This window comes from Meles meles, chromosome 4 (genome assembly GCF_922984935.1).
Source record: "Meles meles chromosome 4, mMelMel3.1 paternal haplotype, whole genome shotgun sequence".
In the NCBI taxonomy this organism is placed as follows: Eukaryota; Metazoa; Chordata; class Mammalia; order Carnivora; family Mustelidae; genus Meles; species Meles meles.
In genome coordinates, this window is record NC_060069.1 from 19,130,173 (window position 1) to 19,706,888 (window position 576,716).

A 576,716-nucleotide genomic window follows, 5' to 3' on the forward strand; every position below is an offset into this window, starting at 1 on the left:
TTTCTATTTGTAGAGTTGCAGCTGTTCTTTTCTTTGATCTCTGGTTGTGTTCACAGGTGTTCAGAATGATTTGATAGCTCTCTAGCTGAGTTCCTGGGACCAGATGAAACAGAGGTCTCCTACTCCTCCACCATCTTGGACTCTTCAACCACTAATTATTGTTTTAAACAGTTAATATTTGCTTAGATTTCCTCATATATTTACTAATATCTTTGACTACTACCTTTCTTGAATCTAGATCTTTTATCCCGGTTATTTTCCTTTATTTCTGAAGTCCATCCTTTAGAATTTACTTTATCAGAGGTTTATTGGTGGCAAATTCATTCCATTTTTTTACTTTAATTTTTTCAAGAATTTGACTTTAATTATTTGTTGTTCTTGAAAGAAGTTTTTTTGGATATACACATCTAAGATGACAGTTATTTTCTTTATGAACATTATAGATATTGCCTCACTGTCTTTTGACTCTCGTTTTTGCTTCTTTGATTTCAGCTGTAATTGTCATTTCTATGCAGATGATCTTGTTTCTCCCTTTTCATGATTTTCTCTTTTCCTTTTGTGTTCTGAAGGTTTTCTGATTGGCCTTAGGGAGAATTTCTTAAGGAAATTGTCTTGATATGAAGATTGCTATCTTTCACCAATTGTGGAAAATTCTCAGCCATGGTTTTCTTGAAGAGTGCCTCTTTCTCCTTCCTTTATTGTTTCCTCCTAAATTCCATTTGGACACAACTTAGACTCTCTTACATTATTCTCTATGCTTTCAAACTTCTATTTTATATTTCTGTTTCTTTGTTTCTCTGGGATACATTCTGGGTCATATTTTCAAAGTTGTCTTTTCCCTTAAACACATAGAATATGGCTATTTTTCACTTTGTATTGTACAGTTCCAGTATCTGAAGTCTTTGTGGGATTGAATATATAGTCTATTGTTTTCCTGGCTCTCACTCAGCATACATTGTTTCTCTGTGTTTTTTACTTTTATACTGTGAACAGTTTGTTGCCCTTGGAACTTTATCTATGAAAATTTTCTGAGGCCTCGGATGATGATATTACTCCAATGAGGATTTTTGTTTGCTTCTGCCATTTACCTTGGCATATTTCTAACCCAGGCCTAGCTTTAAATTAAATTCTATACTTGAGAGGGTGTGTGTGTATGTATGTGTGTGTATTTATCATGTAGTTGTCATGAATTTGGACCACAAACCTATGTGAGAGCTGTTTTGTGGTAGTGAATTTAAAAAATTAAAACAAAACAAAACAAACACCTTTCCCTTTTGGGCAGTGCTAAGGATGGAAGAGGCAAGTTTACTTTCTTCTTTTTGTTTATGTTTCATTTACTCTTCCTCTGAAGTGCATAGTTAGACTCTTCAGCTTGGGTGGCCCTAGAATTTTCCTCTCTTGTCTACTTCCCTATAGCCCTGACTACCAAAACTTCCTTTCCACTTAGGCCATTGCTTCAATTCAAATATTTATTACCTTTTTCTGGCACTACTATAATAGCGACTTTGTTTCTTGGTCTCCAAGACTTTCCCCCATTTTTATTTTTATCCTACCATCAGAGTGAACTTTCAAAAAAATAAAATGGAGAAAATGATTTTTATACAGACAGAGTAGGAACATTTGGCCTTCATGGAACTTCTAAATTGTTTGTAGATAACAGGTGGGAAGTCTCACCTCATCCACAGCAAAATCTCCAGCCATTCTCCCTGCCTGTGTATTCTGTACTTAAGCTACACTAGATTATTCATCATTTTCTGAATAATCTTTGGCATTTTCTTGTCTTTACACATACACTGAACCCATCTAGAATACCTCCAAACCTCATGATAGGGGCTAGAGTGAGGCAAATGAAGTATCTGGGGTGCAGAATGTAAGAAGATTCTCGGGTTTGATAAGTGTTGTACTGCTGCTGCCTAGTGAACTGCCTGATGCAATTGTCAGAGCCAAATACACATGTTACCTGCTTACCTTCCTAAAAAAGTAATGTAATGTTCAATACCATATCCATGAAGACAGGAACTATGTCTGTTTGGCACTGTATCACCAGTGTTTGGAATATTACCTACCACATGGCCGGTGCTCAATAAATATTTGTTGAATAAATGAATGAAAGAATGAATAGTTCTGAGTTTCTTGATGGTAGAGAATAAGTGATATTCTTCAGTTTCCTTCCATCTCATCATTTATTCATACTAGATCCTTAAAAGATGTTTGCTTGTTAATTGAGTAACTGGAAGGGAGTTCTCTTAGTCCTCTCCTGGCCTGGGAAGTTTCTGGATAAAGCTTCCTCCTATTGCTCACGTGTTACCTGCTTGCTTATAGTTCTTTTCTCTTGATGCTTTATAGTGGGATGTGGATGCAGTTGGACTGAGACTATCAAAGCTGGCAGCCCATCAAATCACCAGAAAGATTATTATATACACATGAATTCTTGAGTCTCTTTTTACAGAGACTCTGACTCCAATTTTTTTCTGAGGCAAAATCCAGGAATGTGCATTTTTACAAAATCCCTTGGTGGTTTTGATGATCAGTCAAGTTTGGGGGAACAAGACACACTGGCACCAACAATATAATTGAAATTTTCTAGATATTTACATGAATTTTAGAAGAATAATGTTTGCCATAATGATTCCAGAATCCTGAATGTTTTAAAAATAGTTGCACATTTGCAGTTGTTTCTAAAACATGCCACAGGACATCCTGAAAGTATGGAGTAGGGGGAGAACATGAATGTAGTATCTATACAGTTCAAATCCAATCTTCACTTATTTTCCATCTTCAGGAAGATTCTAATGCTATCCCAGATGATACCATCCTAAATGGATGGACTGGAGAGTGTTGACCAGTGAAGAAAGCCGAAAGGAGGAAAACATTCACTTAAAATAATTCCAGTCTCTACACAAAATCACTTCCTCACCAGAGAATGAATTCCATAAATAATTGAGATAACCAATGGAACATTTTAAATAGCTGAAGGAAAAACATACACATTAAGCATAAACCTCAAGCTGTTTCTCAATCCTTTGGTGATGTTTAGATCTGAGAAGTACATTGCAGTCATTTGGAAATAATGGATGTCATGGAGGCGTGATGTTCAAAGACATTAAAAATAATCTACTCCCTTAGAAATAAACACCTAACCTAAGCCATTAGGAATTCTCAGTGAGAGACAGAAATAGCTTCTGTAGTCCCCACTGCTCTCTAATTTCTATTTCTACCATTTCATTATTCATCATTTCTGTGCAGTTCACTTTGTCTATTTATTTAAAATGTGATTCCAGACGACAGGCAACAGTCCCAGTGTTCTCTGTCTTGCACAGCCCTTTCCGCCCTGAGAAACAGAAATTATATAACTTGTTTTCAGTTGTGCAGACTGGGGAGGATTCACATGTTCAGTTTGGTGAGTTTCCAGGAAATAATTTTAAAGTGTTTATCCGAAGTTTATCCAGACTTTCTTGATCTAGAAGTTAGACAGAAACCTAGCAGAAAATGGAAAGAAACCAAGCTCTGAAGAGAGGGAACTCTAAGTGTAGGCAGAAGGAGCCTGAGCTGTGAAACCCCTTGGTATTCACACTTTGGAAACAAGAGGCCCTGTTCTAGGGCTTATATACTGAGAAGCAGCATTAATATTAATATCTGCTACCATTTTCTATTTTTCATTGTTCTGGTTATTATTGTTGTATAAAAACAACCCAAATATGTCATCGTATAAACTTTTATTTTGCTCTTGGTTTTGTGGGTCAAGAATCTGGAAAGGGCTCAGCTGGTGGCTCTTGTGTAGGTTAAAGTCACATGTTCTTTATCTGGAGGTTTTACTGGGCTAGATGTCCTAGCTGGCTCGCTCATGTGGTTAGTAGTTTGTTAGCTGTCCAGGGGGAGCTTAGCTGACGCTGTTACCTGGAGCTCCAGGTAACAGCATCAGCATGTGCCTCTCCATCATGGTGAACTTAGGCTAGTCAGACTTCTTACATGGCAGCTAAACTTTCCCAGAGCAAGCACCCCAAGAGAACCAGGCAGCACATATATGGCTTTTCCTGACTTAGCCATGGAGATCTTGTCCACTGAACTCTATTGATCAAAGCAGTCACAAGTCCACCCAAACTCAGTGGGAGAGGACACATATTTCAATTCTCGGTAGGAGTAGTTGGAAGGAATTTGTGGCCATTAACAAACAAACAACCCATCACACTTACAAAATATGAGGTATTAAATATATATTGTAATCCTTACAAAACCCCTATGAAGTAGGTACTATTATTATTCATGTTTTACAGGTATGGAAATCTAGGTTCAGGGAGGTAAGTCATTTGCCCTAGATCACACAGCTAGTAAGTGTATGAGGTGGGATGTGAACCTAAACTGTCTGTCTGTCTCCAAGTGTCTCCTGTCTCTGGTAAGTTGCACAGTGTTTTAAAGTCAAACTTTACTTCAAATCTCAACCATTGCAGATGTTTTAGGCAACTGGATAATTCTACCCATTCTGGAATGTTAGCACATGAAGTGCCGATTTAGGTATATGGTCAAACTCTTTAAAACAAGGAGCATTCATTTGAGGATATGATCCTTTGCCCTTAGGCAGGGCAGTGTTCTTTGGTGAGGGTTCAGCCCCTTATCTGGAGATGGGAATCTGAACTTTATTACTCAGATATCCCAAGACAAAATTAGAATCCTGTATGGTATGGGGGGGAGGGTGGGAGTTATTGTGACTCCTCTGAGTCTGTGTGAGTAAATGTGATACGGATGTGATCATTTTAGGAGGAGGACCCTATAGCAAAGGTGTAGACTGGTCGTTGGCCTGTTTAGTTTGAGCTATGCCAAGTACCCATGTGGACAGATGAACAGATATGCCAAGTGGAGAGATGGAACCACAGAAGATATTTCTGGGGGCTACATGGCTGAGAGCAGATGCTGTTCTGCAGGACACAGAGATACATAGGCCCAGGCAGAGAAGAAAGGAGAGCAGAGCCAGATCCTCAGAGGAGGAGAGTCAGTGGACACGAGTGAGGAGGGCCCCACAGAGCATTTGGTTAGGGGAAGAAGCATGGAGGCTGGAGGGCAGAGACCTTGAGGGAGTAACTCTCCATTCTTCTTCAGTCTCTTCTTTTCACAAGTATTTATGGAATACTTGAGATAGTGTCCTAGACTCCAGAGATAAGAGTGATGAACTAGCTGGACATCTTTGCCCTCATGAAGCTTACAGACTAGATGGGTGAGGCAGAGCCATTAAATTAATAATTAGACAAATAATTACCTAATTACCATAGAATAAGTTTTGGCAGAGATTCCTTTTTTTTTTTTTTTTAAGATTTTATTTATTTGACAGACAGAGATCACAATTAGGCAGAGAGGCAGGCAGAGAGAGAGGAAGGGAAGCAGGCTCCCTGATAAGCAGATAGCCCAACGCAGGGCTTGATCCCAGGGTCCTGGGATCTGAGCAGAAGGCAGAGGCTTTAACCCACTGAGCCACCCAGGCACCCCTTGGCAGAGATTTCTAATTGCCCTCTCCCCATCTATTCTCTTCTTTTTAGTAATGGAGTCTCCTGGAGTGGAAGCACACATGGTGCTTTAAACTACATTTCCCAGCCTCCCTTGCAGTTAGGAGTGGCAAAGCAAGAACTGGATGTCAGTTCATGTTAATAAAAATGATGGGTGTCACTTCCATGTCTCATCCTTGAAATGAAATTTAGTTACCCTATACCTTTCTTCTCCTCCTTCTGTTGGCCCACTGTCAGTTGAGTGGTAACAATCTGAGTAGTACCTTGGACTTAGAAATGGAAGTTATCCATAAAGGATAACCTTGCCAGTTTTCCCCCCTCTATTGTTATTATGACAGATAAACTTTTACCCTAAGCTAATACAGCAGTACTCATATGACAAAGTATAGTGTGAAACAACAGTGAGATACCACTACATATCTATTAGAATGGCCAAAACACAGAACACTGACAACACCAAATGCTGGTGAGAATTTAGTGCAATAGGAATTCCTATTCATTGCTGGTGGGAATGAAAAATGGTACAACCTCTTTGGAAGATAGTTTGGTGGTTTCTTATAAAACTAATATACTTTTTACCATATGATCCAGCAATCATGTGTTGGTATTTATGCAAAGGAGCTGAAAACTTATGTCCTCACACAAACCTGCTTACAGATGTTTATAGCAGCTTTACTCATATTTGCCAAAACTTGGAAGCAAACAAGATGTCCTTTAGTAGGTAAATAGATAAATCATGGCATATTCAGACAATGGAATAGTCTTCAGTGCTAAAAAGAAATGCATTATCAAGCCATGAAAAGATATGAGGGAAACTTAAATGCATATTACTATGTGAAAGAAGCCAATCTGAAAAGCCTATGATTGAATCATACCAATAGGTATCATTCCACCTATAAGACATTCTGGAAAAGGCAAAACTGTGGCGACAGCAAAAAGATCAGTGGAGGAATAAATAGATGGTGGATTTTAAGGGCAGTGAAACTATTTTGTAAGATACTGTAATGATAGATACATATCATTAGACATTTGTCCAAATCAAGAGTAGTTATAACACCAAGAATGAACCATAATGTATACTATAGACTCTGGGTGATAATGATAATGTCAATATAGGTTCATCAGTTATAACAAAGGTACAACTTTGGTGGAGAATGTTGATAGTAAAAGAGATAATATATGTGGGGGCAGAAGATAGATGGGAAATCCTCCTAACTTCTGTTCCATTTTGGTGTGAACCTAAAACTGCTCTAAAAAATAAAATTAATTAAAAAAATGTATAATGTACTATATAAGCATAAAACAAGGAAGGCTACTTGATTAAGGGTTAGTTAGGATGAGCAGGTTCTGTTCTCTAATGGAAACAAATAAAAAGAGTCAGCCGAATAAGCAGAACATAGTTTGTAATTATTTCTTTTCCTGTTTGCTTTAAAGATGTCCTCTTGCTAAAGCCCTTTTCTTACAGACAAAAAAAAAAAAAAAAAAGAAGAAGAAAGAAAGAAAAACAAAATGAAAAACTGGAATTAGGGTTGCCAGATAAAATACAGGATGACCACTTAAATTTAAATTTCAGACAAAACAATGAATACTTTTTTAGTATAAATGTTCCATGCAATATTTGGGACATATGTATACTAAAAATTTTTTCCTTTGTTTATGAGTTCAAATTTAACTGGGCATCCTGTGTTTTTATTTGCTAACCCTGGCAACTTCAGCCTAGACTTAAATCCCTGTGGGACCTGAGTAGCTAAACTCTTCTTAAGATTTACTCTTGTTTATATCCACAATTCCTGGCACATAGTAAGAGCTCAATAAACAATGTTAGCCTCTGGGATGAACAATTACAGATCACTAAAGATCGTCTGAAATGTGAAGCCAATATAGGATCAGGTTGTGCTTTCAGTGGTTTGAATTTGCCATGACCGGAGGTGCTTAGAGTTTTGATTTGTCCATATTTTATCTGAGATTATCTGTAAATTCAGATGATTTTAAAAAATGGGTTAAATTTCCAATAATATCATCATGCTTATATCATCCAATATTATCCAGGGAATGGAGGAAACATTAGTTTCACAGATGATGGAAGCTTAATCCTTTTAATGCCTCTAATTGAAATGTATACACTTTAAAGAAATAAAAATCTTAAAAAAAAATGCCTTCTTAAGCAGAATGAATGAAGCATCAGGCAAATTGGTTGACTTTAGATCAAAGTTCATGCTTGTTTGGGGAGGTCACCAAGAGGATGTGACCATTTGTGAGCTGGATCTAGACTATGAGAGGTTCCTTGTCCCCCGCCCTGTCCTTGGAATGTACATTCTGTCCACCATTTCCACAGTGGGAGCTGTTTCAAGGATGCAGTCTTGAGAAAGTAAGGTGTTATTGAGACCATCTGAATGGTATACATGACCAAATCCAGTTACTGCCTCAGTATAAACTTTTAAGATTCTAGCAAGTAGGTGTGGTGATCTACTTGTCTTGCAGCTGCCCAAGACAAGTATTGTATGTAACTTTCCTTGCTTATTAAATCTTCCACCTACCAATGTGAATTGGCTTGCCTCTTTGTTCTGTCTCTCCTTGCTTTCCAAATACAGGCGTCAGTTTATGAACGAAAAATAATCTTTCTCCTTGCCCAACTTCCTGACGTAAACTTTGGTGATTTGAGTATTCTTTTTGGTGACCATTTTTACCGTGAAGCCTCAAATCTATCACCTCTATCTGAAGGCCAATCTCATCATCACTTGAAATGGATTCACTCCTAGGATCTAAAACTTGACTTTTTTTTTCTTAGCCATGGCTTACTTTTCACTTCCTTCACTTCTGCTGGCTTTTGTTTGCATCCTTATTGTCATTTCTTCATCTTTGGATCTTCCCTGCTTCATTAGCCCATTATCTTTCCTACCACCATACCAAGTCAGCCATTTCACTGATGACGCAGTGCCCAGTTCTGGGTCCCTCCATTGCTGACTTTGCTGGAAAAAGATATGAGACATACAGGTTGGTTGCACCATAAATGGTTACTTTTTGTGCTCAGGGGAGCTTGCTGGTCCAGCAGTCTAACATCTTCTTGATGTCATGTGGCATTATACCCAGTGGCTTTTACAAACTTTTTTCTGATTTTTCCAGTTATCATTCAAAACTTTGTCTTGACCCTTTTCAACATTCTCTCTCCAGTCCCTATGACTTTGCAGCATCAACTACTACTTCTAAGCAGATGACCCTTAAATTTGTTATTGGCCTCAGTCTTGTTTCTGAGATGCCAACTCATGTTCACCATCATTTTTCTTTTTTTGCCACCAAACCATCTACTTCCCCTTACAGTTTGTTAACTGATGTGTTTGTTAACTGATGTGTTGAATGGACAGCATTTGTAGAGTATAAACCTGAGACTTATTTTCATCACTTACAGCTCCTTTCATCTGCTTTTGAAGGGGTGGTTCATCTTCTCCAGGAGATAAGGGAAGTTGATAAGTCTTCTATGCATTCTTAGATAATAGAAAGCCCTAAGTTACAAAACACCATTTGATACAGAAATTAGTGTATCTCCTTATGGACACATCAGTTTTCACTCAAGCATTTCTTTTCCTGGGCGTAGGAAGGGGTTTTCATCACCTTCTTCTTTTTTGTTATCTTTTCCTAATCTCAGTAGCTGCTTTTCCTCAATCTACCAGAATTCAAGGAGACTGGAAAGGAGTTACTGTTGTTACTTAATAGGCACTGCCATGAGATGACCACATGCTTTCTGTGTGTGTTGGGGGGAGGCAGATGTTTAAATTTGGTTCTTTTTCTTGTGGGCATTTTTGTGAGCTCTTGCAAATCCCATTCTGAACCTTTTACCCTGTGATGTGAAATGGTGCCTCTCCATCAACTGGCAACTGCTGATCTCCTCTTGGCTTCTGCCTTAATATATATTCTCCAGCCTACTATTGTTGGGCTCCTTTGGCCTGGAAGCCATCCTCTATGTCAGGATCCCTTTTTTTTTTTAAATAAATTTAAATTTATTTAAATTTTAAAGATTTCAGAGAGAGAGGTCACAAGTAGGCAGAGAGGCAGGCAGAGAGAGAGGAGGAAGCAGGCTCCCTGCAGAGCAGAGAGCCCGATGCGGGGCTCGATCCCAGGACCCTGAGATCATGACCTGAGCCGAAGGCAGTGGCTTAATCCACTGAGCCACCCAGGCACCCCTGTCAGGATCCCTTTTATAATGACTCTAGGCTCATGTTCCTGCTGTGGTCCCCAGAATTCTTCTATTATTATTTTTTAATCTGAAGAAGTTCAGTCACTACCCAGCTACGACCAACTCTATAGCTACAGGATGGTTGAATTTTCTCAGACAGAGGCCAAACTCTGTGCCTTGTGACTTTTACCGCCAGGAACACATGTCAGACTGAGTGATGCCCTTGAAGCCCTTCTCATTGGGCTTAGGAAGAAGGGAAATACCTCCTATTCCTTCCCTTAGATATATGTTTGTTGTTACTCATAGCCGAGTTTATTCTAAGTAAATCTCCACAAGTTCTCAAATTGCCATGCTCTCGAGTCTTTTATATTCTTGATTTGAATGAGGATCCCCAAGCTTGCAACTGATTCTTAAGCACTTTCTTTGAAAATTTGTATGTTGTTAGGGGGTTAGTTGATTAAGCATCCGACTTTTGATCTCAGCTCAGGTCTTGATCTCAGGGTCATGAGTTCAAACACTGCCCCCCCCCCCAAAAAAAGAAAATTTATATGTTGTATGTGGCCAGTCTATCTCACTCATCTCCCTTTGGCATCTGATATCTCTCACAGTTCAGAGCCTTAGTCAAAACTTGTAATTTAACATCTGGTTTCACATACTTTCCCCTGCCATGCTGGTTCGAAGTCTGAGTCATCTGTGAGTCACCCTTCTTTCTTAACTCCCATATCCTACTAGTGAATATGTTCTACTGATTTACCTCTCAAACACCCTGTCCCCTTTCTCTGCCAACACTCCACCCCCAGGCTTTCACTGTTTCCTGTACTTTGCTAGTGGAGAGGGGGCAGTGTGACCTCATGGGTGTTTGTGCTCTGGACCTGTTAGTGGAATAAACCTCTGCTAAAGTTACTGAATATCTCTAAGCCTCAGTTTTCTCATCTGAAAAAGTGGGGATAATAACAACTACTTCATAGGGATATGTGAGAATTATATGTGATAAAAAATGTGGAGGGACGCCTGGATGGCTCAGTGGGTTAAGCCTCTGCCTTCGGCTCAGGTCATGATCTCAGGGTCCTGGGATCGACCCCACATGGGCTCTCTTCTCAGCAGGGAGCCTGCTTCTCTCTCTCTGCCTGCCTCTCTGCCTACTTGTGATCTCTGTCAAATAAATAAATAAAATCTTTTAAAAAATGTGGAGTTCCTTGAACATAAAAAAGGCTCAATAATTGTTAAGGAATGTAATCCTTATTATAATTGTCTTTGAGTTGTTGTCTCCATATTTAACCTTACTCCTTTAGTTCATCTCAAATAGTGCTATCTGTGGTAGAATATTTGCAAAATTACAAGCAAAATTCCCATCTCTGTCTCTAAGCTGCGAGTAGTCTCTGGGCTTGACTATGTGACTTGTTTTGGTCAATGAGACAATAGCAAATGTGCCACAAGCAGAGATTTGAAAAGTGTTTGCTTAACTTATGCTGCTGGGACCTCTTCTGCTACCATGGGAAAAAGTTTGGCTAGAATGTTGTAGATGCTAAATTCAGTGGACATGCCAGCACCAACCACCAGAGCTAGACAAAGCTAGACTAATCAGCAGATGTAGCTGTTTGCAGCTATAGGTGTAAACCTAAGTCAGAACAGCAGAAGAATTGCCCAACTGAGTGCAGCTCAAATTGCTAGCTCACTGAATTTTGAACTAATAAATTATTGCTATTTTACAGTGGGAAGCCTGCTTCTTCCTTTCCCACTCCCCCTGCTTGTGTTCCCTCTCTCGCTGTCTCTCTCTCTGTTAAATAAATAAATAAATAACATCTTTAAAAAAATTTAAAAAAATAAATTATTGCCGTTTTTAACCACTGTATTTTTGGGATGGTTTGTTACACAGCAACAGGTAATTGATAGAGTACCATGATAGAGTACTACTTCATTATTTTAAACAACAGCTCTAATTATCTTGTCTTTCTGCTTAGGTGACCTTTCTGGCTTACATGTGATTGTCTTAGTTTATATCTGTTGTCCTTGCATTAATAATACCATCTTTAACTCTCAAAATTTCTACTTTGGATAACAAACAAAATTTCTACTTTGGATAATAAACGGTCACACTACTTCTGCTCAAAATTATTCCTATTGCCTGTTGTTTTGTTTATTTTTTAAAATTTTTAAAAAGATTTTATTTATTTGTCAGAGAAAGAAAGGGTGAGCAAGAGAGAGAGAGCGCACGTGCGCGCACAAGCAAGGGGAGCAGCAGGCAGAGGGAGAAGCAGGTTCCTCGCTGAGCAAGGAGCACAATGTGGGACTAGATCCCAGAACCCTGAGATCATGACCTGAGCCAAAGGCAGACACTTAACTGACTGAGCCACCCAGGCATCCCTTGCCTGTTGTTTTATTTTTTTATTTTTTTATTTATTTTTTTATTTATTTGACAGAGAGAAATCACAACTAGGCAGAGAGGCAGGCAGAGAGAGAGGAGGAAGCAGGCTCCCCGCGGAGCAGAGAGCCCGATGTAGGGCTCGATCCCAGGACCCTGGGATCATGACCTGAGCCGAAGGCAGAGGCTTTAACCCACTGAGCCACCCAGGCGCCCCTTGCCTGTTGTTTTAAATGAACTTTTTGGATTAGTGTTCATGAACTTCCATGAGGTGGTTTCAACCTGTGTTTCAAACAAAGTCTTCATATTTCAAGCTTCAGACAAATTGGGCTACAGCTGAATCTCCAATATAACCTGTACTTTCCATTCCTACATCTAGTTGCTTTCTTATGTTGTTTCCCATATTTGCTGTTCTCTTCACCCACCTTAAAGTGCTAGTTCATCTTTGAAACTCCTTGCCAAGCACAACTTCCATGACACCATGTTCATTTCCCTCAGTGGGATGTTGGATGGCTGACCCAATCTTCATTCCTAGTTCCTTACCCCAAGCCATCTACAGTGATGGTGACAATGAACCTCATCTTATTTCTACCAAGGAGAGAATAATAGTTCTCAAAAGTGTATACATTTATTCTCTCTTTGGGTAGTTTTAATCACCTTGGGTAGCACAGTAGCAACTGTAGACATTATGTAAATTGTCAGATCCTTGAAGGCAGGGTATGTATCTTAGTCATCTTGTAATCTTTAGCAGTGCCTAGTGTAGTGCTAGGAATCTAGGTAATCAATAAATGTTTATTGATTGCAAGTTTGATTAAAGACTGAGGCCCGCATCAATTGTCATGCTTTTCTATGTAAAGTCTTAGATTCTGTGCCTTAGATTGGATGCTGAGATGAGTAGCTGCATGCACAAGATTGCTTTTGGGTGATACATCTGAAAGGAAGGGAGGAAGACAAGACTGGGCAGAGGGAGAAGCTGACCTGAACATGGTTATAGCCAGGCTTTTGTAAACCCTATGGGAGCTCTTCAGCAGGGCTGGCTTTCAGAGCTGTCTACCATTAAGGCAAGGGGACTTCTTAAGCCTACTTCTTTGATGGTTTAATTTTAGGAACTTCTTTTAGAGTTCTTTGGTCTTCTTCCTAGGTATCAGGCCAATACGGCCACTGCCCTCTGAGGTCAGCACACCCAGCTTTAGGATATCTTCTACCCACCATCTTTCTGCTTCCAGTCTACTGTGGGTTGAAAAATATTTCTCATCTCTTAGAATTTGTTCTAAATTAGGGGTTGGCAAACTTTCAATGTAAAGATCTAAGGCATTGTGGGCCATATAGTTTCTGTTGCAGCTGCTTAACTCTGTTGGTATAGTGCAACAGCAGCCATAGATAATATGTGAATAAATGAGTATAGCTGTGTTTCAATAAAACTTTACTTACCAAAGCAGGTGGCAGGCTAGATTCGTCCACAGTTTCTAGTTTGCTGACTGCTGGTCTAAATTAAGACTAAGTCAATTCCAAGTGAGAACTTAAAGAGTTTTCTCATAAATAAAGTGCAGTGGGTTTAGTACATGGAATTTGGATTAAGTTTTGGTTTCTCAAAAGAATGAGGGACTTCCTTCTGGAGTTTTGTTTAGAATAGTTATGATTACTGATTAAGTCTCTTCTCTCTAAAGAAAAAGTGTAATTCTCTGTGTTTCTTTTTTGTGCCTCTATTTGGTGATAATGTTACATAAAAAACTTTTTCTTCATTATTTTAACACTATTTTAAATCATCTAAAGAGTAGTATTAAAATGTATTCGTAACCTGAATATGAGAAAAAAATGATTGTAATAATTTGTATCCAAGGTTGGTTCTAAACTTTCCTATTTTTTATTCTTTTGTGAAGACTTAAAGTACTTTATTTGTGAAAAGCAACTTCATAGTTGGATATTTCTTTAAGGAAGGAAAGTCAGTTGTTCAGTTCAATAATTCCATATTTAAAATACAGTTACTGAAGTGGAAGTTGCATTTGCTGAAATGGGAGTGAGTGCTTATTTTTCAGTGGACTTCAGTGATGGGAATGGAAGGAGGAGCATGGAACGTATGCAAGCAAATGACTATAGATAAACAGGACCATCAAACAGAGAAGTACGTTCTTGAGTCTTTCCATTATGAGGGCAATAAAACTAGTTTAAAAAAATCAATAGGTAAAAAAATTTAAAAATTTATAGCTTATGCTATGAAGGTGGCCACCTTGAAAGGCCACATAAGCAGAACTTTGATAGCTTTAGAGTCACTTTCCAAGGTGACTCTGCATTTTTTCTTTTTTTAAGATTTTATTTATTTATTTGTCAGAGAGAGAGACATAGAGAGAAAGATCACAAGTAGGCAGAGTCAGAGGGAGAAGCAGGCTCCCTGTCGAGCAAGGAGCCCGATATGGGACTCGATCCCAGGACGCCAGGATCATGACCTGAGCCGAAGGCAGCCGCTCAACCAACTGAGCCACCCAGGCGTCCCGTGACTCTGCATTTTATGGCTTTGGAAGATTCTCATATTTCACGGCACAGTTTTGAAAAAAATTCTAGGCCTTTTTGAGTTGTGAAACTTTCATTTGATTCTACAATATCTGACCATTTGCTCTTCCTCCACTATATTTTAAGGTATACATGAATTAAAAATTTGAACTCTAGTACATCATCGGGTCAAGATTTTATGGTTCACATCTTAGTATGTGGAAGGAAGGCATTGAATGGGTTGGATTTCTCGAAAGACTACCTAGATTAGTGTTTCTTAAGCTTTGGGGTCTTAGGAAAGCTTTGTACTCTTAAAAAACATTAAGAATTTCGAAGAGTTCTTATTTATGTGGGCTGTATCTGTCAATATGTACTCCACTTGAAATTAAAGTTAAGAAAAAGTATATTTCCTTATTAATCCATTTAAAAATAACAGTAAATAAATCTACTGCATGTTAACATAGTTTTTTTTAAAGCAAAATAAATGTTTTTCTAAGTAAAGACATTTAATGATGAGAATGGCATTGTTTTACATATTTTTAGTTATCTTCAATATTTTAATGGAAGACAGCTAGATTCTCACTCATATCTGTTCCTGCATTCAGTCGGTTGTGATATCACATGTTATGTAGTCTGGAAAATTCCACTTTACATTCACGAGAGAATGAAAGTAAAAAGGCAAGTACTGCCTTAATATTATTATGAAAATAGTTGTGACCTTGAGGAACCCCCTGAAAGGGTCTTGGCTTTCCTACACTTAGCTCCCTGGCCTACACTCTGAGAACCATTGGTCTAGAAGGAAATTACTAAATCTAATGTTGCATATTCTTTATTGCAGGGATGCTTTTCAGATTCCTACTAAGAAGCCACTTAATCTTATTTTACGCACAATCTCAACATTCTTAACTATTTTGTTCCTAAGTCCCTGGCAGATTAGAGGTTAGAGGATGTGGTGTGCTCTACAATCCCAGGTCCTGACAGCAAGTAGAGGACAACAAAGACAGCAAGTAGAGGACAGCAAGGAAAGAGACAGAAATCTTCAAAAAGAGGCACAAAAATCTAAAAGACATAATATGTACTCTGTATAAGGAGAAACAATTATGTCGGTTTGGCAAGACTGTGGAAAGAGGTAAGATTTCTTCCTGAATAACTCCACAGATCCTTGGTAGATTTCCTGGCATTAAAGTTTCTGGAACTGGAGGCTCATTCTCCTCTCAGCAGATGGCACTGGATATAAACACAATTTTCTTAAGGCCTCCAGGTGCTGCACAGCTGGTTTTTCTAGGATTCCCCCCCAAGGGTGACATCCAGACTCAGGTTGTCTCCATTATAAGACTGTTCCGTAGTTCCTCTGTAAAAGGTAAAGTAGTGAAGTTCTGGAGCCCATAGCACAGTCTCAAGCTGTGTTCACTGTACTTGGCCCAGGTTGCACCATGGGCTGTTACCTGAATAGTAAATAGTGTGTTTCTTACCCTTCTGTCTGTGAATTCCATTTGACACCTAGTGATGTCACTGGTGTTTGCTAGAGCACTCTGCTCCACGGACTTTGATCTAAAATGATTAAATCTTGGGGTTTGGAGGTAACCAAAGCAGTGTTCATGGACTTTTAACTTAGGTGAAATTCTGGGGCACCTGGGTGGCTCAGTGGGTTAAGACTCTGCCTTCGGCTGAGGTCATGATCTCAGGGTCCTGGGATTGAGCCCCACATCAGGCTCTCTGCCTTAGCAGCAGGGAGCCTGCTTCCCCCTCTCTCTGCCTGCTGCTCTGTCTACTTGTGATCTCATTCTCTCTGTGTCAAATAAATAAATAAAATCTAGAAAAAAAAAAACTTAAGTGTGGGGCACCTGGGTGGCTCAGTGGGTTAAAGCCTCTGCCTTCGGCTCAGGTCATGATCCCAGGGTCCTGGGATTGAGCCCCGCATCGGGTTCTCTGCTCAGCAGGGAGCCTGCTTCCTCCTCTCTCTCTCTCTGCCTACTTGAAATCTCTGTCTGTCAAATAAATAAATAAAATCTTAAAAAAACAAAAACAAAAACAAAAAAAAAAACTTAGGTGAAATTCTTCATTTTTCAAGGACCCTGGATAAAGGAAGCATAGTAATATATTCAGTTGCTTAACTACAGTAGGAAGCCTCAAAAGCTGATTACTTGGACATTTAAAAACATTGCATATATTTGAAGAGTTCTTTTTCCAGTGCGCTCTTCCAGTCCACCACATAAATTGGTGGTTAGATAATAGGGGTAAAAAGAATAAGAGGTTCCAAAACTTATATTTAGTAGTTAAGAAAACATTTTATGCTTTTGAAGCATTTTCAAAGTAAATTTTTTTTCTCTGGCTTCTGGACAGCTTTTCTAAGTACAAAGTCCCAGCATGAAGTGAATGTGCTTAAGAATGTTGTTATGTACTTATGTAAAAGTCTACCCCAACCATATTTGCCCTTGGTCAGAACTGAGTCAAGTAGATTTCCAGCAATTCCTCACCTGTAGGCTTTCTAAAGTATACTCTGTGATTTTTGATAAATAGCTCTAATCTCAGTGCTGCACTAGCCTAAAAATAGTGTTTAATCTTAATTCAGTAGAGGAACTAATATTTCCCTTAAAAATGTCTCCTAGATTTTCTCTTAATTAAAGCCCAGAAAAATGGGAGGATTTTTGAAGGATTGGACAATATTTAACTGGGTCCTTGTGACAGAGTTTCCTCAGCTGCTGATGTATGGTGGTACTTGCCCTTGTAATATCTATTATGGAACTATAGATTGGAAGTTTACATGAAATATTTTCTTTTGCTTTTGTGTCTTTTTAAAACAATAAAACAGCACTACCAGGTACAAACTTCTAATTATAAGGTAAATATGGCTAGGGATGTAATGTACAATGAGGTGACTGTAGCTAATGCTGCTGTATGATATGTAGGAAAGTTGTTAAGAGAGTAAATCCTAGGAGTTTTCATCACAAGGAGACATTTTTTCTTTTTCTTTTTTTTTTTTTTTTAGTTCTTTCTTTTCCTTTTATTGTACCTATGTAAGATGATGGATATTAGCCAAATCTATTGTGGTAATAATTTCACAATGTATGTAAGCCAAACCATCATTTTATATGGCTTAAACTTCTATAGTGATGTGCATCAATTGTTTCTCAATAACACTGAATAATGAAACAATTTAGTAATGCCAAATTTAAAGAGAATAGATGTAGGTATTTTAGTTCTATCTTCTTTTACAAAATCACATCAAAGCAATAAGGAGAATAACTATAAACAAACTCCATTTTGCTGAAATTAGGAAAAGCAAGTTATTTTTTCTGCAGATAAGGAAAATTAAAGATGATTTCAGAAAGCCCAAAAATAGATAACAAGAATTTGATGAAAGTTTCAATAGAAAAGAATTTATCAAAGAGAAAATTTAAAATAATTTCTATGAATTTAAGAACCTGAGACTCTTCCAAAGCCAAATTTAAGAACAATCCTGAGGCATATCACTATAAAAAAATTTTTTTTTAGATTTTATTTATTTATTTGACAGAGATCACAAGTAGGCAGAGAGGCAGGCAGAGAGAGAGGAAGGGAAGCAGGCTGCCTGCCGAGCAGAGAGCCCGATGTGGGGTTCGATCCCAGGACCCTGGGATCATGACCTGAGCCGAAGGCAAAGGCTTTAACCCACTGAGCCACCCAGGTGCCCCTATCACTATAAAATTTTTAGAATATTATGAATAGAGAGAAGATCTTGGTATTATTAGAGATTAAAAAACAGGTCATATATAAAGAATTGGGAACAACATTTCAGACATTTCCTTCAACAATATGGATACTAGAAGATAGTGGAGTAATTCTGAGAGAAATAACTTTCTAGTAGAATTCTGTGCATAGCAAAACACAGTCAACTATGAGAAGGTTGATGATAAGGTCATTTTCAGACCCACAAAGTATCAAGCATTTTATTTCTAATGCAAGGTATACCAATACAAGGGAGGAAACTAAGACATGGAGTCCAGGAAATGTGGGCTTCACTATAGCAGATAAAGAAAGGAACTCCTAGTTTCACAAATGATGAGGTACCAAGATGATAGCTGTACCTTAGGCTTAGAGAGCAACCAGTACATTTTGGAGCAGGAGGATATGGAAGACTTTAGGAGGGAAGTTTTTAGAGAAAATAAAATGGAACTGATAGTTAACTATATTCATCTGACCATATGGAAAATAGTATTGAAAGGGGTTTTGTAAATTTACTTGGGAGTTTGAGGAAGAATTAATGATAGGTATGTGAAAATATAAAACGAGAAATAAGCTAGTAATCCCAAACTCTATAAGTTTTACATGAAAAGAACTGTAGTACAGTCATTGGCTAAGTAGAAATCAATGTTCATATAACCTTCAAAGTAAAGAGTGAATGTTGGTTTAACTGTATATTTATTGTTAATATATTGTATGGGAGGAAGGAAAGGAATTAGTTATGTAAGAGATTTGCAAGGCAGGAAAGTTGAAAGAGAGCTAAACATCTTATCAGTTATTATAGGAAGTCAATAGATAAGAGCTCAAATGGGTCCATTCAGTGATAGCAACACAAGCATATCATTTGTGAAAATTGAAGAAATTGCTGGAAGTGTTTAAAATATTTATTTTTATTTCTTATTTTAAAGCCAATTTCTGATAACTATGATATTTGGGTCAACTGTTGGTCTGTTTCTGTTGTCTGTTTTTTTGTTCTCTTGGGCCTGTCTCTTAGCTTACATGGAAATTTTTGATTAATTGAAAGATACTGTGTATGAAAAATTATAGCTGTTTGGGTGATATTTTCCAAAAGAAGTTTTTTTAAAGTTTCTGTCATACAGTTAAATTAGTTATACATTGTTTTAATAAGTCAGTGAGTTAATTCGAGGTTGAATTTCAGTTTTCTCAAAGCCTGGTCTATTTAAGTTCAAACTTACTCTTAGGGTATAATCCTTTAGAGGTCCAAATTAAATCTGGTGATGTTTATTCAAGCCCTTCCACCTTGATAGTTGTGAATTCCAAGTTTTGTAAGATCATTGAGATCTCATTTTCCCCACTCTCTTATAGGTTTCTCCTAGAAGAAGTTTCTTAATAAGTAACTTGCATCTGAATTTTTGGCCAAGGTTCTGCTTCTGGAAAATAAGATAGAAGTAAGACTTAGGTATAAATAAATCCATCTTTTAATTATACTCACGCCAAAACAGCCCACACATTTCTGTTTTCTACCCCGAGGACGATGAAAAACTATATTTTATTTTACTTTAATATATATTTCATAGCTTCTGGTTAAGCAGAAGTTGGGATAGAAATGAAGGAAGAAATGCAGGCTTAGATCAATGTCAGATACTTTGCTTTCCTCTGTTTGGCGTAGTCTAACTCTGTTATGAGGAAGCCACTGTTAGGGCTTTCCATCTAGGTGTTTTTCTACAGACACGGACTCTAAAACGTTTGAACTTCTCACTCATAATTTTTCAATCTGCTCTGCACATCTGGAATTTGCTTTTACATCGTGTAATTTTTTTCTTCCTCACTTGGGCCAAGTTCATCTGCTAGTGGACTTCCTGTAGGGTGTGGGACTGACTGAGCATGATCTTGGAGCAATATAGGGGATCCTGTAAATTCCAGAATATTTTTTTGTTATTATCTTTAGAGACAAAATAACTTCCATCTACTTGAATTTTTATCTCAAGAAAGGCAAAATTACTTTCCTAAAGATCCCTTATTCTATTTTCAATGAAAGAGATTTAGTATAGACTATCAATAAAAGAGATTTGAAATAAATGTTGCACAGAAAGATATAGACTAGTTTCCTGTGCAAAAATCTTAAATGTAGGTGGGCTTAGTAGAGTCAGGGCTTCATAGTTTATGGTGACCTCTCATTCATAGCCCTGAGACAAATTATTTTTGTAATCATTTTGCAGGTGAGGAAACTTGGTCCAGAGAGTTACCCAAGCACTTGCCTGTGGAAAAGCCATGCTTGGACCCCAGGGTTTACTGACATTTAAGCCAGTTCTTTTTGCTACTTCATAAGCTAAATGTGGATGTGGTATTGTAGATGTAGTGAAATCATTCTGCATAGCTTTAGATGTCATCCAAACTTCATGATAATCATGGGGTTTTGAGAAAATTTTAGTTTCCTAACTTTTAAAAAAAATTATGTTAGCCACCATACTGTACATTGTTAGTTTTTTATGTAGTGTTCCATGATTCATTGTTTGCGTATAACACCCAGTGCTCCATGCAATCTGTGTCCTCCTTAATAACCATCACTGGAGGAGATTATGCTAAGCTTCCTAACCCTTAAATTGAGATTTATATGAAATTTATTTGAAAGAGAAAATATAAATACTAGGCAACATATTTGAAGATGTTGGAAATAGGGAGGGATTTAGTTATCTAATAATAAGACTACTTACAAAAATAATAGTGTAATATTGGCCCAGAGATAGATGATGAGACTTAAAAAGCAGAATATAGAGTCTAGAAAGAGACCCACAATATGTGGTACTTGCAATAACTCAAAGGCAACATTACAAATCAGTGGGGAATACATGAAGTAGTTAGTAAAGGGGGCTCAGATAATTGCTCATATTGGATAAGATACAATTAAAATAAATACCTCACATTGAATGTAAAGGTAAATTCTAGATAAACTAAAACATGAATGTGGAAAGGAAACATTTTGAAGAAAATACAGAAAAATATTATGAGATTGGAGTAGGGAAAGATTTCTTATACAAAATGTAAAAAGGACATACACACAGAAGGGTTAATATGTCCATGTATATTTAAAAACAAAAACTTCTCCTCCATGAGTGAAGCAAAGACGAGCTCATGGCAGAAGATATTTACAGTACGTATAACCAACAGAAGAACAGAATTGGAATATATAAAGAATACAAATTAAGAAAAAGGCAAACAACTCAACAGGAAAGTAGGCAAAGATACAAACAGGCAAGTCTGAGAAATCTATATAGCCAACATGCATATGAAAAGTGTGTTGACATGGGAGACTATGGACTCTGAAAAACAACCTGAGGGTTTTGAAGGGGCGGGGGTGGGAGGTTGGGGGAACCAGGTGGTGGGTAATAGGGAAGGCACATGTTGCATGGAGCACTGGGTGTGGTGCAAAAACAATGAATATTGTTATGCTGAAAAAATAAATTAATTAATTAAAAAAATGTGTTGACACATTTGCAGTTAGATGTATGAAAAACAAAACACTATTAAAATACCATTTCATACCCATCAGATTGGCTAAAAGTTAAGACATTAGAAAATACCAAGTGGTGACAAGTATGTGGAGAAAGAGTCACTCATATGTTACTAATGGAAATATAAAGAGGTATTAATATGCAGATGATGGCCCCTAGGCCACATCTGGCCCTCTGTGTTTATATAAATACATTTTTAAATTTATTAATTAATTTTTATTGGTACATGGCTGTGCTCATTCATTTATATATTGACTATAGCTGTTTTCATTTGATAACAGTAGAACAGATGCAACAGAGACCACATGGCCTACGAAGCCTAAAATATTTACTATCTGTCCCTCCACAGAAAAACTTTTGTAATCCTTGCTCTAGACTTTAGAGAAACTTATTTGTATGTACACAGAAACACACATAAGAATATACTCAATAATTGCTTTTAATAAAAATTTGACGTATCTTTTTTTGCCAATAGAATAGATAAATAAAAATGTGTTTTCTTCATGTAATAGGATACTATGTAGTAATTAAGATGAAATAACTATATATGTATAAAATAATTAGCAAATGTATCAATGTGGATAAACCTTAACATACTGGTAAATGGAAAAAAGCAAGTTTCAAAATTTATCCATTTTTATAACCACTTACCCCACTTCAGCCCTATGAAATAATTGTTTCATGCAGTAATCATCAATGGATGGAACCATTAGGTGAGTTTGACACTATCTGAGTGTCATTGTAAATGGGATCATCAGACATTGGGTACCTCCTGATGTAATGCTTTGTAAAATACACTTCATCTGTGAAATATTCTTGACAAAAAAGGATGAAACAATCTAACCACACTTTTAGAGTTACCTTCCAATTACAGAAACTAAGGGTGATAAAGGAATGAGTTCATGACATTAGAGGGGAACAAATGAACACAATGGGGGTGTGGAGCATTTTAGAGGACTACTACAGTCACTAGAGTTTGGTTTCAGAAAATCACAGGGAAAAAAGGTGTGTGTGTGTGTGTGTGGCTCCTTTAGATGAAAAGGAACTCAAGAGACATAACAGCCAAATGCAATGTATTGACCTTGTTTGCACCCTGGTTCAAACAAAACAACTCTAAAAAGAATTTAAAAAAAAGATGTTATTTATTTGAGAGAGAGAGAGAGAGGGCATATGTGAGGGGGAGGGGCAGAAGCAGGCTCTGGAGCCCAATGTGGGGCTGTCTGAGGACCCCGGGAGCATGACCTGAGCCAAAGGCAGATGCTTTAAATGACTGAGTCACCCAGGCATCCCTATAAAAGGAATTTTTAAGACAATTAGGGAAATTGGATTATGGTCTGAGTTGATACCAAAGAGTTCTATATAATTTTTTGGTGTGATAATGTATTTATGTAAGAAATATTCATATTCTTTAAAATGTAAAATCTATTTAGTTAATATATAGTGTATTATTAGTTTCAGGAGTAGAGTTTTTTGACTCATCAGTTGCATATAACACCCAGTACTCAATATATCACATGCCCTCCTTAATGTCCATCATCCAGTTACTCCATCCCCTCACACATGTCCCCTCCAGCATCCCTTAGTTTGTTCTATATCGTTAAGAGTCTCTTATGGTTTGTCTCCCTCTTTGATTTCATCTTATTTTTCCTTCCCTGTTCATCAACATAAGAGTCTCTTATGGTTTGTCTCCCTCTTTGATTTCATCTTATTTTTCCTTCCCTGTTTAAATTCCACATATGAGTAAAGTCATATGTTACTTGTCTTTCTCTGACTGACTTACTTCACTTAGCATAATACCATCTAGTTCCGTCCACATTGCTGCAGATGGCAAGATTTCATTCTTTTTGTTGGCTGTGTAGTATTCCATTTTGTGTGTTATGTATGTGTGTATGTATGTATATATGTATATATGCATATATGTGTGTGTGTGTGTGTGACACACACACACATACACACACACACCACATCTTCTTTAACCATCTATCAGTTGATGGGAAATGTTCATTTTTTTAAAAGATTTTATTTATTTATTTGTCAGAGAGAGATCACAAGTAGGTAGAGAGGCAGGCAGAAAGAGAGGGAGAGGGAAGCAGGATCCCTGCTGAGCAGAGAGCTTGGCGCGGGACTTGATCCCAGGACCCTGAGATCATGACCTGAGCTGAAGGCAGCAGCTTAACCTATGAGCCACCCAGGCACCCGAAATGTTCATTTTTTAAAGGAATGTGAATTGCATGAAATATGTATCAGTGAAATAATAGACATATGTGATTTACTTTAAAACACTTCAGCAAAAAGAAAAAGCTGGTTAGGCAAATGTGGCAAAACCTTGATAATTACTGAATCTGGGTGATGGATTTATGGGAATTTTCTGTATTATTCTCCCTGCCTTTATAAACTTTGAAAATTTTCATAATAAAAAAGGATCTGTCCAAAATTTGGCCACTTTCTTGCTCTTTGTACTATTATCCTGGTCCAAGCCCTCCTCCTCTCTCTCTTGCAATGGTTTCCTATCATGTTTCCCTGCTTCTACTCTTACCTCCCTATATTCTCATGTTAGTATAGCAGACAGAGCCATCCTTTCAAATATAAGTCAAAACATGATATTCCCCTGTGCTAAAGCCTCCAGAGGCTCTCATCGCAGGGTAACATCCTATTGAAGTCCTACTTGTTCTTTACCCTCTGGCCACTAGTACTCTCCCTCACTACTTATCTGCTCTCACCCTGTAGTCCTCTCCAACTGACTCACTCTGCGTTAGTTTCTGGCCTCCCTGTTATTCTTGGGACACACGCAGCACCTCTCACTTCAAAGTGTTTGCCTTTCCTGTTACCTTTTGGTGGATTGCTTTTTTTCAGGATGTAGGCATGGCTTTTTTTTTTTTTTTCCACCTCCCCTGATCATTACTTAAGTTGTGTCCTTCTCAATGAGGCCAACCCAGAGTATCCTTTTTACTGTCTTCTACTCCTGGACACACCCCTTCCCTACTTTAATTTTCTTTATGGTACTCCCATCATTTGACATACTGTGTATTTTACTTATTTATTCTTTTATTGACTGTCTTTTTGTTAACTTCACCCTCAGGAATGAGAAGATTTTTGTCCATTTTGCTCTTGGCATTATCCTTGGTGCTTAGAACAGTGCCTAACACCTTTGAGGTGCTCAGTATTTTAAAAATCTTATTGATTGAATTTCATTTCACTTATTTGTTTACTTATTTATTTATTTATTTGAGAGAAAGAGCGAGAAGACAAAGAGTGTGACTGATTGGAGAGGCAGAGGGAGAGAATCTTCAATCAGACACCCTACTGAGCACAGAACCCCACATGGGGGTTGATCCCATGACCCATGATATCATGACCTGAGCCAAAATGAAGAGTTGGCCACTTACCTGACTGAGCCACCCAAGCGCCCCATTATTTTTTATCATTAATGCAAGGTAGTATTTCATAAGGCAAGAGAAGAGGTCTTTTTTGTTTTTTAAAGACTTTTTAAAAAAAGTAATCTGTACACCCAACATAGGATTTGAACTCACAACCCCCAAATCAAGAGTTGCATGTCCTACTGATTGAGCCAGCCAGATACCCCAGGAGAAGGTGTCTTGATCCAGAGTACTTGGTTTGAATTTCAGATCTGCTGTTTCCTACCTAGAAATGTGATCTTGGACAAGCCATTTATCCTTTCCGAACCTTGATTTGTTCATTTCTAAAGTAGAGAGGACACTCATTGCTTCTATTACCCATGATTATTATTAGGATTAAAATGAAAATCTTGATATTTTTAAGTATTCAAGTGTTAGGAAGTATTAAGTATTCAATTTAAGTATTCAAATGTTAGCAGTCATTACTAACAATAATATAGTGATCCTTATCATATAGTGAACATATAGTATGCTCCAGGCACTGGGCTGATAGTTTAATATGTACTGTATACATAGAAAATTTCATTTAATTATCACAATAACCATGAGCTGAGCTTTTTTGTTTTTATTTTACAGATAAATAAATAGACTCATGGAATTTAAAAATGGTTTGTTCAAGGTCACTGAGGCAGGTTAGTGTCAGATCAGATACTTTTGATAGAGTGACACTAACTTTAAATCTGTTTTATGTGATGTAGATGGGATTATTAAATCCAGGTTTTATGTCTCTGAAAGACAAGTGTTTCTCCTCTAACCAGTAATCTGCTGTTATTTAATTAATTCTACTTTTACTAAAAAACAATTCAGTGGTCTTAGCATTGAAGTGCCACAGAACCAGCTCTCAAATAAGAATATTTGAAGAAAAGAAGAGGTCAAAGGTAGAATGGCGACAAAGCTTCTTTCTGGTAATTCTTCTTAGAGTATATTTAAACATACCCTAACAGCAAGGACAGAGGGAAGTTCAAGGCCACAGCTGCTTCTCCAAAAAAAAAAAAAATGTTCTTTTCTAGAAAATGTCATGATAGTAATCGTTTTGTGAGAACCAGCATTCAGTTTTAAGTGTGTGAGTAGATTTTGAAGTTTGGAAAATAGCAATGCTGTAGTGAAGACAGTCATTTACAGAAATCTGGTTCTTACTTCACCTTAACTGTCTCTTTATCACATGGTTAAGAGTCAGGTTGTGAAAGATAATCAGATATATGAAAGATACTGCTGTACCCAAGGAGGTCTCTTGTTTTCCCTATCAAAATACTCTCTGTTGGATTACATGTGTGGTTATCTTGCTCAGATAAAGAAAGCAAATCAAAGTCATCTTTCCACCAGAACAACCTTTTGTTTCATGTCAGGCATGTAGGAAGAAAGTGGATAACAGTAAGAACCACAGATAGAAATGGCAGGAGTTTGTAGAAATTTAATTACAGGTTATTGCTGCTTAACTCAAACTATTTAGGCAAAAGGAGGAATGTATTAAAAGGTGGGTGTGCCCTGAGAAAGAGGCCTCAGGGTGAGGCCAGGGCTCAGAAACCAGAACCAGGGGCCCTAAATGCCATGGGGGCATGCATTTCTCTATCTTCCAGATTGACTTCTCTCAGACCGCTGGAGACACGGCCACTAGCCTTGGCTCACCACACCACATCTCACAGCTTCAGCTCCAGAGAGGGATACATTTCTCCCCACCACCAGGCTTTTTTGAGATATAATTGACATATAAGTTTATATAAGTTTAATGTGTACAACTTGATGATTTGGTACACATACATATTGTGGAATGATTACAACAGTAAAGTTAGTTAACACAACTGTCACCTCATATAGTTACAATTTTTTTTGTAGTGAGAACATTTCATTCTTTTAACAGCTTCCAAGTATATGATACCATACTGTTAACTATAGTCTCCATGATGTACATTAGATCCTCAGAACTTGTTCATCTTATAACTGAAAGTTTGTACCCTTTGACCACATCTCCTCATTTCTCCCTCCCCCACCTGGAAGTCACCATTTTGCTCTCTGTTTCTATGAATTTGGCTTTGTTTGTTTGTTTTTAGATTCAGTATGTAAGTGAGATCATATGGTATTTGTCTTTCTCTGACTTACTTCACTTAGCATAATGCCTTCAAAGTCCATTTGTATTGTTGCAAATGTCAGAATTTCCTTTTTTAATGACTGAATAATAATATTCCATTGTGTGTATGCACGCGTGCACATGTGCGCACGCACACACACACACACACACACACACACATCTTCTTTATTCATTTGTTGATGAACCCTTAGGTTCTATGTCTTGGCTATTATAAATAATGTTGCAGTGAACACATAGTGTACAGATACCTCTTTGAGATAGTGATTTCATTTCCTTTGTATATCTTATCTAGAAGTGGGAAAGCTGGATTATTTGGTAGTTCTATTTTTAATTTTTTCCTTCCCAAATTTTTATTTAAATTCTAGTTAGTTAACAGGTAGTGTAATATTGGTTTCAGGAGTAGAATTTAGTGATTCATCACTTACATATAACACCCATAGCAAGTGCTCATCATAACAGGTACCCTCCTTAATACCCATCACTCATTTAGCCCAACTTTTACCCACCTCCCTCCATCAACCCTCATTTTGTTCTCCATCATTAAGAGTCTCTTATGGTTTGCCTCCTACCCCTCCTCTCTCTTTTTTCTCTCCTTTCCCACAGGTTCATCTGTTTTGTTTCCTGAATTTTACATATGAGTGAAATCATATGGTATTTGTCTTTCTCTCGCTGACTTATTTCACTTAGCATTCTACTCTCTAGTTCCATCCACATTGGTGCAAAGGGCAAGATTTCATTATTTTTGATGGCTGAATAATATTCCGCTGTGTGTGTGTGTGTGTGTGTGTGTGTGTGTGTGTGTGTGTGTACACATATATATGTAAATATACCACATCTTCTTTATTCATTTGCCAGTTGATGGGCACTTGGGCTCTTTCCATAGTTTGGCTATTGTTGATAATGCTGTTATAAATATCCAGGTGCATGTACCCCTTTCTATTTTTAATTTTTTGAGGAATTTCTATACTCTTGTCTGTAATGGCTGTACCATTACATTCCCACCAATAATGTACGAGGATTCTTTTTTACATGTCCTCACTAGCATTTGTTATCTCTTGTCTAATTAAAAATAGCCACTCTAATAGGTGGGAGGTGTTATCTCATTGTGGTTTCGATTTGCATTTTTTTGATGGTTAGTGATGTTGAGTATCTTTACATGTACTTCTTGGCCATTTGTATAACTTCTTTGAAAAAATATCTATTCCAGTCTTCTTCCCATTTTTATTTTTTTATTTTTATTTTTTTTTTAAAGATTTTATTTTATTTATCTGACAGAGAGAGAGATCACAAGTAGGCAGAGAAGCAGGCAGAGAGAGAGGAGGAAGCAGGCTCCCTGCAAAGCAGAGAGCCTGACGGGGGGCTCGATCCCAGGACCCTGAGATCATGACCTGAGCCGAAGGCAGTGGCTTAATCCACTGAGCCACCCAGGCACCCCTTCTTCCCATTTTTAATTGGATTATTTGTTCTTTTGCTATTGAGTTGTATGAGTTCCTTATATATTTTGGCTATTAACTCCTTTTTAGATATATGGTTTGCTAATATTTTCTTCCATCCTATTGATTGTCTTTCCACTTGGTTGATACTGTTGATTGTTCATGCATTGTTTTCTTGATTTTGTTTAGTTTTCTATCTGTGCTCTCTTGTATTTCATTAAGTTTCTTTAAGATGACTATTTTGAATTCAACAGGCTTCCTATTACCAGACATACAGCAGGTATGGCTCCTTCCCCTGGAAGGCCTGCTGTATGGTCACTGCATGGATTCCTGGGTAGGCAGGACTACCCCTGGACAGTGGCTGAGAGGGGCTGGAACTGAACCTCAGCGTTGTTGCAGGTTCCACAGCCAAGTTTGACGTCTGCAGACCTGGCTCTGAAGGCACAGGTTTGTGTGTCTTCTGCCAGATCCCTGGGTATGCTGGACTGGTCCCTGACCATGATTGGAGGGGCTGGAGCTTAGTAGGGGGCCTATTCTGGATCTCTGTGGGTACAGGTGTGAGTGCCTCCAGCCTGACTCCTGTGCCAACAGTCTAACTAGTGGACTGTAGCTGGGATGGGTGCCTAATACAGGGCCCCTTCAGAATCTACAGTCTGACCAAGTTTGGCAGACTAACTTCTAGGGACTCCTAGACCTTGGCTAGGTCCATAGCCAGAACCAAGATCCATATGTCTGTTAATCAGTGCAATGAAGGGCAAGGGGCTCTTGGATTATGGATGAGAGGGACTGGCATCAGTTTACAGACTATATCAGTATCTACAGCCAGGATTGAGGTCTGCATGTCTACTACCCATTGCTTGGGTCAACATGACTCCTCCCTGTTCCCTTGACATATTGAACAGTGACAGACCCCAAGCCAAATGGAGATGTAGCCAAGGTCTCGGGGTACAGAGTGGTTTCTGTTTCTGAAGCTGGGACCACCATAGGCAAGTCAGCAGCCCAACTCTCCTAAGCCTTGGACTGCACAGCGTTTCACAATCTCCTACCTGAATCCCAAAGTTTCCAGGAAGGTACTTTTATCCATGGGTAGATGTCAAATTTTTGTTGTTGAGGGGGGATTACATGCAAGGGACTTCTTATTCAGCCTTCTTGCTTATGTCATTCTGAGGGATACTTTATTTTCCCCTGGCCCAGTTTGAAGACTCCCAGGGCAAAGCCCTTATTGGCCTGTGGAATTCACATGTCTACCATCAGAATAACCCTGTGTGCTCTAACTGGTGACACTGAAAATACACTGTTGGAGTTGGGAGAGGGGCAACTTCATCACAGAAAGGGGAGTTATGCCCAAACCAGAAAACGGTCCTGAGACATCAATAAGGTGTTCCTTACACAGCACATAGTGCAGCCACATGTGTGGTATATTGATGCCATAACATATATTGCTATCCTTGGGTAATCAGTTGCTGTCATTTATATAGCCATTCATGGTTTCCAGAGACCTTTTCATAACTATATCTCATTTGAACCTGTGTCATTCTATGAATTAGGTGGGGCAGCCTTGAGTCTAGAATGATTTGTCTAAGGCCATCTGTCAAGGTACTGAGTTTGGATCTTTCCTTCTACCTTTGATCTATTCACTCAGCATAAGTGAGCACCAGTCCATCAATGCCATTCTAGAAATCCATTCTGAATTAATCCATAATACAGTGTTGTTCATTATAGCAAATAATTACAATCACTTTCAGGGCTCGTTAATAGGAGAATGGCTAAGTAATATGTGCTACACTCATTTAATGAAATACCATGCATATGAACTGATATGGAAAGCTCTCCAAGATATGTTTTTAAGTGAAAAAGCAAGTTTCAGAACAATGAATAAAGCATGATCTCATTTATGTAAAAAAAGAAAAACTCTACATGTGTATAGAAATATGTTGAAAAGGGCTAGAGAAGTACACATTATACTATGACTTAGACTGGGGTGGGAAGTAAAAAGGGGAAGGAAATTTGGAAGTCTTTCATATTTTACTCTGTATAATTATGTCTTGTCTGAAGTTTTTACAAGGGTGTACTACATATGAAATAAACACAGTCAAATCCAAAGTCTCCCCAAGTAGATCCATTAAGCTGGGATGAAATTTCTCTAGGTCTCTATTTCATTTAAAACTTTGTACACTTCTTATGGGTTGGATCTAATCCCATTCAGTTTAGAACAAAAGTTCTTGAGTAGAAGATCCTTTAAAACATCCATGCCCCTATCCCTTCTAAATGTTTACTTACACACATAGCTATTTGTAGCAAATGTAGGGGGTGTCTGTTCTCAAAGCTTATACAACTGGGAAGGCAAAATATAGAACACAAAGCCAATATTAATATACTTGGAGGAGGTCTTAGCACTGACGTTCGCCTGCCTTCTTTTCCCTTGTGTAAAATGTAGAAGTTGGACTAGATGATCTCTAAGGGCGCTTAGGTCAGGTATTTTAGAAGTCTGTGATTTTGTTGTGTGCTGTTCAAGATTAGAAAAGAAAAAGTCATGAGGGACTAGGGCTGTATTAGACTCCAAACCACAGGGATCCAGGACAGAATTCAGTATTCTTTTGCGTCACTTGGAAAATACTTCTGTAAATACAGAAGGCACTTGTGTTCTCTTTGAATATAAGATTAAGTAAGGTACCCGGAAAACTGCATTTTTGTATAATCCTTAGTTTAAGAACAGGAAGTACCAATGGAGAAAGAAAAGGAACAAAAACCAATCAGCAAACTGGAAAGCTTACACATAATCAAGGCAAATGTACTCTTTGCTCACAATAGGACTCTCAATCCTTGGCCAAATAGTTAAACAAACACTTGAGAGAAACTCAGAACCAGTTGCAAGATAAATGGTAGAGAAGCCTTTTTGCCCACTTGCTTGGACTAAAAGCTTTTGGACAAATGCTCAAGGCTCAGAGATGAGAGAAAAGAAGGAAAGGGAGCTGTGTTGGGCAGTAGTTAAAAGCAGAGGCATGGAGTAAACATGTTTTCAACAAGATACTCTTTATTGTTGGAAAGCCATTCCAACCAAACTCTGCTTTTCATTTCCAAATCACTGCTGCAGGAAGCTTTACAAAATGGGCAGGAGCAGCAAACGTAAGCCCTGAACCACAGCACCCTTCACATAAGGGAATTGTTCACCTGTTTCCTTCTTGCCATGATGTTTTAAGCTGTAAGGGATATGTCAAGAAAATGAAAATAATGTGCTCCTTCCCCATTATGCAGTAGTACACACTTGGAGAAATATCTTTGGAAGAGGCACGATAGCAAAGGAGTTAAGGTCTGAAACCTGGCGGGCCCATTGTGTGCTGTTGGGTATATAAATCTCTGAGCCTCAGTTTTCTCCTCTGTAAAATGGAGATAATAATTGTAACTGGCTTGCAGAGTTGTCATGATGATTGAAAATGATTCACCTGAAGTGTTTAGTACCACAACTTTAACACTGTAAATGGAGTCAACAAGGGTGCTTGCGTGGCTCAGATGGTTGGGCGTCTGCCTTCTGTTTAGGTCATGATCTCCAGGTCTTGGGATTGAGCCCCATGTACAGCTCCCAGATCAGCAGGGAGTTTGCTTCTCCATCTCCTTCTGCCTCTCCACCTGCTTGTACTCTCTCTGTCTCTGTCTTTGTGTCTCTCCCAAATGAATAAACAATATTTTAAAAAAAATAAATGTAGTCAACAGTAGATACTATTATCATTATTATTTATCATTTTTATTTTGAAGACTGCTTTGGTGTAGAAATACAAGACAGATCTGCTTCAACAATTGTAGAGAATAATTTTTGATTACTCCTGTGACTTTGGGAATCTTTAGATGCAGTTAGAAAATCACCCTAGGAAGGACTAACTCAGCGATGGCTCTTCCCTGCATCTGCGTCTCAGGTAAGTGCAGCCAGCATCCATAAAGGCACCATTTCCTTCAGAACCCCTTGGCCAGGGTAGGCTACTCCCTTTTCTTTCATAACCCTTAGTACCATTATAATTAGGTGGTTACTGGTGTCATTCTTTGTTGAATGCATAATTTTTGAAAAGTTAAAGACAGGACTTTTGTCCAAATGTGTATTGAGTACATGTGAAAGATTTATTTAACATAGGAAACCAGCAGGATGACTGGGCTGGTTCATAGCACATTTGTCAGTGGGGAAAAGGCATGCTGAGGCAAGTCTGCTACATTACAGACAAAATAGGTTCATACCCTACAGGGCAATAAAACTATAACCTTTGGGGTTATCTTTTGTACCAGACAAGAATCATTTGCATCTCTACCAGACAAAAGTCTAGAGTCTACAAGTAACATGTAACTGCACAGAGGCTTGCCTTGTATCAATGGCAAATAATAAATTTAAAAAAGGTAAATTTTATTAGAGAATAAAATAATCCCTGGAGTAGGGGTAGAGGCTGTTGAATAAAGCTTTGATAGGATTTAAAAAGACACTCAGTCATCCATATGCCTTTTTTCCAAAATTTGGAATATTTTTCTTAACAAATGTCTATCTCCTCCTCTAAAAGAAAAAAGCAGCCCACTCGTTACTTTCAACGGAAAAACATTTCTCATTAAAACCAAGAACAAGAAAGTCCATTTACATATCTTTAGAAGTTTTGGCCAATGCAATAAGATAAAAAAAGAAAGCCTAAATCAAGCGTCTGGGTTCCGGTGAAGCCTGTCATGTCTTTGTTGTAACCTCTTATTGGCTAGACCCTCTGAAGTGTGTCTTCGCCCCCTTACTGGAACCAATTCCTGCTGCAGACTTGGTCCTCACACTCACATCTTATATCCTAGATTTTATTTTGTTTTTTTGTGTTTATGTTCAAAAGTGAAAATGAGTTATTATTTAGTTTTCTCGTGGTACCTTTCGATAGTATCACCCAAACCACGTTTACCTTAAAAAAAAAAAAAAAATTGAGGGGCGCCTGGGTGGCTCAGTGGGTTAAGCCGCTGCCTTCGGCTCAGGTCATGATCTCAGGGTCCTGGAATCGAGCCCCGCATCGGGCTCTCTGCTCAGCAGGGAGCCTGCTTCCCTCTCTCGCTCTCTGCCTGCCTCTCTGTCTACTTGTGATCTCTCTATGTCAAATAAATAAATAAATAAAAATCTTAAAAAAAAAACAAAAAAAAAAACCAAATTGAGTTACATGTTTTCTGTATTTTGGAATACTTTGGGTAACATAACGGAATAAATTGTATTTTGGAAATTTAACACACTAGTTTAAAAACTCCATTAATGCCCTTTGTTTTTGGGGGACATAATTAAAAAAATTTTTGTTCTTATTTATTTGAGAGAAAGAGTGTGAGAGAGCACAAGCGGGGGTAACAGCAGAGGGAGAGGGAGAAGCAGGCTTCCTGCTGTGCCGGGAGCCAGATGCAGGACTTGATCCGAGGACCCCAGGATCATGACTTGAGCCAAAGGCAGATGCTTAACCAACTGAGTCACTTAGGCGCCCCAGACACATACATTTTTTATAACTGTTTCTACTTCTTCTGTGACTAGACTATTAGTCTATTTATTTTCTTTATTTTGTGATTTCTCACTTTATTATTTCATACTTCAGCAATCTATAGAGTATTGATAATGATAATTATTAATATAGTTTAGAATATCATCCATACTTTAGCCATTTCTATACATGGCCAATATCTTTTTTTCTCACCCCACATTTTACCATTTTTAATACATCTTAATAAAATTTTAATAAATTCTTAATTTAATATATTAGTTTATTCTCCATTTTGGGGGGGAGAATTGGTATGATTTTATGGTTTTTTTCTTCCTCACTAATCTGGAGAAACAAGATTTTTTTTCTGAAAAAACAAGATTTTTTTCTTCCTCATTAATTTAGAAAAACAAGATTTTTCTTCTGAGCACTGCTTTGGGAGCACTCCATCTCCATCAATGTTAATTGGAATGTTAATATGGAAATATCACTTCAAAATATTCTGTTACATAGGAAATTTTTTCTTGAGGTAGGAAGTACTGAAGCACTTAACATTTTTATAGGATGTGGAACTTTAAAATTCCACATACATTTAAAAACTCTGGTTCATTGAGATACAATTTATATATAGTAAAATTTACCCCTCTAAACCATAAAATGTAACGAGTGTTGACAAATATATATAATTGTGTGACAATCACCACAATCAAGATATGAACCATTTCTGTCATTCTAAAAAGTTTCCCCTGCTCCTTTGTAGCCAATTCTATATCCTACCCCTTGTTCCTCGGAGCCACTATTTTCTGTTGCTATAGTTTTGCCTTTTATAGAATGTTCTATAAATGCAATCAAACGGTATTAGTCATTTGTCTCTGGCTTCTTTTGCTCAGAATATTTTCTTGATTCATCTCTGAGTTGTGTGTGACAATAGAATGCTCATTTCTATTGTCGAGTGGTACTTCATTATGTCATGGGTGTTCTGCAGTTTGCTAATCTGTTCACCAGTTAGGGGACATTTGAGTTGTTTTCATTTTTGGCTGTTATGAATAAAGCTGATGTGAATTTTGCTTGTACTTCTAATTTCATCTTTTTAAATATTGCAAAATATTAGACATTCTGGCTTCTTTTGGTCTTCATTTATAATATGCATTTTTATGAAATCTTTATATAAAACAATTGATTCTTTTATCTTTTGCATGTCTCCATTGTATTTTTAACTTATGTTGTTAATCAGCTTTGCAGTTTCTTATATTAATTTGTTATTTATTGATTCTTCATGTTCTGACTATTTTGTACAGAGAAGCAACATAATGGAGTAGTTGAGTATCAGCTCTGGAGCTAGAGATAGTCAAGTCTGAGCTGCAGCTTCCCTCTTAGTAAATAGCTGGATTTTCTTGGCTAAGGCGCTCTGCTTTGTTAAGTCCTACTTTCCCCATCTATAAAATACGGAGAACTAAAATAACACTTTCCTCGTGGAATTAACTCATGTGAGAATTAAGTGAGGTCATGTATGTAGAGTGCTTAGCACAGTCCTAGACACTTAGAAAAACTCAATAAATGTTAGACTTTGCTATTTTATAGTGGAAGAGTTAGCTCTCTAATTTTAACTTATTTATTTTTCTTCTTAAATTTATTTTTATTGTTATGGTCACCTGTTGTTTGAGACACATAAATCTGGTATTGTTGGATTTTTATCCTTTAGCTTATACCTTACCATTTTCATTTAATAACTAGCTCCTCACTCAGAACTTTATACTATGATTTTGGTACTAAGTGCTTTTTGTGATTATGATTATGATTTTCTTTAGGGTTACTGTTACGCTCTTAGAACTCTGCTCTGATGATGTTCTCACAGGTTAGTGTTCTCCAAATCACATGCCTACAAAGACCACACACATACAGTGTAATTGTGAGAAATAGACCAAGAGTAAAGCAATCAGTTCTCAGCTGCTTGCCCCGATTCCAAGTACATCACCTGACTTGCTGCATTGCCTTTGAAAGCAGCATACCCACAGTCCACAGACTGCATTTGTCACAACCTGCCAATCTCTGCACCTGCCTTGATCTTCCCCTAAGTTTTGTCGGCCAGTTAAAAAATTTATTTCGGTTATGTCTGTTTTATCAAGCCAGTGGTTGAATTTATTATTTCATACAGCCCACATTTTATGTGGGTGTGTGCTTGTTGGTGTTTATTTTTATTTTTTTTTTTTTTTTTAAAGATTTTATTTATTTATTTGACAGAGAGAGATCACAAGTAGATAGAGAGGCAGGCAGAGAGAGAGAGAGGGGGAAGCAGGCTCCCTGCTGAGCAGAGAGCCTGATTCGGGACTCGATCCCAGGACCCTGAGATCATGACCCGAGCCGAAGGCAGCGGCTTAACCCACTGAGCCACCCAGGCGCCCCTGCTTGTTGGTGTTTATTGTTGTAATTAAACCATTTGTAGTAAAAACAGCTGTCACTAAGTTTAACTTAACTGTTGTGTATAGTTTTGCTTATACTTTTTATGTGTTTTCTGTAAAATATTTTTAAGAAATCTACGTTTTGGGGACATTTTTAAAATGGCTCAAATAATACAAAAACGTATTATCATGGTGAAACTTTTGTACAAAAAGTTATAGGAAGCTTAGAGCATGAAACGTGTGAGAATCATCATCATATCCTTCCCTCTACCCATTCTCACTCCCTTTCTAAGAGAAAATCACTGTCATCAGTTTAGAGCATATCTCTGCTCTTCTTTTCTATGCATTTTAAAAATGTTTCTCTGAAAAAAAAAATGTTTCTCTGTATTACTATACCTACATACACAAATACTTAATACATACACTTAAAATAAATTATATATTTTATACTGTTTTATGATAGTCTTTAAAAAAATATTTAGGGGCACCTGGGTGGCTCAGTCAGTTAAGCATCTGACTCTTTGTTTCAGTCCAGGTCTTGATTTCATGGTGGTGAGATTGAGTCCCATGTTGGGCTCTACGCTCAGTGTGATGTCTGCTTAAGTTTTTCTCTCCCTCTGCCTCTCCCACCAAATGCATGCTCTCGGTCTCTAAAATAAATAAGTAAATCTTAAAAAAAATACTTAAAACTGTATCTTATGTTGGTATGCAGCTCATTATGTTTTAGAAAGTATGCAGAGTTTCATAATAGAAATGTTTCCAAATTCATTTTGCTTGGCTGGGAAATTCCCATTGTTTCAGATTTTCTGGTATTACAAATGATGATACAGTAGACAACCTTGTGCATGCTTCTTTATGCAGGAAGAGCAGGTACCTACAGGTAGAAACAATTGGTCAAGTGTTGTGAGGAATTACACACAATGATACTGCCAAATTACTCTTCAAGAAGGTGGAACCCATTGATGCAAACACCCAATATGAACATGAGAGTATGAAATTCCCACACAAAAAAATTTTTATTTTTATAATTTTTATGATTTTCCAATCTGATGGGTAAAAAGTGGTATGCTATAATTGCTTTAGTTTGTATTCCCCTAAATATTTTTTTAAAAGATTTTATTTATTTATTTGAGAGAGAGAAGCAGTGAGAGAGAGCATGAGCATGGAGAAGGTCAGAGGGAGAAGCAGACTCCCCGTGGAGCTGGGAGCCCAATGCAGGACTCGATCCCAGGACTCCGGGATCATGACCTGAGCCAAAGGCAGTCGTCCAACCAACTGAGCCACCCAGGCGTCCCTCCCCTAAATATTAGTAGATATTAGTAGACAATTAGTAGATAGACCTTTTACATGTTTACTGGCTATTTGGAGGCCTACAGTATGCATTACAATATTTTCAGGTGTAAGTTGTGATGGGAAAGGGCATAGATCATAAGTGTCCAAGTTGATAAAATTTCAACACACCCCCCAAACCATCACCCAGATTAAGAAATAAAATATTACTAGCCCAACCGCCTTGTGCACACTCCCACTCAGCCTCCCCTTCATGCATTGTTCTTTGTACTTTACATACATGACATCAAATGGTTGTGCCCCATGATGCCTGTCTTCTTTTGATCAACACTGTTTGAGGGCTTTTCACATATTATTGCGTGTAGTTGCAGATCATTCTTGTTCATTATAATCTAGTACACTGCTGTATGAATATATCACAATTTACTTACCCATGTTACTGTTGGTGGACACTTGTGTTATGTCCATATTTTGGCTATTAAGACCGTGCTGCAGTAAACATTGCCACAGGGGATTTAGGTGAACTTCTTCATTTCTTTTGGGTAACTATTAGCAGTGAGATTGCTGGATCTAATGGTAGTATATATTTAGCTTTATAAGGGACCTGCAAACTCTTCCAAAGAGGCTTTACTATTTGCATTCCCATCATCACTGTATAAACTGCATCTGCTCAGCATTTGGTATCGTATTTTTAAATTTTATCTACTCTAGTAAGTACGCTGTGAGGGCATCTGGGTGGCTCAGTCAGTTAAGTGTCCGCCATTGGCTCAGGTCATGATCCTAGAGTCCTGGGATGGAGCCCTGCATTGGGCTCCCTCAGTGCAGAGTCTGCTTCTCCCTTCCACTGCCCATGTTCTCTCTCTCTTAAAGGAATAAATAAAATCTTTAAAAAACATAATATGTATGCTGTGGTATCTTGTGATTTTAATTTTTCATTTTTCTAATGCTTAATGTCTAATTGTCTTCTGCATATCGAGCTCTTGTTGAAGTGTCTGTTAAGTGATTTGTTCATTATTTTTTTTCCACTTTTTTTTTTTTTTTAAGATTTTGTTTTTCAGTAGTCTTTACACCCAACATGGGGCTTGAACTTACAAACCCAAGATCAAGAGTCACCTACTATACTAACCGAGCCGGCCAAGGGTCCCAGTGATCTGCACATCAAAACTGGGTTGTTTGATTTCTTACAGTTGATTTCTGAAGATTTTTATATATTCTGGGTATAAATCATTTGTTGGATATATGATTTGCAAATATTTTCTCCCAGTGTGAAGCTTGTCTGTTCTTTGCTATTTTAATACTGTTCATGGTTTGTTTGCCTATAAGAGTTTTGAATTCTCATTCAGACAATTTTCAGTCTGTTTTTTTTTTTATAGCTCCTATTATTAATGTATTGCTGAAGGAGGATTATTAAAGTTACACACACTCTTCCTTTCTACTGTTGGAAAAGTAATATTAAAAATCATCAATATGCATATTAAATTCTACATTTTTCCTGCCAATTATTGTTCCTTTCCCCCCAAAACTGAAATAATTCAATATGTCTTTAATTCTTTTCCTTTTCTTCTTTCCTTACAACCTCTCACGTTCTGAGGTAACTTGACTGCTGTTATCCTGCATCATCTTTTAGGTTCATTTTTTGTTCTTGCTTTTCTTTTCCTTTAGGCACGTTGTCTAGGCATTTTTGTTTTCTCAGAGAGTTCATAGGTTACAAACCTTCTGAGTTGAATATTATGAAATATTTTCCCCCTCATTCTTAAAAGACTGTATAATAATTACAGATCTAACATAATTTCAAAATATTGTTCTATTGTTTTTCCACACCCAGGATTACAGTGATGGATACAGTGCCATCTGGTTGATATGTATTTACTTATCTATCTATCTATCTATCTATCTATTTATTTCCTTTGAAAGTTTTAGGATTTTCTTTTTATCTTTGGTTTTCTGAAAGGTCACCACAATGTACTAGGTGTTGGTCTTTAATTTTTTTTGATATCCCTTCTTGACACTTCGTGTACCCTTTCAATTTGAAAACCCACATATTCTTGGAAACTTTATTCTGTTTATTTCTTGAAGTTACTTCCCTTTCTAATTCAGTCTTTTTCTATCTACAACTTCTGTTAGATGGGTATCGATTTTTCTGTTGCTTCTGAAATCCTCAGTTGTTTAATTTTTACATATAAAAATGGAATCTAAGTCTCTTAAGTCCATAAAATCTATAGGTAAGAAGGCTATCAGGAATTAGTGTGGGTGTGCTTATAAATTTGCTGGGCTAATGGAATTAATAAAAGGAAAGTTTTGATAATTATTTCAATCACATAGACAGTGTCAAGGTAACTGTCAAATACTGGTGCTCTGACACTTGTTAATTAATGTAACTATTTAAATTATCTTCCTTAGTAAATTTAATTTTTACAAAAATTGATGCCTAAAGACACTTTTTTGGGGGATAGAGTAGAGTTGATGAGGAAATCCACTTACAGTTTTTAATTTTATGTTTTTCTTTCTTCTCTCCTCCTCTTCCCTCCCCTGCTCTCTTTCCTTCCCTTCCCTTCCTTTCCTTTCTCTCTTTCTTTTTTTTCTTGTCTCCAAATAAGGCTTTCAAAGAAATGACCTGGGGCAGGTTACTTGTACATTTTCTTCACCAATAAAATGAGGATTACTGGGTTAGTGTGAAGTTACAATTGGATAACAAGATAGAGTGTTTTTTTTTTAATTGAAGTATTTTTTTTTTTCATTTTTAATTTGGCTATTCCATTTTATGAGCAAGGAGAATTTCTCAGTCTTTTTGTGAATTTATTCTTCTCTGATACTATCATCAAATATCATTAGAATGCAGTCCTGCAGCTAAGAGAGTTAAGGAAATGATTGTGTTCAGGCATTGACTTTTGGTATAGCTTTAAGTGAATGATTTACTGTGCATTTATAGTTTTTACAGGTCTCAATGGATTGTCTTTAGTATTACCCTGATCCACATAACCCTCCTCAGTGAATATGCTGAGAACCTTAGACTCCGAGGAATGATAATAGCCAAAGCTTATTGAACATCAGCAATATCCCAGATACAGTACTATTAACTATATATGTACTGTCTTAATAATCTTCATGATAACCCCATGATGTAGATATTGATATTATACCCATTTTCAAGATGAGAGAAATAAGGACCTTGAACAAGGCTCTATGTCTATTATGTAGCAGTCAAGAAGCAAATTCAGGTAGTTTGACTGAAGTGTCCTGTACTCTTAAACATTATGCTGTACTGACAGGCATTGATTATAGAAGAAGCACTCTTTAAAATGAATATATGTCTTTGCACAAAAATGTGAATTTATATTTCCTCAGGATACTGGTGCTTGAGCCTATGTAGTATTTGAAAGCCCTTTAAAACAACAACTTTATAATTTGGCCTCCTCCCACATATTGCAGGATATTTCCACTGCTCCCCAAAATATACCCTTCCTGTATTGTTGGGAATCTTTTCTGACCTTCGAAGTATGATATGCTCTCTTGGATCCAGTACATGTGAATCATCATTGTTTAAGTGATATGACAGCCTGGGTTGCTCTTAAGCTACATGTGGCTGAATTTGAGTGGGACACTCACTTGAGGAGATTTTTCTTATAGAGTCCATTCTGGATACATGACATGCATATGTAGCCTGCAGTCCCTGAGGAATTGGTATGTGTTTCCTTTGTGAAAACATTATGATTGCTCTTTCAGCTTCTGTGATTTAGAACTGTTTTCTATACTGGTACTTCTTCCATAGGGTACCATTAAGGGACCATTAAGATACTATGTTAAGCTTAGTTAAGAGGACCTTTGGAAGAATTTTTCTTAGGCCTCTATTTTGTTTGTGTCAAGATAGGGTAGAAGCTTCTCTTGGCATATGTTCTGTGAAGCTCACTGACTGCTGGGAGCTGTGTTAAGCAAAAAGTCCACTCAGTTTCTAGGATGGAGACTGGATTAATTGCTTATCAGGAGTTCTTGAGAAAGGATGTACTATAGTTCATTTTTGTCACTGGAGAAGAAGCTTAGGAGCTGCTAACTTTGGACTGTTCTTCAGGGATACTCAGCACAAGGCTTTAATTGATACAAAACTTCTCTGTGGTTCTGCCTTTCTCTGGTTGTCAGTCTTTGGATGATGAGATTACAGCATCCCAACATTGTAAAACTAACCCAGAGTACACTCTAGAATAGGGGTAGTGAACACTATTAACCAGGAACATAATGACTACATGCAAAAAGGGTTGTTGTAAAGGTGGCAAGCACATGGCTGACAGTGATTGGTCAGAGTTCTTCTGCTGGAAAACATTCAGATTTTCTTTTCTTGTCTTTTCACTTATATAGGTTAAGTTCAGAAATGGGGGAGGGAGGCCTGGGCTGTTGTCCTGGCCTCCAGTCTATCCTGCTGACTTGTCTTCTCTGCTCTTGGGCTCTCATCGCTGTGCTCATCTTGTCTACCTGGTTTACTCCTCATTTTGCTTAAGATTTTTTCCCAACGCCTACCCCCTCCCCTTACACCCCCCCCCCACTTTCTCTCTCTCTCTCTCTCTCTCTCTCCAAAACAAAACAAAAAAACCACCTGGTAGGTTTGTGGAAACACAGATTTTTAGGCCTCACCCCCTGAATTTCTGATTCAGTAGGCCTGAGGTAGGGTCCAGGAATTAGGTTTCTGACCAGTTCTCAGGAGATGTTGATATTGATGGTTTTGCGCCCATACTGAGAACCATTGCCTAAGATTTTTTAAATAGCTATGATGAAAAGTTCTGTATTAACAGTACTCAGTGGTTAGCTGCACATAAAATCAAAATACTGATGCCTGGGTCTTACTCTCTAATCGCAACTGAAGCTCTATGAGAAGAGCAAGGGCATCTTTTGTTTGTAAAATTTCCCTAGGTGATTAAGCACAGTGAGGTTTTAGAAATCTTACTCTAGAGCTTTGCTACTCAAGAGTGTGGTCCTTGGACCAGTGGCATTGGCACTTCCCTTCACTTGGGAGTTTGTTTGGAATGCAGGATCTCAGTCCTCCCCTTGGAATGACTTAATCTGCATTTTAAAAAGAGATGTGTAGACACATTAAAGTTTGAGAAGCAGTACTCTAGAAAACTACTCTTCATCTCTAATGCTCTTAAAATAATTTGTTTCTTATCTCTGATGTTAGAGTGCAAATTCCCTAAGGATTGAGTTCTTGACTAATTCTTCCTCAATCCAGAGCACCTAGCATTTGAGTTTTTATTTTGTTTTTGTTTTTGTTTTTGTTTTTGTTTTGCATATGGAGCTGCTCAGTAAATACTTTTGAATAAACGAATTTGGATTGGAATTTAACACCCATTCTCATCTACAAAGTGGATATACACTTTCTTTCTACTACTGGCTATGCTTTTGCCCACCTCTCAGATAAGGATTCTCACACTGTCATAACACTTTAATTGCTTTCCAGTTACTTAATACTCACAGTATTAGGAAAAACCTCATGGACAGGAGTCATTTCAGACATTCCTGAAGTTCCACACAGACTCTACATATTGTGATGCATAGGTTCACTGTATGGGCCAAGACTTTGATTTCTTCTGCTCTCACATAAACTAACATTCTTCTTGAAATTCCCATCACCACAGTCATACACACTGAGTGGCTTCCTGTAAAATTTCAGGGGCACTCCTCTGATCCCTTTTTCTGATAATGTGTAGAACTTGGAACACACTTAAACATATCCCATCACTTGATGCTGTTCATTCTCCTTATCATGAGATTTCTCACATTTAGATACATTTTAACCTTTTGGGAAATGGCCACGTTGAATGACTTTAAGCATGACCAAATCTTGGGAGGTTTCTTCAAGAACAGTGTGGCAGGCAGAATAATGTCCCAACCTGAAGTCCTAATTAGTCTAGGTCCTAATCCCCACCTGTCTAATCATATGAATATGTTACTTAACATGGTAAAATGGTCTTCACAGATGTGATTAAAGACCTTAAAGTAGGGAGATAATCCTGGATTATCCCAGTGAACTGAATGTGCTCACAGGAGTCTTTAAGAGGAGAGAACCTTCTGGCTACAAGGAACCAAAGAGATGACCGTGTAAGGAGAACTTGGCCATCCACGAATGGCCATGAGCCAAGAAATGCAGGTGGTATCTAGAAGCTAGAAAAGGCAAGGAAACAGCTCCTCTCCTAGAGTCTCCAGAAAAGAATGCAGACCTATCCACACCTTGATTTTAGCCTGATGAGACCTGTATTAGTCTTTTGACCCACAGAACTGTATGGTAACAAATCTGTGTTGCTTAAGCTACCAAATTCAAGGAGATTTGTCACAGCAGAAATAGGAAACTAGTACAGAAAGCAAGATAGTTTTTGTCTCTGAGAATGTTTGGAAGTACAGACCAGGTCACAAGCATCCAATAGTCTGTTTTGTTACATTCCTCTGCATTATCTAAATCTTCCCAGTTGTCAGAGAATACCTTTATCTTTTGGCATAAACTCTGTTTCTAAAATTCCTTCCTTCCCCTCCCCTGATGTGAAGTTTAGAGGATCTGATGTTGGGGTGGAAAGATGATGAATATGGAAGTAGTATTAGGATTCGAAGAATACAGATGTGGTCCCATGTCCCCAAACATGTACTGCCACTCTAGATCTCAAAATTCCATGATGAGAGACCCTTGCTTGCATCTTCTCCAGTTTTCTCACATTTCCCCCTATTACAAGCACTTATACTTCCAGAGAGGTAAACCTTTCTGTGAGAATATGATTGCTACATGTGGGAGAGATAGAAGATAGATTATACGGGGAAAGTGAACAGGGGTAAAGAGCATCCTCACTATCAACACAATTTTGTCAAGAGCTCTTTACTTAAAATGGTTAAAGAAATTTAAATAAGATACTAAAGGGAAAATGTTTTTGTGTGTATTTATTTAGTGCCTAGTCTGTGCCATGTACTTTATTTCAGTGATCTCATTTAATCTTTCAACAACCCTGTGAAGCATCAGGGGTGGGATTTTGCGTTACCCAAATTACAAGTTAGTAAATTAATCTGTTGATTGTGAAACTGGATTTTCCAGTGAGTATTTGTCTGTTATTTATGATGCTGACAGATGAGACTCCTAGGTGACAGACAAAGAATTTTATTACTCATGTTAGTAGCAAAGAGCATGAGCACCAGCATTTTGTGCCAGATCCCTTTGTGACCCAAGGTCCAACAGGGTAAGCCAGTAGGGGCCCACATGGATACGATGCCCACAGTTGTTTTGTGCTAGAGATGGGGAATCTACCACTTTTATAGCAAGTCATGAGTAATCATGCTCTTTGTTCTGGGGGGAGACATTACCTCATCCATCAAGGCTGCCTGCTGCAATTACAACCCTGAGAAATTGCCTGGGTAAAGAACAGGTAGGGCCTTTCATATTTGGGATACCCTACATGCCAAGTGTGAGCACAAGAGTTTCATGGAGAATTGTCTCTCTCAACACAAAATGCGTATTATTATTCCCATCTCACAAACAAGAAATTTGAGGTGAAAGAAAGTTGGATAACTTGTCTAAGGATACCAGAAGTAGTGAGGACAAGATTCAAATTCATATCTATATTTAAAAGCCCATGATCTTCCCACCATATATTGCCATGCAATGGAAAGTCTACTAGAAACATAATTCATAATAATGATATTTTAAAACCTTGAATTAATAAGATAGCAAAAGCAGGAGCACCTGGGTGGCTCAGTTGGTTGAGCATCTGGCTCTTGGTTTCAGCTCAGGTCATGATCTCATGGGTTGTAGGATCAAGCCCAGTGTATGGCTCCACACTCAGTGGGGAGTCTGCTTGAAGGTTCTCTCCCACTGCCGCTCTTCTCCCTGCTCCCCCAGCTTGTGCATGCTCTCTTTCTCAAATAAATAAATCTTTAAAAAAAAAAGATAACAAAAGCAAACTTAATAATTAAAAATTTACCAGAAGATAGTGGGATTTCTGCTGGACGTGTAAATATATGTATTCATTCATTCTTTTACAAAAGCTACTAAAAGCATTTCATGTATCTTCTCTGTGGTAGGAATGGATGGAGAGCATGAAGAGAAAGCAGGAGATAAATGAGGAAAAAGGAATATTCTGGTAAGTGAAATGCCTCAGTATCACTTCACAGAACAGTGCTCTGCATTGCTGAACTCAAAACTTGAGACGGTAGAACTTTGACATCCAGAAAGGTGATTTTCCTGAACTCCTAATCACTTTAAATTGAAAGTCACTTCGGTCTTCTTCTGGTGGCCTCTCTGGATCTTTGGTTTCATTGAAGTGTAACCTGGGGAGCGTCTGTGGGAATTTATCATTGCTTTAAACAAGAAGATACATTTGATTCAGAAACAATCTTCTTTTTAAAGTCCAAATGTTAAAAGACACTTGGAATAAATTACAATGTGATGCATTGGAAGAATTCTTTCAATCTGAACTCATACTCATGCAAAAGGACAAACTCGTTAAGTTCTCAAAAGTCTCCAGGGAAAATGATGATGTTCGAGTGCTAAATTGTGATACTTCCATGTTTCTAATGAAAGGTGAGAGTATAAAAAATTTTTGATTCTTTGAATCACTTATCTAAACACATATTATCATAAACAATTATGGTTGTCGACCTTGGAGCAGAGAAATTCTCAGCTTTCAAAAAGCCTGGGGAAAATAATAAGTGTGAGCCTCTTCTACCTGCCCCATTCCTGTCTAATCCATTGATCTCATCTTACGATTTTATTATAACTCCTTTTGGGTTGACTCCTAGAGATCTTTGTTTGAAATTACGTTTACATTGAAAATAAAAAAAATATGCTTGTGTATCTAGAAGCACGTTTACCCAAATGTGAGCTCTCATCCTTGGCCTGTGGGATCACAGGCCATTCTCTGTATCCTCCCCTGATGTTGGGTTGCCTTCGTGGAGAAGGACTTTTCACTTGCCTCTGCCTTTCTACTTTGCAGTTTGCCTCACCCTGTGTTATGTTCTTTGTTCTTGCAAACAGCATGTGCATATGTCTGCCTTATTACTAATGGGGGAGTATTTGGGGGTGACAGAGGAAAGGAAAAGTGGGGATGTGAAAGTAACTGGGATGCCAGCCTGGCCAGGAGACTTCCCCTTGTGCCTCTTAGGGTGTTTATTTTTATTTTTTATTTTTTAAAAGATTTTATTTATTTATTCAGACAGAGATCACAAGTAGGCAGAGAGGCAGGTAGAGAGAGAGAGAGAGAGAGAGGAGGAAGCAGGCTCCCTGCTGAGCAGAGAGCCTGATGTAGGGCTTGATCCCAGGACCCTGGGATCATGACCTGAGTGGAAGGCTGAGGCTTTAACCCTCTGAGCCACCCAGGCGCCCCCTCTTAGGGTGTTTAAAGGAGTAGAGTTGTTCAGACCTTTCTTTCTGTTAATTCATTTGACATTTATTTACTGAGTGATCTTATGTGCCAAGCATTTCCTAGGTTCTGGGGATCTAGCACTAAACAAAGCAAATTTCCTTCTTTCATGCAATTTACATTCTATAAGGCAATTGAAAAATTTAAAAAAATGAATATGTCACATCATGAAAAATGATGGGAAGAGGGGCGCCTGGGTGGCTCAGTGGGTTAAGCCGCTGCCTTCGGCTCAGGTCATGATCTCAGGGTCCTGGGATCGAGTCCCGCATCAGGCTCTCTGCTCAGCGGGGAGCCTGCTTCCCTCTCTTTCTCTCTGCCTGCCTCTCTGTCTACTTGTGATCTCTCTCTGTCAAATAAATAAATAAAATCTTTAAAAAAAAAATGATGGGAAGAAAAATAACCTGGGATGAAGCAGATGGAGAGTGAGGGAAGATGAAGGTGAAGGAGGTATTTTCTATCAGTGAAGAGGGAAATCCTCTCCTATGAGGGGTTGAGTAGAGACCTGAAGGGAGCAAGGGAAGGAGCTGTTATTCCAGGAAGAGAGAATAGCACACAAGGTCCCAAGGTGTCTATGTCCTTCGGCTTTTCAGGAGCAGAAGATAGTTCACTGTATAGGGCAGAGCGAGCATGCTGGGGAGTGCAGAAGAAGACAGAGCGGTATCTGGGCTCCAGGATATAAAGCCTTGCCGGCCACATTGTGGTGACTTGTAAATTTTACTTGAGTGACATAGGAAGCTGCTGAGGAGTTTTCAGTGGGAAAGTGAACTGATAAGATTTATTTTAGAAGAATCATTGTTATCTTGTCAAATATAACTTCTTTGAATACAGTAGACAGTGATTCCAGCACTTAATGGTCTCTTTTTCATTAAGTGTTGAAATAAATCATTAATATGTTATTTGGCATATTTAAGAATTATATTCAGTGTTGCAATAGATTAAGAAGTGATGTTTTTCTGGAGGAGAAAATAACCAAAGAGAGATTAAGGAACCCATTTGCCCTTATCTAGCTGATGGATACCAATTTAGTTCCCATGTGCAGGTGTGTGAGAAATATAACTATTTTCCTGTAAGTATACTCCTAGTATCTTCTCTATTATGATGGGAATTTCTTCTTATATCTGTGTGTCACATAAGTTAGAGGGTTAGGAGACATCATAGCAGTGATTCTCCGAGCGTGGTCCCCAGAGCAGTGATATCATCATCACCTGAGAACGTGTTAGAAATGTAGATTCTTAGTTCCCGCCCCGGACTTGCTGAATCTGAATCTGTATGCTAGCAAGCTCTCTAAGGGAACTCTAATGCACGTTAAAATTTGAGAATAACCCCATTATGGTGTCACGTCATGGGTGGGGCTCCTGGTCTGTGTTACCATCAGTCTGTAAGGGCATCACTGAGAACTCTGACGTTCCCCTGTAAATCCATGTGGGGCCCAGGTTTGTCCCTCATTTCTGACTAAAAGATCTTTCCAGTCAAGTTCTTTCTTAGCGAATTTCTGTGCCATTCTTAGCTATGCTGCCTACAAAGGTTCTACTGCAGCTGTATCACACGGGGCCATGGGAATTTTTTTGGTGTTATTGAAACTCAGTCTACTTAGGGAGTTCTCTCAGATTCACAAAATTATCCAACCACTTCCTTGTTTACTTTGTAGTTTTGAGAACTTGTTCCCATGTGTCCATTTTTCTTAGGGGGTCCTTGTGTTTTCACAGCCTTAGCCTAAGAAAGGGAGCCCAAATTCTCTCTGTTCTCAGATTGCACCAAACTTAACTGAAATTTCTGTTCCAAAATGGGTTCCTGGATGCCAGGACAGTTTCAGGATTTCTTCTCAGAACCCACCAGTGTCTGAGCTCATTTCACTTACCATCTCTCCTCAGTAATTAAGGCAATACTTTTAGGTTCAGGCAGGAAAATTTGCCTTGCTTTAGAAATAACTTGCAGGCCATCCATCATCAAGGTAGACAAAGACACTTTGGGGAAAGATTGCAAATTGTATCTTTTCCCCACCTCACTGACAAAATCACCATACTGCTTTAAATAATTAATGGAAAAATATTAAGATTGCAGTGTATCTTCTTTTAGGAAACTTACCTAAAGAAGGGGGCTCCTGGGTGGCTCAGTTCGTTATGTGGCCAACTCTGGATTTCAGCTCATGTTGCCATCTCAGGGTGGTGAGTTCAAGCCCCACATTGGCTCTCTGCTAAACAGAGTCTGCTTAAGGATTTTCTCTCTCCCTTTCCCTCTGCCCCTTCTCCCAAAATAAATAAATAAATCTTTAAAAATAAAAAAAGAAATTTACCTATGTATATGCCAGATGCCTGTCAGGTGATTCTTAGATACCCCAAATTTGGGAAGCCTGGGACTATGTCTCTAAGATAACTTAAGTTGCCCACCACTTTTCTCTCATTGACTGCTGCCAAAGTCTTCACAGGCCCAGTGAACCATGATGCTGACCTTTTTGTTGTGACTGCACCATTTATATAGTAAGTCTGCTTTTTTTTAGTCCTCATTAGCTTACAACAATTAAAGTATGTTAGGTATTGTAAGTTATAAAGGCATTGTAAACATGAATGCAAATGAATGAAATTCTGGTTGTGAGCTGATCTGGATAATCAAAAATACCTTATGATAAGCTTAAAAATTAACTTATTAATTAAATTAAATTAAAATTAAAGTATGAAATCAAAAATTAAAAAAATAAATAAAAATTTTGTTGACTTCCAGGAGGAAATTTTAGAACCTTCAAGGGATTCTTGGGATCAAATTATGAATACTTTCTTTGAGTTTCTAGGGTCAGTAGGGTTTTTTTTTTTTAATGTGTCACAGAACCATACTTTTCAGTTCTGTCATACTTCTTTCTCCTCTTCCCATCCCACTTTTCCTGTCTGGATGAAATATATTTGTGCATTTTTTACAGGGGGGAGTACATGATTTTATTTCTGGAGGGAAAGTAGCCTATACTTGGTTGTGAAATGAAAGGGTTCCTGGGGATGATGAGGCTGATTGCAGTTGAAGTGTTTTTACGACAGGCTGGGTGTCATCAGTCCTTACAAATATGTGACTTGTAATCACTATTTTGGGGGAAAACGTTTCACCAGTTCATTTTTAGTCTTGCTGTAATCCATGGTAATTTGGAGTGGTCAGAATCTAATCATGCCCACTTTTGATAGACTTTCAAAATGAGGCATCTTCTTAACTCTCAATCCTCACAAGACGCCCACATAGAAGGAGCTCGGAGCTCATAGCACAACCTCAAAATATAAGCCTCCCTGTTCTATTATAAGGTGCTAGACTGTCCCTAGTGGTTTTTTTTTTTTTTTAATTCTCCAGATACCTTTCTACAGTGGACAATCATGGCTTTCACTAATACTAAATTTGAGTAAAAGTGTTTTGAAATGTAGGTGAGGGATTAATCCTTTGCAAAATATTTTTTAAAAATTCTGTTCTTTTCTAATCAATAAATTGTTGGAGAGGCCTCTCAGACTATCTCCTGGCTATGGTTTTTTTTTGTTTTGTTTTGTTTTTTGTTTGTTTTGTTTTTTTTTACTACATCATTACTGAAGCCAAGCTGATTAAGACTAATTTTGGTTAAAATAAATTCGTGCCTGGGCAGACAACCAATGTGCATAGTTTCAACCAGAGGCAATTAAGTGAGATTCATGTTATGATGAAGACTTAATAACAACAGCAGTATTTGACATAATTTTGATGAACCAATGGCAACATAATGTTCCCAGTGTGTCAGACTATCCTAGAATTTATTTGCTATATTTTATCTCACTTTAGAGTTACTGTTTGATTCTGACAAATCATTCTCTCTGATAATGGCTTCAGATCAGCCTGTCTGATTCATGGCAGCACAGAGAAGGTTTTCTCAAGAGCTGGTAGGATGATTTGTTGAAAAAAACATAGAGAGACAGATGGTAGACTTTATTTTACTGGCTCATCTGCTTTTGTGGAGAATGATTATACATTAAAAATAAGTGGCGCCAAAAGTCACATCTAACTGAGGTTCATCTCACATGTTTCCCTGTGGAGAACTGAAAATACAACGTGAGGGACAGCCTAAAACCTGAACAGGTATGAACAGGTATGGGGAGCCGACCCCTGAGGATACAGTCATGATGTGACATGGGCTGGTACAGATCTGAGAGGTCATTTGCTCTGACATGTCTAGTCTTCTTACTACCTTGTTGTTAGTTAAGAGTTTAGTCTTTGCGTAAACACCTTGAGTCGTAGGGAACTCTATTTCTACTTGTAGACAGTTAATTGTGCCATAATTATTCTTTCTTTTTAGCCCATACTGACTTCTGAGTACTGTTATTCACTAATCCTAGCTATTCTCTTTAGAAGCAGCACAAAACAAATTGATTTCCTGTTCTACCTGGCAAGTATCTTGGATTTGAGCTAGAATGAAATGTCTTCTACAGGCTAAATGTTCCCAATTCCTTGGATCTTTCTCTATATAAAATGGATTGTGTCCTAGCTCATCAGCCTTCTGAATTAGAGGACTTGGAAGAGATGGAAATAGTTCAGTTTAAATTAGCTTAACCTACTTACATGGCATAAACATTGAATATTCAGTACCAAGCTGATAAAAATAAGAGTCTTGTTAATTTGGTCGTAAGGATAAAGAAGGAGTAGTCACAACGAAAGCCCACCTCCCTGTTCTTGTTCCAGGCAGCACAGCCTTAGACCCAGGGCTTGTCTCTCTGCAGACACTTGTCAGATACTCAGGAGCTTTTTTGGTTCTATCCTGGACTTTTTAATAAAGTGAACCCATCCATTTATCACTCTGGACAAGGCTTATAAATGCAGGGATTTCTAGATGAGAGGTTTCCAGAACTCTGATGGAGATTTAGCCATCTGTTGAGATGAGGATTTGCCTGGGGACTTTGGGTGTGGGCATATCAATTCAACCAGAGCCTTTTGTCTCTTACTTGTTGGGGTTTCACATTTGAATCTGTTGATTAGAAACATAGTTCTGCAGCTGGCAGATCATTTATCAATCAGGATGATTTACATCTTTCTCTCTTTTCTTCCCCTCCTCATCTCTGAGCCACTTTTGATTCCATCTCCCTGGTTCTGAGGCGATAGATTGTGTGCCCACCAGAATTTTGTTACCTGAACGTAGAAGGCCCATTATCACATAGTGGGGGGACTCAGGGAAGAGATAATAAAGGGATGATTAAAGGCTGACATGATTTTATGGGGGACCTCATGTGTAGGGGCTTTAGATAATTATACTCCTCATTTCATGATGGTTAAAACCATCAGCCTGTCAGGCCTTTCTCCTGTTTTATTTCTTTTTTTTTTTCTCATTTCTTCTACAAGGGCACCCAGTCTAATGTGCTTGATATATGTCCTTGGTTATGCATGATCCCATGTAAAACATATGAGGTTTCCTTTATCTGTGTTGGTAGTTTACATACCTTGTCTGCTGTTACAGGTCTTGTTTTGTTTCTTAAGTGTTTCTGTATGCAAGTCTAGTCCAGTGTTTCTGATGCTGCAGTGATTTCCATGATATCCCACCAGTATTCTTCCCCTTCTCCTTCCTAACCTGAACTCAACTCCCTGGTACTGCAAGTCTGTGATGCTAGGATGAGGATGAGATCTGTGTGAGTTTGGGGGTGTTCCTGGGAATGGAATCCTGGTTGTGTAGAGTCATCAGCTCTAGAAAGCTGCTGGGGACCAGTTTATACTCTCAATAGCAAGAGATGAGGTCCTCCCTTGATATTTTCTGGCTGCCTAATTTTTGAGTATGAAATGGCATCAGTTTCCTATTTCTGATTACAAGTGAGGTGGGGCATCTGCCTATGCACTTGTCAGCCATTTGGACATCTCCTTCTGTGAATGTTCTATTTTTCTATTGAATTTCATGTCTTTTCCTTGTTATCTGTAAAAACCTAGCTCTATATGCCTCATACTAATCCTGCAGATGTTTCAGACATTGCAAATATTGTAAAAAATTTCTGTCTCATGTATCTGGGTTTGGTTGCTAATATTTTGTTCAAGATGTGTGTTGTCTTCCTTGAATTTCAAATGTGAGTGAAAGTTGGATAAGAGAGGGGTGCTTGGCTGGCTCAGTCAGAAGAGCATGTGAGTTAAGGTTGTGGGTTCAAGCCCCGCGCTGGTGTAGAGATTACTAAAAAACAAAACAAAACAAAACAAAAAACCTTAAAAAATTAAACAAAAAGAAAGTTGGGTAAGAAAGGCTTTTATTGCTTTACTGTGGAAAGTTCCACAAGGACCTTCAGTTTACTAATCTATCCCCATGTCTATGTGCAAATGTGTCTACCAGATGTCAGCTAGAGCCCTCTCTTCAGAGCTAGGTGAAATTGCTTTGAAAAACTCTTCTCTCAACTTTTTAGAACCAAATAAAGCAAGTTTCTCTCAATTCTGGAATAAATATACCAAGATCCCCTTTGCTTTGTGACTCTGCTGCTCATATCATCATGATATGCTGGTATCCCTTTTCATTTGTTTCCACAAGAAATCCACGTGTACTGTACATTTGCCAAATTTCAGTTAATTATCTGAAGCTGACAGAGTTATAGCATGGTGTCACATCTTGATACTTTAAGTGCTTCTATCTCCTTGGCTCCTTGTCTTCTCCCCATTCTTCCTCCCCCAACGTCCACTGCTGTAAATTCTTTTTCTTCCATTATGAGGAGCAATTTGTCTCTCCTCAAGCTTAACTACTCACACTCCAAAATGCTTAGCAAAACAAAAATGTCCTCTTGTTAGACTGACACATCAGTAAGCCAGCTAGATTATATATAGGTCTTGCAAAGAAAAATATTCTTTAATATTGCAACATGAACGAGTGGTCTTACAATAGATATGACCTAATGAGAGGTGAAATGGTAGACTTTCTTTAGGATGTACATGTTTTTTTAGGGCAAGTGAGCCTTTTTGGGAGGGGATGGTAAACTTTTCCAAGGCAGAGTTGATTTTCTACTTCTTCAGAGCTTAAAGCTTTATTAGTGCAGGTTGTAAAAAGAACATGGCTCTTGGACCTTCTGTGCTCTGACACTTGTCAACTGTTTGATGTTGGAGAAGTTGCTTATTCACACTGAGCTTCCATTCACCCATTGTGAAATGAAGACACTAAACACCTACTTACTTTACAGGTTTGTTTGAAGGATTAGAGGTAATGCAGAGGGCCTAGTATGATTCCTGGCAGAGAGTAGGTTTTCAGAACAAGGTAAGCCATTATTGTATGCTCCAGTGTGATAGTGAGGAAGTCTGGAAGACAGCCTTTGGGATGACTGCTGGGACTATTGAGGGACAAGTTACTGAGGAGTGGCACTTTTGTCAAAGTGCTGGAGAAAATGAAAGTGAATTTTATGAAACGTTGGATTTTTATCAAGAAGCTTACTCACCAATGAGTGATCCTTTGTGGTCTTGGGTTCTTTTGATATGATTTATTGTTACAGAGATTCTGTTTGGTTTTCATTATAGGGAGTGGAAAAGAAATTCTGAAAGCTCTATTCAAGGCTAAACATGCTTATAGAAAAATTCATAAAATCCTTAGAATTCAGAGAAATTTCCTATCTGCAACAATTAAGATTGCAGTATCTTTCTAAGACTCAGGATAAAAACGACAAGTGCTTTTCAAATCTCTGTATCCATTGGGATTTGTGGGCACAAGAATTTTCAAATTCTCTAACTTTAGCGTTTACTCTGTATGCATCTGCCTCCCTCATTGCAATTTGTGTTATGTGCAAGAAAGTTAAAAGAAAATAAAGGGAATATTATCAGTCTGTCTTGAAAGAAGAAAAGTATTCATTGCAACTTCACCTGATTTCATTTTTCATAGGCATTGTTTTCACAAATGTTTGTACCAGAGTGAAGTTGTATATGAAAAAAAAATTTTTAAATCCATTGGCTTCTATAAAATTTTCAGCTAGGTATTTATGTAGAAGAAAATTTTCCCTTGAAATGAGCCACCTATAAGAAAAACTGCTAAGTATAATGAAAAGAACAGTCTGTATAGTTTTTCAATTACTGCAAAAAAAAAAATATAGCCAAGTGGACAGTCAATTTACATGACCAGTTTGTATGAAATTAAAAGCCCCTAGACACACAAATTCATGATACAGTGAAAATATAGGTTTGATTTATTGGTTGAGTTTCATGATTTTCTTTGGAACTTGAAAGACTATGCTCTTTCTCCAGATAATCCAAAGAACTCATTGGCTGGAAGAACCTGTGTCAGATCATTACAGATCCTCTAAGCTCCATTTATCTGTCCGTGGCCAGGGTGAGTTCTTTCAGCCCCTTGGCCAGCTGGTCTGGTACCTGTCTAGATGGGCTCTGCTGTCAGCCCTAGTTTTGAGAATGGGAGATGAGCACCAGTAGATCAATTCTTATTTCCCCACTCTCAGATGAACTACCGTGAGATATAACTGTTCATCTGCCTTTAAAAACTAGCCTTGCATGACTGAATACTCTGGTGTGACCAGCACAGTAATGCACTCCTGTATTTACTCTCTTTCCTGCCCTGCCTCATGCTCTTTCTCCTCCACTCTTGTTTCCTGTGGGGCTACTTTCCCTAATAAAACTGTTGCACATAAGCTCTGCTTTCCGGGGAACCATGCTAACACAGCTTTCTTCTACTTTTAATATCACGTCCTAGTGATGCCATTTTACCAATATGGACTTCATTTATGATTCATCAGTGTATGATGTAAATGGATTCTGTCTTTCAAGACATAGAGCATTTTTGTGATGCCCATGGATCCTCAGAGATATACATTCAAGGGTATCCATAACACTCAGTATTTCAGTAGTTTTACTACTTTGGCTTTGGTTTGAACAAACAAATTGCATTTAGTGTGTCAGATCTTATGTACATTAACCAGTGACAATTCCACTTATTTACAAAGCTAACATGCCCTGAGTAGCTAAATATGAAGCCAGGATGATTTGTCATCTTGAGGTGGGAAAGCAAAACAACTTCGTCCCCTGTCTTTTCTTCATTCTAGATTATTGAAATTCTCCAGTTCATGACATGACACCAGCTCCATAACCCAAATCAAGCTATTAGATATCACATTAATTTTGGGTTAGCTTTGCCTGTGTAAACAGGTTAAGAACTCTTTCTCTCTGGCAAATAAATAAATAAAATCTTAAATAAAAAGGAGGGTTAAGAATTGTACCTAGATGGAATATATATGTAAAAAACCCTCTCCAAAACAAAAGGAATAAAGTAATTCCTTGAGGAAGGAAAATGTGTTTATTAGGATGAAGTTGAAAGGTATATAATGGGACACCTGGGTGGCTTAGTGGGTTAAGCATCAGGTCATGTGCCCAGGTTCCTGGGACTGAGCCCCTCATCAGGATCCCCACTAAGTAGGGAGCCTGCTTCTCTCTCTCCTTCTGCCCCTCCCCCTGCTCATGCTCTCTTTCTCAAATAAATAAATAAAATATTTTTTAACAGGAAAGTTATGTAGTGTAGAAAAGAGACAAATATAAAAGGTATATACAGTGATTTGAATAGAGAGCAAGAGGACTCAGGAAGTGGTACTCTGAACTGACCTAGCCCAGGAAAATAATAAATGCTTGCTCCATCTTACCTGGACTGGCCTCCTTTGCGAGCCAAGGTAGAATATAATTAGACACTTCCTTTGGAAATTGTTTATTTGGTTCCTATCCTGGTCAAATTGTGCTGAGTTTCCTCTGTGTTGAGGAGACTCCATTGCCTTGCTGAAAATGGATGTACTCTCAGCTTAGCTATTGGTGTGGACATTTTTGTTGCTTTTGATTGCTTGCTGTTCCTCCCCACTTTTTATAGTAGAAAGACATAGAATTTTCTTTGAGGAATCCTCCCTGACCCAACTGTTAGTCCATAGTTTAGATAGGACTGATTATCTTACCACCCCCCACCAGTTCCAGGATTTTAGAGGATTAATCTAAGTAGCATATATATCCTCCCAAGCACAGTGATTGGCTTAGGAATGGACATGTGACTGGATTTGGGCCAATGAGGACTAAGCCCAGGATTTTTACTGAAACTACTGGGGAAAAGAAACTCTTTCAGTTGACTTGGAGCTTTACGACTAATCTTGGAGGTAATGGGGGGGCCACCGTAAGTTAAAAGGCTATGTGAGCATAAAGTCTACATGAAAGATACTTCTGCAGAGGAAAATCTACACAGAGAATTGAAAAGTATCTCCTGACTAGTACTACACAGACTACTAGTACTGACTAGACTACACAGTACTACTAGTACTGACTAGACTACACTAGTACTACTAGTACTGACTAGACTACACAGAGAATTGAAAACTATCTCCTGACTAGTACTGATTTAGCAGTCAGATCCAGCTGTGCCTGAAGCCTGAGGTTTTCAGATATTACAGTAAATAAATTCCCTTTATGCATAAGCCAGTTTGATTTAGCTTTTTGTTACTCATCACAGAGTCCTAATTAACATGTGTTCAGGGTAATGGGGATAGAGATGTATATTGATAGCCGAGATGAGTATAATTCCATTAATAATATTTTGGGACGTATTGAGAGAAGGCAAATAGTCTTTGAGTTGAAAAACTTAATTCTTCCTCCCCCCAACCCAGCTCTGTGGCCCTTTCTGAAAAAGTAGTCCCTCATCAGCCTTTTACTTCTCCCCCCAACCTCTGTGCCTTCCTCCTAAGGAACTTAGTTTATTTTAGTAGATGCTTATGAAATAAATCCCCTTATATCCCTGTTTCCCTCCCTTTGGAAGCAACTGAGATGAGAAGAGCAGGCAATCCTATGCTTATTTAGAAAATAATAAGATTTAAAGAAAGAGACAGGCAAGTATGTCGGTTATAAGCTTTTTCTTTTTTTCTTTTTTAGAGTTGAAGCTTATGAGTTTATCTACGCCCACTATATTCATAATTACAATTTAATATCTGCATACAAAAGCTATGTAAAAATTCATTTTTCCCAAATATACAAATTTTCTTTTTGGATAGTTTAAAACATTTTGATCACAGATTTTAACAGAGTTTTAGGCTGAAAAAAATATTACCAACCTAGCAATATCACTTAACACTGTTTGCAAAACACATATCTTCCCGTGACTATAAATCGTTTCCTATTCTGTATTATTTTTCTGATTCTCAGGGCATGAAGACATTATGTGGGGGGGAAACATGTTTTCTCTGGGGAAAGCATAGAGAACTAACTTGGCTCTATAATCCAATGAAAAATGCCAAGTTAATTAGGAAGAACCAAAACAAAGAAGTGGTGTAATGTCAGCTCATTCATGCCCTCACATCTTTTATAGCAACAATACTTGTGTAATTAAATAAAGTGTCATCTTTTGTCTTACATTGTGCTCCATAATTTACATGAGTATTGTCTGCATCCTGAGAAGGACAGATTTATATTTGATTGTCTTGTGCATAAGGTGGGTCAGCATTAACTGTGCAACAGAAAGCCACAAACAGCGTTTTACCTGCACGATATTGCTCTTGAAGGCGGCATTAAGTAATGTGGAAACACACTAGAAATGCACACTTTTTGCATTTGCAAACATTTATACAGCACAGTAAAAATTCTGTGATAAGGCCAAACCTTTTTTCCCCCAGTCTGGTTTTTTTTTTTTGTGTCTGTTTTTAATGTATTTTTTTTTTTAAAGATTAAAGTAAAATGTTTCAATTGTAAAAAATACACACCGGGCAAATCCTTACCTGGATAATAAATATCTACATCACAGTACAATAAAATTTCTTCTCTATAAAATTTAAATATGGATTATAATCTATCACTATCAAAAGAAACACTATGCTAATATTTCCATATTATTAAAATAACAGGAAAAATTACAAGCTTATTTTAGAACCTGATGCCATAGCTGTTGGAAAGGGCAAAGAGATTCAAATGTCTGTAAGCACTCTCCTTTGGGAGAAGAACTGCGGCTTGGTTATTCACTTAAATTCAGTTTGTGAAAAAGGTTTAGCCTTACAAATGCTGGCTACATTTCAAAAACCATAAGACCGATTTCATAATTTATGACTCATGCATCAAAAGGTCAATATGACACAAATAGGTTAGAGTTCCAGAGAATAAAAATGGATCACTGACAATGACATGCTTTGAGGTTTCTCAGCAGTTCTGTGGAGGCTGAGTCTCTTGGGGCTTAGTGTTGTGGAGGTGCCAAGACTTGGGCACCTGTCCACAGAAGAGCAATGAGAATGGCGTTGCTGGAGCAGAGCCGAGCCTGGCGGTCCACCCCGATGACTGATGACCGCGCTGCAGACGGAAAAGGTGTCACTTGGGGCACAGGTGAGGGGGTATCACTGGGCTGAGGCATCAACACGGCAAGCACGTCATTGAGGACCAAGGCTCATTTGACTAGAAAAAGCTCTGAGGCAGCACGTGGTGTTTTGAGCAGAATCATAAAGAAGAAAAGATCTTATTTTTTTCACTATTTCTGGAAATACTGCACATCTAAATTGAAGAGCAAAGTACACTTGAGGATTACAAACACACGCGCGCGCGCACACATACACACACACCCCACACCACTCATCCCCCAAAGTGAAGTGATTTGTAAATAAGAATCCCAGTTGTACAGGTGTGTTCTCTTTTACTGGGATGTCTCCCCTCTGTGAGGGGTTTCAATCAGGTTCACACTTGATATGAAAGCCCAGACAATATAAGAGAAAATGTAAAAAAAAAAAAAAAAAAAAGAAAGAAAAAAAGAAATCCAGGGTAAATCCCTCCTGATTGAATTTTATGAGATGGAGTCTTGAGATGCACTAAGTACCTCAACTGGTTACAGAAGAATGAATCATTTTGACCCCAGGGTCATGATCCTTTGAGTCTTTACAGCCTTTCTTTCAAACTGAAGTACTTTAAGGAGTGTCCTGCTCAGCATAAAGTATTCGGCCTACAACAAGAGTTTTAGATCAGCAGTTTGCCTATTTAAGGCAGTCATATAGGGAACTGAGGATCAAACATAAATTTACTTGGGGCTGGCTGGATTATCGTAGATATACTGTAGCATTTGGCCAATGCCCAGTCATGGTTAATCCCCAAAGCATTCAGATTTAGCCTTAGATCAGGCTCTGTACTTATATTTGAATCTGGGTGTGTCTCATGTATTACGGAAACTCTCTAAAGCAAATTGAGGTAACTTTCCCAGGGAAGGCTTGATGCCCAAGGGGTTTGTGAACCCTCCACTACCCCTCCTGCTCGCCTTCCTCTCATTCCCTTCTGAGAGAAAACTTGCCCCACACTGCAGAGCTTTTCAGAGTTACCCTTGAGTGTAGAAGGTAATTCAGCATTATGTTTCGAAGAGTACTTCTCAAAGGAGAGTCAACAGAGAGAGATGGATTGTTGACAAAGCAAGGACTTCAGGAGACTGGCTAGAGGCTGCCTTAGAGAAAACAAAACAAAACACTGTAGATAAAGTCAAAGCAGGTAATCTGCCCATGAATTTCATGTTTATAATTTTAATCTCTTCCCTTACTTCCTTTCTTTGCTCAGCTAGTTCTGTGGCCATATTCTTGTTTCCTCTGAAGCCAGTATTATCACTTTTGTGTATGAAACATATCTTTTTCCTTCCAGATTATTCCCAGTCACACTTAAGTTTTTCAGTGCTGTTCCTCTCCTTTTTTCAATGCCATCCTGCCTTTCTCTACACAGTTGATAAATAGTATATCAATTCTTGTTTTTGACTCAACACCAAATATGCTTTCCCTAACTGTTGAGGGCCATAATTTCTGTTTAATAAAGCTAGAAATTTGAATATGAAAGAAACCATCAAAAAGGAATAGACCCCCACCCCCACCCCCCGCCCCCAAACTAGTACAATATTAAGGATGGAAAGAATTTTAAAGTTCATGACTTTCTCCCAGGTGAGAAAACCAAGACCAAAGGTCACAAATCCACCAGTTGACTGAGTACAAACTAGAACTCAGGCACCCTGACTCCGGGCAAGTTAAAAAAGTCCACTTGGTTTTCACAGTGACTTGCATTCCCTTTTTTTTTGTTTTTTGTTTTTTGTTTTTTAGTTAAATCTCACTGATATGGCTTATTTTCCCCAATATTTCCAGGATAAGGCAGTTCAAGGCAGGTAGAGGAGTAGTTCTGTCTAATATGCCAGTGAAGAACAAGATACATTCAATTGCATGGGTACATTCTTTGCCCATTTTCTTAAGTTGAAATGATCAGGGATCACCATGGGTTTTCTGGGCACAACTTACTATAGTGTTTGTCATCAGGGAGGAGGGTGAGGCAGGGAAGGTGAGTGTTCAATACATGTACAATACATGGTCTGCAGGTATCTTCTGTGAAATATATGTCAGGACAGTGCTCTAGAAGGGACAGGGAGTGTCAGTGGCCAGTCTAGTCTTTGTTCAGTGATAGTCAAGCCTGAGAGTCAGAGGGAAAAGGCGACTAGGTAACATTTATTTGTAGATCAAAGAGCTTGAGGATCTAAGACCAAAGGGAACCATCAGCACATGAAGAGACTCTCAGAACACTGCACTTCCTTCAACTCAGAATGCACCACACTTATCTCTCAGAATTCCTCTAGAACAAGACTCAAATTTCAGCTTGTTATCTCTCCTTGATTAGAAGATTTAATCCATAGGGAAATATGTTGTCAGCTCAGCAAAGATGCAGTCAGGATTAAACAACTTCAGAAGTTTGAGAGATGACAGATCAGATGTCATTGAAAAGTGACAACACTCTGTAAATTGGTTTGATTTTGGTAGAAATTTTCTCTGAGCCTAAACTGTAAAGTAGCCTTCCTACTCTGATATAACACCATGTGGATTTTTGGAAACTGTTGAGTCATTGACATTAGTGAAGCTTTCTAATTTCTTTGGGCTTGCCGAGGAAAATTGTTTCCCTTGTTGGCCTCAGTCAGTCAGATACCTGCACATCTTTGAGTCACACCCTTGTATAACTTGAATGAAATCATAGGATTATAAAAATTAGAGTGAAAGGATAGCTGATTTTTGAGGAACAAATATTTCTATACATTCCAAGTTATGCTGCCAGGAGAGAATGAAGTGCTGAAAACAGCATGCTCTTGAATAGATAAAAACCAGTTCAGACCTTTCCCTAGAAAGCTGAAAGCCACATCTAACCAGAGGTGGTTTGCACCATACTAATTTGAGCCCTGCAAAAATCAGGACCAGATCCAGATGACCATATTATCTTGGTTTTAAGGCTTCGTTAGTCTTCTGCCACACCATTTTGCTTGCTTCAGTCTCTGACCAGGGACAGATGGGAGCTGGTGATGGCTTGGTGCTGGTGAATTAATGATTGTCCCCATCCCACCTCCACAACTGTAAAATCTTCAAAGCATTCACATCAAAGGACAGGAGAACAAAATGCAATAGTTACAAGTACCCGCATTCAAGGGGCAATTTCATCCATGTCTATGCTAAGGACTACCTCCCTTTACCCCCAAACAGTCCCTCCCAACACAAAGAAACAAAGGAACAAACAAAAAAGATCTAGGCAATGGAATGAAATGACACCCAGTAGTGCTGTAGGAATTATGAGAATGAAGTCAGTCAGTCTAATCCTCGAATACTTCCAAGAACAATGGGGGAAAGAGTTCCGTGGGGCATTCCACCTTCATGTGCAGGAAGCGGCTGGCATGGCAGGCTCCAATCATCCGCAGGTCTGTCACCTTCATCAGGAGTTTTGGCCAAAAGTGTGTCACATGATGTTTTCGGTAATTGATATAGTGTTCAAAGGCCAGCAGGAAACTGTCTTGGTATTTTTCTATTCTTTCAACGCAGGCAAGCCCTGGGCGGTCTGAAGAGAAGAACAAAGATGAATGTTAATTCCAAAGTGGAAAGGAGAAAGCCCTGCTCCATCCAATTCAAGCCTTTGAGTGTGAAGTGGGCAGAACTGGGGACCTAGCAGCTCCTAGGAATGAGCATGGATGCAACACGAACTCTGGGGCCTCAGGGACCACTGTCTCAGGAAGTATCACAATGTTTGCACAAAGGGAGTCGGTACTTTGTTCAGATAATTGTGTCTAGGTTAGACAAATCACCTTGTTGGGTGGGAATGGCGTGCCTCCCTTTTAGGATACAGAAGGAGAATTCTCACCTCTAGAGTTGAAATACTGTGCATAATAAGGGGAAGATTTTGAATTTCCACTGGTTGCCTGGCAGAGAGGGGAAGACAAGCATGGACGTGCAGAGGAGGGGAGATTTGAGAAGGGACTGCAAACATTGTAGGAGGCCTGAATGCCAAAGGAGGAGTGTCAGACAATAAGAAATTCTTACAGAGACAACGAAGCTTAATATCCAATTTTAGTTTTCTGGGTTGTAATGAACTATTCCTTCTTATCCCTTATATAGGTGATAAAACTGCTACCTGTAGCAGTCTTTTATTGGTGTTGTTTTGGGGAATTAAAATGATAAGAAAAGATCTGAGCCATGCTAGTATCACCCTGTGCAGAGAAGAGAAGAATACAGTGGGAAGCTGGAGCAAGAGGAGACCATGACTGTGTAATGACCCTGAAATCTTACCAAGTCTTGGGAGGACTGCTGGCCTTCCTGATAGATGTGGGAGGGGACTTATGACAATTTCACAAAAATGATAAAGAGATGTGATGAGAAGTTTAGATGACTGGGGAACCTCCAGGCTGTAAACACTTGGGGTACAAAAATGGGTACAGAGGGAATGTACCTCAACATAGTAAAGGTATATATGACAACCCCCTAGCTAACATCATATTCAGTGGTGAAAAGCTGAGAACTTTTCCTCTAAGATTAGGAACAAGACAAGGATTCCCATTCTTAACACTTTATCCCACATGGTACTAAAGTTCTAGTTAGAGCAATTAGGCAAGAAAAAGAGATAATAGGCATCCAAATTGGAAAGGAAGGTAAAACTCACTATTTGCAGATGAGACAATATTATATATAGAAAATCAAGACTACCAAAAACCTGTTAGAATTAATAAACAAATTCAGTAGGATGCAAAATTGATATACAAAAAATCCATTTTTTTCCTATAAACTAATAATGAATTACCAGCATTAGAAATGAAGAACACAATCCCATTTACAATAGTGTCAAAAAGAATAAAATACTTAGGAATAAATTTAACCAAGGAAGTAAAAGACCTATACACTGAAAACTATAAGACATTGGTAAAAGAAATTGAAGAAGACACAAATAAATGGAAAGATATTCTGTATTCATGGATTGGAAGAATTAATATTGTTAAAATATGCATCCTACCAAAAGTGGTCTACAGATTTGATGCAATCCCTATCAGAATTTCAATGGTATATTCACAGAAATAGGACAGAGAATCCTAAAATTTGTATGGAAACACAAAAGACTCTTAATAACCAAAGCAGTTTTGAGAAAGAAAAACAAAGCTGAGGGCATCATGCTATCTTGATTTCAAACTATATTACAAGGCTATAGTAATCAAGATGGTACGGTGTTGGTATAAAAGTAGATGTAGAAGTCAATGGAACAGAATAAATAGCCCAGAAATACATTAATGTATATATGGTCAGTTAATTTATGACAAAGGAACCAAGAATAAACAATGAGGAAAGGATAGTCTCTTCAGTAAATGATGATGAGAAGACTGGACAACGTAAAAGAGTGAACCTAGACTCCTATCTTTTTTTTTTTTTTTTAAGATTTTATTTATTTATTTGACACAGAGAGATCATAAGTAGGCAGAGGGACAGGCAGAGAGAGAGGGGAAGCAGGCTCCCTGTGGAACAGAGAGCCCAATGGAGGCTCTTGATCCCAGGACCCTGAGATCATGACCTGAACTGAAGGCAGAGACCCAACCCACTGAGCCCCCCAGATGTCCCTAGACTCCTATCTTATACTATACACAAAATTAACTCAAAACAGATTTAAGACTTGAATCTAAGACCTAAAACCATAAAACTCCTGAAAGAAAACAGAGGTGGTAAGCTCCTTCACATTAGTCTTGGTGATAATTTTTGCGGATCTGGTTCCAAAAGCAAAAATAAAATGGGACTACATCAAACAAAAAAGCTTCTATACAACAAAGGAAACCATCAAAAAATGAAAATAAAACTTATGTAATGGGAGAAAATATTTGCAAATAATGGGAGAAAATATTTGCAAATAATATATCTGATAAGAGGTAAATATGAAAATATAAAAAGAACTCCTACAACTCAGTAAGAAGAAAACCCACAATTGATTAAAAACTGGGCAGAGGATCTGAAGAGACATTTTTCCGAAGAAGACATATGGATGGCTAACAGGCACATGTAAAGATGTTCAACATCACCAATCATTAGGGAAATTGATTAAAACCACCATGAAATAGAATGGCAGTTTATCAAAAAGACAAGATATAATAAATGTTGGCAAGGATGTGGAGAAAAGGGAACCCTTGTGCACTATTGCTGGGAATGCAAATTGGTACAGCCACAATGGAAAACAATATGGAGGTTCCTCAAAAAATAAAAAATAGAATTACCATATGATCCAGTGGTATTTATCCAAAGAAAACAAAAACACTAACTTGAAGAGATATATGGACCCATGTTCATTGTAGCATTATTTATAATAGCCAAGATATGGAAACAACCTAACTGTCCATCCATGGACAAATAAAGAAGATGTGGTATATACATATAATGGAATATGAGCAATAAAAAAATGAATGAAGTCTTGCCATTTACAACAATATTGATGGACCTTGAGGACATTATAAGGAAAATAAGTCAGAGAAAGACAAATACTGTATTATCTCACTTAGATGAGAAATCTAAAAACAGAGAAACAAACAAACAAAACCGGGCTCATAGAAACAGAGAACAGATTGGTGGTTGCCAGAGGCTGTAGGCTGGAGTGGGCTTAATGAAAGAAGGGGGCCTAAAGGTACAAACAAACTTCTAGTTATAAGAAAAATAAGTCTTGGAAATGCAATGTATGGTATGGTGACTATAGTTTGATACCTACTGCGTATTTGAAAAGTTGCTAAGGGAGTAGACCTCAAAAGTCTTCATCACGGGAAAAAAAATTTGTAACTATATATGGGGACAGATGTTATCTAGACTTATTGTGGTGATCATTTTGCAATATATACAAATATCATGATGTTGTACATCTGAGACTAATATGATGTTATATGTAAATTATACCTCAATAAAACCCCTCCAAAATAATAATTTATAAACCTGGCTGGATTCCTCATATAGCTCCAGGGAGCCTGACCACCCCACTGCCCAGTACACTTCCTTTTGCTCTATATGGCTTTGATCAAGTAAGTTCACACTTCAAGTGTCCAGTTATTGAAGGATCTGTGCTAGTATAAATCAAAACAGGGTTCTGCTTAATCTATAAAGAAGGCTAAGCACCGATGTCTCTCAATCCACTCTTTTGAGTTTAAACAAAATATATGGGCTTTTGGCATCCCCTATTTGGTTTGAATTGTCGTTTGTGCATTCTTATGTTTTCCTTTGTGTTTCATGATGCTGCTCTATGTCTCCTCAATCCTTCTCCCTCCCTCTCCCTTCTCTTCTTTCTTTCTTTGAGTGTGCCAGAAGAATTCTCCACAGGATCCTTTTCCTTTTGATACAAACAGAAAATCAACATAATACTGCTCTGGATATATTCCTTCAAGGGGAAAAAAAATAACCTGGGTCTTGTGGTCTCAAAATTCTGTCCTTTGATGAGAAATAAAGGTAGGGTGGTCATATAAATGACACAGAGAAAATGAAAGGACATTTTGATCATGTTCAAATGGTGCTAAGCATGTTTATGAAGAAATTTTAAAGCATTTTAAGGAAATTTTGAAGAACTTTTAAAGCATTTTAAAGAACTTTTAAAGCATTTTAAAGGTCAAAGACCGGTTTTAACTCCTTAAGAGAGAATTTCTCAAAGATACATCCTTCAGATCATTTCCATTTTAGCTCTCCGCTCATCATTGCAGGACCAAAGAACTTAGTGGTCCTGGAAGTGGCTTTGAAGAAGAGGCCTAAGATACTGTGCCACACAGAACAATGGCTTAGAGGATAACCCTGAGAAGGGCTGGAGCCGAGGAGCACCGATATGGAGCTATCATGTGCCAACATAAAGTGTCTTGTAATCTTTTTCTGGTCCTGGCAGTATTTATGAAAAATGCCTTGGTCATTAGGGTGGAGAAGACTTTTAGAAGGTTTTAGTAAGTCATGTGGCTGTGGTGGTGACCGTGTCATCAGAATCAGAGGATGGGGAAGAATCATCCAGTTCAGTGCTTGATAGAGTTTGGTATCACAACTTTGCCTTCTTAACATACTCCTTTTATTTACCTTATCGAGATTATTTGCTTAACAGTCTGTTAAAATTAACTCACTACAGAGGAAACACTGTATTATTCAGTAAATAAAAATCCATTTGTCATACATAGAAGATAACCACCAAAACAGGTGTGTGACAAAAATTTTATTAAACTTTGGCTAAAGATTCTTGGTGAAGACTGTGCCCAAGACCCACTCTGTCTGTTAAAAAGGAAGGTCATTGTGTTTAGAGAGGCGTTCAGGACAGATTGGCACCAAAATGAATCTCTCTGCTTGCCTTATTTAGGAGATATAAGCAGAAGGAAAATTCTCAGAGAAATAGCTTTCTCACTATGTGGTTCAATGTTATAAATTTGTCTTTGTAGCACCATAATTTCAGCTAAAAAATTACCTTGAATCCCCCCTCCAGGGATATAATTCCCATTTATTTAGTTCAATTTCTTTATTTTAAAAGACACTGAAACCCAGAGAAGATAAGGGGTTGACTGAAGGTCACATAGTGAACCCTTAGATAAGTTATCCATTTTTTTCTTTAAGAATAACTCTTGTGGGGCGCCTGGGTGGCTCAGTGGGTTAAAGCCTCTGCCTTCAGCTCAGGTCATGGTCTCAGGGTCCTGGGATCGAGCCCCGCGTCGGGCTCTCTGCTCGGCAGAGAGCCTGCTTCCTCTCTCTCTCTCTCTACCTGTGTCTCTGCCTACTTGTGATCTCTGTCAAATAAATAAATAAAATGTTTAAAAAAAAATTCTTGTGAAGGACTGAAGACCCCAGTTTCTCACTGTTAACTAGAGACCCCCCTCAGCTCCAAAAGGCCACATGCAGGTCCCTGCCATGTGAGTTTTCCCAAAAGGCTGCTTACTTCAGCCAGCCAGCAGGGAGAGTCTCCGGAGCAAGTCTATTAGCAAGAAGGGATCTTATATAACATAATGCAACCTCATCACATGGGGGTGACATTGAATTCATCATATTCTATTGAAGCAAGTCACAGGTTCTGCACACACTCAATGGGAAGGGATTGAGGGATTGTATAAGGGTGTAAACATCAGAAGGTGGGAAACCTGGGGGGTACCTGTCTCTTGTCTGCCACAGCATACAGCTGTCTTCCTTATGCCACTAGCGCTTACGTATGTTTGAGATTTTTCCAAATAAAAAGAATTTTTTTAAAAAAAGTCTGCCACATCCTAGAGGAGAACATAGGCAGTAACCTCTTCGATATCAGCCACTGCAACTTCTTTCAAGATAAGTCTTTAAAGGCCAAGGAAACAAAAGCGAAAATGAACTTTTGGGACTTCATCAAGATCAAAAGCTTCTGCACAGCAAAGCAAACAGTCAACAAAACAAAAAGGCAACCCACAGAATGGGAAAAGATATTTGCAAATGACAGTACAGACAAAAGGTTGATATCCAGGATCTATAAAGAACTTCTCAAACTCAACACACACAAAACAGATAATCATACCAAAAAATGGGCAGAAGATATGAACAGACACTTCTCCAACGAAGACATACAAATGGCTATCAGACACATGAAAAAATGTTCATCATCACTAGCCATCAGGGAGATTCAAATTAAAACCACATTGAGATACCACCTGACACCAGTTAGAATGGCCAAAATTAGCAAGACAGGAAACAACGTGTGTTGGAGAGGATGTGGAGAAAGGGGAACCCTCTTACACTGTTGGTGGGAATGCAAGTTAGTGCAGCCACTTTGGAGAACAGTGTGGAGATTCCTGAAGAAATTAAGAATAGAGCTTCCCTATGACCCTGCAATTGCACTGCTGGGTATTTACCCCAAAGATACAGATGTAGTGAAAAGAAGGGCCATCTGTACCCCAATGTTTATTGCAGCAATGGCTACGGTCGCCAAACTGTGGAAAGAACCAAGATGCCCTTCAACGGATGAATGGATAAGGAAGATGTGGTCCATATACACAATGGAGTATTATGCCTCCATCAGAAAGGATGAATACCCAACTTTTGTAGCAACATGGACGGGACTGGAAGAGATTATTCTGAGCGAAATAAGTCAAGCAGAGAGAGTCAAGTATCATATGGTCTCACTTATTTGTGGAGCATAACAAATAACATGGAGGACATGGGGAGATGGAGAGGAGAGGGAGTTGAGGGAAACTGGAAGGGGAGATGAACCATGAGAGACTATGGACTCTGAAAAACAACCAGAAGGTTTTGAAGGGGTGGGGGGGTGGGAGGTTGAGAAACCAGGTGGTGGGTAATAGGGAGGGCACGTACTGCATGGAGCACTGGGTGTGGTGCAAAAACAATGAACACTGTTATGCTGTAAATAAACAAAAAAAATTTAAAAAAAAATAATAGTAATAACAATTAAAAAAAAAAAAGTCTGCCACACCTAAATGCTATGTAGCAAATACACTTTAAGAAGAGCTTAAAAAAGGGGCGCCTGGGTGGCTCAGTGGATTAAGCCGCTGCCTTCGGCTCGGGTCATGATCTCGGGGTCCTGGGAGGGACCTGCTTCCTCCTCTCTCTCTGCCTGGCTCTCTGCCTACTTGTGATCTCTCTCTCTGTCAAATAAATAAATAAAATCTTAAAAAAAAAAAAGAGCTTAAAAAAAAAAAAAAGGAATTCTGAGTGAACCAGGAAGTGTGAACTTTATAAAGGATTCTCATTGTATTTGTGACTGATAATTTACCCATCTGTTTAGTGATTTAGCCAATAAACACTTTTCAGATTCTACTAAACACTGGCTTAGGCAGTAGGTGTATAATTAGACGTATTTCTGTCTCAAAAAATAAACAGTCCAGAGGGAGAGGTGGATAAGTTAAGCTGATAGCTATAGTGCAGAGTGCCAAGTGCCAAGGCACATCTAAGCTGATGGTGCTCTGAAAAGGCACAGGAGGCCTCTGAAACTACCTTCTATTTATTTTTTATTTAAAATTTATTTATTTATTTGAAAGAGAGAGAGCACAAGTTGAGGGGAGAGGAAGAGGGAGATAAGCAGTCTCTCCGCTGAGTAGGGAGCCCTATGTGGGGCTTGATCCTAGGACCCTGAGATCATGACCCAGCCAAACCCAAGAGCAGGATGCCCAACTGACTGAGCCACCCAGGCACCCCACTACCTTCTATTTAAAGACTAGCTTTCCTTAAAGAGTTTGTTGATTTTGCATTTCTTATTTATTATGACATGATCTCTGAAGAGAAAAATGTCAGCATTATTATCCACTCTTCACTGAAGGAGTCTGGAGTCCTGATAATGAGCTTGGGGTAGGTTAAAGATGGTTACAAACTCTGCCATTTTTCCCATCTAGAGGTGGGCTCTTGACTCGGGGCTGGTGCTGGGTCTTGGTTGGACCAATAGTATGTGGCAGAAGTGATGCTTTATGACTCTAACCTGAGCCTCTGCAATTTTGATTTCAGGTGCTTGGAACTCGCCTTCTTGGAATCCACCAGCCATGGAAGAGTTCAACTGGCCTGCCAGAGGAGAGGCTGTATGGAGAGACGCCTGAAGCTATGTCTGAGGTCTCAGCCCCAACCCCCGCTAAATTTAAGCCACTAAATTTGGGGATGGGGTACTATTTAGCAATAAATAGCTGAAAATTAAGTTTTAGCTAAGCCATAAAAATTTCAGCTTTCACTCATGATTTCCTTAACCAGAACTTAACATGGAGTGGTGTGGTCACTCATACCCATATCCTGCATACATAAAACCAGAAGGGGTCAGGGTTGGCCAATGACTATGAGGCAGGCTGGGTGGTGTCCATTGAAGGCAGACCATTTCATAGAGTCTTTAAAATGGCTTCTTTGGGTTCTTCCTACTACGCTGAGACTTCAGGAAGCATCAGATACCTGACACACCCTTCAGTTCCCAGTTCATTGGCAAAACCCCAATTGCTTGCTGAAAGAGAGTGAGCTATGATTCTGAAGCTAAAGGGGAGGTGGGGGACTGGGAACTCATCAAATGATTTGAATTAGCGCTAGGCACACAAAAGCTCTTGTCACCCAGTAATGAGTCTGGGAGCATTTACCTGAAGACATTAGCAGGACCGCCTGAAGGAGAGCTACTTCAGTGTCATCCAGGTTGAAAGAAGACAGTGACATGCCCAGGTCAAAGATGGCGTCCGACACCACCCCAAGACCCCCGTTCTTCAGCTGGCCCCGCGTCACTGCCATTTCCCCGTTCAAGGTTAAAGTCTCACTTTCTGGGTCATAGCGCACAGCAGCACGAAGGGACATGATCTCCATGCAGCAGCCTTTGAGGAGGATGATCTGGTCTTCACATGGCAGCTGAAAAAAACCGGCTCGCATCAGCAAGAATAAGCGCACAGATGTCAGTGAGGAATAATATGCAGTATCTTAATAGCAACAGGGACCACATCGTGTGATCAACTTGGTCTTGCACTCTTTGAGCCTATGGCTTTTCCCTTCCTACTTGGCTGCAGAATTTCAACAACCATTTTTCAGACTCCCAAGTTGATGACCCATTTTAATGTCAGTAATTTGTCTTTCTTTTATGATAGATATAGATCTCCAACTGGGATTACAGTCCTGTGTGAGATTGCGCTAATAATCCCTTACTCTGGGGTTTTGTATCATAACACCGACTGATCATTGCTGGAGAACATGGTTTATGTTAAGCTTACCTATATTTCTCATAGTTCTATCAATCAACAGCTGGCAACTCTGCTTCTCTTTGTTTTCTGAAGTAAGTTTGCTCCTTGGGTCTCTCAAAAGGCTCAGAAGGAGAAGGTCACATATAGAGGCATGTCGTCCCTGAGGCCCAGAGATGTAAAAGCTTTGGCCAAAGTCACCCAGTGAGTTAGAGGCAGAGGTGAGACTAGAATTCAGACCTCCTGACTCTTAGGGTTATGTTCTCAGTAACTGAGGCACCAGAATTACTTCATGCATTGGGTTTCTCTGCCAGACTGTAATCTCATTTTAAGCATATTTGGTTGCCTTGTTAATTAGGATTTGTGATAATGTAACACTTATAATTAACTTAAAGCAACTTTTTTAGCAAAATAACAAAAAACCAGAGTTTTACTTTCTGGGGGGAGAGAATGTTTAATTAAGAGCCATTATCAAAGTAGTTTGAAAGGCTATTAATGGATATTTTTGAAGCATTGGGCATTGTGCTAAGCTTTATAGAGGCCACCTTACTTAATCTTCATAGCAATACAGTGAACTGAATATTCTAATTCCAATTTCATTTACAGAAGTGGAAATCAAGGCACTGAGAGGTTGAGTAACATGCTAAGGGGTCACATGAGGGTTTTGTGAGTGAGGCTAGTATTTGAAGCTAGATCTTCCAGAATCCAGTGCAAAGAGAAGAGAACACATTCTTTTTAACTACTTAGGATATGACTAAGTTTCCATAAACAACAAACATATAAATTACACGTAATTGTTATCTTTTCATGAAATCAGGTACAAATTCTTTTGGGGCAGTACTCTTGGCAACGCTTGACTAGTTCAGTTTTGGTTGTTATGTAAAACTGAACGTAATATTACTGAATTACATTTAAAATGCTGGGTATTTCATATTTTTCGCTAACTCAACCTAGCCACCTTACTATTTAATTTAAAAACTTAGCTTTTTCTCCAGAATAAAATTCATTTCATATTTGGTTCTGAAATTCTCTCCTTCCACTCATTAAAGAAAAAGAATCCCTGTGATTTGCTTTTATTTAGGTTCAAATTTGTGTTCCTTGATGATATCTTTGGATTTTTGGCTCAAGATCATCGTAGGAAATAGGAAACCCTGAGCTTGGATAGATCCTCCACCAATAAGATGGAGAATGGGCCCAGGTAGATGGAGGCTGGCTTTAACCTTGTGGGGAACAGGGAAATATTTGGCCTCATCAGGGTCACGTGAGGGCTTGTTAAACACATTGCTGGTCCCACCCTCTGAATTTCTGCATTCTCCAGATTCCCAGGGGATGCTCTTGCCTTTGTTTCAGGGGCCAGGGACCCTTTTGTTCTTGAGAACCACTGACATAGAATAACAAAGAGAAATTACTGATCAGATCAAACCATTTATTATTATTTTCATTAACTTGTCACTAGGAATGCAAACTTGGGCAGGCCTTGTCTTTGTAGCTAAGTCTGAGTGTAGATGAAGTAGAGGATTTCTTTTTAAAGCTTAACTGTTGGGGCGCCTGGGTGGCTCAGTGGGTTAAAGCCTCTGCCTTCGGCTCAGGTCATGATCCCAGGGTGCTGGGATGGAGCCCTGCATTGGGATCTCTGCTCAGCAGGGAGCCTGCTTCCTCCTCTCTCTCTGCCTGCCTCCCTGCCTACTTGTGATCTCTATCTGTCAAATAAATAGATAAGATCTTTAAAAAAACAAAAACAAAAATTTAACTGTTGGTTCAGATTGAAATAAAAGCTGAGTTCGTATTTGTCAAGGATCACCAACGGTTTAAAAATTAGGCCAGATGACTTTCCCTTTTAGAAAGGTTTGTAGGATGCTGTTGAGATTTGTTTCAACATGTGGGCAAATGATCCTGGTTACCTGCCACAATATTTTCACTGTGACATCGTGGCCAGAAGGGCCTGACAGGCAGAGGTGCAGGGACACTCCCACATACTCATCCTGTCTCCTCGGGAGAACATCACTCAGATTGACTGGCAAAGATGACAGTGCCCTGCACTCCAGAAATGATTCTTAATGTGTGGTTTTTGGCAGTTCTGTCAGCAGCGATTTTAGATCTTTCAAAGCCCTGGGTGTCCACCAACCTGGCTGGGGGGTTGGCATGGATCTTAGTAGAAAATTACTGTGAGCCCAATTTGAACAGCACATGTCCCAAAATGCCTCTGGTAGGAAAGCTCTGGCTTTTGAGACCACCTGAGATCTCTAGCCCACTCCAGAGGCAGCTCAGGGGCCTACACAGTTCCTTTTCCTCTTCAGTGTTTTAATGAGAGTGAGAAAGACAAAAGGCCCTCAGGGGGTCACAAACACTGGAAACAAATGCATCTCTGCTGTAAAAGTAGCCTGCCCCCCTTTTTTTGTAATTTTGAGACTACATGAATCAGGGTTAAAAGAGACAGAATCATGATTTTGAAGCAGGATTAAACTTCTGAGGGAAATGTGAAGAGGGAAGCTGGTCAGAACCCATGCTTAAAAAGTTCCATGTTGACCCTTCAGCCTTGCCATGGCCATAAGTGCATGGTGGTTCGTTCCTGGTGGAAGTTCCTTCTTTAACTGAAATATCTCTCTGTGGTTGGTTTACATGAGCTTTACATTTTCTAAGAAACATTTTTGGTGGGTATTCAAAGGGGGAACACATGACTAACAGGCTAGCTCAAGTTGTAGGAGTGGTGTCCTCAATAGAGTTTCTCTTCAGACCCTAAGAATGGGGGACAAGAGACAGCTCAGAGAGAGTGAGGATCAAGAAAGGTCCAGTAAGACAAACTCAACCCAGTGAACAAAAAAGAAAGATGACATGGAGAGTCAGAGGAAACCAGTGCCCTTGGGACAGCTATGAGTGTGCAACCTTCTTTCTTGAAAGCAATACGGCAACACATCTCAGAAGCCATAAAAGGTGTATATACTTTGGTCCCTAAGTTCTACTTCTGTGATTTCCCCTTAAGAAATAGTATTGTGAGCAGGGCATAGGAGCCAGGATGTTCACTGGAGAATGTTTATATTAGTGAAAAATGGGAAATGGACTGAAGATCCAGTCAATGCATATAACCTCAATTATGTAGATCTATTCTTTAGAATAGTATGTTATCGCTGAAACTTACTTGTGAAAGAACATTTAATGATGTGTGCTCTACAGTTGGGGGTAAGAAGTTTTTGGTACAACAGGGTGCTGGTAATGTTTCTTTACCTCGGTGTTAATTACTTGGGTGTGTTGAGTATGTGAATATTCATTGAGCAGCATCTTTATGATATGTGCCTTTTACTCTTTAATAGAAAAGTTTAAAAATGTTTCATAAGTAGGATGTACATTATGGTATAAATTATATATGTTTCATATTTTGTATGTGGGTGTGTACATGTGTATATACATATACGTATACACACGCATAATTGAAAAAGACTAAAATAGACTCCAAAATGTCAGCAGCTTATCCTTAGGTGGTGTTACCATGAATCAATATCTTGAATATGTTATTTTTAAAAAATTTTGTTTATTTAAGAAAGAGAGACTGTAAGCAAGCATGAGCAAGGGAAGGGGCAGAGAATAGGCAGAAGCAGACTCCGCACTGAGAAGGGAGCCAGACTAGGGGCTCTGATTTTCGGACCCTGAGATCATGACCTGAGTTGAAGGCAGACCCAACAGACTGAGCCAACCTTGAATATGTGATTTTTAATAGCCTTCCAAACTTTAATAAATGATAGTTTAAAAAGATGGTCAGAGACATGGGATGCTCCACACCAAATACACATGTGAAAAAATTCCTTCTCCAGGACTCACCAGCTCTTCTGGGGGTGGGGTACGAGTCGTTCTCTCTACAGGACTGCCAGCTGGCACATCAGGTGCCCTGGCCCCCACCACAGTGAAGCGGGGGAAAAGAGCAAAGTACATACTCTCTCAGCTAGGTCTGGGGGTCAGATACCTGCATCCTGAAGCCCACTGCTCTGTCCTTCTGGGTGTGGCTTTTGGGGAGGTGCAAAACAAGCAGCACTGTCCTCATCAGTGTCTGAGGTCTCTCAGACTCCAGCTGGGGTCCCATTATTGCAAACCCAAAGACACAGATGAGCTGGAAGCCAAAGCAGGATGGAATCATTCCAGGTGAGGAGAGGGCTTCTTTCTAGGTGAGGCTAGATTGGCTTCTCACTCGGGTAGCTTACATGGCAGTACATGTATTTGATATCTTTCTGAGTTTCTTTGGAGGTGGGAAGAGCAATAGTTTGGCACCTGATGGCTTTTCAAAGGGCAAAATTCTCCACTTGATTCAAAAAAGGGAGGTTAGAGGCAGGATGGTAATGTAATAGATAAAACATAAGCCTTAACAACTGGAATTTATGGATACACTTAGGCCCCAGGCACTATCCAAGCACTTTACGTATATTATCCCATTTAAACCTTAATAGCTCTAAGCAGTAAATACTATCGTGATTCCCAATTTAAAGATGAAATAACCAAGATTTGAAGACACCAAATAAGTTATGTAAGATTCCTGCCCATCCGGCTGACTGCAGAGCCCATGCTTCCAAGCACCACATAGTAGGACTGCTAAAGTTAGAGATGAGGGATGAGGTGTCCTAAAGGGAAAGCCTATAAGCTCAAGTGGATGAGCTCTTCAGGGTGCCATGAAGATGGGGAAAGAAAGTGTGAACTTTTAAAAAAAGAGAGGAGAGGTAAGGAGTTAAGATCCTTGCTCTGTGAGGGAGATCCTTATTATTCTTGGGTGGAAACAACCACACAACCGTTTTGCTAGGATATGTAATGGAAAGCATATTGACTTAGACTCAAACCATGGCTCCATGTTTGGATAAGTTAAGTTAATCTCTTCAATCTTAGTTTTCTCCATCTATAAAATGGGCTTAATTTAAGCTATCCTGCAAATCTAAGGATTGGATTTAATGTGGGCAGAGTTGAGCATGGTAACTGGGACATCGTAGGTACCGAATGAACAGATGTTATTACTGTCAGTCATATTTTGCTATGCCTGGAGTCAGTGCATAGATAGATAGGATCTTCAGCCTCACGTGAACTAGCTAATGAGTGATGACTGAATAGAGAAGTAGGGAAATAAAAGTGAAACAGTATATGGGGCGCCTGGGTGGCTCAGTGGGTTAAGCCACTGCCTTCGGCTCAGATCATGATCTCAGGGTCCTGAGGTCGAGCCCCACATCGGGATCTCTGCTCCGCGGGGAGCCTGCTTCCCTTCCTCTCTCTCTCTGCCTGCCTCTCTGCCTACTTGTGATCTCTGTCTGTCAAATAAATAAATAAAATCTTTAAAAAAAAAGTGAAACAGTGTATTTTCATTTTGTACTGACATTGCTTTCATGTGACTAAGTCCCTACTAATTAACATTAAATTATAAATAATACTCCATATTCCTGGAAATCAATGGAACTGTAGTGAAAAATAACGCAGAAGGAAGAACAGTGTCCTCACCTCACAAAACATAGGCAACTTTTTGGCAAAATCCACCACTCTGGTAATTGCTGGTGTGATGATTTTTGTAAAATGGCTGAAGGCTTCCAAGTCAACCTTTCCACCTTCTGGGGCATTTACTATTGGTGCTTGTCCAATATCTTCTGGCTAAGGAGGAGAAACAAGAGAGATTTACATGAAGAACACGAAGGGATCTTTATCATCGTTCTCATGTGGCAGAAAAGTCTCTTCTGAATTGACATGTTATACAATTTCCAGTTTTCTCTTTGCTCATTATTAAACTACGTCTTCTTCTGTAGTTCAGTCTTCTGAGAAAAGTTACTGTCTTGGCCATTGGTTTAAGAGCCCCTGGTGATAATGATCACAGAATTGCTGCTGTAGAATTAAAGTGAGAGAAAGAGGGTGGCAGAGGGAAACAACAGGAGCTTGGGTCCTGCTTCTATCTAAATACATGAAGGATGCCCGGTGACATAGGTACTAGGGGCTCTGGGGTGGCATTTTCAGAGCCCTGCACGTTCTGGCATTTGTGGGCCATGATGGAGGACTGTGATAGGGATGCCCTGGTGATGAGGGAGCAGAAGGCAAGCTGAAGACAAAACACCAGCTGACATCCCCTAACCACCTCCACCTCCCCACTCCTGGGTGCGATATGTGTGACACTCCTCCAGAAAACTGTCTTTTCTTTTTTCTTTCCATTTCTAAAAGTCTTTATTTATTTATTTTATTATGTTCAATTAGCCAACATATAATACGTCATTTTGATGTAGTGTCTGACAGTCTTAATGTTAATGCTTTGCTAGAGGGAAAAACAACCTGAGCTTGACCATAGCAAGACATCCGGTATCCTGAGAGTCTTCGCCAATGAAAGAGTCTTCGCGTATAAAAGAGTCTTAGCATATAAAAGTCCCTTTGGACACCTCTGTTTTTCCTTATCTCTCCCAACTCCCAAGTATATAATCAGCCGTTCCTCAGGACCCCAGTGTAGTAGCTCTTTCTGCCCATGGGTCCTGTCCCTGAGCTTTAATAAAATTACCTTTTTACACCAAAGACTTCAGCTCTGGACCTCACCAACATTCCCAAACTCCATCATTGGCAGGGAGCACCCTGTGGATTCATTCTTGCTTTTGACCCAGCAGCTGGGTCTCGAAGTTCACATCTGCCCTATAGACACTAGTTGGAGGAGGTCTCGTGGGGCTGAGGGGCACCTCTAGGTCGCTTGGAGGAACTGAGCTGTGTAAACTTGGCAGGCTTTCAGGCAGACACACTAGTGTCTGTTTTTCCCACTAGTTTACACTAGTAATTACTAGTGTAACACTACTAGTAATACTAGTGTTACACTAGTAATTACCAGTGTAACTAGTAACTACTAGTGTTACACTAGTGTTACACTAGTGGTTTTATTTATTAACTAGTATTTCTACTAGTGTAACTAGTATTCAGTGTCCCCGGGGGCACTTCTCTGCCCTTGACTTGCCTGAGAACAAAAGCCATAGCCTTGCTACTCAAAGGGTGGTGTAGCAGCTTGGGTATCATCTGGGGACTTGTTGGAAAGGCAGAATCTCAGCCACCCCCTACCCCCTGTCCTAATGGTGCAAAACCAGCATTTTAGCAAGTCCCCAGGTGCTAGTACTCACTCACGTTAGCCTCCCCAGTGTACTTTGGTACTCTCCAGCTCCTTAGCTGAGGGCTCCAAGACCACCATGGTCTCTCACCATCTGCTATTGCCACCTGTGTTACCTACCAGGAACAGTTCCCTCTGTTGCCCTTTCTCGTTGTTGTCATGATTATGACCACCATTTATCTGTGGCCTGCGGGCGACATAAATGGGCACACCCCTTTGAGCAAGCGCATTATCTCAAGTGGTTCTCACACAATCCTGATTGACAGGTGAGCAAACACAGGGCCCTAGGAGGTTAAGAACAATCCCCTGAGGCTAGGACTGGATCTTGGTCACCCAGCCTCTACCCAGCAAGCTGCCAGGAACCCCACATCAACCCCCTACTTCAAGGCTTTTACAACCGATAGTTTGTTTTTGTTTTTTTTAAAGATTTATGTTTTTGAGAGAGCAAGCACTCATGTGCAGCCCCGACATGGGACTTGATCCCATGACCCTGGGATCATGACCTGAGCCAAAATCAAGAGTCAGATGTTCAACTGACTGAGCCACAAAGGTGCCCCATAACCTGTGCTCTTTTCATACCAGGGGGCAAAATTCTACTCCTACTATTTCCCTTATCATCCTCTCCTACTACCTTATTAGAGTTGTGAAGGTGATGGGAGGAGTCAGAGACTCAGGCCTGTCCCATGGCCTAGAGCCACAGTGAACAGACCAGAACCAGGCACCCAGGGTTGGGAGAGGTGGGACGGTGGGCAGAGATGGGCAGGAGGATCTGGCATTGAGAACTAGTAAGCAAAGTTGAATCCCTCACTTGCCTGCATCAGAATCACCTGATGGGTTCCCATGTCCAGAGTTTCTGATGCTGTCGGTCAGGGATAGAGCCTGAGAATCTGCATGTCTAACAACTTCCCAGGGCATGCTGATGCTGCTGGTCTGGGACTACACTTTGAGAACCACCTGGCTGGCAATAACACATCCGGCTCAGAGTAATCCAGTTACCATTTTCTTCCCACAGCTCTCCAATTATTGCTCACGTCTAATTCTTAGAACAAAGGAAAGCAAAGGATGACTCTATTACTGACGTGTTACTAGGGCACCAGGGTCAACAGGAGCAGCCCAGGCCTTCTCCAAAGACGTGGTAGGAGCTGTGGTTACAGCCTAGGGGAGGATTTAAAATACATTACGTAACAAATTGGCAGCATTGACCTTTTTTGGGTTATTCAGTAGATTCTTCTGTTTGTTTTATTTTATTTTATTTTTTATTGTTTTCTTTGCCAGTAGCAAGTGAATGGGAAAGGAGCCTAGTCTGTCATGTTATCATAGTCAGTGATGATGTTTTGGGGCAACAGTTGGTGTGGGAAGCCCATGGGAGGCGACTGCTTTGCTGGCTTTCTGGATGCAGACAGAATTGATGGAATAATCACACGTACAGCTTCCTTTTCTCTCTCTCTCTGCCTGTCTTTCTCACATAGACTGAGCGAAGGGAAAAGGCACATCAGGTCCTCCTCTGGGCACTGCTATTCCTGGCATTTGTCACCTCCTTGCTGGTCTTTATAATTCCTCCCACCCCAGAAATGAGTCTCATCTCACCTGCCTTGCTTGTTTTACAACTCTGTTATGAAGATTGACTGATAAAAGGTGGTCATACCTTAAAAAAGGGAGTTTTATATGCACATGCGCACACACACATAAGGTGAGTTTTTTTAGAAATAAAAATAAAATAATAATATTTTTATAGTTTGGCCTGGTTGAGTCTAACTGTCTTGTCATTGGACACGGATAGATCTGATCTGATTGTATTTAATGGTAATCAGTGTGCTTTGAAATGTCAGTAAGTTAATACCGATTTTAAACAATTTCCATTTAATCTCTGGGTTCATGGGGCATTTGAATCACACCTGTGATACCGCTAAACGTTTGAAAAAAGGAGGGAAGTTATATAAGGAAATATGGCAATTTTAATTAAAATGAAACTTATGAATGTAACCACCTCACAAGCTTTTCTGTTGAAAAATAAATAGCAGGGTAGGGGAAAAAATGTACTTTTAAGCCTTTGGGTATTTAATGGAAAATACAATTGCTAGAAGTAAAATCATATACAAAGTAAAAGCTTTTTTATTATATTAAGCTTTGTTCCCATAATGGATCTTGGATACCAGAAGAAAACAGAGAGATAAGTAGATAGTCTATGAATTGACCTGAGTCAACACATGAGGTATGAGAAATTAAGATTGAGCACTGTAAAGATTTTTTACATTGTTTGCTACAATATTTGGAAGATGTTAGAAATAAAGAAGAGTACAGGGGCACCTGGGTGGCTCAGTGGGTTAAAGCCTCTGCCTTCTGCTCAGGTCATGATCCCGGGGTCCTGGGATCGAGCCCCGCATCGGGCTCTCTGCTCAGCAGGGAGCCTGTTTTCTCCTCTCTCTCTCTCTGCCTGCCTCTCTGCCTACTTGTGATCTCTGTCTGTCAAATAAATAAATAAAATCTTAAAATAAAGAAGAGTACAAATAGTTGACATCAATTAACTCTATTAGACACGTTAATATGGTTAATAGGCTTGTAATCCATGACATGAGATATATTTGCTCACCCCCAACCCCCCTCCCCCCCCAAACACACACACACACGAGCATGCACTGGAATCAAGCTCAGGTACAGATAAGTCACCAGGGTAGACTGTGGGCAAAGCCTGGTTTTTGTCTCTGTGGCTCAAACTGCCTTAGCTTTCTCACTGGGGTCTTCCAGTTCTCATTCTGACTTTCCTCCTGCTTGGCTGCCATACTGGACCTCCTGAGCCAGTTCATCCTGCCCATTCATGTCTCCTGCTCAACTTGCTTTGCACTTTTGCTGCCTTTTCTCCTGACCTTTGCTTTCTCTCACGTCCCCGCTTCCATCTTGTCTTTGCCAATTCCAAATCCTATCCCACTCAAATTCTGTTTTCTCTTTGAAGTCTTCCCAGATGACCTGTGTGAAATGAGGCCTATCTCACAGGAACACAGATGGTGGGCCATGTACATCACTCATGGCACTCAGGCATTTATTACTTTCACTTTTTATTGTGTTATGGAGGTATGCAGTAGGATATAAACTTCTTGGGTGGGAGGCATAAGCTTTAAGGTTGTCTACTGTGTGGGAAACATTGAGCTAAAAGGTGGAGGACAGAATGCTTGTTGGTTGGTTGAGTGAATAAATGTATGTTTATACATGTTGAACCAATATTTATTCAGCAACTACTATGGGGCCAGGCCTGGTTCTAGATGCTGAGGTTACATCAATGAACAATGCACCCTCAAGGAACTTTCACTGTACTGAGGAAAGACAGACAATAAAAAGAATATTCTCACAGAAGGATTTCTATTTGTGATTAGACTGGAGGTGACATGATAGTATGTGGGGGTCAGAAGGGAGGTAGGCAGCCGAGGACTCTTTGAGAAGTGATGTGTAAGCTTTAACTGGAAGAATGTCAAGAAGGTAACACTCCACAGAGCCAGAGGAAGAAAATTTAAGGCAAAGGGAAAAGCCAGTGCCAAGTCCCAAGGCCAGAAAGGAAGCCCATGTAGTTGGACCCCAGAGATGGCATGAGATGAGGCAGGTGAGGGTCTCATGATGATGGCCTCTGGGGAAGGGATGGGCTTATGCAGTGTGGCTCCACCGAGGGGCTTCAAATAAGAGGGCAGAGGGTGAGAATTTGGGTTGTTATGTGGAGTAGGGATGTGGTGAGCCAGAGGAAGAAATGGCCCTGTGGCACTAGCTGTTTGGGCAGGACATAAAGTGGTCTGGACTATGGGGTGACAGTAGACATGGAGAGGAGTAGAAGAACTCAAACTTCTCTTGGGGGCTGGACATAGGGCTTTCTGACTGACGGGTTGTGGGGTGCAGGACAATAAGGGATCCAGGATGTCTCCTCGGGGCACTGGTGGGGATGGAGGGCATGAAGGGAGAGATGCAGGGGTGTGTGCAGGGGTGGGCTTCTACTAGCTTACTTGTGTCACTAGCTGCTGATACACAAAGGGAGACTAGGTGCCTTTCTGCTTTGACTGTTCATCAGTATTATTCAAGGTGAGTAACAGATGCTGCCCATTGACCTCTTTGCTGTGGCTGGCTCAGAGCTGAGGGCTGTGTGGCTTGAACTTAGAGCTCTCTAGCACAAGCAGAGTGGGATGGGGCCAGATGGGACTTGTCCCTTCCTTTGCGAGATCACAGGGTATCTTCTTGCACCTTCGCAAGGGGGTGGGCAGGAAGGCCCAGACCAATGGTGATTAAAGGTCCCTGGGCTTTGGGATATTACTACAGGCTCTCCCTTTTCCCGGGATAAGCAGGGATGGACGTGAGGTGGGAATTGTAGGGATAATGCATATAGGAACAACTTACATGGTTGTTAATGATGTGCTGGGCACTTCTACCTACAACTTTTATACCTTGTGGTGTAAAGTCACCTGAGCCTTAGAGAGGTGAAGGAATTTGCTCAAAGTCATGTAACCAAAAAGCAATATACATACATACATATATATATGTATGTGTGTGTATATATATATATGTATATAGTTCAATGCTATATATATATATATATATACATATATATGTATATAGTTCAATGTCTGTGTTGCTTTAAATAAATATATACACATGCATATATGTGTATATATATTTATTTAAATATATGTATTATGTAATAACACATATAATAATATATTATACATATAATAATGTGTATTATTATATGTATATATAAAGCAACATAGATAAGCATTGAACTCAGGCTGTCTGGTTGAATCTCCATGCACATGACTATGACCTTGCCTTCTTCTGATGCAGTTATAATAATTTTGGGAGTTAGACACCTTCCTGACTTGGTTGCTCTTGCCTTATGACCTGTCCACGCATACCACATGTGGCCAAATCACCCACCCTGGCTGGCCCTTCTGCTTTTGCCCCTTTCCTGAGGCTTTAAATCAGTCAGTAGCTCTGCTGGGGAGAAACTGGGCAGCCCAGCCCTTGTTCTGATGGTCACATTTTACACTTGGATGGAAAATCCATCCAAAGTTGTACCTTCGCATGCAAATGAAGGGAGCAGAATAATAACACCATGTCAACAGACAATATTGTTGCTGCTATGGGCTTTGCTCCAAGCTGAGTGTCTTCCCACCCCTGGGAGGTGTAGAAGTGAATTACCCATGGCAGAGACACTGCTTCCCTTGTTTGGCTCAGATGGCCCTTGGTCCCTTCTCAGTGCACTTCTCTGTTTCATCATCGCTGTCACCACACCCAACGGGTGGTTACATTGGGCACTTCTGTATCATCAGGGATTTGGGTGGGTTGGAGAAAACTAGAAAATTATGATTTAAATGCTTTTGGAAGTAGTTTTAAAGAGTGGCTTTGGAATTATGAAAATCTATATGGCTTTTTAAAAAGTTTATTTGCCAATGACTCTCATTTCTATAGACACAAATACAGATTTGAAACCCAGGTCAAACCAGTAGTCTCTATTTCTGACTTGAGTCCTGATGTTAGGGTGAAAAGTGATGAAGAATATTCTTTTGGGAAACTAAGTGATTTTCTTCTTCCAGATAAATGAATACTTGCAGTTTTTAGGACAACATATAATTTTTAGTTCCTTCTGATGTATTACTATACTATTATTAACATAATAGGTCTCTTCAAATTCTTTTCCAGAAGAAGATGGGCCATCATCACATACAAATAAATGAAATAATATGCATAGCAGTGTTATAGGTAGAATAGAGGCAGCCGCACGGGAGACACAAATCCTAATGTGTAGAAGCCTATTCAGACACGGATATCGTTTAGCAAAGCTGCCTTTGATGAAGGATTCTTAATGTCCTTGCAAGAATAATTCACTGCTCAGTGAAATTTTTATCCTGAGCATACATACTCAATCGGAGTCACTTTTCTGCAAGGGCCATGTGTAAATATGTAAACTAGGCTGAGACACAGGGCTTAGCTGTACTGTCTCTGAGGATGGGCCAGTGGAACTGTACGTTCTGTTTCACGATATCTATTGTGTTCTGTCCTGGTTATCTACGCTGTGTAACAAACTGTGGCTTAAAACAACAGATTTTTACTGTTGCGCAGAGTTAATGGGCTCAGCCGGGTGTTCTCACTTAGGGTCCCTCATACAGTTGTTCTTAAATGGAAACAGAGGCTGGTGTCATCTGAGGCTTCTTTACCCACATTTCTGGTCCCTTGTCTGGCACCAGATTCAGCCTTAAAAGCCACTCTGCTAAAATTTGTTGCTTAAAGGAATCACAAGCCCAGCCCCTGTTCAATGAGAGAGAGGAATAGACTTCACCTCTCTATGGGAGAGAATGAGCTGTATATACACGGAAGAAAGGCTGTAACGGCAGCCATCTTGGACAAGAGCTACCATAGTTCTCAACCACACGTAGGATGGACACTGCAGTGACAATACTGAATGGAACATGGCTCTTCTGTTGAGGAGATGCTGGGGTGATCCCAGTCATAGAAGGGGATAGGCTGATAGAAGTGAAGCTCATTGTAGAGACAGATGGGACCGTAGAGGTATTCAGATACCCCAGCCCCCAAGCACTCCCCTAAGAAAAAAATGGCCTGGAGAAGCAGCTTTTTGTATTTGGACCAAGAGGAGTGACAATTTCTTGAATGGATCAAAGATCTACAAAATATACACTTCACATCGACTCTGCCCTGTGCTCTGTGAATGTCTGCTTCCCAAAGAGAACTCTTGTTCCTGGATAACCTCATGACCCTGACAAAAAACTAACAGCAAATCTTCCCGCGCCATACTTTCTTTGGTTCTTTCTGTAGATGATCAGACTGATGAAAAGCAGTAAGAGCCTTTGAGCTAAAGGTGCAGACCTGCTTTTTAACCATTAGCCAATCGTGTCTTCTTTGCTAAAGAGACCACAAGTCATAAAGAGATATGACTGTATTTTACTGCATAGAGTTTGTTTCTTAGCTTTCAGACACAGCTCATGCCATCTCCTCAGAAACATCTTTCTGACCACACTGTTCAGAGAAGGAAAGTCTCTCTCTGCTTCTAATTTCCATAACTCTGCCCCATCACGATGTTTGTTTTCCTCACTGGACATACCACCACCTGTATTCATCTTGTTTGTTTAATCCTTACTGTTTTTCTCCCTCCACCAGAATAGAGCTGACTTATTCACTTCCTGACACACAGTAGTTGCTCAGTAAATGTCTTTCTTTTTTCTTTAAAATAAAAGAACAGACTTTAGAGTCTGGAAAGAAGCACCCTCGTGACCACTGAAATGAGGTTAGTTAGACTAGTATTCATTCTCTTTCAGGAGTAGAGAAAACTGAGGTGTAAAATTCCCTAGAAGTCCAGATGTGCCCCAAATCTTTCACTTTATTTGAAATTCAGCTTTGGCACTACTCTGAAATCAGGCCTGGAACTGGTTTCTACCATGTCTATTTATGGTTGATACTTTTGGGGAAAGGCTAGATTTAGGCTTTGGGTAGGCAGGACCCTATCTTGTTATGCCCCAAATATGTTGGATTAGAATTGATCTATCTATCCAGAATTCATGTTTTCTAATTCCTGGCAGATATACCAGAGTAGGCCTGAGGATTCAAGATCAAGAAACTAAAAGGCTGCCCCTCCAAACGCATGTGTCTTTCAAAGGCTCTTTGGGTTTGTGTAGGTGGCCAAGTTGTATAGTGTGGTGATCAAGTGCATGGATCCTGGAGCTGGGGTGTGTCCATCACCACTGCTCACAGCTATGGAGCTCTGCAAGCTTCCTTAACCTCTCTGCCTCAGTTCTCTGTTTGGTAAAAATGAAGATTTTTACCCACTTCTACCTACACATTTGGCATAGGTTAATATGGAAAGCACTCAGAATAGAACCTGGCACTTGATAAGAGCCATCTAAGTGTTTGCTAATGTTACTGTCCATAGATGCCATGAACAGGGTATGTTAGAACCTGCTTTGGACAGCAGTGGAAGTAACTGATAGCAGGTGGATTATGGGCCAGCTTTTTCTTTCCAAAAATTTTCTTTAAGGTTGTAGTCTTACTGTTTTCATGAAAAAATGATCTCCTTATAATGTTGATGAAAACGATATCCTTACAATGGTGAAAAAACTGTATCTTTATAAGGACAGTTATACACTATACCTTTTCATTTAGGTGGGAAGGAATGTTAATGTAACCTGGAGAGACAAACGGACCCACAGAATATCTGCTGCTGGTGCTCATAAAGATTCCACGTCATAAACAAGGGCACGGTCAGTCTTTGAGATGGTCAAACACCAGCTGGTGGTGGCAGGGTAGGGTAGTCCATCTGGTGAGGTGGGTGGACAGCCTGGACTTCTAGGCCTGGCTGCCACTTTCTAGCAGTGTGAGGCTGGGTGAACCAAATAAGGCCTTTGGTTTGGTTTGCATATCTGTGAGATGGGGATAATGATTCTAGCCTAACCAAAAGCATGGTGATGTCCAAAGGAGAAATGAATAGGAAGGACTTTCACAGTGGTTAGTTTTTATAAAAACATCAAACACTCATCTTCCAAAAACCTAGAAAGTCCTGTTTTCCCTATATACCGCTATATATCCCAGCCCCCACCCCACCCCCCAATTCCCCTTGTCTCCCTGGACTCGAGTTCCTTTATTTTAAGCTAAATATTTTGACTTCTATTGACATAAAATTACAGTTGAGATTTGGGACACTTCATTCTAGGGGTTATTTTAAAGGGGATATCTTGGTGTGAGTTTAGGGGACTAACTATATAAATGGGCATCTGGGAGAAGAAATGGGTATAAAAGAGGAAAGCTGGCAGGTAAAGAAGGTTATAATTAGTTGACTTAAGGCTGGCCTTAATAACAGCAAAAGCAAATGGACTATATGGCCTGAGAAACTGCTTTAGAATTTAGTGACTCACAAGCAACAGATGGGAGGAGGGACCTTTGTTCTCAGACAGCCCTGGATTCAAATCCTGACTCCTCAAGTCACTTGACTTCTTGTGAATACTATCAGTAAAATAGGGGCAGTCGCACCAGCCTCCCAGGGTGATGAGGACCGAGCAAGCTGAAGGAGAAAATGTGGAGCATGCAGTTGATATCTAGCTGTGCCGGGGAGCCTCACCAGGAATTTCCGTTTCTGCTTCCAGTGGCTGCCTTGGGCATTGGTGGCCACGTGGGCTTCAGTGACAGTTTTGATGAGCTCCCACTCCTCGTCTGTGGGCTCCGGCTTGTGCCCAATGGATTTCTGCAGCTCTTCCCGCCGTCTTTTCTCCCGGTTCTCCTCAATCAGCTTCCTCTTGGCCAGCCTCTTGCTGTCATCCAGTACCACTAGGAGGGGAAGAAAGATGAGACGAAATACAGGGACACGCACAGACACTTGGCAGACTGCACATGCGCCCTGGACCACCCATGCACAGATGGCTGAGCAGGTCCTGCAGGGTGGGTCACGCTGGGATATTTTCTCCCTTCGGCAGCAAACTGCCATTGACTAGCTGTGGTCCAACTTGGGACCTAATACGAACTCCCAATGCCTGGCCAGCTTTTCAAAACAAAGCTCTGGGGGAAGCTGGGCAGTGAGCATCCCACCTCCACAGAAGGTGGCCCTAAAGAAGAAGGAAGCAGAGGGAAGTAAAATCTGTCCTATCCATGGGTTCCCAGATGAGTCTGTATTCAGTCAATATGAGTCTGTAGCCAATTATCTGGATTCACTCTCAGGGTCTCTGTTCCTCTTCTCCTGCCCTCAAATGGCTTAGTAAAAAGAACTTCAGATTAAACAAAAGTTCTGGAACAGTAAACAGGAGGCTAATGATCTCTTCTCAGATGAAAAGGATCCCAACTCTTCATTAGCTCCCTCAAGAGCCCATTGGAATGAAGCTCGGCCTATTTCAGACTGCCCAGGTACTCACTTTGCTCTAGTCTCTACCCGGTCTACCCTCAACGGTGGTTAAAGAGCCCAGGCTTTGGAATCTAGAAAGAGCCGGGTTCGAATCCTGACACTACCACATTCTAGCTGTGTGACCTCTGGCAAGTTGCTTAGGCTCCTTGAGCTTTCATTTCTTCCTGTATAAAACGGGGTCAAGAATACCCACCTCACAGGGCATTCAATGTGTTAATGCACTGCAGGTGGTCAGTAAATAGAGCCATGACTTTCACCACTTACGCAAAAGGAACATAAGAAGGACAGAAAACAAGAAACCTCTACTTCTGTGGTTATTTTCCAGAACAAAACCATTTTACCAGACTCTTAGTAACTATCAATGGAATGGAAAGTCTCAGGTTATTTATGCTACAGAGTCACAGTATTTTAGAACTGGAAAGAACCTTTGGTATTATCTAGCCCAACTCCCTCCTTTCACAGAGGAGGAAGTTGATCCAGAGAGATCATGACTTGCCTAAAGTCACACAGCAAGTTCATGGCAGAGCCAAGGCAAGACCCAGGACTCCTGACTCCAGTTCTACAACATCATTGTCCTAGGGCCATTTCTTGATGAAGGTGTGACCTGGTAGGAAAAGAAAAAAAGGAAACATAGCAGGAGGAAGAGAACCAAAAGTACTCAGCTAATCCACAAACAGAATAATGAAACGCCAGGTCATCTAGGTTGGATTGCATCATCCAAATCAGGTGAACAATGGCAAATGTGGGAAATGTGAATGAGCCCTGATAGGTCACTTTGGTTCCCCCATTACAGGGGGGCAAGCAGTGGGTTCTACTCATAGCCCCATTTCCCAAGTGCTTCCTTTGTGCCTTTGTGGCTTTTGATATCATGCATTATCTAATTTAATCCTGAAAACAACTTGCAAGGTAGGCGATGATTTCACGTAAGGGAAACCAGAGATTAGGTCTGATGGTCACACAGCTAGTAAGTGACAGATATGGGACTCCAACAGTTTTTCTGATTATAAAGCCTGAGCTCTTAAAATGCCTCGTAGGTTGCATTCAAAATTAATTTCCACCTAGTTGAGATTAACACTGAGCTTTTTTAACCTTATAAACATTCCTATTTCTAACAATCAAGCCATGAAATGGAAATTCAGTAGTAACAGTCCCTTACACTGACACATCTAAATATTTGGTTCTGGTCAGTCATTTTCACATATCCTTATCAGCATATTGCTGGCAATGGCTGAAAGTCTTTAAAAGATGAAGACAACACACTCAACCAGAGGTGGGATTAACCCAGGATTTCCAGCCTAAAGCTCTCACACTACCCTCCTCCTTTTTAAAGATTCCCCATTCTGTCTTCTTTAATGGGCAAAGCAGGACATTTCACGGATTTTTTTGTTCTAGCTGAGAGAACCCTGTTTATCACATAAATGTGAGCTGTGATTATTTCCTCTTTCCTGAGGAAAATCCTCATTACATTCTTTTCTTCTTTCTTCCCTTTTTTATTTTCTTTCTTTTTCTTCTTTTTAAACTACAAGTTGGAAACTTTCATTGAGGTGCAAAACACTTATACCAACAGAAACCATTAACACTGATTTGACTGGCAAAACGGACGCCACACATTCTGAATGACACAATTCTTTTTATTAGATTAATTAAAGTGACTGGTGTAAATCCTTTGCACGGTGCGGGAAGAAGAGACTCCACTGGCTAATCTCACCACCATATGCTGTGGCACTTTGAAAACTGGGTAGGAGGACTGAGGCTTAGAATGTTTTTATGGGCTAAAAATATAACAAACAACCAACGGCGGGATGACTCATGCGATAGCACTCGACTTCACATTCTTCAAAAATGACCGAACATGATGTTTTCTGCTAGTGCCCCATCTCCAAAAATGTCCACAAAATAAATTCCTGTCTCTGCTTTTGAAAAACATTAGGACCAGTCCATGTGGCTCTCACCACACAAATGTCGTCCGTAAAACTACGCCTCATCAAGGGGGACTGACATGACCGCTCATTCGTAATCTGTTGTGAACAGAGTATTGCTAACAGTCCTGCAGATGTGATGGGGATCATTTAATCACTTCCCCTCCCGCGTGGTCTCTTTGAGAGTTGGGAGTTGATAGGGAAGGGGTAGGATGGAAACCACGCAGCAGTGCTTGCGAGTGAGGGGCCTGTGGGAGTGCGAGGTGTCTTCTCTCTGTCCACGGGTTCCTGCCTTCTTTTCCGTCTGGTTGATCTCCTTGAACTGAATCTTTCCCCCAATCAACACTTCTTGAATATGAAACAAAGGAAGAAGATTACTTACAATCTGTTGCCATGCCAACATAGATGCATTTTTTAAAGCGACATTCCTGGCACTGATTTCTGGTAACTTTGTCTATGACACATTTTCCTTCATATTTACAGGAATAGGATGGATGGAGATTTTTCTGAATGGTTCTTCTAAAGAAACCCTACATGGGAAAGAAAGACCCAAGACAACAGTTTCATATTTTCTAGAAATTAATGGCTCCAGAATTTTGTGTCCAGATAACTGTGATAGATTGTTTTGGACCTTACCTGTGTATAGGCCTGTAGTTCCTACCTATTCACATACAGGACAGTTAGCCCAAACTGAATCTAAAGAATTCTAAATCTGAGATGAAGGAAATGTCTAGGACTACAGACAGAGTCAGTATCTTTTTGGCATTTCGTAAGGAAAAGAGGTTAATGGGAAAAATCTAGTGTTCGTTTTTATCTTTTCTACACATTGAGTAATATAAATAAATTATATCATTTCATCTCATAGAGTGGCATAATTGTGTTGTTAAAGTAAGCTGTGAAGACCCTTGCTATGCTTTGTGCTGGGGAATAAAGGAGCTGGGTCCTTGTGATACTCTATTAATTAATAATTTAATTTATTAATTAAATGGATGCATTGAACAACCTTTAGAGATTTAGTTTAGTTCTTGTTTTTGACTCTTGAAAGGACCATGGCCAGCTCAGATAACCCTTGAAACAACAGTACTTGGGGAGTAGAAAATTCCAGACTCTCCACCCAGTTTTTCTCACTGCACACTACATTGGGGTTTTTCCTTTCATAGTATTCTTTCTCTCCAGTGTCGGTCGGCATACACCCTGAGGTTCAGTAGGTGTCGTCCTTTCTTAGGCATGGGAGAGGGCCACTGTAAAGGCAGCTGAGGATGCCATTTAGTCCAGATTTAAGTGACGTAAACCTTCTCAAAGGTGTGTTCTCGCAGAACCTTCCTGGACGTGGAACTCCTGTCTTGGCAACGGTGCTTCTGCATTGTAGCACTCAGGATAGCAGAGAGCATGCCCTTATTGTAAGGGGCCCATTGCAAAGTGCTGTAGACACCTTCTGTATCCTTCTGTCTCTTTTACAACCTTATAAAGTAGGTACTCGTAATATCTTCATGATAGGTATTGAAAAACTAAGCCTCTGACAGGTTAAATCACTTGCCCCAAATCGTGTGTTAAGTCAGCCTAGAGCTCAGGAGTCAGACTCCAAGTCTTATTTACCTAACTGCTTATATAATATGAACTGAATCCAATTTTACTGTATTATTTAAATGTTTTAGATGAACAGATTTTACCTTTGTTCTATCCGTTTTAGCAGATTAGCAAGGGAAAAACAAATGTTGAAGGATACTGTCTACTAAAGCTGAAAGAGACCTCTAACTTTATTACATAAGTAGGGACTGACATACCAGCAGGCCTAGATTAAGCCCAAATTTGAATGATCCTGTTTAACTTTCCTTGGCTTTGATTATGTACATATACCACTTGCATATTCACTCACACAGAAGACCTTATAATGAAAAGGTCAAACGTAAGATTTTATATTGGGCAAAGCAGGAGGAAATAGAAAAATGACAGCCATGACTGAAACTAGTGGACTTGAGTTGGGGGCATCTGTGCAAATCCCTTATCATTTCTATTCAAGTTCTAACAGGAAAACTGCCCCATTATTTTGGGGGTTTGTATCTTTAAACACTTATGTCCATTGGTTTGAATGATGTTGCTATCATGTTCTAAGACTCACTCTGTCACACATGGGCAGCTCTGTCATGCTGGCGGTCTTTCCCTGGGTATTCAAGGTGGGCACATTCTGCTGGAGCATGAATGTCAGAGCAGGCCACAGTGCTGAAAGATAAGCTGCCCCGTGAACCTTCCTTCCCTCCCTCTGCTGCCCTCCCTCCAGTCCACCCTTCCTGGGTCATCCCTGCCTGGTGAGCAAAAGCAACCTGGAGATTCCTGGTGAGAAGACATGTGTCACAGAGAGGAGAGTGGCTGGGTAGCATAGCTCCTTCTGGAGGAAGCAGAGTTTCCCTAGAGGCGGCAGCACCAAAGTCCGGGGCATCAGGGAGAATGTGTGCTACTAGGAGGATAGGAAAGTTGTTGGGGAGACCCTTCTCTCACACATACTCTGAGGCTGACTTATGTTCTAGAAGGGGTGGTGGTGGAGCATACTGATGAGTCTGACAATGTTAAGGAGAGAATGAGCTGTGGTATACCAGACAATGGGGTAACATTCATTTTCCCAAAAAGGCTACTCTGTGAACTTTTAAAAGGAATGAATGAAATGATTTATACTTTGCTTATGTTGAGAAAGGTATTGGGGTGGCAGGCTTTGCTATTCATAGTATCATCTTTTCTGTGGTTTCTCTCTGATGACTTGGGGGCTTCATGGACCAAATCCCCTTTAAGACGTTGGCTTTCCCTAAGTTATAATAAAAACATATTTGACATATGATGAGGGATCACTTCATGTGAGTCAATGTAAAGATGCTAGATCCCTTAATTTTAAAAAGTGAAGAAAATTAACTTCTGGAAGTGAATCGAATAGACAATATTTAATATAGTCTATTTACAAAATTCTTTTTAGAGGTGAGCTAACAAAAGACATGTCCTAGGGACTAAATAAGGCCATATAGTTCATTGATGATCTGTTGGTGAGGAGAGGTTTTGCTTTTATTGATCAACATCAGACATGTTTCTCTGCATTTGGAGAACTGGATCCACTTCTTAGTGGTCTGAGATGATGCTCTGATTAGTGTGATAAGGAGCTGAGCGTCAATATTTGGGCAACTGCTAAAAGCTGTGAGTTTTTCTTGCAAAAATAGTTTGTTGTGGGGAAGTATCAACATTCTTTCTATAAAAGATGCATAAAAACCGACTCATCAAGACAGACAAAACAGCTCCAAAAGATTTTTGCTGTCTTCAGGGCAAAAATGGGCAAAAAAGATTCTCCCCGTATACACTGGAGTGTGGGGTAGAATTATTTTCAGAAGGTAAGTTTGAATAAACAGTATGTGAAGCATAACCTTTTTCATCTTTGGCCACTCTTAAAAATTGTGTTTCATTTGAAAAACTCCATTGTTTTCTCCAAGATACTTTGACTTTATATTAAATGCATGATCTGCATAATTACCCTGGGAAAACTGCTTTCTGATTTATGATGGAGGCAATCCTAGAAATAGGATTCTGATATGAGATAAAGGGAAAGAGGCTGAAAAAAATCTAGCTTTTTGCTATATGATTTCTTCTTTTAGGTAAACCTCAGTTGAATCAGGCCCCAAACATCCTGTGATCTTGGAAAAAGAGGCTAGTGGATTTTTCGATCATCATGAAGATACACATGAAGCAGGGACATGGGTTAAGAGGCTTGATTGTCCCTTTGTTTAAGTCAGTCACTAATAAGAATTAAGTTCTCTGTAAAGCACATTTGGTCTTTAGAGTCACTTTGGGAGTTGAGTATAAAATGGAATTTTCATTAGGGTCTCTCTGAGAATTAAAAATTTGCCATTAGGAACTGATTTGAAAGAATCTCAATGCTGCATAGTCAGGTAGGCAAAAGTTTATGAATTGGGGCTAATGTAGAAAAAAGGCCCATTTGAATTACTGAGCTTTCAGAGTGAGAGAGTATATCGAAAGTAATGCAGTGTTATTACTTTCAAATCAAGCCAATAAAACTGCTTTTAAGAGACAGTCTGCAAGTCCCCCAATTAATAAATAGTCAGGACTTACTTTTATTTGCTTCCATTAAACTCCATAAGACATTATTTTCATGCATGTAATAGCAATCTTTGGCACAGTCATTGTTAAAAGGTCCAAATTCCAGATCAAAGGGGTCTGGATGAGTGAGAGACACTACAACAAATTACAAAAGTCTTGCAGATATAGGGCCTTGGGAACTTAGAAACGCCCTGATGTGCCCTGATTCCAATGACTCCATTGATTCCATTGCAACACTTCTAGCGGGCTTCCACTAAGCGTTTCCTAATTTCATGCACAAAAACTAGGGAATTTGCACAGAAAGTCTTCCATTAGGGAAATGGGCACCTTACCTTGAAACCAAGCTACCGTGCTGATTTTTGGGGTTTAAGGTCAAAGGGAGGAAACGGGGGTATTTGGAGGAGGGGAAGAAAGAGGAGGTGAGGTGGGTGACAGAGGAGGGAAGACTGAATCATTTTGTATAGTTTGATCCAATCTTTGCTTTAGGGTTTACATCTTAGGATCATTTGGTTTTAAATATAAAAAGTAAATAAAAAATTTCACTTGATCTTAGCCAAAAGGCCAAGAAGCGATAAAAAAGTAAATAAAACATTTAACAAGTAAACATTTAAGAAGTCTTTCCCCTGGCTTACTGTACTTCCTCATTTATAGAACATTAGCCGAACGCTGGCTCTAGCACTGAATTGAGCTTTATTTATTTTTACAGTAGACTGTATTTTCTAGGCTAGGTTGTTGGACCAAAAGATATTTGCCGGGAAACTCATCTTAATTTTGATGATGAAGAGTGTAAGTAGGCAAATTTAGGCTCACTTTCGGGAAGTGAACTGTTGATCACGGGTGTATTCTTGTCAAGTAGATGGGTGTGTAGAACATAAAATTAGCGGATGGTTGCCCAGAATTTACTTACTGGCTGAAGGCTGTGCAGAAAGCCAATTTGGATAATTTCAGAACACAATTGAATCTAAGTAACCTCAAAGATATTCTCTAATGGAACCCTTAAAAGAGAGCACATTAAAAAAATAGCAAAAATGAGCATATTTACTCAGATTAATAGCATGTGGTAGAGTACATTCTGTCTCCTCAACCACTGGAGATAAAACAGAAGTAGAAATGGTTGTTTCTTGGGATAATATATTATAAAATATCTATGCATTTTTAAATTTACAGTGAGAATATTAATTTCTTTTCATCTTATTAGTTCTCTCCGTCTTAAAAGCCAGACACTAAACTCATGCAAATTCATTTAGTTATTGTTGATTTGGGAAAAAAAAATTCCATTCTTAAACATGTCAGAAATGGAGAGGACAGCCAGACAAAGGTCCTGGATGATCCCGGGCTGTGAGTGTTGGAATCTGGTTCTAATTTGAACTTAAACTTCATGTTGCATTCTAGTGGAATCTACAGAGACACTAGAGCTGGGCTGAGCTCGGAGCTCACTGGTCCCAGGGCAATTACCTTGCAGCCTTCACACGTGATGCAGCGGTAGTGGTACCCAGTGGCTTTGTCACCACACACTACGCATAGCTCGTCCTTGTCTAAATAACTGGGGATGTACCCTGTGAAGAAGGAAAAAAGGAATGTGAGGAGAAAATATCACACTAAAGTCAAAGACACATCGTAGCTTGGAGAAGGATAAAAGGAGGACAGGACGTAAGGCACGTGAGGGAGGAGGCAGGACCAAATTGTTTTATACACTTTAATCCAATTTTTGCTTTAGGGTTTACATCTTGTGATCATTTAGTTTTAAATATAAAAGGTAAGTAAAATATTTAACAAGAAAAATTTAAAGTTTTTCCCTGACTTCTTATACTTCCTCCATATCTTATACTTATCTGCTACCTTCTGTCACACACACAGAGTTGGACAGTAGGCCCAAGATTTCAGAATGCCTTAGAAATGGGTGTGATCATTCTTGCTGTGCAGGTAGGAATATATCTGAAGGCTGCTGAAGCCAATGAGTCATGCAGAGAGGCCAAGATTTGAGACATCTGGAGTGCTTAGGTTCTGGAGAACATAATCTCTTTTGCAAGCCTTATTTCAGAACTTTTTCTTAGAAGACTGGATCCACTTTGGAATCTAGGCACCATGCAATAAAATCAGAAAACTTCACAGCTTGGAGATCCTCAAGTACTTTTGAGGTGAACAGGCTTTCAGAGGTTTGCTTGGTCTTCCTGAGGGTCACATTAGAAAGTAAAGCAGAGATCTTCTAACCAGATCTCCTAACTTCCAGTACAAGCAATGCTTGTCATTTGCTAAAAAATTAACTTTAAGTAGAATGAACAAAGCCATCTAAAAAAAATTTTTTTTTTCAAACTTGTGCTGTTATGGCACAAAACCCAAGAATTCTGGGTGATGTGAAATAATGATGGGTCTATTTATTATGAAAAAAAAAAAAAGTCCAACTATAATAACTCTCTTTGTTAGTGTACTATTGGTTTCTTAGTTTAAATTCCCTGGCCCAGGAAACTAAAGTTTAAAAACAAAACAGAAGCAGCCTACTTTCCACTGGTCTTTGCCTCTTCCCCTTTGCTTGTAGAAAATGCCCAAACACAAAACTGATTCTAAAGGGCAAATTCAGTTTCATATGCTATCAGTGGTTTACTACTGAAGCACGTGTCTTTATTCTTTTTATTTATTTATTTATTTATTTGAAGCACGTATCTTTAAACGAGTGCAGAAATCAAAACAAGGTCTGCTTTGTTGGGATGTGGAGAAGGGAAAGGCTGAGAAAACAAAATCATTCCTTTCCCTGACCATGGCTCCTTATGAAGTTCTTTGACTTGGTAAACTCTTACCGGTTTCAATACAGATTAGCCACGTTGAAATGACAGATGACTTGCTGTATGCTTTACCATGACATTTTCACAAATCTTTTATTAAACTAGGTCACAGAAGGCTTACATTTCAGGAAAAAATTCACAAAGAAAACAGAAGAAAATGAGTCCCTTTCACAATTTCTTAGAAATTACTTCGCTCAGACTTTATTTTAGAAAAATGGCCTCTCTTGGGAGATCTGATAATGTACATGATTATCTTCTTAAATATCACAACTTTTCTTAGTTTACTTTTACATCCTGCAAACCTGAGTCATCTGTTGAATTCCGTTCAAAAGTTTCCAAACTTCCGTCAAACATTTTTAAAAAGAGCATTTTGGGAGGTATCTGGACAGAAAAAAAGGGGGGACTGGAATGATTTGTGTGTTTATTCAATCATTCACCTATTCATAAATTCAGAAAATATTTATTTAGCACGTACTATGTACTTAGCACTGTGCTTGGTGCTGAGAATATAAAAACGAGGAAGGCATGGTTTCTTCCCTTGGTAAGTACACATGTAGGAAATAGAGATCTTGTATTTCCAGTCCTGGTCATTCCTCAACAAGAGAAGAAAGGGTGAAGGTGAAGTAAAGAGCATGAAAGATGCTGAACATCACCACAAGGAAATGCAAAGCCCAAATCACAATGAGACACCCCCTAACATCCTCTAAGATGGTTATAATAAAAATGGCAGACAATAATAAAAGTTGGTAAGTATATGGAGAAATCTGAACCTTTATATATTGCTGGTGGGAATGTAAAATGTGCCTTGGAAAACAGTTTGGCAGTCCCTCAAAGGTTAAACATAAAGTTACATATGACCCAGCAATTCCACTCCTAGGTGTGTTCCCAAGAGAACTGAAAATATGTGTCTACACACAGAACTGTACGTGAATGTTCAAAGCAGCATTATTTATAATATCCAAAGGATGAAAACAACCCAAATGCCCATCAAATGATAGAAAACAAAAGGCAGCACATTCATACAATGGAATATTATACAGCTCAGGTAATGACACATGCTACAACATAGATGAACCTTTAAGAAATGGAAACATTATGTTAAAAGAAAGAAGCCAGACACGAAAGGCCACATATTGTATAATTTCATCTCTATGAAATGTCTAGAATAGGCAAATTCATAGAGAAAGAAATTAGATTAGTAGATGACAAGGCTTGGAGGGAGTGGGGAATGGGGTGTAACTGCTAATGGGTACAAAGTTTCTTTTCATGGTGGTGAAAACATCTACTTAAGTTGGTTATAGTTGCTTATATGGTCATACAAGGATACCTCACCCAGATCTTCCTTTTCTCTAAAATAATCAGAACCATCTTATTTACCAAAACAGTCACCACAGGCAGTGATACATCAATTATCATGCCTAAGTCCATTATTCATCATTAAATAACATCCATCAGGGGGTAACATCCTACACATAATTAATAGGTAGGTGAAGATTCTCTTAAGATTGCTGAATCTATTTGACATTATCACATGCTAACTAGTTCTCCCAGAGAACTTAACCATTTCTTGACCTCCTAGTTTCTGTGTCCCCATCTTTTTCTTTTCTCATGGTTACAAATGAGCCGTGTGCTGGTCAAATATGCCCTGCTAAGGAAAATGCACGTATAGCGCTAGTTTTGTTACCAGGAAGGGACACTAAATGGATGTCAGTATTTGGTTCTGTCTAGAAACAAACATGAGAAACACAACTCTGGAAGCCACACTGCTCATCTGAGAATTGCACCTGCAAATTATCCCAAGTGACTGCTGGGGAGGCATGGTTAATAACACCCCAGAAAACAATTAAGTCCCCTGTCAGTATGTGATAATCCAAGGGTGATATGTTTTCGCCAGCACTTACATGCTCAGGTATCTTGTTTTTTAGACAAATAAACGATGCTGCCACTTTATCAAGCATATTATTACGCAAACAAACTCCATTTGTTTGTTCAACAAGTACTTGGAGATTTTTTTTTTTATTTGACACTTGGCAATGTCTGTTTAATTTCCAAGTATTATCCTGCACGTGAGATAAGATGACATGGTCAAATATTACTAACATTTTCCCTTCTTATTTGTTAATAGCTTCATTAAGATATAATTTATATAACATACAATTCAATAGCTTTTTCTATTCACAAAGTTGTGAAATTCTCACCACAATCAATTTTAGAACATTTTAATCATATCCCAAAGAAACCCAATGCCTTTAGTAGTCACTCCCCTTCCTCCTGGCCCTTTCACCCCCTCCACCCTAAGCAACCACTGATCTATGTTTCTACAGATTTGCCTGTTCTAGATATTTCTAGAATGAAATTATATATTTTGAGGTCTTTTGTGACTGGCTTTTAACTTAGCATCGTGTTTTCAAGGTTTATTCATGTTGTAGCTTAACATTACTTTAAAAAATTGACTCTCAGAGGGACTTGGTATGTAGAAGGGGAAAGTTGTGTATATTTACACTAGGAATCATGTAACAGGCAGTAAACTGGTTTCTTGGTTTGTATTAGATTCAAGGCTTTCCCATGTATGAATAAAATCAGAAGTCTGTCTAGTTTAATTCTCTTGAGCCAATTACATCATCATCTCAGGTCCCAGGAGAAGAAGCACTGGCACCTCTTGTCACCTTGGCAAATTCACAATGCTTAGGGAATAGAACATAAGGCAGATTGATCTTGATGGTAGATATAAAGTAGAAGGTGTTGCCTAGGAAGGTAAATCTAGCAGAAGGGAGAGGAGCTGTGTTCAGGGACCATTTCCAATCCCGCTGATCTTACCTTCAGTATAGGACACCTTGCCAAGCAAAACTATCTAAAAGGAGCATTGGTTATCACTGGTGGTCAGAAATACTTTGGGCAGTTCAGAGAGGTCCACACTGCTGATTCGTCTTGCAGAACTATCAATTTAGAGCCATCAAAGAATCCCAAGTAGTTTGGGTCAGGATATCAGATGAGACTATATATTAATACCCTTAAGGAAACTAAATAATTAGTATGTTTAGTCATTCTTTCAGTTTTGTATTGAACTTTCTCAATTCTTACGATTTAAGTTCCCCTCCCCCTCTAGCATCTTCTTCCCTTGTAGTTTCTTTATATATGTAAAAAATCCTGAATGGCTCATCTCTAAGCCTTTTCCCAACACACTAATGCTGATTTCTTTTACACTTAATTCTTAGTATTATGTACCAAGCTTTGCATAATATTAACTGTAACTCTCTGAGAAACACTATATTAACCCATCCACCCATCCAGCCAGCCATTTATTTAGCAAACATGCATGGCCCTAGTGTGTAAGACACTGGGTACAAACCTGAAACTGCATTAACTTTAAAGGTATTTTGCATTGCTCTCTGCAGATTTCCAGCAGAGCTGCCCCAGAGGCTCCCGTTTCACCAAACCTTTCCTCAGAACAGGAGCCATCTTTCCACGTTCTCTACTACCCTCATGGAATCACTGAGCATCTTTGCTTGCCACCTTGCCCCGTGGCTGGCTAGCCCTTGCTACCATGGGATGGAAGACATGGAGTCCCAAGTCTCCCAACTCTAAAACACTGGGGATGCCGGAGGACAAGAGAAGCAGAAAGAGCACTAGATCAGAGGTATTAATTCAGAAAAGGAGAGAGGACATGATGACAAGGGACTCTGGGTTTCTACCATCTGGACGTCTTAGGGCAGAAAAGGGGGGCAAAGCATGTTTCAGATTATTTTTTCAGACTCAGAAACTCTGAAACTAAGATATATGCATTTTTAGGCCTAAGTCTGGACATAATTCAGTTTCATGCACAAGGCACTAGCTAAACTTCCTTGTTTCTGTCCTTGTAGACCCAAGTTTTTAGTAGCTGACATGACCTTTCAGTCCATAATTAGAACTAAAACTCTTGAAGATGCAAATCACTAGGAAAGGGAATAGATTGGCATAATGGGTTTCAGTCAAAATTTTAATCAAAGGGGCATACACACTGGCAGTCCACAGTGTTTCGATTGCAGAGTGTTTAAAAATCTCAGCCAGCTTTTGAAACTGGGACATTTCAGGTGAAATCCAGATTTCCTGCTTCATGTGAAAAATCAGAAGATTTGGCAATAGTGAGCCCAAATTCTCACAGGGTGACAATCAACTGAACTGAGAAGGGCAGCCCATCTCCTAAGAAAGAGACATACTTTCGAATTTACTACAGTCCCTACCACTCCCTATTGTGACCCAACTCTACAGCTAATTGTCACTTGTCATTTATGTTTGTTTATGCTTGTATTATGTCTTTTTTAAGTAAAGAAGTATTTCACAGATTTTTAATTTTTGTCAAAAGTGGGAAGACAAAAGTAATTCAAGGAAAAGGAGAGAGAATAAATTTCTTTATGAAAGTTAAAAATGTTTTTTATCATATACATACAATATGTGTGCTGGTTGAAAAGTTTAAATTAAGCAGTCCTTATTAAACAACTGTGGCTCTATCTTATTCCTACCAGCTCTCTGGCACTTGTAGGCATTGGAGTTTTAGAACTCTGGTACTAATGAGGTCTTTTCCCATTTTAAAAGAAGGGAGGGGTTGGAAAGCAGGAAATTAAAGTGTATTAGAAGTGCGCGGAATGGAGGGGGACAGAAAGGGTCACCAGAAATGGGTACTAGTTGCCTCTCTTTTTGCCCCGAGAGTCAGCTTATGGCATTGAGCTTATACAGAGGTTCCCACAGTTATCTCTGATCCTGCATGTTTGAGAAAAAATGGGTGCCTTTTCTTTATCTGAAAATCCATTCAGAATGAGATTTAGGGTTATAGCTCTAAAAACATAGACTGTCAGGCCTTCTTCCCTTAATGAAGGGAATGAACATTTCCGTTTGTCATCCTGATATCATCCTGGTTTTTAAAAGGTCTGTTGGTGTGTGTGCAGATACACCCTGCTGTCCTAATAGATGTGCACTCCACAGAGTGTGCAGTGAAGGAGGTGACTGCCTTCACGGTGCTTATTATCTAGCTCGAGTTTACATAAACAAGCATATGTGAGGAAGAGAACCCAAATCCAGACTATAGGAATGATCTATAACACATATATGTAAGTAGCATGTTGCATGTATGTATGTGTTCAAGTGTACTCCATTTTGAAACAATTTGGTATATAAAAATCTAGACTTTTCAATATGAAAACTGAGGAGGGATTTTCACATTACAAAAAGATCCCCGACTTCAGATGTTCTCTTAATACTACGTTCTTTTAATGTAACGGTTCTCAACCAGGGTGATTTCACCCCAGAGGGACATTCTGGCAATATCTGGACACGCTGTTGATTATCATAACAGGATGGAGCAGTTGTGTGCTACTGAAATATAATGCATAGAAGCAAGGAATGCTGCTAAACATCCTGCAAGGCATAGATCAGCCTCCACAACAATCATCTGGCCCCAAATGTTCATAGTGCTGAGGTCAAGAAACTCTGGTTTAATACACATTATATAAAAAAATTTTAAAGGTGGTTTACAGAAATGATTCAGCACTATTATATAAAACAAAGGAAACCTGTTTTTGAAGCCAGGGCCAGTTGGGAATCGGGGTGTTGGAGAGAATGTGGTGCTGGTTAAATAGAAGAAGCTGGTGGGTTCTAAGCTGAGCAAGTGACCTGAGGTGATGCGGGCTGAAAACGGCAGGGCACATACTGGGGTTTGGCTGGCAGTAGCTGGTAGCTAGAAGAAGCGTCACTACTTCAGGGAACTATGGCAGAGGGAGGGGCACATGGAGAAATTAGCCAAGATTTCTGGAAAAGAGAGTATGGGCCTAAGTACAAAGCCAGAATCAAAATTTCCCTTTAGGGCAGGGAAGCCAGAATCTTTCCTGTGGGTAAAGAAGAGTTGGTGGTGTTAGTGTTTGATCTAACAGGGCATGGAAAAGGGTTTGGAATTTTGAAGAGGAGCCCCATGGTGGGTGCGGAGGGCAGGGAATCACAGCCACTAAGTGACTGGAAGAAGAAGGCTTTATGAAGGGGGGTGACCATGAAGAGAAGAGGACAGCACAACACAGCAGGAAGTATCTGCAGATGGGGGGTGGGGTGACCACGCAAAAGCACGTGTCTCCAGCAGATCAGGAAATTCTCTAAAGCAGCTAGTACAGTACAGAGGGAATGGAGATGAGGGTGGTACCAAGGACAGCGCACGGAAGTTCAGCCGTCATGAGGGTCTGGAAAAGGAAGAATACAGATGCTAAGTGAGCACTGGTACTTAGTATGAGTACAAGAAGATGGGGGTCATAAAAGCTAGACTAGAACAGATGGTAGAGTGGGAGGCAACGGGACCTCAGGCTCAAGGCACCTGGATCCTGAGTGCTAAGAAAAAAAAGCTTTGAGTTTGTGGGAAAATGTTTACTCATCGGGGATGCAAGGTGGCGGATATAACCCCATATGCAGGAAATAAACAGCACCAACAGTCCTTCACAAGCCTGGCAGTCATCTGACTTCAGCTTCTCATCATGCCTTGGACTCCTGCTATTAGCTTTCATCGTGAGGAATGGTAGTGGGTGCTCTAGGATGAGGTTAGTGAATCCAGTGAAATTTCTGGAGGACCTGCCTTTGACAAAGCAGTTACCTAACCCTTATCAAGGAAAGGACAGAAAAGTTAACACACGCTTTTGTCTGCACTTGGTCAAGGTTTGTAAGCTACAACTTTCCCTACTTTGCTTCCAGTTCTAGATACTGAGAGGAGGCACTTTTACTTAACCTTTTTAGCAGCAAATGCACTTTGTGTTTTAAAAAAGTGGTTCTGTTGTTTTCTGGCGTGATATTATCTCTTAATAGTACACAGGTGGCAGTGTCTAATTTGAAATCCTAACCTTAAGCCAGAATCCCTACAATTACATAAGCATTATAGAAGAATCTTCAGTTGCACGAACTTCTCAAGTATTATATTTTAAAGACATAATGTCTACAACACAGTGGATTGGGTAGACTAATCGTATGTGTTTAAATTAGACACATTCAACTAGAGGGGGAGAGAAGGGTCAGGGAGAGAGGGGCAGAAGGTGAAAGAATGAGGGGGAGAGAAATAAAGGGGAAGTGGGGGCAGGAGAGACAAAGGGGAAGAAGAGGGGCAAGAAGGGAAGGAGAGGGAAAAGTTGAGAAAAGAAATGGAAATAGTGTGCGATCATCTCATCCTTAGGTGTGTGGCTGGAAGTGATTATGCGGTTGGGAGACTCATGAATCCTACCCCCTTTTTTTGGTTTCTTTCCTGCCTGCCTCTCCAGAGACTGAGTGTGAATCTAGGGCTTAAGGGTACCTATTTCTCATAGAATATTTTTTTTTTTTTCTGAGCAGACTTTGGAACTGTCCCATGTTCGACTCTACTGTATAGCATCCGTTCTCTGACTTTGAAAGAGGTTGAGGAAATTCTAATTAGAGATTATATTTCTTTGGGGCTTTATTCTTCTTTTTCGTCCAGTCATCTTGATGTGGGTCACTTCAAACTTCGCTCACCTTACCATTTAATTTCCATTTCTAATGTTTACACGATTATTCACATACATTGGCTTCCTGTCCCCGAGACAGAGGGGCAGCGGAGACAGAGTCAGAAAGGACAGTTTGAGGTGCAGTTCCTGCTTTGGTTATTAATATTTCTCTCTGGACCATCAATAATGCAGCTTTAGAACAAGAACACGTGCTATCAAAACCCAAACTGAAGAGGACCCCATCTCCTTGATCTGGACTCAGTAAAACAAGAATTTCTTATTCTCTTGGACATGATAACCAACTCTGATGCAAACACACTACAGACTTTTTGGATGTGCAATTCCTGTAAAGATGGTACATAGAAGGTCAAGCAAAGAATCCCATGGACGGGGTCGCACAGGACAGACACTCCAGGGAACGATTCTGTTTAAACAGACCCAGAGACTGACTAGCAAAGCCACCTGCAGGGAAGCCAGACTTAAGCTGTTTGGGGACTTTGGAATGTGAGTGGAATTTTTTATGGAAACAGCTAGCAACACCCCTCCCCCCCTCCCTCCAAAGAAAAGAAATATAAGAAAAATATACTGACTTTTAACTATGTTGGAACTATGGTCACAAAGGAGAAGACCCAACACCCTGGTTGCCAATTCCCTCGGCCTCCGGCTGATTTCCAAACTCTTCCCTTCCTCCTGAGCTAGGGGCTAAGGTGAAGGTAGTGATCAGAACTGGCTGTGATAGCTGATTTTCATATAACAAATCAAGGTGAGTTTACTTGAAAGACATAAACATAAGGAGCTTGTATCTGAGTGATGCTAGGGCTCTTTTTATTTGTCTCTAACTTTTAAAAATTAAAAACGTGTTTTTCTCATCTTCTATATGAAAAAAAAAAAAGTCAGACATTGCATTCTGCATTTCAGCCTTTCCTCAAAGTGAAAATAATACTGGCTCTGCATCCCACCCTAATTCTTGAAGTTTTAGCTTAAATTCGGTTCAATGAATGGAATTCTGACTCTTCGTTCATGCCCTCCATGCTTCAGGAGCTTGCTAATGTTTCTCCCTCTTGGCTACAAACATAAAAACACACAAAAACAACACAAGCAGAACTCAAAATCATTCTAAAGTCTACTGTTAAGATAACTAGTCTTGACATTGGGCTCTGCAGTCTTCCTTTATTTCATCTATGTGTTCTTACAGTACATTTGTTTTTACAAGATTATGATCATTTTCTCTACACTAGAAAATTCCAATTAAAGGCTTAAGAATAAGCCATCCTTAAGGAAAAAAAAAATTGACAAAGTTAAGACAGCTGTGTTATTGAAAAGTTTAAAACGCTACAGTGACAGCAACAGACCCAGATGAAACAATTATGAATTTCATGAAAATAGATAAAAATCCAATTGGAATAATGAGGCCTGCCCCACTGAACACCTGTTTATAGTCTTAATTTTGCCTTAAGAAGATACTACTGATGTCCTCCAACAACAACAAAAATCAATAATGGATCAATATGGATAAACGTGTTGGGTACGACCTTTTGTCCTAAGAGACAGTTAACAGCTGGGTTTAGTTTTACTGGGATTTACTTAAAGACTTGTAACAGTAAATAATGGCGTATTTAAGAATATTTGCCTGCTTTGATTTAGTGAGTTTGGCAGGTGGCCGTGGCCTTTCAATGGCATATGGCTTTGGGAAATTACATCAATATATGCATATAATGTGTCTTAGCTTCTAGTTCAAGCGTCAAATTAATTAGCAAAGAATCTCTGGTTTAACGTTTTAGGAGCAAATATTCTCCAGCACTGCTTGAAGAAAATATCATGAAAAAACAAAAGAAAAAAAAAGTAAAAGAGCCTGAAAATTTTTGCAGGAATTTTTAAGAATAGCAGAATGCCCCAAATAGAGAGACAGGCATGAGTATTATCTTGCGATCCCATAACACTGTGAGAGGCGTGTCCAGACGTGTTTAATGAAGCAATGTTAACTTCTTCTTTTCAAAGATAATTACTTTTAAGTGTAATATTAAATAGAAATAGAAAGCACACATTCAGTCTATCTCAGATGTTCCCTTTGGGGATTTCTGTGGTGTGCCCTTTGTAATAAATGAGAGAAATTCTGATATCCTTCAAGAGGATGGGAAAAATGAAAATGCGACTAAGTACTCTGAATATGTGTTCTGCTGTAATTCCGTTCATACTTCATATTTGGAAGGTGGAGAACAGCACAGAAAATCCAAACACAGTCTACGGTAACAACTAAACTAGAGTTTCACTTTGAGGTTTTTGTGTTTTTTGTTTGTTTGTTTGTTTGTTTGTTTTATTTTGATGTCAAAACAGGCAGCTCTTAATTACAGAGTCACATTAAGAAGAGCAAATGATAATTTTTATAGGAACCGTAATCAACCAAGCCATACTCTGTTTTAAGATAATTTTACAGAGAAATTCACCTTTGAGGATCCATGGGCATCATATTTTTGCAAATTATAGAAATCTGTAAATTTGGTTTCCTATGCAATATCTTGTAGATTGTACACAGAAAAAAACAGTTTCTGGCATATTCAAGAATAGAATAGAATTTAAGCTATTTCCAAAATATCTGGCAGATGCTACTAAGTTCCCTGAATACCACCTGCTTGCTTCTCCTGTTTTATTTTTTGATATAGAAGAAATGTTCCATTGATAGAAAATTACACGGCATTGTAAAGCCACAGTGTCTGTTAAAATAAATGGATATTGCGCTTGTTTTCACTGTGGATATTTTGAATGACACTTCTTGTTTCCTAAAGAGTTCATTTGACACGATTCCAGACACGGGAAACTCTAGGGACAAAATGGCAATAGGAAGCATATTAGTTCCTTTTTGAGTTTTATATTCTTACAGCTTAATATGCTCACAAGTAGATTGTTTGCAGTTGCAAGGATCAGTAAGTATATGAAGATGAACAATTATAAAATCTGATGTATCAACATTATACTACCGTTAAAGAAATCACTAAAATATTTTATTAGTTAACTAAAATAAACTTTTAATTTGAAATATGAACAAAAACTCAAAGGAGTTTTTAATCTGAACCTGAACTGGGGAGAATTATCCCACTTCAAAAGCCACAGTGCCTATCCACTGAGGGGGAAGCCTTTTACATATTTGCTTTAGCAAAGAAACTGGCCATATTCATTTTGGGCAATACACACACACACACACACACACACACACACACTCACATGCACACAATGTAAATACACATATACACACAGCTTAAAAAATCAACTCAATCCAGCTCTTATATATGCTTGGAAAAAAAGTGCTTGGAAACGTGGTTGCTCACGGACCCCTTTCAATCACGTAGCAACCTCACTCTTTACTGCTGTTGTTAATTTCAAACAGTCAGCGTTTAAAGTCCAAGATTGGACAAAGCTGATGCAGACTGTAACTTTGAAACGCAAGGGAAACAAACACAGAAACTTTTAACAAATTCAAGTAAAATGGACCCTACCTTTTTTTTGAGAGTACGATGGTGACCGCACTTGAGAAAAAGTAGGCTTTTCTTCAGTGAAATACTCAGGTTGGCTGTATTGATTCAGGGCCATGTCCAAATCAGAGTCCTTGCTTTTCAGCATGTTTCCAGGGTAACTACAGGTATAAGGCTGATTCACTGCCCAGGCCTGTTCCATATATATGTTGTTACTGGGCACGGCCGGAGCGTTGCGGCCACTGTAACCCGCACTATCTTCAAAATACGTGTAATAATCAGTGGCCTGCATGTAGCAGTTGCTGCCGGCGGCTGGGCGCACTTCATATACTTCTTGCATACAGTAGCTCATTTTGTGACCCTGGTGCAGTTTCTACTTTACATATACACACACTCCCCGCATGCATTCACCAGCCCCATTCGCCCTGAGAGCCGGGCATATACGCAGGGAAGCGTCCATCCATACGCATGAAGCGAGAAGCAAAGATGAATAAACACCACGGGCAGTACAGCCACCCTGCCTGCTTTACTTTGGACTAGCACCTGATGGGCTAAAATCCTCTTTGGATCGAGGTGTCTTTGGAGCTCTCCTGCCATTCAAACATACTGGAAAGCAGATTTCTGACTATCAAAGGTCTTAAGCTGAGAACGCAGCTAATTCCTGGGGAAGATGGCACCCAGGTAGGGATGACCGTCACCCAGCTGGAGGAGTGACAGCAAGAAGGCTCCTGCTCCTCCGAAGCTGGGAAGATGCATTTCATACGCTGTTTTTAACCCCTTTTAACATGATTAGAAAATGATTACTCATTGTGATGTCATTTTGGTTGACAACTTAAGCATGAAACCTTGTACAGACATCTTAGAGAATAACCTTGGACACACAGAAAATCCTAAAATCAATAATCCGGTTTATTAGCATGACCCAGAGAAAATCCCAGCAATAACGAGCCCAATGACTGACTCCAAAACATTAATCTTGTCACTCGAGTGTTGGTGGTTAAGTCTGTTGAATGTTACTGATTGGCTTTTAATGGCAGGACCCTATCATCCTCCTCATGACACATAGGTTCCACAGGTTTTAGAAACGTGCCAAGGAAAGCCACTTCTGAAAATGCCTCTGGTGTCTGTGAGTGAGCTCTGTTTTCTCCCTTGGAGCAGATAATTTTCTACATCGTTGACACAAATCTACATGAGACCTAAAGCTTAAATTAGCTTTGCTCCTTCTGTTTTTATGTTTTGTTTATAAGCACAGGAGAGAGAGTATGTGCCCGTACCCTTAAATGAAGAAGCCCCTCCATTCTGGCAGGTCCCCCCTCCGTTTGTGGAAACGGCACTCTTAGAGTAGGTATGTGGGACACTGTGTACATTTCTCATTTTATTCCAATCAAATCTGCTTTTGAGATTATTTTCAAGCTTAAATGTTATTTAAGTAGTACTCACATGCTTGTGGTTTAAAGACAGTGATCTTTAAGAGGGAAAAGCATTTTCTGTAAGAATCATCGTATCTTTTAACTAAGATGCAAACAAATATCAAATTAGGCCCTAACCGCTTGCTAAGATGATTACTGAAGGTTTTTTCCTCCACTTGGATGAGCACGCATATACCCACTCTGTGCGTGTGTTCTAGATCATGGTTCAGTAAGGGCCAAGGCTGCTTTCTTTGCAGCTAGGGGTTCTTTCTATTTCTTCCAGAGACTCAGTTTGCAGGGCTGGGACTCAGGTGGTGACCTTTACATTTGGGTTCCTGCCGCTACATGAATGTACGACCTTGTTGGTATTTCCCTCCTAAGTGACTGCAGACAATGTAATATTGTAATACTCAGCAGTGAGACCTCCTCTTTGGAAATGAAACTCCACTCAACTGCAACATGGGATTCTGGGACAGGGATATATGACCAGAGAAAGGAGGATGTGAATGACAGTCATTCGACAAATACCTACAGGGTATCTGTTAAGTGCAAAGCAGGGAAGCAGTGGGAACAGAGATTGCTGTTCCACAAGTCGATCTAGCCCGGGCCATTAAGTAGCTCAGTAGCACACGTATTCAATATTCTTTTTTTTTTTTTTTAAAGATTTTATTTATTTATTTGACAGGCAGAGATCACAAGAAGGCAGAGAGGCAGGCAGAGAGAGGGGAAGCAGGCTCCCCGCTGAGCAGAGAGCTCGATGCGGGGCTCGAATCCCAGGACCCTGGGACCATGACCTGAGATGAAGGCAGAGGCTTTAATCCACGGAGCCACCCAGGCACCCTACGTGTTCAATATTCTGAGTCAGTGGGCCATTGACATGAAAGGGATTCTTTAAAGCTGATGATTTTATTTTATTTTTTTTGTTTTTAAAGATTTTGTTTATTTGAGAGAGAGAGAGAATGAGCAGGGGGAGAGGCAGAAGGAGAGAGACAAGCAGACTACCTACTGGGCTGGCAGACTTAGGGCTCAATCCCAGGACCCTGGGATTGTGACCCTGGGATCGTGACCTGAGCCAAAGGCAGACACTTAACTGACGGAGCCACCCAGGGGTTCTGAGTGCTGATGATTTTGTAAGCATAGAAATGGAGCTGCTGTTCCAAGGGAAGAGAGCAAGCAACAAATGAGACAGAAGGAGGGTAGAAGCCCAGGCCGACCGCATGGATGTTTAGTAATAAGACTCCTCGAAAAACTGCAACTGAACTGTAAGACAAGGAGAAGAATGTTCTCCAAATTGGTACATTAAATCGGGAAGAAGAACCACTACATCCCGGACAGCAGGAAAGTGACCATAAAGAGTAATGAATGTAGCTAACACTCTAATAGTGTTTTCACTCTCTGATTACTCTTAAAATGAATAAAAGATTTATCCGCAAATGCTTTTAAGAACACATACACATAACATTACAATTAACATTTTCTCCCTGCTGAAAATGTCAAAACATTTCACTGGAAGCAGTGACTATTTTCTGAAAACCCTGGGAAAAAGGATCCAGGCCTTATGTTTTTTGTCTGCTTTCATTTATTTATCTCAAATTTCCCCAAACTAATCTGAAAATTAACCTTTCAATAAAGCAGTTTTCTTTCCTGGCACACACACATGTTCCGAGGCCTCTTTTTCTCGTTCGGAGCTGCATGGCGGATCCGTCCAATGCTGCGGTTCTGCCATTGCGTATCCTGGCTCCCTTTCTATTTCATTGAAGGCACAGATCCAAGCAATTTCTTGCTTTTCACCAGTAACAATATCAACCAAAGCCAGAGTCTCAACTTTTCTGCCAAAGGAACACTTAAAAACAACTTCCAGAAATCTCCAAATGTACTTGGAAAATCAGAGCGCTATTCTGCCCCCAAACTGGATATACATACTGTAAGGAAAAGGGAAAGAACAACTCCAAAGCCCTTTTTTCCTCAATTTTTACAAAACATGTGAAGACCCCTGACAATCACAGAATTAAAACAATCCTGCATTCCCTCAGAAATCTTTGTACAGGAAAAAAGAAGTTTCAAAGCATATTTAAGAGCTCTCCCTCTCTGACTTTTATCTTTTGGAGAAAACAGCGCAAAACTTTCTGGAATGCACTCCTTCTTGTTCCAAGAATGGGGAATGTTCTTTATGTGCAGCAAGTGCACGCAACTCTCATTCCTGTGAGCTGAAAAGGGAGTCCAGCACTCACACTGAATTTGAAATATGACCCCTCACGCCCTGATCCAAGCAATCACAGTGCTGTCACTTGTGATCGATCTGGCATGCTTCTCTGTAAAGTCGATAAGGCAATTTAAACATATTATGTGTCACAAATGAGGTGAGCTTCAGTAAGATTGTTTTCTTATTTCCCTGGCTGACTACTCTAATTTAGTTACTTAAGGGGAAGCTTGGGAGTTATTTGACCCATAGTGCTTCAAACTGCCTGAAATAAACTTGGGGGGGGGGGCTTTAATAATTCTCATTAGGAGTGTTCCAATCAATAATAATTTATTATGTAAATACATCTTTGTCTTCGGCTAGAAGGAAATAACCTAAAAGGATAAGACTGATGATATTGCTTGGAAAACCTCATAGGTGAACAACAAACCCTCAAGGTCTCTGAAGGAGGAAAGCAGCTTCTTTCAGTGTCCTTTCCTCTGTTTTCAGCTGTTTCTTAAATAAGGCCGCACACTGGTATCACCTGTGCACTTTAAAAAACGTCGATGCCTATGTGTCACCCTGAGAAATTCTAATTTAACCAGGATGGTGTGAAACGTGAGCATCAAGGTTTTTTTTTTAAAGTTCCTCGGATTATTTCCACAGGCGGCCGAATTTGAGAACTGCTGTTCTACTGGGTGCCCAAGTGTGGCCCCTTTACTATGTGCTGGGGCATCCCCCGTACTTGAGTTTTTCTTCATTTGCAGTTTTGCTGTCTATTTCCCTTAGTTCTTAAAAATTTACCTTCTAAACCTCGACCTGGCTTCACCTATCCTTGAATTGTCTAGTCAAGCAGAGGGGCCAGGCCACAGAGAGAGACCAGGGAAGAATTAAATCCAAGGAAGCATGTTGACTGTGGCATGGGAATGTGGGAAGAATCTGCCTAGCAAGCTGGGTATAGCAGCATGGAAGAGGGGACCTGTGAGTTGGCTTTTGAAGAGTGAACAGGACTTCAACAGTAGAGGCCAGAGATATGAGACAGCTGAGCAGAAATGTCTTGGGGAGAGTGTTATCAACAATACTTGCAAAAAAGGCACATAAAGAAAAAGAATTAACATGAAATGTTTACATTAGCTTCTACTCTAATAGCTTTTCTTTCTTTCTGCTTTAGTTATAGAATGTCTGAATTTTAGCTGTGCAATGGCCTTTGGGAAGAAACTTTTGTTTCTCAGTCTCCCTTGCAGCTAGAGGTGTCTGTGTGAAAAAGCTCTGGCCAATGAGATGTAATGGTAAGGCAGTTTCTAGGAAAATTAAAAAACAACTGGTGCATACCATTTGCTGCTTCTTTGTTCCTTCTTTCAGCTGCTGGAATGTGGATGTGATAGCTGGAGCCCCAGCCACCATTTTGGCCTATTCGAATGACTGCTGTACTCTAGATGGTAGAAAACTGAGCTGGAAGGAACTTAGGTTGTTGAACCTAGACCTGCCACAGAACTGTCATACTAGTCTAGACTGTGAACCTCTGCACTTTTTTTTTTAAGATTATATTTATTTATTTGTGAGAGAAAGAGCACAGATGGAGGAAAGGACAGAGGAAGAGAGAGAAGCACACTCCACGCTGAGCAGGGAGCCCTATGTGCGGCTCCATCCCAGGAACCTGGGATCATGATCTGAGCTAAAGGCAGGTGCTTAACTGACTGAGCCACCCAGGTGTCCCTGCACTTCTAATTTTTTTCTCAAGAGAGAGAAAAATCAGAACTTTAGGTAACTGTTTATTCCTTTGTAAAATAGTGATAATGGTATCCACCTCATCAGTTATTGTGAAGATGAAGTGAGTCAATATAAGTAAAGCATTTAGAACAGTGACTGGCATAGTGATATAATTATGTATATATGTAATAATTATTATTATTGAAGTGCCTTAGGACCTGTCTTGGACTTTCTTTTTTGAGTCTACATTTTGACTCTAGGTTAGGAGCCAGCAAGCTTTGACTGACAGAGCAAAATGGGCCACTATCTGTTTTGTAAATAAAGTTTTATTGAAACACAGTCATGCTTATTCATTTACATATCATCTATGGCTGCTTCTATATCTACTCTATGCTACAATGGCGGAGTTGAGTAATTGTAACAGAGGCCATATGGCTTGTTGAAAATATTTAGTATGTGGCACTTTAGAGAAGTTTGCCAGCATCTGTTGTAGGTGATCTCACCCACTCTAATGGCTTTCAATAAGTAGGTAAATGACATCAAAATGTATGTCTCCATCCCAGATGTCTTCTCTAAAACCAGAACTTCTGTCCAGCTGTCAACTTGACATGTTCATTGGCACACCAACATGCATCTCCCTCTTCATTCTTTCTAAAACCTGTTCCTCCTGCAGTCTTCCCATCCAGGTACCACTATCCACCTGGGGGTTTAAGCACAAAGCCTGGGTGTCTCCTTGACTCCTTACTTGCCCTCACTATCTACCTTCAACCTAGGAGTAAGTTCGTTGGTTCTTCCTCCGAGATATATACTGCCTTAGGGAAAGGGAGGGAATTAAGGGAATTTCCCGGGGCCTGGAAGTTGACACTCCCCTTAAGAATTGATACAAGGGATACCTGGGTGGCTCGGCTGGTTGGGCCTCTGCCTTTGGCTTGGATCATAATCCCAGGGTCCTAGAATTGAGTCCCACATTGGGCTTCTCGCTCGGGAGGAAGCTTGCTTCTCCTCTGCCTGCTGCTACCCCTCCTTGTGCTCTCACTCCCTCTTTCTCTCTCACATATAAATAAAATCTTAAAAAAAAAAAAAAGAATTCATATAAAACCTTGAGTCCATGGAATCATGTACAACTCAAACCATTTTGGAACTTTTTACTTCCTCAGTCCCAGGTGCATTAATTAGCATGAGCCACTCTCCCCTTGATTATTTTGACTATGTGATCCTCATTCAGAGGATGTTTCCAGAGTGGTCCACAATACCAGTCCCAAAAGACGCTTTGAAGAAAAAGCAATAAGAATAGGGTTCTGTGGTCAAATGAGTTTGGAAAGTATGCATTGTATATCTCTCTCTTAGAGAATCACAAATGAAAACTGTCGAACTTTGTATGGCCTCACGTGACTCAGCATTTCCCAAACACATCTCATCATAGAACCCTGTGTATCTTCTAACATCGGTTACAAGTGTTCCATGAAACACACTTTCAGAAACACAGAATTCTGTTCTATGACTCTTGCTGGAGGGAAGGCCATTCATAGGGTTAGATCCCCTGGAAGAGTGGTGTTTTTCTCAGATGACACACCAGGGACAGAGAGGAGGGGCCTGGGAAGCTGCCGAGGGGCGTGTCCCGTTTTTGGTCTTTACCAAGGAGGAAAGCTACTGGTCAGAAGAGGCAGGCCAGACACAAGGTAGTGCAAATCCCAGGTGGCCACAGCACAAGACTGGGGCCTTTGCGCTCTGCGACTGCTTCTGTTTGGTAGGAATAGAAACTCAAAGCCCTCCTCTTTTCAAACAATTTGTACTCTGACTTTGTTTCTAATTTGCTTTTTTCTCCTTTAGTATTTGATAAAAGCTTTTTGATAGTGCCAGCCCGTTACAGCTCTATGAAAGGATACTGAGGGGAGGCTTTTGTTTGCAGTCGGTCACCAAACAGAATTCCTTTGTACAAAAATATGCTTGAAAAAGTGACAACATGGTTTACTGGTTTAAGGCGAATGAATGGTGCTCTGGGTGCACTGGGCAAGAAAGGGCCCTGATGGGAACACTGAAGTGGGAACAAGACACTCCTGGGGCCCAAGATGTTGGAAGCAGCCCCAGGAACTGAACTGAGAGCTGTCCGAGGAGAAGGACGTTCTCACAGCGCAGTCCTGGTGGCTTCCTCAACTTGGACACTCTTTCTAGGCCTAAGGTCTGGAGGTGGTGTTTTACTTCGTGAAGGTGGAGCGGCTGTCCTGGCACAGTCATGCACAAGAGACCACAGACCCAGTTACGGTAGCTTTCTACTAGGTGAAATATATCAACTTACAGAATGAGTGGGACAAAGAAAACAGGCCTTTGTAGTCTTCCACAAAGAGTGTGAAATAGACTCAGCAAGCCTTGGGCCGGTGGTTCTAAAAGGGTCCTGAGCCAGCAGCATTTGCATCTCCTGGAACTTCTTGTAAATGCCAGTTCTCCAGCCCTGCCCAAACCCACTGAAGCAGCCTCTCCCGGCTGAGGCCAGCAGTGGGGTCATGCCCTCCCAGGGATTCTGATGCAGAATCAGGGCTAAAGTTTGAGAACCAGGATCTAGACCAAAGAAAAATGTATGTATACAGAAGCAAATGCAGACTAACCCCCTTACAGTTGGGGTTTGAAAAAGAAGTAAGGTTTCTGAAATACATTTTAAAGATTTTTATTTATTTATTTGACAGACAGAGATCACAAGTAGGCAGAGAGGCAGGCAGAGAGAGGGGGAAGCAGGCTCCCTGCTGAGCAGAGAGCCCGATGCTGGGCTCGATCCCAGGACCCTGGGATCATGACCTGAGCCGAAGGCAAAGGCAGTAACCCACTGAGCCACCCAGGTGCCCCCTGAAATACATTTTAGACCAATGTTATCAGCATCAAATTCTTCTCTTTTCTAAACCAACATGGGAATGTTCACTCTTTTCCACGAATGAACATTTGATTCAAAAGCAAACTTTGAGTGGCTAATATACTCTAACGATGCTTGCATCATAGTCTAAAAAGCATACAATAAAGTTTCAGTTTGGTGTAACTTTAATTGGAACATTGGCTAAGTAATAATGACGAGGTCTATTGCATTTTATTGTCATAACCAAACAATACTACTGGTGGTGAAGATATTTCCATTCATTTTACAGAGTGGAAACTGCGGGGCTGGTTTTTTCACCTTACGTAACTGCCAAGGGAAGATCTTAGTATAGAGATTTTGGCTCTTGATTTGCTATTCTAGAACTTGCCTGTCCCATTTCCCCACACTGCTTTTCTCAGAGAAAATTATTAATAGGTTTTGACACAAATTCAAGATCACTATAATGATTTATCTGTTTTTCCAAAGATGAGCTTAATTTAATGCCTCTTTACATATTTATTTTGATCAATATATTTCCCTCTATCTCTAGAAAAAAACTTCTTCAATATTTTATGTTTTTATGAATATCATTTATGCTTTGCATGAATATCATATAGCCCCTCATTTTATGTACTCCTTAATTAATGAAAGCAAGTAGGTCCATTTTGACTTAGTTTAATGTGTTCAGACGATCATTTCATTGTAATTCACACTGATGGACTTGATTTGAAAAGTTGAGTGGTTGTTTGAGTGGAATGGTTTTGACATTTAACAGCTATAGTATACTTTCTTTATTCCAGAATAACATGACAGAGATTAATTTTAAAACAAATTTCCCTAATAATAGGAATAATGAATGAATGATTGAGTCATCTGCATTATACTTTGCTTTTTCACCTTTAAGAACAACTAGTGCAAAATCAAGTCTCTGCCACAATTGATGTCGTTTTCAAAAGATTTGTTCTTTGTTCATTAAAGGCTCCATTCTTACACTTATATTTAAAAATTCTATGAAGAATAATGAAAGGTAAAAAGTTCAGACAAAGTAATGTGGCATGCTACGATGTGGATGAACCTCAAAAACAACATGTCAAGAAAAGAATGCCGGTCCTGGGGCGCCTGGGTGGCTCAGTGGGTTAAAGCCTCTGCCTTCGGCTCAGGTCGTGATCTCAGGGTCCTGGAATCGAGCCCCACATTGGGCTCTCTGCTCAGCAGGGAGCCTGCTTCCTCCTCTTTTTCTGCCTGCCTCTCTGCCTCCTTGTGATCTCTGTCTGTCAAATAAATGAATAAAAACCTTAAAAAAAAGATTAAAAAAAAAAAAAAGAATGCCGGTCCTGTTGTGTGACTCCGTTTTTGTGCAGTGTAGTAAAGGCCCATCTGTGGGGACAGAGAGTAGAAGAGTGATGGCCAGGGACTGGGTACAGAAAGGGAGAGTCACGGCAAGTCAGCTGCAAGTTTCTCTGGGGTGATGGAAATGTTCTAAAATAAGATTGTGGCGATGACCGCAGAACTCTGTAAATACACTAACAATTACGGAACTGTATACCTAAAACAGAGGGATTTTATGGTATGTAAATTGTATCTTAATCAAACTTCATGAAAATAGATGTGGGCTTACAAATAGCCTGAGATAATTAAAACTGATGATCAAAATAAAAAATTTAAATGTTCACATCATTTAGAGATCAATACCACATACGGGAGGATGACAGGGACTTCCGCTGAGATTGGCAACCCAAGTAAACAGACGTATCAACAAGCAGAAGACAGGATCTGACACACCAGATACTCCACGTGTTAAGTGAAGATGAGTGAAGTGGAACTCCTGCTTCTGAAACAGCCCAAGTTAAATTCTTTATTATTCTTCTCTAAGGCAAATGTCAGTCAGTCAGCAGAATTTTCATTCTTATGTGGCCGTCAATAGAGTTGCTGCGCATTTCAAGTCTAGACCCAAAGCTCGCCCGACATGTCTGTCTGGAAACCCCATGCTGGCAGCAGTCTCATTGAACTTTCTATTCTCAACACACAATGCAGACGGGGCACACAGAATACACTTAAGAACACTTTTGGTATAAATCAAGATGATCTCAACCTCTGGTGAATTCCACAGGCGTGTTCCGAAGCTGTAGTAAGATAAGGTACGCCCGATAGGTGCTTTACTATAGTAATAATTCATGACAGCGTGAGGAAAGGAATGATTCATTCTGAGGGGGAATGGAGAAACAAGCACAAAGGAAGTGATATTTGGATGGGGCCTTCACGGAAAACGTGAATAAAAGAGGATTTGTAAATGTGTTTTCAAACACTGGATCTACTTCATGTTGGCACCCTGAGAACCACATCTAGAAATGGTGAATTGAAGCTCTTCATTTTATTTCAAATATCAAAATAATCTAGAAAGATACATAGTAGATATCAAGATTAACTGAAGGTACATTCCAATCTCAATTGTTTTGTCATTTAATAGGATTGGATTATGGAAAAGAAAAGAAGGCCCAGTTAAAGCATGGCAAGTGAATAAAGAGGCAGCATCTATATGTTATACTCAGGGGCCTTCAGATCGCAGAGAATTTGCTTTGTGTCCCTGCTACAAAGAAAGGTGTCCCCCAGGGAGGTATCATACTATTGTTCCAGCCTTAAAACTCTCCCGGGTGACAGAGAAACAAATAACTTCAACTCTTGAGACATTCATCCTTAGGCTACTGAATGGCTGCTTAATAAGTGGGCTTCTAGAAAATACACTTTCTTCCAACCCCGTGAGATAATGAACGAGCTCATCAATATAATAGAAAACTCCTCACACGAACATGTAGGCGGTTTGGAAGACTGCAAACCATTTCTGAATCACACACTTAAATTTTTATAGGAACAAAAACATCATGGGATATGACAATTTTTTTTAGCCTTTTTGCCAAAAATACATAATCTGATTCTAATCATGAGGAAACATCAGTCACACCCTAACTGAGGGAGGCTCTACACAATCACAGGCCTTCATTCTTCAACTATATCAATGTCATGAAGAGAATGGTCATGACCCTCCGTTACAGATCAAAGCAGACAAAAGAGATGCAAAAGCTGCATGGAATACATAATCCTGGCCTGGGTCCTGGACCAGAACCAGAACCTGTGGTGGTGGCCTGGAGCAGCGCTGTCAGGAGGGATAACACCCACGGAAGTCTCCAGGGACAGTCCTTTCTCTGGCCCTGGTCTCAGCCTCTACCTCTCCTCCTGGAGGGACAGGGGGTGGAGAGGGGACAGTTTGTAAAATTTCCATATAGTCTCTAGATTAGATAATAGTAGGCGTCAATGTTAAACTTCCTGATTTTGAGAACTGTACCATGGTTTTCTAAGAGAATTTCTTTGACTTTAAGGGACATTCTACAGTTTTAGAGTTCAATGAGTATGATGTCTGTGACTGACTCTTACATGATCCTAAAAAATAATCTGTACATATACAAATGCAGACATACATTCACACACACACACACACACACACACACACACACACACACACACACACACTGTGTTAAGGCAAATGTTGCAAAATGTTAATAACTGGTGAGTCTAGATGAAGGGGACGTGGGAGTTCTCTGTATTATTCCAACTTTTCGGTAAAGCGAAGAGTACTTTAAAATCACAGGTAAAATGGAATTTACAGGTTTGCCTTAGCAGATCTTCCAATAAAACATACAGCTCACTCAAAGTTGAAGACGGTTCTTTTCTACCAATTTCGTTTTTCTAGTTCAACTCTTAAAAGCGGGAACCAGCTAAAAAGGTAAGCCAATTTGCAATAAAACAACAAACAAAATCAAACCCCCCTCAATTCACCTAGGAAAAGTGTGTCAGATTGATTTAGTGCTGCAATTTTTTTTCCTTTTAGTCGTGGTCACCATGCTTATATTCTTGATATTGCAAAGCTTCTTCTTTTTCAAAAAAATCATAGTATAGACATTTGTTTCCCCTGTTTGGAAGAAATAAGACTCAAACATAGAATGATCACTTCAAAGGAAACTTAAGAATGAGCATATCATGTGTAACCAGAAAGGGATAATAAGAAAGCACTATTCCCTATGTTCAGCTATAAATATTAAATGGGATGAGCCCATTGCAGATACCTGTTTCCTTGGAAACCATTCAGTTGAAACTCCTGCAAAAATTAACATGTATTTTTTTCCCTTAAAGGGCAGGAGCTTCTTTTACTTACACATTTTTGACCTTTAGTTTTATATCTTAGGCTTATTATAAGAAGTTCTTTCCAGATCTAGGCAAACAAAGAGCAAAACAAGTATCTTTTTATTAAGCCTGAGGCTGGACTTAGGACAATATGGCCTGTATAAACTGCATGTTATGGGGTAACTATAGATGGTTGGGGTCAACTTTGCCACTCACCAAATACTGCCATCTAGACTAGTAGATCATCAACATACACACAGTATTCAAACTCAAATGCCAACTCACTTCACAGTATAGACATTCAAATTAAATTGTCATATTTGCAATACAGTTCTATGTTTTAAGAAGCAGTGAAGTTTAACAAAGTCAAGTCCCTTGTATAAGTCAATATTGGCAAATGTCATGGGGACAGAGATTTGCCAAAGATAATAATTCTGTATCAGGTCAATGCCAGGGAGGATGGCTTTGGCTCATGGAGGATTTCTGACTCTCATTTCCAAAGCTCAGTTGATTTTGGATTTCTGGTATCTTTGCAGTGTGGATAGAGAAATGGGATCATATTTATTTCAGTTCAAGTCAAGGTGGCTGAATTGGTCCAGAACCTGAAAAACTGATCTCAAAATATAGCTCATATTAGTATCAGCCACATAGCAAACTACAGAGAGAAACCATCTGTGTGTCCATACAGGTCATACATACAAGTGAAATGGCTTCCCAGTGTACTTGACTATTTTGTCTGCACTGTCACTGTGTTTTTTAAATTTTATTTATTTATTTGTCAGAGAGAGAGAGAGAGAGCACACAAACATGGGAGCGGCAGGCACCCCGCTGAGCAGGGACCTGGATGCAGTTATCGATCCCAGGACCCTAGGATCATGACCTGAGCTGAAGGCAGACGCTTAATCTGCTGAGCCACCCAGGCGCCCCTGCAATGTCGCTAGTTTGCAGGCTCCCTTGGTGTGGAGTCTCTGCATCTCCAGAAGAACTCAAACCCAGAGCCTCTGCCCCGGAGAGGGGAGGATATACTGGTCACCAGCACTGCCAGAGGAATAGGCTTATTGGGGAGCATGCATATGTTTCCAGAAGCTGACAGGGGTTCTAGAAGCCCAGACTTACTGGGGAATTGAGAATGGGCGTCTTTATAGCCTGAAATCTTCTGTTCCTGGGGGAAGCTGTACAACAAGAGAGGTTAAGACCACTGAAAGAGACGGTGAAAAGCGACTGATTGCCCAATTAATCCTGGAGCTGCTATGTTTTTCTGATAATCACAGTTTAGATTTGGGGGATTAGTACTAATTTAATCTATTTTGTCCTGCTTTTTCCCACCAAGGGAAAATACAGTTATTGCATTAGAGAGGTACTTTAAAATAGAATTGCAGATTAATGTCCTTGGGTTTTTATGGGCAATTAATCTCTGAATACATTCCTTGCTGGAGAGAATTAGTGATTTATCCAAGGTTAAATACCTGGTAAATGTCAGACCTGAGAGCCAAACCATGGTCTTCTGTTCTCAATATTCCCCATGTGCCTACCAAGTGCTGGGGAACATTCCTAGGATTTAAAGCAGAAGACCAGCTCTGTAATTTGAGGATTCTTGAAATACTTTTCTCCCCCCAGCTTTATTGAGGTAAAATTGACAAATACAATTGTAAAATATTTAAAGTGTACACTGTGGTGATTTGATGTATACATACACTGTGACAGGATTTCTCCCATCTGGGTAATTAACACACCCATCACCTTGGATATTTTATATATACAATTGTATATAAATGTATCTAATATTGTATATGCAAATATATACAGTATGTGTGTGTATATGTGTACATATACATATATGTGTGTGTATGTACACCCACACATAGATGTATCTTCAGTGAGAACATTTAAATTCTATTTTAGCAGATTTCATTCTACATTATAGTGTTACCAACCTTGGAATGTCTTGGTGGCCCTGGATCAACGTGCATTCACACATGTCCAAATCTGACCGGAACATGTGTGTTCAGTGTCTTTCTTGGCAAGGTGACATTTGTCTTTAGAGCGCCACGTCACAGACTTCACTGTGGGTAAACGCCACTCCTACTGCCCAGCACAGAGCCTGACAGCATGCACAGTGGCCAGTGGCCTGTGGCAGTCCTGACTCTTATTCTCTCTCGCTCTTTCCTTCACTCCCTGCTCTCCTCACCCCTTCCCTGCTCCTTCCATTCTCTTCCTTCCATTGGTGTTATGGACCCTGTGAAGGGAGAAAGAATCCGACCCCGTTCATCCACGCGGAGATGCTAGAGGCTTGACAAGCTATCCAGTCAGGAGGTTTGCATTTGGAAAGACCACAGAGAATTCAGGGCAACCTGTGGGAAATGTCTGGACAAGGGAAAGGCTTTGAATTCCAGTGGCCACGTATGATGTCTTCGTAAGGCTGACTCTCCCAACAGTAAATTTTCAATGCCAGCTCTTACAAGTTAACCGCCCGCCTCGTACCCTATTTTGTCTGAAAACTACCTGTTGGAAGCATCAAGGGATTTGGCTATTGTATCTGTTCCCCCTTGTGTCCGTAATATTCCCAGGTTTAGAAACTTCAGTCTGTCTGAATCTGCTTAGTGGTTACTGTCACATGGGGGGGGGGGCGGGTGGCAGGGGCGTCTATATCCCTAACACCCAATCGGCTTCTCATCTTTCCAAGCTTCAGAATTCCACAATTCTGTGAGAGAAGATTCCCATTTTATAGCTGAGGAAACTGAGGCTCCAGCAGGAGGAGAGACTTGCTCAAGGCTCAGTGGCCGGTAAGAGCAGCGCCAAAATTTGGCCTTGGACTGTACGACAAGGAGTCCACGGCTCCTCTCACGCCAGGTCTCACTGCCCCGCACCTTCTTCTGAGTGTAGACCAGTGTTTTCCCTGTGGCTTAGATTCCTTCCTTGGGGTGCCTGCAATTTCCTTGCCTTTCTGCGTCACGAGACATTAAATGATGACGAGCTCTAGTGTTAGAGCCAGACTGCCAGGATTCAAAGTCCCGTTCGGCTCCTTCATACTTTTCTGGGTTTCTTGTTTAAATTTGTCATTACTGACCGGGTTTGAAAACTCTCTTGGTTGTGGCCGTGGACTCTTCCTTCAATTGTTTATGCCTCTGCCATAGCTGCGCATGTGGTTTTTGTTTTGCTTCTCTTCGTTTATGTGTATGTGGTTGTCAGTGTGTTTGAAGGTCAGAAAGGGCGACAAACACTGGAGAAGGGGAGCCCGAGGCTAGAGGATGTTTCTATTCTAAGAACAGTTATCATGTTGTCTCTCCTAAGTGGCGGGCGCTATGCCATGAAATGTTTACACACATGATCTTTCGTCTTTACAACAAATCTGAAAGCCAGATGTTATGACCCCATTTAAAAGGAAGGGGATTGAGAGACAGAGAGGTTAAAAAAAACCTGCCCTGAGCGGGTCTATTTAAGAGCAAGAAGTCCACCTAAGTCTGTCTGACTACAAAGCATAGGAGCTTAAACTTTTAACGAAAACTGCACCTGGTACTAATATTAATGCCTTCTTATTGTACAGAAATCTTGCGCGCAGTTGTATACGGGGTTAGTATTGGCATCCTTTGTTCTCCTCGTTCCCTTTTAAGCCACCTGGCGTCACAGGTTGATGTGTATCCGGGCCTTTTTGTCTATGCACATTTGTGCATGCACAGTGACACAGATTTTTAAAACTATAAATGGGAGGGGCACATGGGTGGCTCAGTCAGGATCCCCCGCCCTTCACATGGGGCTTTTTGCTCAGCAGGGAGTCTGCTTCTCCCTCTGCCTCTGCCCCTCCCCCTGGCTTGTGATCTCGCTCGCTCTCTCAAATAAATAAATAAATAAACAGAAACATATTTATAAAAACCTGTCATTGGGATCCCACTATACTTAGTGCATGGTAGTGTCTCAATTTGGTGTTCCTAAAAGCACCTCCTTTTAAGAACCTGTTTATTCTTCCAGTGGATCCTTTAGAAATGCCATAGTATATTCGAACATTCCCCTGTGGATGGACATTTGGAGTGTTACTGATTTTTCAGTAACAAAAACAAAGGTGCAAAGAAACCAGGGGAACACGGATCTTTGTCCCCGTGAGCATTTCTGTGGAACAGAGTATTGTAAGAGGGATGGCTGGGTCAAAACCCATCTGCGTTTTATGTTGTGGTAGACACTGCCAGATTGGGACACTGGGAAGCCTGCGGTCCATCCACGGCTCATGCTGTATCTCAGTGAGAACTGACGTCGGATAAAGGAGCCTTGAATTCCTGATGTTTGCCTCCTTTGCCGTTGTCCTGTTGCCAGTTTTTCCTCCCCTCCACTCCAGCTGATTGCTTTCCTTTCTTTTCTTGCCCTCTATTTCTGTCTGTCCTGGTCTACTCACGGGTGCTCTTTCCTGCCTCTGAAGTATCAAATCACACAGCTCTCTTGCATCTACCAGAAGCTGGTGGAGAGCACTTGTTCTCCTGTGGATGGCTAAGGCTCGTAGAGTGCCCTTGAGGTATATGAATCACACGGGCGCTCTCAGCTGGGACCGCACACCCTGATGTATGGCGAGTCCGGGCAGAGTGGAGAGTGGAGATGGATGGAGCAGATGGTCATACTAGTGGAAGGGCTCAAGCTTTTTAATCCCCAACCTTCTAAAATACTCATTTACCTGAAGATGTCCTTGTATTTTACTTAAGGACAAAGATAGCGATCACCCGCTGAAAATGTGAATGTCTAGCTTGAAGGATTATAATGCATACAATGACTTGGCTTTACATCTCTCATTTTTAGAACACTTTGTTATTTTGGTAAATGAGAATTATATATCATTTAAAATTGTCATCATTGATTTGATTCATTTTTTTCCTCCTTACGAAGAGCATGAGTTAATAGTCTGCCCCTTTACTGACATAAGATACTGTTTTAAAAATTACTTTAACTTGTCTAAATCTTGGGGACTGGCTTAATAAATTACCCCATATCTATAAGCAGGGATAATTTGTAGCCAATAAAAGTCAGGATTCGGAGGGATACTTAATGACAAAGGAAAATGTTCATGATATGTCATTAATCATTAAAAACTGGTGAAAAAATGGCATGCCTCGTATGATTCCAAGTTTATAAAAAATAGATACGCACAGAAAAGAGACTGAAATATAATAAAGATTTTTAACACCTCTTGTCTTTGGAGGATGGAAATAGAAATTATTTCTAGAAATTATTTTGTTGAACATTTGATACATTTTCAATTTTGTACAGAACATGGAAGGTTTTTTTAAAATGAGAGAAAATAACTTGTTAGTAAAATTATTTTGACTTTTTTTTCCTCCTTGCCTTCCTAGGCTCTAAGACTCAATTCTCTTGGTAGTAAACACAGGACTGGCCTACAGAGGAAATTCAGTGAGGTCACTGGATTGCTGCCCACCTTTTTTCCAGTGCATTCAGGGAGGTGGGTTAATCCCTCCTGCCTTTTTTCTCCTACTGGGCTCCAGTGTATCAAAAAGTCCCTGATTGACACTGAGCACAAACATCCAAGTACAGAGGCCTGACCATCTGGGTCCAGCTACAAGGGTGCATGCATCTAACTAGGACCCATCCTTGTGGAACTGAAGAGAAGTTCTGGAAGGCATGAGAGGTCTTCATGCAGGAGCCTCGCAAGTACTTAGAGGAGGATCAGGGCCCTCGCCAAACAGGGTGGGATTCTCTGAAGGGTTCAAGTACCCGAGGGATGTGTTACCAGGCCGAGTTATTAAACAGAACATCCATTTGGCAATTAAGATAAACCGGGCCTAACCAAGCCAGATCCAGAAAGGCGACTTAGGTAGCTCTCTAGGTGCGGTCAAGGAGGGGGAAAAAAATGCACATTCCCTGAGTGACCACTAGGTGGCAGGCCCTTTCTTATACTAAGAGCTTAGGTGTCTGTTCTCAGGCATTTACTCTGATATTCAGGTTTTTAAGAATCACACAGAGGGCTGGTTAAAAAACACAGATTCTTGGGCTCCTTTCCAAAGCTTCCAATTTAGCATTCTGGGGTGCGGCCTGAGATTCTACATTTCTAACAAGCCCCCGATGCCTCTAGGGCCATGGGTGGGTGCACTTTAAGCACCACCAAATACATTGTTTCAGACTCTGGGAGAAAAGGAGGTGTGGGCAGCAGTAGGATGTGGTCCTCATGGCTGAGCAATCAGCTCGGACTGTGACAGAAACTCCAGGGGAGGTGTAGTGTGGAGATAGACGGGCGCATTGGGGTCCCTCGCTGCTGGTTGGAAATGGTCTCTGGTACTTGAGCCGATTGGAACTGTGGGTAGGTCTCCAGAGCTCTCCTTCCAGTTAAATGTGTTACCAGTTAATTTCTTTAGAGTGACTGTAGCAGGGAGAAGCCCAGCCATATGCAGATTCAAATGAAGGCGGTATTCAGACTCAAACTGAAAACCCAACATTAACTATGGACCAAATAGAAGCCAAAAGAAAAACATCAAGAATTATATAAAGCATGGATCAGTGATTTCTCAAATTATTTGAACGGAAGGACCATGTTAGAAAATATCTGGTCCATGATAGTGCGGTGCTCAGCTCTTTTGCGCAAGACTTTTACCGAGCTCTGGCCATGCATGACTCACCAGGCAAGTCTGACAGTTCTCGACTGCTCCAGACCCTGTTCAGGGAGGTGAGTCCGCCGATAATGTGTTTGAAAGTCAGCAGCAGCGCTACACGGCTGTAAAAGTTTCTAAAGCTCTATTGCATCAATAGAGAGGGCCGATAACAATTTGTAGGAGGGTACCCACTCACAAACCACATCTTGAGGTGCGCTGATCTGCACCGGCTAGATCGTGGACCTGAGAGATGGGCTTACTGTGGCACTTCGAGCAGGCAACTTATTCTTTTGGCTCTTGCACTGCAGGTCCTTAACTTTCGTATCCTTCAGGGCCATTTAGTTCTTATAAAGTCCATTTGGGGTCCTTGAAATAGGGCGATTTGGATGTACTTTTGGCCTTGATGCTATTGCTTCATGCTCAGACAACAAGGGTGATGTCCTACCCAGGGTAGGCACTTAATGAACACGATGGGATGAATGCATGGAATGGTAGGCCAGGCCTGAGATATCGAGCATGCCTGGGGGCTGGACAGAGAGAGCCAGGAAATACATGCCTGGTGTAAGTGGGGATCCAAACAGAACTGTCCTCACCGGGGTTTTATAAAGGCCTCCCTGATGCCTCACGGAATATAGATGTCCACTGTGAATGAGTAAGTTTCAATTTATAAAGTCATGGGCCATGACAGCATAGGCTTTCCCATGGCATTTTCATGCTGAACCAAGCCCTTGTCTCACGTTCATGCCAAGATGAACAGTGCTTGTTACTCTAGAAACTGCCAGAGAGTTTTCCTTAGTTGTTTTCCTTTTAATACTAGAATCTTAAGGAAGGACTTTAATGTAATAATTATATTTTCTTATTAAACAGTTCTCTGACTTTTAGCAAAGGAGAGCTGAATGAATGCAAAATGGATTAGCAACTCGAATCCACCCCGAAACATCATGCCCTAGCCTGTACTCACCTGGCCCCTTATTCTCCATTCCTTACCAAGCACACAGTGCAGCACAAGGAATTTATGTGACTTAATGATGCATAGCTAATAGTACTGATCACAGTAATAACGATAGCTGCTATTTAGAGAGCCCTTAGGAGAGGTACTATATTAAATGTGTGCTTAAATACATTATCTTATTTAATTCCATCAACAATCACAAAAGTTTGCTCAAGGACAGAGTGAAAGGGCTAGGATTCTAGCCGAAATTTGTGGTTTTAAACACTGAACTTATAGTCAGGGTCTTGGGTCCAAATAGACCCAAGGCTGTTTCTTTTTGCTTTCAAGGTGTAACAACAAAAGAAGTATACCATATTAGGAACTTTGGGGATGCAAGGCCAAGATTTCTTATAAATGGTAGAGACATAGGTGGATCCTATGAATGAATGAATGAATGAACAAATGAGTGAACATAGGCACCAGCTGTAAATGAATCAAATTTAGTTTGTGACTTTCTTAGATCATGAGGACACTATAGTTTCATGTTGGTATTTCACTAAAAACCCAGGACTGATGTGGTTTTGATGCCAGCTCATAAAATCTGAAGATACAATCTTGGTTACAAATTCTAAAACTAAGTCTCAATTATATCTCAAACAAATTTGCACACACACACACACACAGACACACACACGTCTCATATGCTCTTTAAAAAAAAAGCATTTTGTTCTTTTTCTAAATATGCTTTTCAATTTCTCAAATCTCCCAAATAACAAAGGGGACAGGTAGTTCAAACACAAATCTTCCCAAAGAGAACATGTATAGTTTTGACTGCACTCAAATCAGAGCTCATGTCACTATTTTATTATTTTTAAGCAATCCTGTTTCCAACTGAAACAGTCTACACACTCAACTTCTTGTGTCAAATGGTAGTTCCAAGGAGTTTTTGATGTGTTTTCAAAAAAGTTAAAGTGCTAGCACTTTTTTGACAGGATGCATAAATCATGGTTTATGTTCCAGTTAGAACAGTATGCAGAAGTCTCTCATGGCTCATACAGAGAAGTCTTTACAAACTTTCATTAATGTATGTTGGTGAGTAATGGCCAGATTTCCAAATACACAATTTAAAGCTTTATCACGAGTCCAAATCCTTCAAGAAAAACCAAAAGACCTTATTTTCTCTCTATGCTAAATTGAAAAAGAATGGAAAGTCACAGGAACGTAGACATTTAAAAACACAAATGAATTTACAGAGCAACATTTTGGGGAGCCCTAAGACAATAAAGCGATCAGCACAAAGACATCTGTCGGGAGAGGCAACCTGAGGTAAAGACCAGTTAAATCTAATGCAATCAGGAACTTAGGCCAGTTTAACACATTTTTTATGAGGTGACAACCTCCTAACACCATAATCTTGCCTTTCAGGAAGATGACACAGGATTGAATGAGTAAAAGAAAACAACTTAAAACCTCTCTTTTGAGCGTGAATTGTCTATTTGGGTTAAAGGTAGTCTTTGAGATCCCATTAGCTGCTGGCACAATTGGGAAAAGAAATGTGCGTGCGTGCACGCACACACACACACACACACACACATACACACACACACACACACACACACTTCAAAGCAAGTAGCTACAGAACGATAGCAATGTCTGTTTCTACTCAGATGCAAAAACAGAGTTAAAGCCAAAACTAACAACCCTTCTGCTAATTAGAGAAATAAAAATGTCTTCTCCCCAAGTGTCCAACGCAACATGCAACTGAAATTAACTGCTTTCCTTTGGGACTCATTTATTTATGTTCAAAAGAAGATTGGGGGATAAAGAAACCTTGCAAACACAACAGTTGGGGAAAACACATGGACACCATACATCGGAATAAATGGATCTGAGCACACAGCGACGATAGAAACTTTCTTTGCTTGTTGAAACACTGGATATTATGATCTAATAGAAATCAGGTTACCTTTACATTTCTTCTCTTCCGTTTGGAAGGTCTGGGCACTTGCGATGCTCTGATCGTTCACATCGTCATGGTCCAGATGGAATATCGAGCTAGTCCAAGTGGCCTGGATGAGATGTGGTGACGACTGTTCATTCTTCAATGCGCTGCGCCTCTCCGCATGGCTCTTCCTATGGAGGCAGGCTTCAGACATTCCTACTAGCTTCCAGTCGTGTTCTCGGTCTGGACAGTGCTTTGGTTTGTCCCAGGCTGGAAGGCCATTTTCTGGAGGGTTGAAAAACAGGAGATGACGAGCTGTTGGCATTGTCAAGATTTTGTTGAGTTGCCGTTTTGGAAGGCAAGTTGTTTCTCAATTCTTTGGGGCTGACAGTGTTCACATGCACCTCCACTTGACGGCAGTGATAAGATGCAGAATTTGTCAGCCTTGGGCATTTAGCCACCACAGTTGGATTGCCTGTCGGAGTAATCAACACATTCCCCCTTATTTTTAGTGCCTAGAAAGACATTAGTTCCTCCATAGAAAGGCTGTACTTTCGCCAGCCAGGCTTCCACAGCAAAATGGCCCAAGAGCAAGTTTACATCAATTTATGTGACTGCTCAGACGAGCGTTTGAGGTCTTGAGGGTCAGGGCTGGCCATGAACACTTTTTAGATCCTTAGGTCATAAAACATCCAGGATCCAGCCTTGTTTGACTTGGGCTTTATCACAGGCTGACCTGAGGGGCACCCTGTTACTTAAGTGGGACATGCTCACGTGGTTCCTCAGGGAGTGACAACTCAGTCCTCCCTACAACCTTCTACGCCTAATGGCCTGGATACAAGGAGACTGGATCTTCAGATAGAAATTTGTAAATGTTTCAATGTAGCTCCAAATTGGTAATGAGATCCAATGAAGGAGAGCAGGCAGTGCTTTAGTGGGGGGGGGGGGGGGGCGGCAAATTTTAATAGCCTTAATGATAGAATGAGAAGTCCTGAATCTCACTAGTTGAGGTATAGGGAGTGAATTATTCATGTATATTGTGGCTTTTTTTTTCTATTTAATTTATAGAGACTTGAAGATCTACCCTCTAGAAAACAAGAAGAAATGGAAGAATATAATCTAGTGCAATAGTATAATGTAAACTTTCTTACCCTGACCTTCCCTTGTGGCAAATTTTACTTCCCTGAATATCTTTACTGTACATGACTATAAGGTGGAGAGCAAAAATGAGCAGGCTAATGTATATATTTGTATATGTGTATATACATTAAAAACCATAGTCCATCTGGTCATCCATATTTCTAGAAATTCTTAGGCTACTGTCTGTCAAAATGAGAAATATAAAATATAAATAGTGTTCTCCTTTTAAAGTGATCATATACAGTGATTGAAAGACTATAATTTATGGGTGAATTTTCCTTTCTGCTGAAATCACCAAAGAAGCCAAGATATCCATATTAGAGAGATGAGTCCATCCTGATCTGCATAGTATTGGGAATTTCAAGCTGCCTTTCCAACATTTAAAATGACTTTTAAATTATTTAATGCAAGGGCTCAGAGGGCTTTAGGTTTTCGTCAGCGCCCTCTGTAAATGACTAATTGTCTTTTGTTGTTGGTTAGGATGGTTTCTCTAAAAGTGTAATCTACTCTCAGTCACTTTGGAGGCTGCACTTGCCCTGTGAGTCTTCAGGCTAGTGTGTGGAAATTCTAATACACATACACTCCCTTTCTACTCCACGAGGAGACTGTGAACAATGACTACAAAGTAATAATCAATCCATGATTTCTTTGTTGCTGTAAATGGCAATGCTGTGGCTTGAAATAACATGGCCAGGAGGCAATAAATCCATGCAAAAAAAAAAAATTCTATAATGTGACAGCTCTGGGATATAACATTTGATCTTTTCAGAGAAGAGCCCTGAATATTCACCCTATGCAAATGGCTATGCTAGGGACTGTGTGAGGTCATGAGTTCTTTCTCTTCAGAGATTATATGGCATTATTCACTGCATGGCGAATCAAAAACCCTGGACTCAGCCACAGCCAGCTACTGGTGCAATTACAGGCACCTATTCTCCCTCTCCATTAAAAGAAAACAACAGATTAAAACCCTGGGATATTGTGTTGCATTTCAAATTAAACATATCTCTGTAGAATCCATTCAACTTTATTACCCATGAGGGTGTGAGCTAAACCATGAGCCAAATATAAAGCTACTGAATGCAAGAGTTAATTCTGGGCCTGAAGGGATTCACTTTATTTCTACAGACATGCAAAGCCTTCTGACCCTGCACATTTCTATGATGTTTTCTTTATTTTCAGGGACTCTTTAAATCCTTGGTAAACCGTATCCTGTAAAGCTCCATTTTAAGTAACATTAAAGTTATCACGCTACTTTGTAAAGCCTCCAACATTTTATTTTTCTGCAGAAATTCTTAAAATTTGATATTAACTTCCCTGATGGAACAGAAATTAAGAAATATTGCCAAAGTCAGTAGTCACTGCTCCCCAGCGAAAGGAGCTCTAGTGGCCATGCTTGGGTGAGAGATGTTGGAGGGAGTCCGCCCAAGGGGACAGTCCTCCTTAAAGCACAGCCTATTGAAGCTTGCTCAGCATGTCCCCTGAGCCAGCAAGAGCATATATTTTTTTTCTAAGCAAAGGAGGTTATGCTTGGGGTGAGACAAGAGATAGGATTGCCTTCTATTTTCCTAAGAAGAGAAGTTGAGATGGTTTGGGGGAAAGGGCTTCATTCATGGGAGGCATTTAAGGCTCATAATTACTGTCTGTAATTCCATTCATGATAATGATATTTGGCTGCTTAACTGGCAGGTTTATTGGTTGGGTAGTGCTGGGAAACCAGGGGACTGAGAAGTCTTGGCTGGGTCATGGGAAAGCTCAAGAGGATTTTATTTAAGGAGGATTCTTGATTCTTATCCTTCCAAGATGAGGAAGACACATACAGTTCCTATTCCATTCCCAGGAGGGATAAGATACCCACTATACTGAGCTCCTTAAATTCTGCCTGCTGAGGATTCTCTTGTTGAGCAGAACTGTAAGTTACCTCCCCATGTGTTTACTTGGCAGGACTGGTTTTCAAGGGTATCCTTGAAATGTGTCTCTTGGTTGTCCCCAAACCTAAATGAATGAAGTGTTTCTTTGTAGAGAGATTGAAGTATTAAGATGAAGTCAGTGATTCCCAAACGTTGGTGAATGACAGTTACCTAAGGCACTACTAAAGAACACAGAAGACTAGGCCTATTGAAGTGGGATGGGCCTGGGGCATTTGTACCTTTACTAAGTTCTCCAGATGATTCTGACCCCCAAGAGAGTTTGAGATCCACAGGGTTAAGAAAATTGAAGGTAGGAAAACAAAGTACTGGCAGGTTTCAGATTAGGGCACAGTGTCCTTCTTAGGCTCTAATGTTTTACACAGCCTTGAAGTAAATTCACTTTATAATTAAACAATTCATCAAAGTTTTGGGAACAACTGTGTGAAGATTTCAAAGTCAGATATTATGAAAGGATACTCAACATCAAAATCATCAGGGAAATGCAAGTCAAACTGCAATGAGATAACCCCTCATACTTGTCAGAAAGGCTAGAATAAAAAACACAAGAAACAACAAGTGTTGGTGAGGATGTGGAGAAAAAGAACCCTCATGCATGGTTGGTAGAAATACAGACTGGTACAGTCACTGTGGAAAAGTGTATGGAGGTTCCTCAACAAACTAAAAATAGAATTGCCATATGATCCGGTAATTCCACTACTGGGTACTTACCTAAACAAAACACAAACACTTATTAGAGAAGATATAAGTACAATATATTACTTACAATAGCCAAGATATGCAAGCAGCCTAAGGGTTCATCAATAGATGAATGAATGAATGAAGAGGTGTACACACACACACACACACACACACACACACACACCTCAGGGGAATATTACACAGCCATAAAAAGGATTGAGATCTTGCCATTTGCAACAACACAGATGGACCTAGAGGATATTATGCTCAAAGAAATAAATTGGAGAGAGCAAACTGATGGTTGTCAGAGGAGAGAAGGGTGCAGGGTGGGTGAAGGAGAGTGGGAGGCTTCCAGTTATGGAATGAGCAAGCCATGAGGATAAAAGGTACAGCACAGGGAATATAGTCATTTGTGTTATAATAACATTGTGTAGTGACAGATGGGAGCTAGACTTGGGGTGAGCAGAGCAGAAAATGTAGATTTGCCAAATCACTATGTTGGACACGTGAAATTAATGTAACATTGTGTGTCAACTCTATTTCAATAAAAATGTCAGATATGAATTGGATGTTCTCTTATAGATTGGGGGTATGGATGTAAATAATGTTCACCTAAAAATTCTGTAGTCTGGGCATTACCTGGGACACAGTGTGCCTAGTAACAGAAATACATTTTTTTAAAAGGAGGAGTTTACAAATGATCATACCTTGTTATTCACATGAAGTATGAATCCTTTGCTCTTTAATGGATCCCAGCTAATACCTGGCTTTTAATGCTTCGTAATTCTAGGCATGAAGACAATTAGCCAATTTGTCAGTTATAATGTAAATTAATAACAAAATTAAAGGAAATAACTAGATAGGGACATGTGAACTGCTACTAAAATTCCTGTTTGTCAAGAGAGTTTGGAATTGAACGATTGAATTTGTCTTGTATGATTATAATTCTTTTGGCTTTGCATGACACAACCCCGATCAGAAAAGTTACTTTCCAAAAAGAAAGAAACCTAAATCTCATTAACAGAACTACATACAGCCTATTTCTGGAAATTTCATTAAATATGATAGAAAAGAAATCTGTCCATCAAAAAAGGGAGAATTATATGAAAATATTCAAGTATCTCAGGACACAAAAGCGAGCTGATACCTCAGAGACACGCTAAGGCAAAGGAAATAGGCTTATGATAAAGTGGTCAGAGAGGGTCAGCTGAGCGGGCTGGGATTTCGTAGCACTTATTATAAGAGTGTTTAATTTGCATTAAAGGCCGTTAATATGAGGCATTGAGACCCCAAACCACACTCTATATTAGGGGAATGTGTGTACAATATGCTTTGTAGAATTATCAGTGGATAGCTCAAGCTATTAGCATGATGTCTCTAATTTCCATTCTAATTTTTTACTGGGACCCATAAGTTTTAGCTTCGCCGAATTCTCAGACTGTGTACTTAGCAACTGATTTTTATTTGTGGAGTGGCATGGAAGGTGAGACTAATGCTTGGCTGAGCATTTACTAAGGGCCAAGTACTGAACTAGACAGTTTGATTCATCTTCCTGAACATCCAGGAAGTCCAGAGTGAGACCCTGCTTGATTTACAAGGATCTGAAAGTTAGAGAAAGCACTGCATCTGCTCTCTCACACCTTTTGTGCTGTGAACGGATGCATTATCGTTATTTGCCTTAGTTTGATAAGTAGCCATTAGCCTATTCATAGCTATCATTTTTATCAGTTCTTTAAAGTTCTTTATCAACTCTGTTTATTGTCCCATTCAATTTTCTCAGTTACTCATTTATATTCGCAACTGGTCTGCCTGCTTTCACTCTGAGCCATCTACAATCCATTGTTCAGAGAGCAGTCAGAGTGAGCTTTCAAAGTACATTTCAGAACATGTCTCTCTGGTGCTTACAATCGTCTGATGACTTCCCATCAATATTGGAATGAGGTCCTAAGGCCTTACTGCGGCCTGAAATGCTCCAAGGGATTTACCCCTAGTCCATCCCACTGAGCCTGTCCTGTGCCTCAGCCCCTTGTTGTCTCCCCTCTGCCCTTGTTACTCATTTCTCCCAATAATCCGGTAACTTTGCAGAGAGAAATCTATTTCCTAGGCACAGACTCGATGCCTATTTTCTTATCCAAAAGCCACTGGTGAGCTGTAAAGAGAATTCAAAACTATGAAAACCAATTCAATGTAGATTTTCTACTACCACTATTATCTTCTCAAAACTGCAGGAGAAAAATGAAAAGTTTGGCTTTTTAGAGGCAGGATAGGATAAGAATCTGGGCTCTTCTAGTCAAGGTTCAAATTCTGGCTTTGGCATTTAACAGCTGTGTGACTTTGGGCAAATCGCTCTACCTCTTTGGATCTCCCTCCAGAATATCTCTAATACTTATCTCCATCTCCTTTGTAAGGAAAGAACTCAGCACGTTTTCCTTGTATTATGTCAATGGTATCCACACTTTTCTCCCCCCTCTATTGGACTCTGATCAACTTCTCCATCTCTCAGTTCCCACAGCTTGAAGCATATAACAGGATCTGAATAAATATTACTTGGAAACAATTGAACATAATATAGACAGGTCAAAATACTCCGGAAGCTAAACAGAGCGCACATGGACTTTGAGCTACACAGGAATTTCTCTGCACCGAGCAATAATGTGCTCTACCCAAAAGCCAGTAGGCCAGAACTGGTTGGCATCACTGTTCTGCAACAAAGGGAGCTTGGTCATAACCAGGTGCTGCAGCACGGCCTGAACTGTGTTCTATGCCTAGAGAGGACAGGAAGAGCAGGTAGATGACTGTGCTCCTCCCAGTCCTCGGACAGCGTAAACCCACCATTTTTTACTGTGGCATTTTTCTCCCATGAAACCCATCTTCTAAATGACAGGTGTGGTGAGAGCTTCACACGGGACACCAGAGTATGGCTTGTGGGTGTCTCAATGCCACCATTTCAGACCCTCTGACATAGTAATATCCTCTTGTCATCTGGGACGGGTGAGCCAGTCACCAGAGGGCAGGCTGCTGACTTGCTTGCTGGTGCCCTGGGATCCTCTAGGATGGCTTTGCCTGGCCTGGAAATCTCCAAGAGTGGCCCAGGTTGCAGTGTCTCCCTTGCCAGTGGTAGTTCTGAAGGCCTTTGGGGCAGCACTTGCTTAGTGGAAGCCACGAGACTCATGAATTTGGAATATTTGGGGGAGATTTCTCCCAAATTAGAGAAAAGTCAAATTGTTGACTATTTTTAAAGGAAATTCACTATTACTACTCTCAAGGATTGTGAGGGAAGGGTTACATGACTACTGAGTCCCATGAGTAAACTAGTGTGAAAATCCCTCACAGCGTTGGTGTTAAGATTCCAAGCGCCGACATATACACAAGGACTACCACGGAGCAGAAATACCAAAAGTTCTCGAAGTGTTGCCTTACACCAAGTACTACAGAGAGCAAATCCACAATTCTCAGTGTGTGCGCAGGAACCTGGAGGATCCATCCTTATACTCCCTCCTTCTCTCAACCAACACAAACATTTGAAACCCTCTCCCTACCTCTGGCTCAGCCTGGGTTCTAGCCGCACAGCTGCCTTTACTCTAGTCAGTGGTGAGTTCTTCTTCCTTTGAAAAATATTTATTATTTGTTCCAATAATGTGTAATCATACGTTGCTTCTGAGATCTTATTGATGTATGTTGCATTCCCAATATGAAGACCCGGATGGCCCTTGACACTGACCAAAGCTACTATGTTGGTATTCTCTAAAATGTAAGCCTGCAAAGTGGAGTAGAATGTTCTGGTCATTGTGAGACACAGCGGGTGTGGATCACAGCTGGGGAGCAGCCTTCCAGGCTACTGGCTTCTACAGGAATTATGACTAAGGAGGATGAGAAGGGAAGGAAACTATGTTTATTATTAGGCACAAGGTACTTTATGTGCACAAAAATAGTAATAATAATAATGACAGCTAAACTTTCCAAGCACTTACTATGTGCCAGCCTAGTAGACAGGCACCATAAATAAAAATTACTATTAACTGAGCACCTACTATGTGCCAAGTAGCATTCTAAGTGATTTTTATACATTGTCTAACTTGCATTCCAATACCAAGAGATGGGTATCTTTCCTGTCATTTTAAGCATGGAGGGAAGTTATCGGATTCCTGTTTCTATTTAGAAGGTGTTATAGTATATGTAATTATGCATTCAACTGTTTAGATCAATGAGCTTGTTGGTAGTTGGAACCGTGGCTTGTTTGCATTGCTTGTTTGCCCTAGGGGGCGGCACGAGACTGGGCACATGACTGAACACTCATTCTCTTGCGTGGAACTGAATTAAACTCAGCCACTCTCCACTGCCCCCTCCCGCCTCTCCACAGCCTGGTGGGAAATAGGAAATGGTGAAAGAATTCTTTTCCCCTTTGTGCTTGTTCTCTCCTCTTCCTGCTCAGCTAAGTGCCATTTCTCACTATCTTCTCTTGGTCCCCAGACTGTTTCCCCAAAACTTCTCTCCTTCACGTCCTATCCTTTCCCAGAGCCACTGGTCTAAGGATATTTCAAGATCTGGACCAGAGGTCTCTAAGGAATCTAGACTCTGGGGTTTGAGAAGAAATGGTAGCCTTTTATTTGTATTTTATTTGAAAATTTAAAAAGAAATTAAGCTTTACTAGCATTGCATTTATGGGTGTGTAGAATGAATGAATGGATGGATGGAGTACTGAGAACCATGAAATGTGCTCAGATCTTCTAATCAACATGTACCCATGTGCTGCTTTACTCCTCAAAATTTATAAATGAGGATCTATTGAGGCCTGCTCAGCCTTTGGTTACATGAAATGCATCCTCAGGAATATCTTCTTGTAAGCAAAGTCTGGCAAAATTAACTTCTTTGTTCAGAGAGGCTGCCTTCCATTGCTATATGGTTTTGTCTTTCGTTTACAGAGCACCTGCCTATTGATTTTCCCTTTTGTTGAGACTGGACTTCTCTGCCCCTGTGTGCAGGTGAAGTTAAGTTTGCTATCACAGAGGGTTTCTCTTGTTTCATTGGCAAGGATTCTCAGTCCATTAAGTGAGTGAGATCTGGGAGCTGCCAAGAGAGAAGCAAATCTTTTTCTTATCTGGAGCTCCCACGTCTCCAGTTTTCCTGTATATTTCATTAGGCAATCATTATCCAAATGAAAAACAATCATCATAGCTATAGAAACCTCAAATGGTTATTCTGAAACTAGAAACTACAACGATAACCTCTTGATAAGTGAAAACCATTAAAAATTTTTTTAAAAAGTGTGTGTTTAGAACCTTTAAATGGGGTGTGCCTTAATCCATTTTAAAGCTTAGCTAAACGAAAGTTAAACACAGAACAACAAAACGTGTGTTTCAAGATCACAGTGGAGGGGCGCCTGGGTGGCTCAGTGGGTTAAAGCCGCTGCCTTCGGCTCAGATCAATGATCCCAGCCAGGGTCCGGGGATCGAGTCCCGCATAGGGCTCTCTGCTCAGCAGGGAGCCTGCTTCCACCTCTCTCTCTGCCTGCCTTTCTGCCTACTTGTGATCTCTGTCTGTCAAATTAAAAAAAAAAATCACAGTGGAATCACCACATGGAGTGGTCGTGTGTGAACACACGTCAGCGGCCAGGTTCATGAGCAACATCTTACAAAGATTTAACCGCATAGGAACAAGCGGCCTGCTGGAACACTGGCCAGAGGCCCCAGAGACCTGGAAGGTACTTTCCAGAGGACACAGTGGAATCCTCCCCTAGGAACGGTCATTTGGTTTTCCATAATTCATACTGGATTTAATCAGAAAACTCTCAGGTCGGATGACATAAACTTTGAGGTAATTACTCTAAAGGCCACAGAGATTCCATTTAGGATATTAGACAAGCTACAGCTGTAGCAAAAACATTCATATTAAAGGACCACAAATGCACATAAAAGGGAGCAGATGTTTACTGCCAGGATTAGATTTCTCCTGGACGAAAGTTCAGATTATCATGTTTATTCTTCTTGCCAGTCTGAACCCACATTTTTTAAAAAAAAGGTAGTCGGTAAGATTGTCCCCATTTTTGTTTCCAAGCTTGAAATACCCTTTCCCAGGGTAGGAAATCCATGTGAGTCTTTTCTAACTTTGCAGCCTGGTACTAGAGCACAACCTGCGGACGGAGAACAAATCGAGATTTACAGTTCCTCCAATAAAAAGATAAAATGTGCCTCTTGGGTAATCAGATCGACTTTATAGACACACTGAAAATACTTGGCAGCAAGGCACACATAGTCTTTCAGTTAATGAAACTCGGGGTTAACAAAATGGACAAAAAGAGATGCTGGTGTTAAATAAAGTAGAATAACATAGAGGGTGAGGCATGGACCCTTCTCTGGGTTTTCACAGAATCTCACTATCATTGTCCATATTTTTCTGGGAAAATAAGTAGGATCAAGATCAGTGTAGCTATTTCTTTCACTTAGGGGGAAACATTTCAATCTGGAGAAGTTTACTTTTTCCTTTTGTTAAGGAATAGCCACCCTGCCATGGTATACACACTTTCCTTATTCTTGGTTAGGACAGCAGGCAAGATTTTTTACACAGTGAGGACTGCTTGAAAGCAGGTGCTTTGGGGATGTTTTCAGGCCCTTTGAACACTATGAAATACATAAAAAATTTATTTCATTAAATAGGACCCAGTGGTACAATCCAACGCCATGCGGGGTGTGTCGTATTCCCTGGAGGGTCTGGCTGAGCACCTGTCCCTCCCAGGTCCTGTCCCAGGAGCAGAAATGAAAGGGAGAATTAAATTGTTTTCTATCTGCCTGTCTGGTGGAAGAAAACTGAGCAGCGCAGGTGGGTCAAATTGCTTGGTGCAATCTCTTCTACAGTGTTTTCACAGTGCAGGAAAATCAAGAGAAGTAGGTGGGATTTCTACTGTTATTTTAACATCTTTTCGTTTGTTTTTTTTTTTTCCTTAAACTTTTTGATTGTTTAAAATACCTCTGGCAAGGCTGGGGCTAGAGGGGGTGTGTAGGGCAATGAATTCCTGCAGGCCTGCCCTTTTCCTGCCTGTCTGTCCCCAATTGTAGCCCCCGTGGCCCCTCAGTCCTCAGATGGCTCATGAGTATCTCTAACTGTGGACCGGGGACCTGCCGTATCTGCAGCCCCTGGGAGCTCGTTAGAAGGGATGAATCAGAATCTGCATATTAATGAGATCTTCAGCTGATTCCCAAGCACAGGGATGTTTGAGACTCTCTCTTCCAGGGGCACAGTCTCCATGGAAAGTAGATAGAATTTGTTACATGTGGGGTTACTCAATTGAAACTTTGGTGCAATTTCATATTTACTATGTAGAAGTTTTACTATATAGCAATTTAATATTTACTATGTAGAAGATTTTCTATTCAGGAATCAGAGGGGAAAATAGGGTTTGATGGTTGCAGGTTAGGGAAATTAAAGGAAGTGCCTTTAATGTCTTTACTTCCTAAATGGTTAGTTGGTATATGTAGTATGCCAGATTGAAAAATCCAGACACTAAGATTCCTGGTTAGAATTTCACCTTTCTTCAGGTTTTCTTTTCTAGAGACAGCCAACAAAATAAAGTAAAAGCTAACATATACGCCAGGCACCTGTTCTGAGCATTTCACATTTAACTCTATGAGACAGAAATATTATCCTGATTTTGCAGATGAATAAACTAGGGCACAGAGAGGTTAAACAACTTGCCCAAGTCACACAGTGGTAAATAATAAAGTCAGGATCCGTACCCACAAAGGTCTACCTGACTTTGCCACATTTCTACCTGTTTATGGCAAAGTCAACACCACGTAACTTAGATGATCACTGCAGGCCAAAGAACTAAATCCTATTGGTGAAAATATGTAGTTAGAGTCTTCAAATAAAGAGCTCAAAGAGGTCACTTTCTTGCTCAAAGTCACCCAGATGGGCAAAGAGGTGGGATGGTCTTTGGATTCTTTGTCCCACAGTCTTTTAACTGAAAACATATGTTTTTAAGTATACAACAATGATTTATTGCTCAATCTCAATGCGGGTTCAAATTCTGACATTTTTACTCTATACCTCAAACATTAAGAGCGATTTTTCTAATTAAAAATTTTTTTTCCAGTAAATTTACCAAACAAGAGACAGCTGTGCATGAGTGATTCTGTCTCCCCCACCGACTGCTGCTGCTGACTCTTCAAAAGTTTGTGTTTACAGTCATATGGGCTCTGCCTCCAAGTGGCCCAAGAACTTAGAAAGAAGGCAAAAACCACCCACCCACCCACCCAACCAAACCATTGAAACGACCAAGGTAAGGAAGAATTGCTTTGCTTCCAAAGCTGCCCATCCAGAAGATTAAAAGGTCACCAAATAATTTAGAATGGACAAAAGGATCATTTCATTTTGAGTATATGATATTGAGAGCCAACCCTGAGAGAGGGTCTGCTATGTGCCAGGCAAGGTACAGGCTATGTTTCATTTATTCATTACAACGATGCAGTGAGGGAGATGCTGTTCTTAGTCCCACTTCATAGATGAGGAATCTTTGGCTGAGAGAACTAAAGAGGTTGCCCAAAGTACAGGTAGTAAGTGGGCAGTTGTTCTCATACCCTTTATGTTACATGCCACAGATGAAGCAATTGTAGGTCAGTGAGTAAAGCATTGTCCAGAGTCACAAAGCTAGCTAAAGGGCAGTGCTGTGCCTAGAATCTTCCTCAGGATGCGCCAAGTTGCCTTGATGACAAGTGGGAAATCCTATTGGAATTATTCATCTTTTAGCATGAATATTGCTTTGAGAGAGGCTCATCTATTTCCTCAGGAAACATGGCTTCAGCAAACAAAATCTCTTCTCACAAAGAATGGAGGCAAAGGCATATTGCTTTTGAAACGTAGGAAGGACATTACGTTCAAATGAACAGGCTTGTCTGATTTCAGCAATGGAACAAGAGTGTCTGAGAACACCGATGCTTGGGAACTTGAAAGTCATGATCATTGGGGAAAAAAAAAAAAAAAAGCCACAGCTTGAGATACAAACACTTGTCAGCTTTATGAAAGTCTGGCCTATGACCAAATAATAACCAAAAGAAGAAGCAATATTGTGCTGTTAGCAATTACCCTGTTGTCTGGGACATGTCGGCAGATGACAGCTTCTCGCAGAGGGAACTGTGCCCCCAGTGTGGGGGTGTCTCTGCAACCTGAACATGGCCGTTCTCTTGTGCGCGCTCATTGGTACACTCCTTTAGGACGACGTGGCACAATAGATGGAACCGTCACAAAATGATTCCAGCTTTGCTCCCTTAGGCAACATGGGCCGTTTACTTCTTGGGGCTGCCTTGTCTACCACCGCCTCCCTTTTAGAAATACGTTTGCCTGGAAGAGGAACACCGTGGGGACGAGGCAGGAACTTGCCAAAGGGAGGAAGATGCTCCGGAAGAAAAGCCCCGTGCCTTGCACATTACCTCCGTCTGAGGGTGATTAGGTGGATCGATATAGTGTCTCAGAAAGAGATACAGAGTCTGAAGTTACCACCAAGGTTTCAAGAGCTGCCCTGAGGCTGGCAGTCCTCCCCCGGGCTTTTTGCTTTCCTGGGGACAGTGGGCAAGGTCTGGAGACATTTTCGGCAGCCAAACTTAGGGGAGTGTGTGCGCACTGCCAGCATCTACTGGATATCGGCCAGGGATGTTGCTAAAATTTGTACACTCACAGGATAGCCCTCCGCCATCAGAATTCTCCCCCCTCGTGTCAGCAGTGCCCGAGGCAGAGATGCTGTCTGCCAGACTCTGGAGTGAGTGAGTTTTCTTCACAGACTCTGCCTCCAAGCGCTCCTCCTCTGACCCTGCTAGTCAGTGTCACCGACTCCAGGAGGAAAAGTCTGATTAAATCAACACACCCTGAGGTATGAACGACCGATAGGGTCAGCAGTAGCAGGAACACCTGTTGTGTTAAGTGACGCTAATTACACCTAAACTCACCTCCAATCTGTGATGTTTTAGGGAGGGTGCCATGATAACACGGACACGTATTTTTTTCCGGGATGGGGGAGATGGTGAAATTTACGAAGCATTGCTCACCTTCTAAAGTCATAAGATATATAAGCAAACCGGTGATGTGATCCCATTGGAATATAATCGTGAATACTTTTTTTATTACAAGCAATTAATTGCATTTACTATGGGTCACAGTTGCTTTCCAGCAAGGGAAGAAACACTGTCAGAAGCCTGCTGTGCCCCAAACAAACCTTCCTTTCTCTTCAGTGCTAATAGGGACCTGTGGGTTTTTATATGATTGGGCCCTTCGTTAGGTATTTGGAATGTCCCCGTCACGGTAAGTGCCAGGCTGTCTTCTCTCGGGACTGCTGTGGATCTGTATTCGGACGGCAGACTGCATAGGCTTTATTTAAAGCAAGTGAAGCAGACACAGCATGAACAAGATATTTAGCAGCAGGGAGGAGCTTCCGAGTCATTTCTTCTCATCTTAAGGCTCAGAAATGGAAGGTTTTACTCTTCTTTATGCCAGTGCATGATGGTCCCAAACCACAGGGATTCATCCTTGGCCATCTCACACTTGGGGGACTTCCTGAATCCCATTCCCTTGTCCTCCTGATGCCCAGCTACAGACGTGTATGGGAGGAACATGTATGTGGCAATATGTCGTGCCGTGTTCCAGGCAAATTAACTGGCTCGACTGCTCTTCATCCAGCAGGGCTCTGAGGAGTACCATTCAGAGAAGAGTTGGGGCTAAGAGGGGTCTTAAAGCTCACCCCAGCTCAAAAAACCTTCGACAGTGACAAAGCAAAACCAAGGCTCTCTGCTGCCCTGGGACCCCAAACACAAAGAATACCAGCAGGCCCTAGGACAGCTGAGATGGTCTGGGGTGAAAGTGGGTAAAGGCGGGTGGCCCTCATCCAGATGAAGCAACCTCCTTGTTTCCAAAACCGGCAGACCCCCTCTTCCATATCTCTAAGGCTCAGGCTGGCACGTGTGGAGATCAAAAGACCTCCTTCCACCTATTTGTGGCATCTGGAAAATTCTTGTGAAGGGCAGGGACTTGACAGGGTCATCTTGGAAACAGAGAATGTGAAGCAGATCTCTATTAAACTTGCTATGGACCGTTAGTGTGAAAGGAGAGGAAACGTACCATGGCTGCTGCTGTCCCTGACTAAAAACAGTTAAGCCCAACACAGGTCTGGTCAGTATTTCCCAAGTTCTTCCAAGAGAAGGGACTACATAAGAATCAGGCACAAGAGAATCTTCAGAAAATCTTTGTCTAGAAAGGAGGGAACAAGACTGTTGGATGTATTATGGAGGCAGGCCAGCAGCAAAATGAGTCTAGACTATTTAGTAATGGGTTTTCAGTGGTGCCTTATTCCGTAGATATCTGAAAGGGGTATTTTAAATGAGTGGGCAGTTCTCAAGGATCAGTCCTGGAAAGTGGGACGGGAGGACCCATTTCTAACTCACACCTAGGATTCTTTACTTCTCGGGCTGTGGAATGGGTTGTTCAAGAGAGCTGGGTGGCATTTCGTAATGGGATGGACCAGATCCATTCTCTAATGTGTTTGAAACAAGATAACAAGACAGCTGCATTTCCCCTGAGACTTCCTGGCACACATGGCCTGGAGATGTTAATGCAGTGGTCATGATGATGATGGTATCTGTCATTGATTACTTGAGGCTCACAACGCTCCAGTCACACTACTCACATCACATGATTTCTTTTTGACCCTTACACTAATATCAAGATTGAGTAATGATCCTCTCCTCTTCACAGGTGAAGAAACTGAGTATTAAGAAAGGGAGAGCAACTTGCCATAGATCCAGTGTCCAGCCACACTGGACCCTAGGTGACTTTGACCAAGGGCCCTGCCCTTGGCCGTCCTGTTGCATTTTAATGGGTCAGCAATACAAATGTGGTTTGGGCAAGATGGTATATACTTTCCCGGTTTACAGACATGTTGTCCTCATTATTTGCCTGCTCCCCCCATCGTATTCTGCACTTTAAAGAGAAAAGATAAAAGCAAATAAAGAGAAATAAAACAGAGCTTCATGGAAAGGATGAAGCAAGAGAGTAAAAAAAAACAAAAATTGGCAGGCTTTCAAACAAAACGAGCATAAATCTCCTCTGTCCTATTTGGAAATCATAGGAAGCAATAAACAAGAGCTGAGAGACAAGGAGTCAAGGAGGGCCAGAGGTGAGAGTTCGTCCAGGTGGGGTCTCTGGCGAGAGTCTCAGTGAGAAGAGCAAGCCCTTGGCAACGGTTCCATACAGACACTGTGATCTTCTTGTGGGGGGCCTTGCACACGCTTCCTGACCTGTCAGCCCGCAGGATGGACCCTACACCCTCACTGTCCGGTGCCCTCAGGGGACCGCCCACTTCCCAGAAGGCCCTCTTTCTTGCCCTCTTTCCTTCACAGTGTAAAGGCCACCAGCCTGGAAGAGGGCCCTGTGCTCTGATGTTTCTCTGTGTGAAGAGATGTGGGGGAATCGATCGGTGCATATCATTATTTTTTAAGCCCTCGCATATGAAACATGCTTCACAGACTTCTCTCTGTGTTCATTCACTCCAACAACAGGAACAAGGGACACATTTTCCACTTGACCTTTCCATCTCTCAGATGCATCACTGTTCATTAATGTAGTCTATCTGGAATTTCTAGGGAGACACTTGTCCTCCTAGCTCAGATGTATCAGGTCGAAAGCAAACAAACAACAATGGTAATAAATTCGCAGTGTGCCGGGGAGGTTGGTGAGGGGAAGCCGGAGCACTCCCATTTACTGAGGCTCTGCTGGTGACCATGACTGTACACATGCTCTTGATCTGGACTCTGAGCTCCCCCCCTCATCTCTGTTGTTTCCTTATGGTGTGCCCTGAGACTTGTCGCCTACGGGGTTTCAATAGCTGTTCACTGACTGTTAGCCACAACTCCAAGGATGGTTTCTGCCCTCTTTTTTACAATAAGGCAATTGTACCTGTGAGAGCTTAAGCAACATTCTCAAATTCACAAGGTTTAATAAGGGTCAAACTGAGGATTTGAACCCAAGGATACATGACTCCGGAACTTATGTTCTTTTCACCATATCATGAGGACTTCAGAAGCACCTAGACCTGGTGGTCAAAACAGATCATCCTACCCCTGCCTAGAGATGCTGATAGCACCTGGAGGAGCTCCAGAGGACTGTACCAAACATTTTTAAGCAAAAAGGTGATTTCAGTATGAAGCTGAGGTCCCTCCTGAACTCACAGACTTCCGTATATGCTCCCGCATTGGTATTGCCCTTTGTGACACAGCCTCACCATCAACCTCTGTGTGCTGTCTGCTTCGGGGGCACACAGCTAGACTGCGTTCCCCAGCCTCCCTTGCAGTACCAACGTGGCCGTGGGACTGAGTTCTACCCAATGGAATGAATAAGAACCTTGGGCACCACTTCCAGGCCTGGCCCATAAAACAAGTCCATACATCCTTTCATTTTCTTTTCTCCCTTGTCTTGTTGAATGGAGAAAATTATGAAGTTCTAGAGGTGAATGGGAATATAAGATGGAAGGTGTGTGGGTCCCCCGATGACCATGGGGAAGATTACCCAGCAATGAAGAGGACGTGGCCGTGGACTTTCACATGCATCAGATAGAAAGTTCTGTTGTATGAAGTCGCTGAAATGTTGGGGTTCTCCTTGTTGCAGCAGAGAGCATCACTTTACTAATATGCCCTTTGTGGTTCTGGATAGTTTTTGTATCTATTTTATTATTAGAACTTTTACAAATGCAGCCAGAGCCTAGGGAGTGAGAGGTGTGAAGAATCATTTATGAGAAGATCCAAGACATCTGTGCAATGCCGTGCTGCACAGCCAAAGCACGTTCCTCGGAGTTCATGGGCTTCGTTTCTCCACCTGTAACTTCAGGGTGTTGGAACAGATGGTCTGTAAGATTCCTTCTAGTTTTAAACCTCTGCAAGTCTTCTTGGTTGTTAAAAAAGAGGACTGATGTGTTCAGAAACGGTGATCTCATGACTGTGAGCAAAGGTAAAGACTATTCCTTAGTTATGCTGGTAAACCTCAGATCCAATATCTTAGATGCTCTAGTGTTAAATTTAATTAGAATTTTCTGTTGAAATAAACTCAAAGACTTTGTTAATGTTCTGATTTATGCCAATGATTTCTTGATCTCCTTCGGAGCGCAGTATCAAATGATTGAAGTTCTCATGAATATTTTCATTATGCATTACTGAGTATGGTAGGCTATTTTATATTCATTTACATAGACTTAATCTTTGAAGAATGATTTTATAATAATACTGAAAGACTTTTTTGATTAAAGTTAGTGCCTGCAGTAATTGGTATTCTGATGGCTTCATTTATAGTTCTATTTAGCTAAATAATATAGGGATATAATTCTTACTTTGAGTTGAGAAAATTGGAGTACAGAATATTCAGAATTTTCTCATTCAAATGGGTCTTAACTTGAGGTCCATAAAAGTAGTATTGGGGGGAGAAACTATGAACAATTTAAAAACTTTGGAAAGGCCCAAGGGAAATGATATAATGATATGAAACAGTCTGTGCCACTTTCATGAAAAATCTAATGCCTTCTGGTTTTTGAAAAATATATAGAAATTTTTCTTTATATCCATGTAATGTGGGCTCACTGTTAATTTGCTCCTGCTCAACAAAAATATTATGTTATGTATGTTTTGATTATTAAAGATAGAAAATGAATTCTATTATTTAATAAATGCTGTTTGGCAGGTGAAATGTTTGGAAACCCAGAATTTAAGGGAGGTACACGAGGGAGGTTTGCAAGAGGGTCTTGGCAGAAAAATGGGATCCACAATTTGACACTCTAAAAGTGGCATGAAATCTAATGATGGGAGACCCATGTTTTTTTCTTTCTTTTTATTGGCAGCAGCAGGGGTGTCTGTATCCCCCTCTTGCCTTCTGCTGCCATTTCCTGCCTCAAATGCTTATATCACATTAGGTCCTATGTCCTGGGGAATGTGAAGCATCCAGGAAGATACTGTGTTAATACAGCCCCTTGGCTTTGACTGCATAGGAGTTTATGCTTATTTTTAAAAATGAAGTAATAACAATACCAACAAGATGCTTATTTATCAAGGATTGCAGAAAGGAAGACAGTGTATTAAAAATTATCTACTTCCTTTTGAGTGAATTGTTTGCTTCAAATGTTATGTTTACATTGCTCCTTCATTAAAAAAAAAATCTTCCATAGGGGTGCGTGGGTGGCTCAGTGGGTTAAAGCCTCTGCCTTCGGCTCGGGTCATGATCTCAGGGTCCTGGGATCGAGCTCCACATCAGGATTTCTGCTCAGCAGGGAGCCTGCTTCCCCCTCTCTCTCTGCCTGCTCTCTGCCTACTTGTAATCTTGATCTCTCTCTCTCTCCGTCAAATGAATAAAAATAAAATCTTAAAAAAAAACTTCCATAAAGTAATAAGGACTAATAAAGGCATTTCTTGTCTCTCAAGTTTTAGGAAAAGAAAGGCCTCGAGTCCTATAGAAAATTCTTCCAGGAAATCCTGAATAGGATGTTGAATTTGAATGAGACACTAAAGAGAAAACATGAATTATAGGAATGAGCTAAACAAAGTGATAAAAATGTAAGCCAACCTGCAAAACAAGCTTGAAAGAAACTACAAATATTCATTTACATCCATTTTTTTTTGCCCCATTGTAATTCAGTTAATTGTATGTGCCATTTTTCACAATTAAGTTAACGTTAGTGATAACTATGATGTACCTGGTACTCCCTCAGAACGTCTAGGTTGTGTTCCAATGTGCCAAACCCTCTGTTAAATGATTTTTTAATAAATCTTATATCCCTACCACAATTGTTTGGAAAAGTTCAGTATTTTCAGCATCGGGATTTTTTTAAAAGCTCCCCAACTGAGCAGTCCGAACTGAGAACCGTAACCTGTGGATATGGCTCACCAGAGAGCTACATTCTTTTGAGGGTCAAAATGGAAGTCATTTAATTTATTTAAACAACAACCCTCCTAAGGAAAAAAAAACAAAAAACAAAAACTCCTCCCATAACCAAACACACCTCACAACTCCAAAACAACCTACTAAAGAAGAACGTCCAATAAAGTTCCATTTCTTTGATGAATGAAAATGAATGAAAAATGCCACCCTAGGAGTGCTATTCCTGAAGGTCTTTTTGATCATTTGAACTGGAGAGGTCGAAGTCCTGATGGGCTTTTCAGATAAATGAAAATGCTGGACGCCACCAACCAAATGCCCAGTTGCAGAACTGTGGGTCTGTCATCCATGGATGGAAGTAACAATGAGCACCCAGGTAGGCCCTGGAAGTAAATCATCTTTAATCATGTTTCGGTTTGTCATCCTCGGCCAGGTTAGGCCTAGATTAACCAGTGATATTTTAAGATGTCTTTTGCAGGCATTCAGATGAAATGTCAGAATGAATGAATAGCAGAACCCTGTTACGTTACGTTTACGATTTGTGGCTATTAGCAGGAGCCAAATAGAGATATGCCTAGGCAATTCTTAGTTAGAGTAGGCTTGAAAGAGGTAGAGATGAGTTTATCAGAATTATGATGGCGTGATGGGGGTGGTTGATGAAGGTACTGACAATGGGGCTGGGGTAAGGGTACACCCCTAGGAAAAGCCAAACACTGTAAAGTGTAGCTTCTTGAAAGAATACAGGAGTTGTTGTTAAAGAAATTTTTTTTTCTTTTCTCTATAAAGGCTTGTCTTTTTGACCTTTCAACTTTCTGATCACCTGGCTGATCAGGTTCAAATTTAGAAGGTGAAGTTATTCTTTTTTTTTTTTATTTAAAAAAATTTTTTTTTTTTTTAATTTGACAGACAGAGATCACAAGCAGGCAGAGAGGCAGGCAGAGAGAGAGGAGGAAGCAGGCTCCCAGTTGAATAGAGAGTCTGAGGCGGGGCTCGAACCAAGGACTCTGGGATCATGACCTGAGCCGAAGGCAGAGGATTTAACCCACTGAGCCACCCAGGTGCCCCGGTGAAGTTATTCTTGAAGCAATTGTATTGGAGACCCAAGAGTTTTGAGAAAAGATTTTCATTAATCTGGCTGAATTTGGTGAGAGTTAATTACTCTACTCTCTTTCAGAAAGTTCCATACTTATCAGCAGGAAGTTTGTCTTCCAGGAAAAGTTCAAGAAGTAAAAGAAGTGAGGGATGGGAAGATAGAAGCCATCAGAGTACTAGAGAGCCATTTTCTCTTTAGGTAAACTATATGGTAAGGTCTGGCATCCTTTACCTTTGTATGGTGCAAAGGGTCACCATTCTTTCTGTTTTCTGAGGGAAAAAAAAAGAAGTATTTGCTTCTGTGTCAAAGAAAAGAGTGATGTCTTATTTGCACAGAAATTCTGTCTCTCTCTCTCTCTCTTTTGTTTTGTAGTTTTCTCGATTTCTCCCTTGTAATGGTGAAAACTGGAAAAAATATCTTGAACTATGGTTCTGGGCTCCTCTCTTCATCAGACTGGATGCCATGGAGTGACTTTCTTCTACCACTTTTTGCATGATGGGGGTGAGGGGGTGTAAAATTATAAGCATTTACGGTTTTCTCTTTTCTTGCTTTCTAAGGTGAGTTCCTTAGGAAGGAAGATCTATTGATTTTGCTGAGTGGGGTATTAAAAGGGATGCAAATGGGAGAGGGGAAAGAAGGGGCCCACAACCTTCAAAGGGAAAGAGCAGGTGGAGTTACAGGGTGGAGAGAAGAGAGGAAAGAGAGAAGAGAATCCTTACTGGCATGGGGAGGGGAAGCAGTGTGTGCAGAGCCACCACACCAGGATTTTTACCCTAAGGGAGAGAGAGAGAAGAGGACAAGAGGTTTCAGGAGTTACCATGAGGTGTGATCTGGGGGAGAGATGTCTGAGGAGGAATTTAGAGATTTTCTATAGGATATGGATATAATAGCCTCCCTTCTGCCTTCAAGGCATTTTGTGGAAGACTGATATTTCCTTTCTAGCCTACTTTCAGTGAGATTTTTGTTTTTTATAGAAGTGATACCATGCTGAGGAAGGAGCAAAATGTTCCCCATTGCTTCATGTGGGTAAATGCTCAAGAAATAAAATCAAAGTCCCTTTTTGTAATTGGCTCCACCAACAGTAGAGCTAGCTATTTGGGCAAGTTGGTATTTTTCCTTCTCCAAAACTATTTGTGGCAACATTTGTAATGTGCATAGCTGGCTCTATGGAATCCAAGGCCATGTTTTATTTTTGGCCACAACCAGGGAAACAGGAACTTGGAAGAAAGTGAAATAAGCTTCTAGATGCTCTTTCAGAAGAATTATGTCAGGAGTGTATAAATCAATATAAAGTCTTCCAGCTCTTCTAGCAACATAGGAAAGGAAGCAGAGTGCCACATCTGGCTTCTGTGGTTGTGTTCTTTGTATGGGAACCAGTGCAAAGACCTGGGGTTTGGCAGTCCTGACTTTGGGAGAAGGGACAGAAGGACCTCCAGCACTGTCAGTCTTTCCCTTCCTGCCCTCAAGGCCTAGGGCTAGGGTACTCTGGGTGCATAGTTGTTGCATAAAGGATAAATATGAGAGAGTGTTTACTGAGAAAATCTTCAACTTCAACCAGTCATCTCAGTGTGTCATTAAAAAGAGCTACATGTTGCACTGGGTCACAAATCAGGTCTCAATTGGTACCAAAAGATTGGGATCATTCCCTGCATATTTTCAGACCACAATGCTTTGAAACTGGAACTCAATTACAAGAGGAAATTTAGAAAGAACTCAAATATGTGGAGGCTAAAAAGCATCCTACTAAAGAATGAATGGGTCAACCAGAAAATTAAAGAAGAACTAAAAAAACTCACAGAAACAAATGAAAATGAAAACATAACTGTTCAGAACCTTTGGGATGCAAGAAAGATGTTCCAAAGAGGGAAGTATATAGCACTAAAAGCCTTTCTCAATAATTAAGACAGGTCTCAAATACACAACCTAACTTTACACCTAAAGGAGCTGGAGAAAGAACAGCAAATAAAGCCTAAACCCTGCACAAGAAGAGAATTAATAAAGCTCAGAGCAGAAATCGATGAAATAGAAACCAAAAGAACAGTAGAATAGATCAATGAAACTAGGAGCTAGTTCTTTGAAAAAATTAATAAGATTGATAAACCCCTGGCCAGACTTATCAAAAAGAAAAGAGAAAGGACCCAAGTTAATAAAATCATGAATGAAAGAGGAGAGATCACAGCCAACACCAAAGAAATACAAACAATTATAAACATATATTACAATCAATAATATGGTAACAAATTAGGCAATCTGAAGGAAATGGATGCCTTCCCAGAGCCATATAAACTATCAAAACTAAAACAGGAAGAAATAGAAAACCTGAACAGACCCATAACCAGCAAGGAAATGGAAGCAGCAATCAAAAATCTCCCGACAAATAAGAGTCCAGGGCTGGATGGCTTCCTGTGGGAATTCTACTGAACATTTAAAGAAGAAATAATACCTATTCTTCTAAAGCTCTTTCAAAAAATAGAAACGGAAGGAAAACTTCCAGACTCTTTCTATGAGGCCAGCATTACATTGATCCCAAAACCAGACAAAGATCCCACCAAAAAGGAGAATTGCAGACCAATATCCCTAATGAACATGGATGGAAAAATTCTCACCACAATACTAGTCAATAGGATCCAACAGTACCTTAAAAGGATAACTCAACATGACCAAGTGGGATTTATTCCTGGATGGTTCAACATCGACAAATCAATCACTCTGATACACTACATTAATGAAAGAAGGACAAGAACTATATGACCCTCTCAATCAATCAGAAAAGGCATTTAACAAAGTATAGCATCATTTCTTGAATAAAACTCTTCACAGTGTGGGGATAGAAGGAACATACCTCAATATCATAAAATCTGTATACAAAAAGCCCACAGTAAATATCATTCTCAATGGGGAAAAACTGAGAGCTTTTTCCCAAAGGTCAGGAACACAGCAGGGATCCACTATCACCACTGCTGTTCAGCCTAGTACTAGAAGTCCCAGCTTCAGCAATCAGACAACATAAAAAAACAAAAGTCAGGATCTGTCAACAAAGAAGTCAAACTCTCACTCTTTGCAGATGACATGATACTCTATGTGGAAAACCCAAAAGACTTCACCTCCAAATTGCTATAACTCATACAGGAATTCAGGGAAATGTGTTATAAAATCATTGTGAAGAAATATGTTGCATTTCTATACACTAATAATGGGAAAGAAGAAAGAGATATTAAGGAGTCAATCTCATTTACAATTGCACCTAAAACCATTAAGATACCTAGGAATAAACCTAACTAAAGAGGCAAAGGATCTGTATTCAGAAAACTATAGAACACTCATGAAAGAAATTGAGGAAGACACAAAGAGATGGAAAAATGTTCCATGCTCATGGATTGGAAGAACAAATATTGTAAAAATGTCTATTCTACCTAGAGCAATCTATACATTCAATGCAGTCCCTATCAAAAATACCATCAACTTTTTTGGATTCATTCAAATCCTTATGAAAATATCATTCAACTTGTTTCAAATTTGTATGGAACCAGAAAAGACCCTGAATAGCCAAAGGAACATTGGAAAAACAAAACAAAACAAAATGAAAACCAAAGCTGGTGACATCACAATCCCAGACTTCAAGCTCTGTTACAAAGCTATACTCATCAAGATGGTATGGTACTGGCACAAAAACAGACACAGAGGTCAATGGAACAGAACAAAGAACCCAGAAATGGACCTTCAACTCTATGGTCAGCTAGTCTTTGACAAAGCAGGAAATAATATCCAATGGAAAAAAGACAGTCTCTTCAACAAATGGTGTTGGGAAAATTGGATGGTCACATGTTGAAGAATAAAACTGGACAATTTCCTTAGACCATACACAAAAATAGACTCCAATGGATGAAAACCCTCAGTGTGAGACAGGAATCCACCAAAATCCTAGAGGAGAACACAGGCAGCAACCTCTGTGACCTTGGGTGCAGCAACTTCTTGCTAGACACATCTCCAAAGACAAGGGAAACAAAGAAAAGAATGAACTACTGGGACTTCATCAAGATTAAAAGCTTTTGCACAACAAAGGAAACAGTCAACAAAACCAAAAGACAATCGACAGAATGGGAGAAGATATTTGCAAATGTCTTATGAGATACAGGGCTAGTATCCAAAATCTACAAAGAACTTACCAAACTCAGTACCCAAAGAACAAATTGTCCAATCAAGAAATGTGTAGAAGACATGAATAGACAAAGAAGATATCCAAATGGCCAACAGACACATGAAAAAAGGCTGAACATCACTTGGCATCAGGGAAATACAAATCAAAACCACAATGATATCCTACCTCACACCATTCAGAATAGCTAAAATTAACAAGGTAAGAAACAACATATGTTAGTGAGGATGTGGAGAAAGGGGAACCCTCTTACACTGTTGGTGGGATTGCAGGCTGGTGCAGCCACTCTGGAAAATAGTATGGAATTTCCTAAAAAAGTTGAAAATAGAGCAACCCTACAATCCAGCACTTTCACTACCAGGTATTTACTCCAAAGATATAAATGTAGTGATCTGAAAAGGCACATGCACCCCAATGTTTATAGCAGCAATGTACACAACAGCAAAACTATGGAAAGAACTCAGACAGATGTCCATTGACAGATGAACGGATAAAGAGGATGTGGGATGTATACACACACACACACACACAGGAATACAACTCAGTCATATAACAAAACCAAAATCTTCCTTTTGCAATGACATGGGTGAAACTATAGGGTATTATGATAAGCAAAATAAGTTAATCAAAGAAAGACAATTATCATATGATTTCACTCATATGTGGAAATTAAGAAATACAACAGAGGAGCATATGGGAAGAGAGAAAAAAAATAAAACAAGACAAAAATCAGAGAGGGAGACAAACCATAAGAGACTCTTAAGCATAGGAACCAAACTGAGGATTGCTGAGGGGATGGGGTAATTGGGTGATAGACATTAAGGAGGGCATCTGATGTAATGAGCACTGGGTATTATATACAACTGATGAATCACTGATCTCTGTCTCTGAAAGGAATAATCCATTACATGTTAATTAATTGAATTAATTAATTGAATTAATTAATTGAATTTATTTTATGTTGGAATAGGAAAGCTGACTCATCACAAAGAACCCACTGAATTCTGCCCATCAATACTCACCAGAAGACTTTTATAAGCTTGACAACAAACACATAAATTATAAAGCAACACTTAATAGAGCTTACTATATAGAAACTAAGAACTTGCATATGTCAAAAAATGCCATGCCATCATGCTTACAACAAATTTGTGAATGGTTCAAAAGAAAAATTATACAAATGAGATGGAAAAGAATAAGCAAAGGTGATAAAATGTTAACATTTGAGGACCCTGGGTAGAGGGTAGCTGGTGATTCTTTGAACTAATATTGCAAACTTTTCTGTTGGTATGGAATTATTTCAAAAGAAGAAAGAAATTAGAAAAAAAAAGAAGAAAAAATTTAAAATGTCAAATATTGCCAAAAATGAAAATAAGAGACATATAATAATATTGGAAAATAGCTGTAATATTAGTGATAGACAATGAATTATTTTCTTAATGTGTAAATCATAAGAAAAATTAAATGGCACAACAGAAAAGTTAATTGAACAGGGAAGTTACAAAAGACCTTTAAATGGCCAATCAGTATGTGTGTGTGTGTGTGTGTGTGTGTGTGTAGTCAAATTCATTATCAGTAAGAAAAATATAGTTTTGAAAGTTGTGATAACATTTTGTCTGATAAATGGCCTCAAAAATTAACTACCAAAAAGCTCCAAATTTGGAGGATTTGTGGGAGGAAGCTGTTCTGCCGGTGGGTATCTCAGCTGCTCTAATAATCTGGTTATAATCTGACAATAGAAAAGGTTTTTAAAGATGTTCAGTCCCTTTAATTTAGCATTTTCTTTTACTTAGTAGAGTTTTATCCTGAGGAAATAATCAGAGGTATGAAATTACATACAATGCAATTCATTCTCATATGACTTAAATAACTTTATATTAAAAGTCTCACAATTAAGGACTATATCAGTAAATATACTGATTACTAAGTAGCCATGACCAATATCCTATTTCAGAAGAGTGTTTATTGACAATAGGAAATATTCATAATATGTACACAGTTCACCTTAGTCATCTTTGAATGGTGTCATTATTTTGCTGTCAGCAACCTCCTGATTCCATGAAAAGATGATCTACCTAGGTCATGGGACATAAACACAACTGTGATTCTCTTTCTGAAGGAATGAAATGGTTATAAGGAGCATCTGGGAAGCCTAACGAACACTTGGAGAGCCACCTCTGAAGAGTGACACGGGCTTGCAATAAAATACTGTTTTCCCAGCCTAAGTATTTTGTTTAACTCTGAAAAACTTGTTCATTAGGATGGTCTTAGAAACAGAAAACATTGCTCCGGGATCCCTTTTCCTTAACATCCAACCTTCAATGCCCCCATGTCCTATTTCATGAAAATACGATTTATACATGTTCAAATGCAAAGTATAATATAATTGTAAAAGTAGAAGGGGAACAAGAGATGAACTGGTCTTCCTTTCTCATTTAATAAGGAATTCATAGTGGGGCACCTGGGTGGTCTGTTGGTTAAGTGGCTGGTTTTGGCTTGGGTCATGATCTCAGGGTTCTGGGATCAAGCCCTACATTAGGCTCCCTGTTCAGTGGGGAGTCTGCTTCTCTCTCTCCCTCTGTCATGCTCTCTCTCTCTCTCTCTCTCAAATAAATAAAATATTTTGGGGCACCTGGGTGGCTCAGTGGGTTAAGCCTCTGCCTTTGGCTCAGGTCATGATCCCAGCGTCCTGGGATCGAGCCCCGCATCGGGCTCTCTGCTCAGCAGGGAGCCTGCTTCCTCCTCTCTCTCTGCCTGCCTCTCTGCCTGTGATCTCTGTCTGTCAAATAAATAAATAAAGTCTTTTAAAAAATATTTAAAAATAAGGAATTCATAGAGAGATTAGGTGATATGCTCAGTTATTATCCTTAATATATAATAAACTGCTTATATATAATAAACTGTTTCTCTACATAATGAGAAAAATACAAAATCCACAATGAGCAGGTGGATAATAAGTATAAACAAGTGAGTGACAGATGAAGAAATACAAGTGGCCAGTAAGCATGTAAAAGAATTTCAACCTCAGAAATAATAAGAAATGTACTTCTTTTTTTTTTTTTAAACCTATGGAATTCTTTCTTTTGCTTAACACATGATCCCAACCCCAAACAAGCAAACAATCCGACGATCATCCAGAGGAAACCTCGGTCAACAACTGAAAGCAGTCCTATCCATGCTATCCTCCCTCTCCTAGTGCCTGAGATACACTCAACAGTAATATCTTGTGAAAGAAAAAGAAAAAGGCAAGCATCACAACAGGGAAGTTAAATGGACAAGCAGGCCACGGAGAAGAGGGACAGTCTGAACAGCTGAGTGGGGAATATTTTATTCACATGGAAGGATTCATAAGACTTTGACTTTGACTGGGGGCAAACATCAAATACTGTGCAAACTTCATGACGTATCTTAATTTCGTAAAGCCAGGTTCAATGCAGCTCCTGGCTTCTGCTTCTTCAGGCACATGTGGAGAAGTCCAAGTTCTTAGTTTTCTTTTCTACCAAGGCCAAAAGCCTCTAACTCCCATATTTGAACCTTTAGGTATTAATATTTTGCAACAAACTCCTCTATGCGGTGAATCACGGTTTTATGCAAAACCAAGCTCATTATAATGCCGTAAGTATTAGCAGAATTCCCCTCAGATTACTTAGGAAGCAGTGCTTAATTCCAGATTAATAAAATGCCATATTAAGCCACTTTCTTACTTTCTTCATTAAGAATCAGTATTTTTCTTTCTTTCTTTCTTCTTTTTTTAAAAAATTTATTTATTTGACAGAGATCACAGAGAGAGAGGAGGAAGCAGGCTCCCTGATGAGCAGAGAGCCCGATGTGGGGCTCGATCCCAGAACCCTGGCAGAGGCTTAACCCACTGAGCCACCCAGGAGCCCCAAGAATCAGTATTTTTCAATGAGTGATTTCATACAGTCCCAGTTTCAAACTAGGTAGAGTAAAGCAACAAGAAAATTTTGGCAAGATCTGACTCCAATGTAGCTGATATTAAATAACCCCAGAAAATAACCAAATTTCCATTTGCGTTAATGCAAAACATACAAATTTATTAAGCATTCTGGCTGAAAGAGATTGCATTCCAACAACGTGGCTCATTTATCTGAAAATGCTGGTCAGCTTGCTTTTAGAAAAATAGATTCAATGTTCTTATTCTTGTTCATTTAAAGAATGGTCTTATTTTCATAAAGGCTAATTGATAGCCAGTATTGCATAACAGCAATATTACATATTATGCTTTTCAAAGATGAAAATATGCATATTTGCCCTTTAAATTAGGCTCCTAAAGCAAGCACTTAGTTCGGATGGCTTACAACTTTACCATGGTCTTCCATAATAAAGAAGCTCTTTAGGTTTCTTAAAATAAACACAAGGCCTGAGATCACAGCAAAACAGAGAGGGAAAAGGATACTGTTTGATTTCTTCCACAAACAAGCGAGTCTCAAGTAACAATTTTCTCAGCTGAGCCCATTAACATGCACTGAGCATATGTGTGTACGGAATAGACTGCTTTTTCAAATAGAAAACTATTGTTAGTCTCTACACTAGGAAGCAAATGCTGGGAAGCAACAACTCCCTCCTCTCCTGGGAGGCACCTGCAGATCCAGCTCAGCATGCAAGGAAGGATCTTGGCTTCTACAAGATCAGCTGGAAAGCTGGCTCAGTTTAGAATTGTCCTGGAGTAAGCCTAGATTCCTAGCTTAGTTCTGGAGATGAGCTGACATGACCTTGGGGGTTCTGCTTCACAGTAAGATGGTCTGGACTACCTTGGACTCTAGACCAGGGGTCCACAAACTATAGTCCTTGGGCGCAAGCTAATCTATTGCCTGTTTTGTAAATAAAGTTTTGTTGAAACACATGCAAGCCATCTGTCTGTGTGCAGTCCATGCCTCTTCCGGCCTCAGGGGCAGAGCTGAGTCGTCAGCAATACCAGAGATCTTTACTCTGTGGCTCCTTAAAAGTAACTGCTGATTCCAGCTCTGTCAGAACCTGGGATGGACGCTTATTCTGGACTCCATCCGGAACCCACCCCAAGGCAAGGAAAAGCCATGAGATTACCCACTTTTACACCAAGCTTTGCCATTTTGGTACATCTCGGACACGAATATTCTTTGAGACTGTATCTTTGGAGGCCTTTTTGAGTGGGCGGGTTATCACGGAGGATAGAGCCACCCCCGTATTGCACTTGATCCCACACCATCCTGTGTCAGTGGGGGAGCACTTTCCCTAGGTTTTGCAGCATGGCTTGCTGCTGTCTGATATCTTGTGCTCCCACATGCCTGTGCCTGTGCCTGCAAAGACTTAGGTTTCATTCCTTCTGGCTGAGATGCCCACTCCTCGGTAAACATGAAGGAGCTAGCTAAGCTTGATCTGCACCAATTTTCCATGGAACGACCAGGTTTATGACATAGAATGGGTGAGATTTAAGTGAGAGAGGATTTTGGCTAGGTTGGCAGTACAATAGAAAGGGGGTGGGTATGTTTTGATGCCTGTTGGTGAGTAAAAATAGGAGGAAATGACGAGCCGTGGTTCGGAGGCCCTCGCTTACCGGTGTGAATCATTCTGGTTTGTTCCTGCACTCTATCTTTTGTGCTGCACCGAGAGCTCCAGTGTAGGCGGGTAGAAGGGCAGGGCAGTGATGCCGAGAGAGGCAGTGTATGGTTATTGGGAGGCTTTCAAAATTGCAGAAGGCTGAGTGGAGCTTTACGTCACTTCAGTTTCTCAGGACTACTGGGGAATGGATTCTTGGAGGAATTGTCCTGCATGTTTAGTCTGTCATGACGGGAATGGATTATCAAAAGTCAAGCTATACCCATGACACACAGAGGTCTATGGGCGTCTGCCCTGCTGTCATGGGAACCATATGAATGGGTAGGGGCTTGGTGTTAAGCTGGAAGGTAGATAGCAGAGCTTGTCAACTGATGGGCGCTGGGTTCATTCTAGTTGGCAGATGTATTTTGATGGGCCCATGAGTCTTTGACATTTTTTTTATAAGTTAACTGTTAATATTTACGAGGGGGAATATTGCATTTAAAAATCTGAATTTCCAACTTCTTTCAAAAATCTGAAATCTCTGAGCATTCTGGGGCTCTTCCCTACCTGTCAGTGATCACCTACAGTGGAGGAATGGCTACTCTTTAGAAAGAACCCGAGTATTCCAGTTTTGTTTGTTGTTTTCCCTTACACCCAACCCGTTTCCAGCATTGAGGTCATCCGCCTGGCACCTGGGGCCTTTGAGTTTGCAACCCCTGCTCTCTGTGTTGCACGAAGAATTCATGCTATTGCAACCTTATCTTCCGTGGGGGTCATTCTGTCTCCTTTGTCCCTTGCTAAGAGTCTCTACCTCAATTACCTGCTGCAATCTAATCATATTCCATTCTGACTCTGCTGCTAAATGGAATAAACAGCCCATCTGGGGGAAGATGCCCGAACTCTAGTCATTAAGTGGGGAGAGTCATTTGTTATATTGGTCTAAGCGAATGTAAAGAGTCAACATATCCAGTGTACAAGGGTTATCTCAGCATAGCTAAAAATTAGCCTTTTACTTAATTATCATTTCTTCTCCATAGGTTTCTGAAGAAGATGAAAGCTCATTTCTCGGGATGCATTCACAGGATGTATCTGCATTTAGTGATACTGGAAATAAGTGTGGCTAAGACTCTTACGTTGGTCTCTTAGGAACCCTGTATTTCTCTCTAGGTGGAACAAAAGTGAGACGTGCAAAGAAAATTTTAAAATATAGATACCTGTCATACTGTTGGGAGTCATAGGTTAGTAATCATTCTGGACCTTTTTTTTCACTGACACCTCCTACAAAGAAAAAGACAAGAAAAAAAATACCACAGGTTATAACCTGTATTTTCCATAATGTTTTTGTTTCAAACAATATCACATACATTAATTAGCTTGAGGCAGTTTGTTACTCTCAACTCACAACTAGGGAAATTGAAGCATCGGCAGGCTCTGTGATATGTGTAAATTAACAAGACGTTTTAATTATAATCTCAGGGTTCCTTCTATAAATACATCTTTAACATCATTATTTTTACTCAAGATCGCATGTCTGCTTTTCCATCTCAAGTTTCAAGAACGCTACCAGCACACGGACTTGCTGCTTTTCCTGAGAGGGGTTAGGATAGATTGGGATCTTCAGTCTAGATCCTTCCTTCTCCAAGTGAGGAGGGTCCATCTCAGATTCATGCAGTGGCCTCCATCCCTGCTTCCAGCTCTTTCTGAGGCCAACCTGTGTCCCTCCTGTCCCTTCGAGGGTTTGTTTCCTCAATCTTTCCTAAGCAAAACAATTCCTGTGTTCACAGAAGCTGTCAGATTTCTGCCACTTGCAACCAAGAGTCTTGACGGATAACACCAATATTAAAATAAAATATTAACACAAATGTGTCCAAATAGTTTTGTTCCCTTTTTATGATCTCAAAGGTGAAACTATAAAATCCTAGTTATGTTTTTGCCATACCATCAAGTAAAAAAAAAAAAAATCTTTGTTTTCAAAATTTCAATTGAATAGGCATATGCCCTACAGAAAGGTATTGTGTATGAGGTAGAAAGTACCCAGAAACAAGAGAAAAAATCTGATTAAGACTTTAAAAATACTGTCACCACAAAATTTAGTACTAACTTGCCTACTCAGTACTATTCTCATTTAGTATTACCATTACTTTAACTGTACGATTACCATTGCTAGAGCATTAATAGTATACTAGTACTGTTATTATCATGGTACTTTGGCATTTGGTAGTATTTAGTGCGATTTTCCTTCAATGACCTCTTGAGTTTTATAATGTAATTGTAGGAAAGTCTGATAACCCTCTTGAGTAGGCAGGGGTCTGGGGCCTCTTTTCCTGGCTGTCCTGTGACATAGTGTGGGGTCAGCGAAGTGCCCTGTCCTGGGGACTGGGTACAGAGAAGGTCCACCACAGCCTGGGGCTCAACAGCTGGTCATTGAGGTCAAAGGGGAAAACAAAGTCCAGAGAGCTTAAAAATTAAGAAAGCTCTGTGTGTGTGTGTGTGTGTGTGTGTGTGTGTGTGTGTGTTTGGTCACGAAAAGAAACAAACTCGGTGAAGACTTGCACTTAGTAGGTCAGTGAGGACGAAGTATCAGGGCTGAGTCACGGTCTGCACATCACTTGTTCAGCAAGACCCACTGCTCACGGGCAGGGAAGGGTCCTCAGTGAGACCCAACGTGGTCTGCGTCCTGGGACGCTCCAAGGTGAAGCTCCTCTCACAGCTTCAGCATCTCAGCACCAACTGAGGTGGAGAATGGCGCTCAGTTTAGCCTCCTAGGCAAGCTCCACTGGAATGGAGGACATTCCTTTTACAGGAATCATTCATGTCTTTGGTCAGTCAGTCCAGAGGCCCTGATTGAGGGGCAACTCTGCTCAGGCAGTTCCCCAGGCTTTGCCCAAAGACAGCTCCTGGGCCTGTCCAGCAGGGTCTGCTAATGCAGCAGGGGGAGAATCATGTGAAAAAAGGCAAGAATGTACACAGGTTTCCCCTTGGGCTTGGGATACAAAGGGGGCAGAGATCACTTCTACCTGGGACTATCCAGAGAGGCTTCTCAGTAGAGGCAATCTGGACCCGAAGGCTCTCATCTTCACTAGGCCTTTCCACAGGTCATGATTTAATGCTTTCTTCTCATTCTAGTGCTCGAGGCACAGGGACTACTCTGGGTAATTTTTTTTTTTGAAAGATTTTATTTATTTGACAGAGAGACACACTGTGAGAGAGGAAACACAAGCAGGGGGAGTGGGAGAGGGAGAAGCAGGCCTCTGGCTGAGCAGGGAGCCCAACGTGGGGCTCGATCCTAGGACCCTGTGATCATGACCTAAGGCAGACGCTTAATGACTGAGCCGCCCAGATGCCCCCACGTAATTTTTTTTTAACTAGTGCAGTTTTAAGGAAAGTTTGAGTATCTAATTTGAGTTTTTAAAGCTGCATGGCTACTGAGCCAAAGCAGACCAATCAGAGGGCTACAGCAGGTCTAAGGGAGAGATGAAGGCAGCAAGAACTCGGATGGTGGCTGTGGAGGGTGAGGGACTCAAGTGACATTAGGAAGTAGAAATAATAAGACACTGGAATGGATGCTATTTAGACATTTAATACTGGGCTAAAAACCGGGAATACAAATAGGTTGAGACAGAGGCTATTGGCCCTCAAGGAATTTATAATCCATTTTACCAGCTGGTTGGGAAGGCAGAGCCCGCTGGCCCGGAGCGGCTAAACATACCAGCCGCATACACGGTGTGCCAAGAGGTGGTATGGAGAATCGCTCGGGGCCGCGCCTTCTTCCGCCCACTTATCACTCTCAGTCCAATAGCATGTCCCTTGGGTGAAGCTCGTTCCCCTTGCAAGAATGGAAAAGTGGACATTCACCTCCAAAACACCTAAAATGCATTTATATTTAAAAACATACAAAGGATGGAGAAGTTGTTATTGAGTTATCTGACACTGGAAAGCATACGGCATTATTACAAACACGTAGGAAGTAGGTCCAGGGACTCTGGGAGACCCTGAGCTACATGCAGCCTACTGTGTGAGCTCAGAGACCATCTTGGATTGCGTGGATGGAAATGTAGCCTATAGGACAACAGCCAGGCCATGTCTGGGCTGCTGTATTTTAAGAGAAAGCCTCAAGTAGAATGTTCAGGCTGATGGAAACCATGTCTTAAAGAAACGTAGAAGGCAGTCACATGAAGGTTAGGGGATGATCTTCGAATATCTGAGGAGCTGTCATGTGGACAGAGTTCAGGGTGTTAGTAGACAGGGGATGGCTGGAGAGGTGCTGTTGGGGACCCCTGGGGGGACAGGGGACGTTCTCTGATCGACAGAAGGTGTATATTTCCAGGCAGGAGAAAATGCACAAAGGCACACCTTCTCCCGACCTCGGGCTGCTCTTGTTCTCAGGACAGATCCAGCCTCTCTTGAGAAGAACAGAGTCTTTATTCTGCAACAAAGCAGGTGCCAGGTGTGTGACATGGTTCCGGGAATTTGCTCAAGGCCTGCTCCGTGCTTCCCCTTAAAGTTCTTCTCTAAAGCTTCATTCCTTTAGCTCTGTGGATCTCAGCTGCTCGGGGGTGGAGGTGGGGGGTGCTCTGGTCCACTCAAAGAATATAATGAAAGTTACAGTCCCCTTCCCTTGAAAGAAGGGTAGACGATTTGGCAAATATTTTCAGACTTCAATTGGTAGTACAAATACAACCTATTGAACAGGATGAAAAGGAGACACGCTGTTAGGAGTTAGTTGGACAGAGGTAGTCAGAGCCAAGGTCCCCAACAAGAAAGTATGGAGTCAGGACAGCTAAAACAGCATTAACATCCTGCTGTGCAGCTTAGACGGGACCTCACCAGCATTCTGCTTTGCAGTCTTTGCAGAAATGACTTCTGCAAAGTGTCCTAAAATAAGAAAATTAACCACAAAGCATTTGTCCCTATCACAGCCAAGGGGCAGTTAAGACATGAGCTCTCAGATGTCAGCAAAAGAGACCATTAGCATATGGACATTAACCTAATAGGTAGACAGATAGGTGACCAAAGCCCTGATTGGCACAACTCAGCATGCCCTGATTACTTAAGATAGTTTTGCAAAAGAGCTCATAAACCCCCCTCAACACAGAAACTCCAAGGGCAACCCTCTTGTGTCCCCTCCATCTCCAGGAGCTTCGCACTCTTGCTCAATACACTTTGCTTTGCTGCCCACCACTCTTCTGATCTACTTCTCCATTTTTTGAAGTTGCGTGACCAAGAACCATGGGCACTAAAGGCAGAGAAATCCTCCAGTGTGAGCTATTTTTGGCCAGGGGCAAAGCAAATGGGACCTACAAGCAGTAGATCACTTTGTGGGTGGAAGGAAGATGGGTTTCAGAAAAGCAAGGCTGGAGGCTAAAGAGGAATTCTCTAACCCCAGGATTTGGTCTAGGGCCACTCCATTTATGCCATCAGATGCCTTCACAAGCTCTAGATCATTTGAGATGAATTATTCATGTTGCCTGCTCCTGGAGCGCTTAGGTGAAGAACCAGTATGTACCTTAGCAGCAGAAGAGTTGACCAGAGGGATAAAAGATGTAGTTGGAAGCAATGAGGAAAGTGTGATTAATTCTATCTCTATGAGGACCCACAGTGACATTTGAGCTTGGCTTTGAAAAATGGGCCAGGATATTTTCCAGGAGAAGAATAAAGAGTACGGCCCATGATCAACAAAAGAACAAAAAGTAGAGCATCTTGGCACAGGATACATGATTTGGGGTGGGGAGGGAAAAGAACATTCCCAAGAAAAAAGCTGCAAATGTACTTAGGGGCCAGATGGTGAAGGGTCTTGAAAGGTTTGCCACGGAAATCAGACTTCATCATAAGGGAAATAGGGAGCTAGGGAAGGTCCTGAAGAGAAAGACCCAAGTTGAGCAAGGTCAATCTGCTGGAGTGTGGAGAGGACTCCTCAGGAGCCGTACCCCTTTGGTGGCACCTCTTTGTGCAGAATCACTGCTATTTTTTTTTTTTTCCTGTCAGTGTTCAAGGTTGCAAAGCCAGACCAAGGCCAGAGAGAACACCTCTAAATCTATCTTGGAAAACGCCAGTGCAGTTGCCCCGACTGCCCAACGTTTTGTCTCCTTGTGTTTCCTTTTTTCTATAGAAATGACAACATTAAATGGACAACGGTAAAAATTACCCCTTGAAAAATCTTTCCATATGGATCCAGTGAGTCATTGCTTATATAGTCTGTACATAATTAACATGAAACCCCACATCTCCCTCACGTCTTTACATCAACCTTTTCTGAGGAGGGTGCTGGTAGCCTTTTCAAGGCCATCTTTCTTAGTGTGCTTCTCCTTGGGCCTCTCAGGAGCGAGGGCACCAGAGTATCATGTAGCCTGATGCATCAGAACAGTGAGATAAGAGCCGCCTGGGTGGCTCCAGTTGTTAGGTGTCTGCCTTCGGCTCAGGTCATGGTCCCAGGGTCCTGGGATTGAGCCCCGCGTCGGGCTCCCTGCCCGTCAGGAAGTCTGCTTCTCCCTCCCTCTCTCTTGCTCTCTCCCTCTGCTTGTGTTCCCCCTCTATCTCTATCTCTCTCTCTCTGTCAAAAACAAAACAAAAACAGAACAGTGAGATATACAGGACTTATCTGTCAACACTTGAACAGGGGCCTCACGGGCTGTCCAAGGAAGCCATGAGTGCACTGGGGGGTGGGTTGGCATTCACAGGCAAATCTCTTGATTCAGTTCAAAATGTCAGATACCTGAATGTCAGGTCACCACAGACTCTAAGCTGCGACCATTAACGCCAGGAAGGCTCTCAAGGGAGGACACGCCCACCCTCTCACGTGACATTGGCACCTGACACAAACAGAGATAATCCATTCTTCCTAAATAGAAGGATTTTAGAGGTCATATCAATATGAGTGGAGGGCAATGCTTGCGGATGTGTCTTGAAGTTGTGTTTGCCTAGCAAACGACTGTTCTTACTATGTTTATTTGGTATTGTGGGGCATAGAGCACTATTGGACTTTATGGGATGGGACCAGAGCCCCCTTCCCCACTTGGTCCCCACTCTGGCCTTGTCATTACTCTGTGGCATCTGGAAACACAGCTGGGTGAAAGCAAATGGCTGTCCCTTCAGAGTGGTCTGCACCTCATGCAAGGTGGACAATGAGGTTGCAAGTATCCATTGGGTGCCTTGTGCCTCCATTTTGAACATCCTCTCCCTTCTGGAGTTTCCCTCTCTATCCCCTGACCCTTAGAGGGAAGGGCCCATTTCCATCAAAACTTTGACGCTGACACTCGGGAAACATTTTTAAGAATAAGTTCAAGCCCAGGTATAGAGGAAAGACCTCCAGAGTGAGCATCATTGGGCATCATTCCAGATGCTTTCTCAACTCAATAGGTTGGCCATCTCAGATGGCTCCTTACCTCTCTGAGTTTCATTTGTAAAATGATGTCAAAATTACCACCCTTCAGGGTTATGATGAGGACCAAGGGGATTTAAAAATGCTTTATAGATTTGTAAGTCGGACATCAACGTAAGGTTTTGGAAGATTTCATTACTATTGTAGTCACTATTATGACTTACTAATCTCCTAGCCAGGCCCAATCATCCCTATGTTGTGAGAAACTGGAACTGCTCTCTGGCCTCTGCTTTGAGGTTACCCTGAAATGGTTTAAAGACTTATAACAATGCAAAAGTCCGCCTCCCTAGATCCCATCATCACCAAGATAAAATGGAGGTGAAATTTCTCCTTTCTTCCATCTGCCATTCTCCTCTTTCTAGATGTAATTTTATCTTTTGGGAATTTTCTTTCCTTTCAAGGTTACCTTTCATGGTCACTTAAATTTGTTTTGGGGAACAAAGAAGGTTGGGTACCCAGATGAATTTGTCCCCAAGCTATAACTTCCTAAATCAGCCCCAGTTGTCCTTTGCTGAGGTCTTTGCATTTTAATAGTAAATCTAGGTTCCAATGAAGTGAATATGTAATGGTTGAATATATGATGATAGTAATAAGAGGTCAAATAGAAGAGAACACAGGCAAGGTGTAATTCAAATCATACCACACTGTGATCCACCTTTTCTATCTGGTAAAACTAACCCTACTTGGCAGTGTTGTGTAAGAAAAAAAATCAGTAAGAGGAACAATTTGAAAAGCCAGCACAGTTAGACTGGGAATAGGCTGATTAAAATGGAACACAAGGTTGCAATATACATGTGGAAAAAGTAGTAGCTTATACTTGTGCTGTGGCCCAGACGTTAGTCGGAGTGGATCACCTCTAGGAGCAGAAGGAAGGGACTAAATCCCTCTGCTGGCTATGGTGGGCAAGCAACGAGGGTCCCACGTAGGGGACATCAGCAAATGAATACTGAATGGCAAAGCTATAATTTTCATTTGGGATTTTCAGCAGTCGCTGAGAAGTTTGGAGAGTGAGATAATACAACCAGGATCTGTGATTGAAATTGAGCCTAATTTGCTGTGGCTGATTTTTTTGTTCTTGGTAAAATGATTAGCCTTGACGTCTACCCCACCAACCTCTTTTAATTCATATCCAACAATCTCGTTGTGAGGCTCGTTTCTGCTCTTCATTTTAACCTATGTCCATGCCAAATACTTGTCCCTTTCTCTCTCTCTTTTCCATTCTTTTTCCTTCTATCTCCCAGGTAAAGTCACTGCAGCATGGACAGAGTGTGTGTCCTGCCAATTACTAACAGAATAAGACAGGGGATGTTCAAAGTCAAGAGTCTTTGTTCTCAGGGTAAGGTCATCCACCTCAAAGTGGAATGTTGACCCATGGTGGTATTCTTCAATTCTCACGTGCTAGGTTCTGGGGCCACAGCCTGAGTAAAATCCTGTTTTCTGCTTTGAAGACTAAGTGGTAGGCAATGGTAGGAATGGGGTTCTTGGGCTTAGACTGAGCTTTAAAACAAAACCCCCCTGTGAATCTAAAAATCATCTGTTACATTCACTTTATCATCGCCCTGAATGGAACTCGGAGCAATTTGTAGCCACATAACGTAGTGACAGAAAAGTCAAGAAGAAAACAGCCAGTAGATGTTTTAGGAGAATTAATTTGACGCCGCCTAGGTTTACAGCGCACTTGCCTCCAAGCTACCTTTCTCTGCAGGGGGACCATCATCTTTGAACGTTTCTCAGAGAAGAAGCTTCTCTCTTAAGAGGAAGCAGATGGGTGGTTTGAGGAAACGTCTGACACAGCAGGAGAAACAGCTTCAACAGAGGCCCTGTTGGCCAAAGGGAGCAGTTAAAACTGCCTCTGCTGACACCTGGTGGAGAATAGGTTAGGAAATAAAGTACATGTGCTCTGGAGCTTGGACGTGTGTTCGTGTGTGTGTGTGTGTGTGTGTGTGTGTGTGTTGAAGGTACTGGAAATGAATTCATCATGGCAGGGGAATTAAATAACTCCCGAAGAATGAGGATACCACGCAGAACCACCAGATGCTTGAATATATAATTGTGGTTAGGTGACTCACTAAGACACATGCATGAAAAACAACAAATGAGAATGTGAAAATAAAACATTAGGACTGAAGCAAATGATTTATTATTGATTTCTTACAAGTGTTTGATGATGAATAAGGCAACAACAACCAACAAGAACTTACTTCCTGCACCCATCTCCTCACTCTCCAGACCCTGGACAGCATTTGACAGAGGGAACAGCTACATCCCGGGAAGATGGCGCCGCCCAGATTGGCCTCCTGCTCTCTGCCTCTGGAATCTGCTGTGAGCTCCTTGCAGATATTTTTTTCAAAAAGATTTTATTTATTTATTCACACACAGAGAGAGAGGGAGCAAGAGAAGGAACCCAAGCAGGGGGAGTGGGAGAGGGAGAGGCAGACTTCCTGCTGAACAGGAAGCCCGATGCGGACCTTGATCCCAGGACTGAGCCACCCAGGTGCCTAACCTTGCTGAATTTTAATCCTCAGGGGAAAATAATCATCTTCCCTAAGGAGGTCTTTTTTTTTTTCCCCTAAGGAGGTCTTATGAAGACTGATTTGCCCCTAAAATTACTTTAAGAGGAAAACAGAATTCTCCCAACAAATATCGTTATAATTGTTTACCACTTCTTAAATGCTAAGTGATGGGAGGTGAAGGGGACTATGTTACACAGTTCCTGCGCAAAGAGAGTTCATACATTTTACATGTCTCATTCTCCCCTTCCTTGGGTTCCTGTTTGATGCTGCTTGATGAAGGTCCTTTGGGCCAACTTTATTGGTAAAGGCAATGGCTTCTTGTCACGTGTCATGTGCATAGTACGGCACACACAGCTGGATTTAACAATCTTTTTTAACAATCTGTTAACAATTTTTAACAATCTGTTTTAAAGGCGATTTTCAGGAATGCACCAGAGCAATTACGAGTTCAAATTTGTACGAATGAATCCATTGCACTTAAGTCGTAAAGGAAGGGCTGGGGCACTGAATGAGAATTTAGCATTTTTATTTCAAAATAACGACAGGAACCATAGTGAAGGGTTGAGGCAGGGAGCTGGGATGGGCAGATCCAGGTGGGAGACAAGAAGGAAAAGCCCCTGAAAGATTCACGTAGTTATAATTTTCTTATGTTTTTTATTCCTTGGTATTTAGGTTAAAGTTAGAATGTGTATTTCTTCAAATGCACTGACTCGAATGTATGATTCTGGGAAGAAAAATTGCGTAAGTCCACAAATCCCTCCTCCTGGAGTCCTGGGACACAGAGATCCCAACTCTCTCAGTTCATGACACCATTTGTGTTTTAGTAATTTGTTCAGTAATTGTTTAGTGTTCAGTAATTTTTATAGTAATTTGACCCCAGGTCAAAAGAAACAAACTTTCTATTTTTTAAGTAATAAGATCCAAACAGCCTAACAGTAGTATGTGGTGTCTGACAGTCGTTGCTGGGTTTCCCTTAAAAATCAAAGACATTCCATGGTGTAACCACGGGTCTGCCATGGCACTCCCAGGGTGTCTTGAGTATGAACACAACTGTGGGGGTAGGTCGCCCTACTGTCACTCTCTTATCCCCTGACGCCATTCACCGGCTACTGTGAGTGGCTCGGAGTCACCGGACAGCCCTACTCTTTCGCGTCCTGTCTGATTTCACAGGCCTGCAGAGAACGCTCTGCCCTGCCTCTTGCCATCCTTCCCCATGGTGGCAAAATCGTGGCCACTGGGGTTTATCCAAAGTGCACAGCTAATCAAAAACCATTAGCTATGGACCAGAGAACACTTTTTTTTTAAATATTTTATTTGTTTATTTGACAGAGATCACAAGTAGGCAGAGAGGCAGGCAGAGAGAGAGGGGGAAACAGGCTCTCCGCTGAGCAGAGAGCCCGATGCGGGGCTCGATCCCAGGGCCCTGAGATCATGACCTGAGCTGAAGGCAGAGGCTTTAACCCACTGAGCCACCCAGATGCCCCCAGAGAACACATTTTAAAAAGTGGCAACAAATCCATTGCACCTTACCAGTGGACTTCTTGTACTCAAGCCACCCTCTTCCCCCTCTCCTGGCTCAGGAGCTTCTTTCCTTAGCTTCTCAAAGTGTGGCTCCCAGACCAGCAGCATCTCCCAGGAATGCTGTAGAATGTAGATGCTCAGGACCTAACCCAGATTCACTAAATCAAAAACTCCGAGGGTGGGGCCAGCAGCCGTGTTTTTGGCAAGCCCTCCAGGTGATGAGTCTGGTGCGTGCAGGAGTTCCAGAATCTCTCATGGCTTTCCAGCCTCCCTGCCCTTGCCTGCCCATTACCCAAGATCAGAAGCTAAAAGGTAGGGACCACTCCCCTTCCTGTCCCCACCCGCTGGCCCAGGGATCAGCACGCGGCAGGTACTCAAGACACACCTGTTTGTGACTGAAGCTAGGGCAGCTCTCCTTCCCGATCAGGAGGGGTAAACACTCTGGCCTGGCCTGCACCTCCGAGAGGGTGGCAATGCTGCGTCTAAATCATCTCGCATTTCTTCTGGGTTGTATTTTCCATATTTATAAATCAGCTTTCCCTAAATTCTCTCCAAGATTTTTACATTCCTTCCAGCTCAGGAAGCCAAAAACGAGATGCCATGGTTTAGCCAGTGTGTTTCCTGCTGGGGAGGGGGGAGGGCATTTCTGCATGTTTCTTAAATTCCATCCTCCCAGCATTGTGATTATTTTCTGAACAATAGAGTGAGATTGCTGATTCATGCTCCGCTCACGGTGGCTCCAGGCATCTTTTTTTCCCCCGCTGTACTTGTGCCGATATAACACAATAATGTTCTATTCATTCCTCTGAATTAAAAATGCCAACAGCTCAGATATGCAACTGAGGGGTCCCCCCCCACCTTATTTAAAGGCTTCCCACAAATAACACATTTTGAAATATTATACGCATTCACTTTGAGCCATTTGGCTCGGGCAAGGATGGTTAGCCCTTATCTTTTCACCAGCCGCTCCTTGCACAATGCCAGGCACACCGCAATTATACAGTTGAATGAGTCACATACTCACTTCCTGAGGTTCAAACCTTACCCTTCTATTCCTCCCTGATAGATGACAACAAGCCCTCTGTCGAGTGTGGGGAGAAAGCCCAGTTCTCACATTCAGGCTCACATTTGGATCCAGTCAAAGAAGTGGACTGACATCCTCAAGTTCCATTCCTCAAGTTCATACAGCCTCAGCCTGCTGGCACACTGCCTGCTGTTCCCGTCCTGGCCCTCCCGCAGCCATGAGGTCTCTGGTCCCCTCTCCGCTCAGCTTTGTCAGGGGTGGCCGGGGCCAGCTGTGGATTTTTGTTTCCCAGCTGCAGAGTGGAACCAGTGAGACCGCTTAGAGCTCCTAAAACACTAATATCAACCAGAGCCACGTAACGAGTCACCTGGGTGGGTTTGCAAAGTCCCAGTGCCCAGTCTGTATCCTCAACCAGTTCGGCCTCAGGTTTGTAAAGCTGCCCAAGGGGCTCAGATATGCAGCCAAGGTTGAGCACCACTGTTCTAAAATAGTGTCTGGGGGCGCCTCCCTATTCTGCTCTTGCTCCATTTGGATCTCCTTTCAACACGGCGGTCAGAGTGGTCCTTTGAGAATATAGAAGTCAGCGGGTGAGCTCTCTGCTTGAAAAGCCACTGGGGTGCCCATCGTCTGCCCCATTTGACTCTCCGCCATTGTCTCCTACTTTGCCCCATACTTCAGCTTCACCAACTCCTTGCTCTTCCTGGAATATGTTATCCTTGCCCCCACCAGAGAGAGTTTGCATGGGCATTGTTCCTCTGTCCGAAACGGTCAACCCCCTAACACCCGCTCAGGTCCCTCCCTCACCTCCACTAAGTCTTGCAAACTTTAACTTCGCAGAGATGCCTACCTTGAGCACCTGCTCCTTGCTGACTTGCCCTTCCTTGTGCACTGGCTTCCCCACTCCCCTCATCCTGCTCCACTCTTGAGTTTCCCAAGTATGGAGCATGTCTTAATATGCTGTACACCTTACTTCTTTCCTTCTTGTTACGTATTGTTCTGTCTCCCCGTGCTAGGAGGTCAGCTCCCTGAGGCCAGTGGTCTTTGTCTTGTTCACCCATTACCCCAAGTGCTCTGATAGTGTGTGGCACATGGCAGACCCTTAATAAATACTCGTGAAATGAAGAACGATGTTCTCTTCCGTAGGTGGTGGTGGAGACGGGGGCTGAATGGAGGAGGGAAGGCTCAGTGAGGCAGGAAGAAAATGAATTTTCTCAAAAATGACAGATTTTGAGGGAACACTTATCATTTGATTCTAATTATAAGTCAAGGGAAGGGACCGCCAGGCGATGTCTAGGTTAAAAAAAAATCACGCAGAGACAGAAAGCTGATGGGTGGTTATCTTGGGCGGGGCAGTGGGGGTGTGTGGCGGGTTGGCTCAGGGACGGGAGTGACTGCTAAGGGAGCAAGTGGTCTTTGGGGGTGATGGAGACGCCCTAAGAGGAGATTAGGGTGAAAGCTGCACGACTCTGTAAAATACTAAACTCCACGGAATTGTACACTTTCAGTGGGTGGACTCTGTTGCGTGAATTATGTCTCAATAAAACTGTTAAAAATGCACACTTAACGGAAGCATCCTATGGTGTCATATCTAAAGCTCAAAAAGAAAAACCGTTATTATTTCTTATCAGTCATCTGGATTTTCCCTGGCTTGAGTTTGAAATCAGAGCTGGGAGAGACTTCTTAGCCCTCATGGGTTGTCAGAGACATCTATTAGTCAGTAAAGAAATACAAACCATATTTTTGAGCAAGGTTTAACTCAAGAGTAATTTATTTGGACTAAATGCCTTTCCCTTAATAACTTCCACACCTCCCCAAATTCTGGTCTTTTTCAGGACCAGAAGTTTTGGAAAGCAAGCAGCCACTTTGTGTGCAACAGAGCTTCGTACAGATGGACACTTCGGAACTTGTAATGCCAAGAAGGACTCTAGCCATGTTGACATTTACCATCTACTGATGGCCACTCGTCCCACACATCACAGAGTTTTGTTTGTCTGTAGCTGTGGACTGCGATGCTGCTTGGCCAGCAGCCCTGTGAACGTCTTTCAACTCACTGATGTTCTGGTTATCTGTGAACATGTACGGAACAATGGCAGCATGTTATGATTAAAATGATGGATGGCAACAGCTCAATGAGGACCATGCTCCCTCCCCTGGGGAGCTCAAGAGCAAGCCCTGTTAGGCTAGGAAGGGCGAAACCTTCCTTCTGCTCACCTGCCCATTTCTCTGCTCACGATCTTGACATGAGCTTGCCAAGCACAGAGCATCTGGTTGAAAAGTCAGGACGTCAGGAGGCTGCTCAGAGTCCTGCCTTCAACCATTTCACCAGGCAGTCTCTGAGATGTGAGTAAGGGTGCGATACAGGAAGTTACAGGAAGATACAGGAAGGGACTGCTAGGTCTCCAGGAAATTCCTGAGGACACAGCCAATATCTCATCAACAGCCAAATGAAAAGAAGAGACATTTACAGCTGTTTTCTGCTCATCGATGAAACAACAGGTTAGAGAGACACAGAAACTTGCCCTGTTTCTCCCAGCTGGTGAGAGGAGGAGTTGGGGTGCGAACCCAGAGCAAGCGTTCTTGATTGCTGAGACACTGCTTCCCACCCGCCATATGCACATCCCTCAGCTGGGTGCCATGATGGGCACGGGGACGACTAAGCCCTCCTCGTTCCCTCTGCCAGCACTGTCCAGTTACAGAGAAGACAGAACATCAATTTAACCAGAGGATGTCGTGTGTGGTACTCTAGTAGAAGTGCAAAGGGCCATGGAAGTGAAGTACATGGGGGAGGAAGAGTTACCAAAAACCCCAACTCTTCAAAACATCGATGCTCTGCAAATCATTATGCTATCCTTGCAGTGGAGGTCACATCAGTCTTCCTGGTCTAGATCCAGCTGTGAACTGAGGTTGTGCATAGGGTGGGTGACTGGGCTAAATTTATTCTGGACATGCAATCTGGAGGCTTGGACAGAGTATCTACATCAGCATGTTTTAGTACCCTTTGTACGCTTTCCTATGCGAAAAAGACAGTATGCCTCTTACAGAGATGTTATGAAGATTAAGTGAGTTGATATAAGAGAAATGTGCATTTACCAAGTGCCACCCACAAGCTAGGCCTGTGTTCATGTCTCTGGAGTTCTGTCTCTGTTACGTTTAGGATGGGGCCTTACGTGTAGTAAGTGCTCAGTAAATGTGAGTTGCTATTGTTATGTCTCATTAATCATAGATTCTATAAAATTGGTTAATGGCATAGGGTTCTGGCCATTTTGTTGCACATTGAGAGAGGAGCTGGCATGTTCTCTTCCTGAGATGGCTGAGGTGGATGGAAAGGGAGTCAGGGAGAAGAGGGTACACTAAGTGTCACTGTTATCTGGGGAGAACTTGGTTTACTGCGTACAATATTAGACATACTATTCGTCAGGGCAATGTTTTACAAATTTTTTACAGAACAGTTGGCAACATTAGGGAAGCATGGGCTTTCCATTCTCTAGCCTGCTACCATATAAAAGATTTGATGAGAGGATAACTCCTTTCTCTGAGGGCAGCAGCGTTTGTAAACTGGCTCTTTTGAGCAGCACTGAAACAATTAATGAGTACCTTTTTGGGTATTCTCTAATGTTCTCTCCGTGAGGGAACATTTACAGCAATATTTTTCTACTTGCCCTCAAAAACATAGTTTTCATCTAAAAATGATTGTTTTAATGGCTGTGATTTGGTACCTTTCTGTTTTACCATCTCTAGGGTTATGAAAAGGTTTATTGTAAAAAGACCCACTTGGCTACCCATTTTCTTATATGAAAGACACTGGGCCTGGATCATCAACTTGCCTTGTTGATTTTACCAGCCAGAGGTAGAAATGAAGCACAGGATTTTCAGGAGAAATAAATTCAAGGGATTGGAAAACTAAGATTTCCAGAAAAAGAGAAGTCAGCCAGTTTCTAAAACACCAAATAAATAATAAGATCCTACAGGAAATGCACAAATGTGTACGAAAAGCTGCAGGGAGCTCTTCTTAGCTCCAGCCCAAAGGCCAGCTAGACCCAACATAGGCCTTGGCTTTGTTGTAAAATCTATAACAAATACAGAATTTCTATGTGTATTCAGTGAAATGGAGTAGAGAAAAAAAGATTATGATCTTTATGTAAACATGTTAAAATATGTCTCACCATGCCCCTGAACATGCCTGTATGGCTCCCTGAAAAGTAAGGATTATAATGATGGCAATAATACTGATAGGACGTAACATTTATTGAGTGCTTGCTGCATGCTTGCCATTCTGCCAAGTGTGCTACATACAACACCTCCCTTCATACTCTCCACAATCTATGATGTGAGTGGTCCCATCCCCATTCCACAGTTGGAGAATCTAAAGTTATCAGATGTGACCCCTTTGCCCAAGGTCATAAAGGCTTTTAAATGGGAGAGCCAGGAAATGAACCAAGGTCTTGTAGATCCAGATTTTAGGCTGTAAACCATTACACCTGTCTGCCTTTTGCAAGAATAAGAGTGGTCACATGCATTCATAGGTTTTTTTTTTTTTTTTTTACATAGGTGATATGATCTTATGTTCACAACCTTCATTTTATTATATCTTTTTACAAATGAGGACCCTGAGGTTTCGATGGTAAAAACTGGAATATGCGAAAATCAAAGTTATGTCCCCTGACCCCTAAGCCAAGTTTGTTTTTGTAGAATCTGAGCTTAAATCTTTTCTAAATGGAAGGTCTTGAGTGAATTGTTGATATCGTTACCTATGAAGTTAAAAACGGAGTGACAATCACACCTGTGGGGTATTTAAAAATATATATACACAATTTCTAGCTTAGAATATTAGGCAGCTGAAATTTTAATATCTACAACACAGGGTTTGGACAGGTTGACACAAACGATTTGAAAAGTTCCCTTGTGATGAGTCTGAAACTCTCTCACATGCCCCGCATCGGCGAAACACATATTACCTAAGAAGCAGGCAGACATTTCTTGTTAGATGTGAGACATTTTCTGAGTTCAATAAAGGTTACGTGGTTGTTCAGAAAATTAGAAGTTCTATTAATAATCGCTGCTCCATTTGATTGAGGACATTGTTCCCATTATTCTGTAGTTGAGTTCAGGAGAATAGGTCTTACAAATACACCAAATGGGAAGGGGAGTGTGAAAATGATCGGCCCCTGAGTCCTGACCCCTCTTACGCCACCAAGCTCAGTCCCATATCGATGCTGCCAGAAACGATTATAAAGGGCTTACCAATGAATAGTTCCTTCATAAAGGAAAGGTACTTTTCGTGAAATGCTAAGAGATAGCTGGAAACGGGACATTGGTAGCCACTCAAAGGGAAAGTTTGGAACAGTACAATGGACAAAGCAGGCTGACTGCTCCTTACAAAAAGGGCCGACTTTCCCACCCAAACCCGAATGCCAGCTGGTTCCCAACTGCCCCTCAGTTCCAAAGCCACCCTTCTATTCTCTGCTCTGTGATTCTGGGGCTGGGGCTTTGCAAACTCTTTCCCACAGTCCCTTGTCAGAGGGCATTCTATTTGATTCTGCCAATAGGAGGCACTAGAGGTGAGAAGAGAGAAGGTGAGAAGAGAGAAGGCATTTCCCTCTTTTTCCTGACATCATAAACCGCCCCCCCCCCCACCTATCCCCTCTCGAACACCTGCCAGCAGCGGCTACTGGCAAGAACCTCCTATATCTTCTGGCATTTCCAGAAGCAGTCTCCATGTGTCCCACAGAGGTTCTAGCAGCAGCTGGTCGGAGCCCTTTCCTAGGGCTTTGAGGGCCAGCACCCCAGGACCGCTGCTTTGAGCTGGATCCTAGTAAGCACATCTCTATGGGTGACCGCCGCTTCTCGCAGCTGGGTTACATCAGCCTTCCTTTTTGTTCCTTTGGTGCTCTAGCATCAGGGCAATAACCAATTGCTTGTACCAGATCCTGTTTGAACTGCCTAGTGGGATTCTATTTCCCCGCCTGCACCCTGGCAGTTGCGTGTGGATGGCATGACTGGCAGCGTGTTGCGCGCTGGCGGGAGGCGCAGTGCCGTGCAATGTCCTAGCCCCAGAACCAGCAGCCCTGACCGAATTCAAAGCCGCTCCTGCTGAGTGTGAGACATTAGTATTTCTAGCCAAGAACTGAGCGGGCGTGAGAAATGACAAGCCCCGGAGCTGAAGTAGAGTTAGAGTGGAAGACCTCAAAGGACTACATTTCTTCAACTTTTTTTTTTTAAATCATGAGAATAACACCTGTTCACATGGACATGTTTGCAAACATGGAAAGTATAAAGGAGATAAAAAAATGGAAACCTGTCCTAGAGTTAACCACTGATATTTTGACCTGTTCTTTCCTGGTCTTCCCCCACGTTGCTGCAGATTTTAAAAGACTTGTTATTTTTAACTGACACTTGGTCTCTAGTATTTTCACATGGCAACGTGAGGAACTCAACTACCAGAGGGATGTGACTTTGCTTCATCACGAGGACAACTTGTCTTTTCTGCTCTGGGACTGGATCTCTCTGGCAGAGGCTGGTTACCTCTGACCCAGAAACTAGTCAATAGCCAGGGCTAGAGGCACCCAACTATGGTATGCCTGTTACGCCTTCTCAGTGGGGATCATAAAGGAAATAAGAAATCTGTACACATTCAGGAAGAATGCTTAGTATATCATAAGCAGGTTCCTAGGGCGGGTCTATGAAAATTTTTGAAGGAATATAGAACATGACAGTCTGTTCTGTAAGGAATGGCATGTTTGGATGGAGAGGTGGGACAAATGCTGGTACCAGTTACCCTAGTCTGTAACACATATTTGGTATTTTGTACTTCTGCATTCATTCATTCATTCATTCATTCATTCACAACTACTTCCCAAGTGTCTACCAAGGACAGGGCAGAGCATTGTGCTAGTTGCTGGATACATGGATCTGACACAGTTGCTGTCTTTTCTTACAAAATTTATGGCAAGAAGACCCAAACTCCAGGAAGAAGTGGTTAGAAGACCAAGCATATAGCCTCATGCCACTTTTCCTGATTAATAAAACATCTTATTATTATATGCATGTGTCTTTTGCTCATTCACGGGTACACCTGTCACCAACTCCCTATACCTTTGAAAAGTCTTTGGTTTTGAGATTTATTTCAATAAATTGAGGGTAGTATTAACCACGTGGTGGCCCAATATTTCAGTCTCCATCTGCCCTAAAATTATTTATCTGGTGGAAAATATAACCATCATGAATCTTTAGGCTTCAAGCAACATAGCTTTGAAATATGAAGTTAAAAACTGCAGAAAGTTCAAGGCAAAATAAATGGAAACAACAGCAGTTGAAGACTTTACCAAACCTTGCATTCTTTGAAAGAGTAAGTATAAAACAAGAAAGAGTAACCAAATATTATTAATAATGTTAATCTAGGATTATTATTAAATTTTACACCTGAAAAACCTAATAATTACAGAATAATAGAAAGAAACCCAAATAATTATAAAATGTGGCCAATAGGTGATAAAATATCTTTCCCAAAGTTGAAATATTTGAGGCAAAATAATGTTTCCACAATACAGCCAACTTAGAAATTTAAAAAAAGAAAAAGGAAAGCAGACACATACAAAAAGAAAAACTGCAAAAGCTTGAAAACCAAGAAAGTTCTCCCCTAAAAACCTCTTTTCATCAGGAGGATATAACAACTGAAAATATATAAGCACCCAACATTGGAACACCTAAAGACATAAAATAAATTTAACAGAATTGAAGAAAGGAAGAAGTGAACGGGAATATAATAATAATAGGGGACTTTAATGCTCCACTTTCATCAATGGGTAGATCACCTAGACAAGAAATCTTGGGAGAAAATTTCTCAACAATGTGGAAGTTAAGTAATATGCTCCTGGACATCCAGTTAGTCAAAGAAGAAATCAAAAGGGAAGTCAAAAAGTACCTTGAGATAAGCAAAAATGGAAATACAACATATCAAAAACTTATGGGCTATAGCAAAAGCAGTTCTAAGAAGTTTAGTGTGATAGCTACATTAACAAAAAAGAAAAATCTCCAATAAACAACTGAATGTTATATCTTTTGGTATAAACTTCTGGTTAATTTACTTATAGTTCTGACAATTTTGTTTATCTTTCAAAAAAATCAACTCTTGGTTTTGTTGATATTTCTATTGTCTTCTAAACAAGATTTTATTTACTTAGGGAGAGAGATTGAGCACTTGCAAGCAGTGGGAGAGGCAGATGGAGAGGGACAAGAAGACTATGCACTGAGCACAGAGCCCAACAGAGGGCTGGATCCCCTGACCCTGACATCATGACTTGAGCTGAAATCAAGACTTAGGTGCCTAACTGACTGAGCCATCCAGGAGCCCCTCTATTCTCTTTTTATTCTCTACTTCATTTCTTTCTGCTCTTATCTTTATCATTTCTTTCTTTCTGCCAACTTTGAACTTAGTTTATTATTGTTGTTTTTCCTTGAGGTATAAGCATGATGATTATAGTTAATAATACCGTATTGTACACTTGAAATTTGCTAAGAGAGCAGATTGTAAGTGTTCTTAACACACACACACACACAAATAATAACCATATGAGGTGATAGATATGTTAATTAACTTGATTGTGGTAATGATTTCATAGCATATACATATATTAAGTTATAACATTGTACACCTTAATATTATGTACAACCTACATATATATAATTCTTATTTACAAATCACACCTCAATAAAGGTGAAAGAAAACACCCAAATATATGTAATGTATTTAACATTAAGCATGTTAGAAAAAGAACACAGAGTAAAGACAAGCAGAAAAAGTCAGAAAGCTTATTGAGTAGAAAATACTGTAACAGGACTATGAATAAAGATATCCAAAAGTTAACTCTAAGGGAAAAACAAAGACAAAACAATAAATAGGTGAGGTGTCAACTGACTTAAGAAAAATAGTTATTTGCAAAATTAAGAATAGAAAAAAGAATTAGTTACAGATCTGAGAATTAGAACAATTATAATAGATGACTTTAAATAATTTTGTGCAAATAAGTTGAAAACCTTGATTAATTTATTTTCTTAAAAAATATAAAGTAACAAAATAAATAAAAGATATGTTCATATAGATTAGTAATCATGGAAAAAACTAAACACTGTCAAAGACTTTGCCTACCCTTCCCTGAAAGTATCAAATTCAGATGATTTCATAGACAAAAAAAAGTAGCTTATGTAAACTTTTTGAAAGCACAGACAAAAAAGAAACATTCCCAATGATTTTTGTGAAACCAGTATAATATGATATAAGAAATATGAAAAAGACAGCATAAAAAAGAAATCTGCCCAGATCACTTATTTATATTGATGGAAAAATATTAAGCAAAATATCAGTAAATAACTCTTGGGAATAATCAAAAGAACCACAGATCAGATAAAATGGAATATTTCCAGGAAAACAAGGATGGCTCAATATGAGCCATCATCAGAATTGCTAATCATAGCGATAAGTCCACAAAGTAAAAAAGTATTTGATTTTGAAGGATGCCAAAATGGAATGTGATTATATTCATTGGTTGTTCCTGACAACTTAAAAACCCACAGAGAAGCAAGACTTTATAAACATTATCTTGACATAATATTAAATATGTGCAAGATTTGGAAAAGAAAAATGAGGGGGAATTAGCCCTATCCCATATTAAAACATACTATAATGTCTTCATGAGTAGAACAATGCATGAATTAGTGCATGAATAGATAACAGATCAATGGAGCAGGATAGAAATTCAGAAAATAAAGTTCAGAAATCTCACTATATGGAAACTGAGAATGTGATAAAAGTTGACTTATTCAAGTCATGGAGTTGGGGTAACCAATAAACCACCTAGGACAAAAAGTCAATGTTGAATCCATAACTCATACCTCGTACCTTATAAGATAACTTGGTTAAATGCCAAATGGATTAAAGATTTAAATGTAACAAATGAAAGTCTTAGGAAAAACCCATATGATAATTCATTCATAGATATAAAATGGGGAGACTTTCTAACTATGGTGCAAAATATAGAAACTATCACAATCTTTCTTTTTACACACCTGTAACACCCATATCTTGAACACCTATAAAAGGAGATATGTAAAAACATAAATATCCATCAATAGTGACCGAGTAAGTGAAGGATCTGATGGTTACCCAATGGAATGCTACATGAGTGTAAAAAAAGAATGATGGAACTCCTTATGAGTTGATATTGAATAAACTTTAAGAAATACTATTAGGGGTGCCTTGGTGGCTCAGTTGGTTAAGTGGTTGAGTCTTGATTTCAGCTCAGGTCATGATCTCAGGGTTGTGGGAACAAGCCTTGAATTGGACTTCTTGCTTAGCGGAGTGTATGCTTGGGATTTCCTGTCTCCCTCTCCCTTTGCCCTTCCCCCCATCCCACTCACATGCTCACGCTCTCTCTCTCTCTCAAATAAATATATAAAATCTTAAAACAAGCAATACTGTTAAAGGAGAAAAACAAAGTGCATAATGGTGTATATGGTATGAGACATTTATGAACACAAAGAGAAAGAGGTATATACACAAAGGTGTATACACAAAGGATATCTATGCATGGACACCCAAGAAATGAGCACCACTGCTGGCCTTGGAGGGAGACTTCACTGCAGTCTTATTAGTGTAATTACACTTCAGATTCTGAACTATGTACATAATTTAGTATCTGTTCAAAAGAATGAGATGATAGAATGCAATGAAATGAATACGATAGAAAGGTAGAAAAACTTGAGGGAAAATTCAAAGGGAATGCAGACTTTACAAAACTGTTGTGGAGACTAAATTCAACCACAGGACAGAAATAAAATGCTCTTGATTTTATACCTAAAATCTTCTTGTTTACTAAGTGTGACTTTAAAGGAGGAGTTGGAAATGCAAGTGCCCACAGGGACTAGACATTCATTCGTTCAGCAGACATGTGTTAGTGTGAGCCCTACACCAGACACGGGGGATATGGCAATGAACAAATACAGGGGAAAAAAAATCCCCTCCTTCAGCAGCTTTCAATCTAGAGAGAGATGGCACAGGCAATTAAACAAACAAATGTTCTATCAGACAATGAACAGTGAAGGGGGGTGCAGCCATCATTAGTGAGGTCTGGGCAGATGATAATAGGAGGGAGGAATGCAGGCTGTTTCTTTCGGAAAGGAGGCAGCAGGTATTCTGAGCCAGGAGCCGACTCTCCTGCAGTGTTGTGGGGAATAATTTTACCAAAGCTTCAGATTTTCTGGAGAACATAAGAAATCCAAATTTGTACTTGAAATCTCTTGATTTTTAAATCTTGACTCAATTGTTAAAGAAAACCACCACATTGTCCAAGTAAAACACATGTAGCTGGCCAAGGCTCTCCTGGGGGATGGCCAGTTCAAATCTCTAAAGAAATGAGATTGAGTTTTAAAACAAACACATCAGAACTTGTAAGCCCTGTCATCTGACGAAACTATGCATGTTTCCATTTATTCAAACATTTCTGGAACTCCTCATTGAGAACCAGTTGGCTTTTTAGATTCTTTTTTTTTTATGTTCCCCATATAAAAAAAATCTGTATCATTTTGAATTTAAATCTTATTTGGACCAAATGCTATTACTCAGGTTGATTCCTGACTTTGTTCACTGCACTTGATTCTTTATAACACTGGATTTTTCTAAAAATCAAAGTTACTCTCAAAAGGCTGAGGATGCATTTAATAACATACTCTTGGTTTGTACCCCTGGGGATAAAAATACATTATATGTTTATTAAAAAAAAAAATAACATACTCTTGGCCTTGAAGGCAGTCCCAAAGAGGAGTTGCAAATAATTCCGAGTAAGGGCAGTGTCACTAAAATAAATATGTTCCCTTCTAAGATCACTATTGAAGAGGATTGCACTCAAGTGTGTAGGAGTCAACACAAAGTTTCCAGTCTCAAAGGCATATAGGAAAATGCTCAATAATTTGGATTGTTGATTGTTATAGGGTGTTGTTTTGTTTCAAAAAGGGCTCAGTTCTTTGGACCTGACTGCATGCTATAAGGCCGTTCATTCTAGGGATCCTTGGCATCCATATCCCCCAAACAAAGGCTCTGTGCCAAACACAACTAGCACATACACCATTTTTATTTTCCTATGACCAATGGCTTAGTTTCTGTGGTTGGCTAATGACATTAGTCATGTAGAATCACAGTGAAGAAGAATGCAGAGCGTTTATGAGTCTGTAACAGCTTGGATTTTCCTCCCTAACAACATGTATGAATCAGAAGCCACAACCTTGCATTTTAGAAATATCTGTGGTAGTTAAGAAATACACACTGCGCTTGTTATTATTATTATACTCCCATAGAAGTAGAGTGTCCCTGTGAAGAGTGTAAAAGTGGGATGGAGATGTCCACCAAGATACTGACTCCTGCAATCCCATTGTTGTCAAGTGCTTATGCTTCCCTTACTCTTAGTTAATGGAAAATCTGCACAATTTTCATCATGTTGGCCTAGAACTTATGGTAAAGCATAATATCTAAGGTCAAAGATATCATAACTGTCTGTCCATCTGTCTATCTATCCACCTACTCTCCCCTTTCCTTCCTCACTATATTCTCTCACGAAATATTTATTGAGTACGTACTCTGATTACCCACTGGTAGGCACACAGTAGAAAACAGAAATAATACATGGTATCTTACTGCCTTTGGGGTGAGGACACTAATCAAGTTAATTATCCAATTCGAGGTAGAATTATAGCTCTGTCAAGTCTTACCAGGAATAGACTAACATGCAGCTTTGACTTAGTCAAGGAAGTCATAGAACAGATGATGTGTGGAAGGAGATTCCTGAAAGTGCCCACAGAGATGGTATCAAAGTATGAGTAGGGGTTGCTGGGAGAAGGGGACAGAAGGGCAATCCCAAGCATAGGGAAAGAGTGTGCATAGCCTCATTCTCTGAAAGGGGAGAGACCCTGGACCATGTAAGGGGTGAGAGAAGGCCTCGGCACTCTGAGGAGTGAGGGTAGGGAACGTGAGATGAGAGGGGGCTGGGGAGGCAGACAGGAGGCTAACAAAGCAGAGCCTTTTAGGCCACAGAAATAATTTTATATTTATCCTAAATTAGTATAGGTTGAAGGCTCTTAAGTAGAGGAAGTGGAAATGATTATATTTGCCTTTCAAAAATTGCTGTGGCCATTTGTGTGGAAGGAGTCAGGAGGTCTACATTGGTGTATAAATAAATGGTCATGGAGGCATTGGCATGGGTGAGATGCTTTACAATTGCAAAGAGATCAAAAAGGAGGAGCATCTACGATCAACCTTTGAGGAACTCTAAGATTCCTCCAAGTCAGGAGGAAAATGTGAGCTCACATGGGAATCTGAGCAGCAAGCGTGCTAGCGAGAGGGTCTGTGGGACACACAGAAATCCTGGAGAGTTTTGTGTCATAGAATCTAAGGGAAGAGTATCACGTCAGGAAGGAGAGAGTGATCAGTGGTGTTGAATGCTGCTGAGAGGTCAAGTAAGATGAGGTCCGGAATATGCTCATTGGATTTAATAACATCGGTCATCAATGACCTTAATGAGCGTTATTTGCTTGCTAAGATGGGATCTGAAACCAGACAGATCAGGTTGAAGAAAGTGGGAGATGAGGACCCAGAGAGTACATTGATGACTCTTTTGAGAAGTCTGGCTGCAGATGAGAGAAGAAATCATTGGGAGTTAGCTGCAGGGGATGTGTAGATGATAGGCATTTTTTTTTTTTTAAATAAGAGATAGGAACGTGATTAAAAACTGTTAAGAAGGATGCAATATGTGAGAGAAGAAGGGAGAGAGAGAGAAGAGAAGAGAAAAGGGGAGAGACAGAGAAAGAAGGGTTAACTGATCCTGAAAAATTCTTGGGCAGGGCTGCTATCCAGAGGAGGGTCGAGTCTCCTATTGCAAGGGAAGAAGGGAGGAAGGGAGGATGGGTGTACACACAGGTGGTCTATGTGTTTGGTGTCAGGACGATTCGAGTTTGTGTGTGAAAAGTTTCATTTTCTCTAGATCAGGAAGTGAAGTTTTCGGATGAGAACCAAGGAAGACGGGGATGGTAGAGGTTTCTGGAAAATGAAATCTGAAACAGTCATTACAGAAAGCGGAAGAGAATGTGAAGAGAGACACTTAGTAGGACTTCAGGGCAATCTTGACAGCCCATCTGAGGTTGGTTGTCTGAACTCATGGCAGTAACCATCGGCTCTGTTCAGTGACTTTTTTTTTTTTTTTTTTTTTTTTTTTTGAGGTCTAACCTGGCTGGAAAAAGCCCTGGGCATGAAGTTAGAAGCCCCGGGTTATGGGTTGCCACAGCCATAACCTGTCATGCGACTGCAGGCATAGTCATCTTTACGTTCCTAGTTTCTTTAGCTTATCAAATTGACAGGAGAACAAAGGCAAAAGAAGTGTAGAGAAAATTAAATTTCCTTACATTTTGCAACCTATTGACAACTACTTGAGACATACACAGTAGGACACTCCTCAAAGAACTCACAACGGTCTTAATGTTAATACTTTGCCAGAGGCCAACAGCAACCTTAGCCTGACCATAGCCAGACGTCCAGGATCCTGTCAGTCTTTACCGTAAGAAAATCTTTTTGAAAACTCTTGTCTCTGCCCCTTCCCACTTAAAAGTATATCATCCACAGCTCCTCATAATCCCAGTGCAGTTCTTTCTGCCCACAGCTGGTGTCCTCGCGCTTTAATAAAAACACCTTTTTGCACCCGGAACATCTTAAAAATTCATTCTTGACCCTTGGGGCGCCTGGGTGGCTCAGTGGGTTAAAGCCTCTGCCTTCGGCTCAGGTCATGATCCCAGGGTCCTGGGATCGAGCCCCGCATCAGGGTCTCTGCTCAGCAGGGAGCCTGCTTCCCTCTCTCTCTCTGCCTGCCTCTCTGCCTACTTGTGATTTCTGTCTGTCAAATAAAATCTTAAAAAAAAAAAGGAATTCTATCTTGACCCTTCACACTGGTCCGCATCACATCAAAATGATGATATCAGATTAGATGTGACCTAATGTCTCTTTCTTTCTTTTTTTATTTTTAAAGATTTTATTTATTTGACAGAGAAAGAGAGATCACAAGTAAGCAGAGAGTCAGGCAGAGAGAGAGGAGGAAGCAAGCTCCCTGCTGAGCAGAGAGCCCGATGCGGGGCTCAATCTCAGGACCTGGGATCATGACCTGAGCCGAAGGCAGCAGCTTAATCCACGGGAGCCACCCAGGCGCCCCCTAATGTCTCTTTCTAGTCCTAAACTTCCATGAATGGTCTCCACATTCATAGAGACCCTCACAGCTTATCAAGATTTTTCTACTGAAACCTCTGGTTTTAATTTAAAAAATGAAATAGATCTTTATAAAATCTACAGGAAAATACAGGCTTCACGGGAAACAAGTAATCTAGATAATTCATTTGGCCAGATTCCATGGATCTTCATGTCTGGTGTCTCAACATCTGAAGCGGGGGTTGGCACCCTTTATCCGAATGGGGCCAGATAGCAAATGTCTCAGGGGTCGGGGCCAGGAAGTCTCTTTTGCAACTACGCCAGCATACCGTGTGGTGTGAAAATAGCCACAGAAAACGCCTAAATGGATGAACATCATCCAATAAAACTTCATGAGGACAGGCAGTGGGGGGGATTCAGCCCTCAGATGATGGTTTGCTGACCCCTGGTCTAAACAGTAGGATACTCCTGTCTCTTCGATTGGGAAATGTTCCTTCTTAAATTGGCCCAAGAAGGAAGCACTTTGCGCAACTGACACGCAGTGAATTCTGTAAGGCACTGAAGGCGGAAGCAAAGCAAGAGAAGTTCGCTGTAGGGCCCGGCTCCTCATAATCCGGGGCTATCTGCCAGCCGGGATGGAGCCTGGGGAGCTCCAGAGGAGCCCCACATTCAGCAGCTTTCGCTCCGGCTTCAGCTCAGACCACTCTGCAGTAATGTGGTTTGGCCCCTTCCACCCGGAGCAACACATCCCCACCAGCCAGGGCGCCGACTGCGTGAAGAACCTTTCTGAGATCAAGCAAACAAAAGCCTCTCTTTGTATGAATTTATTTACCGCAGGGTTGGAGATGGGTTTTTTTTTGAACGGAGCAGAGAGGGAGGAAGAGGAGGTGAAAGACAGCATTCTAGGCGCGGGCTTAGGCACCGAGATCGGGGCCTAGAAATCATTTGGGGGAAGCAGGAAAACTGGAGCAGGGCACCCAGCAACACGACGACGCCTGGGAGCCAGCAGGGCGGGAGGGAACTGCCAGTCTGAGGCTCAGAGACAGGAAAAGGCTGAAGAATCTGCGGCTCCGTTAGCTCCCCTGGGTGGGCCTGGTTGCAAACCAAAATAAACTTGGGAGAGGCGGAGGGGAGGAAGGCAAGAAACAAACAAACAAGTATAGCTTCGGCTTTCGTTTTTCTCCCCACCAACAGCCCCGGCCCTGAACTCAGCCGCCTGAAGCTCACGTTCTCCTGTGTGTTGTCCAAGCCTTTTCTGGACTGTTGCTGCGGACCATCTGGCTCTCAGTCTCACACAGGCGACGCTAACAGCCTGTGCGGGCCCCATTGCTTCTGCTTTTGTGTCGAGTTGCGCAGAAGTGCCGTTGGCCTCTACCTGATGGCCAGCCCCGTGATCAGTCATCTGCAGGCTGGACTGAAGCAGCAGGTTTCTCTCCTCCTCTTCTCTGACAGGAGGTTAATGGGGCCATGAATGTGCTTAAGAATTAGAACCAGGTGACTAGTAAGTAGCAACCCCAGAATTCTAACCAGGTCATTCTGATTCCGGGGCTCCAGCTTTTCACCTCTCTGTTCACTGCCTTTTCTAGAGGTTAGCATTAGAAAGAACGCCGAAGATGCTTGATCCGGCTCCTTATTTTTAGATGTGGAAATGGAAAGTTAGATGGCGTGCCCAAGGTCAAGGAGCCACTGGCAGAAAAGCTAACTTGGCCTCCGGATGCTTCCTTTATGCTCTGTCTGCAGTCCTATGCTGCTCAGTGAGTATCCAATAACTTCCACGAATATGTTTCAAAAAATCGAGGATGAATGATCAGCTGCCCTCTGAATTTATTTTCGGATACTGAAGGACTGGATTCTGTGGTCTTAGGACTCTTCCCATATGAAGACTGATTGGCCAAGGAGAATGGTTAAGGAGTCACTTTAATTATTTATTATTCTTTTTTTTTAAAACTAAAAAAATTATTTAGAGAGAGAGTGTGTGGGAGAGCAGGGGGAGGGGTGGAGGGAGGGGGATGGAGAGAATCTCAGGCAGACTCCCTGCTGAGTGCAGAGCTGGGGCTCCATCTCACCATTCTGAGATCAAGACCTGCGCTGAAATCAAGAGTCAGATGCTCAGCTGACTGAGCCACCCAGGCACCCCACGGAGTCACTTTAAATCACCAGGAACCGAGGTAAATAAGTGCCAGCATGCTTTAAAACAGGAGCAAGTTGCGCATTTCAATGATGGTATAACAATGAGTGAGTCCCTAAGCTTAGAGCATAATGCAAGGATAATGCAAGACAAAGGACACTGTTCATACTTAGCCATGAGGCTGATGGAAGGCAGCAATGAACTTTTTTCTTAATGGCAAATGCCATTTAGAAACGAAAGAAATCCCTATCACCTTAAGACTCCCAAAGCATTTGTTTTGGTATATCAGAGAGGATCTAGTCTTAAGAGTAGAATTAATGGCAGCTTTGAGTCCAAGTTTTTACAACAAAGCACCACAGAGTGGGAATTGGTGTTCCTTATTACTTTCCTCCTTTTTTTTTCTTTTTAAGAAGGAAAATAGCTTAATTCCTGGAAGTTACTTTCCATATCAGAGACTAAAAGGTGGGATTTTTTTTTAATACATCAGAAAGTTCTCAGCATTTGAAGGAGCTCTTCTTTTTAAAGATAGATGCAAAAGAATCCAGTTATAGGTTTAAACGATTTGGTTAATTTTCATCAAGTCCTTGATGTTCATCCATAAAAATAAGTAATTAAATATGTAGGTGTGCAAAGCTTTTTTTTTTTAAACTGCTCTCCTGAGATGTAACTGAACCAGACAATTTACCCATTTAAAGTATGCACTTCGATGGATTTTAGGATAGTCACAGATACATGCAATTATCACCATAGTCAGTTCCAGAAATTTTCATCACCTTAAAAAGAAACATCTTACCTTTTCTCTATCACTCCTGTCTCCCCATTTCCCCCTGCACCAATCAACCACTAACCTACCGTCTGTCTCTATGGCTTTGCTCATTCTGGACATCTCACATAAACAGGATCATACAATGTGTGGGCTTCCGTGATTGGCAAATTTTTAAAAAAATATTTTATTTATTTGACAGAGAGAGATCACAAGCTGGCAGAGAGGCAGGCAGAGAGAGAGGAGGAAGCAGTCTCCCTGCGGAGCAGAGAGCCCGATGTAGGGCTCGATCCCAGGACCCTGGGATCATGACCTGAGCCGAAGGCAGAGGCTTTAACCCACTGAGCCACCCAGGCGCCCCGGCAAATTTTTGTTTAAATAATAATTTTGTTCAAAAAAAGGAAAGTATGGTGCACAGGGGAGTGAATGAAGAATGAGTTCTTTTTGGGCACTCTGTGGGTGCACACTGCTGCTCTGACCATTTTGCCACATGACTAGTGAGGCAGCCTTGCCAGATGTCACACCTAAGACTCCTTAGCTGTCGGGTGATGGCAAGATTCCAGACATGACTCTTCTAAATTGCTCACAGGTCAGGCTTCCAGGCTGGGCTTTGGACATCAAGAATAACAGGTATGTTGGTCTTTAGGAAATAGTACAGTTTCCATGCTGGAAAGCAATGCATACCTACAAAACTCCTACTTATATTAGTTAATCTAGTCTTTTATTCCTCTTGTAGATTTCTCTTGTATCTTTTCAACTCTAGGTAGACATGGCTGGAGAAAACACACAATCAAAATGACTGTCTCAGGGGCACCTGGGTGGCTCAGTGGGTTAAGCCACTGCCCTCTGCTCTCTGCTCATCGGGCTTTCTGCTCAGCAGGGTGCCTGCTTCCCCCTCTCTCTCTGCCTGCTGCTCTGCCTACGTGTGATCTGTCTCTCACTCTGTTAAAAAAAAAAAAAAAAAAGACTGTCTCAGTGTAGACACTGTGACCATGAGCCTCCCATGAGGACTTAATGTTCCTAGACACACACACTATGTCCTGGATTGATCACTCTCCCACTCTCCTAGACAACTATTTCAGACCTTTCCCATTTCATCAAATCTCCAACAACTTCTTCCTAATCTCCCTCTTAGCTAATGTCCTTTCTTCCTATGTCCTTGAGAAAACGGAAGCAATCGGAGAGCATTTCCCACAATCCCAGGGCCATATCTACTTCCTGACCATCATCTGGAGTCTGTATTCTGTTACTATAGACTAGTGGTTCTCAGACTTCACTGAACATCAGAATCACGAACACGAGGAGGGCTTGTTAAAAAAGGTTACTCGGCCTTGACCCCAAAGTTTCTGAATCGGGAAGTCTGGGGAAGGGCCCGAGGACTTGCATTTCTAGGGACTCTCAATGATGCTGCTGCGGGGCTGGGACCACATTTTGGGGACCACTGTAGTAGATGCTGTGTGATCGCCCTAACCAGGCCCACCCCTCTGCGTGTGCATTGCATCCTCAGCCTTTCCTCTCAGGGATATTGGTCCAGCAATTCTCCCTTTTGTTTTCTACCTCATCCTTGTCCCTTCGTTTTTGGGTCAACCCACTAACAACAAACCTGTTGTTGTTTCTTAAAAAATATATATATATTATCTCTGGACCCTGACTTACTCTTCAACTTCCCCTCCATTTCTCTGTTCCTTTTTGTAGCAAACAGCTGTCTGTACTCCCTGATTCCAATTCCTCTCTGCCATTTTCTCTAATCAGCCCTGACCCCTGTCACTCCCACAAAATTGTCCTAGTCAAGGTAATCCGTGATACCTCAAATCACTAGGTCCTCTGGTCAGGTCACAAGTCTCTTTTTACTGGTGCTGTCAGCAGCATTTGACACAGCATTTGACACAACTCCTCTCTGAAACACTTTCTTCTATGGCCTTCTGGGATAAGACACTTCCCTGATTTTTCCTTTCAGTCTTTTCTGATACTTTTTTTTTCTATCCATTGAGATGCTCCCAGAACTTATTCCTTGGACATCTTCTATTCTTTATCTGTCTCACTCCTCTGGAAGTCTTGTTCTGTCTCATGGCTTTAAATACCATCCATATGCTGATAGTCCTCAAATGTCTATTTACAGCCCAGACCTCTTTGCATATCTAATTGTGTACACTAGTGGACATCTTAAACTTGACAGGCCTGAAACTAGATGATAGACCTTTCCCATGCCCTATCCCCCAAATTACCTCAAACAAACTGGTTTGTTGTACCTTTTGTCTATTTCATCACCATAAATGATGATTCTAAATGATTCGGAATCTAAACATTCTTCTTATTTCCATAGTTACTATCACCAATTCTCAACTGGATCATTGCAGTAGTCTGGTCTTCCTGCTTTTATCCCTGTCCCCAACACTTAATTTTCAAAAAGCAGCCAGAAGTGATTTTTTAAAAAAGATTTTTATGTATTTATTTGACACAGAGAGAGATCGTAAGTAGGTAGAGCAGCAGGAAGAGAGAGAGGGGGAAGCAGGCTCCCTGCTGAGCAGAGAGCCCGATGCGGGGCTCGATCCCAGGACCCTGAGATCATGACCTGAGCCGAAGACAGAGGCTTAACCCACTGAGCCACCCAGGTACCCCAGAGGTGATCTTTTTAAAACATAAATTATGCCACATGATTCCATTGGTTGAATTATATGTCAGTTCATTTTGTCCCTCTGCACAAATCCTGCAATGGTTTCCTATCACCCTCTGGGTAACCAAGGTCCCCCATAACCCCAGTTTCATCTGCCACTCCTCCTCACCGCCTCCACTCCAGGGTAACCAACCTCCTTGCTGTTTCCCAGACACACCAGGCTTTCTCCTGCCTCAGGACCTTTGAACAGACTCCTGCTGGAAAGTTACTCCCCCAGATATTATATTCTGAAAGATCTTACCCCCACTTTTTTCAAGTCTTTGCTCAAATGTTACCTTTTCAATGTTTTAGTTAACTATCTATTTGAGGTTATACCTCCCACTCCTCTTTCCTTCTTTCTCTCCATAGAGAGCTTTTTACCTTTTCATATACACTTGATTTACTTCTTTATATCACTTATTACCTCTTTCTCCCCCACTAGACTGTAAATACCACGAGGATAGGATTTCCCCCCAATTTTGTTCATTGCTGTATTTCCAGTGCCTACCACAGTGCTGGGCACGTAGCAGTGTTTTGACATATTTATTGGTAGTATTTATTCCTTGCAAATCTTTTTAGCCAGTTTAGAAGGTGGGTTAAAACTGAATATGTTTTCTAGAGTATCTGGGCCCAGACCTGAAAGATAATGGATATCAATTAGTATAATATAGAGGGGCAGAACATTCCATTTTTAGTTTCAAACATAATAGAAAATGATACTACTCTTCAGCTTTTTTATGACTTCCAGCCATTTATATACAACAACATTAAGAAACGTTGCCATTTTTGGCATCCTGCCAATCTCAACTTGCCTCCTGGACTGCTTCCAATTTTCTCTTCTCTCTTCCTGTTCTTTTTCACTCAGCAGCTACCATATAGTCAGCATGTAGGCCAGACTCTTTGCACACATTATCTTATTTAATCCTTACAAAACCCCTGCAAATTAGGGAGCATTATCTCTTTTATCAAGTGAGGGGACAGATGTGCAGAGAGGTAAGATAGCTTCCTCAAGATCACACAGCTAATAAGAGGTTGAAAAGAAACTTGTCAGACTCGAAGTCGATGCTCTCTACCTATATTATGAAGCCATCAATGTGCATAATGTAATGAATATATCCAATTTCCTAGCATTTAAATCTTGGCGTCTTACTTCCCAGTTATTTTTGAGGATGGCCCTGGGGATGACTTCGTGATACACTGGATGGTAGATTTCATGAGGACGGGGGTAACAGTTACATCTTTTGCTGATATTTCCTTCATACCAGCACCAGGGCAGAGTGGCTACTCAATAAATATTTACAGAATAATTTTCTGGTGAATTAAATATAGACATAATTACTTAATACATAATTAATTACATTATCTATTATTCGTAAGTTAAGGATCACCTCAGAAGCTTTAAAGAAGTAACTTTATTGCAAAACAAGAGTTTTTCCAGTATTAACTGTCAGTTAACACTACATGTAATACATACACAAACCCTATGTCATCATCCAAAATGATATCTTAGTTCTTAGGATTTTGGATCCACCAATCCCAGGAAGGAGGAAGGAAGGATGTTTTTGTCTCACCTTGGCATTGGCCAAGCACAATTATTAGATTCCTGGGTCTTTCTAAAATCATCTCATCCTTGGAAGGACTCTCAACCTCATTTCACATTTGAGGAAACTAAGGTCTAGAAAAGACAAATAAATATCTAAATGGCACACAATAATTAGGATCAGAGTTGAGTCAAGAATTCAGGCCATTTTGGTGTTGAAAAAAATCCCCTATATGCCATCTTTTCATTTTTCTCCACTGTAAAGTTGCAGACAAACTTGGACATAGAGAATCAGATTTATTTAGAAGTTTAGGAAAGCTTTCTTCATATCAAAATTATCATCTTGTTTCCTCAGTGGACAATGCTTAAGCTACATTAAAAAAACAAATGAGAATTCCTTAGCGCATTGGTTGGTATTGAGAAAACACTTAGAGACTACTTTTATTACAAAGTGATCTCACATTTTAGGTCATTCCTGTTTCAGATAGATTAAACATTTAATCAGCTACCTGAAAACCAGTAAGTCTCAAGTACTTGATAGTTGAAGAGCCTCTCCAAAACAGTAAGTCTGTGGTTGCAAAAAATGAAACTAGTTTTTGTGCCTCTAGTAGCACTATCCTAAAGGTCCACAAGAGGGCAGTCACCCTCCCAGCAGAATGGCACCAGAGTTGTAGGTGGGTGGAAGGGAATTTTGGGTGCTGAGGTAAGCTAATAATAACATTAATCAGAGCCATTATTTTATTATTATTTTTAGAGCTACTCTTAAGATATTTTTAAGTAATGAGAAGTCGTATGAAGAAAATAAAACAGAGTAATGGAACAGAAAATGACTTGAGGGGAAAGTTAATGAGAACATTAGCTGAGCAGAGAATGAACCCTTGAAGGAGAAAGGGTCAGCCATGATTAGTCTGGGCCAAGGGTGTTGCATTGGAAGGAACATCAAGAGCCAAGTTGGGTAAGATCTTGGCTGCCCGAGGAACAGAAAGAAGGTCAGTGTCATTGTAGCATAAAGAAGGAGGTGAAGAGGGAAGAGTGGAAGGAACCTCAGATAATGCAAGTGACACAACTAGAATTAGATCCCAGGTCTTTTTGACCCCAGAATTTGTGGGCTGAATCACTATGCTACTCTGAACTCTGCAGGAAAAGCCAGAGGGCACTGATCCAGGCTCTAAGGGTACTTTTTGAAAACAGTTTAGAAGATGTCTCCGTGGCTTTTATTAAATAATTCATCAGAATTCACATGATTTTAGACCTTGAATTTATGAGGAAAAAGCACTACAACACATCCAACTAAATTTATTAAAAATTTTATCTCCCAAGAGTTAATCTGGTACAGGATTTCTTTTTATCTCTCTATAACACTGTATAATAATAACCAAGATCTATAATGATTAGTACTAAAATGTTTTAAAGGAAATACATCCAAAGATTTATGTAGAAAGGTGTTCACCTTGCCATTAATATTAATAAAAATTATAAATAGCATAGATGTGCACTAGAGGACTGTTAAAATATATCAGCATGCAACCAAATGATTAAAATCTTTTTTTTTTTCAAAGAATACTTAAGGCTATGTTAAGTGCTCATATGTACTGTTAGGAGCAAAGCAAGCCACCAAATAAAAGTCATATATGAAGTATGAATCCAATTTTTTGAAATAATACACAGGTAAGTAAAATACTAAAAGAAAACATACCAAAATGATATGTGAATGACATGAGAATATCTATGTGTTCTTTATAATACTTTTCTATATTCATTTTTAAAAGAATTTATCCTTTTATAATCATAAAATCAATAATGAAATTAAATATCTGGCAAAGAAGTTTTAATTTTCATTTAATTTTTCAAAACCTGAGTAGTGTTTTTTTTTAAAAAAAAATATATATATATAGACAGTGATGTGGTTTTGGAGATGACAGGGAGAAAACATTGTGTAAAGAAGGATCATGGGTCACTCTCTTAAATACATACAAATGAACAAAAATATATATTAAAACAAACCCAAGCAAATTATTGCCAGCAGCCACAAAACAAAGAAAGGTATATAACTGCACATCCTCATCTTAAAAAGGATTGGTCCCAGGATTAGGAGTAGCTGGACTGAAACACTGTAACTTTACTTCTCCCCTCTGTGAATGGACTGAATCCAGAAAAACTCTAATGATACCTTTAGATTCAGAACGTAGTGATCTGAGGGAGGCGAAGAGGGAAAAGTCAAGAAAAAAACCTTAGAAAATAGTAGCTCAGTGTATGATCATGGAATGTGAGGAAAGGCAGGACTCTGATCCAGACTGGAGAAAGAGCTGCGGTGAGCAAACTTGGAGTCCATGGCATTTGGTGGAGGAGACCCTGGTTAGGAACATCTAATGGGATTTAGAAGAGGGAGTTAAGCCCAGGTTCTAAGGAAAAGCAGCCTACTATACTGGTGTTTCCTCATTTGCATTTTCTTGCCTCGGAAAAAGAGGTTGGCAAAAACCCAACATCTTTTTTTTGGTGGAGGGGCACCTCTGTGGCTCAGTTGGTTAAGTATCTGTCTTTGGTTCAGGTCATGATATCAGGGTCCTGGGACTGAGCCCTGCTTCCCGCTCCCTGCTTAACTGTCTGCTTCTCCCTCTCTTTTTGCCCCTCCCCCTCATTCATGCTCTCTCTCACAAACAAACAAACAAACAAACAAACAGAGGTTGGAAGCCAACAGTCATCCCACAAACTGTACTCAGAAAGGAAGACAAAGGATTTTGAGATGATAAATGGGGAAAATGTCAAGAAAAATTCACCTACACTCTACTAGAGTAAAAAGAAGGTCTGGGTAGAGCTTCTCCATTAAGCATGAACAAAGATATGCCCTCCTATAGAAGGAGGGAGGGAGATAGACAGAAATAGACCGAGAAAGGGAGAGACAGCAGTTTAGTCTGTGAGGAAGATATAACTCATGACATATAAGAAAATTTCCTTTAAGTATTCAATTTATAAGAGATTAAACAAGATACTAAAACAAATGTATAAAAGACTAGAGTAATTAAAAGGGAGATGACAGAACTAAGAAAACAAACTGAGAACCAAAATGGCACCATGATAGAAATAAAAATATTGAAACAGCAAGCGTATAAAACTAAAATAATGACAAGAAGAAAGACTTCATAAAATAGGGAAGAGAGAGAGGAGACAGTTTATTTAGGTAAGTGGATAGAGGCAGAGAACAAAGACAATAGAACATAGGGATAACTGGTGTTTCCAAAGAAGAGAAATACAACTGAAAAGGAATAGAATATTGGAAACTTTTCCTGAAATGAAAAAAGACTTCAAACTGCAGATCAGAGGAATATGCAATGTTCCAGGAAAAAAAAAAACAACAATTCATAAAGAATGATGGCCCACCAGCGATATCATAGTTAAGTCATGAGCTTAAAGGTTTAGAAAATCATTTTTTAGTTAACTAGGAAGAAAAAGAAAGTTCCCTAGAAAGGTAATAATTTTGGCTAGCCTAAGATTTCTCTACAATGATGTTCAACCTTAGAGACCATGAGGCAATTATTTACAAAGTACTGAGGAAAATTAGTAGACCCAGCCAACATCCATGACATGTAAGGGATATGCATTCTGAGAGATGTGGGGCGGGGGGGGGGGGGGGGAAGACTCAGGAAATTAAAGCACCCCAGAGTGATTCTAGAAAAACAAGTCCAAAAATACACTTGACAATGTATTCAGCCAAGCATGAGAGTAGCATAGAGAAACCTGGGGAAAAAGGCTGTGTGTGAGCACCACACTTTACATGCAGAGTATGACCGGACAATTTGCAAAGGCAGATCCAAGTGTAATCCACCTTGACAAAGTAAAACTAACATAACCCGCAGGACCTGCAAGGATGGGAGGGATTGGGGTGAGAAGAAACATAGTTGCTTTTTTTAAAAAACAGCTTTAGTTAACTAATGTCATTTAAAATTAAAACAATAAATAAAAAGGAATGACCTTGCTAAAAAAATCTTTTAAATGTATAGGAATCTTTTGAAATCTAATATCCCTTGGGTGAAGAAACATTTAACCAAAATTCAGCAATTTTTCAGGTTCTCTTCAAATACATTCAGGTAAAATTAAATGTAATGCTTATTTTAACTACTAGGTATTTGCCCTAAAGACACATATGTAGTAATTGAATATTAATAGCAGCAATGTCCACAATAGCCAAGCTATGGAAAGAACCTAGATGTCATTAACAGATGAATGGATAAAGAAGATGCGTATATATACATAATGGAATACCATGCAGTCATCAACCGCCCCCCCCCCCCGAAATCTTGCCATTTGCAATGACATGGTTGGAACTAGAGGGTATTATGCTACACAAAATAAGTCAGTCAGAGAAAGACAATTATCATATTATTGCTCTGATATGAGGAATTTGAGAAGCAGGTTGAGGGTTTGTGGGGGGAAGGGAGGAAAAAATGAAACAAGATGGGACCAGGAAGGGAGACAAACCAGCCCTCAGGAAACAAACTGAAGGCTGCTGGAGGGTGAGGGACGGATAGGGTGGATGGATGATGGACATTGGGGAGGGTATGTGCTACGGTGAGTGCTGTGAATTGTGTAAGACTGATGATTCAGAGACCTGTACCCTGAAACAAATAATACGTTATATGTTAATAAAAAAATAAAAATAAAATAAAATGTAATGCTTATTTTAAAGTAGCACTTATAACATGATTCCATATGTAGAAAATTATTTCTACATATCTTTCTATTGTCTTTTTCTCCTACTTTGCATTTATGCATGGAGAAATGATCTAGAAAAATTGTTCTCCAAAATGTTAATGCTAGTTATTTTTGCATTGTCGAACTTGGGGTTATAATTTGGTTTATTTCTTATTTTCTGGTTACATATAAAATTTTATAGAAAATTCTATATTTTACTGTATAAGTAAACCATTAAACAATGTGCATCATTATATTTGATTAAAGCAATACTCTAAAAGGAAAACGGAATCATTTCTTACACATTGTAGCAATAGCATTATTACGTAAATTCTAGTCATGAAATAGACAGTTAGCCATCCTGGCTGATGTGGGTCATGTACAGAGTACAGAGTGTGAGGCAGTGACTTAGTGTCACAGAAGGACATAACACTATTGACATATTGTTTCTTGACATATTGTCTTGGTCATTTTTCTGTAAGTATGAGATCCTGCCTTCTTGCTAATTAATGTTGATTTCAAGTCAGGTGACAGAAACCTGTAATGCAGGTAAGGTAGGAATTAAGGTCTTCATAATTCACTAAAGTTATCTCCAGGGAAGAATTAATGTTGCCCCTTATTCAACAAAGGCAGAAGTTCCCACAACTTATTAAAATGAGCATATATGAATTTAAACAGAGGAAACGAGGCAAAAATATAACATAGTGAAACTAAGAAAAATACAAAAAATAAAAGCAAAATAAAAGCAAAATGTGTTTATATGTATATTTAAGTTATTTCTGGTTAAGGCTAACAATTTCAGTTCTGTTCCATCTCTAGTTTATTTGCCTTGATGAATAACTTGAGAGATGCTCACTTTATTCATAAGAAATTAAGACTAGGGGTGCCTGGGTGGCTCAGTGGGTTAAGTCTCTGCTTTTGGCTCAGGTCATGATCTCAGGGTCCTGGAATTGAGTCCTGAATCAGGCTCTGGGCTCAGCGGGGAGCCTGCTTCCCCATCTATCTCTGCCTGCTGTTCTGCATACTTGTGATCTCTCTCTTTCTGTCAAATAAAAAAAAAAGAAATTGACTAAAAATTTTTATTTTTGATATATATATGTATATATATATATGATTTATATGGGAATAATTTTGACACTTCCTTATTTGGCTTTTTATGAATTATCTTCTCCCTAAACTAGTCTTTCTTTTTTGCAACATCAAGAGTATTTGAGCATTGAAGAATTAAACAATGCTATATATTTTTAAAGATTTTATTTATTTATTTGACAGATAGAGATCACAAGTAGGCAGAGAGGCAGGCAGAGAGAGAGCGAGAGAGGAGGAAGCAGATTCCTTGCTGAGCAGAGAGCCGGATGCAGGGCTGGATCCCAGGACCCTGGGATCATAACCCGAGCCAAAGGCAGAGGCTTTAACCCACTGAGCCACCCAGGCACCCCTAAACAATGTTACTTAACTTCTTATAAATGGGTGGTATTTACTCCGATTGGGGAGTGGAAAAGAAATATTTTTAAAAATGTGATCATATAGATCAGCATTTTATATTTTGGAAACATAGAAGGTAACAGATGGTTTTGTTGAAAATGGCAAAAATTTTAAACTGCAACTAAGTCTGTCTTGCATCTTTGTTTTTAATAATTTCTCTTGCTTCACATCTCTGAAAAGCAAACAGGCCAGTAAAAGTATGCATGACATGCCAGACACTTAACCAGGTTTATTACTGAATGGAGTAAAATTTTATTAATCTTTAAACACATTTTAATGAGGTACAGACATAGTTTGCTCTGCAAAACTACAATGAATTACTCACTGTCTGACTCATGTTAAAAAAGAAATACAAGTGTCAGGTCAGAGATGAGCTGGAAATCCCATCTAATTATCAAAATAACACAATGTAAAGGGATCCATGTTGCCATGTAATCAAGTGAATTTGCAGTCTTGGGTGCTAACATTATGAGCATCTATCTATAATGCTGTTACTCAAGCTGGCTAGAAATTAGATACTTCCCAGTCCTTCCAGCTGGGGCTTAATAGAAACATTGCTAGCATCCATGCAATTCTTGTAAGGGTCTGCAAAGGAACTGAAGTAGCAGCTAACGATGGGTCAATTACTCAGGACATGGAGACTGTAAGTTGGTGTTCTGGAAATTGGATGGGACTGGGAGTTGGCAGAGGTGAATACTGTCTCTGCCTTCATCCTCAATCAGCCAGGGGCTCTTTTTCTCTTTGGCCTTTTGATTCCCTTTGTAAAATAGAAGCTCGACTAGGTTATTTCTGAATTTCTTTCCTTCTTTAACATTCTTTGGTTCTTAAAAGCATGGGTTTTCATCTAATCTTGCATAGAAATGTTCAGAATAAAATATGAGGAGGAACATTGACCGTAGCTGGTCCAGATGGACAAGGTCCTTGGGAGAAGGAGGAGAACACACAGTGAAGCCCTTATCTAGCAGACATTTACCCATACCCAACAGGGGGATACATTTGTATGGAGCGGAAGCGCTATCTTTTATTTTCCTTCTCCCACTGGGCGCCATTGTTCAGCTGGTCATGCCCCAGCACCTTCTGGAATCAATGTGAAGTACAAGACAGGCTATCTATGTCATTGTCATGCACAGTTAAAACGCTGTAGAGTCAGGTCCTTCAGCAAAATGGTGAAAGGCATAGATTGGAGCAAACTTCTTGCTGGGCTGTAATCTGCATGTTAGATTCCCCTCTCACTGCCAGAATGAGTGGTTGCCTCTGAGAGATACACAAGAAGGTATGCTTCCACTAAGCCAATGCTCAAATGGGCGTGATTCTAGGGAGACACAGAATAGCAAGTTTGGAGCTGTACTCAGCAGGGACATAAAGGGTCACCAACCAAAGGAAAGGTGATCACAACAGATAAGTCTGACGCACATACAGTGCAAATGATCAAGGAGCAGATACTAAGGAGGGTCCATAGGAGAGAGAAGTGGGGGAGGGGAAAACGGAACCACAGGAGAGAAGGTACTATGATACTGTGCACTCCAGAAGTTCTGACAGTGCGCAGCCCACACAAACTCTGAAGAAGCCAGAGGATTCTGTTGGCCAACCTCCAAAGTCAAAAGAGAAAATGGGAGTCATTTTTAAGTGGGGTGTGGCAGAGTTAGGCTAGAGGAAGGCATGACACAAAACCTGTTTGCATTTTATTAGCTAAAATGAGCCAGTAGCAGATATTATTGTGAAAGCTACCTTTCAAAATGTTATGAAAAGAAACGGGGGAGTCCCAAATACAGATGAAGCGCAGGGCCCTGGGAACTTTTTATTGTTGAGCTAGTGGCGCTGGAGAGAGCTGACCTGCACTTATAATCATCGTGGGTCACAGCACAGCAGCAGGCACATCTCGTGGTCCAGATTCTTGAGACAAATTTTTTGGTCACTTTTCCTCAGGAAGTAATAGTGTTGTGAGATGATGGATGGTAGCTACACTCACGGTGAGCGGCACATAGTGCAGAGAAGTTAAATCACTCTGTTGTACACTTCAAACTAAAGTAACATTATGTGTCAACTATACCAAATAAACACATTCAAATAAGTAAATAATTTAAAGTTTACAAAAAAATTCAGGGGCGTCTGGGTGTCTCAGTAGGTTAGGCAACTGACTCCTGGTTTCGGCTCAGGTCCCGATCTCATGATCATGGGATCGAGCCCCCTATTGGGCTCTGCCCTCGGTGTAGAGTCTCCTTCCGATTCTTTCTCCCTGCCCCTCCCTGCTGGTGCTCTCTCTCAAATGAATAAAATCTTCAAAAAAAAAAAAAAAAAGAAGTCCATTATTTCACTCTTCCTGGAATCGAGGCATTACACAATTAGGAATCTAACAGGTTTAACTGTTGTTTTAAGCATACCCGAGGTCCTCCAGTGAAACACAGTGTCATTGTGGGCGAACAAATGGCCAGTCCTCTGGGTTGTGTGCCAAATCATTATGGCTGAATGTCAGTCTTGGGTAATCTTCATGGTTATTCACTGCCATAGAATTTTGGTATAAGGAAGCTCTTAAAACTTTTCCCAGTTCAACCCTCATACCTTCTAATAAAGCAAACTGAGGACTTTGGAGATGATCTAGTTTACATGGTTAACTGGTGAAGGACAGGGGGCTAGAAGAGTGGTTTCTCAACTCCATTTTTTAAGAATGAGCATTGCCAGGGGTACCTGGGTGGTTCAGTAGTTAAGTGTCTGCCTTTGGCTCAGGTCATGTCCTGGGATCCAGCCCCGCATGGGGCTCCCTGCTCAGTGGGAAGCCTGCTTCTCCTTCTTCCACTCCCCCTGCTTGTGTTCCCTCTCTCTCTGTCAAATAAATAAATAAAATCTTGGGGGAAAAAAAAGAATGAGTGTTGCCAAATGTTACTTATCCATGTATAACTTCCAAAATCTTGGCCATATCTGAATAACAATTGTACTTAATAATCCCCTCCAAATCAACTCATACTTTTTAAAAAACCTTAAAGTTGTTGAAAAAGAACTATTTGTCACTATTCTAAATGAACAACCTGTATGGGTTCTCAAACACAGAAAATGAGACAATGCTAGGAATTGGTAGCTAGATACAGGTGTCAGGGAACAAGCCAGTCGCCTGAGGCCCAAAGCTCTTGCAGGGACAGGCAGAAGTGGAGAGTGAGTAAGGCTGAGTAGCTCAGTGGCGATGTTGGCCTGGGTCTAATCAATCTGGAGGTGAACTAAGAGGTGAGTTCATGTCAATGCCTCCTCCTTTTCTGCCTACAATCATTCCGGGCCAACTACAATCATTTCCTAGACCACCAGGAGTGCAGGGTCCCCATCTTGGGAACAACACAGCATTGTAGATCATACATCTTTTGGACTGAAGGAACAATCCCTAGCCTTTTTTTTTTTTTTTTTAAATGGGGATTCAGAGTCTTATCTCTAGCTGCTTTCAAGATTTTATCCCCATGTTGGCTGTTCTTCACAGTGTTTCTAGGCATGGATTCATTCTTATCTATCTGCTAAGGATTTCATTATGCTTCTCAACGAATTTAGGAAAATTAACTGCGATTATCACTTTGAAAATCACCCCTTGCCCATTCTGTTTACCTTGCCTTGTTCCTTCTGAAATTTCGGTTCTATTTATCTTGGACCTTTTATTCTATTAAACATATCTCCCAGTCTTTCATATGTTCCATCTCTTTATTGTTATGTGATAGATTTTTGGGAATTTCCTGCTACTTCACTAGCTCAACTGTTTCTGTTTAACCTGTTTATCCTATCAGGCCCCTAATTTAGAAGGTACTTTCCTCACAACTTCTAGTTAGTTCATTTTAAAATCTATGCAGTTTCCTTCTGATTATAGCGATAGCTTATTTCTTATGGCATTTATTCCTTATTGTGACTCTAATTATTTTACTCATTTCTACTTATGGTCTTTCCAATTGTTTCCATCATATAAAGTTCTTGGGGGTGGCAATCCTTCATTTATAGTATCTGATGACTCTCACTTTGGTATTTGCTTTCCTTGTGATATTTCTGGGAACCTGTGATTTACCTTTTAGTGTCTGCTTTCCCTTCTGGTACCTGGTAACTTCCAGTGGTGTGCTTATCAGCTGTACATGAACAACTTTTTGTTGCAGTTTACTTAGCTCATCGAGAGTTTTGTGATGTAAAAGTTTCCATGTTGGCTACCCCTACCAGGTTTCTAGGACCAGAAGCAATGCTGACACAGGGAAAGTGAAGGACTCCACAGAAATCTACTTTTTCCTTCTTTTGCTTTCTATTCTTGCTAGGACCTGCACGCCCACTCCATTTTACACATACCCATAATCAATAGCTTATGTCTGCCTCAGAAGGGGCAAGGAGTTAATGATTTCTCTAGAATAGATCAGATCTGAGGAAGGACCAGGTGAGAAGGACCAGAGGAATCTATCATATGCCTATTCCAGACCATTTTGATGCCAAGGCCCCCCTGGCTCCAAGAAATAACACCTGTGCCCTCGTCTTTCTTCTACCAGTTCCTGGGTGTCTGAGAAGGCAGGTACGCCAAACCACTACCCTCAGTAAAACTCCCCAGACCCCAAACAAAGACAAGACTCATACTCCTTTCCTTTCAGAGTCTACAGACACTCCATCTGTATCTGCTCTCTCAATATCTTTAGTAAACTCTGCTCACTTTCTGCGGGCTCTTGTTTGATGTCCATCCTATGAGAAGATAAGACCCTCCTGGCTGGCCCTGTGGGAACCCCCTCTCCAAGTCCCTGCCTGCTGGCATCAATGCTGTATGTTCAATATTAAGAAAACGTAAACATGTTTGTATTATAATTCTTGAATTGGTGAATTTTGCTGTTTTTAGATTTCTTATTTCATGTCTTCTCTCTTAACACTCCTCCTTAGTTCTTACGTATTTGCCTCCTTTTCATCTCTTACGTTCTGGTCTCTATCTATTGCTTTCCTCCTGCTAAATAAGTTTATCAAAAGATTTCTGTAGGAGCAATCGTCTGGTTCGGTGAACAATATCTTAAAGGTTACTTAGCTTGTAGATGTAGACGAGGACAGATGCCTTGGAAGGAGATTGCATTTATGAGACATTAAATATTATTTATTAGAAAGTATTTTGTGTACTTACATAGTTTTGATTAGAGACAAATTATTCTTCCTATATACTTTAGCTAGTGATGTGCCTTAGATGTCTGTATTTAGAGTGTGCTAAATCAGAGCTTGGCAACCTTTTCTATAAAGGGTTAGATAGTAAATATTTCAGGCTTTGCAGGCCATACAGTCTCTGTGACCATTATTCAGATCTGCCCTTAAAGTGTGAAAGCAGTCCTAGACAATATGCAACAATCCCTTGCCTTTATGGTCTTATCTCAAACATCAGCCTTAACAGGAATTTTAAAGCCTCTATTCACTTGATGGGACTCAGCGTCTCCTTATTAATTGGATTTCAGATTCCCCAAAGCACCTACACCAATTTCTAACACGTACCAGGGCACTCAATGCATTTGTTAAATGAATGAATTGATAATTTATGGTTTTAATTACACTTGACTTCAATGGCAGTATTTTCTTACTTTGGTTTGTTCATATGCAGAATCTCTAGTTAAATTAGGTTGCATAAAATAGGAATTCTGTAATTCTTTTCTGGTGGTGACTGGCAAAACTAAAAGTTTCATTATTTAAGACACGACAGCACAAGATAACAATGAATTACACAACTAAACCCCACAAATCTATTTCAGAACGAGCTGTTTTAATAACCAGGTAAGAAACTAATGGCAAGTTGAGAAGACCGTTCCCTGAGATGAACGGCTCTTGACTTTCTGGGTGCGTTTATTGTCATAAGCAGCGGCAGAAGATGAAAACACTCAACGGAAGAAAGTAAATTACAGTAACTGGAAGTGTTTGCCGTTGGGTGTCAGTTACCTTTACGTCAGAGGGTCACAGAGTTCTAGCATTTCATGTGGCTGGAGGGGCTGGAGGAAGGCACAATGGGTGACGTACGGGTAGATGGGTCTGGATTACAACCACCACTTTGCCACTTACTGTGGTATAAACTTAGAAAGTCATTGAAACTTTCTGAATTCCAACACCCTCAATTCTAAAATGGCAGTGGGGGGCCGTGACACCAATAAGTGTGTTAGATGAGTAGTGTTTATTGTACAGTGCCTGGCAAATAATAAACACTCACTAAGCGAGAATCATTATGATCACAATGGTCCAAGGGTTGTTAATGTTTCGAAGATAATGGCTATTCACTAAAAATTGAGCTCCATAATCTTTGGATGGATGGGATCATAAGCCATTTAAAAATTCACTATACTCTGTAGTTGGTACATGCCTGCTGGATTTTGTCTTAGTTCTGAAAAAGATTGCCAATAATTTATGATGTGCTAACATGTTGTCTTTACTTAGAAGATACTGCCTTTCTCTTAGCTGGGTAATTTTTTTCCTGGCAAAGAAGTTTTGCTCATTTAATCACACTTATCAAAACCATACCCATATGAGTCAAGGGAAGAGAACCAATTTAACTTCCTTTCTAAAAGTTGTGCTAGTTTCCTTTTGCCATCACATTTCGTCCAGCTGTAGTCATATTTTGTTGCGATCATGAAAATCAATTCAGATCCTTGGTTGCTAAGCAATTTCTTTTTAAAATTTCACTGTATTTTATTTTACTGAATTACTTTATTTCCACTGAATATTTCACCGTATTCATGGTCTTTTTTCCTATTAAACTTCATTGACCTCTCACCTATTTTTTGACATTCTGGATTCAAATTAGCAAAGAACATGTAATATTCTGTTTTTAAACAATAACTATCAGGACCAAATACTTATTTCTGTTGACTCAGGAGTTTCAGATGATTCAATATATGACATCATTATCTGAAACTTTCTTATTCACATTCTGTTTACAACTGTAGAACCAGTGGGAAGAAATCACATATACATATTTTTTTTTGTAGAAATATGTAGCAGATTGCTCTGAATTGAACACACACTCACGCACGCCGTAACTCAACTCTATGTCCATGAGCTGTTAGTGATAGTTTTAGTATTTTCATGGGTTGTTAACTTACAAATCTTTCATTGATTTAACAAACACTGAGCACCTATAATTTGCCAGGCACTCTTAAGCGCTTGGGATATATCTGTCAACAAAACAGACATCTCTGCCCCATAGAGCACGTTTTAGCAGGTGACCATTTAGGAATCTCTTCAATAACATTCAAATAGACATGAATTAATACATCTCATCACCACAGGGCTATGATTCTAAGTGGAGAATAAATGAAGAAATTATAGGATTAGAGGCCAAAACACACTCCAGGTATTATCATTCCTGTCAGTGATAGCATGTTTCCTGCTCCACAGCAAAGTGAGAAGAAAAAGGGCAATTCTATATAATATATATGAGCATAATTCCTTGTTTTTAATTTCAAAATCTAAAGCTGTCAGAAACTAAAAGTTTTTCCTAACTTATTTGGTGGTAAAAACTGACCTGATTTCATACGTGTGTTCTGTCTATATTGATTCAACTTAATGTGAATATTTATATTTATATGTATTTATCTACAGTGTGAATATTTTTCTGCAGAATTATGAATGTGCTTCACATGGTATGGGATGTTCCCTCAGATGCTGTAATACTATTTTCATACCTTCTAGAACCCCATACCCTCCAAAACATCTGAATTCTGGGGCCTGTCTGACAAGGATTTCAGATAAGGGTCTGTTGGCCTACGTGTATGTGTCTCTGTAAGGGTGCCGCCATATTGTTTTGGGAAGGCCTATCCCTTCTTTCTGCTGTTGTCTTTCTTGCTTTTAGGGGTATGAAAATATTTTATCTTTTATTGGGTGATGGTAGGTTTAAATGTTTTCTGTTCTATTTTCAAATATCTTTATTTGGCAAAATAGAAAAGCTGGCAGTTCTCTATTTCTTTTTAAGCATGATGTTCAGCTGTGAAATGTGAAATTCTGGGTGATACTGACCTAGTCTAGCATGCCTGCTTGCTGGTCATATTCCATTCTCGATACAACTGTCCCATTATTTAAGTTCTTTAAATTGACCCACTTAAAAACCTGAAGTCAATTTCTTTTCAAAGCAAATATTTTATCACCACTATAAATGAAAGGAAAAAAAAAAAAAGGAAAAACCAAACCCAGTGCCATTTGTCATAAATAAGAGGTCACTGACCAAACAATATCCCTTGGGGGATCTAACCCACCCTCCTATCCTTGAAATGGATCAGATAGAAAGCATTTTAGGTTTCTTTCTATCTGACCCTTCACCTTCATCTCTCCCAAGACAATTTCTATTTCCTTTTGTTCTGACTGGAACGGGTCAATCACGAACCTCCTTCCAAGTATTTCATGTATTCACCATGATAATCAAATTACACCTTGAATTTTTCCCACTTGGGTAGTTGTGACTATACTTTGATCTCAAGTGCTCCCATGTAACCCTGGGTTTCTTTTCCCTTATAAGGGTATAGCCCACTGCTTCTCAAACTTTAACATGCACTCGAATCCCCTGGGCGCCTTGATAAATGCAGACTGTGATCGGGAGGTTTGGGGTGGACTCTGAGATTTGCATCTCTTACAAGCTCCTGGGTGATGCCTATGCTGCTGGTCACAGGATCACACTTTGAGTGGCAACGGTGTCTTTGACAATGAGTGTCAGGACTGGCTGGTGGGGCGGGATGGATTAGATTATCATTCTTCTTTGCCCTTTAATTTCAAGGAGTGTTTTCCTAAGAGTGATTTGGAGAGGGAAGTCTAAGTTATTTTTATTTCCATTCAGCAATTGAGTCTGTGGCAAACTGACTTTTCCCAATCTCTAATTCTCTGCATCTGATGGTAAATGGTATCATATTGAAATACTGTTTATACGGACTTAAATTATACAACGTTCAGAGCAAAAACCAAAGGGATAAACAGTTAAGGTTAACTGGGAAAGCAAATTAGTGTTAGCTATTTTAAAGTTTCTATGGACTCATTTGTATTCTCTTTCTTTGTGGGTTACATACATTTGTAATATCATCTTTTCCCAAAAAACTACCTCAAGAAACCAGGAATGAGTGAATGCATGCATAAATCATGTATAAAGCCTTTGTACTGATCAGTTTTGATGACTCATTCCTTTTTTCTGTTTTCTTTTGCTCCCATTCTTTCATTCCCATTTGTCGATTTCTCTTCTACGATTATCACAATCACAAGCGTTTATATCCTAATTGTGACAAACAAAGAAGTCGACATTCACAGGGCACCTGCCTTGAGAAAGTGAAGCAAGAATTCATCATACTTCGTTCACTGCAAAAACACCAGATTGTTACTGTCCCAGTTAGTGGTCATTGGTTAATTCAATTTTAAGAATCACTAAGCCTGACAGAAAACCGTGCTGGCAGCAAAGTTTCCACTCGAACATCCTATACTATTTGCTTTTCCATTTATTTTTCTCTGAGAGAGAAGATTCTTGTACTCTTTGCTTGGTTTGGCCTTACTTATAAAGTATATCATACCTAAACTCTAAATAAGTGCGTGTGTATTAGAATTTAGGCATCAGTTTATTTTTTCTTTAGCTAGCCACTCCTTTGTCGTTTGAAGAGTAAGACGAGAGAGAGCAGTTAAGCAAGTAAGCCTGGGCTGTGGACTCACAAGACAGCTTCTTCCCTTGGTGGAGAAACTGCCGTCTCTTTCAGTGCCTGTTCACTCATCTGTGAGAGCCGAGCACCTACGTTATTGTGGGAGAATGAAATGATGTAATTCCTCCAAAGCACTTGACACCCAGCCCAGTTCATTGAGTTTAATAAAATGATTAATCTTCTAATATCCCATGGGAACAGATGCTATTGTTCTTCCAGTATGCTCTGGGGTTTTCTCCTAAGGAAAATCTGTGTCATTGTTTGTAGAATCATTACTCAGATTTTGGGAACAACTGAATTTTTAAAGGACAGAGCTTTTTTTTTTTTTAATTTAATTTTCTCAATTTATAGTAAATAAGAGTGCAACTTTGGGCAAGTCACTTAACCTCTTATGTATTTACTTAATTTACTTTTATTTATTTATTTTTAAAAGATGTTATTTACCTGAGAGAGAGAGATAGAGACTAGGCAAGTACATGGGTGGGGGGAGATGGGAGAGGCAGAAGCAGGCTTCCCGGTGAGCAAGGAGCCCGATGCGGGCTCGATCCCAGGACCCTCAGACCATGATCTGAGTCAAAGGCAGTTGCTTAATGGACTGAACCACCCAGGCACTTCTAACCTCTTTTGGTCTAACTTTTTTCCTATCTATAATGTGAAGATATTATAGGTATTATTGGACTAGATGATCTATGAAAATTACATTTTGCATCTCGAAACTCCCCCCTCCAAACACCCCGAGCCAAGTGTCATGAAATACTACCTAACCTTCCAATGAGAGATTTATTATACAGCTTCCATTCTAATCCATTGTTTTTCATGAAAAAAATGCTGGATATGACACACTATTTTACACCATTTTACAACTTGCAGTGTGAAAATCCTGGAGAAGATCATCTCCACGTTCTGCTTTTTAACCAGCAGAAACAATCTCTGCTTCCAGTGGGTTGTGACGGGAACGTTTTCGAGGACTAAAGGAGCTTCGACTCCAGTATTCTCGAACTGACTTCAGGGCCACCTTGACTTTCAGCTCCAAGAACTCTGTTATTCTGCTCTCACGTAACCTGCTGTTCCTGGATTTGTAAACCAAGACTCAAGGAGTCTAAATGACACTCTCTTATCAGAGCACGCGAGTTCCTCCCAAGTGTGGTCCTCTGCTTGTCCCAGCACCTTCCTGGCACTTGGTTTCTGGCCCGCGTTTTCCTCTTCCAAATATTTTGGAAACAAGAAGTGTGCATCTTGAGTTTTGCAACAAACATAAATATGTGTTTGGAAAAGGAAATAGAAAGCAATGTGTAACAATCATTTTAAATTCACGTAAGGATACTGGATAGATGTGGACAGCTAAAGTTTAATTTAAACATTATGCTTAAAAACCACTCTGTGGATTTGCCCAGAATGTTAATAATCACTCCTAATTTTATGAAACTTTGAAAATTGGACACCACCATTGGTCTTGCTTTCTTTATCTATGAATGAAGGAGCTGACCTAGATCATCTTTGAGGATACTTCCGGCTTTTTGAAACACTGTTTTTTTAAAAAAAATTTTTAATTTTTTAAATTTCTTTTCATTGTACCAGAATTCATTGTTTATGCACCACACCCAGTGCTCCATGCAATACGTGCCCTCCTTAATACCCACCCCACCAGGCTCACCCAACTTCCCACCCCCCGCCCCTTCGAAACCCTCAGATTGTTTTTCAGAGTCCATAGTTTCTCATGGTTCACCTCCCCCTCCAATTTCCCTCAACTCCCGTCACTGTTTGGTTTTAAAACCAAACAGAGATAGACTATTCGGTCTATCTCGAAAATCCAGCCTGCCATTACGGCACCTTTGCTACCGAAAACTTCACTGTCTGTTCCTTTCTCTTACGAGGGGGAAGAATTCAAGGGAAAAGAAACTGCCAATGATTGTCACACTGCTTTTGGGGCCCTATTTCTCATTTGGCTCTGTGTCAAGTAGGATGGAAATGCGTGTTTTTGAGAGCAACCTAGCTCTGTGACTGACTGTGGTGGGCTTTCTTTTCTGTCCCCTTTTTTTGGACTTTGGGGACTGCCTGGGAGAAGACAATGACCTGCATCGGCTCTCAACCTTTGGTGTGCAGCGGAACCACCGGGGGACTTGAAAACACAACTCAAAAGACCAGGCTGTGGCCTTTGAGCCTCTGAGTCACTAGGTCCCACTGGACCTCCTTCGACCCTCTACGTGCTGAAAATGCTCTATCCAGGTGATTGATGGATGTCAGAGGCTGAATAACTCCTGGACTTAGACACATCAATGGCCTTTGTACTCGCCCTAAACTGCCACTTCCCCAGGAACTGAAATGTCCAGGGACTGTAGGAGATGAAGGGAGTCTGGGAAACCTCCCTGTATTCTTCTCTATTTCTTTTGTTAACCTCCTTTTCATGCTAAGTTAAGTCACTATCATCCTTGGAGACTGAAGGCCAAAAAGTCTAACTGTCTCTATTGTATATGGCTTCTCCAAGTAGTAACTGTTTGGGGCAGTTTCGAAACCATTCTCCCAAAGGTTGCTGGTTAGCATTAATAATTGATACAGGCGTACGTCAGAGATATTATTGGTTTGGTCCCAGATCCAGGCAACAAAGTGAATATCATAATAAAGCGAGTCTATTTTGGGGGGGGGGGGTCGCAGTGTACTTAAAAATTATGTTCACACTATTCTACAGTCTATTAAGTGTGCAATAGCATTATTATCTAAAAAATGTACGTACCTTAATTAAAAATATTTTATTGCTAAAAAATGCTAACCATCATCTGAGCTTCCAGTGAGTCATGATCTTTCTGCTGGTGGAGGGTCTTGCCTCCACGCGGACAGCTGCTGACTGATCAGGGTGGCGGTCACTGAAAGCGAGGGCGACTGCAACAATTTCTCAAAACAAGAAAAATGAAGTTTGCCGCATCCAGTGACTCTTGCGCAAACGATCTCTCTGTAGCTTGTGATGCTGTTGAAGAGCACTTTACCCACAGCAGAACTTCTGTTCAAGATTGGAGTGAACCCTCGCCAACTCTGCTGCTGCTTCATCGGCTCAGTTTATGTGCTGTTTTAAATCCTTTGTTGTCATCTCAACACACTTCCCAGCATCTTCACTGCGAGTAGTTTCCATCTCAGGAAATCACTTTCTTTGTTCATTCGTAAGAACCAACTCCTCTCCTGTTCAAGTTTATCATGAGACTGAAGCAATTCAGCCCCATCTTCCGGCTCCACTTCTCATTCTAGCTCTCTTGCTATTTCCACCACATCTGCAGTGACTTCCTCCCCGGAAGTCCTGAACTTTCAGTTCATAAAACACACAACGTCTATGAAGTGCCGTCACGTGGAATGCAAGGAAACGAGGTGTGCCTGCATTCACACTGTACGATAGGCTGATGAATGAACTTTTAGGTAATTCATCTGAAAGCTTTCATCATTAGCTTTAAATAATCAAGTCAGTTATTCATTCATTCATCCTGCATTAAAGAGTGAATGCATTTGCTAGACATTTAAGTACTCAAAATACTGCACTGATTAACAGCCTGAGATCAAGTTCTCCCTTGGTTCAAACCCAGCTCCATCATTTCTCAGCTTTTGGACCTGGAACAAAGTATCCAGCTCAGCAAATTTCCTTTTCCACAAACAGGAATAATGATAGGACTTGCCTTAATGGTGGTGGTATGAGAAGACGAACTTAAAAACACTTTGCACTGACTAGGAGATGATGGATAAGATTAAGGACAAGATGGGTAAGATCAGATGATTTAGTGTATAGAAGTAAGGAGTCAAACACTAATTAATAGATGGGGTAAGTGTGCAGAGAACATCTGAGCGGATCCAGGGTCTATTGTGGGTAGGATGGGGCGGGAGCAGTGTGTGCTCTGGGAAGCCTGAATGATACGATGCTGAAATACAGCTCTGAAGAAAGACCCATAATCAAGCCACTTGAAAAAAATTCATTCTTGGGTTGCCTGGGTGGCTCAGTTGTTTAAGCATCTGCCTTCGGCTCAGGTCATGATCCCAGGATCCTGGTATGGAGCCCTGCATTGGTCTCCCTGCTCAGCAGGGAATCTGCTTCTCTCTCTGCCCCTCCCCCTGCTCATGTTCTCTCTCTCTCTCATAAATAGATAAAATCTTAAGCAAAAATTCATTCCTGTTTCTTATATGATTCATTGCATGCCATTTATAAAAATTTTGTAGAAACTCTAAATGTATTTAAAATGTTTCAGTTTGTAGTAATTATATGTTGGGGTGGCGTTTTTGAGTTTATGAATTCCATGGCTTCAAAGGGGAGAAGGAAAAGAAAAGAACTCACACCTGTAGTAGAAGTATCTTTCCAGAATGCTGTACAGGAGATTCCTGTATTGGTCTTGGAGGGTAGTCTAGAGCAGTGGTTCTCAACAGGGAACAGCTTTGTACCCCCCACCCCCACCAAAGGGACATTTGGCAATGTCTGGAGACATTTTTTTATTGTCATGATTGGGGAGGGGTGCTGCTGGCACCTGGTGGGTAGAGGCCAGGCATGCTGCTAGACATCTTACAATACACAGGACAGCCCCCGACCACAAAGAATGATCTGGATCAAAATGTGGAGAGTGCCACCTGAAACCAGTGATTCTGAAACTGTAGTGCACCAGAATCACACAGAGTCATTAAAACCCACACTGCTAGGCCCCACCCCTAGAATTTCTGGTTCAGTAGATGTGGGATAGGACCCGAAAATTCGTGTCTCTAAGTTCCCAGGTGATGGTGATGCTGCTGGTTTGGGGGCTCTACTTTGAGGACCTCTGGTCTACATAACCTCCATATTCATTTTCAAATTCAAAATCTCAGAGTTATGTAAACTTTTTTCACTTACACAAAATTTGAGTGGAAAGTTGCTGAGGTTATATTTATGTCATTTTCCGACAAGGCCCAGTTTATTATAGACATGTATAGAATTAAACTAGCTATAAATTTTTTAAAAGTAAGTGGTCAGTGTGCTGCCCCAGATTTCAGCTGCTGCCTTCTGGATATCTTTTTCCTCAGTGGCTTTCTTGGCCAAAAGTAACGTCACACTGAAGTTCCACATATGAAGAATTACTGACCCCTTTTCTAGAATCCAAGTAAATCAGTCCTTTGGCATTTGCCAAGTAATCAATGTTTCCAAGAGGTAGCATCATTAATAATCATTTGCTTGCCAATCATTATGCTATGATAGTTCATACCATGTGTGGATATATTTTTATTAAGCTTGATTTTTCCTTCCAAGGAGGCAAAAGTGTCATTCCATTCTTCTCACCTTAAGAGGAGTTTGGAATTGAGGGCCACTGAAAGGAATCCATAACGATGCTGGAACCCAGAGGATAGGCAGAAACATTAAAGAGACCAGACTTCCAGAGCACAAAACAGAAAATATTCATAATGCTTGCACTTATTCCATCTCTTACTAATTCATTATATTTTTATTCGATAAATTATATGAAGTATATAAAAGCTATTATGGTGTCCGTCTAATCTCCAGTTCAGGACCAACAGAAGCAGGCATGAAGTATACTTTAAAGAAACTGGAAAAAAGAAATGAGAAATAGTTTGAGCACTGTTAAAACTGCTAAGATTTACTAAGAGAGCTTGTGTAATGTATAAAAAAATCAGCAGAGTTCATTCTATTAGCAAAGTCCGAGTCCATCTTGCCCAAAGGCAGAGAATTGGAAGACTCAGCATTTGAGCCCTGCTCAGTATCCCTGAAAAAGCCCATTTTTGCTTCTTGAGTCAGCAGGATAATACCATACTGTGTGCAATACATGATGCACAAAAATGCATTGTATTTTTCATTTAGCAAAGACCCAGAATTATGGAAAAGGGGGGCATATTACATCACAACCCTCTATCGAAGTCATAGCATTTGAGAACAAGTTTTGAAATGTCAGTAGTACTGTTGTAGTGAAAGTGTCTTTTTATTAGTTTCTCCTACCTCCGGACTCTTAACTTCTTGTGGGCAGGAACCTCATCTCAAACCATCTATAATTCCCCAAACCAGCACAGCCCCTGCTGAGGGATCTGCTCAGAACGGCTCCCTCAATGAACAGGCACCACTCAGGTAGATGTCCATTACACCACTGACATTTAACCTTCAGCTTTCACAGGACAAAAGGTGAAGGGTATCTTGATTCTTTAAGCAGAGAACTGGAAAAGACTCATCATAGAAGAGTGAACCTGTGGACTGGTCTGAGACAAAATTCAACACTTTATTTTTGTTGTTTTTTGGGGATTTTATTTATTTATTTTGAGGGAGAGAGAGAACACAAGTAGGCAGAGCCTTAGGCAGAGCCTCAGGCAGAGGGAGAGGGAGAAGCAGGCTCCCTGCTGAGCAAGAAGACCGGTCTGGGGCTCGATCCTAGGACCCTGGGATCATGACCTGGCCTGAAGGCAGACGCTTAACTGACTGAGCCACCCAGGTGGCCCAAAATTCGACACTTCTAATATTGAAAAACATCTGGAAGCTTCATAAAAGAAATAAGTTACAGATTCTGCGGTCCCAGGGTCCCAGTTTCGGCCGCTCTCAACAGCTCTCCTCAAGCATTGTGATGGGCTCTTAGGCTACTTTGAGATCAAGGCAGAACTTTGTTCTTCATCCCTACAGTGTGAAGCAGTAATTGCAACGCACTGAAAATTCTTTTGATTCTGTTGACCTTATCGCTCTTTTTTACCCATCTTCGGGCTTCAAATATGTGGGGTTCTTAATCAGTGGTCCATCGACCATGGTCCCTAATGGGTCCAGGGATGAAACACTATTTCAGTATAATTAGTTTCCTTTGTGATCCTATGTCTTTTATTTCATACACTTACAAGCAGTACTCTGGGAAGGAGTCTATAAGCTTCATCAGATGGCCAAATGGGTCCATGGCACGAAAATGGTTACAAATAACCAGGCTGCTTTGGCTAAAAGGTGGTTGTTTATTACTCTTCCCTCCTCATTAGCTATAAAAGCAATTTCTTATGCCACATATATTTTATTTCCCTCCCAGAAGACTCTCTAACCTTACCTTCCTGATTATTTCCTAGGTTTCAAGTGGAACTAACATGTCCCAGAAAATAGAACTTCTGCTATTATTTGAAGAATTGCTAAATTATCACTCGCAATTTGCCTAGAGTAAAATTAATTTTACTTTTACATTACACTGACTATTGAAGTTAGAAGCTTCTCAGAAATTTTTAATGTTCATTTTTAAGGCTATACTTGTTATGGGATAAAGGTTTGTGTCTCCCCCAAATTCATACATACATACATACAAATACATACAAATTCATACATTGAAGCTCTAACCCTGCGACCCTCATGATGGGATTAGTGTCTTTATAAGAAGAGGAAGTCAGAGAGATCTCACTCTCTCCCAGGCATCCAAGGAATGGCCATGTGAACATGGCCATCTGCAAACCAGGAAAAGGGCCTTCCCCAGACATTAAATCAGCAGGCACCTTGATGTTGGACTTCCCAGCTTCTAGAACTGTGAGGACTTCCCAGCTTCTAGAACTGTGAGAAACAAATTTCCGTTGTTTTAGTCACCCAGTCTATGATATTTTGTTATAGCAGCCCAAACTAAGACATGTCTCTTCTCATTTACAAGTCTTTATCAACAAAGTAGGATTCACCCATACCGACATACTTTTATAAAATAGCAACTTTCTAAAGAAAACATTTTTAATACTATTTTTTCAGCGTGATTCAATAAGATGCTTATACACACAATGAAAGAAAGGAATCCTAAACATGCCATATTTCTTCACAGCTCTACTCTGTTGCCATCACTAGCTAAGAGGCAAAGGAGAAATTTTGTGTGCAGCTGACTTAATGTGAATGGCTTAATGTTTTAGCCTCAACAATCAGGTTCCTCTCATTTAAGCATCTCAAAAGCCTGCATTCGGACAAATGGCCAGATCATCTGTAGATAAAGCTGAAGAACATGAATCCTCTGTGAGGCTCCCTCATGTCAGGCTCAAAGCATTTCATGAGCAGCTTTGTTTACTCATGTTGAAACCAGAACAGTTTCGAGATTTAAGATCATGGTGTGACTAGAAGAAATGGAAATTTTATATTGAGACACAACTTCTTCATTGCAACGTCTCTCTCTTCCCGTGTAAACACCATTCTTCACACCTCTTCTTGACCTTCATTTCTCTGGTAAACAACCATGTTTCTGTGAGGAAGCAAAAACTCTACATTTCCTACCCTAGCCAGGGTGGGATGGGATGCAGAACCAGGAGGAACGCGAGCATGGGGTTTAATGGCCCTCTCTCTTCAAACTCCAGTATGTTCCTGTAAGCTAAGAAGTTGAAGATCAAGTCTGATGGAGGTTGAAGTTGGGTAAATTCCAATGAATAATGTTCAACGTTTACGAGACACAGGATGCTCGAGCAGCCATTTAAAGGCCCAGCACTTGTGGTAGAAACCCAGACTCTTCTGGAGAGTTTCTAGAATACATGGTACAACCCCCAGATGTACCTTGGACCGATTTTCTTCTCATATTCTTTCTTTTGCTTCTGAACACCCCCTGACTAGCTCCCCCTACCAGATGCCTTTGATTTAAGCCCCTCTTTTATTCAGATCTAAGCCCTACACTTTCTCCATAAAATCCAAACTCCTAGAGCAATGAAGACTTAAAAATACCACCTTCCTCCTCACATTAGGTTTGGACTGATGGAAAACAGAGAAGAACACAGCCTTTGGACTTTACGTTTGTTGTAGTGTTTTCATGTGTTTTATCTTATTTGACGGCCACATCCATTCTATGAGCAACGTAGGCCAAGAGTTTTCCTAGCTTAGAGAAGCAGAAAATCAGTTGTAGAGCAGCATGACTTCTAGAATCTCCTGTTTGCAGGTGAAATGAGAATCATCCTCTGGGCCTCTGCTACCCTACTGCCTACTTTCTGGCTCTTCCTGCTCTGTTTGAAAGAGAGAAGAAAACTAACCTTCAGTGGGAGAGATGTCTCAGCTTTGTTCAGAATCCTCGAGAATGCCCAAGAATCTTTACCTTCAGGAATGTCTCCTAAAAACGGTTTGTGAATGGCACAGGGAAAGTGCAGAAGGTATGAGGCAGGATGCCTGTGGTGGCCCCTTTGAAGTTAAACTTGATGTAGCACGGTAGAGAAACAAAAAGGCAGGCTCCTGGACTGATTAGATCTGGCCCACTTTCACTTGTCATCTGATAAATTCCTATCCCGCTCCAGCATAAGCTTAAAAAGGACACATCCGTAGCGCAAGACCAGGAAGAGAAGGGAACATTTACTCACAGAACTAATGGAAATTGTCAAACACAGAATGAACGGCGCATGTATCCCGGATCTTCTCTACACTCATGGTTTTCATGGAAGCTGCAGCTCTGAGGTGGAATGGACTAGGATTCTGATCTGGGACAGGATTACACCGTCGAGTAAAAGCACCTGGTAGACTACTGCCTTCAGGTTTCAAGAAAAGCTTTTAGTTTGCTCCAAATCTAGAAAACAAGTTTTCACCCAGGTGGTCAAAGTAGAACAAGTTGTGGCCCAAGATGGTAAAAGGGAGGGTGGGGGAAGGCCAGGAGGCAGCTGAAGACAGACAGTGGCTGTGAGCCCAGAGGAGACTCCGGTCCTGGTCCCAGCAGGAAATGGGGCATGACAGACAGTCAGAGAGCCAGCCTTTCTGCATGTGAGGTACCCCCTACACCCAGTGCTGGCATCTGAAATACATCCCTTCCCTACTACCTGGAAAACACACCAGCCCTCTTCTTCTTCTTCTTCTTTTTAATCAGCTGAGAGCTGTACTTGGAAGCAAAGTTCTAGAACCAGAGTCTGCGGGGATTCTGTCCACCTTCTGAGAGCACATGACAGCCATTTTTTAACCCCTTGCTATTTTCTGGCCTAGACAGTCTTCCATTAATAAACTTAATACCTGTTTATTCTACTGCTATTAAAAAACTCTTCTGAAAGCTGCCAAAGGATGTTTTCACCATGTTCCTAGCAATGAATAGTCCTGCCTTTTCTGCCGATATAAGCAAGCCTGTGATTGACTGCCAAACTTAAAATTCTCAGGCTGAATCAAGTACACTAAAGCAGTGTTTCTCAAACTATGGGTCGCAATCCATTAGTGGGTTGAGAAATCAATTTAGTGGGTAGCAAGAAGCATCTTTTAAAAAACAAAATAAAGTTGACTGGAGGGAGTTCACTGTACTTACTAAGAGCAAGGATTGTTTTGTGGAACTTTTGTTTGAGTTTGTAAACACACACCACTCATAGGCTCAGGAGTTATATAAAATGTATTTTTTACTGGGGACTGTGGTCATCCGTTTAAAGCCACTGCACCAAAGCAATGCCAGAAATGCTGAAAGAAGTGACTTGCTTGAGGAAATAAAGCCCTTCTGATTTCTGACTGTCGTCCAGAGCGCTGGCTAAGAAGAGGGAGGGGAGAGGAGACTCACGAAAAATGGACCAGAGCCCAGTACGGGGTTTCAAGCCAGAGGCTTACTGGCCAAATGGGAGGGTTGGCAAGTGGACAAACGAGGGCTTTATTACGGCTGCTTATTAGCCGCATGAAGACTGGAGAATTTTTTTAAAAAATCAAGCACATGGGATTTAAAACACCAAAAAGAGGTCCAGGTACGCAACTTCACTTTGAGAGAGCTATTTCATAAACGGTGTGCTTGACGGCTTTGCACAAAGTTCTAAATTCTTAGTAAATACACACAAATTTTGTGTGCCTGAGATGTGTGTTCTATTTAGGTAGAAACATAAAACAGTGCCACAATCTGCTCATTTTAATTGCAGTTTTATATGGTTCTCACTTCAAAGAAACTGCATTCTAATTTTTTTCAGGCAAAACAGCCAGCGTGTCGGTGTATATCCATCCATTCAGCGATCTTTTTGGGGGGCAGAGGGGTTAGAGGCAGGGCTCTAAGGATTAAAAGACAACTTCGCCTTTCAGAAATAAAACAAAATTTAAATTAGCACTTGATTATTTATTATAATTGCACTTAAAGAAAACCTAGTCATCTTCAGGAGTTTGTTTCTTGGTGAAGGGTATTAAATGTAGCCTAGGCTAAAACGTCTATAAAGACTATTCCTTTTTTTTTTCTTTAAATGAAATCCCTCTAAAATATTTTTAAATACCCTGAGATTGAAATCAGTTTCCTTACTTACTGGCATGACTAAAAATTCTCTATCTATATATAAATAAAAAATCAGAGTGCTGGGCTGTTCCCCAGCATGCTGACGAATCTAAAATCTTCACAACTTTACCTACAGATTTCCCCATCTCCAGCAAAGGCCTTTGATGCTTTTCATAAACAACTTCCTTATTTTCAAAGGCAATGCTCAGCTTCTTCCTCCTGATTTTTAACTGTGGCAGATAGTATTTATTTTTCTGGATACTATTTCCTAGCAAAGAAGGAATCAACTAAGTTGTGCTTCCTTTTCATTCCCTCAGCCGCCCAGAAACGTGTCTGCAAGGCAATAAAGTTTTCCATAATGTCTGAGCTGAAAAAAGCATGAGCCAAGATAAACCCCAAAACACTGGCAGAGGGAAAAATAGTTGGTGCTTAGTTACGTTTCTTTTTAGATATGAAGGAAGGGAAATAAATCTCCCAGCAAGTTTGCTTTAATTAAATGCAATGCATGTTTCTCTCTTCATGGGCCGTGCAGTCTCTGAGAGCCGTGTGTCATGTTCTGGGCCCTTCTGAAATGTCTGAATTGACACCAGAGACATCTTGTAAACAAAATGTTCTTTCAAGGCAACATCATATCCTAAGCATGTCCACTATAAACTTCAAAAACTATGTTCAACCGTTTGAAACAAAATGATTATGGATCAAATTTCCTCCGTAGATAGACTCAAAGGATTTCAGTTGTTAAAGGTGTGATTTTCTGACAACTTAATTCTGTTCCTGCCTCAAGAGATACGATGCACAATTAAGTGGTTAGAACACCCTCATTAATAAGAAATTGAAAAAAATTCTTTCTGACGAGAGGAGCCTGATTTTTCTAGCAATTGTTTATCCTGGGCTGGTGTTCAAATCAGTCACAGCAGCCGAACTGCCTAGTAATGACTAACCTTGAAACCTTTTACTTGGAGATCCCAAAGCAGTCTTCTAGGCCTAGAGGCTAATATTTTTCTGTGCTCTGCCAGGCGTGGAATAAAAGATCCTAAAATGATTCTTGAAATTTTTCTGACTGACCTGACTGTAGGGAAATGGCATAGTTATTCAAGACATGTCTTGTTCCCACAAATTTCCACACCAAAGAGGAACAGTTAGGGCAGGTCAGGTTCAAACTGAGCTTAGTCTTAGGGCTTCCCCAGGACTGTGTAAGGAGAGGGAGTGGGGCGGTTATTTGTCCTGGTCACCTGTGATTAATCACACTTTCCTTCCAGAGAGCCTTCCTCCACTAAGAGACATCCACAAAATAGGTTCCTGTTTCCTTTTCCTCCTGCAACTGGTGATGAGAGATCAAGTTGTACCTGAACCCAAAGTTCAAGGAAACACTTAAATTAAATTCCTAAGATACAGCAGTTGAAAGACTTTAGAAGAAGGACTCTGGAAAACAGAGGCATTTTGAATTGTGGCTCTGTCCTTTTCTCTTATTAGCAAATGACCCAGGACTTTGCTTTCATCTGTCTCAAATATGAGGTGCACTTTTCTTGCTTTCAAAGCTCCTTCAGGCACTCTGTGAATGCATGGGTTATTGTATTTCATGTGAAAGAAAATGGTGGCTCTCTAACACACAGGCAATAAGGTGCAAATCAGTCCAGCATTTTGACAATATGTGCCAAAATTCCATGAGCATATATGCCTTGAACTTACAACCCCACATCTTGGAATTTATCTCACAGGCACGTTCATTCAGATAGATGTAGTCACTGTGGCTTGTGTGAATGTTCATCAGTAGAAGACCCAGTAATAAGTCTTGGTGCATTAATTATACTATAGACTAATATGTGACTATTAAAAAGAATGAGAGGGACTAGAGTATATTTACAGTATTTACACAAAATCATAACACCTGTTACCTGTGAAATAGAATTATACGGAGAGGTGTGGAAAAGTGTCAAAGTTTTGTTATTTAAAGGGAGAGAAAATCATGGTGTGATATATGAGTATGATTCAGTTTGTGCGAAAGGTGTATTTGCGGCATGTGTGTGTGTATAGTAGAAATGCTGGGCACACAAAATTTTTGATAAGGTAGACAAAAAAATTTTACTAGTGGTGACCTGCAGAGAGTAGGACTGGGAGATGGGGGTTGGGGATTTTACATTTTATTTTATATCCTTCTGAACTTCTCAATGTCATTAATTTTTTTTTTTACTATAAGCATATATTACTTTTAATAAATCACTTTTTGAAGAGTTCCATGGTCACAGTTTCTACAAAAATGATATATTTCAGGGAAGCCTGGGTGACTCAGTCATTAAGCGTCTGCCTTCAGCTCAGGTCATGATCTCAGGGTCCTAGGATCGAGCCCTGCCTTGGGCTCGCTGCTCGGTGGGAAGCCTGCCTCTCCTTCTTCCACTCCCTCTGCTCGTGTTCCTTCTCTTGCTGTGTCTCTCTCTGGCAAATAAATAAAATCTTTTTAAAAAAATGTTACATTTCAGCCCTTAGGGGTATTAGGGATGTGTATAACTGTCATACTTGTATTTTGGACATAAGCAGGGCTCCCAAAGAGCTAGAGATGTTGGCTCCCTTCTCTGAGTTCCCACACATTGCAGTAAGTGCAACAGTTTGCTCTTTGCCCTTCTTCCCAGCTGGATGGTTAAGCTCCCCTGCTCAAGGCCAGGAACCATCTTGCCCTCATTGATGAGTTCCTGGTTCTCAGCACAGTATCTGGCAAATATTGGGTAGCCAATAAATCTGGTTGATAAAAAAGTCAGTGGCCTGACTGACTACAACTACAGTTGTAACAGGATCATTAAATGTTAGGTTTAAAAATCAATAAAGGAAGGAGGGCAACTTGCTTTGAAGCCATTTGCAAAACTAGTCATCAACCAAAAAAAGAAGCTATTTGCAAAACTAGTCATCAATCAAAAATTCAGAGCACAAGGAGTAGAGTAGAGGCTCTTGAACCACTCTTCAGAAGGCTTTGTAGACTCTTGTTCTGATTCCCTCTCTCTTGTGGTAAAGGACAGCTACTTCTACAAAATGCATTTCACCAAGATTTAAAACTGCTTGCTGGAATTTCTCCAGAAGTTCTGGGAAAAGGATTTTGGTGAAATGTTCATTTAGGTTGATTAAATTAGTCCCTTTGTGGAATTTGATGGAGAGGTGGGCAGGGGATGGAGGAATCAGGAGTGCATGACAAATCAACCAAGACTACAACTGCTCTCTGGAATGGAAAACCAACAGAATGCTGTAGAGATGGGTGTCTGGCTTGGTAGTCCAAACTCTTCCAGAAGCCTGGGCAGGCTAAGCCAAGGGTCTCCTTGGCCTTTCTTTGAGAGGCAATATCTTGTAGCAGTTTTGAAGTCAGGATGTCCTGGGTTCAAATGCAGCCCCATCACTTCCTAGTAGTGCAAGTAGTAAGTGGGTAGTTCACTTCACCTCTCTCATCTGTTTCCTTATCAGTAAAATAAGACCACATAGTTCCATCTCTTAGAGCATTTGTGAAGGTTGAGTGGGACAATAGCTGTAAGACGTTTCACATGGAATACCTTAAGGGTAACAAGTGTTAAGACTTTGTGTAAATGATACTATAACTACACTCTGGCAAAACAATACCAGATTACCACAAACATAGGCATCCAGCTGCAAATTTGGACCAGTTGCTTTGGCTTCCTGGCCCTTTCACTGATCTATATCCACATTCCCAAGGCCACATAAGACATCCATGTCCCATAAATGACACGGGGGCATTTCAATGCAAAAATGGAAGTTTTGCCAAAGTTAAATATTTTAATTTATTTAAAAAACACCAAATTTTATGAATTTTCTAAGAAAAATATATCATTTGATAGAAATTCTTAACAGCAAATTTTCTTTTGTTCCTCTCTCATAGTGTTTATACACACTACCCCTCACGGGTCTGTCTCAGAATCAAGTATAAAATATTAGTGGTTTCACCCAAAATTAGTTTGGTTACCTTTGAAAGTTCCCTGTATCACTGCATTGTGGGGCTCTGAAAAGAGGATCATGACTTCCAGACACTGTGATGCCAGAATGGACTGGAGAACGTTGAGACATGTTGTCAAATGAGCTAAGCTGTTGAGCTTTCCTTAGAATTTGGAGCCACTCACGCCAGTATCATCCAACAACACTGCAGGCTCTGTATTTCCAGTCAAATAACACAAACGATCTGGACATGTGACTCCATTCATCAGAGAAGAAATGTCCCCTTCACACGAGCTGTACGCTGCTTTCTAATAAGTGACCGGTTCTCATTACGGTCATCCAAGGCTTGTAAGGAAACAGGATAGAGATGTTCTCCCTCAAAAGTAAGAGGATAAATTATCTGCAAATTCAAGAAAATCCCTGTTGGCCTTCTGAAAAACCAGGACCAAAAATGTCCCTGTATATATGACACCAACTCAAATTTCTCACATAATCTTTTTTACGTGTTGCCCCAAGTCTGAAAACTTATAACTGTCGTTCTTGGAAACCCAATTTAAATGTATAAAGAAAGCTGATATTCCTTACAGGAGGGCATACATGGGCACATTATTATATTATCGAAACCAGCTCAAGATATGAGAAAGAAATTTGAACATGTATAAATAACATTTTGAAAAGCCAAATAATTTACGTCATTGCATGATGTGTGACAGCTCCAGCCACAGTCATGTATACTTAGAAGATACGAATGCGAATTTTTGGAGGTAATATTTTATGGCACAACAATGTGTCATTGTTCTACAAAAGCAGGCGGTTAAAGAGCTACAGGTGTGTGCATGGACTTACTGATTAGCATGCAACCTTCTGAGCTGATATTAAGCTGAGTGACTAAATGATGCTTTTTAAGACCATGGAGCTTAGTGTTTTAAGTATAAAGACAAGCTTTGCTCAGAAGTTTTCCATTTTAGATAATACTATACCTGAACTTTTTACTTACAAATCTTCTTTCTGTAAGTTTGTTACAAATGGCTACTGTGTACTGTTGACTTGAACTGGAATTTGCCAGCCTTCCTCATTTTCTTTGACTCACACAGACAAATAGGAGCGGAAGTGGGTGAATCTCACAGCATGGAGTGTTGGAAGGCCAGCCTTGGGTTCCTGAGGTTTGGGTCCCAGGCGTAGGCCTACTGTGTGTCTGTGGCTAGTCACTAGCTTTCTCCAGCTGTCAGGCTTCCCATGTGCAAGGGTGGAATTTTTCCAACGATGCCTAATAGGACTTACTGTGATAAAGGCGGTGCTCTTCATCTGCACTGTCCAAAGTGGGAGCCATTAGCCACGTGTGGCTCCTGAGCACCTGAAATGTGGCTAATGTGACTGAGGAAATGACTATTTAATTTTTTTATCAGCTTGCATTTCAATTAAATAGCCACGCATGGCTGATGGCTGTAGTCCTGGACAGCACAGACTGATGATCTCCATCCCTTCTTACCTAATGTTATACACTCCTCCTACCCCAACTTACCACCTGTTTTCCCTTTCATACCTTCACCTCTCCAACTCCATTGTCTTCTTATTTCACTTAGAATTAAAAGTCAGATATGCCTCCATTACCATTCTAGCTTCGGGTCAGGAGCTTAGAATTAACCAGTAGCATTAACCCACTACTTGAAATGGAGAAAAGGACCAGGCCTTAAAAGCCTCTTTGATCTTCCATTAGGGCCCCGTTGGAGAGTCTGGAATTATTTGGATGGAATGAGAGCTGACATTTATCGAGTCAAAAGGCAGAACTGATGCGGCTTCCTATTTTAGGATAACGTCAGTTTCAGTTAGAAGATTTGCTGTCCAAAGCTTCTGCTAATAAATATGGCCACACTGTCGGGATGGGCAATTCATTCGCCAAACATCGTCTACTATAATTAGGTGGTGTGAGTCCTACCATGTGCCAAGGCCTCGGACTAAGTTCTGAGACTGGGAATTTGAGTAAGTTTCCCTTCTCTTTTAAGAAGAGCCCAGGTCTAAAAGAGGAGCCTGGCCAGAAGACAAATATTTATAACACACCATGACATATCCTATAATCAATATGTGAACAGTGTGTTGTGAAAATACAAGGGGAGAGCAATTCCTCATCCTCAACTCCTGGTCAGCTAGGGAAGGTTTCGGAAATGAATTATCATGGGGTGAACAGGAGTGTATTAAGGTATCAAGGATGGAGGAGGGCATTTCTGACAGAGGGGCATGTTTCTTTCTGGAATGGCCATTGAATAGGGCTGCTTAGAAGCTTTATGCTTAGGGGCGCCTGGGTGGCTCAGTGGGTTAAACCACTGCCTTCGGCTTGGGTCATGATCTCAGGGTCCTGGGATCGAGTCCCACATCGGGCTCTCTGCTCGGCAGGGAGCCTGCTTCCCTCTCTCTCTCTGCCTGCCTCTCTGCCTACCTGTGATCTCTCTCTGTCAAATAAATAAATAAAATCTTAAAAAAAAAGAAGCTTTATGTTTAAGTTTATGAGAAAAACGTAAGACATTAGAACTTATTTTGTTAACTCTCACTGAAGAGTCTCTAATAGGCAAAATGACTCAAACTTTGGGTTCTCAATTTTTGCTTGTTTCAAGGGCAACTTCCTCTTCCTTGATAAATGACAAGAGCCCTACTCTTTCCAGTCCCACTTAGCTCCACCTCTTGGACATAGTAAAGGAAATTCTAAGGCATATATGAGACAAGAAGTCTTTTTTTTTTTTAAGATTTTATTTATTTATTTAGAGAGTGTATGAATGGGGGGAGGGGCAGAGGGTGAGGGAGAATCTCAAGCAGACTCTGCACTGAGCATGGAACCCAATGTAGGGCTCGATCTTACCACCCTGATATTATGACCAGAGCTGAAACCAAGAGTCAGATGCTTAACACACTGAGCCACCCAGGTGCCCTAATAAGCAGTCTTTTGAAGGGACTGAGTCCAAGGTAGGACCCATGAGTTAGTGGAGGAAAAGAGTTAAGAATTTGTATAAACATGCGGCATAGTCGTCTGGAGCATTGAGTTCCCAATCAAAAGAGAAGCAGTTTTCATCACCAGAGTGATGGAATCCTGGAGTATGCACCTTCCTTGGGACAGTCTACAGTGGGGAAGATGAGATATAAAATGCTGGTGTCTGCCTCTCTGGCGACCTGCAGACAGCAATTTCTGTGTTCTTGCGATTGTCCTTTGAATGGCTACACTCCGTTGTCTGTACAAGCAGTTACCCTGCCATCCGCTCTGCCATTTAGAAATTTACAGGCTAGAAGGAGGACGACTCAGTCAGGATATTAAGACCCCATAAACAAATACACATTCATTACAGAAGCATACGATAAATGTTTTCCTTATGTGGAAGCCACAGGCCGGGGCAGATGGTGGATGGCGCAGTGGCAGATCCGGCGTCTGCCAATTAGATGATGCTGAGATTTCGCCCATGTTCTCACTGCTATTCATAAACACCTGTAAAAGCTTTCCAAGCTCCTTCCCTCTGTTTTAGAGAGTTGTTCATAAATATTATACACTGGGATCATTTGAGGGGAGCTTTTAAAAATGCAGATGCCCAGAAAAACAAAAATCTGGACGTCCTAGTCATTTCCCAGATAATTAAATTAGGAGCTCTAGGGGTGAAATCCAGGCCTCAATATTTTTTAGACACCTTGGGTGATCCTAAAATGCAGCAAAGTTTAGGAACCTCTGCTTTAGACTTCAAAGCAGTCTAATATTCTTAATTTTGGAGTTAAAAAGTACAGATTCCCAGGCCCCACAGATCCAGTGACTCATCATCTCTAGCGGTGGGTCGATCTTGAGGTTTACCTTTTTTTTTTTTAAGATTTATTTATTTTATTTTACAGAGAGAGTGAGAGTGAGGGAGCATGTGTGTGTGCTGAGGGAGGGGTTAGAAAAACAGATCTCAAGCAGAGTGCTTGCTGAGCACGGAGCCTAACATGGGGCTTAATCCCACAACCCTGAAATCATGACCTGAGCTGAAACCAAGAGTTGGACGTTCAATCAACCCAGGTGCCCCTTGATGTTTACTTAAAACAAAACAAAACAAAACAAAAAAAAACTCCAAAACCAGCCTGATGCTCAACCTTAGTTGAAAACCTCTGTTCTAAAGCACTCATTTTGATTTCTCCTCTTATGTGTATATGAAATGTGAGAAAGATTAAAATAGAAGAATGAGGTCCATTCAAGATATATAGGTGATACTTTCTGGGACATCCCTTTGCTTTTTTCTTTTTTTGGTTCCACTTTTTATTAAAGCATAACACACTTATAGACATGCAGGGGATATAAATGTATGAAATGTGTAAACAGCACAGAGATAAAAAACCTGATGCTTACCAGTCATCCAGGAGCCTTCCCTCATAGGCATGACCCAGGCCCCGGGGGAACCACAGACCTCATTTCTAATATCACTTCTTCTCATGAAAAACTTTTATTTGTTCCCGGGATCGCACTGCAGTACAGTGCACCTATTTATTGAGCGGTAGTCAATGGCCCAATAGACTATTTTGAAGACAAATGGACTAATCCATCATGGTTATTTAAAATAAGGAAGAACATGATAAACAGATATTTTCCTGGATTTTCATACATTATTAGTTATTGGGTGTAATTTTCCGACACTCTGTAACCTTAAGCCTTGTAACAACTCTGCAAAAGTAAGAATTATTGTCATCTCAACAAATGAATAAACAGAGGCTTAGGGGGGAAGTGAATTGCCACGTTTGGCTTTAGGTCCCTCTTACACAGGCCTTTCCCCTGTGCTGCACACTGTCTCTCATGTTTGTATCTAATTGAGAGTTTAATCTCCTATAAACATCAGCATGAAAAAAGGTCTCCAGGCACTCATGCTATGAAATTCTGATTATGGATTGTAACTCGTTTGGCTGTTTCTTTAAAAATCCACTCCAAAAATACTTTATGAACTGCAATTCTCAAATCACATAGATGAGTTTTTAGTTAATGTGGTTTTTTTTCTGATTAGGAAAGTAATTTATATTCACTGTAGAATAAGATAAAAATATAGAAGAAGAAACTACAAATCGTGTCTTGTACCCAGTGTTCTCTAAAAATAAGAAGGGCTTTCAAGAGCTTGGGCAGGGTAGGTCTCTGGGAAGAGTTACCTGATGTTTGGATGCTTTTCAAGAGATCTGCTGTGATGACTTATTTTCGAATATTTCGAAGCCATCTGGAGTTAACACAGATCTGATGCTCTATACCACATCGTGTGCAAACAATTTGAAAGGATCAATAAACTCTCTGATCTCAGGTTTTCACAGATTACCAGGTGTAACTGCATTTCCTCACAATTTTAAGAAAATAGTTCCTATGAACACACACACACACACACCCCATTCCTCTTTTTTCTGCTTGTTAATAGTATTGGCTAAAATTAAGGTATGTAGAAATTTATCATCAGCACATCTGAATTCTTAATAGAGATTCCAGGAAGCCTTGAGTTTTCTGGGCAAGTGTGCTTTTTTTTTTTTTTAAGCAAACATACCAGAGTTTATACCTTTGAATGCGTGTGGGTTTTTCTCTGGAGGGAAAAGCTGTGTACTTTTTTCAATGCGTTCCCATTGCTCAAAATATTCTGGGGGAATTACAGGAAGCAGGGCCAAGGCGTCTTTGACTGGACGGCCCAATACTGCCTCTTAGTTCCTGGACTAAACGGCACAGGAACTTTCTCACCTACTCAGCAGTGACTCTGTCAAAAGCTGCTGATTACATCTCTGCGTCTGTCCAGTCAAATCACAAAACAAGATCCTCACTCCGCCTCAGGGCGAGCAGTACCCAGACACTTTGCTCCTTCTGGAATTTGGCATCTACTCACAGGATCAAGGAGCTTGGGAGGTGAGCAGGGGCGGCCTCTTACCGGAGGCTGACAGTCACAGATTCAGAGTGGCTGCTGATGTGTCATTTTGCTCAGTTACACCAAGAATTAGGGAATCAAGAAGTTTAAACAGGATCCCAGGCATTGTGACTTTGCCACTGAAAACCTCAAACATGACTTCTGGCATGATCGACCAATCACTCTGCCCACAATAAAATCTGATGCTTATTCTTCCAGATTGTTCTCAAATCTCTTATACGTACATATCCATGGTATAGGTGTACCACAATGTTTTTCAGTCCCTCCCTGATTGCTAGGCATTCATTTTGTTTCCATATTCGTCTTTCCTTCACCACAACAATGATGCAATAACATTCTTGTGTACAAAATCTTGCATACTGATGCTTTTATTTTTATGGGCTAGTTTCCCAGAAGCTGAGTCATATATGATGTGTGCGCGTGCGCGGGCATGTGTGTGTGTGTTTCATTAAGACTTTGCTAGATTGTTTTTTCAAAAATTCACAAGACCACAGCAGTGTATGAGGTCCACCTCTCCCCACCTTCAACTCTCCATCGACCAAAGTGGTGGATATTAGTGATCTTTTAAAATTTTTACCAATTTGATGGGAAGGTCAGTATCTTATTATAGTGGACGAATGGTAGTCCCCATCTCCCCAGAAGGTATGTCCATGTCCTCATTCCCAGAATCTAGAAATATGACCTCGCTGGTAAAACGGTCTTTGCAGGTATAACTAAGGATATCTAGAGGAAATAATTGTGGATTATTTGGTGGGCCCTAAATTCAACAAATATTTTTATAAGAGACACACAGGAGAGAGACACAGGGAGAAGAGAGCCAGGTGGAGAAGAAGATGGAGACTGGGGTGATAGAGCCATCAGACAGTGGAACACCAATGGGTATATTCTCCCCTACAGCCTTTGAGAGGAGCATGTCTCTGACCTTGATGTTGCACTTCTCACCCTCAGAACTGTGAGAATAAATTTCTCTTGTTTCAAGCGACCAAGTTTGTAGTAATTCATTCTGGCAGCTTTATGGAACAAATATACTCATTGTTACCATAAACTTGCATTTTTCTGAAAACTACTGAGGTCGAACATATTTTCCTGTGTTTTTTGGCCATTTGGATTTGCTTTCATGTGAACTGACTATTCATATCTTCTCCCCATTTTCCAAAAATTTTCCCCCCTAATAATTCTTATAACCCCTGTAAAAATGCAGACGTGAACATGTTGTCTGCCATATGTTGGAAGACATCTAGCATGTGTCTTTAGAGTCAGGCTCATCTTTTCCTTTAGCCTTTATGAGTTAGTTCCCTATTGATTATAAACATTTCCCTGACATCTGGGTTATAAAAATATTCTCCTAAATCTCCTTTAAAATGTTTGCAGTAGGCACAGAGAAGGTCCCCAGAGATATCCATGCCATCATCCCTGGGACTTAAGAAGATGCTACCTTCTAAGGCAGAAGGGACCACAGGTGTGATGAGGGGGCAGACTTGAGATGGGGAGACTATCCTAGATTACCTGGGGGGGAATCTAGTCACACAAATCCTTAAGGGCAGAACATTTCCCAGGTGTGGCCAGAGGGAGATGTGATTACAGAAGTATGGTTAGAGAGATGCAACATTGCTGGTTCTGAAGATAGAGGAAGGGGCCACAAGCCAAGGAAATGTGGACAACCCTTAGGAATAGCAAAGAAATGGATTTTCCCTCAGCGCCTCAGAAAGGAATACAGCCCAGCTGACAGTGAGCCCTGTGAGACCTAGGTCAGACTTGTTACCTACAGAATTGTTAGACAATACATTTCTTTTCCTGAAGCTACTGGGTTAGTGATGATTTGTTATGGCAGCAATAGACAACTAACATACATTAATTTCTCATTTAAAAAATGTGTGCCATTATCTATCTAGAATTTACTTTTGAAGATGTTAGCAAGTAGGGGTATAGTTTTAGTTCCAGATGGATTCTCCAATCAGCAATGATCAGTTTGTTTACTCCTTTGCCAATATCATGTTGTGTTGATATGGTTGCTTCAATATGCTCAAGTATCTGTTAGGCAAGTTGGCTTCCTCTTTTTTTGTTTTTGTTTTGTTTTTAAAATAGTTTCTGGGTGCCTTGGTAGCTCAGTCAGTCAAGTGTCTGCCTTTGGTTCAGGTCATGATCCCAGCATCCTGCGGCCAGTCCCGCACTGGGTGGGGGTGGGGGCTGTTCAGCAGGGAGTCTCTTTCCCTCTCTCCCTCTGCCCCTCCCCCACTCCTTCTCTCTCTCTCTCTCTCACTCCCTCTCTTTTAAATAAATAAACAAAAAATTAAAAAAAATAGCTCCTATGATTTTCACAGATGATGTTTTATGTTCTTCAAATGATCATTTCTTGTTCAAATTTGTTCCTAAGTATTTTATGATTTGTACTGTTATGGTAACAGTCCCATCTCCATCTATAATTGATAACTCTTATAAATAAAGCACACCACGTACTACACTGTTTCAAAGCATGGCATGCTTCCTTATAGACTTCGAGCCTCTACTCAGATGTTCACATTTTTAACAGTGAGGTTTTCCCTGATCACCCCATAGACAACAGCATACCATTGCTGCCCACCTACCCACTAAGCATTTGCTATAAGCTATTTGGCTTATAAGCTATTTTTCTCCACAGCACTCGTCACCATCTGACTTATATTTAGTCATTTGTGGTTCATTTTCCATTTCCTCCAACTGCAATGTCTCTTTTGTTTACTGTTGTTATCTCCAAGCCCTAGATGAGTGCTTAGCATTCATTCAGCCGGTGTTCAATAAATATTTGCCAAAGCAATGACTAAAAAGAAGACCTATTGATTTTTCTACATTTGTTTTTCAATCTAGACACTTTCCCAAGCATCATTACCAACTGTAGCAATTTTTTACTAGAGTCTTTGGCTTTTATAGATATGCCATCACATCATCATCAACAACAAAAAGGTAAGATTAATTTTCTGGTTACATGAATTATGCTAAATACTTATTCAATATAAATTTACTGGACTCTCTGAAGCTATGATAAATAATACTGGTGGAACCAGGGATTCGTATCTGCAGGAGATTACAAAGACAGTCTCTGATATTTCTGTATCCATGTCCTTTGCCATGAAACCTGCCATTGCCTTGAGTCTAGGATGAGCCCCATGGGTGCTTTGGGCAATGGGATGTTAGCAAATATGATGCCAGCAGAGGCTTAGAAAGTGCTCTGACGTTGGGCTTCCTCCTGTTCCTACTCCTTCACTACCGCGAAGTTATGCCTGGACTAGCCTGCTGGAAGGTGAGAGCATGTTGTATAGAGTAGAATTTTCCCAATTGTTCTTATGGAGGCCATCTTAAATCAGTCCACAGGCAGCCAGCCCCAGACACATGGGCAAGCCCAGACACGATCCCACAGCTGCCTAGATGACCTGTAGCTGACCACAGACATGCACAAAAGCCCAGCCCTGATCCCCTGATCCCCACTGACTGTGAGTTACTCATATGTTATTATCATATGTCCCTGGAGTTTGGTAGTTGTTTGTTCTGAGACAATAGATCACTGGGACACTCCTATGCCTAAATTTAAAGAGTCTTAGGGAATTTTGTTGTTTATTAATTAGTTTTTGGCAGATAGTCTTTATCATATTAAGTAAAACAGAAACATAAAGTAATTAAGGTTATCATATTTAAGATACTCTTTTGGGGTCCTTCTAGGTTATTTTATTTTGAAGTTTGCATCTATAAGTATATGTATATAATTAGGTCATAGGTTTTGGTTTTTATTTAGTTCCTCAGGTTTCAGGATCAAGGTAACATTGGCTTTGGAAAATTATTTGGGGTTTTCAGAATTGATCAAGGAGCCCAAATACAAGAAAGGACATAAAGATTTGAAACACATAAGCCACACAATCTAACAGATTTCTGCACAGACCTGCATCACAATTGAACATTAATAAAATAAATAAATTACAAGGCTGAAAAGAAAATTTTAACTTACTTCGCAAAGTAGATATTTTAATAGACCATAATCATAGATCATAAGCTAATAAAGTTGAGATTAAATAAGAAAGCAATAGCTAGTCAATCTTAACTACTCGAAAAAGAAAAAAAAACTTCTTTCAAAATAACTCTATGATTAATGAGAAAGGCAAAATTTTAATGATAAATTACCTAGAACTATGGAAAGGAGAGTATTTATTTCCTACCCAAACTTACAGGAACATAGTTAAAGCTATATTCAGAGGAAAATGTATAGCTTATAGTTATGACAGCTTTGTTATTGAGAGACTTATAATAAGTGAACACAGTGCAGATACTAAAAAATTCCATGAGGAACAAAAGGACAAACCTAAGTAAGGTATGAAGACATAATTAGTAAAGATAAATACTGGAATGAAGTGAGAAACAAGAATGGTAGAAAGAAAAAATAAATTCAAAAGCTGTTTCTTTTATAAAATATAAAACCATTGCGTGAATATGATTAGGGAGAGAAGAGAGGAAGAATTAGAACTGAAAAGAAGAAATACACACAAACATGAAAATACTTATGAAGAAGTACTACATTAAATCCTCTTGCAATAGATGTGAAATTCTAGAGAGAATGGATTATTTCTTAACAAAATAGGAATTAACTAACCCAAGAAGAACTAGAAAAATTTAATAAAAAGAGATTGAACAGTGATTAAAATTCTGTCGTTTAAAAGGGTGTGTTGGGGGAGGGGAAGTGCCAGGATGAAGTAATTTCACAGCTGGGTTCCAACTAACTTTTAAAGAACAGATGATTCCAATACTTTTTAAACTGTTCTGGACCATTTACCCAAAGGATACAAGAATATGAATTCAGAGGGATACCTGCACCCTAATGCTTATAGCAACATTACCAACATTAGCCAAATTATGGAAAGAGCCCAAATGTTCATTCACTGATGAATGGATAAAGAAGAGGTATAGATGTACAGTGGAATATTACTCAGCCATCACCAAGAATGAAATCTTGCCATGTGCAACAACATGGATGGAGCTAGAGAGTATAATGTTAAGTGAAATAAGTCAGAGAAAGACAAATACCATATTACTTCACTCATATATGAAATTTAAGAAACAAAACAAATGAACATGGGGGGAAAAAGAGAGATAAAGCAAGAACAGACTCTTAACTGTAGAGAACAAACTGACGGTTACCAGAGGAGATGTGGGTGAGGGGACTGGTGAAATAGGTGATGGAAATTAAGAAGGGCACCGGCTGGGGTGAGCACCACGTGCTGTATGGAAGTGTTGAATCACATTAACGTATACCTTAATATTATACTGTACACTAACTAACTGAAATTTAAATAATAACTTGGGGGGGAAATTATTCTGGACCACTGAAAAAGATGAAAAGCTCCTAAATTCATTTTCGAATTATGTCAATCATTGGTTCTCAGAGTGGTTTCCTAGACCAGCAGCATCAGCATCATCTGGAAACTTGTTAGAAATGCAAATTATGTGGCCCCACCGAGACCTACTGAATCAGAAGCTCTGGGAGTGAGGGACCGGGAATCCAAAGGCCCTTCTGGAAGTCAAGAACATGCTAAAATTTGAGAGGCACTGCTCTCAGTGTAACTGGCATACATTTTACATAACAAAGGCTATAATTTGCTTTATATTCAGAAGTATGTCTTCTAAATCTACACTCCTTCCTTTCTTTTTCTCAACATCATAATCCATCTTCCAACATGTTATATTGAACTTGCTCACACAATTTCATCCTCCCATGTATATAAATATATACATATATTTATGTGTAATGCATGAAAACAAAAATCTATGTATAATATATAATAATTTATATATAAATACTTTAATAATTTATATTTATTTTTATATATTTATATATAAATAATTTTTATATATTTAAAATTTTTTCAAAACAAGTCTCTTCCATGTGTAGTTACATACAGGAATTGACTCCTATGACTGATTACCTAGGAAATCATTTCTATGGCTTGCAAAGGATGCGGGGGTAGGAATTCGCAGATGGAGTGTGCGCTGTATATGGCTGTATTGGGTGGAAATGTGCATGTAACATCAATTCGCTGGTGTTGGGGTTTCTGCTGCCAATAGAAGTTGCTTGTGTGGGGTGAGGTGAAGGGCTATGGTGGTACTGGTATCGATGTAAGTGTCTGTCTATAGGTGGTAACTGATCCCAAGTTAAGGTCAGCATGACCATTTGCATGTTGCATTCTAATTATCAAATAAAAAGAAGTACAGTTTCCTTGTAAGCGCCAACTGATAACAACCGGTTGGAAGCATTTCGATATGCTTTAATCATGAGATAAAGAGGTATGTGATATGCACACCACAAAAGCCAAGTGTTTCACATCCATTATATTATTTCCCCTATATCACTGTGAACAGTATTTGTTGTGAGCTCCATTGTTTAAGCGAGGAAAGAAAGGGTCGGAAAAGTTTGGGAAGTAGCCTAAGGACACCCAGTTCTATGGGTTTCAAAATCAGGTTTGCCTTGCTTTAATCCAGCTTTGGTTCCTTCAGCTAAATCTTTTAGAGCTTTTTTCTAAGACCGAGTTGGCGCCCAAGAAATCTGAGTCTCTCTCCATGATGGACTAACTCCTTCTGAGTCTTTTCCAGCAGATAACATACTTCCTCCCTTTTTCATTTAGATGGTCTTCAAAGTTAAAGACTTTCCGTGATGTTTTTATTGCACTGGCCCCTGAGACTAACAAATGGTTACACAAACTATATAAAAGAAACCATTTTAATATTAATAGCCCAGTCATTTGGAGATTAAAGGTTTGGGGTTTGCTTTGGCACACAAAAGAAATATTAGTTACCTGTAATTCTGGTTTGGGGGAGGCTCATAGCTGTAACAGATAACAGCTCCCTGAATCTAAATTTTCAGGCACATGACAGGCCTGGGACAGAAAGCTCAGGTTTCCCTACCTCTGACCACCCACAGGGAGGAGGCATGAATCTGTCACCACTGTGGGCTCTGTAAAGCTGCCTTCCACAGGAGGCTCACAGTGAGACACAGTACACAGGCCAAGATGATTAGGTTGTCATAAACAGAGACTCCCTGTGAGCAGAAATTATTAACAGGGCTGGGGAACAAAGGAAAAATTCTCTAAAACAGAAGAGCGTAAGTTTTCTTAGTATGTGGCTGTGTCCAGCCAACTAATTTGACCTGTGGGGATGGGGACTGCTCTACCACCAAATTTCAAGGTCATCAGGATAGTTAGTAGCCTATCTCTTTTTCCCCCCTCTAAGACATAGCAAATAGTTTGACAACAAGGTGAAGAAATAAATGTCAGGCTTAAACTCTCTTTTGCCAATCTATAGCTCAATATCCTTGAAGAGGTCCATTACTCTAACCTTGTAGATCATAAAATATAATGTTGTAGCTTATAACCATGCAGGGCTCTGGAGGCTAATGACACTTCCAAAGGCAACTTGAATCTGCATGTAAATAGTTTTCTCTTTACTAAAATTAATTGACAAAATTTAGTCATCAATATTTATTATGAGCCAATTAATTTCCTATCACATCTGGTTCTAAGAAACGTCACATTTTTATTTTTTTGGTTTTATTTTTTTAAAGATTTTCTTTATTTAGTTGACATAGACACAGTGAGCAAGGGAACACTAGCAGGGGGAGTGGGAGAGGGAGAAGCAGGCTTCCTGCCGTGCAGGGAGCCTGATGTGGGGCTCGATCCCAGGGTCCTGGGATCATGACCTGAGCCGAAGGCAGATGCTTAATGACTGAACCACCCAGGGACCCCAAAAGGCCACATTTTTAAAGAAAAAGATGATTACACATCATTCTCTTTTTTCTCATAATAAAGAGTGGAAATCTCCTATGAGAGTTCTTATTTATTTTTAGATATAGTTGAAATCATATCATAAATTCCAATTTTTATCCTTTTCCACTGAACATTATAACTTAACCATTTTGCTACACTTTAATCTCTCTATGAATAGCCCTTTTCTGACTTTAAATAGTCTATTATATAAATATAACAATATGTATTTAACATTCTCCTGTCAAATGATATTTGGTTGATTTTCAAATATAAATAATGCCACACATAACATTTCTGTGCCAAAATCTATTTCTGAATTCTGGATTTATTTCTTTAGGAAAGATTTTCAAAACCATTCCAGAAGATTCTCAAATTATTGCTCCAAGGAAATTGAACATTTAGTGGCCTCTTGATACAACTACAAATTACCATGTTCCAAAACCTTTGGTTAAAGGATCCTTCAAGAATTTCCCAGAGGCTTTGCTGTGTCCATACTCACAGCTCTTTCTAGATCCCAGCTGCCTTGAGCGACAGTGCAGAATGTTGTCTCCAGTTTCCAGACCACTTGCCAATGGCCTGAGATCCCACAGTCCACTGTAGTCAAGTCAGAACAGTAGGTATATATCAACAATCACTGAAAGAGCCTTTGTTGCCACTGCGGTAGGCTCTGTGAGTTCTCCCCACTGGCCAAGGAAGTGGGAAGTTAAGTCTTGAGGAGGTTGCAAGCTCTGCATTTTCAGGAAAGTAGGGGAACGAATGCTTGGGTTGGTAGAAGGAAGTTAAGCAGCTAAACGAAGTGCGATAGTAAGGAGATAGAGCGCATTTCAATAATAATGATAAAACCGAGTAACAACAATAGTAAATTTGATACAAACATGGGCATAAGCACTATCAAAGTGTTGGCTTTAGAATTTAGGGTTCTATGAAAGAATTTGGGAGTCTTAGCATGAAGGCTTAGAGTGTTACAGAGCTCATAATTCAGATGCAAAGCTTTGTTTAAGGTCCTAGAATATAAAATAAGCACTGGATACAGAGCATCCCTATCTTTTGAAATATAGATCAGGGCAGATAATCTAAATAGGCAGAAAGCATTCTGTTATCTAACTGGTCAGCAACCATTCTGGAATGAATGAAATAGTTGTTATAAAGCCAAATAGAGAAAAATAAATTTGGTGCATGTGGAGTAGGCCTTTTTAAAAAGGAGAACAGCTGACTTTTATTAATAAATAAATTACAATCTTTGGTCTTTTGTATATGTGTATGTTTCAAACCTTACTCTTGGTCATCTTTGAATTCACCATTGTGTAATTTCTTGCGATGGTAAAAAAAATTAGTTAATGTGGGGCACCTGGGTGGCTCAGTGGATTAAGCCGCTGCCTTCGGCTCAGGTCATGATCTCAGGGTCCTGGGATCGAGCCCCGCATCAGGCTCTCTGCTCTGTGGGGAGCCTGCTTCCTCCTCTCTCTCTGCCTGCCTCTCTGCCTACTTGTGATCTCTCTCTCTGTCAAATAAATAAATAAAATCTTTTAAAAAAATTAGTTAATATTTGCGGATTTCATTTGAATAGGTGTTTTCCTCCTATGAAAATTTTGAGGATTTTTCATGTCTTGGAAGTGAAATCTATCTGTGTTTCTGGAATAGGTTCATGCCTCTCTTTTGTTTTTGTTCCACAATCAACCAAAAATTCTAGAATTTTCCTTCCTAAGGAGGAAGGAAACTAATTGTCCATTTTGGGTTTTTTTTTTCATTTAGGTTGTCGCACCGCTATACCCCAGGTATTCAGGCCCTAAACGGAATCTTTACACTTGTTACTCCCTTTGTCTGGAAGGCTCATCTACTCTCTCTGGCTGGCTTCCTCTCTTCAGAGAGGCCATCTCTGACCATGCAACTGGTGTTGGTTCTGTCTCCCTGCGCTTGTTGTTTTTTGTCATTTCCTCTTTTTTTCTTTTTTCTTTTTTTTTAAAGTGTGAAATTTAAATTTTATTTCATTTTTATATTATTATATTCTGTTAGTGAACATATAGTACATCATCAGTTTTTGATGTAGTGCTCAATGTTTCATTAATTGCATATAACACCCAGTGCTCATCACAACACATACTTTTATATCTTATATATAATTATAAAAATAATAAATATAAAATAATAAATAATAAATAAATAATATAAATAAATAAATAATAAAAATAAATAAAAAATAAAAATATTTAAAAATTATAATTTTATATCTTAGCCCCTTAGCCTTTCATAGCATGTATTACAATTCAAAATCATTTCCTTTATTTCTGTGTTTTAAACATTTCAGTATTTTTCAAGTTAAAACACATAATATGCATGTTTTATATTGATTCATGTCCTCATACATGTGCGTGCGCGCACACACACACACACACACACAGCTGAAAGAACAATTTGGTAAAATAAAGTGCTTAAGAAGTATGGTAGAATGGAACCAAATTTCTTCATTCTATTCTAGTTTGTTCATTAAGGAAACAGCCACAAAAGCAATTTGTGACCCACTAAAGTGATCCCATAGACAGGATATGATCCAAAATTTGAAACATTAGGTTGTCTTCTGCTTCCCCCTGCCTACAAAAAAATATAAGCTCCATGAGGTCAGAAAATATATATTTGTCTTATTCACTGGTATATCGTTGATACTCAGTTAATAGTTTTTGAACAAATCAATACATGAAAAAATGAGTAAGTTAATGAATGAAGTCTTACTAAAATTATCTTCCTTATTTTGGCATGCCTGTGCTCCTAAGAAAAGAATAATTATTCAAAGGGAACATCATTTTCTTTTCTCACAAAGTGATATTCAGAATCCAATCTAACAATCAGAGACCCAACTGGATTTTCATGGGTGATGCTGAGATCATGGAACTGGTTAGCAACTCATAGAATGTGAAGATACATTGGAACAGTGGAACTTTCCACCTCAACTTTTATAATTTGTAGGATGCATCATAAAGCTGCTGCTTAAACGAACCAGAAAACCCCACTCCTTTATTTGGTGCTGTTTTTGGTGGAAAAGGGGTTAGTGAACAAACAAGTAAAGCAGGGAAGCTAAGGAAGAAAATAAAAGGAAGTTCTCCTGTACACAGGCATCTGTCCTATCTTTCCAAATTCTAGTGAGTGCTGGGGCAGACAAGCGGGCCTACTAGCCTGAATGGAAGCTCTATATCAACATTACTATTCTGCCTGCAGAAAGTTTTTCCATGTGCTTATTTATTTATTTATTTTAAGATTTTATTTATTTATTTGACAGAGAGAGACACAGCGAGAGAGGGGACACAAGCAGGGGGAATGGGAGAGGGAGAAGCAGTCTTCCCACCGAGCGGAGAGCCCAATGTGGGGCTCGATCCCAGAACCCTGGGATCACGACCTGAGCCGAAGGCAGACGCCCAACAACTGAGCCACTCAGGTGCCCCTATTTATTTATTTATTTGTTTTTAAAGATTATTTAAAAATTATTTAAAAAGAAGGAGCACGAGCAGTGTGTGTGTGGGGGAGATGGAGAAGAAAACTCCTTGCTGGGTAGGAAGCATGAGGCAGGGGCTCTATCCCAGGATCCCCAGATCAGGACCTGAGCTGATGGCAAACACTTAACCAACTGAGCCACCCATCCATGTGCTTATTTATAATCTCTCTTTGCCGATTGAATGTAGAATCACTCTATGACTGTTTGATCTTTGTGAACTAAGGGGAAAGACTTCTGTTTGGTGTATCAAACTTTTCATTGGATTTAAAAATTGTTGTATATCTATAAGAGTTTCCATGATAGAAATTTATTTATCAATAACCTTTGCCTTTCAGATATAAAATGATGTACTTTCATTTCCCTTGTTGAAAGAGAAAGGAAAAAGGAAGAGAAAAGACCTTCTTGTATTCAAAAAATTTTTTTAAAGACTTTATTTATCTAATTTATGAGAGAGAGGGAGAGCATGGAAATATACTTGAGTGGGGAGAGGGGAGAAGGGGAGGGAGAGGAAGAGAATCCCAAGCAGACTCCAAGCTAAGTGTGGAGCACAACGGTGGACTTGATCTCATAACCCCGAGATCACGACCTGAGCTGAAACCAAGAGTTAGATACCCAACCAACCGAGCCAGCCAGGTGCTCCCCCAAATCTCTCTCTCTCTCTCTCTCTCTCTCTCTGTCTTTTTAATATATATAACTATTTCTTGTGAAACTTTAGTTACCATTCATGTGTTCTGGAGTAGTGCTTCCCAAACTTCAGTGTATATATGAATCATCTGGCAGGCTTCTTAAACACAGATCACTGTGCCATACACCTAGAGTTTCTTTCTCAGTAGGTGTGGGTTGGGGCTTCGCAAGTTCCATTTCTAACAACTTTTCAGGTGATGCCAATGCTCCTGGTCTGAGCACCATATTTTGAGAACCACTGCTCTGAAGCAATGATTCTCAACTGGGATTGTGCCCTCCACATCCCACCAGTGGACATTTGGTGATATCTGGAGACATATCTGACTGTCACAATTGAGTGTGTGTGTGTGTGTGTGTGTGTGTGTGTGTGTGTGTGTGTAGGCGGGTCTCTTATTGGCAATTTGTGGGTAGAAGCCAGAGATGCTACTAAATATCCTACAGTACATAGGACAGGTCCCCCCACAAAGCATTATCCAGCTCAAAACCTCCATAGCATCAAGGTTGAGAATATTTTTTCTAAAGGAACTCTCTGTCCCATAGAAGCAGATTGTTTAATAAGAGTTTGAACAACACATAAAACAAGAGCTACTCATTTCAGAAGACTTCAGCTAAAGTGGGATGATGTCACAGAAATTAAATTAATTGGGTGGTGTCTGAAGCAGATATCTACTGTCATCTTTCTCTGTGTCTGTTTCTCCCACATTCACATGTCCATTAAGCTTATAAAACACCATACAGTCCAGACGTTTACTCATCCAAAATGTAAATGAGGACCTGTGGATGGCTGAAGAGAGATATGAAGCCAGTTGGGATGAGGAAACACTTTTATTCCCCCCAAGGGGCTGCAATTGCCTTGACCGAAGCAGATAAGATCCTGGACACACCTTGACTGTGGAAAATGTAAACACCAGGTACCACAGAATCACAGAGGTGGAAGGACCCTGCCATTAATGAGTAGAGCCAATATCCTCTTTAATATTATTTATTGACGAAAGAACTTGCTTGGCGTCTTGTCCAGGGCTTAAACAAAATTAAAGAGGAGTTAATGATTGTCTTAGGTACCTTCTGGTCTCTCCTGTCTATCTGTTGTGGACTCTTTGAACCACCTATTTTCGGTATTTCCAGAGCCCATACCATGAAGAAAACCTGCTCTCAGATTTTAAAAAAAAGTATCTCACTATCAGGTGTGACTTCTCCCCATCTTTAGGAGCCTCTTTTTGCACCCGAGTCCCCATCATGTAAATGATACCCTGGAAAAGGTTTCCCATGGTGGAAACATAAGAATCACTGTTTTTGCTCTTTTCTCACCCCAGAATTATCCAGTCCATCTCCTAAAGTCTTATGGATTATGCTTGCTACATTTCTTTTTCAGATTTCTCTCAATCATTTCTACCTCTATGTTGGTTAATATCAACATCTCTTCTGGATTATAGAACAGGCTTTCAAATAGTCCATCACCCTCTGGACTTACCCCTGTGATGTTCTCTCTGGAATGAGCTCTCCAAAACACATATCAGATCTTGTCATCCCACTGCTTAAAACCTTTCATCTGTTACTGGTAGTTCCAAAGACCTTATGATGTTTTATAAGGCTCTATATACAAGGACAACTGCTTGCTTTTCATATCTCGGTCCTCTCCTCTCCCCTCTCCCCACTTTCCCATTGTGTTGCAGCAATTCTGAACTTTGCTGGATTTCATTAAAATGCCATGCTCTCCTTTAATACCATCCTCTTGCCTGTGCTGTTTCCCCTGCCAAGAATACTTAAATACTTGCCCCTGCCCGGTGACCCACTATTTCAAGTCTCAACTAAAATGGCACTTCCCCTGGGAAGCTTTCCTTGACCTCCCAAGTTAGAGTTGGGTGCTCCACCCTTGCGTTCTCTGGGCATCTCGTAAACCATCTCATTTGTGATGATCTTCTGTTGTAATTGCGTCCCTCAGTAGGTTGAAAGCACGGCGAAGATAGGGTCTACCTGTCTTTAAAACATTGTCGTAGCTCCTGTACCCAGCACAGTACTAGGTACAAAGTAAATACTGGCTGTACTTCTTGGTGGGAATTTAATAAATCTTATTATCTTGAAAAGAATTGAATGGAGCTGGTAGGGAAAGAAATTTTGAAATACAAAGGAAGCCTTGAAATCAAGTCATGCTGCTGACATCTTCTACTTATATGTCCACATTTGTGTGCCAGAATCATTATAAAACTGAGCTTTCCTGCTAATTTTGAGAACTGATCTCCTTAGATAAGTTTCAGTAATTTTCACATTATTTTTTAATCTACTGTACCTCTAACTGGATCGAAGCATCATAGGAAGGCAGTGTGACAGGACGACGCTGAGGAATGGGGGTGAGAGCAATAAGGCTGGCCACGTCCCTCAGGGCCTAGGAGGCCAGGGTGAGGAATGAAGCCTTCATTTTTAACCCAAGGGGAATATTTTAAAGACTTTAAGTCAGGGTAGTGACTTTCTCACTCTGGCTGCTTTATGGAAAACAGACTTGATGATGAACCAAAAGCAGAAGGAGGGACCAGCAAATAGACCTAGTGAGGTGTTTCAGTGGCGGGACGCTGGCCATGGAGGTGGGGGGAGTGTGCCGATTGAAGACAAATTTTGGAGGTAGAAGATGTAGGAGTTGCTGCGAGTTTGGATTTTGGGGCGAGGGAAAGAGGAAGCAAGTGTGATTTTTAGGTTTTTGGACAGAACACCTACAAGAATGGTGCTGCCATACTGAGATGGGAAGACAAGCGCCTACGCATCTTCATGGCCCAGCACGGTTCTCACCTCCTCCTTGCAGGCTGTCATCGACTTCAAAACCCTTCTCTCTCTCTCCTCTCAACAGCTTGTGAAGTCATTGCCTGCACAACCGTGCTTTTAGGAGGAATGCTGAGCTCCCCAACCTGGTTTATGTTCCTTGAAGGTGAGGGAATCTTCCCTTCACATCCAGTGAGGCCTGTAGGTGGACCCCACAAATCTGCTGGCTGGGGGATGCCGGGCAGTTCACACTGCGGCCAACACTCTGGAGCTGTTCCCTGGAGCTGTCAGCTGCTAAGAATATCCTGCCACCCACGGGACTAAATGTTCATATCCTCCAATTCTTGCCCCAATTGGACATTTTAAAAAGGCCATTACCAAAAGCCTTTGAAAATTATGTTCCTTTCTAGAATCTTAAAGACAGCCACTAACTTCTATTATATACTCTATGATTATTTAGCATTAACACTTTTCACTTGATATATAGTTACTTTTCTTCCCCATTATTAAGTATTACCTTAAAATGCAACCTCATTTCCTCTTCTATTAAATAGAAATTCAGGATAAGTTTCTCCTCATTGAAAATGTGTTGAATTATTTCAAGAACATTTCATTTCTACAATGCTCATTCACACTTTGGTTAGAAGGCTCTTTAAAAAAATAAAACTTCAAGGTACCATAATATCACCTTTCAATTCACTTTTTAAACTTTTTTTAAAAAATACAAATCTGGTGCATATTTGGAATTATACATTTATTGTAACTTCCCACACAAAGCTAGAATGCTGTCTATAATATTCTTAGCCGTCAAAAAGGAACATAATTACGAAGAACTTATGCAGAGGCAGGAATCAAGCTTTTTCTTGTTCTTCCTTTCAACACATGATTTTTGAGAATTACTTTAAAAAGTTAATTCTTGTTCATCATCTTCCTCTAGCAGCAGGATAGGCATTTTATATACCTTTGCCATTGAATTATCCCAACCACCCCGTGATGAATTTTTGCCTCCAATTCTCAGTGGATTGAAGGTATATTTAGCAGGGTTGAATAATAAGGCTGAGGATGCACAGCTAGAAGCAGCAGCTCCTGCATCCAGATCCACGTCTCGGTGAGACTAAAGCTCACATGGCCATTCATTTGGGCTCTAGTTATGGGGGAGAGAATCCCCTTTTGAAAAACCCAGTTCGATGGGAGCACTTGCCAAACTACTTGAGAATTCTTCCTTAGACCAAGCCAAATCCTCAAATTCCCATCCAATGTCAGTCTTACCATCCCAAGCAGGAGTTCCTTAAATGAAACAGAAGGTTCCAGAAGGTTCCATGAAATCCCTGATGGTGAGCACCATTTTTTGCCTTTATTTAAATATATTTTCTGGGGAGTAAGTCTAAGTTTGTTTTTGTTCTTGCTTTTTTGTTTTTTTAAATCAGATTGTCAGTGGGGTGTGTAATTCCCTCTTCCCAAAGGATAAAACCCTTCTTCCTGGGGAAATATGGAACAAGTAATCTCCTTACTCTGAATTTCAGGCCTTCTACTTGAAAATAAGCTGCAGTCAATTCTGAAGGCTTTTCTTCTCCAGTTGGACACTCACAGTTCTTCCCATATTTCTTGTGCAACAGAGAATATCTCCAGAGCTTTAGCCTCTAGGGAACACACTGTGGTTGTCCCCTCTAGCATGGCACTTGGGGGAACTCAGTGCCCCTCAAAGTTTAGCACTGGGAACTGATTACAATTTCCTATCCCTGTATCCATTTAATATTTTACTTGAGAATAAGATGATAATTTATTTTCTTCTTAAAAGTCTCCTTAAAACTTTTCAAGTTTATATGGTCAGATCAGTATGTTGTACACCTGAAACTAATATTACATGGTACACCAATTATACTTCCAGAATAATACCTTCTTTTTTTTCAAGTTCACATAATACAGGATTGTAATCTATATTCCTTTAGGATTATCCTTCTTTTCCATTTCCCACCAAAAAAGCCTGAAATACAGGAGTTATATTTTCTTTACTTTGTCTTTTAACTTCAAGAAACATGAGAAATTCTGGAAAAGCACATTTGTGTAATCTCATCCTTAGCAATGATATATTAGGGTTTTAGGAGAAGTTGGCCATTGGAAGCCCATACCCTGAATATGGACAGATCTTGACCCATCCATGAATTGTAACAAAATCTCTCTTCGCGTTCACACGGAGAGCATCATAGGGGCGGTCAAGCACTCACCCTGCCGTCCTGCCCGCTTCCAGAACCTGCTGACATCTCCACGCCTTCCGCAGGAGCTGCTCCTAGTCTACTTCCACGTCAGGTAGAACGAAGGCTCTCTAAGCAAATGACCTGCTCGGGACCCAACTCCGCCGTCCTGTGCTTCCGTGGCTGAGCGATCCCAATTATACATTCTTGAGACGCATCTTAGATGAGCGCGTTGACTGACGCTGGGCTGGCGTCATGACTGCACGGGCTTGGCCACAGAACATACTCCCCAGACAAACGGCTCCCCACTCCAGACTGTTCTCTCGATCTGGGATTCCACACCATGCCTCCCGCCTGCTACCAGCAGCCAGTCTTGCAGCAGGAAGATGAGCAAAGCTTGTGGAACCTGAAACTCCCTAGTGAAACCAGACTCCTATGACACCAGGAGGCTGCCAGGACAGCTAACACCTGACATACTACCTTACCCATGTTCTTGGGCCCTGGATCAATGAGAACTCTTACTTTCTCCCTCCTCCATCCAGCCTCATCATCAGAATCACGGAGAGAAATCGTTCACCCCACGGCTGCTGCTGCCTGTAACCGGCAAAGAGGATGGGAATCGTTTCTTTGGCTTGAGATAAGGCTTAAGATTCCAACAGATTTGAAGTTTCCATGGGTTTGAAGCCATCCAGGTTCAGGCTTCTGGGTCAATTTCCAATGGCCTCCCCATTCTCTTCCTTTTTTAAAAGAAAGGCATGATTCTGAAGATGTCCCATAGAGCTGCCTTGCTTGCTGCCAGGGTACCTAGCAATGCATTTAGTTCGTTTTATTGTGTTCTTCAGATAACATGTTTCTGCTGGAAGCTGTCTGCATGCCAAGGCAATGCCCCTTAAATGAAGTCTTACATAAGCCTGACAAATTATCTTCAGATACAAGTCATCTTAATGAGCTAGTACAGAGCCATGAAAGAACTGTTGGTGAACCACCAAAACAAAAGCTACCTGAGCAAATACATCAAAATGCCTGTCATATGGGGATTTTGCCAGTAACATTTCACCGGGAGATTTTTTTTTGGGGGGGGGGGGTACTGGCATATTTTCTTTTCTTGCCTCCCATCCTTTGTTCCCTTTTTCCTCCCTCCCTCCATCCCATTCTCCCTCTTTTCTTTTCAGCAGACATCATTCTCTCTCTCTTTTCCCGATTCCTTCCTCCTTCTCTCCCTCTTCCCTCTCCTGTCTGTCCCCTCCCCCGTACATCCCCTTTCCCCTCTCCGCACACTGTTGTTGAGACTCCATATTTTATTGTTGCCCACCAGATACTCTTAGATTACAAGTACCCTGCATAGCTAACTTTCACCCTTTCTTGGATTCTAGCAAGGAGGATGGTGTATCACTTCTCTCCTCGACTTGACAGCTCTCAATGGCTTCTTCCTGGGTCCAAGATAAAGCCCTACTCTTCAGTCTGCATACAACACTCCTCATGCAGTCCCGACCATCAGCCCTGTCTCCCACATTCACACTGGCCACAGCACACCTTACCACCTCACAGGTGCACTTGACACCTCCTGGACACATTTTGCCTTGTCCTAACTCTGACAGCTGCCCCTTCTGTTCACTGCTTTTCACAAAAGGCGAGGCGAGCCTGTCTTTAACGTTCCAGCCCTTCCCTGAGTTCCTCAAGTCAGTTACTTTCCTCCTTGGGTTAACATTGCATTGCAATTTTTTCCCCTGTCTCTTCAAATAGATTAAGAGTTCCTGGGGCAAAGGCATTGCTGACTCACCCACCACGCAGTTGCTCAATAAATGTTTGCTGAATGAACTCTGTTTCCCTGAGTTTCTCCTGGATATTTCACAAGTATGTAGAAGCAGCAACACAGTATACTGTTTACAAGAATGAAAGTGTGGGTTCAAATCCCATCTGTGATTTGAGCAAGTTACTTAACCTCTTGCTGTCCCAGCTTCCCCGTCTGTAAAATGGGACTAATGTTGTCCAACTCTAGGTGAGTCACTATGTGGAATATAGTTAGAACACTGCCTGGAAAATGGAAAGAGATACATGCTACATGAGTGTTTGCTAAATACAGTGGTGGTAATTCAGATAGCCCGCGGCTGCCTCAGTTTTGCTCAGGGAGAAAGTTCAGACATGATCAGGGCTGACTTGATTTAGATGAGTAGATACTTTATTGGGAATGGAAATATCTGCCTCACTTCTCCAGTCAAAAGGAGAGATGCTAAGCCAAGAATAAAAATGCATTCCACAAGAACACTCTTAATGGGCTTTGCCATTCCTAGGGTTCTTCTGTGAGCCAGGGTTTGGGTCTGGGCGGCATATAATAGAAAACTGAGTAAAGAAATTATACTTTGTAGACTGTCATGTATGGAGAAGTACACACTGGTTGCAAACTGTTTAAAAGAAAATGTGTTTGTGTCCAGATAAGAAGTTAGAAAGAAGTTTGACTTTCCCCATTTAACATCAAAAAGTGAATAAAAGTCAAAACTCAGAGACAGCAGCCAAAGGAAGTCTTGCTTCCTTTTGTTTGCAGGTACACCGAGAAGACTTTCTGGGCTGAAATTCTGCAGAAGAGATTCCCACCTAAGTATACCTGCATGATACGGCCCTACAGACATTCTAGGTGTATTGCTTGCCGGTGGCCTCCCACACGAGCCTTAATGCTCGCATTGCCCTGCAAATCTTGGAAAACCCCTTCCTGAAGGTTAGCTCCATGCCTTGGCTTTGCAGCTCCCTTGCCTGGGACGCCCTCTCTCTTTTTTTTGTAACACTCAGGTTGTCACTCTTCCAGGGAAGACTTTTTTTGCTCTCTCCAACCTCCTTTGCTCTGGGCCTCAAAGCCCCCCAAGCATACACACTTCTCAAAGCATGAGCATACTGCATTACACTTGTATGCTCACTTTCTGTCTCCCTCACTAGACTGTGAGCCTTCCAAGAAGAGATAGTGCCTAGGTCCCTGTTGTTTCCCAATGCTCAACACAGTGCCTGGAACAAAGAAGATGCTCAATAAATTCTCCCTGGGAACTCATTGAACAGGCAGGCTGCCCTATGTCTGTAAGGACAGACTCATTGCCAGATGTCTATGGCAGCAATGCTGGGTGTCCCCTGTGCAGCACTGACCGGGGCCATCCCTGGGGTTATCGCATTAGGGGTGTGGCCAAGAAAGGTTCACATGTGACAAGCTGGAATGATTGCACAATTAGGCATCATGTCCCTCACGAAGAGGAAATAGGATTTCTGAAAAATGGTTGACAACAGTTGCACAGAGTGTAGCCTGAGACAAGAATTGAAAGGAATCTTGATGAAACTTCAACAATTTCTGTGACTCACTGGTGTCTGATGAAAACGTACATGAAAGCCATTTGGTGAGAAACTGACAGCCCCATCAGAATGACCACCCTGGAAGAGACCAGCATTGGAAGTCCTGGAGGGGATAAGGAGGAGTTAGAATGCTCTTGGTGGCAGCATCGTCAGTTTACACAGCCACTTTGGAAAGCTGTCTGGCAATTTCTCATACAGTGAAACACACACTTACCCTCTGACCTAGCTCCTAGATAGACATCCAGGAGAAACAAACAGGGAATGACCCAAAGGTCTACCAACCAGAGAATGAATAAACAAATTGTGGTTTATTCACACAATCACTGTTACTCTGCAGTTAACAGTAACAACGCCATACACACACGCCCAGGAATGTGACTCTCACAGACAACCCATTGCACAAGAAACGTCAAATATGAAAGAGGACGTATCATGTAATTTCTTGTTGAGCGAGTTCAAAAAAAAAAAAAAAAAGAATCAGTGCTGATAGAAATCAGAACGGTGGTAATCCTTGGGGTGAGTGTTAGGTTCCGATAGGGGCCAGATGGGGTGGAGCGGGGCATGAGCGGACATTCTGGGATGCTGGAAGCATTTTCTATCTCCTCCTTAGTGATGGCAAGGGTGTACACCTGTTTAAAAAATCCACAGAATCTTACCTATTTTAGCATATGTGTGTTATACCTCACTGAAGGGTGGTAGATCGATCGCTTGACCGATCAATCGATAAATCACCAGAAATCTAGATGAGTGGAAGGGAGGAAACACTCCATTATTCACACAAAACTCAGAGCATGGATTGCATAACCCCTCTGTGGTTCAGGGAAAGCAAGCATCACTGAATGTAACCCAGGAAACAGCTCAGCGGAACTGGCTGGGTTGTGGGACTGAGCATTATGGTAAACTCAACTTGTTCCCACGAGTAAGAACAAAGATGTGCCCTTCCCAAGAGGTCACACCTGTAGCACAACTTCCTTTAGGCTTGGTGGGTAAAAAGTTCAGCCGAACTCACTCTTGTAGAATTTTTGCAACAGGGACAATTCCTCAGTTATAAACCTTGAATCAACTCATCACCTTGGGGGTCATACAGTATGAAAGTTATGTCATAAAAATAAAGCTATGAAAACTTTATTATTTTCAGACTAAAGTCAAAACTCTTTGAAGAGTGGAAGCATATGAAGGCCAGAAAAGGGGAAATAAAGTTGTTCTCTAAAGTCTTTTTGCAAAGCTTCGCCAAAATGTCAGGTAAGTGAAAGGTGATGAGAATCCTCAAATTCTTGGGGCGCCTGGGAGGCTCAGTGGGTTAAAGCCTCTGCCTTCGGCTCAGGTCATGATCCCGGGGTCCTGGGATCGAGCCCCGCATAGCGCTCTCTGCTCAGCAGGGAGCCTGCTTCCTCCTCTCTCTGCCTGCCTCTCTGCCTACTTGTGATCTCTCTCTCTGTCAAATAAATAAATAAACATTAAAAAAAAAAGAATCCTCCAATTCTTAAAACCTGCTACATCTGCCACACCTCTCTAACCAAAGGGAAATCGATGCCCTAGGAAGATGCATTTTCTTTTTATTACCAACCGGGGCTTTGGCCCCAGACCCACACTGAACCTGACCACACAAGATGGGGACCTGGAGAATGCCCATTACTCTTTCAGAGTTTTTCAGCTGGGGCATGAAAGCATTTGGGACTCATTGTTGGAATATTTTGGATGTTGAGTTATGCAAAATATAATATTAAAATAAATCTTACCTGTTATTTGTTTTTTTTAACATGGTTGCCAGAAAATTTAAAATTAAATATGTGACTTGCATTTGTGGCTCACCCTACATTTTCAAAGGACAATACTGGGTTACAGTATAAAGGCAGGAAAAATAAAATAGAACTCAGAAGTCCATGAGAAATTATAACTACATATAATGTAAGAATAATATAGTCATATTTCATATGTATTTTGTAATATATTTCATACATTCATAAAGCATATTATCAAGCAAGACACTAGAGAGGAATTTGGAGAGAAAAAATAAACTTTGGTGAAATACTGATTTCCAAAGAAACAATGATATAAGTATAGATTTCACACTGTCTCCTTAATCACTTAGCCAGAAAAATAAACCGGTATCAGAGGCTTGAATGCGTTTTATCTCTTCCAATTAGAACCATACTTTCCATAAGTTCAGACAGGATTTTAAGCTCCTGGGAAAAGTAGGTAAATGTGTTAAGTGTCACTTTTTTTTTTTTTTCGGTTAATCTAATCTACAAGCATCAAATAACAAAGAGTTTATTGTATTATTTGCCTTGGGCCAGGTCCAGCTTCCACCTCTGTCTTCTGACCCTTCCTAGAGGTAATTAGAGTGTATACAGTCTTTTTTTTTTTTTTTAAAGATTTTATTTATCTATTTGTCAGACAGAGATCACAAGCAGGCAGAGAGGCAGTCAGAGAGAGAGAGAGGGGAAGCAGGCTCCCCACAGAGCAGAGAGCCCGATGTGGGGCTGGATCCCAGGACCCTGAGATCATGACCTGAGCCGAAGGCAGAGGCTTAACCCATTGAGCCACCCAGGCGCCCCAAGAGTGTATACAGTCTTTTAGCAACCCTTGAATCTCCTTTCTTTGCCCGGAGTTTCAGGAAGGCAGTTTCCCACTTTGGATCTTCAGATCTTGGGGGCATCAGAATCTCTCCTCAGGTCTTTGAGCTGAAAGCTAATTCCTTCACGATATTGCTGTCCAGATGCAAAGAAATACTACTGTAATTTTTTTTCTTCTACTGTTATTATCAAGGTTTTGACTCATCTAGAACATTCTACCAAAGTCATGTATTTCCTATGAAAGGAGTTTGATCTGCTGTGCTGAACAGTATGTGGGCGTCATTTCATGTTCTTACATAGCCCTGCATGTAATCGATTACAGAAAAGATTTAAGCTCTTAGCTCCATCTCACCTTCCTACTATCCCAGCATGTTTTGCAGTGGGGACACTGTCCGCGTGCTGATTAGTGGGTCCTTCTCAGGTTGGCAGAGATACGGAAGTCACGGGTGAAGACTCCTAAGTGCATTTTCCCCATGAGCACTGCATTCATGCCCACTCATCTCCCATTCGATCCACTTCCTATTCCGCCAGAACTTTAAACAGTGGTCCTCTCGGTGTCCAAGATTTTCCTAGAACCATGCCATTCGTTTTGATGAGTGTAAGAAGTCCACAGATATAGCTACCAACTTGTTTTCCTCTGCATGTTGACTTGTTTCAACAAACTCAGGCCTCAGGCAACCACAGTTCCTAAGCATATTTTTTTAGATCCAGCATCTCTAACTTTTAAAATGGCAACTGCTTCCCTAGCCAAGACGGACGCCCTTAAAAGCTCTGTGTTGTTTTCAGACGTTCTTAGGATGGCAACAACAGCGATCATGCAATGCAACCAGCCACATGGCACACAAAGGCTCTGAGTATGGACTTCGCCTTCTCCCAGTGTACTGGGCCTAAGAATCCTCTTGGGAACTTCTTAAAGAGTGAAGATTCTGATTTGCTAAATCTAGAGAAAGCTCTGAGATTCTGTATTTCTTTTTTCTTCTTCTTCTTCTTTTTTTTAAGATTTTATTTATTTATTTGACAAAGATCACAAGTAGGCAGAGAGAGGAGGAAGCAGGCTCCCTGCTGTGCAGAGAGCCCGATATGGGGCTCAATCCCAGGACCCTGAGACCATGACCTGAGCCGAAGGCAAAGGCTTTAAGCCACTGAGCCACCCAGGCACCCCATCTTTTTTTTTTTTTTTTAGAGATTTATTTATTTGAGAGAACTGTGCACATGAGCATGAATGGCAGTGGGGCAGAGGAACAGAGGAAGAGGGAAATAGAGACTCTCCAGTTATTCCCGGCCGAGCTGGAAGCCTGATCCTGAGACCCAGGGGATCATGACCCAAGTGGAAATCAAGAGTTGGATGCTTAATGACCTGAACCACGCAGGGCCCCTGAGGTTCTGCATTTCTAACAAACTCCCAGGTGGTTCCAATCCCATGAACCCTAAAGCACACACTGAGTAGAAAGGAGACCCTTTCTAGGACATCTTCCATCTATAGGATTCCATAATTCTGTGTATCAGAAACCAATAGCTGACATACGCAGGGGCAGATTTTCCTTAGGACCTTCGCTGGAATACTCCAGAAGTCATACGACCAGTTATAGACATATGTCTAGATAGGAGGATTTAGAAATTAAGTCTGAGAGTCACCAAATCATTTTAGAATCTTGCAGTGGATCAAAGTTACTATTAGTTCTTTCAAATGTGGATTCAGCTACTTTGTTCCTAGAATATCTCTACAAATGAGCCCCTTTACACCCCAGCTGGATCTCTGATTATGCTGGGTGCAAAACACATCTAAGTTTATTCAGTAACTAGTTACATAAAGCAGCTCTCTTGAAGCGTTATGCAAAGAAGAATTTTGCTAAATAAATATTTGCTACTCAATTTATCTATTCTGTAAACATAGATGCTACAGTGTAAGGTTTGCTTAAAGGGGAACATGTCGCTCTCATTCCATATCTGATAAGAATGAAAAAAATTTATATTCATAGCACACACGAAAGCTCACAGATGTTTCCATCACATCAATTGTTTATCAATTCCAAGGAAATATATATAACACCCTGTCTTCGATGCTGATACTAAATTCCTTTGTGTAGGTAAATTCTAAAAGAACGATGATGTAAACTAAGTGGAAGTGAAAATGAAACTTATATATGATCTTTATTATGTATGATTTTTCTGCCTCTCTTGACTCTAGGCAGATGCTGTTTCACCATACGAACTGAGTGCTATGCGCATACCGTAATGCCAAATACTGTGCCAGGTGCTGGCAGGTGATGGGAGAGCGGTAAGGGGTGAGAAGACAAATAATTCCAGTCTCCACCCCAGCCAGACTCAATTGAGTGGGGGAAGATAGGCACCTGACTAAGTATTTACAACATAATATGCCTATAATAGCTGAAGCTAACAATTATATAGCTCTTTTATCTGTCAAACACTCACTGTTCTAAGCATTTTACATATATTAATTCATTTAATCTTCATAGCAATCCTATGAGGTATTATCTCCATTTTATGGCTGCAAAAACAGGCAAAGGCAAGTTAAATGGTTTCCTCGGAGTCACACAGAAATGCACGGCAAACTAGGATTTGGACCTGGAAGATCTACTCCGGAGCTGCTTTGTCGCTCAGAGTGTGGTCTGTTACCAGCACCATGGGCATCACCGAGGAGCTCTGTTAGGAACAGAATCTCAGACCCTGCCCTAGACCTCTGGATTCAGAATCAGCATTTTAGCAAGACTTCTCGGAGCCTGTATGATTGTCAAAACTTGAGATGCACTACTCTACATGCTCCCCAGCTTCTACTCTCATTAAATTTTCATGGAAGAAAACCCTGCTCTCCACTAACAACATATTAAATAAAAGTATGAACCATATAATTTAGTAAAATGACCATAATTAGTAGCTCACAGGTCCAAGATACAAATGAATGAAGGCCACTTTTGGACTAGAAAGCTCAAGGTCTACATATCCTGTTGGTTGATAACCAACAATACACTGGGTTGTCTCTTAAGCCCCATTACTAGAAAATCGGGGAGGCAAATGCTCTTAGAATAAGCATATTCCAATGTTGTGTCTATCTGGCTGAAAAATATACATATTATATTATTTTTGATTAAATGGGAAATATAAAATATACATGAGAATATTTGAGATTAAGCTGGAGTTTCTAGATAAGGTGAATAAAATGGATGCCTGCAGCAGGCTCCTAGTTAGTCATGGTCCGTCTTTTCAGACTGTGGATTAAGTTCCCGCTTCCTACGTCTGTCCGTCTATCTCGGATCCTTTTCAAGGCAGTAGGAAGAAGCAGTAAAAGAGAAAGAAGCCAAATACTTATTTTAGCAGATGAATTCTGTTATTTATTCATTGCTCCTATAAAAGGCTTGCTGCGAGAAAAGTTTATACTAATTACTAAATGGTGGTCTCTAGATGATGTGAGAGGAACAGCTTCCTCTGATACATTGATAACTAATGATTGTCATGATACCTGCCATATCAGATGTTTCCTCTCAAAGGAAGAAAACAACCCTGAAAGAAGTGGCTGGGCCATCCTTGATTCATAATAGCAAGTGGTTGTAAAAGAGTAGAGAGCATGCTTACTGCTGTCTTACGGTATCAGTCTAAGTTCAACTACCCCTGCTAGCTCTTCCTCATCGATTCATTTCAACTTCAAGCTATATTAGTGTAATAAATGTTTAAAGGAGAAATAAAACCCCATTTCGATGTGTATCAAACCATAAGACAGCAATTGTCTGGTAATGAAACCACCTGTTGCCTATAACAACAGCAACAATGAAAACACAGAACAAAAACACACAACTGCTGAATGATGGAAACAGGCTTTAGGACTAGCGACCTCTCTCTTCCATTCTCTTCTTCTATAAACATGAAATTTTGCTTATTTGTTGAGGCCTGATTCAAATTCTAATCCCTGCAGTAATTACTTCTAGTTCAACCAAATACTTGCTATAAAACTGTTGGCAAGTCCTAATGGCAAGGGTTTAAAACATTCACCGGTGGATAATGGAACAATCTAGGTTCCAGTGAACTCTTCTAGATTCTAATCAGACCCTCCTGTATGAAGTTAGTATAGGATTTTTTAAAAAGTACTTTACAAACCAATGCCAGAGAGATGAAGAAGTTTGAAAAAAATGAGGTGAAATTGACAGTTCTGGGGGAAAATACCTTGGTAGAGCCTCCTCCTACATTACACACTCTAGTGAATCCCAGATGTTTTAAAGACTAATTCTTTTAAGGAAATTTTAAAAAAATTCAAGAAAAAACAGCTAGTTATGTAATTGATTTTTATATAGGGAAAATATTTAAGTGTGAAAATCATGGAAGATATTGCAAAGGAAAGAGTAATAATTTTATATAAATTAAAATTTGAAACTCTTTAACAAAAATACAAATATAAAGGAATTAATACTCATGTAGCAGATATTTATTAAGCATCTACTATTTGTTAGGCATTTTTCAAGGTGTTTGGGAGATTATATCTATATATAAACAAAACAGACAAATTTTGGATGTCTTTGCTGTTAAGGTGGCTATTGTACTGTATTAAGACTGACAACAAAATGATAAATCCCATTATATGGGAAAAGGTGGAAAATGCTGTGGGGAAAAGGCAAAGTAGAGCAAAGTGTGGGGGGATCAAAAGTGCTAAGGGTTGTGCTTGTTTGGTGCTCAAAGTTTGAAATGTGGTGGTCAGAGTGAACTTCAAGAGTGGTACCATTCAAATAAACATATGCGGTAGGTACCCTTACTGGCTACCTTGAGGGATATTTGGGGGTTCTAGGCAGAGGGAAGAGTCATCTGCTAGAGCAGAGACAAATGAGAATTTGGAAAAACTTCCTTGAAATGCATGAGATTGGCAGAGATAAAATCCTTAATTGAGAAAAAGAGTTCTTAAAAATCAGCTTAAAAAAAATCAATGTCTTGTGGGGCACCTGGGTGGCTCAGTGCGTTAAGCCTCTGACTTCAGCTCAGGTCATGATCTCAGGGTCCTGGGATCGAGCCCCACATCGGGCTCTCTGCTCAGTGGGGAGCCTGCTTCCTCCTCTCTCTCTGCCTGCCTCTCTGCTTACTCGTGATCTCTGTCAAATAAATAAATCTTAAAAAACAAAACAAAACAATGTCTTGTAGAAAATAGAGAAATGACATGAACAGATAATCTTTGGATAGAAGTCAGTGAAAAGTGACATCTTTCCCACCTTATAAGTAATCAAGTAAACTCAAAGTAACCTCAGTATTGGGATATCCAGTTTCTGAAGATTAAATCATGTTAGTGAAGATGTGATGAGATTCTCTTCTATAGTGCTAATGGAGGCATAAAATAATGCAACCTTTTGTAAAATACAGTTATATTTTTCAACAACCTTTATCCTAGAAATATCTCTAATGGAAATAATCAGATATTAAGACAAAATTTATGTATATTTATGGCAGCATTGTTTATAATGATATATAAATGATTAATACCTAGATATCAAGCTGAAATTTCCAGCCCAGGATATATCTATGAGCATTTGATGCCTCCACCTCCAATTTCACATGTCCCAATCAAAGTCACCTTCTCCAGCCCCATCCCAGCTCCCAAATCTCCTCCTTGTCTTGTCTTTCTTAGTTCAGTGAATGGTTCAAATGGACTTCCGTTGCGTAAGACACAAACCCAGGAGCCATCCTTGATGACTTCTCCCTTGTTTCCTGAATTCTATCATTCCCATGTTTTGTCAGTTCTGCTTTTGTAATATTTCTTGAGCCCATCCCATCCTCTTCATTCCCAGAACAACTGCCTTAGTTCAGCTCTCATCATTATCCACCTGGGCTAATTAGTAACTGCTTACGTGGCCCATAGAGGCCAAGTTCACTTCCATCCCATCTGTCACACCCTTGCCATAGGACTCTTTCTGAAATATTAAACTAGATCAAATCACTACCTTGTTTAATTTTTTAAAAATGGTTCTCTACTTCTGTCAGATTACACCCCAGATATCTTAAACCAACTTCTATGACATAACACCTGATTATCAGCTCTCTTGCCCCATCAGCTTGAATTCTTCACTCCATCTGTAACAATGAACTTACAAATTACCTATCATTCCCCATTGTCTTTTCATATGCTTTCTTCTGCCTGCCCCCCTACTCTTACTGCTCTTGAGACAACTCCTCTTTACTTTTCCAGACTCAACTGACAACGTGAAATCTCTGCTTTTTGTTTGATCAATCTAAGTTAATATATCTCAAAGTTACGTGTGCATCAGAATCCTCTAGAGGGCTTGTTAAAGTTTCCTGGGTTCGACCTCCAGAGTTTCTGACTTAGTAGGTCTGGGGTGGAGCCCGAGAATTTGCATTTTAACAAGTTCCCAGGTGATGTAGATGCTGTGGTGCAGGGGCCCCACTTTGAGAACCACTTGTCTAGAGAATTCTTTATCAAGGCAACTAGAGTTTGGTTGACTGCTCATTTTTTTCATTCATTAAACAAGTGTTTGCTATGTGAGTATGTGTCTGTTCTGCATTTGGACCCGGCAAGGTATTCCGCATAGGGGTATAATGATGGTCTCTGTCTGGGACAGAGAAGGCAGGACTGACCCATACAGTTGTGCAGGTTGAATATTGTGTAAATGGTGCTCACGGGAGTATTACAGCTCAGCCAGAGGTAACAGTCTTGGAAGTCAGAGAAAAAAAAAACCAGTGGTGTGCACAACAGTGTAAAACATACCATGATAATTATATACCATAATACAAACACATACCGTGATGCAAATATGCACAATGTTCTTTGAGACATGAGCAGAGCCTTCAAACCCAGATATGAATTGAAGGCAAGGAGACAGGCAAGGCTTCCTAGAGACTGTGATACGTTGTGGAGTCTGGAAAGGTGAACAGGAGTTATTTGGGAAAAGAGTAGAGGGAGGCAGAGAGAAGTCGCATATGCAAAGACACAGAAGGATGATATGTGATAGTTAGGATGGAGTAAAGAATATGGGGGGCTCCAATCACTTTGTCTATGTGAAGGGCTTAAATTTGCTTAAATTTTTTAAAAAAATTATGAAATACTGCATGCACCAAGTATATAAAACAATATTACAGATGTCCATTCAGATTCGCTTTATTTGCTTTATCTCTTTTTATAAGAAACAGAACAGAGCAAAACACTAATGACCTATCTCCCTCTCTTTCCTCTCCCTCCCTTGTCTTGCCAAGGTAGCCATGATTTTACATTCGGTGTGAACTGTTCCCGTGTGTATTTTTGCACTTTTACTTTGTAAATGTATAGGCATTTACTTTTGAGTTTCACTTATTTTTTATTAAAAAACAATCTTTTTAAAGATTTATGTATTTATTTAAGTAATCACTATACCCAATGTGGGGTTTGAACTCATGACCCTGAGATGAAGAGTGGCGTGCTCCACTGACTGAGCCAGCCAGACACCCTGACATTTACTTTCTAATGAGAGACATCTTCCAGGATGTGACAGCAGAAATTACAACTTTCTGCCTCAGCAGCCTTCCTGAGAAGACACCTTGAGCAGCAGGCAGCCTGTGCCCAACAAAACTTGTTCTTCTCCAACATTTGATGGGTAAAACAGGGCACAGGTGAGCTGTATAAAATGCAATCAAAGAGGGTTAAAATCAGAAGATCAAGTTACGCTTATTCAGTGGTAGGTGATTCTAAAAGAAATGAAAAATTATTTTTGTTTTATAGTCAAGGTGTCTAACACACAGAATCAAGAGAGTTGTACTGAGAGACTCGGTCATTTCTGCTCAGCCCTGTGGATTACATACACGAGGGATGCGTGCATTTGTGGGTGTACCATGGACGCAATGGAGTTCCCAAAGAGCTATGCCAGGAAGCTCTGGTTCCAACCTACCAGCGCCACAGATGTGCTCTGATTTTAACATCTACACAATGGCAAGACGTTACCTGCTGTGTTCTGGTTTAACAAAAGGGGTGTGATGACAACCTGATGCTAAATTCTTATTTGGGAGCTCATGATGAAAATTCTATGAAAATATAGTTACCAAGGATTCTGTTCCTCTTAAAGTTAAGGAAAGAAGGAAGCGGGGGTGGAGTGTGGGGGGAGGGAGCCGAGAAGGAATAAAGAAGAGTTGAAAGAAAAACTGGTTTCCTTCCCCATCCTGACTTTCCTACTTTCTCTATCTCGGCTTCTTATGATAACATCTTAGTTATCTTTACAAATCCCTTTCTCCTTATTGCTTTTAAAATCTATTGCTTAGCCCCTTTTTATTTTTATTTTTCCTTTTTCTTGTTTTAGGAATGCCAAAGTTTGAAGATCTTCGCTATTGGTGTTATGGAGCCTTAGAAAAGTTTTATGTTTATGTCATATGTGTGCATACATGTATTCCTTTATGTATGCATGTGTATATTATTTATACATTGCCAAGAGGGTGCATCTTAAATTCCCAGCCAAAATTTTTTTTTTTTTTTTTTTTTTTTTAAAGATTTTATTTATTTATTTGACAGATAGAGATCACAAGTAGGGAGAGAGGCAGGCAGAGAGAGAGAGAGAGAGAGAGAGAGAGAGAGGAGGAAGCAGGCTCCCCACCAAGCAGAGAGCCCGATGCGGGACTCGATCCCAGGACCCCGAGATCATGACCTGAGCTGAAGGCAGCAGCTTAAACCACTGAGCCACCCAGGCGCCCCCCAGCCAAAATTTTGATTAGACAAATACTATGTAACTTTTTTCTTCATCCAGATCTGTTTCTTAGAAGTTCAGCTAAATGTCTTTCCTGAGTTGCCATTCCTATATGTGCATTTGAATATACAATCACGTAAATAATGTATACACATATATACAGCCCACACACATATGTGTGTGTATTTGCTGAAACACAGTTTTGAACCACACAGTTAATGAATATATTCTCTTTGGTCAGTTCACTCATCATAAATTCTATCACATCCTTCTCTTCTCTCCTGTCCCTAATGCAACCTCACTAATAAGAAGCTTATCACCACAAACTGAAGTCCCCAAAGCCATTTTTTTTTTTTTTTTTTTAGAGAGGGTGAGAGGAAGGGCAGAGGGACAGGAGAGAGCAAATCTTAAGCAAGCTCTATGCTGGGCTGATGTGGGGCTCCATCTCATGACCCTGAGATTATGACCTGAGCCAGAAATCAAGAGTCAGATGCTTAACCAACTGAGCTACCCAGGTACCCCTCAAAGCTACTTTTTATTGCTCCCACTTTTATCCATCATGGAGTTGGCTACAAGATCATTTCCTCTAAAGAACCACCCTGATCATTCTCCTCCGGAACTGAAAAGCTTCTCATATTTGCTTAACAGTGACTTGGTCTGCGAGGTGCCTCCATGATATACTTTTATAATCAAATTTCACTTTACTTCTGGGTAGCAAAGTACCCAACTACATTTTCCAGCTTCCTTTATAATTAAGAATTGGTAGAATATAGGTAAAAGTTGTGGGGTGGGAATTCTGGTAATGACTCCTAAAGAGAAAAAACATAGCTACCAATGGGTGCCTTTCACTTTCCTCTTCCCAACTTTTCTGCTCCCTGGAATTCATATGTGAGGGCTAGAGCTCCAGCAGCCATATTCAATCAAGAGGTAACCTTAAGGATAAAGTCATGTATGAAGGATAGAAATACAGAAAGATAGAAGGCACCTGAGTCCCTGATGATTACAGAATACCCCCTGCTGCTGTGGAGAGAAAAATACTTTTGAGTGTTTGTCACTATAATTATGGTTTTCTGTTATGGGCAGCCTCCAAATAGTAGCTTCTTTTCTCCACCAGTGTAGTTATTTCTCCACTCCAGTTAATGTAATATTTTGATTAGTTTTGAGCCATTGTCTCCTTCTTTTTTTTTAAGATGTTTATACTATACTGTAGTTTATTAAGTGTCCAATAACATTATGTTTATTTTTTTTTAAGATTTTATTTATTTGACATGCAGAGATCACAAGTAGGCAGAGCAAGAGGCAGAGAGAGAGAGGGAGGAAGCAGGCTTCCTGCTGAGCAGAGAGCCTGATACGGGGATCGATCCCAGGACCCTGAGATCATGACCTGAGCTGAAGGCAGAGGCTTTAACCCACTGAGCCACCCAGGCGCCCCCATTGCTTCTCTTCTTAAGATGAGGTTTACAGATAGAAAGACCTAAGTTCAAGTCCAGCCCTGCCCCTGTGACAATTATGTCTTTAGGCATTGTTTCTGCTCATTTTACCCTCAATTATCTTGTCTGGGAACCCATAATAATAATAATAGTAATCATTATTATTATCATTATTAATATGCACATTAAACTGTTACTTTTCTTTCCTTCTGTTTTTCAGTTATTATCCCGATGGCACCAGTAGGAAAAATAGTTAAGGAAGGAAAGGGGAGTAAAACTCAAATCAGGATATTGTCCCAGTTGTTAACAGTCCTTATAAGGAGCTGAATTAGTTTAAAGTTTCAGGCTGCTGATTTCTAGAAGCCAATGGGAAAAAAATGAAAGATTGGACTTCAATTATTAATATCTTACCTCTTTCTCATGAATTATTAGAATCTGACTACACACATGTTGCATTGTCCTAAGACCACTTGACCTGTAGATAAATGCATACATACATACATGCATACATATTAAGAATGTTGGCTCCAGGAGAATCACTTTCCCCAAATCACTGGGATGGAGAAGACACACAACTTCTGTCTTCTATTTTCCATACAAGTTAACTCTTAATGACGTGAAGAAACACTTCCTTTCAAATGGGCATAAAATTGCAAAAAAAAGAGAGCACATTCCACCCAGACACTTAGATCATGCAAGTTCATTTCTGCTCTTATGCACGTTAAATTAAATTGGTTAAATAAAAATCTTGCTCAGTTAAATTTGATTCAGTTAGGAAATTTATATGTGCAAAGCGTGGAATGTATGGGTTAAAATAAGTTCTGGTTATTTCAAATGTTATTTTTTTATTTTATTTTTTTAAAGATTTTATTTATTTATTTGACAGAGAGAGATCACAAGTAGACAGAGAGGCAGGCAGACAGAGAGAGAGGGAAGCAGGCTCGCCACTGAGCAGAGAGCCCGATGCGGGACTCGATCCCAAGACCCTGAGATCATGACCCGAGCCGAAGGCAGCGGCTTAACCCACTGAGCCACCCAGGCGCCCTCAAATGTTATTTTTTATGGATGGTTCTTTTTTGCCATGGCTTCATTAGTGAACTAATGTCGATCAGTCTTGTGAGTTAAATAGGCCTTGGCCCTTTGCTGGGAAATCACTCAAGTAGCAGAGAGATTGTCTGCATAGCTGCAAAGGCTGGAACATTGGAGTATCTTCAAATGCTTCCCGTGCCGGTGTCACGGGACCCTCTTACCCTTCCGAACAGTGCCATCATTTCCTTTTCAAAAACATTTTCTGAGGCACCTGAATGGCTCAGTCAGTTAGAAGTTGGACTCTTGACTTTGGCTCAGGTCATGATCTTAGGGTCCTGAGATCGAGCTCCATGTCAGGCTCCGGAAGAAGCCCCTTTCCTTCTGCCCCTCCCACCTCCCAAAACACTTTCTCTGACTATAAGACAAATACCATATGATTTCATTCATTTGTGGAATTTTTAAAAAAAGATTTATTTATTTATTATGATGGGGGGTTGTGTGGGATGGTGCAGAGGGAGAGGGAGAACCAGGGAGCCTGACATGGGGCTCCATCCCAGGATTCTGGGATCATGTCCTGAGCTGGAGGCAGCTGACCAACCAACTGAGCCACCCAGGCTCTCCCGTATGTGGAATTTAAGAAACAAAACAGGTGAACATAGGAGAAGGGAAGGAAAAATAAAATAAGATGAAAACAGAGAGGGAGGCAAACCTTAAGAGGCTCTTGACTGTAGGAAACAGACTGAGGGTTGCTGGAAGGGCAGTAGGTGGGGGATGGGGTAACTGGGTGATGGGCATGTAGGATGGCAGTTGATGGAATGAGCACTGAGTATTGTATGTAGCTGATGAATCACTAAATTCTACTTCTGAAACTAATAATAAAGTATACGTTAATTAAATGGAATTTAAATTTAAAAAACCTTAAAAATCATTAAAAATAAATACTAAAAAACAAACCAAACCGAACCATTTCCCTTCCTTCTCCCTGCTTAGTGTTCTCATCAGGCTGTAAATGCAGAGTTGGCTGCTGGGTCCCATCTGGCCAGCCTATGTCCTTAGCTGCACTTCAACCCAAACAATTACCTTTCCTGTTACTGCCGGAATTCTAAAACATACAAATAAAAAAATTTAAGTAGGGTTGGTGCAAAGTATTTCAGGGAAAAGAAAGTGTTTTTTAAAAGGTCATAGTGCCTACGGCAAAGGTATAGGTATAAAGCCAATCGTTTGAGAGTCCTTGACACACATGCCCAAAGCAGAAAGACATAGCCCTATTCCACAGGTGTCTCTGGAGGCCCGAATCCCAATCTCGGTCACCAGAAGTTCCACTCCACTAAGATATGGGAAAGGGAATCCTGCATTTCATAGGTGACAGAAAAGCACTGAGATGAGGGAGCAAAGGATTCAAAAGTTCTGAAGGCTTTCTGGAGCATTATGGATACATCGACAGTACATGTGAAATCAATTCACTCACCAAGCACTGTGCTCAAGATGTCCACGATGTGACTGCCCACATATCACCTTTAGCCACATCACAGTCTAGAAGATCCCAAAAGGCAGTCTGTGGTCCCACTGTCTGGTATTCTCTGAGAACTTTCCCCCCATCCCGGCTTTGGTGATTATTGAACAAAGAAAATTCCTGAAAAGGAGCACGGTCTCCTGTCTTTCAAAACTGCCTAATGATCTTAGAGCCCACTCACTAAATAATCCACATAACTTTAAGGAAGTTCATTAGTATTTCTATGGATCCAATGCCTAATTCATTTATCTGTTGCCTTATTTTCCCTCTTTGTTTTTATATTTTGATGGAGGTATACTTTATAGACAGTACAAAGCACAGAGGGGTTTTGACAAATGCTGTGTAGCCCGCACTTCTATAAACATCTGCATTTCCATTGCTCCAGAAGATTCCCTTATGCCCCTTCCCAGGCAATCCCGTCTTTTCCTCGAGGTAACCACTATTTTGATTTCTATCATCATAGATGAGTTTTATCTTTTCTAGAGCTGTATGAAAATGGATTAGTACACGGTTCACTCTTCTGTGGCTTAGTGTCTAATGCCTTATGTTTGAAGCCTGTTAAAAATCACCCCTTAGTTTCCTTATCTGTAAGTGGAAGGGGTTGCCTTATAAGATCCTGAGGCGTCAGGAGGTCTCCTGGGAGCGATGAGGGGGGTCTGAGGAGTCACCTTGATTGGGATGGGTGAAGAGGAGGCTGAAGGGTGGGTTTTGTGGCAACCCTCTCCCCCTTCAAACAGAACAGCCGAACTTTTCCATGTCTTGCAAATTGGGGGTCCCTGGGAGATTTCATTTGGGAGGAGGTTCTTTGTTAAAAAAAAAAAAATGTTAGAGACCCGCAGGCCCAGGTGATCCTTACTGATACTTTTCCCTCGAACATTCTATAAATTGTAAATAGTGCTTTCTGATATGAGAGCTTTGAATAGTTCCCTTGAGGGAGGGCTGGGAGACAGAGGCAGCCAGACTGGGGGCCCCCAGGGAGGGCCCGGGCACTGAGCACTGTAATACTAGCTGTGGTTACCATCAGATAGCATCACCCCAACTGAGGCACCCAGACAATAAGCCAGAGGCCCTGGGCAAGGGGAGGCACAAAGACAGCATTCAAAAGACCCATTCTCACAGTCCGGGAGCATTTCTATAGACTCCACCAGACCCTGGCCCAGCCGGAACGTCACCTGACAGCCAGAAAGCCATTTTTCACGGTTAGCTTTTAAACTGTTAAAAATAATAAACACAGAAAGGAAAGTGCTGACATAATCTTTGCTGCAGAGACAAACTGAAACTGTTGTTATAATAATGTAAACAAACTGGGTTCCAAATTATAACCTAGCCTTCCAAACAGGCTGCTTGACATTACCAAACATCTGGGGACCAGAGGGAGAATTGAGGGCTTGCCCAGGAAACAAGGGAATGGGCACTGCGCAGGTGCCGAGCCCTATCCCACCGGCTCTAACCCATAACCCACCGATTAGCTACTCCTGACACTTTTTTTTTTTTTTTTTGACACACAAGGAAAAGGCAGTTGGAGAGGGCTGCTCGATCTTCCTTGAGCACAACTTCCCCACATAACAAGTGAAATACAGCTCCTCTCTCTCATTGTCCAATTATTACCTTTCTCGCCCCAAATTAATTCTTGCACACTTCCTTTTCTCCATTATGTTTTTCCAGCCCATTTAATGTTTTATATTCCTCCTGAATGTCTGCAGAGGTCAAAACTATGTTAAATAACAAGAGCAGCAATGCCACAAATTAGCAGGTAATTTCCCTCTTGCTAAAAAGTGACAATTAATCACAAAGATCATGAGTCTGCAAACAGCCAAGTCAAGCCTGATATCTGACCTTCTGATCCATTAAATCACGTGCAGAAGCTGGCACCCTCACAGGACGGCCAACGGGAGGGAAACCGCAGATCTGGAAAAAAGGAAACACAAGAAAGTAAATAGAAGTGTTTTTTCTTTTTCTTTTCTTTTTTAAGTTCCCCAACATTTATTTAATCGGCAACTGCTCTTCTTTCTATGTTTAAATAGGGTCTGGTTTCAGAACGGTCTCTGATTCTGAATAAATGCAAATACACTGAGATAAAAATCTCATTCCAGAGTGGTGATGGTTTCAGAGAAAGGAACTTGAACACAGAAGTGTAATAAGACATTACAGGCATAGGACAACGTTTGGGGATCCCAAAGATCTACTTTGCTGTGGGCAAGATGCCATTGTTTTGGGAAGATGGTTATAAGGCAAATGTAAATCTTAAACAGTGTAGAGATTTTGTGCTAAAGAAGGTATGGCTGGCCTCAGAGGACGGTTCCTAGGATCAGTCTCAACCAGCAGTATCATCCCCCACCTGTGGTGCAATGACAGGTGTTCATCAGGGGATGTAGCCGGGCTTGGAACTACGGAGCTGTCTAGATTGTGTTCAGTGTGATTATGCTGGAGACACAGCCCGCACGTGTAAACAGATGAAAGAGAGAACCAAAGGCACGGGGGCAACTACTTGTTCAGCAGAGGACCGCTCGGAGTATCTGTGTAAAGAGCAAGTGAGAAGTTGCTTTTCAGTTAGCTATAGTCCTGCAATTCTTGTGGTTGTTGTGGGGAACTTAGAACTCAGAAAAACAGAGGTTAGCAGAGCTGATGTCTGCATTCCTGCTGCCTTGGGGGGACCATTGGTAAATTTTGTCATAACTGCTTTTTTTTTTAAATTAAAAAATAGAGAGCATAGGTATAATCTCGACAACTCCACTCTTTGGCGAGACCATGAATTCATTTGTCTTTTTCAAGTCCACTCTTTTTTTTTTTTTTACATTTATATACAATATGTGCATCCAGGACAGTGAATGGTGTTTGTGCATTTCAAATTGATCTCTACGACATGAGTCTCTGGACGGGTATCTAATGTTCTCCATTTCTGACTCAGTGTCGTCTGTGTGAGAACTAACCGTGTTGGTCCGTCACATTCCTTGTAGCTGCCACGTTGGATGAACATATGCTCAGTCATTGTCTTTTCACTCAACACCCAACATTATAGCACCGTAAAAGCCCTTGTTATATCATTAAAGTGATTGTTGGGTGTGTGTGGGTGTGCACAGACATGTGCGGATGTGTGAGTTTCCGCTGTGATGGACTCTGAGGTCCTCAGGATGCTGTTGTGTCTTGTTTTCACAGTGGCTCTTTTACTCCATGACTCCATGCAAAAGGGACACTCAGGGTGTTAAAAGGAAAAACAGATTTGTTTTTATTCATTTTCCTCCCTTTTAAAACAACACGATGGAAGACTTTGGAGTTGTATTTGTCTGCTTTTATCGGTCTCTGTCCACTGCTCTTGAACAGACTTCAAATCTCCAGCCATCAGCATCACCTCACTGTTTTCTAGAACATCAGAGAATCTGATAGCGCGAGGCTGAAGACCAAGACATTTTTCTAAAAGTGTTCTCATTTATTCAAATGGACAAGCCCAGGAAGAAACTAGTGTTTGTAACTGCCTTTGTGGCTTTATGGTGAATATAAATAACTATACACCACTATCCTTGACATCGATATTTAAAAACTAACCGTGCCTTTTGTATGAAAATACTGGACCTCATTTATTTTTTGAGGGTATAAGTCTGATTTGTATTTTGAAGAATGTATGTCAACCTGACTCAGTGAAAACAATTTAAAAATTCTAACATAATGATTCATAATAATAGGCATTTTATACATAACCTATATTAAGAACATTTTATGGGCTGGAGTGTGCTAATGTTTTTCCTTAGTTTAATCCTCACAATGGTCATACGATCATTTTTCAGATAAGGCAAGGAGAGGCACAGGAAGGCTTAACATTTTTGCCCAAGGCCAAACAGTAAAGAAGAGGCCAGCTAGCAATCTCATCCCAGTAGTAAGATGTCATGGGCCTCATTCTGAGTTACTAAGAACAGTCCCAGGTTTTAAGACAAAACTTCAGAGAGGGGCAATTGAAAAACAGTGCGACTGAGGGTGCTTCCTAGTTTTGCCATAAACCCAACAGATAGTATCTCTTTCAGTGTGTGCCTCAAACCAAGATCAAACCAAATTAGAGTACTCCAACCAGAGAAATTCCAAGCGATTCCTTAGTGAAGAAGGAAATTTCAAGCAGCAAGGTCAAGCCCCAGACCCTTCCAACTTAAACATGCCCATTTTTAATTCTTCTTCTCTTTAGAAAACTGGGGCCATGGATTTGCTCATGGCTTAGAGGAGTCTGCGCAGTTGTGTTTACATGAGATCCAAAGCAAAAATGAGGATCACTCCCTGGGACAACTTTAGCCTAGAATGTGTGCTATTTACACATTTTTAATTGGGGCACAAATATATTAACAGTGTGGTTATTTTGTGCTTTCAAAAGAATCTGTTTTGTAACCGATTCGTATTTATATTTGGAATCTATTTATTTCTAGGCATGAAACAGTTCATTTTGTTGAGCCATCTGACCTGAGGTGAAGTTGGCACAATTTCCTGTGACTGTTCCTAATTAATGCAAATTGAAGGTTAAAGGATAAATAAAGTTCTTTCAACTTGGTTTATTAATACGTTATTTATAAGTGGCTCTTTACTTAGTCAATTCCTTTTTTAGTCAGTAACTATGTACAAATGAACCGTACCCAACAAACGAGCAAATACACCATGTGTATTTTATTACAAAGTTGTTTTAAAAGGGTTAATATGGCAAAAAAAAAAAGATCATCTGTCTTCTATTTATCTATCTTTTTCGTCTCAGTTTTGAAGTCTGAGACAGACTATATTGCATTATGGCCTACTGTTTGGTCATGTAACTTTGCACTAAAGAACAGCCTCTTTAGTAAAATCTAGTTTACTGTCGCTTTTGATTCTGGTTTTAGTCATGTGACTTGCTTTGGCCAATGGAATGTTAGCAGGTATGCTGTTTGTAGAAGTCTGAAATTCAAAGTTCTTGTTGTGCTTATGTGCTTTTTCTTGCTCCTCTGTGATTGCTATGAGAAGATGCCTCAACTAGCCTGTCACGGTTGAGAAACATGGAATGAAGTTGACTCACGTCAGTGGTCTCTGCCAAAGCTATCCTGGATCAGCCTAGACTAGTCAGGCCGTGTAGGTACGACAGCTGGGCAAGATGAGCAGAGCCACCCAGCTGACCCACAGCTAACACATAGGAAGGAGGTAGAAAATCCACCCCACCAACCCCCAAACTCCTGAACTTATAAACACCAGTTGTGTCTAATTATTGAGTTTTGAGATAATTTGTTTACTACCCCAAGTAACCCTATTCAATGCTACTATGTACTAGATAACTGATACCGGACATACATCTGGTTCACTAAAAAAAAAAAAAAAAAAAAAAAAAAAAAAAAATGCCCACCCAGAAGATGGCTTAAAATTAGGTAATAGAATCCAGCAAATATCCACCAAATGAGCTGTATCACTCAAGGTTCAACCGGGAAAATATAAGTTGGTCTAGGCATTTAAACAGAAAGGCTACAACATTGGAAAGATGTAAAGGCCAATGGGAGAATGAGGTATCGAGGAGCTGAATAATTGCAGGAAATCCTTGAGCCACAGGGCAAAAAAGAGTATCAATACTGGGGTCTTGGGGCCGAGGTCACCCAGCAGCAGCTCAAAGGGCCTCTCTCATTGGAGCTGAAGCCCTAGAGGAGAGACATGGTCTTTATCTAAGATATTGTGTGAAACAGGGAGTGTGGGGAAGAAATACACTGGCTTCTCTCTTCCATCTGTCTTCCATTTCCCTCCTGGGCTTTCCAGGGCTTGAACCCAAATGGAGGCCAACTGGACTCAGGGACCAGGCCAGCACAACCCACAGGGGCAAGGCTCTCAGTAATGCAAGGGAAGGATCTGAGGGCAAAGGGGAAATTCATCACCACAATGTGCAAGACACTATACAAGGTGTTAGTAATGAGGGCTACATCTGAGAATACTAGACTCAGAAAGACTGTGCTAAAAGGTTAGAAAGGGCCTTAATACATAAAAAGTGAGGGAGAGGATGTTCAGGTAACAGCAACTGTGGAAGCAAAGTGCAGGCAGTATTGTGAGAAATAGCAGGTGTACTGGTTCACCTTAGAAGGCTGTGTATTTGGGAGGAGGAGACAGGGGTGTGGAGGGGGGTAATGGGGCTACAAAAGTGAGAGCGTGAAGGAGTCTGGATTCCAGTCAGACTGGACATCTGTTCCGAAGACAGCAAGAAATAAGATGGTTCTGAGCAGAGAGTTACACGATCCAAATTGCGCATTAGGAACGTTACTCTGATAGAGACTGGAGGGATGTAGATTGGAGGGTGACAACTAGACTAAGGGTTTTTAATTAAGTACAGACCTCAGAGAATTCACAACCCTTCTGAACAAACTGGCAGGTGTTTGTGTAAGTATTTGGTTTTCTGAGAGATGGTAACTAGCTTTCACATAGCTTTCAGGGGAGTCCATGACCCCTGCTCCTATCAAAACTGTAAGCACCAGGGCGCCTGGGTGGCTCAGTGGGTTAAGCCGCTGCCTTCGGCTCAGGGCATGATCTCAGGGTCCTGGGATCGAGTCCCGCATCAGGCTCTCTGCTCAGCAGGGAGCCTGCTTCCCTCTCTCTCTGTGCCTGCCTCTCTGCCTACTTGTGATCTCTCTCTGTCAAATAAATAAATAAGATCTAAAAAAACCAAAACAAAACAAAACTGTAAGCACCAGCAGAAGGAACACAATCTAGAAATCTATAAATAATTCTTTTAATGAAGATCAAAAATGTAAGAGTGGCAGTGATAATGGAAGGAGGAACCAGACAAACATGTATAAGGTACTATCTAAGCAAATAACCCAGATGAATGTGAACAGAAATAAAATGAGAAGGAGAGATGCTAAAAGGTTTAACTCTGGGCTAGATCTGTCTGCTATTCCTTTCCCTCCCCTGTAAAACAGAGAAAAACAATCCATGCATCCAAGACTGCCCATATTCATCACAGGTATCACTAATCAAATGCAACATTTATTTATTACTGAGTCTAAACACCATCTCCAAATCTTTCTCTAATAGCACCCCGGGCAACCACTGCCTTGTTCTAGAGTAACTATTTTTATTTATTGTATTGACTGTTCTTTAGTTTCATACAGATGAAGTACCAATGAATGGATATATTTGGCAAAATATACTATGTACTAATATGATCTGTGCACACATATTTATATGCATATTTCCCACATTTGGGAAACTTACTTATATACAGTTGGGCCACTAGCTGGATCTTACCCAAGTTCATGAGTCTACTTAATGTTAACTCAAAGCAATTAACACAGATTTAAATAAAGATGAATGAGGGGGAAAAAACAACTTGGATCCATGAAAAGTTATTTAATTATGAAATTATCGTCATAAAAATTTGAAATTAAAACATTATTACCATCAACTACTAATACCTTCATGGTAAATTCTTAACCCTAATCACAGGCAAGTAGGTGTACAGCATTACCATAAACAATCCTCTTGTCAGTCTGGTGACCTTGGGTTTGGTATTTGAATGGCACTATGGTGGTTTTCTCCCCTTGGGGTGTTTTCTAGCTGACATTTGAAAAGGGGTGTCATTATCAGAGTTATTTTCTACATAGGACCATAATAAAGACAGATTCAGATGAGCCAAATTTTTTTCTACTTGGAGTTTTTGTTGTTGGTTGATTTTGTTTTGTTTCGTTTCTTTTTTTAAAGGAGATAGAAGTCTTTTGACAGCACGGCAGGGGAACAGCAGGCAGGACAGCAAAGGAGAAACCGTCTACCCTTTTTCTACTTGGAATTTTGGTCAGCAAGAAGATAATTACTGTCCATGTCAATATGAAAACTTTCTTTGCTCACCTCAACCCCAAACCCCAAAGTCTGATCTGTTCAATTCCAAGCAACTTATGGAAAACTGTCTATATACAAAAATAATCCCGGGGGGGGGGCATCTCTAAATGTAAAAAATTCCTGGCAGTAATTATTTGACCATGACCCACAATAAAAACATGTTTCAATCTGCAACACAAGGACTTACATATAGATGTGTGTGTATATATCTAACTAAAACAAAAGTTCTACAAAATAATATTCTTATTTGTGTGTTGCACTTGGACATTTTTTATTCCATTCAACTCTATCTTCTTTTATTCTATTGTATATACTATTTCATTAAGGAAAAGTTAGTCATGACCTGCTGCTAAATGGATTTCATTACCCTCTATTAGGGCACAGTCCACAGTCTGAAAAACATTACTGTAGCAAAATGACTAAAGTACTCTAACTGTATTCACCGATGTAAACATATTCACAAAAGACCAATCCTGAGCAACCGCAGGGGGAAAAAAATCTCTTGGCTCTCTCCCTGGCATCCTGAATGAAGCCGAGGTTTGCCGGGCCAACTTTTGTACTTCGTGGTTGACAATGACTGCAAACTGAAAGGCAGAGATCAAATCCTCACTCTCCTTCTCGACACATCTCTTCCGCTGGGTAATTTATACTGAGCAAGTATCAAGCTATTCAATTTTGCTGTCATTTACTGTTCTTTTTCCAGCAGCAATGGAAACACAGGATCGGTTTACTGTTGTCTCTCTTTGGTAGAATTAGATTATTCTCCCTCCTGCCCCCTTAAACAAAGATGGCATTCATCACTCCAGAGAACCACCCCCGGAGGATCTCCAAACAAAGCATGGCAGGGAAACCGCTACCCGTGAAGGAGCAAATGCAGAAGCTGGGCATTGAGGCTGTCAGTCCAGATTCTATACCAGAATGAACTTTGTAATGATTCTTTTTTTTTTTTTTTAAAGATTTTATTTATTTATTTGACAGAGAGAGACCACAAGCAGACAGAGAGGCAGGCAGAGAGAGAGAGAGGGAAGCAGGCTCGCTGCCGAGCAGAGAGCCCGATGTGGGACTCGATCCCAGGACCCTGAGATCATGACCTGAGCCGAAGGCAGCGGCTTAACCCACTGAGCCACCCAGGTGCCCCGTAATGATTCTTTTGATTGAGGGAATACAACTGTAATTGGAACAACAGAATTAACAGTAATAACAAACAACGAGGGGGGGGCTATATATCTTTAAATCCAGTGGTATCTACCAAAAGAAAGCTATGTATGAAAAATAATTAAAATCCATTTTCTCTTTCTAAAAGGAAAAAATAATTATACAAAATCATCATATCAGAGATCCTTTGGAGGCTTTCTTGCCTGTATTCTGGGATTCAAGTATTCTTTCCTCTATGTGACGTCTCCGACATTCATTTACCTTGATATTCATCTGCTTACTGTGAACTCTTCCCCACACCTTTACCCATTTAACTAGTAAAACATTAGTGAGTGCATTAAAAGCTTCACATTTTTCGTGTTCTTTTTTTCAGCATTTCTACTTCTCAGAATTTATCTTAAAAAATGATCATGACTTTATAGACATTCCTGTGGTATTATCTATAATGGCAAAAGACTCAAAGGATGCAATTAATTGCCAGAAGTTGTCATCTTTGGGTGGTTGGATTGTTAGTGATTTATATTTTACTCTGTATACCTATAAATATTCTCCAAATTTTTCACAATAAAAATAAAATAAAAGATTAAAAATAACACATCTGTGCTCAGTACTGAAACACTGGTGGATGCCCAGGTAGAAGGTTTTCACCAGGCCAAAGGATACACATATTCGATCATTCCCTGAGATACCTTCTAATATCTACCTCACTTCCTCAGTAGTAAAATGGGCCTGATGATAATAACCAATTCATAAAGTTGTGATGGAGAGTAAATCCACTAAATCAAGTACTAAAATGTGTGAAGTGCTTAGAACTGTTTCCGGCACATAGAAACATGATATGCATTAGCTACTATTGTTATTATTATACTGGCCTAGAAAGTTGGAAGACTTTTTTTTTTTTTTTTTTTTTTTTGTATTATATGCTAAACTCAGTGCAGAGGCCCAGGAAAAGATGAGCTTGTTCCAAATGCCTTCAACGTTATGTTCTGCCTCTGGAGGATCAAAATGGGTCATAAAGAAACTTTTGGTGATAATGGGTATGCTCATTATATCGACTGTAGTGATGTTTTAATAGTGTAAACGTATGTCAGCATTTACCAAATTGTATATTTTATATACACTCAGTTTGTTTTATATCAATCGAACCTGAATAAAGTTATTTTAAAATGAAGGCAAAATGAAGACTTTTTCAGATAAGCAATCCTAAGAGAATTTTCCACCAGCAGACCAACACTAAAAAAAAAAAAAAAAAAAATTAAGTAGAAGGAAAAAAAATTCAGATGGAAGTTGAGTAATACAGGAAGGAATGATGAACAATAAAAATAGTGTGAGTGGGGGGAAATCGGAGCGGGAGACAAACCACGAGAGAAACAAACTGAGGGTTTTGGAGGGGAGGGAGTGGGGGGTTGGGTGAGCCTGGTGGTGGGTATCATGGAGGGCACATATTGCATGGAGCACTGGGTGTGGTGCATAAACAATGATCTAACTAGTGGTTACGTGGGTATATGTGCTTTGTGAAAACGTATCAAGCTGTATGTTAACAATTTGCATACTTAATTGCAACACATTAATGGTCCATGAATCCATCTTAGGAAGTGACTACCATTCTTAATAGAATGTATGTATGTGTCTTAAAGTATGTTTTAATGTAAAGTATAAGCATGTTCTGCTTCAAAGCATAAGTTTATTTATGAAAAGTTTAAGAAATATCACATGTGTGTTTCCTACTTAGTATTAATAAGAACACAGTCAGGGGGCGCCTGGGTGGCTCAGTGGGTTAAAGCCTCTGCCTTCGGCTCAGGTCATGATCTCAGGGTCCTGGGATCGAGCCCCACATCGGGCTCTCTGCTCCACGGGGAGCCTGCTTCCTCCTCTCTCTCTGCCTGCCTCTCTGCCTAGTTGTGATTTCTCTCTGTCAAATAAATAAAATATTAAAAAAAAATAAGAACACAGTCAGGCATGGTAAGGAATTCTGATGGGACATATAGCATACATCAGGGGAAATTTCAGACATCTTGCAAAGTGTAAAACAATGCTGTCACCAATACGGGCTGGGGGAAGGGTCAGGAGGCTGAAAGAAACAGCTTTAAGTTACCAGGGTTTTGTGTAAAGGAGTTGTAGAGTATGTTATTCACGTTTTCTCTTTATGAAGAATAGGGAAAATTGTTCCTCTTGCAGGAAATGAGCAGCAAAAATTGTGTAACTGATGTCTTCCCTCTTCTCACTGGCTTCTAGAAAACTCAGCCCTAGGTATGTGCATACTTGTAGGGTAGGGTTTTTCACACTTTCTTTTACTATGACCATGATAAACACATTTTATATCATGACCCAATACACAAACACACACATAAACTTGAAACATAAATTTTTAGTAAATAATGCCCTTTTTGTAATGCCCTGTGATATTTTCTAGTCTACTCTGTTCTAACCTTCACATCCCATTTCATTAAAAATGTGACCACTTACTAGATGGAGTCATGGACCATCAATGTGTTGCAACTAAGTGTAAAAAACATGTCCAGAAAGGGATGCCTGGGTGGCTCAGTGGGTTAAGCTGCTGCCTTCGGCTCAGGTCATGGTCTCAGGGTCCTGGGATCGAGCCCCGCATCAGGCTCTCTCCTCAGCAGGGAGCCTGCTTCCCCCTCTCTCTCTGCCTGCTGCTCTGCCTACTTGTCATCTCTCTCTCTGTGTCAAATAAATAAATAAAATCTTAAAAAAAAAGTCCAGAGTTCCTGGCAAATATTAAGCATTTGATAGAACACTATTAAATGAATCATGGTATATATTTTGCATATTAACCTAACCTCTGGCTCCTTTTTAGTGCCCATCCTTGTTTGCCTTCTTGTTCTTTTTCTTTTCTAATTTATATTAATGTATTATAGTGTAATAGTGTATGTAAGTTTATAAGTTGTCAGGATCTTTTCCAGAACAAGTCCTTAATGCTTTCAAAGTCACATGGTAAATCAGTCGGAGCAAAGCCAGGAGAGAAAAGGTCCTCCAACGGGGCGGGGTTGTGCTTCTCCGGGAACAGGAAGCTCAATACTTGCAAGAGACACTTCCTGTCCCACCACTGTAACAACGTCTGCGGCACCAGGGTACGTGAGAGCAGATGGCAACTGGGACGAAGTGACAGAAACTCACCTCTAACCTTACAGGGACTACCTATACTCTTGCTTTCCATGAAGTTCTTTTGCATTTCCGACAGCTGGGAGAGACAGAGCCAACTCATTCTGAGAAACACAAAGACACTTTTTGAAAGAGGGAAAAAGAGTTCTGCAATCGACAGTGAAGAATGGTGTGAGCATCTCTGTGCATTGCTGTGATGAAGGAGTTCATGGTCTTGAGTTTCCTTTATCTCTCTCTTCAGGGTGTAAAGTCTTTCTCAGGTCACTGAGACTGTGTCTAAAGAAGAGCTAGCAAACATGTTGGAAGGAACTCGTTTGGGCATGTCAGAATAAACAATCTTTCTGATGCAGGAACAAAGTTCACCTTCATAAAACTTGCATTTTAAAAAATTCTGTTCTCTTGAACATAACTTTCTCTACAAAAGATTCTTGGATCACTGTTGGGCAAGTGCCATCCTGGCTTATTTTCCACACCCAAAGAAAGGAAAACATGGTTTGGGCCAACCACTATGGTACAATTTGGTAATGCTGTCCTTGTGAGGACAAGGTTGTGGGCCAAAGAGGGATGTGAACTCCACTGGTCATTCCTTTCGTGAAAAAGAGTCACAAATGACAAGGAATTTAACAGAGCTGGAATGGATCACTTCTTTTCTAGGAAATGGATCCTAAGCTTTGTTCCTACTTTAGCTCTAAGAAAGCAAGGATGCCTTCCAGGGAAATAACCAAAAAATACAGACTACGATTTTCAGGCACCGATGTCTAAGAAGTATTTGTCTTAGTAGTATGAAATCAGAAGCGGCCTGCAAGTTCCAAACTGGGGAGAATACTTTAAAAAGTACTTGTGCAGCCATTGAGACTAGTACTTACAAACCACAACATGAGAAATACTCACAATAACATACTAAATATAAAAGCAGTTCAAAAAACTACACACACAAAATATGAATGCAACCATTTTGTAAGTGTAAGGGTAAATATTATATATCCATAGAGGATTCATAGAAACACTCCACAGTGTTACAAGGAACTATGAAGAGTGGCGCGAAATCAAGGAAGAATATTAAATGTCTTTATTTTTTTGTTGTTGTTCAAAGTTTCCACCTAAGGCAGGGATTGCTTTTAAAACTAGGTAAATAGGGGCACCTGGGTGGCTCAGTGGGTTAAACCTCCGCCTTCGGCTCAGGTCATGATCTCAGGGTCCTGGGATCGAGCCCCGCATCGGACTCTCTGCTCGGCAGAGAGCCTGCTTCCCCCTCTCTCTCTCTGCCTGCCTCTCTGCCTACTTCTGATTTCTCTCTGTCAAATAAATAAATAAAAAATTAAAAAAAAAAACTAGGTAAATAAAAGCTGTTGTTAAAAAAAGTAATGATGCATTTTCTTTATAAATTCTAGTTTATTCATGCATTGATTCATAAATATCTGGAAACTTTGTCCATTTTCTCTCTAAGGACAATTTCGGGAGTTAAATTTCTAGCTTCACACAGAGAAAAGGAAACTGGATAGACCACTGAATCTCAGGCAAAATAGAAATGAAACACGGCTTCTTAGCCTCTGGACATATCGGCATGAAGGAAGACCACGTTTTAAAGAAAATTCTTTTTCTTATATATGTATATTTTTCACATGGGCTGTAAGGACTAATTTAAAACTGTACTTTATAAATTACATTAAAGCTTTAGTTGGCCCAGCTGAAAGCCTGCACAGTTAATGTGAACGTCACACACGCTCATGAATTCCCTCGGCCTAAATCCCCAGTCCTTTTGTCCAGCTGGCCACAGGCAAAAGTGAGCAAGAGAGTAGTCTCTATAGTGCTTTGGAAAGGAAAGGAAGGCAGTCCAAAGAAATGAAGCTGCCGTATTCAAGCTAGGACCACAGGGTAGTCACAATTATTTTAACAATTATTTAACAGATGCTGAAGCATCTCCATTTTTCATGTGGTTTCTGGTTACTTTGTCACTTTCCTGAACCATGCCTGTCAGTACAGTCTACCAGGAAAGGCTCACTGCTGCACTGGCAGATGTAGAGGGGAAGAGGACAGGATAATGTTTAATCCTTTATTTCTGAATTTATATATTTGACAGGTAATTCCATACTGGAAAAAAGGAAATGAGAAACCCTTATATAACCTTGCTACTTGCAAGCCACTTAATTAAGCAGGTCATTTAAAAAAAATTATTGGGGCGCCTGGGTGGCTCAGTGGGTTAAAGCCTCTGCCTTCGGCTCAGGTCATGATCCCAGGGTCCTGGGATCGAGCCCCAAATTGGGCTCTCTGTTCCGCGGAAAGCCTGCTTCCTCCTCTCTCTCTGTCTGCCTCTTTGCCTACTTGTGATCTCTGTCTGTCAAATAAATGAATAAAATCTTAAAAAAAAGAACATTATTGGACAATCGGCAAAACGTGATGGAATGTTGATTGATAGGATCATGTCATTGTCGGATTTCCTAGGTTTAAAGACTATGTTGTGATTATGTAGGAAACTGGCCTTGTTCTTAGGAAATGTGTGCTGAAGCATTTAAGAGTGAGGGCAAAAAAAGACAGCAAGGTGGGGAACAGAGATTTAATGGTACAGAAACACCATTTTCTCCACTCTGGGATTCTTCTCCTGCCCTATCAGAGAGTGGGGCCATCTGGCATGAGGTCAACAGGGAAGTGAGGCTCAGTGCATTCAACTGGAGGGAGAAAAGATGTGCACAAGATACACACACACACGCACACACGCACACACACAGCCCCATCCCAGGGAAAGCTTGGGGATCTAGAGGAGCTTCTATAATCTCAGCGATTATGATGTAGACAGGAGTCTTATTCTGAAAGCTCCTAAACTTGAGTTTTGTGACTGGCATTGCTGCTTTCTGGGGTGAGGAGAATGATGGTGTTTCTTATAATTTATTTGTTTGCATTTGATACTTGGCTTGAAGACAGAACTCTGAGGACATCTGTCCCAGGAATCTATGATCTGCAGGGCTTCCCAAGACCTGTTTCCCAGTCCCTCCCACTTTAGGGCAAACCTCTAACATACTGCAAGATGAAAGTCATTTGCCCCCCGGGGTAGGTCTGTTCAGAGGGTTTGTATAGAATATACCACATTTGCTAGTGCATTTTTGCAACCTGCAAGCAAATCATTCTCTAAATGGTGCCTCTTGGAAAGAAAATGCTCTTTTGGCTGTAGACAATGCTGGTTAACCAGTCAGAAAACTGGGAATATGGTAAAAAGGAAAACCAGAACTTGAAAGTTAATCCATCTTTACACCCAGACACATGTCAAAAAGCCTTATTTTAAGCAATAATTTAAATACTAGTTAATCTAGACTACATGGGGATCCTGTTAAATTCAGATTCTGACTCAAGAGGTCTGAGTGGAACCTGCGATTCTAGATTTCTAACACCTAGGTGCCAAGGCTGCTGGCCTGCTTCTCTAAGACCAAGGTTTTTAGTAGCACAGTATTTTAGCAGCTTCGACCAGAAGACTGAGGTATAATGAGGCCCATTTTTTAAAAGATTTATTTATTTATTTATTAGACAGAGGTCACAAGTATGCAGAGAGGCAGGCAGAAAGGGGGGGTGGGGAAGCAGGCTCCCTGCTGAGCAGAGAGCCTGATGTGGGGCTTGATCCCAGGACCCTGAGATCATGACCTGAGCCAAAGGCAGAGGCTTAACCCACTGAGCCATCCAGGCACTCCAGTGAGGCCCATTTTTAAGATGAGAAAACTGAAGCTCCGTGTGATCAAATAAGGTTTCCCAAGGTACCAAGGCAAGTTGGTGAGAAGTAGGATTTAAGCTCAGGCCTCTTCCACTCGTATGGCCTTTCCAATCTAAGGTTGGTCAAGGCCCCCCTCCCCTCCTCAGGTGCCTGAAAGAGCGCCAGCGTGGCACTGTGGTCCAATGCTGGAGACGACAAACAGTCCTCAGCGACACTGATAGGAGGTGGGTCCCTAATCTTTGTTGGGCATCATGCATCCCTTTTTGAGCCTAACACGGCATCTCTGTGGTTGTTGCTGCTTGGATTTAATTCCAGAAAGTTGTTCTTGCCTGCATCTACAGTCCTATACGCAGTCCTGCTGAGGTTTGTGGACCCCCTCAAAAACTACTTGCGGGCTCCCCAGAGAAGAAAAGCTGACGTAAAGGCCTTGGGAGGACACCAGAGATCTCACAAAGCTTTAGTACTTCAGAAATGGTGCCCTTTTAACCACCAAAGGCCCTTCAGTGGCCGCCACCCCAACTTACAGAGGGATGTGAAAAGGGGCATTCTTCTCTTGCTTGTTACTCAAGCACCTCCAAACTATGACTACTGCTGAGGTAAATTCTTAAAAGGAGTTTTTACGACTCAGCCAAAATAACTTAAATCATTATACAATAAATAGCTCTGATCCTACCACTTCAAGATGATATGATTCATAAAAATTCAACCCAATGAGATTTCATGGTCCAAAAGTCACTACAAGGGCGAGTCAGATATGATGGTGTCAATTGAAAATGAAAACCAGAAAGAACAAACACAGACATACTTGAGGCTTTTCTTATCCTGAGTTCATGTCGAATGCCTCCCAGAAAATCCTGGCTCCTGATTGCCACGAGCCTAAAACATTTCTTCTTAGGAAACGGGGTACAGGAATGGAAAGACCTAGAATAAGCTATCCTTTGGTAGCATAAGGAGCTTTATACTTAAAGAATTTCAGCATCCAGCTACTATTCTCAGTGACTTATTGTCAATAATTTAAGCAAAACATAAGGCTCTTAGTTGCTTTGCAGCACTTGGCCTAAAGACTGAGATCAAACAAAATTTGCTGCTAGCCCCGAATCAATTTTATAGTTTTTCATTCTAGCTGCTTTCATTTTTTTTTCTTAATCTTATAGAAAATAATATACAAAGAACACCAATATTTCAGGCTTGAAATCTCAGAGCTTAAAGGAAGGTTTAGAGATAATTTCATTTAAATTCCTCTTTCTTTACAGTTGGGGAAAGCAAGAAGCAGAAAGATGAAGTGACTTTCTCAGTTTTAAACTTGTGCCAGGACTGGAATCTCTGTATCTTTTACTGTTAGGCTAGAGATAAAACATATGTGTAACTTAAACTTTTTTTTAAGTTCAAGAGTATACCATGGAGAGTGAATTTCCATAAAGCTGACTTATTCTCTAGGGTGAAGCCAGAGTTATTAACCCGGAAATGTTCCCTGCATACATGAACGTGTATCTATCTTCTATCTTCATAGAAGAAGGATCGTCTTACAAACTGTTCTTGCTCATTTTCTTTGGCTCTTAAATTGAACTCCTTCCATAGTGCTATGTTCAAATGTACTTTCTTCTTCTAAATGGGTTACATAGTTTCCCACTAGATGTATTCCATTTGTAATTTACTAAAGCATTTCCCTAATGATGTACTTTTGGGTTGCTAGCTGTTCTTGATGCGACAAGCAATTGAATAATTTTAACTGTATGCATCTTTTCATACACTTCTCTCACTTGTTTCTTTTTCTGAAAACTTTTGTCATTTGTATCTGCCTAGTAGAATGGAACCTCCTTGGGTGAAGAACTCATTTTATTCACTGCTGTGTCCTTCGCACAGAGAATAGAGATGGGCTCCTAGTAGGTGCTCAGTAAATATGTGATGAATAAATGAATGAATGCAAGCACATTTTACTATTTGACGATTGGTCTTTTTTTATTGATTCATGAAGTTACTTAGAGAGTAGCTAGAAGAGCTTTAATTTGTCTTTTGTGTTACTACTATATTTTCCAATGTGGTTTGTTATATGTGTTTGTTATTTGACTTTGATGATGAAATTTTTCTTTTTTGCCTTTAAAGATAGTTCAGTTATTATGTACTCACATTAACATCTGTCCTTTATGGCTTTGGAGTTTCGTGTCTTGCTTAGAAAGGCCTTATGCAGTCCAGAGTTATTTTTAAAAGCTTGTCTGGTACTTTCATGGTTTGTTTTTACACTGGAATCTTTGATTCATTTGGAATTTATTTTGGCATAAGCAGTGGCTATGTATTCAACTTTGTTATTTTTTCCCCAATAGTTAGTCAGTTGACCCAACTTTAATTAAAGAATAATCCATCCTCTTTTCATTGTTCTGAATGCCATCATTATTGTATACCAAATTCCCATAAATATTTACCTTTATATCTGGTCTCAATTCTGTTCTGCTAATTTGCCTGCCTTTTCCTGTGTTCATACTAATTTATCTTAATTCTCTCTGCTTTGTGGTGTATTTTAACATCTGAGTAAGACTGGACCCTTCTCTTTGTCCTCTTTCCACCATGATTTTCCCATCAACTCTCACATCATTGTGTCTCCAAAGAACATTGGAAAGCCACAGAACCAGTCAAACCTCCCTCCAAAAAATTCTGCTACTATTTTATTGAGGTTGATTACTTTATAGATTAATTTAGGAAGAAATGACATTGGTACAAGAACCCATCTTTCTTGACTTTTGAATGTCCTTTATGCTCTTTCAACTTCCTTGACACACACAAATAAAATTTAATTTTCTACAGTGGGAAGAGCTAAGAGGACTCTTACGCCAAAACTAAAACTATTTCTTTCCCCATTTATCCATTAATGTGAAGCAAACCATCCCAAAAGTTAGTGGCTTAAAACAATAACCATTTTATTACATCTCTCGATTTTGTAGGTTGAGCATTCAAGCAGGGCTTGGTTAATTCTTCTGCTTTCCTGTATGGTTTGTTTGCTTTCATGTACTGTTAATTGAGGACACTCAGGGACATCCAGCTGGTGGCTGGGCTGGCCTAGAGAGACAAGATAGCTTCACTCCAGGTATGACATCTTGGCAGGGGTGACAGGAAGGCCGAGCTCAGCTGGGACTGTCTCCTACATGCACCTCGATGTGGCCTCCCTCGCAGGACAGCTTTGGGTAGCTTGGAATTCTGAGAGGGAGGCTGAAGGACCAGAGAAGGAATCTCCAGAGAACAAAGAAGAAGCTGCCTGGCTTTCTGTATTCTTCACAGTCTCAGAAGTCACATCATGTCTCTTCCACCGTACACTAGAGGTCACAAACCCACCAAAATTCAAGCCTTCCCAGATCTGCTCCCCCTTAGGGGAGAAGGTCAAAGACTTCGTAGCCTTGTTTGAAAATTATATCTTCTATTAGTAGAAAACTAGACAACTTCCCCACATTAGTTTAATTACTTATGACTTTCCTACAATATTCTTTCTACTTCCATCACTTCTGTCCCTGGAAACACTGACATGATGCAGAACTGGAGCGTATTTCATTTTTGAAATGAAATTTTCAGTTGAGTTGCATTCTGTGCCAGTGTCCCAGGGGACAGCCACGCCCCCAGCAGGACTGGCTTTCTTCATCCGTTCCTCCCGCCTCCTCCTCCTGGCCACTGGACAGCTTGCTGCTGTCTCTACCCGAGGGTGGCAGCCGCAGAGAAAGTCAACTCTAATTTGTCAGTTTTAAAAACTTGTTATTTGGCAGTAATTTTGCATAAAGGCAGAAAAGAAATTAAAAGGAAAAGTACATGTTTTGAGGATTAATAGTGAAACTCAACCAGTTATTATGAAGAAGACAAGGGCTGACTGTTCTTTCTATTGATCTATGGCCTTATTTCCAAGACCCTTAAAGACAAGCCCTGCTAATTCCCCACACACCTTCCTCAGTGATCCCCTTCTTGTCTAAATTCCAGCGATCCCAGCAGCACATAATGAATATCTATTGTACCAGGCACTTCACATACGCTTACTATTGTACTGAACCCCAACAACACTTCAAGGGTGGGAACTGTTATGCCCCTATTATAGCCAAGAACACTACTGCTCAGTGATGCACTGAGCTGTGCAAGGGTCACAGAGCTAAAGCGTAGCATGCTCTCCCCTACCTCCTTGCTGCACAAAATGTGGCTCCCTTCCTCAAGGCATCAGGATCACTTGGGAAATTGTTAGAACCTCAGACCCCAGCCCAGACCTACTGCATCAAGAACCAGAAGTGACAGTTGTTTCTCTTACAGTTTGAGAAGCACAGCTCTGTACCCCAGGCCCTGCAATGATCCTGCACGTTGCCATCCCATGAGGGAGCTTTAAAAATACTGATTTTTGAGTTCCTTTCTCCCGTCTCAATTCCAATTTCATTGGTCTGGGGTGCAACTTTGGCACTGGGATTTTTCAAAGCTCTTCATGTGGTTTTAACATTCAGCGAAGTTAGAACTAGTGCTCTATGTAGCTCGTTGATGCAAAGCATATCTTATAGCTTGCATACTTGTTTATCATCTGTATGCATGCTTGATGTCTGCAACATGAATATATATTTTTTATATCAGTTCTCTTCCCAGGGTAGTTTCTTGCACAAAATATGAATTCCATCCTATTGATGGAATCTGAACTGCTGTTGCTATTGTTGCAAATGATGCTTTGATTGGTCTGCCGTGGGGCTGGGCATTGGTATTTTTTGAAAAAGGGCCTCATGTGATTCTATTGTGCAGTCAAGGTTGAACACCACTGGGTTGGCTCCTACAGCTCCAGCTGATGGTTGCTATGGAGAAATTTGGGTGGAGGAGTGCCAAATGTTCTGATTTTTTAAGAAGAAACTTAAAACCCAGATTTTTATAGTTATGACTGTCAACAAGTCTAGATTTTTTAAAAAACCATGTGCAAGTAAAATAAATCACATCTGCAGGCTGCTTGTGCGTGTGCCCATGTTTGGGTGTGTCTGTCTGTAGGTGTGTGTCTATTAAGGGATATAACATGCTCGACAGATTTAAGGTCATTTACTTGGAGGTCCATGACTCCCCCAAAGTCCGATTATTATACATGCCACCACTACTGATACCCTTGGAAAAAACAAGCAAGAATAATTGCATAAAAAGGAATCACAGTATCATTTCTGACAATGTATATAATATACAGCCTGGACTAGAGATTGCCAGACCTTGGAGAGTGATAAATCAGTGGCTAACTTTGCATTCTCTGCTATGCCTGGCTATGCCAACAGAGCCAGGAATTGTATAACAACAAGAGGGGGCTGAGGCATTCTGAGGAAAAGAGCTGCTGTGTGAGGACAAGGCACTATGGTCATGATTTCCCCCCACGGCCTGAACACCGTTTAGAGATGAAGCAAAGCCAAGAAAAGGAGACGCAAGAAGAAAAGTGAGGACCAGAAATAAAGGTGTCTACAAGAAACATCATGGCGAGAAGAAAAGTTTTCTCTCTGGTTTCCACACCACTGGGGGCTCCTCATGTCTGAACTCATTTGCCTGGACTAATAAATAGTGAGGGCCTCCCTGAAGCCATGCTGGGGTGGTTGAGGTACTGGGGACTTGAGCCACATAGCTGATGAGGTTCTGAGCAAATGCCCCAGTTGTAGATTTGCTGATGTAATTTGGGTGCAAAGGGATAGAGGGTCCTGAATCTAAGACTAACAGCCCACATCGTTACATTTGTCTCATGATGATTAAGGAGTCGCAGGAAGCATCAACATCAAAATAAATAATGCTAACGATGATGGTGATGATGACGATGATGATATTACCATCACGGATAAGAGCAGCAGTCATAATTACCAAATGTTTACCATGGGCCACACACTCTGTTATGTCGTACATGTTGCATTTACTTATTTATTTTTAATTTTTTTGACAGAGAGAGAGAAAGAGAGAGAGGGAGTTGCACAAGCAAGGGAACAGCAGGAGAGGGAGAGGCAGGCTGCCCATCAAGCAGGGAGCCCGATGAGTGGCTCGATCCCAGGACCGCGGGATCATGACCTGAGCCAAGGACAGATGCTTAACGGACTGAGCCACCCAGGTGCCCCCACACTGGTTCTTTTAAAACAGAAAACAGGTCTTGCTCTCCTCTTCTTAAAACATATCAGTGGCTCCCATTTTCCTAAGAAATCTCTTTGGCAGCCTGCAAAGCTGTACCTCCAACAACTGCCCATTTCCCCTCCTTACTTATCTCTCTGACCATCCCCTCTGGCCTACAGAAACTTCTGCTGCTCCTCAAACATGAAGCTTCTGTCTGCACTGTGTGCCTGAGGTAGGAAACTTGTCCCAGAGAGAAAGCTTCATACCCATCACCTTCTTAGGGAGGCCTTCTCAGACCAGTCCATTTAAAATTGCTTAAATAGTGAAATTCAACCAGTCATTTTGAAGAACATAAGGGCTGACTGTTCTTTCTACTGATCTATGGCCTTATTTCCAAGACCCTTAAAGACAAGCCTGCTAATTCCCCGCACACCTTTCTCAGTGATCCCCTTCTTGTCTAAATTCCAGCGATCTCAGCAGCACATAATAAATATCTATTGTACCAGGCACTTCACATACGCTTACTATTGTACTGAACCCCAACAGCACTTCACAGGTGGGAACTGTTATGCCCCAATTATAGCCAAGAACACTATTGCTCAGTGATGCACTGAGCTGTGCAAGGGTCACAGAGCTAAAATGTAGCATGCTCTCCCCTACCTCCTTGCTGCACAAAATATGGCCCCCGTCCCCAAGGCATCAGGATCGTTTGGGAAATTGTTATTTTTCACTCCTCGCCCCCCATGCTGTTTTTCATTCTCTCCATTCTGACATCCAATATTTTACTCATTGATTTTAATTTCTACTTTCCTTCATCCACTGGAAGGCATGCTTCATGAAAGCAGAGGTTCTCTTTATTTTGTTCATTTCTGTATTCCTAGTGCCTAGAAAATGCTGGGCACATAGCTGGAACTTGAGAAACACTTTTGGAAATGAGTAAATAAATGGATTTAATCCTCGCAGCAACCCTAAAAGATAGGTGCTATAATTATCCTGCTTTAACAAATGCTGAGCAATAAGTTTAAAAATGTCTCATTTGCCCAAGATCACAACCGAGAAGTTGGTAGGAAGGAGACATAAATGTAGGACCACCTTGACATTACAGCTCATAAAAATTTATGACCCACTCTATTGTAGTTTTAACACGTTTGGACCTTTCTTGGGAAATCATAAATGTAACAGTTAAAATCTAGGGGTGGAGCTATATCGTGTGTAGTTTGGACTAGGGCAGTTTCTGGGAGCCAATGAGAAAATGAAGGAAAAACTCCAAAGTCAACTATTTTTGTTTCCTGCGGTTACAGAATTTTTAATTTTTAGAGAAGTTGATACTACTTCTTAGATAATCATTTGTTGAAGAGTTGGACCTTCTGAAGTATTATAGTGATGGGAAATAAATAAACGTTTAACAAGTCCTATTTCCTGGAGGTGAGTAGTCAAGGACCACTTAGACTTTAAACTGGTTAAGAACTTTTATCCAGTGAGAGCCACAGAATTTAGGAGTCCAAAGACACTGTAGGAAGTGACCACATGTCATGCAAACGTGTCCCTAGGACTCTGAAAGTCCTTGTGTAGAGAATGCTTTGACTCGATTTCTAAGACCATTCCAACATTCCCTAATCCAAAAATAAATTGGATAGAATTCAACTCATGCCAAACGCAAGACTCCTGAGCTGGCTGAATGTGCCCAAAGTCTTGGGAGCACTTGGTAAATATTAAGCAATCTACTTAAGCCTGAGCTTTCAGTGGGCCAAAGTGCTTAGTTCATACGGCATTCATTTGCATGGTGTTCGGCCAAACCAAAAAGCAAAGTTCAAGGAGAAAAGATTAAAACATTTTTTTCTGAGGGAAAAAAGAAAGAAAGAAAGAATAGAAAGGAGAGGAAAAGAAACAATGTATTCAAATGCCCCTTGAAAACTGTTTGAAAAAAGATACACAAGCAGGAAACATTTTTTGAAACTAAATCAAGAACTTGATGGTTGAGATGTTTCTTAAATCTTAATATAATTTAAAGATAAGAAAGAAATTGCTGACTGGACATTTTAAGCTCACTAATTTCAAATAATAAATTTTAGAATTTCCAGAAAAATGCAGTTTCTTATGTGCATGTGTATTTTGCAGGTAGAAAAGTCTGAACTTCCACACGCAGGACAGAGAAATTAGAAAAATGTGGCATTCTGTCTTCTTATATACATAAATGTCCTTAAACAATTTGAGATTACTTTCCATTCCTTAGTTAAATCCCCAGTTCTCTCTTTTGTTACTAAGGAAGTAACACAAGGCTCAGTTCCTGCATCCAGAATGACGGCTCCAAGTGCAAACATGAAAATTCCACCTCAGCCTTATTTGAAATGAAATAGATACTGGGTTCAGTTACGAAGGCTTTGCACTCTTAAGGCGAATGGGTGTTTATTAAGGACTACTTGGCAAACTGATATTTGAAAAGCACATGATGGTAGGGGAAAAAATGCCCAAGGAGATAGAGGGAAGTTTTGGAAATGGTAACAGAGGAACATGAGTAACACATGCCCAGACACGTGTCATAGTTACAGTGAAGTGTCCCCTCAGTCATCTGACCTATCACTGGAGTAATGACTCGACCGTGCCAACCTCAGTGAGTTAACGTGGTGGTTCAGGATGGAAGGAAATCGCCTTTTCTAAATGTCTACTCTTTTGTTCAGACACTTTATATTTTAATAAAACCAATAGTCAGTAGGAGCCTTCGAGACAGAACTTCCCACAAGTTATTTCTAACCTTTACAATAATCCTATGAAGTAGATACTCTTAACCTTATTTCACAGATGAGAAAACTGGGATTTGAAAAGGTTAAATTGTTCCCTATTACCTAGTTACTGAGCTGATTAGAATTCAAACCTAGTTCTGATCCCAGAGCCCCAAATCTTTCTTTGCCACCTGCCCCAAAACAAGACAACAAATGATAATGAATAATTTCAGGTGGGTTATACTGCTCCCTAAAGAAAGGGTTGCTGCAAAGGTTCACATAAAGAGTTACAAAGATGACCATAAACAAGAAGGAATAGACACGGAGGTTATACCGTTCATGACAAACAACTGATTAAAGTGGGCCTTGAAAAACTCTATGAAAATTGTTTATATTAAAAAAATTGTGTTGCTTCAGGGAAATAACAAACAAGCAAAATACATCATTTTGCAGTGAGACAATAGCTCACAGATATGTATTTACCTGTGTTTAAATACTCAGAGTCTAGGTATCAGGATGTTCATTTTTCCAAATGTTATCCATCTTACTTCCAGATACATACAGAATAATGACCCAAGTGAATGCTTCTCCATCTCTAGCATGTGGAGATCTGCTGCCTCATTTAAAAACATTTCTAAGCCCCATGTTTATAAGAAAAATCATTTACCTGCTACATTTATTAGCCTATTTTTTAATCCAAGAGCTCTTCACCAAAAGTTATTTGAAAGAGTGCACCCATCCCGCAAAGAGCCATGGCATCAGACCTTAGAGGTGCTCAGGAGTGTGCGATAGGCAGAGGGCAGAACGGGCACTCTGTCTGCCCATGTTTGGAAGCTGACAGACTGCACAGAGGAGATGATGAATGCCACAGAGGCTGCAGCCAACTTTATGTCACTGGACTTTATAAAAACAAATAAACTAAGGCTTCTCAACTGACTGGAACTGCTTAAACAACTTTAATAATGTGGCTCCTTCAAAAGGCCCTGCGAAGTTTAATCTTTGGGCTGTAGATAAAATACTTTGTAAAGAGAAAACCTATTGATAGTCATTATTATAACCGAGATTGCTACTTTGGGAATCACAAAGAAATAAGGCACTTGTAAACAAGATGATCAATTGTCATATGAAGGTGGAAAATTAATTTGATTACCTTAATAACACTAATTTTATTTTTAAGAGTCTAAACTTTAAAAACCTTAATATTGCAGGATACAATTACTTTATAGGAATCTCATGTAATAACACTGTATTTGTAATAACATTTTTACTTCTTAGGTCTTATAGTTCCTTCCTTAGTGACTATTTCATATGGCTCCCGGAAGCTCATGAGAAATACAAATTCATTGAGAGTATACTTTGCTCCTCATCAGTAATCTCAATGTATTAGCAAAGCAGATAACTTCTGCCACTTTTGGTAAATTTAGAAAGGAGAGAAAGAAATAAGAAGTTTTAACAAGGGGTATTTTGACTCCCACCAGATTTATCGGCTAAAAAACCTGTGTAATGCATTTAGAAGGTCAGAATTACTTAATTGGCTACTTCCAATATTAATCAGGTACTCATTACTGACACATTAAAATCTAGTGTTGCCTTTTCCAAACCAAAAAGCAAAATATGATTGACAAGGCCAGGTATACTTAAAATAAAATGAGAAGAAATATTTGAAATTGGAACTGTTCTTAGGAAACCAGTTCATGTAATCACACCTAACGAGTCTCCTTGTAATCCGGACCTGTCCGCCAACATAGAGATTAGCCTTTAAGGACAACTCTATCCACTTCCAGTTTTTGGCAGCAGAGATGTATACAATGTATCAACGGGACAGCTAGCTAGCAACCAAAGTGGAGTTAGAGCTGACTCAATCCATAAAGAATTAGCATCTTCCACTTGTCCTAATGAGCCATTATCTTATCCTATCATACATGCTGGTGACTTCCAGAGGAGTCCTAATCTAGACCACAGCTGGGTGAGTTGGGGGAAGACAGTTTCTCTTCCACTTCATCTTTACCCTTGAGCTTGGGGAAAGTCATGGCGAGGTGGCAGTAATAGTGGGAGAGAGAGGCCAAAGCCAACCTCTGCTGCTTGCTTTCTTCACCCATGTCTTTGCTCACCAAACTGTCAGTTTCTCTACTTCCTGAAAGCATGTGTGCTCTGATCATTTTAAGAATCCGGAGGTGAGTTTTGTACTACCATTCATTAGGTCTTTGGTTTCACGTTCATTATTTCTGGGTGCGTCCCACAGCTGCCCCTTTTTAAATACTGCTAGTCAACTTCTGCAGATTTGATGACACATTCATAATGTATGTACGTGTCACATGACAACTGGTACGGAGCACCAGCTGTTTGCCAGGAAGCGAGCTGGGGGCTGAGGATGTAAAGCTGACTCACATATAGGGTCCTTAACTTCCAAGAACTTTCAGCTTATGGGGAGGAAGGATATGGAACCATTCCAGAGGAATTAGAAGACCTGCAGGCAGGGCTTAATAAAGACACTGAAGAGGGAGTGAACATTCACACAGAGGAAGAGCCCAAGGAAGCCTTTAAAACCACCGTGGTGCTTAAGCTTACCTGGTCAACTCAGAGGAATACATGGTAAAAACACTTTCATATGTTAAACAAAGATCATAATGCTTTAAATTGGAAACTGCAGTGAGGGGAGAAAACCCTGTGGTCTTTATTAACCACACCGGGATTTACAGGATTAACATGAAATGACTATCCCCTGGGCTTATTTCCCCCACAGAGTACATGCCACCATCAGGCTTGATATACCTGGTTACAAGAGAAGACTAACTTCTATTAGTCTTTGGGTTGGGCTCAGATTGACCAGGTTCAAGTCCTGCTATGAGACAGAAGATAAGTTGTTTAGATTCCTGTTTTCTTATCTGTAATAGCAACACTAAGACATGTAACATGTTCTGAAGACTTCCAAAAAAAAATTTTGAGAGAGAGAGAGGTAGAGAGCTGACCAGGGCAGGGGGAGAGGCAGGGGCAAGGGGGGAGGGAGAGAGAGAATCTTAAGCAGGCTCCATGTTCAGCACAGAGCCTGATACAGGGCTGGATCTCACACTCTGAGATCAATGACCTGAGTCAAAATCAAGAATCGGAAGCTTAATTGACTAAGCTCTCTAGATGCCCCTAGATTTCCACTTTCGTTGGGTATTCTGGAGGACTTCCCACAGCAATACAAGTAGATTACAGCAAGCAAAATATGTGAATGCTGGACTTGCAGGAAATCTCGAAGGGATACGATGAACTAAAACAAGAAAAGTGGTGGTGAGCAAACATATAAACTACAATTGCCATGGGGCCATATGTGGGACTAGCACTGGGACCGGAAGCATAAACCTGAGGCTTAATATGAGGGGACTTACACCTGAGACCTACTTTAAGCCCAATCTTAAAAAGAACGAACCAGGTTAGCACAAAAACAGATAGAAACTAGAATCGGTCTATGGGTCATAGTGATCCCTGCTATAAGATACTGATAATGTCTAACATATGTAACTGCTTTATGATCTATAATGTCTTTCCTATATATTATCTAATTTGATCCTTCTACAACTCCTACAAGCTAAGTCAAAGGCAGAATAGCTTTTTTTTTTTAAGATTTTATTTATTTATTTGACAGAGAGAGAGAGATCACAAGTCGGCAGAGAGGCAGGCAGAGAGACAGGAGGAAGCAGGTTCCCTGCTGAGCAGAAAGCCCCATGCGGGGCTCGATCCCAGGACCCTGAGACCACGACCTGAGCTGAAGGCAGAGGCTTTAACCCACTGAGCCACCCAGGTGCCCCAAAGGCAGAATAGCTTTTATCCTGTTGGATACAATGGTACCACTAAGAAGACAGGAGGAACCAGAAAAATTAATGTTAGGTATAAATAAAGGAGATTAGACACAATCTCTAACTTCCTAGAAGGAAGGGATAGAAAGGTTGAGCAAACATTGAAAATGCTCTTTTGGGTGCCACTACCAACATAGGCTGAACTACCCACAAAAGTGGAATAAACTCTCAACCTAAATGCGTCCCGTTTCCTTTCATCCAGGTATGTAAGTCCTTCATCTCAGAAGTCAATGAAAGCGGCCAATGGCCACTTTGGTTACTCTGTTTCTCTGGCAATGGCTAAGAACAGAAAATTTCACGTACGCCTGAATTCATGATGTACAAGCATTTCCTCTTCCCATGTGTGTGTGCAAGAATGACTCCCTCATCTAGGAAGGATTTACACAGCATTTGACACCTGGACGGTAGCTCAGAAAGCCCCTCATTGATGCGTTGCATTTGCAAGTGGAGTTGGGAGGGTTTCAGAGGGGCCGATCAGATTATAAGTAGTGGTCATGTATTAGTTGTTGAGTATGTAAGGCATTATTAATGTCATGCAGATATTACTTTCAACTACTCTAATCCTATGACGACAAGAGCCCTGGCAGGCAAGAAAAGTGACAGTGAGGGAAGGAGCAGGAGAAAGTGGGGAGGGAGGAGGAAACTGACATCATGTCTACCATGTAACACCTGCGGAGGACACTTTCCACGCTACATCTGATTTGATTTAACTCTGCCACCAAATTGTATTCTCCATTTGCAAAAGAGGAAGCTAGGATTAAGCAATGCATCCCAGGAAGGCCTGTGAGCTGGTGAGTGGCGGTGCTGAGGTTTGAATTCTGGCCTCTCCTGGCTTCAAAGGACCTCTTACTGTATACACTGTTCCCACAACAGGGAGTTGGTTCCACACTGGGAACGCTCCAGAAAGGAAAGATGAGACGAAAATAATCAAATCAACTTTGATTGCAAGATGTCAGAAAATAGAAGTGTGTCTGTTTGTCTGAAACCAACTGGAGCACTATTTTACCTCTGGGCTGGGTCATTTGTTAACATTGTTTCAACAACAATCATAAAATGAAACAAACATATTTCATGTTTAACAAAAATTTGCACTTACCAAACACAAATATTTCACCTCTCAGTGTATACACTCTGTCTCACTGTTCTAAATTCAAAACACAGAAATTCCAGGTGGTCACAAACTCAAGCTCTGTTTCCTTTGACTGTAAAAGCCTTGGGCTATCATTATTTATTTTGAATCTATTTAACTGCTAACTATGTATTGCCCCAAGGGTTGGAGACTTAAACTCTACCCAAAGCATCAAACACCATCATTCAAATCTTTAGGAACTAATTCTGGGAACTGACACGTGCTGCTGAGTCCTATATGCTGGGGCTGACTGGGGACCTGGGAGTTCCCCAAATTAACTGGCATGTGCATTTATGTTCATCAAAAGATAAGTACTAAAATGTACTAATTTGACGCCGAAATACATAGCACTTAACAATTTCATTGCAGAAATTACACAGAACTTAGATCAACAAAATATATTTTTCCGGCGGAGTGTTTTATTACTGAGATTGTTTAGAACGGGGCAGAACGTTAGTAAAAAGCCGATAGACTTTCTATTGGTTTTATTATTGTTTTTAAAATTATTTGAGGACAATGTGTCCCTCACTTCCTGCAGTGTCTAGTTCAGACCATTCCCACCATCTTGCTGTTGGTATGTCTCCACCCTGGAATATTTATTTTGAAAAAAAAAAAAAAAATGTGTGGCTGGCTCTTCTTTCTAGCATGCTCCATTACTTCCCAGTGCACTGGGCTCCTCTTTGAGCTCCACTAACACCGGCTCTATTGAGGCATGATGTCAAGATGATCAAGGCAGGGTGTGTGTGATGTGTGCACGTGAGTGTGCACAAAGGAGCAGGAGAAGATTCCCCGGCATGGAATGCACCACTCAACATAGCTAATAATCCACTGAGTGACGACTGGGAGAAAGTACACCTCACCCTTCCAGAATATTCCATAGTCACCTCACAGGTCTGGAGGACAGCACACCGAAACCAGATCGATTATTATAGGGAGTGCTAAGGAATCTCACCAGGCATAATGCCATGTTTCAGACACCATGTCACCCTATCTTCTCAATACAAGCTTTGCCTCTGACAAGCTCAGACGGACTCCAAAGGCTTCCCAAGCTGGAAGGTGGCTTGTTTTTTAGCTTTGGCCACTCTGGCTCCAGTTTTACCACATTGCTGGTCAAGATTCTAACTGAAGTTATCACTAGAATTTAGGCCATATTACCGTTTAGGTCATTTCTTTAAAGAGGTTAATGACTTTACATTAATTAAGCTCTGTTTGCAGGTAATTTTCAAAAGAGCCCCAGGAAAGAAAGACTATTATCAGTCCCATTTGATGGACAGAGAAACAGAGGCTTAAGGAGGTTAAGAAACTTCACAAGGTTGGGAAAACAGCAGGTAACAGAGCCAGAACTCCAAGACAGTTCTAATTCTTAAGTCCATTTTCTTAAACGGTATAGTATACTACGAAGTAATAAAGAGGTTAAAAATCCTAGCCACAACAAACACAGTTTCAAAATGATAAATTTAGTTTAAAATTCAAGTACAAGTACAAGTACAAAGTAAAATGTCCACTCATGAAAATATTTTTTACCCAAGAACGCCAGAAGCCCCAGGGTAACATCACCCAGAACCCTGACCCACAAAAAGAAAGAGGTTATACTGAATGTACAACTAGTGAATATTAGTTTAAGGCTTTTTTTTTTTCTTTAAGATTTTATTTATTTATTTGTTAGAGAGAGAGTGAGAGAACATGAGCAGGGGGAGTGGCAGGCAGCTCCCTGATGAGCAGAGACCCTCCCCCAGTATGGTACTCGGGACATGGGACTCAATCTCAAGATGCTGGGATCATGACCTGAGCTGAAAGCAGATGCCTAACGGACTGAGTCACCCAGGCGTCCTTTTTTTTTTTTGGGTAAGTCTTAAGACAAGATTACTATTATGTGTTCATTCAAAAGTTGAATAAGATCACCTTCTTTGAAGTACACTTGATAGAAATTTAATGTTATTATCTTATTAGTGATAATCATTTATCCATCAACTGCTTTATGCAGCAATTTTCTTTTAGGTTTAATTTGAAAGCCCCTCCAGGAGTTGCCAGCTGTGCTAGGATCACCCACGGCCGCCCTTTCATCCAGATCCTAGTGTGGATGGAGTGTTACTCTCAAACTAAGACACTGTCTGGCTTCTTGCACCTTCCATAAGAAGTAAGCCGTTCCCAGCTCCTCGTCTGTACTGTGCCATGGTGGTATCAGCAGAAGCATCCTCAGGGCTGAAATCAGGGCACGGAGGAAGCTGGGGCCCAACAGAAACCCTTCAGTACCCAGTGGTCCTACTCCTTGGAAGTGCTGGAGGTATGTGTCCTTTATTTGTCTGTGGCTCCATTTAAAGAATGACTTCAAATACATCTCAAGGTAGTTCAACCTGTGTTTGATATTTATGACTTTTTAAGAGCGTATGTAATAAGATCTGTAAGATCTTATAAACCACTTCCATTGGGATGCATTTTGGTTTTCAAAGTTCTTTCACATACATTTCAATTCCCATAACAAATCTGTGAGACAGACAGAGCAGGTATTGTCTTCCATATTTAACAGGTGAGAAAATTGAGACTTGAGATGTTTAGGAGGACAAGTACTGGGACTTCAAATCTCTCAACTTGATGGCATGCTGATAAAACGGCTCTCAAAAACCCTCTCCAAATTATAACATTTGCTGAATTTTAAGTGTAAATAATCACTCTACAGCCATTTTCAAGCTACCAACATGATGTTACTACATGCAAGTTGGGGAGTTGTGCCACGTTGGCTTTCTTGAGGTGGGACAAGCCATCTCTAGTACCATACGGGATCCTTCAACTCCGAATCCAATGTTCTGTATATACCATCAGATTAAATATTTATAGAGTTAATTTAAAACCAGGATTTAGCCCAGCATATGGAAGAGGAAACCTCAAGACCGTATGCACATGTGATGCAGAGTTCACTTATGGGAAAAGCAGCCGTAGACACTTCGGCATATGTTGATCTGCTCCAGTTTCGAGACCCTACCCTGACTACAACCGAATGGACCAGAGAAGTAGTCCTTGAGTGAGCCAGAGATCACTGTGTAAACTGGGATGAGTCAGAGATCAATAGCTTCTTCAGTCCAATCCCACTGACACAGTATCTTTGAGCAGACAATTTCTAGACGTATTTCATGCCTGTCTGACCACCCCCATTTTACTGACAGGGGAGTCCAAAGTCCAGGATATAAAATGATGTACATTAAAGCCTGATTGAATTGTGACTGGAGTGATTGAATCATCACTACTACACCAGAATGCCTCCTCCACCACTTTGAAAAACAAAAACTTCTCTAAAGTGGGACAGGAAGGTCAGGACACCCATTGAAAGCAATATAGGATGTCAGAGGTAGGATTCCTATAGGTCTATTTTTGCCATGGTTTTCAGACTACACCCCATGGAGCCACCAGGGGTGTAGGGACCTCCTCAGGGACATAAGAGAGAAAGCCAATGAGGGAAAGACTCTGGACCTTCCCACCCAAGTGTGATATAATCACTTTTATATATTGGGTGTCAGATTAAGATTTCTTTTGGAGAAAAGTTTCAATGACTTTAAAAAAAAGTTGGAAGACCCAGCAAAGACCAAAGTCTAGACTGTTAATTTTTAAACAAGACTTAAACAAGACTCCCTGGTGTGTGATACTGGCTCTCATAAACCAAAGGAGCCTCCCGGCTGCTCCGTTCCCATGATCTGGCAAGATAATATATATGCAAACACACAGGAGAGAATGAAGTTGTATGGGAGCTAAAGTCAACACAGGTCTTTTAGCCCCAGTCTGATCCATTCTGAAAGTAAGTGGATGCCATTTATGGCAACCTCACTGGTGAGTTTTCTATCATATGACCCCCCAAACAGCCCAGGCATGCCAGGTCCTCAGCTGACACCCTGGAGGCCAGCCATGACTCCTGGCTGCCTGAATGAGCACACAAATGTAGGACTCTTCCCATACTTGCTGGGTGACAGTAGCATGGGCCACAGAGACCTCTGACAAACCCTCAGAGGTCTCTGAAAACAGATAAGGCAGATGGGAATTACAATAAACCAACACCTGGCTTTCAGACCTACAAACATGCAGTCACTTTATCATGCATTTCAGTTGGAAAACTGAAGAAACAAAGAAGAACATCTTAATCAGCCAAAGTAATTCAACTCTTCAAATAGAAAAAGGAGACATAAGGGATACACCCAACCAAAGGGTATAAATTTAGTTTGCACAGAAATTTATTAATTTTAGGGCAACTCAGAACAAATTAAACGCTAAATATTTCTTGAGACAACATTATAAGCTTAAAGGTAAAGATAGACATTTAAGCACGTATTTTTTAAAAACAAATATTCATCCTGAAGTTATGACGGAAAAGTACGTAGAAAGAGAATACATATATGTTATTTGTTTCTGCTATACTTTAAAAAGTATTTAAGGATATGTATGTATATATGTGTAGTGTATTTAAATGTTTGTTTATAGGGGCGCCTGGGTGGCTCAATGGTTGAAGCCTCTGCCTTTGGCTCCGGTTATGATCTCGGGGTCCTGGGATTGAGCCCCGCATTGGGCTCTCTGCTCATTTGGGAGCCTGCTTCCTCCTCTCTCTGCCTGCCTCTCTGCCTACTTGTGATCTCTCTGTCAAATAAATAAATAAAATCTTTAAAAAAAATAAATGTTTGTTTATGTATGTATATATTTATAATGTCCTTTTAAAGATTAATAAAACATATAACTTCTGGATGAAATAAAGTCTTTAAGATGAATACTATTATTTAAAAAAAACAAATAATTATAACATTTTCACATCATAGAAAATGTGAACTAAAACATTTGCGGAATCCAGGACAGACTACTACTTTTTTTTTTTTTTTTTGGATGAGGGTTCTAAAATGTTTATTTTTCTAGATTTTAATGAGAATATACAATGAACACAAACAGAAATGAAAAGTAAAGTGAGGCCAAAAACAAGTTTTAGTTTATCACAGGCTACTTATTCACTTTCTACTAGGAATGTATGTACTAAGATAAATGCTCAAGTCACATTGGTTGCAAATGAATGTAACAAACTGAGGAGAAATGTTAGTCTTTTGCTAAAATCCCAAACACAGGCAGTGATGGAAAATATTCAAAGCTTAAATTTAACCATATTTACTAGGTATGTAAAAAGTTAATTTTTAGCAAAGCTAATGTGCTTAAAATAGTCTACTGTTCTCCACACATTATAAACCTGGATTATGAAACTGTTAAACACTCAAATACACAGATTCTTTGGCACACAGTTTTTTTCCTCTGGTTTACTTCTCTTTTATAAAGACTCAGATTTTATGACTCAGGGATTAACAAAAAAGAAAAGAAAAGAAGTGCAAACTTCTATAAGGCAAAGCCAAATGCTGACAGACACATTTTAAAGGGGCAAACACTGTCTTTTCTTTCAGTAATAAATTTGGATTTGTTTGCTTTGTCGAATTGAAATACACCATGTTCAAACATTTTATTAATATTGTATTTAGTTATACAGAAAAGAAGACATCAGCTAGTTCAAGGAATCAAGAAATAGCCTTAATGTCACCTATTTCTAGATTTGTCTAGTCCCCTATTATCAAAACCATCCTGAAATGCTGGTATTTTTAGCTAGTTTACAGACAATCGCAAGTGCAGGGATGTTTGCAAATGGATGGGGTTTGAAAATGGATCTTCTAAATTTAAGTCCATTTCTCTTCCAACTTCAACAGACAATCATATTCTTGTTGAAAAGAAAATAAGGAGAGAAATAAATATTAGATTTTATAGAGATGCAAATTAATTAGGGAAGGATTATTCATTTTCACAAAGGATTCACCCCAGATTAAGTTGCCAGCTCCCATAACTCATTTCAAGAGACCTGAGTTGTCCTCAGTACTTTTCAGGAAAATATCTGTGACTGGAAGTAGCCTTGCATATAGAGCCAAGCCTGGTGAGCGAGGAAATCTATTTGTGTTTCAGTTATAGTATCAGAAAAAAGGTTTTACATCTGGCTGCAAAGGGTAGGTGGATGTAAGCAAATATAAACCTGGACAAAATTTTGGAGCAACTGTTTTCAGTAACTGGACAATAGGCAGTACATAACTTATCCTTGAGAGGAGGAAAACACAGATGAGCTCCACATTCATCTTGGCTTTCTGCCTAGGGGTACTTTTCAAACTGCAGCTCAGGAAAGTGGGGTCCAAACAGAATGCAGCTGGGTGGAGGAAATGGAGAGCTGGCTGGCAGATACGGCAGGGCATTGTGGGGCAGGGTATTGAAGAAGAAGCTGTATGAAGAAAGAACTCCAGAAATATGCATAAGTGTTCCCTTGAGTCTTTAGCCGAATATTAAGCAGAGTATATACGAGGTCTTGCCAAAACAGCTATGATGTGAGCAGAAAAAGGGTTTCTTATGGTTGCACACTGCAAGGAGACATTGGGGTTCCAACCAGTTACAGAAAAAAGACCTCCTAAACATTCCCAAGATTCAGCTGAGACCCCCAAAAGGCAATGCCTTATAAAACTCCAGCCCTAGAGTGAAGACCACTCTAGATTTGCCCTGACGCCAAGACTTGACCTCCCAGTTCATCAGCCAGAAAATTAAAATTTTGCCAGATCAACATTGATCCTTTTCTAAAAGAAGACCATGATAGCCAAAATTTTAACATTGCCACATTCACAATGTCCACGAACAGATACAAAATTACTAGGCATGTAGTCTGACTGACATCTGAGGTGCTTGCTGTTGCTTCTGCCTGCCCAAGGTGTATTTCTCTTCTACGAACACAAATTTACAGCAAGGGAATCTTTCTTTCATGTATGGAGCAGACTTCTTTTGGTTTAGCCAGGATCCTCTCTTCTCACTAGTGGCCAAGTAAGTGATCAGGAGAGACAGAATGTCCTACCTATGGGACACAGGATGGGCCATATGACACAAGTTGGGCCAATGAGAATCCTCTTTGGCATCTGTCCCCTAAAAGTGTGTTCATTCAAACTAGTGTGCTGTGAAGGTCGGGGTGCTGATGGCTTCATACCTGACACGCAAAGTTAGTCTGTACAGAGATGAAGAAGAATGGAGGCCATGATGATAGTTGAGCCCTGGGATTCAGTCATGTCAAAATGACTTTGTAAACCTGGTAGGGAGGGATTCAGAAGTCTTCTAGTTCTAGATTATTAAGCCATCACAGTTCTGACAGGGCCTCAGATGCTCAGGGTAGCATGTATGCTAGACTGTGTAGACTGTGACTCAGAACATAACTGTCTGGTAAAAGAATCAACATTTGATAGCTGGAAATGGATAGTCCTGGCTCCTTGTTAAAAAGCTGTATTATCTTGGGCAAATCTCTTACCCCCCCCCCGCCCCCCATAAACTGAGAATACAGACTTTCTAGGGCTCTTTCTAGCTACAAAATTTCATGAGTCTATGAAATAAGGGACCTTCCAAAGTCAGCTAGATAACAGGTTAATGCTAATTTATAAAAGTGACTTTTTCAAGCCAACAAAGAAGGGTGTAAGATGAGAGATACAGGAATTCAGTGACCAAGCTTGAAGAAAAAGCTCATGTAGCCTCCCAATGCCCCGGTTTGCTAATTCTTAGGCCAATTTTCTCTTGTTTTCAAGGTTGAATTAAACCAATTCTATCATTCAGTAACATGGGCTCAAGAGAAATTCAGTGTGAATAAGACACAGACAAAATAGGGCAAGTGGACTATTGTTTTCTCTCAACCCTGATGTCTCTTAAGGATTTTGAACAAATCCCCTAATACCTCCTCCACTTTCTAATGTGTAAAATTATACATGACAATTTAGGGCTGATGTTGTGAACAAAAAAGAGAAAAGACTGCAAATATTTGGATAAATGTAGTAAAATTATACTTGTCTTCTACGCATTTGTTAGGATCACCTGAAATTCCCATTGTGAGCAAGGATTTGTTTTAGATCTACCAGTAGCTCTTAATTTGTTTTAATGAAAATATATGTTTAGTGGGATATTCATCTTATACTTGAATAGAGACAGCTCTATCCATCTTTTAATCTTGTGATCAGGGAAAGGCTAGATCTTAGAAATGGGAAGACTGAAGTATGAATGAAGACAAAACTGAGTGAATCTGTAAAAATACTGGATATTTCTTTTCTGACTTAATGGCCTGTCAGATCTTTGAGGGTAGGTGACAATGGTCTTAGTAATAGGCCACTGATTCTTACCTCTTTAGAAGGGGAAGAGTTGACAAAGGGCTTCAAGAAGCCAGGAGGGACATTCCACACAGATAGGAAACACATGAACTGAGAATTTTGAACTCAAAAAACTCATTAATAAACATGTAAGAATTTTTTTTCCTGTGGTAAATACTATTCTGAAAAACTCATCTTCCTGATAAAAAGTTTTACTGTATCAATTTTATTTTATTTCTTGTCTTCTTATAAAGAATAACAGAGAAAATCTTGGGGGAAAAAAGAGAAGTATAAAGAAGAAAACAAACATACCCAAATCCCACAACCTAAATATAATTGTGTTTTAAAAACTGGTTATATATTTTTTCCAGTCTTTTATTTTTGATGTCAGAATCATTTGAAAGCACTTTATAATCATTACCTCATTTAACCCTATGAAGCAGGCATTATTCCCACTTCAGAGATGAGTGTTGTAGGGTCTGCCTGATTCTAGAACCTATGCTTTTAAGCATTACACTGACTTGGATGTAAATGTGTGTGTGCATAAATACATATGTGTGTGTATATATACGTACAATTTATATATGCATTTATGTGTTCATTTCTATATTCATATATGCACAATTTTCCCTAGTTGTACCCTAAGTGTTATAACTGATAAATAGCATTTAAGGATTTATATTTCTCAGTTAACAACATACCAAGCAAAGGTTCCCAGTGAGGTCACAAAAAGCCACAAACTAAGAGATAAGAAAAGGTCAACTGCAATTTGTCAGGTGTTGAGCTCCAAGAAAGGAGAGCCAAGGGTACAAAAATCTTGAGAATGTTTTCTGACTTGAAAAGAGACCCATGTCTAAAGCCAAGAAAAACACCTGACTCAGGATCCTTGAAGTGCAGAGATTTTTTCAGTGTAACAGAATGTATCTGGGTGTTTCTTATTATTTGTTTTGTCTGAGCCACTTATCCCTTCTAGGAGTGTAAAGTACTATAATGTAATTTTTATTGGACAAGAAGATTCTGTGACAAGTCGCCATAATTCAGAGAAGTGACTCAGCAAGGGGACTTAGCATCTCTCATCTGCCTCACAATGCTCAGCACAAGTCAATGAATGTTTTATAAATGTGACATATAACTCCTAAGCTTCATCATACAACTCTATGTGCAATCGACCAATCTGTGTCCTCATTGACTTCAGCAACTTAACAGTCCTCAACAAGCTAATTCTTGTTCTCTTTAAGCCATGTTATTTCCAGTCCCTGCCATAAGCCCCCCCCTTTTAAAAACTCACTCAACACCATTATCCCAGTTCATCAGGCAGAAAATTTGGACCCGCATATACTCTCCCCTCTTCACTCTTTGCTCCTGCCCTAAAGCATCAAACTCCATCAGTTCTTTATTTTTTATATCCTGGCATTGGCTCCTTCCTTTGTCTGTACATTGCCCTAACGCTGGTCAAGGTCCTTGAAGAACATTTTATCACCTTTATTTTATTATAGACAGCATTAAGAGGGACTATTATTAGTAATTATTCTGGTTATAAGAAGCTTAAACCTGATCATCCTGGGCACATTTAGGGAACCTCCCTATCTGCTTTCTCATCTCCATTTTTCCTGCATACCACTGCCACATAATCATCCTTAAAAATAAAGTGTAAGGGGCACCTGGGTGGCTCAGTGGGTTAAAGCCTCTGCCTTCAGCTCAGGTCATGATCCCAGGGTCCTGGGATCGAGCCCCGCATCAGGCTCTCTGCTCTGTGGGGAGCCTGCTTCCTCCTCTCTCTCTGCCTGCCTCTCTGCCTACTTGTGATTTCTCTCTGTCAAATAAATAAAATATTTAAAAAAAAAATAAAGTGTAAGCTTCCTGCTAATTTTTTTTAAGGATTTTATTTATTTATTTGACAGGGAGAGAGAGAATACAAGCAGGAAGAGTGGGAGAGGGAGAAGCAGTCTCCCCGCTGAGCAGGGAGCCCAATGCTGGCTTGATCCCAAGACCCTGGGATCATGACCTGAGCCGAGGGCAGATGCTTAACGACTGAGCCACCCAGGCATCCCCTTGCTAATGTTTTAAAAATCAAATCAATGTTTGGGGTGCCTGGGTAGCTCAGTTGGGTAGTGTCTGACTCTTTTTTTTTTTCCCCCATGGGTAAGTGTCTGACTCTTGATTTCATCTTGGGTCTTGATCTCAGGGTTATAAGTTCAAGCCTTGCATTGGGCTCCACACTGGGAATGGAGCCTACTTAAAAAAAAAAAAAAATCAAATCTCTGTTTGATACTGCATTCAGAACAATGTCCAGCTCCCTCTATCAGGTCTTTGTAATTTGGCCCCTCTTACCTCTATGTGTGTCCCCTCTACTTTGTTCTATGACCCTGCAATTTCAATGAAATTGTGGTACTCAGTGGTCTCTCAGCATACTGAGTACACCCCCTCCACCATTTCTATGTTTGCATCCTCCCTACCCCTCTCCATCACAGATTTCTTTCAAGTCAATTTCACTTTACATACCAGCCCTAAATGCTTAGCCGTACTTTCCTATGAACACATACATACTCTATCACTTCAGTGCTCAGGATATATTCTCCTAGTCTTTACTCTTGTCTCTGCGTGTCTCTAAGCAAATAGTAGTTAAGAATAATTTGCACCCTTATAGAACATGACAGCTCACAAAACACCTTTTCCCCCTATATTTCCAGCTTTATTAAGATATAATCAACACAACATTATATAAACTTGAGGTATACAATGTGATGGCTTGATATATATGTATTAGTTAACACACCCATCATTTCACATAGTTACATTTTTTTAAGTTTGTGGTAAGAACTTTTAAGATCTCTTTTCTTAGAAACTTTCAAGTATACAGCACAGTACTGGTAATTATAGTCACCATGCTATATGTTATATCCCCAGAATGAATTATCTTATTATCTTATAACTGGAAGTCTGTACCCTTTGACCTCTTCATCCAATTTGTCCAAATTCTGCTCCTGGCAACCATGAATCTACTCTGTTTCTATGAGTTTATTTTCTTTTAGATTTTAGATTTAAGTGAGATTATACAGTGTTTGCCTTTCTCTGTCTGACTTATTTCACTTAGGATAATACCCTCAAGTTTCACCATGTTGCCACAAATGGCAGGATTTCCTTCCTTTTTATGGTTTAATAATATTGTATTATATATAATGTGTTTATATATAAATATATAATATACATATTTATAAATTAAAATACATGTATCAACTCTGTATCTGATATATAATTTGCAAATATCTTCTCCTTTTCCACAGGGTTTTTTTTTTTTTTCCATTTTGTTAATTGTTACTTTTTGGTGTACAGGAGCTTTTTAGTTCAAGGCAGTCCCACTTATTTGACTTTTGTTGCTTGTGCCTTTTGGTGTCATATCCAAAAAATCATTACCAAGACCAATATATTAAGGAGGCTTTCCTCTATATTTTCTTCAGTTTCCAGTTTTCCAGTTTCTTGACTTACATTTAAGTCTTTAATCTATTTTGAGTTAATTTTTGTGTATGGGGTCTTGTTTCATTCTTTTGCATGCAGATACCCAGTTTTTCCACCACCATTTATTGAAGAGACACTATCTTTTCCCCATTGAATATTATTGACTCCATTGCCAAATATTAATTAATGATATATACATGGGTTTTATTTCTGAGCTATCAGTTCTGTTCCCTTGATCCTACAGTCTGCTTTTACACCAGTATCATATTGCTCTGATTTCTATAGCTTTGTAGTACAGTTTGAAAACAGTAAGTGTGATGCCTCCAGCTTTGTTCTTCTTTCTCAAGATTGCTTTGGCTATCTGGAGTCTTTGTGGTTCCATAAAAATTTTAGCATTTTTCCTGTTCCTGTAAAAAGTGTTTTTGGGATTTGATAGGGATTGTATTGACTCTATAGATGGCTTCAGGCAGTATGGAAATTTTAACATGAACTTCTGATCCATGAACACAACATATTTCCCACTCATTTGTTTCTTTTTCATTTTCTTTCATCAGTGTCTTATAGTTTGAAGTGTACAGATCTTTCATCTACTCAGTAAAATTTATTTCTAAGTATTTTATTATTTTTGATGCTATTGTGAATGGAATTTTTAAATTTTTTTTCAGATAATTTGTTTTTAGTATATGGAAAAGCAAGTGATTTTTATATATCAATTTTTTAATCCTGTAATTCAATAAATTTGTTCATAATTTTAAAAGGTTTTTAATGAATTTTAGGGTTTTCTATGTAGATCATCTTTTCTGCAAAGAAATATCATGTTATCTGCAAACAGAAACAATTTCACTACTTTCTTTCCTATTTAAATGCCTTTTTTATTTTCTTGCCTGATTTTTCTGGGTAGGACTTCCAGTGCTATGTTGAATAGGAATGATGAAAGTCTTTGTCTTATTCCTGATCTTACAGGAAAAGCTCTCAACCTTTCACCACTGAGTATGATGTTAGTTGTGAGCTTGTCATTTATGGCCTTTATTATGTTGAGGTGTGTTCTTTCTATATTCAATATGCTGAGAGTTTGCATCATGAAAGAATGTTGAATTTCATCAAACACTTTTTCTGTGTCTATCAACTTGACTGTATGATCTTTGTCTTTCATTCTACTAATGTGATGTATCACTTTTATTGATTTGTCTGTATTGAACCATCTTTGCATTCCAGGATGAATCTCGTTTATCTAGTAAATGGCCCTTTTAATTTACTGTTGAACTCAGTTTCCTTGTATTTTATTGAGAAATTTTTCATCTATATTCACCAGGGATGTTAGCCTGCAGTGCTGTTTGCTCATTTGTTTATTTGTTTATAGTGTCTTTATTTGGCTTTGGTATCAGGGTAATGTTAACTTCATAAAATGACTTTGGGAGTGTTCTATTTCTTCAATATTTTGGAAAAGTTGGCAAAAAATTCATGTGAATTTTTCTTTAGGCATTTCACAGAACTCACCAGTAAAACCATTTGGTCTTGGGCTTTTCTTTGTTAAGATATTTATGATTACTGATTCAATTTTTTTACTCATTGTTGGTCTATCCAGATTTCCTATTTCTTCATAATTCATTCTTGGTAGGTTGTATGTTTCTAGCTATTTATCCATTTCCTTTGGTATCTGATTTGTTGACGAACAGTTGTTCATAGTAGTCCTATGATCTTTGCATTTTTGTGGTATCTGTTGTAATGTCTCATCTTCCACTTATAATTTTATTTGAGTCCTCTCTCCTTTTTTCTTGGTTAGTCTAGCCAAAGATTTGCCAGTTTCACTTACCTTTTCAAAGAATTCCCACTTAATTTTGTTAATATTCCTATTATTTTCTTATTCTTAGTCCATTTATTTGTGTCCCAATCTTTATTATTTCCTTCTTTTTGCTAACTTTGAATTTAGTTTGTTTTTTCTTCCAGTCCTTGAGGTATTATATTAGGTTGTTTATCACAGAGCACTTTCTTTTTTTTTTTTTAATTTCTTTTCAGCGTTACAGTATTCATTGTTTTTGCATCACACCCAGTGCTCCATGCAATACATGCCCTCCTTAATACCTATCACCTGGCTCCCCCAACCTCTCACCCCCTGTCCCTTCAAAACCCTCAGGTTGTTTTTCAGAGTCTATAGTCTCTCATGGTTCACCTCCCCTTCCAATTTCCCTCAACTCCCTTCTCCTCTCCATCTCCCCATGTCCTCCATGTTATTGGTTAACAAAGCACTTTCTAATAAATTATCTGATTTGATCCTAAAAACAGAAAGGGTAGCAATTATTTGTTCCCATTTTGCAGATAAGAAAATTTGATACAAAAAGGCTAAAAGATATAGCCAAGGTCATGCAGCCAAAATTCCCTTCTCCCAAATTTAGTAAAGTGAGTAAAAACATTAAATAGCAACAGCCTTCAAACAAAGGAAGAGATACAATCTGGCAAAACAATATCTGAAAGATGGTGATCGGAGAGAGAGATACAACAGTGTGGAGATCCAAGAGTAAGTGATTTTTATTTCCAAAGCAATTCTAGGAGAGCAAAGCAGTTCTGGGAGAGTTGAACAAATTTGGGGGGAATCTGACAAATTCCCTGTAATTCAGAGAGCAGCATTCTGAGTGGTCAGTAGGCCATGTGGGCTACAAACATTTTTGCAGACTGAGCTGGAGTAGAAATCTTGACCCACCACCATGACACTGACTCACCTAAGGTAAGAAGACTCTTTGGAATGAAGAGCTGAAGCTGGGGAAGTAAGTGCATTGAACTGTCTGTTAAAAGCAAAAACTCTTTTCAAATTACAGCATAATCTGTACAAAAGTGTTCCCCTGGATAACACCATGGCCCTTCTTAAAAAAATAAATACTGGTATAAAATGCTAAATGAAACTGCAGAACAAACAGTAGAACCCAAATTCATCAACTATTACTGTCTGTGTTTCCCAGTTGAGTCTCTAAATTCAAGCAGTAGTAGAATCACAGTAATAGTCCTCAAACTTAAGTTCCTAGAGAAAATGAACAGGTCTTAGAGAAGACACGATGATAAATATGTTCATGGATACAATCTTTGAGAAAAGAGATGGTATAGCTATCATTTTCCACATTAAATATGAAGAAGATAAAAATAAATGGCATGAAAACTATGCAAAAAAAAAAGAACATCAAGGAAAGAAAGAGGAAAGAGAGTAAGGAAGAGATAAAAGTGTCAAAGACTAATAAAAAATATATTCTAGAAAAAAGCCCTTAAGAAACAAGAAAAAATAGACAATGAATACATTGCTTCACATGAGATATTAAAAAGGATGAGTTTGTTGAAAGAATAAAGCAAAAATGAGATGAAAAGATAGAATAAACAGAAAAGGGAGACTTTCTCCCTTTGTATTCTGGAGCTCAGAATACAAAATAAAAACCAGAATACTATTTCTGGAGAACTAACAAAGAGGAGGGGAAAAGGTTGACAAATTTTGTAAAATGCCTTTCTGGTATCTCTGGTACCTATGATGATGATTTTTTAAAATATATTTTTATACTATTGCTAGAAAAAGGACTGAAACCCTTAAGAAACAAAAATCTTTTACTAATAAAGAAAAAAATCATTAGATATATGGATGAATATTATGAACAAGCTGCTTACATTAAAATTAAGGACTAATGGGGGGGGTGGTGTCTGGGTAGTTCAGTCCTTTGAGCATCTGCCTTCAGCTCAGGTCACAGTCCCAGGGTCCTGGTATCAGCCCTGAGTCTGGCTTCCTACTCAGCAGGGAGTCTGCTTCTCTCTTTGCTTCTCCTCCCCCTGCTTGTGCTCTTTCTTTCTCTCTCAGGTAAATAAATAAAATCTTTAAAAAAAAAAATAAGGACTACAGCCAATAACACAGCCACACTCAGACTTGTTTTAAAGGGAGGCAAATTACAAAAAAAGTTTTAGTACGATCAAACTGGCAAAAATTAAAAACGTTGTTAAGTTTGTGAATGGAATGATGACCCAATCAATCTTAACAAATTATTGGTGATGGCATAAAATACTGTAATCTTTTTTTTTAGGGCATTCTGAAATTATGTATCAAATATTAAATGTACCATTTTTTTTTAACCCAGCAATTAACACTGGTGGGGAATTTATTGCATCACACTGCCCAAATTAAAAAATGCAAATGTACAGCATAAGTATGTTATTTTAAATTGCACTATTGCTTTAAATACCACTTCCCCCATTAAAAAAACAAAAACATAAAACGGAATGAGGTAGTGGTGAAAAGAACTATGACACATCTATACCATGAAATACAGTGAACTTATTAAAAAAGCTATTATTGAAAAGAGAGGGAAGAAATCTCCAAAACAATTTATTCAAAGAAAAAAAATGCAAGGTCAGAGCAATGAATGTAGGATAATTCCATATATACAAATAAATAAAGAAATAAAGAAAAGAAACAGAGTTTCTTTCTTCCTTGCCATATACACCCAATTGATTACTAAATCATGTGGCCTTTATTTTCCAAAAGACCATTAAATGTCTCCATTTTTCTTCAATGATATGCTAGTCCAAGTTACCTTTATTCTTTGTCTTATGTTTCTTCAATAGCTTCCTAACTGGATGCTAACTAAACACTTAACCTTTTGCTCAGTCTACCTCCCAGCCACCCCCAGGTACCTTCAGTTCCTTGAACAAGCTATGGTCCTCTTGACACACGGTCTTTTCTCTGTCTAGAACATTCACCTCCACATCCAACTCAGTTTTCCATTCTGCCTTCAGATTCCAGTGCAACTGTCACTTCCTCAGAGAAACTCACACGTTCTGTTGCATTAATTTATAATCATACATTGACCTGTGTGTATGATTAGTGTTTATTTCCCTCTGCTGAACTATAATCTCTAGGAAAGTTGGTGATATATCTGTTTTGGCTCATTGTTGAATCTTCAAGAAGGTAACTGACTCAGAAATGGAATAAATAAATACATTCACTCAAATCCATCCATCTATCCCTCTACCAATCCATCTGTTCATGCTGTAGCTGCATTAAAAATATCTAGAAGAGGGGCACCTGGGTTGCTCAGTCAGTTAAGCATCTGCCTTTGGCTCAGGTCATGGTCCCAGGGTCCTGGGACTGAGCCCTGTGTTGGGGTTCTTGCTCCACTGAGGGCCTGTTTGCTCTCTCTCTCTGTCAAATAATAATAATAATCATAAAAAAATCTGGCATAAACTAATAACCGTAGTTGTCTTCCCTAACTAAGGGAAGGGATGGAGGTAAAAAGCAATAATGACTACCTTTTATTTTAAGTATTTGAATTTGTTTTCATTTCCATGAGGTGCACTGAATAATTTAAAATGTCATGACATATTTTGTTGATGACATGCGATCAAGTATATCCTGAAAATGTCTCCTTCAGCCTAGAAGGGTAATTAGTTTCTTGTTATCCTGTCAATAGGGCTATAATTGTAACTTTGAGAAACCTTCATATTAACACAATTCCCTTCTCTTGCCAACTCAATTCAGTTCTATTTTAAGCATAGAGTAAATAGATCTTCTCACAAGCATTCTTACGTGTGTTTACATACTCATGCAAACACACATTTTTTTTTTTCTCATTAAAGGTGTTAGAAAATTCTCCTAGGAAACTAAGTCACGTTGTCACAGTCTTTTCACAGAAAGAAACAATGCATAGGAAATAGGACTTTCTTAGCTTTGATTAATAAACAAGTCTCATTAACCAATTTGCCTTAGAGTAGCTTCCTTTGATGGAATTGCAAGCTTCTGCTACTATTCAAGAAGGCAAATTCTCAATAATTAGGGAAGAATTTTTGGAATTAATAACCAAAGAACACTTTTTTTAAAAAAAGATTTTATTTATTTACTTAGAGAGTGAGTGAGAGGGAGAGAGAGAAAGCACATGAGCCAGGGGAGGGAAGTAGACTCCCCACTGAGCAGGGAAGCCAATGGGACACTCCATCCTAGGACTCTAGGATCATGACCTGAGCCAAAGGCAGACGCTTAACCATCTCAGCCACCTAGGCACCCCCAAAGAATATTCTTTACCTTTATTTCTATCTAACCTATTGCTAGTGTCTCTCAGATGCCTCTTTGGTCTGGATAATTATCTCACCAGTAGCAACAATCAGCAATCTGGGCCACACTGAGACTTGCCACCCTTCATCAGATTTAATTGAAGAAATGAGCTGAAGCTAGATCTCTATATTTGGTTTCTCAACAGCACCAAGTTTGGACTTAGAGTACAATTATAGAACAGCCCTTAGAAGAAGCCCCATAGAGCAGAAAGAAAATACGGCCATTTGGTGTTGCTTTCATGTGTCCTGAGTTGTTAAAATGAGAGGGTTGATCTCAAACTGTCATTTTTATCAAGTTCTGCAATTTTATGTGTTGGAAACTGTCCCAACCAGGAGAACCTCTAGAGTTGGAGACAAGGATTATAAGGACACGGTATTATCATTACTATACTTTACTATGTACTATATACTCACCTATATACTTTACATATACTATACGATATACTATAATTTGATTCAATGGACACAAAGAAATTTCATTCAGATAATATCCACCAGCATACTTAGGAGTGGGGGAATGGTGAAAGGAGAGCAAAATTTAGTAGAGATTTAATTCTGTGAAAATGGTGAAAATCCATGACCTCCTTTAGAGGGCACAATTCCATAAAATCATTCACCCTTAGTATAATTTCCACCCTTGATATTATTCACCCTTCGTATAATTAGAGGGTGCCACTTATGATTCAAAAGCCGAAGGATTAGTCACTCGAATAGAAAGAGTTCTTATACAAGTGAACTCTGGAAAGGAGTCAAGAGAACTTCCCAGTAATTCTAGCACATTCCAATAGATACAGTTAAAAATATTGATTTGTAAGTATTGCCTTAAAATCCATGCATCATTGACCAATATCATAGCTGTCAGAATAGAGGTTACCTTTGAGGCAGGAGACTGACAGTGAGGGATCCTCATTCCAGAGGTGCTGGAATGTTCTATAACTTGGTGTGGCTGGTGGCTCCACAGACACATATGAATGTAAAAATTCACAAAGCCATACATTTATGATTTATGACTGTACGAATGTATTCCTTGATTAAAACAAAATTTAAGTAAAGGTAAAATTTTCTTCTTGGGGGAGAAATTTTTACCAAGAAAAATGACACAACCCGAATGTCATTTTTAAGATCTAATAGGAATTTTATGGAATAACAAGAATTCTATTATAAATGATGTCTTGCAGATGTTCTAAAGATGGAGCTCTATTAATAACTGCTAGAAAATAAGAATGTAATTTGAAATGCTGAATCTTTATTAACAATTAGGCAAAGACAACTGGCCACCAGGCTACTACTTGGGAAAATAAACTATGTTGAAAATTTCTGCAACAGAAATTTCATTCTACTCTTGGCTTTGACATTCTCACTTATGTTTAGGGGAACACTCAAACTGTCAAATAATTCCCAGACAAAAATAAAATACACTATAATTTATACACACACACACATACACATACACATTTGTATATACTGGAGGAGCAGAGATGGCTGGACATATCATCACACTGTTCAAATATTGGGGGATTGCTCGTTCCTGTTACATCTAACATAATCTCTCTTTAAATGCTTCAGATTTTGAACTATATATATCATAAAAATGGATCCTGCAATTATATTGTCATTAGAATAAAAGTAATAATCTATACTCATTCTAAACAAGTCAGAATTCAATAGCATCATACAATGGTTTAATAGAAAAATGTACATTCTGAGTAGCCAAAGACATTAGAACAACCTGAGCTCACCACCTCTCCATGGGAAGTCAGGGCTATGTTCCCATATGGAACTGGACTACTGGGCTTCTAGGAAATTTCACAACAATTCATCATGTGTTAATCTTACCCTTTCCTGGAACGTTCTACCCAATCTTAAATATGAACTCTTATCCTAAAACGATAACTTCACAGATTTCTTTCACAGCCTATAGCTATAGGAGCAGCTCATTTGTTTTTTTAATAATATGATACACAACTTTTTAAAAGTCATCTTCCTTTACCCTCTCTTTAAATGTATACTTTCAGACTACTCTACCTAGACGCTTTCTCCTGAACCTCAGTCCCACCTCATCCAAGCTCTGGCGTCCATGAGAACCTTTAAGTGGGTGTTCCCAAGTCTTCTAGAAGAGCCTCTCTCTTGAAGCCCCAAAATCCAATTTCACAACCTGAAAGCGAGCTCATGTTTTCTCTCCACCCAACTTTATCTTTAAAGTTGTGTGTTTCCAACATCACAACCTCAAAACCTGAGCCACCGCACTAACAGAATCCTTTGTTTCCCACCTCCTACTTCCAGTAGGTCTCTTCCTTCCATTCTGTCTCCTTGCCCTTGTCCTCATACAAAGTGCCTAGACAACATTCAGGGGCTTCCTCCTTGGTAGCACCCGCCTCCAGTACGTCCACTTATAAGTCCACCCTTCATAGCCACAGTTACTGTTTCCAAATGCACATCTCACCATGTCCCCTTCCACAATCCTTTCTGGCTCTCCATTCCACATGGACTAAAACCCTGACTCCTCAGTTTGGTATTTAAGGCCACTGACCAGCATGCTTTCATCTAACTTTCCAAACATAAACCTCAAACCATGCTTCCACCCCTGAACCTCATGTTTGGTCATACTTCATGCATTTCCCTTCCCAAATTCAAAATATCATCAGTTTTTTGAAAAACAGTTCCCTTCAGTTGGAACTTTCTGTTCTCCCATGTTTATTTCCAGGTCCATTTCAGGTGGGAAAGAGTATAGTTTTGTGATAAGACAACAGACTTTGGCTTCAGAGTTCAAATCCCAGGACCACAACTTTCTTCTCATCAAATCTTGGGTAAATTGCTTAATGTTTCTGAGAGTCTCAGCTTCCCCATCTCTATAGAGAGAATGGTAATAGTATTGATATTACGAGATTATGGAAAGGACTTAATGAGTTAAGACATAAAAGGCACTTAACATAACAAGACATAAAAGGCCTCAGGACTTAACAGCCATTCATATCAGCTATTATCATCATCATTATTAACCTACTTCAAGAAGATCTTCCCATCTCATTAATTGAAATTAATGCCTTCCTTCCCTTTGTCCTTCCACAGTGCACTGTCCATGGCTCTAATTATACTTATCAAAATACGACAGATGTTAAGACTTATGAATGACTGCCTGCCTTATTTCACAAGAAAGAATACATTCCATAAACACTTATTAAGCACTAAACTACATCTTTATTATCAGTAGCGTATACCTTGTGCTTTGCATCTTTCTCTTTAGTTATCCCATCATTCATTCACTTCTCCCCGTTTCACAATCATGTTTAAGTCTACAACCTGGACAAAGTATTAGTGTCCTCACTTCCCCACTCTTCATTATGCTAATACTCACCAAATCTTGCAGAGACCACCCCCTTAACACATTTTATAATCTGACACTCTGTGGCCCAGTTGGCATTGATTGCCTCGGTGAACTGTTGTTCACCAAGATTATTATAATTGTTTCTAACTAGAGGCTTTAATCCAAGTGGCTTTCCAAGACAACACTGGTGACCAGCACTATGACAGCACCTATCACATTGCATTTGTCTTCCTGTGCATCTGCATTGACAACTAAATACCAACTTTCTTGCATGAAGAGAACATATTTTGTTCAAAGTGGGCAGTCAGTGCCTGGTACATAGTAGGCTATCCAAAAAAATGCTATAAATATGAGTGAATGATTACATTTCATTACATCTCCATACCCTCACATTGAACCTTTATCCTTAATTTGTAAGGATAATTTGCATTTGGCCCACAGTATGCATTGTAGGACACAACATTATAGCTCTGAGGTTGAATCAAGGGGCTAGGAATTCCTCAGGGGATTTAGGAATGCTGTTCCAATAGCTTCTGGGAGAGGTACATAGGCCTCAAGAAGTGGTAAAGAAAAGGGGAATGGGAAAATGGTGTATATGAAATCATCTCTCTTCTCCAGGGCTTGTCAGATTAGTTCAAAGATGATTGCAACTTTGTCCCCTGTTTTCAGGACAACACAGTCCATGTAGAAAAACCACTATCGTGGATGTCGTGATGCACCATCTAGATACCCTTTCAGAGAGGAAGAACTGATTCTCCAGTTACTCAGAGTGGGGCCTGTCCAATGGATATTTCTTTATTTGATGAGAGCCTCATTATTTAAAGTCACACCCCTTTCCAAAACAATCCACATCTGATGACTGCTCCGTACTGGGAATAAAGACCCTGTCCCCTCATTCAACTTGGAGCAACTCTGCTGGGCCATCCAGTTTTAGTCTTTATGAGGTTGGCTGAGACCTCCATTAGGACTTGGCTGTAGCTCAGGGGCACCTGTGTGGCTCAGTGGGTTAAAGCCTCTGCCTTCGGCTCAGGTCATGCTTCCAGGGTCCTGGGATCAATACCCACATCAGGCTCACTGCTTGGCAGGGAGGCTGCTTCCTCCTCTCTTTCTGCCTGCCTCTCTGCCTACTTGAGATCTCTGTCTGTCAAATAAATAAATAAAATCTTTAAAAAAAAAAAAAAAGACTTGGCTGTAACTCAACCTTTTTCCTATCCTTAAGCTGCTTCCTTCTCTTTCCCACTAATGGTGTTGATCTCAAGAACACTTCCCAGAGTTCTGTGACAATCAATGACAATGAAGGTGAGATGGAATTTTATAATGACATATGCCATAACTCAGAGGGAAAAAACTACTGGCCTTTGGACCAAGTTTGGTACCTAGAATTGTTTTTGTGTATAACTTTCAGGAGTTAAACATGGTAAAATGTTTGCCAAATTAAAAAGAAAAAGTTTAAAAATGCTGAAAGCCTGGCAATAATGGACCAGCACTTGTCTGGCACTGAGATCTCTCACTGAGGGATGGTGTTGCATTTAAATGGCACTCACGCCTTTCACTCTGTTACCATCTGTACACATCCATCATTCATCTCCTTCACCTCTACATTCCCAAGGATATTTGAGTTTGATCGGTCATGACTGCTTCTAATATTCCAATTTCTAAACACAGGATAGGCTATCTCCTTGGTCAGCCTACATCCCTCAAAGACTTATACCTCTCATCTGACTTTTCCCACAAAATGTAAGCTTCTTTATTGGTTGGGTCTGTGTAACTGTCACCTTGTAGATTTCCCCCAGCAGATGCCCTAGGTGGTGAAGTAGCAGAAGGGGGAGAAATCAGAGTGGGAGACAAACCATGAGAGACTATGGACTCTGGGAAACAAAGAGAGGGTTTTAGAAGGGAGAGGGGTGGGGGGATGCGTTAGCCCAGTGATGGGTATTAAGGAGCTCAGGTATTGTGTGGAGCACTGAGTTTTATACATCAACAATGAATCATGGAACACTACATCAAAAATTAATGATGTACTGTATGGTGACTAACATAACACAATTTTTAAAAAAAGGAGAAAAAATAAAAATAAAAAAATTCAGCTTCCAATTAAAAAAAAAAAGGCAAGCTTGCTACGCCAATAGAATTAAATAGAAGACCCCTTCACCACTCTGCGGGAAGCAGTATCTATTCTTCTAGAGTATTTTGAGGGAGACTCTGTGTGACTTTCTGGATGTAGAACGATGTTTTCCTGACACATAGAAAGAATTTGGGCTCTCCTTTTCGGAAAAGATGACCATCAGTGTGTTTCCAAAGTTTAAGGAGGAGTACCGGTTATTGGAGTGGTTTAAAAACCCGGGGCAGTCAATAACCCGTATCGCAGGCCTCATTTGCTTGGCAGAAGCCACCAGCAGCAAAGCCCAGGAGGACCTGGCGATGCAGAGCGGGTCCTGGCTGTGCTGCCCACGCGCAGGTAAATGGCTGAAGTAATTGTGATCCTCGGGCAGTCAGTCAGAAACACGGAGTCCAAACTAGTAAAGGGCAAGCGCTCCCACAGAGGACAAATTATCGAGTACTGTAGACGGAATAATAGGTGACTACTGACGTTTCACCTTTTCTCATGATAGCAGTACTTCGAGAAAAAGTGCAGTTAAGGTTGTCAGAATTTCATTTTAACCCCCTCTTTGAGGCTGTTAAATATTCACTCACGCTGAAACTTGCCTTTCAGGTTCTCAGCCAGGTTCGCTCTTTGTTTTCAATCCCTTGTCTCTAATGGAATGTAAAGCATAATGCAGGGCAAAGGGCTTTTCCCAAAGATCTTTCTACAGACTGCTTCCTACCCCGGTGCCCTTTTCCTCGTTCACTCTGCTCTCTGCCAAAAGGTTAGTTTTAACCACAAAAACAACCCCAAAGATACTCTCGACCGAGAGAGAGGATTAAAGGCTTTTGGCAGTGTTTATAAAGATAGCCGAAGCAATAAGCAATGCTCTACAAATAAGAATCTGTCCACTACAGGAGATCACAACCTTAGAATGCTGTAAATGGCCATAACAGAGGTAGTAGAACCAACAGGCAATTTTATAGCACTCGCTGAATAAAAGATAACCAACGACAGGTCAAAAATATCGGGGCACCTGGGTTGCTCAGTGGGTTAAGGCTCTGCCTTCGGCTCAGGTCATGATCTCAGAGTCCTGGGTCGAGCCCCGCATCAGGCTCTCTGCTCAGCAGGGTGTCTGCTTCCCCCTCTCTCTCTGCCTGCCTCTCAGCCCACTTGTGATCTCTCTGTCAAATAAATAAATAAAATCTTTTAAAAAAATCTTCATAGGCATTATGTAAGGTGACAATCTGGTGGGGTGACATAGGGTGACATCATCTCAAGGCTACATTTGCATAGTAAACCTACTGATTATTTAGACGGTGTGCTCTTGGCATTCAGAACTCCCCATGACCCTCTCTTCAAGCCATCTCCACTGATGACAAAATGCTAAGGGTAAGGGAAAGAACTGATGATTTATTGGTCAGTTACAATGCGCAAGACAGAATGTTAGGCACTTGATAGTCATAAGGTAGCATGAAGATACCAACAGGCATGACACGCCCCTGATCCCTACTCTCTAGCTGAAACATACTTTAGCTACGTCTACCTGTGCATAAACGGCTTTGAAACACTCCCATGCTTGCTTTGCTTATCTTATACCAAAGCATCTGTCCAGCTAGACTTATTATGTTGATTGGCATACGAGGTATCTCCGTATATAATAGAGTATGTACTTTTGCACACATCCCACCAGCTCTTTGATAGACGTGTTAGGTCTTGCATGTGCCGTCCTTCCCATTACAGTAGTCCCCGAACCTGGGAAAGCACTATAATAAGCCCTTTATTATTATAAGCATTTCTGCAGTACTTTCCATTTGCAAACTGCCTAACAATCAACTCTCTTCTTTATGTTTCACAAGAAATCAGATAGCTCAACACTTGTTAGCTTTATTTCATGGCCCTGAATCCTCAGGCCCAGAGTTCAAAGAAATCAAGGGTTATGCAGCCAGCTCAGGCTTAAGACCAACACAGCTGCTCTCTTTTTATCCAGCCTCTCAGCCAGGCTGCCCAGCTGCTTCCCAGCCCTGTTACTGAATACATATATATGTATATATTTTATTTTTAAACTCTTGGAATTAAGAAAATTATAGTAAGAATATTGGCCCCAATTCTCCATTTTTAGCATGAAAATCTCACAGCCTGGGCTTTTGCCAAGTGTTGCTGGAATAATTTTGGCAGATCTGAAATAGCCCACAGACAAGTTCCCTCAGCTGGTAGAGAAGCAAAGATGGCTCTCTTTGGGGGCCATTTTACCCAGCCTGTGTCTGTGGCAGCAAGGAGGGAGGGGGCATCCCAGGCAGAGTTGAGGTGCACTGCGCAGGCACATGGACGACAGTCATAAAAAGGTTTGCATGGCTCTGGCTTTCCAGGATGCAGTATTTGGCCATTGTTTTAGAAAACGGGTGGCAAAGTCTGGTCAAAAGCATGAAGAATAACTACAGCTTAGCTCTGGAAAAGGTTTTGTGAAGAGATGTCCCTCTCTCTGTGGAGTGAGGCTGTCTCGCCTACCGTTCTTGAATAATGCCGTCATCCCGTGTTTGTGGCAATAAAAATTTTTATTATCATACATCATCATTTCATCATCTCTGTGATACTTACTATTAAATTCTCAGTAAGCTTCGTTTTTAAACTGTCATTTTGTGGCTCCATAGTATATATGCAATAATTGCCCCAAATATTTCATTTGTAAATTATGCTAAGTGCTGCTAATATTTCTGCGAGCATCAAGAATTGTCTCAGCCTAGAATGTATGTATGAACTGGGTATTCCTTTCCATTCTATTTCCAAATATAGTTAGTTTCTAGTATTCTGTTTACACCTCTTTTTTTTTTTAAGATTTTATTTATTTATTTGACAGAGATCACGAGAGAGAGAGAGAGAGGGAGAAGCAGGCTCCCTGTTGAGCAGAGAGCCTGATGCGGGGCTCGATCCCAGGACCCTGGGATTATGACCTGAGCCGAAGGCAGAGGCTTAACCCACTGGGCCACCCAGGCACCCCTGTTTACACCTCTTTAAAGAGTAGACTGGGTCAGCTTGTTTATCCCATATCTTCAAAAACGAATACTTCTTCCTTTTTGTACTCTCACTTTCCCCAAATATACCTGCATCATCATTTCAACCACCAACATCATTACCAACATCAGCCGAGCACTTTCTATATGCCAGGCACTGTCTTGACAATGTTACATGTGCTAACTGATTTCTCTATATGGTTGTCATGAGAATTATTCTGCTCCCTTTTCTATATGTGGATACTGTGGTGCATAGAGGCTGGAGAATCCATACAAGCGCAGTCAGATTGGAATTTAGGATAACCAACCTGGGATACATGCAGTCTGGCTCCAAAGCAAGGCTCCTTACCACACTGCTGCATGGCCTCCTCTGGTAGCCTGCTGAAGATGCCACCCATTCCCAAGCATTCTTTGCATCTTTTCATTTGATCCTTACAACAACATGAGATTTTGTTTAAACTGGAAACCCCCCATTTTATTTTCTCCAAACCCAGGGAAATTACATAATACTTTACTATTGCTGAATTTCTTGAAGGTTTGGCTACATTTTTCAAATGTAAATTCTAGATTTAATTGAGAATTCTAGATTTAATTGAAAGTCACACTATGGACTTCTCCATCTAAAAAATTTAAAGTTATTATCAACTGTAAAACATCCTCAAATTGTTCTCCATGTCTTCTTTTTTCCCCATTATAAAGTCCTACATTTTTCAAGGGGATGTGCCGAACTCCAACAGAAATGGAGTACATTTAAATGTGTCTAAGTTATAACAGACTGCATTTCAAAATCAAATAGTTTAGGCTTACATATTTATAGTTATATGAGTAACATTTGTACTTATATGTCCAGATTTATATATTCTGGGCCAAATTCCAAAAAAGGATTTTGAGGTTTGGAACATATACTGCTTGGAATTTATATATACCTCTGTTCTCCTCTCTTCATGTGGAGAGTAAGTAGTTTATTCTACTTTTTAATATCTCTACTTATATCCATACAGTTTCTAAAAAGGACATATATGATAATGTGGCCTAGTAAAAATAAGGGCTAAATTCCTTATTGGATTATTGTTTTTTAAAATTCCATTTGGAATTATTGTTTCTTTTCACGCTTCCTCATTTATACTTCTCAAATTTGTTCTTCTCCGTTTTGGACACATCATCATTAAGGGAATTCTGAGTGTTCTGTAGGTAGCCGCTGAACTGAATCCCATAGGGCTACAAATACAGATGACACCACCTGGGGGTATGCATTGCTCTCTGGGCACAAGCCTCCCCTGTCTGTTGTTTTGCTGATGACCCTCAGGACATTATAGGGAGGCCCATGGAAGAAGAGATCAGTATTTTCCTCATCATTCAGAGGCAATGGAAGTGATTGAGAGCATCACATACCCCAGGTCCCTTGAAGAAGCAAGCTAAGTTTCATGCCTCCTCATAACTTCTTCTGTGCAAGGCCTCACACACGTGTCGTGGTAAATGTTCCCTGCTACTGACGGTCACATGAATAGTCTTGCTGAACAATTAACCTCTCCAAAAACAAGGTTAGGGAAACTTGGGCTTCATTTCAGCTTTGTGGCCCATAAATAGCTGCATAAACAGGCACCTGGGAAAGGTTAGTGCGTAGACCAAGGTCATAACACATTCCGGTGCTTAACCTAACCAAATGACACAGACCAAGAAAGCTTTTCCAAAAACAGGCAGCTGCATTTCATCTTTGCATATTCAGACCAAAGAAAATAAATACCTGCTGTTTCAAACAGCTGGGTAGTTTGCCGGAATGCTGATGAATCACCAAAGTCATGGACAGTAGGGATGTTTTTTTAGGAAAAGGAAGACCCCATGAGGTGACGTCCTATACCCTGCCAAGAAACAAGGGCCTTCAGACCACTGAAGGAACAGAATGATACAGGAGAGGGATCTGACATGTCAAATTCTAAATCGAACCTTCATGTTGGCTAATGGTCCTTTTCATTCTTTGGGTTCAAGGCCCAAAAAATGAGTGTTAAAACGGCAAGTGTACTACATCTTTGGTATTAAAAGGGAGAAGGAAAATAACCTATATTAACTGCCAACTCAAGGAAGGGATTTTACGCTTATCCCAGCTTATCCAACGATGATCATTAATAGATATTTTTATATTCCCATAACAAAGAAGAGAAAGGTGAGGCTCAAAGAAGTTAGATACTTTGCTGAAAATTACCCAGATTGTGTGGTAGAGTCAGGATTTGAACCCAGGCCTATGAGATCCTGCGCTCATTTTCCTTGCTGCCTTTTTGGGATAAAAAGGTATTTGCCTGGGGATTTATGGGAAGTGACAGAAGTTTCCATATGATCCCCCAAAGCATACCTTAACTTGCCTTCCTTAAGCTCAGCAGTATAGAAAGACATTTGTCATGACTGTTACCTTCCTAGAGAAGCACACAGAAGCCATTTGTGGCAGATGAACCTGCCAGTACAAGAATCATCTCTTTTAGAGCTGAAGAGAGGGAAGGAACTCGACTTGTTCCTAAATTTGGACTCTCAGTCTGGCGACTTGACAGATAGTGGTTTCCTTGCTTGTTGGTGGAACTGTTCCCAATCCGACCTACCTCCCCCCATAACCGCACAGAACCTTGGGTATGGATGGTAAACCTCACTTCTTTGGACTACATTTCACTCAAGGGCTTTCTGAGGGATGGTTTATCTGCTGTTTTCCTGAGAAGTTGCAGATAAAACAATTTGTCACATTCTTGGAAGTGATTTGACTTATAATTTTCAGAGAGCTTCCTTCTTTCATTCAAATAGGTAAGAGCACAAAGAAATGAAACATCATCAATAGCACCATGGCATTCAGCCAGATATTTCCTTACTTACGGGTCACACACTACAGTTTAAGTGTGCACATGTATATTAGCACACAAAGGTGAAGATAACTCCTTCAGAAGCCTTCGGTGATTGTTACCACTCTTCATCTAATTTCTAGGTACTCCCCCGCCTCCTGCCACCCATTAGGGAGACCCCAGTATACTGATCAGAGTAAATGTAAATGTGTAAATGTGTGTATGGGTTCAGTGTAAATGTGTTCTTTGGTAGTTCCAGGTGTGTGTTTAGAATTTTGACCAGTGTATGGGCTCCCTGGGAAGAGCAGAAGAGGCTGGAACTCTCTGGTAATTCATTTTTGGCATAGATGCCTCATATGCCATGCCCCATGAAGTTCACCACGCAGCTGACTTTTAGCAAGATGTTCACTAACCATCAGTGAAGACACTATTTTAAAAACTTGCTCTAGGATAACCACATACAAAAGAAAAAAGTTGGACCCTTTCTCACACTGTACAGAAAAATTAACTCAAAGCAGATTATGGGCTTAAACGTAGAGCTAAAACTGTAAAATACTTAGAAGAAAATGTAGGAGAGAATTTTTGTTACCTTGGGTTATATAAAATCTTTTTGGATAGAATGCCAAAAGCAGTAGCAACAAAGTAACAGTAAACTGGTCTTTATCAAAATTAAAAACTTTTCTGTTTCAGTAGAGACCTTCAAGAAAGTGAAAAGACAACCCACAGAATGGAAGAAATATTTGCAAATCATATTTCTTATAAAGAACTGATATCTAGAATATGTATATAAAAAACTTTTACAACTCAATAACAATAAAACAAATAACTCAATTAGAAAGTGGACAGGATTTTTAAATAGACATTTCTCCCAAGAGGAAATACAAATGGACAATAAGCACATGAAAAGATGCTCAACTTCTTTAGCTATGATGGGAATGCAAATCAAAATCACAGTGATACTATTTTACACCCACTAGAATGGCTATCATCAAAAAGATAGATAACAACAAGTGTTGACAATGATGTGGAGAAACCGGAAAACTCAGACACTGATTAGAACTAACAGTTCCTTGAAAGTTAGGCATAAAATTACCATATAACCCAGTAATTCTACTTCTAGATATATCCCTAAGAGAAATTAAAACATATGTGCATGCAAAAATTTTTACAAAATGTCTGCAGCACCAGCATTCATAATGGCCAAAATTTAGAACAACCCACATATCTACCAACTGGTGAATGGATAAACAAAATGTGTTATTACCCATGCTAGGAAATATTATCTGGCAATAAAATGAATGAAGTCCTGATACATGCTATAATATGTATGCTAAAAAAATCATGCCAAGAGACTGAAGTCATTCACAAAAGGCCATAGACTGTATGATTCGTTTTCATGAAATGTCTAGAATAGGTATATCTTCAGAGACAGAAAGTAAGTTATTGGTAGCCTAGGGCTGGGGTGGGAATGGGAGAGAAAGGAGGAGTGTCTGCTAATGGATTTCTTTTTGGGGTAGTGGAAATGATATAAAATTGACTGTGGGGATGGTAGCACAACACTGAATGTACTCAAAACAACTGAATTGTACAATTTATATGGGTGACTAGAATAACATGTGAATTGTATCTCAATAAAGCTGTTAAATATTTAAAAAGAAACCTCATTTCAGACCCTGGCTACTCCTTAACATCATCTGGGAGAACTTCTAAAATTCCAATGCCCAGGCCAATCCCTAAATCGATTACATCACAATCTCTCTGGGCAGAACCCAGTATTTTTTTTTTTTTTCTTTCTTTGCCCAGGTGATTCTAAGGTGCAGCCAAACGCAAACACTGAGTTTCCTGCTGAGGGGTAAAATTCCATAGTACTCACTTCCCCTTATAGGTGTTTCTGCCTAGTGTCCTGTCAGATGACATGCCATCTTATACACTTGCCAGGAGTTATCACTATGATGTTAATTGGCATCTTTAGGGTCACTCTCCAGAAGAGACCAACATTTATAAGAAGATACTGAATGGGTGCCCTCCTCTCCTGGAGGTCACTGAGGAGGGACATTACAGGATATTATACTCTACTCAGTGAATACTTGAACTTCTCATTTTCTTTTTCTTCATAGGTAAACTGTGTAGTTATGCTTTTACAGCTTTTATTTTGGAATCTTTGTAGTGTTCAAAAAGGTGTTTTGAAACAAAATGCACGGAACTAATCCTCTTATCTAATTACTTGAGGAGTTTCACTTTGGTTCTTTTCATCTAAAATCACATAGTTTCAAAGCTATTAATTTATTGCTAGAACAGTCCAATCCATTGCACAGAAAGAACTTATAAACAGAAGCTGGGAGTGCTGTTTTTCTTGTTATCAGTACCAGAATTGATGACCAATTGTACTCCCTTAAAAAATGTATTAATTGTTGCTTTCCTATTCTTAAGCATAACTATGAGTCAAAATACTACTTTATATGATCCAAAAAATAAAAATGACATGCTCCCCAATTTAGAAGTCAGAAGTCAAGGCAGCAGTTAGAATTCAACACAGGTCATGAAGAGTCCCAGCCATCGTATGAAGTGTGGAATCACTACATCATACACCTGAAACTATTATACCATATGTTAACTAACTGTAATTTATTTAAAACTTTAAAAAATACAAAGGAAAAAAAAGTATTTGACATATAGTCACTTTCAGTTTTATTAAGGAAAAAGACTAGCTAAATATTTTAAAACATTAAGATCCTATAATATAATTAAAAGTTGCTATCAAGTTTTAAGTAGTAGAATTTATTCACTGAGGGCAAAAAGACAGCCTTTGGGGAGATGATGAACACTGGATTTGTAAAGAAAAAAAAAAAACAGTGTTTGAGGATTGGTTTGGCATTTTTGATACTTTGAAATCAGACACTTGGGAATAACCCACCAAAGCAATTAATTATCTTGGATGTGATATGTAAATTGGTCATTTCGTTGCTTAGAGATTTGTTCTCCATTTCTGAAAGTAGGCTCATAATGTAAGACCACATCCAGCCTATTGATGGGCACACAGAAACACTTCTCTGTCTCTTTTGCTCTTTATCCTTTGGCATGCAATAATGAACAAATGAAGAAAACATATGTCCCTTTGCAATCACAGAGTAATTTTTATCAATGTTAATGTGCACAGTGAAGCTGGTTCTTGCATGAATGTGCATTTTAGCCCAGTCTCCTTTTATATGGAATTGATCTCTCATCATCTAGGGTGGCTATTCTACTTTCAAAGGTGAAGGAGAGCTCATTTGGTCAAAACAAAGCAGCTGTTGGGGGAGAAGTCGTCTCTCTAGTCTATCAAGTCATTGTAATTGTACATTCTCTGGAAACATAAAAATTGACAGCAAAATCATAATTCAAAGCCACAAGTATCCTCTATATTGTACTATAACTGATTATGCGGCAATGACAAGAATGATGCAGAGTGGAGAGACTGAAAATACCTAGTGACAAACACCAGGAATTAACCCTTATGTGTTGAAAATGGGATTGAACACAGCTTTACAAAGATTCCAAGATATGAGTCATAAAGCTGACACACACAGTTTACCTGTGTGAAACCGGAAGTTCACACAGTCATCCAGAAGAGCAAACTATCCCTCCTCGGGACAAGGAAAGGCAAGGAGGCATAGAGAAAGGAAAATGTAGACAAACAAAACCTCAGGTCTTTGAAAATAACCACAAAATTCCACACATCCATTTTTGCCGAGTTTTGCTCCCCTCAGTCTACCCAAAAGGTATAATAGTGGCAAAAGCGACCAATCCGAGCCGAGCAACACAAGGGTAAGAAATATATCGTCAAAAGGCAGGACCTGTTACCTACTTTGGTGCTGAGCAAAATGAAAATGCAGGGACCTCGTTCAAAAATTATGAAGAATTTCAAGGTGGTAACAGCAAACCCCTAACTAAAGCAAGCACAGGTTGCTGTCTGCACAGTCAACCCTGCCAACAGGTTAGAAATAGGGAGGCAGCGTCTGCCTAACCTATAGCTGGGTTTGCTGTCTTCTAGCAAGTTTAGCTTCTCTTGGAAGAATGCACATGTACACAGACTCTACAGCTTAGGAATGACTTTGTGTCACTTTCTCACTTATGGAAACCAACACCCAGAGAAACGAAATGACTTGTCTAAGGTCATGAGTTGAACGACAGAGCCAGCACTACATCCCAGGTAGCCCGACTCCCATACTGACATTCTTACCCCTACATCATCCTACTGGTCTCCAGTTTAAATGTAAATAATTAACAACCTGAGGGTTTTGAAGGGTCAGGGGTGGGAGATTGGGGGAACAGGTGGTGGGTAATGGGGAGGGCACGTTTTGCATGGAGCACTGGGTGTTGTGCAAAAACAATGAATACTGTTATGCTAAAAAAATAAATAAAATAGGAAAAAAAAGTAAAAAAAAATAAAAATAAATAATTAGGAAGTACTAGCTACAAAAAAGGGGGCAGAAAGGGGAGGACGTTACCTCATCAGAACTTCCTTTTCAACTCTTCTGTGCAAATAATAAAGTGTGGTTTAAAAATCCGTTTCAAATTCCTTTTCTGAGTCAACTCTTCCACATCCTAGGGAAAAGACATCATATGACAGCTTCAGACACTGAAGCAAATTACCTTCGCCGCGAGCTTGCTTGAGGCCTTGGAGTTAAGGATCACAAACCAAGGTGGTTATTAGCGGAGGGTTATGAAGCAATGCGTTAGTAAACTAGTCAGTCTCCTGCACAAATATTTAAAATAATTCCGAGATAATCTGAACTTTAACACTGAGCTAGCCAAATGCATTTGTAATCTGAACCCAAGGTTCTAATAAGTTACTGCCTTTTGGATGTCCTTCAACGTGAGGGACATTTTTAGAAAGATTAGCACTTGAGTGGAAACAAAGACTGACATTTTCAACATAAACATGAGACCAGGATCTTTTTTTTTTTTTTTTAACAATACAAAACGCACATGTCTTCCTCACTCAGGTGTATGTGTAAATTTAGTACATCAAAACATCTGGTGCAAGGACACTGTTGTTAAAAGATACTGTACAAATCAAATATAAAGGAGCCTTAAAAGTTTATGAAATACATTCAACCAGGTGATGAAAGAGTTCAAGGTAGGCTGGCAAATGATGAATCTTTGAACACTAAGAAACAACAACAACAACAATAAACCACTGTTCAGAGAGGCAAAAGACACCTGTCAACCCCCCTCGACAAGGCACGCGAATTAGGACCAGATAGATCTCCAGTTCAAATCCCAGCTTCACGTATATTTTGCTTCTGTAAGCTGTGGCTAATTCATCGCAAAATGGGATTGATATGAAAGTCAAACTGCTAGATCAGATGCTTTCTAGATGCCTCGGTGATCTCTGAAATCTATAATGCACACAACTTTAATTATACCTTATTAAGTTGTCCCTTAGAATTTTTCCTGGGGTGGGGGGGTTAAAATTAATTTTGCATATCCAACGTTTTCCATAACTTTATGGTCTGTAGGTAGCAACAAGGAAAAACAAAATATTCTCTGGCTCGGATAAAATTTTGGCATAATTATAGGTCTGGTGTGTGGAAAATGAGGGCCGGATGAAAATGGTGCAGAGACATGAGTAACCCAAAGAGTCTGAGGCTATAGCACTTACATCTCATTAACCGCCAATTACCGTATTTATAATTTAACACAAAAAGGAAAAACACAAATGGGGTTTAGAAAAAATCTTTTTTATCTAGACTTCAGTATAGACTTGGCTGCTACCGGCAGAATTAATGCAATAGGTTGAGAAAGGGAGTAGTTAGATTGAGAAATAAAAACACTTTTTGATAACATGCAAGGCTATAAAAATGGCTTGACTGAACCTATTAACCAAAGATAAATAATACCTTGCAGGAGGAAAAGAAAGCCTTTTCTGGATCATAAGGTTTGGCATGTTTTTGAGACCTTGCTTTCACTAAAAATGTAATACACCCAAATTTAAAGACACATTTTTAAAATTTGTGATTTCATAACATTTTTGCATCTGAAATCTTGTCTCTGGTCTGGCAATACAATGTCTGATGCTTTCATCAAAACATGGGGAGAGTCTACGGCCATACCACCCTGAACGCGCCCGATCTCGTCTGATCTCGGAAGCTAAGCAGGGTCGGGCCTGGTTAGTACTTGGATGGGAAAACATGGGGAGAAAACCAGCTCTTATTTATTTGTGTGATTTCATTATTAATCTTCCCATTACTGCTATCTATATTATTACTTTTGCTATTCTTATTACCACTCCCACTACTAATGCTGTTAACAACTACTGCATTCACATCTGCATTTCCAAATGACCATATATAGGAATTTTGGTGAATAACTTTTTCCCCCTTCAGTAGGTAAATATTTATTTTCATAAGTAACTACAAAACAGTTTTCCAAAGTGAACGTACTTTTTGCCCTCCATCAGCAATATAAGAAAATTCAAATTCCTCAATGTTCTCATTGAAACTTGGTGTTATCCTTTTTCTTTATTTTACCCATTCCAGAAAATACTGAGTGGTTTCTTTTTATTTTTTGTTCTTATTTTCTTTATTTTTAAATTTAAATTCTATTAATTAATATATAGTGTATCATTCATTTCAGAGGTAGAGGTCAGTGAGTCATCAGTCTTATATAAAACCCAGTGCTCATTACATCACCTGCCCTCCTTGAAGTTCATCACTCAGTTACCCCATCCCCCCATCCCACCCTCCTCCAGCAACCCTCAGTTTGTTTACTATGATTAAGAGTCCCTTATGGTTTGTCTCCCTCTCTGATAACATTTTATTGTTCAGCCCCTGAGTCTCTGGCTGGCTTTCTCTGGTGAGTCTACTTATTGTCTATGGGCCAGAAGCCTTGTCACCTGGAAGCTTATGACAAATGAACCTACAGAACCCGAAGTTCTGGGGTTGGGGGGGCTAGGAATGTGTGCCTTGACAAGCTCACCCAAAGGTCTGATGCTCAAATTTGCAGAGGAAGTTGACCCAAATGTTATGGAATAGAGAAAGGAGGGATGGGAGAGAACTGAGGAGGAACACCTGGAGCCACCACCTGCAGACCTGACCTTGTCTGCTTCAGGGCAGGCTGCCAATGCCAAGGAGAAGAAAGCAAAGTCTGGGACAGGTTTTCAGGAAAGAGAGCTCCTTTCTGCCCCAGGATGTGGTTGCAGAGGCTCCTGCCTTCAGCTTCCAGCTTCCAGGAGGAGAAGGCACCACCAGAACTTCCCCCAGCCATTGCTTATCTCTTTTGCCTGCCAAATATTAAAAAAGACAAGACTCCTTATTTTTTTGTCAATGCAGGCAAGTCAGATGGAATCAGTTGCAGTTTTTGAATTAGTATTTCTTCAGGTGTGAGGTTTATGCATTTCAGGGACTCAATGATCCCCAGCCCCACCAAATAAAAGTCTCTAGGGGTTTCAGGAGGCTTTAAAAATCACTCCAAAGCTGTGTCAAATTTGGGTACTGTTATTTTTTTTTTTTTTGGCCTCACTTAACGCTTAGTTTGGGATGACGTTTCAAAATATATAATACACTCATCCATCTGTCTGTCTTCCCTCCCCTCTTTCTTTCTTTTTTGTAGTAACATGCTCTCAATAACACAAGAAAATCTGAAATACATACACACACACACACAAAATTACCTATACTTCCATCATCCACTTTGATAAATATAGTTAGATAAAGAACATGTATCAATTAAATAAAATTAGGATATAAAATGGTCACATAATATCCATGAATAGATACCACAATATATTCTTGTCATCTATCTAGAAGCTTTTGTCTAGATTTTGTACTTTATAAATAATCATAAGCAAATTTATAAAAAAAATAACTTTGCATTCATTCCTGGCCAAAAGACCTTCATGGTCAATTCCCAGAATTGGAATTTCTGGTTCAAAAATTGTCTTCCCTTAGAGTGCTTGACACACATTGCCAAAATGCCCCTAGAGAGAGAGTAACCAGTTAAGAACCATATTAGGTGTAAACTGATAAAGCCATTTTTTTTTTTTTGACAGATAGAGAGCACTAGTAGGCATAGTAGGCAGAGAGGCAGGCAGAGAAAGAGGGGGGGGAAGCAGGCTCCCTGCCGAAGCAGAGAGCCCGATGTGGGACTCGATCCCAGGACCCCGGGATCACGACCTGAGCCGAAGGCAGCGGCTTAACCCACTGAGCCACCTAGGTGCCCCTGATAGAGCCATTTTAAAGACAGTTTCATAATCTAGATATGGAAAACAGAGTATACGTAGACTTTTAGGTTTGGGAAGACCACATCATGGTATAAAACCTAGTGTAACTATTTTTTTAAAAAGATTTATTTATTATTTGAAAGAGAGAAAGAGAAAGTGTGTGTGCACGAGCAGGAAGAGTGGCAGAGGGCTAGAGAGGGGAAGCAGACTCCCTGCTGAAGAGTCCAGCGTGGGGCTTGATCCTATGACCCTGAGATCATGACCTGAACCAAAATCAAGAGTTGGATGCTTAATCAACTGAGCCACCCAGGTGCCCATAGAGTGATTCTTGCTTAAGGAAATACTCACAATAGTGAAAAGTTGGAAATAACCTAAATATCCACCAATATAGGAACAAAGGGATAAATACAACATAGTAGTTAAAATTTATGAACTAGAGGGGCACCTGTGTGGCTCAAAATAATCCAAAAAGTAATATACGAACTAGATCTATATGTATAAACCTAGATCTCTCTCTAAAACATAACGGCATAAGGTTACATGTAAAAATTCTTGGTCAAAGTACACGTATAGGATGGAATTATTTATGTAAAATTTTAAAATTATTTGTTTTTACCACCATGTTGACATTTGCACTGACCGTGCAAAACCAATGGTGGGAAAACCTGTGGGACTTAGCATGGATCGAGGCAGCAGCGCCAGTAGCATGAATAGTCCCTGTGTCTTTCATGGCATGTGCACTCTAGTCCGGCCAAAACCAAAAAAGCCAGTTTCATTCAAGAGTGTATTTAATGAAGTAATAAAAATGATTTTAATTAGGGCACCTGGGTTGCTCAGTAGGTTAAGTCTCTGCCTTCACCGCAGGTCATGATCTCAGGGTCCTGGGATCGAACCCCACATCGGGCTCTCTGCTCGGCAGGGAGCCTACTTCTCCCCTCTCTCTGCCTGCCTCTCTGGCTACTTGTGATCTCTCTCTCTGTCAAATAAATAAATAAAATCTTTTAAAAAATGACTTTAATTAAATCTCAACACTAGACCACTTTAAAAAAAATATTCTGAGTGACAAAATAGTATGAATATAGCACTTTTGTGGCATATGAAAGTATGATGATTGAATTGTGAGCTGAACTACCTGCTTTCTTCATAGAACATCATTTTTTTCCAATCCATGAACCTGGAATGCTTTTCCCATCTTTTTGTGTCTTCTTCAATATCTTTCATGAGTGCCCTGTGGTTCTTAGAATATAGATCCCTTTTGAAGAAAGGGAAACCCTCCTACACCGTTGGTGGGAATGCAAGCTGGTGCAGCCACTCTGGAAAACAGCATGGAGGTTCCTCAAAAAGTTGAAAATTGAGCTACCCTATGACCTAGCAATTGCACTACTGGGTATTTACCCTAAAGATACAAATGTAGTGATCCAAAGGGGCACATGCACCAGAATATTTATAGCAGCAATGTCCACAATAGCCAAACTATGGAAAGAACCTAGATGTCCATCAACAGATGAATGGATAAAGAAGATGTGGTAAATATATACAATGGAATTCTATGCAGCCATCAAAAGAAATGAAATATTGCCATTTGCAACGATGTGGATGGAACTAGAGGGTATCATGCTTAGTGAAATAAGTCAATCGGAGAAAGACAACTATCATATGATCGCCCTCATATGAGGAAGTTGAGAGGCAACGTGGGGGGTTGAGGGGGTAGGGAAAGAATAAATGAAACAAGATGGGATTGGAAGGGAGACAAGCCATAAGAGACTCTTAATCTCACAGAACAAACTGAGGGTTACCAGGAGGAGGGGGGTAGAGAGAGGGTGGTGGGGTTATAGACATTGGGGAAGGTATGGGCTATGGTGAGTGCTATGAAGTGTGTAAACCTGGCGATTCACGGACCTGTACCCCTGGGGCTAATAATGCATTATATGTTAATAAAAAAATAAAAAACTTTTAAAAAGAATATAGATCCTTTACCTCTTTGGTTAGGTTTATCCCAAGTTATCTTATGGTTTTTGGTGCTATTGTAAATGGAATTGATTATCTAATTTCTCTTTCATTGTTAGTGTATAAGAAAGCAACTGATTTCTGTGGTTTGATTTTGTATCCTGCCACATTACTGAATTGCTGTATGAGTTCTAGTAATATGGGAGAAATATTTGCAAATGACACTACAGACAAAGGGCTGATATCCAAGATCTGTAAAGAACTTCTCAAACCCAACAATAAAAAAAAAAGATAATCAAGTCAAAAAATGGGCAGAAGACACGAGCAGACACTGCTCCAAAGAAGACATACAAATAGCTAACAGACACATGAAAAATGTTCATTATCATTAGCCATCAGGGAGATTCAAATCAAAACCATACTGAGATACCACCTTACACCAGTTAGGATGGTCACAATTAATGGCAGTACAGAAGTGTTGGAGAGAAAGTGAAGAAAGGGGAACCCTCTTATACTGTTGGTGGGAATGCAAGTTGCTGCAGCCACTTTGGAAAACAGTGTGTAAAAAACAGTGTAAAAAAAAATTAAAAAGAGAGCTACCCTATGACTTAGCAATTGTACTACTGGGTATTTACCCCAAAGACACAGATGTAGTGAAAAGAAGGGCCATATGCATCCCAATGTTCATAGCAGCAATGTCCACAATAGCCAAACTGTGGAAAGACCTGAGATGCTCTTCAACAGATGAATGGATAAAGAAGATATGGTCCATATACACAATGAAATATTACTCAGCCATCAGAAAGGATGAATACCCAACTTTTGCACCAACATGGTTGGGACTGGAGGAGATTATGCTACGTGAAATAAGTCAAGCAGGAAAAGTCAATTATCATAGGTTTCACTTATTTGTGGAACATAAGGAATAGCACGGAGGACATCAGAAGAAGGAAGGGGGAAATTAAGGGGAAGAAATTGGAGCAGGAGATGAACCATGACAGACTATGAACTCCAGGAAACAAAAGGAGGGTTTTAGAAGGGAGGGGGGTGAGGGGATGGGTTAGCACAATGATGGGTATTAAGGACGGCACTGATGTTATGGAGCACTGGATGTTATATGCAAACAATGAATCATGGAACACTACATCAAAAACAAATGATGTGCTGTATGGTGACTGACATAACACAATTAAAAAATTTTAAATAAATTGAATAAAAATTTTAAAAAAGAAAAAAAAATTTTCTTAAAAGAATGAGTAAGAGACAAATTATGGTTATTCAGACTTGGGTGTTTGACCAACTTTTTCTCAAAAGTGAATGAAGGAACAACTGACAGCAATTTTTGTCAATGATAAAATTTCAAGCTTTCAAATGAAAATTAGAAGTTTGGAAAACTTATATCCACCATGGAGTACTCGACGGTTTCCTAATATCTGAAGACTTTTCTGAGGTCAGGGGAGAGGTAGTAAATAGAACCTTGAATATTGTATGACAAAATGTATCTATATCTGGAAGATCTGTATTACTCATAGAATCAATTTTTTTCTAAATGATCAGCACATGATGTTACAATACTGTGCCTGAGTAAAATATCCATTTAAAGTATAAGATAAATGAATAGATTTTAATGTAATGAAATACAAAAGTTCAGTGGTATGATTTTAGTTTCCACATTACAACTACCTGTATAGAAACTACCAGTCGATGGGGCGCCTTGGTGGCTCAGTTGGCTAAGCGTCTGCCTTCGGCTCAGGTCATGATCCCAGGGTCCTAGGATGAAGCCCCATGTTGGGCTCCCTGCTCAGCAGGGACCTGCTTCTCCGTCTCCCTATTCCACTCCCTCTGCTTCTGCTCTCTCACCCTCTCTCTAATAAATAAAATCTTAAAAAGAAAAAAAACCGCCATTTGCTGAATTTTGGTGTACTATCAAAGCAGAATTTTTGGTTATCACAAAAGGCTATTAAGATACTCTTCCCTTTTCCAACTACACAACTGTTTGAAGTTTGATTTTCTTCATATACTTCACCAAAAAGCATGGCACAACAGAGTGAACTCAGAAGCAGGTATGAGAATCCAGTTGTCTTCTTTCAGGCAAGACATTAAAGAGACTTGCAAAAATGTAAAACAATGTCACTCTTCATAATAATTTCTTTTTCTTTAGACAATGTAATTGTCAAAAATATTATTTATGTTTACACATAAAGAGTTTATATGGCTATTTAAATGAATTACAAATATTTTAAATGTTTCTGATTTAAATTTCCAATGTGGTAAACATAAACATTAACAGACAAAAGTTCTTTGGGGGTTCGCAATAATTTTTAAGAATGAACTCAAACAATTTGAAAACTGTCAGTGAAGGGAGAGAATACACAGAATCTCTTATATTACCTTCTACACTTTTTCCTATGTATATGACTAAAGACAAAAGAGTAAAAAAGCATACCAACAATATATGAGGATATGCATAAGCCTATATCCTTATCAAACCTAAGAATTATCATTAAAGAAACAAACCTTGTGAATTTGAGAGTAAAAAAAGTTGTCATGGTTTTAATTTGTCCCTTATTCATTTTGTGAGTTTGAACAATTTTACATATTTTACTGTTGATGTTAATTTTTTGGTGGGTTATCCTACTTGTTTTCATTTATTTACTTATTCTTTCAACATATATTTGTTGGGCATTTTATATATACCATACTTCTAGGTAGATCTGGCATATAGCTGTGATCAAGTCCCAGAAAACCTATTGTAGGAGTGGCACACTGTGGTCTGTGGGTCAAATTTGTCTCACCTTCTATTTTTGTAAATAAAGTTTTATTGAAATATAGTCATACTTATTTCTTTATGCATAGTCTGTAACTGCTTTTATGCTATAAAGGCAGAGTTGAGTAATTGTAACAGAACTGTGGTGCCTGCAAAACCAAAAGTATTTACTATTTGTCTTTTACAGAAAAGGTTTGCTGGCCTTTGGTCTTATGGATTCTATAGGAATACTATCTTCTTCCTTCATATTTGTAAGACTACTTTATACATTTTTAAAAAATTGTCTTGTAGGTATTTTCCCATGTTTATAGTCTTTTAATTTTGTTTCTGATTTTTTTCTTCATTGCATAGAGTATCACATTTTATGTTGAAACTTGATCAAATCTTTTAACATAATTGTTCTTAACCTTTTGGGAACATTGATTTTTAAATAAGTTATTGGCTATTTTTGCTTTTCAATTTATTTTGCATGAATTTTTAAATTATTTTGTCGCATTACTGAAAGAATCCCTTGGTGATTCTGATTTCATATGCAGCCAATTGTTGGATTACATTTGGGAGAATTTAATGCCTAAAATAATGATTCTTTTTGTTGAGGAATATAGAATATTTCCCTGTTAAATCTCATCTTCTTCCAAATTATTTTATATTTTTTTCAAGGTTGTCTTACACATTTTTGGTAGTCTTATCCATTTATTTTTATATTTATTCCTAGTTATTTTTACTTTAAAGTTGCTATTATGGTGTTTTTTTTCTGTTTATTTTTTAAATGACTATGGCTAAAAAGTACTTTATTTTTGTGTATTTTTGTAAGGTGTATGGTGAAAACTTTGTGATACTAAAATCTCGACCATTTCAATCGCTCTTTTTTTTTTTTTTTCAGTTGGTTCTCTTAAATTTTCAATATAGACAGATGGTGATTTTTTTACTTCCCCTTTCTTTTTTTTTTTTTTAAAGACTTTATTTATTTATTTGACAGACAGAGATCTCAAGCAGGCAGAGAGGTAGGCAGAGAGAGAGGAGGAAGCAGGCTCCCTGCTGAGCAGAGAGCCCCACTGGGGGCTCGGGGCTCGATCCCAGGACTCTGGGATCATGACCTGAGCCGAAGGCAGAGGTTTTAACCCACTCAGCCACCCAGGCGCCCCTTACTTCCCCTTTCTAATCATCTTATTTAATTTTTTCCTTGTCAATAAATTTATAATCCTTATTTCTCAGTTTAATGAAAATACACATGAAATTTTACGAGTGAAAATTTAATCTTTTTTCAAATAAATAATATTTATCATTTTAAGTAAATAGGCTTCTGTTTCTTTAAGAATTTTCATCAGCAATGTACATTAAATAAAGTTCTTTTTGAACATAGAATGATAAAATTTTTCTCATTTAACCTTTTAATAAGAATTATTTAATTCTTAAATTAAGAAATATTTAATTATTAAATAACTATTTAATAACTATTTAATAAGAATTATAACAATAGACTACCCTAATAGTAAAATTTCTTATGTCCTTAAGAACCAACTGTTTGATTATGGTTTGTTATTGTTTTTATGTCTTGCTAGATAGAATTTGCTCATATATTACTTGGGGTTTTTCAACCTATAAGGTTGATTTAGAAGGTTTTGGTGTCATCTTTGCTGGGACTGCTCTGTACTATGAAAGGAATTGGAATAGTCATATCTTCGTTCTACTCCTACAATAGTTTACAGCTGTTAAGATTATAAATTTATATAAACTATAGTCAAAAAAGGGGTACATAGAATGAAGATCATGAAAATGAGATATGGTACAAATTCCTCACTAGATAACCTAGACGATTATCATAATCAGGCAGTTAAAAACAGCAATAACAATAATAGTCAGATTTAGATCTCAATTTCTTAGTAAATGAAGGCAATTGTGAGGTGCTTTCACCCTTCCAGATAACTACTTGTAGATAAAGGAACAAGGTTCTCCTGTAAGCACTGAATTAACATTTCTTCTAGGTCTATGAGTATAGCCATGGATGGAGACCAACTACCAAGTTTAATCCATGATATTAACACATCCAAAGAAAGAAAAGGTCAACCCTTGGAGTATGGCCACTTTAGATGAACTGAGCTCAGAGAAAACAAACTTTAGCAGTGGGAGCTGGGTGCTGTCAGCAGGGAGGAGACAGAAAATCCAAGAGTTCTAAACATCCAGTTACAAAAAAATGTGTTCGATAGGTGGTATAAATATTTCCTCAGGCGTCACCAGGCCCTGGAGAAATGTCCTTCAAGATTATGGCCCTTTGATGATTCCATGGACACCATCAACTCTTGGTTTATGATTTCAGCAATCTCTGCTGATTGTAGAAAGGTAGAGGAAGTGCCTAGATCTCCAGTTCAAGAACTTTTTCCTGCTAAGAATCACCTTTCTGTTTTCATGCAAGATTCATTTCCATGGGTATCTCCATGGGACATGTATGTAACACTAGACCCATTAGCTGAAACTGCACTTCTTTCTTTCTGATTTAAGATGCTATTAAATTAGTGTGGCATTTTTGGATGGATAATTTCAAGTGCATTCTAATTTATAAAAGAATAAAATAATTTGCTAACTTTAGTATTTTGAGCATTAGAAACAAAAAACATACAACATACTTCACTTCTCACAATAATATATCCATGTGGATCTGGACCCTCTAACTGGACAACTGAGAACTGCTGGGCTGGTTAACTCCAATGGCATTTCCATTCTGTGAGTCTATCAGCCATTCCATCTAGCTATGACTTTCTATCATGATACAGGAGGATTTCTTGAAGGAGTTACCATTGATGCCCATTCGTTTTCCCTGAGGAGGTTATCGTTTGCCCATTAGCCAAAAGTATCAAAGGATCCTGAAAGAATTCTAATTCCCTTCTTAGTGAAATTTGCTACTGATGAACAACTATTCTATCCTTGGCTCTCATAAAGGAATGCATGGATAATAATATACCAGAATATTTGACCCATATGCAAGTTATTTGTATCAGGAAAGCCCATCTTTAAAGCTGTGAATTTTCTAAATGATTAAAAATATGCCATCTTAAAAAAAAATACAGACAGAATGAAAACCTAAGAGGATAAAAATGAACACAATGAGTAGTGTTCTGGTCAAACAGGACTATATAAATTTGTTGAAACTATTTTTTTTTCTGAATGAGAGATATATTTTGATCTATAGGACAGAAACATCAAATATCACCAATTTTTTGTAGCCCATCTCAGCCATTAAATTTCATCAGCCTATTTTCTCTTATAGAGTAGAAATGTATCTATTAATTTACCGATGACAAGAAAGTCAGACTGAAACAAACTGGTCTTATTTTTTTCTCAATTATTGAAACATGCTTCTGGGAAGGAAATGACATTTGTTTTATGATTTTCTGTCATTTGGCTTCTCTTCCTGCATCAGGCTGAATGAAACAATATTGTATCATTCTGCTGTTGTGATCACACCAAATTTCGACGTATGTTTAGTATTTGGCTCTAAGTGTCACTGTGTCACCGAGTTCACACTTGGCTCCAGACTTGAGTGTGTGTGTGAGCACGTGGGTGAGCATGTGTGTGAGCTTGTGTGCGATTGCGTTTGGACATTTGTTTCCTGATAACAGAAACCCAAGCATATGTTTGAAACCAAGCATCCCTTTCCTTTTGACACATTTTCTGTGATTAGGTTCATTAAGAAATTCAGTAACAGCATTAAAAATTAGAAGGGGTGTGTATCTGTAAACATCAACTGTGGTTATGGCAAAGACCTTTATGTCAACTGAAATGTGTCTTTGGGGGCCATAATCCAACCTATAGGACACATTTTCATTTCCTTTATAGCACAGCTCATTACAGAAGAAAAAAACCCTTCCCATAAAGAAAATAAAGATGGTGAAATAACATGGCTTATTTGAACATCAAACTATTCTCTATAAAAATGTCAGCCTAACTGGATTACTTCCATCATTGCTGCAAAAATAGAATCAGCAAATGAGACTTTGATGCTGGTGGATGAAAAAAAAATGTTTTTTGGTATTTCATTCTTGTGGTTTATGAGGTTACTAAAACTCTCGATGTAATTATGGCTTGACACTTTCTATCATTATTTTATTTATAGTCTTCTAAAGGAAGTGGTGTAAATTGCATTCTTTAAAATATCGTGGAACAGGTTTTAAGTGCCCGAAATGTCATAAGGAGTGAAATACAATTACTCAAAACAGGAACAAGTTTCTAGCTACAAATTTAAGACCCATGAATACCAGAGGGATGAAGCCCCAGTTCTAAGTCAAATTAACACAGACAGAATACATTCTGTAAGAATTCAGGTTGGGTGACATGAAAGATATTTGGGTATCATTTTTGGTTATTTGTTTTAAATCAAATGTGATAACACAAATAAAATCATATTAGTCTTAGAAATAAAAAATAATGCAAATCTTTGTGATAATGACTTTCAGGAAACAGTACAATGTAGCAGTTAGGACTATAGACTTTGGATTCATACAGACCAAATTCAGGATCTGGCTCTGTCATTGTTACTGTTAGCTGTATAATCCTGGGCCACTGACTAACATTTACTACTCAGTTCCCTTAGCTGTATAATGGGAATAATAAAAATATCTGGTGTATGTCATAAGGCCATTATAAAAAATTAAATAATCCACAAAAGCACTTTTCATAGTACTTGACACATAGAAGACCTAGATCAATATTAGAACTTTTTTAAATCTTTTTTTTTTAAGATTTTGTTTATTTATTTGACAGTGAGAGAGAAAGATCACAAGTTGCAGAGAGGCAGGCAGAGAGAGAGAGAGAGAGAGAGAGGGAAGCAGGCTCCCTGATGAGCAGAGAACCCGATGCGGGACTCGATCCCAGGACCCTGAGATCATGACCTGAGCCGAAGGCAGCGGCTTAACCCACTGAGCCACCCAGGCGCCCCAATATTAGAACTTTTAGAAAAGGAATATCATGCGTACTGAAATGAGATTCTGAATACAGCACTGATGGTGACAGGCAGGTGGGAAAATGTGGTCCTCGTGCAGCTGCATCTGTAGGAATCAATTTAAAAAAAAAACACACATGTTCTTGATTTTATTGATTAAAAGGCAATTCATGGAAACATCTGTAGACATTCTTGCATTCAAGGCTCAATTTGTTTGGTTTGTCCACTGCTATTCATTTAGGACTAATATATTTAGCAGAACTTTGATGAGGTGAAGTAAATATCAGGTCCTAGAAGCTACTATCTCTATGGGCTACTAAAGTTGACTGCATTTGATAAATGCATTGTGAGCAGAAGAGCTCGAAATTGGACATTCATTCATCATCAGAATATAATACTGACATTGTTGAAAATTCCTACGGATCTCTTGGTAAGTCAGAAGAAAAATTTAGGCACCAGTGAGAAAGGAATACCATCATATAAATGATATTAAGCTCCAGAAGCTCCCTACTGGAAGAGTGTGGCTTGACAGCAGATGATACGATCTGAATTCAAAGACCAGAGGAAAATGGAAAGAAATGTATCTTAATGCTGGAACTGAGTACATAAACCAAACTGGCCAATATTCACCTGCATCCATTATTATCTAGGCAGTTTAACAGAAACAATGCAAATATTCTAATAGCAGAATTAAGTCCAATCTTTGCAAGAAAAGGCGCAAATTGAGGATCATGTTTCCATGGACGTTACATTTTATACGACACATAAATTAGTATTAGGGAAATTGCTGCCAGAGATCCCTGTTAATACTCCTCTGTCCATAGTATTAAATGCAAGTAAAATTCAATTTGCATTTTAGTGCTTATAAAAGTCTTCTAATTCCAAGGAAAAATTGCCTTATTTAGCTATTATATTGACATAGTAGCAGACATATTTATGATTATAATGACCCATTCCTCTAAGTGAATGATTACAAAATAATTTCATGAGTGGATAAAATGTACTTAACATTAACTATATGGCCAAAATTGCAAATTTGAAAACAAAAATAAAAGTTGCTTAAAAACCTTTTAAAACTACAGCTGCCCTATTCATTGTTCAAAAAAAAAAATTACAATAAACAAGTCTTTGCCTCAGTGATCTACATGGGCTCTAAAGGCAGCTCTGATTTACAGAGCACTCTTCATTTTGTGTTTCTGCAGTGAATTGGTGTAGGAATATAACACGGATGGGCCATCATCATCAATGAGATGTGACCTTTGCTTGTCCAGGCTAAATGGTCCTGGGAGTGCTGAGTCGGCAACATTCTCTGTTCTCATATTCCTTTTGGCCATTGGCTGAGAGTGGTGGCAGGGGTTAGCAGTTCAGTCTGCCGCTGTGAAGCTGGGTTTTTCCTCTGTGAAGCTAATTGAAACTGCAACATTGGCCTCATTATCATCTTGTAAAACCACTCTGAACTAACTAGCTCAGACAGCCATGGTTATATGCTAAAATCAAAGGCAAGATGAAACAAAGAATTATGGGCTTAGAGTTGGAGCCATTTTCTAAGTATCAGAAAATACAAGATTAAAACTCAGGGCATAATTTCATTTACATATATTAATATGGTTATCAAATTGACAGCTTTTCAAATTCACCCTCAACATAAGCTAAGTAGGGAGAGGTGAACCAAAAGAGATCTCTGAGATGTTTTAATTTGAACAGGAATAATTTCACTCTTCTTCCTGCGGTCATGTTTAAGTCACATGGCCATGCAGAATGCCCTAGGGTTGATTTTTTCCAGAGCAATGACAGTGAATCATTGCAAATAATTGGTTTGCCTTAGGTTCAACCTAATTGTATTTCTAAGATTTAAAATAATAATAATAAATAAATAAAAGTTAAATAAATTTACTATGCTATCTGACTACTTTGATCTAAATCAATAATTCTCAGTGGAGGAGATTCTGTCCCCAAAAGGACATTTCGCAATATCTGGAGACATTTTTGATGATCACAACTGGAGTGGGGAGAGAATGGGGTTATTGGTAACTAGCGGGGAATGCTGCTGACCATCCTACAGTGAATAGGACACAACACAACATTATTTAACCCCAAATGTCAACAGTGCCACAGTTAGAAAACCCTGATCTAAATAACTAAATCAGATTGCAGGGATCTGGGGTGTGGTCAACTGAGTAGTAGCTGGTCATTATTGTGGCTGAGGTAGAAAAAAAAAAAGCGACTCAGTATGCTAAAAGAGTATTTATCAAAGAGTTTAACAGTTTCAAGGACATTTATAAACACAACATATCATCCGGCAATGAATTTGGGATAGAATAAAAACAGGACAGGGGAAAATGTGGATATTATATATAGAGAGAATACTCCATCATAATGAGTCAAAAAAAGACATGCTAATAGCAATAAAAGCTGATATAAATTATTGGCAGGATAATCTATATGCTAACCAGGTTGCTCTTATAACACGCAATCACAACATTGTATTTAAGCAAAAGGTTTCTCTGATTAGAGATAAATGATAACTTTATGCCCTAATTTACCTGTATATTAAGATGTATCTTAAAAATTTCAATAAATATCTCATATTGTCCAAAAATAGATTAATGGAATAGAATAAATGTCCTCCAAACAGACCCCAGTTTATATGAGAACCTTAAAAAAATGATAAAGGAACAATCACAAATCAACACTAAAGAGATGTGATTATTCAATAAGAGTGCTTTTGAGGTAATCATTTAATTCTTTAGGAGTTTGGAAGACCACAGTTATGATCTCAACCTCTCTCCACATAGCAAAATAAAAATATGGATGGATTAAAGAGTTACCAAAAAACAAAAAATATAAGGAAATTAGATACAGTTATAATAGATATCTGCTCTCTGAATGTGGGAAAATTTTCTTAAATCCTCCTACTTCGGCAGTAGAACCCTCAAGGCAATGTCCCTATGTCAAAGAATTTTCTGTATGTCAAAATCCCCAGTTCTCAAAACTTAGCAAAATACAAAAGCAAACCACGGATTCAGAAAAACATTCAAACACAAATTTTAAAGTGTCAGTATTCTCAACTATATAGAGTTCATAGAAAATCATTTAAGGGCGCCTGGGTGGCTCAGTGGGTTAAGCCACTGCCTTTGGCTCAGGTCACGATCTCCGGGTCCTGGGATCGAGTCCCACATTGGGCTCTCTGCTCAGCAGGGAGCCTGCTTCCCTCTCTCTCTCTCTCTCTCTCTGCCTGCCTCTCTGCCTACTTGTGATCTCTCTGTCAAATAAATAAATAAAATCTTTTTTAAAAAATCATTTTTAAAAAAAAAGCACTACCCAATTAGGCAAAAGACACAAAAGAAGAAAATATATTTTGATTAAAACATACAGGAAATCATCTCATTTCATTACAAATATAAATTAAAATACCAATTTTCTACTTATGAATTTGCCCCCAAATGTTTTATTTTATTTTTATTTATTTATTTTTTAAAGATTTATTTATTTGACGGATAGAGATTACAAGTAGGCAGAGAGGCAGGCAGAGAGAGAGGAGGAAGCAGGCTCCCAACTAAGCAGAGAGCCCGATGCGGGGCTCGATCCCAGCACCCCGGGATCATGACACGAGCTGAAGGCAGAGGCTTTAACCCGCTGAGCCACCCAGGCGCCCCCCCAAATGTTGTATTTTAAATAGGAAGGAGCAGTTAAACAGGCTTTCTTATTTATAAGTAGATAAATAAGCTATTTATTTATCTTATATATATAGACATATATATAGATTTATATATTACTAAATATATATATATATATATAGATTTATATATATATATATATATAGATTTATATATTACTAATCTATATATATAGATTTATATATATATATATATAGATTTATATAGATTATATATATATATAGATTTATATATATAGATTTATATAGATTTATATATATATATATATATATATAGATTTATATATTACTAAGCTTCTAGAAAATATGCGAAAAAGTTCCTATTTATAGCTTTTGGCGCACTGAACTCACTTGGGGTGGGATCTCAAAATATAAGAAATATAAGAAAACAACAGCCTTATACACTACAATGTTTACGGCAGTCTTATTTTAAATAAGAAATTCTGGATTTTTTCTTTAATGCTCAGTAGTTGAAATGTGCTCTATAATTAATTGTGATGGATCCATTCACATGGCAAAAGCTTTGTGACCATTTGAAATATTTACAAAAGAATTTTAATAATATGGGAACATGCTTGTGTTATAATATGAAGTCAAAAAGTTGCTTATGGTAGTTGTAGGTGGCCCCCCAAACATATGTCTATGTCCCATTCTGCAGAACCTGTATTATCTTATATGACAAATGACTGAATATTACTTTTTATGGCAAAAACTAGGCTTAAGTGAAGAAACTTGAGAGGAGAAGCTTCTCCTGGATTATGCAGGTGGGTCCTAAATATAATCGCATGTTTCCCTGAAAGAAGCAGTAGAGGGAGTTTAGATACAGACACTTAGAACTGAGATGGTGATATGAAGACAGAGACAAAAATTGGAATGACGCAGCCTCCAGCCAAGGAATACTGGCCATTACCAGAACCTGGAAGAAGCCAAGAATAGAATCTTTGTGAGAACACCTGAAAGGAGCAACGCCCTGCTGACACCTTGATTTTGGACTTCTAGCCTCCAGAAAAGAGGATAAATCTCTGTTGTTTTAACCAACCAAGTGTATACTAACTTGTTTTAGCAGCGGCGGGAAACTTACAAAGTAGGCTTATGTTTAATCTAAGAAACTACTTAACAATTTTCTGAAGTGGTTGTAACCATTTATATGCCCACCAGCAGAAGACCAGTGGCTCTGTTCTTGCACATGCTCTCCAGCACTTGGTATGGTCAGTTTTGCCATCTTAGCCATTCTGAAAGGAGTGTTGTTGTATTTCACTCTGGTTTCCATTTGCATTTCTCTAATGACTAATAATGTGGAGGCTCTTTTCATCTCATTTGACATCTGTATATCTTCTTTGGTGAAGTGGATTCAAATCTTTTGCCTGTTTTTATTTTGGGTTGCTTGTTTTCTTATTATTGACTTTTGAGTTTCTTTATGTATTTTGAATACACTTACATGACCCAGCCATCCTACCCCTAGGTATTTACCTAAGAAAAAATCAACGCATAAATCCATAGAAAGATTTGTACCCTAATGCCTATAGACCTTTTATTTGTAAATGTTCCAAATTGGAAATAATCTAAATATTCATCAACAGGTAAATGGATAAAATATATTGTAGTTTCATACAATAGAATGTTACTTGGCCATAAATATTAATAAATTATTAGTACGTACAATCTCAAATTATGCTAAGTGATAGAAGCCAGACAAAAACATAATACATAATGTATGAGTCCACAGTTCTAGAAAAGGCAAACTAACCTATAGAGTTAGAGAGTAGATCCATGTTGCCTAGGGATGTGGGCGCTGGTGAGAATGGATAACAAAGGGACAAGAGAAACCTTTAGGGGTGATGATAAGTTCATCATTTTGACTATGATGAAAATTTCCAGATATATATCTGGGAATTATATATATATATGTGTGTGTGTGTGTATATATATATATATATATATATATATGTATATATATACACACACACACATACAGATGTGTATATATATATAAATTTATCAAGCTGTATACTTTAAATATACTTTAAAGATCATTGTATATCAATTATACCTCAATAAAGTTTTAAAAAGTTGTCAATCTCTCTATGCCTCAGTTTCCTCAACTATAAAAGGAGATTATAGATTCTACCTCATAGGGTTGTTTTGAGAATTAAATTTGTAAATCACTCTGTTCAGAATCTCACACACACAATGAGCATTTAAAAGGCTAGGAATATTTTTGTAAAAATGGTACATAAACTTTTCATACTGAGATCCCAATATGCTAAAAATATGCTTAGAAAAAAGAGAAATATTACAAGATTATAAAAGCTATTTTATTTGAATTGAAGAATTGGGGGGGAAGGTATTAGGGGGTGATTTTGGTTTTCTAAGTTTCCTTTATTTTCTAGATTTTCAACAATGAGTACATAATGTTCATTTCCAGTAAAAAAAAAAAAAGTTTAAGAAATAATAATAACAATCCCCTGACAACACAAAACTCTACTGAACAAATCAAATGGTTAATGCATGTCTGTTTCCTGCCTATTTTGACACTCTGTCGTCCCTGTAAACTTCTGAATGGTGAGTCCAGCTTGGAGAGAAAAATAGCACCATGTAACTTCTGGGATGATGGAACAAACCTGGCTATGCTCAGCTGCAAGGGTGAGTCCCTGGTTGATCTCAAGTTGGAATCTAGTACCAAATTTAGAAAACCATAGCTGGAAGAGTCCAAAAAAAGAGGTGAGACAAAGAAGAGGAGTAGGAAGACTTCTGGCAGCTACCCTGCCAGGCTGCAGCTTGGGGGTACTTGTCTCATTTGGATGCTTCCGAGGAAAGTCACCCTTTACAGATGGAAAGCACCACCTGAAACTACCACCACTGTAGTTCCTATCCATCATCTCTTGTTTAGATGACTTGGATTGCCTCTTAATTGCTCTTCCTCTCTCAATCACATTCCTCTCTGTCCTATAGTCAGTGTTCGTACACACAGAATGCATGCATTTGTCTCTGGCCTGTTTAAAATCCTTCAGAGACTCTCCATAACCCTTTTAAGATAAGGCTCCCCTTGCCCTCCCCCATTCTCAATATGGCCCATGTGGCCCTGGATAATGGCTTCCTCCTTCTCTGCCTCATCTTATGCCACCCTTTCTCCTTCTCTTCCTCTATAGTCCTGCCCCACTCGGCTTTTCAGGCCCTCTAAGTTCCTTTGGTCCTTCCTGTCTCACTACTGTCATATAATCTTTGCTTCTTATCATTAAATCTTCCCTTCCCATTGCTTCTTATTTACAAATTTTCTTTTCCTTAAAGGTTCAGCTAAATAAAGAAGTCTGACATCTCCTTGCTATACTCTTCTATAATACTTTTTCCTAAAATTCAGTTAATCAGTCAATGGGTCTTCCTAGATAGTGAGCAATCTGAGAGCAGAACCATGTCTGTGTTGTTCAAAGCAGTATCCTCTAAACATAGAGTTGCAGGCACTTAAACTACTGATGATGAAAAAAGGTGCTATTCCAGGGCCTTCTGGGTGGCTCAGTGGGTTGAAGCCTCTGCCTTTGGCTCAGGTCATGATTCCAGGGTCCTGGGATGGAGCCCCGCATAGGGCTCTCTGCTCAGCGGGGAGCCTGCTTCCCTCTCTCTCTCTCTGCCTGCCTCTCTGCCTACTTGTGATCTCTCTCTGTCAAATAAATTTTTAAAAATCTTTAAAAATAATAAAAAAAATAAAAAGGTGCTATTCCAGATTCTGTAACAAAGGTATCAAGGTAGAGGAGAAAGAATATCAAATCCATAGGATGCTCGCTTGCCTGTGTTAGCCTTGGGCAAGTCATTTCCTTCTAAATATTTATAAAACGGGCCTAAATCAACCCCTAGGTCTCCTCTAGACCTTAAATGTAATTGGGTAAGATTGAGGTCACGTCCCAATGAGTTAGAATGATGTCTTGAGCAAATTAGTTCTCCCTAGTGTTCTGATTTCAACCAGCAAATAATAATTTAATGGTATAGAAAACTAGAGCAGTATCAACAATTTGTCACTCATTGTTTAGAAGCTAAAATGTCAAAATGATGGGCTTCTGTTATTGGCTACTCAAAAAGGTTTGTTCCACCTACAAATACCCTCACTCTTGGTTTTTACCACTCATTTCAGACAGTAGTCAACAGGAAACCCAAAGAATGGGTAGTTTTAGTTTTGGTTACTTTTGAATTGACTATGCACATTCACTCAGCAGAGTACACAGGGCAAAAAGAGCATGGAAGGGATGTTTGGAGCCATCTCTGTCCAAGGACAAAAAAAAAAAAAATATTACCCACTGTTTTTTTAAATCTCTGTTTCATATTTGCCTTGGACCTCTATGATGTATTTGCATTTTAAGATATATCTCAAATGGTTGGGAGTAGTAATGCACTTGTATTAGCAGATGAAAATACTGAATTCCAGCTCTACCTTGATAGCAATGGCATTGGTGCTGAAAGGAAATCCAAGGAAGATACTGCATAAATGAAGCAACCATGAAAATGTATCTTTATTAAGAGAAAACCAATGTCTCCAGAAACAAAAGTGGACTGATGCCTGCAAATCCTTTATCTTGATTCAGGAGACAGTAAGTAATGACTCCCAGTGTAAGTATGTCAAGTTTACTTTAAGTAAGTCAATCTAACAGGAAGCCCAAAGTTAATGGTGAGAACTTATTTGCTGCCCTTCTTCTTCTTCTTCTTCTTCTTCTTCTTCTTCTTCTTCTTCTTCTTCTTCTCCTTCTCCTTCTCCTTCTCCTTCTCCTTCTCCTTCTTCTTCTTCTTCTACTTCTTCTTCTTCTTCTTCTTCTTCTTCTTTTTCTTCTTCTTCTTCTTCTATGTCTCTAGGCATGCTAAATGAACAGTATGTATCTATATCTTAGAAGCTTTACAACACAAACAAAGGAAAATAGACTTGAACAATCTTGTGATAACTCAGACCAAATAACTCAGAAAAAAATAAAATAAACAAAAGCTTTTTCTTGGCCATTTAGACAAAGCTACATTATGTGATGTTAAGAAACAAACAAATACACAAAAAAATGTTGCTTCAGGGTATGTCAGTGTTCCTAAAGAATTCAGTTTTGAATACTATCTTTGAGAATACCTATTCATGTCATAGCCATATAATCTCTGATACTAAATTATTAGTTGGGGGGCAAATATAGAACAGTCAGCCCTTCAACTATATTCTGGACATGGAGGCATTATAGTAGAAGGAAAATAAGTAAGTAAAAGCAAAGATTTCTATGAGTATTATATCCTCAGTGATATTTATAAATGGTATCCCTTTTGGTAGAAAGAGTGATTTGCTCCATAGCTGCGTTAGCAACAAGCATGTATAAAATGAAGTGGCATATGTAGAAACCCATCCTTCAAAAGGCTTGAATAAATATGTTCAAGAGTAAAGTATTTTCTATGGTATTGCTGAAGGAAAATTCTCCATAGGTCTTTCAAGTTTCTGCATATCTTGTAAGCAGAGACACTGACTGCCTTTGTTCCAGATTAGTTTCTCAAGGATGTTAGCATAATGAATAGACTTGGAGGGTAGAGACAATCTCTTGTCGCATCAGAGGCCAAGCTTGCTTACAGCCCATTAGAATATACTTGGGTTCCCTAAACTTGGGATTCCTTCTAGTAAGGCAACTCAGGTGTCACCCAGATCTCTACATCACCTTGTGGGTATTGTGACTCAGGGAACAGAACCAAAAAATGTTGATATTCTGGCTACTGCTAGTGCAGTGAATAACAAACTCTCCCTTATCTCTGACCCAAGAGTGTCATGTTTTCTGTCCTCATTCATTCACTGGGACAGGCTTTGAGCCTGCAGTAGGTGAAAAAATCTCAGATCCTCACAGTTCTTGTCAGGCAAAAGTCTCATAAGGAATGAGATTTTGATTCTGAAGGACTGATTCTTAAGTTCACTTAGTGCTTTTCAACCAAGTTAACTGTTTCTGCCTAATTTCAGATAAATATTTGTCTCTCAGAGGAAAAGGCCTGGTTCCTAGTATTGCAGAAGCTATTTTGCTACTGGTTCCATTACTGGGGCAAATTTTTAAGGAATCAAATGAAACATGTAAGTGAAAGAAAAAAAAAGATCAGTCTAAGAAATCCAAACTACAAGGTATAAAGTATATTAATTCTCATACCACAAAATATTATACCATAAAAGTATTTGTTTCAAATTAAGGGACTCCAGAAGTCCAGAACAATGGAAGTAGAATTATAAAATTCAAAGATTTTTCAAGTATCTTGTGCCTTTGCTATGGAGATGCCAAATGGGCAAGAGGGATTTTTAATATGCTTCTACCTAACTTAGTAGTAAGATGATACCTAATGACTTCAGTTTCTGAATCAATAATCTGGAACCATGTTCCAACAAGTATAAATATGTACTCATAATGGTCATGGAATGGAATATTTGAAATCAAAATGGTTTCAGAAAATTTGTTACGTAATGTAATTGTACTGGGTATTCAAGCACACAATTGTAAAATTCCAGGTCAATTAACTTAAGGCACATAAAAACACATTAATGATACTGCATTATATAAACATATTTTTCATATTTTTTCCCAAGTGCTTTCAGATAGATTTTAGGATCTGCAAAGAGTAGATACATCAAAGAAGACAAGGTTACATGTTTGGAAGAGAAGAGAAACCCAAACCCTGAGAGGTCAGAATCCACTATTGGCAGTCACAGAAAGTAGATGAAGTAACCAATGAAGCTTTCCCAGAGTAACACATGTAAGTGGACTGCTGATGAGATGAAGCCTTTAAGGCCTCCGAGCCTCCCACATTTCACTGGGAGCTGACTTTTGGGAGCTGTACTTAGGTGTAGGAGGAAGTACTAATGAACAGAGGAAAGGATTAACAGAAGGAGAACAAGAACAAGAATCTGTTAGCTTTACTTGGGGCTGTCCAATGTACAGTGTTCTGTTTATCAAATACTAACCCAGGTGTTTAGTGGGTGCTTCTTTAGCCTCACTCCCCCGTCACAACAGTCTGATGCTTTGCTCTCTAATTCTACAACCTACTAACCTATCAACCTACAACCTATTAACTTCATCTAAACACAAGGGAACCATCCAGGCACAAAGGGATAAAGTAGAGTTTTTTAAATTCTGATACTGACACCACTTGCATCAGTCATTGCATTGTTTAAAATGCAGATTCGTGGGCCCCCACTCCAGATCTACTGAATCAATCTTTTTAGGTGAACCCAGGAATCTGCATTCTAATAAGGCTCCCAATGGAATTGGGTATAGGAATGAATTTTGAGACTCAGTGGGCTAGACAGAGTTTATTTCTATAGAGAAGTTCACATTGCACACTACCTTGCTCTGAATTTAATGTTTTTGAATGCAGGCCCAATTTAACCCACAATTCCTTTTAAATAAGAAATTTTCTAAATAAGAAATTGTTTAAAAGAAATTTTTAAATAAGAAATTCCGTTTGTCTCAGAAAGAAAATCAGTTTCATGAACTCAAAGGGCACTTCTAAAATCTTCTTTTACTTATGCATATTTATCCTTCATTGATTCATTTTGTAAGCCAAACACACACACATATCTGATTGGATGCTCCCCAAAATTGAAGTGGCATATTAATAAATTACATTTTCTATAGCTGTTTAAGAACGAATTCATTAAATATGTATCATTGTGTGTTTATGCAAGTAGGCTTGAAGAACACATTGATTATGTAAAATAACTAAGAAAGGACAGAATGTCAATGTCATGATACATTATCCTGGTCTGGCCTCTAATTTTGGAACATCAGGAAAGGACTTGAGTTTTTTAACTTGATTTTAAAAGATGGTTGAAGATGAGGAGCTTATGGGAAGATTTCCCATTAAGGAAGGTTTCCTATGTTGGGTCCAGTTTTACAAAGTGTGTCACCAGGAATTCAGCCATTTCCTCCTCTGAAGCAAAGATCCTTTCCATTAGTCTGCCATAATTAAACAAAAATCCTTAAGTGCTGGCTGGTAAACTCACCAAGGACTGAATTGCCCATTGTCCACAAAAATGGATGAACAGTGGAAATGGAAGTTTGCCAACTTTCTCTTACTCTACCATCTGTTGTTTAGAGTCTACCTAGGTGAAAGCACTTTATGCTTTTCCTGGCATGTCTCCCCTACTTGGAACCTATCTGGAAAACTTATATTCATTCTTCAAAACCAAACTCATATGTTTCCTCATCAGTAAAGTTCCCTAACCCACTTTCTAGAGACAGAATGAGTTGGCGCTTTGTATTTTTGTGGCATCAAGATCAGGTCCACAAGCTTGTGAACAATCATAGGGCAAGACCATAGGCTGATTCATAAGGTTAGTCTCAAGTTTAAAGTATTTTTGTTGAATAAGTTAATTAAGATATATTTGGGGATTGTCTAACTTTAGGGAAACAACAACAACAACAAAATGCCTCCCTCCTTGAGAAGAATCTTGGGACTTAAAGCTAATTCTGGAGGCTAGTGATGCCATTTGTAGAACCCTTTTGTTTTTCTGATAAGGCTTTCCTTATGTATGAGCAACTAAGTCAGTGAAATTAACACCTGCCCTCACAGGAAAATGATTCCACATAAAAATAACAATATTGATTATCTACACATCAAAAGAGAAAGTCATTTTTAGCCTTGGCTGCTCTCCAATGGATGCCATTGAATGCTTATTACCTGCCAGCACCTCATATTTGTTGTCCTTGTTAATGCTTACCACCACCTACCTGTGCCCCAGGTTGTGTTGATTCTATCATTATCCAGTCTCACAAATGAGGAAACAGGAATCTAGAGGAACTAAGTAAGTTACCCAGAATCACAGGACTAGATAAGTGGTAGAGTCAGACTCAAACTGAAGTTGCTTGGCCCAAGTCCATGTCCTTTCAGAAATACTGTCCTGCTCTTATGTGACTGCTTGGTCAAATTGGAATACTTTCTCTAATGGCCTTCTGAGTACTTGTCCAATACCTTCCCTTTTCCCTGTTCTCACTCATGTTGATTTGCTATTGTTTAATTATCTCTTAGAAGTTAGCCATTCTTTTCTTTTTTGAAGATTTTATTTATTTGAGAGAGAGAGAGAGCACAAGCAGGGCAGGGAAGCAAAGGAGAGGGACAGAGGGAGAGGAAGAAGCAAAGCAGGCTCCCCACTGAACAGGGATCCCAACTCAGGGCTTGATCCCAGAACTCTGGGACCATGACCTGAAACGTCTGGGACCAGACTCTGAAACGAATGAGCCACCCAGGTGCCCCAGAAGTTGGCCATTCATAAAATAGATTCCACCCTTCAATCTTTGTTGTAGTCTTTTACAATCCTATTCTCCCTCCATGGTTTGCATATTGATGTGTATGCACACACACACATCAGAGACATGGGAATTTTTAAAAAAGACATATTTCTGTGACCTCATCCAACATTATTGGCTTGAGTAAGCTACAACTCTGAGACTTAAAAAAAAAAAGACTTTTTATTTGTCCTTTAGTTTTATTTAGATCTACCACAACTATTACTGAAGAATTTGCTTAATCAAGCTGTATATATATAACCCACTACTGAATTCTAACCATTTGCAAAGTGACTTCTTAGTTGAGATTATGATATGCTAAATGAAAATATTGCCAGTTTTAAAAATGTAATTTTTCACATCCAATCTTATCAAGCAATGATTCTGCCAACTTCAAAACACACACACACACACACACACACACACACACAAAACAATCAGTGAGGCCCCTGAAATGCAGATTTCTGGGTTTAATCCATCCAAAGATTTTGATGAAGTTAGTCTTGAATGCAGCCCAAAAAATTGTACTTTAAACAAACTAGATAGGTGATTCTGATGCAAGTATTTTGTGATCCATATTCTGAAAGATCAAGAGAATATCCTCATTTTTCACTTATATAAGACAATGCCCTAAATGTTCTAGAATCTTCTTAGCCAACTTCTGGGACTACACTTTTCTCAGAGCGAAAACAAAGTTAACACAGACAGAAGTGGCTGTTCAGTCACTTATTTCCATATTTCTACAAAGCCTACACTGAACTAGAGATGGCAAATATCTAATAGATGGGATATGAGCCACATCTATCATCCTCCATACAACCACTGCCCATGACAGACATTATTTCTCAATCACACATTCTGGTTGGCTGAGCCTGGACTCATGACTGTGAAAACACTCCCAATCAATTCTAGAGCAATAGCTAGGACATGACAAGCAGGTCCTGGCCCTAAGGGCATTGAAACAGAAAGAAAGCAAAAGAGTTAAATCGTGATTGAGAAATACTAGTGAATTTTGAGCTCCACTCTTCTCCCTCCTCAGCAAGTGCCCTGTACCACCTCTCCCAGCTTGCTGGCATGCTCACTGCTATTGCAGGCAAGCAACCCTGGCTACTGGCAGACAAAGCTAAGGGCCCACACACAGTGTGAGGAAGCCAGCCCACTCAAGGAAACTTCAGTGTACTGGGATAGAAGGTTCTTCCTTTTTTCTCTTTCCTTTCCTTCCTCTCACTTAATGTCCTCTCTCTACATGGGAAGCCAATAGGGCTTCCTACTTAAGCTTCTAGTTGCATTGAACCTTTTTGCCAAAACTGATCATCTTTTTTCAATTGATAGTTGACACTCAGAGAAGTCAAATGACTTACCCAATGTTATTTAAAGTCAAAAGTAGAATTCAGGTCTCTGGGCTCTTAGCTTATCGCTATTCATAAATTTAAGAACCTTGATACAATTGGCTTATTAAAATAGCACTGCACAGTCTGGTCTTTGTTCAGTAATTCTGATATCACTCTTGATCATATTAACATATCAGAGTTTCTATCTTTGAGAAACTTTCATTAGTCCAGGCTCAACCAGGGGTAAGTTAATATGTTTTGCAGGTGGCAACTTTCTCTTATTGTAAACTACACACCTTTAATCACAGTTTAGTCTATATCTGCAGAGGTATAAAATCATCTCACAATAACACACCCATGAAGAGTAGCTTTTGTTTTTGTTTTTTTTTCCCATTTTATTTATTTTTTCAGCGTAACAGTATTCATTCTTTTTGCACAACACCCAGTGCTCCATGCAAAACGTGCCCTCCCCATTACCCACCACCTGTTCCCCCAGCCTCCCACCCCTGACCCTTCAAAACCCTCAGGTTGTTTTTCAGAGTCCATAGTCTCTTATGATTCGCCTCCCCTCCCCAATGTTTTGTTTTTTTAATCTCAACCATGGAGCAGCCAGGAGGGGTTAAAAGAATAAGAACACTGAAGTCATCTGGGTTTGAATTCCAGCTCCACCTCTACCCAGCTGTGTGACCTTATGAAAATGATTTAACCTCTCTGAGAATCTGTTTCCTTATCTATAAAATAACAAACCTATTGACCTCCTAGAGTTGCTCTGGAGAAGAAATTAATTAATGGGTATAAAAATGACACGGATATATACACTTGGCATGAAAGAGGTATTCAGCAAGTTTTAGTTGTCCCTCCCCTTTTTTGCTTTATACCTGTTAAAATAAAGTAGTTTGCTCTCTTGCAAAATGAGCAGAATCTGCAATGATTTTTTTTTTTAAGATTTTATTTATGTATTTGACAGATAGAGATCACAAGTAGGGAGAGAGGCAGGCAGAGAGAGAGAGAGAGGAGGAAGCAGGCTCCCCGCCAAGCAGAGAGCCCGATGCGGGGCTCGATCCCAGGACCCCGGGACCATGACCCGAGCGAAAGGCAGAGGCTTTAACCCACTGAGCCACCCAGGCGCCCCAGAATCTGCAATGATTTTAATGGACAATTCAGAAGGAAGCACAGTGAATTATAACAAAAAACGATGATGAAACTCTTAATAAAATTTATGAAAGTAAAATACCTAAAGTTTGTAGAATTGCTTTGTTTTCCATTACTTTTACAGTATTATCCCATTTGATATCTCCTTCCCTATACACCATCCACATATTACCATCAACATTCTGCAGGTTTTTGTAAATAAGCTTGTAAGATATTTAGTGATTTTCCTAAAGATTCATGCTTCTTGAATTATCTGAAGACTCCTAATCCAGTGCTCCTTCTACACCCATATATAAAAATATTGTTAGGGTAGCATCTGTGGGTTTGTCTCTTCTATTTCTGAGCATAATTGTTTTACTACTTCAACTGACAATGATTATAACAGTAATTTTTTAAAAAGATTTTATTGATTTATTTGAGAGCAAGAGAGAGTGTGAGAGAGAAACGGCAGGGTGAGGGGCAAAGGGAGAAGCAGACTCCTTGCTGAACCAGGAGACTGACGCAGGGCTTGATCCTGGGACTCTAATATGATCTGAGCCGAAGGCCAGATCTCTGACTGAGAGTCAGGCCTAACCGACTGAGCCACCCAGGCACCCCATAACAGTAATTTCATGTGGTTTTTGCAAAAGGAAGAAATGGAACAAGGTAGTAAATAACTCATTTCATATTTAAGTAAATTTGGGGACCTTGGTCAATTTTTGAATCTTGAAAATCTCTCTGTGATTTATAATCACAAAGACTGTTATCAAAATTTTCATAAAAGTTGACATTTCGGAACTTGGTGGCATGGATGGATAATTGTCCGAAGACTCATGAGTGAAAAATTGAGATAATTTGAACTTGGGATGGGATATATATTTTATCTGTACAGTGATTCTGGAAGAAACGTCACTTTCCCAGTCCTGTTTTGGAGGTGGAACAGTGAGCTGAAAGAACACGTACCAGCCCTACACTGCTTGCCTTCAAACTTTAGGCAAGAAACGAACTTCTTTTTACTGCACTGTTATTTTGGGTTTTTGATACTTGCAGCTGAAACTAATCCTGATACAGCCACTCTCAATTTCCTCCCCAGATGCAAACTTGTATTTTTGACTTTTTTATGACAAAATGGGAGCTAAAAGAGGGATGCACATGAATTCACCGTCCTTTTAGCTACTGCTGAAGAATTTTTTACCTCTTTGGCCTCCACTGAACTTACTTTTGGGACATGACCATATTGGTGGGTTCTACTTTGAAGATTTAGGGCCTCACCTCTCAAACTCCTCCAGGATCCAATGGAGAAGGAATGGTCTCTGAGATGTACCATCATTCCTGTCCTTCCCCATATGCACATGCCCACCTCCACCCTTTGAACAGGTAGGGTCCACTTCCCCTCCCTTTTAAATTCGGGGTAGCTTTGTAACTTGTAATGTAGAAGAAGTGGTGTGTTGGCTCCTGGGACCTCCTAGCCCCAGACTTAAGGGGATTGTAGGCTTTTCCTTCTTCCCTCTTGGAAACCAGCTTCCATGTGAGAAGCCTGACTACCCACAAACCACCACACTGTGAGAGGGCACAAACAAGATATGAGCAGAAGTCACACGAGAAGCACCAGGTGACCTGGTAACTGAGTAAAACCTTCTTGGAGTTTCTAGCCCAGCCCAGTCACGGTGAATCAGGCTGAATGTTTAACCCTCCAACCAATGTCAAAAGAAGCAAAAGAACTGCCCACTCAACTCTCTCTGAAGCCCTGACCCATAGAATTGTGACAAAGAATAAATCACTGTTATTTGAAGACACTGAGGTATGGGGAGTTTGTACTACAACAATAAGTGGCTGAAACCGCTGGAGAAGGGTGATGTGTGGCAGAAAGGAGAACATTTATGAGGGAAAGAAAGGATTGGTGAGAGAAAACTACTTTGCTACCACTTTTGCCTGGCTCCTCCTGGGATTAGTTTTGGGATTTTTGAAAAGGGAGACCTAACAACCATTATTTCCATAGCAAAATAAATTCTGCATTCCCTGGAAGTAATCTTCAATGCACATTTGGAACACAACTTGTTCAGAAGCTGCAATTTACTCAATGTGTTTCAGCATCCATTCCTGACCTTCATGTGACATAAATATCAATGTTCATTTATGTGTCAGACTATTGCTTTGTATGTAACGTGGATATGAAATACTAGCAATTCCAAGGAGCTTGGAAGCAATTCAGAGGAGCTCACAGTGTTTATAGAGCCATCTGTATATTATATCTAGTATAAGGCACCAGGCATGATTATGGGTAATTTTATGTTAATTAATGCTTGTTATGGCAAGCTGTTTATTGAATCTTATTCCATCCTAAAAGAAAAAAATGAATACCCAGGTATATATGACCTACTCAAAGAAAGCCTTTATTTAGTTCTTAACGAAAGTTCTCAAAAGAAAATTCTCTGTTCCAATCCAGCAGAAGACAAAATATTTAGATAAAGAAATTTTATAAAAGTGCGTTCCAGGGATATTCTAAACATGTCAATGGAGAATCATTTTACTAAAACTGCCTGCTTTGTTACTAAGGATCTTCAAAGTATTTATAATTCAGTTAATTTAAGACACAGGGCTTCAGCTTTTTAAATTCTGAAATTAATATAGTATCAAGATGGTGGCTTGAAAGTGGTGGTGGGCAGTGGTTCTCAACCATTGGCGACCACTAGAAGAACTTGGAAGCCTTCTACTCTAACCCCTAGAAGTTTTACTCAACCGTTTCAGGGTAGGCACCAGGCAAGAGGATTTATTTTTAACGTTCTCTAGATGATTTTAATGTTCATCTAAGATTGAAAACACGATTAAAATAGTTTAAGCTTTGGAATAAACCTTGGGTTTGAACTCCAACCACTAATAGTTTTATAATCTTCATCCTAAGACTCTATGTCAGTGGTTCTCAAAGTGGGGTGGCTTAATAAGCGGCATCAGCAATATCTAGGACACTTCCGGGAAAGGAAAATTCTCAGGCCTCATCCATACCTACTGAATCAGAAAGTTTAGGGGTGGGGACCAGCCTCCACAAGATTTTGCCACAGGCTACTGTTTGAGAACCACTGTACAGGAATTAAAAGTGTTGATGACTCTGTGTCCCTTCATTGTCTTCAATATCTAGTTGTTACAAATCGAATTCCTCTTCCACTTGTCAGAGTATCTTGATGGCTTTTCTGTTTTGTTCTGTTTTTTTTTACAGGATTGTAAAGTGTAGTAGCAAAACTCAAAGTAATAAAATGTATTGTTTTATTCCTGAGTCTGTAATTCATGTTTATTGTGTTAGACTAGAAAGGAAAAGCAGAAAGAACAAAAATAACTACACTAGTTGCCCCTGAAACTAATAATACACTGCATGTTAACTAACTGAAATTTAAGTAAAAACTAAAAAACAAAAAACAACAAACTACACTACTACTTTCAAATAAAATCATTAATATTGTGATATAAACTCACTTTTTCTAAGTGTCTTTTTCACCTACCACATCTTTTACATCGTAATATTCTATTAAATATTTCAGACGTCATATTTTCAGAGTTGCCTTGTATTCCATCGTATGAATATGCCTGTATTTAATCAAACCTGTTGTTACAGATTTTTGTTTTTATAAATAATGTTTTTATTGACTATTAAAAAAAAAAAAAAACCTTTGTTCACATACCCATGATGGCATTCTTGGGATCAGTTCCTAGATGTAGTATTGACAGATCAAAGTATAAACATTAAGGGCTTTGATACACATTGAAAAATTGTTCTTTTAAAAACCTACACCCTTGGGGCACCTGGGCGACATAGTCTGTTAAGTGTCAGACTCTTGGTTTTGGCTCAGGTCGTCATCTCAGAGTCATGAGATCAAGCCCTGCATTGGGCTCCACACTCAGCATAGTGTCAGCCTGAGATCCTCTCTCTCCCTCTCCCTTTGCCCCTTCTCCCACTCATTTTTTTCTCTCTCTCTCTCTCAAATAAATAAAAAAATCTTAAAAAAAAAAACCAAAAAACCAAAACCTATATCCTTAATAGAAGAGAGCGTTAATTCCCTTTCAGCATATGGTAATGTTACATATTAACATTTAATTTAATCTTTGTCCCTTGAGGACCAGGACGGGTTCATATCATTCTTATTTAATGAGGTTACATTTTTTGGCATAAAAAAAATTGTAGTCCATTGTATTTATTCTCATTCTTTGTCCATTTTTTAAAAATGTGAGTATTCAGATTTTTTTCCTATCAAAATGTAAAAGTTCTTTGTATATTAAGTATTACTTTCATCAACATTTAGAGGCAAATATATATATGTATAGTAATATATACATATATATAATACATACTGATATACGTATAGTAATGCCTCTCTCTCTCTCTATATATATATGCTCTATGTATAGCAAGGACTCAGTTGAGTAGCATCAGAATGAGTTAATTGCATTTCTTCTTCTTTTTTTTTTAAGATTTTATTTATTTATTTGTCAGAGAGAGAGAGAGAGCGAGAGTGAGCACAGGCAGAGTGGCAGGCAGAGATAGAGAGAGAAGCAGGCTCCCCGCCGAGCACGGAGCCCAACATGGGACTCGATCCCAGGACGCTGGGATCATGACCTGAGACGAAGGCAGTCGCTTAACCAACTGAGCCACCCAGGCGTCCCATAATTGCATTTCTTCTTAATAAAAAATAGACTATAAATAATTTGGTTGTGTGGCAGTATTGAAAATCTCTGAAGAATCAGTATAATTCCCTTTCCAATGACTGCACTATCCTGAACAAAATTTAGTCTTCTAATGATTGAGGATTTTTTGGTGTGTCAGGGCATTTGTTCTGAATTTTGTATTGTGTAAAGAGAATGGGATTCAGAAAGTCTGGGTCCCGGCTTCACAGGCTACCAGTTGTTTGACCTGGAGTGAGCACCTTTGTTTCCATATCCTTATAATGTACAAAACACAGATGACCTCTTCCTTGAGAGATTACTGTGAGAAATAATACACACAATGGTATAGCACACAGATTTCAGAGACTATCTGGATTTGAATCCCTTCCATTTAACAGCTATGGGACTTGAGCAAGTTCTTAATCTCTCCAGGCTTCAGTTTCCTTGTATAATGAGGATAATAACAGAACTTACCTATTAGAGTGGTTGTAAGGATTAAATGAGTAAAGATATACAGCACATTTAAAACAGTGCCTGGCAGGTATAAGCACTATGTATTAACACCATAATCATTATAATTAGATAGAGTAACATGCGTATTATGTGCTCTCTTAACTAGAACCCCACGCAAACGTCAGTGGTGGGACCGACACCCTCCATGGAGGCCACCATGGTTATGGCAGGTATAGAGTTGGGCTGAATCTCTAACAACCCCAGGATATACTCAGAAATGACTTTCTAAATAAGGATCTGGCATCAACTTGCATTTTGGTGATTCACCTCTTTCTACTCAATGTGGAGTGCAGGAAATCTAATCTGTTTTTTGTTAGCTGGAGTATGACTGTCAAAGCTAACCAATGGGTCTAAAGCTTTGATTCCACCCAGGAACTCACCTCCAGCAGACAGACAAACAATAAAAGTTCCATACCCAAGATGCTCTAAGACAGGTCTGTGCCAAGTTTCCTTACATAAAACAGCACTGCACTGATTTTCAGCTTCACCACCTATAGTTGGCTAAACTAAATTCTGTGTTCTGGTATATTCTCTGTACCAGTTAACAAGAAAATTTTTAGTCTGAACTCTTAATATGAGTCATAATTAATACAGAAAATTATTAAAATAAACTATCAGCATTTTGGTCATCTTATCAGATACAACTCCCACTTTGGTCCCTATGATTTACACCGTATAAAAGAAAATAAACCCATATGGAATACGCTTGTGAATCAGAAACAAAGCCAATGCCCAAAATACAAATCAAAAACACTGCCTAGAACAACAGGCCTCAACTAATGAATTAAAATGATTGCTGGTTTCTTTAAAATATTAAGCCCATCGATGCTTGCCAAAAACCCCTTGGCTAGCTGAGGGATTCAAACTGCATTGTTCAGCTAGAGATTGAAATCCTTCCATTCATCATTGACATGTGAGAGACAAGACAAGGTTTTTGACAAAAAGGGGATGAGGCGCCAGATGGTTTCCATCTGTATCTCCATTGATCGTACAATGAAAACCCACCTTCCCTAATCAGAAGGCTATGCGATACATGGAAAATGAATACCCAGTGTTTTTAAAGAAGCATAATCGCCCCTTCCCAACCATAGATATATAAATATTAATGAACACAATCTGGATCTAAGCAAATTTAGCATGAACTTTTAGCAACCCTCCCTTGACAACTTCCTCCCTTTTTAACTGAATTAAACTCCTAAGTTCTGTGATTAAAAATAGCAAACCCTGCACTGAAGTTGGATCTGTGACTGAGGAAAACCTTCCCAGCTAGTAACCAGTTAACATAGCTCATATCATTGCACACATTTTATAACCAAAAAAGGGTCTCAGTTTGAATGAATGTTTAGCAAGTGTGAATAGTGAGATATAGAATCAACACAAATAAATAAGGAATTGATTATTAACCGATTATAAATTGATCACTTTTGCCATGCCTAACTCCAGAACAACATAAGCAAAGTCAGAGACTAATACACACAACACCAGGAGTTGTCCAAGTTAATTTTTGCAAAGCCCTGTGCTACATCACACATTGAATCATTAAGCCCTAGGGGAAAAGGGTTCTTTCTCTCTCTCTCCATCTATCTACACACACACACATGCATGCGCGTGCATGCGTGCAAACACAAACATCTAATTTTAACCTTTCTGTAAACTTAGAGTGTTAATTTAGAATACTAAAACAATCTTAATGACTCATATTCAAGAGAAAATTCTAACTGCCTTTTCAAAATGTTTGAAGTTACATCATTAGTTTACAATATCTCTAACCAAAAAGACTTGGTAGGTCTTCTTCCTTGTTGACACTCCTTTTATCAAGAATATCAGAAAAAGACAAAGATTTGAAAATTTCCATTAATTCCTTCTTTTGCTTCCATTCCTTCAGTTCAAACAGGGAACATTTGCATACTTGCTCTAGCTTTTCTGTCTTTAAACTGTTGAAGCAGCCCATTTTCCAAGAAGTATACACCATATTTTCACTAATATTTCTCTGTAGTTCAAAGTGTTCAGAATCTTAAAGTGAAAAATGTCAAATCAGTCCAAAGACAATAAGAAAAATTAAATCCATATTCTCAACTTAAGTTCCTCAGGTGACTGGAAGAGAATAATCTTTTCTCTTTCTCTCCTCCAATGTATATTGTTCTCATTCTATTGATAAATTTTTATTGAGAACTATGTGCTTGGCATTGGGCTAGGCATAAAAGCTTAACACAATGGACAATATTGCTATTCTCAGGCACAAATGTTATTTCAAAACCATCCTTTAGACATTGTAAAGAATGCTCTTTGTCAGATGGTAACAGCATCACATACAGAGTTCACATGTGTCTCTAGCTCAAGTGACCAAACTCATCTCCTAGCCACCGATTCCCTTTGGGAACGAATGCTCAGTAGGAGTAATTTCCAGTGTCACGAGCAATACTGGTGTTTGTTTAAGGTTAACCTCGCTAGGTCTTGACAAGCTTTCTTTTACTTTTCCTAGCCCAATTTGGTTGAGAGCAACATGATCAGATGTCAAAATAACATCAACAAAGCTAAAGTCAAGGATGAGATGAAGCTTGCACAGAAAATGCTCAATATGTAAAAATGCACTTTCAGTTGCATTCAAGGCAAGAAGAATAAGCAAGGGCTAGACTCATGGTTTGAACCAAATGGTGCAATGTTAGCATATAACAAAGAGAAAGGAAAACAATCTTTCTCCTTGTTGCTTTTGTAACTTCATCGAAAGAGTAGCATGGGATTGAGGAGGAGACATAAACAAACACATGATATGTGATACTTCAGATATGCTACAACATATATGATATGCTAATTTATATTATATATACTTATATATCAAGGTATATCATCATATGCCTATTCGAATAAGAAGCTTGACAAAGTCTTGCAAGATATTGTGGGGTAAAGTGGTAGAATATGACATAAATCACACACAAAAAAGAATAGATGAGTTGAACAAATGTAAATTAATTAATAAATGCCAATTGAGGAGATGATACACAGAATTATGCTAGTGAGCTCTCTCCCATCAATTGATTTTGCATGAAGTTAGAGAGGATTATCATCACAGTTAAATGGTTATGAACAGTTGAGCTAATATAACCATGTTCAAAACTAATCTGAACAAATGGATCAAAATGAATCAAATAACATATAGAGCACAAAATATAAAGTATACATTTAATATAAAAACAATTAGGAAGTGCAGGGTGCAGGGTTGAGGGACATGAATGACAGTAGCTTAGAAGAAAAAAACAAAACAAAATAGACAAGAGTGATAGGGTGGCAAATACTAAAACAAAAACAAAAACAAAAACAAAACCTGAAGTGAGATCATAGAGAAGGGATAACTGAACATATTCTTTGTCCCCTTCATTCCCATGGTCTTCCTGGTGGGGGTGGGGATGGGGACTTCCTAATATACTGGCATGTGCTATGAGAGGAAATCACCACCAGCAAGAAACAGCCCTGTTTATTTTGTTTTTGATCCACTAGGGAGTTTATCCGGATGTTCCTATGAAACTGGCTGACCTTAGACATAAGTGAACTGTGGAAGGAAAGATCCAGGATCCTTAGAGGAAGGCAGAAGAATGGAAGATGAAAGAAGGAAAGGAAAGCAAACATGGGTTATTGACACAGAAACAGACAAGTTGTACAATGAAATAGAAAGACCAAAAGCAGTCTCATGTAAATGAAAATTTTAATTTATGAAAGCCTTGGCATTGGAGATCAAAGGGGAAATTATGGACAACTCAACAAATTATGCTAGTACAAATGTTTTTCTTGTGAGAAAAATGAAAGTGGATCCTGATCTCATGTTGTGGAACATAAAAATCCATTCCAGAGGAAATGTAGACTTAAATATAAAGACAAAAGTTTAAAACTAGTAGGAAAAAATGTAGAATAGGGAGGGAAAGATTTTTAAGGTGCAATTTTAAAATTACTAGTCATAAAACAAGAGATTGATACATTTGACTATATTAAAATTAAGAATGTCTGTTCAGGGGCACCTTGCTGGATCAGTCGGAGGAGCATGCAACTCTTGATCTTGGGGTTGTGACTTTGACCCCTGCGTTGAGTGTAGAGATTACTTTAAAAATAAAATCTTAAAAAAAAAAAAAAGAACTTCTGTTCATTAAAAGATACTACAAAGTGAAATGGCAAGCTACAAACTGGGAGAAGCCCTTTGAAACAACTAAAACCAATACAAAGGATTAGTGTTTCCTCTCCCTCTCTCTCTCTATACAAACACACACACCTATTAACTACTATGAAGTAAGAGAGAATGGAGGAAGATATGAACAGTATTTCACCCAAAAGGAAGCACCAATGATAAATAAATATATGAAAAGACGTTCGACTTCATTAGAAATCAAGGCAATGCCTTTTCAGACTACAAAGAGATACATTTTACATGTGTGAAATTTAAGAGTCTGACATTACCAAATGTTGTTAAGTATATGGAGCAACAAGAACTCATACTGCTGAAGGGAGCTTTGAAGTTTTCAGCCACTTTAGGAAATAATTTTGAATCACCTAGCAAAGAATGCATTTATTTTCTGACCCAGCAATTCCATTCTTAGAGACACTCTTACATGGACCAGAAGGCAATGTGCAAGAAAATTCATAATAACATTGTTTGTAATAGCAAAATACCAGAATTAAACTCTTAAACAGGAAATAGCCTTAAAGTCTATCCATAAACAAGCTAATAAATAAAATGGTATGTTCACATAACACAGTATCATACAGCAGGGGTAAAGGAACAAATACCAGCTTTATCTCCTGGATGGGTAAATCTTAGAAATACAATTAGGAATGAAAAAGCAAGTTGCAGGAAAAGTATATATGGCATGCAACTATTTTAATAAAGTCCACATTTAAGAAAATTTTAAAATACATATTATTTTGGGAGATATACACACATGTAATAATGAAAAAAAAAAAAAAAGAAGAAGCCTTTACTGATAAATACAAAATTAAAAACAGGGCACCTCAGTGGAGGGAAGCAGGAGATAGGAACGCTTCAAGTTCCATGTCAACCGTATTGTTATATCCTACTTTCTCAGCTGGGCATTGATTTCATGAGAGATTTATTTCATTATTAAGTTTCATAGTCTATATATATGTTGTAATATATAAATATATTTGTAAATGAAATACATCAAGGAGAGAGAGAGAGTGAGACCAGCCAAGGAAGGCAGGTCTTCCTAACCTCATCAAAGCTGATTATGTAGCATTGACAGATGATCGAGATGTAAAGAAATATTTTGCCTCTTTCTCTCTGGACTTCAAGTAGGTTATCAGTCATGCTTGTAATTATTTTCTTTCTGGAAATGGGCTGGTCTGTCCAACTTTCCATTAATTCTGTTAATAATGTGAGATTACAGAGGTATACTTCCCAATATAGGAAGGGGAACATTCGACTGTGTTCAAGACTATTGAGCTATAGCTGTAATATCACGATCAATCCTTAGAACCATATTTTATGAGAAGTAAATACTAGAGAATTTCTAGGGGAAGTCAGTGTAGACACTGAGATGTCAAAAATCCACCTCATATGAATGTCTACCTAAATCTGAATTTGAGATACTCATCTGAGAGAAGAGAGAGATTAGGAGAAATACGATAGCTGACTTCAAAAATTAAAAAGAAATGCTGTCAAGTTTTAAAAATTTTAGCTTTATTCTGCACTTGGGTGGCCACCCACTACCAATGGATAGAAATGTATTGAACCTGATTTAAGCTTTGAAAATTAAAATACGTGCTCACAGCAGCTAGCAGGATGACTAACTCTGGGTGGTGGCCTATTATAGTCCAAGAATTACCTAATGCTGTTAAAGAATGCTACCCTTCAAAAAAAAAAAAAAGTTTACAGAATCTTTGTTTTTCTTATATTTTATAATTCAGACCGCAGGTTTGGTGGTTTTTTTTTGTTTGTTTGTTTTGTTTTTTTGGTCTTAAAAATATAATAATTTTATGTCCTATTTGAAATCAGTTTTTCGTTTATTTTTTATTTCTTCTAACTCAGTTCCAGAGATAGTGGTAAGAATGAAAGACTCCTCCTCAGTAAGTACTTAACTCTATGAAAATTTCTTCACCTCTCTCTGAGCTTCAGTTTCCCCAGTTGTAGACTAGAACCTCTCCATGGTAGGCTGAGTAGTGGCCTCCTAAATATGTCCATGTCCCACTAGCCAGAACCTGTGAATATCTTACCTTATATAACAAAAGGGACTTTGCAAATTTGATGAAGGATTTCATAATGAAGAGATCATGCTGGATTATCTGGTGGGCCCAGTACAATCACACAGGACCCTGTAAGAGTGATGAAAAAAAATCAGAAGCAGAGGGGAGGGTCAAGTGGCAAGGAAAGAAGAGATTGTAGGACCTGCTTTGAAGATGGAGGAAAGAACCATAAGCCAAGGAAACAAGCAGCGCCTACAAACTGGGAAAGGCAAGGAAATGAATTCTCCCTTTAGGGCCTCAGGAAGGAACCAGGTATGCAGACCCCTTGACTTTAGTACTGTGGAACTAATTTCTGAATTCTGACCTGCAGAACTCTAAGATTATACATTGTGTGGTTTTGAGCCACAAAGCTCGTGGTAATTTATTACAAGAGCAACAGGAAACAAATACATCATCTCACAGGATTTTTGTGAGGATCACAAAGGAGATAAACCAGTAAAAAGTTCTTGGCTTCTATTAAAGTTACCGTCTACCTAATTGACCCAAAATGAAAGTTTGATTTCATGAGCAACCATCTCCATGTGCCCTCATTGTTTTCCCTTACAGGCTATTTTCATACCTTTGCAGATGTTAATGAGGTGGGGAAAGGGTTCGGAGTAGGAGACAGTTGAGAGCCATTAATGCTGAGAGTCCTGCCAGGTGCTTGACTTCCCCCAGCCTCCTTCCTCAGCTGTAATCAGAGGTTAGATCCTTCAAGCTCTAAAATTCATTGACGATATGCTTACTAAGGTAGCCAGTACCTGCTTTCCGAGTCTCCCCCCCACCCTCTTCTGGTTTAAACTAGAACTTGTGTCTGAATTATCTAGTATCAACTGTCCCTACGTTATCTTTGCTTTGGGCACTGATTAACCAGGCAAACCTAATTCCGTGATTAAAACCAAAAGGAAGCCGAAAGGAGGTCAAGCCATTCTTGGCTTAAATTTATGCTTAGAAGTTCAATGTTTTACAAAAAATGTTCTTAACAAAAAAACATCCTAGCTCTACAACTCCTTATAGATTTCCCCTGGGTCTTTCTGTCATTAATTCAAGACTCTCACTTTCAAGAACAGGTTGGCTGGCCGTCCTTACCAAGTGTTCTGCCCAGGCTCTTATCCTCCTAAGTGGCAGGATGTTTGACACACTTTCCTTGTTGCTAAAGGTGTAGATAACAGTACCCGGGGATCAAAAATGACCAAAATAGAACAGACACCAAAGTGCTGTTGAACACAACCTCCCTTTCATATCTCTGCTTTTTCCAACTCACCATGGAGAGAAAGTCTGTGAAAAAGTTTCTCCATCTATAAATTATTCTGCAAATGCAAAGAGTCCTTTTTTTTTTTTTTTTTTAAACCCCCAGTTTGGGGTTAGATGTCATAATAGAGACACAGACAACACTCAGCTGACACACAAAGGAACTTCAACATGAGAAAATCCAGAAAACTTTACAAGGTGGTTTTGAAAGAAGAAGAGATCTTTGCCAGCTAGAAAACGAGGACATTTTGGGGGAGAAACGATGGTATGTGGAAAAGGCAGAACAGCATCCTCTAAAAATACTGAGAAGTTCGTGTGTCTGGCACGTAGTGGGGAGGAACAGACAACAGTAGAGGAGGAGGCCAAGGTCTGCCACTGCAGGGTTATGTCTCTGAATTTTATTGTGTTAGAGTTCAGAACCGAAGAGACACCCATTGCCAGGGATGTGGCATGTTCAGATTTGGCTTTTAGAAAAAAAATAAATAAATAAAATGGGTAGAGGTAGCCAAGATGTTGGAATAGGCTAGGCCTGGGATGGGGGCTGTGGGATAGGGATGGATGGGGAAAACCTTTCACTGAAAACCAACTGGATGGTGGGGAGAAGAAGTTGATAGTGACCTGGAGGTTTCTCCAGGTTGATTAGGTGCCTGGTGCCATTGCAAGCAAAGGGGGAGGGAGAGAGAACAAAGTTTGGGACTAGAAATGGTAAACTTAAAACACTGAGTTGACAGAAGGGGAAGAGACAATCAGAATACTAGAAAATCTTGAAGGCCATTTAGGCAAAGTGAGGCAAAGGAGACAGGATAGGTGTGGGCAGAGGGACAGAAGAGGAGACAAACAGAAAGGTCAAAGGAAGCAAATGTAGAGAAATGAGCAGGGCCCTAGCCAGCTGTGCCAAGGGCAGGAATGAGGTCTACGAGACGAAGGACAGAAACAGGTAGCACAGAGCCACACCAAAACCCCAAGACATGCATGCCCATGTGGAGATGAACATTTCTTCTCCCTGTAACTCTAAACATTTAGCATACACCCGCACAGGACATGAGCTTGGTGTGTTTGTGACAAGGAGCCAAGGGGAATGAGGCCTTCCCATAGTCTGAGAGCCAGAATGCAGAGTCCAGCCCTAGCCACAGCCACTCAGGAACTTAAAACAAACCAGTCCCCAAAGCACTGACAAAGCAAGAGAGGAAAGAATGAGTTACTTGGACCCAGGAATGGAGGCAGAGCACACAGCCATGTGCCTCTGTCATGGGCAGGCTGGGTGGCCTGGAAGATCACCTCCCTGTAACACTCGCTCTCCCGCTGCTCTAAGCTGCTCTGGGCACTCTACATATCATAGTAATAATGTAGACCGGCAGGCATTATGATAAAAGAATCAGCCAATCATTCATTCCTTAAAAAGCAGATTTATATGCACAAATTTCAGCTTTCAGATATGGCTGATGTAGTAAAATCCATTGGAAAACAGACACTCTAAAGTCTCATTGCAGAGGATTGATTCTGAAGAGATTCCTTAGTCCTTGCATCAGTTAGATAGACAGACAGACAGACAGACAGAGGGAGGGAGGGAGAAAGATGACGGACATGGCCTTTTTCTCCATTAAGCATACAAAGAGGTAAGAGATTTTTGTTACTTCCCAGTTTTTACGCAAAGGTCCTGCTGTTTACAAGCCCCAAGCCAGATAGGAAATACAAAGAAGAAGATGAACACGTTTGGGCCCAAAGAACAAATGGGTTCACCTCCTCTGAGCGCCTGTGCAACTTTGTCCCTCCCTAGTGATGTTGATTATCCCCACCTTCAACAGTTTCTGCGTGTGTTTGTGTCTCAGGTCTCCTATTACTTTGGAAGCTCTTAATGAGCGGTCTTGCATTTAAAATGGTATCTGAGGGGCACCTGGGAGGCTCAGTGGGTTAAAGCCTCTGCCTTTGGCTCAGGTCATGATCCCAGGGTCCTGGGATGGAGCCCCACATCAGGCTCTCTGCTCCGCGGAGAGCCTGCTTCCTCCTCTCTCTCTACCTGCCTCTCTGCCTACTTGTGATCTCTGTCTGTCAAATAAATAAATTTTTTAAAAAATGGTATCTGAATGATGTCTCGTGTTTATCAAGGGCTTTATACTATCGTAGGATGCTCTATCACATTTAGTCTTCATGAGACTGTTAGGTAGGGCAAGCCCATTGCACTCACTTCACACATGAGGAAATGAGATTATAAGAAAGGTTAAGTGACTGGAAGGTCACAGAGCTGTCCCGCTGAATGCCAGGGTCAGGAACTGAGTACCTCCAGCTATACCCCAAACCAGGCCTCTTGCCCCACGCCAAGCTCTTCTTCCTCCTCTCCTGCAAGCCAGCTTACACGACTGGAGGTCAGTCAGGTGCTCATTACAAGTAGGATGTTTGGAGAAAAGAACACAGAAGCAGAAACACACGGCAGTTCAAATGAGAAAGGGAGATACACACCAACTGGTCTTCAGGTTCTCTAATCTGACCACAGTTGGACAACACTGTTGTTGGGTATGCAGAGCCTCGAATCTGTCATCTCCATGAGAGTCAGGTAGTATCGTGTTCATCAGAGAAGGAGCACGGGAAGTTGTGTGCATGAGTGTGTGTGTGTGTATGTGCACATGTGTGCACCCACTGTATGCTTGGAGGAATGAAGAGTATTATGAGAAGAACAGAATCACTGATGCTGAGGTGGGCTGAGCTCTCAGAACACTCTCTTCCAGTGTTGCTGGAGAGGTCCTCAGATACGCCTGCTGGGGATGCTTCTGACAAAATGACCTCCTCTTCATCCAGTCCCATAATATAAACACAGAGGATGATATCTTGGCCCAGTTACCAGCCCTGGGTTAGAGGGTCGATGAAAAGGCAGAAGCTCCTATCAGGGGCAAGAGCTTATAAATGCTCACAGGAAGGCAGAAGTGCAGCTCAGATAAGGAGCCTTAGAAGCAAAGCTTAGCCTGAGATGACAATACCTGTGCAAGTCAGGGCCCTCAGGGGGAATGTACGAGGGAGCATGCACGAGAGGGCAGAGGGGAAGACGAGAGATGTGGTGTCAGGAGAAGTCTAGCCTGATCCCACCAGGAGCCCTGGAGTGTAAATTACTCCGCGGAAGATGTCCTGCACGGACACGAGGGCCTGAGCTTTTGTCTCTCTGCACCAGCCAGTTATTGGCCAACCCCAGGCATGGGTGCTATACCCTCCCAGGCATCTTTGGATGTGACAGATGTTATCAGTCAAGGGCGATTTTAAAGGGAAGGCTGCAGATGGGAGAAGCCAGCAGACAGCACCCACAGCAGCTGGAGGGAAAGGGACGTGGGTGGGGCACTCCCAGCCTCTGCTACGGGCAGTTTCTCACACCTAGAGGAATCTGCATTCCACCTGGGTGGCTGAATTTAGGATTGGACCCCCATGCCTGGGGAACTTTGGGCAAGCTGGGGGAGCCAATCCTCTGCCTGGAATTATGCTGTGTTATATGAAACCATATACAGAAGTTTCTATACTCTTTACCGGTAATGAAACTTTTTTGCCTCTGTATGTGTTAGTGTCATTTGGTCCATGGTTGTCTCATCGTGGCAATGCATACAAAAGACCTCTTCGCAAATCTGCTAACCTTTGTTTGTACAGCTCAGGGACAGTGGGCTCAATAAGTCCCAAAGGCTACAGAGTCTATTTTGTTATTAAGCACAAGTTTGTAATTACTTGTTTAGTAAAATGAAAAAATTGATTTTCCCTGTAATTTCCATTCACCAAAGTCATAGGAAAGACGTCTGATCCCTTAGATATCTTTCCTTTCACAGACAAAATAACCACAACTCAAATTATTCCACAATATTGTACTCATGTACTCAAAATCTGCTCACCCGTCTCCCATATGCTCCCTGCCCAATGGAGAAATTCCAGTTTGTCTCTGACCCCACTGAAAGGAGGTGCCCAGAATCACCGCACCCTCCAGGAGTGGTGTGTCTCATGTGGAACAGAGGAGGACTATTCTTCTTGTCCTAGACACAGTAGTTCAATTAATAGAATCTAAAATTAACTTCATGATTCAAATAAGCTCTGCTTCAAGCCCTGATACACCACTGATTTACATTAGCTTGTAAACAACTAATCTAAATATTTTTGCATATGCTGTCTGTTTTACCCCATCCTTAGTTTCTAGATTGATTTTTTTATCCCTTTACTATAAGCCTTTATACCTATTCACGTAAAGTTCATCTTGTTAGAGCTGGCCTGTCATTCCAACCTGAAATGACCCTTTTGGATCCCATTTCTGTGATTCAAAGTATGTGCCATGCTCCCAGGCTTCATGTCAACCACGACTTTGATAAATATGCAATCTATAATCCTCGCCAAAATTGTTGGTTAAAAAACAGTATCTTGAGAGGGCCAAGGGTGAGTCTTCATAGCCTGCCATTACAGACCACCCTCCCAGGAGCCATTATAGTTCTCACACGACTTAATTCATGCTTGTTCCGAGACCCAGTCTAAAAGTGACAATGAATTCACTCTTTCAGATATGGATTTGGATATATTGAGTTTTGAAGAAAGTGAAATAACTAATTCATAACATATTTGCAGTCACATTCATCTAACAGAATATAAAAACAGAATATGAAGCTGTTATGGATAAAAATAATCCAAAGAGACAAGGACCATATCTAGAGTAGGATTTCAGAATTAAGGAATAATTTTCTTCCACACGGGAGGGGGTGACAATTCTCAGGAGGTGGAAGAGACGGTGACAGAGCCTTCGCTGGGGACACACAGAATGCAGCAGTACTAAGGGAAACGGTGAGGGCAAAGATAATCGTTGACTGACCACATTATTTTGCTCTTGCTGCACAACACCTTCCCACAAACTCAGCCCCTTAAAGTGACAATATCTATCATCTAACGCTTTCCATGCGTCAGTCCCATGGCTGAGGTTGGCTTGGCCCTTTGCTCAGGTGGAAATCAAGGGGTTGCTGGGGCTACCAAGTCATCTGAGGCCTTGGGGTCCCTTCTGAGCTCGCTGGTTGTTGGCGGAATTCAGTTCCTTGCCTTGCAGGACTGAGGGCCACGTTTTCCTGCCGGCTGTCAGCTGACAGCTGCTCTCAGCCCCTAACGGCACCCTGCCATCCTCTGCCATGGGGTCCTCTCCGCCACACAGCAGTTTGCTTCTTCAAGACCAGCAGGAAAATCTCTCTCTTCATTTGGCTAAGAGGGAGTTTTCTGGAAAGTAGTCAAAAGAGAGACAATCTCATCATATTCGCAGGAGATGGGCTCCTTGGGGACCATCTGAGACGTCTGCCTGCCACAGTGGTCAACAGTGTGAAGAGAGAAGAATGGTGAAGAACACGGTGGTAGGATATGGATGCAGAGGGGCCCTCTGTGTCTGCTATGATATTCGAACTTTATCCCGAAAGCCATGGAAGCACACTGATGAAAGACTCTCCTTGGGGGAGGCACCGGAAAATGCTGCAAGTAGCAGGGTTAAGATAAAGTCTTCTAGGGAGCAAAGCTCTCCTAGAGAAGATCATCGAATAAATGATATGTAAGCACAGTACAATTCCCACACGCCTTGGAATCTCCGGTTTATAATTTATCACCTCACCTGCCTACGCGACAACTGTGAGGAAGCAAAACTACACCTTCGCCTGTTGCCGTTACGATTAGGTGTGTCCTTCATATACCAAACAGAAAAAACATACATATTTTGCGTCATTGAAGAACCCTCTCCACACACAGCTTATCTAATACTCGCCCCCCCACCCCCAGCTGATAATACTTGAGTTGTTCCTGTGAATTGCTTGCTCCCTCAAGAAAACGCCTTTATTGGGGTACTTGGGTGGCTCAGTGGGTTAAAGCCTCTGCCTTCGGCTCAGGTCATGATCCCAGGGTCCTGGGATCGAGTCCTGCATCCAGCTCTCTGCTCAGCAGGGAGCCTGCTTCCTCCTCTCTTCTCTCTGCCTGCCTCTCTGCCTACTTGTGAACTCTGTCTGTCAAATAAATAAATAAATAAATTAAAAAAAAAACAAAAACAAAAAACCCTTTTATCTCTGACTTTTGGAATACAGCTCTCAGAAGATATGTAGGGATCCACACGGATGGGAGAAGCCTGTGAAGAACTTCTGTTTTTCTACCAGTGAGGATTCTGAACAGATTAACTGTAACTACATGGTCTGTTTTATTTTTTTCTTCAAATACCTGGGGTGGCTTTTATTTTGAGAAACTGGTTCCTCTAAAGGCTGGGCACCCTTGCAAACATCACAGATAAGACTATTTTCATGTTCAATTTGTCTTTGACTTTTCCACTTACCACTGTATCTATACAGTGTGACCTTGAGAGCAACCCCAATGTTTAATATTAAATGTAATATTGATAATAGCTAAAAGTTACTTCCTACCTGCTGGGCACTGTTTCCAAAGCCTCATAACCTCACACTCCGATGAGAAGACTATAACATGAAAAGTCTGAGTAACTTGTTGAGCTGTCAGTCAGGAGCTGGGCTGTGAACCCAGGCAGGCTCATCTGCAACAGGTCACGACCTTGGAATGACACTGCTATAATGGATGCCAACTACTCTCTTCAGGATGGCCTTTGAGGCACTCAAATGATCTCTGGCTACTGATGACTACTTTTGAGGTGGCAGAATCAGAAGGATATAAAAACTAGGGTCTAATCACTAGGATATTATGTTAAACTAAGAAAAAGAGAGAGAAACACAGATAGAAAAATCTTAGAAATTATGAGCAAATACTATATCCAATTCCATGCTTTTTATTTTAAAAATCTAACAAAAGGACAATTCTGATCTATAATCTGAATTACCAAAATCCACACAAGAAACAGGCATATTGAGTAAATAATTAGAGAAACAAAAGCAGCACATAGAAAAAAAATCTAAAAAGTTATGAAGGCATTGTCTGGTTCAAAAAATAATCCAAAGCATAGAAAATTCCACAGGAAACCTCTTTAAAATTCTCAAGGAAAATATAATTCCCACAGCACTGAAAAGAATAAAAACTTCCCAAACATTATCTGAAATTAACATCATTTTGATGTAAAAAACTAACAAGACAGCATAAAAATTCAACTTAAGACCAACTTATGCAAATTGATGCAATAATCTTAAACAAATATTGAAAGCAACAGTGAGTTATGAAAACATTTCATCGTGACCAACTAGGCTTTACTCCAAGAACAAAAAGATGACTAAATATTGGAAAATTTGTGATTTTAGTACACCATTTTAATAGATCAAAGGCAAAAATTACACAATACTTCTTTTTTTAAAATATTTTATTTATTTGACAGAGAGAAATCACAACTAGGCAGAGAGGCAGGCAGAGAGAGAGGTGGAAGCAGGCTGCCCGCAGAGCAGAGAGCCCCATGTGGGGCTCGATCCCAGGACCCTGGGATCATAACCTGAGCCGAAGGCAGAGGCTTTAATCCACTGAGCCACCCAGGCGCCCCCACAATACTTTTTTAATATGATACTGTATAGTAAGTCTGGTGAATTGCAAACAACTCCCACTGGATATTCACAATACTCTTAAAAGATATTTATATTATTGTCCTCATATTACGGCACAAAAAGCTGAAATTGGGAGAGGACAAATAACTTACTCAAGGTTATACACTTCTAAGGGAAGGTGTGTAATTTGAGCCCATGGATATCAGGCCATAAAGCCTATATTCTAGTTTCCATGTTAGGTTTTCCTCATAAATGATAATTTACCAAAATAAATCTTAGGCATTTTATAATATTTCAAAACACTTCTTTTTTTTTTTAAAGATCTTATTTATTTGACAGCTCTCTCTACTTGAGAGAGCTCACAAGTAGACAGAGAGGCGGGCAGAGAGAGAGAGGAGGGAAGCAGGCTCCCTGCTGAGCAGAGAGCCCGATGTGGGGCTTGATCACAGGACCCTGGGATCATGACCTGAGGTGAAAGCAGAGGCTTTAACCCACTGAGCCACCCAGGCACCTCTTCAAAACACTTCTTGATTAAAAAACTACCTGCAGCATAATAGGAATGAGATAAAATTACTTAACATGATTAGAAAAACCTATCAGAAGGAAAAAGCCAAAAACAAGAAAAGAATGGAATACTGATAAGTGTATTTAATACTGCTGTGGAAATTCCAGCTCATGCTATAAGACATAATTCTGAAATAAGAGGTATATTCTTTAGAAAGGTAATGGAATCATTATTTGGTAGAGTATGACTGTTTACTAAGAAAACTAAAAAGAACAGGTAACAAAATAATTATTAATAAACAGAATAAAACACAAAATATAAAAATTTATCTTTCATATAATACTAATTACCAATTAGAGAACAATAGATAAAATCCTAAATATAATTAAATAAATGGTATATAGTACCTATAGATAACCTTTAAAAATAAGTAGGATTTGGGGCGCCTGGGTGGCTCAGTAGGTTAAAGCCTCTACCTTCGGCTCAGGTCATGATCTCAGGGTCCTGGGATTGAGCCCTGCATCGGGCTCTCTGCTCAGCGGGGAGCCTGCTTCCTCCTCTCTCTCTGCCTGCCTCTCTGCCTGCTTGTGATCTCTCTCTCTCTCTGTCAAATAAATAAATAAAATCTTAAAAAAAAAATAAGTAGGATTTGTATGAAGAAATGATTTTTCTATCACATCAAATAAGACTTGAAAAAACAGAGGCAATATTGTGAAATCATTGAAAATTATAAAGATGCATCTCTTTCAAAATAACTCAGAGTTTGTATATAATTCCATGCAGAATACACCAGGATATTTTTAATCAAAAATTAATTCCAACATTCACCTTGAAGAATGCTCAGATGATAATCTTTAAGGCACATTTAAAACACAGAATAATGAAGGAGTTAGGGTATGCCGTATCAGAAATGGAAATGCACTATACAAAATACAGTATGATTCTACTATAGTAATCAACAGTAAAAAAATTTAAAAGAACAGAGAGCCCAGATGTATCTGTGTATGTGTATGGCAATTTAATTAAAGATAGATTTAATTACAACTCAAGATAAAAGAGATTATTCAATAAATGGTGTTGAAATATCTATTGGAACAAATAAAAATTATATCTCTACCTCATATAATATGTTAAACTAAATTATAGATGAGTTATAAAGAATCATGAAAAATCTAGGTGGTTATTTATTACATATTGGGCCAAGAAAAGAATTTTCAAACACAAGTCAGAAAGCAATGACGGATCTGACTGCAGTAATTAAACATGAAGAAAGTCATATATCAGTACAATATGCAAAATTAAAAGGCGAACACCCAACTAGGAAAATAACTTCCAGAGCTATGATATATAAAGAATCTTTCATAGGGTACATAAGCAAAATATTAACACCCCAATTGATAAATGGACAAAGAAGATAGATAAACACATTACAAAAGAATTATTATAAATGTCGAACAAGCATTCAAAAAAATTCTAAACGATTAATGCTTAATGCTGTCAAGTGTGAGGAGAGACAGACACTGATACACTGCCGGTATCAGTGTAAATTAATACTTTGGGCCCCATCTAAGAAGAACTATAAACATGCTCACATCCTTTGATTGCATCTCCTAGCATGTTAAAGCAAGTAAGAAGATTGCAAAAGATGAAATGCAAGGCTGCATCACTCTAGGAGGAAGCAGGAACAGTCAGCTACAGTTGTACCTCCTAAAGTCCCATACTCCACGGTCATTAAATAATCACATTTTGAAGAATATTTAATGCCACGAGAAAATGCTACCCATCAAGTGAACATAAGTCAGATATAAAACTGTATCTGGAGCTTGGTCCTGATTCTGTAACATAACAATATATACAGAGAAAAAAAGTGGAGGAAAAGAGCCTAAAATGTTACAGTGACTGTCTCTGAATATTAGACTAGGTAATTTTTATTTTCTACAACACATATCAGAGTAAAATTTATTTTTTAAAAGATGAGAACAAAACAATGATTGAGGGGCACCTGGGTGGCTCAGTGGGTTAAGCCGCTGCCTTCAGCTCAGGTCATGATCTCAGGGCCCTGGGATTGAGCCCCACATCGGGCTCTCTGCTCTGCAGGGAGCCTGCTTCCTCCCCTCTCTGCCTGCCTCTCTGCCTACTTGTGATCTCTCTCTCTGTCAAATAAATAAATAAAATCTTAAAAAAAAAAAACAATGATTGACAAGAAAAACAAGAAGCTGGACCCATTGGATATGACCTAAGGAAATGAAGTCTGCCTTTTTGTTTCCATCCCTCTAATTTTACTGCTCTATCTCAGAGGGCAGTGGTAGAGTGGGTGTCTCACAAACCACCTTTGCTTCTAGAAGGAATCATCCCAGAAGCCACCTCTCCATCAGATCTGGCTAATTCCTTCTCTGCTCCTTCCACTCTGGTCTTTTCCCGCTCAGCTCTGCCAACCCCCACTTTCCTCCCACTCAAATTCCGGCCACAATAAAACAATCCCAACACAGGAAGAGGTCTGGAGGGATGTCAGCATGCTCAGTGATCATTGAGGGAAGGATGTGTGTTTCTGCAGAAATGCATTCTCCTCTGGTGACTATCATATCACTACCCACATTAGAAAGACTTTCCTCAAAAAAACTATACTCTTGAAAATTCCTGCAAAGCTTACAGCAAGGATCTCAGAAATCCATTTTCTCCTTTGGGGACATAATTCAGAGAGCTTTACTAAAACTAATCCGATTTTCAATGATGTTCAGCAAATATTTACTGGGTGGTATCTGGGGTTCTAGGAAATAGAATATGGCTGTGGGAGGCTGAATAGTGGCCCCCAGAGGTGTCCACATCTTCATCCTGGAACCTGTGATTTTGTTACACTACATGGTAAAAGGAACTTTACAGATGTGATTAAGGTAAGGATTTCGAGATGGAGAGCTTGTCCTGCATTATCTGGATGGGCCCAATATAATCACGGGGGTCCTTAAAAGGCACAGAGGCAGAAAAGTCAAGAGAAGGAGCAAGGATAGAAGCAAAGGTCAGAATGAAGCCGAGCCTCAACCTGAGGAATGTGAGCGCCCATAAGAGCCGGAGATACCCACTACTTCTTGTAGTTTAAACAAGTTTACACAAATGGATAAACTCTACCACTCCCTATGGACGCTTGGAACATACTGTTTCAGTTTTTAGTTATCTTGGTAGGCTTTTTTTTTCCTTTTCTTTTTTTATCTCACCCATCAGGAAGTTAAGTGTCAAGAAGGTAGAACTATTTCTTGACAAGCCCATCTTCTGTAGGCTCTTCCCTCAGGGAGCTAATACTCTAATTGGTGAGACATGCATATATTCATAAGAAAAAGGGTATTTGGGGAAGAAAGGTGGGGGATTTTTGTTATCTAATTTGACAAATAGATAAATACCAAAAGATTAAACTGATGGTTCCAGACTGTTTTAGTGAAGGATCCCTTGATTATAACCCAGAATTTCCTGAACAACATGATCTTTTAGAGCCACAAAGGGACAGTCATACTTAGGGTAACCCAGAATTCATAGATTATAGTCTCCTCCTTCATTGCCTCTTCCTTCCTCCACCATTTCCCTCTCCTCTGATCTTAAAGTCTGAGGTCTTGATGGTGATATTTACTTGACTTATAAAATAGGGTAGTGGTACAGTGAATCTATTGGGTCATCTGTGCATAGCAATCATTATACATAAAGAATAAGTATTATAAGTAAATTATGATAATTTACAACTAAAAGTAAACAAATAATAAGTAATAATATTATAAAATACTAATTACACCCCCATTTTCATAAAGGGAATAAGTAACAGTTCAATACATACTGAAGGCATTGTAGCCTTCCTGCACATGCCTGATATCATTGCTCTCCTTGAAAAGTATTTTTTGCAACTTTCAGTCTCTCATGATCATAGGAAACACAATTAGGCAAATATTGCCTCTCCTTTTTATAAGAAATCAATTTTAAAACAAAGGTACATGGAACTTTTAGCAACATGTATTTTAATTAGAAAATTAGCAAGCATAGCATCCCCTTTCCAATTACTTTTCAACTCAAATCAATGGAATTTCAAACAACTGCTTTTTTAATTCAATCAAGAGAAAATCTGAAGCATTTTAAAAATGTTATAAATTATAATACATTACTATGAGAAAAACTTATTGACTCATTTTATGTATTATTAAATATCCTATACAATCTACCACTCTGCAACAATTAACTAGATTTCACCACTAAATAAAGAAAAAAAATGCATTCAACCCTGAACTCCAAACGATCTTAGCAACTCAGATGGTCTAAGTGAACTTTAGTAAACCTAGACAGAGCTTTCTCATTCCACACCTTTCTTTGCAGTGACAGGGGAAAGCTTGACCCCTGAGGGAATGCTTTTTGTTTTATCTTGTCCTGTTAATACATTAATTTTAAGTTCAATTACCAGCTATCAGTTAAATAAATCTTAGTTAAATAACCATTAGGACATAGGGAAAGCTTTACTTCTTTCACTTGACTTTGACTTATCCTGTGTATAGTCAGTAACATGAGGACCCTTTCCTTAGGATGAATGATGGTAGTCCCCCTTAATATAAATTTAAAGCACTATACACCAGCACTCTAAGGACTGAGTCCAGGAAAGGAAGGGATGGGCAGCGATTAGATGATAAATCACCAGTGAAAGCCAAGAGAATCTGTCAGTGGTCAGTGCTCTGCAAATGGGAAGGGGTGGGGAAAAAAGGATTCATATTTCAGTGGTCAACTGAATGGTATCACAGGATTTTGAACTACAAAGAGATAAATAGTTGCTTCTTGCTGCCCAACAAGACCACTACAGGTTTCAAGGGAAGAGAATTTTTGTCATTAAGACTATTTTATTCACGGGGCGCCTGGGTGGCTCAGTGGGTTAAAGCCTCTGCCTTCGGCTCAGGTCATGATCCCAGGGTCCTGGGCTCGATCCCCGCGTAGGGCTCTCTGCTCCGCAAGGAGCCTGCTTCCTCCTCTCTCTCTGCCTGCCTCTCTGCCTCGTTGTGATTTCTCTCTGTCAAATAAATAAAATATTTTAAAAAAAAGACTACTTTATTCAGTAAGCGTTTATTAAGCACCTACTAAATGCCAGTCATAGAGCCCTAAGGGAAACTACACCCGTCGGCTTGTTGGGTGAAATTTCATGGAAGAGTAGTAGTATCAGCTTGAAGAGCATCAAGCTAGTAAATCATTCAGACAACCCAAACAAGGCATAAATAAGTCAAAGCAAGGCAGATTATTCAGGTCTCTTTCACTGATGAGACTCGGAGCCCCAATTTTCAAAGCTAATCAAAAAGGGGCTTTAGTGGAAGGATACTGAGACATCCTCAAACTCTGAGGAAGAAATGCAGAGCCAGGCTTGCCAGGGCTCCCACGGGGTCTCCATCTCTCAACTCTGCTTTTTCCTATTTCCATCTTTCTTCCGAGCAACAGATCTGTTTTCCATAAATATGACCAATTTCAATATGGCTCCTACCGGCTCTGATGAGGTCACCAGAGTATGCCCACTGCTCACCCAGTCATCCCTAATCACGGAGACCGCAGAACCTTGGTGTCAAAACACGAATTAACTGTGGGCGCCTGGACGACTCAGTCAGTTATTAAGCGTTTGCCTTTGGCTCAGGTCATGATCCTGGGGTCCTGGGATCAAGTCCCGTATTGGGCTCCTTGCTCAGTGGAGAGCCTGCTTTTCCCTCTGCCGGCCATTCCCCCTACTTGTGCTCTCCCTCTCTCTCATTCTGTCAAATAAATAAATAAGATCTTCAAAAAACAAAAATAAAAACAAGTTTGCTGTAATGACATGCTTTAAAAAAAAACAAACAAACCCAACACATGAATTGTGCTCTTCCCATAGAGCTGCCCAACGTGCTTTTGAGTTTAATCAAATGAGTGTCCATATTCTTTTTGCAGCTCTTTCTGGTTTAAAGTAATAAGGGCATGTCTACCATACCACAATTAAAATCATGTAATAAAAATATGTGTAGGCTAAAAAGACTTGGAGAAAAAGACACTAAAATTCTAATTTATATTTGGGAGATGGAATTATAAATGATTTTTTCTAATGCCTGTTCTCCAAATGTTTTGTAATATGATCACTTTATTAATGAAAATGAATATATAAAAATTATTTTTAATATTTGTAAATGTCTGAGATGTGTCTAATACTGACAAGTGATTAATTTAATCTGTATTTTGGTGATGGAAATAGCAATTTTATTTATTTTTGGAAAGTCTTTTCTCTTTTGATGTAAAAAATATAAAAGATATATCTTTTCCTATATGTAATTGTGAATGTTTTGGTGACCTGGAGAATTTAAGGAAAATCAGATTAATACTATCACAATCTAATTTCAGGGACCACCAAAAAGACAAGAGTATAACCTAACAACTATTTTAAAAATACTTGCATATATGAAATAATCAGCATAAATGCATATAAACACTAGTCATGAGTCAAAATACCGTTGCAAAGTTCTTTAAAAAGTGTCCATTGGTTGAAAACTATTTAGCCTTAAATAGGAAGGAAATTCCGACACATGGTACAAAATGAATGAAACTTTAGGACATGATGCTACCTTAAATAAGTTAGTCACAAAAAGACAAACACGGTGTGATTCTATTTATGCAAGGTACTTAGAGTAGTTTATTTTATTTTATTTTAAAGATTTTATTTACTTATTTATTTGAGAGAGAGATCACAGGTAGGCAGAGAGGCAGGCAGAGAGAGAGGGGGAAGCAGGCTCCCTGCTGACCAGACAGCCCGATGCAGTTCTCAATCCCAGGACCCTGAGATCATGACCTGAGCTGAAGGCAGAGGCTTAATCCACTGAGCTACCCAGGTACCCCTATTTATGTGAGGTTCTTAGAGTAGTTTAATTCATAGTGGCACAGAGTAGGATGTTGGCTGCCAGGGGCTGGCTAGATGGGAGAATGGGGAGTTATTGTTTAATGGGTACAGTGTTCCAATTTTGCAAGATGAAAGTTCTGGAGAAGGATGGCAGTTATGGTTGCATAATATAAATGTACTTAATACCATTGAACTGCACAATTAAAAATGGTTGAGACAGCAAAAATTTCTCCATTAAAACAAACGGTATTGCTTAATTCTGAGAAAGACAGCTCTGCCAAAAGAGGTAAAACAAAATGAAATTTACACTGTGGGTAGTATTAATGACCACCTGAGATAACTATATAAATAATTTTCTGGAGACAAATGCTATCAATTAGGAAAGCGAAAATACACAGATAAGCAGGTCTTTCCCTGGTCTGTTTCGTCAGATATAGAAGCAGCCTTACTGTACAGGTCCTGAGTAAAATAGACTTGTTTACACCCCGTTGTGCCAGGGCCACAACCTGGAAGTTCATTTCGTGAACCGAGACACACCTGTTAAACACCTGTCATGAGATTACAAAACCTATAAAAAAGAAAAATCTTGGTCCTTGAAAGTTTGCAACAATTTCACGTTGTTTGTCTAAACATATATTACAATGGCCAAGAGCTAGCAAGTCTTCAGTACAAAATCTAATATCTCCGGGTCCTTTCAGAGAAGAAAAGTTCCACGGCTGGCTTTCAGAAGGAAGGAGAATGCAAGCTAGCAGATGACTGTGGAGGACCATGTGCCACCAGTTAAAAATAAGTGACAGAGGAGCCCGCACAAAGACAGGCCAAGGAGCTATGAATTTAGAGAATGGCAAACAAATCAGCCCAAATGAGGTCAAGGACAAAGCTAAGGCAGAAGAAAGACAAAGCAAGCATGGCCTGAGTTTGAAGGTCAAGGCAGTTCTGTAGTTGATTTGACGGGAGTCATGGGAAGGCACATGGCTGGCTAGAGAAGCAATAAGCAGTGGCTACAAAGCCAGCCAATGACAAGCAAAAAAAGGACAAAGGGAACCAAACGTACTTTAGAAATGATGAGTTCAGATTCCTGAATACAAGCTACTGACAGACATGTTTTAGTAGAAACATGGTGAACACTGATACCAGTGAAATGAGTTTTCGTTGCTTTAAACCTAATCCCAACTGTTTTCGTAGGTTCATATATGCATGACTCATTTCTGAGATCTGGGCAGGCCACTCTCACATGAAAATTCAATATATCCTATCACTGCTACACCATCCATTCCCCAGGAACGTGCAGTGGGTGACGGATAGAAATGGGCTTTCTGAGCACCCAGTAACCCAGGTTGGAGAACACCACCGGAGAAACGATAGCAGTTCTATATTTTAGCCCAGCAGGGAAAGTAACTCAATTTTTCTCCCTGCTTATTAATAGACGAACATTTAGTCTAATAGCTATAATTTGCAGTAGAATTTTTTACATTCTCCCCTGAAAACAGAGTCAGGTTAATGGTTTTCTGAATGATGCTGTCCACAAGTTCTGTGGCTATTCACATTTGTTTTAGAGATATTAAGTACAAATTTTTCAAAATGGGGTAGCCATTTTAAGAAATCTAAGATATTGGTCAGTCAATTGTATATAATTATACAACATCTATGTGAGGATATCTCACATACATCTTAAGTCAAAGGAGGAGGCATATACCACTGAGAATTTTTGCATAAACCCTAGTTTTGGTGGTAACTATAATAATGGGAAAAAGAGAAGATTAAGTTTGGACAAATAGGAGGAGGTTTAAAAAAGATACTAACTTGGCTTTTTGGTTCTTAGTTGGACTAATTGCTTTCATTTAAAACTAATAATTAAAGAGGTAGAAATAAGATACTCTAAGCCCTCAAATGGACATAATAAGAATGACTGAGCAAAGAAAGGAAGGGAGGAGAAGGGAGGGAGAGAAGAAGGAAAGAGGGAGGAGAATTAGCTAGCTAGGTAGTTACCTAGGAAGGAAAGAAGGAAGTAGGGAAGGAAGGAAGGAGGGAAAGAAGGAAGGAAAGGAGAAAGGATAGAAGGACACTAGGCCTCTTCAAAGTATCACAACTTAGTTACTTTCTATTCTTACTTAGACAATTAAAAATGTTGTTTAATTCTTTAAGAAATAACTTCCATGGGTATCCTGCACAACTGTAGCTCAGGCACCACGCACAATTTACTCATGGTCTGAAAGTCTTTGCATTCATTCTCGAGAAATAAAGGGATATTCAAAAAGCGATTCCTGCAGAGGGACAGGCAACTAGACAGCAAGATCGACGCCAGACCCCATATTTACAGATTGCAACCCTCAAAAGAGTCGATTTATCCCAACATTTATTCTGCCTCTAAACTTTTAGTCTAAGTTTCAGCCTGAAAATTACCTTCTTACAAGAAGTAACTTTATTACATTTTTTGTAATATCCAATTTTTCCGAAGCATTCGTCACTTTGACTCTTTAAAGTGTACCACGTGATGTACCTTGGAGGATTTTCAGTCTTAATTCATGACAGGCTTGCACTTATTTTTCCTAAAAACTCAAAGATGGGTTTCTGTGTTATATAATAATGAACTTTATTCTTTTGTACAAATTAAACCGGGCGTACTAAAGTAGTAGGTAAATGAAAAACTGGGTTAAAAAACAAAATGAAACAAAACAAAAACAACTGACCAGTCTACAGCAGGCTCAGCTTTTTTGAGAGCAAGATTAAGGTGCATGCAGGCGACTGGTATGAAGGTCACCAAACCAAATGTTGCAATCTTAAAGTGCCATTGACATGGAGGTGGTGTCCAGCAGCAGCCTCGGAATAATTCATGTGATTCTCTTCACTCATGGTTTCACCTCAAATCATTCATAAATGTACATTATGATGGGATGCCACATTTGCAGTAAAATGTTTTCAAACTTAGGAAGCTTTTTTTTCTTTAAATTCAGATAAAAATACTTAATAGAACTTTTTAAAATTTGGCTCCCCATACCCAGCTTCCATTAGAGGAAAAGTGACCTGCCCGCTCAAAATTCCCTAACCGGTTTCTTCATGACAGATAGGAGCTTTAACAAATCTGTCCTTTAATTACTCATTATCTACCTGCTGATGGTGTCTGAATCACCAAATTGCTTCAGTTGGAAATGTTCTGTTGTTTTTTTACGGGAAAAAGCTGAAAGCCACAAGCCACCACATGGACCACATGGAGTTTTAGCTGCTGATGTCAAAATCAGAAGAAAGCGTTCCTTGCCCCAGTACCTACCTCCATTCCTCTTCAGCCTGCTCCTGACCTGCAGTTTTCATGCTGACAGTAACAGCTCCTTGCAAAGCAAATAGCTACCCACGCTGAAAGGAAATGCTCATCTTCTCAGTCCATATTGCAAGCACAAAACAACCTTGAGAGTCGTCTAGGTAGTGAAAGAGGCCCTGCAGCCGATAAGCACAAGGCTGACCTTTAAACCCCAGCCTTTAATAGAGTATTGGCTTATTCCACTTTGTGTTTGCTCAACAATTCCAGGGTCACAAGGGTCTGCGTTTACCGAGGTGGGGCGAACCCGGGAACCTTGCTCCAACTCCCACAGTGCAACTGATAGCAGAAGGTTGGGGGCTGGGCTAGTAGAAGCCTCAGCCCCCAATCCTCAGTGTACCCAGGATCACAGACTGTTGGAACACATTCTTTAGCCTCTAGAGACCATCGGAGTATACAAGTTGGCTGACTGGCTCTTAGCTACCAACTTTAGAAGAAGTGAGAAAGACTCTTGGAGGCCCAGGAGAGGAAGCTTTTTTCCTTTGCTTGTTGTGGTGCCATACTGAGGACTAGAGCTAGAGACAAGAGGAGACAACAGTAATACTTGTTCTATCTTTATTAAACATACAATATTTCATTCATCATGGATTTTTTACATTGTTTCTGACTTTTCAAGGTATGGTATTAGGGTGCCTGGATGGCTCAGTGGGTTAAAGCCTCTGCCTTTGGCTCAGGTCATGATCTCAGGGTCCTGGGATCGAGCCCCGCATCGGGCTCTCTGCTCAGCAGGGAGCCTGCCTCCCCCTCTTTCTCTGCCTGCCTCTCTTGTGAGCTCTGTCAAATAAGTAAATAAAATCTTTTTTTAAAAAAGATATGGTATTAAAATATTTTTCTTAGTTACTTAGTTTTTTGGTGCCCAAATGAGTGAGGCCATTTGGGCACTCAACTTAGTGCTGGCCCTGCCCTGCCACCGACCTCCCTGTTTCCATCTTATGTCTGAACCTACAAATAGAAAGTCTAGGTGATGTGGTAGAGATGCTCACACTTGATGTAAGAAGGGGAGAAGAGCCAAAACAAGAAAAACATTAGTGAACATCTACCATATTCCAGGCGCTATACCAGCCATTTATCTGCATTTTTTCTGGTCATCACCTATGAGGAAGACCTAAACCTCCACCCAAGGAAGCTAAGGTTTTGAGAAACATGCTTCCTTCCACTTTCCTTCATTCCAGAAATGGCCCCACAGGTTATTTGGTGTTCAAGACAGAAACCTGAGAGTTGTCCATGATTCTTCAGCTCAAATCAACTGCACCAACTGCCAACACTTTTAACTTTCCATGGTCAGCCAACTTGTAAATGGGGGAGTAAAATTCAAAAGACGGTCTCTCTTTGATGACACTCTCCATATGTATTGTCATATTTGCCACCTCTCCAAGGAAAGTCAGAGTCACTGAATGTTTTGATATCCAATGGCCAGTCCAGGACAAGTCTGGATCACTTCCAAGTGCTGACTGTTTTGAATAAGAGAAATGTTCCCAACCACACATTAAAGTATTCACTATTTGACAAATACCCTTATGAGGCATATAGAGCATTATTAACTCATTTGATTTTCAAAACAACTCTATGAGATGATTCCTATTATTATTTCTATTTTACTACTAAGGAAATAGAGAAGCTAATTGCTAATTTGCTCATTGTCATACAGTTTGTGAGAACGGGGAATTCATATTCTAACCTAATTGCTCTGGCTATAGAACACACAATCTTAACCAGGACACCATATCTTCAAAATAATATGAAATGCATTCAACCTTATTGGTTTTCCACTGCCCCATCTTTGTCCAAGCTAGCATCACAGCCTGTTCCAATAAGGGCAAAAAGCCTCCCAACTGGTCATCTTGGTTCTATTTCTACTTCAGTTCCACACATCAATCTTTATGAAGCAGCCAACAAGATCTTTTGAAGTTTACATCAGAACATGTCATTTCCTCTGCTAAAATCCTCAAAATGATTCGACTACTTTCTGAGTAAAATACGAACTTCTTAATGTGGTCTACAGCCTCTTATGTGAACTAGCTTCTGCCCTCTTCTGAGATTGTGTCTCCTATCATTTTCTACCTCACCTACTACCTATCTACCCTATTGGCCTTCTTCTTGCCCTTCCTTGCAAACTCTTTCCTGCCTCATGGCCTTTGCACATGCTGTTGCCTCTGTTTGCAGTGCTCTCCTCCTTTCCTGACTAGCTATATCCAATCCTCCATATGTGTCAGGGTACTCCCCTGACTTGTTAGTCTAAAGTAGATTTTCCTATTATTCTCTCTTAGCATCTCTTCCTTATCTTCACAGAAATTTAAAAATTTGTAACTCTACATTTATTTGTATTTTTACTTGATTTTTGTCTGTAAGCTCCATATGAGGCGTAATCAAGGTCAGTTTTATCCACCACCTTAGTCCCAGCACCTAACCCAGGGCCTGAAGTCGACAGCACAGTTATTTGCTGAATGAATGAGTTAACCCTGGGATAGCTCTTATAAAGACTTCAATGAATTAACTGAGGAGGGCACATAAATAATTAATATCATCGATTTTAGTAAAAGAGATCCTTAAAAAGAAAGAAAACATGTATATATGTACATATACATGTATGTGTATTACACTTCTTTGTTTCCAACATGTAAAGAAAAATTATTCAATCTTTGAAAAATACATAGAAGGTAAGAACCAAAAACCTCTAAGGAATGATTTTTCAAAACTCTTACCGTATATCTATCTTTCTTTTTTAAAATTCTTGTGTTGTCATCATGACTCTCAATCCCGATAAGATGAGAATGAAACTCTCAACTGTTCTTATGTAATCACAGCACGTACTGGTGTTCCATAGCCACCTATCAATGACAAGCTATGGGAAATTTCAATCGTGGATCTTTGATAACTTACTTCTCTTCATAACTTAGAGTCTGATTTTCTCACTAGTGTAAAATCTCTCGGCAGGAACCAGCTAATTTTACATGGTACATGATTTTACATGGTCCTGTTGTGTCATAGGTGTTTTAGAAATAAAGAGAGATTCTTTGTGTTTCTGTATAATGGATAATTATTTAGATTGAGGTCAAGGTACCTGTTCTTTAGGATTCCAAAACTCCTAAAAAAGTAAGTGAAAACATTCAACAATAGAACTTAAATTCCATTGGGATATATGAGAGAAAAACTGCAAATCATTTATCTGATAAGGCACTTGTATCTAGACTATATAAACAATTCAATAATATGAAGACAACACAATTCAACACAGGCAAAGGAACTGAAAGGACACTTCTCCAAAAAAGATACAAAAATAATCAATAAACAAACATGAAAAGATGCTTGACATGCTTGGCCATAAGGGAAATGGAACTCCAAATCCCAGGAAGATACCACTTTATACCTACTAAGATAGTAATAATCCAAAAAGTGGAAAATATTCATTGTTGTTGAGGTTGTGGAGAAATCGGAACCCTTACATCCTGCTGACAGGAATGTAAAACACTGCAGCACTTTGAAAAACAGTCTGGCAGTTCTTCAAAAGGTTAAAAATAAAGTTACCATATGACCCAGCAATTTTACTCCTAGGTATGTATACACCTAAGAGAGAGGAAACCACATGTCTACACAAAAACTTGCCCATAAATGTTCATTGCAGCGTTATGCATAATAGCCAAAAGATGCAACAACCCCAAAGTTACTCAGCTTATGAATGGAAAATAAAATATGATGTATCCGTGCAATGGGATATTATTCAGCAATAAAAAGAAATACCAATACATGTTACATCATGGATAAACCTTGAAAATGTTAAGTGAACAATATCCAGTCAGAAAAGACCATATATGACTCCATATATACAAAATTTCCAGAACAGGCAAATTGATAGACAAAGTAAAGCTGTGGTTGCTTAGGACTGGGGGGTTGGGATGAGGAGTGTTAAGAGCCAGGTTTCCTTTGGGGGTGGTACAAATGATCTAAAGTTAGTGGTGATCGCTGTACAACAATGTGACCAGATTTAAAAAAACACTGAATGGTACACATACTTTAAATGAGTGAGCTGGATGGTATGTGAATTATAGCTCAATAAGGTTGTTATGAAAAATAATGGAATATACTTTTTACTACACTTTAAAATTAGACCTATGTTTGGCATTTTCATTGGTGGGTACAGCTTCGCCAGAGAGTATCTATATTTCCTTTCAAGCAAAGAAGATGAGTTTTAGATGAGATTTTTTCAAAAAGATTTTATGATCTCCTTCACTTACAATTCCTAGTCTATTATCTCCAACACTGTTTAGAGGCAGACTTAAAATCTTTGGGCCAGATTTATAGGTTTTTAGAGTGTGACAAGATGTAAAAGATGATAATTTCAGAGTAAGGAAACTAAGAGCCCAAAAATAAACATCTTTCCCAGGATTGTAAAAGTAATGACAAAGAGAATCAGAGCTTTCCAGACTGAAGCTTGATTTTTATTTTTCAACAGCACTATATGAAAGGTAGAGTAGTGCATGGCATTTTCCAAAATTGCAGCAGCAATTGCACCCAAAGTTCTACACAACTAAGTCTCATGCGTGGAAAAGGAATCCCATTCAATGTATGAAAAGAGCAAGGATGAAGTCTACACAGTGATTGCTTCCTTTTGATCCATTTCTTCAATCAACGTTAACCAAGTGCTTGTCTATGTGCTAGGCACTGTGGGAATATAGACTTGACATTGTTCTTAAAGACGGCAGAGACTGGGAAGTTTAGATTCGAGTCTCCTTCTTCGGCATTGAACACTTGGAGTGGTCACCTCCATCACTCAGTTCCTAAGTAGGTTTAGAAAGCATTGCAAATGGATATTCAATTTGATTTTGAATCCTGTCTTCAATCTTCCCAGCAAAACCTTTCTTTTCCTACCTTCTCTTCTTTATCAAACACTTGTCTCTGATAGCCTGAGAGATCTCACCCAATCTGGGAGCCTCAATGATCCCACGTATTCTGTTAACATCAATGAGAAATATGAATTCAAAAAGTGATTTGGTCTCTTAGTGTTGCTGAGGGTTGAGGAGACAACACAACTTCAGTTAAATCATTACTTATGACTCAGTTCAAAACACTGGTATCAACATTATACTTTAAAAAATAATCAGACTAATATGTTGAGATAGGAATTTTGACCCTGAAAGTTAATTTTTCACTTCTATATTCTTTTGCTACCTCCCTTTCCCAATTTTCCTCTATGTCAGAAAGTCTAAACTGCCTAGGAAAATTCTGGCTTCCTTCCAAGGGGGATATTTTATTAAAGGCAGAGAAGAGGGAACTGTATTATAAGACTCAGTGAAATAAAGGATTGATTTCTACTACTCCATTTCGTCTGGCTGATGAGGAGAAATGGATGTGCCAGGCCCAGTGCTGGTGGAAGTGGGATGGAGAATGTGATGATGCTGTTTTGACATTACTATTATTGCTTTACTCTCTGAAATACATTTTTAAAGCATTCTATCAACCGCTTCACCGAATTTCTCTGCAAACTATTATCTTCTCACGTCAGTCAGTAAGAAAGAAAGCATACAGTCTTTAGATTTTCAGAGAAAGCATTTAAAATAAGTTGAAAGTGGGGCACCTGGGTGGCTCAGTGCGTTAAGCCTCTGCCTTCTGCTCGGGTCATGATCTCAGGGTTCTGGGATCGAGCCCCGCTTGGGCTCTCTGCTCAGTAGGGAGCTTGCTTCCCCCCCACCCCCCGCCTGCCTCTCTGCCTACTTGTGATCTCTCTGTTAAATAAATAAACAAAATCTTTAAAAAATAAATTAAAAAAATAAAAACAAGTTGAAAGTCTTCATACAGCTTATAGGAATGCATTCCTTTACTCTGCGTTGGTTGTCACTGGATAGAAACTGTGGCAAAAGGAAACCAGGTTCCTCCCCATTTTATGAAACTATGAATTAGAGATTTGTACTTAATAGTGACTAATGCGTATAACCATCTTCCTCTCATTCAGTGACCAGCTTGTATGCTCTCCAGCTTATTAATAATTCTCTTTCAGAGTCTTTACTCATTTGGCCTAGATAGAGTACTGCCTAGCCTCCAGAGAGAGCAAAGGGGCAAACGTGGGGAATTGTGAAATCAATTAATTCCTGATTTGTCATTCTAGAAATAATTTGGGGGGAAGAGGATAAAACTGGGGTAAATTGTGGGGCATGGGGTTTTTAAGTGTCATAGATTCACAAATCTCACCTAACTGTGTTACTACTTAGACTTCATGGGACTATGCGATATTTGGAAGAAATATGGGAGCGAGGGAAGGAAATGTCAGTAGGAAGGAACACAAGACACTTTACAATCCTAATTCTACACTAGCGGGTCAGATTTCCCAATGAGGATATTTGCCTTTAGAGAAAGATTAGGCACTTTTGGAAACTCCATGAAATCATCAAGGCCGTAATGGTGGTGATTACCCAGTCATTGCTCCATTGATTTCCACCAGAGCTTCTCAGACAGTGACAAGTCACCTGGACATCTTGTTCAGTGCAGATTCTAGCCCTGCAGCTCTGGGGTAGAGCCTGAGACTGCGTTGCTAATAAGTTGCTCTGGGGCTGGCCTAGGACTCAAGGTTCTGAAAAAAAGGTAGCAAGGTAAAAGAAAAAAAAACAACAACTTTGGGGCTAAAGGACAGTAGGCATGGTGGGCTGATAATACCTGCTAGACAAATTATTTCAGCATCATCTTTTGTTTCTAAAAGAGGAAGCAGCTTAATTTGGTTGACTGCTCTGCTTTCAAGCTCTCTTCAGGCATGCCTCACAGAGCTCAAGACCCCATTACTTCTACAGAAGACTGAAATTATGCCCTGTCATTTATATTCAATTGCCTTTGGGTATGAAGAAAAAAGTAGCTTTCTTCTCCCCAATTGCAATATCATTGCCTCTCAGTGAGTTAAACACTTTCAACTCTTTCAGACCACTCAGTAGGATCCTAGTTCATTCACTGACTGCTAATAATTTAGCCTATTACTTCCAATTTCCTCCATCAGACTGTTTATAAATGATAAAACCGACTGAGTCAAGGCACCCTCCCCTTCCCCCACAGTGCAGTAAATGTCGTATCCGTAGCCTGCAAGAATGGATGTTCCTCTGTGAATACCTAACACTAAACCCTGGGAGAATTAGATTCCTATTGTCCAAAAAGAAAGCCCAAACTCCAAACCAGTAAGAGTGACGTAAGAATAAAGAAGACATTTAGACAGCTTCAGGCGTCCACTCCACATGGGCTGGCCTTTAATTCTCACATGTGCTGCATATTATAAATATCCTACAAGAAAAAGAATCAAGGTATCTAGTTTTTATGTAAGTGCTTGTCATGTAAATATTAATTGAGAATGTATTTATTTGTATTTGGGGGGCATGATACTACATTTTTACTTTCAAAATACAGTTTGGTAAACAGCAGAAGCATTAACTTTTAGCCATTCGTTTGTTTTTGATGTAGTCCTCCACGGTTCATTAGTTTCATGTAACACCTGGTGTTCATCACAACACATGCCCTCCTTAATATCCATCACCCAAATAATACATTATATGTTAATTAAAAAATAATTCACAAAATTAAAACTTTAAGTTAAATAAAAAAATTTTAGCCATTCCGTTCTAAGAAATCATTTCAAAGCACATAAATCACCCGTGCTCAATGTCTTACCCACTGCCCCATTACTTTGCTCTGACTTACCTTAAAAAAATGTTTTTCTATGTCTTTAAGGAGATTCCTTTTACCACATTTTCCTAATGGGATTTTAGAGTATATTATCTGGTGAACTCTGTCATTCTAATCGCAAAATAGAAACGTGAAAAGAACAGCCTTATCTACCTGTAATTTATCTTTCTAAATTTAAGCAGAAGTTTTTTCTTGTTCTAAATCACCCAATATTAAATAAATTGACTGACATAAATTATAAAGCTAGCATCATTGGGAGCATCATAGAGTTTAGAGATGATCAGAAAAAAATGCACTAAAAAACAATTTACTCTCAATTATATCCATTAACAATGGGGGCAGGGGCATAGAAAATGGCCAGCCCACTGTGTGGGTTTTATAATGTTCACAATTTTTTTGCATCAGATTTTTTTTTTATATTCCTAACATGTTGTACAGACTAATATTTATATGCTTTTCTTTTGTTCCTTTAACCTAACCTCTTCTAAACAGGAAGAACATGAAAGTTTCAGTTTGTATTTCATTAGGTAAGTGTTGAGTGTCTAGAGAGTTAGTCACTCGGCTGTGAGAGCATGTTTGTGGACTTATTCTGTGGTTAGGATTCAGTGTTAGTATTAAAATTTTTAGGGGTCCTCTCCAGAGCTGGCTGGTCCCAGAAACAAATGACGAACAGGTGAAATGTGTAACAAGTGCTTCCTGCCATCTCTGCTTCCATTTACTAATACACTATTTCCGCAAAAAGGTCAGAATTTTAGTTGATAAATATTTCACGAGTTCTTCTTACAAGGTTATTTGTTTTGTTGCAAATGATTCCAGAAGACCCAACAATTGTGAAGACCCAAAGGATATTGTTCAAGTTCTCTCTCTACAGATTTAACGTCTGAAATTTGTTGGAAAGTTATGCATTTATTTTCAGATACACCATTTTCTAGGCAAGGAGTATAGATTTCCAATGGTTCCACAATTCCCAAAACGTTAAGAACTACCACACATAAAAGAATTTAAATGAGCAAGAAAAAAATCCATCAAAATCACTTTGGAGAGGTTAGCCCAGTTTTGAGTTTCGGAGTGAGGCAGGTCTGATTTCAAGTCTGTATTATGTCACTCACTATCTATGCCACCTCAGCCAGGTTACTCAACCTTTCTGAGCTACAGTTCTTTTTTCTCTAGTGTGGGGATAACACTAGAGCCTACCTTCTTGAGCTGTTGTGAAGATCAAGTATGGAGTCTGTAAAGAGCTTGGTACAATGTTGGCATGCTGTATCCTGTCAATAAATAGCAGCTGCTTCTATTTTTACTATTATTATTTGTTTTACTTGCGTTATGAAAGATGAGGGGACGGCAGAAGCTTTATCTACCAAGTAATAAGGCAGATTACTCTAACACTTCTCGCAGATGGCTAATAAAACAGTGGTGTGGCAAATTAGCTTAATGATTAAGTCATCTTTGACCAAGTCAGAGATAAACACATTTGTTCTCTAAAGTGATATGATTTTATTTACTTTAACTACAGGATTTCTAATCTGGTGACATGATATAACTGGGTTTTAAAGATTCATTAAAAAGTTTTCCAAGAATTTTCTAAATTATAGAACGACCGTGATTTCTGAACTCAAGTTTTCATACAGCATGCAAAATATTCAAGGATTTTGTATTCAGCTATGTTCAAGACATTTTTTTTTGTTGAAAAATTAATGCTTTTCTTAAATGGATGTTAATGGAACTTAAAATATGATACATCTAGAGCATATTGGCATGTAACTATAAAAAATAATTTTAAGGAATAATGTTCAGTGACATGGAATAATGTTCATCATACATTAAGGAAAAACAGGCAGTACACAAAATTATGTGAAGTCTCATCCCATTTTTGTACAACAATGACACAGAAAAATGCCCAGAAGGAAATACACCAACATTTCGATGGTGGGTGGCAAGATGATGGATGAGTTTCTACACTGAGCATTTTTGCTTTTGTAAATAAAATAATAATAAAAGATATTAAAAGTGAATGGCTAAAGATTAAAAACTCATCAGCTGTGTGATATCCCAGAAAAGGTCTGAGATGACCTGGACTTGGGTTCAAGGCCAAGACATGGGCATACTGAAAAGATAACCTCACACAAGTTACCTCCCCATTTTGGGTTAAATATTGCTCTCTGGAATTGAGAAGGCTTAAATAAATGATCTCTATGTTCCTTTCCAGTTTGACATTCTAGAATTCCAGAAGTATGGCCACACGTGACAGAAAAGCTCTTCTGGTTTTTCAAGCTAGCCTACAAATGATGAATGGTGCTGTAGGAGTAACACTGGAATGAGGTCCCTTTATTTTCAAAATTTCCCGTGTTGTTGATTTTTTAAAAAAAACAATAAGGATGTTATTCCTTTGATAATTAACAAAAATAAAAGGAAAAAATCATTTGAAATGGGTAAGGGGCTCAGTTATACATATGGGCTCACAAACAAACTGAACCATCTGGTACATAATGTACATTTAAAATGGATTCACATTTTATTTGACCTAAACAAATCAGTCAAAAAAAAAAAAATCCCAGAATTGATAGCTTTAAATCTGGAATAAATGACTCAAGTCAAATAGAACAGACTCTTATTGTGAGAAATTGATGGTTTTCTTAAGGAAATTCTCAGATGGAACTATCACTCACAGCATTCTGGGAAACAGGTATTGCTAACATCGTGCCCTGGTCCAAACTATTATATATCAGGAAAATACCTATGTGATTAAAATTGTTTTACATAATAAGTGGCAAGGAAATCAGATTACTTGAAGCCTAAAAATCCAAACAGAACAAAACATGTTTTAAACTGCTACCTTTTGGCCCTTGTGTCTAAAATGAATGTCCTGAATCCCACTTTCTATGAGCCCTGAAAAAGAGAGAGGGAAGGAAATTCTTTGGTCCTGCCCAGATTCTTCCCCTGGAACTGGCAGGTTTTACAGCTGCCAATGAGAAGTTTCCTCGAGGTGCTTTTTAAAGGGCATTGAAAGGCGGCAAGCAGTGACCCAGAAGCCTGGGAAAAATACCCAGTTTCTCAGGCTACCAGCCCCACCCCCTTCTGGGCAAGGCACCCAGCTGAGAGGAGCTAGTACCCAAAACTGATCTGCTTCTGTGCATGAGCAAGAGCAATTTTCCACCCACACCGTGTAACCCTGCTCCTGTCCCTACTGTAGGGTTACACAATTTGGTTTCTCTCCTGGACAGAGGGGAGACTCATCCCACAGCTATCTATTTGGGCCCTGCTATTGACAAAGAGATTGGTTTGGCCTGATTAGTAAGAACACGGGGCTGTTTTCTGTAAGCAAAGGCCAGTTAAGAAGGGAGGAAGAAGTATCTGAAACCTTAACAGAATGTTAAACGAATTAAGATTTCTACATAACTTTGTGGGTAGAAAAAGTGTTTGAAGGAGGGGTGAAAGAGTTAGCTTTACACCATTTCATTTCTAAACTTAATAATAATCCTGAAAGACCCTGCTGATATTATATTTTAAAAAGCATGGGTAATTATGATACAGATACATGAAGCAAGTTTAAAATTCAATCTGCTTGGGCAATTTTCACTGTGATTAAAAATTGGTTCAAAAGTATATTTGATTTCAGCCTAGAGAATCTCATGGGGGACAAACTACTTCCCAAGAATTAGAAAGACAGACTTAGAAGCTGTTGATTAGCAAGAATTTCCAACTATTCTCTAAGTATTAATGAACACCCATAGGTATAGCCCTGGCCAGGTAGGTCATATTATCACCATTTAGCACACGATGCAGTGATTTGTTAATTGGGATCCTTTATAAAAGAGTTATTGACACCTCAAAAATGTGTAAGAACACCCTTAAAAAATGGTTGAACTAACTTGGTAAATATGGTGCATTTCAACAGAAATGTTTAGATAAAGATAAATTATTAGGTCATTAAATTTTGGCCCAAATGGTCAATGGTGATGGCATAGTCTTTTTTTAAGACTCATCTTAATATCTTGTTTTACCTAATTTGGATGTTGTTACTTTAGCTTTGTTTTAATTCATATTTCCCTCATATAGCTCCTGCCATCCATTATTTTCACGGTTTGTGAGTCACTGTGTTTCAGGTATGCTGCTTTTAAATGATATATTGCCAGAGCTTGTACTTTTATGCAATCTGGCAATCTTTGTCTTCAAATTGGAGAATTTAATTCATTTATCTTTATTATGGTTAAATATATATTTGGATCTATTTCAGTTGTATTATTTTATTATTGTTGTTTTATACTGGCCACACTTTTTCCTTGGCATTCCCCCCCTTCTTTCTTGCTATTTATTGTATCAATTTATTGAATTTTCTTTACTCCCCTACACCAGTTTGGAAGTCATTCATTTTCTATGGAGGTTATCCCTAAATTTATATATCCAACCAGCAAGAAGACAAGAAATAGGGCACCTAGGTGGCTCAGTTGGTGAAGCAGCTGCCTTCCACTCGGTTTGTGATCTCCGGATTGTGGGACTGGGTCCCAAATTGGGCTCTCTCCTCAGTGGGGGGTCTGCTTCTCCCTCTTCCTCAGTCCCTCCCCCGGCTTGTGCTCTTTCTCTTTCTCTCTCAAATAAACAAATAAAATCTTGAAAAAGAAAAAGACAAGAAACAGCAAGTGTTGGTCAGGATTTGGAGAAAAAAGGAACCCTCATGCACTACTGATGAGACTGAAAATTGGTACTGCCACTGTGGAAAATAGTATGGAGTTTCCTTAAAAAATTAAAACTAGAAATACCACATGACCAATAATTCTACTATTGGGTATTTATCCAGGGAAAACAAAAACACTAACTTGAAAAGATAAATACACTCCTATGTTTATTATAGTATTATTTACAATAACCAAGACATGGAAACACTTAAGTACCCAGCAAAAGACAAATGGATAAGAAAAAAGTGGTATATATACAGGATAGAATATTGTACAGCCATAAAAAGGATATGATTGTGCCATTTGAAATAACATGGATGGACCTACAGGGCATTATGCTAAGTGAAATAAATCAGACTGAGAAAGATAAATACCATATGATTCCACTCATAAATGGAATCTCAAAGAATAAATAAACAAGCAAAAAAGTGAATCAGGGCTATGTATACAGAGAACAAAGAGATGGTTGCTAGAGGGGAAGAGAGTGGGTAAGATGAGTGAAGGGGAGGAGATACAGGCCTCTGATTATGGAATGAGTAAGTCCTTATAAAAAGCAGAGCAAGGGGAATACAATCAATGATACTGTAATACTCATAGGATGGGACAGATGGCAGGTTTTCTTGTGAACATAGGATAATGTATAAATTTGTCAAATCACTAGGTTGTATACCTAAAACTAAAGTAACATTCATTGTATGTCAACTATACTCAAAAAAATATTTTTTCTATCCTTCTCTAGAGTAATACAAAGACTACAAAAGATAATACTTCTATTTCCTCCTTACCCCATGCTATTATGGTACAGTAGTTCAGTATTATTTTTAATAAACACATCAAAGTAGTTACTGCCAAACTGCAGAAGCAGCCCAAATGTCCACTGATAGATGAATGGAATAAGAAGATGTGGTATAGATATATGATGGAATATTAATCAGTAATAAAAGAATGAAATCTTGCCATTTGCAACAACATGGATGGACCTAGAGGGTATAAGGTTAAGTGAGATAAGTCAATCAGAGAAAGAAAAATACCATATGATCTCACTTATAAGTGGAATTTAAGACACAAAACAAATAAGCAAAGCAGGGGGAGGGGGCAGGGAGAGAGAGAGAGACAAACCAAAAAAAAAAAAAAAAATACTCTTAACTATAGAGAAAGAATGGACGGTTACCAGAGGCGAGGTGGGTGGGGGAATGGTAGTAATAGTGAATGGAAAAAAAAAAAAAAAAAAGAGAGAGAGAGAGAGAGAAGAAAAAAAAGGAGTTACCATTATAGTTGCTGGTGTTTTTCTAACAGTGCTTATGTAGATTTCCCATTACGTTAGCCAATTTCTTTGCTCACTATCTTTTCTTGCAACTTACATGTTTTTCTTGGTTCAACTCTCTTCTCATTCAAGGATATCCTTTAACAGTTCTTTCAGCAAGGTTAATTAGCCTAGTCTTATTTATCTGAGTAGATTTTCAATTTATGCTCAGTTTTGACTTCTACTTTAGACAATATAGATTTTGGGTTGATGATTTTGCTCAGCATTCTGAAAATCACTTTCTGCAGGTATCTTGAATCTAGCATTGCTGATGAGAAGTTAGCTATTGTCCAATGCTGATTTCTTTGCGAGTGATGTTATCCCTGATCCCTTTACATTCAATTGGCCACATTCTCATCAGGATGAGTCTAAGGGTGGATTTGCTCTTATTTGTCCTACATAGGACTTAGAGATTTCCTTTAGTCTGTACCTCTATGTCCTAACTGTATGCTAGGTGACCTCATCAGCACCATCTTCAAGTTCAGTCACTTTTTCCTTATCTTCTTCTAGTCTGCTCTTTAACCAGATTTTAACAAAAATTTTTTCATTTTTATTTTTTCGAATTTATACTTGTACATAGTTTAAAGTATCAAGTGGTAAAAACTACTCTCCATCTCCCCCTCCTAGAGGTAACCCCTCTAAGCTCTTTCATTTATTTATGGGAAAGAAGGCTCCACCTCCATGTTCCTAATAACATGATTGTAGTACATGACATTTTGGTTTTAGTTAGTATGTTTTTACTCCCCATTACAGAGCATGAGAAGCAGCTCATTTCTCTCTCTTCCCACCACACATGCCCACCCTTCTGAATTAGTTTGTTCATAGATTCTTTCTCTTCATTTTTTCCATTTTCTCTTCTTGATATTTCTTTTATTAAGATGTTGGACTCGGGGCACCTGGGTGGCTCAGTTGGTTAAGGGACTGTCTTCGCCTCAGGTCATGATCCTGGAGTCCCAGGATCGAGTCCCGCATCAGGCTCCTTGCTCCGCAGGGAGTCTGCTACTCCCTCTGACCCTCCCCCTTCTCATCCCCTCTCTCTTTCCCAAATTTAAAAAAAAAAAAATCCTAAAAAAAAATGTTGGGCTGACTAAATTTACATTTTAATTATCTTATTTTTTTTCTTCTATTTACCATCACCATCTTCTTCTCCTTTCTAGAAGATTTTCTCAACTTTACTTTTTAGTTTATTGATTGATTGATGGGGCATAATTCAGTATACCTCTGATTTAATATATTCAGGTCTTTTTTTTTTCTTTAAGTTTTATTTATTTGAGGGGTGCCTAGGTGGCTCAGTGGGTTAAAGTTCCTGCCTTTGGCTCAGGACATGATACCAGGGTCCTGGGATCGAGCCCCGCATCAGGCTCTCTGCTCAGCAGGGAGCCTGCTTCCCCACTTCTCTCTCTGCCTGCCTCTCTGCCTACTTGTGATCTCTGTCTGTCAAATAAATAAAATCTTAAAAAAAATGTTTCTTAAGTTTAAAAAAAAAGTTTTATTTATTTGAGAGAGAGAGACAGAGAGTGTGCAGTGGGGAGGAACAGAAGGAGAGGGAAAGAGAATCCCAAGTAGACTCCACACTGAGCACAGAACCCAGTGTGGGGCTCAATCTCATGACCCTGAGATCAAGACCTGAGCCAAAACAAAGACCCGGGTGCCCAACCGGCTGCACCACCCAGATGCCCCTTTAGGTCTTCCTTCTTGAGCTGCTCAGATTTCCCAGGAAAGACCTTTTCAAAATACTGTCTATAGAGTGAAGGCCTCAGTGTTAGGATTCTGGAAACCTAGTGGGGGGGAAGAGGTTTGAGAGCGATGTGTCCAGTATGCATGCATTTACCTAATTCACACACACACACACACACAACTCTGCCAGGCTGAATACTACTAATTCTTCAAAACCGATGAAGCATCACCTCCTCTGGGAAGTTCATTGTGATCTCCCACAGAGAGATCTGATTGAGCCCTTTAATAAAAGTCAGGGTTTCCCCTATCTTAGCAGGTATCCCTTGTCTCTGTAATTGCCTAAACATCTATCCTCCTCTAGGACCAGCTCCATCCATTTTGAATTTATGGGCCCCTGGCACAGCTACAAGCATGTAATAAGCTCAACACATTAATGAGTTATTAATTAATTCCTGAGGCAGCCCAGATAAGGGAGCTGCTTGTACACACAGAAGCCAAACAGGAGCTGGGAAAGCACTTCAAGTGAACTCTACTGTCATAGGCTTTGGCATCAACATTAGTCCTAGCCCTGGCTGTACAACTCTTCAATAAGCCAGGCCACCCCAGACAAGCTTTCCCCTCTCATATCTGGTTTTCCTTATCAGATTTCTAGATGTGTATCAGGGAAAGCATTCAGACTACTTCATAGTAGTACAATGAAAGATCTCTGAAAATAATTACTATTGCTTTAAAATTTGAGGGCTGCAGATACATGTGAAAATCAAGATACATTGTTACTAAGGAAAATTGAGGTATAAGGAAACCAGGCAAGAAATAGCTACTGGCTATAAGAATAAATGTTATTAACTTATTTAAAGAAAAGTGTTGAAGAGCAACAGACTATGAACAGGTGTCTGTGCTGCTGAAGAGTTAGGAATGAGTAAAGAATAGAAAACAGTTTGGGTAACTTATATTTATAACTGCCTTAACAGTGACAGGCAGAGTCTTTTAGAATCAGTGTAAGGCTGCAGGGAGCAAAGGGGGAAATAATCGAACAATCTGATGAAGACTGACACTTTCAAATGAATGAAGAATTGCAGAATTTTTTTAAAAGATTTTATTTATTTATTTGACAGAGAGAGAGATCACAAGTAGGCAGAGAGGCAGGCAGAGAGAGAGGAGGAAGCAGGCTCCCCGCGGAGCAGAGAGCCGGATGTGGAGCTCAATCCCAGGACCCTGAGAGCATGACCTGAGCCGAAGGCAGTGACTTAATCCACTGAGCCACCCAGGCGCCCCCACAGTTGCAGAATTTTAAAGTCAGAATATCAGTTAGTCTAGCCTCCACCTCAGGATGTGGATGCTACCCATGACTGTCTTTATAGAGCACCATTTGGATTCCAAGAAATACTTTCACAGCCGAAGCCCTGGCTCTGTCTCTGGATTTCCATAACTGACAGGTAGATGTTAACACTCTTCCGTCACAGTCTGACCCACACACACTAACTTTACTCCCTGCTCCTAGTTTTCAACATTATAAAAGTCTCCATACTAGACACAAGCGATATACTTTATAAATATATCTTTTGACTCTTCAGAACAACCCTGTAAGGCAAGGATTATCTCTATTTTAGCAATGAGGGAACTGAGTCACAGAGAAGTTGGGATGCCATTAAGGACTCACAACCAATTAAATGGAGATGAGCCAAAAGTGGAGAACAGTGTCACACAGTATTAAAGAACATGGATTCCACGTGACTGCCTGGATCTGAATCCCAGTTCCACTGCTTATTAGGTATGTGACCTTAACAAAGTTGTTCAACCTCTTTGAAACTACTTTATAAGGTGGTTTTTTATGAGGATTAAATAAGTTAATACATGTAAAGCATTTGGAATAGTGCCTGGTACTTAATAAGCACCACAGAAGTGTTTGTTAAATACATAAAAGATTGGCAAAATTATGAATCAAATCCAGGTTTATCTGGTTCCAATGTATATGCTCTTAACCAAGGCTCTTCACCATGTTGATCTCTCAAATGTCTGAAGGCAGCTAACATACTGCTGAAGTTTTTCCCTTTTCCATAAGCTCCTTTTACCTCAATGGTCCTTGATGTTACATGCTTTCTAGAATTCTTCCCATCCTTTTGGCTTTTGTCCTAATGGGAAAAGCAGGACCCAAAATTGCTTCAATTACAGTCATCTCCCTAGATTTAGTTAGCAAGGTTGTTCTTCCAATGTAGAAGTTTCCACGTGGGGTGCCCAGAGCAGAAGAATCCACATTATCTGGCAACTTGCTCAAATGTAAATTCTCTAGCTAGAATCTAGACATACTGAATCAGAAACATGAGGGATGGATCCTAGCAATCTATATTTTAACAAGCCCATCAGGTGATTATGATTCAGCTTAAGTTTGAGAACCACTGTTTCAATGAAACTTAAGACCACAGTACTGGTTGAGGTACCTACATTGCTTATTATCTCATGTTAAACTGATGACTGGCATTGTCCTAGAATTTGGGCCTTCAACGTGTGTCTGATGTAAGGCTGTGGTTTTAAATCTTCCTTTAAGTTTTCTTTATTTGGACTCACATTGTTCCAGCCCCTCAAAATCTCTCTAAATTCAGACTCTGTTTTGAGATATACTGGTTCTCCCCTCCAGCTTTGTGACCCCTGAATATTTGATAAGCATGTCATTCATTTTTTCCATGGTGTCACTCATAACATCCATATAGAGCTGAGGCAGAAGGCCAGAGGTCCTTGGCAGATCACTCCCTTTCAACCTGATGTTAATCCATGAAGACATCCCATGCATATGGTTGTTCAATTTGTGGACTTTTCTGTTATCAGACTGCGTTATCTCCATCTTATTCAAGAGAACACTATGAGAAACTTGCTTTGCTCTAAAATTCCTAATAAAATCTCAAAAGAACCCTCAGAAAGAAACAAAAAAACAAGCAAACAAACAAACAAAAAAACTCCATAATTCCTTACGAGTAGAGAAGATATAGATCTTCATCTGAAGTTTCCCTTTGTTCCTTTCTTTTTCCTACTTTTCCTTCTCCCTCAACCAGGAGAAAACGGCCTATAACCAGGCATGGCCTCAAAAACCTCAAAAAAAGCTATGCCCAAGAAGGCATAGCTACTTAGACCAGTTCCTTTTAGTTTTATACTATAACTTCTTCTCCAGGTATGACCACTCTTTACCATATTCTTACATGGTAGGCTTTTTTTTTTTTAACCTTTTATAGAATTGGAAATTGAAGCTCAGAGAAGAAGCTAAGCAACTTTCCTCAACATCCCACATCAGCTAACTAGAAGGGACATCATATTTATAGTCAGGTCTGTCTACCAAAATTCATATTTCACATCCCATGTTACATTACTACATTATATTAATACTATTAAAACTATAGGGGTGCCTAGGTGGCTCAGTGGGTTAAGGCCTCTGCCTTTGGCTCTGGTCATGATCCCGGGATCATGGGATCGAGCCCCGCATCGGGCTGTCTGCTCCGCAGGGAGCCTGCTTCCCTTCCTCTCTCTGCCTGCCTCTCCACTTACTTGTGATCTCTGTCTGTCAAGTAAATAAATAAAATCTTTAAAAAAAAACAAACAAAAACTGGACAGGGCAGGACAAAAAAGAGAAGATGTTCAGATGATCTCTGAGACTCTTTTAACCCTCATTCCAGAGAATACTGAACTTAATTATTGATGATCAAAACAACATATATCTCAGCTACCACAGTGGTAACATGTTGTAACATCTACAAAGATCTAGCATTTGGTCCCCTTTAACAAGAATCCCCAAAGGTATGAAGACACATGTGGCCACAATTCATTTTGTCCTGAAGACTCGCCGCCCCTAAAAAGAAAAGTCAACTGTGTAAGTGTGTAAGTGATTAGAACACAAAGCCAATTGTCTCCTACTGCTCCCTCTGCCAGTCTTCACAGAGTCAAGTCCTGGACTTGTTGAAGAGGTGACTCAACTCTTTTTTTTTTGGTGACTCAACTCTTTATGGAAAGAATGCCAAAACCAACTGTACAAAAGATTTCTTTCTTCACCTCCTTAACTCTTGAGGACCTTATAGTTCCTTATGTAATATAAGCAATTATGAGCTTCCAGGTTCGGCAGACAGTTGAGTAATAATGAAAGGGAACATTACTCCGGTCTTCTCAGAGGCAGATTTCAAGGGAGTCCAATCAAAATGATGGACAGAACAGTCCGTTTTCTTTGCTGGAATAAGAAACACAGGCTTCATTGATCTTCCAACTGCAGTTCGAACTGCACTGCTGTGCCCTCTTTGCCAAATTCTTCTATCTCCCTAGCTTGGAAGACCCAAAGGTGCTTGCCTCTCATCCCCCATTTGCCTTTTCCTCTCACATATAATCTATTTCTTTCTCCATGACAAGAGGCTGGCCAAAGCTTCCTATGAAGATAAGTATTGTAACTGAGAAATAAAGCACACCATGAAGTCCAAGTAATAAATTACACAAATACTTACAATTTTGCCATTTTAAATATTGTAGAAAATATTGTCTTTCATCTTATTTTGAAATACCAGCATCTTCTTGAAAGACTTCCAACTGTTTTGATATTTCAGTTTTTAAAATACTATTAATTATGTATTTATACACAAAGTCTCAGAACTCAGAAAACCAAATACACAATAAAAAAGTCACTATGTGCTTTGTTTTATGGGATATTACACTCCACTTGCCAATAAGGAAACACTCTTTCATGGTCTCCTTGATTTACTGATTAAATTTCTGATTTGCTATCAAATCAGCACAGGCACAATACCCCTTCAAAAGCACAAAATATAAAGCCTAAAGCAACATAATGAGACAAATCTCGAGGATTTAATCCTCCTTAGGTATGGGCACAGGCTAAGAAAACACATAACACTCAAACAATTTTTTTCAAATTGTTTTTCCAACAATAACAGATATTGCATCAGTCAGAACAGTCTTTACCGCTAAGCCTAGAAATCCTCCTAAAATACTTCTCAGACACACCAGCCACCAAAACCTACTTGAGTTGGCACAAAATTGTTTGCCATCCTACGCTTTGTGATAAATCTACCAGTTTGCAGGATTAATGATTACTGTTTTGCTTAAGTTTCTTATGTGGCGGGGGGGGGAGGGACTACAGTAATTCAAATACACACAGTACTTCCAGCAAGGATTCTGTCTTTGATACTTCATCCACACAAAACAAAACAAAACTCCAATTTTTGGATGGATCAGAAGACTGCTGCAAAATATGTGTGCTATGTATAGATAACTGTGGAACTGGAGGTATAAGGAGAGGTTCAAGCCTCAAACTTGTAAAAATGAGTACAGTCAATTCACAATTAATTCAGTTTGGTACATGTTGAAGCTTTTACTTTTCTTACTAATTTGAAAAGTAGAACTATGAAATCTGTCCAATATATTATAGATAAGAGGAATGACTTAATACAATAAACTGCACTTTTTCATTGAAAGAACATAACATATATGATAAATCAAAAACTACTAAATTAATGTGTGTTTTTCTATATAGCTAATGTTCTTAGAACAAAATGTCCTCTTCGGCAAGAGCCTCAAAATTTCTCATGTTCTCACTGGTCTTGAGGATGGCGGCCTACTTTATACAACCGTAACCATCACAAAACAATTTTTTTTTCAAGCAAGCCCAAAATTGCTAAAAACACATTATGACAAATAGGAGCACTGCAAGTTGATATTGAATTCAGTGTTTTATTTGGTAAAATAGAAAGACAACTTATGAAAAAAATCAAACCCTAATCTTGAGTAAGTTACTCTACTTAGAAATAAACAAATGTAAAAAGTTGTTACAAGTTTGGGAGTTTTCCTTCCATTTCTATTTTTTGGAACAGTTTCAGGAGAATAGGAATTAGTTCTTCTTTAAATGTTTGGTAGAATTCCCCTGGGAAGCCATCTGGCCCTGGGGGTTGATGGGGGGAGGTGGGGTTGGGAGAGGGGGAGGGGGTTATGGACATTGGGGAGGGTATGTGCTATCGTGAGTGCTGTGAAGTGTGTAAACCTGGTGATTCACAGATCTGTACCCCTGGGGATAAAAATACATTATATGTTTATAAAAAAAAAAAAATTGGAGGGGGAGGCGAACCATAAGAGACTATGGACTCTGAAAAACAACCTGAAGGTTTTGAAGGGTCAGGGGTGGGAGGTTGGGGGAACAGGTGGTGGGTAATAGGGAGGGCACGTTTTGCATGGAGCACTGGGTGTTGTGCAAAAACAATGAATACTGTTACGCTGAAAAAATAAATTAAAAAAAAAAGTTGTTACAAGTGCTACCATTTATAATATGTCTAATACTCTTTCTCATTGATTTTCAAATCACATATATTTAGTATATATTCAACATATGTTCAAATTATATATTCCATAGGTATTCAAATTACATATTTGAATATATATTTTATTTTCTCAAAGGGCTATTCACTAGCAAAAATATTAGTTTTGGATGAAAAAAAAACAGGGTAGTTTAAGAAAGTAAGCAAAACCACATACTTTAACACCTATATCTGAAGGAGAATACTTGTTATCTCACCTTTTATAGCATGGCAAATTATTGAAAAATTCCACCCAAACACAGCATTCTCAAAGAATATGGACACCATCAATTTGTTTTCATTTTAGCAACGCGAAGGTTCTATACAGTTCACATACCTATTATAGGATAACAAAAACATGTTCACTGTTCCTTAAGAGCATATTCGAAATAATTTTAATACAATATTGCTTAATAGCTCACTCAAACACTCAACACTCAAGTAAGACTTCATTGCATCCGAATCAGGGGCTCCACAGATCTAGGAAGTTCTGACGGAGCTCTTAAGTTCGCCCAGCTGCTGCTCTCACAGGCAAAGACACTTTCAAAGACAACTCATTGTCTGGCGCAGATCCTGCCTTCGAGATTGAAAGCGCTTCCCTGTAACCATGTCTCATCCTGGCATTAGCACCCTCCTTCACAAAGCGCCTTGGTTTCACCCCTGAGGACTGGTTCTTTCCCACACGTGGTGAAATCTGATTCTTCAGGTCCGCCTCAGCTTCACACAGACCCGTGCTTGAAGAGTGACATGGTTTTCCTTCCTTCTACAGGGTGCTATCTTCAGAAGGATTAACGCTACAAATTGAGACAAGAACACCTTTTGCGAGTTTCACTATCTAAATGTCTTTGAGTCTCATTCAGCTTTGTGGATTTGGGGAAGTAAATTTCGCATTTTAATTTATTGTTTCAATGGTTGCCATCTTCAATCAGAGAGACGGGAACAAAAAATTAAAATGGAAAATTTACTTGTCAAAATCTGCACAGCTAAATGAATGTTGAAAAAAGTGTAAGTGATTGAATTTCCAAATAATTTTTTGGGTAAGTTTGTAGCATTTATGCTTCTGAAGATATTAAACTAAATCTGTACCATCACTTTTGGGTCACCCTGGATTTCCTATAATCTCGAGAATGTCTTCTGGGCTCCAAATTATTATTGTCTTCAAGTTAACCTATGTGTTTTGGTCAGCCTACAGTTGTTTTTTCTTGATTTAAAATGAACTTTTCTCTAAAAGTGTCTTTTTCAAGATTTTGAGACATTCTCTGATAGAACACGATTTTCTGAAATTGAGTGAAAAATTAAAATTCTTACTGTTATTCACTTGTAGTTCAGATAATTTTAACATACATAAATGCTATGTGGACATTTTACTTTTTCAGGAGTCTGAATTAGAGAATATAATCTCATAATCTCAGGTGAAAGAAAAGTGGCCAAACTTCATTAAGTGTATATTTCTGATGTTTTTTTAAACACTGATCAACATATAAAAAGAAATATATTCATTCTTTACAACAGTAGTTTTCAGTGATTCTTTTTTTTTTTTTTTAACTGTAACCCCAGCCAAAATTCCAGTTTGTAATCATGACCCAGGACATACATACAAAATGTGTGTCTGTGTGTCTATGACATGAAACCAGTGTTTCCAAAACATGTGCTATACTCTAATAATTTTTTTTTGTTTTGAAGATTTTATGCATTTATTTAACAGAGAGAGAGAGAGAGAGAGAGAGAGAAATCACAAGTAGGCAGAGAGGTAGGTAGAAAAAGAGGGAGAAGCAGGCTCCCCACTGAGCAGAGACCCCAATGCGGGGCTCGATCCCAGGACCCTGCGATCATGACCTGAGCCGAAGGCAGAGGCTTTAACCCACTGATCCACCCAGGTGCCCCTAATAATTTCTCTTCTAGTCTTTTTTACTTAAAATTTTTGTGGACTGTGACTCATTATGCTGATTCAAGGCCCACTAATGTGCTGATAACCATGTCTGAAGAACAATAAACTAGGTATAAATGGGGATAATCAATACACACCAGGGTTACCGCATCAACTCTTTCATGCCTCTGGATTCTATATTTTTTTTTACTGAAAAGTAGAAGGTGGAGAAAAAAGCACAGTCTCCAACTCCAAAGGGCACATGAACCTCTAGGGATCTTGTTGAAATGCAGATTCTGGTTTGGCAGGTTTGGGGTGGAGCCAAGATGCTGCCCCTGTAACCAGCTGGGGGTTGGGGGGGTGCGGATGCTCCGCTTTGCAGGCACCACATTCTGAAAGAATGGAGGGTGCAGAAGTCAGTCTGAGGGGACAGGGATGGACAGAAGTAATCACACGGGACACGCCACCCCCTTACAGCTAACGCTGTCAAAACAAGGGCCTCCGCTGGTGCTGAGGACACCCCAAGCATGTCCACAGGCTGCAGACAGCCCCTCAGTGCGGCCAAACAAGGAGGCCTCCTTCAGCAGATCTCCCTGGGACATCAGAGTCTCTATAATCCTCTCCCCAGTGACCATGATGCTTTTTGGTTTCTTCATAACCAACCCCAGCCAAAAAAGCTGGGGCGGCACAACCCTGTTTCTAATTGCTTGGAAGCCCCTTTGGAAGGGATTGCCTAAAAATGTGGACAACTGTTAGATGACGTAAAGTAGGAAAAGCAGAAGAGATTCTGGCAAATGAAAGTGTGAGAGACTTATTAACATTTCACTTCAGGAACTTGTTACACCGTGAAACCTGCTTGTCCAGGTGGACTGTACTCATACAATACTTCTGAATGGGACAGAAATAAACCCTGTAGTTTAAAGCAAAATAATGTCCTAATTCTAAGCCATATAGTTAGAATTCCCAAACTAGGAAAGACTGCCAGTAATTGGAACTGTTCCGGGTACAATACTGGCTTTCTGTGCTTCCAGCTTCCAGAATTTAGGGCATACATGTATTGATAAAATAAAAATATTCATCATTTTGATGAGGCTGTCTTTTGTGTTATCATTTTGTATATCTATCTAAAGGGACCAGGGAACGTGTTGCTCACCACTGTACCCGAGTATAAACCTGGCACATCCTTCGTGCTGGAAAAATGTTTGATAAGAGAATGAGTGGGTGGACAGAATTTAAAAAAATAATATGTAACATCTTACTATATACTTTGTTCACTGATTTGCCATTAGTGTTTGCTTTATTGAATTGAGAAAGAGCTTTTACGAAGGGGACAGAAATGAGAGGTGGCATCTTCCAAATTGCAATTGTGCATAGTGCAAGTAGGGAAAAGAGAAAGGAGGGGAGGAAAAGAGAGAGACAGACCAGGACAGTGATTCTGAATTCCTGGCTAGAGTTTGGGCCTGGGAAGGTGGAGTAGCAGGTATATCGGAGTCAACTGAGAAAAATATCCACCTTTCCCAGATTTTGGAATGCCTCTCCTGACCGCTTCCATTAGGACTAGGACAATAATAAATGGGCATCTATAACTGATGAGGATGGGGGGAGGGTGGGAGTAAGATTTGGAACTAAGGTCCGAGGCGGCGGTTTTACGGTAGACATTTAGGACTCTCAGGGGGATACTTGGCAATGTCTCGAGACATTTTTGATTGTCACAACTCAAGACTGGAATGCTAATACATCCAGTGGGTAGAGGGCAGGGATAGTGCTAAACATTCTGCCAGACACAGAGCAGCTCCCCCAAACAAAGAACTAAATGCTCTGAACTATCAATCACACCCAAGCGAGAAACCCTGCTGCAGGGAGGGAAAAGTCATGGCACAGACAGGAATAGAGGTGATCAGGAGAGAGAATGTACTCACCAGACCCCCTAGGCTAACTCAGGTGAGGAGTAAGGTCTTAGAATGAAGATAGTGTGGGAGAGAGATGATGGGGCTGAGCAACAGGGTAGGAAATCTGGCTGTGTCTCCTGATTCCAGGGATCCTTCTCTAGTCAATCCTAGACCAAATGCTGGTGGGGTCAGCTCCATTGCATCAGCTCAAGGCAGTTTGTCCCCCTGAAGAACCAAGCAGAATGCAAAGGAGACCTGGGGTGGAAATGGGGGTATAGGACACCTTGCATGGTAATATGCCCATGACCAGAAAGTCTTAAGTGTAGTAGAGGCCGCTGGCGTCCTGAGCCCATAGCCATGGGCACCACATCAGGGCCCACCAGCATGTCTTCTGACTGCCAAAAACTGCATTCCTTTGCCTGGAGGTGTGCTCACGGCTGCCCAAACGGCAGTCCTGAAATACCAGGGAATCAAATGCCTCTGGAGGCAGTCCTCAACCAACGTCTGACAGATTTTGGTGAGTAAATATGCTCTCTCTTGCATCATGGGTGGCGTAACTATGAGACACATGTCCCACACTGTCTCCCAGAGTTCACGAGGGAGATTAAGCTTCAGGTGCCCACAGTGGTCACTGGTTTGATAACGCCACCTTATTGGCTACTGTCCCTGCCCTGGCTGATTTACCCATTTCCTGTTGGTGTTTTCTTGATGTTCCCCCCAAGATAATTTGCATATGAATTTTCATTTATGGTCTGCTTAAGGCAAGTCTTCTGAAGGAATATTGGGCTGGCAGCCCCTTGAGCCTCAGGTTCCTCTGATAAAAGAGCTGGGTCTTCTGTTTTTAGAGGGACTGATTTTTCCATCCTTAAGGTCCTGAGCACAGAATCATTGGGTTCCTCTGAGCAGCAGGCGCTGGTCCCACTTCTTTCAGACCATCAGAAACACAACTCCAGGCACATTCCTTTCTCTCCCATTGAGAGAATAAACAAAACCACATCTTTTGCTTCAGGAGGGAAAGAAAAGCAAACATATGCCCTATGAGTTTCAGATGCCCCTAAAGTCAAACTTCGGCAAGAACTCAACTAAGTAGCAACACTTGACTCTTAGAAGGGGGTCTTACTCTAGCACTGGGAAGAGGCAGAGATGAAGACCAACCACCGCCATGGTTCAAACGGAACTTTAATGAATCACTGGTGGGGATTTACAACCACAAAATAACAAAAATGAAACAGTTAACAGTTATTTCAAAACCCTTCTAGACAAAGAAGAGAAGTGAATTGTAAACCGGTTCAGGGCAGTGTTAAATCATTTATCTTCCCTGTAATGGGAACTCCGAGACACTAAGATCCTAAGAAACAGAAAAAGTCTACACAAAAGCTAGGTGTTGTGAAAAATGCCACCATAGCAACACGTCCAAGAGTCGTGACTCAGAATGTTGCCCCATAGAAACTCGAACCCATCACCCAAGGAAGTCCTCGTTGTTATACAAGTTGAAGAATCAGGCTGCCAAGTTCTGGGTCTATCTACAGTAAGCCATTCTTAAGGGCTTTTCTTTACAAACCCTCAGAAGCCACTCTTCTTGGATTGTGGGTTTTTGCTGGGTTTCATTTTTGCAGAGAGCATCTACTTCGTGGCCCTGATTTCTTGTCAACTTAGTTGAAGAGATGGGAAGATCTTCTGTCTCAGTTCTTATGTGTGGATAGTTTTCTTTCTTTCTTTCTTTCTTTCTTTCTTTCTTTCTTTCTTTCTTTCTTTCTTTCTTTTAAAGGAAAAGGAAAAAGGACAGCAGAGCTTTTTCCTGCCGGACAACCTATTCCCTTATTTATAATGCAGGACAGCAGGGCCTTGTAAGTGTATATTCTGGTTCATCTGAGGACACACGGTTGTTCATTTTAAAATTAGATTCATCCTGATTATATGAAAACAGCCTACGTGTGGTTGGTCAAAACAGCAAGAAAGCATTACTCAGCACCCACTTTCTGGGCCTACTTTCTAGACTCCACTAAACTTGTTCAACACACAGTCCCTGCCCTCTTGGAACTTGAAATCTGGCAAAGAAATATCTATTTCATTGACTGATTTGAGGTTTGGACACTGCACAGTGAAGAAATAAATATAGTAATTGACTAACTATGTAATATTACCTTGGACAAAGGGGTGAGAAAACCTGTCATTGAAATGGCATGTTTGAAGCAGGGCAGAACTAGAAAGAACTGAGATCTCAATCCTAATTAATCAGGGCAGGATTTGGGGAGCTCCTCAAATGAAGGATTTGGGGAAGCTGGGTTAAAACAGAAGCAGGGAAAAATAGGTAATGGATTTTAAGTGAAGACGTTTGAATGTGAACAGTAGAAAAGTATTAGCATAAAAAAGGGGTGTAGCAGCGATGAAAAAAGGAAGTGAGGTACTCAGCTTATACATCATAGTGACTACAAGCAGGGGAGTCAAATGTGTATTCAAGCGTTTGGAGTCTTGGGCAGGTAGCTGAACATCTGTTATTCTTACTTTCCTCCAAAACTGAGGGTTCAGTAACTTTAACGATTGACCATAGAACATATCTCTTAATATTGAAAAATGCTAGGTCGTCTATAAAAGGAAGACTGTACCAATAAACTAAACATAGAATAATTAATGATGCAAAATGATTCCAGAAACTCAGACGTTAACTGCTGGGTCTCTTTCTTTGATTTCCTGCCTTTTGGACATCAGTGCTCTAGATCTCCAGGATACAGGTTTACTGAATGCAATTGATTTTACAATTTTTGCGGTAATAAAATGATAAAATTATTTTCCACATATTGAGCACTATGTCCTGGCAAAGTGGTTAATAATCATGATCTCACATGATCTCTTCCACGATGCTATAGTGTAAGTGCTAGGATTCTTTCCACTGCACAGATAGCATGACTGAAGTTCAAAGCAGTTAAGTAGCTTGCAGGAGAGACCATCAGCTAGAAGGGGGAAAGCCAGATATTCAACTCAACACCTGTGTGGATGTCCAGCACCCCACATCCTGATCTCTCTCCAGTGTCTCAGCCCTCAACCAATCCAGTACCCAGGACCCTCAGTTCTCCCCTCTTCACAAACACTTGGCCAAAAGAAGTGTGGGGTGGGGGGCGAGGCAGAGAATTTCCTCTCCCTGCTCTGTGATGGGACTTTAGAATGAGATATCACGGGCATCCACACTGTGAATCACCCGGACCCCAGAGACCCCGGTGATGGGCCAGTAACAAGTCAGGGATTATTGAGAGAATTATTTCTTCCCTCTTATGGAATATCAAGAATTAATTAGCTGGATTCTGTACCTGAGAAGCATTTATCAGGATTAACTTTTTAATAATGCAAAATTTAATTTTCGAAAGCACTGCAAAATACTTTATAAAAATAGGCTTGTGGAGTTGAAGACAACCCTACCCAGGCTAATTTAAAAGGATACAATTACTTCTTTTTCTTTCACATGTCCTCAGCATGACACTTCTTATCACTGGTTAGCCTTATTTCTTAATAATCCAAGATGTATGTGTGCTTTGCATTTCCTTACTTCTTAGAATAAGACGCTTTAATCATAATTAAATAATAAGGTTTCCAGAAAGGTAAAATATGCATAGTTAGAAGGAAAAGCCTTCTTTGTTCTTTTCACTTACCTCACCTTTATTATTCATGCCCCTCTTACATTTCCTTCAGGAGAGGCACTTCTATAGAACACGCTGAATATTTGATAAAGCCCGTTTGTAATTTGGGAAGAAAACAAGCAAACACCCCTTTTGTCTAAAAAAAGAGGGGTCCCCATTGTAGTCAGCAACAATAAGTAGGATAAATACTAGGAAAATCGGTATTTTTAGTCAAGATATTATGTAATGAGTCATTTATTTAAACAGTCTGAAGTTCTGTAAAATGATTCCAGGAAAATGGCTTCAGTACCTCTGTCAACACATCAAGAATCAGCTCTGGCCTCTGTTTCCTGATATCTCTACTCTGAATTTTGGTTTCCTTTAGAGAATCAGCGCTCTAATCCTGTGCCAGTACTATCAGGATTGATCAGCAAACTCCCAAGACTATGCGCATATTATGATCCACATAAATCTACCAAGGCAATAAAAATGATGGTCAAAGACTACAAGGAAAAATCAGGTCCAGCAAGTTTAAAGATGACCCCACACGAATAAGAGGGAAGTGAGGAAAGAGAATTAGGTCAGACAGGAGGATGGTATTGTACCAAAGATAAGAAATGGGTTACCTCATGGCCGTCAAGATGTTTTCGTCACTGGTCAGTGCCTCCAGAAGTAACAAGCCAGTGATGTGATACGATGAAGGCCAGATGAGAATTCAAAAACCGAGTAGCACAGTGTGGAGAAGACAGTTCCCTGACCACCAAGGACTTCCTGCTCCTCTTTTGCCGCTCTAGAGTCATCAGTGGACAGCGGTTGTAAAGCTGGGACTATGGATCCTGCTTCATTTAGGTGGAGACACACAAATTTGTTCTCACCACTGGAATCTGAAATGGTTTTGTGTCTCTGTCAAGCCATGGTAGTGAAGAAGCCAATGTACTTCACTCTCTCATTCCCTCCCAGGGGTCTGATGCAAGGAAGACATGATCGTGGCAGCCATGAGTGGAAGGAGGAGCCCAGGACCAAAGGAACTGAGACTCCCCCGAATGGCTGTGGAGCACAGCCACCAGTCAGGAAGAGCAGTTTTCAACAGCACAGGAGTGAAAAATAAACTGTTTTAGCCACTGTGCATTCTTTGTTTCAAAGTGAAGTGTTTTCCTAGCCTATATGTGTGGCAAAATTTAAAAAAAAAAAAAAAAAAAAAAGGAAAGTTTCTCAATCACTCGAAATAATGCAGATAATTTATTTTTGTATGGAATTGGGTAAAACGCATTTTTCAGGCCTAAAGTCATATTATCCAATTATAGCAGCTACTAGCCAACTCGAAATATGACTAGTTAAAGTTGAAATGTGTTGCAAGTGTAAAGTACACACCAAATATTGAAGATTTAATACAAAAAAGTAAAACAGTTCATTAATATTTTTGTATTGATTACAAATTAGTAATAATTTTAATATATCAGGTGAAATAAATATATTATTGAAATTGAATCCACTGGTTGCTTTTATTTATTTGTAATGTGACTATAATAAAATTTCAAACCACATATGTGGCTCACATTATATTTCTATTGTATTCTTGCCAGGCTAGTAGGGGTTAGCAAACTACAACCCATCTTCTGTTTTTGTAAATACGGTTATTGGTACACAGACGTGACCATTTATTCACATACTATCTACAGCTGCTTTCACACTATGACAGCTGAGTTGAGTAGTCTCAGTGGAGATTGTATGTCCTGAAAAACTGAAAATACTATATGGCCACTATAGAAAATGTTTGCCAGCCTCTGCACTAAAGGATAACTTTGAGATTACCTAACTTATCCAGATAAATTTTACTGTTTTATGACTAAGAAAATTAAAGCACAGATAAGTGAAGAGACTTGTCCAAAATGGCTTTATTCTCAATTTGGTAGTATTTCCATAATGTCCCATTCATTCGTTCATCCATTTATCTTCTCTATCCATTTTTAAGTTTCATCATTAAAGAAATAAAATCCCTATCACTCAGAAAATCAATACGTAATACAAAATAATGAATTCGAACACAACAATATCAATAATTCAATGCAGTTATGTAAAAGTACGTTTCTGTCTGACTGGGAACTGTAGGCATACGTATACAATAGCAGAGGAACCCTCGAGTAATATTCAGCTATGAATAGGCTGTGAGATGGTCTTTAAATTAAGCTTTATTTGAAAACATTCTAAAGAGAATCTATCATGTAATCTGCTTTCAAATTAAACTTGAAATTCTCCCAAATGTAGAGCCATCTTGCTAAAAATATTCATTATTGGAATTAACTTAGAAAAATTTTGCCACATCTTGGAAAAAGTGAAATCTGTTCCCAAAGACATCTCGGCAACATATAACTGTCTCGGTTCTGACAGCCTTCATCTCTCAGTGGATTATTCCAAGAGTCTCTAACTGGGCTCATCATTTCCGGTCTCTCTCCCATTTAAGACCTATCCCAAAGAGCACTTCTAAAATAAAAATCTGACTTGCGGAACATTCTTTGTTCTCTTCATGCTATTAAAATAAAGCCTATCTTCCTTACTTCCTTACTCTGTCTTCCTTACTGCCCAAAAAAGTCTCCACCATGTGACTCCTACCTGTTCCAACAACCTCATTTATTGTCCATTGAGCATCAGTCAGATCTGGCTCCCTGTAGTCTTACTCTATCTTCCTTACTGGCCAAAAAAGTCTCCACCATGTGACTCCTACCTGTTCCAACAACCTCATTTATTGTCCATTGAGCATCAGTCAGATCTGGCTCCCTGTAGTTTCCCAAAGGGTTCACACTTTTACCCCACTTCATATGTTGGTGAATGGTGTTCTTATTGCCTAGAACTCACCCCACTCCCAGCTCTGGGTTCTCACTGCACATTTTACTTATTCCATCACAGAACTTATTAATATTATAATAGCCTGTTGAAGTATTAATTCTAGGTCAATACAGTAGCTAATATTAGGAACACTTAACTTTGGGTCAAATGCTACCTGATCCTATTTAATGAGAAACTGAGTACATGCAACAAAGCCAGGTAAAACCAGGCTTTGAATGCACACATTCCCACTCCACAGACCTGGTTCTTTACTCTACACCCGTGGTTTGTAGGAGGGGTGATTTTTGCCTCCCACGAGACATTTGGCAATATCTGGAGACACTTTTGATAACTGCAACTGGGGTGTGGGGGAGCTATTGACATCTAGTGGGTAGAGGCCAGTGACGCCACTCAACATCCTACAATACTCTGCCATAGGGTAGCCCTCTATGGCAGAGATGATTGAGGTGGAGAAACACTGTTATACACTAAATTAACTTTTGTAGATTGCCTCAGGAATCCCTGAGCATCTCCACAGCGAGGATTTTTATCATGTGTCTTCACATTTTACCCTGTGTCTTCACACCTACCACAGAGCTGGGCACCCAGCAGATGTCCAATGCATATATGGATGGGGACTGATGGATGATGGGTAGTGGGATAGAAAGATGGAGAAATGGAAGGATGGACAGGATTAAAAAAAATAAGTTTACTCATTTTAAGGCTTGATTTTTGTGGCAACCTCAGCAAATATAAATCCAAACATATATTCTTGATTAACAGAAATGAATGCATAGAGAGTACATTCCAGGGTATGCCTTTACCTTAACAATACCTTGTGTTTATGAAACTATAGAGTGTGAGATCAAACTAAGAAGCCAAATGCCTAGGGGTTTTGTTTTGTTGTGTTGTGTTTTTGAGTTGCCTTAGAGGGACAAGATGTTTTTCAAATCCTTTCCAACTACTATACTACAGGATCAGCTGATATGTTCATCATCCCCTAGGCCATAATTGAAAGTGGTTTTAAAGATTTTTTTCCCGTGTAAGGTTTCCCTGGTTCTTTTTTTCTTTTTTTAAATTAAAGGACAAATAATACAAGAATATACAACCTTATACTTCCCTTTACTGTAGCTATAATTCAGATACAAACACATTATTCTAGATCTCTAGATGTTGGAATTGGAGTAGAAATTATAGTGAGGCTTAGGTGAAAAATTCAAAAAAGCAAACAAAACCACATATGGCAGAAATAAACCGTTCTCTGGCAGTTGTAAATTAATACATCTAAATATCAGAAATAAAGTCAAGAAAAGATTATAATATTTAAAAAGTAACAGTAATTTAGCATGATTTTTACATCATTGCAAAAACACGTCAACAGTGGTAACATGAATCAACGTGGAATACAAACTGAGAGACCTTTTTGTGTGAAAAAGCAACAAGGTTCTGCTGTGGGGGCTGATGCTGCTCCTAGGAGTGATCAGTTATTATAAAATGTAGTCAGAGCTCAAAACAAATGAGACTAATGTTTTAAACTGCAATGCTATGAGCCTCACAACCTCTTGCACTGAACTTCAGCCATTTGAGTTTTTACACACACACCTACACTCCAACACACGAAGAATATGGTGACCAAGTAAGTTTTGTTACCTGGCCTGCCTCTTGGAATTCCTAGTACAACCTAGCATAAACAAAAAAAATCTCTGAAAAATTCTTGCATTAAGTTGTTAAACTCATGATTTCCCGAACAGAATTGACCATAGAGTAACGTAAGTAACTAGTTAAATAAGTAAAATGTAAAATAAGATGAAGATTTGCCAAAATATTCAGGAATATGGACGAGGACTCAAAGTGATGACAGGGTTTTTAGCCTGGGACATCAGTGTGGCTGTGGCATTTCTCACCAGGATTTGGAAGCTGGGCCTGGGAACCACAGCTGAAGCCAGAGACAAGCACTGCCTGTTTCACTGTATGTAAGAACATGACACACACTCGTCACAGAGGCAGATTCTGCTTGCACAGACACGCAAGTTGTTGACACATTTTTGCATATCAGAGAGAAATACGAAAAAGTTGACCCAAACCCAGGAATGTCAGAATTGTGATCGTCAATCATTATTTTCTGAGCACCTATTCTGTGCAAGCATTGTTGAAATCTGAGAGGATTTCTAGAAGTATATAGAAGTATATAGTATATAGAAGTATATCTGAACCATCTTGAGAACCACTGAACAGTGTACAGCACGAGTCAGAATATCCCATGGGTTCCTGAATGTCACGATCATGCAAAATGCCACGAAAACCATGACTATCTTCTCTACTCTTCTCATCAAAAACATTCCTGAAAGTTCCAGAAGAGTCACAAAAGTGTATTTCCCAAATTAATAAGACAGACCTGCTATCAACTGGCTTTCCTTTGTCCGGGCTTTTACTTCACCCAGCTTATCACGCATGACTTTCTGAACAAGCCCCACGGAAGAGAAACCATGATGCATGGAGCCTCTCATTTGGAACTAGGAAGTTGAATGAGGAATTTAGTTTGGATCAGTCCTTTCCTAGTTGTTATCTGTTACTGTCGCTCAGCACATACACCTGTATATGTGGTACACGGTTACACTGTTGTATACACAGTACACGTTATAATATATGTTGTTATGTGTTATAGGCAGATATGTTTATGTTAGAGTCCGACTATCATGATGGAAAGGCTACAATAAGCTTCTGGGGACACAGAGTCAAGGTTCCTGGGTCTGAATTCCAGGCTCTCCTAACTTGTCATTTGGAAAAGATACCTAAGTTCACAGCAGAGCTCAGTTTCTCACTCAGTAAAAATAGTACTGCACAAGAACAGTTGCCAGTACATAAAGTCTCCAAAGTCCCTTGAAATTAGGACAGTATGGACCAAACAACACGAACACCAGCCTAGCTGTCAGTTGGCCAGATTGTTAAGAGAAGCATATGGAAATACATTATCTGTGACTCAGTGATTCGGATCCTTCCCCCTCCCCAACTTCTTAAACATCATAATTGACTAACAAATTTGGGAACTTAAGGTGAAGAGTGAACGTCCTTAATCAGAGATTCACTGGCATAAATATATTCAATCCCACACCGCTTGGATACCAAGGGAATTCTGGTGGAATCTCACTGCAATTTACATGAATTCACATAGGCTAGAGAAACCACAAAACATCACCTCCTCAGATGAAAATAACTTGATTTTGTCTAGGGGGCCCTATGAGGGTGCCCAATGGGCATACCTATTCTATCACAGTGGAGACCATTTCATGATCCCATTGTATTAATACATGCATATTGTCTTACAGGTCACTAGGCTGCACACTGACCTGCAAAATGACTAGAGGAACCAGACACATAGTAGGTACACAAATTTTTGTAGACTGAATGAGAAATCAAGTCAAATAATCAAAATTACTGTAAATAAAGCAAGGAGTTAATTTGCCATCCTTTGCTCAACTAGTTCAGACACTAGAACAAGCCCTTCTAGCTGTGATACAGACATATAATTCAATCCAGGCAATGAACATTCATCTTGGGCAAAAGGAAGTCCAAAGATGACACTTTAATACCAATATCAGAGGAGACAGAGAAGCACCACCCCTTTTCCCTCTCCCACTCAGTCTTCCAACAAGTGTTTCCCTGTGCCCATGTGTCCAAGTCTTTGCTAGGTGCTGGGGAGTCAAGGATGAATAAACCCATAGTCTTTCGTCCCAATTTAGAGGGGGAGACAAATGGAAACAAAAACCAAACTGCTCTGCAGGGTGATAAGAGCTATAGAAACTAAAGCAAAGTGTCAAGATCACCTGTTCAGAGGGTTTATGGCCATAGGGTCATTTTCAAGTACCTGGCTGTCCTGTCCTCTCAGATTGCTCTTGTCAAAAGCTGGCTGAGACACTGGATATTTGAGAAAGTCGGCCTAAAGAACATGTTAACCATTCATTCCTCTAGGTTCTCTGAGCTCTATTTTTGCACTGGGGACAATTGCCAGAATCTCCACTGCTGAACCACAGTAGCTCAGGCTCCTAAAGACAAACTCCCACGGGCTTTCTTTTCATCGTTATGCCTTATGCATTTTTTATTCTCATAAAAGATGACCAAATACTTCATTTTCTGTAGAACTGAAGTTCAAGTACTGGTCATCCCATGATTTGATATTTTGTGGAACTATATACTAGTTGCCAGACCCCATAGTAAGCCCTCTACAAATGTTACATGATGTAGCCTTACAACTTTAACGCATACCTACCATTTCTGGACCCTGTTTTTTTCCTGCTAACTTGGCCACTGCGAAGCTCAGAGCTTAGCAATATTCCAAAGCAATAAACACTTAGGATTTCAGTTTAATTATCTTTACCCCTGTATAAAATTTTGATCTTTCTTCCCCTATCATTTTACCAATGTCATCATTTTGTGGGATTTTTTAACTATGCATTTTTGCAGACACATTTCTGAAAGTCCCTACTCTATAAACAAAAACAAATTACTATAATCACCCATTGTAATTTCATTTTTGTCTCAATTGTCAAAAGAGTTCCCATGAATAGCTCATTTGGAGATGACCATTTGGGTATCACACCTTGGTCACTTGAAAATTCAGATAATGCGGTATTTCCCACAATCATCTGCTTCAGAGTCTGTTTATGGAAGTGTGAAAAGAGGCCAAAGGGAAAGGTTGAATGACTTTACTTACAACACCCACTCACCAGCAGGTTATTTTCAAATCTACCCCTAAGGGCCCTTTCAGTCTTGTAGTACACCCGGACAGTCCCATTTTGCCCCTGCCCCAACTGCTACTTTTGTAGAGCAACTATACCACAATAGGCCCTTGGTCCCCTTAGGCTGCCAAGGCCAGAGGCACTGCCCGAACCTGCTGAGGGAGAAGGCACTGCTATCATCAGTGATGTTTGTTCCCTGGAATTTCACTCTTAGCACTGACAATGCCTCTGGAACTCATAAAGATTCTGTTGATCCCCAGGGAGTTGAAGGTCAATGTCTTCAGGGAGTCAAGGTAAAGTGTAAGACAAACTGCTGCAGAGGATTTCTGTGCACTCCAGGCAAATGACCCCAGGAAGAACATGCAGAAATAACTCACAGCATTGTCACTATCTAGAATGGGACTACCTTTCATCTCAGAAAATAAAGGGGGCAGGGGAGACAGAGATAAAGACTGAACCATATATACAGGACACACAGACATATACAGGCACAGGTCTTGACATACCCAGTTGGTACCCACTTAGGATGCTTAGTCAGGTATTTTTAAGAATACTTTTGGGCACAACCATTCATTTATTTAACAAAGATTTCTCCAGCTCTGTGTGCCAAGCACTGTGTAAGATGCTGGAGAAACAAGAGTTAAAGAGGAAGTCAAGCCTCTTTCTTGTGGACTCTAGATTCTAGACAGGGGGATAGGTCTTCAACAAGTACCAACTGAAATGGCAATTCAGATTGCAAATAAGATCAAGGAAGGAGGAAAAAAAAGAAAGAAAAAGAAATAAACTAAAAACAGTATGATGATTCTAAGAAGGAATGAGGGACTGCCCTTGCTGATGTGGTCATGGAAGGGCTTTTTAAGAAGGTGACACAAAATCTTACACTATAATGACAAAAAGGAGCTAAAGAAACCAATCACCCCTACTCAGATTTCCATCAAAAAGATGAGCTTACTAAAAAAACTCCAAAAAACAAACTTGCAATCCCATTTGTGCCTCCACACATGCCATCCTTCAAACAACTGCAAAAATAGCAGGAAAGAAAAGGAATCCACAGCTTTCTCTTCTCCTAAGGAAATTTTAAGAAATCACCTTTTCCCAAAAGTGCTAGATTAAAAAGAAGTTGTCTTAGTTTGTTACGACGGCAGAATAAAGAATCTAAAAGGGGAGAAGTGGAATGTTTATCCCTCTTGTAAATTCAGTTACTCCATAATACAATATTCCAATGTCAATAAAATTATGCCTTTGCATTATAATGCCAATAGGAATTGCTTCATTAAAATAATAGTTCTATGGCTAAATTTAGTAGCACTTACTCTCACTCACTAAAAAAGAAAAACAAATCATATCTACTACCAGATGGTCCCACTTCCAATATATATCAAACTTTGACATCCATTAAAAATAAGATTCTGATAGTATCAGTTTAACATGTGCAAATAATAAATGATTGTTCATCAATGCCTCCCCATGTAGTACCCCAGACAAATCACTTACTACTGAATTTCTGTTAGCCTCAATTAAAACCCTTACCAACTGGCATGAAAACTCCTAAAAACATCCACTGTTCAAAAACCTTTCTTTTTTTTAAATTTTTTATTTTTTATTAACATATAATGTATTATTAGTCCCGTACAGGTCTGTGATCGCCAGGTTTACACACTTCACAGCACTCACCATAGCACATACCTTCCCCAAAGTCCATAACCCAACCAGCCTCTCCCTCCCCTTTTTCCCCCTCCCATGCCCCAGCCCTCAGTTTGCAAAAACCTTTCTCTTTAATGTTTCTTAGTCCCTGACTTGTTTCAGAATAAGAAAAGTAAGCAGAAGTGAATTAGGGAGCAGATCAGTCACTGTGAATTTTCAGAATGAATCATGGAATATTTTGACTAAAATGCAATTTTTATTACTTTTTAATCCAGTACGTGCTACATAGTATTAAAATGCAATAAGCATACTAAACTAAAATAGAGCCAAATAGTGTAAAGATAGTGCTCAACAGGTCTACATGATCCAATACATTTACCATTATAAACTGCTGTGCTCTATCATTAACACACTGTCCAAGGAACGCTTCAATTTTTGAACTTCAAAACTGGTCTTTAAAACTGCATCTCACTAGAACCTAAGACCAGTAACAGGCTAACAGGAAGACTTTGTTTCAAATTTATTTACCAATGATTAGGCAGTGTTTGAATCTTCACAAATTTTAAACGTGTGGAGAGGGGAGGGTGGAGAGTCTGAACTCGTTTGTTCAGGTAAACTCTTTCCTCTTTTTTTGACTCAGTTTATGAATTGTTAAGCGTCCAGACCCTCTCTGTAAAATTTCCTATTTGTGGAAAATTATACATTTAACCTTTAGTAAATTAAAAAAAACAACAACAACAACAACCATGCTTCCCTCCTCCCCCCAACAAATCGGAAGGCTTAAGAATTAGCACTAATATTAATCCAACAATGGATTAATATCCATTAATTATCCAACAATATCCAACAATTATCATTGGGAAATCATCCTCCAAAATGACAACCGCAGCTAAGAAGACGCGATCTATATTGGGGGTAAAAAACCAAAACCCAAAAAAACAGAAAACCTCCACCAGTTTAGTCCTCCTCCGCAGGAGGTCGGGGGGCCGGGAGGCCGGGGCGGGGGAGAGCACAGCTGGCACAACTCCTGGTTGCCAGAACCAATTCGAGGCGACCCAGAGGAAGATGCTGCGTCAAAAGAGGAGCAAGGCAAAGAAGCGCGACCCAGGAGGCTAGCGAAATCGCCACCAAGTCCGCGAGGAGGCGGGGAGAAGCCAAGTCGCCAGGCACCGGCAACAGCGCACGCCAACATTCAGGATTATTCTCCTTTCCAAACCCCGGAGTTCCGGAGCAGGAGATAAAAGGGGGATGAGGGACCCACAGTCCCTTTAAACCGCCTCCCGCTCCGCGCCCCCCCCCCCCCGCCGGTGTCTGCCAACCTTTTCCGAACCCCCGTGTCACAGAACTTCCTCATCATGGAAACTTCCACTCGGTTCGGCGCTGAGGATGCCAAACTCCATTTCACAAGGAGCCTGTCAACAGCTGGGCTTGGGGGTTTGAGGAACGGAGCCGCGCGACTGGAGGGGGCCCCCAGCCACCCGGCTCCACCACTGCCCACGCTGGGTCTCCCGGACTGCCGCCGCGCGGTGCCGGAGCATGAGGGGCACCTCCTCCCGGACCCGGGGTGCAGAACCCGGCGGAGGCAGGTAACGCGGCGGCTGACAATCCCCCCACCCCCAACACACACACACTCGCCTGCCCGCCCGCCCGCGCGCCCAGCTTCGCCGCCCGCACCGCTCAGGTTTCCGCGACACCCCCGCCGCCAGCCTGCCCACCCTTCTGGACAGTTGGAACTGCCGCCCCCTCCTCTTTCTCCCCCTCCCCACACGCCCCCGCCTCCGCGCAGTCCTCTCGCCAAATTACCAGTGCCCTCGAGACGGTTGGGTCGAGCGCCCCTGCCCGGGGAAGGCAGCCTGCGGGCGCTTGCCCCGAGCCCGGGGAACCGAAGGTCTCCTTTCCAAGCGCACTCACATTATTCATGCAAAGTTAATCCCCGCCGCGTCACGGCCGCCCGCCCGAGGATGTGCGCCTTCCTTGGCCAAGCCCCGCAGTCTCCACCCTCCTCCGCCCCCTCCTCCCGGCGGCGGGGTCCCGGGGAGCGCAGGCGACGGGACGTCGCGCGAGTCCTGTAAAATGTCAACTCCTTGGGCGAAGAGAGGCGGCCGCCGCCAGGGCCGCGCCGGCCCTCCCCGGCCACTCCACTTTTATAGGCGTAGGAAGCAAGTGTGGTCCGGACACCCGTGTCTCCGCCTCTCCGGGCCCCCCGCGCGCCCGGCCCGCCCCGCCAGCTCCCCGGGCTCTGCCTTACTCGGGGCCCGGGGCGCCGGCTCAGCGCGGAGTCTGCGAACCGGTGACCTGGTTTCCCCTTCAGCCCTCGCGGCGGTCCCACTCGCGCGGCGGCGGCGGCCAAGAGCAAGCAAACCCCGCTCCGCCAGGGGCGCAGCGAGGAAATGGCCTCCCAGCCGCTCGCCCGGCCGCCGCGACTGTCCGGAGCCGCCCGGCTGGCACCCGACGCCAGCCGCTCGGCCCGGGGCCGGCGCTCAGAAGTGTCCGCCGCTCTGCGCTCGCGGACCCCTGCCCAGCGGCCCACGTGCACACAGCCGCGGGCCGGCCGCCTCCGCACCTGCCTCCCCAGGTTCGGGCGCTCCCTCTCCTCCCAGTCCTGGCCGTGCCCTCCACCCAGGGTGCCTTCCCAGAGTGGCAGTGTTGCTGTGGTTTGGGTGACCGCACGTCCACCCACCCGGCGGCGTGCGCACCGAGGTTCGGGTTTGGGCGTCATTCCTCTGGTAGGAGAAAAGGAAGAAATGGGGGACAAGTGACAAGAAGGCGGGGGACCTTCCAGAAGCACGGGCTTTTCTTTGCCCTGCAAGACCGGCGCGGCCCCTGCCACCACGCTCCTCCCTCTTTCTCCAACCCACTTGTGGCGCGTGTCGGGCGGGCAGAGAGCTCCGGCTCCTCCTGGGGCCTCCCACGGGCCGGGCAGTCTGGAGTTCCCTTAGGGTCACCCGACCCCCGACCCCCCACCCCCCATGATAGTTTGGAAAATACCTGACTTGCCTTTGAGCAAGACACCCCTCCGCCCCAATTATGCACATCCTGGGAGATGTGTGCAAAGTTGAGACACTCCACAGGTTCCAGAAGGGCAGCCCTATTATTTTCTTTGCCCTGAATCTGTACAAAGAAAACCCGGAAGACAAAAGTAATTTATAATATTGAAGAGTTCTGCCCCAGGCAAATATGAATTTTTTAAATGCCCCCCCTCCCTTTAGGTTGGAAGAAAATGAAGCGGGCAGCTGCATTCTGGGCTAGAAGAATGCTTGTAAAAATACTGAGTACCCAAAAAGCTAAAAACTGCAGTCGGTAGGAAGCTATAGTTGCAACAGAACTATTTTGACGACAGAGTACAATTATTTTCTCGTGGAGGATATTAAATCAGTTCCTACTTCATTATTCAATATACACATTTATTCGTACAACAATGTGATAGAGCTATAACGATTTGTATCCTCAACTGCTTGAGCAATGTATAGATGATTTATTGGAGACTTTTCCAGATTTCCAGCCGGTGACGTGATTTATTCCAGTGTCTTGTGAGCATCCCACGGAAAGGGGCGAGAAGCCACCACCCTAGCGAACAGCATTAACAACCACAACTGTCAGGAATTCGGAAACTGTTGCCTATGCCTGGATGCACAGTATTTCAGGTACTTCAAGAGAGAAAGTCTCAGACCTCAAGGCTCCCTGGCGAGAGGGAGGGGCCTCCCGGTCAGACTCCACGGACCTTAAATCCCTTCAGTTGGCGATAAATCCGGGCTTGGTTTTATTTTTCGCTTGTAATAAAGCTATGCCATATAGGACCTGCAGGTTTTGTAGCTGGACAGAAGTTGTCCTCCTTTGCAGGCAAGTTCCTGGGCTTTGCTCCAAAGCTGCCCTGGGATGTTTTGGTTGGTTTGGAGGAAAGCTGTGGAGTCGGCCCCTTTTTTTCCAAATAGGCGGCCCCCTGGTGGCTAACTGTGGGTGAAAACTCTGGCCACTGAGGAAAAAGCTTGGCTCTAACAGGCCACGTAGGTTGACAGCCTGGTGTTCGCAGGGGCCATGGAGCCATGTGAATTACTTAGGAATGGGGGAAGGGGGAGGAGTGTGATGCCAAACTTACTTCACAAAGGTGGATAAGAGGCCCTAACCCTGTTGGAACTTTGATTTTTTTTTTTTTTCTCTTCCTGAGTATAACATGGAGCTAACGTTCTTCTTAAAAGGAAACATACAGAGAATGGAGTATAACAAACACTGTTGCTTCCCTTTGTTCAAATGGCTTTGTTTTTCTGGTCTCCTTTTGCCTGGAAACTTCTGAAATAAAGAGTAAATTACAACATGAAATAAATAGCATGATGTTATTCAAACAATTCCTGAGACTATGATTGTAACAATGTTATATAACAATGGGGGAAGGCAATTTTAATGCAACATTATTGAAACAACATGAACTACTAAGGTTTCCATGAATTGACCCTCTGATGACTGATTGCATGATGGCAAACGAGGACTGACAGCAGAATGGGGCATTTCTTTTTCTTAATTTTCACAAAGGCAGACAATGGAAGAATAATCTTATGGGGACCTGAATGAAGGCAAAAATGCTATTCAAACTTTAGAGCCTATAGCCCCCTGTTCCAATCTAGTTGCTTTGAGAGGGAACATCAGAGCCATCTGTAAGACATCCTCATTACCAGGAGCTACAAAATCCAAGGTGCTGCCTTGGATCAAGGAAGCAATTCATTCTTATACTCATTCATTCATCCACTGCTGGGCTAAGAAGATAAATAAAACCTGAAGTCCAACAGGACTGGGATTAAACTGAAGCCAGTGAGGCCAGTGGTACAAATACAGGGTCTGAACCTGTCTTTATTTAAACTCTTGATATATTGTTCACCCCATCAGGCTACCTTTATATAAGAGAGGAAGTCATGGGGCAGGCATGAGATGGTTAATATGATCATGTCTGGGAGTCATGGGACATGTTCCTAGCTCCTTCATTAAGGGACTGCTTTTTACAGGGAGGATCAGAAAAGGCCTAAGTAAAACAAGCATGTCATTAGCTGGAAACTTCAAAAATTCCCTAGTTACATTCTCTTTGTTTTCCAGATGAAAGTAGAAGATTCTGAGGCCTCAGGGCAGGAACTAGCAAGCCACCTTGATCACGATATGGAAGAGAACAAGAACACTCATATTCAACTATTATAATGATTGAGTAATCAACTTCTCCATATTAAGCTACTGAAAGACCCAAGTTTATTTGTTGTGATAATTCATGTTATCCCAACACACCCATCAGTCAAGCAAAACTCCACCAGAGCATAATTTTTTCTTTAAATAGATAGTTAAAATAATAAAATGGGTTTATGTACATCAAAAAGATATAGCTCCAGGGGCGCCTGGGTGGCTCAGTGGTTTAAGCTGCTGCCTTCGGCTCAGGTCATGATCTCAGGGTCCTGGGATCGAGTCCCGCATCGGGCTCTCTGCTTGGCAGGGAGCCTGCTTCCTCCTCTCTCTCTCTCTCTCTGCCTGCCTCTCTCTCTACTTGTGATCTCTATCTGTCAAATAAATAAATAAAATCTTTAAAAAAAAAAAAAAAAGATATAGCTCCAAAACAAAAGGCTATGTTAAAAAAGTTCAGAACAATAATTTTTAAATTGAAGTGTAATTTATTTACAGTAAAATTGGCAAATTCTAAGTGTTTAGTTTGATTAATTTTTACATTTTTATACCTATGTGTAATGACCACCCAGAACAAGATAGACATTTCCAGCAACGCAGAAAGTTTCTCTGTACCTCTTCCTTGTTGATAACCTCTCCCTTTCTAGGTGTAAATGCTATTTTTTGACTTCAGTCATCATTTATTAGCTTCACCAGTTCTTGAACATCATATAAATAGAACCACACAAAGTGTTCTCTCTTCTCTGTGGTTTCTTTTACTCAATGTTATGTTTTTGAGATAAATCCACATTATTGTGTGGATTAGAAAGTTGTTTTATTTTTCATTTCTATTTGATAGTCAGTCATATAAATAGACTAGAGTTTGTTAGTCATTCTCCAATTAATGGATTCCCCCGCCCCCCCAGTTTGGGGCTATTACAAATAAAGCAGCTATGAAAATTCTTAAATAATTCTTTATGTGGATACATGCATTCATATCTTTTGGGCATATGCTTAGGAGTGGAATTGTTGGCATATATTATTTCTTAATTATTCTAGTAAAGCTCTCTGAGGTAGCACAATTATGAGACACTAGAAGATGAGCTATTAGCATTTGCTGATTTCTGTTCATTCTTACAATTATCACAAAAAATATTCAACAAAGTTATGTGGACTCTAACTTAAGTAAATAAATATTATCCAATATTGTAAGTAATGAAAATCTTCAAAACAATCAATATTCAAATATATGATGGCCCTATGTAGCAATTACAAGCTCTGCTAGTAGTCACAAATCATATCCTATGAACTAAGCCACAAACTAAAAGCCTATGCAAAAATGAAGATTCTAATGAATTAAAGTGCGTCTGGAAAAAAGTGAGTGAGGAACGGAATTTAGGAATACCAAAACCCTTTTAAATTCATTTTAATTTTCAGCTCTCTGAAGGCTAGGTTTAAGATGAGCTCACTAATTGTTAATTAGACTGTAATAAGCTATGTTCACTGTGAGCACACAAAGTATAGTGTGTTGCTAAATTCTTTGCCAATCACAGAAGAAATCTAGTGGCTCATATATGACACACGTCCCCAAAACATTTCAATTAAGTGTACTTACTTTTTTTTTTTAGTTATGTTCATATGCAACAAAAATGGAAATGTAATTTAAAAAAATTCTGTGAAAATATCCTTTCTGTTTAGAAAGGGAATAAAGGTGAATCTTACTCATTTTCACAGAACAAATTCTAATTTATCTAGATATAATAACACACATATGATGCTTATGATTATGGGCTATTTTCAGATCCTTAAAAACCCTGAATGAGTCATATCTGGAGTGACAGTCATAACTTCAAATTTACTTGTTTTTGTCAGTTTAAATCAGATTCTCAATTTGAGGGCAATATAAGTTTATTGACCCATTCTATTTTCATATATTATAGCTCTCTTTTACGATAAACTTGCCTCATCCTAAGTTTATAAAGCACTGTCTAAGATATTACAGCTCTCCTTCAGATGCAACTGCAGAACACATTTTGAACATCTATAAATGATACATTTGAGGCAATCAAATTTAGAACTGGCAGAAAAAAAAAAACATAGAAGTCCTGAGTTTCCATTTATGCAGACTCAGAGCAAAACTTTCCACTGTGGTTCATATCAAATAATGGGCTGGTTAAAGATTTGAGCTTCGTGTCTTTGCTGATCATTTTGTGCATGTCACCTAGCTTCTCTACACTTCTGTTTTCTCATTGGTAAAAATGGAGAAAATCATCATGCCTGCTTGATAGGGATGTTGTGAGCAATACCTGCGATCATAAGCAGATCGTGCAGCACACAGTGTTTGGCACGTAGCAAGTGCTCAAGGAATACGACCTGTTATTCTTGAAAAAAATTATTTATGCTATTTGAAATTCTAGAAAAATGGCACAGGCCAACTTCTTTTCTTGAAAGATAATGCTTTCTAAATTAATTAACTCAACAAATATTTACAAGTATTTGTAACAGTATTTACAAACTGCCCATTCCTGGGCTGGCACTATTATAGGCTCTGGAGAGAGAACAGTGAGCAAAGCAATCAAAATCCCTCCCCTTGTGGGGCTTACATGTCTTTGAACAGGATAGCAATTCTCTGAAAGAGAAGGGACACTCCTACCTTGGCAAAGATTGAGCACCAACTCAGATACACGGCTGAATTCAGATTTGAAAAAATAATGTCTTCTGGCAACAGACTCCTTTGCTGATCAACAAGTCCCAGCCTTTAATGGTGATCTTTTGGAAGAAATTACTCTGTTTTTAGAAAAATATTTTCATAAATATTTTTTCTGTAACATTTCTTAACTGCTACAAACATCTTAAGCTGGAATAACTTTCTCTAATATTCAGTTTCTAGAATACCTGGAATTTTTTTCTAATACAGGTGAAAGTAAAGTCATCCAGAAAGCTCCAAATGTTGGATTTGACGCTGAGCTTATCTGATCTGAGCCATGCTCTTAATTACTTGCATTTCCTTGGTCTAATCATTTCTTTCCTAGTTCTCCCATTCATATGAATAAATGCAAGGGATTGGTTTAAGTCATTCCTAAAATCTGAGTTCTTATGTTTTATCTCCATTCAGTGACCAGAGAAATGACCTTAATTTTGTGGATAGCTCCTTACTTTACCTAGCAATATTTTAAAGTTTATTAATTAAACTAAGAACCTGGGAAACATAATTTTTTTAAAGCTGGATCTTGTATTCTTCCCCACTTCGTGCAGTAAAAATGAAATGGACTTAAGCGTCATCCATTATGGCAGCTTCTTTTGGAAAGACAGGAAAGCAGCTGTTGCTTCTTCTTTTGTTTTTTTTCCCCCCTATTTTAATAGCATATTCCATTAGATACATACGTCAAATGTCAGGAAGCTTTCATTCATTTGTTTGGATAAACTATAGATTAAATTTGCCATCACTTTTGGATTTAATTAATTAATGGCAAGAGAATTGATAAATTCAGGCCATTAAATGTTCTTTTCTGGTGTTTCTTTCAATGGTTCTTACTCGTTCTTGCACTCATTCATGACATTAAAAAATGATGATAATGAACAAAATCAGAAAAGAGCTGAAGAAATGAAAAGATATTCCATGCTCATGAATAGGAACTGGCAAGATGTCAGTCCTCCCCAGACTGATCTGTAGGTTCAAAGCGGTCCCAGTCAAAATCCCAACAGTATTTTGCAGATACCAACATCTGAAAGTTTATGCTAAAGTTTATATAGAGAGTCAAAAGACCAGGACAGACAACACAATATCAAAGGAAAAAAAGAAAGCTGGAGAACTGACACTACCTGACTTCAAGGCCTACTATAATGCTACAGTGATCAGGATAGCATGGTATTGATTTACAAAAATAGCCATATAGATCAATGGAACAGAACAGAGAGCCCAGAAATAGATCCCCATAAATATAGTCAACCGACCTTTGAAGAAAGAGCAAAAGCAGTAGAATAGAGCAAAGATAATCCCTTCAACAAATGATGCTGGGACAACTGGACATCCATATGCCAAAAAATGACTTAGATATAGCCATTATGTCCTTCATAAAAATTAACTCAAACTGAATCATAGACCTAAATTTAGAAGGAATGCAAAATTATCAAACTCTTATGAGATAACATAGGAGAAAACCTAGATGACCTTGGTACAGTAATAACTTTTTAGATATAACACCAAAGACATAGTCCATGAAGACAGCATTAATAAGCTGGATTTCATTCAAATGAAAAACTTCTTCTCTGCCAAAGAAAATGTTAGGAGGATGAAAGGACAAGCTACAGATTCAGAGAAAAATTTCTGCAAAGGACATATCTGATAAAAGACTGTTATTCACAATATGCAAAGAACTCTTAAATGTCAATAATAAGAAAACAAACAATCCAATTTAAAAATGAGCCAAAGATCTTAACAGGCATCTCACTGAAGAAGATACATAGATGAAAAGTAAGCATAGGAAAAGATGCTCCATGTCTTACGTCATCAAGTAACTGCAAATTAAAACAACAATAAGATAGTACAAAACACCTATTAGAATGGCCAAAATTCAGAACACTAACAACACCCAATGTTGGCCAGGATGTAGAGCAAGAGGAACTTTCATTCACTTACTGGTGGGGATACAAAATGGAACCGGCACTTTGGGAGACAATTTGGCAGGTTTTACAAGACTAAATATACTCATATTAATGATCCAACTAATAGTGCTTCTTGGTATTTATGCAAAGGAGTTGAAAATTTAGGTCCAAACAAAACCTGCACCCAATTGTTCATAGCAGCTTTATTCATAATTGCCAAAACTTGGAAGCAACCAAGATGTCCTTCAATAGGCGAAAGGATAAAAAATGATGGTACCTGTAGACAATAGAATATTAGTCAGTGCTAAAAAGAGTAAGTTCTCAAGCCATGAAAACAAATGGTGAAATTACTAAATTTCAGTTAGTAGTACATATTATTAAGTTGATGAAGCCCATCTGAAAAGGCTACATACTTCATGACACCAACTGTGAGGCATTCTGGAAAAGGCAAAACTGTGGAGAGAAAAAAAAAGGAAAAAAAGTTCAGTGGTTGGTGGCAGGTTGGGGTGGGATAGGACGAATAGGCACTGATGATTTTTATATATTTTAGATTTGCTTGTTTTTGTGAGTGTTTTCCATTTTTATTGAGAAATAATTGAATACATCACTGTATAAGTTTAAGGGGTACAGCATTATATTCTGATTTACATATATTATGAAATGATTATCATGGTACTCTGTATAATGATGAATACATGTCATTAGGCATTTGTCCAAATCTACAGAATGTACACCACCAAGAGTAAACCATAGTGTAAACTATGGACTCTGCATGATGTTGATGTGTCATTGTAGGTTCATGAAGGGTAAAGAATGTACCACTCTGGTGATTGGTACTGATAATGAGGGAGGCTGTGTGCATGTATAAGGACAGGAGGTATATGGAAATGTCTCTAGCTTCCCCTCAATTTTGCTGTGAAGGTAAAAGAGCTCTAAAAATAAAGTATTAATAAACAGATGATGATGATGATGATGATGACGAAGTGTGGTCCTTCATATGAAGACGTTTGAGTTTTTAAAGGATAAAATGGCCATTTCCTGTATCTTAATTTTTTAACTCCTTTTATCTCTAAGCATAAAAAAAGTGTTGCTGATTCAAACCGTTGGCTTGACTTATATGAAACTGTTCTACCAGTCATTGTCTCATTCCTATCACGTATGTACCCACTTCTTGGTTCTTCCTCTAGGCTTCAATGCCATATTAGAAAGAAGGCTCTGTGGCCACTGTAGTAGAGGGAATAGTAGCAAGGAATGACATCGAGTCACTCATATTCTTGCCCTCCAGACATGAATTAAATTCTCTCAGCCCCAGTTTTTTTCACCTACAAAATTGAGAAAAGCCCCACTGCCAAGGAGACTCACTAAAGTCATACTTTGAAATACTGAGCCAAGTTGTTTGAAATACTGAGCCAAGATCCATGCCTGGATCTTGGGTGCTAAATAAAACTTAGCTTTCCTTTTCTTCTCACAATGATCTTTCTTCTGAGTGAATCCGCCATTTTTATGATCGATGGTGATGGTGGTAGGCAGAGACTGAGACCAAACGTCCTCAAGAGAGGCAGTGGCTCCACTGTTGACTGCATATTTGTCACAGCTTATATAATCAGTTTACCTTTCAAAAAAGGACCACATGAAGAGAAAAGAAAGAAATGGTTCTCAGGGTTGGCTTTTCCTAGCCTCAGTATACTCATCTGCAGCATGGGAGTCATAGTTTTTGCCCCTCGTGCATCAGGAAATTCAATTTAAGTATCTGATATGATAAGAGATGTGAAAAATGTCTCCCACATGCACAGCATTTTAAAAACACAATATGCTCTTGTCTGGGGGAAATCCACAGAGGTACAGCGAGCCATATTGAAATGATAGGTGGTGACCTGAGAAATCACAGACCCTTTACAAGCCAGCTATGTGGGGACTGTATGTATTTGAGTGATACCCAGTTCTGGTATCAGAACTGAAACCAGTGAACCTTTACAAATGAAACATGACAGATGAGTGGCTTCCTCTTCTTGTCTTGGCACATAATTTCACCCAAACTCTGCAGCTCCTCAAGTTCCTTTTTTTCTTCTTAACTCTTTCTAAATCTGAGTATTATCAGGAAGTCATTCAGCTGAAACTCCAATGGACCAGCAGGCCATGGCCTATGAAAATTGCCCCCCATAATTCATGCTGTGGTAGGGGACAAGGATCATGGTCTGCTACCACATCAATAACTATTAGGAAAATTACTCTTCCCACTATTCCTCCAGTAGAACTAGCATGATTCTGCCTCAGGGCCTCTGCACGTATTATGCTCTGCCCTCTACCTAGAATCTCTTTCCAGATCTTCCCAAGGCTTCCTCCCTCATTCAACAAGGTTTCTGATGATCCTAGAGGCTGTCTCATAGAGAAACTTCCTATCACTTTCTAGCTCCCCAGTTTTCAAGGGTGGACCTCCCACCAAATAGCATCAGCATCACCTGGGAATGTATTAGAAATGAAAATTCATAATCCCCACTTGAGTCCTATTGAATCAGAAACCCTGCGGGATGGGACCCAGAAATCTAGATTTTAGCAAATCAGCCAGATGATTCTGACACATGCTGAAGTTTAAGAACACTGTTCTAGCCCTTTATTGTGTTTGCCTACAGTCTACCATCTGACATTTTATTACCTATTTCTTTGTAGATTTATTGTCCACCTCTTCTACTAGAATCAAACTCTCAAGGAAAGACTTGGTTACCAAAGTATCCCCAGCACTTGGAATAGTGTCTAACATACAGTAGGCTCTCAAAAAAGATTTTGAGATGAATGAATAATTTGCCACTTCAGGGTTGGCACAATTCATCAAAACCAGAACACAGTATGGAACACAAAGTATCAATGCATCATCTAAATTTCCAACCCAAGTGACATGAATGGGTTGACAGTGACTTTGAAGAGGCTTGATGCAGGGATAATGTCTCTCATTTTACCTAATTTTAAGAAGTTATGTTCCTACAGTTAATAAATGCTACAAATTGGACCAGAATCTGGATTTCACAGTTCTTATCCAGTCATCTTACCATTATGTTTGGATTAGGATTTCAGTGATGATGGTAATATCCAGACTGTAATGCCAAGAGGTCATGAAAGTTTGGGAAGCAGAAAGGGTTTTAAAAATTTTTAGCAGGTTTATTTTCTTTTACTACAGTGTTCCTCAAAATCTTCAGTGTGTTAATTTGGGTTGCCAGTCTCTAAGTAGAAAATGGTTTATGATGCAGTGATTCCCAAATTTGGGATCAGTAGTTCTCTTTTTATAACTTGGACAATCTTAGGGGACTACTGAGTAGGACGAACTCGGCCAAACTCATAGTGTCTGGCTGTCTGACATGCCTTCCTGACCAGTCACATAGTAATACACTTTCTGGTACTTCACTGGGTCAGTTATCTTTTACTTTCTAATAGACACTCCCAAAATTAATGACTTAAAGCCAGAAATCATGTAGTATTTTTTTCATGGTCTATAGGTTATCTGGGCAGTTCTTTAATTTGGGGGTCAGATAATCTATGGTCATCTCACTCCCATGTCTGGTGGTTGGCAGCCTGGTTAGTCTGGGGGCCCTCACCTATGATAGATCAGTACTTTGTACCTTGTGGTCTTCCATCTTTCAGTGGGCCATCCCGGGCTTCTTCACATGGTCATCTCAGAGCCCAAAGACCAGCAAGAGAGCAAGCCCCAAATGAAGCAAAGCATATTTTATTTTATTTTATTATTTTTATTTTTTAATTTCTTTATTTGTTTTTACTAACATATAATGTGTTATTGGTTTCAGGGGTACAGGTCTGTGATTCATCGGTCTTACACAATCCACAGCCCTCACCATAGCACATACCCTCCTCGATGTCCATCACCCAGCCACCCCATCCCTTCCACCCCTCTTCCCTCTGGCAACCCTCAGTTTGTTTCCTGAGATTAAAGGTCTCTTATAGTTTGTCTCCCTCTCTGGTTTCATCTTCTTTCATTTTTCCCTCCCTTCGCCTATGATCCTCTGTGTTGTTCTCAAATTCCACATATCAGTGAAATCATATGATAATTGTCTTTCTCTGATTGACTTATTTCACTTAGCATCCCTCCCCCCCCCACCCCCTAGCAACCCTCAGTTTGTTTCCTGAGATTAAGAGTCTCTTATGGTTTGTTTCCCTCTCTAGTCCCATCTTGTTTCATTTTTTCCTTCCCTTCCCCCAACAACCCCCCACCTTGCCTCTCAAATTCCTCTTATCAGATATCATATGATAATTGTCTTTCTCTGATTGACTTATTTCACTCAGCATAATACCCTCTAGTTCTATTCACATCACTGCACATGGCAAGGTTTCGGGTTTTTTGATGACTACATAGTATTCCATTATATATATATATATATATATATACGTATATATATATATATGTATATATATATACCACATCTTCTTTATTCATTCATCTGTTGATGGACATCTAGGTTCTTTCCATAGTTTGGCTATTATAGACATTGCTGCCATAAACGTTGGGGTGCAGGTGACCCTTCAGATCACTACATTAGTGATCTGAATAGTTCAATTGCTGGGTCGTAGGGTAACTCTATTTTCAACTTTTTGAAGAATCTCGAAAAGCACTTTTTAAATCTCTGCTTACATCATGTTTGTTAAAGTTCTATTAGCCAAAGCAAGCCCTGTGTTCAAGTCAGATTGGAGGGAGGAAAAACAGGCTCTGTCTCTCGAAGGAAGGGAGTAATAGTCATATCACCTTGCTAAAATGTGACTGATGCATATGGCTGATGTTTAGAAGCCCAAAGCCAAACACCTGGCCTGAGAATTTTTAAGCAAGAAGAATCATAGGTCCCTTTCATTCCTTAGAATTGAGCAACATCTTAATGGGGGTATTACCTTTTCTGATTCTTTGCTCAGCTTAAGGAACCCATCGTAATTTCTCTGTGTTAAGACTAGCCAACTTTTCCACAGTGTTTCAGGGATTGATGCCCAAAGGCAAAGGCAAAGGTCACTGTGTATGTGGGGTATGAACTGGTCTTGGCAGAACCATGTCAGATACTGACAGGTTTCAACTTATCCTCATTTTATGTCACATATACAGGGAAATTCAGACCAAGACCAAATAATACCATGTATTTGCACACAACACAATGGGGGCAGGCTCTATTCACTCTATCACAGAAAATGGAAGGAAGTATGCTTTGATAGTCTTAGTGTTCTCAACAGTCAATTCACCCAGAGTAGGTAGCTTTTACCTCATTCATGAGCATTTGTTGAGGGCAAAGTTGGGATCAGGTGCTGTGCTCTTGAGAGATTATGGTGGACAAAATAAAACAACCTCTCCCTTTAATGAACTTTGTCAAGAAAAGTAGAAAGACCTTTAAAAATATAACCAAATGATTGATTGGTAGATGGATGGATAGATGATAGATAGATAGATGAAGAAGAAGAGAAGGATGAAAGAAGAAGGATGATGAGTGAAGTCACCTAATTTAGATGGAGTGGGCAGGGAGACTTCTCTGAAAGGGACATTTCAGCCATGTGCTCAGGGATGAGTGTGTGTCAGTCAGGTGAAGGAGGGGGGGAAAGCATTTCAAGAAAAGGATAACAAAGCTTCTGAGGCACAAAATATTTCCAACCAAGTACTCACAGAAGACCCATGTGTTCTTACTTCCTTTTCATATATATATATATATATATATATATATATATATATGCAATTGTGGTGCAATGTCATTCACTTGATTTGTTTGCAGTTTATGAATTATTTATTTTCATGTTCAAAAGTAATAAATACATCTTCTGTGGTCTCCTTCAATGACTCTTCAAGCTATTAAAATATTACCTAAATAACCTATTCCTTTCATTTCCACAATTGCCATTTTGTGTGATTTTCTTTTCAAAGAGACTACTTTTATCATTTTTTTGAAATATACCTTTATTTTTCTCAAAATCCAAAAGAAACATAACCTTAAAAAAAAAGTTTTCCTTCAGAATTCTGTAATTGTTCCTCACTGTGCCCTCTTGGCTAATTGGAAGAGTGCTTACTTTCATTTAAATTCTGCTCTTGATCTTAGCCTAAAGGCCGAGAAACAATTAAATTCTGAAATAAGTAAGGGAAGAGCCGCCAAATGTTTGTATTTTCATCGTGCATGCAGGTGTTTTTACCTGTGTATATGTGTTTGCCTTTGCATGTCTGTTGCTGTGTAAATTCCATGAAGAGAGGTGGGGGTTTTTTGTGTTTTGTTCCCTGAGCCATTCCTACAATTCTAGGTACCAAACACAGAGAAGATGCCTCATAAATATTTGATGAATATATGGTTTCAAAATCCTGACCTAATTTTTTTCTGAAGAAATAATAGCTATCATTAATCAGTATCTATTATGTGCCAGACACCTTCTAAGCTTTCACGTGCTACACAAAAAAATGCTCTCAGACAGATGAGGGTAGTATTCCCATTTTACAGATGAGAACCATGTCAGATACTGACAGGTTTGAGCTCACCCTCATTTTACAGATGGGAACCTCTAAGCTATAAGAAAGCATTTTATTGTACATTTCAGTGGTCAGTGGAAAGAAATGTCAAGGAAAGATTATGAGAGACATAGTAGTCTATATATACATAGATACATAATAACAGAGTAATCAGATCATTGTGGCATATATAACACCCTTTGACCTAAAACTCCCTCAAGGTTTACCTGTGGTTTTCTTTTGTCATATTGCTGGATTTGAACAAAAAAATAGTTTCGAAGAGCATCTGCTGTAAATCATCACCTGTTTCAAAGGGTGTAGAATAAAAAGCAGAAGAAGGAGAACATACACTTTCACAGTTAAAGACCACATCATCAGCTTATGCACTATCAGAAAGGGGAGGAACAAGTTCCATGGTGTGTGGTGATGCCATATCTTGACTTTACAGTGCATGAAAATTAGGTATAACAAATTCAACAATTTTTGGGAACTCATGAACAAGCGGTCACGATTCACTGTAATGGAATGGCTGGGGCACTTGTATTTCAGCATTTCCTTTCTTCTTATATCTTAGACTGAGTTCCTCTTTTAGGGTTGCTACTTCTTACCTCTGAAAAGGATCATGATCTGGTATGTAAAGTTCAGGCTGTCTCAATCACTTTCCATTATAATTAATAAAAGATTCTAGGAGCATCTGGCTGGCTCAGTTGGAAGACCATGAGGCCCGAGATCTTAGGGTTGTAAGTTCAAGCCCCACATTGGGCGTAGAGATTACTTAAAATCTCTAAAAGTAATTTTAAAAAGGATTTTATTTATTTATTTTACAGAGAGAGAGAAAGCACAAACGGGGGAGCAGCAGGCAGAGGGAGAGGGAGAAGCAGGGAACTCCCCACTGAGCAGGGAACCTGATGTGGGGCCCGATTGGGATCATGATCTAAGCTGAAAGCAGATACTTAACTGACTGAGCCACCCAGACACCCTCAAAAAAATTTTTGTTAATAGATAAAGTAAGACTCTAGGCCAGAGTGTCTCAGTGTCAGCACTATTGATAATCTGGGCTAGTAAATCTTTGTTGTGTTCGGCAGCATAGAAAGTTGAGCAGCGGCCGGTTTCTACCCACTAGATGCCAGTAGCACATACGTCTTCCTCATCCCGCCCTTGCCCCTTCCCAGACTGTGACAACCAAAAATCTCTCCAGACTTTGCCAAATGTCCCCTAGGGGGCAAACTCATCCCCAGTTGAGAACTTACTGTTCTACTTCCCATTGTCAGAAAATCTGAACTTTGCTGTTAAAATGATTTTCTAGATTTAGAAACTTCTTACTGAAATATTTTAGCACCTTATAGAGAATGGAGGAAAATGTGGAGATTATTCATAATGAATGATATTTAATCCACTCTACCTTGAGCAATTTAATTGAATGAAAAATTTGTTTTCTTCAAAATACAGAAAAATTAAAAAAAATTCTTCAAGCATGACATCTCACTTAATAGACTTCTCACAAACTGCCCAATAGAGACAGAAATGATCGTACCAAGAAATAAGAGGATTTTTACAAAGGTTGCTGCAAAGAAAAAAAAATAAACCACACTTTCTAATTATTAGCTACCTACAATTCTTTTGTCTGGCATGAATCCCCAAAAATGTAGCAAAAGAAAACAATAACCTAGGAATACACAGCACGGCTGAGAATGTATCTGAATATCTTGTAATATTACTTTGTTCCCTTTAATGGATATCTCTGAGTATAGAGCCAACATATTTAAATTTATAATTCTATACTTTCTCTTGCATTGCCCATCTAATACTCTGTTACTCCATGGAAACATTACAACATAAAACAATTCACCTTTCTGGAATAAATCATCAGTTAAATAATCTAGTCAAGTTCAAAGGACTCTAAAAAGAAGGTTTATTTTCCTAGGTTGTGGATGAGATGAAGTTAGGTACACTTAAATCAAGAGCGCGAAAAGGACCTGCTTCCCTCAACGGAGTTTAGCTGCTCAGTGTTGATAGATTAGCAGGGAGTTGTTAATGTGCCTACAGGACCCATGACTAGTTAGCAAAATGTTTACCTCGGAAATAAAAGCCTAAGTCATTTATTACATTTATGGGTCATTAGGAACGACAAATGAAAAACCTGTCTGACTCCTACCTAGCCTTGACTGAAGACACTCATTGACTACGGGAGATAAGTGCCTAGCAGACAGTCTGTCTGATAAAACAGGTGTGTCCTTTAAAGGGCTCTTACTAATATGGTGCCACCCCAGGAAATAAGACCTGGAACAAAGTAGTGAAGTAAAATGGGAATTTTTCTTTAAGTTTCCTCTGAACACCTTTCTTTTCTTTCTTTCTTTTTTTTTTTTTTTAAGATTTTATTTATTTATTTGACAGACAGAGATCTCAAGTAGGCTGAGAGGCAGGCAGAGAGAGAGGAGGAAGCAGGCTCCCTGCTGAGCACAGAGCCCGGATGCGGGGCTCCATCCCAGGACCCTGGGATCATGACCTGAGCCAAAGGCAGAGACTTTAACCCACTGAGCATTCCAGGTGCCCTGAACACCTTTCTATTTAAAACATTTCCTCACTTGTCCTTAGGCGTTATCCCCTGGCAGCAGTGACTGAGAGCTGTGTACCTGTATGTACCCAGAACATGGAGCTTGCAACTGTATTTAGTCAAACAACAAACAGATTCAGGCTGAATATAGAGCATTATGTTTTCACCTTGAATACATTAGCAAGTCACCATTTAATATGCACACAGTTTGCTCTGAAATGTGAATGATAACTGAAGAGAAGAAATGGTTGGGTCTTATTATAGTAACACATGGCAGCTCTGGAGGCCAAAAGTTGGATGATTTCGTTCCTCTGGAATATGAATGTAAAGAAAAATACCTTCTGGGGCCCCCAAAGGCAAACCCCACAAATGGTCCCTTAGGTTCTCCACTGGTCTGTGTACTGTCGGGATGTTCCTATTTCTTATCAAGTTTTGGGATCTGATTTCACATACCTCTGTAGAGTTGGAGGAACAACCTAGGAACAGGTTGAAGGAAGAAGGCATCCAAGAAGGGGTAAAAGTTGGGTGAGGAGCAAGAGGCGTGTTATTGGGAATTAGAGTTAATTCGCTGTCGTTCTGGCAACAAAGACCAAAATCTCTAAGGTAGTTGCCTGTCTGTGCCGGATATTATGCCACAGTACCATAATAGGTATTATCACTAGCCATAGAATTCTGGTTTTGGTGGACCCTCGAAGTCTACCCCAGCCCTCCTTCCAGATTCCAGCCCCCTTTTCTATTATTCCTGTCAAGTGCTTGCCTGTGTTTTACACTCATTGGGAATGGTAATGTGTTATATTCTGGCTTGGCTTCCCTTCTTCTGTGTTTTCATCTAAATTGAGAAAGAAGAAGATAAGTCTGTGGATAGAATCTGCGGGCACACTACAAGCAACATCTCCTTAGGATGACACCCCTCCGTTAGGCAATATAACATACATTATATTGTCCGATATTCCTGGATGCGTCATTTCTCCAAAGTATGGGTTTGGCAATCATAACAATAAAGAAAATATGGTTAGTATGAGATACTTATTCTCCGGGAACTCATGCTGACTCTGTTTTCCACTATCTCTTTTAGGGATCCACGATGGTCTCTTTAGGGATGCATTCTGTAAATTTCCAGGTTGATTTTTTAAGTTCATAAATCAGAGGTCACTCTCTTCAACCTCTTCTGAAATCAAGATGAACTACTTGATGACTTCAGTCAAGAGGAAAAGTTAAATTGTTTCAGATCCCCTGCCCACAGAGACAAGAATAAAAATGCTACATTTCAGAAAAGCTTTCATCAAAAATTGGTTGAAGTGAGAAAGTGTCCCAGGAGGTCAGCCTCACCTGGGTGGAAAATTCACTTACCAGGGGTGTCTCATCCCCTCATCATGCCATTTATAGGAAGTAATTTGTAGACCAGTGGTTTTCAAAGGATGGTCCCCAGACCTGCTAGAAATGTGGAATGTTGGGCCCCCTCAAGACCTCTGTGCTACATCAGAGTTTCTGGAGGGTGGGACCCAGCAATCTGTTGTGTAACAGCCCCATAGGTGATTCTGGTGCTCAATGAACTTTGAGAACCTTTGCTGTAGAAACTAAAATAGAACTGGGAGTATAATGCTCACCCTTCCAGGGCTCCTAACTCAATGATAATGATGATGGTGGTGAAGATGATAAATTTAATAGATAAGCCTTTATGAACACTTACTATGTACTTATACCCCGTGCTTCATACTTTAGGCACTAATTCATTTGATTCTCCCTCACAAGAGCCCAACGAGGTACTGTTATTCCCATTTTGTTTTTTTATTTTATTTTTTTCTTTTTAAAGATTTTTATTTATTTATTTGACAGATCACAAGTAGTCAGAGAGGCAGGCAGAGAGAGAGAGAGGAGGAAGCAGGCTCCCCGCGGAGCAGAGAGCCCGATGCGGGACTCGATCCCAGGACCCTGGGATCATGACCTGAGCCGAAGGCAGAGCCACCCAAGCACCCCAATGTTATTTCCATTTTATAGATGAGAAAATGGAATTAAGGAAAATCAAGGAATTTGCCTAATCAGCAATAAGTTGCCAAGCTGGGATAACAGCTCATGTCTAGTTAATAACACACACTTACGCAGCCCAGACAAAAGTCCCCACTCTTCTCAATCAAGAGTGCCATGCTGCCTTCTAGAATCGAGAAAAAAGAAATCTCCCAATTTAAATTTCCTCAAATCTCCCTCCCTTTTACCACCACTTCTTAAAATTGCCTTTGTCCCAAGGACCACATCAAGAAATATTCCCAATGGCCCAACTTCTCTCAGCCCATCATCTTCTGACTGTTCAAAAGTGTCTTGTCCTTCCCTTCCAAGATCCATTGGAGCCCTAGAGACATAATCCCCGGGATAACTGAGACTCACTTTCTTCTTAAATGTACTTCAGTTCTTTATCCCTTCCTTATGTACAAAAATGGGGCAATATCATAATTATAAACTACAGTTTTGAGGCTGGAAGAGACTTTTCTGGATATAGCCTAGATCTTGGCGACTCAGAGTGTAGTGCTTAGACGGGCAGCATCAGCCTCATTCCAGATGCTCGTTAGAAGCACAGAGTCTTGCTCACCACCCCATCTGCTGAAACAAAATCTGCATTTTAAAAAGATTCTTAGGTGATTGCGTGCACACTGAATTTGAGAGGCATTACTTTATCTAGACCTACACCCCTGCTGTTACCTGACAAAACCGCAACCCAGCGATGTTGAATGACCGATCCAAGGTCACAAATCTAGTTAAATGGGAACTGATCCCAAGTTGAAAAGGCTTTTCTCTAAATTCCTGCAGCTTTCAACCATGTGCTATAAAATTAATGCTGCTGTTGCTGCTGCCAGTTGCAATCACTGAGAGTTCCTTAGGTTGTAATCTCTTTACATGAATGACCTCATTTACTCCTTTATCACGTCATATGAGTTCAGTAATATTATTATCTCTATTTTTTTTTTTACTTGCAACTTCCAAGTAGTGAATCAGAGATCGGAATCCATGCAGTCTGTCTTTGAAGTCAGGTGTGTAGCTACTGGCCTGTGAGTGTAAAGTATACCTTTATCTTTTCCTATGACTCTAAATGCTTCTATCTATCACCTATCTGTCCATCCGTGTTTGGAGATCAAAGGCTATGTAAGATGGAGTCATTGTGTTTGATGTCTCTTTTCCTTTCTTTAATCTTTATTTAATCTTGTTCTATAACTGCATAGAAAAGGAAGCAAAAGTTCCCTTACTATTTACCCTACCTTCTCATTTCTTACAGCTCAGATGTCCTACTCTTCAGGCCTTTCTTCCCTATCACCTCTCGCGTCACCTCAGCAGTCTGGTTTAGCAATCACGGTGACTCAGGGGTACCTGACGATTGAGGTGGAAAGATCAGAAGGCTGTTGGTTCTCCCCACCACCCCAAGCACTCAAGTGTTAAAGAAAAAAAGTGTTTAAGAATATTACTACAGAGCCATACCTTAGATAAATGAGTTGATGAGTTGCTTATGTGCTTTCTTGAAAACTTAGCATTTAAGACATTGTTCCAGTAGAAACGTTTGCATTGTAATCAACAGAGCATCTGAAATGCAGCCTGAGAGTAAAATGAATACAGCCTTTGTTAGGTTCCAATATAATTATAAAAGTCTCACTTCTCTATAGCACCTTTAAAAAAAGTCAGTGGGTTCGGAATAAAATTTTTCTTGCAATAAGCCAGTATAGTCTCCTCGCCCTATGCATACACATATCTGACATGCAACAATAATATGAGAAAAGCCCAGATTTATAAAAATACCAACATTTGAACACAATATCATTTTAAAAAACTTAAATTTGAATTAAACATTAAGCATTATTAAAGTAATATTCATTTACACAAAAGCAAATTTCTATACAACTTTTCAGAATCCGGCGATTACATAAGGTAAGATAAACTGCATACATTTTTGCTTTGTAAAGATCACTGTGGATCTAGACGGTAAGCAAATATTTAGAAATTGTTGCTATGTATGTCACCAGTAATACAAGTGCACAGATTTGTAATATCTCCCAAGGAAAAGACTCTAGAATTTTATTTGTATCTGGAACCAAACTCAATCGTTTATCCATGTTCTCCATAAAGGATATTACTTATACATTCACACACACACACACACACACACACACACACGAGTATTTGACTCCAAATATCTTCCATTAGACTCCAAGATCCATAAGGTAAGAGGGTTGCTTTATTCATGCTTTAATTGCTCTTATTATAATAACATTTTTTTTTTTTTGTCCAAATAAATGTTTGCTGAGCTGAATACCACACCTTAACTACAGATATCTGGAATTTTTGTTGTGAACGTTATTTAATGGGGAATGGGAAAGATTTGTGCTTTTTTGTGGGACTGTAATTTTCAATCTCCTGATTTTTGTGATTTTCAAGAGCCAGCCATATTGCTGTATAGTTCTCTGATTTTATTTCTTTGGTACAAAAAAGCAAAATGAATGAATTGTGATTGAGCCATGGAGCCCAGTTGCTTGCATATGTAATAGGAGTTCTAAATTACCGCATAAACACAGCTGCAGTTTTTCAGTCTGAAGCCTTCGAGAAGCATGCCGACTGGTGAGTGGGGTATTTGGAGCTCTAAATTTAAGAGCATTATTATGAGCTGCGATAGACAATCATCCCGCCTTATTTAAATCTCTGGGCGACTGTAGAACTAGAGTATGGCTTGCTTAAACATTTCAGGTTTCTTATCTATGCCCAAATCTGAACAAGCAAGTTTAGCTCCTAGCTTTTCAACTGACAAATTGTACTTTATGGCATGTCATTGGCTGCTGCATTTCTGAAGTTACCCGAAGGTTAATAGTTTTGAAATAGCTTATATTTAAATAATCTCATTGTAAAAGTTACTTCAAAGTTCATGCAGATTGATATAAATCTTACTTTTTTATTGCAAGGCAGATAGACCCCCACAGAAAAATAGATAAAAATCTTTACATCTTCTCTTTATATAGGCACACACATAAACACACACACATTCATACTAAAACCTTTGTGCCTGAATTTTAGGGTGAAAAGTAAGGAAGAAAGGTAAATTTTAAAATATATTTTCTTGCTAATTTTCAAACTGTCCTTATGTGAAGATAAAAGATACTTATAAAAAATAGGCGCCTTGTTTGCTAAATTTATTTAAATTAATTTAACAAGAAACATGTTTCATGATTTAAGTGGTGCTTTCATAAAATTTGTATTTTCAATGCCTTCTCTCTAATATTTTTAAGAGGTCTTTAACATAATTAACCACTAATTGATGGAAAACAGGTAGAATCTTTTCATTCCAACAGTTGTTTGAAGTATTCAACTGTATTAAATTGTATCAGATCAAATCAGGAAGGTTTCACAGACTAAATGAAGTGGGAGAAACCACTGGACTCTCATACTAACTCATCAATTCAACAGAAAATTGGAAGTATAGTCAAAGTTATCATTTGGTCTTTTTTTTTTTTTTTTAAATGGCTATCTAGATTTATAAAAAGCCTGGGGACAAAAGTCAGGACTGGATAACCTGGATTATATATTATCTATTTTGTGGTATAACTTTGGCAAATTGTAGATCCAAGTTCTTTTCCTGGGAGTAACCAGTGTTTTTAGAGTCCATCTTCTTACCATCATTTCGAGAAATTCAGCTTAAACATTGGAGTGAACCTGAACAACATTACAGTAAGTCCTATTATAACCAACAGACAAACCAAACCAGGAAAGGGGACCTATCCCTTCACTCCAACTGTCTAAAATCAGATGGATAGGGGAGGATCATAATGTTGAATAATTCCTGATTGTTCTACTCACCATTAATAATGTTTATTATTAAGAATTATTTTTAGTTGAAAGGTTTTTTTTTTTTTTTGGTATTGTTTTAAGAGAAGGGATACTTAATCCCAACATATTCCAAACCACATGGTTAATTCAAACAACCATAAAAAAGTTTACATTTTCCACTGTTCTAATATTTTTTATTTTCCACAAAACAAATGCATCAAGTAAAGAACCAGCAAAATATCACATGTGACTGATGGCAATCAATCCAACTTTACAAAGAGAAATTGTTGTAGGAAAAAACTGTATGTGTCTTTAGCAAAATGCATTTGTTTGTAGCAAATCAAATGTAATCAAGATTTTCAACAGATGAACAGTTAGAAAAGGCTTCATTGTAAGGGAAGTGTACATTGAATCACAGTGGTCTAGAACTAGAAGACATTATAAAGGTCACCTGGAAGGGACCCTCTTATTTGACAGATGAGGGAAACTGAGATTTGAAAGGTGGAAACTGCTGACCTCAAACTATTTCAAGCTTTTACGAGTGCAAAATTAGACCTGTGTCTCATTCTGTGTTTGTGGAAATGTGGGCCGTCCCTAATATCCTTTTCCCCTTACTCCAAGTACTAGAATTTCTACCTGTACACACAGCTATCTGGAATGGAAACTATGTTTCCTAGCATCCCTTAGCACCTTCTCTGATACAGATGAACAAATCTGGGTAATGGACATAAACACAGTGTCCTGTGGTTGCATCTGGGAATTTTTCTTATGCTTTGTACCTTTTTTTCATTCTTCTCCTCCTCCTGCTGGCCACATGTATAATGCCAGTAGAGTAATGGCCAGAGCTGGAGCAGCCATCTTGGGGGACCTTGGGAATGGAGACCTGGGCTACAGTAGAAATAAGATCAAAGGATCTTGAATCCTAAGGATTTTATGGGGGAGGGTCTTGAGCCTCAAGACTTTAAATGAGAAAAGATAGACTCTAGACTTTTAAATGAGAAAAGATAAAAAGGAAAAAAAAAATCACCCTTGTGTCTTATTTAAACAATGCTTAGTTTTTATTTATCTGTTACTTCTAGTCAAGCCCAATCCTAATTCCTATTCTGCTCAACCTTCAAGCCCAATCCTAATTCCTATTCTGCTGGGCCTTCAGAACCTGATGCAGCAGGCAGCAGGTACATGGTATTCTGCAGATGTTTGCGGCAACTGTGGGAGGCATCTCTGACCCCTGCTTCTCCTTCCCTCACATCCAATCCAGCATGGGGTCTTTCCAGTTTCACCCCCTGACATCTCTCCAGTCCGTGCACTTGTCTTCACCAAACCCACCCATCGGAGTTGAAGCTCTGAACTTGTCTTATCTAGACGACTCTAAATTCTCCTGAATGGTATTGCCCACAACACATCTCTTTCCACTTTAAACTTTGCCTTTTGTTTCTTTGAAGAGAAAGACCCAAATCTTTGACATGGCCAATGGGCCTCATTTTTCTGGCCCAGGTTCACACATTTTCAGCCTTGCTGTCTGTGCTCCCCATCCCATCCCAGTTTTACCAAATTACCATCCGGGACTTCTTCAGGTCTCTCCTCCGCACTTCACTAGGAAAGACATCCCTGACTCTGTAGAAAATCTCCCAGGATTCTCTATGGCACCACATAGTTTTGTCTCCACATACTTAGCACAGCTTGTCTCTCCCACTAAACTGTCAGCCCTGTGAAAGCAGTGGCTTGGATATTTTCCATGCTATGTCTCCAATGTCTAGCATGGTGCCTGGAACGTAGTAGAGGCCTACCAATGTTTTTGCTAAATGAATAAATGGTACTGAAAAATCCATTGTTGGGATTTGGAAAATCAGTGGGCTGGCAATGACTGAGATATAAAAGACAGACAGAGAGAAAATATCTGAAATGCCACAATATAGTTTTTATATTTACTTTATAGTATGACAGTCTAACTCATCAGATTAATCAAATTATAAAGTAATTATATTTATACAATTGGATGGTCTAAGGGTTTGAAGCCTATTGTTTCCTGATCTCTGTTCTAAGCCTGAAATTTAATAATTAGGACAACAGTTTGCAAAGTGATTCAAAGTTGCCTGGGGGTACCTGAGAACATTTCTAGGGGTCTGTGATGTCCTCCCTTTCCATATGTGGGTGAGGCCAAAATTTCATCATATTCTTCAAACTCAACAACATAATGTAGCAGATTGGAAGCAGAGACAGTTATGAGACTCCAGCTGTCTTCCATTAAACTAGACATTAAAGAAATGTACAAAATGAAAAATCATGACATGCTTTTCAATAAATAATTTCTTGTTTTGGAAAATATAGTTATTTTTAATAAAAATGTGTTCTTTAATATGTAATGGTTTACCATTACTATTTTTATTTATTTATTTATTCGTTTATTTTGACAGATAGAGACGGGGAGAGAGCCCAAGCAGGGAGAGGGGCAAGCAGGGGAAGAGGGAAAAGCAGGCTCTCAGCTGAGCAGGGAGCCCTATGTCAGGCTTACTCCTAGGACCCTGGGATACACTTAAGGAACTGAGTCACCCAGGCACCCCTACCATTACTATTTTTAAATGATTTTTTAAAAGTCTTAAACATTTCTCAGTTTCAATTCCAGTACTATAAATATTGATAGACATAATTCGCAGAACAAAAGCTCTTTGGGGTCTGCAATATATTTGAGAATGTTAAGAAATCCTGACCTCAAAACGTTTATAAACTGTTGTAGGAAAGAACCCTTTCTTTGGTTTAAGACTTGATTTTCTTTCAAAGTGCAAGTAAATAGGACTACCGCAGTAGAACGGGCCTAGGGTTTGGAGGTTAGTAGATATGGGCTAGTAAACCACGGGCTGCCTCTGTTTATATGAACTTGGGCAAGTCAGCTAACTTGTGAGGGTCTTATTTTTCCCTAGTCTCAGGATGAAAACACCTTGATGGGTTATTTGGAGAATTAAGAAAAAATTGGGAAAATACCCAGCATAGTGTAGCGTATAACAAGTAATGTTTGGCACACAAATACGAAATTTTATCGTCAACTGTACATTGTGTGCAATTTCAAGTCTGTTTTCAGACAACTTTTAAAGGTGGGGAAGGAGAGACACTGTGATGTGCAGTAAAAGTTTAATAACTCAACTCTCTGGGGCAGAGAGGAAGCCCTGCTTTTTAGCATTTGCTGAATTCCGTGCCAGTTGGGAAGAAACAGGCTCAAATCAGCTCTTGTGAGCAAATAGGAGCCAGCTTCAGCATAAAATATTCTGGGGCTTTTACAGGAATAGAGAAGAGAGATGCATAAGGCAGAAGGGAAGTCTGGGAGCCTGAGGGCAAAAATTTATACTAATCCAATATTTTGCCTTCTGTCAATCCAGGATTCCCAATTCTCCTTTTTGAATAGATTGAATCCCGGGGAGTCACCAGGAGGGTACCATGTAGATTTGCATATCCAAATTATCTGCCACAGACTTTCATAATACCATGAGTAGAATAACCATTTGGGAAGACATATTGCCAATGGCAAGCCTGGTGAAAATGATAGATCATTGAGTATTTCAGATGGGAACAGGTGTAGTGCCTTGAAATGATGCGGCAGGATAGTGGATCTGTACAAGATCCACTTGGTCTGTCCAAGATCCATGTGGTCTGTCCCAGACCAGCAGCATCATATCTTCTGGGAACATGTTAGAAATACAAGTTGTTAGACCCCATCCAACCCTGGGTATTGTATACTCTGCGTGTGGGGTCCAGCAATGAGTTTTTGCAAATCCTTCAGGAAAAGGATGTAAAGGATGTGTGCTGTAAAGTTTGAGATTCCCTGGTGTTGGGGAAGTTTGGGGGCTATTTGGAGCACGGTGATTCCTGAACATCCTAGGTGTCCCACACTGGCCTGGGGCAAAGACAAACTGCTACCACTGCTTTGGTTCCCCAGCCAGAGCCCCTCACTGAGCTGGTGCAGCCATCTCTTGGCCACTGTTGTTTTGGCTGGTAATGGCTCATAGACATCCCCTTCCCTGGACAAATGCCAAGGACTGGCTAAAAGTTGGGTTCAAAAGCCTCTCCCTGTGATGGAATTCATGTTCTTGAAGGAAGAGACTGAAGCCTATCTCTAGCTGAGACCACATTCTAGCTCAGCTTTCCCACCTGCTCTATTGTGCTTCTCTCCTCTTCTCCCGCAAGCACTTCACAGGAAAATGGTTTCGACAAGACTCTTGGTTATAGACTCTACTTCTAAGGAACTTGACCTGAGACACTTAATTTTTAAGTCAGGCCATTCCGGATTTGTATCTGAATTCCTTCAATTAACTATGTGACTATGTGTTGAACAGAGCTAAAGACGCCCACTTGGAGGGACTGTTGTCAGAATTAAAAAGAAACTGTGTAAAAGCCCTCAGCACAGCGCCTGGAGGAGGATGGTGTGAACTGTCCAGAGCTGCCTTTGATCTTTCCCTGACATGTCCTTTGGCCTTGGGCATGTTAATGTTTTCATGCTGTCTGTTTCCTCTGTGGGAACTCTGTGTGTGTCTAACACCAGGCTACCTCATCAATAACTAGAAGTCAGAAATATTTTTTCAAGTGGTAATGTATTTGGCAAAATGTGGAGCACAGACATAAAGCATAATGAGCACTAATTATACAACTGACAGTGGACATGCCTTGGAGAGAAGTGTCTGGGAGTTCAGAGGCCAGGAGAGTTGGAGGTGGTCCAGCCAGAAACCTTCCTGGGACTTTCTCACCTATGCAAGCAGTACTGTGAACAGGAGTCCTTGAATCTACATATCCGGTCTCCCCAGGTCCAGGAACCCACAAACTGGGAGGCAGAAAAAGGTTGGAGAGAGTTGGATCAGCTTCATGTCCCTGGCCTGTCTTCATCCAAAATCCCTTCTTGTTTTGGAGGTCTGGACCCCATTATCACCTTCTCACAGAGGCCTTCTTTCAATGCCCTCCCCCATCCCACGGCCCATTTACTCATTTCCCAGCACTTACTGCCTCCAGGCTTTAGCCTGCCTAGGAATTTGTCATTGTGCATACTGTTTGTCTCTCCTGCTAAAACTCCTAAAGCATGGGAACTTAAGGTGTCCTATTCACTGTACATAATAGGTCCTCATTAAAACTTGGTTTTGGAGCCATGGGAATTCTCATACATTGCTAGTGAGAGGTAAATGGGCATAGCACTTTGGAATTCTCTTTGGCCGTATTTGGTAATGCTGAACATATGCCTTCCTATGACCAAAAATTCCATGTTTAGTTACTTATCCACAGAAACACAAAAGTGTCCACCAAAAGACAGGTACTAGACCGTTCACACCAGCACTTTCTGTAATAACTGCAAAATTGAAAGCTACCCAAATTTCGATGAAAATAGAACAATTTGTAGTATATCCATACAAGGACATATTCTATAGAAACGAGAACCTTCTACCAGAGGCCAAAACACGAATGGATCGCACTAACACAATGACATGATGTTGAGTGAAAGAAACCAGATGCACAAAAAGCACATTCTCTGTGATCATTTTTATTTGAAGTATAAAAACAGGCAAACCCCATTTTGGTGTGAGAAATCAGGAAATCAGGATAGTGGTTGTGCCGGGGGAGTGGGGTGGGTGGATGCGGGTAGTGGCTGGAAGGAGCTGAGCTGGGCACGGCAGGTGTGGGTCCTGGTATGTTTCCTGGTCTGGCTGCCGGTTACACAGGTATATGCAGTTTACGGACATTCATCCAGCTCTGCACTTGCTCACCTTCTATGCGTACCTCGTACTGCTATAAAATTTCCATGAAAACAATTGCATGGGATTTGGCCCAGAAGAGTGTAGGAGCTCTCCGTAACATTTACCTTAAAATGTACTGGAGGCTTGGAGCCCTGGATTTAGGCCCTCACTTAGGAGAGATTGGTCGCACCTGCCCATTTGCCCCGCGCAGTGCCAGGTCAGCGACCGCATTAGGCGTAGGGGGCCGCCTGATGTCCAGCCAAGGAGACTCCGGTTCGAGACGCGGGAGGGGCTGTCCTGCGGTAAGTCGGTCTGCAGGGCGGCAGCAGGGCTCCGGGAGCTTTAGGGCCGGAAACACCAGGGAGGAGAAGACGGGACGAACCGCGCGGTTCCGTGTCCTGGGGCCTAAGGACACCTCTTGGAGCCCGCGGGCACCTGACGGAGTTCGAGGGGCTCCCCCTCCGCGGTGGTCGCGGCCGCCCCGGTCCGCTGTCGCGGGAGCCGCGGTCCCCGTCGCAGGGGCTCGGGGAAGATTCCAGTGTCACGAGGGAGTTCAAGGCTCGGGTCTGGCACGGGGCTTCGCGGCCGCCAGAGGCTCGGCTCCCGCCGCGGCAGGGTGGGGGAGGCCACCTGTCCCGGAGTGACCTCGCCGGGAGGAAGGGCGGGCCGCCGCCGGCCTGCCTTGCCCCGGGCAAGGCCAGGGGGAGGAAGGGGCGGAGGGTAGGACAGACTGGAGGGGGTGGGTGCGGGGAGGGCCCACGAGTAGGGCGTCTGGCGGGGTAAGAGAGTGGGAGATTCCCCCACGGGTACAGAGTCTGGGACAGGGGAAAAGAGTAGGGGTCCCCTCAGCCCGAGCCTAGAAGAGGGGTAGAGAGTGGGGACTTATAAAGCCAAAGCCCGACATTGTTGGAAAAGGAGAGAGAGAGAGAGATCCTCTTTCCCCATCCCATAATGCGGGGAATGGGGGAACCCCGCGAGCTCAGGACCTGGGGATGCGGGTAAGGGTGGCCCTGTGAGTTCTGGAACCCAGAGCCTGGACGGGGTGTGCAGGGTGTGGGGGGAGGTGGGGGAGGAAGTGGGGGAGGGGTGTTAGAAAAGAGTCAACAACAGTCACGCGATGACTTTCTGAGTGGCCAGATTTCTGTTTAATGACCCCGGGGCTTTGAAAATAGCACCTGCCTGTGCTTGAGTGGCATCCACACTGGCTCAGGCACCGTGATATTTTCTGTAGGCCTCGCTTGACCTATGCGTGGCCCTCCCGATGGCTGGCAACTCCCACCCTGAGAACTCCCCCATACCTGCCTGGGCTGGGGGCAGTGCCCAGACCTGGCCAGAGAGGCTTACAGGCTGCTTGAAGGGAGCGCTCTCACCTCCTGATTCATCCCTCATCTGTGCTCTCGGTCAGGGGAGGGAAGGTTGGTGGATATGGGGAGGAGTGGCCTGAGCGAATGGCTGGAACAGCAGCACACCCTTAGCTTCTTTGGAAACATGAAAGTTTCTGTTTCTTCGTCCCAAGTCCACTGCTGCCCTCCCACCCCCAAATTACACCCCCCCTTCCTGTGAGGGGAGAGAGCAGGCCCATTGTCAACAGGGGTAGCTGTGGCAGCTTAGTTGTGGAAGAATCATCAGATGGCCTCTGAAGTTCCCAGTCATCACAAAGGAGGCAATCCTATTTTGAGTTTTTCTGAAGTGATTGTAATTGTCATCTGGGCAGCCAGTGATAACTCCTGAAAACACCCCCAAAACAAAAAAGGCTGCAGGAACTGGAAGGCCACAGATAAAGCAGCTCACAGCTTTTGCTCAGGGGCTTGTTTCAAAGACCTGTAACCTATAGGTATTGTTTGCCCTGAGGGTGGGGGTGGGGCCTTACCAATACATTTCTCCCCTGTTTTTACCCATCTCCTTTACTTGGTCCTATTTTTACTTGGCCAAAGAAAAATAATCATTTGCTTGTATTATATACTCAGATTTTCTCCTTAATTACAAGTTCCAAAAAAAAGTCAAAAATGGAAAGTGTCAGAAAGTAGAAACTGTCTAGAAACTAGAAACTATACAGTAATAATATAAAAGAAGTGTACTGGACTGACTTTTGGGAGATTGGGACATTTCTCTGCCACTAATACCCTAGTTAGGTGACCCTAATTTTATGCATCTGTTTCTTCAATAAAATATAGGTGTATCATAGGTGACCTCAGATCTTAAAGTCTGCTACTCTTAAGTTTTTTTGGGAGAAGACTAAAAAAGTTGTTGTAAATAAATTCCCGTTATGTGTAGGGCATGATATTGAATACCGTTCCTGTTTTAAGCTGGGGAGATGTCTGAACATACATTTTCTCATCCAAATCCTTTTTATCCTCTTCTCATGCCCAAAGTGCCGCGCTGATATCTGGGCGGCTTTGTGTTCAGTTCGCGCCATTTGCAAACACAGGATTATGGTGGAGTGAAAGGAAGAGTGGCTACAGGATTTCTTGGACCTGACAACCTCACACTTCTCTTTCCATTTTTCACTCCAATTAGCACACAACTTTTCAAAGTTGGCCTAGGCACAGCAACACTTTCACACATCCGTACTAAAATCCATGCTAATCTTTCCCATGGGATGTAATTCAATTGAATTGACATTCTAATAAAATACTGGCGAAGACACAATCACAGTTTGCCTGCGATGCATAATTAGCCTAGCACCCTGCAGTTGCTTAAACCTCCCATAATGGCTTCTTCTATATTGTTGGTGCTGAGATGTCAGAGTTTTCATTCCTGGATGTGAATCGAATATCGCCAAGCTACTCTGTTTAGCAAAGCAGGTTGTAATCTTAGTTTGTCATTGCTAGGAATGCACTAAAACGTAAATCTGCTTTCAGGTGGGTCTTGAGCAATTACTTAATCATCCAAACCTTCCTTCCAGTTTGTATTTTCTGGTCGTGGCTGACCGAGTCCACTCTGCTATTTTCAAATCATTGGCACAGAGATACATTGGCTTGAAAGTTGTTTGAATCTACTATATATGGCACTTGAGAAATCATGACTATTTTTTGAAAGACTAAAGACAGGAGAAGTTGCCTTAGATAATGAAAATCAGATTTTGCTGTTGTTCTTGTTCCAAAGTGTTTCATACTGATAAAGTAGCCCTGATTTTGCATTGCTGCTGATAACAGGCTATAGAAATAAGACACAGTTTGTGTTCCTATATTTTATTTAAAGCTGATTTTATTTCATTTGAAGTTGATACTTTTAGGTTATTCATTAATCTGCAGTCAACTGAATAATTCCACCACTGATAGTTTTTGTTTTATGGCCAAGAAGTTCTGAAATTTTCATGGAACTGGAGAGAAAGGGTAGTTCCTTTATGGATTCCTATATGTTTTAGGTGAAGCTTGGGTAGTTGCACCCTACCTATATTGTGAGGGCATTTTTAGTTGTGCCCTTTATCTGGATGGACTCACTCATGACTCACGACCTTTTTAACGCTGTACATTTATGATATTAATAATCTCTGACTTTAGGAATAGAGTACTTCAGAAAATAGACGAAGTTTATTATTGGAGCTGGGAATGGTCACAGCATTTATTGGGCCTCAAGGCATTCAACCACTGTTGACTCACACATAGACTGTGGACTTGGTTTATTCTGCAAAGTGGAGGCAGGTCCTGGGTAGCCAGACCAGCGAGGTGGGGGAGGACTGAATCAGGAAAAGTACTCCACCGGAAATAGGGAGCATGTGTTTTTCTCTGAACAGAGCTGTGAATTTAGGTATTATCTGCTCTCTGGCAGGTGAAAATAAGATGGCACTTACCACTCAAGACCAGGAACCAAACAGTGATCTGGAGAGCAAGGTTCTTGTCTCACAGAGTCTAAGAATGAATCTCGCGGACAAAGGAGGGTGAATAAAGCGATAGAAGATAGAAGTTTATTAAGCAAGGGGGCACCTGGGTGGCTCAGTCTTTAAGCCCTTTGCCTTGGGCTCAGGTCATGGGATCAAGAGCCCCACATTGGGCTCTCTGCTAGGTGGGAAGCCTGCTTCTCCCTCTCCCACTCCCCCTGCTGTGTCCCCCCTCTCACTGTGTCTTTCTGTGTCAAATAAATAAATAAAATCTTAAAAAAAAAAAAGAGGTTCATTAAGCAAGGATACAGAAAAAGCTCTCAGGAGTGAGAGGCTTCCAACTGGGTTGCCATGGAAGGATTTTAGGGGTGGTCTTTTATAGAAAGCAAACCAGTGAACTTAAATCTTTTTAACATCTCTATTGATAGCCCCACTGAGTAAGGACTAGTGATAACACCTTCAATGGCTCACTTCCTTTTTAGGGTCAGGTAATTCTCCATTGGTCACAAATAGCTGTTATAACAAGACTTCACCTCTGACCCCTAGGGCAGCCTAGTTTGGTTTGTTCTCTTATCTCAGGTTTCCTTTTATCTCCAAATTTTGAATTTTGTGAGCCAGATCGCTTGGCCTCCTCCTTTGGGAGTCACACCTGTCCCAGGAAAGAATCCAGGTTAAGTATCTAACAGAGCTAGTATGCTTAAATAAAATCCACACACATTTTTATTGAAATTCTTAGGATTAGAAGACTATACTCCTTATTTTGCTTTCCTATGCACTTTGGATTTAAATAAAGCACACAAAAATGGCACCTTGTTTTGGCTGTCTGAAGGAAAATTAGGTCACAGAGACAGAAGGGGAGCACATGTATCTGGGAGCTGTGCTGGGTAAACAACAACGGAAGAAAATTCAGCTCAAGGGAGAAACTACATAGAGATGTGAAGGTGCACGGCTAAGCTAGACCTTTAATCAACTGAAAATTTCTCATTTGTTTTACAGTGAGAACTCCTGACCCATCAGATGGAGAGTGCTTTACACGGGAATCCTGCTTCCCTACAGCTGTTTTAATTTGTCAAGGTAGGTTGCAGTAACAAATAGAGCCCCAAATAAATAATGACACAAAGAACAATCCAGGAAAGTTGTTCTTGGCTGGGGTGTGCCAATGGCTGTCTTCCTTCATGCTGTTATTCTGGACTCTGGCTCTTCCCCTCTTTGTCTCCTCCATTCCACGGGACTTGTCATCTTTTGCATCTAAATGTAAGGAGAAAAACAAGGAGGAGGGGGTACTAACTTCTTAAAAGCTTTGAGCCACAAGTGGCACACAGAACTTCTATTTACGTTCTTTTTGTTGGATAGAGCTCCGCCATGTGTCCCCAGCACCCTGTGAGAACTGGTGCAGTTCTAGCTGTGTGGCAGGGAACCAAGACAGGAGTTCTATGGTGGACAGTAGCAGCCTGGGCTACACCCTGTTGTTCCAAAGACTCTAATGCTAATAGTTAATATTCATTAAAGCTTTTTATGTGCTGAGGGCTCCATTTACATTTTTCACTTCATTCTCACAACAACCCTGGGAGGTAAGAAAAAACATTCCCATTTTACAGATGATAAAAGAAAGGGTCTTCTGGAGAGGTTAAAAAAACAAGACAAAATAAAACAACAGCAACAAAAAACTTGTGTGAAACTGAAGAGCAAAGGGAAAGCTAATTCGCACTTGCAGTGCTGTTTGTCTAAAGGGTCAGGATTCCTCTCCAGGAGAGAGAATTGGCATGGATGAGGGAGCAGATGCAAACAGCTCCCAAGAACCTTCACCACTTTTGCGAAGAATTGCTAACTCTTCCTGCTTTGCCAAGCCTCCCTTCGGACCTGCTGAGAGGAGAGAGGCTATGGAAGAATTGGAGGAAGGAGGCGATTAAATCACCTTAAATCTGTTCTAAAATCTCCTTTTTCAAAAGCTTTCTGTTGGTAACAAGGCTTGACTCTGTGAGAGACACTAGCCCCTTTTCGGAGCCAGCTGAGTAACAGAATGCGACTTCTAACTGACTGGCAGGCTTGCTAGGGGACCAATTGTATTTAAATTTCAGTATCAGTAACAGTAGCTGGAACCACCTAAAGCAGAAGAAGGAAGGAAGGGGCATCAGGGCATATTTCCACTCCTCCCACTGCCCTGGGGGCTAGAAATGGAAAGTTTTGTGTGACAGAGTTTATTTTTGCAACTTGAAATTTTCCTCTCTTTTGAAAATTAAGGCAGCCTAACTAAGCCTTATATTTGGGCCAATACAGCAGTAAATTTATGAAGTGAAAAAGTGGAGGTTTTCATGGTGTCATAAGCCCTCCCACACTGAACATAAATTTATTACTTAGGCTACCCAGATTTAGGCTTTATTATAGAACAAATTTGCTATGAACAAATTAACTTTGGATTTTAGAGTTTTTGAAACTAAATGGCAGCTTGTAGCATCCATGTAGTTTCTTTTTCTTTTATAGCAGCGATACATCCTGAAAACAAAGAAAAATCATGATCTGAAGATCAGCTGCAAGTTTGGTATGTACCTGGATGCGGAAAGTTAGAAAACATCCATTTTTAGTAAAGCCAACCTTTTGAAAGTTAGCATTTAGAAAACCTTTTAAACGAAGCGTATATTTTTGATTATTATTTTTAATCTACAATAATGCATATGTATCCATAAACTATAAAATTCAGTTGGTAAAGATGCAGGCACGGGACCAAAATTGCTCTTTAAAGCGATTTTCTAAACTTGGCCACAGAGCTCTGTTTATCCAGACCTGGCCACGCTGCTGCTTTTCAATGCAGACCTTCTTTTGCATACAGAAGTACAGACTTGCTGAGCTGAGCCAAATCTGTCTATCCAATTACTGGGTGAGAGAGCTGACTGTAGCTTTAGGCAAAACCTGTAATCTGTAAAACTCTAGAGTATCAGTGACAGCCTAATGAAAGGGAAGGACCAATAGAGTATATATATTTCTTGAGTGATACACAGATACTCGGTTCTCTCTACAAATAAGCCTCTTTGAATCTAACACCAGAGAGCAATGAAGTGTTCATAACCCTGGGGGAAAAAAAATCATCTAATAGGCCCACAGTAATTTTTAGATAGAAAGATTTACAAACAGAAACAAAGTCAGCAAATGCATGGCAGGTCACTGAGCTGAGCTCTGGTTTGGATGCTTTTATTACATTTCATAAAATCTGATCTAGCTACTCTTAGTCTCAATATCGAAATATTTTAGCGATTTTATAGTGTTTGGTAAAATTATATTTTGCTAAAATTTATGTTTGCCAAGAGAATGAGGTCAAGGATGATATTTGATTATATTTTATCACACAAAATTCAATAAGGATTTCAATTTAAGATAAAAAGTTAATCTCTATAAAAGCATAATATTGAGTGAAAGAAGCCAAATACCAAAATTGCACCTAGTCCATGATACATTTAAATGAAATACAAAGGCGGGCACAAATTTATCCATCTTCTTTGAGGTCAGGAAAAGGAATGTCTTTGGGGAGAGAGGAAGGCCTATTTGTTGGGAGACCAGGTTATCCTTTGGGATGATAATACTGTTTTATTCCTTGACCTGGGTTCTGGTTATACAGCTGTGTCCATTGTTCATTTTGTGATAATTCATTCATCTATGATTTATATCCTTTTTGGTATGTGTGTAATAAGCCAATTCAAAGTGTTAAAAATGTTAATTTCTATAATGTTACATTAGTGTCTGAAGAAGGAAGGGATTAATGAGTATGAGCCTGGATGTGGCAATTTTGAGCCAAATATTAGCTTTGTAGTCACAAAATACAGAGCTAGTCAAAGAAATTGAGATTACTTCCCATTTTTTAGTTTTTAAAACTAATTCAATTTTCTATGGGAAAAGAAAATTGGTTTAATCTATATTGGATTGCAGTGGGAAAGTGAATTCTTTTTTCTCATGCATGGAACTACAGGCAAGAATAAAATCAGGGCAGGGTATACTTAAAAGGATATTTTAATTCATGTTATCAGTATATCTTATAAGAAACCTAAAACCTTGTAAGCAACATTTTGCTGGGCCTAGCATTTTTAGTGCTAATGAGGTTTCATGGCCATTATCACGACCATCTAGTAATCAATACCTAGGATATCTGCTCTAGTAGAAATAAAAACCTTGGTAAAATGTTTCCATTTATAGTTCTTTTTTTTTTTTTTTTTTTTTTGGTAAAGGTGGGAGCAGATAATAGATAACTTAGTAAACGTATGTCTCTATAGCCCAGCAGCCATTTAGTGTTTACCAGATAATGGCTTAATATTTTATTTGTTTTAAATTCTTTTCAGATAACAACAAGAAACTCTATGTGAATTTAGCCTATTCCATAGTGGCAAGGCAGATGCCTTTGTTCTTAATTTTTTAATTAATTTTACCGATGTTTACTGAGTGCTTTCTAACTGCAAGGCCATGGGGAAACAGTGATTAGAAAACACTGTCCCTGCCTTGAGGTTTATGGTCTAAAAGGAATATTTAATTATTCTCTCAACAAACATTTTCAAAGTGGCTACTATGTGCTAAGCTCTGTTCTAAATTTGGAGGATCTTGAGAAAGAGGAAAGAGGAACATTATAAAAATCCTTGTCTTCATGGGATTTACATTCTACTGGGGGAAGACAAACAATGAACATAATATTTGAAGAAGTTCTCCATATTTAAAGTGTGTTTCTGTAGACAGCATATGCTAGGGTCTTGAGGTTTTTTTTTTTTAAAAGATTTTATTTTATTTATTTGACAGAGAGAGAGAGATCACAAGTAGGCAGAGAGGCAGGCAGAGAGAGAGGAGGAAGCAGGCTCCCTGCGAAGCAGAGAGCCCTACGCGGGGCTCGATCTCAGGACCCCAGGATCATGACCTGAGCCGAAGGCAGCGGCTAATCCACTGAGCCACCCAGGCACCCCACTAGGGTCTTGATTTTTATCTGATCTGACAATCTCTGCCTTTTCACTGGCGTTTTTTATATTACATATGTATATATATTTTATATTATAATCTCCATCAGTATACATTTCCTACATTCTCCTACATCACAATACTACCATCAAAATCGGGAAATTAACATTGATTTATTGTTGCCACCTCAGTCAAGTTTTGCTAGTTGTCTCCAAAATATCCTTATATAGAGCAAAAGGGTCCACTTCAGTATCACCTGTTGCCTTTAGTTTTTATGTCTCTTCAGTCCTGAAAGAGTTCTTTAGTCCTTCCTTGATTTCCATGACTCTGACACTTGAAAATTAAAGGTCATTATTTTGTGCAATTGTCCTTTGATTTTTTCCCCTGATGTTTTCTCTTATGGTTTATTGACAGCAATTTCATAGTAGTGAAGCTGTGTTCTTCTTATTGTATTATATCAGCTGACACACAATTTCATTCTGTCACATGACTGATGATGTTCACATCGGTTACTTGGTTAAGAGGGTATCTGCCAGGCTACTGTTAAGTTGCATTTTTCTCCTTCAAAATTAATAAGTACTTTATGGGGATGTACTTTGGAGTTAAGCAAATCTCCAGTTCCTCATATACTTTGAATTTCATTTATTTATACCAGGATAGACTCATGGTTTCTCATTTTCATCCACAAGTTACAATCAATGATTTTCATTATTCATTTTGCTGCTCAAAATTATTTTTCTGGCTTTTAAGTTAGCTTGTGAGTCCTTTTGATATATACTCCTATTCCTTTGACTACTTCCTTTCTTTCTGGAAAAACAAAAGTTCGAGGTTCATCTATTACATTCTCTGGTCCAGCCTTGGAATTAATCATTTCTCTCTTTTCTTATAGTTAGAGGCCTTCTTTGCTCCTCTCAGCCTCTGATTTCAGGCAGGGCCCTTCTCCTGGGGGGACGCCTCCTCACCTGACTTTCACGGTTACTCACATATATTCTATTTCCATTTCCGTTCTCTTCTTCACTTTATGTAGATCTGACTTTCCACACAGAATCATTTCTCCACAGCCTGGAACTCTTTTAACATTTCTTGTAGAGCAGATCTGATTGTGGTAAATTCTCTCAGCATCTGTTCATCTGGAAATATTTTTAGCCCGCTTTCATTTTTGAAGGATATTTTTGCTAGATATGTAATTCACGGGTGACAGCCTTTCCTTTCAGCACTTGGTCTATATAGCATTGTGTTCCGGCTTGCATTGTTTCTAGTGAGAAGTCACTGGTTATTCTTACCACTGTTCCTCTGGAATGTGTTTTTTTCTTTTCTCTTTTGTTTTTTTCTTTCCGTACCTTTTAGATTTTTTTTCTTTTTGCATTGGATTAGAATGTGTCTGGATGTCGTCTTTTTTTTCTTTCTTTGTTTCTTCTTGATTTTTAAAATATTGCTTAAGGTTAATTGAGCCTTTTCGATTGGTGGTTTTGTATTATTTTCTCAGCCATTCTTTTTTTTCCAAAAAATATATTTTTTTCGGTCCCTATCTCTCCCTCCTTCTGCAACCCTATTTGCAGGGACGCTAGGCTGCTTGATATTTTCCCACAAGTCAGAATTCCAGTGAGCTCCCAACTGTGTGCCACTCTGGAATCTGTGTTCAGCTCATTGTTTTGACACTTATTTTCTTCCGGGCTTTGTGGAGTCTTGTGGACAGCCATATTAGCTTTCAGCTGATGACTGATGGGAACCTCTGCAAACATGTCTGGAGCGCTTTCTTTGTGCAACTGTCTCCTCTCCAGTACTCTTTCCTGCCAATTCCAGTGACCTCAGCAGCTCTGAGGTCCAGACTCTCTCCTCAGTTCAGCAAGACCACACCATGCTCTGCTTGGGCTGTACCTCCCCGCACTACAGTCTGGAAGGTGCCTCCAGGCAGAACGCCAAGGCTATGGTGGAGTTCACCTTGAAATTTCCCTTCAGTTAGGGATTTGTAAAGAGTGCTGCCGGTTGTCCAGTTTCTGGAAATAATTGTTTCTTTTCTTTTTTTTTTTTTTTTAAAGATTTTATTTATTTATTTGACGGAGAGAGAGATCACAAGCAGGCAGAGAGGCAGGCAGAGAGAGAGGAGGAAGCAGGCTCCCTGCGGAGCAGAGAGCCTGATGCGGGGCTCGATCCCAGGACCCTGAGATCATGACCTGAGCCGAAGGCAGCGGCTTAATCCACTGAGCCACCCAGGCGCCCCTGGAAATAATTGTTTCTTATATATTTTTTTCTATTTTTTTAGGTGTTCATGCCAGTGTGCTTATTTGATACCAGCAACTCTGTCATGGCCAGGAGTAAACCTTGAGAAAATTCTACTATATGTTGGTATGTTGGAAAGTGACAAATGTGTTAAAAAACAAACAATGGATTTGGAGTAAAGGGGATGGGTAATGCTGGGTGAGGGAGGTATGATTTGAAATTCCAGAAAAGGAAATAGGTGTGACAATTTAGCATGCTAAGTTCAAGTAGAGTACTTTCGATGCCTGAGGCAGGGACACCGGAAACATTGGGGGTGTCTGGGAAGTTTGCACACAGGAAGTTGTATCTCGTCTAAGACCTGAAGGATTAGTAGGAGCTAACCGTACAAGTACAACGGGGTAGGAGATAAGAGTGCTGGCATGTTTTCCAACGTACTGGCAACAGAGTATTTTAAAGATTCAGGGGAGGTGTCAGAGCACAGAGTGAGTTTGGCAGAATATAAGTATCTTTTTATAGCTGCGGTAATATTGTATGATAAAGCAGAGAACAAATTGTAGAGGCCCTCACAAACCATATTGAGAGGTTTACACTTTGTCCTATGAGCCTTGGAGAACCATTAAAGGATTTTAAGCAAGTCTGAAACTTGATCATAACCTCTGCCTCTCCATATCCTCGTGTCTATGAAATGAGCATGTTGGAAATGATATCAATTGTTTCTTTTATAAGTGAGTCCACTTTTTACACAGTGTTCAAGTCTTGTATCTGTATCAAAAGGGAATGTCAAATGCCTAATGTAAGAGGTCCTTTAAAAAAAAAGAGAGAGAGAGGTCCTTGAAAAGATAATGGTTTTCAAACAAATTTGTGGGTCACATATTTTCTGAGAGGCAAAATGACCTCAACATAATAAAGAAAATTGATGGGGAAACTTTAAAAACAGAACACAAAGCTTTTGTTTTCTTAGTCATCACCACTAAAAGTTGTAAAAGATTGAATTATAATAGAGGGTAGTCAATTGAATTATGCTATTTGCTGGTACATGAAATAAATCTGGACAGAGTGAATAAAATGTTTATACTGAAGGGTTACTAGAATCACAAAAGAGAGAGAGAGGAATAGACTAAAAAGAAAGCCAGGAAATGAGAAATCAGGTGGTTTTTTTTTTTTATTTTATTTTTTTAAATTTGCACACCAGATGGGCCATATAGAAAAACAGTTGCTTTTTACTTTTTTGGTATTATACTTGATTCAACTCAATTCAGCGAACATTGATTGGGTTTCTTGCTAGGTACTAAGGGAATGAAAGATGGTGACTAAGACTCTGTTTCCACACCAAAGGCATTTATAAACTTTTGAGGAAGACAAAGCTTCTAGTCATTTGTTACAAACTGCAGAATGAAATAAATGACTTCCATCTTGATCTGGGAGAAAAAAAATGTGAACATTTAACGGTATTAAAAAGCACACAAAATAAATGCCACAAGAGAGGTACGAAGAAACTCCAGTGGGAGACATAGGGCTAATACATTCTGAACTGAGGAGACAAAAACTCTCACAGATGTAAAAAGGTAGGGCTGTATCAAAAGTTGAGTAGGACTCGGACAGTTGGACAAGGTAGAAAAGTTATTCTAGGAAAAGCATGGAATAATGGATGTGCCAGGCATATTTAAAAAACATTAAGTGGGGGCACCTGGGTGGCTCAGTGGGTTAAGCCTCTGCCTTCGGCTCAGGTCATGATCTTAGGGTCCTGAGATCAAGCCCTGCATCGGGCTCTCTGCTCAGCGGGGAGCCTGCTTCCCCCCTCTCTCTCTGCCTGCCTCTCTGCCTGCTTGTGATCCCTCTCTTTCTGTCAAATGAATAAATAAAATATTTTATTTAAAAAAAAAACCATCAAGTGTTCTTGAGTGGTTGGAGCTCAGGACAACATGGTGATATTTGGGTGATGGCAGGAGATGATGTTGCTGTCGTCCCCAGATCCCCGTATGTAGGGCGTGCATCCTTCTTCCAGCCGCAGGATGGTTTAGCTGCAATGAGAGAACAATTGTACCCCTTTTCAAGAACTGCGCTCAGTGAATGGGAACCATCTCAACAGATAGCTCACCCACTCTGCATCTTCAGCCCCTAGCAGGTGACTGACTGGCATGGGAGTATAATAGAACAAGCCCCCCTTGACTCAAGCTGAGCTAATTGTGGTATGACTCATGCTCCACAGCAACCCGATGGGAACAGGCTGAAGCCAGACTCCAGCAGAGACCACATCCTTGCTCAGTTCCTTTCCCTTCCCTATCCCTAAAAACAGCTCAGAAATATAAATGGTCAATAAAACATGGCAAGAAGCTCGACATCCTTTATAATTACAGAACTGAAAATTAAAACAAAGATAGCATACTTTCCTATTAGACTGGCACTTGGTCACATGCATCCCCCACACATGCATTTTTACTCCTTTGTCATTTCACTTCGTTGAGGGCATCTATGCCTCAAAAAGTGATAGAGTGTATTATTCTCTCAAGTAGAATAAATTCTGCCTTTGTGTCTTCTGAGTTTTCACTCGCTTTCTTCTAGTTAAAGTCTCATTAAAAAAATATTTTAAACTTTTATTGTTCTGGAATTAATTTTGTTGTAAATAATTAAATAGTAGTCTAGCTAACTTTTCCAACTGTTACTCTACTTTCAAATACCTTTTATTAAGTGATCCATCTTTACTCCATTTTTTGAAAATTCTGTCCTTATTACAGACTAAATCCCCATAAGCATTTAGATCAGTTTCTGGATGCTGTTTCATTGCTATGTCTGCTCATCCCTCCACCAATATGATACTGTTTTAAATACTGTAATCTTAAATATTTTAAAATGCTGACAGTGCTTGTTATGTCTCTCTTTTTGGGTTCTCTTAGCTATTTTCATGTATACATTTTTCCAGGTAAACTTCAAAGTTACCAAGTATTTTAATTTTTGTTTAAAAAATTTTCTTTTTTTATCCAGCTTTTTTGAGGTATATTGACAAAGAAAATTGTGTAATTTAAAGTGCACACTGTGATTTTATATAAATATAAATTATTAAGTATTTACCACGATTAAGTTAATTAACATATCCATCACTTTGCATAATTACCTTTTACTTATTTTTTAAAAAGATTATTTATTTATTTGACAGAGAGAGAAGCACAAGCAGAGGGAGCAGCCGAGGCAGAAGGACAAGTGGGCTCCTGTCTCAGCAGGGACCCCCAAAGTGGGACTTGATCCCAGGATTCCGGGATCATGACCTGAGCTAAAGGCAGAGGCTTAACCGACTGCGCCACCCAGATGTCCCAAAGATTTTGTTTATTTATTTGACAGAGAGATCAGAAGTAGGCAGAGAGGCAGGCAGAGAGAGAGGGAGAGGAGGAAATGGGCCTCCCGCTAAGCAAAGAGCCCGATGCAGGGCTTGATCCCAGGACCCTGAGATCATGACCTGAGCCGAAGGCAGAGGCTTAACCCACTGAGCCACCCAGGCACCCCTAGATAATATTTTAAGTCCATTGTATTGTGTACTTGGTTACATTTGTATAAAAGAAACCTTCTGAGTGCGTATGATTATTTTGTAAATACTTGACCGGGTTCCAACCAGGTTTACTTTAAACATAGGGTTTGCTTTTTTTGTGGTTGTTTTTTAATATGTGAATTGTTCACCCTCAAAAATCAGATATATTCAGGCTATTTAAGAGGTTTAAAAACAAAAAAAAGAAACACTATGAAATTCTATTTGTGAAGCCAGAAAACACTATTCCATAGATGATTCCTTCAAAGGAAACCACAGATCAGTCTCATTTGTGAAAATTATGCAAAACTAGTGAATAAAATCTTATTGTTTCTAGGTTTTTCCTTTTGTTGGTAATCTCAAATTTTGCATGCATACTGGCATATCATCTGCAAATAATTGTAAGTTTACCTTATTTTTTATATTGATACCTTATATTTCTCTTATCTGAATGCATTGTTTGGTGTTTGCAAACAATAGTAAACTGGAATTTCTTTTCTTTCTGATATCAAGGGAAACTTTTTTCATTTTTCTTCTTAAGCATGATGATCAGATGAATATTAGTATCATGTCAAGGAAGTAACATTCACTCCTATTTTTGCTCAATGTTCTTTTTTAGGTAGGAATGGAATTTGAATCGTATCATAGGTCTTATTTGACATTATTTGAGTCAATGATTAGACTGTCTCCTTGTCCTATTAATGTCCTATTTAAAATCAATAAAGTTCTGAATATGAAATAATTTTTCACTCCCTCTTTTGACGTTTTTATTTTTTGACTGTATTTGCTCATGTTTTATTTAGTGTTTTTACAGTTTCTAAAAGTGAAATTGATATATTATTCTTTTGTGTTTTGTTTTATTTTGGTGGGCTATCTGTATCAAGTTTCTTATCAGAATTTTGCTGATTTCAAAAAAGGTATTTGGAAGGTTTCTTCCTTATGTTTTGGAAGAGTTTAAATGGGATTTATCTGATCTTTGAAGGGTGAAAAAAGTTCACTTCTCCTGACTCCTTTTTAAAAAACCTATACCTGGAAAAACTGGCAGAAAGCCCACGAAGGGTGAAATGGTTGACCTTAGGTGTTGGCCTTGCAATTTTTTTCTTTTCTGTAGTTTTCTAAACTGGGGGGATTTTTGAAACACATTTTATATGAAATAGAAGAGAAATAAAGGAGAGAAAGGAAGGGAGAGAAGGAAAGGGGAAGAGAACTTTCTCTAGGATGAAGGTAGTTAGTGAAGCTGTCAGTAGGAAGCTCACTGAAGAAACTGTTGTCAGAGCCGAGGAAGGAAATGCTCAGGATGTATGTATTAAAGCTGTGGCCAAAGAGGAGGAGATGAGCAGAGGTGAGTCTGGATGAAATAGCAGAGGGAGAAATTAAAGAGATGAGAAAGAAAAGAAAGGTGAAATCAGAACCCTCAGGCAGTTCAATCACTTAGAAGGCACTCAACAGTTATATGTGGATATATGAGGAAATAAACATAAGTGATATGTGCCTACAAGCTTAGCTCTCAGCACAGTACACTAGGGGAAATCATCAGAGATGGAGCTGGATGGAAAGTGACCTAAGCCAGGACAGAAGGGAGCTTCCAGAAAAAGGAGATTGATCATCAAGAGAAAGGCTGCATGGGGATCTTTTAGGAGCCACAGATCACTAGCATCTTTTGAGAGAGCCATGCTATGGTGGGGAAGAAAACCATGAGTAGATTGGGTGGGGTGGGGGGGGCGGAGATCAAGTGAAGGAAATAAGAGACTCACACTGCAACTTAAGTAGCATCAGAATGGAGAGAAGGTTTTTCAGACAGGGAAAGAATGGTGGAATAGGAAAAGTGTGACCCTGTTCGTCTTGGCTAAGTAGACTGGCTTGCTGTTGCTTAGGTTACTTTGGCTCCCAGAATTGCCGATTAAAAAATAAATTATTTCACTTATTACATTGGATCCAGCTGAATTAGTAAACTGACCAGAATAACTCAGGAATACTTCCCCGCCTATGATCTAAGAAAAGATCTCCCTATTAGTCTGAAGTATCAAGAAATTAGCTATTTATGAACTTTTTAGAATTCTGATTGTAGGCAGTCTATTTACTGGGAAATTCTTTATTTCTGTTTTCCTGTTTTTCTTAGCAGTATCAACCATGGAAAGTTCACGCTAACTCCTCCAAAGCAAATAGAATACTATTTGCATACCTTGATGTTGAGAATTCACTCTCCTTATTGAGAAGGACAAACAAAAAGAGGCACAAGTGTTTTGTTTTTGGAGAGCCAAGCTCCCCAGCAACTGTGCCAAGGCTCATTTTGCCAATTCCTCATCAAATGGCAGACCTCCTCTTGGGCTCTCATTCTGAAAGTGTCCTGCCTCTGGAGGTGACTTTGGTGTCATTTGGGGGAAGTACAGCCTTGCTCACTGACCTTGCATTTCTGGATATGTTTTCCAGTGAAAGTAATTATGTCATTTTAAATAAAAAAGGCTACAAGTATATGTGTTTCACACCTGAGACTTACTGGAGAGAAGATATGTAGTACGAGCCCAGTAGGTTCACAGTGATTATGTACGGCTTCAGGATCACCTTACTGTGGGGAGGTAGAGAGGGTTAGCAACTTAAAACCATAGAATATAATCATCTACAGAACATAATTAGCATTATCCAGAGAACAGCTTGTGGTATTTGTGAAGGTCTGAAACTACTCCAGGAAAGGGTCGTTCTTTTTCCAGTTGTTGTCAAAGCAAGCCAATGGCTTCTGGGAACACAGTTTGGCAGGTTCTTACAAAACTAAACATATTATTAGCATACGATCCACCAATCACAATCTGGTATTAACCCAAAGGAATTGAGAACTTATATCTACACAAAAACCAGCACGTAGTTGTTTAGAACAACTTTATTCATAATTGCCAAAGCTTGGAAATAATCCCATACCCTTCAGTAGGTGAAGGGATAAATCCACTGCAGTCCGTTCAGGTAATGGAATATTACTCAATGCTAAAAAGAAATGAACTCTCAAGCCATGAAAAGACACACAGAAAACTCAAATGCATATTCCTAAGTGAAACAAGTCAATTTGAAAGGTGATATACTATTGGACTCCCAACTGTATGACATTCTGGAAAAGGCAAAATTATGGAGACAATAAAAGGGTCATGGTTGCCAGGGGTTGGGGAGCAGGGGAAGGGATGAACAGGCAGAGCACAAAGGATTTCTAGAGTGGAAAATATCTTGTATGATACCATAATGATGGATCCATGTCATTATACATTTGTGCAAAGTCATAGAAAATACACCTCCGTAAGTGAACCATAGTGTAAACTGTGGCCTTTGATTATGCTATGTCAGTGTAGATTCAACTGCAACAAATGTACCACTCTGTAAGGGATGTTGATAATGGGGGAGGTTGTGCATGTGTGCAGGCAAGGGGGGTACATGGGGAACGTCTGTACCTTCCCCCCAATTTTGCTATGACCTTATACTGCTCTAAAAATAGTCTTCATGAAAAAAGAACAGATTGTAATATTTTACTAGTGATCTCAATCTTCAGAATAAATATGGTGTCACTCTTCATTTCCCCTCACACATGGTTTTGTGTTATTTCAAGACACTTGAAAACATAGTCTAATATATTCACAGAGAATGAATTGAGGGGAAAGGGATAAGCGTGTTCAATGTCTACTCCTTTTAAAAAAGTTAGTTGAAGGAAATATATATGGCAGATACCTTTCTCATGGGATGTCTGCAAAGCTGATGGATGTACTTTGGCACTTAGCCTTTTCAAACTCTTCCCATATTGAATAGACTATATCCTCAAACTCTTCCCATATTGAATAGACTATACCCTCACCTTTACATTTTGGATGTTCCCCTTTTTGAAAGAGTACACTGGGGTTTCTTAAAGATCAAGAAATACTTGTAGAGTGTTGATGATGGTGAAGGGTAACATACAAATTTTTTTCTGTTTATAAGCTTCCCTTCTCCTCTGGGATGTGGGATCTCTTCTATAGACTTTGAGAAACAGAAAGCTACTTATTCCATTCTACACTTCTGTCAAGAATAAGAATCTGTGGGGAATTTTTTTTAATCTTTGGGATTGAGGAAAATTGATTAGAAGATATGAAACTAAATTCATGATGGCTATAAAACCTTTTTATTCCCTTACATATATAGTAGACAGTAGTTAGAGTTTATGTCTGTGGGATAATCGGGATTGGCTCAGTGGGTTAAGCCTCTGCCTTCGCATTGGGCTCTCTGCTCAGCAGGGGGCCTGCTTCCCCTCTCTCTCTGCTCTGCCTCTCTGTCTGCTTGTGATCTCTCTCTCTGTCAAATAAATAAATAAAATCTTAAAAAAAAAAAGCAGATTTTTTTTTCTTACAAAAACTGCAGACTGGTCAGATAAGACAAATAACATATATATATATATATATATATATATATGTATATATATATATATATTTTTTTTTTAATCATGTACTTAAAATATGAGAGCATTTTATTTTCCTGTCTCTTGGAAACAGAGACTGTTAGCATATCTATAAATAATGGTTCGGGATACACACCTGGGAGGGAAAATGTCCCCTACAATTTCATGTCCTTCCAGGAACATTATATGGAAAGGGGTTGTTGCAGATGTATACTAAGTTAATTTGGAGGTTATACTGGAGCAGGGTGGGTCCTTAGTTCATATGATTGGTGTCCTTATAAAGGAAAAGAAGAGACTCAGATGGATGATGCTGGCCATGTGAGGACACAAATGGAGATTGGAGATAAGGTGCTATAAGCCAAGATATGCTTGGGGATACCAGAAGCTGGAAGAGGCAAGAGGGGATTCTCCCCTTAAGGGTTTAGAAGGAGTGCCGCTCTGCCAACAGATTGATTTTAGACTTCTACTCTCCTGTGAGTAGTGAGAACTGTGAGAGAATGAATTCCTATTGGTTTAAGTTATCTTAGTTTGTGGTACTTTCTTCTGGCAGCCCTAGGAAACTGCTGCAGGACAGAATCATAGTGTGTATGTTTTAAAAGTCATGAAAAATGCCCAGATATGGGGAAATGAGTTGGTTCACTGTGGTATATCAATAAAATATTTTATAGCCTATAAATCTGGCAAATGTGCCAACTTTGGAGATACACAAAAACTCTGCTAAATAATAAAGAGCAATCATATGGTATGTACACAATGATTCCAATCACATAAGAACCATATATGCAGGGGCGCCTGGGTGGCTCAGTGGATTAAGCCGCTGCCTTCGGCTCGGGTCATGATCTCAGGGTCCTGGGATCGAGCCCCGCGTCGGGCTCTCTGCTCTGCAGGGAGCCTGTTTCCTCCTCTCTCTCTGCCTGCCTCTCTGCCTACTTGTGATCTCTCTGTCAAATAAATAAAATAAAAAATCTTTAAAAAAAAAAAAAAAAAAAAGAACCATATATGCATAACATAAGAAACATATGCATAACAAAAGAGGTTTAGAAAAAGATCTTTATTCTTACATAATTGGTAGAATACAGTAAAAGATTTTTTGTTTGTTTCTTTTAATAAAAGGAATAGACATTCGATATACAAATTTAAAAAAAATAAATCACAAAAATAGTTAAAAAAAAGTCACTTTAACTAGGTTAAATTGAAATTTCAACCAAACATGATTCATGCATTGGGTTAATGAATTTTCCTCTTCATTGTTATTTTTATTTTTTATTTTTATTTATTTATTTTTTAGATTTTATTTATTTATTTGAGACAGAATGAGAGAGAGAGAGCATGAGAGGGGTGAGGGTCAGAGGGAGAAGCAGACTCCCCCCCAAGCAGGGAGCCTGATGTAGGACTCCATCCCAGGACTCCAGAATCATGACTTGAACCGAAGGCAGTTGCTTAACCAACTGAGACATCCAGGCTCCCTTGTTGTTGTTTTTAAGCCTGAATGAGCAGCATATATTTTAAAATGAGGCAAGTGGTTCTTTAAGGACTTAGAATTTGTGGAAAATTTCCACATCTATAGGTTATACTGACTCTAAAATGCTGAACGTCCTGGAAACTGGGACTAAAACAGAGTTTAAAAAACAATGTCATGGCCAAGCAGTGTAGGAAGCAACAGGCATAGAAGTTTACAGCTCTTTCTGCTTGTTTTTGTAGAATTTAAGCTATAATTAATACTTCAAACCCACAGAATGAGGGGGATTGGAGGGCTTGGCTTCTGGAGAAATATTTGCAGTGAAAGTTAAGGAGCTGGTGAAACATCTTATTAAGCTAGCCCATCCATATAAATACCGTAGTCTGCATTGTGATGAAATCCTGCTGGAAGCTTCTGCGTAAGCTTTCAGAGACATGGTCAGTTTTCACTGTACAACTGGGGTTGGCTTTTTTTCAGGCCAGCTAAACTCTTTTTGCAGGAGTATGGCCTTTTGGCTTTTCTAAAAAATTTAAAAATAGATATGTATATACTAAATACCTATCTATATATCTACACACACACACACACACACACACACACACACACACGCCTATGTATATTAAAAGCTGTTTTTGGAAATCAGTTTGTCATTTTGGTATCAATGAGTGGCAAATATGGAAGAATTAAAATACAATCTAATGCCAGAAGGAGTCCTTGCCTTAATGACCATCCTGACAGTGAAATGCAGTTGTTATTTATTTGTATAGCAGAACAGGAAGTCATTCTTTAAGTGAATCACCCATGAAGAGTCAGTTTACATAATGATTTAATCTTCTTCACAAAACCACCAGGATGTAAAAGTAACAAATGCCTTCTGGGTTTTCTAATAAGATTTTTCTTTATGACAGACAATTAGAATCATGTGAATGTTTGGTACATCCACAGTAGAAACAGTCAGGTCATCTACTTAAGCATTTTCCAAGAAAAATACTATTGATGGGGTCTCTGGGTGGCTTAGTTGTTAAGCATCTGCCTCTGGTCCCGTCATGATCCCAGGGTCCTGGAATCGAGCCCCGCACCCATTGTTCCCAGCTTGGCTGGAAGCCTGCTTCTCCCTCTCCCACTCCCCCTGCTTGTGTTCCATCTCTTGCTGTGTCTCTGTCTGTCAAATAAATAAATACAATCTTTCAAAAAATCCTGTTGATGAGAGAAGCAATGGGAGCTAAGGGGACTGTCCTTGTAGATTTGGTGTTCTTTCCCAATTGGGGAGGGAATCTTTCAAATGGAAGTGTTTTGTAATCATCAGTGCAACCATCTGATGGATTCATCTTGGTAAAATTTCTCTTAGATATTGTCTTAGGAAATGCAAGCTCAGTAAGAATAAGTAAAGCACCATAGTGATGTAAGAAATGTTGGGGTTCAGAGCCCATGGCCAAGAAAGAATTCTTGAGCTGTCTTTGGTGCAAAAAAGTGGCATCATTAAAGCAGGGGGACAAGACCTCTGGACAGAAAGAGCTGTTCTTGGGTTGTGATGGGTGACTGATTAGATACTTTCAAGTTGGGAAGGAATTAGGGATAGCATAAGTCTCAAAGGAATTTTGGAAACAAGGTTTCCAGGACCCTGAATGGGCTAGCTATTATTAGCAAATGGTCATTTATTACTGTAGTAAAATCCTAGTCATGAGACTCTTGGAGAGTACATCAGTGGGCTGTATGCTTGGAGGATGATTGCCAACATGCATCTTGGGGGGTAGAGATAAAGAAGTTTCCAAAGGAATTTTCGTGTGTTAAAGTAGACTCACAGGATCCTGGAAGTTGGAATAACGTTAAGCTAAGATTGTCTTTGCCCTTAGCAAAGTATTAACATCTAGGGGCCCGCTGAGCTCCCAGTGGAAGATCACTCTGTTTCAAGGACTTGTCAATGGGCTGTAAGCAGTAAGGAAATGTAACTTTTTTTCTTTTGCCTTTGTTTCCCACATCAAAAGGAGTGCAAGGGACAAATATTCACATATATTTGAAAAAAACAATAGCACATTTTCTAACCTATGGGTGAAAGCAACGGCTCCTGACATTCTAGTATGAAGTCTCCAGCTAGATACTAGTCGTGCATTGGGTGATAAAGACTTCGGACAATTCTTGGTGGGTGCATATCTCCTGGGAGCCTTTGCAGAAATGGTTTGTCTCCACAGGCAGTTGAGGGAGGTCCTTGAATGAAAAGTTTGGGATCTAAAAGCTAATAAGCCCACCAGCCCCATGCAAGGAGGAATCTGAATCATCAAGAGACATTTTCTAGGTAAGGATGCAATCTCAAAATTAGGGTTCTTTATGTGAGCATGTACAATTGTGCGTTTCTTTTGAATAGCTCTAAAAATAAGTAGTGTCAGGCCTTTTATCTAATGTTAAGATGATTGTTATTACCCTGGTGTTCGTTTTTGCTTTCTCTAAGTAGGCTAGATGCTCCTAGGAATACAAAGATAAATAAAGGAAGAAAATTGCCTGCATTTGCCCAGATGCCTGTCGTGTAATGACCTCACTGATATTTTCCCATTTGAAGATGCTATTGCTAACTTGGTGCCCCTTCTGCAAATGACACTAACTGGAACTTTAAGAATAGGTCTTGTTATGAAGGATGATTTTACCTGATTGCGAGGAGAGATTTTTTGGAGCAGACAATTTCCGGACTTTTCATATTCTCTCAGGTCATACAGCATGAAAAGTGGGCCATTTCCTCTTGGTATTTTGTAACCCAAGAACTTTTATTATTTTCCTTTATTGGCAATTTCTGGGAGAGGTGGTTTTGAAACACATTTTGCTGATCATCTAAACACTATTAACTGCAGGTCTGACAATTTCACAGAAAGCTTATTGACAGCTTAGACATGTAATTTTTAGTCTCTCTCTGAGACTTAGGGAGCTTTACTGCTGTCCACCTTGTTGAAGAGCCCACGAAAGGGGAAAAGGCAGTATGTATACTCCTGAGGCAAGTAAATTTAAGTGAGATGGTGCTGCGGAGGGGACATGGGCCTTCCTCACAGGATGTCATTCTCTTCATTTTGTGTTCAAACAGGTAAGAGCTACCCACGGAATGGCATTTTGCCATTTAAGTCAAGATTTAAGAATGTTCCTGTTCTTTTAGTCTAATTAACTCCTGAACAACACTCTGTTGTCACATTTTTGGCTGGGTCTATATTATGGTAAGTAAAGAATGGGGCTGGCCAGATGATTCTGACCAAACACTCTGCATATCGTTAGTATTAATAAACAGTACAGATAGTCGACCAACAGAATATATCTGAAAATAAACAACTGTCAAATCCCAAATCCCTATTCTAAATGGACTTTCTGAGACAGGGGATACAGAGCCATTCCAAGCTAACATTCTCATCTTGCATGTGAAGAACTTCCAGTTCATCATTAGCTAGTTTTGCCCTGGATCATAGCGATAATTATGATGATGTCAATGAATGCTTGCTGGGGTTATGCACCAAGTCAAGTGCTTTCCAGACATTATTTCATTTACTCCTTCCTTCAGCCTTGAGAAGTCTGAATAATCTGCAGCAGAAACAGAGAATTGTAGATTCAATAGTTATTTATTTTACTCTTTACTGAATTAGGGAATCCTGCAAATGAAACCAGATTAAAGCTTAAGAAAATCTGTAATGAACGGTCACCCAGAGAGCCATTCTTCTGGTTTGTTCCGTGATTTTTGCACAGACGCTGTTGAGTGTCCATGCTTCTGTGGCAAATTTGAACTGGTACTGAATACTGAGGAAATGTGAGCTAGCAATTTCCCAGCTAACTTTTATAATAAGTGAGGACACATTTTAGAAGTGAATCATTCCTGCATTAAACTCGTTTTAATTTACACCCTTTCCCCTTGTTCCACCCTTCTCCATCAATGCATTAGTGCTTTTTAGATTTAAATAGTAATTTTTCCAGTTAGCTTACTTAACTTAATGCTGCTGAGGGCATTCTTCCTACTTGATTCAGTATAACAAGTCACAGTAAAAGGAGTTTCAGCTAGAGTGACTGTTGCATACTACTAATTAATACATTGTGGCAGGCAGTTTCCAAACTGCTTTCCAACTGTTGTCTCCCTTAATATTCACAGCAACTCAAGAGGTGATTCTATTATTATTGCTGTTTTGTAGGTGAGGAAACACCTCACCTTTTTAAAAAAATTTATTTATTTTTCTTTTTTTAAAAAAATTTATTATTATTATTATTTTTAAAGATTTTATTTATTTATTTGACAGAGATCACAAGTCGGCAGAGAGGCAGGCAGAGAGAAAGGAGGAAACAAGGCTCCCTGCTGAGCAGAGAGCCCAACGTGGGGCTCCATCCCAGGACCCTGAGACCGTGATCTGAGCTGAAGGCAGAGGCTTTAACGCCCTGAGCCACCCAGGCACCCAGGAAACAGTTTCAAAGAACTTAAGTAATTAGCTCAAGGTCACAAAACCAGGAAAATGTGGCGATCCAGCATTTGAAATCGGTCCTGCTTAATTTCTGAGTTATACATCTGTTCTGTCCTTCATGGTCTCAGTATCTTCTCTGTTACCGTTGACAATATCGGTAGTAGTTTTTTTGGTTTGTTTGAGTTGCTTACTTGCACAGTCTCTTTTTCTTTCAGTTTGCTCTTTTCTTGTGGTTTTTGTCTCTAGCTTTCATGTTACAGGAGAGATTCTCCACTCTTGAGCATAATTAAAACAACTTAGGGGGCTTAAAAAATAATGATGCTTAGGAACACCACAGACCAATTAATTCTAAACCTCTGCTATTGGGGCATATTTCTTCAAAGCTTGTTAGTTGATTGTAATGTCAAATCAGGAGCAATCTTGGAGGTGTGGATGTCTGTTTTAAAGATGGAAAACCCAGGCCAGGGTTGTTCAAATGGTTCTATTGAATATTTAAGGAAGAAATAATGCCAGTATTACACAAAATCTTTCAGAAAATAGAAGCCAATGGCCCTAATCAACTCATTTATGAGGTCAATAACACTCTGATATCCAAGCCAGACAGAAGCATTAAAAATATGTAAAAAAGGAAAGATAGTTAAACACACACACACACACACACACACACACACACACACACAGTATGACCCATGACTATAAACATAAAGGTTCTTAACAAAATGTTGGTAAACAAATTCCAGGGATGCAAAGGTGATTTCATATTTGAAAATCAATTAGTTCACCATATTAACAGGAAAAAGGAGAAAACATATCATTTTGATAGATGTAGAAAAGTATTTGAAAAAAAATCAATAGCCATTCATGATAGCACATTTAATGAAATTAGAAACACAGGGAACTTTACCAGTTAGAGGCTTATATGAAAAACCTGTTGCTCACATCATATTTAATGTTAAACCATTAAATACTTGCTCCCTAAGATCAGGAACAAGGCAAGGACGCTGACTTTCACCTCATCCATTCAACGTTGGAAGGCTAGACCCTTCACAATTAGGCAAGAAAGGAAATAAAAGGCACAAAGATAAATAAAGAAGTAAAATGATCTCTAGTCATAGAGGACATGATTGATTAGGTAGAACATTTAAAGGAGTCAACAAACCAGTATTATCTACAACTATTAAGTTATTTACAGAGGTTGTAGGGTAGAAGGTCAATATACAAAAATCAGTCATGTTTTTCCATGCTAAAGGCTAACTCTAAGCTCTTGACCCCTGAGTGGGGCTAGTTGACATTTAACTTGAAGATCGCGTGGTCTTTTTGTTTTTTACTGGGACACTCCAATGTGAACATTTTATATCTTTGTTCTTGGGCTAGTTGGATTCCCTGGAGGAGAGTTTTCTGATTTTCTTCCTGGAGCATGATGGCCTGGCTGCCAGTGTTCTGAAGATTGGGAATATCTGCCTGCAAGAGGCATATTTTCCCTTAGTCCTCATTTTTGGTTCAGAGGTTATACTTAAAACAGTGTCTGGCCTTCCTGTTACAAAAGCTTTCCGGGCACCTGGGTGGCTCAGTGGGTTAAGCCTCTGCCTTCGGCTCAGGTCATGGTCTCAGGGTCCTGGGATCGAGTTCTGCATCAGGCTCTCTGCTCAGCAGGGAGCCTGCTTCCTCCCTGTCTCTCTGCCTGCCTCTCTGCCTACTTGTGATCTCTGTCTGTCAAATAAATAAATAAAATCTTTAAAAAAATAAAAAAGCTTTCCATTTGCTCCTCCTAGAGAAAAAGAAAAAAAATATACATATATATATATAGTTCGCTAAGGTAAGAGAAGAGTTTTCATTCAGTGGCCTGTAGTGACGGAGTGTCTGGAAGAGTAACTACTTTCTTACAATGCTTGTACACAATTGTTTTTATTTTAAGCTTCTCCCTCCTTCACCCCTTTCCAGAAATGTCTGTTGCTGCCAGTTTCTGAGTCCTGTGAGAATTCTGTGGTGTGGATTAGGTTGGTTCTCAGTGTTCCCTCTTCCTAGCTCAGGCTTCAGTTCCTGCTAACTTGATTACGCTCACCCATCTGCTTTCCAGCTTCCAATATTTTATTGCCATTCTCCCTTCTTCTGTTCTACCCATCCTTAAATGTCTTTTTAAGAAGTTCCTTTACCATCTTTCTTATAACGTGCAGCATAAATGCTTCTTATGAAATTGAAATAACAAGATCGCTGCCTGATTTAAAGGGATGACTTATTTTTTAAGAAAATAAGTTGTATATTACTTTATAGTAAAACTTTATATTTCTGTGAGAGAAGAATAATTGAGCATCTTATTTGTAGAATTTAGAGCAGCAAGCATTTTGCATGGAAAATTCCATATTGAATTCATATTATCACTTCCACTGGAAAAAACCTCCCATTAAAAAAACACTAATAGAATATCTGGTTTGCCCAATATCAGTGAGGTACTTTTCATTTAATTCTGCCTCTCACATAAACCATGCGTATGTGCCTGACATTTTCATGGTAGTTTGTAAGAAATTTGGTGTAATTGTGGTCATGGATTTGAGGAAATGAAAAACTACATTTTATAGACTATACTAATTAATTCAACAAACCCTAATTAAGTGCTTACCATGAGGCAGGCACTGTTCCTACGCTGGGGTTAGAGAAGTAAACAAAATGTACAAAATCCCCGGCCCTCTGAGGATTCCATTCTGGTCAGTAGAGTTCTGGTATTAAAATGAGCCTTTATGCTCACCAAAAATGCTCCTTTAGCAAATTCTGTGGAATTGGGCACCTCTTTTCTCCATCTATGGGTATTTCTTGAGCTGCTATGTATTTGACTTCTAAGTGGAGTCGATTAACAAATTGGATTCTGATTTAACTAAGTTGTTTTACTGTTGCTGTTGTTAGTTCATTATAATTTCCCTTTCTAAGGGTAAACTGTAATGGACCTCTAAAATATATACAATGTAATAAAGCCAAGTTAGAGTAAGGGAGAGAACTGAAGCAGAGAAAGAATATGAGTGGAAGGATAGAATAAAGTGAAGAGTGACAACCAAGGTCCAAGATACATGTAGAAAAGTCCCATTCCTTGTTAGGTACAGGCCATACTTGTTTAATGTTTTTTTCTTTTCAGGCACCTCAAAAAAAAAAAATCCATTTCCATAAATCAAGGAACAAATAAGTGATCAAATGAGATAAAAATATAGAATTTCCCCCATGGGTCTTCATGAAGGAATCTTCGTTTGGAAATGGAGAAAAGAAAATATGGCAATGAGTTCTACTGGACTATTTCTTTTACATCTTTATCACATAGTGTCCAAATATTTTAGCACAAAGCATAACTTAGTAAGAGTCATTATACTAGGAGTCTAAGTTAAGAAAATTCTAGAACACCCCTATGGATGTTTATTTGAAAATACATTAATTTTGCATTCTCCATGCAGTTATAATAATCTACTAACGTGCAGTTCATAAAATACATTCATATGCAATCTCTACCAAGGCACTTTCAGGCAGATATTATCATCATCTTCATTTTAACACTGATACAATCATGCATATTAAATAAGTTACACAAGATCTTCTAGCCAAGAAATGGGGAACAATATTGGAAGAAAGGATTTTCAACTCTGAAACTTGTCTTCTTCTTCTTTTTTTTTTTTAAGGATTTGGTTTATTTATTTGACAGAGAGAGAGGGACAGCACAAGCAGGGGGCAGAGCAGAAGGAGAGGGAGAATCAGGCTCTTCACTGAGCAGGTAGCCCAATGCAGGGCTTGATCCCAAGACCCTGCGATCATGACCAGAGCTGAAGGAAGACTCTTCACGACTGAGCCGTCCAGGCATCCCTAAATTTTGTCTTCTTAACAGCATATGAATCTGCTGTTTTACTATGTCTTGTTGACCCAGAAGGTGCTAAAATACAGTTGTTTTATTTATTTCAACTTTTTAATTGAGGTACAATTTACAAACTATAAGGAACATTAAAGTGCACTAAAATTAAACGTAGAGACTGATGAAATATTTATATACATATATGCCTATGTAACAAACATCCAAATCAAGATGTAGAACATGTTTAGCAGCTCAGAAGTTTTTCTTATGCCTTTCCTCGGTCAGCACTTATTCTTCCACAGGTAATCAATATTCTGGCTTTTATTGTTATTTGATTAGTTTTATCAGTTCTTGAACTTCATGCAAATGGATTCACATTCTATATATACTCTTGTGTCTGGCTTCTTTTGCTCACTATGCCTGTGAGATTCATTTATGATGTTGTTATATTTGGGTCTTGTTCTTTTGTTTAAAAAAAATAGCTTTATTGACATCTATTCCACATAGGATAAAATTCACCTATTTATTTATTTATTTTAAGATTTTATTTCTTTTAATTTATTTGACAGACAGAGATCACAGGTGGGCAGAGAGGCAAGCCGAAGGGGAGAGGAGGAAGCAGGCTCCCTGCTGAGCAGAGAGCCAGATGCGGGGCTCAATCCCAGGACCCTGAGATCATGACCTGAGCCAAAGGCAGAGGCTTTAACCCACTGAGCCATTCAAGTGCCCCAAATTCACATATTTAAAGTACATAGCTCAACCATTTCCTTGCATATTCAAACGCTTATGCAACTATCACCAAAATCCAATTTTAAACCATTTTTACCACCCCCAAAAGAAATCCCACACACATTAGCAATCATTCTCATTCTTGCCTAACACCCTTCACCTCCCAAACCTTCCAGGCCCCAAGGAACCACTACGTTATTTTCCATCTCTACAAATTTGCCTATTCTGCACACTTCAAGAAAACAGATTAATAAAATATATAGTCCTTTGTGACTGAGCTTTTTCACTTGGATTAATACTTTCAAGGTTTACCTTTCTTTTGGCATATATCAGTATTTCTTTCTTTTTTATTACTGAATAAGATTTCATTTTATGATTATACCATATTATATTTATTTATTTATTATTAGTTGATGGGCACGTAGGTTGTAACCTTTTTTTCCTATTTTGCTTTTCAAAATAATGCTTGAACATTCTTACACAAGTTTTTATGTGGACATACATTCTCAATTCTTAAGGTCTATACCTAGGGACGCAATTATTTGGTTATTATGAAGGCTTAGCATTTTAAAGAAGCACCAAACTGTTTTCCAAAGTGACTGCACTATTGTACATACCCAGCAGCAACATATGAATTCTGACTTCTCCACATACTTGCCAACACTATTTATTGTCCATCTTTTTGATTACAGCAGTTATAGTGGACATGAGGTAGTATCTCATTGTGATTTTGATGTACATTTTCCTAGAGATTAATGATGCTGGATATCTTTCCTGCACTTGTTGGCCATTTATTTATCTTTAGAGAAATGTTTATTTGGCTCACTTAACCTATTTTAAAAATTGAGGTTTTTGCCTTTTTATTGTTGAGTTATAAGTTTTTTTTAATGTATTCAAGATACAGGACCCTTTTGGATATATGGCTTGGAAATATTTTCTCCCATTCTATAAGTTGTCTTTTCACTTTCTTCATAGTGTCTTTGATGCACACAATTTTTAAATTTTAATGAAGTCCAATTATCTATTTGTTTTCTTTTGCTGTTGTGTTTTTGGCATAGAAGAAATCATTGCTTAATTCAAAGTCACAAATATTTACTCATGTTTTCTTCTAGGAATTTTACAGCTTTAACATTATATTAGGGTACATGATCTATACTGGGTTAATTTTGGTATATGGTATGAGGTGGAGATCCAAATTCTCCTTTGCATGTATATATCAAAATTCTTAGGCAGTATTTTTTGGAAAGACAGTTCTTTTCCCACTGAATTGTCTTGGTACCCTTCTCAAAATCAATTGACCAGAAACATGAGGGTTTATTCCTGGACACTCAATTCTGTTCCATTGATCTTTATGTCTTTTTTAATGTGAGTGCCATATTATTTGTAGTAGGTTTTGAAACTAGAGAGTATAACTCCTTCAACTGTGTTGTCCTTTTCAAGGTCATTTTGGCTATTCTGAGTCCAGATTGTCAATATTTTTTTCAAAAACAAAGGTGGGATTTTGATAGGGTAGACACTGAAGTGGTGGAATAAGTTGGAGAGTATTTCCATCTCAACAATGTTAACTTCTCTGCACCAGGAACATGGAGTATCTTTCCATATGTATGGATCTTATTTCATTTCGTTCAACACCTTTCAATAGATTTTACTGTATGTGTCCTATACTTCTTTTGTTAAATTTTATCCCTGGGTAGTTTATTCCTTTGTTGCTGTTGTTATAAATGAGATTGTTTCTTGATTTCATTATTGGGTTGTTCACTGCTATTGTATGGAAGTACTATTGATTTTTAAAAATTTTTTATTTTTTATTAACATGTAATGTATTATTAGCCCCAGGGGTACAAGTCTGTGAATCTCCAGGTTTACACACTTCACAGCACTCACCAAGCACATACCCTCCCCAATGTCCATAATCCAACCACCGTCTCCCTCCCCTCTTGCCCCGGCAACCCTCAGTTTGTTTTGTGAGGTCAAGAGTCTCTTGTGGTTTGTCTCCCTCCTGATCCCATCTTGTTTCACTTTTTCCTTCCCTAGCCCCCAAACTCCTCACGTTGCCTCTCAAATTTCTCATATCAGGGAGATCATATGATAATTGTCTTTCTCTGATTGACTTATTTCACTCAGCATAATACCCTCTAGTTCCATCCATGTCGTTGCAAATGGCAAAATTTCATTTCTTTTTATGGCTGCATAGTATTCCATTTTATATATTATATATACCACATCTTCTTTATCCATTCATTTGTTGATGGACATCTAGGTTCTTTCCATTGTTTGGCTATTGTGAACAATGCTGCTCTAAAGATTTGGGTGCACGTGCCCCTTCGGATAATTACATTTGTATTTTTTTTTTTTAAGATTTATTTTTTTTGACAGATAGAGATTACAAGTAGGCAGAGAGGCAGGCAGAGAGAGAGAGAGGAGGAAGCAGGCTCCCAGCCAAGCAGAGAGCCCGATGCGGGGCTCGATCCCAGGACCCTGGGATCATGACCTGAGCCGAAGGCAGAGGCTTTAACCCACTGAGCCACCCAGGCGCCCCTACATTTGTATTTTTAGGGTAAATATCCAGTAGTGCGATTGCTGGGTCGTAGTGTAGCTCTTTTTTCAACTTTTTGAGGAACCTCCATGCTGTTTTCCAGAGTGGCTGCACCAGCGTGCATTCCTACCAACAGTATAGGAGGGTTCCCCTTTCTCTGCATCCTCGCCAGCATCTGTCGTTTCCTGACTTGTTAATTTTAGCCATTCTGAGTGGGATGAGGTGGTATCTCATTGTGGTTTTGATTTGTATTCCTTTGCTCACTATGCCTGTGAGATTAATTTATGATGTCGTTATAGTTGGGTCTTGTTCTTTTGTAAAAAAGAAAAAAAAATAGCTTTATTGACATCTATTCCACATAGGATAACATTCACCTATTTAAAGGACATAGCTCAAACATTTTCTTGCATATTCAAACACTTATGCAACTATCACCAAAATCCAATTTTAAAACATTTTTACCACCCCCAAAAGAAATCCCACACACATTAGCAATCATTCTCATTCTTGCCTAACACTCTTCACGTCCCAAACCTTCCAGGCCCAAGCAACCACTACATTTTTTCCCATCTGATGCTGAGTGATGTGGAGCACTTTTTCACGTGTCTATTGGCCATATGGATGTCTTCTTTGCAGAAATGTCTGTTCATGTCCTCTGCCCATATCTTGATTGGATTATTTGTTCTTTGGGTGTTGAATTTGATAAGTTCTTTATAGATTTTTTGGATACTAGCCCTTTATCTGATATGTCGTTTGTGAAAATCTTCTCCCATTCTGTCAGTTGTCTTTTGATTTTGTTGACTGTTTCCTTTGCTGTGCAAAAGCTTTTAATCTTGATGAAGTCCCGATAGTTCATTTTTGCCCTTGCTTCCCTTGCCTTTGGTGATTTTTCTACGAAGAAGTTGCTGTGGCTGAGGTCGAAGAGATTGCTGGCTATGTTCTCCTCAAGGATTTTGATGGATTCCTTTCTCACATTGAGGTCTTTCATGAATTTTGAGTCTATTTTTATGTGTGGTGTAAGGAAATGGTCCAGTTTCATTTTTTGGCATGTGGCTGTCCAATTTTCCCAGCACCATTTGTTGAAGAGACTGTCTTTTCTCCATTGGACATTCTTTCCTGCTTTGTCAAAGATTAGTTGACCATAGAGTTGAGGGTCTATTTCTGGGCTCTCTATTCTGCTCCATTGATCTATGTATCTGTTTTTGTGCCAGTACCATACTGTCTTGATGATGACAGCTTCGTAATAGAGCTTGAAGTCCAGAATTGTGATGCCACCAACTTTGGCTTTCTTTGTCAACATTCCTCTGGCTATTCGAGGTATTTTCTGGTTCCATATAAATTTTAGGATTATTTGTTCCATTTCTTTGAAAAAAGTTGATGGTATTTTGATAAATATTACATTAAACATGTACATTGCTTTGGGTAGTGTAGACATTTTCACAGTATTTGTTCTTCCAACCCATGAACATGGAACATTTTTCCATTTCTTTGTATCTTCCTCAATTTCTTTCATGAGTACTTTATAGTTTTCTGTGTATAGATTCTTAGCCTCTTTGGTTAGGTTTATTCCTAGGTATCTTATGGATTTGGGTTCAATTGTAAATGGGATTGACTCCTTAATTTCTCTTTCTTCTGTCTTATTGTTGGTGTATAGAAATGCAACTGATTTCTGTGAGTTGATTTTATGTCATGACACTTTACTGAATTCCTATATGAGTTCTAGCAGATTTGGAGTGTAGTCTTTTAGGTTTTCCACGTAAAGTATCATATCATCTTCAAAGAGTGATAGTTTGACTTCTTCTTTGTCTATTGGGATGCCTTTAATTTCTTTTTGTTGTCTGATTGCTGAGACTAGGACTTCTAGTACTATGTTGAATAGCAGTAGTGATAATGGACATTCCTGCTGTGTTCCTGACCTTAGTAGAAAAGCTCTCAGTTTTTCTCCATTGAGAATGATATTCGCTGTGGGTTTTTAATAGATGGCTTTGATGATATTGAGGTATGTGCCCTCTATCCCTACACTTTGAAGAGTTTTGATCAAGAATGGGTGCAATACTTTGTCAAATGCTTTTTCAGCATCTATTGAGAGTATCATATGGTTCTTGTTCTTTCTTTGATTAATGTGTTGTATCACATTGATTGATTTGCAGATGTTGAACCAACCTTGCAGCCCTGGAATAAATCCCATTTGGTCGTGGTAAATAATCCTTTTAATGTACTGCTAGATCCTTTTGGTTTGTATTTTGGTGAGAATTTTTGAACCTGTGTTCATCAAGGATATTCGTCTGTAATTCTCTTTTTTGATGGGGTCTTTGTCTGGTTTTGGGATCCAGGTAATGCTGGCCTCATAAAATGAGTTTGGAGCTTTTCCTTCCATTTCTATTTTTTGGAACAGTTTCAGGAGAATAGGAATGAATTCTTCTTTAAATGCTTGGTAGAATTCTCCTGGGAAGCTGTCTGGCCCTGGGCTCTTGTTCGTTGTGAGATTTTTGATGGCTGCTTCAATCTCCTTATGGTTATGGGTCTGTTCAGGTTTTCTCTTTCTTTCTAGTTCAGTTGTGGTAGTTTATATGTCTCTAGGAATGCATCCATTTCTTCCACATTGTCAAATTTGCTGGCATAGAGTTGCTCATAATATGTTCTTATTTTTTTTTTAATAATATGTTCTTATAATTGTTTGTATTTCTTGGTGTTGGTTGTGATCTCTCCTCATTCATTCATTTTATTTATTTCGGTCCTTTCTCTTTTCTTTTTGATAAGTCTGGCCAGGGGTTTATTAATCTTATTAATTTTTTCAAAAGAACCAGCTCCTAGTTTTGTTGATTTGTTCTGTTGTGTTTTGGTTTCTATTTCATTGATTTCTGCTCTGATCTTTTTTATTTCTCTTCTTCTGCTGGGTCTAGGCTTCTTTGCTGTACTTTCTCCAGCTCGTTTAGGTATAGGATTAGATTGTGTATTTGAGACCTCTCTTGTTTCTTGAGAAAGGCTTGTATCACTATATATTTTCCTCTCAGGACTGCCTTTGCTGTGTCCCACAGATTTTGAACTGTTGTGTTTTCATTTTCATTTGTTTCCATGAATTTTTTCAATTCTCTTTAATTTCCTGGTTGACCCATTCATTCTTTAGTAGAATACTCCTTACCCTCCATGTATTTGGATTTTTTCCAAATTTCTTCTTCCGATTGAGTTCTAGCTTCAGAGCATTGTGGTCTGAAAATATGCAGGGAATGATCCCAATCTTTTGATACTGTTTGAGACCTGATTTGTGACCCAGGATGTGATCTATTCTGGAGAATGTTCCATGTGCACTAGTGAAGAATGTGTATTCTGTTGCTTTGGGATGGGATGTTCTGAATATATCTGTGATGTCCATCTGGTCCAGTGTGTCATTTAAGGCCTTTATTTCCTTGTTGATCTTTTGCTTGGATGATCTGTCCAATTCAATGAGGGGTGGTGTTAAAGTCCCCTACTATTATTGTACTATTGTCGATGTGTTTCTTTGATTTTGTTATTAATTGGTTTATGTAGTTGGCTGCTCCCATATTAGTGACGTAGATATTTAAAATTGTTAGATCTTCTTGTTGGACAGACCCTTTAAGTATGATATAGTGTTCTTCCTCATCTCTTAATTTTAGTTTTTGTCTTAAAATCTAATTTATGTGATATAGGATTGCCACCCCAGCTTTCTTTTGATGTCCATTAGCATGGTAAATTGTTTTCCCCCTCACTTTAAATCTGGAGGTGTCTAAAATGAGTTTCTTGTAGACAACATACTGATGAATTTTGTTTTTTTATCCATTCTGATACCCTGTATCTTTTGATTGGGACATTTAGCCCATTTACATTCAGGGTAGCTATTGAGAGATATGAATTTAGTGACATTGTATTGCCTGTAAGGTGACTTTTGCTGTATATTGTCTCTGTTCCTTTCTGGTGTATGACTTTTAGGCTCTCTCTTTGCTTAGTACACCCTTTTTGGTATTTCCTATAGAGCTGGTTTGGTGTTTACAAACTCTTTTAGTTTTTGTTTGTCCTGGAAGATTTTTATCTTTCCTTTTATTTTCAATGATAACCTAGCTGGATATAGTACTCTTGGCTGCATGTTTTTCTCGTTTAGTGCTCTGAATATATCATGCCAGTTCTTTCTGGCCTGCCAGGTCTCTGTGGATAAGTCTGCTGCCAGTCTAATATTTTTACCATTGTATGTTACAGACTTCTTGTCCTGGGCTGCTTTCAGGATTTTCTCTTTGTCACTAAGACTTGTAAGTTTTACTATTAGGTGACGGGGTGTGGACCTATTCTTACTGATTTTGAGGGGCTTCTCTGCACCTCCTGGATTTTGATGCTTGTTCCCTTCACCATATTAGGAAAATTCTCTGCAATAATTCACTCCAATATACCTTCTGCCCCCCTCTCTCTTTCTTCTTCTTCTGGAATCCCAATTATTCTAATATTGTTTCATTTTATGGTATCACTTATCTTTCAAATTGTCCCCTTGTGGTCTAGTAGTTGTTTGTCTCTCTTTTGCTTAGCTTCTTTATTCTCCATCATTGGGTCTTCTATATCACTAATTCTCTCTTCTGCCTCATTTATCCTAGAAGTAAGAGCCTCCATTTTTTATTGCACCTCATTAATAGCTTTTTTGATTTCAGCTTGGTTAGATTTTAGTTCTTTTATTTCCCCAAACATGGCTTTTATTTCTCCAGACAGGGTTTCTCTAATACCTTCCATGCCTTTTTTGAGCCCAGCTAACACCTTGAGAATCATCATTCTGAACTCTAGATCTGACATATTACCAATGTCCATATTGATTAGGTCCCTAGCTTTCAGTTTTGCCTCTTGTTCTTTCTTTCTTTCTTTCTTTCTTTCTTTTTTTTTTTTTTTGTGGTGAGTTTTTCCACCTTGTCATTTTATCAGAGAAGAATATATGAAGGAGAGAATAAAATGCTAAAAGGGTGGCAAAAGCCCCAGAAAATGTGCATTAACCAAATCAGAAGAGACCCAAAATTGTGGGGAGAAGAAAGCAGGTAAAAAGAAGTTTAAAAAAATAAAAAATAACAAAATATATATATTAGACTGGTGAATAGAACAGAGCCACCCTCTTAATTTTGGGTGTATTTTGGTCTTTTAGAAGAAACTACCTCCCAAAATTTTAAAGAGAGAAAAACTTACATATATATGTGTGTGTGTGTGTGTGTGTGTATATATATATATATATATATACATACACATACTTACATACACATATACATACAAAAATATACACACATATATATGTATACATACATATATATGTATATGTACATACAAAAATAAGGATAAAATGACGAAGTGATGGAATATGATTGTAAAGATGAAAATTTTAAAAAAAATTCTAAAAAAGGAGTTGATAAGTTTGGGGAATAAAGAAAAAGAAAGTGGAGAGAATTTGCTCAGGCTGGAGACTAGAACAAAGCCCTGTGCTAGATTTAGGGTATATTTTGATCTATTAGATCAAAATAGAAGTTGTATCCCAAAAATTTTTAGACCAGAAAACCCTATACATATACAAAAATAAAGTTAGATACAATGAAGGATAAAATATGACTATAATAATGAAGGTTCAAAAAGATTTTTTAAGAAAGGTATTGTTAAGATAAACTAGTTAAAAAACGTTAAAAGAGGAAAGAGTAAAGGTTAAAAAAATCAGAATAAGAAACAAAATAAAATTTAAAAAAAATTATTAACTTTGCAAGACTAAAGAATCTGGGGAGAAAGCCATGGATTCCATGCTTTGCTTTCCCCTCCTCTGTAATTCTGCTGTTGTCCTTGGTCAGTGAGCTTGGTCTTGGCTGAATGTTTTTGCTGATCTTCTAGGAGAGGGCCCTGTTGCCATGATTCTCAAATGTCTTTGCCTGAGGCAGAATTGTGCCACCCTTGCCAGGGGCCAGGCTAAGTAATCCGCTCGGGTTCACTCTCTGGAGCTTTTGTTCCCTAAACACTTTCAGTAGAGCTCCGGAGGACAGGAATGAAAATGGCGGCCTCCCAATCTCCAGCCCGGAGGAGCTGAGAGCTCAGAGCCCCAGTCTTCAGTGTGCCCTTGGAGAAAAGTGCTCAGTTACTCCCGTCTCCCTGGTCTCTGGCCATGCTCCGAGCTCACCCAGCCTGTGACCAAGCATTTCTGTCTCTGGCACACAGTCCTGTTGGGTGTCTCCAAACCCAGCAGATTCCTGCCTCCAGAGAAGGAAGGTGAGTCTCCCTGGACCTGCCACTTGTGGGGTCCCTGCTCAAAGAGCAGTGGTCCGACTGTGCCACAGATCACAGTTTAAGGTAACCCCGAGCTGAGAGCTCATTCCTCAGCTCCATCACTGTATAGCCAGCTTCCCCGCTCTAATACCTGCGAGCTCTGCTATACTCAGACACCCCTGATCCTTCGGTGATCCCGCAGGACCTGAGACCATGCTGTCTCCGCAAGGGTTCCACCCCCGGTTAGTCTCTGGAGTGATGTCCCTTAGTGGAGTACACTTCTAGAAGTTCTGATTTTGTGCTCCATTGCTCCAGCGCTTGCCAGGAGCCGGCCCCTCCCCAAATGGTCTATCTTCCTTTTGCTTTGGATTCACTTCTCTGCAGGTCCTACCTTTCAGAAAGCAGTCGATTTTCTGTTTCTAGAATTGCTGCTCTTCTTCTCTTTAATCTCCTGTTGTATTTGTAGGTGTTTGGAATGGTTTGACAAATATCTAAACTGAACTCCTGCGACCTGATGTCATCTCAGCCTGCTACTCCTCTGCCATCTCGACTCCTCTCCCAGTACTATTGATTTTTAAAAATCTTTATATTGTATCCTGCTCCATTGCTGAACTTTTTAATTTTTGTTCTTTTTTACTGTAACATAATATTTCATTATTACTTTTGAGCCTGTTTTTTAAAAAATTTTTTTAGTGTTCCAAATTTCATTGTTTATGCACCACACCCAGTGTACCATGCAATACGTGCCCTCCTTAATACCCACGACCAGGCTCACTGAACCCCTGCACCCTCCCTCCCCTCCAAAACCCTCAGTTTGTTTCTCGGAGTCCACAGTCTCTCATGGTTTGTTTCCCCCTCCTATTTCCCCCAACTCATCTTTCCTCTCCATCTCCCAATGTCCTCCGTGTTATTCCTTATGCTCCACAAGTAAGTGAAACCATATGAGAATTGACTCTCTCTCTTCATCTAATTTCACTCAGCATAATATTCTCCAGTACTGTCCATGTTGATACAAAAGTTGGGTATTTATCCTTTCTGATGGAGGCATAATATTCCATTGTATATATAGAGCATATCTTCTTTATCCTTTTATTGAAGAGCATCTTGGCTCTTTCCACAGTTTGGCAACTGTGGCCATTGCTGCTATGAACATTGGGGTACAGATGGCCCTTCTTTTCACTACATCTTTATCTTTGGGGTAAATACCCAGTAGTGCAATTGCAGGGTCATGGGGTAGCTCTGTTTTTCCTTTCTTAAGGAATCTCCACACTGTTTTCCCATTGGCTGCACCAACTTGCATTCCCAACAATAGTGTAAGAGCGTTCCCCTTTCTCCACATCCTCTCCAACACTTGTTTACTGTCTTGTTGATTTTGGCCATTCTAACTGATGTAAGGTGGTATCTCAGTGTGGTTTTGATTTGAATCTCCCTGATGGCTAGTGATGATGAAAATTTTTTCATGGGTCTGTTAGCCATTTGTATGTCTTCTTTGGAGAATTATCTGTTCATGTCTTCTGCCCATTTTTTGACATGATTATCTCTTTTCTGTGTGTTGTGTTTGAGGAGTTCTTTATAGATCTTGGATATCAGCCCTTTGTCTGTAGTGTCATTTGTGAGTATCTTCTCCCATTCCATAGGTTGAGACCCATCTGGAACCTAAAGATACATCCAGACTGAAAGTGAAGTGATGGAGCCGCATCTTTCTTGCCAGTGGGCCTCAAAAGAAAGCTTAGGTAGCGATTCTCATATCAGATAAATTAGATTTTAAACTAAAGACTGTAGTCAGGGATAAAGAAGGACTCTACATCATTCTTAAAGGGTCGATCCACCAAGAAGATCTAGCAATTGTAAATATTTATGCCCCCAATACGGATGTAGCCAACTACATAATACAACTGTTAGTCAAGATAAAGAGTCATATTGATATGAATACATTAATAGTAGGGGATCTTAACATGCCTCTCTCAGTAATAGATCATCCAAGCAGAAAATCAATAAAGAAACAAGAGCATTGAATGACACATTGGACTAGATGGACCTCATAGATATATACAGAACATTCCACCTAAAACAGCAGAATACTCATTCTTCTTGAGTGCACGTAGAACTTTCTCCAGAATAGACCACATACTGGGTCACTTTTTAGCTTGTTGAAATACATTTAGATTCATCTCAGTTTTTGGATATCCTGAATAACATTTATATGAAAATTTTTGAACATGCTTTTTGGTGGAAGTAAGCATACACACACACACACACACACACACACACACACACGTGCACACACTATATATATACATAATACCGTAGGCATATGATTAGCTTTAGTAAACACTGCAGATCAGTTTAGATGATTTGCTTTTGCCTTCCATGATTTGGGTATAGCAACCATTACTTCAAATTAATTTATAATGATTTCTGCTTACTAGTGATTAATTAGTATTTATCAAAATTGAAGAAATGGAAAAGCCTCCAAAAGACTGAATTTAGTGTGATATGTGTTGAGGTGTGAGATTGATAAGAGGGTAATAAGGTTTAGAATAAGGGGAGGAGAATACATATCTTAAAAATGTATAAAAAGACATATTCAATAGATCTTGTTTTTCTAAAATAAACTCCATAAAATTAAAAATTGAAAATATTTCTCAGAGGTGAGAAACATTGATTGGTGGTCATTTATAGACATGATTTAAGCAGGAAGAACATACCAGCCTCCTCGTACCTGCTTAGTTTTAGAGGTCAGTCTTTTCCTATATAGCTAAACCTCATCTGTAATCCAGTCTTCAGATGTTGCATTATAAGTACTTAAAAACCAAAGTAGTTTAATTAATTAATTAATTAATTAATTAATTTTTTAAAAAGATTTTATTTACTTATTGGACAGAGAGAGATCACAAGTAGGCAGAGAGGCAGGCAGAGAGAGAGAGAGGGAAGCAGAGGGAAGCAGGTTCCCTGCTGAGCAGAGAGCCCGATGTGGGGCTTGATCCCAGAACCCTGAGACCATGACCTGAGCCGAAGGCAGCAGCTTAAACCACTGAGCCACCCAGGCGTGCCAGTTTAATTTAAATGTAAAGAAATAAGTTTAAAGAATTGACTTAAAGACTATTTTCACCCCACATTGCATCTCTTATCTAATGAAAAGGATCAGAAGAAAATAAAATAATTTTTACTGGAAAAATTAACTAAAGAATGGTGGTGAGGTGAAATTTGTCAGGCTTGAAAAAAATCCTTGCCTCTTTGGGGGAAACTTGAACAGGTTTCCTTAAGTGTTTTTGCTTGGGGAGATAATGAAAAAGATAATAAAAATGTCTTTTAAACTTTAACTAAAAATAGGTATAACTATACACTTCAACATTGGCAGGATTTCAGCTCTTAATGAGAAATGAAAAGGAAGCCAAATTTGAAGAAAAATTGTTAAATATATTTAAAGTTAGAGTAATTTATTTTGTGTGCACTTTATAGAACATTTTGATTTAGAAGTTTTGGATACAGATGATGGATTAAAGTGTTCTCTTTTAAAGTCAACATAGTTAATGATCTGAAAGTTTAAAAATTTCTTTTATTTTTATTATTTTTAAAAGATTTGTTTTATTTTATTCTATTTTATTTGAGATTTATTTATTTCAGAGAGAAAGAGAGAGACAGCACAAGCCAGGGGAGAGGCAGAGGGAGAGGGAGAGGAGAAACAGACTCCTCACTGAGTGTGTAGCCTGACCACAAAGGGATTGATCCTAGGACCCTGAAATCATGACCTGAGCTGAAATCAAGAGTTAGCTGCTTAATTAACTGAGCCATTCAGGTGCTCCAAGGATATTGTTTTTATTAACATCATTTATACCCCTGTTTTCTTGCTGTATTTTTCTACGCTCCTTTTTCTATCCTTTTCTTTGGTTATTTCAGTGTCTGTGCTTATAACTTTTCCAAGATACTGATTCTATAGTTTTATCACCCTCCTCATTTTCCAACAGTTTCTTTGGTTCTTCATTTCTGGTATGGATTCCTAGCTCTGAAATTCTGCTTTTGGACCACAACTCCCATTCATCTCTGTCATTGTTAATCTCACAGAACCTTTTCTTCTCTCTCACTGAAAAACCCTTCCTTTCCTTATTTCCTACTTTGCTGCTTCTCTGATGAATTATTATAATCAATGCTCCTTTTTTTAGGTGACTTTTTAAAAAAGATTTTATTTATTTATTTGACAGAGAGAGAAAACACAGGCAGGGGGAGCAGCAGGCGAAGGAGAGGGAGAGGCAGGCTACCCCTTGAACAAGGAGCCTGATGCGGGGCTCGAACACAGGACCCTGGGATCATGACCTGAGCCAAAGGCAGAGGCAGATGCTTAACCAACCGAGCCACCCAGTGCCCCTCCCTTTTGAAAAACAATTTTTTTTTTAAAGATTTTATTTATTTATTTGACAGACAGAGATCACAAGCAGGCAGAGAAGCAAGCAGAGAGAGAGGGGGAAGCAGGCTCTCCACTGAGCAGAGAGCCCGATGCGGGCCTCAATCTCAGGACCCTGAGATCATGACCTGAGCTGAAGGCAGAGGCTCTAACACACTGAGCCACCCAGGTGCCCTGAAAAACAAATATTCTTAAAGACACATTTAAAATTGAATTATGTAAAATAATTTTCTACATATATGAGCACTCACCAGCAATTATAGAATTAGTTTAAAGTTGTCAGGTTGCTTATACAGATGGGGCCAAATCTGTAAGTCTGTATTGTGGGTGTGATTTCCTATGAGGAGGGCATGGTGTTCCTTAAAAACATCAACAGATGCAGCATCATTCATGGACACACCTTGCTCCAAGCATTTGTGTTTCTTTCTTTTCAGAGCATTTAATAGGATATTTTTTTTTAAAGATTTTATTTATTTATTTTACAGACAGAGATCACAAGGAGGCAGAGAGGCAGGCAGAGAGAGAGGAAGGGAAGCAGGCTCCCTGCCAAGCAGAGAGCCCGATGCGGGGCTCGATCCCAGGACCCTGGGATCATGACCTGAGCCGAAGGCAGAGGCTTTAACCCACTGAGCCACCCAGGTGCCCCTTAATAGGATATTTTAAACACAAGAAAATGAACATATTTCTAGTAAAATGGGAAATAACTCTACACTCTACCTCTACCTTATAACTAGCACAGGCAGTTGAAGGAGTTGCTTAGAATCCCTGAACTCAAAATAGAACTCTTATTTTCCTTCTTAGAGGACAAATGATGAAACATTATAAGACAAAACCCTGGATGAAATTACTCATCCTAATGATAAAGAATAACTTGCAAGGTTGAATTATTCTTTATAGATTTTTTAAAAAAGATTTTATTTATTTGTTTGACAGACAGAGATCACAAGTAGGCAGAGAGGCAGGCAGAGAGAGAGAGAGGAGGAAGCAGGATCCCCGTGGAGCAGAGAGCCCGATGCGGGACTTGATCCCAGGACCCTGGGATCATGACCTGAGCCGAAGGCAGAGGCTTTAACCCACTGAGCCACCCAGGCGCCCCTTTCATAGAATTTTTATTAAAACTTCTGGCTCTATCTAGTTAACAACTTCTCTACAAAGTAAACTACAGTGAAAATACCTTGTGATGAAGAGGGGGCTCTCAGTTTAGATATATTTAAAACATACAATGTAGATTGTTGCATTAGTGGGTTTTTAAATTCATCATCAACTTTCTCTTTTTCACCATAAAAGGCCCTGAAGAGTACTCTTTCAGGGAAGTGTAGACTTCTCAGGGATCTAAAGAACTTTCCTACCCCTTTTTGTGACCCAAATGGCTTGAAATCTCACCAAGAGGAGAAACAGTGAAATTTCTACCCAAAGTAGCCTGACCATCTACCACCAATCTTTATGAAATTCATTTTATTTTTTATAAATTGACAGTCAGTATAATAACACTTTATTAGCCAATTAGATAGGGAGGAAAAAAGTTTTTGGAAAAGGGGTCTGCTTAGGTTGGTGGTAGGGTCTTGAGAATAAAGGTAGAGGTATTTGAAGAATAGGAGTAGAACTCTAATCCTAAAAGTGGCATATGCCATTAGTATTGGTAGATTTGGATTATTTCCCTGCATATAAAAATGATTTAATTCACAGTCTCTTTTTCTAAGAAATTGACATATAACTCTTTTTACTCTTCCAAGGAATTTGTTCAGAAATTGCAAATATCTATAATGAATGAAGATATCTATTATGAATGCCTTTAAACCATAATACCATATTTATCCAAAGAAGGGATGATAAAATTTATAGATGACAATCTTAGTTCTCTCTAAATTATTCATTTTAAAGTTCAAAATCAATATAAAAAAGAAGAAATAGCTAAAGAAATTAAACAGGATTCCTGTTTGACAGTTATTGGAAACCAGTGATTAGAAGCACTTTGTGCAATATGTTCTACAAAGGACTTTTTAAATTTCATTTTTTGGTTGCTTTTAGACCTCTTCGACCTTTCCTTAGGGGAACACAAGTGTCAAACTGGTGTTGAAGTACTTTCCTGACTGGAAGAAGAAATTTTGAAAAGAGAATTTAGGCGTTTTTTTTTTGTTTGTTTTTATTTTTTAATCAACTGAATTATATCTTATTTCAAATTTTGGGGAAGAACCTTCTCCTTGTTAATCTACAGTCTGAAATTTTGCTTTTCTGACAATGGAAGATGACTCCAGAAGAAAACACAGTTTGTGAACACAGTTCAGCAAATTTCTGGGGTTTTTTGTTTGTTCGTTTCTCTCCTGTTGCGTGTGTTAGTTAACATTTCCTACTTGGCATTTATAAGCCAGGAAGCAAATGGCACCTCAGAGGATTTAACCGAAAAGTTCAATAAAAGGACTAATTATAGACTCCTAAGCAGGGTAAAGGAAACAAAAGATGGAAAGAGCCAAGGTATGAGCAAAAGGTTGAAGCGTGTACTACCCCTAGGCCTGATGGACTCAGCAGAGGAAGCTCTTAGTAGAACCTGGAGGCAAGAATTGCGGAAGTGGTTGCCCCAGATAGGAGTTGCAATCCTAGAGAGATAAGCTGAGCTTTTCACACTCTCGTGTCAGCTTGCTTCATGCCTGATTGTGTTGATTGGAAGCAATGGTGGGAGATTAGAAGGCAGGAAGAAGAGAAAAGCCACAGTGATTTTCTCTCTCTCTCTCCTCTTCACAACTCCGGATCCTGTTGGACAGGTCCACCACGGTTCCAGCTACTCCCTGGTAAGCCTGGCCCCTGGGCTCCAGACATAACACTTCTTCCTACTTAGCAGTGGAAATGGGTTCTTTCTGTTGCTGATATCTGGGTTACATCACTGTTTGGTCTTGCTTTTTAGCTCTTCTATCACTTTTGAAACAAACTCACAACTTTTATTCCCTCCATTTTAAAAACTAAAAGTGGTGTATATTCCCCTGTTTGGTCATGGTAGATATTTTATATTTATAATTGCTGCTTTGAGTGGCATCTTATGTTTCCTTATATTTCTATAATCAATATCTTATCTATTTGGTCATTGTTGACATCGAGGAATGACTTTACATATACCAACCTGACTTTACTCTGTTATTAATTTTAATGTTTATTGATTCTTTTGTGCTTTCAGTGGAGATAATCATATATGGAAAGAAATGTTTATACCTCATTTCTTTTGCCTAGCATATAACACTGGACAAGACTTTAAGTCTTATGTTTGGTAGTGGTGATAGTAGCATTCTTTTTTTGATTACAATTTCAACTGGAATATGTTTATGGTTTTCCATTTTGGCATAATGTTGTAGTTCTTTTAGATCTATAGCTGTTCACAAATTTAGGAAATTTTTATTTCTAGTTTTCTGAGTATTTTAATAAAAAATTGATGGTGAACTTTTACCATTATTTTTTCAGAGTGTATTGAAATAATCTTGCACTTTTCCTTCTTTAATTCCTGAATATGGTGTATTGTGTGGATAGATTTCCTGATATTTCTTGAATTACTGGGATTAATACTGCGCATACTTTTTTTTTTAAACTATTGATTATATTAGCTAGAAGATTCTGTTCTATCATCTATTTGCCATCTCTTTAATTAACTTTGGATCTAGGTTCATAAATGAAAAAAAATTTTGTTGGTTCTGGTCTTCCTACTCAGGTCTATTTGCCTATCTTTGCACCAAATACCTTGGTCTTATGAGTACTATACCAAGTCTTAGTATCATGAGAGCAATTTCCCAAGGTTGGTTGGTTGGTTGGTTGGTTTTTCTCCCAAGTGCTCTTTGTGAGTATCTTGGTCTATTGGTGTGCTATGTAAGTTTTCAAAAAAGCTTGCTGAGCTATAGAAAATCTTATTAACTCATTTTGGAATGCCTTGATATCCTGACAATATTGCATTTCATATTCATGAACGTGACTCTACTCCCTATTTGTTGTGGTACTCTTTAATGTTATTTATTAAGTTTTTATTATTCTTAACATAAAGGAGATTCACTGACAGCACTAAGCTGGAGTCAGTTCCTGCAATTGTTGCCTGGTTTTCTGTAAGGCTAAAGTGACAGACTCATAACAAAAAGCAGTCCCTTGTATAATAGTATGTCAGTCTACTTCAGCTGCCATGACAGAATACTATAAGCTGGGTACCTTAAATAAAACAAAACAAAACAAAACAAAAAGTTTATTTTCTTATAGTTCTGGACACTGCAAATTCAAGACCAAGGTGCCCATTGATTGAATTTCTGGGGAAAGCTCTGTTCTTGGCCTGCAAACAACTGCCTTTTCAGTGTGCCCTCACATGGTGGAGACAGAGAAAGATAACACAAGGGCAAGCAAGGAAGCCTGAGCTCTTTGGTGTTTTTTATTGTAAAGACACTAATCCTATTGGATCACAGCTCCACTCTTAGGACCTCAGAAAACCTCAATTACCTGGTAAAGACCCTATTTCCAAATACTGTCACAATGGAGGCCAGGGCTTCAAAATGGGAATTTGGAGGAACACCATTCAGTCCCTAGCACAGTGCTTCCAGGATCTTCCTCTTGTATCCCTTTGTTTTTCAACGCTCGGGATAAAAGACACCACTGCCAGTCTAGCCACACCTCCCCACTATGCTGAACACCTTCTTCCTATTCTACTGTGTTCTGGCAGTTAGAGTTTCAATATGATGGTAAAGATGCTTGAGGAGTATTCTTTTGGAAACCCAGAAATGCAGAATCATGAAGGAGAAAGCAGCTCATTTTCCTTATTGCTCCATGTCCAGTTTTGGAAAGCAGAAAAGGGATGCAAAATTTACTCCATTCTTTTAAGCAGGAAGGGATTCTCTCTCTCATGGGGCAAAACATTAGTTATCCTACTCTAGTTTTTCTCCGCCTCCAATAATTTCATCAGCCTGATATAAACTCCTTCTAGATGCTGGCCTCAAATCATTTGTGTTAATTTTCAGCATTGTTGTGGGCTTTTCTAACTTCAAAGATATTTTAGTTGGAAGGCAAAGAGGCTAGCTCAACATTCTTTGAAGGAGAACACCCAACTTTACCAGTTATCACATTAAATAAATTTATGTTTTTTGACCACCCCCCCAAAGACAAATAAAAACAAAACACGCAGAATACTGGGTGTTGCAATTGGAATTTTTATGTGTTTAAATAAGATCCACATTTTCAGTCACGGCTATTTTTCCTTTTTTTGTGGACATATCATCAATATGTGAAAATCCTAAAGGCCAAATAAATGAAGAGAGGCCTGTCAGAATCACATGTGAAATAGGTTTGGATGTTTTTCAGGACTTTCTTATTTTTCTCATACTTATTTCAAGAGTATAATAGTTCAGTTAAATGGTTTCCTGAGGGTGAACTCTTTTGTCACTTTGATAGAGAGCAATACTTTTTCAATCACATATGGTAGTACGTGATGGTAATCTAATGCCAAATTAATACTTCCATAGTTTTCCAGTATTGATGATAAATAAATCATGCAAATGTGTTCTTTTATATTTTGAAGACTGAGATGAAGTTCTAAACTAAAAAAAAAATGTCCTTTTAGGAGTCAAAGTTTATAAACTCGTATAATGTAGTGTTTAAAGAACAGACTTAGGAATCAGGCACTCCTACCTGAGTGAATAATTAAAAGTTTCTGAATCTTAGCTTTCCAATACATGAAATATAAATTACAATAATATCTACCTTACTGTGTTTATATGACATTTCTAAGATTTATTTAATATAGTACTTGCCACAAATGAACATTCCTTAAAAGTTGGCCACTGTTAAGTATTACTGTTCTCATGAATTATACAAAAGACTAAATAAAGTTCTTTAGTCATAAGTCTTTTAAAACAGTATTTTCTAAACCAAAGGATACTACACACTAATTAACTGTCTACATACTGAATCCCATAAGTGAGAAAAAAGCTAAACTTACCTAGTTTTGCTGAGGGCTGTCTTGAAGGAGACTTAGAAAGTCATAGTATATGCCTGATTCTTGAAATCTTAGAGGAATGGTGGTCAAATCACATTGTATGGTGTTATTTTTCCTGCATTAGAAATGGAAGTACATGAAGCTTTTAGACACATGACAATAATAGCCATGGCTTAGTATTTTCTGTCCTAAACCAATCAGGAAAACACAATATAAGCCTTTGTTACAAAGAAGTTGGAATTTTGTCCTTTGAGGAATTTCAAACATCTAGTCTCCATCTCAGACATCTAGTTTGTATCTCAAATAACAAAATGGAAGAATTATTCCAATAAAGATATCTGCTCTGTATGTGCCAATCCTTTGTTCAGAGAGCAACATTCTGATATATAATTTGTTTTTCTTCCAAATGGGTCTCCTGAACAGAGAAACAGTGGCCAGTGCCCCAGGTTAGAGCTACAGTTATAGGTGCTTGTGCTATGTGAGAATGATGGACAAAGACCACATGTCTCCTTTCTTCTGCTGTCAGTGACTAAAACATCTTGCTCTAAGCGTGCATGCTGCCACTGTATCTAACTGCAGCTAGCCATTTTCATTGGAATTTGGCTTAATAATCCTCAGTAATGATTTGATTATGCCTCATAGGGATATTGCTTCTATTCAAGTGGTTTATAAAGTTATTCCTATCAATCACATACACTATTGTTCTGGTTAATTTGTACTATATAACAAACTACCTCAGAACTTAGTGACTTAAAACAACAACCACTTTATTTGCCCATGATTTTTGTGGGTCAGGAAATTTAGGTAGGATTTGGTAGGGTGATTCTTTTTTTTTTTTTTTTAAGATTTTATTTATTTATTAGACACACAGAGAGAGATCACAAGTAGGCAGAGAAAGGCAGAAAGAGTAGGGGAAGAAGCAGGCCCCCGCTGAGCAGAGAGCCCAATGCAGGGCTCAATCCCAGGACCCTGAGATCATGACCTGAGCCGAAGGCAGAGGCTTAACCCACTGAGCCACCCAGGCACCCCTGGTAGGGTGATTCTTGAGTAGAGTCACTTGGTGGTCAGCCAAAAGCTAGTCTGGCCTAGAGGGTCCAAAACAGGTCTCCTGGCTTGAAGGGAGGGGTACCAGCCCTCCGTGTGGTTCTTAAGCAGGGTGGATGGACTTTTTACATTGCTAATGACTACACTAGAATGGATGTTTCAAGAGAAGAAGATGGCAAGTAGATGTCTTCTTCTGACCTGGTGATTCAGGGTCACTTCCACGTTATTCCATTGGTAAGAAGTAAGTCACAGGCCCAGTCCAGGTACAGGGAGAGAGTAGATGATTACATAAGACCAAGAATCTTGAGAACATGGTTCACTGGGTGGCTGTCCTTTGAGACTAGTCTCTCTGAGAGGAGTCTAAATAAAAACAATTTTTTCAATCTTGATATAATTATAGTAATGCTTCTGTAGCTTTTATAAATTAGCACCTTGGAAACCATCTGGTTGGGCTACCCCTTCATCAGGTTCTGTTGATGCCAATAACCTGTATTGTTCTGCAGCATATGTCTACAGTCTTCTCCGTGGGAATTTAGTTGACATGAGTTCATTTCAAGAGCCAGATTACCATGTGTGAACTGATCAAAAGAATCTAAGTTTACAACACTGAAGCTCAGATCATCAGCTGTACTCCGACTCCCGTGAAAATCTACCTGGAATACACAGCTAGTCCTAGTTCATTACCATATAGCTTAGCTTGCCACCATACTTAATGTATAACAGCCCACCAGTTTTATATATCCCTGTAATTCAGATCTTAAATAATTGTTGTGCAGGGTCTGCGGATTCTACAGTCAGATGCTATTTATTATTGAAATAGCCTTCTTCCTGTTCTTCCTCCTCAGGTCTTCCTCCCTGCAGTCTAACCTACTGTAAATCTAGTGATCCTTTAAAGATCCAAAGAAGATCATGATACTTCTCTGCCTGGAGCCCTTCAATGGCTGCTGTTTTTACTTTAGTAAAATCCAAAGTTGTTACAGTGATTTCTGAGACCCTATGTGATCTACACCCCTTTCTTTCTCTTTGTTCTTTTTTTTTTTTTAAGATTTCATTTATTTATTTGACAGAGAGCAAGAGAGTACAAGCAGGGGAGTGGCAGGCAAAGAGAAAGGGAGAAGCAGGGTCTCTACTAAGCAGGAAGCCCAATGTGGGGCTTGATCCCAGGATCCTGGGATCATGACTTAGCTGAAGGCAGATGGCAGATGCTTATCCGACTGAGCCACTAGGCAACTCTCTTTCTCTGTGTCCTTACATATTTATTCATTAATTCATTCATTCTGCAAATATTAAGTACCTTCTATGTGCTAGACATTGTCTCATATGCAGAGGATCCAACAATGAACAAAGGCAGAGAATAATACCCGTCTTTATAGAGTATCCTCTCCCCCTTTCCCCATTCACGTTGGCCTCCTTGCTGTTCTGGAACATTCCTAGCACAGTTCCACCTCTGGGCCTTTGTGTTTGCCATTCTCTGTTTGAGAACGCTCTTCTCCCAGATATCCATGTGGCTTGCTTTCTCATTCATTTTGTTCTTTATGTTCAAATATCACCGCCATGGTCTACTTCTTGACCATCCAATAGAAAGAAGTTATTGCCATATCATAGTCCCTTCTCCCTGTTTTCTTATTTTTACCATATGACAAATTAGATATTTAATTGCTTGCTTGTTTATCATCTGGCTTTTTCTACTAGATTGGAAGGTCTCTGAAGGCAGGGCTTATCTGGGTTATTTAGTGTTACAGCCTGTCTGAATCACAGCAGGCTTTCTAAAAGTGCTTGTTGAATGAAATTTTGGATTCAGTCATATGAATTCTGTTAGTAAAAATCAAATAACTCCTCAATAATTATAAGCCCCCTTCTTTTCTGTATTTGTTATTTATCTAGATCATTTAACTGCAATTAGATTGCATTTGGTGATCTGAGCCCTTTCCCTCAAAGTGAAATACATTATAACCTATATTTACCTACAGTGGCATAAAGAGAGAGGCAGCAGAAGCCCTACACTGTAGTTTAACACAACAATTAAAGACCTTACTTGTACTTCATTAAGAGAAAATATATGGAAGAAGTATCTTGAATTATCATCTTTAGATTATCCATATTCTCATATTTGTGCATTATCCTTATTCCTAATTTATAGCATTAGGCAATGAAGCAGAAAATGTTGGTTTGCTTTAATTAAAAAGCTACTCAAATGAAACTAACACCATTTAAAGACACATTACATTAAATGGACCATCATGCATCATGTAGTAACTACAACTACACAAATAAAATGGAGAACTGGACAGAATTCTTTTTAATTTTGTCACTGATGAGTCTCAAACTGATTAACTTAGGTATAAAACACCACTTATTTGTAATGCAGAGAATTTGGATAATGCCTCGAAATGCCATGCTCCTTATGTAAACAGATCAATTCCAATCTTTCTACCCCCAACTTTTTACATAGGATTTTGAGCTATTTAAACAATATTAACTCAAAAAAGGAAAGAAAAATAATACTCAATGCTGAGTTGTTCCAGTAGGTCTGAAGCAATATAAGCTAAATTATAATTCTTACTCATGAAGGAAATACTGATACCATTGGTACTTTCATATAGAGTTCAGCAGATCAAGGCTGCAGGATAAATCCTGCCTCTCACTTATTTTTGTTCCACCTGAGAGCTAAGAATGTATTTTACATTCTTAAATGACTGAAAAATCAAACAGAGAACATTTCATGATACGTGAAAGTTAGATGAAATTTAAATTTCAGTATTCGTAAACAAGGTTTCAGAGGAACACAGCCACCGCTGTTTGTTTACATAGTGTGTAGGCCTGCTTTCCTGCTGGAGTTGAGTAATGTCAAGAGAGATCATTTGGCTCCCAAAGTCTAAAATATCAACTATCTGGACCTTTTCAGAAAAAAATTGCCGACTCTATTTTGGTACACTGATTTCTCCAACTTTTGTCAGTAAATCATTAAGTGGGAAAAAAAAGTGTGATTCTCTTTCTCTCCTTTAGACATACTTGTCCCCTGGCTCCAGAGCAGTTTCAAGGCTCCAGCCTCTGGGCCTATAAAGCTCTTTGGGGGAGGAAATAGCATCCTAAGGTCCTGGGACTCACTCACTACCCATGGACTGTCATATATTTTCCTTGCAGTAAATCAGCTGTGATATTGTTTCCTTGTTCATCATTCCTCACTCATTCTGTGTATTACTGTAAATAACCTCCTCAGAAGCCAGACTCTGGTTCATAATGACAGCTCATATTTTTCTCAGGGTTTATTTTGTTTACATCCTTAGAATATCTTTAGTTACACACTTATGTTAATAGGGTGATTTAAATAAGGTAATATAAAAAACCAAAATCCATAAAGTGATATTACAGATTAAACTGCTTACCATGTAGAACAGATTAAGTACCGATATTCATAAGCAAAACTATCACTGGTTTCACATTAATTTAGATTTGAAGAGGAGATGGTGCTCAATCGTGAATTATGCCTAGAGAAAAAGGGATTGGGCTCATTTACTGAATAAAACATGGGAAGCCGTATTCCAGTGCATTACACCAGCAGCAAAAATAATTAACCCATATGTGCTGCGTCTCTCATTCTGTGTAGAGTCTTGATAAGAATTTGGGACCTGAATCCTTTAAAAAAGAGATATTCTTGGCCAACTAGACACCGTGAGCAAAGCTTACCCTCCCGAGTTGAAAACATTAATGGGCAAGAAATTATCATTGAGATTGAATGTTGGCAGACATGTCCGAGGAATATTGCAGGGGTTCAGTCCCGTTCATGAATCTTGTGATAGATGAATCTGTGGAGATGGCAACTGGTGGGCCATGGAATGATAATGGAGTGGTGGTAATATGAGGAAATAGTATCATCATGTTAGAAGCCTTGGAACAAGTATAAACAATGGGTGTGTTCATCAGAAGAAGTCAACTGCTTCCACATGTCCCTTCCCCATAGCTCCTGTTTTTACTACAATATAAAAATCAAGTCATGTGCATTTTCATATTGAACTTTTTGTTAAATAAACTTTTCTAATAGCCAAAAAGAAAAAAAAAGAGAGAGCTGTTCCTGGATTCCTAGAAAACTACATGAAGCAATCTTTAAATTTCTCTTTTTGGCCCTATTTGATAATGTTGTGACTTATCTATCCTATGAAAATATTTGTAATTGATAATATCATTGTTATTTTCTTCCGAGGTTAACTATCAAAAGGCTTACTTTTGAAATGCTTTCTTAGTGTGGGTCATATAGGCAATAAATAATGTTAACTAACTAAATATGATTTGTATGATTTTTTTTTTAAAGATTTTATTTATCTATTTGACAGAGAGAGATCACAAGTAGATAGAGAGGCAGGCAGAGAGAGAGAGGGAAGCAGGCTCCCTGCTGAGCAGAGAGCCCGATGCGGAACTCGATCCCAGAACCCCGAGATCATGACCTGAGCCGAAGGCAGTGGCTTAACCCACTGAGCCACCCAGGCGCCTCTGATTTGTATGATTTTTTTAAACAAAGGAGGAGAAAGTGAATACTAACTCTGTTCTTTCTCTCTTGTTCTAAAATGGAGCTAGAAGAGTACACATTTCAGTCTGTAGACAGAGAAGCAGAGGCGGAGCAAGAGACCCAGAGAGACAGAAAGACACACAGAAACAGAGTGAGACAGAGAGAGAGACGGAGACAGACATACAGAGAGAGAAAGACACACACACACACACAGAGAAACATGGAGAGACTGAGAGATGGAGAGACAGAGACACGGGGGAGAGAGAGGAGTAGAGAGAGGAACAGAGAGAGAGAGAGACAGAGGGAGAGACAGAGATATTTAGAGAGAGAGACAGAGACAGAAAGACACACAGGGTGATGGAGACAGAAATATACACAGAAGGATGGAGACAGAGAGACACAGAGAGAAAGACTCACAGAGACAGAAACAGAGAGAGAGAAACAGATCCAGAGATAGATTCAGAGACAGACAGACAGACAAGCAGAGACAGTGACACAGAGAGAGAGACAGACAGACAGACAGACACACACACACACACACACACACACACACACAGAAGCAGAGACAGAGATACACACAGAGAGACAAACATACTGACACAGAGATTGGAGACAGAGACTGAAAGACAGAATCTCAGAGTCAGAGAGAAACAGAGAGTCTGAGAGAGGCAGAGAGTCTGAGAGAGGCAGAGAGTCTGAGAGAGACAGAGAGTCTGAGAGAGATGGAGACACTGAGACACTGAGGAGGCCACGTGCAGATGGAGGAAGAGACTGGAGTTAAGCAGCCCCAAGTCAAAAGTGCCTGTGGCCATCAAATTGGAAGAAGGAATTCACCCGCAAGCCAAGAGGGAATATTGTCCTACGGACATCTTGATTTTGTATTTCATCTTCAGGAATGCGAGAGAATAAATTTCTGTTGTTGCAGTTTGTGGTAATTCATTACAGGAGCCCTAGAAAACTAATACAACCAGATTTCTTTTGATTTGTTATTTTTTTAGGTTCTTTCAGCTTTGGGAATCTATAGGTTTTTGCCTTTCACCAAATTAGGAAAGATTTCAGCCATTATGTCTTTGGATATTTTTTTAGTCTCACTCTCTTTTCCTTTTGGAGCTTTAATGATGCAAATGTTGGATCTTTTTGTTGGTGTCCCAGAGATTCCTAAGTTCTTTGCATCTTTTTAAAATTTTTTTAGTTTTTTTTTATGTTGTCAGATTGTAAGAATTCCATTTTCATGTCCTCAAATTCACCGATTTTATCTTATGTCATCTCCACTCTATTATTAAGTCCGTGCAGTGATTTTCTTAATTTCTCTTATTGTATTTTTCAGTTCTATAATTTCTACTTGGTGTTTTTAAAATAACTTCTCTTTCTTTGTGGAGATTTTCTATTTTTTTGTTCATTTCAAGGAAATTTGTACTTGATTGTGTAAGCATTTTTATGACAGCTGCTTTAAAATCCTTGTCAGATAATTCCAACATTTAATTCATCTCAGTATTGGCATCATTTGATTGTCTTTTCTCATTCAACTTATAATTTTCTGGGTTCTCAGTCTGACAGGTGATTTTTTTTTTCTTATTGTACCCTGGACATTTTGTCTATTATGTCAAAAGACTCCAGGCCTTATTTGAATCTTTTATTTTAGCATGAAGTCATTCTGTTTATGTTTATCCTGAAAGCCCTGGCCTATATTTATGGGCTGTGGTCCCAATGACAGTTTCATTTTTAAAGTGTTTGTAGTATTGTTCTGGTTTGCTTATCTGGTGCTACTGGGACACTTTTGGTCCCCACTGACACTGCCTAAGGTGTGAGAGGGGTTCCTACATACTCAGCTAGCAAGTTTCTCTCACTGGGGAGGGAAGTCTCAGGCTTACGAGGTGAAAGAGGCCTCCCTGTATTATTAGTATTATTAGTATTAGTAAAGGTATTATAATCCATGCCTGTGGGAGAGGAAGAGCATTTCTTGGGCCAGGAGCTTATTGTGGCAAGATCTCCCATAAAGGTGCCTACTGGCTATCCCATGATTCTAGTGGGGAAGGGGAGTCCCAGGCCTAGGGAAGCAATGAGACATATGGACCAGCCTTGTTTTGGTGAGATCCCTTTTAGTGCTGCTGGGCCCTCTCAGTTTCTTTTGTTGGAGAGGGGAGTCTTAGGCACAGTGGAAAAGAATGTGCTTCTCCTGGCCATTTTTTGATAGTGGAGTTCCCAACTGAGTCCCCTTTTGAATGGTACTAGACAGTTACCTGGTGTTGTCAGAGGGTCTATTTGATCTTCAGGAGAAGTGAGCCAATGCAGACCGTCCCTTCCTTTGCTAGTTTGGGGTTGGAAAATGGATGGTCTGCATCTGTTTGGTGGAAAAATGTAAGACATCCTGCTTCTGTGTTTTTCCTCCCAGTTTGCCATCTTCCTAACACATTTTAGAGTTCCCCTTTTCTTTTCCTTTCTTTTTTCTTTCTTTTTTTGTTATTTCCAGGGTTTAACCTATAAGACCTGTAGTTTTTCTAGGCAGGGAGGAGCAGGAAGATGTGGGTTTATGGCATCTTCTTTGGATCCAAAGTCTTAGGTAAACTTTCTACTCAAGTATAATGTATCCACAGAGATGGAACATCCTGATATGGTTGAATTGTGTCCTCCAAAAAGATATGCTGAAGTCCTAATCCCCACTACCTGAGAGTGTGACCTTATTTGGAAAGAGGATTATTGCAGTTGTAATTATTTAAGATGAGGTCCTATTGGAATAGGGTGGAGTTCTTACTCCAGGAGGACTGTTGTGGTGATGCGAAGAAGGGAAGAGACACAGAGATACAGATATATGGGGGGGGGTGGAAGGGACATCATATTTCCAGAGTTTCTTCCAGTCAGAGGAAAGATTGATTATGATATTGAATAACTGGTAGACCACAGAAGTGTCACATGTTTCCCCAGTCTATAACCAAATTAAAGGTTACTTGCCATTATCAGTTCTATCTGAAGGAGAAAATACAGGGCAGTAAGGCTTCTCCATGTTTCTTTTTGTAACATTTTCTTTTGGACACCTACATCTTCCTATGATGCATGGTTGGAGACAAAGCCTTCACTGCAGCTCGGAAGATTTTTATTCATTTCTTGTTGGATCCCTGTCCCTCTTCCCACATTTTCCCTCCTTAATCTCTCCCACTCTGTATAAATGATTAATTTCCCCTCTTCTAAGCAAACTCTCTCTAGATGAATCAGAAGTTTCAGGAAACAAATTCTTCAACTCTTCTCCCATCATCTCCAAGAAAGTGTTCAGATCTGCATTTGTACCCCCTCCTACATCTTTGTGCAGCCTCATGTCTCTGAAAACAAAACTCTGGGTCCACTGTGTCCAACTGGGGGAAGAGTGTTAGATAGTGGGAAAAAAACATAATTTAAGTGTACTTACTGACATTTCTGGACCTCTGGATTTTTAATCGATAAATGAAGAGTGTGGGATTAGATTATCCTGAGGATTCCTTCCAACTCTCACCACCTTGACCCAATTTCAAGAGATCACTTATGGTGGCAGACAAATCAAGGTTCAGGCTATGCTGGAGGAGGACAGAAGATCGATCTGTTCAAGAGAACTTGGCAGACTTAGACCATCTCCTTCCATTACTTACACTACTTCCTGTAGCAAGCAATGAGCAAAGAAGAAAATCAAGATGGAGCTGGAAAACTTTGGCAAGCCAGTCCACATGATACAGGTGAAGGTATGTGCAAAATGAGAAGCAAGAACCAAGGGACTCAATAACTGTTTCATAGTCATGCTCTATTCCAGTACTGTTAAATAGAAATACAATGTATAAATGATTAATTTGGGAGCCACCTATAGGAAAGCAGCAGGTGAAATCAATGTTAATAATACATTAACAATAATGTTATATTCTTTTATATATATATATATATATTTAAAGATTTTATTTATTCACTTGACCGAGATCACAAGTAGGCAGAGAGGCAGGCAGTCAGAGAGAGAGGAAGGGAAAGAGGCTCCCCGCCGAGCAGAGAGCCCGATGTGGGGCTCGATCCCAGGACCCTGGGATCATGACCCGAGCCGAAGGCAGAGGCTTTAACCCACTGAGCCACCCAGGCGCCCCTATTCTTTTTTATATTAAGTCTTGACTCCCATACATATTTTTCACCTACATCACAACTCAGTTTGATGAGTGACATTTCAAGTGCTCAATAGCCGCATGTGGCTAGTTGCTACCACACTGAACAGTGTAACACTACACCACATACTGTCAGTGACTTCTGATTATGTACATGTTTTCTCCTTCAGTCAACACTAAAACAACCATGCACTATTCTCCATGGTCTAGGCTTCTTACTTCCTGGCTTTATCACTGGTTTTCAGCTTTCTGTCTGCCGTTAAACTCCAAATTAAGGTTTTACCAGGACAGTAATCAAGCCTGTTAATCATATCTTACTTTACCAAAAACAGAATATTCAAAAACACAGAGAAGATAAAGTTTGAAGTTTGTTTAAAATGCTATTATATGTGTTTGTATAGTGGTTTATGATTTGTCATGTTTTTCTGCTACAATGCCTTATTGAATTCTCACATGATGCTGTAAAGTTTTTTTTTCTTTTTAAAGATTTTATTTATTTATTTGACACAGAGAGATCACAAGTAGGCAGAGAGGCAGGCAGAGAGAGAGAGAGGAAAGCAGGCTCCCTGCTGAGCAGAGAGCCCGATGCGGGACTCAGTCCCAGGACCCTGAGATCATGACCTGAGCCAAAGGCAGCGGCTTAACCCACTGAGCCACCCAGGCGCCCCGATGTTGTAAAGTTTTCTAACCAGAATTTCCACTTATTCCTAGCGCACCTAAGGTGTCAACATGTCCAAAGCTAAAATGATCACTTTTCCTTTCTGTACATGTATTTTTTTCCGTACTTTTGTGCTTGAAGAGGGTTGTACCATCATTTGCCACTTCAACCTGCCTGGGAGACAACCTAGGTATCTACCTATCTTACTTCACACCTCTCTAGTCTCTAAAACCCATATCTAATTAGTCACCAAATTGTGCTGATTTTACCTTTTAAATATATATTAAATCCAGATGTTTTATTTTCTCCCACCTCATCCTGATGGTCAAGCCCACATCATTTCATGACTAAACTCTTGTAACATCCTTGTAACTTCTCTCTACCTCCATACTTAGTCTCCTAATCCAGCCTCTATAATCCCCATTCCAGAACATAAGTGAGTTTGAAACTTCCCCTTATGAAACCTTAATGGCTATACATTTCTTAGACTAGTACTTCTCTAAGTTTAGTGCAAACTAAAATAATATGGGCATCTTGCCAGAGACAGTATTCAGATTCTGATTGAGAAGGTCCAGCAACAAATTCTGTATTTTTAAAAATTTTTTTTAAAGATTTTATTTATTTATTTGACAGAGAGAAATCACAAGAGAGGCAGGCAGAGAGAGAGGAAGGAAAGCAGGCTCTCCGCTGAGCAGAGAGCCCAATGTGGGACTCGATCCCAGGACCCTGGGATCATGACCTGAGCCGAAGGCAGCGGCCTAACCCACTGAGCCACCCAGGCGCCCCAAGTTCTGTATTTTGAAGGGAGATGCTGCTGCTGCTTATCTATGGACCCCATGTTGAGTGGCCGTGGCCTGGAGGGTGAGGTTGTGCTTTGAGACTGGCACTCACTAGGCTGTTAAGATCTAGTTCTATGTCTCTCTGTCGGCTTTAAATAGTATTTTCCTTCCTCTCCAACTAGCTTAAATTGCTTCTCTACTCTCTAGACGATCCAATCTAAGTCATTAATTTTTGGCCTGTGAAAAAAAATTCTCCTGAGCTGAAATCCCAAACTTAAAATTCCAGTAAGTTTTTATCTAACTTCACAAACCTGTCACTAAGAGGTAAGTGGGATAGGACAGGCAACGGATTCCAACCTTGGCATCTATTCTGTCGTCTTAAAGATTGTGCTTTCAAATGAATCCAAGGAGAACATTTTGTAAAGTCTTCACAATTCTGTTTGTTACCTGGTCCACTTCAGCATTTGGTAGGTTGGAGGTGGGAGCTGAGAGAGTGCTGACTCAAACTCCCCAAGGCAGAGGGTTTTATTGAAGCAACGTGATGGTTTGGATCCTTTGGAGCTGTTCCAGAAAGTGTTGTGAAGTATGGGATACCTCTCTGAGCAACTTTCTCATCTGTTCTTTCAAGAGCACTGTCCTTTGTACTCAGGTGGCAAATATTTTCACATTGCTTGTGGTTTTCCTCTGTTTTACTCAATGCACAGATTTTCTTCCTTCCCCTTTCCAGTCCAGGTACCCAGGTCAAGTCCCATATTCACTTCCCACACCTTCCCTATCTACGTACCACTCTCCTCATACTTCTGTTTTTGTTCACGTGTTCTCTCGCCTTCATTCTGGAAATATTTACTGAGCAACTGTCATATGCTTAGCTTTGTGTGAGCTATTAGGGAATACAGTGATGAAGGAGATGACATAACCCCTAAACTCCGATCCTCGACATTGCCTAAAGACTATGAGAGAGGCAGACACTGAAACAATTAGGGTAAAGTGTTTTCTTAAAAAAGTAAAGGTTCGGGACACCTGGGTGGCTCAGGGGGATAAGGCCTCTGCCTTCGGCTCAGGTCATGATCCCAGGGTCCTGGGATGGAGCTCCGCATCGGGCTCTCTGCTCCGTGGAGAGCCTGCTTCCTCCTCTCTCTCTGCCTGCCTCTCTGCCTACGTGCGGTCTCTGTCTGTCAAATAAATAAATAAAATCTTAAAAAAAAAAAAAAAGTAAAGGTTCAGGGCACCTGGGTGGGTCAGTCATTAAGCTCCTGCCTTTGGATCAGGTCATGATCCCAGAGTCCTGGGGTGGAGTTCCGTTATTGGGCTCCCTGCTCAGCAGGAGCCTGTTTTTCCCTCTCCCACTCCCCCTGCTTGAGTTCCCCCTCTTGCTGTATCTCTCTTTGTCAAATAAATAAATAAATAAATAAATAAATAAATAAATAAATAAAAATAAAGGTGGTTTGGGAGCCTGCAGCTGGCGTTCTAACAACTTAATTTCAGCCAAGATGTTAATATCCGATGTTAATGTGTCACAGTTCCCACCGTCACGTCCGTTTTTTAAAAAAATGCTCTTTCCTGAGGTGCCTGGGTGGCTCAGTCCGTTACGCTTCTGACTTTTGACTTCGGTTTAGGTCATGATCTCAGGGTTGTGAGATTGAGTACTGTTTTGGTTTCTGTGCTTAGCCGGGAATCTGCTGGAGATTCTCTCTCTCCCTCTGCCCCTATCCCCCTCCTTCTCTCAAATAAATAAATAAATCTTTAAAAATTTTCTTTCTTTCTATTGTTACTGTTATGTTTCCAAATTCCAGACATACATTAATATCTGAGACTTAGGAATAAGAAATCAGATTTCATAGGAATTTCCAAAATTATGTCATTCTTAAAATATATCCAATATTCTTCATACTCTTAAAACATCTTTGTGGACTTCTAGAAATATTTGATTAATAAATAAGAAAAATTAAGTTTGAAAGTTACTTACTAAGAACCATAGCCTACAGTGAAAATTTAAATACTTAAAATTTAAATACTTAAAAATGATAATGAGCATTATTAGTATTCAAATAATGTAACATTTATATCTTCTAGCAATGTTAAAAGCACCCCGCCAAATCATGTGCCTAGACTGCCATTTTAAAGCCTTATCTCTTAAATTTGTTTACTGGAACACTTTTCATGGGATTTCTGTAAGATATACTGCTCATGCGGGCTATGAACACACAATATGGCAGCAGCTGCAAGCCTGAGTGACTAACCAGATGAATCATTTCTCTTATGTAACCTTGTCTTTGTTCCTGAAGAAGTTGATCTTGACCTTCAACTTCACATGTCCACTTTTACTTCTTGCGTTTGACTTGATAAGTGTATATTCTTTAGAACCAATAAGGTCTCTAGGTTGATTATTAGGTTTAATTCTTGCAGGGAAATTTAGATTATTTTCCCTGATTTCTCAAATTTTTTTTTTTTTTTTTTTTAGTATTTGGAATTTGGAAACCATTTTCCATGAATTTGGGGGGAGGAATTCCTACCTGAAAACACTGCTGTTTACATATCATGTTTATAGGGCAGTGTGTTTCAAGTTCCAAAAACTAGTTTACCATCGTGAATACTCATGAAAACACCTTTTATGGATAAAGGGGCTTTATACTATGACCTTTGTGATTATTCTTTCCTGGGAGCAGAGACGAGATTATTATATTTTTACCTCTTACTAATAGACTCTGAATACCTCTTCTCAAAAGAAATTTATACATAATTCAACCATGTAAGTGGAACTGTTTTGCTTTGGGAGTTTCCTATATAGGCTTTGTCCACAAATTGTGTTCACTTACAGTCTTCACATTGGCATTAGAGAACAGCGGGGGTGGGGAGAAGATTTTTCCTTAGTTTTTTGAATAAGTTAAGTGTGCCTCAGTATTAGTATGCCCTGTCTAGGTACCAGGAGAATTTATACAAGGAGCAGCTCCTTCCTTTCAAGCACTTATCTTTCTACATTGCCAGGGCTTAGCTGTGGACAGTGGAAAGATCCCTCTGGGGCTGACCATTAATCTCGGGCATCTAAAAGTGCTATGGTAATTTGATGGAAGAAAATAATAATCCCTCTAGCAGAGGACAGAAAGACAATTCAGGCAATATTTGGACTTGGGAAGATTTTCATGAGAATTGTAAATAAAAGAGAAGGTGACAAGTTATGGATACCAAAAGGATGGTTCTAATTGTTGACTTGTATGTCCACCAAGAACATGTACTGAGTGATCCCTAAGGGATTAAACCCTGTAAGATGGGAAGGCAGAAAAGAAATGAGGTCAAGTGCCTGGCATGCAGACGTACAGCAGACATTTGCTTCACTTAATTGTAAGTTAGGGCCTTGCCTTTGAATGCTATCCAGTATAACCTGATCCATGAACCAAAGCAAGATTTAGAGACTCCTAAAATCACATTTAAAGAAGTTCATACACAAGGACAAATGAGCATAAGGTAAATTTACCATAGCAAACCTTCAATTTATCATAACTGTACTAATACCAACCCTTAATTATCTAGAGTTTTAAAGAAAGAACAAACCATGAAAATGAACTCACATTAGTATCTATTCAGGATCTAACATTCTATTGCCTTTCTAATTGCACCCAAAATAGTATATGGTGAAAAGTAGGTTCGGAATGATCAATTTTAGACCCAGAAATAATAAAACATGCCTACTTAAGATATTTATTATGGAAAAGCAGATAAAAACATTCCAATTGTTGAAACAATGTGAAGATTTTGTAACCATGAAAATTAAATGCAGCAGAATAACCAAATCCCCATAAACTCTGGTTAATTCAAGCTGCTTTATACCTGAGTATCCATGAGGAAACTGGAGTCATTATATCATAGAAGCTTTTAAACCTTTTGGATTTGCAGGGAGTTAGGGGGATTACTATGATCTGACTTTTGTGATGTGGTTAACCACCACTCCACTAAAACTCAACCTTCCAAATGGTATGGACCTCTACCAAGACCCTCATTCTTTTGGGGAATTTCCATTCAAACCAAGCTGTTAATGGTAAATGGAGTCCTTCAGGAAATTTCTACTTGCCGGATCTAATACCAGACTTCTTCCCTCCAGTGCATCCTCTAGGGTACTCTCAGGTGTGGTTTAGGATTATTTGAGCCATCTCCTCAGACTTATCTCCCTATTCTATCTGTCTCAGCCCGGCGCTGCCTTGGCAGGTCATTCTATAACACAGGCTTAGAGTTGTAGCAGCAAGGGAATAACCCATTCCAGAGCCTACACAAAACTCTAGGCAGCCACCCAAAGGAACTGAGGAGTAGCCAACCTTCCTCTCCTCGACACCTCACACACACCTCCTGGAAACAGATGATATTACCACAGTCAGGCAATGCAAATGCTATCAGTAAGAAACCCTTGGAAAAGACTGGAAGCCTGGAATAATCTCCATCCCAAACCTAGATTGAAACTAGAAACTCAGGGAAACCCAAAGATGATTTTCAATTCTCCAACTCCTTCAACCTAAAAACAAATAAAAACAAATAAATGAAGGAAGGAAAGAAGGAAGAAGCTGAAGGAGTTTATTTCCCAGGCTACAGTTACAAAGCTAACTGTGGAAGAAAGAAAACCAACAAATGATAACTAGGCAGTCCTTACGGGAGGAAGCCATGACTCTCCACTAGGAAACTACTGAGAAGATGTTCTTAGGTATTTTTTCAAAAACTTGTTATTAAATAACAATCCAGTTGTTATTAAATATTAGTATCGTCAACATAATATTTAGAATGATGCTGATACTGAAAGAGCTGTTAGGTAAACAGCAGAATAAGGTGGCTTCAACCTTCTACCATGGCAGCTGTTTATGAAATATATTACGTACTGTGTTATGTTAGTATATTTTATATTATACTATATATAGCTGACTACAGGGTTTTTTCCATGAGGAAAACCACAGGACAGGCTGACTACAAAAATATATATTTTTTAAAATTGAGGTGTAACTGACATATATTAGTTTCAGATGTACAACATAATGATTCCTTATTTGTATACACCAAAATGATCATCACAATAAGACTAGTTATCATCTGTCTCCATACATAGTTAAAAAACGTTTTCTTGTCATGAGCACTTTTAGGATTTATTCCTAGCAACTTTTCAATATACAATATAGTACCATTTTTTTGATGTTATGTTAGTCATCATACTGCAATATAGTACTTTTAACTATAGTCACCATGCTGTGTGTTAGGTGCTGTACAGTATGCCTTTAGAAAACACATTTTTAAAACAGGGAAAAACAAAAAAATGAATTTAAGTCAAACACCTATTCTCAACAGAAGACATTCTTTGATCCTTTATGTGCAAATACAATCTCCTATCTGGATATACCCACTCTGTGTCTCCCCTTGTGGTTGTTACTATTGGCCCATATTGCTCCAGCTCCCACATTTCTGGGCACCCCAACCACTATGTTCTTGTGACTCTTCCCTGGAGGGTTTGCTCTGGCTGTAGAAGTCCACCTACTGCATGCGTGGGGCAGACCAGAAACTCTTAGGAGTTAACACTTCCTGGGAACCATCCTCAACCAGTAACTGAGGGAAGTTGGTGGAAAAATAACCCAGCTGCCTCATGCCTCAGTTGGGACAATGCGGAAGTGTATTCTACATAATTAAGGTCCTCAGGAGGGACTAGGCCCTGTTCCCCATGACGCTAACCTGAAATCACCTGCTAAATCAACTTTTGTGGCACATCCTTGTCTCAAGGGGTGTTTTGGTGAACTCAACCCAAGTATCCATCACAGGCCCAATTTCACCTATTCTATCACCTTTATCCTGACAACTCCAACCACCAACCAAACAGGGAAGGATAAGTCTCAGAAAAAGTTGGGCTCAAGATGGAAATGGATCACTTAACTCCTTCTTCTTTCTCGTTGGTGTTCCTGTAGCCCCACCTGTAACCCCAACCCCACCTATAACCCCATGCCCACCTCCCTCCCTCACCCTGACCCAACTGCTCTCCTTCCACTTATAAGCTCCCATTCCTCCTAGAGACAATAGCCGTTACTGATTCTTGTTCAAAAAAAAAAAAAAAAGAATGAAGCCGCACTGATAAAATAGCAGATGGCAAAGATAGGTACATATCAACTTCCTGCATACAACCTTTCTTAATTCACTAAGACCAGAATTTCTGAGGAATATCCGGAAATCCAGACATTTCCTTTGATTGTTGCAGCTATGATAAAAGTAAGCAGAGCAAATCTTTGAGTCTACACCTACCACCCACTCTTCCCCCACGCCAAGATAATAAATTGTTTAAAATACTTTGCTTTAACTCTTATGATATATTGCTTCTGTTATTGCTTTCTATTTATACCTCTAGTCCAACAGTTCCTGGAACTGTTGATGCGTAAAAGCTTAAACCAACTGCTCCAGTTCTGCACAAAACTGACAGCTCTCTCTGGGTTTGCTAATTAGGAAAATCTTTAAGGCAGAGGACTGGGTAAAAAGAGCGTATTATTCATTTCTAAGCAGTACTTTTTGATCTAAATCAATAAGAGCTATTTCTCCCTCCGATCTGTCCTATGTGTTTGTATTCCTAGATGATCATTCTTCAAATTGTTTGTTCAGTGGGGACCTAACTTTGTCATGAGCTGCATTTACTGTCTTCTTCAGCCATTTGGGTTCCCAACACATGTGATTTTGGACAGACCAGTGACTGCAGAGTTTTCCAAAGCAAGGTCCCAGACCACCCTTAGGGCATCAGCACCTTAGGGGGGCAGTGGTTGAGAGTCATGAGGCCACCTTCAGCGGACTCAGTGCTACCCTGGGGAGAAGCCCATTGATTGTTAGGTGCTGAATAAGTTTAGAAAGAGCAGATCTAGGTGTTCAAATTTGACCAGACGGTTTAGGCTGTGAAGTTCAAACTGTGTTTTCCTCCTCTCTCCCAGGACTGAATTTATGGCTTTGCCCTCATTAGTTGGCTGTAGCTAACTAAGCTAATAAGCTTTCATGCTAACGCCGCTCCTAGGAATGACAGACACACTCTAATCCCTTCTGCTGGAAAGTGAAAAAAGAAAACAATGAAAAAGATCGTTTTCAGAGGGTAAAAATACACTCATGTTTTCTAATGGAAAAAATATGACTTGTATAAGCATCACATTTTACAGGGCAGAAGCAGGGCTCATATTTTCATGATTTCGATAGACTATCCTTCTGGAGCAGATCCTTTAGGAAGGAAGTTCTTTCTAGTTTTCTGACTTAGGTGTTGGAGAAAAATAAAGGAGATTGCTTTGTATTTGTCTTAGTGAAGAAATGGTCTTATTTTTATTTATTTATTTTTTATGAAATCAGTGTTTTGGGACTATCTACAGTTCAAATCTCATGTGGTCTTATGTAAACGTTCTTGGTTTTTCCATCTGTCAGGATGCTATTAAGTAAATTCAGTCTCTTTAGAAATAATCATTGTTTCCTGGCCCTGGGTTTGGAAGGGTTTCCAAAGAAGATGACAGAAGTTTGGAACAGAATCACACTTGGCATTGTCATGACAGGATTCATTGCGGGCATGTAGAGTAGAGTTGGGCTTAAAGAGGAGGGGGATTTGACTCTGGAATCCCATAGTGAACATGTTTGTTGATGTCAACAAACCACTGTGAGAAAACATATATGACTCTGGTAAGTGAATAAATACTTTCTTCCTGGAGTAGAGAACCCATTGTGGTATCAATTGGTCTGTGTAAGAACAGAACAATAGTGATGTCTTTTAGAAACAGCTTCAGAGCAATGTGCCAAGTACACATCTTTTGATGAAGTTCACATTTGCCACTGGTGGGAGATGGCAGCATGTGGCGTGTTCCCATAAATGTTTGCATCGTTCTTTGGATACTGTGACACGTCCTTATATCCATGTGAGGACATCTTAAAATAATATTGTCAGTATTGCTGACTAAAGTCTTATGAGAGATGTTTATAGTTGGAGTTAATTCATAGAATTGCGCCTGATGAAAGGAGTATAAGCTCTTGTGCTCAGAAAGGATTTACAGACTCCTGTCTTTCCAGCCTGATAAGGTATATAGCTCCCTATCTCTTTATGTCTAGGCAAGGATTTTCCAAGGCCAAAGATCTGGAAATGTTTCTTTATCACTTAAATACCTGGCAACATAAATGAATAATACTTTGCACAGCTTTTCTTGTTTACAAGTCATTGACCCAAGGAGCGTAAACCAATTTTTCAGTGTTTAAATTATTTGAACCTTTTGTTACTCTCCTTCTAATTAGTGTCCATTGTGTTTCAAAACCCTTTTTTATGTTTTTATTAATAGCAAAAGTATTAAATGAAACCATAGAAACCTCTAGAGGAGAAGAAGTTCTATTTCTTTTTTTAAAAACAAGTAATTTACTGAACTTCTTTTCTATTGAAATCAAAAGCTTTAAGTTTAATGGCTGGAAATTAACATTCAGGAACATTTTTTTTTCAGCTTCTTAATCTCTTTGAACTTCTACCTCGACACATAGTCTGCCAACTCCATGAAAAGAATTATTTAAATCAATCAATCAAAAGTGCTTTTTAACAGGTTTGTATATCATAGACATGTTTTAAATTTTCTTCCTTACTCAAGATTCAATTTTCTGAAGTGCTACATTAAAATACCATTTTTGGAAGGCAGTATTTATTTCTCTATCATGGACATCTTAACTGAATGGATTTTTGTTTTGGTTTTTTTTTTTTTTTGAGCTTTTTTTTTTTTTTTTTGGCCTAGATTTTTAAAACATTGACTTAGACATTTTGTGCTTCAGTTTTATCCTAAGCCTAACCTGTAAACCCCATTTGAATTTGATATAATCTATAAATCCTAATCACTGAAGATGGTCTATGAATCAGCATCACCAGCCTCCCCTAGGGGCTTGTGAGAGTCAGAGTCTCAGACTTCACACTAGACCTCCTGATTCAGAATCTGTACTTTTTTTTTTTTTTTTTAAGATTTATTTATTTATTTGAGAGAGAGACAGAGACAGAGAGTATATGAGCAGGAGGAGGGGCAGAGGGAGAGAGAATCCTCAAGCAGACTCCTGGCTTGATCATGAGACCCTGAGATCATGACCTGAGCTAAAATCAAGAACCAGATTCTTAACTGGCCGAGCCACCCAGGCACCTCCAGAATCCGTACTTCAAGATTTCCTAGGTGATTCTTCTATACATTAAAACTGAGCAGCTCTATTCGGACCTAATCCTTCCAATTTGTGGCAGCATTTTCAAATTAAAGATACTCAGCCACTGGTTTTATAAATTTAAAAGATACCATAATAATCAGAAGATGGTAAATCTTTAAGGTGGAAGGTACCACGATGATTCTGTCTACTGCTGAGAATTTTGCTAATAGCTCAGTCTGTGAGGTTTAAGTGCTATGCTGTTGACATGATGACCCCCCGGTCCTGGGCTAGCACTAGAGAAAGGGACGAAGTGTGCGTGGAGAGGGAGCTTGCAGCCAAGAGGAGTAACACACAGGTGACTGTGGAAATAGAACCCACTGCTGAGTGTAGAGATCTAGAAGTAGGGCAGGGAGTGCTTAATTCTGTGGTTACAAGGTGTGGCAGAGAACAGACCAGGAAGCCTTCTTGGAGAAGATGAGTCGATGTCAAGAATTTCACTGCATGGGCAAGTTGGAGAACATCCCAGGCAGACAGGCATGAAGAGAGTGAGACAGATAAACATCTCTAAAGAAATTCACATGGCTGGGTTTTGGTGAATGTGAGGTGTGTGTAAGCGAGGGGGATTGGCAGGTGGGAGAAAATCTGAGGAAGAAGTGAGAAATGAGCTTGCGTGAGAGTCACAGGTGCTCTCGGGTGCTAAGGAGCTTGGTTTTTGTCAAACGGGGCCTGGGGAATTTTGAAGAGGGAGGGCACAGCCAGGTTGGTGGTTTTAAAAGGTCCTTCTGGATGCGGTATGGAGAATGGACTGGAGGTGGATGGAGCAAGGGAAGAGTCAGGGAGACCAGCATGGAGGAGGATGCAGGGGCTTGGATGAGAGGTGGTGATTGCCTGGCATGAGGTGGTAGCCATGGGGATGGACAGCTCAGGATCGAATGCAAAAATAAAGAGGAGTAATTTCTTCTCTCTATGCCCCTTGTCTGTTCTTCAAATCTTTGCAGACACAGTTCTTTGCTGGGTCTTTGCTTATTCGGAGCAAACGTTTTCTTTGAACCACTTGAAACATTTCTTTGAACCACTATGTTTAAGACTTGGTTTTGCATCCCTCTACAACTCCCTCAGTTTATTTATATCCCACATGCACTGTGGTGCCAAGAGTTAAGAAAAGGTAAAGTTAAGTGGGGAAAGAGAACTAAAAATTACTGGGTTACCTAAACAGGCCAGGTGCACCGTAAATGTTGCCTCATTTACTTCCCACAACCCTGCAAAGTAAGTATAATTACCTGTTTTAGAGAGGAAGAGAATAAGGATCTCCCTGTGACAATTGGCTTCCACGAGTAGAATCTGAATTTGTACCCGGAGATCACATACCGTGATTCACATACTAAATTATCTACACTGTAAGGATGTTCAGAGCAACTTAAACCAGCACTGTCCCCATGGCTGGCTGCATGCACAGGTGCCCATCAGTTACCTTCTCTGGCTACACAACTTCCCTATTGAGCAGCTTAACTGGAACCAGAAGATGAGCAGAGAAGACAGCCCGAATGGCCAGGTAGGTGACAAAAAAACAAATTCTCTTTGAAAGGACCTCACACGCACAGCTTGTTTACTTTGTTTGTACATAATTCTCTCAAGCTGGGCCATATGTTTTTGCAGCCCACAGACAACTAGGAACAGCAAATTAAGAATGAGTGGGAAGCATGTGAGATCTAATAACTGACAAGCCAACACTAAGGGAAGAGACTGAAAAATGTAAAGAGCCATAGAGATGAAAAGTCAAGAAGCCTAAGTAATAGTTTTGGTCACTGATAGAGAGGCAGACAGTCCCACAGATTTTACTAATCCCCCAGGGCACGACAGTCTTACAGCATAAATGATAAACGCTAAGAGTCCATGGAAGCCTTACTTCCACCCAAAGGAGAAAGTCTCAATATAACATCTGGCAGTAGAGCATCATTTTTGCCTCTAGTTGAGCCATTCCATAGTATGACAGTGTGGATCTCTTTTCTGTTTAGCAATTGTTAGCAATTCTAGGAGATCCTTGTAGACCGCTAAGCAAAATCTCACTTAAGAATTCCACCAAATGGTCAGTGTTCGGTTTTGTTTTGTTTGTTTGTTTGTTTGTTTTTTTACATGAGAATCATCCAAATATTAAAAGACATGTGTTACCAGTGTGGACTAGTAACCAGAAAGTCTAGGACTATAGTCTTCAAAGAGCTGCTGCTTCTTTGTCTCTCACTTTCTTTCAAGTCTGCTCTGAGAGGCTGCTCTGCCCCCTGCCAGGACCATCCTACCACATTACTCGTGAATCTCAGGAAATAAAATATTCTATAGTCACTTCAGGTCATAAACATAGACCCGGTCCTGTGCTTCAGTGTCAAATCAATTATATTCACTGATTCTTCAGTATTCATTGGAAGCAGGTCTTCTTCCTACCCTATACCTTCCTGCTTCCTGCTCTGAGTGGCAGGCTTTTCTACTCTGTTCACTGCTCATCTTCCCGATTCTGTAACTGGTGTTTCCAAACATGGAGCTCTAAACTGGGGGAGGAAGAAAAGTTGAGTGGGGGACAGGAAAGTTCCTACTTGACCAGTACCACCGTGCCATGGGTCTTAGGTCTCAGAAGTTTATTGTGCAATGAATCACATGGAGATCTCATTAAAATGAAAATTCTGATTAGGTAGGCCTGGAGTGAAATCTGAGATTCTGCATTTCTACTAAGTTCCCAGCTTACACGGATCATGTTAGGCTATGGATCTTGCTTGCTTTCAGTAACAGGAATTTAGAAGTTCCCCTTTGGGTCCACTCACTCACTGCAGTTCTCTTAATGTAGCTAGTTAATGCAATTTCTTTACTTTATCAAACCCTTTCAACTATAGTGCCTGGTGGTACACATCATTATCCTTTTCTATTGGTGACTCTCACCCTCATGGGTCACCCCTTAGTCACAATACCTTTCAGTATAACTTCAGGTTCAGTTTCCGAAGGTAATTCATCTAGTCCCTGGTTTTCCCATACACTTGACCAGACACCCATTTGTCAGGTAGCTGTAGAGTACTGTAACTTTCCAAATGACAGGCACAAGCCTGTCTGTCCTCTAGATATAGCAAATGCATCTGGAGCTCTCCCCACAGTGCTTTGGAAGTCCACACACTGGATTTGGGTTTGGAATGTGGAAACTGAAACTGGCAAACAGCTTGTTCCAAAGAAATAGTGTCACACATTCTCTTTCCTTATCCAATAATCTAGCTTTTTAAAACTTGCAGTCTGGGTGAAAAGTCATGTATGTCATAACCAATTCGAGATACTTCTTTTTCTTTTTCAATTCTAGATATTTCTTTTAAAAATTTGCATCTTGATCTTTGCTCTCTTAGCTAAATTTTGTATCTCATAAACTATAATAGACCCTTGTTTTCTCCTGACTGTGACAAAGATCTTGTTTTCACATATAGTTTCTGAATGTTCATCATTTTCTAGATGCCTTTTCATTTGTCAATAGTCTACCTCAAATAAGGCAGCTAGATTCAGGTCTCTTATTTTACACAGAGTCTGACTAACCCATAGTTCACTGGGGTGGTGGTTTTCTGTCTTCTACATGTCTGACTTCATTAATGCTCTTGGTATTTGAATGTATTTGGAAGAGCAAAGGGAAAAAGGGAAAAATCAATGCCACATATATAATCTTGAGCTGGACTATTTGTAAAATTGAACTCTATTAATGGAAAGCAAAGAAATTAAGATGATATGGGAGGTAAAGTAGTTCCATTTTACACTTTTTGAGTTTGAGATGCCAGCAGGATACCTGTGTGGAAATGTTCAGTGAGTATTCAGAAATTGGAGACTGGAATATTCTAGAAGTTAAATCTAAAAGTATAGATTGGGGATTATTCTTATAAAGATAATATTGGAAATCTAGAGAATAGAAGATATATGTCAGTTGAGCTTAGAGAAATAAGTTAGCTGGTTCAAGCCTGGAGATGATGAAAGTTCACACAGATTCCAAGAGAAGACACAGTCTCCAAAACTGGATAGTTACCTGCATGACTTAAAATATTTCTACCTGTCACAGTGTTTGAAAGTTGTATCAGCTTTATTTCTTAGAACTATCCAAACAGAGAAGTATGCATGATGCCACCTAGGAGGGAGTTACATTTTAGTTGCCTGACAAATCATAAGGAGCATCATTTACCTGATTGAAAACCATTGCCACCCACTGCTTTTCAGGCCAGAGTCTTATGAGAATGGCACATGGAATTTTTGATGTGTAGGAGGAATTGAAGAGGAGACCTGAATCACTGGGGGAAAAAGTAGGGTTGGGCAGCTGGGCATTGAGTGGGCTAAGGTGTAGGAAGGTGTTTGCAAACATGACAGGGAGGGAGATTCCAAAATTTATTGCTTCATGGAACTAACATCTATTCAAAATGAGTCATTTTGTTGAGTAATCTCACCTAGCCAATACTTTTATTAAAAAATGTATGTATTCCAGTTAAAAATCACTTTAGGTTTACTTTTTTCCTTTCTCTTTTAAAAACTGGATTATATTATATTATTCTTTATTATATTATATATTTGTTATCTATAGTCAAAGGAGTGGGAATGGCTTTTTATAGGAAAGCATGAAGAAATTATATGATAGAAATTTATTTTAAAGGATATCCACGGGCACTTGGTGGCTCAGTGGGTTAAAGCCTCTGCCTTCAGCTCAGGTCATGTTCTCAGGGTCCTGGGATTGAACCCCACGTTGGGCTCTCTGCTCAGCAGGGAGCCTGCTTCTCCCTCTCTCTGCCTGCCTCTCTGTGTACTTGTGATCTCTCTCTCTCTGTGTCAAATAAATAAATAAAATCTTTAAAAAAAAAAAAAGGATAGCCACAAAACTTTATGCATTTTTCTATTTCAAAACGTACCTTTTTTGTTTTTATAAGATTGTATTTATTTATTTAACAGAGAGAGATCACAAGTAGGCAGAGAGGCAGACAGAGAGAGAGGGGGAAGCAGGCTCCCCACTGAGCAAACAGCCTGATGTGGAACTCAATCTCAAGACCCTGAGATCATGACCTGAGCCAAAGGCAGAGACTTAAACCACTGAGACACCCAGGTGCCCCTCAAGAATGTACCTTTTTATTTGAATCTGGCATTAAATATCCAAACTTCAGAATACAAATACCCAATGTAAGTTTTGATTATTGTTTTACATTTTGTAAGTAAAATACTAAGATAATCATAATTTAATAATTTAATAATCATAATTTAATAATTTTGTAAGTAAAATACTAAGATAATCATATTTTAATAATTACATAGTTAAAGAGATATACTGTTAAATGTGTATATGTATGTATGTATGTGTATATAAATATATATATAAATACATAAATACATATATACATATATTTTAGAGGGAGAACACTATTACCCATTTAGTTTAAACTCCTCTTGACTGTATAAGCAGGCTAGTGATACATGAATTATGCACACATGATCTTTACATTATCATAATGCATTCTGAAAAATCTTTGTTCAGACTTGTTACATTATTTAAAGATAAGACATTCAGTATTATAATTTCTGGTGGAAACATTTCAGCATTATACAAGCTCCCTTAATAGGTAATGCTTAGTAGATATGACATTGACTAAAAATGCAAAGATAATCAGAATTCTAAGGATTCTTTAGGAAGGTGTGGGGATAGACCAGAGATCACAACATGTACCACAAACTTGACTTTAAACAGCCAAGTTTCTAATTTTCTGAAGTTAGTCATTCCCAAGTACAAGTCAGCATTAAAAACACACATGGTAAAGGCTGGATGATCCAGCATTTAGTCAACTAGAACTCTCAGCCAGTTTGAAAAATTATAACATAATGATTAATATCTATAATCATGACTCTTGGGATAAAAGTCTCAGCTACATTTCTTTTATACCCACTGCGAAAATCTTTAATATAAGATCTAATATAATATGTTGTTTTATTTAAGTAACAGAAGAATTCTATGAGGGGCACCTGAGTGGCTCAGTCAGTTAAGTGTCTGACTTTTGATTTCATTTCAGATCCTGATCTTAGGGTTGTAAGATCAAGCCCTATGTCGGGCTCTGTGCTGGGCACGGAGCCTGCCGAAGAAGCTCTCTCTCTCCCTCTGCCCCCTCTTAAAAAAAAAAAAAAAAAGAATTCTTTGAAATGGGTGGTATTATCACCATATAATGGATGAAACAAATGATGTTCAGAGAGTTTAAATTAATTTTTCCAAGGTCGAATGGTGAGATATAGAAACCATGTTGTTCTCCTATTTCCCAGGAACATTTAAGTTCCAGAATGTTGTCTTGTGCTCATTTTGGTAAGCTAGTAATCTATATTTGATCTGCCTTTGATAAGATAGTGTACTTCATTTTCAATCGTGTTAGATAAGAATATTTACTTTGTATATACTAGTTGGTCCTTTTATACAAATGTAATGCCACCATGGGCGGTAGAATCCATGCTTTAAGTTACTTTTTGCAGTGTTAGTAATGGAATTGAGTGTCAGTATCTATCCAGTATGTAACCATCTTCCCATCAGAGTCCCTTAGTGACCAATAAGCTTCTTAAGATGGAGTCTAGAGATAATATTGGAGGTAGTGGCCATGGCTTACAGCAAAGTTAAATAGTGACCTCACTAACTCCATATGCTTACTCTCCCTTCTTCCCTCCCTCAGATGCACATATGTACATGCACAAATGAAAAGCTTTGGGATTTATATATGATATAGATTTGAGATCTATTTAGGAAGTGGAATTGGTAGAATCAACCATTTGTCATCAGCAAGTGTTTCCTAGATAGATACCTGATACCTTTTCCTAGATACATCCTGAATCCTCCCACTTCTGTTGGTTTCCAGAGTTGCCACCCAAGTCCAATTCATTATTGCCTTCCTGAACCTCAGTAGCATCCTAACCAGTCTCCTTGTTTCTACTCTTATCCTTGACCACCATCAGCCTATTCTCCCCAGTGCAACCAGAGTGTTATTAAAATCCAAGTCTTGTCACCTTGCTATTCTAACAAAAATCCTGCCTTGGCTGCCCACTCAGGGGCTGTCAGAGTTGGCCCCTGCCCAGCTCCACGGTTTGCTCCTCTTGAGCTTTCTTTACTCAAGGTGCTCTGGCTTTCTTGTGATGTCTCTTACTTACCAAGCTTCACTCAGTCTCAGGACCTTGGGCTTGTTATTCCCTTAGTTTGGAACACATCTTTTCTCCCTTTTCACTTCGATTAACCATCCTTTAGAACTTAGCCTAAGTCCTATTGATTTCCCATAGTGACTTTGCATGATATTCCGAGTAGGCTTGGCTATACGATTATTCTCCTTGCATTCTGTTAGTTCTGCAGTATTCCCCATAACTGTATAAATTAATTAAACAATCCTGCATTACGCCTTATTAAAGTTTGTCTCCTACACTTGCTTATTAACTTTAAGAGTAGTTTCTTTTCCATCCAATCCTATTTCCCCACCTCCTTAATACAGTGCCTGAACTTTGTCAGCACAAAATATATTATCTTAAAACAATTTTGCTTATGCTCGCAGATATCAAGCTTCTCACGCTTTAATCATATAAGATGACTACGGCTTATGTCTTAGAAATGGCTGCAAGCTTACTGTGGGTTTGAATAGCAAGAATTTGGCCAGATGGAACTCAGGAATTCATCACTAAGGCTGATACACCATTGTCGACTAGATCTTGAATTTATGTTTGATCATCGACCAATTGCGTCACTTATTGCTAGTTAGATAATGGAGCTAAGAGGACTTAGTGGTGGAAGGTGTTAAATAAAAGTTAGGAAAAAGGCAACAAAAAGCCACGAATGTAGGATAGAGGTAGTATAAAACAGTGAGAGATGCTACTAGGTAGGGGCCAAAGAGGGAGAAGTTCCATGGATAAAGATATAAGGAAGAAAAAATATTTTCTGAAGAGAGGACTGTTAAGTAGACTACAGGGCGAAAGATACATTCACAAGTTTAGATTAGAAGAGGCTATTGAGAAAATTCAGCAATTTTTCTTTTTCTGTCTCTCTGTCTTTCAGTCTCCCTTTCTCGCCTTCTCTTCTTCCCTCCCTTTCTTCCTTTATTCGTCCCTTCCCCTCTTGAACAATTAATATCCTGCTCATGAGAGGAGAATCATTTTACAACCATCAGGATAAAGGTCAAGATACAGACAATGTTTATAGAGTAACATGAGGTTTCGATTAGGTAATTTGCTGGTAACACCTTGAGTAAACAAATGTGAGAATAATACAAAGTGTTTATCATAACAGTCAGTTTTCAATTAAATCCATTCACTAAGAAGGCTGTAAAATAATTTGCACAGTGCTTTGAGATAATGAACTGCTATATAAACACAGTCTTACCCTAGCAACTGAAATTATAAAACTATTTGTTTTAGAAAATTTTAACTGTGGTATTTTATTTCCCTTGAGTCATGACAATAGATTGATTTATGAAACTGAATGTTTCTTCCCTTGGATTAAATGATTCTATGTGTGTTTATGCTGATCAGCTGTTAGTAAGGGATGAATATTGCTAGCAATAACTTTTGTTTTTAAATTTCATTTAAAATTTTTTGAGATTCAGAAAAGCGTTTTGTGAATCACATCTGGTGAGCAGGACATGGGTGAGTTTTAAGCCTGTGCCTTTCTCTTGGAATCATGCTTGAGCCAAAGCACATTAAGAAACAATATTCCTCAAGAGAGTGACTGTGCTTTTTTTTTTTTTTTTCTTTTAAGGGTGTTAAAAAGAAAGAGCTATTGGTTTGATAAAAATGAGAGAGAGGAAGAGGAAGAGAAGAGAGAACACAAACTAAAGCCTCAGCAACACCTAACACTTGATGCTCTCAATACATGATATATTACTGGAGATGAGCTGAGATTTCTTTTTTTTTTTAAAGATTTTTATTTTTTATTTATTTGACAGATAGAGATCACAAGTAGGCAGAGAGGCAGGCAGAGAGAGAGGAGGAAGCAGGCTCCCTGCCAAGCAGAGAGCCCGATGCGGAGCTCGATCCCAGGACCCTGGGATCATGACCTGAGCCGAAGGCAGAGGCTTTAACCCACTGAGCCACCCAGGTGCCCGAGCCGAGATTTCTAACAGGCTGCCTTTAATTTTAATTTGTTTCTGTAATCAGAAGAGCTGTTCTTTAAGATTCATAGTTCAGTTCCCTTTTGGTAACCTGTCTAATGGGGGCACCTTGCTAAACTGGAAGTCTCTAAGTTTCAGAGAAACCATAAACCCAGACTGCAGTTCTGGCTAGAGTTACTATGTCAAAAACCCATGGCCACCCATTCTCGGATCCACCATGAGTTTACCTGTCAGTTTATAGTTTGCCAAAGACTGTGGGGAAGGAGAAGATGACAACAACCTTACTGGATGTCTAACATGGGCTGTGGCTGTTTTCACCGTAGTGACAGAATCAGAGATCCACCTACGCTCAAGTTGCAAGAGGTTTTTTGGTTTGGGGTTTTTTTAAAAGATTTATTTGAGAGAGAGAAAGAAAGAGTGTGTGTGTGTGTGTGTGTGTGTGTGTGTGTGTGTGAGAGAGAGAGAGAGAGAGAGAGAGAGAGTATAAGTGGGAGGAGCAGAGGGAGAGGGAGAAAGAATCTCAAGCAGATGCCCCACTGAACCTGGAGCCCAATGTGGGGCTCCATTTCACAACCCTGAGATCACGACCTGAGCTGACATGAAGAGTTGGGTGCTTAACCGACAGTGACACCCAGGTGCCCCAAACTGCAGGATGGTTTTAAGCTGACCATTATGGTGTGTTAAGAGATTCCCATAATTAGTAAAGAAATATGCCTCATGATCTCAACGGAAATGAAGTATCCCTGGAAGATTAATCCCAAGTAGTGTCCCTTATCAAGAGTCTGTCATAATGTCCTAGTTTCCTTATGTAATTTTAGGGGCATTAAAACAGGAATTATTAATTATATTCAGTGTCATTTGAAATTGCTACTTGATAAAATCCTACTAACTGAACACGTGGATGGGATTAGGTACTCACAGCTTCATTGGCTGGTAGGCCCTACAACCTACTTCCTCACTATGGGTAGCTAGTTATGAAGTACACACACACACACACACACACACGCACACACACACATGCACGTGTGCACACACACATCTCAAGTTAAAAATCTCAAGTTAACAGTGATTTAAAGACTGGGATTTTGCTCTTGCTTTTTGCTGGGTGCTTTAAGGTTTTAAAGCCTGAAGCATGTAAGAAAATATTGATGTCCAGGCCCTACTCTCAGTCTGAATAAGCCCAGCTTGAAGAAGACCTGGACATTCCTATTTTAAAAGGTGGTTATGGGGCACCTGGGTGGCTCAGTGGGTTAAAGCCTCTGCCTTCTGCTCAGGTCACGATCCCAGGGTCCTGGGATCCAGCCCCACATCGGGCTCTCTGCTCAGCAGGGAGCCTGCTTCCATCTCTCTCTCTCTCTTTCTCTCTCTCTGCCTGCTTCCCTGCCTACTTGTGATCTCTGTCTGTCAAATAAATTTTAAAAAATAATCTTTAAAAAAAAAAAAGAAAGGTGGTTATAAGGGGTGTCTCGGAGGCTCAGTTGGGTAAGTGCCTGTCTTCAGCTCAGGTCATGATCTCAGTCAGGGTCCTGGAATCTGACTCCCTGCTCACAAGGAATCTGCTTTTCCCTCTGCCTTTGCCCCTTCCCCTCCTCCGTTATGTGCTCTCTCTCTCAAATGAATAAATAAAAACTTAAGAAACAAAGATGTTATGAGAGTCCAAGATTGAGAACAGATAAATACTACTGAATTTCTTCTCCCTGATCACATTAGTAAGTAGACTTTGCCATGATAATTTCGCATATCCAGAAATTGACATTCAGTTTAAGGTTTAGATTTGAACCCATGTCTTCAGAATTTTTAAATCTTTGCTTTTCTCATCAGTTCGCTATTCTTAAGACTTCCAGTGAGATCAAAGAATTTTCATAGAAAGATGCTCATAACGATTGAACGAGAAAGGGAAGAGAAAATTCAATTATAGCAGTTAGGCTAAAAATAGAAGATTTATTTAAGGCTTAGCAAATTCTCTGAAGTTTTACATGTTTGCCATGATGGAAAGCTTAATGTATCTAACTTTGTTACATAATGTCACGTTGAAGAAGCTGGCACTGAGGTATCAAACCGTCTTCTCCCTAGCTTTCCTAACATGTGAACTTTGAAAACAGGGCACAAAAAGGTGACATTCTAGAGTTTTCTCCACATGCATTTGAACTTTGTGTCAAACAAAACATTCTTTAAACCATTTTTCTCTGACATTCAATCCCTTCCATAAAACATCGATAATATAAACAGTTTTGTACCTACCACTACTGTGGTTGGCTATTTCCTTTGAATCTCTCTACTCCTCATCTATGTCTGGGGGGAGAAGAGGAGGATGTTGAACAGGAAAAATATTTTCATGGGCATCTTAGCCCTAGTGTATCCTCAAAACACAAATAATCACCCAAATGTGAAAGTCTAAATCTGAGCCTCAGGTAGGTCAGTTTCATCTCAGATCAAGCACTACTCTGTGTTATTTTCATTTTCTGTCTTTGGCAGAGCCTCCTATAGCAGATGTAGTAAGAATGTGTAGAGCTGCCAAGATGCTTAATCAAGTTCCTGTGATTGTTGTGACTGTCACCTCAAATTTCAGATTCAGAAACACAACTTCATCAACTAATCCACAAATGATGAGGTTCTTGAGGGGAGGAATAATTTGTATTGATGAAACTCACAAGCAATTAATTTATAAATCATGATGCCAATTTGTTAAATTACAATGGCCCAAGAACAGTTTTCTTATTCAATCCTTTCCCTTTTTGTTGTTTGTTCTTTCAATAACAATGAATTGAATGCCTTTCTTATAAGATGTTCTTCCAGTTGGGCAGGTCTTTCCAAGGTAACAGATTATATATGTTTTTTGGCTATTTATTGGTCAAAAGGGGGAAAATCCCACTCAGGCTTGTTTGAATTAAAAGGAAGTTTATAGCAAAATAATAGATACTTTCACAAATAAAGTATGGGAAGGGAGTAAATGAAAAGTTATTAGGCATCTCTCTCATTCTTGCTCTTGTTCAATCATACTCTCTCTCACATCTGCACTCTCAGACTGAGTGGTTTCGTGTCTACAGCTCTCTGCATCTCAGCCCTGGTCTGGGCAAGCTTCCTTGACTTACACACAGCCCAACGTGGCTGTCACCCAACACGATCACCAATTCAGAATGTACAAGACCTCACAGCCAGCAGCAACGCCCATCCCCATGCAATCTGCACAGTCTCCAGGCTTCTTAGTTCTTATTTCCTTGGAAAGATTCTGACTTGCTCATTCTCTTCTATGGATAGTTCCCCAGGCCAAGTGTCTAAGTCCTGTGTAATCATGATCTATATGTACCTGACCCAGACCTACTCCTCCTCTAGGGGCTAGAGATTCAGTTTGTTTGTTTGTTTTTTTTTTTAAGATTTTATTTATTTATTTGACAGAGAGAGATCACAAGTAGATAGAGAGGCAGGCAGAGAGAGAGAGAGAGAGAGAGAGGGAAGCAGGCTCCCTGCTGAGCAGAGAGCCCGATGAGGGACTCGATCCCAGGACCCCGAGATCATGACCTGAGCCAAAGGCAGCGGCCTAACCCACTGAGCCACCCAGGCGCCCCTAGAGATTCAGTTTTAATGGAGAGCTTGCGGGTGGGAGACAATGAGAGAACATCCAATATATTGGTGAATGTGAGGCAGTCTTCAAGCATTCTCCTGTTGGGTATAGGAACATTCTGAATGAGGACTGTAGGACTAGGAACAAATTGATGGGACAGTTGAAGGGGGAGTGTCCTTTCTGCAAGCCATGGAAGGTTAAGTCAAGGAGGCAGGGCCAGGAGAAAAGGGGCAGCATCCAGAGGTTTCCATGCCTTCAGAGAATATGGCTAAAGTGAAACCCTATCTTTCCTGCTCCAATGAACAGATTTGTTGAGTCCCTGAAATGTGTTTGGAAGACAAGTAGGAAAATGCCAGGAGAGGAGGATGCAGTGCCTTTCCAGAAAGGTACTGGGGCTTTCTGGAAAGATACCTGGACACAGGGGTTAGTGAGTTGAATAGTGGCCCCAAAAGACATGTCCAGATCCTAAACTCTGGTACTTGTGAGTATGCTTTTATTTGGAAATAGGGTCTTTGCAGATGTAAGTAAGGTAAAGATCTCAGGATGAGACCATCTTGGATTAGGGTGGGTCTTAAATCCAACGACAATAGATGTCCTTTAATAGATGGGAAAGGAGAAAATACAGAAAACACACAGGAAAGAAGCCCATGACAAGTTGAAGGCAGAGATTGGTGTGATGTTGTCACAAGCCAAGGAATATCCCAGAAGCTGGGAGAGGGAAGGGAGGATTCTCCTGTAGAAACTTCAGAGGGAGCACAGGCCTTCATTTCAGACATTTGGCCTCCAGAACCATGAAAGAATACATTTGTGTTTTTTTAAGCCAAGCAGTTTGTGATCATTTGTTAGGGAAACCCTAATAAAATAATGTATTGGGCTTATGACAAGGCTGAGCTCTTCCAGAAATGGAGTTTGAGCCAAGAAAGATAAGAATTGGGCACTTCAGAGCACGTCTCAGCTTTCCTCAGTAGCAGCTCTCAGATCATGAGTGTAAGGAGGGAGCCTCTGAGTGCTGGGGATAAAGTGGGAGTAGGCGTTGTACTCTAAGATGCAGACTGAGCCTGCCTGGGCAGAGAGGGCTTCTGCTTTGTTTTCACTGGAAATGCTGTCCTGTGAGATTGTGAAAAGATGTGCTCTAGGGTCACCCCTCACTTTGCCGCTGACTCCCTGCACACCCTCGTGTAAGGTCTTCACCCTCAAAGGGCCTCAACTACAGCAACCATGCATAAAACTGTGGCAGAAGATGGCCTTGAAATGTCTTCGTGGTTGGGGCACAGGTCCTTAAGCCTGTGTGGTTAGGATAAGGGGAGAGTCAGACCTGAGCCTGGCTCTCTCTTGGATACACCAGCTTGTTGGAGGTATTGCCTCTCCTCACTGTGCTCCTGGGATCCATCCTGAGACCCAGTCCTTACCCATGTCTCAGTTACTACCCGGGACTAATAGCTGCATTGGGAGGATGTGGCCCTTGAGTTCCCACTCACAGCCAATGTCCCTGCCTATCTCAGGTTTTTGTGGACATATAGCTCTCTCAAGCCGCAAGCCCCATAGGGACCTTGCTGGATGTCTCATAAGGTATTTTGTTTTCCAGGCTCAGACCAATGATGGAATATGGGAGTGAGCTGTAAGTGCCCCATCTGGGATTCTTTTCTGAGAGCACAGTTTAGAGCTGTACTCTACAATAGGTTAACCACCCCCCCCCCAACCCTGACCAGTTCAATGTGACGTTATAAATTTAAATTAATTTAAATAAAATAAAATAAAAAACTGAATCTGCATTAAACTCATCACAATTGCTTAATATCCTATTCCCATGTGGTTAGTGGCTACATACTAGACATTGGAGAGAGAGATCATTTCTATCATTGTGGAAAGTTCTATTGGATAGCACTATTTTAGATCATGTTTCAATTCTTCTGAGGATCTTGTTAAAATACAGATTCAGATTCAGTTGGTCTGTGTTGTGGCCAGAGATTTGATGATTCTAGCAAGCACCCAGATGATGTCAATGCTGCTGGTTTGTGGACAACACTTAGAAAAGCAAGGATTTACGTAAGTGTGAATTATTTAGGGCCACTATGCTAACTAACTAACTGTAATCTGGGGCTGGAGAGAGGGTAGAATGGTGAACATTTCATCTGCAAGAAGTACAAAAGAGACTATCTTGGTTAGAATAGGGGATTCATGGTAGAGAACAAAGGAAAGTCCCTTGTCTAGATAAGTCAGGCCCTAAATGTCAGCCAAAAGGATAGAGAATTTCCTCTGGAGAGCAGGCCTCCCAATTAAGATGAGAGACACATTGGTGCAGAGATTGGTAAAATTTTTGTAAAGGCCCTATGACAACTATTTTAGGTTTGGGGCGTTATTAGGTCTCTGGATCAATTATTCAAGTTTGTTGATGTTGCATGAATGCAGCTATAAAGAATAGGTAGGTAAGTGAATATGGCTAAGTTCCAATAAAACTTTGTTTACAAAATCAAGTGGCATATTAGATTTGACCCGTGCAGCATAGTTTACTGACCCTCACACTAGTGGGTCACAATGGGTGAGGGAGCATCAAGTGAGCTTATGACTTGTCAGTTGGAATGTCTATATAACCTAAAGCCTGTTTTAGCTATCCTCATTGTAATCATTACTAATAAGAGTAAATGTCAATCATTATTATAATTGGTTTAATTTCAGTTTCAAAGCAAAGATTTCCTAACACATACAATACATAATTACAGTCATACTGAAGTCAAATTATGATATGCATAAATTGCAAGTTGCTCAGAATGAAAAAGTGAAACATCTAGACAGTCAACATAAAAGTAAAAATCCATCCACCAGCTGGTACCTTTTATTAAGATGTTACAGCAAAAAATAATGATCTGAGGGCACCTGGGTGGCTCAGTTGGTTAAGTGTCTGCCTTCAGCTCAGGTCATGATCCCAGGGATTTGGGATTGGGAGCCTGTTTCTCCCTCTCACTCTGCCTGCTGCTCTCCCTGCCTGTTCACTCACTCTCTCTCTCTCTCTTTTGTCAAATAAATAAATAAAATCTTAAAAAAAAATAATGATCTGAATTCCAGGTTGTAGAATTGCCTTATTTACCATAAGGATAAACAAAGACCTAAGGAGAGTCACTGATTTGATGACCACAGTTAATGGTTGGCCAGTTTAGGATAAAATCAGGGTTCATATTTCCTAACCACCATGTAAACCTTCCCTGACATCACCACTACAGAGTGACTAAAACACTATTCAAATACTGTCAGTACCAGGTGTTGATAGTCCAGAAAATGCTCACTGAGCCCAGGGAAATCATACTGAATGGCTGTAAACATAGCCATTGAACATTTCATAAATCATCTCATTTTCTTAGACTTTTGGGAGAAGGATTTAGATGATTAACATCTCTCTAAAGAGGAATCCAAGAAATTTTAAATGAAGTCTTCAGTAATTCTGCAAGAATTTCTATGTGACAAGCAAAAAAAAAAAAAAAAAATCAAGATCATTTCATTTATATTTTTTTCTTTTTTAAGAATAAGAAATTCCATGCAACAGTTTTGTTGGAGGAAATATTGACCTACAAAATAAGAGATTTTATTTCCAGAGACGGTCTGTTGAGGCTTCTGATGATTTAATATTCTGATACTTGAATTTCAAATCACTCCTATCTCCCCTCTCTTCCATACCTGTCCAATTCTTGAAGATCTCTTATTTGTAAACATGTTAGCCTCTCAAAGACTTGATTTTCTTCTTCATACAGTCCAGTTGGCAAGTCATTCAAGCAAGTCCTAGACCACCATGGGCTTTAGAGTGGGTCATTTTAACAGGTTCATAAAGGCACAAGGCTTTGAGTTAAAAAGCAGTGATCCCTTGATACCTCTGTGAGCCATGAAGGACAAATGATATCAATCCTATTTTATTGACGAGGAAACTAAGGGTCAGAGAGTTGCATCAACATGCCCATGGTTGTCATCTGTCTTCAAATTCAGGCCTTCTTTCCCACACTTAGAGTTCTGGCAGCCCTGTCATTTTCCAGGTGTCTGGTGGGACTTTCGGTGGAGACAGGTCTCAGTTATCCTGGGTCCAGGATGCCTCATCAGCCTCAAGTGATAGAAGAACTAAGGATCAAAATTACTTTGAACTGAAATAAAGTAACATTTCTTGAATCTTAGCTTGTAAGCTGATCTATATCGTTAGTATAAACAAGCATGAATTTATTATGTGAAAACATTCAGTGGAAATGTCTTTATTTCTGTGAATGGCACAACATAGTTGATCAACTGGCTAGACCAGAGTCTGGAGGTTTTCTCAAGTCCTTATTTGTCCTGATCCATCACAATGGTCAATCATCCATGTAATTGTAAGATAGTGCTTCATTGTTACATTATTTTTTTAAATCACAAAATTAATAAATTCTCATCAGGGTAAGTAAAATACTACAAAGATATATGGAAAGGTTTTTTTCTTTTGGCTCAGTATCTTTCCCTAACTCTGAGGTAATTAATTCAACATTTTGATGTATATCTTCCAAAACATATATATGCCTATAGGTAAGTCCTTCCTTCCTTTCTTGAAAATATCTAATACTACAAATATAGTTTTGTTTTTTTTTTAAAGCCATAATTGGCGCCTAAGTAGCTCAGTCATTAAGCAGCTGCCTTCAGCTCATGTCATGACCCCAGGGTCCTGGGATCAAGCCCCACATTGGGCTCCATGCTCTGCTGGTAGCCTGCTTTTCCCTCTCCCACTCCCCCTGCTTGTATTCCCTCTCTCACTGTCTCTCTCTGTCAAATAAATAAATAAAATAAAAGTTTTTAAAAGCCATTACTTTCTTTTTTCCTTGTGAAAATTGCATCTTGTTTTACTTTCCCAAATGGAGTGATATTGAGCATTTTCTCATAGGTTTCATCAGTCTTTATATTATATATATTTTACTAAGTTTTGTATTTTATTTATTAATCTGTTATAACTTTTAATATACCAGAGATATTGACCATATAGATGGCAAATAATTTCTCCTAGACTAGCATTAAAAAAAACAAAAACAAAAACAAAAAACACTACTTATGGCATCTTTGCTCTACAATTTTTCATTTTGATGTCTATTGGTCAGCTTCTTTTGCAATATCTAGTTTTTTGTGTTACTTAAGATGCTCCTCATTCATATACTCTGCTATACTTTCTTCTTATACTTTTAAATTAAGAATGTCAGATCTTTAATCTACATTTACATTTTTACTTTTATATGTTTACATTTACACCTTGTTTACATTTACACCTTGTTTACATATGGTGTGAGAGAGGGGTCTACTTTTATAGGTCAACCGAATTAACTAAAACATCCATTATTCCCCAATGAATTGGAATGGTGGCTTTATCATACAAGAAATTCCCATATGTTACAGAATCTATTTTTGGACTTTTCACATTCTACTCATAAATTTATTAGTGCATTTGGTAGCTGTGTCCTCTTAAGTAACACATTTTTTCATTTCTGTTTGGAACCTGAATGACTCAATATATTTTTTTAAGAACATAAGGTAGTTATGAAGTCTTCTACTTCCTGTGACATCCAATACACACTGACTAATATTCCATCTCAATGTTCCGAAGAGGAGGGGGGAGATTCTCTCAGGAAAAAGAGTGGCAGGGTACTTACCATATATACTCTCAAGCTAACTCCATCAACCCTTCTTCCTATTATTGCCTCCAGCCCTTCACTAATCTCAGTCCCAGCTGCCATAGCCTGCATCTGAAGCTTTGGCCATCTCATGAGTCCTCTCAACGATTCATTTAAGCTCACTCTGACCCAACTAGCCCTATAATTCAGACACTACAGAATGTAAAGCTCTCACAAAACTGAAAGCTTTTTCCTTAAGTGCTTTAAAAAGTTCAAATAGGAAATAAAGCAAAACTTGTCCCACATAGCTCAAGCTCTATTATGAAAACATTTTTAAAACTTCGATTGATGATAACCTCTGGACTGCAATTTCTAAGGTAAAAAAGTAATGAAGTAGTAATATACTGAGAAAATAAGTGGAGAAAATTGCTTTAAGTTGTTTAAAGTAAAAAATAAATAAATATATCCCAGCAGCTTTCCCTCCCTTCCCTCTGCCACTGACCCCCCTCGCTCCACCAGATAACCTCGATTCCTATGTAAAAATAGATTGTGCAGAGATGGTGTCCTCTGGAGCTAAAGGTCCCAGTGTAGAAAACAAATGTCACAAGTTACTCACTGGAATAGAAAAAAAAAAAAAGGAGTTTGCCTTTTACAATCTTAAATCCCTCTCCAAGAAGACAGAAATTCTTGCAAGATAGCTTCAAAACACAGCAGCTTGTGAGGGAGCGGTGTGGCTGCTGGCCATGAAGTTGGCATCTAATCCAGCCTGTGACCATTCTCCACCAGCCCTCACCTCGAGGCTCCAGGATTTTAGAACCACCTCAATTTGGATCCTCACCAACACAAGGCTCTTATGTGCTGACTACATCCTTCAAAAGGGCTCAACTGGACATTTCTGGTCACTAAATCCCTTCTGAGTGGTATGGAAATGGATATAAAATATGCATACTGACTCAGAAAGAGACCCCACCTCTGTCTCCTCTGAATCATAGGGACTCTGGGAAATTTATTGCCCACAAGGGACAAAAGAGCAAAACAGATGGTGAAATTTCATGCTTTTTCTGGAGAGTTAAAAATATCATCAATCATGTACTTAGAAATTGGCAGTAACTGAATTTTTGTTATTCCGTAAGTTATACCAGACAGAAAGTTTTTTAAGCAAAAGAGCATGGATGTCTACCACCAAATAGACATCGTTCATGATTTCCCACTGCCCAGTACATTGGTAGAATCCAGAAGATTCCTTCTCAGCTTCTCTTGTACCTAGAACTAGTGACCTAAATTCTACAAGTCAGACTCATCGAATAGGAGACCTCAATTTGGGAGTGAGCAACTTGAGAAGGAGGTGCCATACGGACCCCACTGTGGTGACAGCAGAGGCCTCCAGCTTTTGGAGTGGCCACAGCTGCAAGCTTGAAATTTTGTCCTGCAAGTGCCCTTGACAGGGGGCGACAGCAGCAATCCTCATTTCTTCAACAGACCAGATATACTGCAGGGCTTTGGGCATTGATCTTGGAAGCTTAGCTTGGGTATGGTCTCCATTTCTCTCAAAGATTCTGTGGGATGCCCAACATTGTTTTCATAAACTCCTTTTCTGTTTTATAAATCAGAGGCAGCTTCTGTTGCTTGCAATTAAGAATCTCAAGTAAGATAACACTTATGGCTGTTATTCATGTATATCGGAACTGAAAAATATTTTTGGATTATTCTATCTGGTTGAAGCCATGCATAAATGTACCTGAAAGAAGATATCTAAGATGCCAAAATTGCCTCTCGAAGAGACAGATTTTTGAACTCTCAGAAATCTTTCCTGGGTCCCCGAGGCCACACCCAGTAGCTATATAATGGAGTGACTAATTTACCTGAATCCAGAGCCCTCAAAACCCTTACGCTGAGAGGGAGTAATTCTATTCACAGTATCTTGTGTGCTCCAAATCTGGGGAATTTATGGACTGAGGATATCATCTCTTTGGGGGTTTGAGCCCCCTTTTAACTGACTTTTTTTTTTAAATTTTTAAAATTTCTTTTCAGTGTTCCAGAATTCATTGTTTATGCACCACACCCAGTGCTCCATGCAATATGTGCCCTCCCTATGACCCATCACCTGGTTTCCCAACCTCCCACCCTCTCCCCTCCAAAACCCTCAGTTTGTTTCTCAGAATCCACAGTCTCTCATGTTTCATTTCCCCCTCCAATTTCCCCCAACTTTCCATCTTCCTAACTGACTTTCTTTAAGCCATGCCTGCACTACCCAAGGAATTTTCCATTAATTATTTTTGGTATTGTTCCTTCTTTTCTGTAAGATTGAAAAGTCTGACTCCATGTGTGAAGAAGAAGGTGGATGGAACAGATGCCTCACATCTGATGAGTTGCTTGGGGAAGACTGTGGTGGACTGGATACTTTCATTTTCTCAGTAAAAACTGTGAAATCTAACACATGTGCAGGAAAGCATATGAAATGTATATGACCTTTAAGGAATAATAAGGAATACACATATTGCCATTGCTAAAAATGAGAATAAATAATATTATCAGTAATCCACCAGCTCTGAGACTGGTCTTTTTTTTTTTTTTTAAGATTTTATTTATTTATTTGACAGATAGAATCACAAGTAGGCAGAGAGGCAGGCTCCCTGCTAAGCAGAGAGCCCAGTGTGGGGCTCGATTCCAGGACGCTGGGATCATGACCCGAGCGGAAGGCAGAGGTTTTAACCCACCGAGCCACCTAGGCGCCCCTCTGAGACTGTTCTTGAGTGCATTTCCCTTATTCTCCTTGAAGAATAATCATTATCCTATCTTTTGTGATATTCTTTTGTTATTTTTTGTTATCACCTATATATGTATCCCTGAAAATGTTAAGTTTTTCATGTTTTAAAACTTTCTATCAATTTGCCGTATGTATTCCTTTCTGTCTTTTCTTCCGCACAACAGTATGGTAGTGAAATTTGTTCACATTTTTGCATGTGGTTGTAGTTCATTTTCACTGCTGGGGAGCATTCTGTTGTGTGAATATACTACTTACTTATCCATTCAAGTGTTGATGAAGATACAGATCGTTTCCAGTATTTGGGTATTGTAGGTAATGCTGCCATGGGCATTTTGAGTGCATCTCCTGATTTATACATGCAAGTGTCTTTGTACATATATGTCATGCTAGGGTCATGCAAGAACTTCTGTCTTCTTGCATCCTTAGAGTTAAGAAATTGAGGGAATGAATGGGTAGTACAGAAGCAAAGTATAGATGCAATCCTGAGTGGAGTCTAAAGGGGAAACCATAAACAGAAGGGTTTGTAGTGTCAGCGATGCTGGTCAATGTGAGCATCCATGTTTGAGAACATCTTAGAAGCTGAAGACCTGTTGGTCCTTCCAGAAATTCAAGTACTTCTCAGTGGAAACAAATTTGTGTTATAGAATATTTTGGAGACTTTATTGCCTCCACCTTTCAGTATCCCTGCAAAGTGTGCTCTTAGATTGGAAGAAACAATGATTCTTGGCAGTGTTGTCAAGATGGATTGGAATTACAAGGACTCAAGTTGCTACTGCAACTGAAATACTCCCTGAATCCTGTAGAGAGGATATTCCCTGATCTGCAGAGAGGGGAGACCTAGGAGAACAGGGCAGGTTTTAAACTTCAGCACTATGCACTTTAAGTTGATGATTCTTTCTGTGTTAACAGGGGTGGGGTTGCCCTGTGCTTTGTAGGATGTTGAGCAACATCTTTGGCCTCTATCCTTGTCCCCAGTTGTGACATCAAAAAAATATCTCCAAATATTGCCAAATGTCTTCTGAGCAAAATTGCCTCTGGTTGAAAATCATTGGCATCGAGATGGATATTTAATCAAGTGAGATGGTATCTTTAAGTGGGAAATCAGGTTGCAAAGCAGAATATGCACCATAATCCTATTTTTACTTGAGAAAACATATGTACATGTAGGTACACATTAAGTGTTTGATTATGAGTATTGTCTCTTTTATTCTATATGTGTTTTGGCATGTTCTAATTTTTTGACAATAGACGTGCAGTTATTATATTGAAAGGAAAACAGATATTTAAAATCTTAATGTATGATAGATAAAATCTTGAAAGGATACATAACAAAGTGGTAAGGATAGTTACTTCTTAGTTTTAAGATTTTTCTTTTTTTTCCTGTTTTGTTTGGATTTTCTAAATTTCTCACAGTGAACACATACTAATTTTGTTATCAGAAACAAAGTAAACAGAAATTATTTCGAACATGAATTCCCAGATTTTAACTAACCACTAGGTGCCTGCAGATAATTAGACCCATTAAAATGCATGCCTCTAAATTCAGTTGTTCAATCCATCTTAACTCTTAGACAATGGTTTAATGACCTTTCTTAGTTGAAAACAGCCAAGTTTCACAAATGTTCTCCACTCACCTCATGATACCTCCATTCCAGTTGAAGAATCACTTCTTATTTTAATGTGGAAATGGATACAATCTAGTGTGGGTATCCTCAATATTTCTTCCCTCCAAATTTCTCAGAATGTTAACTTTCTTTTATCTTAAACTCTTTCTTTCTTTCTTTTTTATCTTAAACTCTTTCAATTGCACTTTGGAATATCCATCCAATATTACTAGGTTAGTCTGCCTTATTTTGAAAAGATCAGGACTTCTATATTTCTTAAAGGAATACAAAATCATCTTAAATTTCATTGCTTTGAATCACTCTAAGGTTTGATCATTTCCCTGTGTTTATACTGTTGTTATTATATATGCTGCCTTCAGCTCAGACTATAATATCCAGGCACAAAAGCAAAGCTTAATTTCACCATTTCATATGTGATAGACTGAAACCCAGACAGGTGAAATGATTTACCAATGTTAATGGGCTAAATGACCTGAAAAATCATAATAAAAACCCAGATCCTCTGAAGTAAATGTCGTTTCCACCATGCTGCTAATCAGTTATCATGCCAAGTTTAAATCAGATGATTCACCAAATTATCATAACTAAAGCCGTACTTCACTAAAAATACCCCGCACTTGGTATAGTGCTACAAGGAAATGCGGTCTGTGAAGAAATTACCACTACCAGGATTTCCTCCAGCTATTCGCAAGCTATATAATATTTCTATTGGTTTAAAACGTTTAATTATGAGGGTTGAATATAGTCTCTGAAGATTATGAATAATTGAAAATTAAATGTATGAAGTTACTTATATAGTCAGAGTATGTGGAAAAGAAATAGATACTCACTTTTAGAAACTACCAAAAGTAGAGATAAATGGCTGCCGTGTGCCAAGGCAAAACCTATGAATGGACAGTTGACTGTAATAATATGGTCACCCCCACCTAAGTGAACTGGGGATTTTACTGCTGAGGTCAGTGTTTGGAGCATCTGGCTCTCAGTGCCTCAGTTCAGAAATAAAAACTTCAAGCAGGCCAGCCATGATGGGCCCGGCCCGTTCCAAGTACCAAGTGCTTTGAGCCTTCTGAGAGCCGTGGTTCCCCCACCCCCTCCCCTAACAGCAAACTCCCCTGACAGGTGAGGCCAAGCTGCTGGGACATTCTAAGGGCAGGCCGAGTTGTGAGTCTGTCTCTCTTCCTTTCTACCTGGGTGTTGCTTTCGGTTTTCTGATTGAAATCAAAGATTGTGAGCAAGGAGAATAATTACAAAACCACTCCTTAGAGTCACAGTGTTTTAAATTTCCATTCCATCTTGTCTAGTTTAAAGTCTACTAAACCATGGGACAAATGAGCCCACTTAGCTAATTGGATTTTTTTTTTAAAGCAGAAGAAAACTTTCAGGATAAAACTTAAGATCCTATTACTCATTAGTCAAACATACTGGTAGGATGACCAACTGTCCTCAGACTCAGGATTCCAGTGCTGAAATGGGGGGAGTGGGAGCAAACCAGGATGGTCAACCACCCTAATACCTGTAATGTCATGATAGAAGATGGCATAAATTTTCAAGTGGCAGGTGAAGGTAGTCAGAATAAAGTAACTTTGCTGTGACCAAAACTAAATATGATATTGTTAGATTCAGGTTTACATACTGAACCTTAAAGGATCAATGATGGATGGTTCTTAGTTTTAAATTCTTAATTCTCAATCTATATTGCGTTAGAAAATAAAATAAAATAAAAACAAAGATTCCCTTTAAAATTGAAGTCCCTTAGAAAAATTGATACAAATTTGGCATAAGCTCAGAATCAAATAAAATTAAAGGCATATTTTAATGTAGGAGGAAAATCTTTTTTTAAAAAAAAAGATTTTATTTTCCGTCAAATAAATAAATAAAAAATCTTTAAAAAAATATTTTATTTATTTATTTGACACAGAGAGAGACAGCGAGAGCAGGAACACAAGCCTGGGGATTGGGAAAGGGAGAAGCAGCCTTCCCACCGAGCAGGGAGCCTGATGTGGGGCTCATCCCAGGACTCTAGGATCATGAACAGAGCCAAAGGCAGACACTTAATGACTGAGCCACCCATGCGCCCAGAAAATCTTTTAAAAAGGTCTACTTTGTGGAAAACTAAAGGTCACTCAGTACTTGGACTTCCATTTTACAGATGAGAAAATCGAGGCCTGTAGAGGTGGCCATGCAGGGTCATCCCATTTTATCAATAAAATCTAACTCACACTTGAAGTCTGGGCAGAGCCCTTGACTGCCGATCTACATGATTCTCTTCTACAGCTTGTCTTCCTCCCTTCCAAGGCTGAAAGTATTGATTAAATCAGGGTGTGCTAGAAAGGATATCTTCCCCTAATTTAATGTTAAATGTGTGGAAGCTGGAGGAGGCGTAAATAATCCTTTGTTGTCAGCACATCTCTGTTTTTGATATATACATCCTGCAATTTTGAGAGCTGGATGGGAACAGCCTGTGAAGCTCATTGTGTTATAGTCAGTGGAACGGCTGAATCCCCCACCCGGAAAGAGAAGCTATTGGCCCTTATTAGTCAAAGCAGTGAGAATAAAGAATTAACAGTATTGAGTAGATACCATACTTCACTGGTATTTAAACTTCTGTGCCTTAGAGTCACCTTGCTTATTGAAACCAGACTGCTCAGCTCTCCCCTCAAAGTTTCTGACTCGTTGGCTTGGCAGCATACCTGAAATTCTGTATTTGTATCAAATTCCCAGGTGAGGCTGCTGCTGGTGGTCTGGAGCCTTGCCTTGAAAACAAATGCTGTCTCCCAGTGCCTTACACACACAGAGCAGAATTTTCATGTTAGGGGAGGGGTCTCATCAGAAATCCATTAAAAAGATATAGCGAGGGGCGCCTGGGTGGCTCAGTGGGTTAAAGCCTCTGCCTTCGGCTCAGGTCATGATCCCAGGGTCCTGGGATCGAGCCCCGCATCAGGCTCTCTGCTCCGCGGGGAGCCTGCTTCCTCCTCTCTCTGCCTGCCTCTCTGCCTAGTTGTGATTTCTCTCTGTCAAATAAATAAAATATTAAAAAATAAAAGATACAGCGATACTTAATGTGAAAAACTGCTATAAGATTATAAATTTGAGAAGGAATTTTTCTACATCTTCCTCCTCTATCAAATCTCAGCTTTGTGGAAAGGAAAGGCTTTAGAACTCACCTTATTTAAATATTTCTACTGTAGTAGGAAGAGAACTACAGGAGAGCTCTGTTAATGACTTTTTTTACAAATTGTATTTTTATAGCCTTGGAGTGTAACATACCTTTGGAAAAAGCTTACAAAGCTTACTCGTGAATCATTTACAATAACAGTTAAAGCTTTTAAGCCATCATTAATTTTCACAATGGTTGTTGCTTTATGACTCAAGTAATTAACTAAACAATGTTTCACAAGCATTTCAAACAACTAGTTGTATAAAGGGCTCAATGTGTATAGTGAGAAAGTAAATCAATAGGTTTATTGGTATTGGGAAATTCTTGCCTTGTCCTTGTCCTTGGGTGTCAGGAGCTTAAGAAGCACTAGTTTAGTCAAATCAGACTTGTAGCTGCTTTAAGACTCTGATCTTTCAAAATCTAGCTATTAAGCAATTTACTGTTAAAAAAGTGACTTCCTTTTTTTTTTCCTCACAACACTGAGTACATGACTTGAACTGAAATCAAAAATCAGACACTTAACCGACTGAGCCACCCAGGCTTCATTCTTAATGAAAAAAATATTTCTGATCACATATATATATATTTTTAAATTTTATTATTTTTATTTTTTATAAACATATAATGTATTTTTATCCCCAGGGGTACAGGTCTGTGAATTGCGAGGTTTACACACTTCACAGCACTCACCATAGCACATACCCTCCCCAATGTCCATAACCCCACCCCCCTCTCCAGACCCCCCCTCCCCCCAGCAACTCCCAGTTTGTTTTGTGAGATTAAGAGTCACTTATGGTTTGTCTCCCTCCCAATCCCATCTTGTTTCATTTATTCTTTTCTTACCCCCCAAACTCCCCATGTTGCATCTCCACTTCCTCATATCAGGGAGATCATATGATAGTTGTCTTTCTCCAATTGACTTATTTCACTAAGCATGATACCCTCTAGTTCCATCCACGTCATCACAAATGACAAGATTTCATTTCTTTTGATGGCTGCATAGTATTCCATTGTGTGTATATACCACCTCTTCTTTATCCATTCATCTGTTGATGGACATCTAGGTTCTTTCCATAGTTTGGCTATTGTGGATATTGATGCTATAAACATTCAGGTGCACGTGCCCCTTTGGGTCACTACATTTGTATCTTTAGGGTAAATACCCAGTAGTGCAATTGTTGGGTCATAGGGTATTTCTATTTTCAACTTTTTGAGGAACCTCCATGCTGTTTTCCAGAGTGGCTGCACCAGCTTGCATTCCCACCAACAGTGTAGGAGGGTTTCCCTTTCTCCGCATCCTCACCAGCATCTGTCATTTCCTGACTTGTTAATTTTTGCCATTCTGACTGGTGTGAGGTGATATCTCATTGTGGTTTTGATTTGTATTTCCCTGATGCCAAGTGATGTGGAGCACTTTTTCCTGTGTCTGTTGGCCATCTGGATGTCTTCTTTGCAGAAATGTCTGTTCATGTCCTCTGCCCATTTCTTGATTGGATTATTTGTTCTTTGGGTGTTGAGTTTGGAAAGTTCTTTATAGATTTTTGGACACTAGCCCTTTATCTGATATGTCATTTGCAAATATCTTCTCTCATTCCGTCAGTTGTCTTTTGGTTTTGTTAACTGTTTCCTTTGCTGCACAAAAGCTTTTGATCTTGATGAAATCCCAATAGTTCATTTTTGCCCTTGCTTCCCTTGCCTTTGGCGATGGTCCTAGGAAGAAGTTGCTGTGGCTGAGGTCGAAGAGGTTGCTGCCTGTGTTCTCCTCAAGGATTTGGATGGATTCCTTTCTCACACTGAGGTCCTTCATCCATTTTGAGTCTATTTTTGTGTGTGGAATAAGGAAACGGTCCAATTTCATTTTTGCATGTAGCGGTCCAATTTTCCTAACACCATTTATTGAAGAGGCTGTCTTTTTTCTATTGGACATTCTTTCCTGCTTTGTTGAAGATTAGTTGACTATAGAGTTGAGGGTCAATTTCTGGGTTCTCTACTCTGTTCCATTGATCTATGTGTCTGTTTTTATGCCCATACCATAGTGTCTTGATGATGACAGCTTTGTAATAGAGCTTGAAGTCCGGAATTGTGATGCCACCCACTTTGGCTTTCTTTTTCAATATTCCTTTGGCTATTCGAGGTCTTTTCTGGTTCCATATAAATTTTAGGATTATTTGTTCCATTTCTTTGAAAAAAAATGGGTTGGATTTTGATAGGGATTGCATTAAATGAATAGATTGCTTTAGGTAGTATAGACATTTTCACAATATTTGTTCTTCCAATCCAGGAGCATGGAACATTTTTCCATTTCTTTGTGTCTTCCTCAATTTCTTTCATGAGTACTTTATAATTTTCTGCGTATAGATTCTTAGCCTCTTTGGTTAGGTTTATTCCTAGGTATCTTATAGTTTTGGGTTCAATTGTAAATGGGATTGACTCCTTAATTTCTCTTTCTTCTGTCTTGTTGTTGGTGTAGAGAAATGCAACTGATTTCTGTGCATTGATTTTATATTCTGACACTTTACTGAATTCCTGTACAAGTTCTAGCAGTTTTGGAGTGGAGTCTTTTGGGTTTTCCACATGTAGTATCATATCATCTGATATGAGTGATAGTTTGACTTCTTTGCTGATTTGTATACCTTTAATTTCTTTTTGTTGTCTGATTGCTGAGGCTAGGACTTCTAGTACTATGTTGAATAGCAGTGGTGATAATGGACATCCCTGCCGTGTTCCTGACCTTAGCGGAAAAGCTTTCAGTTTTTCTCCATTGAGAATGATATTTGCGGTGGGTTTTTCATAGATGGCTTTGATAATATTGAGGTATGTGCCCTCTATCCCTGCACTTTGAAGAGTTTTGATTAGGAAAGGATGCTGTACTTTGTCAAATGCTTTTTCAGCATCTATTGAGAGTATCATATGGTTCTTGTTCTTTCTTTTATTAATGTGTTGTATCACATTGATTGATTTGCAGATGTTGAACCAACCTTGCAGCCCTGGAATAAATCCCACTTGGTCGTGGTGAATAATCCTTTTAAGGTACTGTTGAATCCTATTGGCTAGTGTTTTGCTGAGAATTTTCACATCTGTGTTCATCAAGGGTATTAGTCTGTAATCCTCTTTTTTGATGGGATCCTTATCTGGTTTTGGGATCTGGGTGATGCTGGCCTCATAAAATGAGTTTGGAGGTTTTCCTTCCATTTCTATTTTTTGGAACAGTTTCAGGAGAATAGGAATGAATTCTTCTTTAGATGCTTGGTAGAATTCCCCTGGGAAGCTCTCTAGCCCTGGGCTTTTGTTTGTTTGGAGATTTTTGATGACTGTTTCAATCTACTTACTGCTTATGGGTCTGTTCAGCTTTTCTATTTCTTCCTGGTTCAGTTGTGGTAGTTTATATGTCTCTAGGAATGTATCCATTTCTTCCAGATTGTCAAATTTGTTGGTGTAGAGTTGCTCATAATTGTTGCTTATAATTGTTTGTATTTCTTTGGTGTTGATTGTGATATCTCCTCTTTTATTCATGATTTTATTTATTTGGGTCCTTTCTCTTTTCTTTTGGATTAGTCTGGCCAGGGGTTTAACAATCTTATTAATTCTTTCAAAGAACCAGCTCCTAGTTTCATTGATTTGCTCCATTGTTTTTTTGGTTTCTATTTCATTGATTTCTGCTCTGATCTTTATGATTTCTCTTCCCCTGCTGGGTTTAGGGTTTCTTTCTTGTTCTTTCTCCAGCTCCTTTAGGTGTAGGGTTAGGTTGTATACTTGAGACCTTTCTTGTTTCTTGAGAAAGGCTTGTACCGCTATATATTTTCCTCTCAGGACTGCCTTTGCTGTGTCCCACAGATTTTGAACCATTGTGTTTTCATTATCATGTGTTATGAATTTTTTCAATTCTTCTTTAATTTCCTGGTTGACCCATTCCTTCTTTAGAAGGATGCTATTTAGTCTCCATGTATTTGGGTTTTTTTTCCAAATTTCCTCTTGTGATTGAGGTTTTTTTTTTTTTTTAAGATTTTATTTATTTATTTGACAGACAGAGATTTCAAGTAGGCAGAGAGGCAGGCAGAGAGAGAGAGGAGGAAGCAGGCTCCCTGCTGAGCAGAGAACCCGATGCGGGGCTCGATCCCAGGACCCTGGGATCATGACCTCAGCCGAAGGCAGAGGCTTTAACCCACTGAGCCACCCAGGCGCCCCTTGTGATTGAGTTCTAACTTCAGAGCATTATGGTCTGAAAATATGCAGGGAATGATCCCAATTTTTGGTACCTGTTGAGACCTGATTTGTGACCCAGGATGTGATCTATTCTGGAGAATGTTCCATGTGCACTGGAGAAGAATGTGTATTCTCTTGCTTTGGGATGGGATGTTCTGAATATATCTGTGATGTCTGTCTGGTCCAGTGTGTCATTTAAGGCCTTTATTTCCTTGTTGATCTTTTGCTTGGATTATCTGTCCATTTCAGTGAGGGGAGTGTTCAAGTCCCCTACTATTATTGTATTATTGTTGATGTGTTTCTTTGATTTTGTTATTAATTGATTTATATAGTTGGCTGCTCCCACGTTAGGGGCATAGATATTTAAAATTGTTAGATCTTCTTGTTGGACAGACCCTTTGAGTAGGATATAGTGTCCTTCCTCATCTCTTATTATAGTCTTTGGCTTAAAATCTAATTGATCTGATATAAGGATTGCCACCCCAGCTTTCTTCTGATGCCCATTAGCATGGTAAATTGTTCCCTCCCCACTTTAAATCTGGAGGTGTCTTCGCGTCTAAAATGAGTTTCTTGTAGGCAACATATAGATGGGTTTTGTTTTTTTTATCCATTCTGATACCCTGTGTCTTTTGATTGGGGCATTTAACCCATTAACATTCAGGATAACTATTGAGAGATATGAATTTAGTGCTATTGTATTGCCTGTAAGGTATTGTCTCTGTTCCTTTCTAATCTACTACTTTTAGGCTCTCTCTTTGCTTAGAGGACCCCTTTCAATATTTCCTTTAGAACTGGTTTGGTGTTTACAAACTCTTTCAGTTTTTGTTTGTCCTGGAAGATTTTTATCTCTTCTTCTATTTTCAATGATAGACTAGCTGGATAGAGTATTCTTGGCTGCATGTTTTTCTCATTTAGTGCTCTGAATGTCTCATGCCAGTTCTTCCTGGCCTGCCAGGTCTGTGTGGATAAGTCTCCTGCCAATCTAATATTTTTACCATTGTATGTTACAGACTTCTTTTCCTGGGCTGCTTTCAGGATTTTCTCTTTGTCGCTAAGACTTGTAAATTTTACTATTAGGTGACGGGGTGTGGACTTACTCTTATTGATTTTGAGGGGCGTTCTCTGCACCTCTTGGATTTTGATGCTTGTTCCCTTTGCCATATTAGGGAAATTCTCTCCAATATACCTTCTGCCCTCTCTCTTTCTTCTTCTTCTGGAATCCCAGTTATTCTAATGTTGTTTCATTTTATGGTGTCACTTATCTCTCGAAATCTCCCCTCGTGGTCCAGTAGCTGTTTGTCCCTCTTTTGCTCAGCTTCTTTATTCTCTGTCATTTGGTCTTCTATATCACTAATTCTCTCTTCTGCCTCATTTATCCTAGCAGTGAAAGCCTCCATTTTTGATTGCACCTCATTAATAGCTTTTTAAATTTCAACTTGGTTAGATTTTAGTTCTTTCATTTCTCCAGAAAGGGCTTTTATATCTCCAGAGAGGGTTTCTCTAATATCTTCCATGCCCTTTTTAAGCCTGGCTAGAACCTTGAGAATCGTCATTCTGAACTCTAGATCTGACATATTATCAATGTCTGTATTGATTAGGTCCCTAGCCCTTGGTACTGCCTCTTGTTCTTTTTTTTGTGAGTTTTTCCACCTTGTCATTTTGTCCAGAGAAGAGTATATGAAGGAGCAAATAAAATACTAAAAGGGTTTCAAAGACCCCAGGAAAATGTGCTTTAACCAAATGAGAAGAGACCTCAAATCGTTGGGGGGGGGGGGAATAAAAGGGGATAAAAAGAAGTTTAGAAAAAAAAATATAAAAAGGAAAAAATATATATATTAGACTGGTGATTAGAACAGGGTCACCTGTTCACCTTAATTTTGGGAGTATTTTGGTCTCTTAGAAGAAAGTACCTCCCAAAATTTTAAAGAATGAGAAACGTATATAAAAACACAATGAAGGGATGGAATATGCCTATAAAGATGAAGAAAAAATAATTTTTTTTTAAATTTCTAAAAAAGGAGTTGATAAAATAAGTTGGTTAGGAGAATAAAGAAAAAGAAAGTGGAGAGAATTTGCTCAGGCTGGAGACTAGAACAAGCCCGGAACTAGATTTAGGGTATACTTTGATATATTACATGAAGTTGTACCCCAAATTTTTTAGAAGAAAAACCCCATGTGTATACAAAAAATAAAGTTAAATACCATGAAAGATAAAATATTACTATAGTAATGAAGGTTCAAAAATATTATTTTTTTTAATGAAAGATATTGTTAAGATAAACCAGTTAAAAAATGTTAATAAAGAAAAGGGTAAAAGTTAAAAAAATTTAGGAGAAGGAAAAAAAAAATTAAATTAAATTAACTGCAAGACTAAGAATCATGGGGAGAAAGCCATGAGTTCCGTGCTTTGCTTTCTCCTCCTCTGGAATTCCGCTGCTCTCCTTGGTAAGTGAACTTGGTCTTGGCTGGATTTCTTGTTGATCTTCTGGGGGAGGGGCCTGTTGTAGTGACTCTCAAGTGTCTTTGCCCGAGGCGGAATTGCACTGCCCTTACCAGGGGCCAGGCTAAGTAATCCGCTCGGGTTCGCTTTTGGGAGCTCTTAGTTCCTTGAATGCTTTCCGTAGAGTTCCAGAATATGGGAATGAAAATGGCAGCCTCCCAATCTCTGATCTGGAGTAGCTGAGAGCTCGGAGCCCCACTCCTCAGTGCGCCCTCAGAGAAAAGCCCTCAATCACTCCCGTCTCCCTGGTCTCCAGCCGCGCTCGGAGCTCACCCAGCCCGGGACCGGTTCAAGGTAACCCCGAGCTGAGAGTTCACTCCTCGGCTCTGTCTCTGTAGCTGGCTTCCCCACTCTAATACCTGCTAGCTCTGCGACATTGAGACACCCCCGATCCTTCTGTGACCCTGCAGGACCTGGGGCCACGCTGACCCTGCATGGGCTTCACCCCGGTTTAGCCTCTGGAGCAATGTCCCTCAGTGGAACAGACTTTTAAAAGTCCTGATTTTGGGGCGCCTGGGTGGCTCAGTGGTTTAAGCCGCTGCCTTCGGCTCAGGTCATGATCTCGGGGTCCTGGGATCGAGCCCCGCATTGGGCTCTCTGCTCAGCAGGTAGCCTGCTTCCCTTCCTCTCTCTCTGGCTGCTTCTCTGCCTACCTGTGATCTCTGTCTGTCAAATAAATAAATAAAATCTTTAAAAAAAAATAAAAAAGTCCTGATTTTGTGCTCCGTTGCTCCGCCGCTTGCCGGGAGCCGGCCCCTCCCCCCGCGGTCTATCTTCCCGTCATTTTAGATTCACTTCCCCGCCAGTCCTACCTTTCAGAAAGTGGTTGATTTTCTGTTTCTAGAATTGCTGTTCTTCTCTTCGATCTCTTGTTGGATTTTTAGGTGTTTGCAATGGTTTGATAAGCTATCGAGCTGATCTCCTGCTACCTGATGTAGTCTCAGCCTGCTACTTCTCCGCCATCTTGACTCTGTCTGGCCTGATCATATATATTTTTAAAGAGAAACAGACTTGTCTGCCTTTAAATTCTCTCAATTTGCAGCTTATTTCAACACCATCTTTTCCTCAGAACCGAGTCCCTCATATTGCTTTTTTTACCAAGCTACTCCTAAGCACCCTATAGAGCTTAGTTGAAAGGACAATTTCTCAGTGAAGCCTTCAGTGATTCTACTCACCTATAGTACCATGAGCTCATTCTTTCAGACAAGTTTTATAATAATAGAAAAATAATTATTTGTTTAAGGTCAGTTTTGCTTTCAAAATGAAAGCTTCATGAAAGAGCAATTCATGTATCTTTTTCCCCTAGTGCCCAGTGCACTGCTTACCTACTAGAAGGTACTTGTGTAAGCCATCCTTCAAGATGGCCTCTACCGATCCCTGCCTCCTGGTGTCCACATCCTTGTTAGTCCTTTCCAACATGTAGCAGAGTTGATTTGTGTGACCAGTAGGATACAGCAGAAGTAATGGTAGATCACTTCTGAGATTAGATTATAAAGTACTGTGACTACTACTTTTGGGTGGTCTCTTGTTCTTTCTTTTCCATTCTGTGGAAAGTCAGCTGCCTTGTTGTGAGAAGCCCTGTGGAGGGTCTCATGTGGCAAAGAACTTCCACAACTGTGTGAGTGAGTTCAAGTGTTGAATTCTCTAGCCTAAGCTTTTTAGAAGACTGCTGACCAGCCTAGCAGCTTGACTGCAGCTGCCTGAGAGACTCTGAATGAGAACTAGCCAGCTATGGTGTTCCTGTATCCTGATTCTCAGAAACTGTGTGTGGTAGTAAATGCTCCTTGATTTCAGCTGCTAATTTGGGAAACAATTTATTATGTAGCAATAGATAGGTAACTAATACAAAACTGAGTAAATATGCAAAAACTAAATGAGCAGAAGATCTAGAGTTACTATGATTCATATAACAACAATCCATTATAAATAATTGGTCTCAACTTTTCTGACATTATCTTGTTTCTATCAGACTGAAGTCTGATATAGATCTAAAACTGAAGGCTAGAAATTGTAATGATTGGTGCAAATTATTTTTTTATTGTTACAGATTTAACCAATTTAAATAGTTGATTCAGTACAGAGATTCTGGCTAGCCCCTTAAAAATTCTCAGATACAGTAACTTAGCAAGGCCACCACTAAACCGAAGGTACCAAAAAAGTTGGTACATTATTTACTAATATCAACGAAAACAAACAATGTGATTAGGTATGAATTATACAGCTAGAAAAAGTAAACACAAGTTTATTCTAGTCATAATTATTAGGTGTTCAAAACCTTAGGATTTAATAATTTGTTAAAAAAATCTACATATCTTGCTCTCAAGGAAAGAAAATTCTTTATGATAGGTTCAGAGTTTACTTGCTCTGATAATCTCAAGTGACAATCACTAGATTTAATAGCTTTCTCGTGAAGTTATGGTAGAACTTGTATAATTTTGAATACATTTTAATTTGAGAAGCTACATCTACTGATTAAGTTAAATATATCCTGACAGCTGCAAAGGATTCACAATGTCAGGTAAATTCTTGCTCTAAGTACAGTGTAGGACTTCAACAGGCATCATATTAGGTTTTAGGAAAACAAAGGTTGTTTATTATATATTCAGTATCTCATAAATGTGCATTCCTTAGTATGTTTATCAATTTAAATTGCATATTTTTACATAGTTATAATTGTTCATATTCACTAATTCTTTAAATTTCTCATCTGGAGCATGGGAAAGGTCATGACATTCTTTCAGTTTCTTAAGCTTCTCTTTTAAAGCTGACTGGGGGTGCCTGGGTGGCTCCATCCCTTAAATGTCTCACTTCAGAGAGCCTTCCTGCCCAGCAGGGAGTCTGCTCTCCCTTTCCTTCTGCCCCTCCCCCCACTCATGCTCACTCTCCCTCTCTCTCTGTGTCAAATAAATAAATAAAATCTTTATTTAAAAAAGCTGATATTATTGTATTTTATGGAGGTTGAAAATCAGATTTGCATGAGAATCAAGTTTTCTTTCTGGAGAAGTTGTTGTGGATGTCAGTCGGTGACAATTTGTTTAGCATGTGTTGTAGGTTGGAGTCCCTAGAAAGCAGAGTCTGAGAGACAGATTCACACACAAAAAGTGTATTCGTAAGCACTCTTAGATTAATGCTTTTGGAAGAATGGAAGGAAAACCAGGGAAGGGAAAGGGAAGGAAGCAGGATTGGGCAATGAGGCCTCAGCTGATCGCACACCAGGATCTGGAGCTGGGATGTTTCCTCATAGTTGTTCGGAGTTGGTGTAAGAGACTGGCCATTGTATCCCCATGTTGATCAAAGGTTGGGGTGTTGGCTGCCCAGGAAGGAGGTATGCCCTTGGATGAGGTGGGTCTCTTCAGCGAAAGCAGTTCATAAAGAGGGCTGACAGCAGCCCCACCCCTAGCAGATGGGGGACTCTTTGCAGCACAACCTGGAATCGACTACATCATCAATAATACATTTTTATGAAGATAGCTTTATTTTTCCTTGAATAATTTTTATATTCTTTGATATAGTCAAGAGGATTAGGTACACTGAGTTCTTATTCTTGTACCATTTTGTATATAATATTTTGTCATTGTACTGAATTAGTTCTGACCAAATGAATTTATAGAGGGATATAGGCAACTTTCCTAAAGTACTTACCCTATAGTCTATACTGCTCACTGCTCTCTGTCTCTGGTTGGAATTTTAGTGATAGGACAGTATCATCTCTACTTTCCCCACCATGCATTTAGTAACAGTTTCATGTTTGATCAATATGTTTTAAATCAATATTTTCATTCAGTAGACTTCAGTCGATGACCATATAGAGTTCAGAAATTCCACTTCTAGGATTATTTCTAAAGGAATTGAAAGCAGGATTTAAAGAGATATTGGTACATTCATGTTCATAGCAACATCAGTCACAATAGTCAAAAGGTAGCAGCAACTTAAGTGTCCATTCTGGATAAACAGATAAATAAAATGTGCTGTATTATTTAGCCTTAAGTGTGGAATATTATTTAGCCTTAGGAAGGAGACTCTGGTATATGCTACAATGTGGATGAAGCTTGAGAACGTCAGGCAAACTGAAATTAGTCATTAAAAGACAAATATTGTATGATTCCACTAATATGAGGGACCTAGTGCAGTAGAATTCATAAAGACAGAAAGTAGAATGGTGGTCGTCAGGGCTGGTAGAAGTAGGGCGTTATTGTTTAATGTGTATAGAGTTTCAGTTTTTGCAAGACAATAGGAATTCTAGAGATGGGTGGTGTGAAGAATATATGAATATACTTAATACCATTGTACTGTACACCTAAAAATTATTACGATGGTTAAGTTTTCTGTTATGTGCATAATAAAAAACAAGTTAATCAGGCTTAACACTAACACACCTTTCTTTTTCTGCCTTTCTTGTTCTATAGCATTAATAGCTAGATATTTTAAATTTCAATTTGAACATTAATGTTATTAAAAAAATTTTTTTATTATGTTATGTTATTCACCACACAGTACTCAACATTATTTTTGATGAACATTTGGATTTCTTTATTTTGCCAGGAAAATGTGATAAATGTTGCTGCCAATACTTGAGTCTGTTTTCTCTTTCAATCCTCAAAGAGTTTATTGATTTGTCTTTAATGTTTCTGAAACTTCTTACCTACTCCATCTTTTGGAAAATTAAAATTTCATGCTTGAGGTGGATAATAGTCAATGAAAGGGTCAGCTGTTTAATATCTGAACTACAGTGCCATGTAGCTCTATGAGCAGAAAGAATATTGATTTTAATGGAGTCTTTCTTTTCCCTATCCAGTTTTCCTTGAAATTCAATGACTGTGATTGAGAAAGAAACTCATATTCTGCTCCATTTGTGAGGTAGTTCTAAGTTATTAGTTCTGAAAATAGAAATATTAAAAATTATCTAAAAGAAATTAACTCTAAAATATTTTTCTTATCTTCAAGCTACTTTCCCCAAAGTTATTTAGTAATACAAATAGTTCTCACTTTTTGCTTTCATATCTTGTTATTTCCTGTTTTCTGGTCCTCATTTTCTATATAAAATTTTTCATTTTACATTAGGAAAAATATTTTATCTTAGAATTTATAAAATTATAACTGGCTTAATTTTAATAATGATTAATTTTTTTATTAGAGGAATTTTCATTAAAAACAAAGAATTAGAGTGTAATTAGCATAATTATGTTTATATGCTGTTTATTTATGATTATTAAAAGTAAACAAACATTCAATTATTACTTGTTTAATGGCATAATTAAAATACTTTTAAATTTTATTTGGTACCCAACAACTCCATTTAGGAATGTATGTGAATGGCTGAATATATAAATAGCAATCTGAAATGGCAAATTTAGCCAAACCACTAATAGCAACATTAAGAATAGCAGCTCTTGGGGCGCCTGGGTGGCTCAGTGGGTTAAGCCTCTGCCTTCGGCTCAGGTCATGGTCCCGGGGTCCTGGGATCGAGCCCTGCATCGGGCTCTCTGCTCTGCTGAGAGCCTGCTTCCTCCTCTCTCTCTGCCTGCCTCTCTGCCTACTTGTGATCTCTGTCTGTCAAATAAATAAATAAAAATTAAAAAAAAAAAAAAAGAATAGCAGCTCTTTATTTAGTGGCACAGGACATGTGCGATATTAGATCAGCAAGGTATTCTTTTTTCCATATTTTTACTATGATAAAATATGTATAATAAAATTTCTCATCTCAACCATTTTGAGCATATAATTCAGTGGTATTAAATATGTTTATAATGTGTGTGCAACCATTGCTACAATCCATCTCTAGAGCTCTTCATCTCATAAATATGAAACTCTAAGGCCATTAAATAATAAATCCCTTTCCCCCTTCCCCGAGCCCCTGGAACTACCATTCTACTTTCTGTCTCCATGATGTCAACAACACATTTTAATTGTTACACCTGTTCCTACTTTATAAACGTTCATATTTTCAATATGAAACTTCCAAAAAATTTTAAAAGGCTTAAAATTTTTTTTAACCCTTTTAAAATTTTTTGTGTATTTATTTTTAGAGATGGAGAAAGGGAGAGGGAGAGAGAGAGAGAGAGAGAGAGAGAGAAAGAGAAAGGGATTGGAGAAGAGCAGAGGGATAGAAAATACCTTAAGCAGGCTCCAGGCCCAGCGTGGAGCCCAGCACTGGGCACAGTCTCACAACCCTGAGATCATGATCTGAGCTGAAATCAAGAATCAATCACTTAACCAGTTGAGCCACCCAGGTGCCCCCAAATTTAACTCTTTTAGAGTTAAGCACTTTATTTCCATCGACCAGAAAACTAACAAAATATACTTAGTTGGCTGGGAGAAGAGAGTTTACTATCATCTGTCAAAAGTGTTCAAAATTCTCACATAAACTTGTTTAATTATAATAAAAGCTTTTCAAATTGGGGCACCTGGGTGGCTCAGTGGGTTAAAGCCTCTGCCTTCGGCTCAGGTCATCTGCTCGGCAGGGAGCCTGCTTCCCCCTCCTCTCTCTCTCTCTCTCTCTCTGCCTGCTTCTCTTCCTACTTGTGATCTCTGTCTGTCAAATAAATAAATAAAATCTTCAAAAAAAAAAAGCTTTTCAAAAATAATGAAGATATTAAAGATAGAAATGGTGCCCAGTTAGATGTGGCATCTGTTTTCAGGGCACAACCTGAACAACCAAAGGTCTCATCTTTGCAGAGAAGTTGGAGGAATAAATAGTGCAAACATGTTCCTAAAAAGATGTTCATGAAGAGATATTTTGTATGTAAAAGCCATGTTTGTAGTATAAAATTGGAAACCTTTTCTTCTTTCTGTAGATATGTTGACTATACCTGAAATTCAAGATTCACAGTGAGGCCTGGCTTTATATTAAATACTTTAAAATGCTGATAAATCGTCCTATGCTTTTGAGTGTAAATTAATTTAAAACTTTTCAAAGTAGGATATATTATACATATGTAAATGTAAATGTATATTTATTTGTATATCTATACAGTGTACCTATTTTTAAATATTGATGTTAAAATTGGTATTAATAATTTTAAAATGTAGGTTAAGAAATAGCTCAAGATTCTTAAGAAGTTTTTATTTACTATATAGAAATTCTGCACAAACACATTCACATGTACAGAGAAACCAGTGTGTTGACCTTAAAGAGAAAGGAAAATGAAAGGAACTCGTGGAACAAATTGGTACATAGGAGGTTTTCCATAAATTCTCCTTAAATGTGATGTAAAGGGAAGGAATCATCATACATCTTATATTTCTTCTCTTTGCAATTCCCACTCCTGCAATTTTGAGAGAAATTTGTAATTTACTCCTCTCCATATTATCTAATATTTTGTGCCATCAGTTGTCTCCAGAACTTCTGAAAGATTTTGGAATTTTAAAATTCCATACCATGTGTCTAGACATTTTATTCATTCTTTGATTCCTTTAACTTCTTGGCACCAAAAACAACAATGAGATTACCATCCTTTTCAGTTTCCTTGACTATAAATTTCCAGTCTATTGCCCATTCCTTAGCTGGAATCCCCGTCTTCTTCTTGTTGATTTATAGGAATTCTTTGTATATTTTAGGCATTGATCACTTGATGTTTTCTTCAGTCTGCCAAAGAGCTGTTATTTTGTTCATAGTCACTGAAGAGAAATTGTAAATTTTCATATATCCAAATTCTTCTCTTTTTGCCCTTATAATTACTATTTTTGGTGTTTTCATTATGAACTCCTTTTCCTTAATTCTATCTCAAGTCACAAAATTATTCCCATATAATATCTTCTATGATCTTTAAAGTTTTATTAATTTTTAAATTTAATTTCAGTTAACATACGGTGCAATATTGGTTTCTGGAGTAGAATTTGGTGATTTGTCACTTACAGACAATACCCAGTGCTCACATAAGCGTCTTCCTTAATACCCAACACCCATCTAGCCAATCCCCCACCCACCTACCTCCATCAACTGTTTGTTCTCTGTCATTTAAAGTCTCTGATGGTTTGTTTCCTTCTCTCCTTTTTCTCTTTTCTCCCTTCCCACATGTTCATCTGTGTTGTTTCTTAAATTCTACCTATGAGTGAGATCATATGGTATCTGTCTGTCTCTGACTTCACTTAGCATAATACACTCTAGCTCCATCCACATTTTTGGAAATGTCAAGAATTCATTCTTTTTGGTGGTTGAAAAATTAGTATTCCATGTATATACCACATCCTGCATCTTCTTCATCCATTCATCAGTCAAGGGACATTTGGGCTCTCTCCATAGTTTGGCTATTGTTGATCATGCTTCTATAAACATTGGGGTGCATGTGCCCCTTCGAATCTGTATTTTTGTATCCTTTGAGTAAATACTTAGGGGTTTAAGTGCTGGATTGTAGGGTAGCTCTATTTTTAACTTTCTGAGGAATCTCTACACTGTTTTCAGTTTGCATTCCCACCAAAAATGCACAAGTGTCACCGTCTCTCCAGTCCTCACTGACACCTGTTGTTTCTTGTGTTGTTAATTTTAGCCATTCTGACAGGTGTAAGATGATATCACATCATGATTTTGATTAGTATTTCTCTGATGCTGAGTGATGTTGAGCATCTTTTCATGTGTCTTTTAGCCATTTGGATGTCTTCTTTGGAAAAGTGTCTATACATGTCTTCTGTCCATTTCTTAACTGGATTATTTGTTCATTAGGTGTTGAGTTTGATAAGTTCTTTATAGATTTGGGTACTAACCCTTTATCAGATATGTTGTTTGCAAATATCTTCTCCCATTCCATAGGCTGCCATTTAGTTCTGTTGATTATTTCCTTTGCCATGTAGAAGATTTTCATCTTGGTGACGTACCAATAGTTCATTTTTGCTTTTGTTTCCCTTGCCTCTGGAAACATGTCTAATAAGTTGTTATGGCTAAGGTCAAAGAGGTTTCTGCCTGTATTCTCTAGGATTTTGATGGTTCCCTGTCTCCATTTAGGTGTTTTATCCATTTTTATTTTTGTGTATGGTGTAAGAAAAATGGCTCATTTTCATTCTTCCGGATGTAGCTGTCCAGTTTTCCCAACACCATTTGTTGAAGTGGCTATCTTTTTCCCACTGGATATTCTTCCCTGCTTTATCGAAGATTAGTTGGCCATATCGTTGTGGGCCCATTTCTGGGTTCTGTATTCTCTTCCACTGATCTATGTATCTGTTTTTGTGACAGTACCATACTGTCTTAGTGACTACAGCTTTGTAATATAGCTTGAAAGCTGGAATGGTGATGTCCCCAGTTTTGTTTTCTTTCAGAATTGCTTTGGGTATTTGGGATCTTTTGTGGTTCAATACAAATTTTAGGATAGTTTGTTCTAATTCTGTGAAAAATGCTGGTAGTATTTTGATAGGGATTGTATTAAATGTGTAGATCGCTTTGGGTAGTGTAGACATTTTAACTGTTTGTTCTTCCAACCCATGAGCATAGAATGCTTTTCCAATTCTTTGTGTCATCTTCAATTTCTTTCATAAGTGTTCTGTAGTTTTCAGAGTACAGATATTTTAATCTCTTTAGTTGTTTATTCTTAGGTATCTTACTGCTTTGGGTGCAGTTGCAAATAGGATCGATTCCTTGATTCCTTTCCCTGCTGCTTTTTTATTGGTATATAGAAATGCAATAGATTTCTGCACATTATTTTTATATCCTGTATGAACTTTAAAGTTTTAACTTTCACACTTAGATTTCTAATATATTGTGAGTCTGTCTTTATCAGTTGTCAGCCAAGGACTCATTTTTATTTTTCTTCATGAGTGAGTCAGTTTTTTTCTGCAATATACTAGGTTCTTTTCACATTGGTTTTTATTTCCTTTTAATAATAATATTTTCTTATATACCTAAGTATTTTTTTAAGAAGTACCTGTTTTGTTCTATTGGTTAGTTTCCCTGTTCTTAAGCCTATACTGTATTGTTTTTATAATTTTGACCTTATATGCTTGATATGTGGCAGGACGCATTTACTTTCTCTTTCAAAGTTACTTTAACTATTTATGTCTTTTATTCCTTTCATTTACATTTTAGTTTGTCGAATTCCTCAAAACAAAATCCAAGAAATTGTTATATGAACTTCACTGAATTCCTATGATTTTACATTTGACTATATTATAGTATGAAGTTATTCAATCCAATAGCGAGGGATACATTTCCATTTTATTTATTTATTTATTTAGATTTTATTTCCTTACTTGACAGAGAGAAATGGAATACAAGCAGGGCTAGTGGAAGATGGAGAAGCAGGCCTCACGCTGAGCAGGGAGCCCTATGTGGCGCTGATAGACCCTGGAATCATGACCTGAGCCAAGGGTAGATGCTTACTGACTGAGCCACCCTGGCACCCCTACATTTCCATTTTAGATAATTTTTGTGTCTTTTATTAGTTTTTTAAAAATATTCTTCTTAGATTACTTTATTCTGTGTTATCCCTGGATATTTTACAATTTTTGTTCCTATTGGGACTGGTTTTTAATTTTTATTTATAATTTCCATTTGGCTATATATCAAGTAGATTTTCTAAGATAATTTGTATCCACAATTATTTCTGAAGTCTATCATTATTTATGATCGTTAAAAAAAATTCAACAGATTTTCTAGATGTACCATCCCTGCCATCTCCAAGCAATGACAGTATTATCTCTAAAGTCCAATTCTAATATACTAATAATATTTATTTATTTTTTTCAGCGTAACAGTATTCATTCTTTTTGCACAACACCCAGTGCTCCATGCAAAACGTGCCCTCCCCATCACCCACCACCTGTTCCCCCAACCTCCCACCCCTGACCCTTCAAAACCCTCAGGTTGTTTTTCAGAGTCCATAGTCTCTTATGGTTCGCCTCCCCTCCCCAATGTCCATAGCCCGCTCCCCCTCTCCCAATCCCACCTCCCCCCAGCAACCCCCAGTTTGTTTTGTGAGATTAAGAGTCATTTATGGTTTGTCTCCCTCCCAATCCCATCTTGTTTCATTTATTCTTCTCCTATCCCCCTACCCCCCCATGTTGCTTCTCCATGTCCTCATATCAGGGAGATCATATGATAGTTGTCTTTCTCCGATTGACTTATTTCACTAAGCATGATACGCTCTAGTTCCATCCACGTCGTCGCAAATGGCAAGATTTCATTTCTTTTGATGGCTGCATAGTATTCCATTGTGTATATATACCACATCTTCTTGATCCATTCATCTGTTGATGGACATCTAGGTTCTTTCCATAGTCTGGCTATTGTAGACATTGCTGCTATAAACATTCGGGTACACGTGCCCCTTCGGATCACTATGTTTGTATCTTTAGGGTAAATACCCAGTAGTGCAATTGCTGGGTCATAGGGTAGTTCTATTTTCAACATTTTGAGGAACCTCCATGCTGTTTTCCAGAGTGGTTGCACCAGCTTGCATTCCCACCAACAGTGGAGGAGGGTTCCCCTTTCTCCACATCCTCTCCAGCATCTGTCATTTCCTGACTTGTTAATTTTAGCCATTCTGACTGGTGTGAGGTGATATCTCATTGTGGTTTTGATTTGTATTTCCCTGATGCCGAGTGACGTGGAGCACTTTTTCATGTGTCTGTTGGCCATCTGGATGTCTTCTTTGCAGAAATGTCTGTTCATGTCCTCTGCCCATTTCTTGATTGGATTGTTTGTTCTTTGGGTGTTGAGTTTGCTAAGTTCCTTATAGATTTTGGATACTAGCCCTTTATCTGATATGTCGTTTGCAAATATCTTCTCCCATTCTGTCAGCTGTCTTTTGGTTTTGTTAACTGTTTCCTTTGCTGTGCAAAAGCTTTTGATCTTGATGAAATCCCAATAGTTCATTTTCGCCCTTGCTTCCCTTGCCTTTGCCGTTGTTCCTAGGAAGATGTTGCTGCGGCTGAGGTCGAAGAGGTTGCTGCCTGCGTTCTCCTCAAGGATTTTGATGGATTCCTTTCTCACATTGAGGTCCTTCATCCATTTGGAGTCTATTTTCGTGTGTGGTGTAAGGAAGTGGTCCAATTTCATTTTTCTGCATGTGGCTGTCCAATTTTCCCAGCACCATTTATTGAAGAAGCTGTCTTTTTTCCATTGGACATTCTTTCCTGCTTTGTTGAAGATTAGTTGACCATAGAGTTGAGGGTCGATTTCTGGGCTCTCTATTCTGTTCCACTGGTCTATGTGTCTGTTTTTGTGCCAGTACCATGCTGTCTTGATGATGACAGCTTTGTAATAGAGCTTGAAGTCTGGAATTGTGATGCCACCAACTTTGACTTTGTTCTTCAATATTCCTTTGGCTATTCGAGGTCTTTTCTGGTTCCATATAAATTTTAGGATTATTTGTTCCATTTCTTTGAAAAAAATGGATGGTATTTTGATAGGGATTGCATTAAATGTGTAGATTGCTTTAGGTAGCATAGACATTTTCACAATATTTATTCTTCCAATCCAGGAGCATGGAACATTTTTCCATTTTTTTGTGTCTTCCTCAATTTCTTTCATGAGTACTTTATAATTTTCTGTGTATAGATTCTTAGTCTCTTTGGTTAGGTTTATTCCTAGGTATCTTATAGTTTTGGGTACAATTGTGAATGGGATTGACTCCTTAATTTCTCTTTCTTCAGTCTTGTTGTTGGTGTACAGAAATGCAACTGATTTCTGTGCATTGATTTTATATCCTGACACTTTACTGAATTCCTGTACAAGTTCTAGCAGTTTTGGAGTGGAGTCTTTTGGGTTTTCCACATATAGTATCATATCATCTGCGAAGAGTGATAGTTTGACTTCTTCTTTACCAATTTGGATGCCTTTAATTTCTTTTTGTTGTCTGATTGCTGAGGCTAGGACTTCTAATACTATGTTGAATAGCAGTGGTGATAATGGACATCCCTGCCGTGTTCCTGACCTTAGCGGAAAAGCTTTCAGTTTTTCTCCATTGAGAATGATATTTGCGGTGGGTTTTTCATAGATGGCTTTGATAATATTGAGGTATGTGCCCTCTATCCCTACACTTTGAAGAGTTTTGATCAGGAAGGGATGCTGTACTTTGTCAAATGCTTTTTCAGCATCTATTGAGAGTATCATATGGTTCTTGTTCTTTCTTTTATTAATGTGTTCTATCACATTGATTGATTTGCAGATGTTGAACCAACCCTGCAGCCCTGGAATAAATCCCACTTGATCGTGGTGAATAATCCTTTTAATGTACTGTTGAATCCTATTGGCTAGTATTTTGGCGAGAATTTTTGCGTCTGTGTTCATCAAGGATATTGGTCTGTAGTTCTCTTTTTTGGTGGGATCCTTGTCTGGTTTTGGGATCAAGGTGATGCTGGCCTCATAGAATGAGTTTGGAAGTTTTCCTTCCATTTCTATTTTTTGGAACAGTTTCAGGAGAATAGGAATGAGTTCTTCTTTAAATGTTTGGTAGAATTCCCCTGGGAAGCCGTCTGGCCCTGGGCTTTTGTTTGTTTGGAGATTTTTGATGACTGTTTCAATCTCCTTACTGGTTATGGGCCTGTTCAGGTTTTCTATTTCTTCCTGGTTCAGTTGTGGTAGTTTATATGTCTCTAGGAATGCATCCATTTCTTCCAGATTGGCCAATTTGTTGGCGTAGAGTTGCTCATAGTATGTTCTTATAATTGTCTGTATTTCTTTGGTGTTAGTTGTGATCTCTCCTCTTTCATTCATGATTTTATTGATTTGGGTCCTTTCTCTTTTCTTTTTGATGAGTCTGGCCAGGGGTTTATCAATCCTATTGATTCTTTCAAAGAACCAGCTCCTAGTTTCATTGATTTTTTCTATTGTTTTTTTGGTTTCTATTTCATTGATTTCTGCTCTGATCTTTATGATTTCTCTTCTCCTGCTGGGTTTAGGGTTTCTTTCTTGTTCTTTCTCCAGCTCCTTTACGCGTAGGGTTAGGTTGTGTACTTGAGACCTTTCTTGTTTCTTGAGAAAGGCTTGTACCGCTATATATTTTCCTCTCAGGACTGCCTTTGCTGTGTCCCACAGATTTTGAACTGTTGTGTTTTCATTATCATTTGTTTCCATGAATTTTTTCAATTCTTCTTTAATTTCCTGGTTGACCCATTCATTCTTTAGAAGGATGCTGTTTAGTCTCCATGTATTTGGGTTCTTTCCAGCTTTCGTCTTGTGATTGAGTTCTAGCTTCAGAGCATTGTGGTCTGAAAATATGCAGGGAATAATCCTAATCTTTTGATACCGGTTGAGACCTGATTTGTGACCCAGGATGTGATCTATTCTGGAGAAGGTTCCATGTGCACTAGAGAAGAATGTGTATTCTGTTGCTTTGGGATGAAATGTTCTGAATATATCTGTGATGTCCATCTGGTCCAGTGTGTCATTTAAGGCCTTTATTTCCTTGTTGATCTTTTGCTTGGATGATCTGTCCATTTCAGTGAGGGGAGTGTTAAAGTCCCCTACTATTATTGTATTATTATTGATGTGTTTCTTTGATTTTGTTATTAATTGGTTTATATAGTTGGCTGCTCCCACGTTAGGGGCATAGATATTTAAAATTGTTAGATCTTCTTGTTGGACAGACCCTTTGAGTAGGATATAGTGTCCTTCCTCATCTCTTATTATAGTCTTTGGCTTAAAATCTAATTGATCTGATATAAGGATTGCCACCCCATCTTTCTTCTGATGCCCATTAGCATGGTAAATTGTTTTCCACCCCCTCACTTTAAATCTGGAGGTGTCTTCGCGTCTCAAATGAGTTTCCTGTAGGCAACATACTGATGGGTTTTGTTTTTTTATCCATTCTGATACCCTGTGTCTTTTGATTGGGGCATTTAGCCCATTAACATTCAGGGTAACTATTGAGAGATATGAATTTAGTGCCATTATTAGCCTGTAAGGTGACTGTTACTGTATATTGTCTCTGTACCTTTCTGATCTACTACTTTTAGGCTCTCTCTTTGCTTAGAGGACCCCTTTCAATATTTCCTGGAGAGCTGGTTTGGTGTTTGCAAATTCTTTCAGTTTTTGTTTGTCCTGGAAGCTTTTGATCTCTCCTTCTATTTTCAATGATAGCCTAGCTGGATAGAGTATTCTTGGCTGCATGTTTTTCTCGTTGAGTGCTCTGAATATATCATGCCAGCTCTTTCTGGCCTGCCAGGTCTCTGTGGATAAGTCTGCCGCCAATCTAATATTTTTACCATTGTATGTTACTGATTTCTTTTCTCGGGCTGCTTTCAGGATTTTCTCTTTGTCACTAAGACTTGTAAATTTTACTATTAGGTGACGGGGTGTGGACCTATTCTTGTTGACTTTGAGGGGGGTTCTCTGCATCTCCTGGATTTTAATGCTTGTTCCCTTTGCCATATTAGGGAAATAAAGTCCAATTCTTAAGCTGCTTTTTATTCACAGTGTCAGTTCGGACTTAAAGAGGTGTCTTTTGCATTATTTTAACTTGTCTTATTTCCTGGTCAATGTATTTAAAGCAATAAATATCTCATTATGTGTTGTTTTAGCTATGTCAAATAAATTTGGATATGAGCTGTTTTATTGTCACTTAGTTTTAAGCAATTTATTTTTCCCTTTTTAGTCCAAGGGTTATTTAGCAATATATAATTTGGTTTCTGCACATATGGGAATTTTAAAAATCTGGACTTTTATTATTAATTTCTAATTTATTTCATTTTGACCAGAGAATATAGTCAATATTACAGTCAGTCTGTGGAACTTATCTTTGTGGCTTTGCAAACTTATCTGCAATCAGTTTATGTAAATATTTCTCATGTGCTTAAAAAGAATGTTTTCCCTGTTTGTTTGGTGGCATTGGTAGGTTTCATTTCTGTTTTTGTGTGTTTGTGTGATACAGAGTTCTGTATATATCTAATACTTGGAACTTATTCATTGAATTGTTCTGATTTTTCATACATATGCTTAATTTTTGTCTGAACTCCAGGTTTCTGAGATGAGTATACAAAAATTGTTCACTATAATAATTGATAAACATATTTCTCATTAAACTTCTGCAAATACTCTGAAGTACTGAAGTTGCATCATTTTGAAAGTATAGGTTTATGGTGGATAAAAGCCTTGTTCTATTATGTCTTTCACCAGGACATAATATTTGCTCTTTACTCCTTGTGCTATTTTTTTGTCTTGAATGAAATTTTGCCAGGTATTAAGACTTATATTCTAGCCTTATGTTGGTTAATTTTTCTTATACTTTTCTTTCATCCTTTTCTTTTTAGTCTTTGTGATTTTTTATTTGTCTCTTATAAACAACTTGTTTGATCTCGTGTTCTTAAAGATCCCCAGGCTGACCCGCTTTGTCTTCAAGGCCTTCAGATAGCTGCCTGGTTTTGTTTTGTGTTGTTTGCCTGTTACACAAGTTTTTACAGATGTTCTCAGCAGGAGGGTTGTTCTGATATTAGCTACTCTGTCATATCCAGAATCAAAAGAAACACATTTTTAAATTAAGAAAAAGATTTGTCTTAAATAAATGAGATTAAGGCCATGGTTGGAAAAAAAATTAAACTTTTCAAGTAAGGTTCTTGGTTGCAGTTAGATACAGGGAGGATAAACCAATGCTTAACTTAGAATTCTTTGAATGTAAATGAATGCAGTTCACCAGTCATTCTTGTCTTCCATGTGGCTTTGAACCTCAGGATGATCTTTACTTAATAAAAATATCTAACACTATTTCTGAAAATTTATACTGTGGACATAACATGAAAATCTATGGTATTCCCCAAACTGATTCACTATGCACAAGAACATTACATACATGGCATAAATGACTTTCCTGGACACAAATCTAAATTAGAAGCTTCTAAGTGCACAAATATCAACCTAATCATTTTACCCATAATTCAGGGCTAGGTC

At 39.6% G+C, this 576,716-nt stretch overlaps 2 protein-coding genes and 2 pseudogenes across 12 annotated transcripts; 2 read left to right on the forward strand and 2 right to left on the reverse strand.

Annotated features, from left to right (window-relative positions):
- Positions 1-58,555: 58,555 nt before the first annotated feature.
- On the reverse strand, positions 58,556-430,769 carry THRB (thyroid hormone receptor beta). 11 transcript variants are annotated; one of them, XM_046003093.1, is made up of 12 exons: positions 390,224-390,376; positions 370,875-370,973; positions 330,723-330,819; positions 269,609-269,680; positions 162,094-162,157; positions 130,477-130,737; positions 96,431-96,531; positions 91,266-91,413; positions 88,191-88,396; positions 77,473-77,619; positions 71,428-71,686; positions 58,556-62,939 (listed from the first exon to the last, which is right to left on the reverse strand). In XM_046003093.1, exons 5-12 carry the CDS (start codon positions 162,113-162,115, stop codon positions 62,698-62,700), a joined length of 1,386 nt encoding a protein of 461 aa, XP_045859049.1. In that variant the 5' UTR covers positions 162,116-162,157; positions 269,609-269,680; positions 330,723-330,819; positions 370,875-370,973; positions 390,224-390,376; the 3' UTR covers positions 58,556-62,697. The 11 variants fall into 11 exon arrangements, with proteins under 11 accessions (XP_045859049.1, XP_045859053.1, XP_045859052.1 ...); XM_046003097.1 differs by lacking the exons at positions 370,875-370,973; positions 390,224-390,376 and adding an exon at positions 430,388-430,409; XM_046003096.1 differs by lacking the exons at positions 370,875-370,973; positions 390,224-390,376 and adding an exon at positions 430,280-430,358.
- Positions 95,412-95,548, reverse strand: LOC123940981 (annotated as a pseudogene).
- LOC123940054 (proline-rich protein 36-like) lies at positions 429,832-431,468 on the forward strand. The gene is made up of 3 exons (XM_046002346.1): positions 429,832-430,062; positions 430,204-430,439; positions 430,571-431,468. The coding sequence occupies exons 1-3, from the start codon at positions 429,832-429,834 to the stop codon at positions 431,466-431,468; spliced, it is 1,365 nt and encodes a 454-aa protein (XP_045858302.1).
- An 80,416-nt stretch (positions 431,469-511,884) lies between these two features.
- LOC123940579 lies at positions 511,885-512,110 on the forward strand (annotated as a pseudogene).
- The last annotated feature ends 64,606 nt before the right edge of the window (positions 512,111-576,716 follow it).

Bases quoted from the DNA above. Each gene is read 5' to 3' on its own strand.
- LOC123940054 (XM_046002346.1), top strand. From the start codon at position 429,832: ATGGAAACTTCCACTCGGTTCGGCGCTGAGGATGCCAAACTCCATTTC. The intron at 430,063-430,203 runs GTAACGCGGCGG...CCTTCTGGACAG, and splicing joins GCAGAACCCGGCGGAGGCAG to TTGGAACTGCCGCCCCCTCC. The intron at 430,440-430,570 runs GTGCGCCTTCCT...CCTTGGGCGAAG, and splicing joins ACGGCCGCCCGCCCGAGGAT to AGAGGCGGCCGCCGCCAGGG.
- THRB (XM_046003102.1), bottom strand. From the start codon at position 162,115: ATGACTCCCAACAGTATGACAG. The intron at 96,532-130,476 runs GTAACCTGATTT...CCTTCTTCACAG, and splicing joins GGAAGAGAAGAAATGTAAAG to GGTACATCCCCAGTTATTTA. The intron at 88,397-91,265 runs GTAAGTAATCTT...TTCCCCTCCTAG, and splicing joins TGTTGGCATGGCAACAGATT to TGGTACTGGATGACAGCAAG.